At 35.3% G+C, this 576,716-nt stretch overlaps 7 protein-coding genes and 1 long non-coding RNA gene across 34 annotated transcripts in view; 4 read left to right on the forward strand and 4 right to left on the reverse strand.

Annotated features, from left to right (window-relative positions):
• LOC120421728 (myosin-IIIb-like) overlaps window positions 1–73,462 on the forward strand; it is a 330,131-nt gene extending 256,669 nt beyond the window's left edge. For 8 of the 14 annotated variants that reach the window (XM_052709031.1, XM_052709025.1, XM_052709026.1 and 5 more), the window contains 12 exons: window positions 19,916–20,072; window positions 29,016–29,171; window positions 48,242–50,040; window positions 50,096–50,240; window positions 50,562–51,005; window positions 51,066–51,340; window positions 51,410–51,575; window positions 51,636–51,870; window positions 51,925–52,603; window positions 56,196–56,288; window positions 57,351–57,629; window positions 68,668–73,462. In XM_052709031.1, coding sequence (XP_052564991.1) covers window positions 19,920–20,072; window positions 29,016–29,171; window positions 48,242–50,040; window positions 50,096–50,240; window positions 50,562–51,005; window positions 51,066–51,340; window positions 51,410–51,575; window positions 51,636–51,870; window positions 51,925–52,603; window positions 56,196–56,288; window positions 57,351–57,629; window positions 68,668–69,817 — 5,574 coding nt within the window. In that variant the 5' untranslated portion in view covers window positions 19,916–19,919 and the 3' untranslated portion in view covers window positions 69,818–73,462. The other 6 variants (XM_052709035.1, XM_052709030.1, XM_052709034.1 and 3 more) reach the window with 6 other exon arrangements.
• A 42,689-nt stretch (window positions 73,463–116,151) lies between these two features.
• Window positions 116,152–126,774, reverse strand: LOC128092698 (uncharacterized). Its single transcript, XM_052707044.1, has one exon. It carries the CDS (start codon window positions 126,772–126,774, stop codon window positions 116,710–116,712), a length of 10,065 nt encoding a protein of 3,354 aa, XP_052563004.1. The 3' UTR covers window positions 116,152–116,709.
• A 7,620-nt stretch (window positions 126,775–134,394) lies between these two features.
• LOC120421727 (uncharacterized) lies at window positions 134,395–144,029 on the reverse strand. Its single transcript, XM_039584975.2, has one exon. The coding sequence runs from the start codon at window positions 143,983–143,985 to the stop codon at window positions 134,416–134,418; it is 9,570 nt and encodes a 3,189-aa protein (XP_039440909.1). The 5' UTR covers window positions 143,986–144,029; the 3' UTR covers window positions 134,395–134,415.
• Window positions 144,030–175,996: 31,967 nt separating this feature from the next.
• On the forward strand, window positions 175,997–485,430 carry LOC120421730 (alpha-catulin). 10 transcript variants are annotated; one of them, XM_039584986.2, is made up of 16 exons: window positions 175,997–176,241; window positions 182,192–182,611; window positions 339,299–339,494; window positions 388,326–388,516; window positions 391,583–391,688; window positions 401,693–401,796; window positions 416,809–416,955; window positions 417,041–417,412; window positions 417,467–417,898; window positions 417,961–418,248; window positions 418,326–418,492; window positions 422,676–423,036; window positions 427,706–427,810; window positions 457,424–457,459; window positions 470,594–470,701; window positions 470,892–471,025. In XM_039584986.2, exons 2-15 carry the CDS (start codon window positions 182,309–182,311, stop codon window positions 470,687–470,689), a joined length of 2,904 nt encoding a protein of 967 aa, XP_039440920.1. In that variant the 5' UTR covers window positions 175,997–176,241; window positions 182,192–182,308; the 3' UTR covers window positions 470,690–470,701; window positions 470,892–471,025. The 10 variants fall into 10 exon arrangements, 8 of the variants coding, with proteins under 8 accessions (XP_039440920.1, XP_039440922.1, XP_039440921.1 ...); XR_008212206.1 differs by lacking the exon at window positions 470,892–471,025 and adding an exon at window positions 457,498–457,838 and having other exon boundaries at window positions 175,998–176,241; window positions 457,424–457,437; window positions 470,594–470,684; XM_039584988.2 differs by lacking the exon at window positions 457,424–457,459 and having other exon boundaries at window positions 175,998–176,241.
• Window positions 320,253–321,541, reverse strand: LOC120421731 (fibrinogen-like protein A). 2 transcript variants are annotated; one of them, XM_039584993.2, is made up of 5 exons: window positions 321,366–321,541; window positions 321,259–321,300; window positions 321,107–321,202; window positions 320,412–321,044; window positions 320,253–320,355 (listed from the first exon to the last, which is right to left on the reverse strand). In XM_039584993.2, the coding sequence occupies exons 1-5, from the start codon at window positions 321,491–321,493 to the stop codon at window positions 320,262–320,264; spliced, it is 993 nt and encodes a 330-aa protein (XP_039440927.1). In that variant the 5' UTR covers window positions 321,494–321,541; the 3' UTR covers window positions 320,253–320,261. The 2 variants fall into 2 exon arrangements, with proteins under 2 accessions (XP_039440927.1, XP_052564574.1); XM_052708614.1 differs by lacking the exon at window positions 320,253–320,355 and having other exon boundaries at window positions 320,408–321,044.
• On the forward strand, window positions 350,435–350,939 carry LOC120421732 (cytochrome c oxidase subunit NDUFA4-like). Its single transcript, XM_039584994.2, has 3 exons — window positions 350,435–350,551; window positions 350,617–350,763; window positions 350,833–350,939. The coding sequence occupies exons 1-3, from the start codon at window positions 350,450–350,452 to the stop codon at window positions 350,929–350,931; spliced, it is 348 nt and encodes a 115-aa protein (XP_039440928.2). The 5' UTR covers window positions 350,435–350,449; the 3' UTR covers window positions 350,932–350,939.
• Window positions 485,431–492,304: 6,874 nt separating the features above from the next.
• LOC120421733 (uncharacterized) lies at window positions 492,305–493,552 on the reverse strand. The gene is made up of 3 exons (XR_005606014.2): window positions 492,910–493,552; window positions 492,559–492,843; window positions 492,305–492,490 (listed from the first exon to the last, which is right to left on the reverse strand). It is a non-coding gene; the product is annotated as an uncharacterized LOC120421733 (long non-coding RNA).
• A 13,122-nt stretch (window positions 493,553–506,674) lies between these two features.
• Window positions 506,675–576,716, forward strand: part of LOC120429078 (serum response factor homolog) — a 441,698-nt gene continuing 371,656 nt past the window's right edge. For 3 of the 4 annotated variants that reach the window (XM_052708784.1, XM_052708786.1, XM_052708787.1), the window contains exons 1-2: window positions 506,675–508,526; window positions 536,590–536,838. In XM_052708784.1, coding sequence (XP_052564744.1) covers window positions 508,020–508,526; window positions 536,590–536,838 — 756 coding nt within the window. In that variant the 5' untranslated portion in view covers window positions 506,675–508,019. The remainder of the gene's footprint in view (window positions 508,527–536,589; window positions 536,839–576,716) is intronic. The other variant, XM_052708785.1, reaches the window with a different exon arrangement.

The following is a 576,716-nucleotide window of genomic DNA, read 5'->3' on the forward strand; positions in this document are numbered from 1 at the left end:
CAAAATTTACAAATAATGTTTCAATTTGAAACTGGATGTAAATAAACATTATCAATTTAGTTATTTTTGTTAGGTAACAATTTGTAATCTTCACTTTATATATTTTTTCATGTCAAATGGCAATTATTCCAAGATTATATTTTTCGAAAAAGTTAAAAAAATGCGATGAATTATTTGCAAAACTGTTTTTTATATATTATTTGGGAGCATGAGGGGAAGTCGACCATTTTTGGACCTCTCGATTCCCGGAAAATTCGGTCGAGACTCCCAGGAAATTTCAAACTTTTAAATATCGAAGCAAAATTATATAAGCTAATCAGAAAATTATTTGGAAAATTCTAAATTGTTTAGAACATTGAATGTTCGATATTCAAGTTAGAGTAAACCGATTCTTCTCTAATCTTCTTATTCAGAAAGTGTAAATTTTAAATCCCAATGATTATAATTGAGAAAAGCCAAAAACTAATATTGACCACAAAATTTACCTGAAAGTATACTTAGCAGTTACACCCCAGAAATAAGATCTATTTCTTTGTTATTGATTTTTATTTATTATTTCTAGGAGGGAAAAGTTTTTTCAAAATAAGTTCAATTTCCATGTCCTCTCTCGACCATAGCAATCCTCAGAATCTTTTTTTTTTTAATTCCCTAAGTTAATTTCGCTGTATCAACGTAATTTCCTTTTTTGATGCCAATAAGTAATTTTGTGTTTCACGTTAACCTCAATATTAAATTATATTTTGAGGAAAAATAACTCTGGCTATCTTTGCAAAGTTAATGTCCACCAATTGGGAACATTCGGGTTTTCCTGATAACTGTAAATATTTCTTCAATGAATATTTACAGTTGATCTTAAAAAAAAAACAAGTTTAAATTGTTGTTTGAGTCATTATTTATCATATTAGAGCAATTCTCTACGAAATCGGTCTTTTTTCTTCAATTTTAATTTTTGTATTTTTTAATCCGACTGAAACTTTTTTGGTGCCTTCGGTATGCCCAAAGAAGCCATTTTGCATCATTAGTTTGTCCATATAATTTTCCATACAAATTTGGCAGCTGTCCATACAAAAATGATGAATGAAAATTCTAAAATCTGTATCTTTTGAAGGAATTTTTGATCGATTTGGTGTCTTCGGCAAAGTTGTAGGTATGGATACGAACTACACTGAAGAAAATGATACACGGTAAAAAAAATTGTGATTTTTTTTATTTAACTTTTTATCACTAAAACTTGATTTGCAAAAAAACATTATTTTTAAACATTTCAAAAGGGCCAAACATTCTATATTACGCCCTTTTATAATGTTAGTCTTTATTTGAAAATTTTGAAAATATTGTTTTCGAAAAGATCGGAAAATTTTACAAATGTTTCATATTTTAACATTGAAAATCGGACCATTAGTTGCTGAGATATCGACATTGAAAAATGGTGGGCTGTTTGGGTGAGACTTAGAAAACATCAATTTTCCTGTTTTTAAACCTTTGCATTGAAATATCTCAGCAACTAAAGGTCGTATCAACAAAGTCCGAAGAAGCAAAATATAGAGAATTTTCTCAGCTTTTCAAAAATATTTTTTTCAAAAGTGTGCAAACATGTGCACTAATTTAAAAAAATGAAAAACTTCGACTATTTTCAAAAAAGTCACCTAAATATGGATTTAACTTGAAAACGGTGCACTTTATCAAAATTTCACTAAAGTACTTTTTGATTGCAAATTTGATTTTACATCAAAAAATGAAGTTGAAAAATTTTTGCGACCAAAATTTCGATTTTTTGAAAAAATCAGTATTGATTAAAAAATTCATAACTCGGTCAATGATTTTTTGCACAACCTGGAATTTTCAAAAAAGTTGGCATTTTATGTCCTCAAAAACATATCAAAAAATAAAAAAAATTAAAAGTAGTGTTTTTTTTGCAAATGAAGTTTTAGTGATAAAAAGTTAAATAAAAAAATCACCAAATTTTTTTTACCGTGTATCATTTTTTTTCCAGTATAGTCCGTATCCATACCTACAACTTTGCCGAAGACACCAAATCGATCAAAAAATTCCTTCAAAAGATACAGATTTTTGAATTTTCATACATCATTTTTGTATGGACAGCTGCCAAATTTGTATGGAAAATTATATGGACAAACTAATGATGCAAAATGGCTTCTTTGGGCATACCGAAGGCACCAAAAAAGTTTCAGTCGGATTAAAAAATACAAAAAAAAATCGAATGACCGAAATCCTAGAGAACTGCTCATTAATTAAAACCTTGTTACTCGGATTTTATATATTTCAAAGGTAAATATAGTTCCTCTGAGTTATGATGATATTTAAATTAATTGTGATTTGATTGTAAATAAATTCACTGAAAAAAAAAAAATACTTTTCTGTTTAAATTATTGCCACTATTGGTATAGTACAAAAATCCCGGATCCCGGGAATTCCCGGAATATGGTTGAATTCAACTTTCGATTCCTTGGAAATTGAAAATCTCAAGAATCGTCACCCTCTAATGAAATTCTTTTGTTAGTCTTCATAAAAAATATAATTTTGATTTATTTATTCTAATCGCATCGAATTGTTTTTTTTTTTTGCTGTAAAATACACAGTTTTCCATGAAATGCGGTCGCAATAATATGAAATTCACTAAGCCAAAAAATAAAATTAGTGGAACGGCATTTTTCTTCACATTTGAAACATGTTTTTTTTCAACCAAAATAGTTATGATGTTTAGATAAGTCTGTTCTACAAATCATGTAAGTCTTTGGGTGGATTTAGCAAAGTTGTTATGATAATTTTTAAGCAGAAAGATGATCCCCACATGGGTGGCCGTCTTACCCGGCGAATTTCAAATATGTACGATTTTTTTTAATTGCTGAAAAGTGTTTAAAATCGTTTTATTTATTTATTTATTTATTTATTTATTTTTAATTTATTTCATTTCTGTAATGGACTACTAGTAGAAAAAGACAAAGTTTAAGCCAAATAAAAAAAAAATACGAAAAATAAACGCGGTCGAAATCGGCCGATTTCTTGAAGAATTAATGTGGAGTGAGTTTTAATTAAGTGCATCGTTTTCAAGTTATAAAAATTTCCATGTTTTATTTTTAAGGACATTAGTTAAAATTTGTAAAACCAAAAAAGGTAAGTTTTCTGCTCTATTAATTGAATAAAAAAATAATAATAATGTGAAATTAAGAATAACATTTGAAAGAGTCAAAGGTTTGACATTTTCAAATGTTGGGCTGAATCTTGAACTTCGAAATATCTTGTATTGAAAAGAGCTCCAACTTTTGAACCCCGGGGTTTAGAGAGTTGGTCCAGAAGACTTTTTCATGTATCGGCGAGACATAGTGTACACCCTTGGACCAGCTTCCATACAAATACAAAAATCCTTTTCTTTTTTCATACTTTTCAAAACATTAAAACTTTGTTCAGTCTATTCTGGAATTTAAATTTGAAAACATTTTCAAATGGGGTAATTTTGGACTTCAAATAAAAAGAAATCAAAAAAAATTGTTTTGCAATCATTAGTTTCCAAAATATCCAAGAATTGACGATTTTTTTTTCTACATACATCGTTTTAATTTTAAATTAAAAATAATGTTTCAGGAATCTTCGTCTTTTTAATATTTTTTTTATATTTGTAGTCAATTTTGTTTTTTTGTCTTTCAACATTTTCTATTTTTTTTTAATAAATGAAAAAATAATTTTGGATTTTAGGACTTTTTTAAGTTCTAACTTTTTTAATTTTATTCCCTATGACTCACTGCATTCTGAGCAAAATCCAATATCCGGTCTACTGATTTTCCGCCGTTCAAGATTCTGGTTTTTATCGGCTTTGGCTGAACAAATTTTGTCCGGATGTGTTCTAATCGGTCCAGTTTCGGGTCCTACAGCTTGGTATTGAAAATTGTAGAGAGCGGCCGTGGCTGACTGGTTACGGTGTTCGCTTTGAAAGCGAATGGTCCTGAGTTCGATTCCCATCTGCTCCCAACGAGAAAGTATAGGACATATAAATCTTGAAACTCTGAACATGAACGAAAAATCAAAGTCGCTCGAGTCGGGGTTCGATCCCCCGTCCTTTGGATTGGTAAGCAAAAAAAAAATGCTGACCATTAGGCCATCGCGACTTGGTGAGTTATGACTGGAATTAGGAATACTGTTACTAGTTCGCACTGAAACCCAAACCATCAGGACAGAATGGTACCAAAAGCCCATCGCGAGTGGTCGGTTCCTCGACTTTCACTCGCTCCACCCCTTGAACCAAAAACTCAACACTGCTACCAATCTAATCAACCGGATCAACACCTTCTCTACAAACCTGTCCGACCAGCAGAAGGTGAAAATAATGGACAACCAGCTGAAAATCAACAATTACCCCCGAGCTCTCCGCAACCGGCTTATCAACCACAGAAACACTCGCCGTATCAACCCCCCTGTTGATCCAGTCCAGAATGACCAGACTACACCCACACAACATCTGCAACATACCTACCGTAGCATAGCATACATCCCAACACTGACTGAACAAGTCAAAAAGCAGCTGAAAAAGGACTACCCACACATAAAACTGGCCACAAGGAACATCAAAACAACCAAAACAATGTTCACACAAATGAAGGACACCACCCACAAGGAGGACCACAAAAATGTTATCTACAGTATACCCTGCACCGACTGCAACCAACAATACATAGGAATGACAACAAACAAACTCCGAACCAGGATATCAGGCCACAAATCAACACTCAACACACTGGAACGACTACGACAAACAGGTATCCCCCAAGATGACCCCCAACTAACAACACTTAGCGAACGCACAGCATTGCTGAACCATTGCATCCAACAAAACCACACATTTTCTTTTGAAAACACAAAAATTCTAGACCGACACAACATAGAATCAGCCTTGCCCATCCTCGAAATGCTTCACATTTCAATTACACCAAACACAGTTAACAAACGTACAGACACCGAACAGTTAAATCCCATTTATGCTGGCATTATAAACAACCTAAAATGCTATAACAAACACAGACATGACAACAACGTCACTGTCAACTGTAACCCAACAGAAAATTAGACGAGTCCCTTTCCAATTCCCCAAAACACACAAACACACAATCAAAGTGAACAAGATAAAAGTGCACACGATAGAGCTCCGAACAATAACGACCAAAAACAGTTAGAAACGACATCTAGGCGAAAAAGAGAATCCCCAAAATCATTACCAAACCAATGCAGTAAGTCTACACAATACGAATCCACACACTCCCGATCAAAAATATCGACCAATGAACAAACATTCAATTTTTATAGTTTTCTCGACGCCACAAAACCGACATTTTACAAATTTTACAAAACTGAACCAAGACAACCGAACACCTACGTACGAGTAAGTACACATACAAATACACAAAAACACACAAAAATTAACGGAAAAACCAAAAACCAAATTTCTAGTTTCCCTGAAGATGATTTAATAAAAATCGAAACGTTGGATAAAGTACACAAATAAGTGTTTGAGCTGCTTCCAACGACTGCAAGCCGAAAATCCATCTCAAAAAAAGTTACTATCAACTATATACGCGCTGGGTCCTTGTCCATTTGACAAGGGTTCGGAAGTTCTAAATAACGTTTGAATCCGATTGGTCCAAACGTTCTTCAGGGCGGGGCTTGTCGATAAAGCTGAAGTACCTCGCGCTCGGCTAGCCAGCGTAGAAATGGGTCACCGAAGCTCGGCAGAGCTAACACCTTCCAAATGCCTATGCGAGTTATTTGCATGTATAGAATGTAGATCTAAAAATACATGGAAACAACTCAATTTGTAAGAAGCGACCGCGTGGTCCCGTTTGGTTGGTTGCACACACACACACACACACACACAAATAAAAAGAAATCAAAAATGAACCACACAAGTAGTCGATTTCAGATTCAATTCTACTTGCTTTAATTTTGATTGCAATGTAAATTTAATTATAATACCAAACATTTAAATTAAACCTAAAATGTACAAGATAAATCTTAAATAAGCAGCATCTAGTTCAGAATCTCCCGCCATTAAGAGAATTTAAAAAGTGTCTATTTCGATGGGAAAACAAGACCCTCAGACGCTGTGTCAACTGGCACACGACTTGATGCGCGGAACTAACGAACCGGAACGCAAACTTCACGTTTAGTTTCGTTCAACGACAAAATTGTGTCATTTGACTATTGCACAGGAGACCCACTGTTTCCTAGTGTCAATAAGGTACCTTTCACTGTTTATTTTACAGTTTTAGCTATCCCATCGCAGCGTTGATCTGCATGCGGGCTAGTCAGCCGAGCTGAATGGAGGTTCTTTGTTTGATTTGAATGGTTGAAAAGTGAAAACGAGGAAAAAACGGCACATTGGCTGGGAAAGAACTTTCTGCGAACGGTTATGGAACGTTCTGTAGAAACCAGATCTTTCGATATCTGGTTTCATGTTTGCTTCAGTTCTTTTGCTAGTAATATTGCGATCTGAAAGACAATACATTTGATTGTAATCGATAGTTGAGACTATCTTCAGCGCAAATCAGCTACCATGAAGTTGAGGAATCTTTCCACGGATCTGTAAAGTTATGTAAAATCGAAAGCAAACGACTTCTACGTGATACTCACCGCATTGAGTTTACTCACTCAACCGTTAACCGATTCTTCCAATTCACGATTAAGTAAATCAGCCAACATTTGCATCGAATTGTCTCTTTGTTCAATATGCAAACCATCACCCCTTCGCACACCTGTCTGATGTTCGGCGATGGTCCTGGTTGAATGCAAAAGTGTATCCTCATTGCTGTGCCTGTAATCAAACGAGCTCCCTCAACCGCGAAAAACACGCCAAGTACATCTTCTTCAAGTCGATTAGCCGATGTGTGAGAAGCGCGCCATCAATCGCTTGAAGAAAAGTACAACATAACCACATACGATATTACCCGCCATCACCATTTAGTAGTATAGTAGTAGCTCTGGTTGAAATCCATCACGTTCGATTTCCTGTGGCCCAAAACATGGCGCTTATGCTGCTGCTGCTGGCTTCCATGTCAAACACTGAACGACGGGCAGAAATTTGCATACCTTCATCGTCATCATTGGCCCACGCGCGAGAATTTTCCACTTTCACTTACGGGCTGGGACACGGGGGTATTACTTGAATGAGTTGGCTCTTTTGTTTTTCCTCTACAACTCTGTCATGGTGCTGTCGCGGATTCGCTTGAGCGAGTTTTATGCTGGTGCTGGTGGACATAATCGGAGGGAAAATTTGCATGGGGCAAGGTGGGTTGACTTTGTTGAGTTTTTTCTTGTTGAAAATTATCTGCCATATGTTGAAGTAAAATTCAAGAAATATTTTTTAAACTCTCTTTACTTTTAATATATATATAAGATTATTTCCTTCTTTATGGAAACAAAAGTTTGTACACCCCGTGTATAGTGACATTTTGTAATCAAACATGCAGAAAATTTACAGTTTTACAAAAACCTTGTACTACATCTTGTTCAGAAACTTTGTCACAAAAAACTTATTAAAACCTGATTGATGAACCAACATTTTGAAAAATGCAAAACAGGTGCAAAAAAAAATTGTATACTCCTTTCAAAATCGGTATAGAAAAAGATTAGATTTGAATATAAAGTTTATAACTTTGAAATTCATTTATAAAATTTATCTTAACTTAATTTTGCAAAGTTTTAATTCAACTGAATGTCATTGTATAACTATTGAATTGATAAACAAACATTTTGAAGTGGACAGTTAAAAAAAATGGGTTCCACAAGTTTGTGTTTTGTTTCTGTATTTTTGGCACTTCGGACATTTGTGCGATAACATCAATTTCATATATGTTTTAGTCAGATTTTGATGATATATTTACACCATTTAGTTTCATGTTTTCTAAAAATCTGTAAAAGCCTCTAAAGCTAGACATTTTTTTGAAAAAAAGAAGCTTTTTCAGAAAAAACTTAAAGCGTCATTGGTGTTATAACGGTCGACTTCTGATAGTTAAAAAAATTTAAGATATAACACCGAAATTTGAGCATCAACATCAACTCCATATAAACTTCAACGATAAAAATCGACCCCTGAACCTTAACCGATTTGGCTCAAAATTTGCACAGATACTTATTTTTGCCTAAGGAATCGAATCAGAGGGTATCCTTGATGTCGATTTTTTAAATTGTCACCCTATTTCTTATTAAAAAAAAAATACACAAGATGTTAGTGAAACACAGCCAAAGTTAACCTCAGAAAAAATACAAGGGTAATTCTCTACCAACTCACACGAAATCGGGAAAAGTTGCCCCGACCCCTCTTCGATTTGCGTGAAACTTTGTCCTAAGGGGTAACTTTTGCCCCTGATCACAAACTTTTTTTCGTAAAATCGCGATAACTCGTGATGTTTGTAAGCAAACCCCTTATGTCAACATATCAAAATTTTTGTAATTGTCTGTTCTACAACTTTGTGGAACATTGTTACACTCTAAAAAATAACCCTGCAAAGTTAGAAAAAACACGAAATTTTAAAATGAGAAATTTTGTTCTAAATGAAAAAATGACCCTTCTGGGTCAATGTAGATTCGAAAAGTACATTAAATTTCCCATAAAATGACATGTTCCAAAAATTTTTACAGTCAAGTAACGGAAAATGGGAGAATTTTCAAAACTTTTTAGTGTTTTTTTTTCGATGAAAAACACTTTTTTTTCGGAATTCTGAGTACGCCATCAAATTGGGCGTCTAATTTTACATAAAAGTCCCTTTGGCACCAAATTTCTATCTCATCACCGTTTCAGGCTGCAAATTATTGAAAAACACCTCTTTTTTTGCATGTTCAAAAATGGAAGGGGTCGTACCGCCCCTCCGTAACGAGATATCGAAAAACGGACCTCGGATTCGTGATCAGGGACAAAAGTTACCCCTTAGGACAAAGTTTCACGCAAATCGAAGAGGGGTCGGGGCAACTGCTGTGTGAGTTGGCGGAGAATTACCCACAAGCAAGACTTCAACCCTAAAATTCTTTAAAGTTCTTCTTTCCCGCGAAAAAAATGTATCGTTTCCCGGAAATTTTAAAGTTTTCTGGAAGTACCCGTAATTTAAGCGGAAATATATATTTTTTTTAGTTTTTAAACCATTTGATTTCTGAAATTCTATTTCAAAAAATTAATTCAGTTCAATTTACTGTTATATTTAAACTAACCATCTGTTCTGAAAATTTAATCTCAAAATTTATTTGAGATTATCTTAGTATGTGGTGCATTCAACAATATATTTACTTTTTTGTTTAGCAACAGAAAATCTCGATATAATGGAATGAAAAAAAAGTATTACATATTTTATTGAAATTAAAAAAAAAAAACGTTTAAAAACAGATACCAACTAAAATTTCCAAAAATAATACTTCAAAAACTTACTGAAAATATTTGAAACCTTTATTTTGTATGGCTTTTTTTGGTTGTAAATTTATGAAAAAAGTTTTTGAAGTAAAGAAACACGATAATTTCGATTTTGTTTGAAGTAAAGAAACAAGATGATTTCGATTTTTTGCACATCAACCAGAGCTTTTGCACCCAGATTTTCGTTATCTCCATTTTAGTATCTCTAAAATTACGAGAACTATCGATATATTTTTTAATTATCCATTTATTAATATTTCCAAACCTGTTGTTTAAAACAAATGATATGTCATAAAAAACATTATTGTTGTCAATCAAACCGTTCACAGAGTTGCCTCTGTGTTTAAAAGCAATTTTATGGTTGTGGAGCATAGATTCGTTTTAGTCACTGTCCTATCACTTTGATACAAAAATAGTGTTTCTGAACATAAAAAAAATCTGGAATCATTGTTTTTAAATCATTCGACGTTTCGAAATAAAAAAAAGTTCGAATAAAATATGAAAAAAAAATTTCAGATTATATGATGATTTCACAAGCAGTTTGATTAATCCTCACACTCAGCTTGCTGTTTGATACAATTTAGTTGCATCTATGAATCAGAACCAAGATCAGGACCGAGCTACGTAGCCTAATGGTTACGCTTCCGCCTTGTAAGCGGTAGATCAGGGTTCAAATCCCAGCTTGGACCAACCCAATCATCATCACAAGCTGTATCTTATCACGACACTTTAGGGAAGGCGACTTATGGGATGTTAACATTATCCTTAGCATGTGAACGTTGAGTTAACCCTCTACTGCCCAATTTTTTTTTAATTTTTTTTTATTTTTCTCGTGTTTAGGAGGGCATTTTGAGCAACTTTTGTTCTTCGAAAAACTTTACTTCTCTTGTTTTATATTTTTCTTATTTTATTTTTAGTATTTGAATTTGCTTTTATCTTATTTAGTTTATTTATGTTTTTGATAGTATTTGGCCTATTTTACCACCTCCTATCATTACATTTTACCATTCTATTTTTTTTTTGTTTTTACAGTCACTTTTTAAATTTTTTGCTTGTTTTTCACATTTATTGCTCTAGATTCATTTAAATTATCATTTAAATTGTAAAAAAATGCGTAGAGGCATAGTATGGAACACTACAAAAAATTCTGCATACTTCTTTTTACTTAAAGTATAGAAAATGTTAGTAAAAAACACAGCCAAAGTTGACCCCTAAAAAAAATACATTTTTAAAAAACATTGGCAATGCCACATAAAACAAGTAAAACTTTCATCCCTAAAATTTTAAGCGCTCTTCTATCCAATGCTTTTTAAAAGTCAAATATTGGTTGAAAAATGGATTTTTGGCGATTTTTTAGATCGAAGCCCGTCTAAAGGCGGAGTAGGGTTGTAGAGGGTTAAGACATAGTCACTGTTTCCGTTTTATAAATGCGAACCAATACTCTTCATGGGTCATGGGAAAAATTAATCTTTTATGATCAGAACAATTTCCAATACATTTAAAATTTCCTGCCCGCATAAAAAAGTACCATATCAAAACTTTTTCTCATATGGTAATTGAACTTTAAACTATATTGTTACTACCATTTCCTAAAATGTTTGACTACTATTTTAGAAATGGTATATATATGGTTGGCATGAATTTTTACTATCTCTCAAATGGTTTAACCATCTGGCATAACGGTGGTTAGCAATGGTAACCTTAAAAAACTCAGTACTATTTTCGTCTAAAAACTGTTTGTTGTATGATTAAGAAATGGTTTAAGTACTTTTTGACAAAAAGTAACCTTAAAACAAACAGTTCACAAATAGTTTAATATAGTAAAATTTTAATTTTGGGAATTTGTAAAAACGATTTCACAAATAGTTACCATTTCTCAAAGTGTCATTGTATGATCCAATATGGTAATCAAATGGTAATTTTTTATCCGGGTGGGAATCCCCGTTTCCCGGGTTAGTTGTGGATTGTTATGAAAAGCTGACTTTCAAAAAAATATTTGGCTTATTTGGGCAAAACAATGCCGCATAGCTTAAATGGATCTGGTACGTTTCGCCGAATGTCGTTTCGCCGACGGTCATTTCGCCGAATGTCGTTTCGCCGAATGGTACGTTTCGCCGAAAGTCATTTCGCCGAATGGACGTTTCGCCGAATTGAATAAAAATGAACTTTTTTGTATAATTTATGCTATTTGTTCGCTGCAGTGCCATCTTGTAATTCACTCATGCAAACTTGAGAAGGAGTGGCAAGATAATAATATAATAATTTAAAAAGTAAAGAATTTCTCATATTTCAAAGAATGCAAAAACTCACAGAAATAATACAAATAATTTGCTTAAAAAATTAAGAATGCAAAAACTATCAAATTTTTTTTTTGCAATTCCGTCGTGAAACGACTTACTTTTCCTGACATTCTTGAACGACGAAAAAGCCTACTTTTCTGTACCAAAAATAACAGAATCGAATAGCAACACTTTTCAAAATAAATGCTGAAAAGTTCTACTTTTCAGCACTGAAATGGGTGCTGAAAAGTTGAACTTTTCAGCACTTGTTTCGAAAAGTAACACTTTTCAACATTTTTTTGATTTAAACGATTTACTGACAAAATAAATGAAAATTCGACTTAAAATTTCACTCAATGGGTGTTTTTCGAAATTGCAAAAAATGTTGTATGGAACTCGTTGCAAAACTTGATTTTTTCAGCACTCGTCGTATTTATCCAACTCGGTGAACCTCGTTGGATAAATGTACGACTCGTGCTGAAAAAATCCTCTTTTTGCAACTTGTTGCATAAACTACTATTAAATGCTATGCTAAAAATCAAAAAAAAACTGCTCATGTTTGAAAGATTGTAAAACCTAACAAAAATTATAGAAATAATATGCTTAAAAAACTAAATATACATAAACTCACCGAAATAGTTGAAAAATATGCCAAAAATATAGAATGCAAAAACTAACAGCAATTTTGCAAAATGTTGTGCTGAAACCAAAAGAACTGCTCATGTTTGAAAGAATGCAAAAACTCCCAAAAATTATACAAATAAATTGCTTGAAAAACAAAGAATGCAAAAACAAACAGAAATAATCTAAATAATAAGCAGCCAATTAAAAGAACTGCTCATGTTTGAAAGAATGCAAAAACTCACAGGAATAATTAAAAAAAAAAATGCTTAAATACAAAGAATGCAAAAACTAACAAAAAAAAATTCCAAAATGTTATGCAAAAAATAAAAAGAACTGGTCATGTTTGAAAGAATGCAAAAACTCACAAAAATTATACAAATAATTTGCTTAAAAAACAAAGAATGCAAAAACAAACAGAAATAATTAAAAAAATATGCTCAGTTAACAAAGAATGCAAAAACTACCGCCATTTTTTCAAAATGTTATCATGAAAATCAAAAGAACTCCTCATGTTGGAAAGAATACAAAAACTTACAAAAATTCTACAAATAATATGCTTAAAAAACCATGAATGCAAAAACTAACAGAAATTTATCAAAATTATAAGCAGAAAATTAAAAGAACTGCTCATGGTTAACAGAACGCAAAAACTCACAGAAATAATTCAAATGATATATTAATACAAGAATGCAAAAACTCACAGAAATGATTTAAAATTGTTTGCTGTACTTAAAAAAAACTGCTTATATTTGAAAGAATGCAAAAACTCGCTCAATTTTTTTCAACTTGATTATTTTTAAGCGATTGTTTATGCATGTCATAATGCATAAACTTTTAAAAATAACATACTAAGAAACAAAAAAAAAATGTTTTTAAAGATTGCAAAATCACCTATTAGGGACATTATACTTTTTCAAAATATTTTAATACCGTCAGTGGGGGTGACATTGGGTCTGGGGGGTGAGATTGGGTCAAAGTGATTTTTTACGGAATTTACCATTTCTCAGGTTCTTTTCAATGAAAATGAATTCTGTTGAAAGGGTTGTGTAGGGGGCATCTTAAGATGACTTCGCTGAAAAAATCTCGTTCCTAGAACAAATCCTGTTATTTTGGCAGCTGTTTAAAGTTGGGGTACGTTTTTGGCCAAAAATGACCTCTCGAAAAATCATTTTTCTAATATTTTTGTTAGAATTGCTCGAAAACTACCCAAATGTTTGAAAATCTCCACTTCAAACATTGTAGCGTGTCAATACGATTCCCTCGAACAAGAAACACTGTTGGATGACTTGTTTTTACCATATCGTTGTATTTGAGCATCATTTTAGTTTTATTTGACCCAATGTCACCCACTCTAAGGGGTGAGATTGGGTCAATTTTCAAACAATTGGCATTTAAGGTAGTGTTCATCAAAATCCACCATATTTTGGGAAAATGATAGTAAACTATCTAAGAACAAATCTACGTTGAAAGATTTCTGATGTTATTTTAATTGTTTTTGTTATCAAGAAAATACGAGAGGTGTATCGTTTTTTGACCCATAGTCACCCCCACTGACGGTACAATTTGTGTCCATTTTATATATTTATTTTACGATTATTTGTCAATTCGGCGAAACGTCCCATTCGGCGAAACGTCCCATGCGGCGAAACGACATTCGGCGAAATGACCTTCGGCGAAATGACCGTCGGCGAAACGACATTCGGCGAAATGTCCCCCACCCAGCTTAAATATATGTTCAAGTCATGTGTTCCTTGGTTATATTTCAAGTTACGACGAAGCAACAAGTTCGCTACCGCCTCAACTGACGCAAAAGTCTCACAATTTCGGTGACTGATTACCACATTTTCCGGATGATGACGTATAAAACTCATACAACACACGTGGGAAATAACCAAACATCGTCTTCGTCACGTGTTACTTTTCTCCTTTTAGTAGTAAAACAACCAACAGATGTGTCCCCACGCTGAAAGTAACGGCCTTTTCACCTGTTTGCGCGCGCCTTCGCTCACCAGTCACGGTTGGCCAAAATTTTCACTTGCAGCCTCCAGAAAACCCCTGATTGTATACTCTTCGCTCAGCGGGTTGCATCACTTCAGGGGGTTTTCAAGCAAAACTATTTTTCTTTTCTCATGTAATTAAATCACACCCGGTCAGGTCGTTGACAGAGGTAGTCAAATTTAACGGCCAACACCTTCTTAATTGGCCCCGATGACAATTTGAATTTAGTATTAGCAAAGTAGCGGGGGTCCACTCACCTAGTCACCTTGATTACACAAGCCGTAAACATAGTTAGTGAGGGGGACGACCTCAAAAGTGATGTGACCAAGAAGAATCACGTAAATCTTAAGAAATTGCAACACCCCTCAAATTTTGACCAGATTTCACGTGACCAAACCAGGCCGCGTGCAAATAATCTGTTTCGACACAAATTTACAGCTTTTTTGGCGGAAAGTTCGCGTGTGTCGGTTACACACGTGGCCACTTGCAGGAAACACCAGTTGCGCTGTAAATGCGATTTCTAGGTGCGGTTCGATAAGCTCCATGGGAAAGTGAGCCAATCGGGCGGTGGCTTTCCGTTTGTAAACAAGCTGCCTGCCTGGTTAAGGATGGCACCCGAGGGTTGTGACTTCGTAATGGGGAAATAGTGCTCGGATTTAACGAGCTGGTTGCGTTTTAAAATTTGACCGATTTATTAGGTGATAATCTGTTTTAAACGATTGCATTAGCTCTAAGTAGTTTTTAATAAAAGCAATATTGAAGGCCAAGCCACGTAGCCTATTGGTAACGCTCCCGCCTAATAAGCGGCAGATCGGGGTTCAAATCCCGGCTCGGACCAACACAACTGGTGATCGTTTCTCTTCTGGATTCGATTGCTTAGTAAAGGGAAGGTAGTGTATCGTCACAAACTGGACCTTATCACGACACCTTAGGGAGGCGACCTATGGAATGTAAACATTAACCTTAACATGTTAACATTAAGTTGAGAATGAAAATTGCCACTGAATCCGCTTTGTAAATGCCGGCCCCGATACTCTTCACGGGTGTTCCCCTCAGGAACTGGGAAAGATTTACTAATATTGAAGGCTTCAGATATTCAAAATATGTTTTGCTGATAAAGTATATCATTGAGGTCGTTGCAAATATTTTGAAAGCTTATGCCCCTCGACTCTGATAAAAGTCAAGGACAAAAAATAAAAGAAATTAAAAGTTAAGGTTTCAACCTTCGAATGAAAAAAAGTGTTGTAAAATGCATTATACAACAGTTCAGTTGATATGCAATCATAAATTTTCTAAATATCCAAGCATTGACAAATTTAACATTGTCCTAAGTAATTTTTGATGAATAAATGCAATACAAGCGCTTTTTTAAATATCCTCTTGGAAAAATAATTATGTCGTTTTGAAAGCCATTTGTTCAATTCTATTACATTAACAATTTTATTTTCAGGTTTCGTTCTAATATCAAGTCAATCAATAAATTATAACATTCTCATTGAAAATAAACAACATCAAATTCGAAATAATCTTCTTTTAAATAAATCCGTTGAAAACTTTATTTCAAGTATAACGGCTCAAAAAAAGGAAAAAAATAAATATTCCAATACTACTATGTGAAAAAGGACACTACTTTTTTTTAAGTTTGAATTACATTTTTCTTATTCAATAAAATTCAGATCTTTTTGTCTTATATTAGAATTTTTTTATTTAATGTTAATTTATTTACTTTTTTATATAACTAGGAAAAATATATTGTGCATGTGTTTGGTAATGTCTGAAAAAAGAAAAGTATCAAGAACAAAAAAAAAATGAAAACTATGGAGTAATGTATAACAATTTTATTTGATATTTTTTTTATTTGCCTAATAAATAGGGACCGTAGTTTTTACAGCATATAGTTAGGAAATCGGAGTCAACATCAGTACTCCAATTCAATACAAAAAAGTATCGAAACATGTTGGAATAATATGACGTCAATAGCTGTTCCAATTTGTTACTATTTTTCACACAAAAAAAACACTTTCCCAAAATCCGTAGTTTTCATTTTTTGAAATTTTTTTATATGTTTCATGGAAAAACAACCGCAACTTTTTATGCAAATTATTTGCAATCCAAAAGTTCTTGACACATTTTTTGATGTTACAATAAAAACGCATAAAGACATTATCGATGTTGAACAATGAAATCTATATGTGAAATTTTATGATCTTTTCGAAAAAAATATCATGATATAATTGATCAACAAATCAAAAAGGACAAAAAATCAATATTACGCCCATTTAAAATGTTAGTCTTGATTCCAATATTTTCAAAATATTTTTTTTCAAAAAGACTTTAAAAACCTTGCGATTTTTTGGCAATTTAATTTAGTTTTTTGTAAGTTACGCATTTTTAAATTTATAAAAAAAAACAATAAAAATAAAGAAATATATTTAAAAGTTTGAGGCAAAAAAAGGTCCTAAAACAAATCATGATAGTCATTTTTAATCAAATTAAATTAAACTGTAAGTCTAGCGATTTTGATGACATGTTAGCGATTTTGTGAACTTGAAAAGCATTGGAAAGAAGAATTCTCAAAATTTTAGAAAATTTTAGGGTTGGAAGTGTTACTTGTTTCATGTGCCCAAACTTCTTAATAATGTATTTTTTCTGGGGTCAATTTTTATTTTATTATCATTTCCTATATTTTAAGTAAAAATAATTATGCAGTATTTTTGTAGAGTCTCAGACTATGCCTCAACGCGTTTTTTACAATTTAAATGATAATGGTGCCAAAATGTTAAAAACAAGCAAAAAATGTAAAAAGTGACTGTTAAAACGTGAAAATTAGAAAGGAAAAATGAAATGATAGGAGGTGTTAAAAAAGACCATAAACAAAGATTAACTGAACAAAATAATTGCAAATTAAAATACAAAAAATAAAACAAGAAAAACGTAAAACAAGAGAAGTGATTTTTTTCGCAGAACAAAAGGTTACCTCCTGAACAAGGGAAAAATAAAAAAATTCGAAAAAATGGGAGGTAGTTGGTTAATGCTTTTTCTTTAACTTTTGATCTTTTGGGAAGCGTTTAAAACAGGGGTGACCAAAGTATGGCCCGCGGACCAAATGTGGCCCGCGAGGTTTTTTTTGTGGCCCGCGGACCCATTTTGAAAGATCATGGAAAACGGCCCTTTGGACCACCTGTAAAGTGATTTAACAATTCTTAAAATTAAGGTTTAGTGAACATAAAACTAATGATTTATCTATACTTTGATCCTGAATATACGAAACAGATATTTTATTGTAAATAATTAATAAAACAATTTCACACCTAAATTTCATCAAAAACTTCATCAAACATTTTTGGAAATGTGTTATGAAACGTTCAAATTTTACCAAAAAGACAGCAAAAATAAAAATAGAGATTCCATATTAATTGAAATATCATGACGCATCATTTTTATGGGCTGGACCCAAACTTTTTTGCAATTATAAACCACCCACCTCGGGAATCGAACTCATGAAAATTGGGTTACGCACTGAGTACGTAACATTTGATTCAGGCTAAAATGTTTTGAACTATTATTGAAATTGGAGAATTAATCGTTGAACAATCTCTTTGCAACGACAAGTAATTCTAGTTGCAATTTATTTAAAAGTACTCTATTATTCCAAGTATTAATCACCCCCTTTGAAATCTTTTTACAAAAAAAAAAAAAAATACGCGTGCATTCAGTTAAAGACCATTTTCATTTTTATTAAATTATTTGAACAATGGAATAATAGTACAGATTTGAAAAATACTTTTTCAAAATTGTAATAAATTTTTCTTAATTGGTAGATTAGTTGGTAGTAAACATTATTGTATGCATAATTTGTTTATTTAATTCTCTATTTAATGCAAAAACTGTAAATAAAAAAAGAAAAAAAAACCTGATCTGTTGGTCAATGCATGAAAATTGCAATATTTTTGATATTTTGTTTTTTTTTTTATTTGAGACAGTAAAATAAAACTGTTGGAATTATTTCATTTTTTGATCTCTTATATTAAAATGTCGAAAATGTAAAAAAAAACTTTAGCTGTTTAATGTATTTTACAGTTTTAAACTTTAAAATATGTTATTTATTTTAAATTAAACTATTTTTCACATATGGCCCGCAAGCTTATGTGAACTGCAAATTTGGCCCGCCACTCAAAAACTTTGAGCACCCCTGGTTTAAAATGTTATTTTGCATTTCCGTGGTGAAACTTATTATTTTGCTTGTAATTCTCGATTGACGAGACGGCAAGCTTTTCTTCACCAAAAATAACAGAATAAAAAAGTATCACCTTCGACACTCAAATGAGTGCTATAAAGTTGAAATTTTCAAAACTTGTATAGTGAAGTAATACTATTCCAATTTTTTTTTTCATTTTTGGCATGGCAAACACATGGCGTTTCAATTTAATTCTTATTCAAATGAAATTCAGAAAATATATGAAACTCGAAACAGAACTCAAAAAATATATATTTCAAAGATATGTGTAACAAATATTTGGCTCTGTTTGTCGTGCATCGTTAACGTTATTTGTGGATATTGCTTTATTTTGTATTTAAAGTTTCTTGACAAATCTTGTCAGCAGGAACTGTTTTGAGTCGGAATCGGTATGACCAACATTTTTTGACCTTTATTCAGCGGAAACGAATCACACAACTCTGCGTACAATATCCGAAGAAACCCCATTGTTTTAATTATTTTTAGCTTGTGTTATTACTGTTTTTTTTTTAATTTCATTTTTAAGGGTATCAAACTACTTTTAGGACATGCTATATTTTCAAGATTTGAAGAATAATTCAAAATGAAAACTTCTTTGAACTATTTCATTTATGAAATTTCAAATAGACTATAAATATGCCTGAATACAAGACATTCAAATGTTTTGCTAATTCCCACTTCATATCCCACCACCAAAGTCCCAATTCTCAATCGATTAGTCCGCTCAAGCTCGACAACAGAAACAAAACGTGTGTCCTTCAGCCGTTTTTACATGTGTCAAATCGCATCCTCGGAACAGTACATGAACTACCATCAATCGGGAAGGCCCCCAGGAAAGCGACGTGCGAAAATCGATAGTTTGGTTAATTCCTAAACTCGGTCGAAACGTGCTCCACGTTGCCTCTGACTGATCCTATTAGCTGGTATGTCCAGCTCGTCCAGCCCACTAGAATCGAACCATCAACGGGCAGAATCAGTCTCGTTCCGGCGGTGTTTCCCTAGGGTAGTTGCGAAGAGCTTCCTTTGAAGAGTTGACGGGGCTGACACAATTAGATCCCCCTTTGAGTTGAGTGCAACAGTTGACTTTTGCGGGTTACCCGGAGTGGAACCGGCGGTCAATGGTCCCCCAAGTGGCGGGTTGCTCCGTAATTAAAGTGGCCAGTTAGTGGGTAGTTAAGTTGAAGTGCGTATCGTTGATGTTTCCTTTGGGAACTGTGTTGATTGCACTGAGATAAATCTTGTCGTCGTTATCGCAATGATATCTTCACGAATTCAAAATATTCCATCAGATTTTCTCTCCGTGTCCCCAACCAAATCATCAGTCTAAAGTGTGTCTAATGTGGTCAATCTCTCTTCTCCAAACATCCACAGGAATATGGCCTACAATGGACTGTCCCAGCACGTGGACTTTGTCCGGCTGCCCAACCCGGGCGAGCGGTTCGAGCTGCTGGACCTGATTGGCGAGGGCACCTACGGCGAGGTGTACAGCGCCAAGGACAAGCACAACGGCCGCAAGTTTGCCGTCAAGGTGAGTGTTTTCAACTGGGGTTAAGATTAGATGCTGACAAGGTGGATGACACTAGAGAGACGGATTTGATTAAAACGGGGTTTGGATAGTGGAGAAATCGAACAGCGTTTTTCAATTTAAGTTGGAAAGTGAATAGAGATTGGCATTTCGAGTGGGACCTGTAACATATCATACAGGTTGTATGTAAACGATACCGTTTCAATTTCACTGAAATAAATCTTCGATGAATAATGTTCCAATTGAATGTTGATCCAGATAAATCGGAAAAGCAGAGTCATTAACCTGTTAAATTTTATGAAACCTTGAAATGACCCAAAGGTCAATATTTATTTGAAAAATAATGTTCTTAAAAGTCTTAGGTGTTTATACCAAGTACACAAACAATACAATGTATCCAAAAACGCTCAACGTTCCCACGATTCACTGCAATCGAAATGGACATGGTTCCCTCCTTTCCTTGGTTGTATCGCTACTTGTAGGGCTTCAGGGCACACGTGATAGGAATTTGTGTCCAACTTCAACCTCGACCAGCGTGGACACGTTGATGAACACACAGAAAACAGGCAGGGGAAATTGGCAGCTTGCAAATCGGAAATCGTGAAACATCGTTTCCAAAGGGTGGAACGTTGTAATGTTTAAGGTATTTTTCTACCAGCTGTTTTATGCTACCATACAAGCGGATTATTTTAATTTGCGATGAAGCAGAAAGCGTTGCGAAACAAAATTAGAATCCCCCAACCAAACGCCACTTTGAAGTACCCTTTGTATGAAGATCAGACCCAACTCTGGCAGGGTTGAAAAAAAACCACCCACAATCCGACATGATGTAGGAATGAAGCGTTTGGCATGAGTTGAAAAAAAAATGAAACAGTTTAAACTGTGCTCCTCCCACAACACACTCAACAAAACAAACGACTTCTGGAATTGTTTCAGCTTGTTATCTTTTTATGGAATAACAACTGTCTGTGTCTGCCATTTTTATATAATTACAATTAAATAATTTGCCCCTAACAATTGGTTTACGATGGGGGAGGCGAGCTATTTTTCCGGCATTTTATCTATCTCTGCAATGGACAAACAACGCAGCAGAACAGACCAAGATTTGCACGCACTCGAGGTTGCGTACGCAAATGAAGAGAGATATTTAAATGAATCAACCCTTCTTTGATGGCTGAAGTGTGTCTGTTGGAAGACGCAGCCGATGGTGTTTCCCACACGTATTAAATTGCGGCTATTGAAATATGTTTGCAGCTCTAATTCTTGGTCTGGTATTTGCTGGTCATTGAATTTGAATTTGAGTCACAATTGATTGAGTAATTTTCGTTACAAAAGCCGTTTCGAATTGATGTTGATAAATTAAATACAAACAGTAATATTTTTTGAAGAGAACCAACTTTGAAGACCATTTTGCGATATTTCAAGATTTAATTTTCCCTGAGTTTTTCTTAGCTAACTATAATTACAAAACTGTCAATATGATTTGTGTAATAGTATCATGATTTTTATTTTAAAGATGAGCCTGACTTGAAAATCTAAAAACATTTTCGGATACTTTTGAAAATTTTACACTTGGATAAGATAAAATAAGTTTTTTAATAGTATTTTTTAGTGTGTTGCCTTCCTCACTGAGGTAAGGCTATAATCCTGCTCTAAAAATGAACTTTGTATAAAAACGTCGTAGACCCACCTTCATGTATACATATCGACTCAGAATCGAAAACTGAACAAATGTCTGTGTGTATGTGTGTGTGTATGTGTGTGTGTATGTGTGTGTGTATGTATGTATGTGACCAACAAACTAGCTCATGTTTCTCGGCACTGGCTGAACCGATTTGACCCGAACCTGTTGCATTCGACTTGGTTTAGGGTCCCATAGATCGAGTTTTATAAAGATTGAAGTTTCGATAAGTAGTTCAAAAGTTATGTATAAAATGGGTTTTCAAATATATCCGGATCTCACTTAAATGTATGTAAACTATGTCCAGGTCCATCATCCGACCTATCGTTGGTTAGGTTATCAAAAGACCTTTCCAACGAGTCCAAAACATTGAAGATCTGGCAACCCTGTCTCGAGATATGGCCACTTAAGTGATATTTATGTACTTTTTGAAAACCGGATCACACTTAAATGTATGTAAACTATGTCTGGATCCACCATCCAACCCATCGTTGGTTAGGTTATCGAAAGACCTTTCCAACGAGTCTAAAACATTGAAGATCTGGCAACCCTGTCTTGAGATATGGCCCCTTAAGTGATATTGATGTACTTTTTGGAAGCCGGATCTCACTTAAATGTATGTAAACTATGTCCGGATCCACCATCCGACCCATCGTTGGTTAGGTTATCAAAAGACCTTTCTAACGAGTCTAAAACATTGAAGATCTGGCAACCCTGTCTTGAGATATGGCCCCTTAAGTGATATTGATGTACTTTTTGGAAGCCGGATCTCACTTAAATGGATGCAAACTATGTCTGGTGCTACAATCCGACCCATCGTTGGTTAGGTTATCGAAAGACCTTTCCAACGAGTCCAAAACATTGAAGATCTGGCAACCTTGTCTCGAGATATGGCCACTTAAGTGATATTTATGTACTTTTTTATTCCGGATTTGAAAAATAGATGAAATTTGTGTACAGTAGGGTGCCCAGAATATGAGACTTTTTCTCAAAACCTCGCTCCACAAGCTGAATATTGTTCCTTGAGCTATTTTAGGACTCTGGGCCAAATATGAGCAAAATCGGTCAACATTTACCCATTGATACTCGAAGGTGAAGTTTGTATGGGAAAAATTTAAAAAATGTATGGAAAATCCAACTTTCTTACGGTTTGGTCTCCAAGGCACGCTGCTTCCATCCAAATGTTCCCAAAAGTGAGATTCTCATTGAAAATTTAATGCTCTACAACTTTGTAGAACATACCAAAGCTGTAAAACTTGATCCTGAAAAGTTATTAGCGATTTAAAAAAGTCATTTTTGTATGAAAAACAATTTTTTCACCAACTTTAGGCTCGAGTATCAATGGGTTAATCTCAACCAATTTCGCTCAAAATTTACACAGATGTTTAAAATAACCCAAAAAACAGTTTTCCGCTTGTGGAGCAGGGGGTCATTTTTTCTGGGCACCCTAGTGTACAGCCGTTGTTGGTAATTAGTAGGCTTAGTGATTTTTCACGCTCGAAAATAGCTAATTTCACGGGGACCTCAATTTCAAAACACTAAATTTCACGCAAATTTCGCGGAACGTGAAAAATGCTAAAATAACTCTGAAAATCTTTTGTTTTAATCACAGAAATTACTATTTATACTTCATTCAATAAACTAAATAAATCTTCACTAAATTTGAACCTGACACAAAAAAAAATTAGTAATTTTCAAAAATATTTCCACCTGGTCAATAGATGAGCTTTATTTATATTTTAAAACAAAATGTCATTTAATGAACTACTTTTTTAATATTCGACTAATAAAGCAAAAACGTTTTCGCTGATTTGCTTCTGTTTTATCAGTTTACAGTTTATTGAATTTCATATCACAGCAAGATTCAACAATCTTGTCCAGCCAAAATGAGTAAAATAGTTTGAATTTTCTGCGACATTCAGCCCATTCAAAATAATTTTTAAGGATTTCATCTCTCTCTTCAAAAACTAAATTTAACATCAATAGGCAAAAAAATATAATTTGTAAATGAGAACAGAAAACAAATAACAGGTGGCATATTGAACTTTCACGGGAATTATCCACCAAAATAATCAAATATCGTTAAAATTAAACAGGGCTTCGAAAAAAAATCTGAAATGCTTTCAAAAATAAAAAATACTCTTCCTATAATTTTGGATAAAACAAAGCTTATTTCTTCTAATTTTTTTATGAAATTTTACATTTTAAATAAAATTGTAGTAAAATTTTACTAAAGCGAAAAAATATTACTATATTTTGTTTGTTTCTAAAAAACTGAAAAATCTAAACAATTCTTCAAATGGTTCATATTAAGCTTTTCAATTGAAAACTTATAAAATTTACAGAAATAGTCTTTATGGATGAAATATTGAAAATGATTTGAATTTTTTTATAAATTCATCGAAATTCACTAACCCTGTATTAGTAATTGAACAAGGGTATTCGCTCGCTCAATTCTACAGTAGTTCTTAAAATTATGTTTATTCCTATTTAAGTATAATAAAATATTTTGAGATAAATCGTTACAGTTTCACACAAACATAAAATTTCACGGGATTTCGCGGAAAAAGACTAATTTCGCGGATTTCACGCTGTCCGCGAAATCGTGAAATTTCACTAACCCTAGTAATTAGTGAGGAAGGCTTCAACCACATAGGTGGATTAAGTTAGTTTTTAAAACACAATTTGTTTAAAAAAAACTGATTTTCATGCATTTTCAGTAGAAAAAAATTCATATAAGATATGAAAACTTTTGATTCATGCTTAGAATTTATCGTGCTCCATTCACGTTCACGTTCAGATCAACGTAGGCTCCGTTCGCGTTCACGTTTATGTTAACTTTTAACGATTCCGTTAAGTTAAACGTCGTTAATTTAAACGTTTAACAGCACTGCCCCTTACTAATTTGAAATTATTACACAAATAAATTCAAAACCTGTCAATGTTACCCTGGATAATGGTACTAGTCTGCTGTATCCTGTTACTCAAGCTTTTTCTTAGAAAATATTTTTTTGATAATATGGGAAGTTTCAAAGTAGAACTTCTAAAAAAATCATAAAATACCGTAAGTACTCAAATTTACAATATGGGTATCAAACGAAGCGAAATTTTGTATGCTTCTTCGCAGCTCTAGTATATTTGGAATTAAATACTCTTGTTTTCACAAAATACCGTTTTTTTTCAAAAATACTCAAATGTTCACTAAATACAGACTCGATTGTCCGAAGTTCGAGAGGTTTGTTTGGAACTTCGGATAATCGAATCAGGAAAAAAAATTGTTTCGAATTATTTTATTTTCGTACTTTTAACAAAAAATTCGAGTTCTGCGACCTCATTCAAATCAGTATTTTTAGGTTTTTCCATTGCGACGGTATCTTTCTGCGGCGATTAATTGAAGCGCAGGATTTTATTTTTTTCGAAATTATTAATAGTTAATTGCCTATTAAATTACAACATGGTTTTTTTTTTCAATATTTGATCACCGCCATGATGGATTTTAAAATAATAAATAACTTTAGCGCAGTTTAGAGTTCATACTTAAGCTCGACAATTAAAAACAAGACAACTAAAAAAAAATTCTCGTTATTCGATTATCTGAAGTGATTTTTTTCCGAGACCTTTGGATAATCGAGTCTGGACTGTACCGTATTTTTTCGAAAATAATAAAATTTTCATAATTGGCAACATGGGTATAAAACGAAGCGAAATTTGGAATGAATTTCACTGTTTTAGAGTTTTTTGGATGAAATACAAAAAAAAATCACAAAATAACGTTTTTTTATTTAAAGTACCCAACATTTCTTAATTTGTAATATGGGTATCAAACGGGTCTCGTGGCGCAGGGGTAGCGGCTTCGGCTGCCGATCCCGATGATGCTATGAGACGCGGGTTCGATTCCCGCCTTATCCACTGAGCTTCTATCGGATGGTGAAGTAAAACGTCGGTCCCGGTTTCTCCTGTCTCGTCAGAGGCGCTGGAGCAGAAATCCCACGTTAGAGGAAGGCCATGCCCCGGGGGGCGTAGTGCCAATAGTTTCGTTTTTCGTTTCGGGTATCAAACGATTTGAAATTTTTCATGAATTTTCACTGTTTTAGAATTTTTGAATAAAATACTACAATTTTCACAAAATACCGTTTTTTAAAGTACTCTATCATGGGTATCAAACGATGCGAAATTTGGCATGATTTTTCATTTTTAATTGAGTTTTTTTGTAAAATACTAAAAATTTCACAAAATTCCTTATTTTCTCGAAATTAACCAAATTTTCATAACTTGTATAATAAGTATACAAAATACAGCATTTTGTGAAAATTTGAGTATTCCATTCAAAATACTCTAGAACAGTGAAAGAGCATGCAACATTCAAATTGTTAATACCCATGTTGCAAATTATGAAAATTTGAGTACTTTTAAAAAAAGGGTATTTTGGGAAAATTTTAGAATTTCATTCAAAAAACTATGAAACAGGGAAAATGCGTGCAAAATTTCAAAGCGTTTGATACCCATATTGCAAATTATGAACATTTGAGTACTTTCAAAAAAATACAGTATTTTGAGAAAATTTTAGTTTTTTATTAAAAAAACCCTAAGACAGTGAAAATGCATGCAAAATTTCAAATCTTTTGATACTCATTCTGAAAATGATGAAAATTTGAGTACTTTAAAAAATACGGTATCGGTTTTGAAAATTTGAGTATTTAATTCAAAAAACTATAAAACAGGGAAAATGCATGCAAAATTTCAAAGCGTTTGATACTCATATTGCAATTTATGAACATTTGAGTACTTTCAAAAAAATATAGTATTTTGAGAAAATTTGAGTATTTTTTATTTATAAACGTTACTTAATCCACCTTTAGGTGGTTGGTGCCTTCCTCTCATTTATAGAGTGATTCCAACCCCCCTAAAGTGTCCACATGGTTTATGGATCTCCCCTAACGTGATCGCAGCACCTAAGAGGTCCTAATAAAAATAAGTGATGAGTAAAAAAAACAGACTACCTACAGACTTTTTGTCAAGATTATACGGACACCGCCTTTTTTTTAAATGCTTGTAATTTTAGATAGGTACGTCAGATTTCAAAAATTCTTAATCCACAAGAAAGGTCATTTCATAACCTTTCTGAAAATATATAATATCGCAGGTTTTCATGCAAAAACCACTTTTTTTTTGCAAATTGTGAAGTTTATATGCAGCAGTTTTTTAAGCATAACTTTTGATTTGCTTCAGTAAATCTTATAAATTTCAATAGCGACTTATGGGACCCCAAGACGAATCGAATAAGGCTAATACGGTCAAAATCGGCTCAGCCAGTGACGAGATATTCCAGTGACATTGATTCGGTACACATGTCTACATACAGCCAAACACACAGACATTTGCTCAGCTGGTGATTCTGAGTCGATATGTATAAATGAAGGTAGGTCTAGGAGGTCTAACTAAAAAGTTCATTTTTCGAGTGATGTTATAGCCTTTCCTCAGTAAGGTGAGGAAGGCAAAAACCCTAAACCAAAATTTCAAATCTTTTGATACTCATTCTGAAAATTATGAAAATTTGAGTACTTTAAAAAATACGGTATTTTTTATGAAAATTTGAGTATTTCATTCAATTCAATTCAATTCATTTTATTTACCGAAATAACAATTTTACAACTTGTGTGAATGGCTGGTTCAAAGAGATTTGGTGTTCCTTGCAACTATTTCCTTTTCAATAACCGCTTGGTATCAGAAGGTTCTTCAAATGCAATTAAACAAAAACTAGGGAAAATTTGGCCAAAAAACCTAGTGAGATCGAAACAAGTATTTCATTCAAAATATTTTAAAACAGTCAAAATGCATGCAAAATTTCGCTTCGTTTGATACCAATATTGCAATGAGTATTGTCAAAGAATTCGGTATTTTGTGAAAATTTTAGTATTTCATTCAAAAAAATCTAAAACATTGATAATGTCAACAAAATTTTGCTCGTTTGATACCCATATTGCAAATAATGAAAAACTTGAGTATTTTTGAAAAAATACATTGAAAATTTTACATGATATTGTTGAAATAATGCCGATGTAAATATTTTTCAAAGTTTTGTCCCTCGGCTCTGGCCGTGGTCGAGGGAGGGGGGGGGGGGCAACAAATTAAAAAATATAAATATTGTAATAACAAGCAATAATTTCAACATTTGCATGAAAAAAGTGGTTTCAATTGCATTTTACACTAGTTCAGTTGTGTTGCAATCATTAGTTTTCAAAAAATGTAAGATTTGACGAAAACAAAAATTTATCGAAAACAAACTTTTTGCGATACTAAACATCATTTTTATTTTAAAGATCAGGAGGTATTTTTAAATCAACCGAAACATGCTAGAAATGATTCTAAATGCAGGGGAATGCATTTTGAATTGATTTCAGTTTACTGCACTTAAATTTATATTAAAATTTTCAAGTTTTTTTTAAATACTCGTTTTGCCCCATGATTTTTCGGGCTAACTTTAAACGGGGAAGGGGGGAGGGGTAAGACAAAAACTCTAAATACAATTTTTACCAGCCTAAGCCAATTTAAGAAAGATTTAAAAAACGAGTTATCGTCCGTTATCGGCGATAATATATTTCGAATATTTTGTCATCATGAATAACTTTTTGAAAGGGCTAGAAACACTTATTTTTCACATTTTTGAAAAATGTCACAAAGGTTCTTTTTGACTGCAGATTTCATTTTACATGAAAAATTATTGCAATATTTTGTTAAATCTTTTTTTATGATTTATTTTTAAAAACCACTAATTTTTCCCTAAAATCAAATTATGCCCTTAGTGGGAGTTTCTAAAAATCCTTAAAACTCATAAAAAATATATTTTTGGATCACAATTTTTAGTGACAAAGAATGATTTTAATAATCAGCAAAAAAAAAAATACCAGTATCATTTTTTTTTTGTGTAGTCCTCATCTATACCTAAAACATTGCCGAAACCATCAAATCGAATAAAAAAAGATCTTAAAAACACACATTTTAGATTTTTACAGACAATTTTTGTAGGGACAGCTGTCAAATTTGTTTGGAAAATGATATAACCAACTAATGATGCTAATTGGCTTCATTAGGCATACGAAAAGCACCCACATTGATCAGTTTGACAATTTTGGAATAAGAAGACGAAAACTTCTTCAGTTGCTGTGCAGTGTGCACCCTTAAAATTCTGAGTACTGTTATTCTTTTTTAAAAACACAAATAATAAATATCGTTTTCTTTTGCGTTTCTCAAAATTCCCATTCCAGATCCTCGAGAGCATCGCCGACAACATCGAGGAAATCGAGGAGGAGTACCTCGTCCTGCGCGATCTCTCCAAGCACCCCAACATACCAGACTTTGCCGGCCTCTTCCTGAAACGGGGCCTCACCGTCGAAGATGACCAGCTGTGGTTCGTGCTGGAGGTAAGTGACCGACCCCCTACAATCCATAGGTTCCAATTTTGTAACACACTGCGTAACGCCACCACCGAGTCCGAGTCCGCGTCTGTAGATCTGATCTGATTTGTGATGCTCTCGGAAGTGCAGATTTGTGAAAGGTCCCGCCCCAAGTGGTCTTCTCCGCGGTTGTCCAACCAATCAGGTTACGTTACGATTACACCGCGTGGGGTCCGTCGCGAAAGTCGCCTCTTTAGGCCTTTTCAACTGAATATGCATCAATTGACCGTGAACTTGGCGCGCGAGCTACTTCGGGTTGTACGACGAGACTAATTAAGCTGGATGGAGAAAAGCTTGCCTTTATCAAAATCGCGCACCAAATTTCGCTCCACGCGCTAATTGCGCGCGCTTAGGTGGCGGCCTTTAATTAAGAGAGGTAGCTCAACTTTGGACGTCGCCGGATGAAGTTGGTTGCATTACGGTCGAGCCTTACGACTCTATCATCAGCTGCTTCCGTCATCGATGTTGATTGGCTATCAAAGCGTATGCAATACGGCGTTAAACGCAGTGGAGTTTTTTAATTTGCTCCATCTGGTATCGATTTTTAAAAGCTTAATTTGATACTGAGTAAACTTAAACCAATATGAACTTTGATCAGAAATCAAAGATTTACTTCGACCTCAACCAGTTAAAAAACGCCTCAAAGTATGCAACACAATGCTGGTCTTCAAACTCCTAAATGTACGCCACCAAAAATTTCTCTCAACTGAATATTTATAAATTCAAACCAAACGCGGATTTAGGGTAAAAGATATCAAATTACAAGGTGTAATTCGGACGTAAAAATTAAGACGTACCTTTTACCTGGCATACACTTGATCTGGATCTCCAAGCTTTTGCGTTTATTAGTTGTGAAAACTTTTCTCCGTGAAAAAATGCGCAAAGATATTAAACGCGCGATAAACGCGTTGGATGAATGCGAAAATAATTAGTGCATCTTTTAACTTCGGGGGAGAGAGGTGAGTGCGGGTGTCAATCATGCTAATGAATATTGCATCGAGGTAGCAAATCTCTCACCTTCTGTGGGATTCCCTCAACTTTTAACTCTGTGTGCGTCACTTGGTGGGCGCCGATATCACTTGTTCACTTCCAAGTTTCGGAAATTTAAACGAAAATTCATGAGCTTAACGAAGTGTCCCTTTGGACCGCCAGCTGAGTATCGGTCACTAGGGATGCTCAGAGGTTGTGAGGTAGTTTGATTGATTTCTGGAAATTTGAAAAAAATTCCAATCAGTTTTGATCATTTTCTAAATAAACTTATTTAAATGATGCTGCATTTGAATATTAATTATAAATATAAATATTTTAATCAATTTTTCATAAATCATCAAGATATTTTTGCAAACTTTTATACACTAAAAAAGAAAAATATTTTAGAAATATTATACTTCTGAGCAATTCTCTACGAAATCGGTCTTTTTTCTTCAATTTTAATTTTTGCATTTTTTAATCCGGCTGAAACTTTTGTGGTGCTTTCGGTATGCCCAAAGAAGCCATTTTGCATCATTAGTTTGTCCATATAATTTTCCATACAAATTTGGCAGCTGTCCATACAAAAATGATTTATGAAAATTCAAAAATCTGTATCTTGTGAAGGAATTTTTTGATCGATTTGGTGTCTTCGGCAAAGTTGTAGGTTTGGATACGGACTACACTGGAAAAAAATGATACACGGTAAATTTTTTTTTGGTGATTTTCTATTTCACTTTTTGTTACTAAAACTTGATTTGCAAAAACACACTATTTTTTTTTTATATGATTTAGGGAACATTAAATGCCAACTTTTCAGAAATGGTAGGGTGGTCTGAAAAATTGCCATTTTCGTTGATTTTCGCAAAAAACACTTTTTTAGAAAAATGACCTATACATGTCTGGGTACCAAAAGTTGCGTCTTTCAATTACAAAAAAAAAATGATATCCAGACATGTTTAGGTCATCGCTGAAAATTTGAAGTTATCGAAATTTTAGTGAAATAGTTGATTTTTTTGCCGATTTCGTCATTTTCCAGTTTATGCGCGCGGCGCGTCGAAAAACACGGATTTTATTTTCAAAAAATCATATCTCGGAATCCTGTAAATGAACTCCTCCCATTTTTTAGTATGTTACGTAAAAATGTTCGGGGAATCCGATAAAAATATTTTTAAGACATTAGCTCTTTGGTCAAGACACCGTCAAAACGGCATTTTAATGTTTCATACGCCCTTTTCATATGTTAGGCTAGATTTTTGAAACTTCTTACTATTTTTCTTTGAAAGGCCAACTTATCACCTTTCATTTGCGTATAAGACAATTAAAATCGGTTGAAATTTGCGAGGAGTTACGATTTTTTGAAAAAAAGTGGTTTTTGCGAAAATTTACGAAAATTGCCATTTTCAGACCACCCTAACACGGCGTAGGTCACCCTAATGGCCAAACAAAAAAATACGGGTCTAATTATTTCGGCCAGGGAACCCCAAGACAAATTTTGAGCCCGATCCGAGCACTTTTGTTTTTTTCCATGCTGTTTTCGTGGGGAATTGCTGAATAAGTAATTTTTTGTGATACATTAAAAGACGAGAGAAAGTTAAAAAAATTACTATGCCTTTATTATTAAGATACAAATTATGGAAATTATTTAAGGGTGCACAGCAACCAAGGAAATTGTTGTCTTCTTATTCCAAAATTGTCAAACTTACGGATCCAATCCTGCAAGAATCTGATTGTAAAAATAGTCAAACTTTGTTGTGAATAACTACAACTAAAAATGAAAAATAATTTATCGAATGCACACTTCAAGATGTTTTACCGAATTCTGTAGCGAAAAAATCGGTAAAGTTTAGATCAATTAACCTGGGTGATGAATAGAGAGAATGCGTAACATGATTTTCGAATAATCCCACTTTGTTTACATCTGCAAAGTAGGAGGCTGTTCAATAGGGTGCCCAGAAAAAATGACCCCCTGCTCCACAAGCGGAAAACGGTTTTTTGGGTTATTTTAAGCATCTGTGTAAATTTTGAGCGAAATTGGATGAGATTAACCCATTGATACTCGAGCCTAAAGTTGGTGAAAAAAATGTTTTTCATACAAAAATTACTCATTTAAATCGCTAATTATTTTTCAGGATCGAGTTTTACAGCTTTGGTATGTTCTACAAAGTTGTAGAGCATTAAATTTTCAATAAGAATCTCACTTTTGGGAATATTTGGATGGAAGTAGCGTACCGTGCAGACCAAACCGTAAGAAACTTGGATTTTCCATACATTTTTTCGATTTTTCCCATACAAACTTCACCTCCGAGTATCAATGGGTAAATGATGACCGATTTTGCTCATATTTGGCCCAGAGTCCTAAAATAGGTCAAGGAACAATATTCAGCTTGTGGAGCGAGGTTTTAAAAAAAGGTCCCATATTCTGGGCACCCTACTGTTCAAGCATAAGCATGACTTTTTTCATATTGGTAAATGAGCTGTTTTATAATCAATAGTATGGGGTTTAATTTGTCTAGTTTTTGTAAATTTTTGCTGGAAAATTGTCGCATTTCGTTCGGTTAGAAAAGATTTTTCTTTTTTACGGGTGACGAAAAACTGCGGCGAGAGTGTCATTCTGCGATGTCGCAGATAAATTCCTTGTCCAGCGAAAAAACATCGCTAATTCTAGCGAAACTGATCCAACAAACAGAGAAGATTTTCACTAAACCAGGTTTACTAACTGAATTAAACAATAAACTTCCATTCATAATTATAAAAAAAATGACGATTTCGCCTTCTACTTTCTTAAGATTTCTTCACTTCAACTCCAGGTCTTCAAAAGCCACACATTTTTCTTTCCTGCAAAAAAAAATATATTTTTTTAATGATCGATAACAATACTCTCCCTTTTGGCGAACAGTAAATTAGTTCCACTTTGACAGTTCAAAACCACTATTCAGCACCCAGAGTTAACCATCTGTCAAAATGAACAAAATTCACCTAATAACGGTAGTAAGATGAACAATAATGAAGTTCTTTACCGTAGTAAGTAAGACTTTACCAAATTTGGTAGTATTCAGTTCACCGAACTGTTCAGCAGTTGAACAATCAGTAAAATTTACTGAATTCCGTAAAAATATAAGTGTGTACCTTTTGAAAAATCTTAAAATTTCATAAATTTCTTGGACCTAAGAAAAAAAATAGAATGGAATGGGATGGAAGAAATGCAACAGAAGTTCAATTCCCTTTAGCAACTTGTCACAATTACAGGGTGTCAAGATAGCACGATTCGATCAGAACTGCATTTCATATGAAGAGTGACAACATTGCACTGAGTTGCAGGATTGAAGTCGAGTTTTGGAAATCTGTAAAGGTCAAAAAAATATGTGGCATTGAAAGCAGCGCTAAATAACGTTCTTAACTAAATTCAGCCAAAAAATCACATGTGACAAAATATCATGATCACGATGAATTGTTATTACAAAATGTTTAAAACTACGCGATAAGATAGTATCTCTTCCCTGACAGATCAATATCTCTCTTGAGCACCCCTTACCCAACTCACCTTGCATCATCCCTACACGCTGGCTGCTGGTCTCCGCAGTCACTCTCTCACTCACCTTAAGGTGCGCAGCTGCTTGACACCGTCAATCTCTTTTCTCCTGAGAGCAAACACTATCAGCGCGTTGATGAAAATGCACCCACGCAACAAGGGAAAAACACGTCAAGACGTTGTGTTTTTTCGGTGAGAGAGACGAGAGCCTCTGCCTCCACCTCTTCCAAATTTCGCGGAGGTCGTCACGATCAGCGTTGGGAGTTGATCGCCGCGGCGGCATCGAGATAATTTGAGACCTCCACCGGCGGCTACTTCAGTTGATTCCACTACGCCGGAGGACACGGAAGTTACTCGGCTCAACTTACGCGAGTATCACCTTTTTTAAGCTTAAAACATCTTCAACAGAAGAAAACGTCGTCACCGTCGACCTAGCTATTGCTCCGCGTGGCAATAGTCAAATCTAGTGTCGTACTTGTGTCGGCCGAAATTCGCGAATTCTGATCAGGCAGCCGCGTTCTGACAATGCAATACCGCGTGTCGTGTATCGTGATTGTCGCTCTCGAAACCCCGGCCTGTCGCTTCGTGTGGCGAACGACGTCCCGGTTCGAGGTCGGACTGGAGGGAGCCGCAACCGCAACCTGCCAGCAGAACCGGAAAGAAGATGAAGATCCAGAAGTTGGGGTGGCCGCGTTGCCAGAACCACAACGAGCCATTGCAGATAAAAAGCAAATCAACGAGGACAAAGACCTGGTAGGTCTTGGAGTGATTAATCCCCCTAACAGTTCAAAGAACCACAAGCAACGACATCACCAGCAGTGGTACCACTCCAGTGGAACGTCCGAGTCCGCGGTATTCTGTACCTATGCGGAGTTTCCGCGAAAGGGTGGAGTTCACGTGCGTAGTGCGCAAGTCACGTGGATTTACCGGACGAAGAAGGTGGAAACGGGGGCGACCCTGACTAGTATTTACATTTTTACATACGTGCACATTAAGGTGAGCACGGAAAAGTGCCTGCTGGCGGATGAAAGGACTAAAGTGGACAGTGAATTGGCAGGAAGAGGCCTTGAAGGGCTGCTAGAACTGAAGCAGGTATTTTGGACGATGTTTGGGAGAATGTTGAGTGCAAGATTGTTGATATTATAATTGCTAAAGAGGGATGCTGCTATGTAAATTCGCTTCTGGTGCTACTGTTTTCGCGTTGTGAGTTGACATAAAATAAAGGAATTACCGGGATTTAAAAATAAATAAAATTAAAACATTATTATCTAAGATTACAATTCTCAATAATAATCTCAACTCAGGTATTTTATAATGGGATCATACTTGTATCAACTGTATTTTTTCACAGTTCATATTTACATTCTATAAAAGAATTATTAATATTATATTGAAGATTTTGTACAACTTTTCCGCGTAAAGAAATAAAACTTCATCGGAGTTATTTTATTTATAACTAATTTCATAACGAACACGTAAAAAAGGGATCCTTAGTACTATGTCAAACAAATACAGGTCGCAGGTTTTTTAAACCCCAAAACAATGATCTTTATGAAAACAATCCTTACTGATTGCCCGGATAAAAAATTACCATTTGATTACCATATTGGATCATACAATGACACTTTGAGAAATGGTAACTATTTGTGAAATCGTTTTTTCAATTTCCCAAAATTAAAATTTAACTATATTAAACTATTTGTGAACTGTTTGATTTAAGGTTACTTTTTGTCAAATAGTACTTAAACCATTTATTTACCATACAACAAACAGTTTTTTGACGAAAATAGTACTGAGTTTTTTAAGGTTACCATTGCTAACCACCCTTATGCCAGATGGTTAAACCATTTGTGAGATAGTAAAAATTCATGCCAACCATATAAATACCATTTTTAAAATAGTAGTCAAACATTTTTGGAAATGGTAGTAACAATATAGTTTAAAGTTCAATTACCATATGAAAAAAAGTTTTTATATGGTACTTTTTTATGCGGGTGATTGTTGATCAATATTGTCCAATTTGTTCCTGAAGTCAATTTTTTAACTTATTTAATCACAAATGGGATAAAATAGACCCCGGTTGATGAGACTGTCGCTAATCGACTTTTTAGAATGTGTTCAAATTCCATGGTACGTTTTTGAAACGTACCATGGCATTTGAACACTTTGTTCGTGGTTCCCATTTTCATGAACGCTTGTTCACGATTTAGGGAAATCTTTTTTCTCCGTGTAGTGTGTCCCAAAAATGGCGGAATTCTTCGGGCTCACCCAAATTTCGATAGGTTTTTGCCTCAGGAACAATGTTTTCATACAACAACAAAATCCCAAAAATCGTTTAGAACTCGCGATTTACGATTTTCGAAAAAATTGTCTGTTTTCATAAAAAATATCATGTTTTGTTCTAAAACCATGAAAAATGCGTTAAAATTGCCCCCTATTTCACTTTACTTAGGAGTTCTACCAATAATGTTCTTTATTCATATTGGTCCAGGAAGTCGTCATTTTTTATTGGCAGCATGTTAAAGTTGGAGAAATGATTTTTTTTTACGAATTTCTCTCAAAAATCCATTTAAAAATTTTGGCACCAAAACCAATACCATCAGCTTGTAGGTAACATTTTTCTGAACAATTTTGCTTTTTTAAGAATTAGTTTTTTGTCACTTTAGTGCCAAGATACAGCCATTAATGTAAAATAAAAAAGGAGAATTTTCAAAACTCTCTATGAGAACTCAATTTTCACACTAACACCACTGTTTCAGCTACTGCCAGCATTTTATATGTTTCCAAACTTTTTGCATTGTTTTATAACAGCAATTTGCAACCAGAATCTAAAGTTTACATTGGTTTGGTTGTATGTCGTAAGCGTCATGCTGACGAAATGTATTTTAAATTAACCGCCTGTAGTACAACAAAATCTTTTTTTTTTCGAGATATTGATGAAAATAGTTTTTTTTAGATTAAAAAACATATGTAATAATGTAATTAATATTTTTTGAAAAAACGCTATTTTTATCAAAATCATGAAAAAAAAAAGATTGTGTTGTACTAAAGGTGGTTTATTTTATATACTTACATAATCAGTACTTATATGTTGAACACGGTTTGTCAAAAAAATCGAGATGACTCATAACAGATTTATACGTAGAAACCTTCCTGAGTCAGATTATATATGATTCAACATATTCTTTCGGTTAACATTGAGTTGAGTTGAGGTCTGATTTATATTTTTATTTGGAAGTTAATAGCAATTAAAGGAAGAAGACAAAAAAAAACATTTTGAAATTTGACATATAACAAAGTTTATTTACAATTAACTAAAATTACTTCACTTGAACAAGTAACACTGTTGGGTGACTTGTTTTGATAATTTATTTGTATTTGAGCATCATTTAAGTTTCATTTGACCCAATGTCACCTCCTCAAAGGGTTGAGATTGAGTAAATTTTCAAAAGATTGGCATTTAAGGAAGATTTCATCAAATTCCATCATATTTTGGGAAAATGTTGGTAAACAATGTATGAAAAATCCCACGTCTTTGTTATTAAGAAAATTCAACAGATGTACACTCAAACCTCGATGGTTTGACACCAACTGTTGTCAAACGAACGGGATCACTTCTAAGTTTGACACCCCGTTTAAACACGGAGTTCACACACTCTACCAAACGTTTGCTTTGATGGTGTGCGTGAGCGCCATGTAAAAAGTGACAGTTCCTCACTTTTTAGTTTGACTTTGTCAAATCAACGGTGTACAAACTAAAACGTGTCAAACGAAAAAGTGACCAACCACCGGGGGTTGAGTGTATCGTTTTTTGATTTTTTGGAAATCTAACCTCACCCCCTCCCCCCCCCCCCCCCTCCGAGGACAATTTTCCATATAAAACGAACATGCACAATCGCAACCCAATACGCCCTCATTTTTGGCAAATAATGGTCCTATTTTCAATGTTAAAAAATGAAAATAATGTTGAAGTGATTTTTTTTGTTCTTTTCCATTACAAAATATTTTGAAATTTTGAAACTTCAAGATGTCAATACTAAGTGTTTAAGCTCTTTCAAACAAATACTTTTTAATTAAAAAAAAAAACAGAAAATTTCACACAAATTTCATAACATCAATAAGAGACAAGTAATATGCAAATAAAATTTTGAACTTATACGATTGCTACAGTATGCAAACAAAATTGTTTCTTATTAGAGTTTTGTTTAAAAATGTGAAAATTCGTTCTCATACATTTTTTTATAATTTTAGACTCTCAATTTCATGAACGGCCTAAACGGCCAGTCATTGAGCAATTTTCAAAAGCGCTCGGGCTGGATGAATTATAAAAACAAAATAACATTTGACCATGTCATATGAAAACAAAGTCTTCCAGGAAATTTTACGAATCATACTCAAGACATCATTATCGGTAATCCATGATATAAAATTAAGGATTTTTTACGCCACTCCAACAAAAACGGGAAAAGGACTCGAAGCGATCTTCAAAATTTTGTAGGGTACCAAAAGTAGTGTTTTTAAATTTCAATAAAACGAGACATTGACGAGGGTACATTGTTTATGCTAAGTTATCCTTTTTTTAAGAACATTATTTTGTCATAACTTATTTTAATTATAACATAAATAAAGTCTTAAGTGGACAATAGGTTCTGTCTTCTTAAGACAAACAAATAAAAAAAAAATCAAATGCGTGCGAACCATTTTCTAAAACCATTTTGAAAAAGTTATGATGCACAGTACAAAATAATGTAAATTTGGTAGCTATAATTTTGGAAGGTTGAATATTACCTCTTTTATGATGTAATTTTACCTTCATTAAGACTGAAAAAAGTGACATTACACCAGAAAAGTGGTAAAATTACACATTTCCAGAGGAAAAATTACACCTTTTTTCTGACATAAAAGATGTACCCCTTCCCAGATGTACACAGCAAAAAAAGTAGTAATCCAGCTGCGTGTAAAAGGCCTGGGTGTAAAATAAATATTGCATTATTTTATGCAATGTTATGTGATTTAACACCCTGAAATATGTAGCCCATCAGTATGGGAAACCTACTTGACCGAAATGTCAGGTTCATATGTGCGTTTATCCTTACAACTTTTCATCGGTCTGATGGCCGAGTGGGCTAAGGCGCCAGTCCTTACTTTTGGTGCTGGGTTTGAATCCGTTGCAACTTTTTTTTTTTGTATTTGCAAAAATTGTACATGCAGTGTGTAATATTAAGTGTTTATTTTGACGAAGGTGATGTGCATGCTTTTGCATGCGATTTTACCATCGGATTTTTTGCTGTGTAATATTACCATAATTTTTTTTCTCTGTGTGGGAACCCTTTCTCAGGCCTGATGGCAAGAAATTTTCTTATCGATAGCTGAAAAAAAATGAGGCCTCAAAAATGCCATAAACTCGATATGTCGTTTACGCCACTTAGTCGTACAAGGATAGCCCTCCATAAAAAAGCCAATCCATAAACCACGTGGACACTTCAAACTATTTCAAACGTGATTTTATTTGATTAAAAAAAACATTTAAACGTCAAATCAGTTGTAAAATTTGCTGTTTACATTAAACCCCATTGATTTGTTCGTCAAATTTTAAGCACGTGGTTTCGTGCCTTTGAAAACTGTCGTTCCAATTAACAAATTCGGATTCGTTCACTCGAATGCAGGAGTTCCATTGGATTTTTTTTGTTCCATTCGATTTTAAGATACTCAAATCAGATAAAATAATATATTATAATTTCTTTTCATGATTTCAACATGTTGAAGAAAAAAGGGTTAACTAATTGTAACTACCGTTTTACGGCGGAAAGACGTAGAAACCATTTTCTCGATTTTGCATTTATGGCAGGTCGAAGTAGCACAATCACCTATTCTTTTTTTAAAACTGATTTGAATATAATTTTCAAAACTTAAGTAAATTTGAAATCTTCAATGTAATTACAATTCTAGTTTTGTTGAATGATGTATCTTTCAAACAAATTGGAATGTTTTGATTTACAACCATGTATCAATAAGCTTCGTGACATTTCTAATCGAAAGTTTAACCATTGTGACAACGTGACGTTCGGTGAAAACAACGCCAATTTCTAAACTTACTAAACATTGTATTCATCAGCTTTTCATTGAAAAGAAAAAAAAATATGTTTAAAATTACCATTAACCTACTCCAAAGATTTCCTTTTCGTTTTTCCTCCCATTTGACGGCGATAATGAGATGCTTCCGAGTGTGTGTGTGTGCTTTGTACTAATTGAATTTATAATCAGCAAAACATTTTGGCAGTTACACTTCAGGAAACTTGTCCAACGAGAAAAAAAAGGCTACCAACGTCACGCCAAAAAACTCGATTTTGTTTGGATAGCTCTTCAACTGAAGAGGGGTTCAGCGCTCAATGGTCCAGTGCACTTTAATTTTCCTTCCAACTTGGTTGGTCAGTTGTTGAACTTCGTCACTTTTTCCTTCAGCTGATGAACTTTCTACATAACATAAATAAGGAAAAAAAACTCAGTTTACCAAAAAAACAAAAAAATCGGAAAGTCAACTAGGAGATAACTCGTCGCCGTTGATGAAGATCGCTTCAAGTTATTTATTTTATTTAATGAAATCTCGTTGAACCATCGTCGTCAGCTGTTGAAGTGTGCCCTACCCCTTAGCTTTTTTTGGGCAAGGCCGTTGGCCGAAAGAAAAGCAAACAGAAAAAAATCACTTTCTTCGACAAATTATTTATCTCGACAATTTGCGCGCCCTTTTATCACCCGTTTGTGATCGGAAAAAAGTTTCACCTTTTTCGGCCTTTTCCGATTGATCAATTTCACTTTCCTTTGGATTAAAAGAGGTAAATCAATAAAAATGTTACGCAACCAGCAGCCATTGTTGTTACTAAACGCAAATTTACCCGGTCCACCCACGCACTGCACAGCCTTGGCGGCAAAAAATCAAACAACGAGCAGTAAGATGTGCGAAATTGCGCGCAAAAACAGTGTAGATTTGCGTGATTAAATAAGAAGGTGATAATGGAGCTGTGCCAAAGTGGTCATTATCAAATATTTAAACGGAGCGTTTGCTGATTGACGGAGGCTGAAATAGAAGAAAAAAAGCAAATGATGTTGGATGAATGCGAAATGCCGGCGCCTAGTGGCAGGTGGTAGATCGGAAGAACTTATTATAATTCACTTGAGAGCGGAGCTGGAGCGAAGAATAAATGTGTTTTAAATTTTAATTACACCTTGGAAAAGGGAGTAATGAGAGACGGTATAATTGGAAGGCGTAAAGTTCTTGATTGCCAAGTGTCTGGGGCAAATCGACTGTGATTGTAATTCTATTTTTTGCTCACTTTATCGTTTTTACGTATCGGTAGGAGTTATTTTCAACAAATGTATCTGGTGCTGTAAATCTTGGCCACCATTCTATTTTTTAAAATATGGTTTCTAATTTAATTTTCCATTTTTTTTTTCAAATGTTAGTATAGGAAACTTCTGGCAAATAGGAACTTTTGGAAATTATTCTAAAATTAATAATTTTCAGAAATTCAAATGTTTTTTTCAGCAAATAATTAAATAAAGAATTTAACAACATTTTGCTCTATTTATATTTTACGTTATTGTTTCCCTCCCTTCACCTCTTTTTTAAAAGACGAGCAGATTATTTTTCAAATAAAAACTAGATTATTCCATTGGAATTATATTTACTCCTAAATGTTTATTTGCAATTTTAAAGTAAAATATTGACGTTTAGTTGATTTAAAAGTTTGAAATATTAATTTTAATTTTTTACATAGAATTTCAAAAGTTATACTAACTTTCTTACTAAGTACGAAAAACATTACTAAAACCGAATTCTTTTGAACATCGATTAAAGAAGACTGTTTTGAGTTTGTCCCTCAAATTAGGATTGTTTATCAACAAACAACATTTTTTTTCATTGAAATATCGAAAGGTGTGTTTCTTGCTTTTAAAAAAGTATTTCTAATGATTTTACAGATTTTTTTTTTCTTCAATTACTTTACAAAATTTTAGTATCTCAGCATTTTTTCCCATTAAAAAAAAACTTATACTGAGCTATTCACAAGATATCTTTTGAACATTTTGAAAAGCTTTATTTTTTATTTAACAAAGGTTTAGAGTATTTTGTACGAATATTTAAAACAGTTTAAGCGCTTTTTTAGTATGAAGTGCTTTAGCCATGTTTTAATGCAACCAGATTATCAAAAGAACCTTGATAAACAGTAATAAAACTTAACAAAACTAAAATTAAATGTTTTGTACTGTTAAAAACGTAACGTGGCAACAAGAATGTATCATTCCCAATTTTTTAAACTTACAAAAATGAAAAAAAAAACAAAAATTGCTTCGAAAAATGTTTGCATCAAGATTATATAAAACATTGTTTCTCAATCAGTGAGGAATTCCCCCCTGGGGGGGAATTTGGCCATTCTTGGGGGGAATGAGGATGCAATAGAAATGTAATGCGATGTAATGAACGAGCTTTTAAAAATAATCCATGTCTGACACTTTCATTCAAACTATCGAATTGGATTTTTTTTTTTCAAACTTAAAAATAAGAGTCCTTTCAGTTTTTATACCCTTTCAAACTTAAACTATTTTTAAAAGGAATGTTTTTTTAACACATTTTTATTAGTTTTTGCTCTATTTTTAAGAGATTCAAGTATTTTTATTATCGCCAGTTTTATATAAATTTAAACAGGAAATCGATGGATTTTTTTTTCATGGAAACATAAATGTAAATTTGCATTAATTCAATCAGGAACAGTTAGTTTATATTAAATATTTTTTATCATAATCATACGTATGATCAGTTAATTCCACTTTGCTCAAATCATTATTTTTAACTTTTTAAACGTTTCTTTCACAGCTAAATTAATTTAACTGTATTTGAAAAAAATATCTCTGGAAGAAAGTTCAAACAATTTTGGACTACCAATTGGAGTTTATTTCGCAAACTGCATATTTATATGTTTTGCATGATTTTGCCTTCCTCACTGAGGTAAGGCTATAATCCTGCTCTAAAAATGAACTTTTTATTAAAAGCTCAAAGACCCACCTTCATGTATACATATCGACTCAGAATCGAAAACTGAACAAATGTCTGTGTGTGTGTATGTGTGTGTGTATGTATGTATGTCACCAAAATTCTCACTGAGTTTTCTCAGCACTGGCTGAACCGATTTTGACCAAACCAGTTGCATTCGACTTGGTTTAGGGTCTCATACATCGCTATTGAATTGTTTGAAGTTTCGATAACTAGTTCAAAAGTTATGTATAAAAGTGTGTTTTCACATATATCCGGATCTCATTAAAATGCATGTAAACGATGTCCGGATCCATCATCCGACCCATCGTTGGTTAGGTAATCGAGAGACCTTTCCAACGAGTCCACAACATTGAAGATCTGGCAACCCTGTCTCGAGTTATGACCACTTAAGTTATATCTGTGTACTTATTTTTCTGGATCTTAAAAAATAGCTGAAATATATGTCCAAACCACTCATATTACGTATTGTTGGTAAAAAGTGAGGAAGGCATCAACCACAAAGGTGGATTAAGTTAGTTTTTGTTTTTTTATTGCAACTTCAGTCTTATGATAACCATTAAATGGTAAATTATGAAATTTGTTTTAAATTTATTCCAAATTTAAGGGGGGAATGTAACGAAAAAGGTTGAGAAACACTGATTTAAAAGTTTCACTGGCCTTAATGTTGTCTTTGAAATTATGAAGTTATTTGTCTTTTTTTTTTTAAATTATGATTTGTCAAACCTGAAGAAATCCCATTTCAAAAAAAGTGTGGGACACGTGTGAAAGTTTGCAACTTTTAGTGACATTTGTTCATAAAATTCGTAGGCTGAATAAATTAGAGCGATATTTTTATTTTTTTGTATTTTGTGTTTTTGAACATGTTATAGGAATTGATTAAGTGTTTTGCCTTCCTCACCTTACTGAGGAAAGGCTATAAAATCACTCGGAAAATGAACTTCTTAATTCGACCTTGTAGACCCACCTTCACGTATACCTATCGACTCAGAATCAAATTCTGAGCAAATGTCTGTGTGTGTGTGTGTGTGTGTGTGTGTGTGTGTGTGTGTAGGGATGTGGGTCTGTGCACCAAAAAATATGCACTCGATTATCTCAGCACTGGCTTAACCGATTTGGACCGTTTTGGTCTTATTCGATTTGTCTTGGGGTCCCATAAGTCCCTATTGAAAATTATGAAGTTTAGTAAAGTACTTCAAAAGTTATGCTAAAAAAACGATTTTGGCGTATGTCCGGAAGATTGTAAAAAGGGTGGTTTTTGCAAGAAACCCTATCATGTTATACATTTTCAGAAAGGTATTAAAAAGACCTTTCCAATGAGCCCAAAACATTGAAGATCTGACAACCCTATCAAAAGTTATTGGCACTTAAGTGTTATTTATACACTTTTTGGAGGCCGGATCTCAGATATTTTAGTAAAAACGATGTCCGGGTCCATCATGTGACCTGTCGTTAGTTAGATAATCAAAAGACCTTTCAAATGAGTCTAAAACATCAAGGATCTGACAACCCTATCAAAAGTTATTAGCACTTAACTGTTATTTATACACTTTTTGGAGGCCGGATCTCAGATATTTCAGTAAAAATGATGTCCGGGTCCATCATGCGACCTGTCGTTAGTTAGATAATCAAAAGACCTTTCAAATGAGCCTAAAACATCAAGGATCTGACAACCCTATCAAAAGTTATTAGCACTTAACTGTTATTTATACACTTTTTGGTGGCCGGATCTCAGATATTTTAGTAAAAATGATGTCCGGGTCCATCATGCGACCTGTCGTTAGTTAGATAATCAAAAGACCTTTCAAATGAGCCTAAAACATCAAGGATCTGACAACCCTATCAAAAGTTATTAGCACTTAACTGTTATTTATACACTTTTTGGTGGCCGGATCTCAGATATTTCAGTAAAAATGATGTCCGGGTCCATCATGCGACCCAACGTTAGTTAGATAATCAAAAGACCTTTCAAATGAGCCTAAAACATCAAGGATCTGACAACACTATCAAAAATTATTAGCAATTAACTGTTATTTATACACTTTTTGGTGGCCGGATCTCAGATATTTCAGTAAAAATGATGTCCGGGTCCATCATGCGACCCAACGTTAGTTAGATAATCAAAAGACCTTTCAAATGAGCCTAAAACATCAAGGATCTGACAACCCTATCAAAAGTTATTAGCAATTAACTGTTATTTATACACTTTTTGGTGGCCGGATCTCAGATATTTCAGTAAAAATGATGTCCGGGTCCATCATGCGACCCAACGTTAGTTAGATAATCAAAAGACCTTTCAAATGAGCCTAAAACATCAAGGATCTGACAACACTATCAAAAATTATTAGCAATTAACTGTTATTTATACACTTTTTGGTGGCCGGATCTCAGATATTTCAGTAAAAATGATGTCCGGGTCCATCATGCGACCCAACGTTAGTTAGATAATCAAAAGACCTTTCAAATGAAATGCGAACTATCGTTGGATAGGTTTTTTTTTATCAGACCTTGCCGATGAGCCAGAAAAATTGAAGGTCTGCGAACCCTATCAAAAGAAATTAGTAATAAAGTTGATTTGTTAAACATGTTAAGGGAATGTTGATATTTTTACTGAATGTATTGACTTTATGAATGTGAGGAAGGCACCAACCACCTAAAGGTGGATTAAGTAACGTTTTTCCTAAAACAGTACTTTTAATTTTCATGTTTCGATTTTCAAATATGACTTTTTTGAACAATAATATTTTTTAAAGGCTAATCAAAATCTTACTTTTTTTGTGTTTTAATATAAATTAACGAAATTACTGTTAATTTTTAATTTTGCCCATAATTAATCATTGTTTTAAATACATAAAAAGAAATGTTTCAACATTTTTCTGAGGTAAAAAAAATAAGATTAATTAAGATAACTTAGATAAATTTTTGGATATCACTTACGATGCAATTAACCCTCTACTGTCCAATTATTTTTTTTTGTGTTTAAGAGTTTATTTTTTATCAACTTTTTGTTTACAAAAAAACTATAATTCTGCTGGCTTATATTTTTATAAGCCATTAAGTTTGTATTAAGTGCAGTTGATTTAAGTTGTTTCTACTTACGTCATAAAGTATAAATAATGAAAATAATTGATGTTGCATGTCAATTGATGTAACAATTAATAAACAAAAGTTTTGGAAACAAAAAATCTGGATTACTTTTTCAAAATAACCATTGCGCCATGGGTATCCTTCTTTGTTGATAGGACCTTTTTAAAGGTAGCGGGAAATCATAGTAGCCCCTTGAAATCAGGTGGGCTTGATGATCTAATTGAGATCAATGTCTGACTGTCTTTCATCAGAGGGGTGTAATATTATGCTCAAAAGAAAATTTGTAGAACATTTTAAAGTTCAGTTTGAACTAATTTGCTTTTTTTCTAGCTAAATTTGAACTGTCACTGGAACAGAAGGGATTTTTTTAAGCTGTCACTTTTTGTTAAACTTTTTGTTCTGTTTGTTAAAGTTATTGCATTTTTTCATCAATTTATGAAATCATTTGAAATTATACTTAAGTAAATTTGATATTTTATATTATTTTCTATCAAAATTGTTGAACTATTCTACATTCTTATGTCTACAACCGTTTCCTGCATCACACCCTAATTTATTTGATCCTAGATTGTATGCAACGCATTTTTTAGTGCAACAATTTTTACACAAAAGACGGGATGGACCATGCCCAATGATCTAAAAATTACTCCATTGAAAGCAGCACCAGGGCTAACAATACCTAATGCTCGGGACTACGATGGGCCTTTACCTTCAATTTCAACATTTAACATTCTGATATATTCTTGGAAGAAATTCCCTAAACTGTTTCCCTAAAATAGATCTCCCCTCTTATCACACCTCTCAACTCGATTTAATTGCTTAATCTTCCGCCTACCGTTCGCGGAAATAGCCCCTCAAACAATTCAACAAATTAATCATTCGAATTTATTCAATTTAGCACGTCGTGCCAGCGAGTGACAAACTGCCGCCGCCTGAGCCTACTTTCCCCGAAATTCGAATCCTACAGTTAGGCACGTTCTAAATTACCGCCACCCGCTTTCGATTAGATTTTTCGCGCAATTTAATTTAAATTGCCGTATTTAAATCACACCTCTAGCACCGCCAGCGTAAATTGTATTATCGCTTTCAACAGCAACAACAATAAAGCTAGAGTGCGGGGCTTCGAAACCGTTTCGCAACTTTATGGGAGGAAATGACCATTTAACTCACTGTTTCTGCTTTAAAGCTGGGTCTGCCCACGTGTACGGAAAAGTGGCGTGTGGGAACACGTGTGTGGAGCGTCCGCTAATTAGTTTTATGAAGTTCGCGCCCGAAATTATGTGCTAGTGTGGGTGATTGTGTGTGGGAATTTGCACCGGACTATTGCATCATTTCACACGCACCTGTTGCACCCAAATTTGAGGAGTATCATGCTTTCTGGCGATGTTTGACAGCAGTTTTGACATCTAATGACGAAGGTTGGGATTTGTCATCAATAGAAAATTTTCTTTTTCCGTCTCTTCCGTTCTTTGCTAAATTTAATCTAAATCAAAACAAAGCACTAATAACTGTCAAAACAAATGAATTTTACTTGCAAAACAATTCTTTTTGTTGTTCCATTGAAGCTGGAGTTCCACTGTGCAAACTTGCGAAATACAGATAACAAATACCTTGATTTTGACAGTTTTTGTGGTAGTGGAAACTGTCAAGATTGTGTTTTGACAAGTATGATGATATCACTGTTTCTCGTAGTGGAATACCAGCTTAAGTTTACTAAAAATAAACACTACACAATTTAGAAGCGAAAAGTAATTTATTTCCACTGCTTTTACTTCTGGTTCTGATTGTAATTTCTGATGTCAACTATGTAGATGTATTGTTGACACATCTAAAACATAAATTCGTCGTCATTGTGCTATCTTGACGCACGTCGGTTTTGGGGCTAAATGAGTTAAGAAGGCCGTTTTGTGCATCTTTTGATCTTTTGACCTCAAAGATCTCCAAGGTTCGTTTTCAATTCTGAGATATTCAACTAAAACCGTAAAAACCGCGAGCAATGTTGTCATTCTTCATTGACACACCCTGCAAGTGCGACAACTGGCCAAAGGGAACTTAGGCAGAAGACATTTTGTCACAAGTTAATGCCCGACTACCAAGCCGACTACTGTTTACATTTCTAAATATGACTCGGGACTCCGGCAACCAAATTCTGCCAAACAAAACGAGTTTGTTATTGTTTACATTGCGTTTTTCTCGAAACGTCAAAATAGCGAGTGCGCAAGAAAGTTCGATCACGTCGAATTGCTTGCATTGAGTGATGAGCTTGGTGGTCACATATTTCGCCAGCAATCTTTCGTTTGGGTGTACAGACTCTAGGGCGCGGACCGCGACTTTGGCTGGGCTGGTGTTCCAGTGATCTAATTTGCTTTTATTGAAATGTTTCTTTTCTGTGTCTCGTTTCAGCTATGCACCGGTGGCTCGGTTACGGATCTGGTTCAAGGTCTGCGCAATCGGGGCTCCCGGTTGAGCAACAACCAGATCGCGTACATCTTGCGCGAGACGGTGCACGCGCTGGTGTTCCTGCACGAGAACCACTGCATGCACCGGGACATTAAGGGACACAACATTTTGCTGACGGAGAATGGACACGTGAAGCTGGTGGACTTTGGGGTGAGTTCGCATCTGGCGGCGACGATGGCGCGGAGGAATACCAGCGTTGGGACGCCGTACTGGATGGCGCCGGAGGTCATTGCTTGCGAGCAGCAGCTGGATCAGTCGTATGATTCGAGGTGTGACGTGTGGTCGATTGGGATTACGGCGATCGAGTTGGCGGAGGGTGATCCTCCGCTGTGCGAGTTGCATCCGATGAGGGCGTTGTTTCAGATTCCTAGGAATCCGCCGCCGAAGTTGGGGCATCCGGAACACTACTCGTCGATGTTGTCGGACTTTATCTCCGAGTGCTTGGTGAAGGACTTGGAGCAGCGACCTTTTTCGAAGGAGTTGGTAACGCATCCGTTTATGAAAGGAGTTGGACCGTACGTTGAACAGGTTAGGCAGGAGTTGAAAGCGGAGATTCAGCGGCAGCGATCGGAGGGACGGGCACCGAAGCAAGCGGAAGCCACTACCAAGTACGGCAAGCTTAAATCTGATCGTAAGACGAAACCTCAGAAGATGTACATGGACGACCTTGCTGCGCTGGACGTCCTAACCGAGGACACCATCGTAGAGCAGCTTCAAAAGCGCTACGAAACCAACCAGATCTACACGTACATCGGTGACATCCTGGTGGCGGTCAATCCGTTCGCCAAGCTTGGCTTGTACACCAACTACCACCAGCGAAAGTACGCCGGGAAGACCCGTTCGGACAACCCGCCGCACATCTTCGCCGTAGCGGACGCCGCTCACCAAGCGCTTGTCCACCAAAAGCAGAACCAAGCGATCGTCATCTCCGGCGAAAGCGGCTCGGGAAAGACCGAGAGCGCCAACCTCCTGCTCAAGCAGCTTGTCTTCCTCGGAAAAGCAGTTACCCGCAACCTCGAGGAGCGCATCCTCCAGGTCAACCCAATCATGGAAGCGTTCGGCAACGCCCGAACCGGCATCAACTCCAACAGTTCCCGCTTCGGAAAGTACCTGGAGCTGACGATGGCCCGCAGCGGCAAGGTCAACGGAGCCCGAATCTTCGTGTACCTGCTCGAGCAGAGCCGCGTCGTCAAGCAGGCCGAAGGCGAAGGCAACTTCCACATCTTCTACTACATGTACGACGGTCTACAAGCTGAGAAGCGTCTCGAAGAGTACTACCTTCACCCCTCGTACCGCAAAACGCATCGTTACCTCCAGGAAACGGCCACCCTCCCCAAAACCAACGTCGAACGCTGGAAGCAGCTGCTTGCCAGCTTCAAAGTGCTCGGATTCCGAGACGACGAAGTCGACATGGTCAACCGAGTGCTCGCAGCCATCCTGAACCTGGGCGACCTCGAGTTCGGCGAGATGGACTCCAACGACAACACCGACAGCAAGGCGCGCGTCATCGATGTGGCGCCGATGCATCGGGTGTCCAAACTGCTCGGCGTGGAGTCGTCCGATCTGCTGGAGGCGCTCACCTCGAACTCGGTCGTAACGCGGGGAGAAACCATCACGCGGCACAACAACGTGGCGGAGGCTTGCACCGCGCGGGACGCCATGGCAAAGGGGCTGTACGGACGGTTGTTCGACTGGATGGTGAACCAGATCAACCTACTGCTGGTGCACAATCGGCCGAACAAGTAAGACCTTAACTAAGTTAAGTAGAAAAGAGTTACAATGATATTTTCATTTCAGCTCGGAACAGCTGGCCGTTGGCCTGCTGGATATCTTCGGGTTCGAGAACTTCTCCAAGAACTCGTTTGAGCAGCTGTGCATCAACATTGCGAACGAGCAGATTCAGTACTACTTCAATCAGCACATCTTTACGTGGGAGCAGCAGGTTAGTAACTTTGAGACATCCTCTGATTTTTTGCAAGCAGTAACATAACCAGACTTTAAGGCACCTTCAGCAAACGTCAAATTAGTAAAAAATGCTGCCGGATCTTCTTCAGGATCTCTTCCGCAAATGATCCGGCAGCAATTTTGTATAGTTTAATGTTTCCGGGTTAGTCGACAAATGTAAACAAACTGACTGACAGTTTACACACTAAAACTCGTTCAACAATTTGGCACTAAAATCGCCCCTTACACGTCTAATCTTGATTGCTACAGACTGTGTATACATTTTGCACAAAAATCAATATTCTTCCCAATTCCCCAGGAATACATGGCCGAGGGCATCCCCGTCGACATGGTCGAATTCGCCGACAACCGTCCTGTGCTGGACATGCTCCTGAGCCGACCCCTCGGCCTGCTCGCCCTCCTCGACGAGGAGTCACGCTTCCCGCGCTCCAACGACCGCTCGCTCATCGAAAAGTTCCACAACAACGTCAAGTCCAAGTTCTACCAGCGGCCCAAGTCGGACGCCGTATGCTTCGCGATCCACCACTTTGCGGGCCGCGTGGTGTACCAGGCGGACGGCTTCCTCGAGAAGAACCGCAACTTCCTGCCGGCGGAGATCATCCAGCTGATCCGGCAGAGCCAGTACGACATGATTCGCTTCCTGTTTCAGTGTCCCATCACCAAGACCGGTAACCTGTACTCGGCCATCCAGGACACCGGATCGCGACAGAACGTGTCCAACTTTATCAAGGTTGATACCAAGGTACGTTGGACGATCACTTGCACTAGATGAATTCTCACATGAGTTTCATGACCCCCGTAGGAAAAGTTCAACTCCCGCGGACTGGCATCGCAGTCGAGGGCCCAGCAAACGGTGGCCACCTACTTCCGCTACTCGCTGATGGACCTGCTGCAGAAGATGGTAACCGGGGCGCCCCAGTTCATCCGCTGCATCAAGCCGAACGAGACGAAGGCGGCGAAGAACTTCGAGCCGGCCAAGGTGCTGAAGCAGCTGCGCTACACCGGCGTACTGGAGACGATCCGCATCCGGCAGCACGGGTTCAGCCATCGGCTCGCGTTTGCTGAGTTCTTGAAGAGGTAGGTGGTGTTGGACGGAGTCCATTGTGTTGTTCTCAAACGAAGCTTTGTGCTTCCACTTCTTTCCAGATACTACTTCCTCGGTTACGGATTCGAGGAACGTGTCGTCGCTAGCCGAGAATCGTGTCGTTTACTTTTAGTACGCCTAAAAATGGATGGATGGGCGCTCGGGAAGTCCAAGGTGTTCCTCAAGTACTACCACATCGAGTACCTGTCCAAGCTGTACGAGGAGCACGTAAGTTCGATCCTAAATCCACCAAAATAGTTCAAGATACCAAGATAAAATTTCCGACAGGTCCGCAAGATCGTTCTGGTGCAGGCCTGCGTGCGCCGCTGGTTGGCGAAGGCGTTCTGCAAGCGCGAAAAGCAACGGCTCGCCGTCGTCAGTGCCGTGACGCTGCAGAAGCACGTCCGCGGCTGGTTGACGCGTCGCCGCATGAACAAGCTGATTCGCGAGAAGCAGGAGCGGGAACGGGTGGAGCGCGAGCGGGCCGAGAAGGAACGGATCGCGCGGGAGAAGAAGAACAATGGTGAGTTGATTAGACTAAATTTCGTAACTCAACTCAACTTCCACAATATTTCAGAGCAAAACAAAGCGAAACAGGCGTTTGCCAAGGCGAAGCTGATCCACCAGATGTCGAACCACGAGCTGATCAAACCAGCGGAGCGAAGCCAGAACGCCGTTGACGTGAACAACAAGGAGAACGAAAAGGCCGCCATCGTCATCCAGAGCTACTACCGGGGCTACACGATCCGCAAGATGAAACTGACACCCGAGTTGGAAGCGAAAACCAAGTACATCTTGGGCATCGCCAAGAACCGCGTCGAAGCGCAACGGATGATGCAAAAGGAAGGCTTCTCCAAGGAGGACGCCGCCCGAATCATTCAGCGCTACTACCGCACCCACAAGAGCAAAAACGACGGCTCGCGAAGGAAGGGCCCAGCCCCCCAGCCGGTGAAGCCCCTCTCCGCGAAAGACCAGCAGATCGATCTGATTGCGTTCTCGCAGAACGTGCACATGCTGAACCAGGAGGTGCACAAGAATCTGCGCGCCAACAAGACCGGCGTACCGCTGGATGCCATAGAGAAGCTACCGAGCGACTACAAGCGGCCGCCGGGCTTCGTGCTGGTGCCGGGACTGCTGGGAACGGTCCCGGGTGGTGGCAACGGGGGCAGTACCGCAGGTAGTGGGGACTACTCAAAGTACAGTTCGTTCCGCAGCGCGGAGTGTGACCACGAGATGACCAAAGAGCTGATTCAGAGGTGAGTTGCTTTGAAAAATTAGTTTTGAGAAGTCTTTCAGGGTGGCCACTCAGTTTGGGTTATCTAAAAAAAAGGTTTAAAAATATGAATGAAAACACATTACAAATTTATGGTAAAATTGCTCTGAGCTGCCTAATATAGAAAATTCAGATTGGTGTTCGTCGCCGTCGATTCAAAGTATAAATACTCCAAATTGTTCACAAAATACCGTATTTTATTTCGAAAATACTCAATTTTCAAAATTTGCAATATAGTTATCAAACGAAGCGAAATTTTGTATGCATTTTCACTTAAATCGAGTTGTTTTAAACTGAAATTTTCTAAAAATATTGTTTTTCTCAGGAAACACTCAAATTTTCAAAATTTGCTGTATGGGTGTCAAATGAAGCGAAAAATGTTTTGCAATCCCAAATTATTAGACTTTTTCCATAAAAAAAATTTGGATTTTCACAATATGAGTCAAACGAAGGATTTTTTTAAATGAACCATGCAAAATTTCACTTTGTTTGAAATATTGCAAATTTTATTTTTTAAATTATCGAAAAATAAGATGTTTTGTAAAAAAATTTAGTATTTTCCAAAAAACTCCAATAAAGTGAAAAAACTTACAAAGTGTCGGTTCGTTTGGAACCGTAAACTAGGGTGATTTCGATAGCCCGGGGTGACTTTGATAGGTTTTTCAAATGCCCATAAAATTAATATCGAAACATTTTTGAGAATTTTGAGTAAGTAAGCATTAAGGGATAGCCTATTATCGAACATATATGCAAAAATGTGACTGTTACATTGGATGTATCAACATTAGTGGCCAAATCAAATTTCTATCAATGTCACCCCGGGCTATCAAAGTCACCCCAGTTTACGGTACCCATATTGCTCTTTTTGATAATTTTTTGTATTTTCGAAAAAAAATATGGTATTTTGTGAACAATTATGAGTAATTATACATTAAAACTTTTAACATTTTCTAAAAAAAATCTTTTTGCAGCATTTCTAGAGTTTTTTTATAGGTCCTATAAACATATAAAAGACAATAGTTTAAAGAACCTTGAAAAAACTTAAGATTTTAACACAATCTGGTTGAATGATTCGATTTTAGAAAAACTTTAAAATTGAGTTATTGTCAGTAATTAAAATAACGATAACGATAGATTATCGTTATCGTCCCGACGTTAACGATAACCATTATCGTTAGACGCTAATATTGTCGACGATAATTTTGTCGATTAAAAACCTCGATGTTTTGATGAAAAAAATCAAATAAGGCTGGTACAAATATTTATAAAAGTTTTTGTCACCCCCCCCCCCCTTCAAAATTGGCCCGAAAAATCAGGGGGCAAAAAAATATTTTTACAATAAACTTCAAAATTTCAATGAAAATTTAAGTGCAACCAGCTGAAATCAAATTAAAATACATTCTCCTGCGTTTAAAATCATTTTAAGCATGTTTGGGTTTATTAAAAAATCTTAAGATTTTTTGAAAATTTTCGATGCAAAATCTTTTTTTTCGATACAATTTTTGTTTTTGTCCGATCTTAGATTTTTTGAAAACTAATGATTGCAAAAAAACTGAACTAGTGTAAAATGCATTTTAAAACACTTTTTTCATTTAAATGTGAAGACTATGGCTTGTTATTCAATTTTTTATATTTTTTTTTATTTTTTTACCCCCCCTTGACCTCGGCCAGGGCCGAGGGACAAAAACTTTTTTAAATATTTGCATCGGCCCAATTTGGATTTGCTTATTTTAAGTAGCATTCAATTGAAAATTTCAAACGTATCAATAATTTTGTATTCGATATAATAAAACCGAAACATTCTGAATTGCCTTTTAATGACGAATCTCAAAACGCGGAATCTGGGAACTAAAAGGACAGATTTAGTTTTTTTTGCTCGATATTAAGTATTTCAAAGGGAAAATCCTAACAATTATTTTTTATTTTTCTTGTAGATAAACACAACAATGAAAAAACAATAACTTTGAATTAAGAAATATACAAAATAGAAATTTAAGTAAATAATATTCATGTTTTTTTCAATTTTTAAATGTTGATTTTTTTGATTACCTTATATTAAGATTTAAGAAGCGGCAAAACAGACGACATTAACTTTTTTTCCAATATAAGAAGTATTTAAGTATCTAAGTATTTTTGTATTTAATTATTTAAGTATTTAAGTATTTAAGTATTTAAGTATTTAAGTATTTAAGTATTTAAGTATTTAAGTATTTAAGTATTTAAGTATTTAAGTATTTAAGTATTTAAGTATTTAAGTATTTAAGTATTTAAGTATTGAAGTATTTAAGTATTTAAGTATTTAAGTATTTAAGTATTTAAGTATTTAAGTATTTAAGTATTTAAGTATTTAAGTATTTAAGTATTTAAGTATTTTAGTATTTTAGTATTTAAGTATTTAAGTATTTAAGTATTTAAGTATTTAAGTATTTAAGTATTTAAGTATTTAAGTATTTAAGTATTTAAGTATTTAAGTATTTAAGTATTTAAGTATTTAAGTATTTAAGTATTTAAGTATTTAAGTATTTAAGTATTTAAGTATTTAAGTATTTAAGTATTTAAGTATTTAAGTATTTAAGTATTTAAGTATTTAAGTATTTAAGTATTTAAGTATTTAAGTATTTAAGTATTTAAGTATTTAAGTATTTAAGTATTTAAGTATTTAAGTATTTAAGTATTTAAGTATTTAAGTATTTAAGTATTTAAGTATTTAAGTATTTAAGTATTTAAGTATTTAAGTATTTAAGTATTTAAGTATTTAAGTATTTAAGTATTTAAGTATTTAAGTATTTAAGTATTTAAGTATTTAAGCATTTAAGTATTTAAGTATTTAAATATTTAAGTATTTAAGTATTTAAGTATTTAAGTATTTAAGTATTTAAGTATTTAAGTATTTAAGTATTTAAGTATTTAAGTATTTAAGTATTTAAGTATTTAAGTATTTAAGTATTTAAGTATTTAAGTATTTAAGTATTTAAGTATTTAAGTATTTAAGTATTTAAGTATTTAAGTATTTAAGTATTTAAGTATTTAAGTATTTAAGTATTTAAGTATTCAGGTATTTAATAATTTAGAAATTCATGATCCAGTTAGGAATTTGAGGATTTTTAATGCGGTAATTGAAGAATTTAGGAATTCAACAATTTATGAATTTTTAAATTTTTTAATTGCTTATTTTTAATTTTGATTCAAGATTTTTAAAATTGTATGATTTAGAATTGGATATTTTTGATAATTTTTGTTAATTTTAAAATTTTCTAATTCCCGAATTTTCAAGTACTTCAACATTGAAATTGCGTTTTAATTTTATTATTCGAGCATTTTGAATTTTTGAATATTTAAATCTTTTTATATTTTTCGCGTGCGGGAAAAAAGTCTCAAATACATTTTCTTATTATGAACACATTATTTTGAAGAATTTGAGAATTATCATGCAAAAAAACCCAGATACAATTTAAAAAAATGTATTTATTTTTACTGAAAAAAATCAGAATGTATAAACTTAAATTAAGTGGCCACCCTGCTAAACTTAAACACCACATTACCAAATTTTAATCACAAACCCATTTCGCCAAAAGTCCAACCACGGCCCAGTCGTGCTCGGAGTTCGACGAGATCTCCCCGTGGGACATGCCCTTCTACGAGCTGGAACGGAATCTGCGCTCGCAAAGGTTCTTACATCTACTTCTGGTTCTGCTGCTAGCGTCCATGCTGTTTGCCTGGTTTTTCCTCTGGATTTATAGCTGGGGCTGAGCCCCGGCCTGGTTGTGTGTGTGTGCGATCCATTTTTATGTTGTTGCGCGTTCAGTTGTCTGTGGTCGGCCAGAAGTTTCGTGCTTTTCGTAGTTGGTATAAAGCTAGTTAGAGGACTCGGAAGATTTATTTCGAACGCTTGAGAACTCGGAATAGGAGGATGAACAAAAAACGTGAACTTTTGATTTCTTTTCGGGTAGTTGGCAGTGACCTTTGGCGACGGTACTTTGTCGGCGTCGTTGCCGGTAGTCGAGGCGACGAGGCGATCTGTAACGAGGGGAAGATTTATGTGCGCATTTTTTTTGCATATGCTTTAGCATTTTGGAAAGTTCTTCCCGGAAGTGGTTCAATGTCTGGATGTCCTGGTGAACGATACACTTTGGAATTGGGCTATAAATTGTCGATTTTGAATTTATTAACTTGCTTTCATATCAAACAGCCTAAAAGAGCTAACAGCTTATTCAATAAAATCATAAAAAAATCGATTTTGTAAAATTATTTAAACTTAAGTTTGAAGCATACTTATTTGGTCTATTTTTCCTAAATTATTTGAAATAAATTCCTCGCTCCAATCATCGAATCATCACTTAATAATTCATTCAATTTTCGCCATATCCAGCACATGTGCCTCATTCATAAATTAATAGCTGCAGCTCACAATGTGTTGACCCGAACAAATTATGCATACTTTGCAATATTCTAGTCTCTGCTCCTCTCTTAAACGACCATGACCTACCCGAACCAACCTGCTTTATCGCTCGAATGTCCGTCCACACAAACTCCTTCTATTGCCAGCCAGCCAGCAGCTGCCAGTTGTCCACTTTCCCAGAGCTATTTTCAAGGGAACAAAAACAGAAAACTTATTTGCTAGATTGCTTTCCCCCCTCTCCACCCCCTTCCCAAGTGACCCCCACCTCCCACAATTATGATTCATTTTCAATAACTCAATTTGACTCGTGTGCTTGACTCGCCCTCTCCAGACAACGGAATCAGCAGCAGCAGCATCAGCATCAATACCAGAACCACCAGCACCAGCCCAGGGTGGTGGACATTAATCGTAACGAGATCCTCGGCGAACGCAAGGTGGAACTGAGCGAACGCAAACAGCAACTGTCCCACAACTGGCACCAGGCGTTCCAGGCGAGCGAGGTGGCCCAGCGGGGTGCGGCCGACCATCAGCAGCATCTCCAGCAGCAGCAGCAGCAGCAGCAGCATCAGTACCAGAACCAGCAGGACAATAAATTCAAGGGGATGGTCAGGTGAGATGGGGTGATGGCGTTTTTGGGGAGGACACTCTTTTTTTCTACGTGAAACAGGTGATAGTGAAGGTGATATGGTGAGTGGGTTACACTGAATGCATTGAAGTTTGAAGAACCTTTTTTAAACTCCAATTTCGATATTCTATTTTTGTTATGATTAAAAAAAAATGGCAGGCATTTGAAATTTGAAAAACATATAACTAGGCTTAGTGATTTTTCACGCTCGAAATTTGCAAATTTCACGGTGCATCAATTTCAAAACATCAAATTTCACGCAAATTTCGTGGAACGTGAAAAATGTTGAATTAACTCTGAAAATCGTTTGTTTCAATAACAGAAACTACTTTTTATGCTTAATAACCTAAAACAAATCTTCACTAAATTTTAACGAGACACAAAAAAAATCTCCTTGCTTTCAAAAAAGTTTCCACCTGGTTTATGGATGGGCTCTATATATATTTTTAAACAAAATGTAGGGCATGCGTATTCTCATTTACTAAACTGCTTTTTTAATATTCGACTTATAAAGCTAAAAAGTTTTCGCTGATTTGCTTCTGTTTTATTATTTTACATTTTATTGAATTTCATATCAAAGCAAGATTTAACAATCTTTTCTAGCCAAAATGAGTAAAATAATTCGATTTTTCGGCGACATTCAGCCTATTAAATATTTTTCAAGATTCTCATCTCCCTTTCCAAAAATTAATTTAAAATCAATCGGCAAAAATAATATAATTTTCACCGAAATCAAAATTTATATTCAAAATGAGACCAAAAAAAACAGTATTTTTTTAACTTTCACGGAAATCATCCACCCAAATAATCAAATCAAACAGGACTTAGAAAAAATAATCTGAAATGTTTTTAAAAGATGATTTAAAAGATAAAATATACTCTTTATTTTATTTTGCATAAAACAAAGTCAATCAAATCAAATTATTCGCTCTACAGTTTTGCCTTGGCGTTCTCGATTGCGAGATTCCTACTCGAAACTAGGTGTCCGAAGGCTTGATTGTTGAGGCAATTGCAAACCTCTTTTTACACCTTAGCTTCTATCCACCCCGGGATTCGAACTGACGACCTTTGGATTGTTAGTCCATCTGCCTACCAGCGACTCCACCGAGACAGGACCCAGGGAGACGACTCCTACACCTGGACTGAGCTAACGACCTAACCTTTTTTTTAGGTTAGTCCGGGGCCAACATTTACTTCCCGTCCGACGGAAGGCGTGATCAGACAAATCTCGTCTCGAAAAATGCCACCGGGACCGTCTGGGATCGAACCCAGGCCGACTGGGTGAGAGGCAACCACGCTTACCCCTACACCACGGTCCCACCCTAAAACAAAGCTGATTCTTTTAATTTCTTTTGAAACTATACCTTTAAAAAAAATTAGCAGTTAAATGCGAAAGGAAATAATACTAAATTAAGTTAGTTTAAAAAAAAAAACAGAAAAATCTGAACAATTCTTCAAATGGATCATATCAAGCTTTTCCATTGAAAACAAATAAAATTTACTTAAATAGTCTTTATGGATTAAATATTTATTATGTTGATATTTAAACAAAATTATTTGAGAAAATTCATACATTTTACAAATTTAACACCGTCCACGAAATTGTCAAAAGTCACTAACCCTATATTAGTAGTTAAACCAGGGTATTTATTCGCTTAATTTTACAGTAACCTACATTAATTCCTATTTTAGTTTGATAAATTATTTTGAGAAAAATCATTATAGTTTTACACCATCATAAAGTTTCACGGGATTTCGCGGAAAAAGCCAAATTTTGCGGATTTCACGCGGTCCACGAAAACGTGAAATTTCACTAACCCTACATATTACCAAAGCTCTTAACAAAACAATAATTTTTAAAATTGTACAATTTGGCTCATTTCATTATTTTTCTTAAACTGAAACATTAAAATAGACAGAATAAATAATGTTTTTGCAACGATACAACCTTACAATACAAAAAGCATACGATCGTTTTCATCGTTTTCTGATTGTTAAATGCAAAAAATATATATAGGGTCCAAAAACGTAACTCTTTCAGTTGGAGCCGATAAAAAATATCGAAAGATATTTCAATAAATTTTGCCATTTGTTAGCATTTGAAGTTTAACATTTTTCCAAAGAATTTTCTTTGCTAAAATGTAACACCTTGGATGACACCAAAATGCTTCTAATTTCTTCTAATTAAATTAGTTTTATAAAACAATCTTGAAAAAGCAGTAGGAACTAGTTTTCATACCGTCATCTGGGGTGATATTGGGTCTGGGGAGATTGGGTCATAAAAATTGCAGTAATATTCAAATAATTTTGGAGTATTATTGAAGCTCATCAATGACAACGATTTTTTCCTTATTTGATATTTTCAAATATGAAGTGATTTCTGATAATCGAGTGTGGAATTTGCAATATGAGTATTAAAAGATGCAAAATTACGTATTTTTTTATTGTAGAATAAAAAAAAATACACAAAATATCGAGTTTATAACCTACATTTACAATATGCATATCAAATGTGCCATTTTGTATTTTTTACATGAAAAATATTGCATAGTAGAATTCTTTAAGAAATTTTAAGTCATTTGAAAATCATATTGTCAATTCCTGACTTGATTATTCGAAGTTCTCGGAAAAATTTCACTTCGGATAATCGAATTTTTGTATTTTGAAATCACGAAAATATATTTTTGGTTGCTTTGTTTTGGGTCGTTGAGGAGCAATCTTCTACGAAAAAGCCCTATTGAGCAATTCTTCACCAAAATCGGAAATGGATTTTATTTATATTTTTTTTTATTTAGTTTAAACTTTGTGGGCGCCTTCCCTATGACCAAAGAAGCCGTTTTGTGTCATTGGTTCACCATACTTCATACAGAAATACTACATAATTATTGGAAAAACTTTAACTTTTAAAGGAATTTTCTGATCGATTTGGTGTCTTTAGAAAAGATTTAGGTAAAGATGAGGACTATGCAGAAAAAAAACTGTTTAGGGCAATTTTCTACTGATTTTTTAATAATAATTTTTTTTTCACAAATATTATTTTTTTTCCAAAATCCAAAACTTTTTAATTTTCAAAATGTTTTGTATGTTTTAGGAACAAAAAACTCTTAAGCCATAGAGAAGTATGGAGAAATTTTTTGCCGCCAAGATATGATTCCTTGAAAAAAAAATTTTTTTTTAACAGAAAAAAGTTTTTAATGTAAAATTAAATTTGCAATCGATCAGTTCCTTACAGATTTTTTGATAAAGTGGTCCTTTTTAAGATACAGCCGTATGAATTTTAATGTTAATTGAAAAATTGCCGTTTTTGATTTTTGCAATTTTAATGTTAACTGAAAAATAACCGTTTTTCGATTTTTTCAAATAGTGATTCCTGAAAATATTTTTTGAAAGGTTCAGAAAATTTTCAATAATTTTGTCTTAGAGACATTAAAAATTGAACCTCTGGGTGGCCGAAATATAGCGAATAAAAGAAAAAAAAACCAAGAAAATTTAAGTTTTAAAGACACATTTAAAGATTCTCACATTTTCTAATACCATCTTACCAACTAATGGTCCAATTTTCAAAGTTGAAAAAGAAACATTTGTGAAATTGTATGATCTTTCGAGAAAAATATTTTGAAAATTCAGGATTTAAAACTAAAATTTCAGAAGGGCCAAGCATTCAATATTGTTGTTGTTAATTCATTTATTTCTGGCAGCTTTAACCTTCTTAGTCATTCGCTGCCCTATTCAATATTACGCTCATTTGAAAATAAATTTAAAAAAATCATCAATTTGTTCATATTATTTTGCATACATATTTTGCAGATGTCCATACGAAAACGGTATGGGATTTAAAAAAAAATATTTATCTTTTATAGAAGTTTTTTAAAACGATTTGGTGTCTTCGGTAAAGTTGTAAGATGGAAGAGGACAACCCCGAAAAAAATTATTCAAAAACTTTTTTTGTCGTTTTTTTAAAATCACCTTTTGTTACTAATATTTATTTCCAAAAACCCTTTTTTTTATTTTTTTCTATTATTATAATATGTTTTAGGGGACATAAAATGTCCTTTTTCAAAAATTACAAACAAATGTTTGACCAAGATATACATTTTTTAAATTGGTGATTTTTTCATAAAATCAAAAAAAAAAGTGACAAGCAGAATTCAACACGTATCAACAAGTATCAACAAGTAATTGTATTGAGGTGCACCTTCTTCAAGTTGTAGCAATTTTTAGGTAAAAATCGCCATTTAACATTTTTTTTAAATATTGTCCGTTTTTGTGCTTACTTAAAAAAAACTTGAAAAGTTAAGAAAATTCTCCACATTTTGCTTTTGTGAACATTGTCGATAAGACCTTCGATTTCTGCAAAGATAAAAAAAAACAGAAAAAAATGAGATTTCGTTTTTTTTTATCATGGTCCGATTCTCATCTTTTAAAAAAACGAAACAGTCATATAATTTTCCGAACTTTTCAAAACATGATTTTAATGTCAACCCATTTCATTTCAAAAGGGATAAATTACAAGTTTCAGCCAGAGTAGAAAAATGCAAAAAATCGAATAGCCCAATTCTGAAAGAATTGCTCTGAGTTCAAATGTGATATTTAAAATTATCTAAAGTCATTTAAAAATCGAAATCCAAGACGGTGGCGACAGACGTTTGGATCACTTTTCAAAAAAAACCTTGAAAAATACGGTTTTATTCAGTATGTTTTTTGTATTCTAGAGTACTTTTTCAAAAGGGTTCGATGCGTCATGGGTTTCCTATACAGATAGGACATTTTGAAAAAAGTAAGCGAATATTGTTTTAGGAGATGCTTTTTTCGTGAGACATCTAGCATCTTTTGTAAACTAGCCCGAAAATGATTTTGTAGTGTTGGAAATAAAAATTTTGGGAATCATGAGAATGAAAGAATTGCAATAATGTCCCTCACAGAAGCATAGCAAATTGGTTGCAATGGTACACTTACAGACAAATTGTCGATTCTGTTTGGTTTCTGAATTATTATTATGAGTTATTTGATCCAAATCCCTAAAAAGTTGTAAAAAAAATGTCACAGTGCACTAGGCTCTTATTGAATGGTTTTAGGAGATTCATTTTTGAAATTCCGTCGTGAAACTACTTACTTTTCCTGTCATTCTTGAACGACGAAATAGCTACTCAATGGGTGTTTTTCGGAGTTGCAAAAAATGTTGTATGGAACTCGTTGCAAAACTTGATTTTAAAACTCTTGCAAACATTTATTCATCTTAAAATTTCTTTCACCACTGCTAATTCTCAATTTTGAACCATGAACTATCTGATGTTTCTTTTTGAATTGTGGTTTGTCAAACATTTAATTATTATTTTTCCTCCAAGTTCAATGCGTTCAGTGTTCAAACTCACCAAAAAAATCACCAAATCGTACGAGGAGTCCATGCATGGCATGCACTTCAACCCCCCCTCCACTAGCCACCACCACCACGACAATGCATCACGAAGTCACCACCTCCTTCGTGGGGAGTGAGAAAATAAAACACTTTCCTCTAAATTGTTAGTAAAGCCAAGTGTGACCAGTTGTGCAGGCGAAGCAGTGAGGGTGGAGAAAGTTCAACAATTGAATTGAATTGAATTGAATCTGCTTTGCTCTCTCTCTCTGGTCGAAAACCAAAGCTAGTCAATTTCGTGATTTATCATCGAGGAGGAGGACGGCACACTCTTCGAGGGTTGGCTTAACGATTTTTGCTTTATTTTTCCTCTCTCTTTATTTTTCCACGCTGCATTTTGGGACTCTTGCTGGCTGACTAACTCTGGTTTGATTGGATTTTTTCTCTCTTTATTATTCTTTGCTTTGATTTCTATTGTTTGAACAAATAAACTGCTCGGATGACAGTGCCGAAATGGCGTTCCGGATCAATCGATTTAACAATCTGAGTAACAGCAATAATAACAACTATTAAGGGCACTTGACACTGCAGTCTTTTCCGAACCCGCACCCTTTTCCCCTTACTAATCCTAACCTCACTAATCTTAATCCTCTCTAACTGTGTGACACTGTGTGTGTTTGTGTGAGAGCAGACCTCACCTTAACAATCCTAGGGCTGTGCAAAATTTGGACCACTATCAAGAGCACCAGAACCAGAGCTACCAGCAATACAATTACCATCCCGAAGAGCAATGGCCAATGATACGGAAAAATGCGTCTTTTCTCTTCTCCAAGGGAAAGTGGTAAGGAAAACTGGATGTCTAGTTGTTGTCCTCTCCCCTTTTTGTGGTTTTGCCTCTGTCCGTTTTCATCCATGTCCAAGTACCTAGTAGAATGTAGTTGTGTGTGTGTTTTGTGTGTGGATTAGAGCCATTTAAGAGTAATTTATGGGTGTTGTCGCTTTAAACGGGAGGATGTCCGGGGTGGAAATTTGATCGTAAAGTTTACGACGGTAGGCTAGGCCTTTTGTGTAGGGTGAAATGCAGTAAAATGCAGTAATTTAAGATTTAAGCATAGAGATAAATTTGACTGATGACAATATGAGTTGATAGAGTAAAAAAGCACTGCAGCGATATTAAATTTGAGCAGTTCTTCGCCAAACCTGGAAATGGATTTTACTTATATTTTTTTGATTTGGCTCAAACACTGTGAGGGCCTTCCCTTTCACCAAAGAAGCCATTTTGTGTCATTGGTTCACCCATACAAATTTCCATACAATTTTGGCAGCTATTCAAACAAAAATTGTACGTAAATATTCGAAAATCTGTAACTTGTCAAGGAATTTATTGATTGGCAAAGTTGTAGGAAAAATTGGTGATTTCAATTAAGTAATTTTCACAAAAAAAAAAACAATTTCCTAAAATTCGTATTTTTTTAAATCTTTTTATATATTTTATTAATACCGACGAGTTTTTTAAATAACGGTTTTAAAAAAAATAAATATTGTGCTTAAATTTTTGACCTAATTTTTTAATGTAAAATCGAATTTGTGTTATTCTCCGCCAACTCACACAGCAGTTGCCCCGACCCCTCTTCGATTTGCGTGAAACTTTGTCCTAAGGGGTAACTTTTGTTCCTGATCACGAATCCGAGGTTTGTTTTTTGATATCTCGTGACGGAGGAGCGGTACGACCCTTCTTTTTTTAAACAAGCGAAAGAGTTGTTTTTCAATAATTTCAAAACTTTTTTTCGTAGAATCGCGATAACTCATGAGGATTACAAAAAAAACTCCTTATGTTTGTATATAAATTTTTGTAATAGTCTGCTCTACAACTTTGTAGAACATTGTTACACTCTAAAAAATGACCCTGCAAAGTTAAACACGAAAATTTTAAATGAAAAAAAAAGTTCTAAATGAAAAAATGACCCTTCTGGGTCAATGTAGATTCGAAAAGTACATTAAATACATGTTCCAAAATTTTTTACAGTTTTGTGTTTTTTCGATGAAAAATACGGTTTTTCGGAATTCTAAGTACGCCATCAAATTCCAATTTTACATAAAGGTCTCTTTGACACCAAATTTCTATCTCATCACCGTTTCAGGCTGCAAATTATTGAAAAACACTTCTTTTTTCGCATGTTCAAAAATTTAAGGGGTAGTACCGCCCCTCCGTCACGAGATATCAAAAAACGGACCTTGGATTCGTGATCAAGGACAAAAGTTACCTCTTAAGACAAAGTTTCACGCAAATCGAAGAGGGGTCGGGGCAACTTTTCCTGATTTCGTGTGAGTTGGTAGAGAATTACCCATTTGCAATCGAAAAGTACTTTACATTTTTTAAATTAATTGCACCGTTTTCAAAATAAAGCCAAATATGAAATTTTGTCCGAAAAATACCGATTTTTTTTATTTTTTTTATAGATAGTGTCCATGATTGTTCATTTCTGAAAATATTTGTTTTCTTTCGAAATTTAAAAAAAAAATCCTACAATTACGTCTAATAAACATTGGACTACTGGTTGCTGAGATACAGCGGATAAAAGAAAAAGAAACAGGAGAATTTAAGTTTTTTAAGTCTTACTCAAACAACGCTCCATTTTCAAAGGTCGATATCTTAGTAACTAATGGTCCAATTTTCAATGTTAAAACATAAAACAATCGTAAAATTTTCCGATCTTGACGAAAACAAAATTATTAATATTTTTGAATCAGGACTAACATTTTAAAAGGTCCAAACATTCAATACTATGCTTTATTTTGCTAGAAAAAATAAATACTTAAAAAAATAGTCGAATGTTTGTTTATTTTTTTTCCAAAATCGGGGTTGGGTCAATTTTGAGAAAAAAATCAGCAAATGACAGTAATTTCAATCGACAAAACTTAATGGCCGAATAATATTTGGCAGAATTGTAAGCGGCAGAAAATGTAAATAGAAAGAAAGTGTCAATAAGCAAAAAATTGAAAGTTGATAAATCAAAAGGCAAAAATTAGAAGTAGAAGAACTTAGCGGCAGTTTGCTAATTAGGAAAAAAATAATAGCAGAAAATGAATAAGCAGAAAATCAAATGGCAGAAAGTTGATCAGCAATTTTTTTTTGATGGCAGAATAAGCTTCGAATCTTGTTCTATTCATCCAGGCTTACGGATGCTTTAGCATGTTTTTTCGCTGTTTCAGTCAGCTGTTGTAGTAAGTCCAGTTATTTTTCAAATTACTTAATCTGATTCTACTCACTTAGACTTTTGGCTTATTTTGATGTTTTTTCGGTATTCATGGTAGGAATTTAGTTAAGTTAGTTTTTCAACTATTTCAACAGTTTTTTTCCAATGCAAAAATAAATTGATATAATAATTAGGTTTTTCTATCATTTGATTTTTCTACCTTTTAATTATTGTTTCTATTATTATTTTGCTGATTTCCCTTTTCTGCCATTTGCATGCAAGCTAACAAACAATTTTATAAATTTGTCTAATTTTTTTAATAAAAATTTTGTTTTTAAAAATTAATTCAAATGCATAGCACTGAATTTGAACCAAAACTTCATCACTTGAAATCAACGATATGTTACAACGAATGGTTCAAACATTTCCTTCTCATATAATGCTATTTTAATCAAAGTTTTTAAAAGAAATTGTATTGATTTTGAATTCATGTAATTTTATGAGACCAATTCTGTACGTCTTCGCAAATCGACATTTCATTGTATTATTTGATTTGGATGAAATTGTGTTCATCGATTCCTTACGTCCAAAAAGAGAAAAAATTAAAAATATGTTTTATATCGGCACACCACTCGAAATCGATTTTCTCTGATTATGCTCAAATTTGGTGGAGCTGTCTATCTTAAAAATACAATAATCATGAATTTCAACATAATTTGACCACCCTGTTCTTTTCTGGCACCGCTCCATTTGTTTCCGATTTAAACATTTTTTTTTAAAAAAAACCTCTGTTTTTAAATGGTCCATATTAATTCAATCAATTTTATTTACAAAAAATAGATGACTGCTATGCAAAATCATTTGGGTTTGGGAGAATTTTCTCATGTATTTAAAATTATTTATTTCAGAGATTAACGAGGATCTACACTGCCCATGTTCACATAAATGTCCCATATGCAAAAACAGCAAGCTGAGAAAAACGCAAGGGAAGTTTGTCCCACACATAAGGCTACGTGTTAAGTTTTCACGAAAAAACAGGATTTCCTCTTGATTTCTAGAACAAAGTACTGGATGTTATAGGCTCTTTTGAAAGAGCACACGATTTTGAACAAAACTGCATCAATAACTCAAAAGTGATAAAAATGCATATGGGACATTTATGCGATCATGGGCAGTACACTAATTTCAAATATTGAAAATATGTTTTTCTTAAAATTTGAGCTAAAATTGGCTATAACTTGGAAACAGTGCATTTTATCAAAATTTTAGTATGATTTTTTTTAATTAAATTAAATTTAAAATACTAATAAGATTAAACAAAATGTTTTTGTTGGCCTAAATAAAAACGTCTGTCGAGTTTGTCAGAACCGAAAGTGAAACAAAAAATCGTGAAATTCTATAATTTAATTTTGTTTGTACACGAGAAGAAGGTTTGCTGATAGAGCACAAACGTGATCCACAGATCGCACTCTCTTACTCTAGCGCAGACAAACTGCAGTCCTTCTGTCCCTTCTGGACAGCCAATAATTGCTCGCAGGAGCGAAAATGCATTTCTCTCCACGATCGTCCTCGATCGCGGACCCTCAACAGCAGCATCAGAATTAGTATTATTCAGATCCCAATAAACTACCAACCGGGTAACAACGCGTCTTTTCGAACGGAATAAAGTTGTTTTAGTGTTCACGCAGCTTTGTTCGTTTTATTCGCGTTTTTAAAGTGTCCGAAGAAACAGGTGGAAGAGCGAACAAATTTCTTTCTGAAAAGTCTGATTTATAAGCTACATTTTGCCGATTTTTTTAATAGTGCGAAATTTTCGAAGTTGATTGTAACAGCCGTATCGAATTTCTCAAAATTAAAATTGAAAAGAGAACAAATTCATCATAGGGTTAAGAAAATAACTAGAAATTAAATTAAAATTAGATAAACAGCAGATATTGCACAACTAAATTCTGATAGACATTGATTACGTAAACATTGCACAAAATATTGAACAAATCTTCCAAATATGTTTTCTTCGAGAAAGTTTTTCCAAATTAATGAAAGTGCTACATCTGAGAAAGGTAAGGACAGGACGAGAGCCCTTTAAGGGCCAAAAACAGAAATAGTTAAATTTTCTCCATAGACGTTGGTGATTTTTTTAAGAAAAATTTTTAGGGGTCATGGGAGGGGTTCCTGAGGTCTGAGCTCAAATTTAGAATAGAGCCTCGTGAGATCTGGTCTGAGATTTCAAAAAAGTGTCCACGTGGTTTATGGATGGTCCCCAAAGTATTTCTATGTTTCTTTACAGGTTTATGCTATATAATTTGCTGGTCATCATTGCTATAGTGTTAATATCAATTTTAAATTTTGTTGAATGTCCTTATTCGATTCTTTTCATTTTGTAGCATCCATCCTCATCATCAGATCCAACTTCAAAATCTTGTTTTTTTAAACTAAACTAATCTTCTCTCACTCCCTCCCCCCCTCCTTCCAGACCCACCAACCACGCCGAACCGGCCCCCATCCGGCACATCCCGGCGTTCAGCTACCTGAACCCGAACGGTCACCAGATCCTGCGCTACTCACCCAACTCGGCCGATCCACAATCATCATCCACCGGTGGCGCTCCATCCCCGTACCGCAGTAGCGACGGCAGCGGCCACCGTTACCACGACATGCCTTCGCACCATCTGCTGCAGGAACAGCAGCAAACGCCACCACTTCCGGCTGGAAAGAGTAAGAAGAGCTCCAAGAGTGAGAACAAGGCAAAGGAGAAGGAGAACAAGGAGCGCAAGAAGAAGGAAAAGAAAGCGGCCAAGAAGGAGAAGGAACGGTCGGCGAGTTCGAGCAACTCGACGGCGGTGAGCAGCGGGGATAAGGTGAGGAAGGAGTCCAAGAAGGGAAGTCGGGCACCGGCGCCGATTCCGCCGCCGCAGCAGGTTCCGCAGAAGCGGTTGATTGAGCATCATGAATATCAGAACATTTCGGAGGAGACTAAGATTGATAGCAAGAGTCCGGTGATGAGGATGTTTGGGGATACGAACTTCTTGCTGAATCATAGGAGGAAGACCTCCGGTCAGCAGAGTCAGACTCAGCAGCAGCAGAAGGAGAGTGGTCTCAGCTGTGGCCAGGGCGTTTGCGAGCTGCTGAATGGCGTGTATCGTTTCTCCCCGCACGTGACCTCCTTCGCGGAGCTCGAGTCCAACAAGAGCAACGTCAGCACGCCCACGTTGATCGTTGGCGGAAAGGGATCGTCGGCGGCGACCTCCACGAACCACTCGCACCCCTCAACGCTCGACCCGAAAGAGTACCAGAACTTTAACGTGTCCAAGTATCTCAACATTGACGTCAAGACGCCGAATCTGCGCAAGAACCACGTTCACGGGCATCACCATGGTCATCACCACATCAGCTCGAACGCGAGCAGTTTGAGTTCGGGGAGTAGCGGAAGCAACTCGCTGAACTCGTTTGACTCGGTTGAGCAGGCGATCATCTTTCAGAAGAACAAGAATCCGGACTCGTACCTGGGGCCGTTTAACTTCCGGCAGTTGTTGAGGCCAACGCAGGGGCCGACGGAGTCGTTGCGGAAGCGGAAGGGCATTAATCCGCCGTCGCCGCCGCCGCTGCAGCGGGGGAAGAGTTGAATGGGGCGGAGTTTGAATTTGTGAATTTGGTCAAAATTGTTCGGATAGACCTACTCGTTTTGCGTTCACCCGGAGGGGTTTTGAGCGACGTGGGGGATGAGGTAATCAATCTTCTTTCTGGAGATATTTCTACTAGAAGTCTCTACTAGAAGCACATTTGATCTCGTAGTTTGTAGGTGCACGGTTTATCGAATCTGCTGTCTGCTACTTTTCCGTTTGAAGTGGAGGAGGTGAGCAATTCTGTGAGAAAAATTGAATCGAGGAAACTTTGTTTTTACCGTTCTTTGGTGGATTTCAAAAAGTATACAATAGTATTCTTTTTGGGGGAAATTTAATTCTATGGTTTATTTCCTAAACAGTAAAATTCATCAGTAAATTTTAGAAACTTTGTGTAGCTTGAAATAAGGCATATATTCTTAGAAATTTTAATCGAAATGAGTTTTAAAATCTGTCAAAATTGGCATCAAATTACCGAAAGTGTATTGATGATTTAAAATTTATATTGCTGCCGAAGTATTATAAAATTTCCTTAATATCAGTAATTAGTAATGTGAAAAATAAATATAACAACCAAATTGAAAAAAAGGATAAAAATCAAAATTCAAATATCAAGCCCAACCTTCATTTTTTTTAAGCAAATAGTATTGAATTTATTATATACCAATGAATTTATGAAAATATTTGTTTCCAAAATTCTAAATTTGCTAAATTTTTAAAAGCATCTTATTTGATTAAAAATGTGTACATAAATAGTTGTTTCCAATTTATGTTAACAATCAATTCGACAAGTTTTTCAAATGAAAATTTCGATTTTTCCGAAGAAATCTGAGAGCAATAAAAGCCCAAACTATCTTTTTTTTTCTCTGAGAAACGTAAACAATGCAATAAAAACTTATTTTTATCCTTAAGACTTTGTGATGCTTTTTATTTTTAGTTGATTTGACTTTTTAAACATTTTTGCCTTCCTCCTTTCGAACCAATCAACAAAAACTTCCATTATTCGATTCTATTATAATATTTGTCTGCCTTTGTGGATCAATCGGACCGCGCACTGGACTCACAATCCAGAGGTCGCCGGTTCGAATCCCGAGGCGGACGCAAACAAATTCTAAGTGTAAAATATAGGTATTCGGTGCCCTCTCCCCGTGCCCATACCTTCACACTTAGGAGACCCGGGAGGCGGAGTCTTGTCGCAAAAAGAACGATACACGCCTGTGGATCCGTTGACGAAACCGCAAGGTTTAAGAGGGCCACATTATAAGGTGTTACGTCGATTCCGTTTTCATAATATTTGCATGTTTTTTTTATAATTGTCTTTTAAGGACAAAACCCAAAATTCACTTCACTCTCAAGTGTTCCAACTGATTTCTAGATGAGAACAAAAGATGATACGTTTTCATTGAATGATGAATAATTTATTTGTTCTTTGATCTTATGGTTGAAATGGAATACATTATTATTATTTGTAATTTAAACTTTAGACATGATGTTTTTTAAATAAATTTTTCTTGATAATGAGTTTAGATAGATAAATGAGAACTGGATAAAATGTGTTAAAACATATTTTTGAGCTCTTCAAAACAATTTTATACCGTTATTATTATTGCTTTTATAAAAGATTTTTTTTGTTTGTAGTATTGGCCGAATTTTATTTTTAATTTTGCAAAATAACGTCGAAATGGTGCATATTTTGACACCATTTTGACAAAATATCAATAAAATAACATTATGCAAACGTGAAAAGAGTTCGTAAAATTTTTGAAAAGAAGCTTTATTTAATTGCTTTTATTTTCTTTTTTTTTTCTTTTTATTTTTAATTGACAAAACATAGATTTCCTAAATTCCTTTTTTAAGTCGTTTAATTCACATGATTTACTGCAATTATTTTTTATCATTTATTCAATCTATTTTTGCGATTTTTTAAATATCATCTGTTGTCAGAAGGAATTAAACTGAAATGAATTTATATACATATTTTTATAACCTCAAACCAATTTGACCCAGTTTTGTTTCTTTTAAAGCAATAGACCACAATTTAAAAAAAAATCGAAAAAAAAAATAAAAAAGTTTGAAAATATTGCAAAAATACATGTGTATTACAAAATAATTATTGAAAATTCAGAAATCTATATTTTGTAACAAAAAAATATATTTACTGATAATAGAAGCAAATTGAATGTATGCAATTAAGCTTCTTGTCAAAATTAACATCATATTTTGAACTTCGTTTAAATTGAAATTCGATAAATAAAAAAAATAGAATTGAATGATCAAATATCCCTTCAGTTTTCTATTTTCTTGATAAATTTAGAAACAGAAGAGGGCAAACAAAGAGAGAAAAAATAAAATCTAAATGGTCTTAGACAATAATAAAATTTATTGTCCCACAACACAAAGTTTTTTTAAAGGTCATTCTTTAAAAAACATGTTTGAAATTTTTGATATTTTTTTTCAAAATTAAATATTTAAGTTTTACATAGCCAGAAAATGTCGAAAAAAATTCTATTCAAATTTTTGACAGCTGATTTTCTGATTCAAATTTGCTCATGGAATCGCTCAGTTTTGCTAAATTGATATGAAAAGAAAACCTACCAACTCGATTAATCTCTACAACTTAAACAAGGAAACAAATTGATCGGATCAAAGTCCCAAAACACGTAGGGCTGCTCGTCCTTTTCCTTTTTTCCCTAAGGCAAATCCTCATTTATTTTTGCGGTTCGAAAATTAGGCAAGCAAATAAACAGGGCAAAGATGAACGTGAAACGATTCAGGTCTATCCGCATTTCCGAAAATGTACGCTATCTTCGTAGTTTTTTTTCAGTTGAAGTGGAATTGATATTAATTTTACGTTTGAGTTTATATGTTTTGTTTGTCCAACTTTCGGGGGTTTCGGTACACGCAAGCACACAAACAATTACACCTACACACAATCATTAGTTAGCCGCCGTAGGGATAAGCTATTACTCGCACTCAGTAAAGAGTTACCTAAACTTAACTTTTCCCTCATCTTTTCCCGCTCGCATAAAAAGAAACTGGCCGCGAAGCAGAACTGGGTTGTCTTATCTCGCCGTTTTCCACCAATTGCGCGTGTTTGGAAAGGGGCATTTAATGAGTCAGCACAGAAGTGAGCAATCGAGAAAAATGGAATTGAAATCCACCGAAAAGCAGCAAATAGTACAAAATCTTGAAATTTGAGAATGCTTATCGTGGTCAGTTTTAAGGTGAAACGAGTGGAATATAGTCTTTTGTTTTCTGGTTTCTTGAAATTGTTTGACGCAGTTTTTATAATTTATTGCCTATCTTAATTTAACTATGTTTTTCGTGTTCTACTTGTAATCTGTTGTTTTGTTCGTTCTTTGTTATATCTACCGTTTAGTTTGTAAGCTAGAACTTATTCTAAAGGAAACAATCAGCCAAAGTTTGCGCTGGAAAGTAAAACTTGTTATGTTAACCAAACTCTGTCGTTATATAAAATATGGATGGTTGTTAGTTGTTAAGCACACACCTACATAACACACTCATACATTCACACTGATTTTGGGGGTAGTCTGTAACGATGGTATAAATCTAAATAAAACATAAAAATCAATGTAAAACTCATGGACTCACCAAACTACACCAAAAACTAGAATGGAACTAAATAAAGAGCTAATAAAAATCAAAACAAATACCCTTTTTCTGATTTTCCCCAACGAGAAAACCCAGTTTCCACAGAAAGCCATCGAGCAGCAGCTTACTGACCTCGAAAGAATCCAAATTTATTACCCAAAATGGACGCGTTCGAGGGGGGTGCAATTTATGGTGTCACTCTCTGTTGCATAATTAATGGGATCCAAGTTGCAGTCGCCAAAAATTTACTGTAAATTTTACAGAATTTACTCCCACATGGTCAAGGTTGCTGGCGCGGAAATCGCTGATGAGATAATCAGCATTGTTTGTGTGGAATTTTTTATGCGATTGGATAGTTGGCTGAGGTTTTGGAAATGGTTGATGACCATGCGTCTCCTTCGAAAGCATGCGGGTTCGGGTGAGGGTCGTGGTTATGAAAAGTTTGGATGGTTTCGTGCAGTTGGCAACGCGTATCGCGTGTTGCCTACTTTTAGGCGGATTCAATTCAGTTTATTTTTGATACATCACGGTGTGCTTGTTTTTGAATTATGTTTAGTTTAGTTGTTTAGTTAACTCCAACTGCATAACAAAAATGAAGTTTTGTTGATTTAGGAAAGAAATGCGAACTTTTGGACCACAAAAGTTTGCAATTTTTAAACATAACAAAATGTTGATGTTGTTTATCTGGATGATGAAATGGGGGTCGAATAGCGGCACTGTTATCCGATGTCAAAGCGGAACCATTTTCTATTCGACAAAAGATGCAAGTATTGTTATCGGTCATTATAAAAATGGAAATAATACTCTATTATTGTCCGTTTTTTTTCTTCTTAGGATGAAAAAGTCGGTGTTGAGAGAACTCCTGCGAGCGGCTCTATTGAACATCTATTTTGCTATCTGAAAAAGGGTGAAAAGGCTATTTTATAGAATGGTGTGATTTGTTATGTTTATTTTTATCATATTTAATTTATTAGTTTATTATTTAAAAAATACGAAAAAGCTTAAAACGAGAAGTCTTTCCAGAAAACCACAGGTTGTTGTTCAATATGTCAAGATTTTTACTCAAAGCTAAACGTTTGAATAATTGGATTGAGATAGCACCCAAACTAAAATTTTAAATAGAACAAATGCTGATATTTTATTATTTGAGAAATTGAATCAAAAAGTCTATAAATGCCAAAATTTAATCGGCAAGAGGAAACCTTTGAAAAAGGGGCATAATTATTTTGACAGTTATGACCATTTTGCAAATTTTGAGACAGCAAGTAACTATTTAACAAAACCTGTAATGTTAAAATGTAGCCGTGGAGGCCAGCTATTGATGTGAAAAAGTTACCTATTGTCCAGGAATTTTTCAAATTGTTTCAGCTTTCAACATGCTTATCCGCTCTTTTCTCGTGTTACTCCAGATTTAGTAGTTTTTTTTTGGGAAAAATTTCTAAGACAAACATTTGGAGATACTTAAATTTGTATTTGGTAATACCGTAATGAATCTTTACGATCAGTTGTGCAATGAAAAGTTTTTTTTGTTTTGTTTGAAAAATAATGCAACTTTCGTGGAGTAATTTAAAAGAAAAATAGGAAACTGAAAATATGGGTTTGAAACTTTTTAGTGGTATTCAAATATTGGCAAAAATGCTATTAAGAGTGCATTGGATATTAAAAAAAAAGTTGCAATAAACCCTTCAACGAAATATGTCGATTCAGCTCTCAAAATTTTGGGGCCCCACTTTGACCTGCCGTTTTTTTATTTTAAATTACTTGAAAAAGTACACTGTGGGACAATTTTAACAAATTTAGCATTTATTTATTGAAATATTTGAAATTACATTTTCATCTCCCAATAACAAATTTTGTTCTACAATTTGTTGAAAATTCAATGAATTATATTTATAAAAGTAAAAAAGACAGAAGTTTCAAAATCATTCCGGTTCTTTTAGAAAACCGGAGTTTCAAAAAGAACCACGGCATTTTTTTGTGATTCGTTCGTATCTTTTTTTAGTGAACCGGCTCTTTGAGAATAATCTGGCACCAAACTATGTCAAAAACTTATACCACTGATTGTGAAACAGCTCATTTACCCCTAGAAAAAAAAGTCATGCTTGAGCTGGCACATCATCCTACTTTGTAAATGTAAACAAAGTGGGATCATTCGAAAATCACGTTACGCATTATCTCTTTTCATCAACCGGTTGATAAATAAAAAATCTTACAAGCCAGATTTTCCAGATATTTTAGCCAGATTTTTTTTTCTGTTAAGACCTATTAACCCTGCTAGCAAGAAAAAAAAAAAATGTTGGCTCTTTTAAAATGTTTGTGTGATTTTGAAATCTTGTAAATATTTTTCAAGTAAAGTGAGAAAATTGCACAATTTTTGTTATTGAAAATCGAATCAATAGTTTTCAAAGTACTATCGATTAAAAAACAGCAATTCAAAAAAATATATTTCCTAATTCTAACTCTTTTCGAGATCTTTGATTGTTTGCTATCGACCTTTTAATTGTCAATATCGTAGCCTTTCCGTTTCACATTAAAAACGTTACTTAATCCACCTTTAGGTGGTTGGTGCCTTCCTCACATTCACAAAGTGAATACACTACACAGCGTATAAATAACACTTATTTTTATCAAAATATCTGAGATCACTAAAATACTTATAAATTTTGATAGGGTGTCAGATCTTCAATCTTTTGGGCTCGTTGGAAAGGTCTTTTGATTACCTAACCAACGATGGGTCGCATAATAGATCCGGATAACTTTTTCATCAAAATATTTGAGATTCGGCCTCAAAAAAGTGTATAGATAACACTTAAGTGCTCATAACTTTTGATGGGGTTGTCAGATCTTCAATCTTTTAGACGCGTTGGAAAGGTCTTTCAAATACCTTTCTAACAATATATAGCATGACAAAAACCACCCTTTTTACAACCTTCCGAAGTTTAGCTAAAACAATTTTTTAGCATAACTTTTGAAGTTCTTTTCGAGTGATTTTATAGCCTTTCCTCATTGAGGTGAGGAAGACAAAACGTTACTTAATCCACCCTTTTTACAATCTTCCGGACTTTTGTTCAAATTAGTTTTTTTTAGCGTAACTTTTGAAGTACTTAACTAAACTGCATAATTTTTAAGATCCGTCTTAGGCCCCATAAGTCGCTATTAAAAATTATGCAGTTTAGTTAAGTACTTCAACAGTTACGCTAAAAAAACTAATTTGAACAAAAGTCCGGAAGATTGTAAAAAGGATGACGCCAAAACGGAAAAAATGAGTTCAGCCAATGTCGAGATAATCGAGTGACAATTTTTTTATCAACATCCCACCACACACACAGACATTTGCTCAGAACATGATTCTGAGTCGATAGGTATACATGAAGGTGAGTCTAGGAGGTCTAATTGAGAAGTTCGTTTTTCGAGTGATTTTCTAGCCTTTCCTCGGTAACGTGAGGAAGGCAAAAATATAACTTGGTCGTATTCCAGGATCTTTCCGAGTTTTTTTTTATTGTTAGATAGTCCTGATTTTAAACTTACAACTTTGTCGAAGACATCAAATCGATCAGAAAATTTAATCTCAAGATACGGATTTTCAAATGATTCTACATACTTTTTGTATAGACAGCCTTTAAAATTGTATGCTTGTAGAAAACTAGTAATGTTGTAAAATGGCCTTTTTGACAGATGGAATCGATTGATAATGTTTCATTAAATAAAAAAAATACAAATTGAAAATAGCGAAAAAATGTGGAAGAATATTCAATTTCATCAATATGAATTATAGTTTAAATCATAGGTTAGCGGAACCCCTTTACTCTGTCAGGTTACAAGAAATCTGAAATTTTCAATTGATTATTTACTATACTACACAGAAAAAAAAATCATGGTAATATTACATCTGGGAAGGGGTACATCTTTTATGTCAGAAAAAAGGTGTAATTTTACCTCTGAAAATGTGTAATTTTACCACTTTTCTGGTGTAATGTCACTTTTTGAGTCTAAATTGAGGTAAAATTACATCATAAAAGAGGTAATATTCAACCTTCCAAAATTACAGCTTCCAAATTTACATTATTTTATGCTGTGTAATTAACTTATCTTTTTTTAAATCATAACTGCGCTCCATTTTAACTGATTTTAGCTGTCTTGGGCTCAAAAAAAAATGGATAAGTTTGACTTTCAAGAAAAAATAGTTTGGAGTTTCAAAAATCTAGCAAGATTCATATGGAACTGCTCCATATATGAATTATTTTTTTTTACTGAATTTGCTTGGCTTTGAATTTCAATTTGTATAATACAGTCGACCCTCTGGTTGTCCAACTGTTGTCAAACGAACGGGGTCACATTTTAGTTTGACACCCCTTTTACACGGAGTTTACACACACTACCAAACGTTTGTTTTGATAGTGTGCGTTAGCGCCGTGTAAAAAGTGACCAACCACCGGGGGTTGAGTGTAATATCCAAGGGACCATCGAGGAAGAGAAGCATATGTTTTAAGAACGATGAAAAAAGAATACCCGATTCCAGATACCTAACTATTCTTCATGTAAACTTATGTCAAAAACAAAAACAATGACTTTTATATCCCGCCTTTTGACATGGAGGATTTGTAAAACCCGCCAAACAAATAGCAGCAAACTGATGGTTTCTGGGGAAAATTCAGAAAAGTCCTTGTCAGAAATTTTCAGTTTTGTTTTGAAAAGGAAGTGATTATTTCGGACCTCAGGATTGATTGAGACGGAAACAAGTGGCTGAATTCTAGAATTTTTAATCCTTTAGATCTGGCCAGATTAAGAAGCGCAGCTTGTGGTTCCGAATGGTGTGCGAGTTTAACAAAATTCATGGCCTTGGTCGCTTCCGGTGGACCACAGAGTGAAAACGAATCGGAAAAAATCCAAGAAAAATTCATTAGGTTTTCTGAAGCAAAACTGAAGCAGAAGATGAAACATATTTTAAATTTGTTAGTTTTTTAAGTGAAATAAACTTTTTTTGAGGGGGTGGGCTGGTTTTATAGAGTGTTATTAGAAATGCTTATCATATTTGATACCGTTAGTGGGCATGGGGTTTGAGACAGGGCCAAAGTGATTCTTTTTTACGGATTTTGCAATTTTCGAGGTTCTTTACAATGAAATTTATTTGTTTAAAGTTTAAAGGGTTGTTTTGGACAGAGCTGTGGAGTCGGAGTCGGTGGAGTCGGGTCTTTTTGGGGACCTGGAGTCGGAGTCGGAATCGTCTTAACTCAGAAAGCCGGAGTCGGAGTCGGAGTCGCTTGAAATATGACCCGACTCTGCAGCTCTGGTTTTGGGGACATCTTAAAGATACTTTTCTGGAAAAAAACAATTTCAGAGAATAAATTATGTCATTTAGGTAGCTGTTTGGATTTGAGATACGTTTGTGGCAAAAAAATTACCTCTCAAAAAATCAACAGTTAAAAATATTATTTTGAAAATGCTATTGAAATTGCAAAATGTTTAAAAATCTACACATTCTACAATACCGATTCTATTCTTCATGTAAACTAATGTCAAAAACATAAACAATGACTTTTATATCCCGCCATTTGACATGGAGGATTTTTAAAACCCGCCAAACAAATCGCAGCAAACCACACACTTAGATTTTTTTACCGTACTCGGTTAAATTTTTACCGAAATCTCAACAGCCGAGCGCTCGGTAGTTGATTTTGATTTTGACAGCTCCGGTTAATCTGTACCGAGGAGCTCGGTAAAATTTTAACGGGCGCTCAGTTTAATTTCGGAACAATTACCGAGCTTACAGTAATGCCTTTTCCCCTTTTTGTTCATATTGATTTTGAAGGTTAGAATAACAAAAAAAAACATTTATTTACAATAAAATTAACGTATATTCCACAAATTTAAAAGCACGCATGTTTCCGAGATCCAAAATAATAGTTTTGAAGTTAGTCCGGGACCAAGTTCTTAATAAACATTACTTTTTAACAAAATCATATCGTCTGAAGAATATCTCTGCATTTTATCTTGCCTGAAAGAAAATTTATATTTAATCAAAACATCCATTTGTTTTTAAATGAAAATAACCTTACCTCTATAATAATAGCCAAAGTTTTTCATAAATGTGTTGTTTTTATAACTATTTAAACAAATTTTCATCACACCGATCATTTTTAACCGTTTTCTAAGCGTCAGCAAAACACATTAAATGACAGCTAAGTTTCAACAGTAGAGCTCAGTAATATTTACTGAGTTCCCAGTAAAATTCACCAAAATTTACCGAGCAATCAGTACTTCAATTACCGAGCTGTTAAAAATAACCGAACACATGAGTTTACTGAGTTAATCAGCAGAATGAAATACCGTAGTTTGGTAATTTATGCTGAACTTCAGTAATTATTTTACTGTAGCATGGTAATTTTGACAAAAACTACTGATAGCTCAGTAAAATATGACTTTTACTGAGCAATCTCAGTAAAAAAATTACCGAGTAACGAATTCCTGATTTAGTGTGCAGGTTTCGGGAAAAATGCCTGCGTCAAAAATTTTCAATTGGAATCCAAAATGGCAGTGTTTTTGACTACCGCGGGTTGTAAATTTAAGCCGGGCCACTTCCGTATTTTTTTTGTGTGGTAACAATGGTCAAGGTAGTGCTTTTATTTTATTTAAAAATCTTTTTTTAAGTACTGGTTTCCTTGCAGACAGAAATTATTCTCAGAAGCTGTTTCTTTCTGTGCGTCGAATTGTGGTTCCACTGGAGAGACGGTTTCTGTTGCAGTTGTCGATTTTTCTCAATGTGGGCTATAATGAAATAATGTCCAAGGCGTCCAGAGTAGCTGGAACACAAAAATGATTATTCTCTAGTTGTTGCTCAAAGATGTTTTTGTAAATGCCAGAAGTCGAAAGCACCGCCCAACGAATGCAGACTAAAACTGGGAGATTACGACGTGCTCAACTTGATTGTGATGATTCATTTCTAACTGCAACGACACGCTGCTTACGTTTTGTTTACTCATGAACATTTTTGGATTTATGAAAAATAAATATATATTTCTTTATTTGCTTTTAATTAGACTCAATTTAACGAGAAACAAGTGGTCATACATATCTCTTACAGTGTTTCAGATCCCTTATCCGGTGACCCACCCCGTTAAAAACGCATTTAAAAATCAGGGGAAAAGTACTTATGAAACATGTAAATTTTACAAATAAGTTAGCTGTAGCAAAAGTACACAGAAAAAAATCAATTCTCGAAACCGTGAATAAAGTTCACGATTGTGAGAACCACGAAGGAATATATTCACGTTTATAGTGCAAATGCACCATACTCATGAATAAATTCCTTCGTGGATCTCACATTTGTGAACTTTATTCACGATTACTGGAATTGATTTTTTTTCTGTGTAGGAAAAATCACTTTGATCCAATCGACAATCTCCCAGACTTTTAAATCCAGCCTCAACCCCTCTGAAACATTTATTTCACTTAAAAACTAGTTAATAATAATAAATTAAAATAATGTTTTATCTTCTGCTTCAGTTTCACTTTGGAGAACTTGACGAATTCTTTCGTAGCGTTTTCACTCCATGATCTACCGGAAGTTATCAAGGCGCTGACTTTCTTTAAACTCGCACACCATTCGGAACTACAAACTGCTTTTTATTAATCAGGTCAGATCATCGCTAATGATGAACTCTACAGGATTTATAATTCAAGAATTTCACCACCTGTTTCCGGCATAATTAAACCTGAACTACGAAAAATCACTTCCGTTTCAAAAGAAAACAGAAAATGTTTGACAATAACTTTTCTGATTTTTCCCCAGCAACCCCCAGTTTGCTGCGATTTGTTTGGCGGGTTTTAAAAATCATCCATGTCAAACGGCGGGATATAAAAGTCATTGTTTATGTTTTTGACATAAGTTTACATAAAGAATAGAACAAATTACGATACAAGACTTGAACTCGTATCGAAAAAAAACGAATGAATGACATTTCCATACCAAGCCGAATCAGCTCGAGGTTGGTGCCAATATTTTCATTGGGGAGATGCAAATGATTTGGGCCAACCGCTAAATAGTTTTGAATCCAACAGGGTTGGTACATTCCATGTGATCAAGGCTCTTAACACCTAGCACCACAAATACACATTTTTAACGGGACTGATCATCAGAATGATGAAATCTAGGAGATCGGAATCGCTGTAATGTTTCCCGTCTACTAAAGTCTAATTTAAAGCAGATCTCAGAATAATCACAACACAAACGAAAACTTTTGACAAGAACTTTTCTGAATTTTCCTCAGCAACCCCCAGTTTGCTGCGATTTGTTTGGCGGGTTTTACAAATCCTCCATGTCAAACGGCGGGATATAAAAGTCATTGTTTTTGTTTTTGACATTAGTTTACATGAAGAATGAGAGAGAATCATGGCAAAGTCAAGCAAACAAAAACAAACGAATGTCAAACACATTTTCAACCTTCGTTTTGTAAAGAAAAAAAGCCTATACGAGCTATGAGATAGAGTGAATATTGACAACCGCAAAGTATTTTTTTTACTTAAAGAATATCGCGGAAAAAATAACATCAAAGTATGCAGATTGAAAGGGCTGGAGAAATAATCGATAGACCGAGAAATATTGATATCGAGTCGACTGTAATTTGGAAACAATATTTTAAAGTAGTAATTTAAAAATAAGGATAGCTAATCATAATCTGAAAAGTAAGGAAAGTTTAGATAATGTTTTTGGAAACATCAAAAAAGTTTCTGTGATTAAAAAAGGATTTGAAATTACTCGGATTTTTTCCGAAATTACTTGGTTACTCCAAAATTGGTTTGGCCTCAAACTAACAAAAAATACCCAAAATTTGCGATGATCAATAATGATAAGAAAATAAATTTAAATTGATAATCCCACTATGCGTTAAACGCTTGATCACTCTCATTCTCTCCCTATCTCTGCCAAAGTCACTTGACCACCACGATTTTCGGGGTTTCTGCTAGAGCACCGTCAGTCAGTGACGCCACACACTCGCCGCACAACTCATGATCTGGGAAAATCGATCTTCTTCCCCGAAAAAACGAACTTTTGCCTCTGCCGCGCTCTCTAAAAATAACAACTTTATTCTGTATTTCTCTTTCTTCTGCAAGAAACAAACATGAGCTAACCTTCTCTGGTCGATTTGTAGAAAGCAAGCAAGCAAAAGAGAAGGCAGTCAGTGGAGCATAAACGTCACAATATTTGAAAACCGGCCCCACGAATGCTGCACCTGTTCGCACCTTTATAGAGGAGTTTTGTGTGTTTTGAGTGGATGCGTGTGGTTGCGAAAATGAGCGTGTCTGAAATAGTGCTTTCATGAGCTAGGAAAATCCCTCGAGAGAATGGAAAAGCACGCATCAATTAATTCTTGGATGGTTGATTTCAGCTGTCTCTTTTTGAAAACCATTTTCTTATAAATTTGAAGCTGAATTTAAACAAAAATTAAAAATAATTAAAAAATAATAATTTATTTTTCTTGATAATTTTTGGAGTAAACATTGTAATAATTATTTTAGATACCTACTTGCTATTATTTGTGTTAAAGTTGAGATTTCATTTGATAGTATTGACTTTAAAAAATCAAAATTTGAATTCATGGGGAAAATACGACATAAGTTATTTTTCTTAACGTGTATTAACAAAAAAGGAATGATAGTATTTACAAACAAGTTTAATTTTATAATTCAAGAGTGCTGATGATTTTCCATGATTTAGTTATGTAATGCAATTTGATACACATTGCTTTCATCACTTCTAATTAATAACCAGAATCTGTGTCCTTTTTAGCAAGTTTATCTTGTCTTCTGAAGATTTTCCCTGTTTATTCTGTGGCAGTAATCCATCTCTTTCAGCTCATGCATAAGCAATAAGCAGTCCGCTATCGTGAAGCACAGTTGGATAGTTGTGTTGAAAAGTGGACAAACTTTATTTCTGGATTTTTTATGTTTTTGAAACTATTTTTTATTAATTTTACCTTAACTAAAAATAAACAAAAACAAACTAAAAATTTAATCATAAATTTAAGTTCACCAACTATCCACTTGGTAGTGGCGCTAGGTTGAAGCACCTTCTCGAAAAGGACCGTAGAAAAACATGTCGCGACGGCGCGTTAATCTCTGCCTCTGTCTCGGCGTCGTCGGTGGTGGCGGCGTCGTGGTGGAGTTCCAACCTGCCGAAGCACCTTCCTCCTTCTGCTTTCATTTCCCAAAATTTTGACAGACTACGGCACGGCTGCCCGCACACATCCCACCATGTTGATATTTTGGCGTTTGACTCTTGCTTGCTTGGTTGTAGTATTTATTTTTTGGTCATTGTGGTTGTGATGTGACGGCCGGCGGGGACAAACCGTGAGATTATCGGGAATATTTTTGCGTTTTTTTCTGGTAGCAAGAGATCACGACTCGGTGCTCTCGACTAACCAATAACGCTCTGATCGTCAAAACTGTGCTCATTTTTTCAGGGAATTTTTCTCTTGATTTTTACAGAGATTACTTTTTTTCACGAGACGTATTTTGAGAGTTGATAATGACGATGACAATAAGATGGGATGGTTTCATTGATTTCTGATGAGGTTATTCTTTTATTTGAATAACTTTTTATCAGTTTTTTAGCACCAAACGATATTAGTGTTCTGTAGAAACTAACAATTTGTTGTTTTTTTTTTTCAGAATTATTTGAACCGCTTAACATCTTAAGAGCGAGTCCACGAACAGGGCATATCCCTTTGTATGGGACATCGTTTGGACCTCACCAATCTGCCTGCAATTTTCAGGGGTTTTTTGTTCGCATAAAACTAGCATCTGGCCAAAATATGAGCACTCTAGGTCAACGGGAAGTGGAGCAAATCGGAACTCAAAGTTTGAAGGTTCATAAACGTAAAACATCGTAAAATGCTCATTGAACTTGAAACTTCTGTTGGGAAAATTATGATTGCAGCTGCATATTTGCCTTTCCAATGCACTGGGGAAAATAAAATTTATTTCAAAAGGGATTTGAATAAACTTACTCGGAATAGATCTCGATTTTTGATTATCGATGATTTTAATGCCAAACACCAATCTTGGAATAATCCAAAAGTAAATTCCAATGGTAAAATTCTATTCAGAGATTGCACTTCTGGTCTTTATTCGGTTTTATACCCGAATGGGCCAACTTGCTTTTCTTCTGTTAGAAATCCATCAACAATTGATTTGGTTTTGACAAATCAAAGTCAGTATTGTGGTCCTTTAGTGACTCATGCTGATTTTGATTCTGATCACCTTCCAGTAACATTTTCACTTTCTCATGAAGCAGTTACCAGACCCAATAGTTCTGTGTTTAATTATCACAAAGCTAATTGGAACAGGTATCAGCATCATATTGAGAATAATTTAAATCATGATTTTGTTTTAGAAACCAAAGCTGATATTGATTCAGCCTTGGATTCTTTAACTAATGCAATTTTGGATGCTAGGAATATTGCTATTCCTAAACTGCCCATGTTCGCATAAATGTCCCATATGCAAAAACAGCAAGCTGAGAAAAACGCATTTGAAGTTTGTCCCATACATAAGGCTACGTGTTAAGTTTTCACGAAAAAACTGGATTTCCTCCTGATTTCTAGAACAAAGTACTGGATGTTATAGGCTCTTTTGAAAGAGCACACAATTTTGAACCAAACTGCATCAATAACTCAAAAACGATGAAAATGCATATGGGACATTTATGCGATCAGGGGCAGTAAAGTCCAAGTCAAATTTGATTCTCCCATTATTGATGACGATCTTCAGCTTTTGATTCGTCTGAAAAATGTTCGCCGAAGACAGTATCAACGTTCTCGTGATCCTGCACTGAAGCGAATTCAAAAAGATTTGCAAAAGGTTATTGACCACAGATTCACTCTCCTGCGAAATGAAAAGTTCGCAAGAGATGTCGAACAAATTAAACCTTATTCCAAACCTTTTTGGAAACTTTCAAAGGTTCATAAGAAACCTCAAAAACCAATCCCTTCTTTAAAAGATGGTGATAATATTCTATTAACTAATGGGGAAAAAGCTCAAAAACTTGCTCAGCAGTTTGAGAGTGCTCATAATTTCAACTTGAATGTTTTGAGTCCTATTGAAAATCAAATTTCAATAGAATTTCAGAATATTGTTGAACAAGAATTTTCATCAGATGAAGTTTTTAATACGGATCTGAATGAAATAAAATCTATTATCAAAAAATTTAAAAATATGAAAGCCGCTGGTGAAGATGGCATTTTTTACATTTTAATTGAAAAATTACCAGAAGCAACTTTAAGTAGCTTGGTCAAAATTTGCAACCAATGTTTTGATTTGGCATATTTTCCCAGTAGTTGGAAAAATGCCAAAGTAGTTCCGATTTTGAAACCGGATAAAAATCCTGCTGAAGCCTCAAGTTATCGGCCCATTAGTTTGCTTTCATCTATTAGTAAATTATTCGAAAGAATAATTCTTAATAGAATGATGACGCACATTAATGAAAATTCAATTTTCGCTGATGAGCAGTTTGGATTTCGCCTTGGGCATTCAACTACTCATCAGTTGTTGAGAGTTTCGAATTTGATTCGAAGCAACAAATCTGAGGGCTATTCTACTGGCGCTGCTCTTCTAGACATAGAAAAAGCATTTGACAGTGTTTGGCATAAGGGTTTGATTGCGAAATTAAAAAGGTTTAATTTTCCGATTTATATCGTGAAAATTATCCAAAATTATTTGACGGATCGTTCTCTGCAGGTATGTTATCAGAACAGCAAATCTGATCAACTACCTGTACGTGCCGGCGTCCCTCAAGGAAGCATTTTGGGTTCAATTTTATACAATATTTTTACTTCTGACTTGCCTGATTTGCCCCCAGGATGTCAGAAATCACTTTTTGCTGATGATACAAGCATCTCCGCCAAAGGTAGAAGCCTTCGTTTCATCACAAGAAGATTACAAAAAAGCTTGGATATTTTCAATTCTTATTTGAAAGAATGTAAAACTACTCCAAATGCTGCAAAAACTCAACTTATTATTTTCCCTACAAACCAAGGGCTGATTTTCTTAAACCAAAAAGTCATCACGTTATAAAGATGAATGAGGTAAATTTAAAGTGGGAGGATCAAGTGAAATATCTTGGACTTGCTTTTGACAAAAACCTTACTTACAAGGATCACATTGAAAGTATCCAGGTTAAATGTAACAAATATATTAAATGTTTGTATCCACTTATAAACAGGAATTCTAGACTTTGTCTCAAGAATAAACTGTTAATTTATAAACAAATTTTCAGACCTGCCATGCTTTATGCTGTGCCGATCTGGACAAGCTGTTGCTTAACCAGGAAGAAAAAACTTCAGAGGATTCAGAACAAAATTCTGAAAATGTTCTGAAACCTCCCTCCCTGGTTCAGCACCAGTGAACTTCATCAATTAGCCGAAGTTGACACTTTGGATGTTATGTCCAATACGATAATTGATGCATTTCGACAAAAATCATTGCAGTCTTCAGCTGCATTGATCCGCTCTTTATATAGTTTATAAGTTAGTTTTAAAGTTTCTCTTTTCCCTTTTGTACATGTCACGGCGTCTTTTTCAGGGGGGTAGTATTTTTTGAGAAATAGCAAGAAAACTGTCATATACATATGAAAGTGTGGAACGGCTATCACGCCGCTGCAAAATAAGCTGGATCAACACCGATGTACCTGTAAGTTCCCCATACACCGTATACAGTTAATTCAGTATACGACGTACGGGAAACCTATTGGCGTAATATGGGCGTAATATTGAATGATTGGCCCTTTTGAAATGTGAGTCTTGATTTGAAAATTTTGAAAATATTGTTTTCGAAAAGATCGGAAAATTTCACAAATGTTTCATATTGTAACATTGAAAATCGGACCATTAGTTGCTGAGATATCGACATTGAAAAATGGTGGGTTGTTTGGGTCAGACTTAGAAAATATCAATTTTCTTGTTTTTAAACCTTTGCATTGCAATATCTCAGCAACTGAAGGTCGTATCAACAAAGTCCAAAGAAGCAAAATATAGAGAATTTTCTCAACTTTTCAAAAATATTTTTTCCAAAAGTAGGCAAACATGTGCACTAATTTAAAAACATGAAAAACTGCGACTATTTTCAAAAAAGTTACCTAAATATGGATTTAACTTGAAAACGGTGCACTTTATCAAAATTTTGCAAGAGTACTTTTTGATTGAAAATTTGATTTTACATCGAAAAATGAAGTTGAAAAATTTTTGCGACCAATATATCGATTTTTTTTTTAAATCTGTATTGATTAAAAAAATCATAACTCGCTCAAAGATTTTTTGCACAACTTGGAAATTTATGAAAAGTTGGCATTTTATGTCCTCTAAAACATGTCAAAAAAAAAAAAATGTGTTTTTTTGCAAATCAAGTTTTAGTGATAAAAAGTTAAATAAAAAAATCACCAAATTTTTTTTACCGTGTTTAATTTTTTTCCAGTGTAGTCCGTATCCATACCTACAACTTTGCCGAAGACACCAAATCGATCAAAAAATTCCTTCAAAAGATACAGATTTTTGAATTTTCATACATTATTTTTGTATGGACAGCTGCCAAATTTGTATGGAAAATTATATGGACAAACTAATGATGCAAAATGGCTTCTTTGGGCATACCGAAGGCACCAAAAAAGTTTCAGTCGGATTGAAAAATACAAAAATTAAAATTGAAGAAAAAAGACCGATTTCGTAGAGAATTGCTCAAATATACTTTTTTTCATAGAAAACTCGAATTTTCACAAAATACCGTATTTTTTAGAAAATACTCAAATTTTCATAATTTGCAATAAGGGTATCTAACGAAGCGAAATGAATACTTTTTCAAATCAAATCAAATTATTCGCTCTACAGCATTGCCTTGGCGTTCTCGATTGCGAGATTCCTACTCGAAACTAGGTGTCCGAAGGCTTGATTGTTGAGACAATTGCAAACCTCTTTTTACACCTAAGCTTCCATCCACCCCGGGATTTGAACTGGCGACCTTTGCATTGTGAGTCCAACTGCCTACCAGCGACTCCACCGAGGCAGGACCCAGGGAGACGACCTCCTAGACCTGGACTGAGCTATCGACCTAACCTCTAGGTTAGACCGAGGCCAACATTTACTCCCCTGTCCGACGGAAGGCGTGATCAGACAAATCTCATCTCAAAATTTGCCACCGGGACCTTCTGGGATCGAACCCAGGCCGACTGGGTGAGAGGCAACCACGCTTACCCCTACACCACGGTTCCCGGAATACTATTTATAGAGTCCTATTTTACAATATTTTCATGATCAAAGTTTTTAGAGTGTAACAAAAGTGACTTTATGGCGGGCATTAAGAGGTTTATTCCGGGGCCGATTATTCGAAAAATGCCAAACTTTGAAGACCTGTACCGAGCTTCAAGTTGCTCAAAACTTCAATGTTACATACACATAAACTTGCGCATGGATCTGGCCTACACGCCAGTTATGTTAAAATTAAACGCATAAGTGACCAAACTGCCTCAAAACTGTCATATTTGGAAATATATTCATTTTGCAAAAACAATCTTGATTTTATCAATGTCATAAAAAAATTGTAAGGTAAAATATCATCTTGCACAATTATTGTAATGTTGTTCAAAACCCTTGCACAAATTGGCTGTGTTGAAACGTACATTTGAAAGAATTCTAATTTTATCATTGAAAAAAAAAAACTGTATTCTTAAAACATTTAAAAAATGTCACGCCTAATCGGCTTCGTAACGATAATTTGTAATATTATTGATGTGTAATTGTACGTTTTTTTTTTACAAGTTTCGTCTAGCTATATCTCATCATCACATGAGTTCCACAATACTACAAATCCCACCTCTCCACACCTCATCGATCCCCTAAATCCTCGCTCAAAAAACTTCATCCCATCAATGACGCCGTCTTGGTCATTTCACGTATTTTCCCTCGCCATCATGACCATCATCATCATTTTCCACACTTGATTGCTCAAGCCGCAGAGCGTCTTACTCTCGGACGGTCGCGCGTTTTCTCCGGCTCAACTCTTAACTCTCCGCGCTGAGTCCGTCCGTCGTCACACGGCGCGCGCTCAACGCTTTTCTGCCCGTGGCCACCGACTTTAGTGGAAAATTATTTTTTCCCACCGAAGGTCGGTTTTTCTGGTGGCGCGCGCGTTATTTTTTTTCTTGGTTTGATTTTTTTCCTCTCTTGGTTCGATTTGTGACGCGGGTGAGGGTTAAACACCCTGGATTGGCCAGGATCGGTGAAGGTCGTGGCGTCGGTATCTGACGCTGGAAAATCTGGTGCTTTTTCGCGGAGGATGGGAAAAGTTTTGGCCAAGTGGCCCGGCGGTCCGCGGGTGGCCGGGATGGCCTTTTAAGGAGTTTGGCACCGGGTTGGGTCGCGTGTGAAAGTGAAATTCGCTGTTCCCTGGAGGGTGTTTGGGGCGTTTGCAGATAAGCCACGTTGGTTCCAGATTGTGCTGAAGGAGTGAATTTCAAGGGGAGAAGCAAGGAGCTACTGAAGAGTTTGTGCCAATTTGGTGTGTTCTGCAGAGTCCTTGATGGTGCTGGTGGTGGTGAAGTGCAGTTGCTTAATTTTAGCTGCTAATTAGATTAGATTAGCGAAGCTCTCGTGGAAGCTGATGGTGGAAAATTGAGCAAAGTTTGCAACCGATGGGAGTTTGAAATTGTGTTGAAAGTGAGTTACTGAAGTGAAAAGTCTGTTGAAAGGTGCGGGAAAATCTATAACGAAAGATCTGCAGTCCCGAAGCGTCAAACTGCTTGAAAAGTTGGCAGCATGGCAGAGGGAGGTTTTCAAGGTCCTGGAGGAGGATATGGAGGTGGCGGATTTGGAGGAGGTGGTGGAAAGCCGAAAGCGACGACCGTGGAGTTCAATCTGGACATCAAGATCAAATCCATCGAGAAGATGCTGGTGCCGCTGATGAAACAGGTTGGTTTGAGTGTGTGTGTAAGATTTATTGTTTGATTTGAGGGAAATTTTCGTTGAATGGAGAATACCTTTGTGTGAACACTTGTTTGTTAGTATTTTTGTCAAGTGTAAAAATGTTAAAAGATAATGAATGCCGAAATAAATTTTCTAAATAGTTATAATAAGTCAAGCTGCACCTTAACAAACGTGCCCCAAATTTTCAATTTAGGCGCCACCGATCGTCCCTCGGATTGAGAAACTGTCACACAATCGAAATGATCCACAAGTCGCTTGCAGACCGCCAACCGTTTGGTTCTGCCAAAAGTAACCAGCCACTGCTGCCAAATTAATTTCCCTATACCAAGCCATTCAATTGACGTCATCAAGCCAGACTGACCATCCAACACGCCAACACGCCGCCGGCGGTGTGGTGCGTTCGTCATACTTTTGACGGTCTAGCTGTGGCGACCTCATCTCCTGTCCTGCGTGGCGTGGCGGCGATGATGGCCAAACGCTGAGATTCAACGCCAGCGGCATCGGCAGTTTGTCACTACAGTGCGAACGTAACGCTGGTTGTTTTGCATCGTGACATGCGTTTTGATGGAGTTGGATTAAACTTAACATAATTGTTTAAAGGTTAACTAAAAATATTATTTGAAATCTTTTTGATTTGAATTAAACTTTGCCCATCGATTCCTTAGGTCCAAATAAGCTAATTTGCATCATTGTTTCCTCCATACAAGTCTCTACATAAATTCAGGGGATGTCCATAGAAAAATGCTTGGCAAATATTCGAAAATCTGTATCTTCAAAAGGGATTTTGTGATCTATTTGGTGTGCTGGGAAAAGTCATAGGTTATGTTTCATTCCTTTGTGGACCGCCAATCAGTGAGGTACTCCTCGATATTAGCTCCTGAAAAGTGCTAAAAAGTGCAAAAAATGCCTAACGGCAAGAAAAAGAGGCGGTCCTCACCAGCAGGATCGGCAGATTTGAAGAAGCTAAAGAATCCCGAAGCGCTACCTGCAAAGCCAGGCAGTTTGAGCAAGGACGCTCAAAATTCGTCTGGAAACCAGTTCGCTACCCTCCCTGTGGACGTGAGCGAGAAAGAAGAAGTTGAACGACGGGAAAAGTTGCCACCCATTTTTGTGAAAACATCGTCATCGGATTCGGTGCGAAAGTGGCTGACCGGGTTTATAAAATCTGGTGCTTTACGAGATTCCATCCGCTTGTGAAGGAAGGCGGCGCTGAAGGAAGAGCTCAAAACTCTTAAGTTGAACGTGATCGAAACTCTTCAAGATGACGAGACACAACAAGGACATCAAGTATCGTGAGCAACTGTACCTGGTTCATCTCGAGAAAGGATCGACAACGCCGTCTGAGCTGAAAGCAGTTCGGGCAATTTTCAACATCATCGTGACTTGGGAACGTTATCGTCCAGTGCACCGTGACGTGACACAGTGTTCCAACTGCTTGGAAATCTGGCAAATTCAGTTTCAGTTTCTTAAAAAAAAAATTCATGGATATGTACACGAACCCATCGATATTCATCGACTTTTTAAAAAAATCCTTTAAAATCGAAAAAAAAATCATCAAAAAATTTCTCTAGACCCCCCACGAAATGTTTCGACCAACCAAAACCAAAAGTTAATCCACCTCATTTGCAACAACTCGTCTGATAACACCAAAGTTCCGGAACGTCACCATTTTTCGATGAATCCGTTTTCCACTTAATTTTGAGTTCTGAATCACTGTGCATTGTTGATCCGACCTTTGGATGCCAAGATATGACCTTGCATAGAATGTAATTACCAAAAATGAATTTTCCTATATGCTATCCATTATGCCCTCAATTTTCAATCGATGATATCTTGGAAGCTATTGATCAGAATTTTAATGTTTAAAAGTAATACTTATGTGAAATTTCCTCCAGCTATTTTTTAATACACGACTAACATTTAAAAGGGATTAAATCGAATAATTTGGCCCTTACGATTGGTTTTAACATTGAAAATGGGAACAATAGTTTCCATCATATAATCGATTGAAAATTGAGGGTCAAATGGGTATTAGAAAAGTACTTTCCGAAAATCATTTTTTTTATTTAGGCCGGTGCAAATATTTTTTGAAGTTTATGTCCTTTTTTCCTGGCAAAGTCAAGCGGGAGGGGAAGGGGCAAATAAATAAAAAAAGTTAAATTACCAGTCAAAGTTTCAACATTTGTATGAAAATGTTGTTTAAAAATGTCCTGTTGTTTTGCGATCACAAGTTTCCAATACAGTCCAGACTTGATTGTACGAATCCTCGATTATCCGAAGTTCGGAAGGTTATCCGGTTGTTTGTATGGGACTTTAAATTCGAGTTCTGCGATCCCATGTTAGTCAAATTTGGATAGTTGATTGTCTATTAACAATAAAATGCATTTTTCAATATTTTGTCATTGCCGTATTGATCGCCATCTTGGATTTAAAACAAATTAAATCACTTTAGCGTAGTTTAGGGTCATACATAAGCTCAACAATCTAAAAATGGACAACAAAAAATGTTTTTTTCGTGATTCGTTGTTTTTGTTTCAAACGATCCCAAACTCGCTTAATATGATAATAAATGCAGAAAAATGCATTACAGATTGTGTTCAGGCGATTAGACTTCTATTTCCATTGACATTTTTCAAAGTTTTTGAGAAAATATGTTATTGCCCCCTTATTTTTGGACCAATTTTGACTTTGAAAAATAATAGCAACGGCCTTATAGCATTGCGAAAAACAGAATGTCCATCATTTCCAATAGCTAAAGATTTGAAACTTATTGTCCTCTGAAACATATAAAAATGGTGCAGGGTGTTATGTTACACATGACCAATATGACAAATAACAAAACAATGTTCTCGAAATATATATTTTTTTAATTAAATATAGTTGCAAACGTTTTTTTGTGCAATTTATTTGCATTTATTTGTCCGATTTGCAAAGTCCAGAAATAATTTTAGCAGCTAAGTAATTCTCGCTGAAAGTGGACCACTATTTACACAAATTCAGCGACCAAAATAACTGTAAGAAACAATACTCTGGTCTCCAAAACATATGCCGCATGTAAATAATAGGCCGTGCTTGTTAATTCCGAGAAATTTGTAAGATTGGCACTTTTTTTCTCACTAAAACTCAAATATCTTGGGGTTGGAGTATCGAAATTACGTTTTCTCTTAGAGAAAAATGTTCGAGGTGAAATTTCCTACATGCTACATTCATTAGTTTTACTGTAAAAACTGTGAGCATTTTACAAAAAAATTGTAAAAAAAACAATTTTTCGACATTAAATTGCCTGGAAGAACCCAAAAACATAAATATTGGCCATTTATCGATAGTGCATTTTGATCCTTGGACAAAATACTAACATTTAAAAAGTGACCACCTATATTTTTTGCCAAACCTTAAAATGGGGCAAGCAAATTGCAACATTTTGGGCACCCGAAATACGAACAGAGCGCTGCGCTCGCAGAATCAAAATTGGATTAAAAAATATAGGACGAACATTAAAAAAAAAAACTCTGCTCATTTCCTTTCCAAAACACCCCTAAACATCAAGGGTTCGTTAAAGTTTTGCAAAGTTATTAGCAATTTTGTAGGCGCGCCTAAGTCAAAAAATTACCAATCAAAAAAAATATTTTAGCTTTGTGGCGCCGAGGTGAGGACAAATTTAACCAATCAAACATGGTTTCTTTCATAACTTGATGGGGGCTATTGGAAAAGTACATTGCATTTGATTTTTGAGCACCTTGTGTAAATAGTGGTCCACTTTCAGCGAGAATTACTCAGCTGTTCAATGAATATGCATGGACGCTATTTAATATCGGGGTTTCTATTGAAAAACTTTTTTTTTTGTTATTTTTGGAGCATATTTAGACTAAAAAAATAATAAGGTGGCTTACCTGTTTAGCAGTCGTATACAAACATTACATCTTTGATACCCTAAAATCTATAAAAACATTTAAAATTTGAAAAAAGGATTCTTTTTGTAGGAAATAAAATATTTTTTTGGGTGTAACTTTTTTCTAAATTGTACTCATTATCACTTTAAAACCTAGGTGAAGACACCACAAAGCAACTGTTACTCTGTGAAGACACCATAACGATAAAAAATTCATTCCCAAAAAAAGATGTTTGATATTTTTTCATACCATGTTTGTATGAAACATGAATGTGTACCGTCATCAGGGGGTGACATTGGGTCTGGAGGGTGAGATTGGGACATACAAAAAAGCTGATATTTGTATGACCCAATCTCACCCCCCAGACCCAATGTCACCCCTGATGACGGTATGAAGATTAATGTGAAATGTCTACTTTTGTCATAAGAAAATTAAATTGACCGATTCCTTAGAGAATTGCTTTCGACTTTTTTTTCTGCTTTCGGAATGATTTTTATCATGTTTAAACTCGTTTAACATATTTTGAAAACAAATATTAAATTTATATGTTGTAGTACTGCATTAAGAAAGCTCAAGCTTTTAAAGTACTAACTATTCCTTTCATTGGAGTGACAAAATGGCCTACTTATCATCACAAAAGAAGCAATTCTAAAAAGTTCATTATAGCACTGAGTGCAGAAAAGATCAACTTTCGGTACTTTTATCGAAAATCAATACTTTTCGACACTGTTGTGGTTTTGAGTTTACCAAACTTTTGGATGCCAAAACATTAGCGGGGAAACTTTTTCACCGAAAAAAAAAATACTTGAAAGTATTTTTCTGAATTGCCTACCTGCTGAATGCAACGAATTTTGCACTCTCTAAAAGAAGATTTTCCACCACAAATCGTACATTTATCTAGGTTCACAGAGTTGGATAAATACGACGAGGGCTGAGAAAATCGAGTTTTGCATCGAGTTGCGAAAAACAGCATCCTTGAAATGGAATTTTAAGACAATATCTATGTTTTAAGTTAATTCACCATTTAAATCAAAACAATATTGAAAAGTATTTCTTTTCGATTCTGTTATTTTAGGTTACTTTTATACCAAAGTTGTGCCATTATTATGACGTTAATTTTTGGATGCGCCTTGCAATTTTTATAATGTTTGGTTAAGGGGTTACATTTATGTAGAAAATCACAAAATTTTATATTACCGAATATTTGTTAAATCCACTGAAAAAATTATTTTTAATCACTCTTGAAAGTTTCATGAAGATAAGAGACGATTTAAGTTCAAAATTTTGCCATGCGCAAAGCGGGCTGTTAAAATTTGTTGGTGTTTTTCTCTAACCCCCGAGTTGATTTACGGGTGCCACGATATCTCGAGATGGGATCGACCAAATTGGCTGAAATTTGAGGTGAAGACTCTCAAGATGTATCCCGTGTGCATGACAAAGCCCAAATTAAAAAAAATAAAAAAAATCTAAAACTAACAGTTTTATATAAAAATATTTTTATTTTTTTTAAATAAACTTTTTGAAAATCAGGCATTGTCATGCACACGGAATCGGTTTAACGAGTCTTCACCAAAATTTTGAACCGATTTGGTCAAGACAGTGTTGAGATATCGTGGCACCCGTTTTTTTTTAAATTGCTATCTTGAAATTGCTATATCTCGGCAGTGTTGCAACTATCTTCAAATTTGTTTTGTTAGTAGGTGAAAATGTATATCTTAATGCCCTGAAATCAAAATTAAAAAAAAGTTGAAGCGTATGCTCATACTAACCTCTGATTTTTTATGCCGAAATACATGTATGTAACCCCTTAACAGAAGGTTCTTTTTAACACAAATAAACAATCCATAAAATTATTAAATTTTGGTTATAAAAATCTATGGAGATCAAAACTATTTTCATTATTTATTTGGAAATCATTTCATTTTTATTTCATCATTGACGCAGAGCAATAAATCTTTTCCTAAAAGCATATTCAGCTGGCCTGCCATTAAATCTGGACTCTGAAAAACAAAACAACAATCATCGCAGAACACATGTTGCTCTTACGCAAGTCTTCCGGACCTACCTCCATGATCCACTGGATTTTACTACAGAACAAACACAGTTTTTCTTTCAACATCCAGTCCAGCCACATTGCGCCGTGTGATCTGTTTATTGTCAAACGGAAGCAAGATTCGAAATTCGTTCGAGCAAGCTAGCCCACGACGTCCACTATAAATAAACGTCCAATAATTGTCTAAGTAGATTTCTAATCTCAAGAGTCGAATCTCTGTATTGCAAAGTCTAGGGTAGGTGGACCAATTCTTGACACAAATTTTAAAATTTCTTAGAATTTCTCAAAGCAGATCTTTAGACATTTACCCAACCCCAACTTGCTCTCAAGATGATGAACCATCGATATTATAATATCTGTGTCGTGCTTTTCCGAATCTTTGCTGCCGCGGGGAGGCTATTAAAATTTCATTATCCGATGGCCTTCCCCCGAGAGACTTGAGGGAAGAAAAGCAGAAGAGTGCGATCGTAAAGTGAGCCAAAGCGAACAACAGTTTGAATGTTCGAAAAAACATTGCCAATAATAAAAATAATGAGATGAAAACGAAGGACAAAATTAAAAAGAAAAAAAAGAAAACAAGAAAAAGAAAGAGTGAGAAAGAAGCAAGGAAAGCCGTCTGGCGAAAATTTCGGGAAATCGCAAAAAAACAAAAAGTCAGAAGAAGATGACGGAGTGGAACAGGTTCCCCCCACCGGAGAGGAAAAATGCTCTCACGCACGCCGACAAGGTGACGAGTTGAAGTTATTATTATCGCGATTGTTGTTTATTTATAACATTTTTTTAAAACAGAAATGTTTCGCTATAGTGGAAGCAGATGCACGGAAAATCAACACTGGGCTGGTGAAAAGCCTGAGCCGCTGCCAAGCTGTGCGAGTAAGCGAGAGGGAAAAAGTCTGATGAGAAAATTGAGTTTAAAAAAATCGGAAAAATACTACACTCCTGTGTTGTTAATTTATTTTGGTCGATCCGTTCTGGCTTTGCTTCGTTTCGGATGTGTAATCACAAGTGTGTGTATGATTCTGAATATGTGTGTGTGTGTTTAAGCAAATAGGTAGTCGACGTTCGCAGCCGAGGTTGGCAGGTTTATGAACCGCGATAGTCTCTTATAATGAGGCCTTTATAACAGGCGGTTGACATTGAGATTCTGCGATAAACAATGGCGGCGGCGGTGGCCGATTTATGATTGGGAAATGTGATGCGAATTTACAGGGTCAAAGTCGAAAAAATGTGGGAATTTTTGCGCTGTGATTTCATACGATTGAGTTTTTGTTGAATTTCACACAAAATTCAAGATCTTGATCTCCTTGCACACAAAGTCCTACCACTTTGGAATTGTTATTAAGTTGTATAAGCAAGAATCATTCGCAAATTGTAAATTGAGCTCTGTAAACAAAGTAACAAATTCAATTATTACAACTGACGAATAAACCGACTAATATATCGACGATAACGGACGATACATTATTTTTGGGTATCAAATTTTTTGTAATTGAAAGACGCATCTTTTGGTACCATAACATCTATAGGTCATCGTTGAAATTTTAAAGTTATCGCAGTTTTAGTGAAAAAAGTTGATTTTTTGCCGATTTCGTCATTTTCCCGTTTTTGCGCGTGGCGCGTCGAAAAACTCAGTTTTTATTTTCAAAAAATCATATCTCCGAAACGTACGGTTCGACAACGCCAATTTTTAGATATAATGTGTGAAATTTTCCGAGGAATCCGATAAAAAATTTTTCAGACATAGGCTCTTTGGTCTAGACACGGTCAAAACGCCATTTTAAGTTTTCATGCGACTTTTTCAAATGGTAAGCTAGATTTTAGAAACTTCTTACTATTTTTCCCAAATAGCCAAACTCATCACCTTTCTTTCGCGTCTAAGACAGCTAAAATCGGATCGGCGCAGAGATATGATTTTTCGAAAAAAGAGGTTTTTGCGAAAAATGACGAAAATTGCCATTTTTTGAACCACCCTATCACGATGTACAGTATGTAAAAAAAGTATTTACACCCCTTGGGCACTATGCACATTTTGTGATGAAACATGTAAAAAATTTAAAGTTTGACAGGAACCTAGTACTACGTTTTGTTCAGAAACTCATGCCAAACATTTTGCTAAAAAAAGCTCATGAAAAGATGATTTCTATAAAAAGTTATATAACAAATACTATTACGAAAATAAAAAAGGTGCAAAAAAAGTTTGTACACCTTTCGAAAAATTAACATAAATAATGTTATTTGTTGACAAATCACCATAAATCCAGTCTCCCAACTCCAAATAGGCATCCTTGACTGATTAAAAAAATAATTTGGATTGAATATAAAGTTTACTAACTACTTAGTATAAAAGTTTATATAACTCTGGAAATTCTATATAAAACTTATCTAAACTTAATTTTGCAAACTTTTAATTCAACTAAATGTCAATATATTACCATAGAATTGCTAAATAAACATTTTGGAGTGGGTATAACACCGTTTTGGGGGTATTTGTATCGATAGAATAGATTTTTCGTTGGAATTTCGTACCAACCCGGAATTACGTCGTCGGAAAATCCGCCGGCATCTGAACCGGTCCTCAATTCACAAGTCAACCTATGTGGCATCAGAAAGGGCATAAAATTTGCGATCTTTTGATACCCATACATCCAGGTTTTCTATAAAACCCACGTTTTTAAATACCTAAGCAAAAACGTTGTTATGGTTTCGTTTGAGCAACCTGCCAAAAATGTATGGAATTTCGTAATTTTTGTTCTCGTGGATCAAACTTACTTTTTGCCCAGGTATTTAAAAACGTAGGTTTTATAGAAAACCTAGATGTATGGGTATCAAAAGATCGCAAATTTTATGCCCTTTCCGATTCCACATAGGTTGACTTGTGAATCGTGGACCGGTTCGGATGCCGGCGGATTTTCCTACGACGTAATTCCGGGTTGGTACGAAATTCCAACGAAAAATCTATTCTATCGATACAAATACCCCCAAAACGGTGTTATACCCACTCCAAAATGTTTATTTAGCAATTCTATGGTAATATATTGACATTTAGTTGAATTAAAAGTTTGCAAAATTAAGTTTAGATAAGTTTTATATAGAATTTCCAGAGTTATATAAACTTTTATACTAAGTAGTTAGTAAACTTTATATTCAATCCAAATTATTTTTTTAATCAGTCAAGGATGCCTATTTGGAGTTGGGAGACTGGATTTATGGTGATTTGTCAACAAATAACATTATTTATGTTAATTTTTCGAAAGGTGTACAAACTTTTTTTGCACCTTTTTTATTTTCGTAATAGTATTTGTTATATAACTTTTTATAGAAATCATCTTTTCATGAGCTTTTTGTAGCAAAATGTTTGGCATGAGTTTCTGAACAAAACGTAGTACTAGGTTCCTGTCAAACTTTAAATTTTTTACATGTTTCATCACAAAATGTGCATAGTGCCCAAGGGGTGTAAATACTTTTTTTACATACTGTAGGTCACCCTAATGGCCAAACGAAAAAATACGGGTCTAATTATTTTGGCCAAGGAATCCTCAGACAAATTGTGAGCCCGATCGGAGAACTTTTTTTCGGTTTAGGCTCTTTTCAAATTTGCTGTATATATTAGGGTGCTTCACGCTTCAACCTTCAAATGTACGCATTGTCCTTAGTATGCTATGATGGCTAGCAGAAAATTACGACGCCCCATGTCAGACGGTGAACACGTGGATGAGCATTCACTCAAGTTTTGGCTCAGAAACATACTTTAAAGTAATAAAATTATAATTTTTGATGTTCCTGTAACAAATGAACTACCGTCATCAGGGGTGACATTGGGTCTGGGGGGTGAGATTGGGTCATACAAATTTCAGCATTTTTGTATGACCCAATCTCACCCTCCAGACCCAATGTCACCCCTGATGACGGTATTCCAAATAACGTAACATGATGTTTTGTGATAATAATGCAATCGATGCTTCCCCACGTGTTCACCGTCTGACATGGGGCGTCGTAATTTTCAGCTAGCCGTCATAGCATACTAAGGACAATGCGTACATTTGAAGGGTGAACCGTTGATTCTGGAGACACCGGACGTCGATCCAATGCGCACCTTGGGGACAGAATGGACAACCCTAATTCCTTCTGGAATTTGTTCATTGGACCATCCCCTACCCAAGTAACCGCGAGGCACTAAATAGCGGCATTAAATCAGCATTATATTGGCATTTAATACCAGCAAATAATGCTTCAAAACATTAAATCAGCACTTTTCCCTTGAGAAATATTTCAAGTGGCGCACAGTGATGCCGATTTAATGCCTCACCGAAAGCTCGAACAAAAAAAACTGCTTTATCGACGTCAAGGCTGGAGGAAAAAAAAGGACAGCTAGCTGCTCCACACACTTGGTGGTGGGCCTCCTTTGTTTTTTTTTCTCTCCTGTTGCGTGTCATGTGTGAGTGTGACACTTTGATGATATTCTTGCATTTTTCTCGTCGATCTCCAGGATGCGCGCCAGCCAACTGATGTATTCTGAAATGAGTGTTAGTTTTGAATGTTTTAATCGATGTGGTTGATGCATCGAACATTAAGGAAGACTTTCTTTCTGCTGTTTCGAGTTTCTGGTTCATGAGAAAAACCCGTTGTCATTGCGTTGGACGAAAATTATTGACGAATCACTCAGCAAATTGCGGCCATCCAGTCAAGTACAGTACAATCAATTACGGAAGGCTTGGGGTTAATAGGGACAAGTACTGGCTAACGGCTAACGTAAACTAGTTTTCCGAGGAGTGCTTGGTCCACGGTTGGCAAAATTTCACAATGTGTATCAGACTTCCGGAAAGCAGCTTATTGCTTGTAAGAAAAGTCATTCAATTTACCAGAGAACTTTTGATAATGTCCTTTGTCCTTTGGACATATGTTTTGAAAAATTTGGCTTAATTACAGGCTGCAGTTTTCCACAAAAAAAAAAACAAAAAAAACACTTCAATCGGCGGGAATTGAACCCAGTTCACGCAAAATTAAAACTTATGCACACTGGGGGAACTGCGCCTTAGCCCGCTCGCTTATTAGAACGGTATGACGGGAGGAGGATCAAAGTCAATAAGAGCGTGTCTGGCTGAAATGTTTCCCGTATCGATGGGTTACTTTGTTGATAAACATCAAATGCTTTGAAGCACATTTTCAAGGTCGTAAATGGTGATTTAATGCCAGTTGTAATGCTGCAAAGTTTTGGTACTATGAGGCATTCGCAAAGCTTATTTACTACTTCAAAACATTCGAGTGCTGATTTAGTACTAAATTAATACTTCAATTTAGTGCTTGTGGTTACTTGGGTACACACCTGTCTTTATTCCGAGTGAATCCATGTTGTCCCCAGACCTGTAGGAACGATTGAACGAAAAGCTTAAAAATCCCATAGTAATTTACATGTAAACTTTGAATTGCTGGGGACAGGCCAATTCTCAACCAAATGGGCTGATATTTGGCATGAGAGTCCCTATGGGTATACTCTACTAGGGGAACCTCGGTTTGCCTGATTCTGAGAACTTTTTTGTTTGGATGAAACACCCTAGTATATTTACTTAAAATTGACTGAATCCAACAAAATTATGTTGAATTTTCTAAGCTTTCTCTTAGAAAATATGTTTTTGATAATATGGTAAGTTTCAATGCATAAATGCTAAAAAATAATTGCAAGGTAAATTTTATAATTTGCGAAATTGTGTATGCTTCTTCACTGTTCTAGTATTTTTTGGAATTAAATACTCCAGTTTACCGTATTTTTTCGAAAATACTGAAATTTTCATAATTTTTAACATGGGTATTAAACGAACCAAAATTTGGTATGCTTTTTCAACTTTAATGAAGTTCTTTTTGCTAAATACTAAAATTTTCATATTATACCTTACTTTTTTCAAATAAACAAATTTTCAGTTCGTTCGAAATTCATATTTCAAATAAATTGTTCTAGAGTTTTTTTTTCTAAAATACAAAAATTTACACAAAATACCCGTATTTTTTTTAAAGTACTCATATTTTCATAATTTGCTATATGGGTTTCGAACGGATTGAAATTTGGCATGCAATTTAATTGTTATTGAGTTTTTTGTTATGAAATACAAAAATTTTTTTGTATTTTTTCGAAAAAACTCAAATTTTCATAATTTGCATTATAGTTATCAAACAAGGCGAAATTTTGTATGGTTTTTTACTTTTATTAGAGTTTTTTGACTAAATACTCAAATTTTCGCATAATACCTTTTTTTTAAAGAATCAAATTTTCATAATTTGCAATATGTGTATCAAACGATTTAGCATTTTGCATGCATTTTCACTGTTTGAATGAAAAAGTTAAATTTTCACAAAATACCGTATTTTTTTAGGCATTCAAATTTTTATAACTTGCAATATGGGTATCTAAAGATTTGAAATGTTGCATGCATTTGAGTTTTTTGAATGAAATACTAAAATTTTCAAGAATACCGTTTTTTAAGTTCTCAATTTTTTATTTATTGCAATATGGGTTTCGAACGAATGGAAATTTTGCATGCAGTTAAATTGTTTCAGAGTTTTTTTATGAACTACTCAAATTTTCACAAAACATCGTATTTAAAAAAAAAAACAAATTTTGCGTGCACTTCCTTTGAGTATTCAAAAAATATAACTCTTAAAATAGTGAAAAAGAATACCAAATATCGCTGAGTTTGATACTCACGCTGCAAATTATGAGAATTTGTATTTTCGAAAAAATACTGTATTTTGTGTCATTTTTAGAATATTCAGAAAATACTGTATTTTGTGAAAGCTAGAGCATTTTTAGAACAATACTAAAACAGTGAAAAAGCATACAAAATTTCGCTTTTTTCGATACCCATATGGCAAATTATGAGAACTTGAGTATTTTCGAAAAAATGCTGTGTTTAGTGTAAACTAGAGCATTTAATTCCAAAAATACAAGAGCAGTGATAAAACATACCAAATTTCCCTTCATTCGATACCCATATTGCAAATTATGAAAATTTAAGTATTTTCGAAAAAATACGATTTTCTGTGATTTTTTTTTTAATTTGTGCCTTTAAACTGAACACATTATTTAAAATATATTCTTTGAGAGTCCATTGAAAATTTAACTTGATACTGATGGATAAAGTCATTTCAAGAAAGTTTTTTTTTTAATTGAGTTGTCGTCCATTATTGGCGATAAGCAAATCGCCGATAGAATTATTCAGTATCGTTTTTGTTAATATCGTCGACTCACACGAAATAGGAAAAAGTTCCCCGACCCACTTCGATTAGCGCGGAACTTTGTCCTAAGGGGTAATTTTTGTCCCGATCACGAATCCGAGCTCCATTTTTTGATATCTCATTACGGAGGGGCGGTACGACCCCTTCCATTTGTGAACATTCGAGAAAAACCGTCTTTTTAAATAATTTGCAGCCTGAAATGGTGATGATTTTGAAATTTAGTGTCCAAGGGTAATGTAAAATTGGACGCCCTATTTGATGGCCGAAATTCCGAAAAAGCGTACGTTTCATCGAAAAACTACAAAAATAGTGTCAAAAATTCTGCCATTTTTAATAACTCAACTGTATCAACATTTAAGACTTGTTATTTTTAGGGAAATTTAGCGTACTTTTCGAATCTGCGATAACTCAGAAGGGTAATTTTTTTATTCAGAACATTTAAAAATTTCGTGATTTTTCTAACTTTGCAAAGTTATTTTTTAGGAGTTTAAGTTGTAGAGCAGACAATTACAAAAAAAATACACAATACATAACAGGTTTGCTTGTAACCATCACGAGTTATCGCGACTTCGTCTTGAATTCAGCAGAAACCTTTCTATGAATCTAATAATCAAATAAATTGTGTTTTTGTGGGATTCTTAAATAATTAAAATAATGACCACGATTCGTTGCAAAACAAGAAGATTCCATGCAGTTTTATTTATCGAAATGCTACAAAACTTCAAAATAATGATACAAAAATGCGGAAACCCATTTTTCCTCAAAATAATCACAACATAACCATCACCACCCTGCTGGAAACTGTGCGTTCCACCGCACTTTTCATCACATTAAGCGCTGCGGGCAGTCCACAAAAAAAAACATTCAGAAAAAATACACACAACCGACTAACGCTGACCGAACGACTGACTAAAAACCGCCCAATTTTGAGCGGATTTTCCCGCACACATTGTAAATCCACGTTGCGTCGTGCCGCTCTGGACATGTGTTTACTCACTAAACAAAAACAGAGTCGAAAAAAAAGACTCCCGCTAAAGTGGCAAAGCTGCAATACGTTCAACTGGCAGCAAAAGTCGTCGTGATTGTGCCATCTTGTCGCACGTGCGTTTTGAGTTAAAATTAGTTTGTCATGCCTGAGATATTCAATATAACCGAATCCGTGCATTATTGTCACTCTTCAAATGAACGAAGTTGTGATCAGATCGTGCTTACTTGACACACCCTGAAAATTGCTACAAGTGCGACAACTGGCTAAAGGGATTTTAATCAGAAGACGTTTTGACACACGTACATGCCCGATTACCGTAAACTCCGGCAACCAAATTCAACCAAACTTCGGGATAATGCACAGAATGGTCAGCCAAACAAAACGTGTTTGTTATTGTTTACATTGCGTGCTTTCAAAAAGTCAAAAAGCGACATGCGACAAGATAGCACGATCACGTCGAAGGGCTGAAAAGCGTCCGTCACAATTTTGGACCACCTTGCCCGAGGGAGATGGTGGGAGTTTAACTGGATAGTTGTGAAGCAATTGGATGTAACTTTCTTGTAAACCAAATGTAGAAAATTGGAAACGCCTCAATTTCCCATACAATCTTTGGAGAAAATCCATTCTATCCTCCTATTTTTTTTTCAATACTTAAAATTTAGTACTTTTCCGAAAAGTGAATGCATCAGAGCACTTTTTTTCACCCCGTTTCACGTGGCGAGGAAGTGGCAGTCCCGGCGTTTTGTTTACGTCGATTCCAGCCGAGTTGGAAACATGCGATGAAGCGCAGACAGCTGCTGGCGGTTTGGTGCTGTATTGTTTACGGCGGATTTTGACCGCAGCTTTGATGTATTTTTTTTCATCGAAATAACTCAACTTGGAATATTGGACAAAGTATTTGAGCAGAAGAATCAAAACAAAATTCTTGCTTGTTTTGCAAATAGAACAATTGGCTGTTTGTTTCCTTGATTCTTTATGGCATAACAAAATTAAAAGGACGATGAATTTTCCCCACTTTTTTCAATTTGCAAACTGTCCATTCCTTTGCTGGAAATAATCTCGTTAGTGTTCCCTTTATTCGTTATGCAAAGAGTTGTTTACTTCTGCAATTTGCCAGCCAGTACCAGTACTGCGACGTCAGGGACAATTACATCCTCCTCCCCATCAGACAGGTCTGCAATCGTTGCACTTTGCCCTAAGCTGTCCACTGCACCTAGTCAGGAATGTGTGGGTTGGCAGAGATACATCACTCAATGAACCACCCACAGCCACCCGTTCTAGAACCGGAGAAGTGCAGTGCAATTTCAATTTCGTTTTGCATCTCCGGGAAAAGGCGCGGCGAGGAAAAACTTTCACCCTAGATTTTCGAGCGCTGCTGCAGCAAATTCCCACAAAGCGAGTTTGGTCACGTTCGAGACCGAAACGACCCGCCCAAAAGTGGTTGAAACGAATTTCAAAACTATCAGATGGCGGAAGATGACGATGGTGCGAGGACGAGTGTGCCAAAATCCTCAAAGGATTTATGCTAAATTGTCGGTTTTGCGGTGAACCACGCACGTGGCGAGTGCAGTCTCTCTCTCTCTTGAGTGAACGGTGATGAGAATTGGATGGAGTTTTCTTTTGTTGGCAATTTCATGGCTCGACACTTTAATTAAGGGGACTATTGCTACTTTAATTGAGGAATAGAATTTATGGGTAATTATTCTCCGCCAACTCACACAGCGGTTGCTCCGACCCCTCTTCAATTTGTGTGAAACTTTGTCCTAATGGGTAATTTTTGTCCCTGATTACGAATCCGAGCACCATTTTTCGATATCTCGTGACGGTGGGCTTCTTTCGTTATTGAACATGCGGAAAAATACGTGTTTTTCAATAATTTGCAGCCTGGAATGGTGATGTTTGGTGCCGATTTTATTACGTACTCAAAATTCCGAAAAAAACGTATTTTTCATTAAAAAATAATTACAAAAAAATGCAATTTTTTTATTCTACTGTAAAAAAAACTTGAGACTTGTCATTTTATGGGAAATTTAATATTCTTTTCAAATCTGCAATAACCCAAAAAAAAATCATTCAGAATTTTTGATATGTACACAGAAGGGGTTTGCCTGAAACCAGTGTGCTGAAACAGAGAATTCGTAACGTTATTTTCGAATGATCCTCACTAATACAGCTTCGCTGTAGCTATAAACATAAACCAAGTAGGAAGCTATGTTCAAGCTCAAGCGTGACATTGTTTTTACCGCTTAAGTGATATATGGGTAATTCTCCGCCAACTCACAAAGCAGTTGCCCCGACCCCTCTTCGATTTGCGTGAAACTTTGTCCTAAGGGGTAACTTTTGTCCCTGACCACGAATCCGAGGTCCGTTTTTTGATATCTCGTGACGGAGGGGCGGTACGACCCCTTCCATTTTGAACATGCGAAAAAAGAGGTGTTTTTCAATAATTTGCAGCCTGAAACGGTGATGATATAGAAATTTGGTGTCAAAGGGACTTTTATGTAAAATTAGACGCCCGATTGGATGGCGTACTCAGAATTCCGAAAAAACGTATTTTTCATCGAAAAAAACACTAAAAAAGTTTTAAAAATTCTCCCATTTTCCGTTACTCGACTGTAAAATTTTTTGGAACATGTCATTTTATGGGAAATTTAATGTACTTTTCGAATCTGTATTGACCCAGAAGGGTCATTTTTTCATTTAGAACTAAATTTTTCATTTTAAAATTTCTTGTTTTTTCTAACTTTGCAGGGTTATTTTTTAGAGTGTAACAATGTTCTACAAAGTTGTAGAGCAGACAATTACAAAAATTTTGATATATAGACATAAGGGGTTTGCTTATAAACATCTCGAGTTATCGCAATTTTACGAAAAAAAGTTTTGATAAAAATTTATTTCAATGAAAATTTAAATTCAAGAAAAAATCAAACCATTAGAATTTTTAAAAACTTGCAGTAATTCATATCCAGTCCCCCCTGCTCCATTCAAGAATGTAATATTTTCGTAGTCAAAATTTTTCCATTTTTTTTTTCAGTTCTCGGCCAGATTTTTTTCAATTTTGACCTGGCAACTCTGGTTATCAATGAAAAACGATCTCTGCTCAAAACTCAGCACATCTGTCCCAACCGCCACCAATCGAATCGTGTTTGTGGGATAATGCCTTTCTTTTCCGTACAGAAAGCAAGTGCCAAATATCAACCGAAACAATTGAAAAATTGAAATTTTCGCCATGAGTCAGCAGCAGCTGCCCCCAGAATGTCATTGTCGTTCGATATTGTTTCCCAGAGCGACGGTTTATGTTTTTTTTTCGCTTTCTTGAACAGAGGAAAATCTTAAAGACTGGTTCTGACACCACTAATTGGGTACCGGTCTGAGTCTCTAGCCCCCGTCTCCTCCAAAGAAGGCTAGGTGGAATGAAAAGTCGAGAGAAAGTTGAATCGAAAATTAATTTATAGTGACGTTGGCTTAAATGTCACACTTTGAGGTGTTGGTCTTCATAATGTTGTTGAGGAGTTTTATTTCTTTCAATTTGTTTGAGACTCGTTTATAAAACATAACATTATTCTTCCAAACAAACAATAATTCAATAATAAAAAAAAACTTAAAAGTTGTCAAGTTGAGTTTTTATTTCTTTCAAATTCTCTTAGCTACACAAAACAGCTGTACTAGTGGAAGTTTTTCAGTTTGTTGCTTTTCATGCTGTAGTGTGTTGTGTTTTTATTTTTCCTCTATTTTTATGCAAACATTTGCGGTGGGTTGGAAGCGGATCGTGCTATTTTTAGGATCATTATTTTTTCCACCACATCCCTTGTTCTCTGTGGGTTGCCATTTTTGTTATGCCTAGCTCCCCGTGACAAACGGTGCTCGACAGATTTGTGTGTTTATACACGACTATTTGCATAAGGCAGGTGTAAATATAGATATGTAAGGAGTGGTATGGATAAACAAATCGAATAATGCACGGGACAGACAAAACCGCACCGTAATTAATTTAGAGTTATTGCATAATTAAAATACCATTGGCTCACTTTTGAAATGGTCTATAGTTGAAGTTATTAAAAGCAAGATTTCCTGCCTTTTCTTGTTTTTTCATCGAGCAATTTGTGATTTTTTGCAATTGGATAATTCTCTACCAACTCATATAAAATCGGGAAAAGTTGTCCCGACCTCTTTTCGATTTGAGTTTGTCCTAAGGGGTAACTTTTGTCCCTGATCACGAATCCGAGGTCCGTTTTTTGATATCTCGTGACGGAGGGGCGGTACGACCCCTTCCATTTTTGAACATGCGAAAAAAGAGGTGTTTTTCAATAATTTGCAGCCTGAAACGGTGATGAGATAGACATTTGGTGTCAAAGGGACTTTTATGTAAAATTAGACACCCGATTTGATGGCGTACTCAGAATTCCGAAAAAACGTATTTTTCATCGAAAAAAACACTAAAAAAGTTTTAAAAATTCTCCGATTTTCCGTTACTCGACTGAAATTTAATGTACTTTTCGAATCTACATTGACCCAGAAGGGTCATTTTTTCATTTGGAACAAAATTTTTCATTTTAAAATTTCGTGTTTTTTCTAACTTTGCAGGGTTATTTTTTAGAGTGTAACAATGTTCAACAAAGTTGTAGAGCAGACAATTACAAAAATTTTGATATATAGACATAAGGGGTTTGCTTATAAACATCACGAGTTATCGCGATTTTACGAAAAAAAGTTTTGAAAAAGTTGGTCGTCATCGATCATGGCCGTTCATGGTCACCCGCGACAGACACGGACGACGAAACAAAGAGAAACGCAAAAAGTGACTTTTTCAAAACTTTTTTTTCGAAAAATCGCGATAACTCGTGATATTTATAAGCAAACCACTTATGTCTACATATCAAAATTTTAGTAATTACCTGCTCTACAACTTTGTAGAACATTGTTACACTCTAAAAAATAACCCTGCAAAGTTAGAAAAAACACGAAATTTTAAAATGAAAAATTTTGTTCTAAATGAAAAAATTACCCTTCTGGGTCAATGTAGATTCGAAAAGTACATTAAATTTCCCATAAAATGACATATTCCAAAAAAAATTACAGTCAAGTAATTGAAAATGGGAGAATTTTTAAAACTTTTTTAGTGTTTTTTTCGATGAAAAATACGTTTTTTCGGAATTCTGAGTACGCCATCAAATCAGGCGTCTAATTTTACATAAAAGTCCCTTTGACACCAAATTTCTATCTCATCACCGTTTCAGGCTGCAAATTATTGAAAAACACCTCTTTTTTCGCATGTTCAAAAATGGAAGGGGTCGTACCGCCCCTCCGTCACGAGATATCAAAAAACGGACCTCGGATTCGTGATCAGGGACAAAAGTTACCCCTTAGGACAAAGTTTCACGCAAATCGAAGAGGGGTCGGGGCAACTTTTCCCGATTTCGTGTGAGTTGGTAGAGAATTACCCTTATGTAAAATTGGACGCCCGATTTGATGGCGTACCTAAAATACAAGTTTTTTTTATCGAAAAAAATACTAAAAAAGTTTCAAAAACTCTGTCAGTTTCCGTTACTTAATTGTAAAAAAAGTTTAACATTTCATTTTAAGGGAAATTTAATGTACTTTCAGTTTCTACATTAACCCAGAAGGGTCATTTTTTCATTTAGAACAAAAATTTTCATTTTAAAATTTCGTGTTTTTTTCTAACTTTGTAGGGTTATTTTTTAGAGTGTAACAATTTTCTACAAAGTTGTAGAGCAGACAATTACAAAAAATTTGATATGTAAACATAAGGGATTTGCTTATAACTCATACGAGTTATCGTGATTTTGCGAGAAAAGTTTTGAAAAAGTCCTTTTTTGCGTTTCTCTTTGTTTCGTCGTCCGTGTCTGTCGCTGGTGACGATGAGCGGCCGTGATCGACACAACCAAATTTTTCAAAACTTTTTTTTCGTAAAATCGTGATAAGTCGTGATGTTTATAAGCAAACCCCTTATGTGATGAAACGTAGGCCGTTTTCGTTAAAATGGCCTATGACAGAATTTGAATTTTGTATCTCTCTATTATTTTCAAATTACCGCTTTATTTTTTTCAGATTCAGTATTTGTATTTTTTAATATTTTCTAGATAAAATTAGTTACGTTTTGCTTTTGTTCTTCATTCTAACTCACTCTCAACAAACCAAAATCAAAACCGAAACCAAAACTAAAACACCAACTCTCTCAGCTCCAACACTTTGCGCGTCACACGGACCACGTGCTTCACGACCTATACTTGCATAAACCGCTTTTCTCCGCGGAAAACACGTTTTTGTGACAGACACAATTTCCTCCTTTCCCCAAATAATTTCCCTCCTGGCTCCTCCATCAACCATCAACTTCTTCTCCCAGGGTCAGGTTTCGCTCCACGAAAGCGAGCGAGAGAAAGAGAGAGAGATAACGCATGCGTGTGTTCCTCTCCCAGAAGATCTCCACATCCAAGCAACCCGCCGAACTGTTGCACCTACAATCTACACCATGACCAACACCAACAACAACAGCCAGCCTGCTGCTGCTGCTCACGGAAATCAATACCGAAATCTAGCTCTCTTTCTCTCTCTCGCTCGCTCAGTCACGTGTGATAGTGTTGGTTGGTATGAACTGTCAAAAAGCTTGACTTTCCCGCCGTCGCGTGCTGGGAAAACTTTCTTTGCCGCTTTTCTTTCGCTATAGCGTTTTCCACCGGGAAACGTGTTTACCCCCTCTGTGATTTGAATGTGTTTGTGTGTGATGGAGTTGAGGTTGGAGTTGGTTCGCACGCATACCGTTCAAAAGTTTGGCAGTTGTATGGTGTTGTCTGTTTTTGATTTTCTTTGTTTGGGTTGTTCACCATAGTAGAAGCAGATAATTTTGGAATTTTATTTTATTTTTGCTGTAAAATATTTTGAAATTTTAAATATCTATATACATTGTCTAAAAAGTAGTCACAAGTCTAAACTAGCTTCACTTACCCTAGACAGGAATAATAGTTCCGGGTTTTTGTTGGCAGAATATGGTTAAGGTTAACCTTCCACGGTCCGGGTAGTTTGGCAAATGCTTATGTTGATGCTGAACTTAATGGATCGTTGCGAGCAGCAGCAACGAGTGGTTGCATGACGGTCGGGTTCCTCGTTATCTCGGTAGGAAAGTTATTTTTTCCCTAGTTGAATATGGATTAGGATCCGGAACCAGGATGAAGCTTTGTGCTCGGAAAAGGTTGTTAGTGATTATGGGGTTGTAAAAAGTTTTGAGCTTTATTTAATGATCCAGTCCAGACTTGATTATCCAAAGACCTCGGAAAAATTTCATTTCGGAAAAATGGAATCCTCAGATAAACGAAAAGAAAATTGTTATCTTATTTTTAATTGTTCGATTAAAGTATGACCCCTAAACTATTCTTTAGTGATTTTAATTTTTAAATCAAAGATGGCGGCCGAAATAGCAATAATGGAATATTGAAAAAAAAAAAATGCATTTAGTTATTTTTAATGCAATCAATCATTCCAATTATTTGACTAAAATATGTTTTACAGAATTCGAATTTGATGATCATGACTCGATTATCTGAAGTCCCATACAAACCTTCGGATAATCGAACCTCGGATAATCGAAACTTAGGATAATCAAGGCTTTTTATAATCGAGTGCATTTAGTTATATTTAATGCAATCAATCATTCCAATTATTTGACTAAAGTAAGTTTAACAGAATTCGAATTTGATGATCATGACTCAATAATCTGAAGTCCCATACAAATCATCGGAGAATCGAAACTTAGGATAATCGAGGCTTTTTATAATCGAGTCTGGACTGTAGTGCTGATTAATCTAGATTTATTGGAAATTTGTTGGAAGGTTATTCAAAGAGTTTTTGAAATTATAAAAGCATTTCATTTTACTTACCAATTTTCAATCCTTTTAGCTGCAAATTGGCCTTATTTTTATCAAATCAAAATCAGAAATGATACAAATATTTTCAAAATCAACAATAGGTATCAATCATAAAAACGTTACTGTTCCTCGATTTTTTTTATGTAAGTAGTATTTAAACAGCATTTTGATGATTTTACAAAACTGTTTACAAAATCAAATATTGGATGAATCAATCAAGGAATCATTTACAGTTCAGACTCAATTATCCGAAGGCCTTGGCAAAATTCACTTCGGTCAATCGTAACTTCGGAAAATCGAACTACAAAAAAGAAGTTTTTGTCTTATTTTTGATTGTCGAATTTAGAATTTTCAAATCCAAGATGGTGGCCAAAATGGCAGAGATGAAATGTTTGAAAATGCATTACTAAATATAATTGGCAATCAGCCATTTAAATTTAACTGGGATCGCAGAGCTCGAATTTGATGTTAAAAATAAGAAAGGAAAAAAAAATTGTTTATGATTCGATTATCCGAAGTTCCATACAAACCTTCAGATAATCGAATTTTGGATAATAATAATTTCTGATAATCGAAGCTTCAGATAATCAAGTCTGGACTGTATTTATATCGATTTGGCGGTCGATGATACAGTAGAAGTTGAATTGCAATATAAAATTCACTTTTTATTAAAAATACTTATTTTTATTTGTTGAAGTCTTGATGAAGCTGAAAATGTTTTTTTTCGAAAAAATCTGAAAATTTCGTGTTAATTCGCTTAAAACTTATCAGAAAGAAAAGCAAACTTTTAAAAATGAAGTTTTTCATAGATTAATTTTATTTTTAAAGTGAGAACTAAGAATTTTTAATTATTAACTTAGAAAATATGCGTCTTTTTTTTAATTTTAAACAATTATCTAACATAAAGCTTTCCGTTCCTTCGAAAAACATATTTTATTTTTTTTTTAATTCAACCGTAAAATTTGATATATGGCAATCATATGTTTTATGGTCTTTTCAAATGTTAAAAAGTATGGTCATGACTTCTACGGGTAAAAACCCGATTTAATCCCACCTGGGGTGAGATAGAGCCTTTCTTACTAAAGAATATAACGATGGTAGAACTTCTTTCAATTCATAACATTGACTTTGTTTAGAAGAAGAAGAAAGTCTTATGATGAAAGCAAAGTATTATAAATGATATGATTTCCAAAAGAAACAAAAAACGCCATTTTCACCAAAAGAATATTTTTAATCGTACATATTCTTAATCAAACAAGCGTTTATGACAAACGCGAGCATAGCAAGCTTCACATGCGCCAGTGACAACGCACACCGCGGTAGGCGCAAAGAAAAACCGAGGTATAAGTGAACCGCGTGTGCCGCACGGTGCAGGGAAGATAGCCATTCAGCTTCTACGAATGTGACAGAGTCAGAGATAGCTATTTTTACAACCGCACCACTACACACTCAATCACGAGTACCTTAGGTAGAAAGCCATTGGCGTCGCCAGCATTGAAAACTTTGAAAACGATATAAACGATGAAAAGCTTAGAAAGCTCCTATTGGAATCCAATGAACCCTGTTAAATAAACTTACGAAATCACGAAAAAATTAAGTCTACTTTTAGGCGATTTTTGGAGCCCACGGAAAACAAATAGATTGTAGCCGGATGAATGTCCTATGTCACAAAAGTTTTTAAATAAAAATTGGACAGTTATGCAAAAAAAAAACAGGTCAAAAGAAACCGAAAAGCTACGATATCTTACATGTTGTAGGAAACATCGGTAGACAAGCTACTACAAACGAGTACAAGTCGAGCCAGCAAATATATGCGCCAGCATTCTCGCGCCAGTATTCGAAGCTCAACTTGACAACTTGTCGACTTGGCGACGAAGCGTCGAAAATCGATGCAGTGTGATTTTTTGACGATTTTTCCGATTAAAATTCATGCTGAATCGACATATTTACGAAGACGGAAATGACGTCCTGGCTTAAAGTAAAACCTATACCTTTCTTTAGTGAGAAAGGCAAAAAAGTAATGTCTTGACAAAAATAAATTAATTGCTAGTCTAGTGCGATGATTTCCCGGGACAAAATTCCCGGGATTTTTGTAAAACCGGAAATTCCGGGTTTTTTAAATATTTTGTTCCGGTTTTCCCGGAATTTGAAAAATAAACATTTTCATCGGTTAATTCTGATTCGGATGTTAGAAATGGAACATTTGAATACTTTGTATCCTATCTCATACTTAAAGCATTTGTATTGTGTAATTTTTTGTGCACAGATCTGTGAAATGCCCAGATCATCACATTGTTTTTTTTTTAATTTGAGTTATTTCAATAGGTTAGGATCAGATTAACGCATATTATTGCTATTTTAGTTCGTAATAAATATTCATACCATATAAATTTTTCCATTTATTTATTCTCGGTCTTACCCTGGTCGCAGTACCTAAAAGAACCTAACCTAAGTTAGTAAAAAATCCTTAGGTACCGGCATTTGATGAATTAGAACATCTGAATGAATTAGAAAAACTGTTGACGCTATATTATTACACAATGTTTTGATATTTTCGATTTAATTTGGTGAAAACAGTAGCAGAACAACAAAGTTAGTACACCAATTTTAAAATTTAATGATTAAATCTTCTGTCTGTATTCAGAATGTTCAAAACACCAAATTAAATTGGGATCTAGAACGGGATATAACGTTAAACATTGACTAGCTGTAGTTTTCTTTATTTCTGTTTCTGTTTTTTAAAGAAATTATAATGAAATTGTCAGAGATACCTATATGTCTAGTCTTTTTAATATACAATTAAATTAAATTTATTTTTAAGAAAAAATATTCATTGTGAATCGTATTGGGCAAACAATTGTAGTTGATTTAAAATCCGAAGTAGAACAAAGCACAAACTTATTTATTATTTAATATCTTGTCACTGTTCAGATTGTATTCTAGATTATGACAAGCTAAAAGTAATGAAACTATTATACAATTGTAAGCATATAATTTGAAATGCTTGAAATTTTTAATTTGGAACAAATAGTATGGAAACATTAGCATACACTCAAAAAAATGAGTTCGCATAAACGTGAATAGAGTTCATGCCACCGGGAACCAGGAAGAAAACTGTTCAACTTTTATAGTACATTGCACCATGAAAGTGAACAGTTTTCTTCCTGGTTCCCGTTGGCATGAACTCTATTCACGTTTACGCGAACTCATTTTTTTGAGTGTATTCTTGTTAGAAATTATCGTTTGTAAAATTACTATGCATATTATAATCAGTAGTATAAATAGCATTGAATTTGGATGTTAAAAATACAGAACATATTTTTATGATCAGTTTTTTTTTCATTATTTCCTTTCTCCTGAAGATACAAATCCGCGACAATTTCTCTGTTCGAAGCTCATCCACCCAACTTACCTCCCTGCCCCATGGGAGCCATTGTTCGCGACTATCCGCACCACTAGACATAGACAGGGGCAGCGTTTTGATTACGGTTTCGTGTCATGAATTATGGTAAATGGAGCTTTTCTCCCACGGAGACAGATGACAAGCACGCGATATGGTAGGGGAGTAAGGGAAGGGGGTGCGTTAATTCAACCCATATCATGAATACTATTATTTTTAGTGGCAGTGCGCAAATTTACAGGTCTGTTTGGAATAGAATGGTGACAGGTTGGCCTGATAAAATCTTCACATTAAAAAAAAAAAAACATGTTGTTCTCAGTTATATTTTTCATTTGGCTTATTATTTAAATATATCACAATAGTTTAGTCTTAAAAATCTAGGTGAACAATATTTTGCGAACCACTGTACTCCACAACACAAAACAAATGTGAAGTAACCACAATGTTGACAGAAAGTTGTCCCAAAAGCAATAGCGTCAAGAGACTCTACCTCGCATCGCAATAATGGGTGGTTATCACGAAGTTTTGATTTATGCCATTCAGGCCCGAAATTGATTTTAGGAAAAACTGAAGCTCCTCGAATGGTGACGCAATGTTTTTGTATTGTTATTGGAATAATGTTTATGAAATTAAATATTCTTGAAGTTGATATGTGCAGAAAAAGTGGATGTGAGAATCAATTTGAAACATTTAGTGGATTTGCAAGATATTATATGTTTATTTTTGAATGAACTATACAAATATTTTATAAACCAATTATGCAGATTAAATTATTTACAGCATATTCTAATTAAGTTATGTTAAATGGTTTTTCATCCGACATGAAAGCTTTTTAAGATTATTTAGATATTTAAAGATTTATTTATCGAAAATCCAATTTAAAATTGTACTAGCGAACGCGTTGAACTTTCAAAAGAAGTCATTGATTTTTCAATAAAATCAAAGGACAATTGTGATAGTCTTGGGTTCTGGTTATTGGAAACATTCTTCAAAACACTACTCATCTGTACCGCAAGGGTTAAACTTATATCTTCGAGAACATCTTCTCTCAGAGCATCCAAACGTTCTTCCAGCAAATCTGATTGGTATTTTGAACTCTTCCTTGATCGCTCATAATCAGTTATGTCTTCTTCGAGATCTTCGAGCAGTGGAATCGCCCATGTGGTTTTTGTTCCTTCTTGATCTTGAATCATTCTTTTAATGCTATCTAACTTATTTCGAGGATTTTTGTGGATATCGTCGGGCTGCGAAGTTCCCTTCACATCACCGGAAAACACCGATTTCACAAAGCTGACCCCATTCTTAAAGCTTCTGAAAGCAGCTGGGGCAACGCGCGCCAACAGCAACCATCCGTCAACCATATCGAACACCCGCAACTGCGGTCGAGGAGTGTAGACAAATGTCGATTCCTGGCCGTCACACGAAACCGATGGATAACCCTGCCACGTAATGGGGAAGCAGCTCTTGAACGAATCCTGACCGAAGGTTTTGGCGAGGAATGTCTCCGATTTGGAGTAAACGTTTACGGTTGACTCCCTTTGGGGACATACGAAGTGATTCTTGTGATCCTTTGGAGGGTAGCACAGCTTTTGAGAGAATTGCTGTGTAGAATCTGACTTGGAGTTGAAGCTTGGTAGAATAGGTTCAACTGAACGATTTAGTATTGATTCCATCAAGATGTCTCTTTCAGTGAAGAAGTTCATTACGGTTTGTAGAATGCTACCAAAGAACGATGTTCTCGAAGCCGAATTTGAAGCACTAGGCTCGTAGTTCAGTGCATACCTCCTGGATCTAGAAAATTGCTCTTTTACCCCAATCTTCTGCGTCTCGTTCGGATATTGCTCGAACAGCGATCTGTAGTTGTGATACTTTGCAAAGGTATAAGTCCCCATGGCGACCATTCCAGCAGCGATCCGCCCGTTCGATATGAAAAAATACTTCGTCGTTCCCTGCCAAACCTGCGGAATACTGCGCAAACCCTTTCGCGTCGTGATGTCAATGATCTGCGATCCGACCTTCTGCCCGTTCTTGTAGTACGTGATGAAGAACTTCCAGGGTGTTTCCTTCACGGTGAAGGACTTCGCCGGAATGTTGATCCGATACCAGGCCCCTTTCAACTTGCCGGGTGAGGTTATGAAGTGAGTTTTGAAGGCTCCATGCTTGACGGTTCCTCCCGTCGCCATGATCACCGTGGCGGAACCCTCGATTATCCCGAACCACGTCCGGGGATTCTTCCAATCCCACTGGTCCATGCGGAAGTTGAAGTTGTTGGCGAACGCACCTCCTACGTAGCCGAGTAGCAAGAATCCGCTGATCATGGCGGAGCCGTACAGGATCTTGGCTGCGTTTGAGACTAAAGAGTAGAACGTTCGCGATATTCCGACGAATCCTGAGGGTAGACTGACGGCAACGGCGGTTCCAGTTAGTAGTCCGTTCCATACGTTCGGTGAAGTCCAGTCCCACTTGTGGGGATCCCACTCGTTGGTAGCGGCTGCAGCTCCCAGGAATGCCCCACCTGCAGCCAGCGTTCCAGTTACCACCCCAGCAGCCGTCAACGACCCCCCAAACAGCGAGGTAAGGTATGCAAAGCTCGCTAACCCGCCGTACGCGGCGAATCCTCCTGCCAGTGCTCCCGCGAACAGCCCAATCCAGGTCCGCTTGTTGGCCCAGTCCCATTCCGCCGGATTCCAGCTGTTGTTCGCCGAAGCAGCCCCGAAGTACGCTCCCAGCAGCGCCCCGATCCCAATGACGATCAACGTAATAGCTACCTGTCCGTCCGGGTCGATCTGCGAGACCGGTGAGTTCCCGGCGTACTTGTACGGACTCGGGTACTGCTCCATCGGATCCAGCTGGTAGAAACGCCCCATGTCCGGGTCGTACAACCGCGCGTGGTAGTTGTACAGTCCGGTTTCTTCGTCGTACTCTTGCCCGGTGTAGCGGTACGCGATGTGGGCTTCCGCGCTTGATCCGAACTTGCGCATCAACTGACCGTACGGCATGTAATCGTAAGCGGCTACCACACGCTTCTGGTGGATCACCAACCGGGTTGATCCTTCGTGATCCAACAGAACGCTGTAGTACTTGTCATTCCGGAAGAATCCGACAAGGCCGAGCGGGCCGTGGATGTAGGCAGTTACGGTGACAATGGGTTTCGAAGTTTCTTTGGGATTCGGGTAGGTCAGCTTGTACTCAACCAGCGTATTCCCGTTGCTATCTCGAACGTAGTACAACTCAGACAAAACGTCACCAGTGGTGTTCCTAACACGCTTCACGACTCGTTCGCCGAGGTGATCGTAGCCGAACTCGATGATCAGTTTCTTCGAGGTCATTTCGATCTTGGAAACCCTTTGCGTCAGTGGGTCGTACTCCAGCTTGTCGATGCCCTTGTGTGCAGCTTTGATGATGTTTCCTTCGCTGTCGTGGGCAATGTCGTATGATTTGGAACCTTTCTTGATGGTTGCTATCTGATTGTTAGTAGTCTTGTAGATCAACTCGAATCGCTTGAATCCTGTGTAGTAGGTGCCATGGTTCCCATTACTGTCTATCGAGAAGGACTCAACATCTGCTGGAGAGTTTCCCAGCGTTGCAGCAAGGTTCTTCGAGAGACGTGTGACTATGTTCTTCTTTATATTGGGATATTTATTCAGGATGCTTAATAGTTTTGGGTTAACCATTGATTCTTTGAATGATTGCAAGGTTTTCGAGCAATCCTCCTTCGGTTTGTTTTTGTTTATTGTTGACATAATTTTACTACATATTTCTGTTACATCTTTGGTGTTCAATTCAGCGAGTTTGGCAGCGAAATACCTATAAGCAACGTTTTCTATACTATTAGGATCCAACTTACTGTTACTTGCAGTGAACAATGCTTTGACGCCTTGCACCCTGTTGTAGATCTTTGCTTCATTCAACTCATTCCACACCTGGGTCAGGTTGATCGTTCTTCCAGCACCAGATAACTCTCTCCTCATCTGATCTTCAAAGTTCTTCGCCTTCCAAGGTAGCTCCAAAGTATCTCCCTCATCCCCAACAAAGTACTTTGCTGCAACCAACTCACTGTGGCTCCCATAGTCGTACGCATGTCCATAGTGTTCCGGATATCCACGTTCCAAGATCCCCGTTGCAATGCCCTCCCACGTCGATCCCGTTGAACACTTGATCGGCATGTCCACCTCCAGATCCGGGTAGTACGACTTCAAGGGCCGACCCTGTCCGTCGAAATAACCTCGCTCCAACAGCGCGTCAAAGCAGAGTTCTGCCAATTTGGCGTTCAACCTGTCAGATATGAACGCCCTTGCCGTCAACGGGATCAAGTTTTGATCACATTCATTGTGCCACGTGGCATGGAACTCCGTACGCAGGATGCTACCATCTCCAACGGGTTCCGCACCGTAGCCTTTCTCCGTGTAGTACAGCGTTTCCGTTAGGTAAGGATTCTTGATCATTTTTAAATATCCGGGAGCTTCATACTCGTAAGATTGATTGAATTTATTCATCCCGTACTGATGGGATATCTCAGTGACCTTACCTTGGGCGTCATGACCAAGTTTAACGATCGGAGTTTCCGATTTGTCGTCGATCAAGCCGATCGAGGTGACCTCCCCTCTCAAGTTGTGTTCATACCTCAGCACCAGCTGCTTGCCCTTCACGAAGAACGGATATCGAATCCCGGCGATCTGGTCGTTCTTCCAGAGGTAGTCCAGCGATAGCGTTTCGTTGGCTTTCTGACTCAAAAAGCTTTTGCGAAGTACGTTGCCATCCTCGTCGTAGAACAGCACTTGCTTGAACTGAAGATCTCCGTTCTGCTTGATCACCCGCTGGGTACGACCCCTCATCGCTGGATCCGAATCGGTTTCACCGTAGTCAAAGTATAGGACGTGACTTCGATCTGGTAGATCTGCGTTAACGTCCTTCCGAAGTTTATCTGCCAATCCTGCAGTGGCATTCAATCTGCCCGTTTCGTAGACCTGTCCGTACAAGTTGTACCGGAAGTAAACAATCTTATCAACCTGTTTCGCTTCGTTGTAATGCAGTTGATATCGCAGCTGACTGTAGTCATCGTAGATGAACTCAACCAAACCACCATCCGGAGTAGATCGCATCATCAACAGTTTTCCTTCCTTGTTGTATTCCGAGTTGGTAGCCCACGCAGTATCTCGCTTGGCCTTCTCCGGACTCATTTTTCCAGTACTAGAAGTCTCGTAGAACTTCGGTGGTAACTTCTGGATCTCATTTCCAAATTCGTCGTACAGGTAGGTCGTCAGTGCGTTTTTGTAGTCCCGTACTGAGATGTACTGGGCGACTTTTTTGTTCCTACGGTTGTACACCGTAACCTGGGTCATTCCGTTGGGTTTGCGTTCTTCCTCGCAGCGGAATCCTTCAGCGCTAGGGTAGTTGGATTTGATGAAGGGAACGCTGGAGGTGATGTCGAAGGTGTGAAGAAAGCTTCCTTTTTTGAAGGAGTACAGCTCACCTGGTTGGGCTACCTTGTGACGGATCTCAAGAGGGTTTGGGTGATAGACGATCTGGGAGTACGGATATCCTGCGTAGAGTTGGTTGTGATCGTGGACTAACCCAGTCATTTTACCATCGTTTGTTTTCAAAAATGACGTAGGTTTCGAAAGATCATCGTTTGTTACGAAGTCTTTCTGATAGGTCAAAAATCCAGATTTTTTAGAAGCCAATTCTGTTATGGGTATTCTGGTCCAAATAGTCTCCGCTACCTTACGACCAATCTCGTCGTAGATTAATTGACGGATCAATATGTTGCTACCATCTTCCAGCATGATCTCCTGGATTGGCTTCGAATCATAGTTCAAGTAGGATACGAAGACTTGAGGTGACTCCATAACGACGAGGTCACGAATCTCTACCTTGGAATGCGATGTAATTGACAATTCTGAAGATTTTGAACGAGCACTTTGTTCTTCTAGTATTATGATACCCTCAATCCACACAGTTGTTAAGGATGTAGTGCCAAGAATGATCAACTCAGCTTGCTTCGGAGGGGTTTTATACTTTTTATCGTTCAGCTTTATCTCAGCTTTCGAGATATTGACAGTCCTTCCAGCAATTTTTACATTAAAGCTCCCAGAGCTTAGAAGGTCGTACATCATCCTCACGCAGAGTGCATCACCAGCAAGTTCCCCAGTGTACTTAAGCTCACCATTGAGTCTAATCTTCCCAGGCTCAACCTTCTGTTCTTTCGCCGTTCTCCAACGACCTCCAGCCGTGTACGGAGAAAAGCTCTCCATAAAACCCACCTTTGGTCGCATCTGCAGCCGAGAGTTGCTACCTTTCTCGACGGCATAAGTCGTAAAGTATTTGATGCCGCCAAGTTCGTCAATCTCCGCAATGCGGCGACCGTAGTCATCGTGCACGAATCTCGAGACGCACCCGTTGCTGTGGATCGTCGCTGCCCGCTGGGATGTTCTGGAGTCGTAGACGCGTGCCTCAAAGTTAAAGTTCAACGGTGTGAGTCGGACGTGGTCCACGTGGAGTTCTTCGGCTTTCGTCGATGCGATCTTGGCTGTGAGGTCGATCTTTGCATTGGAAGTTGATGGGCGTTCGATGGATGATGTGTTCGCTTCGACGTAGATCCAGTCGTTGATATGCTGCTTGATGACTCCTTGTACTGTGGATTTTGGTTGAGTTTTCAATTCTAGTGTGACCATATCTGTAGATTCTCCATTTTTTAGAGGTTTTGTAGTTCGAATCCATGTACTCAAGACAAAGTGACCCTCAAATCTAAGCTGACTGAAGTTTTTAGCGATGCTTTGTCCTTTAGATAGCTTCAGGTAGTTCCTACCAGTTGCTGAGAATCCATCACGTATAACACCTTTGTTATCATACGTCCAACCCTCTCCACTCTCGTAGTCCTCAAAGCTGAAGAAGCTGATCATCGCTCGATCAACTCCAACATAAGGTTTAGTGTTCAAAATCGGTAGCGTACCACTCTTGTCCAGAATCATCTGCTTACCGTCCACTTCCGGTTCATCTCGTTGCTTTTGCTGCTCATCCCGGACTTCGTTCATACGCTTCATGTATTCTGGATCAAACAACTTGCCTTCACTGTCCATGACTTGTACGACCTGTTCATTGGTGATGAAGTCCACAGATTCCTGGTAAAATCCAAACGCTCTTTTGTTGCTTCCAGGAATAACTAAAGTAGTCCTAAACATGACTTGGTCATCACTCAGCACCGGATTCTGGTACTCGTAGCTTATACTCTGCTCTCCGTTGGCTGATTTGAGCGATTCTTTGGACACGACTTCAACCTGGATTGCGTTACTTTTGGTGATCGATCTGAACGGTCTCACGTGCGTACTGTTGTCGGCGAGTTTTGTTGCTACAAACGTCGAATGGCTGGACGATCTGTGAACCATTTCCTTGGGGAATGAAACCTTCTCTTGGACGCCTTTCCCGTTGGGTTTCAGAACGTGCACCCAGGTCGTTTCCTTGTTCTGCGATATGAAGTAGCGTGGATATTTGATGGATACGTTACGAGCCGATGAAGATTCCAAATTTGAGCAGTCTTCCTTTTCAAATTTCGTGCAAAACTTCAAGTTATTGGTTACGCTTTCCTTCTTTAGTACGGAAGAATCCCCAACTGGTAGCTGAAACTGTTCCAGCTTTAGTGACTTTTCATCTAAAGGTGATGTTTTGAAAGCACTTCCATCGTGATAAATCAACTGGTTTCCACAGATGACGCCATCGCTGTTGATCTGCAGTGTGTATCGTTCGAAATCCAGTGGAATCTTCATCATGCGTTCCATGATTGCAATCTTTTTCTTTTGTTTATCTGATGGTTCTACTTTTTTGCCAGATTTGATTTGAGTCGATTGTTGAAATTTCAGTTTAAACTTTTCTTTTTCCTTTAAATACTTGAATGTATACTGCTCCAAATCATTCACATTTACCTTTGCAGATCTATACTCATCCAGTGCATCGAATTTCAACTCTTTCTTATTCAAATCTTCCCCAGGTATGTCCACGATCTGACTATGAACAACGGTATATTCCTTACTGAGTAAGTATAAAAACAATTTAAGTGTTATTTGACCACTTGCAGTCAACTCAATGGTTCGAACAACCAGCAAATTGTTGTACATGACCATCGAAGAATCGTTAATCAATCGAGCAAGCTGTTTTCGATATGATTCAATATCTTTTTTGATGGAGTCCTTTGAAGAGTTGTCGACAGCTTGAACGTCTATGTGTTTGAAGAAACTTTCCCAACTCTTCATGTTTGGAGTCCCTGGAGTCTTACTAATCTTTGTTGGTCCTATAATTGTTGTATTCTCATTTATTCGAACAAGGTTCAAACCGTCAGAATAGTAAACTGCACCATTTTTGAAAAATGTCACCGCTACTACTTGACCAGTGGTTTTCTCTGAATGATTCCACGTTTTACCTTTGCCGTTCAATGATATGAAATTAATTTTCGCTGTATCAAAATACATGACCAAATTTTCTTGAAATTCACAGCGAAAAGTTACACTCTTCAAATGCTCATATTCAAATTGCTTTTCGCTGTATTGTGTCCAAATTTGTCCGTCATCTTTGTCAAAAACATAAATTTTGCTTAATATTTGTTCATCCTCATGTTCATCTTTTGTCTTACTTTCATCTACTTTTAAATCAACAACAATTGCCAGGTAATTCTGCTGTAAAATTGGTTTATACGATGCAATTCGTTTACCCTCATTGATCTCAAGCTTTTGCTCCTTAACAAAGTTGTTGAACCCTGCGTTATCCTTTAGTTCGATTTTCAATGATTTATCCCCATTTTGTAGGGCAATTTTCACTGAATATCCTGGACCGGTGAAAAAATCCACAAGCTTTCCAATATTCTGCTGATATTTTTCTGAAGAAATAGTTTCGTTTTTGTACTCAAAAATCAACTTGTTATCAGAAGGTAGCCGAATTTGATTAAGTTTGACGTCTGAATTTTGATCAGTGTAGTCAAACTTCACTACAGTATATTGCTCACCATCGGCTTGTTGGCTTATTTCGTGCAAGTAGTACGATTCTTTGATTTTTGTGGTATTTACAAATAGTTTTTGTGTGTAACTTGGTGTTTCTATTTCTATGTTGGTTAGTAATTTATTGTTATCGAAGTTATGCCCTTTAACCTTCTTTGCACTATCTGATTTGTACGGATTATTGCGGTTATCAATATTTTTAGAATATTTTAGTGTTATTACCGTGCCTAAATTATCTTTAATAGTGCTAAGATGTGTAACATAAGAACTACCCCCTTGTTCTTCATAGCTGAATTCTAATTTAACATTTTTATCGACGTTTCTGCTTATTTCAATCAAGTTCCACTGAACAGCATGTTCAATCGTGTTTTTCTCATATTTTGCGGCTGCTCCGTACCAATTCTCAAAAGCTGGAACCGTTACTTTACCCTTTGCCCCATAAACATAAGTTACCTCACCATTTGAAGCCACCCACTTTTCCTCCTTTCTACGATACTCTACGCTCAACTCTTTCTTACCCTCAACCTCAAACTTAAGAACATCCCCGCTTACCTCCCGCTTAACCAACCTGATCCTCACCAGATCTTTAACCAGAAAGTACTCGTGCATCTCCCCGAACACGCTCCCCTTATCATCCAGCACGATGCAGTCCCTGCCGAGAGTCCAGTGCCGGCCCAGCACTCCCGTCTGCTCTCCCCCTAGCCCCTCCCGGTAGTACGCCATCAGCTTGATCGGCACCCCGAACCGGTCCTGCAGGTCCACCAGCGGAAACGCCAACTCCACCCGCCCCGTCAGCTTGTTCACGGTGTTCCGGAAGTGGGACTCGTCCAGAGTGTCCACCAGCCAGCGCGTTGGTTTGGCGAAGTTGTTGGTTGGTTTGAACTTGGGGTCCTGCTTTGGGACAGTTGGTTGAGGGCGTTGTTGGGGCTCTCCAACGGTTGGTTCCGGAATCGCCTCGGACTCGGCTAAGGTCAATGTGAACGAGTACAACTTCGTGTTGTAGTAGCCTGTCACTTCGATTTGGTTTGGGCCTTTGTCGACGGCGTTACCGATCGCAACGTGTTTGACCTTGTTGGGATCGTCTTGTATGGTGTAGACCTTGCACTCGTTGGAGATCTTCACAACTTGAATGCCATAGGGACCGGTTGAAAGCAATACTTCTTCATTTCCTACTTTCAATAGTTGAATTGTGTCGTAGAAGTTCTTGTTCCATCCATCACCCTTTGAAAAGTGAGAACAGTAATAGCTTGGTGAAATCTTGTCACCAGCAAGTGACAATACGTGCAGTCCATCATCTGAAATCAGCAAAACTTGCTTTTTCTCAGTGTAGAAAAGTTTCTGACAGATCGCGTTCATTTTAATAGATTTTCCACTGCCATTCTTCATCAAATTGTACAGAGTAAGCTTTTTCTCAGAGCAGTGAGCCAAATACTCGGTATCGCCACTTGACTTTTTCACAGGGATAATCTTGCCTCCCATAACAGTAATTTCTGGATAGTCCTTCTCCTCCAATTTCCCATTCAACAGTTCAAAGTTCTGAACCAGGTGGTTATCGTCCAAAGTCAAAGCAAAAACCTTCCCGTTAGCACTCATCAGATGCACTGCTGAATCAGGCTGAACCAGTTCTTCAGTTTTCGTGGAATCTCCCCCTTGAACTGAAGATCCACTAGCATCCTTATCGCCGAACAGCTTTATTCCTTTTTCGTTGGTATTGATCACGATCCGCTTGCCGCTAGATCCCGAAATAACCATCCACGGAAGAACAGCTTGGTTCAGCGAAGAATCGAACACAGTCACATTCCAGTCCTTGCTCAAACTCGACAATTTAGCTAAATCGCGACCGTACTTTACGTAAGCCGGTGACAAACTCTTCCGATCATCGTACTTGACGCAAACTTCCCTCCCAACTGGATCCCCCAAGGAGTTGGGGGACTTCTTGAGCTCCGAAGCGCGTAACATTGTATTCTCTTCAATCAACGCACTGAAATGAATACTGAATTGAGGCTGTCCTACGACTTTATACAACTCACTGTGGTTTTTTCTGTGAAACAGTTGATTAAAGCTTGGAGTGTCAATATGGTCAGTTCTGCGATTTTGTTTGATCTTCGTTGCACTGTTGGAGCAATCACGTGGCTTAGGTTTATTTAATGCAGTTGTGATTTTAAAACAGAGAAGAGAAGAGTTACTTACTTTACTTACTTTTACTTTTACTGCTCAGACAACCCCCGGGTCATGAGCTGTCTCCAGATGCGCTGCCACTGAACTCGGTCTTGGGCTGCTACTCTCCAATTCCAACTCGGAACTCCCACACTTCGAAGATCTTCCTCCACTTGGTCTAACCACCTTGCACGTTGCGCCCCCCTCCGCCGCGTTCCAGACGGCTCCGAATTGAACACCAACTTCACCGGATTGATAGTCTGGTTCGGTTGGCGCGCATCCAGCGCGTCCGGCATTCTCGCGACGTGTCCGGCCCACCTGATCCGGCCAGCCTTGGCGACTTTCCGAATGTTTGGCTTGCCGTAGAGTTGCGCCAGCTCGTGGTTCATCCTTCTCCGCCACACAGTGTTCTCACGCACGCCGCCAAAGATCGTCCTAAGCACTCGCCGTTCGAAAACTTCAAGTGCTTGCAGGTCCTCCTCGAGCATCGTCCACGTCTCGTGCCCGTAGAGAACGACCGGTCTTATCAGCGTTTCGTACATGGTGCACTTTGTACGCCGGGAAAGGTGACCAGACCGTAAGGTCTTGTGGAGTCCATAGTAGGCACGACTACCGGTGATGATGCGCCTCCGAATTTCTCTGCTGCAGTTGTTGTCAGACGTTACCAACGAACCGAGGTACACAAACTCCTCCACGACCTCGAACTCGTCCCCGTCGATCGTCACGCTCGGTCCTATGCGAGCCCTAAGGGACTCGGTTCCTCCTGCCAGCAAATATTTCGTCTTCGCCACATTCACCTTCAATCCAACCTTTTCTGCTTCCCGCTTCAATTCGGTGTACCGCCTGGCCACCTCCTCGAACGTCCTGCCGACAATGTCCATGTCGTCGGCATAGCAGATGAATTGGCTGGATCGGTTGATAATCGTGCCCCGCATGTTGAAGCCCGCCCGCCTCATTACACCTTCAAGCCCAATGTTGAAACAGAGGCCGGAGATACCGTCGCCTTGTCGCAGTCCCTTGCGCGATTCGATCGGGTCGGACATCGCCCCCGAAATCTTCACGCTGCACCGTGCCCCGTCCATCGTTGATTTCACCAGTCTGATTAGCTTCCCGGGAAAGCCGTTCTCGTACATGATCTTCCATAGCTCTTCGCGATCGACCGAGTCGTACGCGGCTTTGAAATCGATGAACAGGTGGTGCGTCGGGATCTGGTACTCGCGACATTTTTGGAGGATTTGGCGTAGCAAAAAGATTTGGTCCGTCGTCGATTTCCCCTCCACAAAACCGGCTTGGTACACGGAGAAAAAAGAGTTCCCAAAATCGTGAACAAGCGTTCATGAAAATGGGAACCACGAACAAAGTGTTCAAATCTCATGGTACGATTTCGAAAAACGTACCATGGAATTTGAACACTTTGTTCGTGGTTCCCATTTTCATGAACGCTTGTTCACGATTTTGGGAACTCTTTTTTCTCCGTGTACGGCCCAACGAAATCCTTTGCTCGCTCCGACAGACGACAGAAGATGATCTGAGACAGCACTTTGTAGGCCGCGTTGAGAATAGTGATGGCTCGATAGTTCTCACATTCCAACTTGTCCCCCTTCTTGTAGATCGGGCATATTACTCCCTCTTTCCACTCCTCCGGTAGCTGTTCTGTGTCCCAGACCTTGACTATCAGCCGGTGTAGACAGGCCGCCAGCTTGTCCGGGCCCATCTTGATGAGTTCAGCACCGATACCATCCTTACCCGCTGCTTTGTTGTTCTTCAGCTTCTTGATGGCATCCTTAACCTCCCTCATCGTGGGTGCTGGCTCGTCCTCGCCGTCCACCATACCGCTGACGTCGTTTCCCTCGTCGTCCTGGTACTCCGCCTCTGGGCCGTTCAGGTGCTCGTCGAAGTGCTGCTTCCACCTTTCGATCACCTCACGCTCGTCCGTCAAGATTCCTCCGTCTTTATCCCGGCACATTTCGGCTCGCGGCATGAAGCCAGTCCGGGATTGACTGAGTTTCTTGTAGAACTTACGCGTTTCGTTGGAGCGATACAGCTGCTCCATATCCTGGAACTCCAACTCTTCCAGGCGGCGCTTCTTATCCCGGAAGAGATGGGTTTGCTGTCTTCGCAACTGTTTATACGACTCCTTGTTCCCACGGGTGTTGCGCAGCAGCCACTTGTCCCGCGCTGCTTTCTTCTCGTCCCAAATCGCCTGACATTCCTCGTCGAACCAGCCGTTCCGTCGAACTCGGTCCACGTACCCGATGGCGCTCGATGCCGCTGCGTTGATGGCTGCTTCCATATGGCTCCAGCAGGCCTCCAGAGGGGCTTCGGCAAGCTCACCCTCGTCAGGCAACGCAGCTTCGAGTTCCCGCGCGTACTGGGTAGCGACCTCATGGTCCTTGAGCCGCTCCAGGTTATACCGCTGCGGGCGACGGTACCGGATCTTGTTGACCTCAGACAGGCGTTGGCGCAGCTTTGCCACCACCAGGTAGTGGTCCGAGTCGATGTCCGCGCCACGGTAGGTTCTGACGTCGATTATGTCCGAGAAGTGCCGACCATCGATGAGAACATGGTCGATTTGAGTCTCCGTGTCGTTTGGTGATCTCCAGGTGTACTTGTATAGGGAGGTGTGCTGGAAGAAGGTACTACGTATGGCCATGTTTCGGGAGGTAGCGAAATCGATGAGTCGTAGGCCGTTCTCGTTCGTCTGCTGGTGAGCGCTGAATCTCCCAATAACCGGTCTAAACTCCTCCTCCTGGCCAACTTGAGCGTTCAAGTCGCCGATGACAATCTTGACGTCGTGTTTTGGACACTTCCTGTACTCGCGGTCAAGAAGCTCGTAGAAAGCGTCCTTGTCATCGGCGTCGCTTCCCATGTGCGGGCTGTGCACGTTGATGATGCTCAGGTTGAAGAATCGGCCCTTGATTCTCAACCGGCACATTCTGTCGTTGACTGGCCACCAACCAATCACGCGCTTCGCCATATCGCCCAGCACGATAAAAGCTGTCCCCAGCTCGTGTGTATCGCCGCCGCTCCAATACATAGTATATCCACCGAATTCTCGGTGGTCCTTCCCCGTCCAGCACACCTCCTGCAGCGCCACAACTTCGAGACCGCGGACCCGCAATTCGTTGTGAAGAATGCGGTCGCTCCCATCGAAGTTGAGAGACCTGCAGTTCCACGTCCCGAGTTTCCAATCCCTGGATCCCCGAAAATCGGGTCGGCGATTGGATCGGCTCGCATCTGGAGCTCTCTGCACTTGGGTTTTACGGCGGGTGCGTGTAGCCATCACCAACCCCCTGTCTCGCCGGAGGACCGTCGTACCAGGACTGTTTAGAGTCCCACCCTGGCACTGGGACTTTTAATCAGCCGCCCCTAACCTGGGGAACAGACGCTGTTTCGAGCCGCCCCTAACCTGGGGAACAGACGCTCGAGGGGGGGGGGGTCCAAACTCTATCTGCTGTAAGCCGCCCCTAACATGGAGAACAGACGCTTACCTCGACGATGGAGCAGGACACCAGTTACCTTGAGCCACCCCTAACCTGGGGAACAGACGCTCGAAGGGGGGGGGGGTTGGATCCAACACCCGCTGTTGTCAGCCGCCCCTGACCTGGGATACAGACGCTTACAACGCACAAGTACTCGAACGCCACCCGATTTGAGCCGCCCCTTACCTGGGGAACAGACGCTCTTGCGAGAGGAGGGGGGGGGGGGGGCTTTGTGTGTGGTGGGGGCAGTAAAACACTTCACTTTGCTCTAATTAATTTTCTTTAAAAATTCTTAAAACTTTTCACTGCTTTTAAAAACTTTTTTCCCACACTCCGCGCTTTCCGTGTCGCAAAGTTGTATTTGCTTCTTCCACACTACACTATCAGCCGTACACAAAGGACAGCGTGGTCGAGGGACGACGACGACGACGACTGTTCAAAGGGGCCCGGCTAGGTGTATTGTTTTTTTTTTTCCTGCTGCTGCTGCTGCTTTGACCCGTGGCCGAACGAAATTTCGCGCACTAAATTCACCGAAATTAACGACCGGCGGGTTCGAATTTCACCGGTAGCGGATTCACTGCGCGTTCCTGCGACGAATCCGGTCACTTTACGCCGCGAATCACCACTTTACCGCGAGTTTTGGGCGAATACCGGCGGAAGAGAAGAGTTAGAGAAATTGAAAAACAATCTATTCCAATAAAACATTTTTTTTATTTTTTTTCGGAATATTTATCTTTGCATGGCCTGAAAGTAGTTTTCAATTCTCTACCAACTCAGACGAAATCTTCGATTTGCGTGAAACTTTGTCCTAAGGGGCATCTTTTGTTCCTGATCACAAATCTGAGGTCCCTTTTTATTATATCTCGTGACGGAGGGGCGGTACGACCCCTTCAATTTTTGAACATGCGAAAAAAGAGGTGTTTTTCAATAATTTGCAGCCTGATACGGTGATGAGATAAAAATTTGGTGTCAAAGATACTTTTATGTAAAATTGGACACTCAATTTGATGGTGTGCTCGAAATTCAAAAAAAAAATATTCTTCAAAAAAAAGACTTCAAAAGTTTTAAAAACTTCGTTACTCAATTATAATTTTTTTTAAACATGTCATTGAAAGTAAATTTAATGTACTTTTCGGGGTACATTAACCCAGAAATGTATTTTTTTTATTTAGAACAAAAATTTTCATTTTAAAATTTCGTGTTTTTTTCTAACTTTGCAGGGATATTTTTTTAGAGTCTAACAATGTTCTACAAAGTTGTAGACCAGACAATTACAAAAAAATGATTATGAACATAATGGGATTTCTTACAAACATCACGAGTTATCGCGATTTTACGATTTTTTTTTCTAAGTTGGTCGTCGTTGTTCATGGGTTCATGGCGAAGAAAGAATATTGAATTTCTGAAATTGTTGAAATTAATCATATTTAGCATACAATATTAAAGGAAACTAAAGCCTAATTTGAAGTGAGGCTATATCGCATCTGTTGTGTGTGTGTGTGTGTGTGTGTGGTCCAATCCAATACCCGCTAACCGGTAGCGAAATTATGGGAAAGTATAATTTGTATCAGACTGTGTACATGCCGAATGCTGATACAGCTTATCTCAGTCCCGGGTATTAGGTGGTGATAGCCCTCGCGCTGCTTCCAACGACCCATTTCAGAATGACAGAGCTCCTTGCGGTCCAATTCCGAGGTCGCTGGGCATTGTTCGGCCCCGCCTGAACATAGAAGCAAGCATCTGAAGGAAACTCGATCTATATTTAGACTTCCAATCCCGTCAGGCAAATCAGGGATCAGCGCGTATTTAATATGAGAAGATAACATGTTTCACCACTACGGATCATTTCACTACTAGAGTGTAAACCTACTGATGGCCGACTGCTTAGCGTCCCAGACCACCAATCCAAAGGCGTGAGTTCGAATCCCACCTGATTAATTTTCGTTTTTGTTCATATTCAAAGTTCAAATTCATGATTCCAAATTTCAAAGGTACCGACCGGGATTTGATCCCTGAACCTTCTGCTTGTGAGGCAGAAGCCGTAACCATTAAGCCACGGAGCCGGTTAGGCTATATCGCATCTGTTGTTAAACATAATTAGCTCATCCTCTAATATTTAAGCCACCTGGTGTTGTTTTCTCATGGCACACTACGTGCTAAATCAATGAATTACTTTTAGTAAATAACTCATGTTTAGAGCATTTTGCATTTAAGCCAATCGATGCACGTTTGCTGCGTTTCCATGGATACAAATAAACAAATAACAATTATAAGACAAGGGATTGTACGCATTTCCGTGATCTGAACCACAACGTAACGTTTACGCTCCCATCTTATAACTCCTGTTTATAAATCCGATGTTCAGGTAAATTTAGAAAATTAGACTATGTATTTAGAATTTATTCTATAGGGAACCATCCATTAATCACGTGGACATTTTTGTTAATTTTAGCCCCCTCCCCTCCGCGTGGTGAATTGTCCTGAAAAAAACTTTTTTGTCTGGAGCGTGTACAATCGCCATCCCCGTACAATCGAACCTTATATTTCGATGCATCTGTGCTCTCTTGTACTAAGCTTGCTGGTTTTCCTATCTAGTGAGCATAAGAAAGCACAGAGGCATCGATTTGTTACTTGTTTATGTGTATCCATTGAAAAGCAGCAAACGTGCATCGATTGGCTTAAATGCAAAATGCTCTAAACATGAGTTATTTACTAAGAGCAATTGATTTAGCACGTAGTGTGCCATGAGAAAACAACATCAAGTGGCTTAAGTATTAGAGGATGAGCTAATTATGTTTAAAAACTGATGCGATATAGCCTTACTTCAAATTAGGCTTTAGTTTCCTTTAATATTGTATGCTAAATATGATTAATTTCAACAATTTCAGAAATTCAATATTCTTTCTTTACAAAAACTGGAATATCTCAGCTCAGAGTTGATGAAACTTCAAAGTTGCTTAGACAAAAATCTTCGGCAGAAAATTTTCTACAAGATGCATGTATCCTTACAGATGAGGAAATTTTTGTGTTCAATACCGAGGGAAAAGATTGAAAAAAAGTCATGCAAAAACTCATATTTTTCGACATAAAAGCTACCTGGAAACTAAAAACAAGGTTTTTAAATCGATATCATTAACTTGTTTATTGGACCAGAGACCATCATTTTATGGTATAGTCTATTGAAATTATAAGATTTTCCATTTTTTCTAAGCAGATTTTGTGAAATTGTCGAAAAAATTTCCGAAAGTTTTCATGTATGAGAGAGTTGTTTCTAACATTGTTATCTATCATTTGAGGACTGAGCACATTGATTTCCTCGACTTCGTGTTTTTTTGGGACACGCTAATATATATTTTTTTGTAATTGTCTGTTCTACAACTTTGTAGAACATTATTACACTCTGAAAAATGACCTAGTAAAGCTACAAAAAACATGGAATTTAAAATGAAAACAAATATTCTGAATCTCGGGTGAGTTTTCAAATAGTCGTAAGAGCAACCGTGACCTTCGACACTAAAATTCATTTTCCTCCAAATTGTAACAAAATTTCATTTATTTTTAGTTTTGGGCACTTGAAAGACGTATAGGTAGATGAACAATCTTAAGCAAATTGCATCGTACTTCCGAAATTAACGACAATATATTGGAACTTTTGAATTTCAAATTAGTCAATAATAATGGCTAAGAAAATGATTAACTTGAATTAGTGTATTTGGGCCATTAATAAATCACGTGATTAAATTTTTAAATTTCCGTCCATACATAACAATATCTTATATGACAAAATAAACATAAATTTTATTTAATTTGAAAACGCAAAGAAGGATTGTGATGTGATGGTTTCCAGGCTGTGATATTTTTGGTGAAGTGATTAAAATTTGCTTTAAATTAAAATTTTCCTTTTTTTATTACATTCACATGGAATTGAACGGCCTTAAGATATAAAATTAATAAATGTGATCTAGTTTAATTCATTTTCATTTGCTATTAAAGTTTGCATACAACCGAAATAATTTATCATTTTGATTGGTTCATTACTTGTGAAATGTGACATAATTTTAAGTGATTTTACATTTATTTTGCTCATATTTACTAACTCACTAGTGCAGGTATGTAATAAAGCTGTTTCCAGAATATCTTCTTTGAATGCAATTAATCGCTCTTGAATGATTTCAAACTCATAATTGTCGTACTTGTACCATGTTTTATCCAGAAATTCTGCAATATCCTCCTTCAAAAATGTCCACATTTGCATAATTTGTTCACTCTGAGAGGATTGCTCCAAAATACCATCAATTTCATCAATTTCGCTCTTCAAAACTTCTTCAATTTGGTTGAAAACACTTCGAGAAATTTTATTTTTCTTTGGTTTTTGCATGAAAATTTTCAAGAGATTCATAAAACCTCGTTTTAAATCCCTACAAATAGCTGGAGCAACCCGCGCCAACATAATCCAACCATCGAGATAGTGAAACACCGTAGCCTGATCGTAAGCAGTGTAGATAAAGGTCGATCGAACCCCCTCACATGCTACCGCTGGAAGGTCGTCCCAATGGATTGGCATGCAACGGGAAAAGGTGTCCTGCCCGAAGCCGATCTCTTCGAATGGTTTCATTTTGGGATAAACGCTGATTTGAAAGTTTTGTTGAGGACAAATGAAGTGGAACTTGGAGTTTGTTGGACGGATACAATATTTTTGGAATTGCTTTGATTTGGTTTCTTTAGATTTTCGTTTGTACAATTTCGTTGAGGTTTTAGCATTTGGTGCTTGATGGGATTCAAAAGCCGAATTGAGATTTAAGTATGACCAAATTGTAGACAAGAAGTCTTCCAGTCGATCTGAACTGCTGGGGATGGACTCAAAGATATCTCGTTTGTTTCTCTTTTTGCCTTCAATGGCTCTTACTGGTGATGTTTGCAACTGGTGCAGCTTCTTCATCAAGCCTGCCTGTCTACCAACCATCAGGGATACATGAAATACCGCCAACCTGTTAGTTTGGGATGTTAGAGCTTTGAAACTTACTACTTTAACACTTCGCATTACGAGATCTTTCTTATGTGTAATAAATTTCGTAAGGGATTTCAGAGGTTTTGCTAATTTCATCGGAGTACTTGCCGTCAAAAGGGCAATCGTAGTACCGTCAAACAAGGCAAAGAGTGTTTTTGGTCCAGTGTCCCATTTGGTTGGATTAAACTCCCAATCGTTGGCCATTGCTCCTCCAATGTAGCCAAATCCCGCAATAAGAAGCGCCAGTCCCGTTTTGTAAACGGTTTTTCCCAGCATGGCCATCATTTTGACTGCTCCCAGATAGGCTCCGGGTAAGCTGAGCGCGAATGTTGCCCCGCGGAAGAACCCGCTGTACAGTGCAGGCGATGTCCAGTCCCATTTGGCCGGATTCCACTCGTTGGCAGCTCCGGCACCTCCGAACAGGGCTCCAGCCACGGCAAGTGTTCCCGTAGCCAACACACCAGCAACCGTCGATCCACCAAAGAACGAGGTGAAAAAGCTCAACGAAGCTGCAGCACCCATGGCAGCTGCCGCTCCACCAACTGCTCCACCGAACATGCTGAGGTATAGCATCGGATCTTTGAAGTTCCATTTTGTTACGTCGAACGTTTTACTGTGTGCTGCTCCCGCCAGGAACGCTCCCAAGCAAATCATGAACAGGAGGAAAGCGAATTCTCCGTCCGGGTCGACCAGCGAAATTGGGGAGTTCCCAGCGTATTTGTACGGACTAGGATATTGTTCTTGAGGATCAACCTGGTAGAACCGTCCCAAGTCCGGGTCATACAACCGCGCGTGGTAGTTGTACAACCCGGTCTCTTCATCCAGCTCTTGTCCCGTGTACAGATACGTTACATGACCATCAGGGTCGGAGTTGAACCTCCGTATCAGCTGACCATACGGAAGGTAATCGTACGCTGCGATCACCTGACCGCCCTTGACTACCAACCTCGTGGATCCCTCGTGATCCTGCAGAACGCTGTAGTATTCGTTGTTGCGGTAGAATCCGATCAATCCCAGCGGACCTCGGATGTAGGAGGTGACCGTCACGATTGGTTTGTCGGTTTGCTTTGGATCCGGGTATTCGTGCTTGAGTTCAACCAGAACGTTTTCCTTGGGATCGCGAACGTAGTGGAGTTTTAGCAGAAGATCGCCGCTTTTGTTGCGGACAATCTTCGAGGTGCGTTCGCCCTTGTAGTCGTAAGAGAGTTCTACCGTTACTTTCGATGTGACAATCTTTGAAGCTCGTTGCACTAGATGGTCGTACTCGATCTTCGATATGCCTTTATGATCAGCTCGTATTACATTCCCGTCACTGTTATGCTCTAGTACGTAATTTGTTGGTTTTCCATGGCTTGAAATCTTGATGGACTCAATTTGATTCTTGAACTGTTTGTACTTCATTTCGTAACGTTCAAATCCAGTGTAGAACAGTTTGTGATTACCGTTCTTATCGATGGAGAAGGAGTGCACATCTGCAGGAGACTTTCCAAGTTCAGTTGCGAAAAAGGGCGCTAATAACTTGATGATCTTTGCATGATTAGCAATGTTCTTGAACTTTGTGCGCTCCTTTGGACTGTAGGAAGTCACGTCTCGTTTGCATTTTTTGATTCCGTCTGAATCGATGATCCATTTGGCGCAAAGAGTGTCAGCATTTTCTTTCGAATCTGGATTCTTTAAAACATGATACCTATTCAAAATCACGCTCAGCGTACTGAATTTGATATCGGTTTCGTAGTATTGACCCATCTGCAGAGCATTTGTACCTTTGGAGATCAGATAATGCTTTTTAAGATTTTCCCAGGTTGAAGTTGCATTGCCTTCCAAGCGTGCCTTCCGGAACACTTCTTGGAATCTTTTAAATGTCAACGGTCTCGTAAGGCTATCCCTCTCATCCTGGATGTAACTCTTCGCTTCAATCAGTTCACCGTGACTCCCATACTTGTAGGCATGTCCGTACAGCTGAGGGAATCCCTTCGTCAAGAACATCTCGGCTACGTGATTTCCTTCAACCCTCGTGGAGCATTTGACCGGAAGATCTATGTGCAATTCTGGGTAGAACGTCCTGACGGGTCGTCCAAGCGTATCGATAAGCTTTTTCTTCTTCAACGCTCGGTAACACAGCGCAGCCATCTCGTAACTCATCTTCTCACTTACAAAATCTGAAGGTTTGAGCGCAATCTGACTTCTAGCGGCCTTATCATGCCAGAGAGCGCGAAATTCCGTTCGAAGAATCGTTCCATCGCCCACGGGTTCAGCTCCGTATCCTCCGTCCTGATGAGATATAACCTCTTCAAGAAATGGACTCATGATCTTCAGCAAATGTCCAGCGGTATCGTATGAATAGGTGACGGTGAAGTTCTCCTTTTCGTGAACTATGGTAGCGACCTTCCCTTGAGGATCGTGAGTGAAGGAAGCGATTTTAGTTCCAAAATGATCTATAATGGAGGTTATCTCTCCTCTGGAATTGTGATTGCAGTGTAGGGTTATGTCCGTAGGATAATGAATGACGGAGATTTTCTCATTTTCATGATAGAATTGTATCGATCGATTCTTAACCATTTCTCCGTTGGAAATGATATCCCTGCTGATCAGATTCTCCTCTTCGTCAAACAAAAACACTTCTTCCTGGACCTGCTTCTCATTCTGTTTGAATACATAGATTATTCGATTTCGCAACGCAGGATCTTCTTCGCCATAATTAAACAGTATGAAGGTATCACCTCGCTGGAATGGTTTGTTGGGATCGTTGCGAAGTTCACCATGCATCTTTGGATCCAGCAAGCCAAATTCTTGCGTTCTACCTTCTATGTTGTACAGATAATACTTGATTTTGACGAGTTTTCCTTCATCATTGTAATGAAATTGAAACCTTAGCTGATCATACTCATTGTAGACGAATTCCATCCTTCCAAAGTCCGGAGTCTGACGCAATTTTAGTAATTTAGTATTGTCATAATACTTCATTTTAATTTCCCACGGTGAAGACTCCAACTGTTTCCCAGCAACATATTTGTCATGATCTTCATGGTGATTCGGAGGAATCATTCGCAGCAAATTCCCTAGCTCATCGTACTCGTACGTCGTCAGGATGTTGTTGTAGTCCTCGGTGCGAGCGTACTCGGCTACCACTTGGTTCCGGTTATCTTCTACGCTGACGTGGATCGCTCCGTTCAGCTTTCGTTCCTCAGAGTGCCGGAAGCCCCGAGACGTTGGGTAGTGCAGCAGAATGTATGGAACTGTGGAGTTGACGCTGAAAGTGGTGGTATTTGCACTGCCCGGTTGACTGACCCCACTTTGAACGTCCACTGGAACGTTGTGGTAGAGGAAGCCTTGGTACGGATAGCTCGGCGCTTTTGGATTGAACTTTTCCACCAGACCGTGCAGAGAGCCACTTTGATCATGACTTTCAACAAACTTGTTTTGATATCCCAGGGGATGTTTCACATCCGTATGCTGAAGTTTCGTCCACAGAGTTTGTTTCGTTTTCCTGTCGATCTCATCGTAAAGCGTTTCTCGTATGAAAATACTGCCGCTGCTACCAAGCTGGATTTCCTGAGTAGGATTAGACTCGCGATTGTGGTAGGTTATGAGAAACTCGGACCCGTCGATAATGACAATGTCCGAGAGGACAATACTTCCAGCAAGTGATAGCTTTGAACCAATTATTTTCAAACCCGCTTTTACTCCACTTTGGAGCAGCGATCCATCAATCCAGATCGTGTAAAAGTGTGGACTTATCAACATTGTCAATTGTCCACTTGTTGGAATTGAACTGCGATGGAGCGTAGTAACAATAGTTGATCCAATACGTATAGAAAGAGCGTTGGCCAGGGATCCGTACTGAAAATGCAGCCAAACTGAATCGCTGGTTATTGGGATTTTGTAGTGAATCTGTCCATTAATTTTTAGATATCGCTGAGAAATTTGTAATATTTCAATCTCTGCAAAGTCCCAATAGTTGCGTATTACATACGGACTAAATGGGGTAACAATTCCGTTAATCGGCTTGATAACTAACGATGAGGTATAGAACTCCTTCCGGTAGGGACTATCAGATCGCACTTGGTAACTTTCAAATATCTTAACAAGTCCACTCTGGTACAGTTCAACCATCTTCCTGCCGTAGCCATCGTTGATGAATCGCGTGACTTGTCCGTTGTTCCGGATCACTTCGGTTGGCAGTGCCGTTTGGGAATCGTACACGATAGCTTCAAAGTTGAGATCCAGCGGGGCGTACAAGACATGGTCAACGTGAATCTCAAATGGGTGAGCATTGACTTCGAGAGATATTCGAGAATTCATGGAATCTGTCATGTTGATCATAGCTTGAAGAATGTACCACTCATTCAGACGTGAGGAAATCGTAACGCCAGACGATTTGACGGTTGAACCTGATGCGGATAGACCCAAAATGTTGGAAATCTTATCAGGAAGTGTTTGAAAATCCGATTTTGAGGTTGGTCTAATGCATGCTCTTGCTACAAATACGCCGGCGTAGTTTTTTGGCACGAACGTTACTGAAATGCGTTCACCCTTCTTCAACCTCAGATAATTCTTTCCAGTAGCAGAGAATTTGTCCTTTTCAATAGAATCTTGCTTGAAATCCCATCTTCTCTTAGCTTCGTACTCCTCGAATCCCATGAATCCCACTACCTCGTCCTCAACCTGAAACGGTGCCGCTCGAACTACCGGAAACCGTCTACTTTTATCCCAAATCACAGTCCGCGGATCATCCTTCATGTCCTGGAACTGCTCTTCCCTTTGCTTGCGAGACTTGGCCTCCAATCGACTGAGGTAATCCTTATCGAACAGCTGCTTCTTCGAATCAAACACCTGCACATCGTTCCTACCACGTACCATATCCGTGCGTTGCTCAAAGTATCCAAACCTGAGATCGCTAGAACCACCCGGTATCACGTGCGTCGTCCGGTAGTACACACTGGTGTCCATTATGGCTGGATCTAGGTATAGGTAGCGAGTTCTGGACGGGCTTCCCAGCCCGGAGATGGTAGTCATCGTCACTACCGAGTTGTTCCAATCGAACCGGACTATTCTGGCGGGTGCTCCGTACACGTTACCTTCTTGATCGGTTGTCAGTAGAAGCTGAGGGATGCTGGCCGGGTGGAGGGATCGATTCCAGAGTTTGTATGGAGTGATGCGATCGGGATTAAGTGGGATAACGGTTAGACCACCATCAAACGTTTCCAAGCAATAGTTTGGATATTTGATGGTGATGTTTTGCGGTTGATTTTTCTCAAATCGATGCAAGGTTACGTTGGATTTGGTTGCTATCAGCTTGATTTCAACGTTGTTCAACGCTTTGGATAGTGAATATTCCTGTCCTATCTGAAAATTGAACTGCTTCATTTGAAGTTCCGTCTTATCAACTGGTATCGCAACGAAGGTATCACCATCGAATCTTATAGCATGATTCATGATGAGTATGAATCCGTCATTCACGTTGAAGAAGTACTTGTCAAAATCGAGTGGCATTAGCATTTCTTCGGCCAGGCCAGCATAGTCGTCGATTTTTCTTCCCTCTGGCATTGGGTCAACCTGATCTACGTATAGAACCAGTCGCTCATTTTCGTAATTCCTGTACTTGAACGTTACCTGCGTGGTTTTATGTTCAAAGATGGCATCTAAAGTTATATGAAAGCGTTTTAAATCGTCTCCACGTAAGGTGATTGTATTAAACGAAGCGAGTTCATAACTTTTCGAAAGAAGATACAAATTAACGCTGACTTTGAACAGTCCTAGATGGGTCAACTCAACGGATCTCACAGCAATCATATTATAATGAACAACAATTGCCTTTTCCTTAAAGTTTGCTTTCGTCTTGGTAGAATATTCTTCACCCTTTTTGTCACTCAACTTTATTCTGTTGAATATTTCATCAATCTTGCTAAAATTGTGCAATTTTGATCCAATTTCCTTCACCATCTTTTTCATGCCATGATTCCACCTGCAAATTGTAAGCTGATGGTCGGTGGTCAAATATGCCACACCTCGATCAATGAAGGCTATTGAATAAAAATTTGAAATTTGCTGAGAATCAGTCTTCCAACTTTTAGTTCTCTCATTCCAGTGAAAAAAGATCAAATTATTATGATTTCTTACGAGAATGTAGTTGTGATCTGCGCGAACATCGGTTTGGCTTTTGTTTGCTGTATACCTTTTCAGCATATCCATAGCAAATTCTTCTAAACCAAAAACGTAAAGCGAGAGGAGATTTTCAAAATAACAAAGCACCAAAAAGAATTTTTCCTCAACAATCGCATGGAAGGAGTCTAGCCTCTCGTAAAAGTCAACCGAGAAGTTTTTTTCCTCTACCATGTTGTTTTTACCTGCCAGGTCCCGAGTTCTTATTGATATTTTGTTGTCTTTCAATTTGGCCTCCAAAAGGTATGAGCCTCTTCCAATGAAAATTTCACTTTTTCCAAAGTTTACTTCTTCGTTGGGGACTGCCACATTCTGATTGTCGTAGTTTACTTTCTCACTTGATGGTAAGGTAACTTCTGCAAGTTGACGTCTTTTACCTCCGTTGGAGTAGTAATCGAAGGCTAGCATAATTCTATTGAATTGATTGATGGACTTCAAGTAGTTCTGGTCATATTTTAAAATCAAGCTTTGATTATACCACAGAGTTTTGATTTCAATATTAGTCAATAGTTTATTTGAATCATAAACGAGTTCAATCGAGTGACTTTTCAAGTCAGAAATCTTGATCAAATTAGATACCATTGTCTTAGCCCCATCTTTATCAACATTGTAATGATACGAAATCACATCAGTGGAATCCCAAATGTTCTCCACTTTAAGCAAATGCCAGGCAAATGGGAATACTTTGATATTGCTCTGTCTCACTTGTTTTGCGGTTGATCCAAACCAATTTTCCCACCCAGTCATCCGAGAAATCGCCTCTCTATTACCATCTTTCCCGAAAATATATCGAAGCTTCTTATCTTCAACGAACCACTGCTCATCATTATACCTCAACTCAATCTTCAAGTCCTTCATATCAGCAATCGAAAACTTTACCACCTTCCCATTACTTCCCTCGAAATCCCTCAAAAGCCTCGCCCTCCGATTCCCCCTTACCAAATAGTACTCATGAAGTTCCTCAAACACCGTGCCCTTCCGATCCACCACGATGTAGTTCTCCTCCAGCTTCCAGTTCACTCCCAGCGCTCCACCAGCAACTTCCTCCGAATCCTCGTAGAACGCGCTCACCTGAATCTGGATGCCCATCCTGCTCTGGATGTCCACCAGCGGAAACGCAAAGCTCAACCTGCCGGTATTCCGGTTGGTGGCTTCCTTGAAGATCGTCTCATCGAACGTTTCGCCCCACCAGCGAACGGTGGGAATCTTGAGGGTTGGATCGATTTTGCGGAGGAGGTCGTCCGAGACTGTAAGCGGGGTTGGTTCAGCTGATTTGAGTTCGTGTTTCGGGATCTTTTGAATTGTATCAGTCTCAGAGAGGGTTAGAATTTGTATGGTGTCTTCTGAAAAACTAACAACTCTCAAAGAGTTGGGGTTTTTTAAAACTTTTAAAACGTTCACGTTCTTGAAATCGCTTCTTCCTGCATGCTTCAAGTCACAAGAATTGTTAGATATCTGACAGCTGCCGATTCCTTTAGGTCCAGAGAATATAAATATAACTTCTTCACCTTCAACAAATTGTATTGTATCAAAATACTTTTGATTCCATCCACGAAGTGCAGAAAACTCATTGCAATACAGCTTTTGCTTCTTGGTATCCAAATCAATCACGGAGAGCCCAACATCGTTGAAGTAATACAGTGTAGAGTCCTTCTTAAAGGCTTTATCGAACGATCCAAGCGTTGATCCAATTGGAATTGTAGCTTTAATTTGCAATGTCGTCGACGTCGGTTTGATCATATCATACAAAATGATCTCCTTCTCCAGCCGTTTACCAAGGGATCGTAGCTCACCACCAAGCTCGTAAACACCAAATAACACACCACTTGAAAAGCCACTCTCAATAACAAGTAGATTTATCACTCTCCCCTCAGAATTGAACATTTCCACGTACACTTCCCCCTTGTTGTCACGGCCAAAGAACAGCACGTTCCGATCATCGTAAACTCCGTGCAAAATGATTGGTTTAACTCCATCACCGTCTGCCATGTTGATCGAATCCATGATGCCATCCACGATCACTTCCTGCAGATTCTTGGAATCGTCATAAATTGCTAGTCCAAACTTGGTGAACAGCGCGATGAAGGTCGTTCCTTGCAGTCTTGCCACTAGCCAATTTTTCGAATTTAGCATGAGTTGATTTTTGAAAAAGTTTTCCTTTGCGTAAGCTTTGGTCCAGACATTGTTTTGGAGGACATATTTGATCAGCCGGAGTTCATCACGCACGAAAACTTCAACACTTTTTTGTTCAATCACTTCTACCACTTGTATGGAATCGTCATCGAAAACGGGGGTTTTCAACTTGATCTCGGAATCACTTTTGAGAGTTAGTTGTACTTTCTTTCCATTAGTTTGTGCCATTTTGTTCTCTTGAACAGTGAGTAGACTGAGGAAAGCTTCGATTTATATATGAACTGATGCCATCACATTCTCTGGTCGTAGTCTGGAATCAAGAAATACTGCAGGCAAAGCTTGTCCAGGTGATTCTTTGTCTTGCAAAATGAACGTTTCGTGACGTGTGTTGAGTAACTAGTTGAACTTACATTATACGAACCAGTTTATTTAACAATGTTTCCATTGACAAGTTTCATAATTGTAAAACTTGTTATGATAAAATCAAGGGGTTTCCAGCATCGTGTCAGACTGGTCACTAATCCGGAATTACTTGGAATTTGAGCAAGTAATTCTGTAATTCCGGATTTACTGAGTAATTCCAGAGTAATCCTGGTAATTCCATGAATCTTGTTTGTGAAAACATACTCCAGAAAATAATAAAATAGCATAGCATAGCATTGGTGTCTACCCGTAGCTGCAACTTCGTTATTGAACAGGACCCCCAAACATTGCTCCGTGGACCACAGATGAAAAGTAGGAACCAATCATCACCCCTTCGCAATTTTCAAAGGTCCCTATCATGGTGATCAATACCGACGCCGGCCACGACCAGAGGTAAGACACGGGGAAGTGCATGGGAATGTTAGCCGATACTTGAGTGATGGGACCGCTAAATCAGCTGCGTCTCCGACAAAGTATCACATGAGTTTTGAGGGGTTAGTGAGATGGGTATGAGGTCAGGATTCACTGTGGTAGGTGATGCGACCATAAGCAATTTGTTTATCGGTTGAAATTTTAAAAATCTTAGGCAGCCGGCTGCGGAAAGATAGCTATCTAGGGATTTAAATATAGTATTAATTCGACCGCGATTCTCCAGACATTCTCCGTCGGCTTGCCTTCCGATCAACGGTGATGTAGGAAGGGCTTCATTAATTGAAATAATTTTATATCATAAGCCTTAAAAAATATTCGAAGGCGTGCCTTCCAATCATCGATGATATAGAAAGGGCTTAATCCAGCAATACGACTTGCTAGTCTCAAAAAATAGGTACGTTTTTATAGAAAACTATAAAAAGAGAACAACACAAAAAAACTCATCGGTCAACGAACGCGAGTGAAAAAAAAACAATGAAAAAAGAAGAAGGTAAAAAAAACAGAACTGCGCGTCCCGAAAAGCACCACACTAATGATGCTATTATTTAATTATAATGACCAATCACCCCATGCACTCGAACAGCTACACAAAAGAGACGGAAAATAACACGAAAAAACAAGACTGCGCGTCCACACAGGCACCGCACTACTCATACTTCAGAAAATAATAAAATATTGAAAAATAACTGTTAAAAAGATAATTTCGATAAACCTTTTATGATTCTATTTATTGCCTATTAATTTTCATGTAAGAATCCAAAGTTATAGCTAGTACGGAATCATTCGTATTTTGAGTAAGTAATTCAGTAATTCCAGAATTACTCCGCAATTCTGCAGTAATTCCTGTAATTCTGGAATTACCTAGTAATTCCGTAGTAATTCGAGTAATTCCATAGTTACTCAGTAATTCGTGTATTTCCCATCAATTCAAGTAAATCGGCAGAATGCATTTTGCTTTTCCTTGATGCTTTTTATGGTTGTAAGAAGTACAGAGCGGATTCGGAATGTCCGCAAATTTGGATGCTCTCTTATTCAAATGTATTCGGATGAAAAACAACTCAAGCGTCAAAATCAGTTGTCAAACTGATATTGATATTTACCCCATTATTCGACGATTTCAAAGTAGGGCGTCCAAGTTTCCCGGAAAACGGAAAAAATATATTATTTATTCCCGGGAAATTTTTGAAAACGTCATAAAATCTATGTTTTCATAAACTTTGAAAAATATTTGCAACGGCCTTACGAATGAATTAAAAAAATATGCTTTTTCAATTTATTAGTGATTTTTAGAAAATTCTAAAATTTTAACAAATGACCTTATCTTTTTTCGAAAACACTTCAATTTTTAAAACATGCAATATGAGTATTTAACGATGCGATTTTTTTTAATGCTTTTACATTTTTTCAGAGTTTTTTTTAAATACCTAAATTTTCACAAAATACCGTATTTTTTCAAAAGTACTCAAATATTCAAAATATGCAATATGGGTATCAAACGATGCGAAATTTCGAATACTATTTTCATTTTGTTAGAATGTTTTCGGAAAAAATAGGTCATTTGTGAAAATTTAACTATTTTCCAAAAAGCATACAAAGTTTCGCTTCGTTTGAAACCCATATTGCATATTTTGAAAATTTGAGTATTTTCGAAAAATACGGTAATTTGTGAAAATTTTAGTATTTTCAAAAAAAACTCTAATAAAGTGAAAAAGCATACAAAATTTCGCATCGTTTGATACCCATATTGCATATTTTAAAATTTGAGTATTTTCGAAAAATACGGAAATTTGTGTTAATTCAAGTAAATTAAAAAAAAAAACTCTAACAAATTGAAAACCTTATGAAATTTTACATCGTTTGATACCTAAATTGCAAAATTTTAGTATTTTCATAAAAATACTGTAATATTTGAAAATTTTAGTATTAAAAAAACTCTAATAAATTGAAAAAGCACATCAAAATTTCTATTCGTTCACTAACCATATTGCAAATAATGAAAATTTGAGTACTTTTGAAAAAATACGGTATGTTGTGAGAAATTTTGTATTTTACAAAACTTATTTAACGTGAAGACTTCCATCATTGTCATGAATTTTCGTTCAAAGATATAAATTTTGCGTCACTTTCAATATTTTGACAAAATTCCTTCAACAAGTTGTTAAGAATAGTGCCCTACACATGCTGATTCCTTTTGGTAACGATTATCCCATTCCTTGTGAAGTTATGGAAATCGTCATTAATCAATGATTGCCAACTAGGACGTCAATGACTGTGCCACAAAATTATATAAATTTTGAAGCACACTTGATTTAGATCAAAAATTCTTTCAGTGGCTTCAAGAAGGCAACAACCGGCACACGCTGATTCCTTTTGGTGCTGAAATTCGTTAAATTGAATTTAATACAGAATATATTATCGTGATGATCAATTTTCTTCTAAAATGATCAACGGCTTCACCTTAATTAATTGAAAAAAAAAACATACAAAATTTCTTTTCGTTTGATACCCATATTGCAAATTATGACAATTTGAGTACTTTCGAAAAAATACAATATTTTGTTTACAATTTTGAGTACATATTTATACTTTGAAACTTACTACATTTTCAAAAAATATATTCTTAGTGAAGCATTGAAAATTTCACATGATATGGTTGAATTTATTGATTTTAGATAGATTTTAAAAATGAGTTATCGTCCAATATCGGCGATAAGATTATCCACGATAAAATAATCAAAATAACAATAACGTTATCGTCAGACGATAATATTATCAACGATGATTTTATCGATTAACAACCTTAATTTTTTTCATAGAAGAGAAAGTATGTTAGATTCTTCTGCATTTTTAATCGTATTTATTAATGCTGACTTCTTAAGATGTTAGAATTCAAACGATTACGACATTTTTTCGTTGCTAAATGTTGTTCTCCAGGAAAACTCGGCTTAATTTTATAGAACTCCATTTCAACGAAGGCTGGCTTATCTATTTCTTTTAAACGGGTTTCAATATTTGTTTCTTTGAAATCTTCTTTAGATGCTTCCAATCGTTCTAGAATCATTTCATATTCATGAAAATTGAAATTGGACCGACATTTTGTTAGAAATTCTTCGACATCATCTTTCAGAAACCTCAAAATTTGCAGCGTGGAATAATTTTGAAACGAATCTTGTACCTTCAGAATCGTTTCAATTAGTTTCAATTCGCTCCTCAAATTTTCTTGAATTCGGATGAGCAAATTTTGAGAAATTTTATTTTGCTCCACATCTTTTCGAAATACACTTCTCAAATAACTAAAACCTCGTTTCAAGTCTGAAAAAATAGCTGGAGCTAGCCGCGCCAACATAATCCAACCATCGAGAAAGTTGAACACCGTCACCTGGTCGTGAGGGGTGTAGATGAAGGTCGATCGCTCACCTTCACAGCTTGCCGACGGGAGACCGTGCCAGTGGATTGGCTGACAGTGGGAGAAGGTGTCCTGCCCGAAGTTGATCCCTTCGAAGGAATTTACCTTGTAATAAACGCTGATTTGAGAGTTTGGTTGAGAACAGATGAAGTGATTATTGAAGTTTGCTGGACGGTAGCAATAACTTGAAATGATTTTAGTTTGGGATTCTTTGGGATTTGTTACAGATAACTTCAGTGAAGTCTCTTTTGAGGGTGAGACTGTTGAGTTTGACCAATCAAGATTAAAAAATGAACTAATTTTAGATATGAATCCTTGATGTTGATTTGCACTATTGAAAACAGCTTCCCGTTTTATTCGGGATTTGCCTAAGAGCTTTGAGTTCAATGGCTTCATTTCCAACTTATGAAGCTTCTTTATCAGGTTTATATTTTTGGTAAACAGAAAAACCACATGTAAAACTGCCAATCTATTCGTCTGTGTGTTGAATTGCTTCAAACTTGCTACTTTGATACCTCGTAGCACGAGGTCCTTCTTGTGTAGAATCAACCTCGTCAGCGATTTCACAGGTTTTGCCAGCTTCATGGGAGTACTGATGGTTATCAACGACATTGTAGTTGCATCGAGCAGTGCAAAGAATGTCTTCGGTCCTTTGCTCCACTTGTTCGGGTTGAACTCCCAATCGTTGGCCATCGATCCGCCGAGGTACCCAAACCCAATCAGCAACACCGGAAGAGTCGTTTTGTAAACAGTTTTGCCCAAAAATGCCATCGTTCTCAAAATTCCCAAATAAGCTCCAGGCAAGTTGATAGCAACGGTAGCCCCTCCAAAGAGTCCGCTCCAAATCTTTGGTGAGGTCCAGTCCCACTTGGCCGGATTCCACTCGTTGGAAGCCCCAGCAGCCCCAAACAGGGCACCTGCCACGGAAAGCGTTCCCGTGGCCAGATGTCCAGCGACGGAAGATCCGCTGAAGAACGAGGTGAAGAAGCTCACGGAAGCAGCAGCGCCCATGCCAGCCGCCAAACCTCCAATAATTCCACCGAACATGCTGAGGTATAGCATCGGATCTTTGAAGTCCCACTTGGTGACGTCAAAGGTATTGCTATGGGCTGCTCCCGCTAGGAAGAGTCCCAAGCAGATCAGAAATAGGGTAAAGGCGAACTCACCGTCCGGATCAACCAGTGAGATTGGAGAGTTCCCAGCGTACTTGTACGGACTTGGATACTGCTCCTGAGGATCAACCTGGTAGAACCGTCCCAAGTCCGGGTCATACAACCGCGCGTGGTAGTTGTACAAACCGGTTTCTTCATCAAACTCTTGTCCCGTGTACAGATACGTTACATGACCGTCAGGATCGGAGTTGAACCTCCGTATCAGCTGACCGTACGGAAGGTAATCGTACGCTGCGATCACCTGACCGCCCTTGACCACCAACCTCGTGGATCCCTCGTGATCCTGCAGAACGCTGTAGTATTCGTTGTTGCGGTAAAATCCGATCAATCCCAGCGGACCTCGGATGTAGGAGGTGACCGTCACGATTGGTTTGTCGGTTTGCTTTGGATCCGGGTATTCGTGCTTGAGCTCAACCAGAACGTTTCCCTTGGGATCGCGAACGTAGTGGAGTTCTAGCAGGAGATCGCCGCTCTTGTTGCGGACAATCTTCGCGGTGCGTTCACCCTTGTAGTCGTATGACAGTTCTACCGTTACTTTCGATGTGACGATCTTTGAAGCTCGTTGCACTAGATGATCGTACTCGATCCTCGATATGCCTTTATGATCAGCTCGTATGACATTTCCGTCACTGTTATGCTCTAGTAAGAAATTCGTTGGTTTTCCATGGCTTGAAATCTTGATGGACTCAATTTGATTCTTGAACGGTTTGTACTTCATTTCGTAACGTTCCAATCCAGTGTAGAACAGTTTGTGATTACCGTTCTTATCAATGGAGAAGGAGTGCACATCTGCAGGAGACTTTCCGAGTTCAGTTGCGAAAAATGGAGTTCCAATGTTCCTGAACTTTGAGTTTAGCTTTGGTCTATACGATGTCGCATCTCGTTTGCACTTATTGATCAAAGTTTGAACCAATATCCATTTGGAACAAAGACTACCAAAGTCTCTTTCGAAATTTAATTCTTCACGAAGAAAGAGTCTGTTCAATACCTGATCCAATCCTTTAAGGTTGAACACTGGTTCAAAAAATTCCACCATTTGCAACGCATGTGTGCTTCCAGAAATCAGATTATCACTCACCAGAGCATCCCAAATCGAGGTTGCATTACCGTCTAACCTAATTTTTTTGAACTCTTCTTGGAATCTTTTAAAATTCAACGGTCTCGTAAGACTATCCCTCTCATCCTGTACAAAACTCTTCGCTTCCGTCAACTCACCATGACTTCCATACTTGTAGGCGTGTCCGTACACCAGAGGAAATCCCTTAGACATGACAGTCCTAGCTACATGCCTCCCTCCAGCTCTGGTAGAGCATCGAATCGGAAGATCATAGTACAACTCTGGGTAGAATGTCATAACTGGTCTTCCAAGCCCATCAATAATGTGTTTCTTTTTTAACGCATTGAAGCATCGATCTGCCAGTTCGTAGTTCATCTTTTCACCAATAAAATCCGATACTTTCAAAGCGATGCGACTTTGATCGCACTTGTCGTGCCAAAGCGCACGGAACTCGGTTCGAAGGATCGTTCCGTCTCCTACGGGATTCGCTCCGTAACCTCCGTCCCAGTGGGATATTGCCTCTTCGAGGAAAGAACTCTTGATTTTGACGAGATGTCCAGCGATGTTGTACAAATAGGTAACGGTGAAGTTTTCCAGTTCGTGAAGTATGGTGGCAACCTTCCCTTGAGGATCGTGAGTGAAGGAAGCGATTTTTGTTCCGAAGTTGTCCGTTATGGAGGTCATTTCACCTCTGGAGTTGTGGCTGTAGAAAACGGTTAAGTTTGCAGAATATCTTATCGTAGAGATCTTCTCATTTTCATAGAAGAATTGTATGGAACGATTTGCTACAATGTCTTCGTTGAAAATTACATCTCTGCTGATCAAGTTCTCCTCTTCATCAAACAAAAACACTTCCTCCTGGACCTGCTTCTCATTCTGCTTGAACACATAAAGCATTCGATTTCGCAACGCAGGATCTTCTTCGCCGTAGTTGAACTGCATGAAGGTGTTACCTCGCTTGAATGATTCTTTACTACGAAGTCGATTTTCCAACGATGGATCCAAAAATCCAAACTCTCTAGTTCGACCTTCTAAATTGTACAAAGAATACTTAATTCTATCGAGTTTTCCAGCATCATCGTAGTGTAATTGAAACTGCAGCTGCTCGTTCTCATCGTAGAGAAACTCCATCCTTCCAGTGTCCGGAGTTCGGCGAGTTCTCAACAGTTTGGAGTTGTTGTAATACTCCGACTTGATCTGCCACGGTGAAGAGTTGCTTTCATTTAAGATATCGTAAGCATCATGATTTTCGTGGTGATTTGGTGGAAGAACTCGCAGCAGATTCCCACCTGAATCGTAGTCGTACGTTGTCAGCAGGTTGTTGTAGTCCTCGGTGCGGACGTATTCCGCCACGAGGAGATTCTGCTTGTTTTCGACTTGGACGTTCAACGCTCCGTTCTGTTTTCGTTCCTCGGTGTGGCGGAATCCTTTCGATATCGGGTAGTGGTGCTGAATGTAAGCAACTGTGGAGTTAATTTTGAAGGATGTGAAGGACATGTTTCCTGGTTGATTTACTCTTCTTTGGATGTCTAGTGGAATATCGTGAAAGAAGAATTCGTGATAGTCAGAAGAATTTCTGTCGTTGTTTTGAATGAACTTCTGGAACTCGAAAGGTTCATTAGTTATAGAACGCTCTATCCACAGCGTTTGTATGGACTTTCTTCCAATTTCATCGTACACAGTTTGTCTAACAAAAGGGCTGCGTGATCCTCCAAGCTGAACCTCTTGAATTGGATTCGTATCGTGGTTGTGATAGGTTAACAGGAATTCAGCTCCGTCTGCAACGATTATGTTCGAAAGAACAACATTTGCAAAGATGGACAGTTTTGCATCGATCATGTTGATTCCAGGTCCCGATCCCTGTTTGATCAGTGATCCATCAAGCCAAACCGCGAATAACTTTGAGTTTATGAATACTGTAAGGAGTCCACTGGACGGAATCGTATTTTGATCTAGAGTGATTAGGTTAGTTGATCCCACTAGAACTTGAAGAGGCTTTATAAGAAATCCGTATTGAAACTTCACCCATATGGAGTCACTACTGATAGGAGTCTTGTAGGTAATTCTTCCTCTAAGCTTCAGAGACTGTCGAGCAATACCTGCAACATCTTTCTTAGTAAACTCCCAATAGTTTTGCATGGTATAGGGTGAAATCGGAACAAGAATCCCACTCTTTGGTTTCACCACCAACGAAGACGTGTAGTACTCCTTCGGACTATCAGAGTGCTTCTGGTAGCTTTCAAAGATTTTAACTTGTCCACTCTCAGACAGCTCGGCAACGTTCTTCCCATAGATATCGTTGATGAACCGTGTGACGCGTCCGTTGTTCCGGATCACTTCGGTTGGCAGAGATGTGTAAGAATCGTACACGATCGCTTCAAAGTTAAGATCCAGCGGAGCAAATAAAGCGTGATCGACATGAATCTCGAATGAATCAGCTCGGATTTGAAGCGTTGCTTGAGGATTCGTTGAGTTCGTCAAGTTGACCAAAGCCTGAAGAATGTACCATTCGTTCAACCGTGATACAATCGTCACGTCAGTTGGCTTGACTGATGATTCTGACGTGGTTATACTCAAAATGTTGAAAATCTTAGCACGGAATCCTTTGAAATCAGGCTTTGAAGTTGGTCTTACACAAGTTCTAATTGCAAATATTCCAGAGTAGTTCTTTGGGGTGAACTTAACCGTAATGGTTTCACCCTTCTTCAACTTTAGATAATTCCTTCCCGTAGCAGAGAACTGGTCCTTCACTATCAAATCAGATCCAAACAACCATCTACCCTTATCTTCATAATCCTCAAATCCCATAAATCCAACAACCTCATCCTCAACCTTAAACGGTGCCGCTCGAACTACCGGAAACCGTCCACTTTTATCCCAAATCACAGTCCGCGGATCGTCCTTCATCTCCTGAGACTGCTCTTCCCTTTCCTTGCGTGACTTTGCCTCCAATCTACTTAGGTAATCCCTATCGAACAGCTGCTTCTTCGAATCAAACACCTGCACATCGTTCGTACCATTCACAAAGTCCGTACGTTGCTCAAAGTATCCAAACTGGAAGGTCTTCGAACCCCCAGGGATTACACGAGTCTTCAAGAAATACACGCTGGTGTCTAGTATGACGGGATCCAGGTATTCGTAGCGAGTTTTGTGCGGTTGTCCTAGTCCGGAGAGCGTTGTCATCGAAACTACCGAATGCACGGAGTTTGACCTAATCGCCCTGGGAGTCCTTCCGTAGACGTTACCTCGCTTGTCCTTTGTAAGCAATAGCTGAGGAATGCTGGCTGGATGTACTGTTCGATGCGTCAGATTGAAAGGAGTTGTGCGATGTTGATTCAGTGGGATTACGAACAGGTTGTCCTCAAATTGTTCTGCGATGTAGGTTGGATATCTTAAGGTAATGTTTTGTGCAAGGTGCGTTCTGAATTGATACAAAGTCAGATTGGATTTCTTTGATATCAACTTGATCTCCGTCTCGTTTAAAGATTTGGACAGTAGGTATTCTTCACCAATGCTCACATTGATCTTTTTGAGCTGAAGTTCATCTTTGTCCAACGGAACAGCTTTGAACGCCCCTTTTTCAAACTTGATTGCATGGTTCATGATGAACATAAAGTCCGAATTGACGTTCAGGAAGTACTGTTCAAAATCAATGGGAATCTGCATTTCATCAGCAAGATCGGCATAGTCACTGAGCTTCTTTTCCTCTGGAAGAGGATCAATTTTGTCCACGTATAGCTGATATTTCAGGGATGCTTTCAACATTTTGTACTTGAAAGTAATCTTGGTAGGAATATCACCAATCTCGCCATCCAAAGTTATTTGAAAGTTTCTCAAATCGTCTCCATTCAAAGTGATCATTTGATAAGAAGCGAGGTCGTAACTTTTCGACAAGAGGAACAAATGAAAGTGAACTTTGAACAGTCCCTTCTTCGTTAGCTCAATGGATCTCACTGCTATTAAGTTGTGCAAAACGGCTGTCGAATGATTCTTAAAGAGTTGCTTCGTTTGCTGGATATATTTTTCATTTTTCTTTGGATCTAGTTCGATTCGATTAAATATCTCATCAATTTTTGCAAAGTTGGTTAATTTCTTACCAATATTTCGTGTCACTTTGGTCATGGCATGATTCCACCGACAAATTTTAAGCTGATAATCTTCTGTCAAGTAAGCCAATCCGCGATTGATGAAAACCGTTGAAATGTGATTATTAGTTAGATGAGAGGCTGTTTGCCAAGATTTTGAATTGTCATTCCAATGATGGATGTATAATTTCGATTGATCATGAATTAGAATGTAGTTGAAACCAGTTTGAATCTTGGACTCGTTTTTTATCATCGAATAAGTCTTGTTGAAGTATATACTTGATTCATTCATTCCGAATACATTCAAAGAGAGACTTTTCTCAAAGTAAGTTATGATCACGAAGAATGCTTCTTCAACAATTGCTGTGAAGGATTCAAATTTGTCAGCTAAATTTACAATAAATGTCCTCTTTTGAATAAAGTTATTTTTACCAGCCATGTCTTTAGTTTGAACTGTGATTTTACTTTTATCCAACTTTGTTTCCAAGAGGTACGCGCCACTTCCAATGAAAATGTCACTTTTTCCAAATTTAACATCTTCTGTTGGAAAGACAACATTTTGATATTCAAAATTTACCTTTTCACTTGAAGGTAAGGTAACCTCCGATAGCTGACGTCTTCTATCATCTTCGAGCCTATAGTTAAAGCTTAACATTGTTTTGTTGAATTGTTTGATTGATTTCAAATAGTTATTATCGTAATCTAGTGCCAAAGTCTGATTATACCATGGAGTTCTGATAGTCACTCCAGTTAAAAGATCTGAAATGGATTTCGAATGTTTTGTAAATGAATCGTAATTAAATTCTACAAAATGATTAACTTCATCAGTAATCTTCTCCAAGTTGGTCACTAAAGAATCGGCTGAGTTGTTTTCAACTTTATAAAAGTAAGATAGTTTATCAGATTCATCATGAACATTCACGATTGTTAATAGATGCCAAGCATACGGAACTCGTTGTGAGTTGGGATTTTCAGCACTTCCTGTAGTCAAACCAAGCCAATTTTCCCACCCAGTCATCCGAGAAATCGCCTCTCTACTACCATCCTTCCCGAAAATATATCGAAGCTTCTTATCTTCAACAACCCACTGCTCATCACCATTCCTCAACTCAATCTTCAAGTCCTTCATATCAGCAATCGAAAACTTGACCACCTTCCCATTACTTCCCTCGAAGTCCCTCAAAAGCCTCACCCTCCTATTCCCCCTAATCAAGTAATACTCGTGAAGTTCCTCAAACACCGTGCCTTTCCGATCCACCACGATAAAGTTCTTCTCCAGCTTCCAGCTCGCTCCCAGCGCTCCCCCAGAGTCCTCCTCCGAATCCTCGTAGAACGCGTTCAACTGAATCGGGATGCCCATCCGACTCTGGATGTCCACCAGCGGAAACGCGAAGCTCAACCTGCCGGTATTCCGGTTGACGGCTTCCTTGAAGATCGTCTCGTCGAACGTTTCGCCCCACCAGCGAACGGTGGGAATCTTGAGGGTGGGGTCGATTTTGCGGAGGAGGTCGTCCGAGATTGTGAGAGGGGTTGGTTCAGCTGATTTGAGTTCGTGTTTTGGGATCTTTTGAATTGTATCTGTCTCGGAGAGGGTTAGAATTTGTATGGTGTTTTCTGAAAAACCAACAACTCTCAGAAGGTTTGGATTTTTAACAACTTTTAAAATTTTCACGTTCTTGAAATCACTTCCTTCTGCATGCTTCAAACCACAAGAATTGTTGGATATCCGACAGCTACGGATTCCTCCCGGTCCAGAGAATACAAATATAATTTCTTCACCTTCAACAAACTGGATTGTTTCAAGATACTTTTGGTTCCATCCACGAAGTGCAGAAAACTCATTGCAGTACAGCATTTGCTTCTTGGTTATCAAATCAATCACGTACAGTCCAGCATCGTTGAAGTTATACAGCGTAGAGTCCTTCTTGAAGGCTTTTTCGAACGTAACCTTAGCTAATCCAACACTGATTCTGTAGGTTTCTTTCAAAACCACCACGTTTGACGAAGTCACTTCATACAACACAATTTCTTTTCCTCGACGATTTGCAATAGTTCGCAGTTCACCACCAAGTTCAAAAACGCCAAAGATTGTACCACTCTCAACCTCGGGCTTCAAGATTTTCAAGTTCATCTCGTTTTCCACGGAATCAAACATTTGAACGTACACATCGCCACTGTTGTCGCGACCAACGAATAGCACGTGGCGATCGTCGTAAGCTCCGTGGAAAATTATCGGTTTAATCTTAGTATTTTCTGAAAAGTTGGTCGCATCCATGAGCTCTTCCAAAATCACTTCCTTGCGCAAGTTTGAGTCATCATAAATTGCGAGTCCATCCTTGCGGAACAATGCAATGAATGTCTTTTCCTTAAGATTGAACACACACCAGTGGTTTGAATCAAGCATCAGTTGATTTGCGAAGAAATTGTCCTCAAACTTAACTTGTGTCCACGAATTATCACGAAATACATATTTTATCAACTTTTGTCCATCGCGCACGAAAACTTCTAAAGCTGTGTTTTTCCCTTCTTGAATCACTTGGATGGAATTATCTTCATTTCGAAGTTTTTCCAACTTTTTCTTCGATTCACTTTTTAAAGAAAGATTTACAACTTTTCCGTTACTTTGTGCCATTTTGTTGCGTTGCAAAGTAAAGGAAATCTTGCACTTCACAATCTTATATTGTATCATTAGATTTGCTAATGCGTCAATGTGATTGACACTTACAAATAACTATTGCTAGTAATAAATTGCAGTACAAATATTATGCATATGGTTATAATTAACATCAATCTGTTTTGATTAATTACATCATTTAGCTTAGATGAATCGCTATTGTAATTATCATTGAGGTTTAAGGTTAAATAGATTCTATCATGCTTTACTCAAATTCATTTATCCATCATTTAAAATTTATTTTTAAAAACGTTACTTAATCCACCTTTAGGTGGTTGGTGCCTTCCTCGCATTCATACACCACACAGCCTCAAAAAAGTGTATAAATAACAATTATTTTATGAAAATATCTGAGATCCAACCTTAAAAAAAGTGAATTAAAAACACTAAAGTACTTATAACTTTTGATAGGGTTGTCAGATCTTCAATCTTTTGGGCTTGTTGGAAAGGTGTTTCGATTATCTATCCAACGATGGGTCGCATGATAGATCCGGACAATTTTCATCAAAATATTTGAGATCCGGCCTCAAAAAAGTGTACAATTAACACTTAAGTGCTCATAACTTTCGATAGGGTTGTCAGATCTTCAATCTTTTGAACGCGTCTTTCAAATACCTTTCTAACAATATATAGCATGATGGGTTTTCTTACAAAAAACCACCCTTTTTTACAATATTTCAAACTCTAGCCTAATCGTTTTTTTAGCATAACTTTTGAAGTACTTTTATAAACTTCATAATATTAACTAGGGTCTTGTGGGACCCCAAGACGGATCGAATGAGACCAAATCGGTTCAGCCAGTCCGGTGATAATCGTGTGCATATTTTTCGGTACACGGACTCAAATCCAGACACACGCACAGACATTTGTTCAGAATCTGATTCTGAGTCGATAGGTATACGTGAAGGTGGGACTAAGAGGTCGAATAAAGAAGTTCATTTTTCGAGTGATTTTATAGCCTTTCCTCATTGAGGTTAGGAAGGCAAACTGGGGCAACTGCGCCAAATCGCACCGTAAGCGACTCCAGGTGAAGCAGAACAAGCTGCTCAAGATGGTGCACAACCTGGACCCGTGGTACCCGACCGACGATCTACACGAGCTGGCCGGCGTCGACACCATCGACGCAAGCATCGAAAAGGCAACGAGAACCTTCAGGACTTCCTGTGGGATGTCAACGAATCCGCTCATCGAAGCACTCCTCCGTCAACAACTGTGATATTAGTCTTAAGCCAAACATAGATCTAGGGTTTTTTCTCAAAATTTATTTTCCCTAAAAGAGCACGCAGCGAGCAAAATCTAAACTTAGAAACATGTACCCTCCCTGCAAAGGCTTTTGAATTGATCTCAGTTGAAAGGTTTTCCAAATCTCTGAATTGCAAATGTAACATCCTGGAGCAGAACTGTTAAATTCTAATAAAAACAATTGAATTGAATTGAACATTCACAAAAAGAATTATTTCAATACTCTTTAAGTGTCAAGATTATTTAAATAAAATAAGTTCGAATTGGAAAACGGACTGCATTATTGGTTACTTTGGACAATTTTACACTAAGAACGGAAAACGGAATCGACGTAACACCTTATAATGTGGCCTTCTGAAACCTTGCGGTTTTTTTAACGGATCCACAGGCGTGTATCGTTCTTTTTGCGACAAGACTCCGCCTCCCGGGTCTCCTAAGTGTGAAGGTATGGCACGGGGAGAGGGCACCGAATACCTATATTAACACTTAGAATTTTTAAGTCTGCCTCGGGATTCGAACCGGCGACCTCTGGATTGTGAATCCAGTGCGCGGTCCGATTGATTCACACAGGCAGAACAGTTAACACTAGATTTTATGTTCAAAGTATACAGTGTTATTGAAATACAACTCAAAACTATCTTCATATTTATTGCAAATTTTCAGTTGAACAAATTTATTTGAAAAATTTGTTTTTTAAATCATGATACAAATTTGTTTTGGTAGATGGGCAAATTTAAATATTCATGAAAAAAATATTTTATAATTAATTTTGAAAGAATTTGCAAATTTTCATTAACCTCAAACTAATGCATATTTTATTTAAACATTTATTTATTTATTTCTCATATAAAACATTGAAAGCAATCTCATGTGGAGTCAATTTGATTTAATCAGTTTGATTTGCACACTTTTAAGCTGAAATTTTTAAGAAGCACAGTGACTATGAATGTCACCCCGAATTTAAAAAATAACAATTTTCCATGAAACTATATTTTTAAACATTATTGATTTTTTTTGAAGCGGTCATGGACATTGAGTGACCCTGACAATGTTACCACGGTTAACGGTTATTTAAAATTTTATCATAATATACTATTTAAAAAGCTTCTAAAGTCTATGATTTTTTTTGTTTAATGGATTCGTTTTATGAAATTACTTTAAATGAGAAATTGTTGATTATCGCCGAAAAAATGATCGTATTTCGATATTGATAACGATTTAAGCATTGTCATGTTATCGTTGTTTAACCACGATAAGGTTATCGATAAAACCCTGAAAATAAAAACAATATAAAAATTATGTAATAATAACCTCATTTTTTAGCAGAAAGAATTGTGACACTTTTGATTAAAAATATAATATAAAATGAACAAACTTATATTATGTAAGCACATCCTGATATACAGTACGTAAAAAAAGTATTTACACCCCTTGGGCACTATGCACATTTTGTAATGAAACATGTAAACAATTCAAAGTTTGACAGAAACCTATTACTACGTTTTGTTCAGAAACTCATGCCGAACATTGCTATAAAAAGCTCATGAAAAGATGATTTGCATAAAAAGTTATATAATAAATACTATTACAGAAATCAAAAAAGATGCAAAAAAAAGTTTGTACACCTTTCGAAAAAATAACATAAATAATGTTATTTATTGACAAATCACCATAAATCTAGTCTACCAACTCCAAATAGGCATCCTTGACTGATTAAAAAAATAATTTGGATTGAATATAAAGTTTACTAACTACTTAGTATAAAAGTTTATATAACTTTGGAAATTCTATATAAATCTTCTCTAAACTTAATTTTGAAAACTTTTAATTCAACTAAATGTCAATATATTACCATCAAAAATCAAATTATTCGCTCTACAGCATTGCCTTGGCGTTCTCGATTGCGAGATTCCTACTCGAAACTAGGTGTTCGAAGGCTTGATTGTTGAGGCAATTGCAAACCTCTTTTGACACCTTAGCTTCCATCCACCCCGGGATTCGAACTGACGACCTTTGGATTGTTAGTCCAACTGCCTACCAGCGACTCCACCGAGGCAGGACCCAGGGAGACGACTCCTACACCTGCACTGAGCTAACGAATTAACCTTTTTTTTTTAGGTTAGTCCGGGACCAACATTTACTTCCCTTCCGACGGAAGGCGTGATCAGACAAATCTCGTCTCGAAAAATGCCACCGGGACCGTCTGGGATCGAACCCAGGCCGACTGGGTGAGAGGCATTCACGCTTACCCCTACACCACGGTCCCATAGAATTGCTAAAAAAACATTTTGGAGTGGGTATAACACCGTTTGGGGGTCTTTGGATCGCTGGAATAGATTTTTCGTTGGAATTTCGTACCAACCCGGAATTATATCGTCGGAAAATCCGCCGGCATCCAAACCGGTTCACAATTCACAAGTCAACCTATGTGGCATCGGAAAGGCCATAAATTTCCGTTCTTTTGGTACCCATACATCAAGGTTTTCTATAAAAACCACGTTTTTAAATACCTGGGCAAAAACGTTGTTAGGGTTTCGTTTGAGCAATCTGCCAAAAATGTATGGACTTTGGTAATTTTTGTTATTATAAAATAGTTAAACATTCCAAGGATTTTTTTAATGTTTCAAAGCTTAAGAAATTAACATTGTGGTATAATCTTGATAAATTTTTTAGTGAAATCTGTTTTTATACAGTTTTAATATAAAATGTATTATATATAAAAGTTACACTAATAATTTAAAATTACTCTAGATGATCACCAAAACATAATGAGATGAGATATTGTTTCAAAAATGATAATCCAAGATTTCCGGGAAGAGTCCTGGAATCTTATGTTATCGTGCTACATAAATCACATGTTTAAACAGATATTTATAGAGCAGTTTATGAATTCTTTATTTTTATAAAATTTACAGTAGGTTCATTGGATGAATTCGTGATATCTAATTTGAAATAATGTTTTTATCGGAATTTATTGCACTATTATCTGATTTTAAACTTATTAAACGTCTTTTCCACGAATCATTCCAATCAAAGATCTAATGGCACTCTTTGCTTGAAAAACAATTGCTGGGGCAAACATGGCCAGCAAAATCCATCCATTAACATTTTCAAAAGATGTGATCGATTTTTTTGCGCTGAAAGTAAAATTTTGATCCACCACAGCAAAGCTTTCTAAACGGTGATTTTCTGCCATTCTTCCTAGAAACTCCATTTGAGGAAGAAAATCTTGTAAAATTATGGAAATATTTTCATCCATTGTTGGTTGAGGATCTTCTAAGAAGTCTAGTGAATTTTCTTCAAAACCATTTGATTTTTCAGATTTTTCAAAGAGTCTTCCAAAATAGTGAATGATCGGTGTAAATATGTTTCCCAATTTGTTTGCTCCATTAACTACAACTGATTCCGGCAAACTTCTTCGGCGTCTTCCTTTAGGCTTGGACTCTTTCCACTCCACGTATTGCAGCTTGTTTTCGAAGATTCCAAGCATTTTTAGATTATCACCTTCCATGAAAACACTAATCATTTGCATGTGCTTCACAGGTGTCTGCCAAATCATGTTGGCAATCAGTTTCACGTTGCACTTTTTGTCTTCATAGTCAAAGTATCGAATGCCAAGCGAACCCGTGAAGAAAAATCTTGTTGGTGAAGCTTGTGTTAATGATTTCATATTGTCCTGTTTCCAGCCTTTCAATTTTGAAAACTCGTCACAAGTTGTTCCTCTCGCTGATTTTAGATCAAATATGTTAAGACCGACATCGTTGAAAAAGTACAAATTTTCATCAGTTATAAACGCTCGCTCCATCGTTGGTTCATGTTGTGGGTCCAAACGAAACGTTTCAATTTTCTCAATTTTAAACTTATCAGCATCAATCTTATACAGCTCAATTTTGTCTCCAGCTCGAAGAACAAAATGCTTCAAATATCCACCAACTCTCGTCGCTTTGATTACAGTTCCACCTTCGATGCTTCCAGTGCCATTTTTTGCATCAACTTTTGAAGGATCGTCAAACTTTACCGTTTGCATCGCCATCGTCTTCAACCGACTTCGTGCAACGGCTATAAACTGTTGCTCGTCAAACTTTCCATAAAGAATCACCGGAAGAACATTGGTTATGGTATCCACTGCTAAACTCTGCTTTGAAATGGATTCATCTGCAGTCTTTCTGGAAGCACTCGAGAGTTCGTCTTGGTAAACTTCCAAACCTGCTTCTTTATGCAAGAAAATTAAAGTTTTTCCTTTCGAATGTTGCACATTCCACGTTGGTACGATGAGTTGCAAATTGTTCTCGAAGAAATTTGCGACGTCGTACTTCTTTTCCAAATTTCCATTTTCGTAAGAAATTTTCACCAGATTTGAACCACTTTCAACGAAAACGTCTGTGCCGTCATTTTTAAACACCGTTTGAGCTGACTTTAAATTGGCTATGGCAAGTTCGGACAGCTTGGTCATACGATACGCCATGATTACTTTAAGCTCAGATAACCCCCAACTTACAACAGCCAACTTTTACAGGCTGCACTGTGTGTGCCGTTTTATACCTGATCCGATCTCCAGCGATCATGTGACATTGTGAAACTGCATTGTTTGATCAGACGGTTTTTCCTTTCTAGATTGCGTATTGTATGCAGAGTGTGCTTGGTTCATCCATAAAATACGAAATGATTGCCATTAAGTTTATATAATTTTATCAATAATATTAAAATGTTATTAAAACGTTATTGCCAGACAATTAGGATTTTCAGTCCGATATATACATATGAAAAGGAATGTATTTTTTTGGAAGCATCAATAGCGTCGTAATCAAATATATTAATGCAACATGTTCAAACTTAAAAAGTGATCAAGAGAATAGCTTTGTTTCTCTTATGGTTTATTAGTAGTCAATAAAATATGCTGTAATTTCCGCTAGGTGCATCATTTTTAATATATCTGGATTTTTTTTTACTTGGAGAAGATTCTAAAGATCAATCATTTTCTTGTAGTTTCAGTTTATTTAAAAATGCTTTCTATTTTTTCTATTTTTAGGTAAAAAATAACATCAACAAGATATTGCGTTTTTTTCTGGAAACAAAATAAGAGTGTTGTAAGTACAAATTCCTCATAAGTTTTCTTTTCAGATTACCTTACCAAACTTCTTTTTAATAACTTTTTTTTCAAAATCGATCTACATGAAATTTTTGTTAGGAGATAAAACAACACAAAGGTGACAAGAAAAAATTAAAATTTTTGAAAATTGTAAGAGATCATTTAGGTAAAAAAAGTAACAGTGCCGATTTTGAGCCTAATCGGGTGAGGGTTAAAGGTCGCTTTTAATCGTTGAAGTTTACATGGGAAAATGCGAAAAAATGTATGCGGAAAAGGAAAAATTTCAAAATTTCACCGAAAGGTGGCGTTAAATGTGTCGGATCATTGTCAAGTGTTTATTTTATTACAAACAACTTTGTCAAACACCGCAAAACGATCTGAGTTAACCCTGACGATTTGAAGATGACGTTTTTGTATGAAAAGATTTTTTTTCACCAACTTCAACGATAAAAAGTGACCCTTAAACCCTAACCGATCCCGCTCGAAATTTTCACAGCTACTTATTTTGGCCTAAGGATTTGAGTCAGTGAGTATTCCTGATGTCGATTTTTTTATTGTCACCCTAATCAACACAAATACACATTTTTTCTAGCTGTTTTAAAAATTGAACTTCAAAATTCAATGGAAGAACTTTATAAAACAATTTTTTTTGTAAATTATTTTTTTGGAAATTTTGATGAAAAATCTCATGTATAGCTTTTTAAAATATTAAAAAATAGATTTAAAAACAAAAGACATTTTTTCTGACAAGGAACAAATTTAGTTTTTCGAGTGATTTTGAATTCCTAGTTGAGATTGTGTGGACACTCAGATTTAGCTTAGATAGTTGAGTTTTTCATATTCAAATGGAAATTAATGAAATATTTATTTTCGTATGAACCAATTTTGCACGATTACCGAATTTTGTATTGTACTTGTATTGTCCAAATTTCGGTTTTTTTTAAATTTTATGCCGAATGAAATATTTTTTCGAATGGATGAAAACCTTGTTGACAGTGTTTCTCTACACGAATGAAAAATTGAGTGGTTTCCAAAAACTTTAACAAAATTCCAAAGTAAATGTTATCAAAATGGTCAACATTGTTTCAATTTGACGAAAAATGTGATCGATTACGAAAGTAAAACATGCTTTCAAATTCGTTAACATTCATTTGACTGATTCGCTCACGAAATTTCTATGTGTGTAAAATGTTTCAGCTATTTCGTACAGCTTTTTCCACTCAGGCCGTTTTCCAAGTTTATGTCGCCCTCCCTTCAAAATTGGTCCGAAAAATCAGGGGGCAAAAAAAAATTCGAAAATCTTCAAAATTTTAATGAAAATAGAAGTCAAATCAACTTAAAACAATCTAAAACGCATTTTTCTGCATTTATAATCATATTTAGCATGTTTGGGCTGGATTAAAAGTATTTTGATTTTTTATGAAATTCCAATGTACAGCACCGCAAAAACTTTTTTTTTTGCAAAAGAAAAATTTTTCATCTTTTTTAGGTATTTTGGAAACTAATGACCCACCCCCCTCGACTTTGGTCAGAGTCTAGGGACATAAACTTAAAAAAATATTTGCAACGGCCTTACTTTAGTTTAAACTAATTTTAGGCTATGAAGCATAGCAATTTAATCATATTCAAGTAGAGAAATTTTCTGAGATTTCGGTCATTCGTTTTGTTTTGGTATTTTTTAATCCTACTGGAACTTTTTTGGTGCCTTTGGTATGCCCAAAGAAGGTATTTTGCATCATTAGTTTGTCCATATAATTTTCCATACAAATATTGCAGCTGTCCATTCAAAAATGATACATGAAAATTCAAAAATCTGTATCTTCTGAAGGATTTTTTTCGGCAAAGTTTTAGGTATGAATAAGGACTGCATTGAAAAGAAATTATACACAATAAAAGTTTTATTGCTTATTTTTATTTTACTTTTTGACACTAAAAGTTGATTTAAAAAAAAAAACACTATTTTCAATTTTGTTATTTTCTGATATGTTTTAGGGGACATCAAATGCCAACTTCTCAGAAATTTGCAGAACAGGCAAAAAAAATTTTGACCGAGTTATGAATTTTTAAATCAATAGTGATTTTTTTTTAAAAACTAACTTAATCCACCTATGTGGTTGGAGCCTTCCTCACTCATTACCAACAATTGCTGTCCACAAATTTCATCTATTTTTAGATCCGGAATAAAAAAGTACACCAATATCACTTAAGTGGCCATATCTCGAGTCAGGGTTGCCAGATCTTCAATGTTTTAGGCTCGTTGGAAAGGTCTTTCGATAACCTAACCAACGATGGGTCGGATGGTGGATCCGGACATAGTTTACATACATTTAAGTGAGTTCCGGATATAAGTGAAAACACATTTTTATACATAACTTTTGAACTACTAATCGAAACTTCAATCTGTATAAAACTCGATCTATGGGACCCTAAACCAAGTCGAATGCAACAGATTCGGGTCAAATCGTTTCAGCCAGTGCCGAGAAACATGAGCTAGTTTGTTGGTCACATACATACATACACACACATACACACACACATACACACACATATACACACAGACATTTGTTCAGTTTTCGATTCTGAGTCGATATGTATAATGAAGGTGGGTCTACGACGTTTTTTTACAAAGTTCATTTTTAGAGCAGGATTATAGCCTTACCTCAGTGAGGAAGGCAAAATCGAAACATTGGTCGCAAAAACTTTTCAATTTCATTTTTCGATTTATAATTGAATTTGCAATCAAAAAGTACTTTAGTAAAATTTTGATAAAGTGCACCGTTTTCAAATATTTGCATTTTTTAGGTAACTTTAAAAAAATAGTCGCGGTAATTCATTTTTTTTTTAATTAGTACCCATGTTTGTCCACTGTTGAAAAAATATTTTTGAAAGGCTGAGAAAATTCTCTATATTTTGCTTTTTTGAACTTTTTTGATACGACCCTTAGTTGCTGAGATATTACCATGCAAAGTTTTAAAAATAGGAAAATGAGATTTTCTCAGTATTGCCCAATAAGCCCTAATTTTTTGATCACCAATATCTCGGAAAATGTTGATTCGATTTTCAACTTTAAAAAAAGAAACATTCGTGAAATTTTCTGATCTTTTCGAAAAATAATATTTTGGCATTCTTTTTTTCAATTCAATTCAATTAGTGTTTATTAGTAAATAATCAATTTACAATTTAGTGTTTCTTATAACCTAATAGAGTTTTGGAGTTCCTTTCAACTATGGTTTACACTATAATTCATTTAGATGTAATTGGATATTCTAACAATGGATTTGGCAAGAGAAGGAAAAATAAAAAAAAAAACCTTCGAGATTTGCTAAGGAAAAGGATAGAAATAGGAAAAGCTTAAAACTAAATCACAGTTTGTATTGTCTGTTGACGTCGAAAAACTTCGCTGCACAAGGCAGCTTATCCGTTGTAGATGTACTTCATCATCAGCTCACTGAGAGCTTGGAATTGTTCTGCCTTGTTTCGGCAGGCACGAAAGCGCGTGAGCATCTCTCCAGCAAGGGCGAAAAACTCAGGAAGCGTGAAGAGATCATCACCAGTAACATCAGCTTGTCCCGGGGGAGTACCGACGCCAGAAGCGGCTACTCTAGCGTACGAACCTCCCCAACCGGGAGGGAACGCTGGTTTGGTCGATGGAACCGCTCCGCCGCCAGCTGCTGCAGCGTTCGAGCTCAAAGTCTTCGGAGGTTGGCGGAACGCTGGCGCTTTCTTCTTCTTGTCCTGCTCCTCGAGGTACTTTTTCCGCGCGGCACAGCCACGGAAATTCGCCGTGTGGTTTCCACCACAGTTCGCGCACTTGACGCGCGCTTTGTGCTGCTGGGCGTTTTCCCCCAGCTGGTCTTTCCGCGGAAGATTGCACCATTCGGTGAAGTGGGTCTCACCGCACTTTACGCACCGGGGCGGAAGATTGCAGTTTCTTGAACCGTGTCCGAACTTTTGACAGCGGTGGCATTGGGCTGCGTCGGCGGGATTCTTCATGTAGAATCGCCACGTCACAAAGAATCCGTCCAGTGCTTTGATCCGCCGAAGGTCCTGGATTTTGACGGACCCACGATCGAAGTACAGGAGGTACAATGTGTACGTACCTGTCACCGTTATCGTCTTTGAGAGCACCTTAATCTCTCGAGGCTTAACCTTGATGCCCGATAGGTGTTCTTCCAGGTCGGAGATCGGGCGGTCCGGATATCCCTGAAGGACGATCTTCACTGGGACCTTCTCTGCAGGGTCAAATGTAAAAAACTTGAAGTTTCGCAACTTCAACTTCTTCACCACCTTGTCGAAATTCAGTTTGTTATGTGTAATAACTTGCACTGACGTTTTACCTATTTTCAGACAATATTGGAGGCCCTCAAGCAACTCGTCAACATCGTCTGCCAGCGTATCCAAAATAAAAATTGGAGGTGGACGTCGTTCCTTCGGAGAGTTACATTTTTTCTTCTTTTCTTGCTTGCGCGCAAGTTCATCATCGTCATCGTCGTCGCTAGCACTGCTGCTGTCACTGGCGGTGTTGTTTTCTTCTCCACTCAGCATCTCAAATTCGTTGCTGGTGGGAACGTTGGAAGTGGTTGTTGTCGTGGTGCTTGTGGACGGCTGCTGCTGCTGCTGCTGGCCGGAAGTGCTTCCGGATGCCCGGGTCGATTGTCTCGTCCGTACTGGGGACTCACGTGGACGGTATGACACGTGTAAAAACGATGGATCGGTGACGTCACTGGGCACGCTCCCGTGCGCGATGGCGGTCGATGCGGCGTTGGTGTGTTTACCTTTCTGCACTCTGCCGGTAGATGAGCTTCGCGGGTTTTTCGAGGCCGCACTCGAACTGCCACGGCCACGGCCGGCCCTTGGCATGCTGGAGCAGCAAACTCGCGGGTAATCACGGTAAATAACGGCGAAAAAATCGAAAAGTTTGAAGAGCTCCGAACACTTGACTGTTGCTGGCTGGTGTTGCCAGTCCCGATGATTTGGCATTCTCAACTCAATATTTCAGTCAAAATTTGCTCTTAAAACAGTATTTCAGGATTTTATTTTAACATTATATGATAGATCCAATTCTATAAAAAATATTCAAGTGATTTGTTGACATGCACCGTTAAATCTGTTAGAAAAACAAAATAAACTACACTAAAAAAATGAGTTCGCGTAAACGTGAACAGAGTTCATGCCACCGGGAACCAGGAAGAAAACTGTTCAACTTTTATAGTGCATTGCACCATGAAAGTGAACAGTTTTCTTCCTGGTTCCCAGTGGCATGAACTCTGTTCACGTTTACGCGAACTCATTTTTTTTTTTTTTTTGAGTGTACGGATTACTTGGTTATTCTCCAACAAAATTAAGCATATCTTGCTTAAAATTTTAAATAAAATGACAGAATATACTTTCAAAAATCAAGTGCGACAAGATCATAAACAGCACTGTTTCTTAAATAATGGTTGAGGTTAGTTCCAGTAGTAGAACTCTTGAAAAATATTTACATATGAACATTTTACTGTGATAAAAGTAAATTTAGGTGAATCACAAAGAAAAGAAAATAATCTACTGAAATTTGAAATGTGGTCTCACGATCTAATTAGGTTACCTTAAATTTTCATCAAGAAGCGATTAAATATATCCCGTATTTCAACAAAATGCATTGGTAATAAGACAGAAACTCTAACTTAAATCGGGATTATCGTACAAGAAGAATCATTAAGTTTCCAGAAAAAGACCAAATAAAAATAAAAATATATTTGTAATTTTAATTGCCAAATTCAAATTTTGTATTAAATTTGATTTGTCAATTTATAAGTAAATTCATTTAATGTGCCAAAAAATTCTATTTTATCTGTTGATACAGATATCAACACCATCACTCTCACGTCATGACCCCTCCGTGCATGTCTACCCGTAATTGAAGCCATCACCAAAAGTGACACTGTAAAACCGTCCTAAATCCCTCCTCCGACTCACCTTTAGCCCAAACCGTCGACTACGGGAAAACCCATCGTATCATCAATCACTCCGAATTCTAGCACGAATCCAGATTAAACCGAATCAACTAGCAGCGGCAGCGCTCGCTCGCTCACACATTTAGCCTATCTCACCTTCAAATCTATGCAATTGCCGCCCCCCCTCCCCCTCGGGCCACGTGGTGTTGTGAGCATTTTTTTTTGTATGCTGGCTGGTCGTCGTCGATTATCCTTGACACGCATCCTGTTTTTAGCTCTTTTTCCTCTTCCACCTGTTCTTGGTTCTCCCTGCTGCTGCTGCTGCTGTGGCTGGCCAATCGTTCAGGTGTTGTTCTTATTCCTGGCGCTTCTAAAAATAGCTCACCAATACTGTGCGGAAGTGTTCCCACTCACACACACACTAGCTTGGAAGAGAAGGAACTCAGCAGCATAAAGTTGGGGGTGGTGGGAAAGGGGGAGGGGAGACAGGAAAAGCATGTTGCGATTTTCCCTCCAGTTTCATGCTTGCACCAATACATGCTAAATGGAGGGTTTGAAGGTGGTCGTGATGGAGGTTATCCCACTGGAATATGGAAATTTGTGACCATCGAGACCATGTGACTTGGGTCTTGGGACTAATAGTGAGAGAAAGAGCAAGAGCAGCAGCATAGAAATGTATGCTTTTTGTCAGAGTCAAGAGCATGGTCGGAATGGTTAACTTTTTTTTTGTCAAGATTTATTGTTTGAGAGGTGGGCTGGTTAATTTAAAAATTCCATTTAAATTGCTTAACATCATAAAGCTTATTATTTAAATGATTTTAGATATAAAATTAGGAAAACAATTAAGGCTGTCTTCAATTCTAGTTTTGGAAATTAGTCAAAAACCAAAGCAAAATAAAACAAAAGAAAAATTCGCAAACTTTTGGCATCACGAATTTGGGTTATTTGTGACCAATGTTTTGTAATTGGACAAATAAAAATAATAATTGAGGTTTCAGTTTCTTCTGTAAAATTGTGTTGTGAAGGGCATTGGAGTTTAAATAATTTTAACATCTCTCTATGATTTTCTATAATTTAAATTCAAGGAAACTTTCAGATATGTTTCATTAGGGTGTAATATCAAAATCGATTTTCCAGCACAGCATTATTTTAGTTACTTTTGGGGTCCTAAACAACTCCCCAAAGTTTAGGAACGATTGGTTTAGTCCTCACTTTGCGCAAAGCGATTCAATTTTCCATACAAATTTGTATGGGAAAAATCATTTTTCTTAATTTTGATATTTAAAAAATCCATGTTTCACGCTATATCAAAACCGGATTCATATTCGGATGCTCCGGAATGTGCTCTACAACTTTCCCGAAGAGAGTATGGTGCTAACTTGCTTCTATAAAAAGATATAGCGTGTTCCAAACTCGTCTAAAACGTGTTTTTTGATCGAAAATCACGTTTTAGACGAGTTTTGAGGACGCTGTATCTTTTTATAGGAGCAAGTTAGCACCATACTCTCTTCGGGAAAGTTGTAGAGCACATTCCGGAGCATCCGAATATGAATCCGGTTTTGATATAGCGTGAAACATGGATTTTTTAAATATCAAAATTCAAAAAAATGATTTTTCCCATACAAATTTGTATGGAAAATTGAATCGCTTTGCGCAAAGTGAGGACTAAACCAATCGTTCCCAAACTTTGGGGAGTTGTTAAGGACCCTATAAGGAACCAAAAAGTTGCTGTGCTAGCCAAATTTGGACAACTTTATTTTTTCCATACAACCATATTACACCCTAATGTTTCATTATGCTGCAAAATGCGTGGTTTTTCATAATCATTGTCTATATATTTTGTAACACTGATTTTTTTTAATTTTCTTCAAGCTCAAACAAATTTTAATTTTGCCTAAAAATCGAAATATTTTTGTTGCCTCTTTAAGAATCACATGTGAATAATGGCATCTCAAGTATTAAAGAAAAAGTTTTCAGCTTTTTATTTGCACTACCGCCAGTGGGAGTGACGTTGGTTAGAAGTGATTTTTTTTCCAATTTCTCAGGTTCCTTTCAATGAAACGTTGTACTGTTTAAAATGTTGTATGAGGGGATATCTAAAAATAATTTTGCTGAAAAAATCTCGTTCCTAGAACAATCCTATAAAAATCTGCATCTTAATATTTCTTTTATGAAATTGCTCCAAAAGTACTTAATTAAATAATGCTCAACTCCCAACAAAGCGCGTGTCAATGTCGAACAAGTATCACTTGGATGACTTGTTCTGGCTCTATCTTTGTATTTGAGTATTAGTTTAGTTTCGTTTGACCAAATAACCCAATGCAATGAAAGAGTTAATCAAATTGCACCATATTTTGGGAAAGTGTTGGTAGACTATCTAAAAACAATCCTACGTTAATTTGTTTTTTCGATACCATTTTTTTTTTTAAATAGAAATTACGAGTGGTATATTGATTTTTGACTCATAGCTACTCCCACTGGTATTCAACGTAAAGTTAATTGACTTGAAAAAAATCACTAGTTTATTTTGATTTTGGAAACAAATCAGCGAAATTCAGCAATTCATCAATATTGTCAAATATCGACGAAATACTAAATAATTTGTATAAACAAATTTGGCTTCAAAAGATTCCTTGAAATTGTATGGAATATGTTTTTATACGTATTTTTAAATGTTTTAAGATTTTTTAAGTGTTTGGAAATGATTTTTATGTTTTAACACCTGCTGATCCAAGGAAATTCATAAAGTTGAAATTTTAACTTAAAACATTTGTATCTGGAATAATTCTACAAAAGTTGTATTTACCATTTACAGCCAATAAGCGAATTTAACTTTATTTCCTAACATTTTCTATTTTTGTCCAGTATTTTTTTTTATTTCCATTGATATGGTTAACTTTAAACTTAAATATTTCAACAAGCGACCGAAATATTTTTTCTTGCGTAAATTTAATAGCTGGTTGCATGAAAATCAAACCTTATAACTTTTTTTTGCATAATTATGGAGAGTTAAAAAAATTAAAAGCATTTATTCTGGAACTTTCGGTACGTGTATCTATTTTTCATTTTCTTTGGTGTCGATCATTCTAGAGATTCTTGCAAATCAAATGTAGTAAGAATAATCAAAATCGGATGTGTTGGTGTTGAGTTTTTTTGAGTCCTAGTGGAATTGTTTTTTTTTAATATTTTTTCCCCAATGAGGCCGTTGCAAATATTTTCTCAAGTTTATGTCCCTCGACTCTGATCAAAGTCGAGGGAGGGGAGATCACTAGTTTCACTCGTGGGGGAGGGGGGGGGGGAGGGCCAACAAAATAAATAAGTATGAAAATTTAAATTACGAGCTATGATTTCAACATTGTAATGCTAAAAGTGTCCAGTTTTTTGCAATCATATACTTCAAAAAAAAAATGCGAAAACATTTTTTTGCTGTGCTGTATATCGGAATTTCATAACAATTTTAATTTTTTAAAACAAGCTCAATCATGCTAAATTCAATTATCAATGCAGAAAAAAGGATTTTACATTGTTTTCAGTTCATTAGACTTCTGTTTTCATAGACATTTTGAAGTGCTTCGAACAAAATTTTTTTTGCGCCTTGATTTTTCTGATTAAAAAAACTACTTTTTATTTATTTATTTCAAAAAACTACTATGAATACATTATAAAATATGACTTACTGATACAGAACATTGAATTTGTTATTTGAACACATTTTAAAGTGAATAAATACAATATAATACATTAAAGCACAAATCAATTTTTGTCAAATAAAACATTCAATTTAGATCCTGGCTCAATTTTTCTAAAATAAGTGACCAATCATGAAAATGGCATTCTGCAAAAACATTTTTTTTTACTACAAGATCTTCGCATTCTACCAATATGCCACAACAAACGCTAAGAGGGTCAATGTTACGTTGAATTTGCAGAATTTTACAAAATAGTACTATAAAAAGCACTCCGTTGAGTAAAAAAAAAATCCCAAAACTTTTCAGTAAAACTTCAAGAACCCTTGACGGATGCATGCTAACCCCATTTTATATTATTTATTTATTTTTTAAACATCAGAAATGGTAAAAAATCAATATTACGCACTTTTGAAATGTTAGTCTTGATTTAAAATAAAAATAAAATATTAATATTGTATTCGAAAAGATTGGAAAATTTCACAATGTTTCATATTTCAACATTGAAAATCGGACCGTTAGTTGCTGAAATATACACAGAGAAAAATGAGTTCCCAAAATCGTAAACAAGCGTTCATGAAATTCGGAACCACGAACAAAGTGTTCAAATTCCATGGTACGATTTTGAAAAACGTACCATGAAATTTGAACACTTTGTTGGTGATTCCGAATTTCATGAACGCTTGTTAACGATTTTGAGAACTCATTTTTCTCCGTGTAGATATTAAAAAATTGTGGGTTGTTTGGGTGAGACTTAAAAAACATCAATTTTCCTGTTTTTAAAACTTTGCATGGCAATATCTCAGCAACTAAGGGCCGTATCAACAAAGTTAAAGAGAATTTGCTCAGCTTTTCAAAAATATTTTTTTCAAAAGTGGGCAAACATAAGAAGTTATTTAAAAAATGAATTACTGCGACTATTTTCAAAAAAGTTACCTAAACATGGCTATAACTTGAAAACGGTGCACTTTATTCAAATTTCACTAGAGTACTTTTGATTGAAAATTCGATTTAACAACAAAAAATGAAGTTGATTTTTTTGCGACCAATATTTTGATTTTTTGAAAAAACTAATATTGATTCAAAAATTCATAACTCGGTCAAAGATTTTTTGCCCTTTCTGGAAATTTCTGAACAGTTGGCATTTGATGTCAGAAAATAGAAAAAAATAAAATAGTGTTTTTTTTTTTTGCAAATCAGTTTTTAGTGACAAAAAGTGAAATTAAAAATCACCCAAAATAATTTTACCGTGTATTTTTTTTTCAGTGTAGTCCTTATCCATACCTACAACTCCGCGATGATACCAATTCGATCAAAAAATTTCTTCTAAAGATACAGATTTTTGAATTTTTATACATCATTTTTGTATGGGCAGCTGCCAAATTTGTATGGAAAATTATATGGACATACTAATGTTGCAAAATGACTTCTTTGGGCATATCGAAGGCACCAAAAAAGTTTCAGCCGGATTAAAAAATACAAAAAAAAACGAATGATCAAAATCTCAAAGAATTGCTCAAATGGTTTTGGACTTAACTTTCAAAAGTTTTAGCCAAATATTAAGTGCCAGGTTGCATTCAAAAGGGATGATTAACACCTAAGCTCCCAACTCGAGAAAAAAGGGGAATTTGTAAGGAAATTCCCCCTTTTTTCTCGAGCTTGGGAGTTTAGGTGTTAATCACTACAAATGCTGAAAAAATCTCGGGGTATTTTTTCCTTTAAACTGGAAATATCATAATTTGAAAATGTATATTTTTTAATGGAAAAAGTGTATGGTACCACCCTTACAAAATTCAAAATTTTTCCAACTTTATGTTTCTCCATGTCATTTTGCCCGTTGAATCTGAATCGAAACATGTTTTTAGAAGAGAAAAAAAATCCCAAAAATATTACTGGAAAATCAGATTTGTAAAACACCCTAATCTTGAACCGCCATCAATTTCAACCAAGCCAAAAATCGTCTTTTCCCATTTGAAATATCTTCTCTTGAATACACCAAAGCTCCCGAACTTCACATTTTTTCAGAATATAAAATTTCCACTTAATTTTGCGATCTGGACCACTATGTCCGATTGCAATTGTTGGGATCATTGGCATTCATACACCCAAAACTGGGCAGCAACGTTCGAGAGAACAATGGACTCGAGTCGAGAGAATAGTGGTACCATTCACGGACACAGAGAACACAGCTCGAGATGGGCGATAGAACTATTCTCTCGAGGTTCATTTGCAAAAAAAAGTTCATCCGTCAAACAAAAAACCAAAAGTGTCGATTACGGGAATCGAACCAGAGACCTTTGACAGACCAACCCAATGACTTAGCTGCCTAGGCCACCACAGCTGGGTTACTAAGGAGAGGTCAGAAGTCGATGTAAGACACTTGTTGGAGATTTATTGATTCAACTAACGAATGAACTCATTTGTTATGGTGGTGTGAGTTGGTACCACTATTCAATCGATTTTAACACCGAGCCCTCAATAAATTTTGAGAGAACGATTCTCTCGACTCTTAATTTTGGGTGTAGAGTTAGGCAGTTCAATTATTTGTTCTCAAACATATACAAATTTAGTTTATCAAAAAAAAAAAATTGGAATACAAATCTGGTCAAACAAATTGAAAATAATCCTTTTATAAAAATCTTACCTTTTACCCTCCGTCACCTGTCATATTCCACATGTTGCGCTCCACAACAAAACCAACACACCGACAACCTCGAACCACCCCCAAGTTCCACCCTCAACCACAACTCTCGGAACTCACCTTCCATGGCTTTGACATTCAATACCAACAAACAGCCAGCCAAAGCCTTGCCTGCCACCCACACTCACACATCTCCAAAACGTGGGTGGTATTGGTCCTTCCAGCTCCAGTGTTCAACACCAAGCTGGAGCTCCTTCGCAAGCTCCTTAACTTCTCAACCGAGCTCAGTTGCATTTCGTCTTCCGTTCGCGTCGCTCGCCCTGAACTCCAGCAGGCCAAACACAAACGCCAGAACTCCAGTCTGGTCCGGGATCGGTCGCGGCGGGGGGGCAGTATACTTCCGGGAGTGGGGCAGCTGCGAAACCCTTAAGGGTGGGCCAACACGGCAGAGGGTGGCCTCGGGAACGCCGAGTTCCGGATTTGAGCTTAAGGAGGAGTGATTCCGGGACGGTTTCGAAGTAGTTACGGTACGGATTTGATCGGAAAGTGGCTCGGATTTGGGGACTCGCGGGAGGTCCGGGGAATCGGGCGGTCGGTACGACCTTCGGGAAGGTGTGTCCGGTGATTCCAAGTTGGAACCAGTGAGTAGAAGGTTGAGATCAGGGAATTCCTGAATTCCGTGAACCGTAAAGTCCTGTCAAGTCTGGTGCTGGTGTCTACACCAGCTGGTGTGTCAAGACCAGAAGTTTCGTGTACGGGAAAGAGAAGGGAAGAGATTTCCCACCACCAAAAAGGAGTAACAGAGAGAGTGAGCAGAGAGAGTGAACCTCGCGGAAGCTCCGGAAACAAGTGTGAGCTTAATTACCCGGGATTTTCCGCGAGTTGTTGCGGCTACGGCGGGCAAGGGCAAGGAAAATCTTCTTGCGCGCGTGTTGGTGTTGGTGTCTTCTTCCAAGAAGAAAGAAGAGGAAAGGATAAATTTTCGGGTTTGGTGAATGGAAAAGCACCCACGTGTGCGTGTGTGTTGGTGTGCGTGGGAAAATCCGTGTAAACAAGAGGTGAATTTTCCCTGAATGTGAGCAAATCTGAAAGCGAAATTTTGATTTAATGCACCTGTCTTTTGTGAGGAAAATCGCGGAAAAAACCTCGCGAAATTTCGTCCTTTTTCATCGTCGGAAAATCCCTTTCAAATCATTGTGCTCGTGGGTGGGAAAATCCTCTTTTCCTTTGGAAAAGAGGGTCCCAAATTCGGTGTGTTGTGTCTACCTCAGAAGGAAAATCGCTGCTACTAGCCCGTAGTCAGTGGTATTGGTACCAACGGTGGGAAAACGGGACCAGGCTGGCAGGAGCCACAACAGCTGAATTGCTCTCTCGCTTGTGTGATTCCTTCGTACCAAGTTGTTGTTGTTATTGTGGGGGAAGGTGTGGGAAAATGTGTGTGGGTGTGTTGGGAAAATCGCGAAGCAGTCCATTACTGTGGATTATGGATTGTTGGATTTCGATTAGTGAATGTTAGAGTGCTGGATTTCGGCGCTGAATCGGAATTGGAGCTTTATTTTTGGGGAGTGATGCGATGGACGAAGGAAAAAGTGGGGGAGAAGAAGTTGAAGGTTCATGATGGTGGTCGTCGAAAACGTCGCTTTTATCAAGGCTTTTATTTATTTGTAGTTTAAGGTGCAAGTTAATACTGACTCTTGGATTTTTATAATTTTTTGCGGTTCGTGCTGAGAACATTCAATTTTAACTAGAATAGCAAAATTATTGCATCTGAACCAAATCATAAATTTTGGCTGTGACGGTCAAATCAAAATCTTTCAACAAACTTGTTAAAGTTTATCACCCCTCCTTTTAAAATCGCCCTGAAAAATCAGGCGGCAAAACCAATATTTTTTAAAACACTTAAAAATTTCAACGGAATTTAAATTTTAAATTTTTTGCCCAGATCCGAGGGCCATAAACTTTAAAAAATGTTTGTATCGGCCTTACAAAAACAATAAAATGAACAGAAATGGCCAATTTGACACGAACAAATCCGTTAGCACATCTTTTATCAGATATGAGCAAAGAACACTGTAACTGTTGAAGTCAGCCAAGAATTTTTAATTACAAAATTTCAAAGGAACCATTTTTAAGGTATTATAAAAAAAAACTTTTTTAAAGAAAAGGTGTAGCTTATTGACATTTTATGTTTAAAAATATGAATCCTTAGAAAAGCCTGGCCAGTTGTAAAAAATGTGAAATACATTAAAATCGTTTCAATTAAATATCGGTTAATGGTACATATTAGAAAAAAAAACGATAAATTTCAAGTTTTTATCCCTCGACTTTAGTTGAAGTTGTGGGGGAGGCAATAAATATATATAAAAAGCTTAACAACAGCAACATTTAAAGTTTGAAAACTGATTTTCAACCATTTTAGGTGAAAAGTATCACCAAATGCTTTATGCATCATTACAGCTATGCTCAAAAAATTTGCAATATAGCAATGAGTTTATGAAAATATTATTTTTCTTAAATTTTTTTGTCATTGGTCTAAAAATTCAAAATTTGCAAAAAAATAGAAATGTTTTTGATTAATAAAAAAATAATTTTTAAAGGGTTTTTCAATGTGAATTTTAGTCAATATTTTGTTTGCGCTTTGTTTTTTTTAACTTGAAATAAAATTTACAATGGCCTTAACATTACATAAACAACATGAAATCAAAACGAAATATTGATTGAAATATTCAGGAAATCATCTTCGATAGCATGACAGAATTGATTGTTTCAATATTCAAAAACAATTTTTACTACTCATCTTATAACGTTTAACATTCAAAAAAAGACAGTGGCAGAAGTGAATTCAATGAAATCAAAATAATACGATTTCGAAAATAATTGTAGTGTCTGTATTTAGGATCATTTGTTTTAAAGGGATTGCAGAGTGAATAATGATTTTTGAAAATTTTTAACCTCTTTTTTTATGTTTTACCATACAAATTTTCAATAAAAATATTTACTTTATTTTGTACCCATATTTTTGATTATCAAGTGAATAATTCTGCTAGAGTTTGGCCATAACAGATAAACAGTTACGAGTTTTGAAAGCATTAGTACAATCTCAAAAAATCTGGGGAAAAAACTTAAAATTAAAATAAAAAAAAACCTTTTTTTGTTTTTAGGCCACAATTTGGAAAAATACATGACGGTTTCCTCAAATTTTGCTTTAGAATGATAAGATTGAATGTTTGATAACTACTAAGACTGTTACTGCTGTTACTGCTAAGACAAAACTGCAATCTAGTTCAAGGCATTTTGAGATATTTTTAACCATTGTTCTGTTTTAAATATCGATAAAATAAAGAATTAACAAGGAATTTAAACTTCAGAAAATTACAAATGCATATGAAAGTTAAACAGTACATGAAATAAAATTCTAATATAAAATTAAGGGCTAATGATTTTTCACAGCATTTTTTTTTAAATCTCTCGGCGTGCCAATAACAACATATTGGAATTCCACGGTACACTAAAATCAGCTTAAAGTAAATGCAAAAAATATTTTAAAAACTTATGTACTGGAAAATTATTGGAAAATTTTGCGGTAAATCAAGATACAAAATATTTACCGCAAAAAAAAAAATTTTTTTTGAAATTTCAAGCAAAATTCAATTTTAGGCAGTTTTTTATGTCGATGCCCGATTGTACTAACTCGATAGGAACAAGATTGGCACAAGAAAGCACAGGGAATTTGTTATTGATAATTTCAAATAGTCAACAAATATTGCAAAATCGTTAAAATTGAATAAACAAATTATAACAAAATTATTAATTGGTTCATCGCTGCTTCATTAAACTTTTAAGAGATTTAAAAATTAAAAAAGCTTAAAGTGCTTTGTGATCGCTAACAATGATGTTTTGCCTAATGTTCTTACACAGTTAATTTTAATTTTGTATAACTGTGATTTTTTTTCCATGACTTATGAAGGATATCTTGCTGCACATGCTTGTTGGGAAAAATGAAGCAATATTTTCTTGAAATGTCAAAAAGCGATGCTCGTTTAAGGTATGTAGATCAGATAAGGTAAGGCGGATTTTCTACCTGTCAAAATTAGAGGTGGGCAAAAAAAGAGCGAGCCACTCAAAGAGCCGGTTCACTAAAAAGGCAAACGAACCATGGCTCACAAAAAAAGAACCGCGGTTCTTTTTTAAACTCCGGTCTTTTGAAAGAACCGTTCCAAGATAGAATGATTTTTAAATTTGTTATAAATATAATTTATCGAATTTCGAACAAATTGTATCACAAAATTTGTTTTTAGAATTGAAAATGCAATTCTCAATAAAAAAAAATAATTGCCTATAAAAATTAATCCCAAAATAGCTTTGCTGCCAAACACCACAAAGTTTTCAAACTTATTTTCAGTTTCCTACTTTTCTTTGAAATTACAAAAGTAAATGATTTTCTAAACAAAATGAAAAAGCTTTTCTTTATATAACTGATCATTCATTAAAGAACTATCCGAATACAAATTTAAGCATAGCATAGCTTGTAAAATATTACCAACAATCTACTAAATAGCTGAGAGATTATGGAAAAAAAAATATTCTCTTCCCTGATTTAACTTCAGTGTTTATAGACTTCATCGATTAAATCAGAATTTAGAAAAGAGTTCGCAAAATCACACAATTCTTAAAAATAACCTTTTTATCAAAAATTTTAAAAAGAACGAAAGAGCCGTTCAAAAGAGCGACTCATTTTAGTGCGCGAACGAAAATGAGCGGCTCCTAAAAAAGAGCGGTTTTGCCCACCTCTTGTCAAAATAGTTAGCACGACACCTGAATTTTATATAGAGATTTTAAGAAAAGTTAAAATTTTAGCATTTTCCGGGCAAATTTCAACAGAATTTTCTGTAGGGTGTTAAGCAAGCCAAACTGAACTAAAATACGTGATTAGTTGAATTTATTTTTCCTAAAAAGTATTTTTGTTTTAAAAGCGTATTTTGTTTTAGTTTGGCATCCTAAACAACCCTGCAGAAAAAAATCCGGTTAAATTTAACCAGAAAATGGTCCAAATTTCACTTTTCTGAAAATCTTCATATAAAATCCAGGTTCCGTGCTAACTAACTATTTTGACAGCTGGAAAACCTGCCTTACCTTTCTAATCTTTATGCCTTGACGTGCGACAAATTAGCACGACAGCGTTGATAAGTTGAATGCGAAAAAAATATTTTTAGGGTGTCATAGAAAAGCTAAACCTCTTAAAAAATGTTTTGAAATATCTTCTATCAAAAGCTTTTTTTCGCTTTAGTCAAAAATTGGTTGAAAATGTTCTTTTGTTTAGATGGCTTTACTCGTAAAATTAAACATACGACCTTATCACGTAAAATAGAAATCTTCACCCAGGAGCATCAAACCGGGAGCCCTAATAACTATGATGTAAAACAGCCATTTCTAGCCGTTTGGTGGCACTGATGACAACCGCCAACGACGGCGGAAGCCAGCTCCAGCTCGCTTTCTGGAGGTCAGCAATAAAGTTACTTCTGGGACATATCTCTCGCTCTCTCGAAAGAGCGTATAATTTGCTAGCGACAAAGGAACAGAAAGCGTGTCGTAAAATAAATATAACTTTGTGTATGTGTGACAGTATTTTTTTTTGGGACGGCAGGCATCTTGTCTGGTTTTGGAAAGCTGCTTGTCCTAGACAATTTTTGCCAGGAATATTTACGAGGGGTAGTTTTTGTCAGGGTCACAATGCTGTAATGCTGTAGTAAAGCTTGTAAGCAGTGGGACAGCTCCCACAAAACTTGAAGCTGGTAGCAGTTTTTTTGGGGAAAGTTTAGAAATATAGCCCATGTTTGTTTTGCTTGCAAAATATAAAGAATTGCTGGAAATCGATAAACTTGCAAAAAGTTGAGATTTGATTGCTTCGTTGATCTTGAAAAGATAGCCGTTTTCGATTGAGGAATTCAAACAACTATTCTTCAGTGTTTGGACTATAATGACTTTACATAACAATTATCGCTGTTCAAAAAGTTTGATTTTTATTTTTTTACAAAATAGTTGCAAATCAAATAGGTTAGAAATGTGTGCGGTACCAAATTTGAAATAAACAGCCTTAACAATTTATTTTTGAGATAAATATAATACTTTAAATCATCAATCATTTTATAAACTGGCAATTATAAATTTCATATTAGTCTAAGATATTTTTCTTTCAAATAAATTAAAAATTTCGAACATTTCAGTGTTTTAATAACAGATATTCGATCAATGTAGATTCTACAAATATTTGTGATCGATTTTGTTCAAATATTTGTGTGATCCTTCAAGCAAATCGCCCAGAAAGTCAATGCTCATAAACTACAAGTAGCGCTTTATGGGACGCAACCTTTATTATTCCTGTGCTCTCCACCACCAGGACCGGGAACCATCAGGGACATCCGTCGAGGGGGACCTTTTTTCTCCAACTTCTTCTTCTTCTTCTTCTTATTCAGCTCGTTACCATCGTCATCACTTCCAATCGATTTCGCCAGGTTGCTCCAATTCCGTAATTTTGCCTTGCCTTCTTTCGGTCAATATTTTACGAGGCTTTTTGCTGCTTCTTGTTTCCAGGCCAAATTAGCAGTGGAGGGGAAGGTTGGTGGGCCAATCGTGAGTGAGAAGGAGGGGAAAGGAAAAAAAAAGTAGTGAAATTTCTCAGAGGAAATACAAAAAAAGGCAGCAGCATAAATGAGCAGCACGACGTGCTTCAAGTGTGACAGCATGAACGACGCTGACGAAATCATAACGCGCGGGGTCAGCGTCGGCGAGAGTCCCACCAAGAGTGACATCCGGAACGGGGGGCACCACCCGGAGGACGGGGTCAGCATCCGGCGGCGCAGCACCAGCAACAGCTCGGTCAACAGGAGAACCGCCGGCCACGGCAGCCGGGAACCGTCTGCCAACTCCAACTCCGCACCGGCCAACCACCACAACTCCCACAACTCGGCCGAGCGGTCCCACGCGAAAGTTTGCGTCGGCACGAGGTGTAATGTATGTAATCGGGGAGAATTTTGTCCTTCTTTTTGCATTTTGTCCTTTGTGTCGTGTGTGAAAAAAAGATCAAAAAACACGAATCTGCTGACTCTAGAGCTTTAGTGCTGCACACAAACACACACACCTCGACAGAGGAAAATGGCTATGTCACCTAGGACACAATAGAAAAAGAGAGTAAAAAAACACACAATAGAAAGCTTTTGAACAACACACCCGTACACACTCTTCTCTTATGCTTGTTCTCAACTATAAAATACACACACCCCTACGAGAAGCACAAATTTTAGCAAAAAATGGATCGCAAAAATGTAAAAATCTAGCATTACTTCAACCTGCAGGAGATTTTCAAGAAGAACCATAAAAAAACAGTCACAATAAAACTACCCTCATTGTTACTTTGGAGCACAGGACGCTGATCAAAGCTGTTTTTCCTTGTCTGCATCCCTCGGTACAGGAAGCTTGAAGCACTTTCGCTTTTCTTTGTGTCACTTCTCAATTCGTTGCCGTTGTGCTATCTTTGCTATCATTTCTCTGCTCTTTGCAATAAAAATATACAGCAATGCCCATAATTGAAAATTTGGCTATTATGCTAAATCAAGTACCTATTCCGAGAAAAACGAGTTTTGGTGTTTGTCACAAAATCTCCGTCAAGGTAATTTCCCATAAGAGTGGCATATAAGCCGTCAGGTTTTTCGCATCGGCAGCCAAGTCTAAACACTATTTCAGTGAAATTCAAGTTCCAGAAGTTGCGTTGGCACATCCTCTAGAGCTACCACCTGGTGCTAATATCTCGTTTTTGCCAAAAGTGGATGTTAGCCGTTTTTTCAGTGCAGTGCCGTTTTGTCAAATGAAAGGTGATAAGTTTGGATTTCAAGAAAATATAGTTTGAGGACCGAAATTAAACATTTTTTCAGACGAAGGCTCTTTGATCCAGACACCGTCAAAACGGCATATTAAGTTTTCATAAGACTTTTTCAAAAAATTGGCTAGATTTTTCCTTTCCTTACCACACTTATCACTTTTTATTTGCTACCAGACAGCTAAAATCGGTTCAAATGGAGTGAAGTTATGATTGTTTTATAAAAAGTGGATTTTGTGAAAATTGACGAAAATTGCCATATTTTTGGACCACCCTAACACGGTGTAGGTCACCCCCAAAAAAAATACGGGTCTTATTATTTCGGCTAAAGAACCCTCACTCAATTTTTGAGCAAAATCAATGCACTTTTTTTTCTATATTTTTCAAATGGTGCTGCTGTATTCAGTTGATTTTCATGTAGCCATTTTAAACCCATTTTTTGAAAATTTAAAACTATGCATAAGAGCAGTTCTCTAGGATTTCGGTCATTCGATTTTTTTTTGTAATTTTTAATCCGACTGAAACTTTTTTGGTGCCTTCGGTATGCCCAAAGAAGCAATTTTGCATCATTAGTTTGTCCATATAATTTTCCATACAAATTTCGCAGCTGTCCATATAAAAATGATGTATGAAAATTGAAAAATCTGTATCTTTTGAAGGAATTTTTTGATCGATTTGGTGTCTTCGGCAAAGTTGTAGGTATGGATATGGACTACACTGGAAAAAAATGATACACGGTAAAAAAAAGGTGATTTTTTATTTAACTTTTTATCACTAAAACTTGATTTGCAAAAAAGACACTATTTTTATTTTTTTTCATTTTTGATATGTTTTAGAGGACATAAAATGCCAACTTTTCAGAAATTTCTAGGTTGTGCAAAAAATAATTTTTTAATCAATACTTATTTTTTCAAAAAATCGAAATATTGGTCGTAAAATTTTTTCAACTTCATTTTTCGATGTAAAATCAAATTTGCAATCAAAAAGTACTTCAGTAAAATTTTGATAAAGTGCACCGTTTTCAAGTTAAATCCATATTTAGGTGACTTTTTTGAAAATAGTCGCAGTTTTTCATTTTTTTAAGTTAGTGCACATGTTTGCACACTTTTGAAAAAAATATTTTTGAAAAGCTGAGAAAATTCTCTATATTTTGCTTCTTCAGTTGCTGAGATATTGCAATGCAAAGGTTTAAAAACAGGAAAATTGATGTTTTCTAAGTCTCTCCCAAACAGTCCACCATTTTTTATTGTCGATATCTCAGCAACTAATGGTCCGATTTTCAATGATAATATATGAAACATTTGTGAAATTTTCCGATCTTTTCGAAAACATTATTTTCAAAATTTTCAAATCAAGACTAAAATTTCAAAAGGGCCAAACATTCAATATTATATTAGTGGTTGTAAAAGAAGAAACAAGTTTTGGCAAGTTCCTGAAATATTTCAGCAAAAACTTGTTTCTTCTTTTACAAACACCAGATCATTTTGAACATTTTTGAGCCCTCCTAGACAATTGAAGATCTTTTCAAAATGAACATTTTTATTCTTGAAAAATGAATGTTGGTCAATTCTATCAAAAGTTATGGGCAAAAAACGATTAAAAAATGCTCATTTTCAAATTGAGATTAAATAAGTTAAACAAAAAAGACCCCCGAGATATTTTCAGCAAATGTACTCTAAAATGTGTACTTTCAGCTGCTTCTAAGAGCGAGGTCAAACTCTACCACCTTTTCGAGTTATTCACATTTCAAAATGGCGTCTTTTTCGTCTTATTTTGGCTATAAATTTCGTTTTAAAGATCCGATTTTTGCTCTCTTGGAAGATAAATATGTGTTTTGATAAACTCTACAAATGTCTAGAAGACACCAACTCGCTACGACACAAGCCTGAGTTGGTAGATTCTGTAAACTTATTTTTTCTTAAACACTTCAACCTAAATTACAAAAATGGCTCTAGAAACTTCCCGTTTGAAGATAGAGCTTTGTGCTCTTCAGCAAAGTTGCTCAGAATGGTGTTCTCTACAATTTTTCTGAAGACAGCAAAGCGCTATCTCGTCATCCCGCCAAAATAAAAATTCTGAACCACCCTAAAATTTGCACCACCCTAATGTCCACCATACCAAAAGATGCCCCTATTGACCCTGATCATTTGTCCCGAAGACACCAAAGCTCTAAATGTTAACGTGTGGCCGCTATCAATTTTGTCACGCTAGATTTCGGTTTCGGACCACTGTGGATTGGAGTGAGAGGGAGAGCAATGAGAGAGTATTCAGTAGCGAATGGTGTGGAAGTGACAAACGGTAGGAAACAGTCAGAGCAGTTTTCCGCCACGTTCGATTTGTGATCGCGATTGAATGAGTCTGTTTGGAACAATCAGGACCTTGGTTCTAAGTTCAATCTTTGTGAAGATAGAGTGGTTTTAAAAATAAAAATGTTGAAACAATAGTGGTTTTGGCAATTTTTTATTTTATTTTGGCCATTGCTTTAACACAGCAAAAAAAAAGTACCGAGAAATGGCAGCGATTTTTGGAGGAAGAATACGTGTTTTGGGAATTCTGAGTTCAAATTGTGGCATCAAATTGTGCGTCACATTTTACACAATAGTCACTTCGGAACCAACTGTTTTTTTAAGGTACAAGCTACAAATCTTCCAAAAATGTGTCTAAGTCAATATCCAGTAAAAAATGAAAGGGATCGTTCCACACCACCGTCACGAGATATCATAGGGTGATAGGGTTTGAAATTTCCCCTTAGTTTCCCCCAAAGTTTCATGGAAATCGAAGTGGTGTTAAGACAACATAGCACAACGGCAACGGAATTGTGCAGCGCGTGTACAGCTTGTAAGGATTCACACACCCACACACACACACCCTGTCTCTCTTACATGCGACTTTTTCTTCCTTTATCTGCATGAATTCTATCGCATGCTGATGCCGCTGCTGATTAATCAAAGTGTCTCTGACAGAAATATCTGCGGTGGGTAATCAGAATGGGGTTGGCTTGACAGATTGAACATTTATCAATCAAAGCTGAGGGGAGGAAGGGGGAGGGGAAGAGTGGTTGACATTGTTATTGGCACGCGCCTGTATGGTCTAGTTGGCGAGTAATAGATTAATTAGTTGCTAATAGTTGGGGGGGGGGGGGAGCTTGGCTGATTGCGATTGGGTATTAGAGAAATTGCTTGTTTGATTGGTTTGTGGGTAGTGATGATTAAGGCGGAGAAGTATTTTTTTGTAAAAGTGATTCTAAGTATACTGGATTTTTTTTCGTCTAAGTGCAAGAACAACTTTGATTTATTCAATTTTTCAATTCTTCAATTCTTCAATTCTTCAATTCTTCAATTCTTCAATTCTTCAATTCTTCAATTCTTCAATTCTTCAATTCATCAATTCTTCAATTCTTCAATTCTTCAATTCTTCAATTCTTCAATTCTTCAATTCTTCAATTCTTCAATTCTTCAATTCTTCAATTCTTCAATTCTTCAATTCTTCAATTCTTCAATTCTTCAATTCTTCAATTCTTCAATTCTTCAATTCTTCAATTCTTCAATTCTTCAATTCTTCAATTCTTCAATTCTTCAATTCTTCAATTCTTCAATTCTTCAATTCTTCAATTCTTCAATTCTTCAATTCTTCAATTCTTCAATTCTTCAATTCTTCAATTCTTCAATTCTTCAATTCTTCAATTCTTCAATTCTTCAATTCTTCAATTCTTCAATTCTTCAATTCTTCAATTCTTCAATTCTTCAATTCTTCAATTCTTCAATTCTTCAATTCTTCAATTCTTCAATTCTTCAATTCTTCAATTCTTCAATTCTTCAATTCTTCAATTCTTCAATTCTTCAATTCTTCAATTCTTCAATTCTTCAATTCTTCAATTCTTCAATTCTTCAATTCTTCAATTCTTCAATTCTTCAATTCTTCAATTCTTCAATTCTTCAATTCTTCAATTCTTCAATTCTTCAATTCTTCAATTCTTCAATTCTTCAATTCTTCAATTCTTCAATTCTTCAATTCTTTAATTCTTCAATTCTTCAATTCTTCATTTCTTCAATTCTTTAATTCTTCAATTCTTCAATTCTTCAATTCTTCAATTCTTCAATTCTTCAATTCTTCAATTCTTCAATTCTTCAATTTTTGTCTTCAGAACGAAAACATTCTACAACGTATAAAAACTCCATTATTTACCCAACAAAAATTTCCATTCAATTGCTCCAAGCTTCCAATTCCAGATAATTTTCATCCGCTTTAGGCATTTCAAAATCACTGTTTGATTACTGTGAATGTGAACAAAATCACACACACACACATCCCCGGGAGAGAGATTTTCCCGCTCCGGAAGGCATATTTTTGCGAAAGCTTTTCACGCGCACATAAACAAATCGTTACACTTCAAAGCCATTTCCCGGCGAAAAATCCTGTTGGCAAATTTTGGGTGCTCCGAATACCGTCGTCACACATTTTGGACGCACCACTGTTTTCTGACGAATCAGCGCGAATATGTTTTTAGACTGTTATTTCACAAAAGACAGATTTTTAGCTTCGGTTATTTTTCCTTCAGGGGGGAAAACGCACACACACACCCACCCACAAACAAGTAGTGCTGGTTGCTATCGTCATCATTTTTTTACTCGAAATTTTGTTCTTTTTTTGAAGTGCTCGGATGTTATTGTTGTCTGTCGTGTGTGTGTGTGTGTGTTCGCAAGTTGGTGGGTGTGTCACGTTTCATGTTGCGTTCCTCAGTAAACGCACACACACACACACACAAAATGTTACACAAGCACACATTCAGTAAGTTTTTCTTGCGTTCTCTTTTCATCCATCAGTTGAACCTTAATCGTGTTTGCTTTTAACGACGTCGACGGTGAACTTTTTTTGTTTGTTGTTGTTGGTATTTTGGGCTTCCTCCCTGCAGCAGAAGCAGCAGCTTTGGTTATGTTTATTCCCGGAAGCATAAACACACCTACACACACACACATAAACGTTCACGAATAACGACGCCGACGACAAAAAAAAGTTTGAGGAAGGAAAAAGTAAACATTTCGCATCCAAGGGCAAACACGTAATGAGATTGTTATTGGCAAATTGACAAATTGATTTTTGAAGTCTTGAATATTTTGTCATGAAGGAGATTTGATTATTTGTTTTTACTGTTTGATTATTACTTTAAATTGCATAATTTGTAACATTGATTTTTTAAAGATGAATAATTAGAACATTAAACTTTTGATTTCTTAAATTACAAAAAAAAACCTTTAATTTCAAAGTTTGACAGTGATCAACAACGAAGAAGTCACGAATGCTTGACAAAATTGAGTGCGCACCTGGGAAAAATCCAAAATGACACATTTTACTTTGGAAAGCGATTGCTCCTGGGAGACAAATTCATCAACTGGAAAGTGATAAATGATGATTAGCGTTGAATACGCGGTGTTCATCACAGATCCAAAATTAGGATGGTTATTTTGTAAAAAATCATATCCCCACAACTCCACGCCCCATCAGCATCCACTTTACGACTTCCAAAGCGGCTCACAATGTGGCAATATCCAGATCCTAGCTCTAGCTCAAACGCACATTTTTCATATTAGCAGCGTCGTGTAGCCTCCAGGAAAACAAGGGCAATCCACCACGTGTGTGTCGTCCTTCGTGCTGCTCCCGTCCGCCCAAATGTGGGAAGTGGGTTTTTCTTCATCGAGTCTAAATTACCGCAGGGACACGTTCATACACGTGAGGGGTCTGGATGTGAGTTGGGGGAGGTGAGATACGACTGATCGGGGAACCGCTAACCAAATCGTCGTAAGAGCTTTTTTTTCTCGGAAAGAAGTGTGCTTTCACCAAGATACGCACGTTCAAGGGTAGGAGAGCGGAGTGTGAATTCGATTTTATGTTTTCAAAATGTTTCGCTTGTTTTGCGTTTTTCATTTGGGGACTTTACAAAATAAACTTTAAAAATATACTAGAATTTAAAACTAAGTAGGGGAAATTATCATATGTTTGGCAGGTTGAGAACTCGCTTCTAACTCCATCCAATTTGCTGATTTTCACTATTTGAACAACTAATGATAATGATTTTTCTCCTGATTAGTTTTTTTCTTGTTTAATTTTTAGTACTTTTATTTGCATTTTTCTTGTTAAGTTTATGATTTTTTCTGATAGTATTTGGCTTATCCTACAATCTCCTATCATTATCTAGTTTCTTCAAGTTATAACGTCCTCTTTTTAATTATTAGCTTGTTTTTAACTTTTTTTCAAATGTGAAATCATTATCAGTTAAAAATGGTACAAGACGAGTCTGGGCAGTAAAAAAGTGACTGCATACTTGTTTTTACACATAATACAGAAAATGATAGTGAAAACCACAGCAAAGTTGACCCCAGAAAAATACACAAATGTATTTTTTTAAACATTGGCAAAATCACCTAAACAAGTCAAACTATCAAACGTAAAATTTTCTTAAATCTTAAGAGTTCTTCTTTCCAATGCTTTTCAAAAATCAAAAATAGGTTGACAAATTTTGATTTTGTCGAATTTTTAGATCAAAGCCCGCCTATAGACATTTTCCCACAGAGGAAGACAAAGATAATAAGTTGTTTTGTAAAATTATATCTAAGAACTCACTTATAGATTCAATCAATAGTTATTGCCTGAAGTACCGTCAGTGGGGATGAATATGGGTCAAAAAACGATACACCTCTCGTATTTTCTTAAAAAAAACAAAAACGATGTAAATAATATTGAAAATCTTTCAACGTAGAATTATTCTTATATGGTTAGCTAAAAATTTCCCAACATATGGTGGAATTTGATGAACTCTACCTTAAATTAGGGACCTACATAGGGAAATGAAATGTTCTGGAATAAATTCTAAACACCAATGTCATTCAAATTTAAGGTAGAAAAACTTGTAGCATTTTTTTGTAGCTGGCACGTTTCATGTACCGAACTAGCACAAACTTAACAAAAACTATCATTTTAATAAAAACAACAGTTTTACAATGTTTATAAATGTTATTTATCTCATTTTCTGCCCAAAATTATTTTAAATTGATTCTGACCTTGTTCTTGCATGGTCTTGTTGCTCGATTGGAACCCCGATTTGACAGTTCGATTGGAACCCTGAGAGTAACATTTCGCCTCTCCATATAGGCTCTCTACCTTAAATGCCAATCTATTGAAATTTGACCCAATCGCACCCCTTAGAGAAGGTGACATTGGGTCAAATGAAACTAAAATGATGCTCAAATACAAAAATATGCTAAAAATAAGTCACCCAACAGTGTCTTTTGTTAGAGGGAAGCGTATTGACATGCTTCAATGTTTTAAGTGGAGATTGTCAATCATTTGGGTACTTTTCGATGAATTCCAACAAAATTATTAAAAGTTGTTGTTCTGAGAGGTCCTTTCTGCCGTACCTAAACTTTAGACAGCTGCCAAAATGACAGGATTTGTTCTAGGAGCGAGATTTTTTCAGATAAGTCATCTTGAGACGTTCACTGCACAACCCTTTCAACAGAATTTAGTTTCATTGAGAAGAACCTGAGAAATGCTAAAATCCGTAAAACATCACTTTGACCCAATCTCACCCCAGACCCATTGTTACCCCCACTGACGGTAACGAGCAAAACATAAAATAAGACCACATTAATGGACTAAAAATAAAATTTCTCGGAACATAACAAATTTTATTTATTTTTTAATTGCCTTTTCAGAAATTCAGTTTTATTCTTTGAAAAGAGTTAAAACACACATTTTTATGGACAATTTCAAATCTTAGGTCTGGTTTAAAAATTAGTTTTATTTAATGGAGCATACAGTTTTACGAAATATTTTTCAACATAAAAAATTCAACCGATTATTTCCCAAGATATCGTCAGTTGGAGAAAGGCTTATACTGAGAAAAACTATTTTTTCTCATAATTGAAAGCTGGAGAGACTGTATACCAGCGATCAGCAGTCAATTATTTCAATATTAAAAAAAGAAAATTAGCCATTAGTTATTTTTTGCCAGGGTTGGTTGGTTTCATGTTTTTGCATTGATTTTTTTTTTCAGAAATGTCAACTTGAAAATGCTTTTAACATGTGAATTGAGCAAATTATCGAAAAATGTGTTACTTTTTTAAATTTTTAGGGGATTCAACTTTTTGTCATTAAAAAAAGAAATACTACAAACGGGATTATTTCATCTCATTCGTAATTTTTGTTTAAAAAGTTTCATCTATCTACTACTCCGAAAAAAAACACTTTTCTCACAATGTAGATTTTATAATTTTAAAATTTTCTTAATTTCATGTAAAATTAAATTTAGAATCAATAAGGAATTTTGTGATTTTTGATAAACTGCACCGATTGCGAGTTGCAGTCGACTACATAAAATTACTTATAAAAATCTCAGAAGGTATTAAATTGAATTATTTGGCACATCTGAAATGGAATCCACTATAACATTAAAAAGAACGAAAGGGGGATAAGTCTTGAATAGTCCAAATTTCTTTTTTCGTGATTAAAAACTAATTTAAAAATACTTACCTTATTTTTCCCGTCTACTTATTTTTTTGAATAGTCAAATTTGTATGGAGACCAAATTGCTTATTTTGACCTAAGAGATCGATGGACTGTGTTCCACCGAAGTTCATTGAATAGTCGATAGAAAATTGCTTATGTGCTCTACAGATCATATTTAATAGACAATCACACCGTCTTTTCAGACTGAATTTACTAACTAAACGAGACAAACATAGAACACCCAGAGGAGACGGGCGGGAATCGAACCCGGGCCTCTTAGCAGAGATGAGAGATCGTTAGCCGAAGCCGCTAACCACCGTGCCATGGGGTCCATATTGAATTCATTTCTAAAGTATAAATCAAATTTTAAGTAAAAACCCCTTTAACAATAAAACATTTGGAATATTTTCCTGGCTCTTCGAAAAAATAATTATCGGTCCGGTCTGGTCCAAAAAAGCAGAGGGTAAAAACATATTTTTTCAGAAACTTCCAAATTTTTATGGGAATCGAAATTTTTTTCACTGAAAACAAATTGAAATGCATTTTCCTGCGTTTAAAACCATATCATGTCAAATGCTAAAAGTTCACCAATACTTAGATATTTAAAAAAAATAATTCGTCGCCGTCGTGCTAACTTGTCGTACGTGCATTTTGGGCCAAATTGAGTTTAGAGCGCCATTTTGTGCAGCTCACAATGCCTCATCTTTTGACCTTCCCAGATCCCCAAAATTCGATTTCAATCCTGAGATATTCAATGAAAACCAAAAGAGCTCCGAAAATTTCTGTCACTTTTCATATGAAAGAAGTTTCCATCTTGTCGTGCTATCTTGTCACTCCCTGAAAATTGATGTAAGTGCGACAAAAGGCCAAAGGGATTTCAGGTCAGGATGCGTTTGACGTACGTTCAAGCTAGACTACCGTAAACATTTGTAATTATAACTCGAGACTCCAGCAACCAACTTCAACCAAACTTCGGGACAATGCACAGAATGGTCAGCCAAACAAAACGTGTTTGTTATTGTTTACATTGCGTGCTATCGTTTTTGTTTATTCAAGGTCAAACATTAAAACGCGTTTTTCTTGGAGCGTCAAAATGGCGGGTGCGACTAGATAACACGACGACGTCGAATTGCAATACAACTGGAGAGGTGTAAAATGCATTTTAAAACTATTCATAAAATGTGAATGAGAATGTGATTTTTTTTTGCTCAACTTTCGTTTTCTTAAAATCGCGATAACTCGTGCAAAACTTATAAACAAACCTCTTATGTTTATAAGTCATTTTTTTGTTATTGTTTGCTTTACTACTTTGTAGAACATTGTTACACTCTAAAAATAACCCTATTAATTTAGAAAATAAACACGGAACGTGACAAAGAAAATTTTTGTTTTAAATGAAAAAATGAAAATTTTGTAAATAACATTAAATTTCGCTTTTAATCACATATTCCAACATTGTTTACAGTCGAGTAACGGATAATTTCAGAGGTTCTAAAACTTTTTTAGTGTTTTTTTCCAATGAAAAATGCGTTTTTTTTCTGAATGCTGAGTACACCGTCAAATCGGGCGTCTAATTTTACATAAAAGTCCCTTTGACACCAAATTTCTATCTCATCACCGTTTCAGGCTGCAAATGATTGAAAAACACCTCTTTTTTCGCATGTTCAAAAATGGAAGGGGTAACCACCCCTCCGTCACGAGATATCAAAAAACGGATCTCGGATTTGCAAATCGAAGAGGGCAACTTTTTACGATTTCGTGTGAGTAGGTAGAGAATTAGCGAGACACCAAATCAATCCGAAAATTCCTTCTCAAGATACAGTTTTTCGAATATTTGCAAAATATTTTTGGAGTGTCGAATATTTGCTATGGTTGGCCCTTAAATTTGTATGGAGACTTGTCTGGTGCAAAACGGCTCATTTTGACTTAATTTGTGTGGACATTGTTGAATATTTTTTTCAATATCACATTTTTATTCAGAGAAAACCTAAAAAAGACTAACACTCGAAACGGTCCTTCATTCGAAATAAAAAAAAATGCTTTCGATTGCACATTTGATTTATGTTTTTTAAATTTAATTCTAAAATTAATTTGAAAAATCAGTTTTTCAAAAAGACCATTGGAGTTGAATTGAGATTCAATTATAAAAGTCGAAAACATTCCACCCCAACTTCCCCTACCGTTAAGCGAAGACGAGCAGCCTCGTCCCCACATACTACACGGTATTTGTTTTAAGCAAGATTCATGGCAGGATAATTTCGGAGAGATTTGCTGCGATTCACCAGTTCAGGGAGGCCCTTTGGCAGCGTAAGCCAAATGGAACGTCAAGGATTATTATTATATCATGGCCAAGGATCGTCGACGTTATTGGCTGTGGTACTGATAAATTTCAGTTGTAAGGATTATTCTCCACTGGGATGAGGTTGAGCGCAAATCGTTTTGAAGCTTGGGAGTTGGCTGTAAATTGGATGGATTGTGTTTAATTTTGGGACAAGAACTTGAAAATCAACTTTTCCAATCAAATTTAATGAAAACTTTCCTTCGTGTCCTCTCTAGTGTGAGTGCCATTATCCAAAATGAAAAAAAAAATCCCACGTTTCCGTCGCTAAGAGACATACTCTCAATGCCCATTTCAAGGTTTCACATTTCCTCAGTCGTTGCATCCGACGAAGCAAAAAAAAATCAGAACAATACAAACCGTGTGCACCAGGCTGTGCAAAAAAAGAAGCACCAAAATTTAACGATTATTATAATACATTTCCTCCCTAGCTCGAAAAGGGAAGCCCGGGAAATTTCCCAGGGTTTTCTTCCCGAGGAAAATTCCACGAGCACTTTTCCCCCGAAATCCCCCGTTGGAGATTCGTTCCCGTTCGGCTGTCACCGCGCGATACCTGCCTTGACTTGGCTGTCAGAAATCGAAATAAAGATCCTCGAGGCAACAGCACGGGGCGCGTCGGTCGGTGTCGTGTCCCCTGTCTTGTCTTCTCTGGAAAGGATTTATCAAATATTCATGAAGTTCGCCGTCGTCATCGTCGTTGGCTCCTTTGTGGCAATATTCTTCTCCTGCTCTTTGGTGGGTGGCTGTTGAATGATTTATCCTGTTGGTTTAAAGTATGACGATATGGGCGGATACACCGCGCTGAGTTGGATGGGTCAGGTTGAGATCCGCTTTGAAATTTGATTTGTGAGTTTGATTGCTGCTGAGGGGGGGCGGTGGAACTTTACAAAAGCATCAGAATAACTAGATGGTTTAACCCTTAAAAAATTATTAGCTATAAGTCCACTAAAAGAATCCACTTGCTGCATTCCAGAAGTTTTCCTCAAAGCTTGAATTTCACCAAAGGATGGCAAAAAATCGAGCCTCAAAAATCCGTCCTGCAAATTGAATTACCAAAACTCGTTCCATCGACAAAAACCATTCCAATCCCCTCCCCGAGGAATGTTTGACCATTTGCGATATAAAATTTAGAGTTTCCCCCCGGCCGTCTTCGTTGTCCAAACCCATCTCAACCTTCCACCTCACCGAGCATTAATCTTTGACTCGATCACAAAAGCACTCGCCACGCCGCTTCTCTGTGTTCATTAATTGTATTAAAATTCATCCCACGCCGTCCTGTTGATATAAAATCCGACAATGGTCTTCTCTGCATCCACTCGAAACCGAAAACGAAAAAAAAAGTTGAGAAAAAATTTGTACCCGAAAAAGAAGCAAAAAAAAAGTTTTTCCTTCCACCATTTTTCTTCGTTTTTCCATCTGACGAAAAGAAGCAGCAGTGGTCAGTGAACCATTTTTCATCCTTCACTGGGAAAACTCCGTTTTCCTACTTTTTTTGTGAAGGTATTGTTAGATGGTGTCCTTTTTTAACCTCTCTCGCTCTCTGAGGAATCTCAACAAGGCCACGAATAAACGGACAAGAACGATGTCGTCGTCCATCAGGGAAATGTGGCATCAAAAGTTTTCTGGTCGGCGAGTAAGATGGGATGAAGATTTTTTTGTTTGGTGGCCTTCATTAGGATAAGGTTATGTTGAGCAAACTTTTTGTCTGCTAAGCGTGGAGAAAATAAGGACAACGAACTGTAATTCTTAAGCAGCATTCCACCTTAAAATGGTTTTTTTTTTTTTTTTTATTTATTCAAATTTCTTTTCCATGTACATTCATTCAGTTAAAATATTATTGAGTGTCCAATCACAAACGATGACTTTTCACCTCAATTTTAAATACTAGCAACTTTCATTTATTCATGAAATATTGTAGCTTTCGCTATTCAGTGATTTCAAATGTAGGAGGTCCTACATGTACAAAAGGGAAAAGGGATACCTTAAAACTAACTTATAAACTATATAAAGAGCGGATCAATGCAGCTGAAGACTGCAATGATTTTTGTCGAAATGCATCAATTATCTTATTGGACATAACATCCAAAGTGTCAACTTCGGCTAATTGATGAAGTTCACTGGTGCTGAACCAGGGAGGAAGTTTCAGAATCATTTTCAGAATTTTGTTCTGAATCCTCTGAAGTTTTTTCTTCCTGGTTAAGCAACAGCTTGTCCAGATCGGCACAGCATAAAGCATGGCAGGTCTGAAAATTTGTTTATAAATTAACAGTTTATTCTTGAGACAAAGTCTAGAATTCCTGTTTATAAGTGGATACAAACATTTAATATATTTGTTACATTTAACCTGGATACTTTCAATGTGATCCTTGTAAGTAAGGTTTTTGTCAAAACCAAGTCCAAGATATTTCACTTGATCCTCCCACTTTAAATTTACCTCATTCATCTTTATAATGTGATGACTTTTTGGTTTAAGAAAATCAGCCCTTGGTTTGTGAGGGAAAATAATAAGTTGAGTTTTTGCAGCATTTGGAGTAATTTTCCATTCTTTCAAATAAGAATTGAAAATATCCAAGCTTTTTTGTAATCTTCTTGTGATGACACGAAGGCTTCTGCCTTTGGCGGAGATGCTTGTGTCATCAGCAAAAAGTGATTTCTGACATCCTGGGGGCAAATCAGGCAAGTCAGAAGTAAAAATATTGTATAAAATTGGACCCAAAATGCTTCCTTGAGGGACGCCAGCACGTACAGGTAGTTGATCAGATTTGCTATTCTGATAACATACCTGCAGAGTACGATCCGTCAAATAATTTTGAATAATTTTAACGATATAAATCGGAAAATTAAACCTTTTCAATTTCGCAATCAAACCTTTATGCCAAACACTGTCAAATGCTTTTTCTATGTCTAGAAGAGCAGCGCCAGTAGAATAGCCCTCAGATTTGTTGCTTCGAATTAAATTTGAAACTCTCAACAACTGATGAGTAGTTGAATGCCCAAGGCGAAATCCGAACTGCTCATCAGCGAAAATTGAATTTTCATTAATGTGCGTCATCATTCTATTAAGAATTATTCTTTCGAATAATTTACTAATAGATGAATGCAAACTAATGGGCCGATAGCTTGAGGCTTCAGCAGGATTTTTATCCGGTTTCAAAATCGGAATTACTTTGGCATTTTTCCAACTACTGGGGAAATATGCCAAATCAAAACATTTGTTGAAAATTTTGACCAAGCTACTTAAAGTTGCTTCTGGTAATTTTTTAATTTAAATGTAAAAAATGCCATCCTCACCAGGGGCTTTCATATTTTTAAATTTTTTGATAATAGATTTCATTTCATTCAGATCCGTATTAAAAACTTCATCTGATGAAAATTCTTGTTCAACAATATTCTGAAATTCTATTGAAATTTGATTTTCAATAGGACTCAAAACATTCAAGTTGAAATTATGGGCACTCTCAAACTGCTGAGCAAGTTTTTGAGCTTTCTCTCCATTAGTTAATAGAATATTATCACCATCTTTTAAAGAAGGGATTGGTTTTTGAGGTTTCTTAAGAACCTTCACCTTAAAATGGTGTGAATCAATTTAACATTGCTATGATTGAAATATTCATAAAACAAATGATTAATTTTATAAAGGTACAAAAATAGTTGGGCAATTCATTTCTATGACAAAAGCACAAAATCGATTGAAATATGCTTTGCTGTTATTATTGATATCAAATGATGTATTTTTTTGCAAAAAGCTTGACTAAACTTTTTGAGGATTAGATTTCCTTTTTTTAAGAGCATTCTATTTTATAACAGAATGTTAACTTTAAAATTTTAAATACATATTAAATAGTGACAAGTTTAATCGATTTATGTTGAATTTTTCATAATTATTTATTGTTTTTTTTTAATTGATTTGAACATCATTCAGAAACAATTAAATTTTGAAACATTAACAAGGAAAAAGCATACCATTATATAAATAATGGAAGAAATAAAAATGTTAAAAAAGAACTGAAATTAACTACAAGCGGAAGAGGGTATATTATATAAGGAATAACAGATACCAAAATTATGTGATGTATTCAAGGTTTTTAATCGATAAAATTATCGTCGATAATATTATCGTCTGGCGATAACGGTAATGGTTGTCGCTATCTCTGGGACGATAACGATAATCTAATTTTTTAAATCCTTCAAAAATCGGTTGATTCAACCATATCACGTAAAATTTTGATTGCTTTCACTAAAAATATATTTGTTGATAATGTAGTAAGTTTCAAAGTATAATTATGTAATCAAAATTGTTCACAAAATAGCGTAGTATTCGTAAATACTCAAATTTTCATAATTTGCAACATGAGTTCAAACAAATTGGAATTTTGCATGCTTTTCAATTAAATGAAATTTTTTATGGAAAACACAAAAAAAGTACAAAATACCCTTTTTTCGAAAATATTCCATTTTTTTAAATATGCAATATCGGTATGCTTTATATCATACACAATTTTGCGTCGTTCGATACCTATACTAAAAATTTAAGAAAACTTGAGTATTTGCGAAAAAACGGCATTTTTCGAAAATTTTAGTATTTTACAAAAAAAAAACTCGAATCAAGTGAAAAAGCAAACAAAATCTCGCTTCGTTTGATATCCATATTGCAAATTCAAAAAAATATTTTCGAAAAAAACGATATTTTGTGAATAATTTTTAAAAAACATTTTATTTTAAAATAAACAAGATTTTCAAAAAATATATTTTTAGTGAAAGCGTTGAATATTGAACGTGATATGGTTGTTTTAATCGATTTTAGAATAAATAATACGTAGCGATATGAAAATTTCCTAAATCTTTCCTTCTAAGACTTAAGGGGTTACATACTTGTAAATCGGCAAAAATGGCAGCTGTTGGTTTGAGCACATACTTTAGCTCAATTTTTTGTATTTTAGTCTTCAAATGTTAGGATTGATTCAAGACTTCGAAATTATTTTCATATTTCTTTCATTAATTTTTTTTAATTGGGTTTTTTAAATATTTTAATTGTAATTGTTATTTAAATTTTATTGAAACGATATACTGTTAGTTAACACTGTGTATCAGGGCAAATAATAATTGTAGTCATTATCGATTGCAAATTAGAACATAAAAATTACTCAAACTTGGATATTAAAAAAAAAGAAAATTATTACTAGGCCAAAACAGAGTTAAATTCCGGGTGGCAACCAGATTTTAGTTTTTGACTTTACTTTTTTTTTCAAATTATCTCCTGAAATCAAATGAAATTCGCCCGGATGGATGTTATTTTTTTGTTTTGTTTTTTATATACATATATACAGCAATTCCCCACGAAAACAGCATGGAAAAAAACAAAAGTGCTCGGATCGGGCTCAAAATTTTTCTGGGGGTTCCCTGGCCGAAATAATTAGACCCGTATTTTTTTGTTTGGCCATTAGGGTGACCTACGCCGTGTTAGGGTGGTCTGAAAAATGGCCATTTTCGTCGATTTTCGCAAAAACCACTTTTTTCGAAAAATCATAACTCCTCGCCATTTTAACCGATTTCAATTGTCTTATACGCAAACGAAAGGTGATAAGTTGGCCTTTCAAAGAAAAATAATAAGAAGTTTCAAAAATCTAGCCTAACATATGAAAAGGGCGTATGCAACTTTAAAATGTCGTTTTGACAGTGTCTGGACCAAAGAGCCTATGTCTGGAAATAATTTTATCGGATTCTCCGGACATTTTTACATAATATACTAAAAAATGGGAGGAGTTCATTAACAGGATTCCGAGATATGATTTTTTGAAAATAAAATCCGTGTTTTTTGACGCGCCGCGCGCAAAAACCGGAGAATGACGAAATTGGCAAAAAATCAACTTTTTTCACTAAAACTGCGATAACTTTAAAATTTCAGCGATGACCCATACATTCTCCGGTTTTTGCGCGCGGCGCGTCTGAAAACACGGATTTTATTTTCAAAAAATCATATCTCGGAATCCTGTTAATGAACTCCTCCCATTTTTTAGTATGTTATGTAAAAATGTCCGGGGAATCTGATAAAATTATTTCCAGACATAGGCTCTTTGGTCCAGACACCGTCAAAACGGCATTTTAAAGTTGCATACGCCCTTTTCATATGTTAGGCTAGATTTTTGAAACTTCTTATTATTTTTCCTTGAAAGGCCAACTTATCACCTTTCATTTGCGTATAAGACAATTGAAATCGGTTGAAATGGCGAGGAGTTATGATTTTTCGAAAAAAGTGGTTTTTGCGAAAATCGACGAAAATGGCCATTTTTCAGACCACCCTAACACGGCGTAGGTCACCCTAATGGCCAAACAAAAAAATACGGGTCTAATTATTTCGGCCAGGGAACCCCCAGAAAAATTTTGAGCCCGATCCGAGCACTTTTGTTTTTTTCCATGCTGTTTTCGTGGGGAATTGCTGTATATATATATATATATATATATAATTTGTGAGCATCAAAATACTTTTTTTTATGTGATCATTTGGAACAACTATTCAATCCAAAACCATAATTGCCATAAAGCTTGGGTATATTTTTATTTTCATGTCCTGAACTATTTCTAATCTCAAAATAAGTAAAACATTGTTTCGTTTCAAAGATTTTTTTTATTCCTGAATGGTAGTAAATGGCTATCAGAACGTTTAAAAAAACTTTTTTAATTTTTAATAATAAAATTTTCAAATTTTAAACCTGTGTAGGGAAGGGAAGAAAAAATCATCTTACAATGAGAATGAATTCAAAATTTCCCATGTTTGTCGCCCCAAAAACAGATGGTCATAAATGTTACTCACCTACACACGAAACACTTCCTTTGGGATATCAAATTTCAAATTTCTCCTTCAAGCATCATAAATTTAAAAACTTCCCAACTTGTTTGCGCTTTCACTAGCCACCCACGCCATCAGTCGACACTTACCAACACACAATCCTACCCTCCCACACACACTCGTTTCATGTTTCTTGTTTCGTTTTATAACAGACTCCTTCCGAAAAGTACTTTGCTCACACAAAACAGCCAAATTCGTTCAACGAAAGCGTCAGGCAACAACAACAAAAAAAAGGACGAAACTTGGCAAACAACAAAAGTTTACTCTTCTTCTCATCTTCTTCTTCTTTTTTCTCCTATTCTTCTCAACCAGACCCAGTGAGACTTGTATTAGAAAGCTTTTTTGCTTACCTTTTTTTCCCTCTCTCTTTTTTTGCTCGAGTACAAAACTTTTTTCCAGCCCGACGAGCCTGCCACATTGTGTGCTGTGTGGCTGCTGCCTAACGAGAAAAAGAGAGAGGATTTTTCCTTCCCCATTCATTTAAAAGTCCCGAACCCAACCCAACCCGACTCGACCATTGTGACGACTGCTTCTGATTGAGAGCGTTTCTCATGCTATTTGCTCACTTTTGTCCGTTCACTCATCACGTCTTGCAAATTTGCTTTCAATTGAGTGGTTAGTGTGGTTTAAGAAAAAGAATAATTTATTAGAGAGAAATTTAATTCCGTAACAATTTAGGTGTTCGTCTTCATTTCTGTTTGCCAAACTGATTTTAATTTGTGCTTTAAAATCATTTTCAAAAATATAATTATTTTAATGAATATTTAAAATACTAGCTACTTTTGGAGTTTACTGACTGCTGAAATGCCAATTATTCATCTTTAATTTAAGAAGGAGCTATTTTTATAAATTATTTTTAAGAAACATTGACAAAGTTATACTAGACGAATCAAACTATCATCTCAAAAATAACATTGAAAAGTACTCTGCAATTTCAATATTGTGCACCGTTTTCGAGTTAAATCCACTAAAATCGGTTTTTGTTGATAACGTGTAACTCATTATCAAGCTTGACCACGATTGAATGTATTCTTTTTGGAAAGATCATCATACAAGTTTCTATACAATTTAGGCAGCTGTCTATACAACACAGCAGTTAAAATATTCCAAGATCTGTATATTGAGAAAGGATTTTCTTATCAACTTGGTGTCTTTAACAAAGTTGCAGGTATTGTTTATGACCTCTAAAAAACTTGTTGCACCTTTACATTTATTTTAAAATTTGGCCAGATATTGAAATCTCGTTTTAAGACAAAAAATTGTATCTTTTGAGCTATGCCAGAATTTGTTGAAAATTCAATTAGCAGTGTTGCCAATTTAATTTATTGTTTTTGAAGATTGAAGAATAAAATGAGAAAATTTTTTTTACTATGTATTTTAATGTAAAATCAAATAAGTGATAAAATAATTGTTCAGTTTCTGTTCTATCGAAAAATAAAAGTTCAGCAAATTGTCTGACAATTTTCTTCAAAGATATTGGATTCTAAAAAAATATTCTAAGCTATACTTACAACTTTGCCAAATCAATCAGAAAAATCGTTCTCGAGATACATATTTTTGAATATTTTAACAAAATTGTATGAAAACTTGTAAGGATGATCTTATGATGCCAAAATTGCTTCACCCTGAGTGAATTTACATTAGAAAATCTTAAAAGATATAACAAGTTATGTCCACCAAATGAATGATTAAACTAGTTCTAAGAAAAGTAATGGATAAAACTATTTTTAATACTTTTTTTCGAAAATAAAATGTAAGCTCATTGATGAAATAGTTGTTCATACAACAAGTTGCACAGTAAAGGATTTTTTCAGCACGAGTCGTACATTTATCCAACGAGGTTCACCGAGTTGGATAAAAACGACGAGAGATGAAAAAATCAAGTTTTGCAACTATTTTCATACAACTTTTTTTTTGCAATTACGAAATACACTATTTTAACAGAATTATAAGTCAAATTTTCAATTACTTAGTAAATCAATCGTTTGAATAAAAATGTTGAAAAGGACCACTTTTCCAAAAACGTGCTGAAAAGTTCAACATTTCAGCATCCGTTTCAATGCTGAAAAGTAGAACTTTTTAGCAATTGTTTTGAATTCTGATTCTAATGATTTTTGGAATTGAAAAAAAGCTGTTTTGTCGTTTGAGAATGACAGGAAAAGTAAGTGACGGAATTGCAAAAATATATTTTTTTGCAATTCCGTCGTGAAACTACTTACTTTTCCTGTCATTCTTGAACGACGAAATAGCCTACTTTTCTGTACCAAAAATAACAGAATCGAATAGCAACACTTTTCAAAATAAATGCTGAAAAGTTCTACTTTTCAGCACTCAAATGGGTGCTGAAAAGTTGAACTTTTCAGCACTTGTTTCGAAAAGTAACACTTTTCAACATTTTTTTGATTTGTACGATTTATTGACAAAATACATGAAAATTTGACATAAAATTTCACTCAGTGTGTGTTTTTTGGAATTGCAAAAAATGTTGTATGGAACTCGTTGCAAAACTTGATTTTTTCAGCACTCTTCGTATTTATCCAACTCGGTGAACCTCGTTGGATAAATGTACGACTCGTGCTGAAAAAATCCTCTTTTTGCAACTTGTTGCATAAACTACTATTTTAATTCCGCTGTGAAACTGTCATCTTTTCCTGTCCTTCTGGTGAAACGAAACGGCCTACCTTTCCTGAACAAAAATAACTGAATGAAAAATTAAAACATTTCATTACCAGTGCTGAATAGATTTACTATTCAGCAATGAAATGGGTGCTGAAAAGTTGAACTTTTCAACACTACTATCGAAAAGTAACATTTTTCAATATTTTATGTTTTAAATGGTGAATTTACTAAACACATGAATATTTGACATAAAATTCCATTCAAGAAGCGTTTTTGAAATTGCATAAATGTTGTCAGCAACTTATTTGCAAAACATGACTTTTCAGCGCTTGTCTTTTTGTAACTTGAGCAATTCTCTACCAAAACCGGAAATGGATTTTATTTGTATTTTTTGATTTGGCTCAAACTTTGTGGGGGGCCTTCCCAATGACCAAAGAAGCTATTTTGTGTCATTGGTTCACCCATACAAGCCTCCATACAATTTTGGCAGCTGTCCATACAAAAATGGTATGTAAATATTCAAACAGCTGTAACTTTTGAGTGAATTTTCTGATCAATTTGGTGTCTTCGGCAAAGTTGTAGGTATTGTTGAGGACTTTTGAGAAAAAAAAAGGTACACGGAAAAAAAAATTGCAGATTTATTTATCAACTTTTTTTTCACTAAAACTCAATTTCCCAAAATACGTATTTTTTGATTTTCTAGATTTTTTTATATGTTTTAGGGGACAAAAATCCGCAACTTTTGAACCATAGAGAAACATGGTCAAAAAATCTGCCGCCGAGTTTTGAATTTTTGAAAAAATAGTGATTTTTGGAAAAAATCGAAATTTCATGCTAAAACAAATCTGACGTAATTTCGAAAAGTTCTTTACAGGTTTTTTTTTTGATAAAAGGCTCTGTTTTCAAGATATAGCCACCGAAAGTTTGATTTTAGCGATATATTTGCAGTTTTTCGATTTTCAAAAAGAGTGACCAAGAGTGACCATTTCCAAAAGTATTTTTTTTGGAAAAGTTCAGAAAATTTGCTATAAAATTGTCCAAGATGCATTGAAGATTGAACCTCTGGTTGCTGCTTTTCGGATCTTTCTGAAAAAATGTTTTAAAAAAGTTAATCAAGACTAACATATTAAATGGGCGTAATATTCAATGTTGGGCCATTTTAAAATGTTAGTCTTGATTTAAAAAAATTTAAATCACTTTTTTCGAAAAGATCGGAAAAATTCATGAATGTTTCATGTTTGAACATTGAAAATCGTACCATTAGTTGCTGAGATATCGACATTAAAAAACGGTTGGCTGTTTGGGTGAGACTTAGAAAAAATCAATTTTCGTGTTTCTTTTTGTTTAAGCCGCTGTGAATTTAAAAAAAATAAAATTTTTGTAAATTTTTAAAAATTAAATTAAATTTTAGAAATGGTCACTCTAGGTTACCATTTTCAAAAATCGAAAAACTGCAAATATATCGCTAAAATCAAACTTTCGGTGGCTATATCTTGAAAACGGAGCCTTTTATCAAAAAATCTGAAAAAAAATTTCGATTGGAAATTCAATTTTACATAAAAAATCACGTCAGATTTGTTTTTGTATAAAACTTAAATTTTTTCCCAAAAATTTCGATTTTTTCAAAAATTCATAACTCGGTGGCAGTTTTTGTGACCATGTTTCTCTATGGCTCAAAAGTTGCTGGTTTTTGTCCCCTAAAACATATCAAAAAATCTTGAAAATCAAATAATATGTATTTTGGGAAATTGAGTTTTTGTAAAAGAAAAGTTGATAAAAAATCTGCAATTTTTTTTCCCGTGTACCTATTTTTTCTCAATAGTCCTCAACAATACCTACAACTTTGTCGAAGACATCAAATTCATCAGAAAATTCATTCAAAAGTTACAGATATTCGAATATTTACGTACCATTTTTGTATGGACAGCTGCCAAAATTGTATGGAGACTTGTATGGGTGAACCTACGACACAAAATAGCTTCTTTGGTCATAGGGAAGGCCCCCACAAAGTTTGAGTCAAATAAAAAAATACAAAAAATAAAAATGGTCGAAATCGTCCGATTTCGTAGAGAGTAGCTCACTTGTTGCATAAACTACTATTTTACAATTCCTTTGTGAAACTATCAACATTCCCTGTCTTTCCGGAAAGACGAAATGGTCTTCTTTTCCATGCCAAAAACAGTGCTAAAAAGTTGAAAAATAGTGTATCGTTAAAATTTAGTATGAAACACTATTGCATTCCCTTCAAAGATCACCATTTGCCAGTCATTCCACAAGCGATAAAAATAAGCACATTTTCAGCATCATTGTCGGTTTTCAACTGTCGTTTCACGTTTTGCAACCGATGATTTCAATCGTCACTCTGGTATGCTCCTTTTTTCGTGCAACCCATTCCCAGATGGCAGCAATTTCAGTGATATGCTCTATACTGTTTCCCCCCGGTATGTACTTGACAGTCAATAAAAAGTCAACTTTGGAAAGCGTTTTCTTTTCTTGCGCTGAAATGTCGCACTTTTCTAGCTGCTTGAAACTGCAACCGACTGTCACAGGGGCGCAGCAAGGCAGCACTTTGCCACAAAACTTTATCGTCAATTCCGTCGTCTTCGACGTTCTTGGCGTCAAAAGCTGAGCCAGAACTGGTTCCGTATTTCTCCTTATTTCTTCTGGGGGACTTTTGGCAGTTTTTTTGTTGTTTTTTCAAGAACGTTCCCCGGTGGTCGATCGTGGCACATTTTTTTTCTATTTTCTTTTTTCAGTCGAGGAGAATTTTCAAAGTTTCTGTTTCTGATGCGACACTCAATACACAACTATTGGTATGAGAGTCATCTTGTTGATTTCACTTTATGGTAGTTCGGAGCTTGATTTGAACGTTCAAGTTTGAAGTTTGTTGGAGAGTTAAACATTTGTTCTGAACAATCGCAAACAACCGATATTTTGTGCATAAAATGAGACTAGCAAATCTACAAAACATCATGTCTTTCGATCGAAACAAGTTCAACACAACAGTAACCCCATTCTAGAAGCACATCAACCGTGACAATTATTTCCAATCTCGTTTCTGTTGTGTCCCCTGGAATTGCTTACCTATTGGGGAAACCTTTTTGTTTCGTACCCAATCAATGGTCCCTACTCCCAATTTATCTCAAGGCATTAATCAACTCTGGGATTTCGGTCCAGAGGGCCAGGGAAATTCGATCCCCAAAATGCCAACCCTCGTCCTCGGGTGAAATGAACTCCAGAGCGTTATTTTCAGAAATAGCAACGGTTGAATTAGTTCCTCAATGCAAACATAATGTGGGATATTTTCCTCATTATACAAAAAAAAAACGATTAAAATTAAAATTTATTTACGGCAACGGAAAAAGATCACTCAGCAAATGAGTTTTTATCCGGAAAACTTAGAAATTTCCTCATCCGTGTCCTCTTCCCACAATAAGGCCAATGTTTTCTTCCTGTGTCAACGAGAAAAATACCTCCACTTTCTCAGCTGAAGCTCCAGCGAAGGGCGAGGAAAATGGGCAAAATCTAATCAAAAAGAAATAAGGCATAATTGAGGACAATCTTAGCTCTCCCAGAAAAAAAAAAGCCAGAACAAAGTCGTTACCCAGTTGTCGTCGTTCCATTCCATTTCAACAACCAGCAGAAAGTGGAAATTTCACTTTCCCTCAATTTTTTACTGCCCAAAATGGCTGAACTTTTTCCCAGATTCCCCCGGCAAGGGGACACGCTTGGGCAGGATTTGGCGAGGCGGAATTTTCCTACCACCCAGCTAGTGGGAGGGCGAAAGCTCTGTTTATCTTTTGATTATGCCTCGGTCCGAATCGATCGGAGATTTTCGAGGGCTGCGGTCACACAAAACCGTCTTGTATAGTGTCACAAAACCGCAAGCCTTTTGGGTGGCTGATTGGCAAGCTTGTTGTTGTTCTGGTGATTTCCAATTGTGAAGCTTGCTGAATCGGAATTTTATGGCTCATTTGAGAAATACATTGGCAAACGATGCCAAAAGCTGTTTAAGCACGCTATTGATTTCTGAAGCAGGTTTGGGATTCAACAAGCTTGTTTGTTGCTGTTTAATGCTTTTCGGACAACAGACTGAAAAGGTCAAAATAAATGGGAAAATTAATTCCTTAATTTTTTTGTTGTTGTTTTTTTTTTGTTGTAGATATTGCTAACACTCAAGAGGAAAAAGCTGTACATGAAATAAAATAATTCCGATTTATGGTTATATTTTGGGTTTCCATGTAAAATTATCATTTAAACACTAAAATTCTGAAGCCTGATTTAGATTCAGCGGGCAAAATTACATGGAAAACATATATTTGGACAATTTTAGAATTTCGTTAGGGTGGTCTGATGTGGTTTTCAGTTGAAAAATATACTTTTTCAAATGAAGATTTTTCGCGTTTAAAGAAAAAATGCTTCTGAGATTTTTCAGCGTTTGTATTGCTGGATCTTCTCTTTCAAATGCAACCTGGTGCTTAAAATATAGCTTGCGCATTTGCGAGATATTTAAGTTTTAAATTTGCATCTCTTTTTACTTTAAAATGGCTGTTGCTTTCGACCCTTAAGTCAAAATTGACATGTCAAAAAATAAAAATGTTCCGAATATTTCTTTTCTCTTAAACTTAACCCTGAAGTTCTACGTTCAAAAACTGATGTTTGAAGGTTTGCTCAGATGCTTTCTATAGGAGAATGGAGAGACTTGATCCCCTTTTTTTGTATCGCACATAACTCTGTAAATTTCTCACAAAACTATGAACTTTTTGCATGAATTGAAAGCTTAAACATTCAACTATGTTTGGCTGATAAGGGTATTTCATCAGATAAACTCTTCGAATCATGCCAAGCGTTTTAAAAAAATATTTTAAACCGGCATTTTCAAAATGTTGAGGGTAATTTGATCCCCCTGTCAACATTTTGAAGAAATCTTAAGCAAAATGTTTCTTATTCATCCAAACTTTTAATTTTCTATAAGTTACAGCAAATTCACATTAAACCTGTACGTTTGTGTTCAAAATATAACAAGTTTAGCATGCAAAATATTTAAAAACTTAAAATTTTCTTTTTTAGTCCAAAATTGAGCATGTTTACAAAAGCTGGTAATTTTTATTTACAAAACTTTTGAAAAATGGTTCAAACTGCAGTAAGATATGTTCAACTATACTAAAGGAAACTTTGTACGAAAACCCAGCCCAATTTTTTAATCTTGAGGCTGATTCCAGTGACTGTAAAAATGCAGGGATTAAGTCTCCCTAAACGCTCTTTTTTTAACAATTGATTGTAAAAATAGTATGACGGTAAATCTAACGTCAAATGAGTAAGGATTTCGAGTTGATATGTTTATCAAACAATTCATGTATAAAAAATATTTTTTTTTTTAATAATTTTTGAGTGTTTTCAATACTTATCAAAACAAAGAAAAAAGATCTCTTGGAAATTTTTTGCAGCACTTTTTAGAAAAATGTGTGTAACTCAATCTAAACATTTTTTAATTTTTTTCTTTGTTTTCTACAATGAGTTTTAGTCAATTTCGCACAACTTTTTAGAACAAAGCTAATTGTTTTACCCACATGCTGACGAGATACAGGCTTGGGATCAAGTGTCCCCGGGGATCAAGTCTCCCCACTCTCCCCTAAATTTGGCCATATTACGGCGCAGATTACGAGATAAAATTTTGGTGTCTTCGACAAAGTTGCTTAATTTGGCAAGCCCAACAACTTTCTAGATGAATAAAAAATCCCAAAAATATTCCTTTAAAGTTAGATTTTCAAAATCACCCTAATCGTGAACCACCATAATTTTCAACCAAAAGTTGCCCCTTTCCATTTGCAGCAAATGTCCCCAATACTAAACTTTAAAACAAAATAATGTTTAGAAACAAAACTCTATTTTTCAAGAAATAAATTTTCAGAATAAAAGTTGTTGTTTTTAATTTTAGAAGTTTTTTTTAAGTAACCTAAGTTTGTATCTAAGTGGATTTTTTCCATCAAATCCAAATCTGCTCTAAAAAGTCACAATTTTCAATGAAGTTGAACTCTTGAAGAATAAATGCAAATCTCTGCAAAACTTTGTACAACATTATTTTATGCTTAAAAATAACCCTACAAAATAACACAAAAAAACACAATTAAAATGAAAATTTGCTGTTCTTAATGCAAAAAATGACATCGCTGGGTTATTGCTGATTCGAGAACATTGATTTTTTCATAAAATAACTAGTTTCATGTTTTTTATCTGTTGAGTAATGAGAAATGGCATCGATTTTAATTTTTTTCAATTCTTTATTAATGAAAAATACTTTTTTTTAATTCGTGCACCATCCAATTGAACGCCCGATTTTACGCAAAAATCCCTTGGACACTAAATTTCTACCTCTTCATAGTTTCGAGCTACAAAGCCCTGAAAAACGTGTCTTTGTAAAAATCTGGAAAAATGAAAGGGGTCGTAGCGATCCTCAGTCACGAGATATCGAAAAATGGACCTCAGATTCGTGATCAAGGACCAAAACCATCCTTAATAGCAAAGTTTCATGGAAATCGATGAACAGTTAGAAAGAAAAATTTATAATGTATGGATGTTTGAAAGCCGATGCCTTATTTCAGAGTTTTCTTAATATGAGGTTTTGTGTTTGCTCAAAGCTTTTAAAAAAAATTCAATGTCTGTCATTCTACACACAAGATTGTATTAAAAAATTGGAATGCTTAATGAAATCCAAATTTCAATCTCTCAATGTGAAAAATTTCGGAAGGAAGAATTTTGAATTTTTAATATCCTTCTCTTATTAAAATTGAAAGTTCAAAACCCAAGCCCTGCACCTCTACCAGTAAATCAAACTTAATGAAAGAGCAATATCCTCTCTTGCGGAAAACACAATTTTTTGCATACCTGGAAGGAGCCATTAGTGCCGGTCATTGTATCTTCTCTCCGCTGTGCGACCACTAATTCTCAACTGCAGCCTAATGCATTATTACGATGCCAACATAAAGCTCGACCACGCAAGCCATTTGTCGTAAGTTAGCATTAAAAGTTTTTTTTCTCCTGCTTCTTCCTCGCCAATTTCGTCATGCAAAACTTCGACGCCGTTACCGTAACCGTTACACTTTTGCCACAAAGTTTGGCCGTTATTTTCGCTTGTCCTCCGGCCCGGTGTGTTGTTGGCCCCGGCGCTGGACGCGATGATTACGCGGAATAATGGAACCGACAGGCACGAAATAATAAATAGCTTAATATATTTCCCTTCCGTTCCAGCGATTCGTACCTAACGACTCCGGCGGAGTTGGGCTGGGGGTGCTTATATTATATATTTTTTTAAATTTCACACTGTGTGTTTGATGATCTTAAAATTATGTTTTGAAAGAAAATATTTTTGTAAAAATTTGAGTCTTCAAAGAAAAATTTCGAAATCATTTTGAGCATCCCAACTTCCCAGTGGTCGACACCGACTGTGTCGTTACGGTGACTCTGATTGCCGCCCTTCCGGGTGGTCTCTCGCCCGGCAGGCAGGCAGGCCAATAACGGGGGTAATAATAACAGGACCACAGCGGAATCCACGCGGATCCGGATTTGGACCAGTGGCGATGGCCGTCATCGGGCGAGGTTTGCGCTGGCCAGACTTGGGGTTGGTGATGTGGCTTTCAGCAAAGGAAACGTCGGAAAATTGGCAACTGGGTTGAACATTGTGTTTGCTTACATGTGTAGAAACATGAGAAATTGTCATCTTGAAGTGATTCTCCTAGCAGTCATGAAAAATAGAAGAAACCAGTTGAAATTCAAACTTGGATTAAGACTGTGACGCTTAAATTGGTCATGCTTGACTTGACTTGATCTGCTGACTTGGATTTCTTTCTTGGCTTCATACATGGACTATAATTTTGTCTCTTAACTTGGATTTCTGTTTTGGACTTCTAATTGAATTGTTTACGGACGTGGAATTCTGATTAGCTTTTTAGAATCGAACTCCTGAATTAAACACCTTAGTTTATCTGGATCAACTGACTTGCACGTTTAATATGGTTTTTGGACTTGAACTCTTGGATTGATTTTCTGACTTCGTTTTCTGGCCAACTTACTACATCTTTTAACAATGTTTTTGGTATTTGAAGTCGTTTTTCAAACTTTTTAACCATGCCTTCTTGACATGTTCTTTGGAATACTTTCTGAACTTTATCACTACGTCCTTTGTTTTTTTAGTTCTAACGTACACAGCCTGCCCGTTTTGTCTTATTTCTGATTTAGGGGGTCTGAACTGAACTTATGACTTTGTCTTCAAAATTGAAATTCTGACATAGTTTTTTGGCTTTAGCTTCTAACAGAGACTTTTGAACTGGTCTTCTGACTTGAATTTCCTACTTGTTTGTTGGACTTCTTTCTGAATTGTATGACAAGGACCTTTGACTTTTACTTCTGACTTGGACCATTGATTGGGGGTTTTGACTTAAACACTTTGTCTTCTAAATCGGCCGATTTTCACATTTTTTATAATTATTTGGCTTTAACTTTGAGGGGTTTTCACTATGAACAAAGAAGCCATTTTGTGACATTGGTTCACTCATACAAATCTTTTGGCAGCTGTTAATACAAAAATAGTATGTAAATATTCGAAAATCTGTAACTTTTCACGGAATTTTTTGATTGTCTTCGGCAAAGTTGTAGGTATTGATGAGGACTATTCAGGGGAATAGGTTAACGGAAAAAAAATATGGTGATTTTTTTATTAACATTTTATTTTCCAAAAATCCAATTTCCCAAAACGCATAAATTTTTAATTTTTGGTTTTTTTTTATTTTCTAGGGGACAAAATCCCGCACCTATGGACCAAAATTTTACCGACGAGTTAAGATTTTTTTTTTAAATGTTTTTCTTGTAAAAAAAAATAATTTCGTATTTAAAACTTTTTGACTTCATTTTTTATGTAAAATCGTATTTGCAATCTAAAAGTACTTTACCATTTTTTGGTTAAGTGAATCGTTTTCAAAATAAACTTATTCCCGGTTAAATTTTGTCCCGAAAACTCCGGGTTTTTAACTTTCAAAACTAGTGTTCATGATTGTCCATTCTTTGAAAATATTAAGTCTCACCTAAACAATTCTCCATTTTCTAATATCGATATCTCAGCAACTAAAGGTCAGATAATGTTAAAAAATGATACATTCGTTAAATTTTCCGATCCCTTAGAAATTTTGTATTTATTTATTTTTTGAATCAAGATTAACACTTCAAAAGGGTCAAACATTTAATATTACGCCCTTTTAAAATGTTATTCTTGAATTATTAAAATAAAAGTTTTCGAAAAGATCGAAAAATTTTACGAATGTTTTATAATTTAATATTGAAAATTGGACCATTCGTTGCTGAGACATCGACAATAGAAATTGGAGGGTTATTTGGGAAAGACTTAAAAAACTTGGGTCTCTTGGCGCAGGGGTAGCGGCTTCGGCTGCCGATCCCGATGATGCTATGAGACGCGGGTTCGATTCCCGCCTTATCCACTGAGCTTCTATCGGATGGTGAAGTAAAACGTCGGTCCCGGTTTCTCCTGTCTCGTCAGAGGCGCTGGAGCAGAAATCCCACGTTAGAGGAAGACCATGCCCCGGGGGGCGTAGTGCCAATAGTTTCGTTTTTTAAAAAACTTCATTTTCCTGTTTATTATTCTTTGAGCCTTTTCTTAACTATAAAATTTTTTCAAAACTTTTCGAAAACAAATATTTTCAGGAATGGACAATCATGGCCACAATTTAAAAAATAAAAAAAAAACTGAAATTATTGGATAAAATTTAACGTTTAATGGTTTTATTTTGAAAACGGTGCACTTATTTAAAAAATTGAAAAGGGGGCATCCATAAACCACGTGGACAGATTAGGGAGGATTGTCTACGCTCCATACAAAAAAAGATTTTAATTGTATGTAAATTGTCCACGATGGGGGGGAGGGTTGAGATTGCCGATTGCAAATCCGATTTTACACCCAAAATTCAGAATCGAGATAATCGTTCTCTCAAAATTTATTCAGGGCTCGGTGCCAAAATCGATAGAATAATGGTACTAACTCACACCATCATAACAAATGAGTTCATTCGTTAGTTGAATCAATAAATCTCCAACAAGTGTCATACATCGACTTCTGACTTCTTCTTGGTCACCAAGCTGTGGTGGCCGAGGCAGCTAAGTCATTGGATTGGTTTGTCAAAGGTCTCTGGTTCGATTCCCGTTGTCGACACTTTTGGTTTTTTGTTTGACGGATGAACTTTTTTTGCAAATGAACCTCGAGAGAATAGTTCTATCGCCCATCTCGAGCTGTGTTCTCTGCGTCCGTGAATGGTACCACTATTATCTCGACTCGAGACCATCATTCTCTCGGACTAGCGCTGCCAGTTTTGGGTGTACATAAAAAAATGAGGTCGAAAAATTCTGACTCGTACCCCAGATATCTAGCTTGGACTTTTGAATTTGACCTCGGACTTGTCTTCAGACTTGTTCTTCAAACATCATACTTGGCATTATGATTAGTTCCTATAATTTGAAGGTTGACTTGTGCTTCTGTTTTCTGACTAGGTGTTCTGACTTTGTCTTCTTAATTAGATTTCTTATTTGGAATTTAGACTTGAACTTCTCACTTTTGACTCATCCTTCAGACTTTTTACTTGGCCAAGTCAATTGAATTAGTTAGTTGTCAAAGTTTGTAGTCTAAAAAGTACAACTTTCATTCTCAAGACCATGAATTTAAATTCTGACTTGGGATTCATACTTGAATTTATTTGACTACTGACTAAGACTTCTGACTAGGTCTTTTAATTCGCGTTTTTTTTTTTTGACGTATGATTAGTACATCTAACATGAAGGTTTTTATTGTCATTCTATCTTAGTCAACCATCTTTGTTTTCCGACTTGGTAATCAGACTTTGACTTTTGACTTTATCTTCAAACTTGGACTTTTCACTTCTTATTCTAAACATTTCTTCTGAACTGGTAGTCCTAATTGGATTTTTGATTTAAGCTATGGGATCGAACTTCGGACTTGGTTTTTTGACTTGATCTACTGACTTGAAGTCTGACTACAATTTCTGACAAACTTTCCAGTCTCGAGCTCCTGAACTAGTCGTTTGACTAGGATTTATTGCTTGAACAAACGTTTTTTTTTTTGAGTGTCAAACTGTCAAACTAAACATTGCATGAGTCATGCGTTAAGTTATCAAACTACTTTTTCTAAACAACTATCTTTTGGTCCGTAAAATCCTACGACATTCTCATCTTCATCATTCTGCTCCAATTTCCTCTCGAGTGGAAGCGAAGCGATAGCAGATGATTCCAGTGTTCACATAAAATGCACACAATTTCTGCGAGGCATCGCGAGTCTACTCCGGCCAGCAACTCAACTTCTGGGGAACTCAAGTAGTGTCTTTGCAAAAAGCAACCGCCTCACGGATGCACTGCATGTCTGCACCCCTACTTTTGAGTAGGTGAATCTTTCCGGTATGCGCACTTTTTGAAGAGATTCGCACCGCCTTCAGGACGAAAGCTGGCGGTTTGCACTGAAACAAATATGATTAAAAAATTGAAAAGTTTACAAAAAATAGATCAATTTGAAAATTTTATTTCAAAACATAAAGAAATTTCAGAAAACGAGAAATTGTACTTTTTTTAACTGTGCTGATCCTGAATAAATAGCTCATGCTCGCGTGGGCAAACACTCTGATGATGCTGGTTCCAAAGGGTCCTTGTGGGCTAAGAAGCGGAAGCTGCAACATGATAGTACCACTTCCACTGTGTGCAGCGTAACCGGGAGCCCGGGTGCTCTGAGAAGTACAGTCTACTAGTTGGCATCATCGTAGCAAAATATGGTCGGGATTTGGAAGGAAAATTGGAACGATTGAATAATTGAGCTGTTATAAATTTAAACAACTAAATTGATGTATTTTTTAAACTAGCTTTAGGAAGACTTTGATGCTGTAATTAGAGCGAATTTAGTTGCACTTTTAGCACATTCTTTATAAATAAATCTTGCTTCTTTTACTAAGCTTTCTCCCAATCTTTCCGCTTCAATATCTCTGCAATTCACTTTCACTTCTTCCCTTTTCCATTTTTTTCCCCTAGAATCCACAACACTTTTTAACAAATTGGCAATCCCTCAAACAAAAACAAAAAAAAAACTCATTAGTTCAACCCCCAAAATCATGTATTTGTTTCTGTTTCATTCCAGGTACGTATCAAAACCAAAAAACCCATTTTCATTCCTCTACCGGTTGCCGGTAAGTTCCACACCAACCGAAATCTCAAAGCCCACCCACCATTGATTTACTGAGTGTCACCAAAGTTCACAAGGGAGCGTGTCACGTTCCAGTGCGGGGTTTTTTCTCTACCAATTATAATTAAGGGTTTTGCGTTGGAAAAGCAGTTGTCGATATAATTGGAAAGCTAGCTGACGAAGGGGGCGTGAAAGTGCCGGGCAAAGTCACGTTCCTGGTGCAGTGTATTGAAGGAAATGCGGGTTGGGAGGTTGGGTATCGGATAATTATAATTATGGCTTCTTGGAGTTTAGGTTTTCTGATGAAATTGTTTATAATGAAAACTGAACAAATAAAACTTTATAATCCAAAAATTTTGAGTTAATGTTTCCATTCGTTAAAAGTGCAATTGCTCCATACACCTGAATGAATTCCTTCGTGGTTCTCAAATTCATGAACACAATTCACAATTTTGAGAGTTGACTCTTTCCGTGCATAGCTGTATTGTTAAACTTACAATTTTTGTGGATTTTGTGGAACATTCACACATTTTTTTCGGATTAAAAGTTTCATTGGTTCAGTTTTGAAGGAAACGGATTTTTGTTAGTTCCTGAGTTGGAACTATATATTTTTTTTAAATCTTAATACTTACTTCTTTTACTGTGTATGTGTAGGTGCATTTCTGTGCAATTTCGTCTAAAATTGAAGTTTATCAGTCATACAAATGTATTAAAAATTGTTTTTATGTATTTGAAGATTAACGAAATATGTTTCGTTTGGTATTTTAACAGTATATTAATTAATTGATTTTTTTAAGTCTGTACACTGTCTGTCTGTCTATCTTTAGAAATTAATTATAAAGTTCGAAAAATGTGGAATTTAGCATAGCATTGGTGTCTACCCGTAGCTGCTACTTCGTTATTGACCAGGACCCCCAAACATTGCTCCGTGGACCACAGATGAAAAGTAGGAACCAATCATCACCCCTTCGCAATTTTCAAAGGTCCCTATCGTGCTGATCAATACCGACGCCGGCCACGACCAGTGGTAAGACACGGGGAAGTGGATGGGAATGTTAGCCGATACTTGAGTGATGGGACCGCCAAATCGACTGCGTCTCCGACAAAGTATCACATGAGTTTTGAGGGGTTAGTAAGATGGGTATGAGGTCAGGATTCACTGTGGTAGGTGATGCGACCATGAGCAATTTGTTTATCGGTTGAAATTTTAAAAATCTTAGGCAGCCGGCTGCGGAAAGATACCTATCTAGGGATTTAAATATAGTATTAATTCGACCGCGATTCTCCAGAAATTCTCCGTCGGCGTGCCTTCCGATCAACGGTGATGTAGGAAGGGCTTCATTCATTAAAATTATTTTATATCATAAGCCTTAAAACATATCCGTCGACGTGCCTTCCGATCCTCGATGATATGGAAAGGACTTAATCCAGCAATACGACTTGCTTGTCTCAAAAAACAAAAATCGGATCGTTTCTATCGAAAACTATATATAGAGAACAAAAATAAAATTCATCGGCCAACGAACGCGCGAACAAAAAATAAATGAAAAAAAGAAGAAGAAGAAATCCAATCACCCCATGTACACAAATAGCGACACAAAAGTGACGGAAAATAACACGAAAAAACAGGACTGAGCGTCCACACAGGCACTACTCAGTTTTTGGACTCTCCCAGGCGGATTTGTGTCGAAAAAATCGCATTTTTTCGAAACTTTTTTCAGAAATATTCATTTAATTTAGGGTAGCCTATTTTTCCAGCAAAACCAACACATGCAGCTTGTAGGAAATTTCATGGCGAACATTTTTTCCTCTGAGAAAATGCAATTTCGATACTCCAGAGCCGAGATATTTGAGTTTTAGTGAGGAAAAAAGTGCCAATTTTCCAGTTCGAAAAATGTGGAATTTGAACTAAAATTTGCCAAACTTTTTATCAATCATTCAGATTTTTAAAATGTATTTAGCTTAAATTGATTTTTCAAAGTAAAGAATGCATTCCCAACGGATTTTTTTACAAAATTCATAAATTACAAGTTCCTACTTGTAAGCAGCTGTAATGAACCACAATTTATTCGCTGAAAACCCAGTCAGCCCTCTCTACCAATTATTTTTTAAACACATTTAAACTGCCAAACATTCAATATTACGCCCTTTTAAAATGTTAGTCTTGGTTTAAAAATATTTTTTTCGAAAAGATCGGAAAATTTCACGACTGTTTCATGTTTTAACATTGTAAATCGGACCATTAGTTCCTGAGATATCGACATTGGAAAATAGTGTGTTGTTTGGGTGGGACTTCGATCAATTTTTCGATTTTATGAAAAAATCAGTATTGATTCAATTTTTTTATAACTCGCTCAAAGATTTTTTACACAACCGGGAAATTTCTGAAAAGTTGGCAATTGATGTCCTTTAAAACATATAAAAAAATAAAAATAGTGTTTTTTTTTGCAAATCAAGTTTAAGTGACAAAAAATTAAATAAAAAATCCTCCAAATTTTTTTTACCGTGCATCATTTTTTTCAGTGTAGTTCAAATCAATACCTACAACTTTGCCGAAGACACAAAATCGATCAATAAATTCCTTCAAAAGATACAGATTTTTGAATTTTCATACATCATTTTTGTATGGCCAGCTGCCAAATTTGTATGGAAAATTATATGGACAAACTAATGATGCAAAATGGCTTCTTTGGGCATACCGAAGACACCAAAAAAGTTTCAGTCGGATTAAAAAATACAAAAATTAAAATTTAAGAAAAAAGACCGATTTCGTAGAGCATTGCTCAAATAACTAAAACTATATAAGCATATGATTTTTTTATTGGTGCATGCATTTATTTATATTAATAATAATTATGAAATTTATATTTATCAAAGAAGAGAAAAGTTCATTCTTTTGGATATCAATTGATTAATTATATTTTTTTTAATTTTTCTCTTATTACCAGAAAATATCGACAAATTAAGTTGTTATATTCAAAATACCGTAAACCAAGGTGCCTTTTGTAGGATTTCTATTTTTTGATATTTTCCAACTGGTATAGTTTTTTCCGAGGTTAAACTAGTACAAAATTGTTTAAAGTATGTATCTACCCTTTATAAAAATTTGCCGAAAAAATAAAGGGGTAAAAAAATAATGTTCAAAAAAGTTCTAAATTTGAATGGAAATTAAAGAGCAATTAGCTTAAACCAATTTAAAATAAATTCCCCTAAGTTTAGAATCATTTTAAGCATGTATGATTTTTTTTTAATCTTCTCGATTTGAAAATCTAAAATTTTTCAATGTTTAGCACCGCAAAAAAAAAATTTTTGTATTTTCGTTTTTGTCATGGGTAATTCTCTACCAACTCACACGAAATCGGGAAAAGTTGCTCCGACCCCTCTTCGATTTGCGTGAAACTTTGTCCTAAGGGGTAACTTTTGTCCCTGATTACGAATCCGAAGTCCGTTTTTTGATACCTCGTGACGGAGGGGCGGTACGACCCCTTCAATTTTTGAACATGCGAAAAAAGAGGTGTTTTTCAATAATTTGCAGCCTGAAACGGTGTTGAGATAGATATTTGGTATCAAAGGGACTTTTTTGTAAAAACTGTTTTTCGTAAAATCGCGATAACTCGTGATGTTTACAAGCAAACTCCTTATGTCTACATATTAAATTTTTTTTTATTGTCTGCTCTACAACTTTGTAGAGCATTGTTACACTCTAAAAAATAACCCTGCAAAGTTAGAAAAAACACGAAATTTCAAAATGAAAAATTTTGTTCTAAATGAAAAAATGACGCTTCCGGGTTAATGTAGATTCGAAAAGTACTAAATTTTCCATAAAATGACATGTTCCAAATTTTTTTACAGTCGAGTAACGGAAAATGGAAGAATTTTTAAAACTTTTTTAGTGTTTTTTGATGAAAATTACATTTTTCGGAATTCTGAGTACGCCATCAAATCAGACGTCTTATTTTACATAAAAGTCCCTTTGACACCAAATTTCTATCTCATCACCGTTTCAGGCTGCAAATTATTGAAAAACACCTCTTTTTTCGCATGTTTAAAAATGGAAGGGGTCGTACCACCCCTCCGTCACGAGATATCAAAAAACGGACCTCGGATTCGTGATCAGGGACAAAAGTTACCCCATAAGACAAAGTTTCACGCAAATCGAAGAGGGGTCGGGGCAACTGCTGTGTGAGTTGGCGGAGAATTACCCTCATATCTTACATTTTTTGAAAACTAATCAATGCAAAACAACAGAACTAATGTTAAATGTATTTTAAAACACTTTTTGCATTCATATGTTCAGACTTTGGCTTCTTATTTCAATATTTATATTTTTTATTTCATGCCCTCTTTACTTTTCAGCACTTGTTTCGAAAAGTAATACTTTTCAACATTTTTTTGATTTAAAAGATTTATTGACAAAATACATGATAAATTTTACATAAAATTTCACTCAGTGTGTGTTTTTTGGAGTTGCAAAAAATGTTGTATGGAACTCGTTGCAAAACTTGATTTTTTCAGCACTCTTCGTATTTATCCAACTCGGTGAACCTCGTTGGATAAATGTACGACTCGTGCTGAAAAAATTTTCTTTTTGCAACTTGTTGCATAAACTACTTTTAGTTTATTAAGTTTTAAAAAGCTTTTTAACAAAATACATAGAAGCTTTACGTAAAATTGTTTAAAAAGTTAGATTTTTTCCTGAGTTTTGTTTATTAAACTTTCGATGCATATTGCATTTTGAACTGAATTCCAAGCATTTATCAATAGTTTTCTCATTTTAAATGTAATTTGTTCTACTGAAAATGTCTGTTAATTGGGTTATTTTATTTAATTATGTTAACAATGCACATGAATTTTATTATTCACAAACTTCATTCACTTTCTTCTACTTAAAAATTTTCTAAAGGTTTTTTTATGTTCAGTGAGAAAATCATGACACTTTGAGAATATTAAAATAGTGCTGTTAAAGAACATTTTCTTAATAATAGTTAACTAACTTTTTAAACTTTTTCAAGAATTTATGAAAATTTCTTCCAGAAATACTTTAAACTCTTCTCTACCATAGCCATTATGATTCCAAACCGATACCATTCCGTAAGTATTTAATTTGTACTCTTAATTTTGCTGAAAATTCTCAAACTTTTCAATTATTGTTCTCAAAGTTATAGCAAAACCTGGCCAGAAGAAATTAATATTTTTGAAAAGTCACATTAAACATGTTACCTTACCAATTTCATTTTTTTTTTTTCATAGTTAAGAATTTGTTTATTTCATTTCAACAAAAAAAAAGTTAGGATAGAATTACTACTTAACAAATATAACTTCTTTGTTGAAGAATTCTCGAAATTATCGAATTTATAATTTTCCTAGAAATCAAACCAATCAAAATTCTCCTAACTCCTTTTTGATCCTCCAATTTTCCACTTCGAACCATCAAACCAGCTCACTATTAAACTAAATCAATTCGCGGTAGTCCCCGTTCCGGTGAAACTCAAAGCTTTCGATGGCCGCCCCAGGGCAGGGCAGGGCAGGGGTTTCACCACGCCCGCTCGATTTAACATTTCTATTTTAGCAATTACCTGTGCGCCGACAACCGTCAACCACCTGTCCAAACAGTGACCCCTCCCCCTCTCCGTCGTGTTTGGCCCCCATTGTGGGTTCTAGGAGGTCGTTACCACCAACCCCGAGGGGGGTCATTCCAAACAGGAGTGAGGAGAGGGAGTTGGAAAGCGTGGTCGTCACGGAACAATCTGGTCTTAATTGTTGCTTGCGAGTGCTTTTCGATTCGGTTGTACACTGTCAATTGAAATTGATGAAATTTAGATTAATTAAGTGAATTTTTTTTAAAATTGGGCAGACAATTTATTTGAAAATCCTATTTTATGCGAAAACTTCCTAAAATTGACTTAAATTTACCAATTTTAAGAGTGTAGTTGGATTTTTTTCTATAAGGGTGGGTGAACGATTGATGTATTTAATTTCTTTTCGGCCATTTCTACGGTGGTTGGTCGTCGCGTGTGTACACACCGAGAAATGTGCGCGAACATTGAAATATAAACATTCTCGAAGTGACCGGCCTCTGCGGGTTAACTGCCCCCAGCAGCAGCGGCAGTGTGGCCGTGGAACCATTCATTAATTCGGAGCAAGTTTATTGACATTTTGAGACTTAAAGTGAGAAAGACCAGAATGGGTTGGAGTAAACTGTGATTTTTTGTCTACTTCATGTAACGTAAAATTTTTTTTTCGGAAAGTTCTGCAAATTTTGCATAAAATTAAATTATGGCAACAAACATAATATTTTTAAAGTTTTTCATTTTTGTTCTAAATAAAAAAAATAAAATTCATTTCAATTTACATTAATTCCAGAAGCAAGGATTTTAAGTAAACACGAGATATTTTAATTAAATGTCATAAATTCCCCCTGATCCAAACCAAACAAAAACAAACCCTCTTTCCCCATCCACCCCCTTATTTATTGACGAAATCAGAAATTGAAACCGATATGATCTCGTTTTGAGTGCGGGCACTCTCTCCACTGTCAATCGAGAAAATTAATTAAACTTCACCAGAGCTTCACTGAAGTACCCTCCTGCACCTCTTCCATAAAAGTGGAACACTGGAAATTTGTTCAATATCAGCCTCGACCCCCGCGTTGACCAGCCCTCCCCCCCCTCTCCCCCGACCAAACTCTTTGCTATTTTTGCCCTTAAACAGCACGACATAAGCCAAAAGCATGAGCGAGCAGAGCTTGTTTATTTTCGGCCGATATTTTATTGATTTTCATTTGGCATTTGGCAAGCCAAGAGAAGGGGAGGGGGACTTGGTCCAGGCATGTTTTGGCGCTGATATCGGGACTTCAAAACTAAAATAAACTGGAATGTGCCATTCGACTGATAGAATCGGCAGAGAAGAACACAATAAAAAATATTTGATTGGGAAAAAATGTCTTATTGAAAATGATAACCTTGTCACTTCTAATTTTTCGATTTCGAAATAGTTTCAGACTTATTGATGATTAAGAACAGCAATGCTTTAAAAATCTTTTCCAAGATGCAGCAGTGTAAGCCTTCAATTTTCAACTGACTTCTTTTCTAAATTTTAATTTAAATTTTATTTATTTTATTTTATTTAATCATTTGAAAATAATCAAGGATAATTTCAAACCCTTGCTAAGTGTTAAGCCTATTTGTAATTTCATGAAGCATCTCCTAAAAAACTAAAATTTGTGGTTTGTTTGTGTGGTGCTTTGTCATAATGGTAATGCTTGTGACATACCTTTGGTTTAACCTGATTTTTTTATGTTATTCGTTATCAGTCGTTATCAATAACTAAAATTTGCCAGAAAATTTTAAATCGATCAGATTTTTTTTGTATCGAATTTTTCTAGATATATGATTTGCAAAATCATATTGTATAACATTTCCCTTAAAACGTAAAGAAACTTGTGTGGAAAAATAATAACACTAAATTGGCTATTTTTACCATTAGAAACATGTTTTTAACGATAAAATTATCGAGGCTCGATAACAATAATTGAATCGTTATCGTCATCACGACAATTCCATCAGCGATAATCTTATCGGCGATATTGGACGATAACCCCCTTTAAAAATCTTTTTAAAATCGACTTAATTCATTCATACCATGTGATATTTTCAATGCTGCATGGTATTTTTTCGAAAGTATTCAGATTTTGATAAACTGTAACATAGGTATTAATCAAGCAAAATTTTGTACGCATTTTAACAATTTTATAGTTTAATTCTGTTTTTATAATAATACTCACAAAATACGTAATTTTTGAAAATACTCAGATTTTCAATATTAACAATATGAGTATCAAATGAAGAGAATTTTTTATGCGTTTGCCATATTTTTTCGAAAATATTAAAATTTTAAAGATTTGCAAAATGGGATCAAACGATGCGAGGTTTTGTATGCTTTTAACGTTTCTAATAACGTGAACATTATTTTTAAAAACTGAAATTTTTACAAATGGGTATAAAACGAAGCGAAATTTGTAAGGCATTTTGAAATTATTGGAGTCATTTTTGCAAAATACCAAATTTTCACAAAATACCATGTTTTTTCGAATGTACTAAAATTTTAATAATTTGAAATATAGCAAAATTTTTGATGCTTTTTCATTTTTTTGTAGTGTTTTCTTGGAAAAGGTTAAAAAATTTCACAAAATACCGAATTTTTAAAAATATTAAATTTTCAAATTTTGTGAAAGTTTTAGTTTTCATCAAAAAAAAATTCTAACGAAGTGAAAGTGAAACGCTAACAAAATTTTGCTTCGATATAAATACTGCAAGTTTGAGTATTTTAGAAAAATACGTTTTTTTTGTGATATTTTTTGATTTTTTACAAAAAAAATACATGGTAAAAACGCATACCAAATTTTGTTTTGTTTGGTACCCATATTGTAAATTTTTAAAATGCTTTCGAAAAATACGACATTTGAAAAAGCATACAAAATTTTGCTTCGCTTCGGTTTCAAAACCCACTGTGCAATTTTTTTGATTTGAGTATTTTAAAAAAATAGGTATTTTGTGAAAATTTCAGTATTTAAAATCAAAAGTAAAAAAAAACATACAATTTTTTTTACAGGTTTTTAAAATTTGAGTATTTTCTATAAAATAAAGTATTTTATGAAAATTTTAGTATTTTTCAAAAAAGACTCTCATAATTTGAAAATACCTTAAAAATTTTGCTCCGCTTGATACCCACATTGCAGTTTTTGAAAATTTGAGCATTTTCGAAAATTTCGGAATTGGGTAAACAATTTTGAGTATTAATTCATTGAAACTTACTAAATATTCAAAAATATATTATTTAAATATATTTGTAGTAAGAGCATTGAGAATATTGCACGAAAGGGTTGAATTAAGTCTATTTTAGAAAGATTCTAAAAATGAATTATCATCCATTATTAACGATAAGATTGTTGTCGATGGAATTATCGAAATAGCGATAACGATAGATTATCGTTATCTTCCCGATGATAACGAAAACCATTATCGACGAAAATTTTATCGGTTAAAAACCTTGTCAATTATAATAAAAAAAAAACAATTAAACAATTTGTTCAAACAAATAGAATTTCTTATCTGAAATTATGGCTACACTGTCTTTTGTTTTAGGCTCTCAAGTGGACCTTATGAAACATTTAAAGGTACGCAGTTCGCTGGAATATCGCAAACAGACTCTTCGTTGTTTTTTTTTATTTCTATGAAACATTGTCCAACGATTCCTTGTGTCCAAATAAGCATAGAGCAATTCCAGCTCAAATCAGGAATATTTCTGGTACTTGTGTACCCGACCCTCTCCGATTTCAATGAAACTTTGTAGACATTTTTGTGTATATGGAGCCAATAGTACTCGAAAATAACATTTGAGAAGGGCGTAAGGCATTTAAATATTTTTGTATTTTGTAGTTTAAAAGTTACTGTATCTCGAAGCCGTTGCGTCGTATCAAACAGTGGTCCAAAACAAACTTGTAGGAAATTGGACGGGCTTTCTGAAAAAAATACACTGAAATAAAAATACACGCCACATCTATGAGATTTTTTGATTTTTAAGTTTCAAAGTTAAATTTAAAGGTGATGTCACGATTTTTTTTCATTCAAAATTTTTGAGGAAATAGCCCAAGATGTTACCAAAAAACTGATGAAAAATGCAGGATGGTGTGTCTCTCCTAAAAAAATACAAAAATCATTTACTGAAACAGTTTTTTGAAAAGTGCTCTAAACGTCAAAATTTTCAAAAGCTGAATACGGGAATCGATTCTCCAGACAATTTTACATAAAAGTCTCCATATTGACTATTGTCCTATATCCAATCCTTGGGAAGATACAGCGGTTTTAAAAATAAAAATGTTGAAAAATGTTTTTTTTGTGGTTTTTTGGCAAATTCTACTTCAGACTTGGTTTTTCAGTCTCGTAAATATTTTTACCGGAAAGCTCGTCCAATTTCCCATAAGTTTGCATAAGTTTGTCTTCGACCACTTTTTGATACGACGCAACAGCTTCGAGATACAGTAATTTTTAAATTACAAAATACAAAAATATTTAAATACCTTACTCCCTTGTCAAATGTTATTTTCGAGTACTATTGGCTCCATATACACAAAAATGGCTTATATAGGCCTAGGATAACATGTCTACAAAGTTTCATTAAAATCGGAGAGGGTCGGGTACAAAAGTACCAGAAAAATTCCTGATTTCAGCTGGAATTGCTCCATACAATTTTGAGGTCTGTCCATATAAAAGTGTACCTCGAGAGGGAATTTTCTAATCGATTTGGTGTCTCCAGCAATGTTGTAGGTTATGATTGAGACTATTCAGAAAAAAAGATACTGCTGGACACTTCCATTAAAAATTGAAAAAAGACAATTTTGTTGAATAATTTATCGTAAAAATGGCAAATAACTTAAGAACGGTACATTTTATTAAAATTTTACAAAAATATTTTTCAATTTAGCTTTTAATATAACTTCTATAAATCGTCGCCATCGTGCTAACTTGTCGTACGTGCATTTTGGGCCAAATTGAGTTAAGAACGCCATTTTGTGCAGCTCACAATGCCTCACCTTTTGACCTTCACAGATCCCCAAAATTCGATTTCAATCCTGAGATATTCAACAAAAACCGAAAAAACTCCGTGCATTTTTGTCACTTTACATATGAAAGTAGTTTCAATCTTGTCGTGCTATCTTGTCACTCCATGAAAATTGATGTAAGTGCGACAAAAGGCCAAAGGGATTTCAGGCCAGGAAAGTCAGGATGCGTTTGTCGCACGTACAAGCTAGACTACCGTAAACATTTGTAATTATAACTCGGGACTCCAGCAACCAACTTCAACCAAACTTCGGGACATTGCACAGAATGGTCAGCCAAACAAAACGTGTTTGTTATTGTTTACATTGCGTGCTCTCGTTTTTGTATATTCAAGGTCAAACATTAAAACGCGTTTTTTTCGGAACGTCAAAATGGCGGGTGCGACAAGATAGCACGACGACGTCGAAATGTTTGTCTGTCTGCATTTTCGATACCTTTCATATTTTTTTTTTTTCGGAAAATCATAAGGCCGTTGCAAATGTTTTCAAAGTTTATGTCGCCACCTCTCTTCAAAATACGAAAAACCGGGGACAAAAAAAATTCGAAAAACTTCAAAATTCTGCCCGGATTGGTATTGTTCTTTAAAGTTTATTTTACATCAAAAATGTTCTTCCTTTGCTTTGATCGATATGTATTTTTAGCGATTATGTAGTTTGCAAAAAATCTAGCAACACCCAAACACCCAAACTCCATACAGATGGATTTATAAACATATTTTTCAGAGAGAAAATGTAACTTTAAAATGTCAAGTTCTTGACACAACATTAAAGAATTTTTAAAATAATTTAAAAAGGAATATTTTTCGAGATGGCAAGTTTGAAATATTAAAATTGAATCGTTGAAAAAACTGATTTGTTTTCAATTCTTAAAAAAACTTAAAGAAATCAATGAAAATTGCACCTAATCGCAATTTTATGCAAATATTTCTTACTGTGCTTTCCAATCCAAATTTCATCAACTTTCGCAGTTTGCGGAATTCGAGTGCGTCAAAAGCGCATTGACGTAGAAGCTCTGGTGGCATAACAGAAAACACAAAATTTCCTATCGGCTGTTTACACAGGAAATTAATTACGGTAGACATTTTCTGGGCTTTTCCGGGTTTGTCGCAGGGACACCCAGCTGGCGGGAGTTGCTCCTATGCGAGAGGGGTTCTATGTTTAGCTGGCGCTGAACTGGTTTGAGGTTTCGAAGGGAAAAAATAGAAGGGACGAAAAAGCACCATCGTTATGGGCGAGCTTGATAATGGAAAGAAAAACAACAAAAAATTAAAAAGGGATAAGGACTGTTTGTGTTTCGAGATGATGGTGCTAAGGTTAGTTAATTAGAAATTTATGCCTTTTAATCCTGCTGTAATCAGTGCCATGATCATCGAAGTGATTAGCATTGTGATCAACTTTTTCTTGCTTGTTCGAACTAATTTCGATTGTTTAGTGGAAGTAGTTTTGGAATACAAAATTTATACTTTTGGAAATTAGGTTCCCCAATTTACAAAGCATATTTGCCTTCAAATTGCACTGCAAGCATCACACAGTACAAATAACGGCCAATTTGTGTCCCTTATTGTCGGCCCAAATTGGTCCATCAATCCACCTGACAGTGTCCCACGGTTCCAGCCCAATTCATGTCCCGAGCAACTTACACCCCAATGGACAAGTCCGTCAAAGAAACCTAACCTATCAGCAAATCATCCGTTATTTTTTCCGCCGTCAACATTTGCCTGTCACATTTGTTTCCTTTTCCCTCACCTTAAGGGGGGGCTGGGAACTACCTGTAATTCTCCCCAACCCCGCCTCACCCTGTAGAGAAAAGGGACATCAACGACACTGAGTGATGTCCAAATAATATATCAATTTCAGGTTCATGTCGCTTCAGGCTTTTCCCCTTCTCTGATGATTTCCTGTGGATATTTCCGTTCCTTTTTCCCCTCGGGAACACATGTGAGGTGAAAAATTGCGAACGCGCTGGGCAGCAGCTGAGTTTTTCTTTGGGGCTGCTATGTGGGCGAAAAGGTCCCGGTGGCAATTTTTCCTCCTTATTTTTGGTGTCGACAGACGAGTGTAGCCAACCTGTGTTGATTGTGTCTTTGATAATACTTTTTGAAATTTAATATGAATATAAAACTATTTTTTTTTCTTAATTAGAAAGACTATAATCCGTAAAAAATTTCATTTCATCTAATTACAAACATTTGCTTAAAAGTTTGAGTCCTTAATCTCCAACATTAAGTCGACAAAAGAAATCCAAACCAAAAACTCTATAACAAATGCCCTTCCCCCAAGATTGATCCCACCAATTTGCAGGGGATTTGCCTGCTGTGTTGGTGCTGCTAAATCTCGACCACCGGAAAGCAACAGAGTCCAACCGAGGATAAGGAAAAATCAGCTCACCTGCCACGGAAAACAAATCTAGCACCATCTAGCACCGGTCACCGTTTTGGACACATCTCTGCCCCGCCAGTGCTGCCCGTCAACATGTGGCGTGTCCCTAAATCGCGTGTCAAGATAATTAATGGATCCATTCGCCGTCCGGAATCGTTGTGTTTTATCGTTCTTTTTTACGAGAATTAACTGCCACCCACAATGGGAGGTAGGTGGATGAGGAGGGAAAAAACGAAGCTAAATTGGGAAAACTTATGCCATTTTCATTCAAACTGAGCGTGTGTGTTTGTGTGCCACGCGAAAGACTTGGCCAAAACAGACTAAGGTAGACCAGAGACGACAAGTTGATTTGTCCGGTTTGAGCGGAGGTCTGGTTTGCTTGGTTCGTTTTTGTGTAATGTGGAGGATTCCATGCAAACTTGTGAACATTTACGAAACGCTAATAAGTACATAATTTGATGAACAAAATCTTCGTAATATAAAATTCAAGCAAATACATAAGAATAAAAAAAATAATTCCGTTAAAAAAAACTTAAAAAGTTTTTAAAAAATTATGTGGTAAATATGAGCCATTTTTAATTAATTTAAGTGACAAAAAAAATTATTTGAGAATAAAAATAAAAAATAAATAAAAAACATTTAAGATGCATACAAGATGATAGTATTGCTTTTGAAAGCCAATATTTTCCAATTGTTTTTTAGAAAAAAAAAAACAATTCAGATTTTTTTTCATAGAACTGGCGTGTTGCTTTTAAAAAATGACAAATTTTCGAACCAATTTTAATACTAAACATTATTGGTGAGACTCCTGACTATGATTTGAAATTAAAAACGGAGCAACCAAAGACATTTTTTCATTGGTTTGAAAAAAAAAGATATTTTGTTGTAAAATTAAAACATTGTTCCATAAGAGCAATTCTCCACGAAATCGGTCTTTTTTTTTGGAATTTTTATTTTTTGTATTTTTTAATCCGACTGAAACTTTTTTGGTGCTTTTGGTATGCACAAAGAAGCCATTTTGCATCATTAGATTCTCCATATAATTTTCCATACAAATTTGGCAGCTGTCCATACAAAAATGATGTATGAAAATTGAAAAATCTGTATCTTTTGGAGGAATTTTTTGATCGTTTTGGTGTCTTCGGCAAAGTTGTAGGTATGGATATGGACTACACTGGAAAAAATGATACAAGGTAAAAATTTTTTTGGTGATTTTTTATTTGACTTTTTATTACTAAAACTTGATTTGCAAAAAACACTATTTTAATTTTTTTTTATGTGTTTTAGAGGACATCAAATGCCAACTTTTCAGAAATTTCCAAGTTGAGCAAAAAATCTTTGACTGAATTATGATTTTTTTAATCAATACTGATTTTTTCAAAAAATCGAAATATTGGTCGTAAAAAATTTTCAACTTCATTTTTCGATGTAAAAACAAATTTGCAATCAAAAAGTACTTCGGTGAAATTTTGATAAAGTGCACCGTTTTCAAGTTAAATCCATTTTTAGGTGACTTTTTTGAAAATAGTCGCAGTTTTTCATTTTTTTAAATTAGTGCACATGTTTGCCCACATTAGAAAAAAATATTTTTGAAAAGCTGAGAAAATTCTCTATATTTTGCTCCTTTGAACTTTGTTGATACGACCCTTAGTTGCTGAGATATTGCCATGCAAGTGTTTAAAAACAGGAAAATTGATGTTTTCTAAGTCTCACCCAAACAACCCACCATTTTCTATTGTCGATATCTCAGCAACTATAGGTCCGATTTACAATGTTAAAACATGAAACATTCGTGAAATTTTCCGATCTTTTTGAAAAAAATATTTTCAAAATTTTTAAATCAAGACTAACATTTTAAAAGGGCCAAAAGTTCAATATTACGCCATTTTGAAATGTTTGTCTTGGTTTAAAAATTGTCAAAATATTTTTTTCGAAGAGATCGAAATTTCACGAATGTTTCATATTTTAACATTGTTAACCGGACCATTAGTTGCTGAGATATCGACATTAGAAAATAGTGGGTTGTTAGGGTGAGACTTAGAAAACATAAATTTTCCTGTTTTAAACACTTGCATGGCAATATCTCAGCAACTAAGGGTCGTATCAACAAAGTTCAAAAAAGCAAAATATAAAGAATTTGCTCAGCTTTTCAAAAATATTTTTTAAAAAGTGCGGATTTGTTTATATGGCTTAGTCTAATACCTCCTTTAGATTTGAAAATTGAGTGCTGTTAGGGTGACACTGGAAAACTGCATCTTTATGGTTTTTTTCATATTTGAGTGACTGTATCTCAGGAATGTGAAGACCAATTTCTGGGGGAACGAATCAAGAGAAAATTCTCTCAGCTCTTTGAATAAAACATTCTAGAATCAAACAACTGCGAACAGATGATTAAATTTGGCGGCAATATCCATACTGGATGTCTAATAACAACGGATTGTTTTTTTCTGAAATATGGACATTGGAAGACTTTTTCTTAAATTATTTTTCTTTTGATATATTGCAACAGATCATAAAAAAGACAGAAACTTATGAACAAATCACAATTTATTTGGTGTTTTGCTATTTTTTCATAATGTTTTTAAAAATTTATGTTGTAAAAATGTTTTATTCAATTTAATTTCAAAGTTTATTTAACTTTCCCCCTATGACTATAATAAAAGCTAAAAATCCCTGAATGAAATTTGTGATTGATAAAATATTTCAAACACCTTATTAAGAGTTTATAAAGAATGCAGAAAACTTAATCGGAAAAGATCTTAGGTGTTGATATGAGCTCCAGCTGACGTCAAAATATTTTTGAACTTTGTTTGAGGGCAATTGGCAATTGGCAAAACCGTTTAAAATAATTTTTGGCATTTGGTCGAACACGTTTTAACTTATTTTATAGAAATGCCTTCAAACGTAGTGACTTTAATAACCGGGGTGACATTGATCGATTTCAGATTTTTCTGGAAAATGAAAAATTCGGAATATCTGAAAAAGTATAAATTGATAAATACGACTTTTTAAATACTCTCAAAGTGTCTTTTTTTTCTCAATAAAAATGAGTTAGAAGCGCAGAATGGACTGCATTAACAGATTCTTTGGACAATTTTGCACTAAATACAGCCATAATAAGTTTCTCTGTTATAAGCTTGAAGTGCTATCAAAACATAATTCAAATAATAATAGTTATTAGTCATTTCCGGCAGAACAATTTGTATAACAATTTGCATTGCTGAAAAATTGAAATTGGTGACATTTTTTATATTTTTATGAAAAATTAAATATTATTGAATTTTGATTAAACTTGGAACATTTCATTTACTAAAACTTAAGTTTATATACTTTTTATATACAGTTATGGTATTAAGTTAAACAAACATACCATAGTGATTGTTGAGACATGTTGTATTTGTATGTTGTATGAATGTATTCCACGTAACCTTATCAATGGATTATTTAGCGTAATCAATTCAATGTGCACACTTGTATGCTGATATCGGTAAGAAATATATTGACTTTCGCAGACTACCACGGTTCTAAAAATACAAATTTCAGCAAAACTATTTTTTAAAGTACTTTTTTAACATTTTTTTAATAAAAAGTACATGGACATTGTGTGGCCTATCCTTGTACATGTTTTGTAAATGTAAATCATGAGAATAGCCTTACCGTTCGAATAAAATTTTAAAAATAAATTTAAATCCTTTCAATGTCATCATGGTTTACAGTTTTGAAAAACATTTTTTTTTGCAATTCCGTCGTGAAACTACTTACTTTTACTGTCATTCTTGAACGACAAAATAGCCTACTTTTCTGTACCAAAAAATAACAGAATCGAATAGCACACTTTTCAAAAGAAGTGCTGAAAAGTAACACTTTTCAAAAAAAAATTGAATTAAACGATTTATTGACAAAATACATGAAAATTTGACATAAAATTTCACTCAGTGTGTGTTTTTTGGAATTGGAAAAAAAATGTTGTATGGAACTCGTTGCAAAACTTGATTTTTTCAGCACTCTTCCTATTTATCCAAATCGGTGAACCTCGTTGGATAAATGTACGACTCGTGCTGAAAAAATCCTCTTTTTGCAACTTGTTGCATAAACTACTATTTTATCCTTATTTATCTTTATTTCTTTTTTTTCGAAATTTAGTGAAAATGGAATATGTTTTGAGAGTTTAATCCCAAATTTCGTTTTGATCATATCAGTCTTGGGATATCGTAACACTTCATGTTTTCAGAGAAAAAGGCAATTCATGTTTCGCATCTGGCATATCAAGACTTGAATCGATTCTTGTTCTCATACGTGCATTGGTAGTTATTACGTGTTAACTTATGTATTTTTTGACAATCGAACCCAAATGCTTCTTTTATAAAAAAAATGAGATTTTCAAGTAAAATCGACATTTCATTCTTCTGAAAAAAAAAGACTTTAAGTTTATAAAGAAAAAAAGTGCATATGAATGGAATTATTGCAAAAATGTCCCGTTGTTTCCTCATTTGGCTAAAGAGACAAATATTGGACAAATATGCATCTGTGAGAAGTTGAACAATGCCTATATAGGTTTTCAGAAGCAATTTAAAAACAAAAAAAAAGTTAAAAATGTCAATTTTAGGAAATAATAATAAATGACCGATTCTTAGCGATGCTACACCAAAATGTCACATTTTTCAATTTTCAATATGATTTTTAATATGAAAAAAATCATTTTAATTATGATGCAATACTTGCAATGTACTTTAAATGCGTTTTCTTACCTTAAAAGCCAAGAACATTGACCAAAAGTGGTCTGCAAGCCATTGTACGGGAGAGGAGTTTTTTCATAAATCTGCTCTTTCGTTGTTCCGTCACGAAAATAAATGGCTGGCAAAAACTCAAATTTCATCCAATTCTTTCAGTTCTAGGAGCAATAGATTCGTTTTTTAATTTGTGATAATGTGTAGAAAAGCAAAAGTTTTTAAAAATCAAAATGGCAAAACTGTACCGATTTTTGTAGTGTGCCTTTTAAAAGTCCAGTTTTACGATGTTGTCCCGTCACGCTACATTTTTATTTCAGGGGAAGCACAGGTACTATATGGTTCATTCTGCATGATACTTCTTTGTAGGAAAATCAATTATCTTTCCAAATATGTGATAACATTGGGGGGTTTCTTCTTTTATTTTGCCACTACAGCCAAAACGCTGAAAAAAATTTGGATTTTTTTTTAAAAGGAGCCGAAGAATCGGTCAATAGTGCTTTTTACTTTTTTGTTACTACTTAGTTTGAATTAATGCTAAAAGAAACTGTAATATTAAACTGATCTTTCCAGTTTTTTTACTTGTCAAAAAAATTTCGAATGAAATGAAAAATTGAGAAGAAAATGCAATTGCATTATAAATTTGAAACTACACAGTTAAAAAAAATCTTGGTAATATTGCATCTGGGAAGGGGTACAACTTTTATGTCAGAAAAAATGAGTAATTTTACCTCTTAAAATGTAAAATTTTACCACTTTTCTGTGGTTATGTTACTTTTTCAGTCTAAATTGAGGTAAATATCATCATAAAAGTGGTAATATTCAACCTTCCAAAATTACAGCTTCCAAATTTACACAATTTTTTACTGTGTATGCAAGTTGTCTAAGAACTGGTGGGAAAGTTTGAAAGGTGTATTCCGTGGGCATTACAAACTCATTAAAATATATTTCTTTGTCATGGTGCTTACGTCACATAGTCAAATCAATGAAAATTTTAAAATTTGCTTGTAGATCAAATAATGTTGAAAGTGACAAAATTGAGTTATCATAGGGAATATTGAAAATTCTCAAATTTTTTTAATAAAAAATAGCTGTATTTTGTCACTGCAGTAATAAAAACTAATCGTTAAAAAAACAAAATTGTACCGAAATTTGTTTCCAACAAGATGATGGTATTGGTTTGATGGCAAATTTGTTTTAGATGGATTTTTGAGAGAAAATCAGGCGGCTCTTTGCGAGGCAAGGCCTGCTTCGATCGTGTTTGGCCTGCGTCGTTGTTTCGCGCGGAAGAAAAAGAAGAAAAAAGTGTATTTGAAAGAAGCTGGCCAGTCTCGCCGTTGCTCTTTGCGAGGCAAAGCCTGCTTCGATCGTGTTTGGCCTGCGTTGTTGTTTCGCGCGGAAGAAAAAGAAGAAAAAAGTGTATTTGAAAGAAGCTGGCCAGTCTCGCCGTTGCTCTTTGCGAGGCAAGGCCTGCTTCGATCGTGTTTGGCCGGCGTCGTTGTTTCGCACGGGAGAAAAAGGAAGAAAAAGTGATTTTGATAGAAGCTGGCCAGTCTCGCCGTTGCTCTTTGCGAGGCAAGGCCTGCTTCGATCGTGTTTGGCCTGCGTCGTTGTTTCGCGCGGAAGAAAAAGAAGAAAAAAGTGTATTTGAAAGAAGCTGGCCAGTCTCGCCGTTGCTCTTTGCGAGGCAAAGCCTGCTTCGATCGTGTTTGGCCTGCGTTGTTGTTTCGCGCGGAAGAAAAAGAAGAAAAAAGTGTATTTGAAAGAAGCTGGCCAGTCTCGCCGTTGCTCTTTGCGAGGCAAGGCCTGCTTCGATCGTGTTTGGCCTGCGTTGTTGTTTCGCGCGGAAGAAAAAGAAGAAAAAGTGATTTTGATAGAAGCTGGCCAGTCTCGCCGTTGCTCTTTGCGAGGCAAGGCCTGCTTCGATCGTGTTTGGCCTGCGTCGTTGTTTCGCGCGGAAGAAAAAGAAGAAAAAGTGTATTTGAAAGAAGCTGGCCAGTCTCGTCGTTGCTCTTTGCGAGGCAAGGCCTGCTTCGATCGTGTTTGGCCTGCGTCGTTGTTTCCACGGGATATTTATATTTATATTTTTCACAGCTTCCTTACATTAACTGCTAACATGTATCTATTCACTATATGATTTATTTATATTTTTCTAATCCTCTATCATACTATTTTCCCATAAAATATACATTTAAATTGCATGAACTAACGATGCTTTAAAAAACAGCAATGGATCGATCTGGAGCATTTGTTTTAAAATTATTGCTATTTTTACAGCTTCCTGGAATTAATTTCAATTTAGCTGCTGATATGTAAATTTATTTGAATGTTCAAATTATTTTTTTTCGTATTGCTTTCCTTTATATCCTCATTTCCTCATACCATATATGATCAAATTACATAAACTAACGACACTTACTAAAACAGCAAGGGAACCATCAGGAGCATTTGTATTTTAAATGATTATTTATTTACATGTTCATATTATTCCTCATCCTATACCTTTCCTGTAACATACCATCTCCTCATACCATATATCATCAAATTGCTTAAATTAACGAATCTTTCTAAAACAGCATGGGAACCATCTGGAGCATTTAGATTTTAATTTACTGCTATTTTTTACAGCTTCCTGGAATCATCTTGATTATATTTAAATTTATTTTATTTACCATATTTATAATATTTATTATTATTATTATTATTATTATTACAAAACTATATGCTTATTAGATAATACACTACAGACTAACATTTACACTTACAAACATCCAAATCATGTAATACATTACGCATTCAACCATTTTCATCGGCCCGATGAAATTCCTCTAACCCCCATTCCAAACCTCCCAAAAATATTCCGTTCACTTTTAAAAGTCGCATGGGTTCCCTGCACTTTTGCCACTAGTGAACAACAAAAACATTCCCTCCCAAATCCCCACGGGACTGTATGGGCGTAGCCTTGGAGCACAGTGTGGAAATTTCCGTTCTTAGATATTTTTGGTTGTACCGGGCAGCAATCAAATTGTCTAAGAATATTGAATTGACCATTGTGGCACCCCCTACAGCGTGGTGCAGACCCGTAATGCTATGCTATGCTATGCTATGCTATTTATGAGAGAAAATCAGGCAAAAATTTCCATTTTTCCAACCTTGACATGCTGTTAAATGTCGACTTTCTGAATCAATATAAATGAAGAAAATTATTGGTAGGACTCCTTATTATGATTTAAAGTGAAATACGGGACAATTTGAACGCATTTTTCATGTTTTTAGAACAAATTATTACATTTTTCATGAAAACAGACCATTTTGCTGTAAATTGCAAATCACGTTTCCGCCACGTCGCCTTTTTTTGGGACACACTACTAAATATGATTTAACGCGATAAATGTGAAGATTTTGTTTTAAATGAGTACAGTCCACATTAATTTACACATAAACATTAAAATTTTGATTGAACAGATTTGCAGATCTTGCAATATTTATAAATTGATTTCCTTTAAATTATTATGATGATTATTGACTACCGTTTGCATTGAACAAAATTTGCAATCTTCTCTGGACTTTCCTGTCTATTGTTTTCTTCCGTTGTTTTGACGAAAAAGCCGCACACGTGGCCTACAAGTCCACCCTACAGCACGCACCTGCCAGCTCAATTTGCCATTTATTTTAGTAGCCGCCATTCATACACATGTCCCGAAAGCTTTTGTCCAGGAAGTGAGAGAAACGCAAAAAAAAGCTTCCCTTCATGGGGTTTGATTTGGTCGAAATAGAGCCAACCAGAGTGGTGTGAATGGACGGTCCCAAAAATAAACGACCCTGTTGAGGATCCGAGGGAGGACGAATGTTGGCAAGTGTTTGGCTAGAAACGTGCCATGAATAAGTGACGGAGCGGGGTCTTTCAAATTTAATATTCGCTTCAGAAGTGGCCATTATGGTTCCCGTGTGTTTGCGATGCGTTTCCTGTTCCGGATAAGCGGGGGATCCCGGAGTGCCAGCTGTGATTCTTGAAACGATTGTAGGAATGGGTATGCCGCCGGGGAATGATTGATAGAAACAATCTGTTCGAGGGTCGTTCGTGGATCGATTGCAATCGAAGCCTTGTTGAGAGAAAATTTAATAGCTTCAACTTCCGTTGAAATTTAAAGGACGTCACAAACTATTTCTGAACCTTCCTGGAAGCCCACAGCGATAACTGAACAATAGTTCAAAGTAGAACACGTCCTGCTTCTGCAGCTGATGGCCTCTACGTGTTTGTGATGTCCACCGCCGTATTGCAATCGGGAAAGACTTTTGAAAAGTAGTGCTGATGCTGCTGTGTTCATAGTAAAGAAAAGTGTAGATGATGTCCGGTCTCTGCTCGAGTTGGCCGGGGTGTCACTTCCGGTGGCCTTCTTTTATCCGGTGTTTTTGTCGGTGGGCCGGAGTGGGCCCGAGAAAAAGGCCATATTGCTTCTCGTGATGATGATTGGAAGGCGGCAAATGTGAAAAGACGGCCAGTGAAGATCAAGCGAAACTTTTATCAATTTAAGAAAATTGAGTCTAGAATTGTTTCTTTTTTTTGAAAAAAAAAAAAAATAAATAAAAATAAAGTTTTCGAATTATTTCCGAAACAAGAAACAAGAAACAAGAAACAAGAAACAAGAAACAAGAAACAAGAAACAAGAAACAAGAAACAAGAAACAAGAAACAAGAAACAAGAAACAAGAAACAAGAAACAAGAAACAAGAAACAAGAAACAAGAAACAAGAAACAAGAAACAAGAAACAAGAAACAAGAAACAAGAAACAAGAAACAAGAAACAAGAAACAAGAAACAAGAAACAAGAAACAAGAAACAAGAAACAAGAAACAAGAAACAAGAAACAAGAAACAAGAAACAAGAAACAAGAAACAAGAAACAAGAAACAAGAAACAAGAAACAAGAAACAAGAAACAAGAAACAAGAAACAAGAAACAAGAAACAAGAAACAAGAAACAAGAAACAAGAAACAAGAAACAAGAAACAAGAAACAAGAAACAAGAAACAAGAAACAAGAAACAAGAAACAAGAAACAAGAAACAAGAAACAAGAAACAAGAAACAAGAAACAAGAAACAAGAAACAAGAAACAAGAAACAAGAAACAAGAAACAAGAAACAAGAAACAAGAAACAAGAAACAAGAAACAAGAAACAAGAAACAAGAAACAAGAAACAAGAAACAAGAAACAAGAAACAAGAAACAAGAAACAAGAAACAAGAAACAAGAAACAAGAAACAAGAAACAAGAAACAAGAAACAAGAAACAAGAAACAAGAAACAAGTTTCGGATGAAGTCCACTGCTGCCCAATGAGGTGATACTCTCAGTCCCATCGCTCTACCAACAGAGCAACAGCAAGCAGACGGAAACACTTGTGTGAAGGTGAAATCAATAAGGAGAGCGGGATGCTGCGATGTGGTTTTCCTACTCTTGCAGAAGCCATCCGTCCTCTCCACTTGAAGAGTTAGTACTATGATTTATGCCATCACCATACCAAGTCCTCGACCCACCGAGACAGAACATAAAGCGACTCACATCCGATTCCGGGGGACAATACCGTGCCACGGCCTTTTCTTCCTCGACCTTTGGTCTGAACCTCAACACAAAAGGCGCGTGAACGTTAACAACGGGGGGGTCGAGCTTTTCCCGAGACGAGAGCTTTTCCCACGACTTGACTGCGTTTCGCTGAAGACTTCAGGATCGTAAAACGCGCTGCTCGTAAAATTATGGCGGGGTGAAGTGGACACCCTCCCCGGGATGGACACATGGAGCAGCAGTAGTAACGTTAGAGGATGATGACTGATGTGGACAGTTCTGTATGCTCATATATCTTTTCGTGTTGCGGAGGTCCTCTCGGTTGTGGGATTGATTTGCTTTAGCTTTTGCTTTCGTGGGTGTAATCTCTGGTGTTGCATGTGGTGTAGTAGTAGATAGATGCTACCCTGTTGGTTGTGGTTTTATGGTGATCGCTTTGTGTGTGCGAATGAAATATATATGAGCGGGAGATATTGCATTGTGTCATGAACATTGTGGATACTAGCTGGAGTTGTGGATCTTAGACTGATTTCATTGCTATGAAAAAAATTTTTTGTCTGCAATTGACCAGTAAAGCAATAAAAATCAATACAAGAGGTCAACCCTTTGATCCTGAAAATCCTCACAAGTTCAACTTTACACACCTTCAACGTACAATAAATCGTTCACTCGTCAAATTTAACAAATTCAATTGAGCATATGCCACTCCCGTCCTCAATGAACTGCTCGATCTTCTTAGAGGAGAAAGCCCTGCCTGCAGTTGAATAACCCAGGAAAAAAAGAGAGTGAGAAAGAGCCCTGCAAAAGTGGCAAAAATCCAAGCTGCTTTTCAAAAGGTCCGTACGTCCTACACTTTCAGAGCAAGTAAGTTCCCTTTGGGCGGCTGCTTCCTTTGCCATCCATTCCAATCAATTTCCATTTCGGAACGTGCCACTCGCCGAGTGGCACTTGGAAAAGAGGCAAGCTGTTCAACTTTTTAAAGTATTTTTTAAAGAAAAAATAAAATTTAATTTAATATGGATTCGAATCATCAAAAATTAATAGTAGCAGAAAAAAATAAACAAAAAATCCAAAATACTACAAGGTGAGTTACTCTAACCTTTTATCAAGTGTCTTACCGAATCCCCCACACCCTCAATTCAACCCCTTCTAGTCACAACCCGATATTCGATTTCGAACCCACTTGACATGCAAGCTAAAAAAATCCACACAATCGTTCTCGAGTCAGCTCTTATCGAAAAAAAAACACGTGAGAGCAAATTTTTGCTGTCGTTGCATACTTTTAGGCGTGTTTCCCTTGCCAATTGCATGCTCAGAAATCGACACCGCTTTCTAGCTCGATTGCGGGCGGGGGGCTAGAATTGCTTTCAAGTGCAGCGATTTAGTGCACTTGAAGTGATTTTAAAGGGGAACACCCAAATTTAAGACGCCTCTTTTATTGACTTTTTCAAACTGTTCTAATTCAACCTCATTTAATTCAACACTGCAAAACTTTTTCGCAACAATCTTCATTCTCAGCTCGTAACACAGTTGCATCGCAATCTGATTGCATCGACGTGGTAATCCCATACTCCATAGTGCGAGAAATGTGCAGCTGTGTGCGGAGTAGTCTTACCATTTAACGCCACGAAGCGTGAGGAAAAACTTTTGATTGCTATTTTTTTCCTGCTACTCCTCGAGCAGTCAAGTATCAAATTAACTGGCAATGCGATAGAACGAAAAGTTTCTGGTGCACCCTCTTTTTGTGTTACCAAGAAAGCAATCTTGTTTGCTGCAACTGCATCTGAAAGAATCGACTGGGGTGTGGATCGACTTAATTATTTGTGGTTTCTTCAAAAAGTAGAAATTCACAGGAACTAAAAATTCATTGAAATCGAGTTCAGCGTAGTCCTTCCATTTCAAAATAATTACAAGTCGAATAACTTTTTTAAGCAGTGATTAGTAAACTAAACATAGTAAGATGTTAAAAAAAACTAAAATAAGTTTCAGTTCAATCATTTTTTAAACGTTTCCTGTTTTTCATCGAATGATTATCGCTGGCTACTGCAAATATTTTTCAAAGCTTTTCTAAACCCACCATTGAGCAAGTAATTTTTTTTAAACAAATTTTTTAATCATTACTAACATTTTAAAAGGGCGTAAAATTGAATGTTTTGCCCTTCTGAAATGTTAGTCTTTACTCAATATTTAAAAAAAAAAATGTTTTCGCAAAGATCGGAAAATTTCACGAATGTTTCATGTTTTAACATAAAAAATAGGACCATAAGTTGCTGAGATATCGACATTAGAAAATGGTGGGTTGTTTGGGTGAGACTAAGAAAACTTCAATTTTCTTGTTTCTTTTTCTTTAAGCCGCTGTATCTCAGCAACCAGAGGTCCAATTTCAATGTATCTTAGACAACTTTATAGCAAATTTTCTAAACTTTTCGAAAAAAATTCAGAAAAATCGCAAATGCTTCGCTAAAATCAAACTAATGGTGGCTATATCTTGAAAATGGAGCCCTTTATCAAAAAACCTGTAGAGTACTTATCGATTGCAAATTCTATTTTACATTGAAAAAATCAGGTAAATTTTTTAGTGTATTTTTTCAAATTCACTACTATTCCAAAATTTATAACTCAGCAGAAGATTTTTTGACCATTCTTCTCATGGCTCAAAAGTTGCGGGTTTTTTCCCGTATAACATATCATAAAATCTCGAAAATCTTTTTTTTTTAGAAATTGAGTTTTTATACTTGTTTGGGTATTGGTCATAGGGAAGGCCCCCAAAATGAGGCAAATAAAAAAAAATACAAATAAAATCCATTTCCGGTTTTGGTAGAGAATTGCTCATGTTTAAATAATGTTGCTCTAAGTGACCTAAATTTTGAGCAACTTTTGAACCATGAAAAACTATATTTTTTATTTCATATTTTAATTTTATCATTTGAAGTATTTTAAACTACAATTAATATCATTTATTTTTTATATGTTTTTGATAAGACTAAACCCATTCTACAACCAACAATAATTGTATTTTTCCTATTTGCTGTAGTCATATTTTTCCAATATTTAAAAATATTGAAAGTATTCCATACAAAAAAAAAATAACCCGTATCGTCAGCTGTGTGCTATCTTGTGACAACGACCATTTAGTACTTTTCGAGAAAATCGATTTTTCAAGTTTGTTGGTAAATAATTTCAAAATTATGAATGATAGAGCCAAACTTTTTGAAGCAATCGGTTCGTATACTATCGCTTAACAAACGCTCCAAATTTCAACTAATTTGGTTACACCAGTTAAAAGATACAGTAAATAATGTTAACAAAAATCTGAAAAGCACGTGCCACAAGTGTGTTTCGAAAATAAAATTGTACTACGTGTCACAAGTGTGCACAGAATTCCCATACAAACTAAAATAGACTAAAATCAATAGTTTAACCGACTTAATCAGTATATTTTCAAAAACAAAAGATTGCATTGCCTTCAGAAAATGTGTATCAACATGAATTTGTGAAAAACAAGAAAAATTTTCCACATTTTCCAACACCATGTATGACGGTCACAAGTGTGCACGATTATTTTGATGATAAATTGGTCTATGTCACAAGTGTGTATTGCGATATACGGGAAACGGAAGCGAGTTTCCAAAATTGGGTTAAAGCATCTTGTAGTGTTTGTTAAGTATAGCAAAACGTCATCATTAACTCATTTTCGACCAAAATGGTCTATGTCACAAGATAGCACACAGCTGACGATATCTTTAAAGTTGCAAAAAAGTTCGTCACAACATAATTTGGTTTGTAATAAAAATAACTGCAAACTTATTTTGACATGAAATATTGATAATATAACTCACAGTCTGCACCCCTGAAAAAAAAATTTTGTTCGATCATTGACGTCACATAAAACAAGTCAAATTACTTAACTCGCCATTTAAAAAAACTAGAATTTTCCTTTTTAATGGTTTTGAAAATCAAAAATTAGTTTTGAAAATAGATATTTGGCAGATTTTATGATTGCAGTCCGCTTTGGTTTTTTTGGATTGTAAATGAAATGTATAAAGTTTTTTTAATCCGAGTCTCAACAAATTTGATGCAAATTATGCCCGGGTCCATCATGTGAAACATCGTAGGATAGTAAAGTAAAAAACTTTTTGGAACAGTAACTATCAAAAATTTGGCATCCCATTTTGCATTAGTAGTTTTTCCGGGCTGTCATAGATTTTGTGATCAATTTTGAGTTTTAGGTTAAGTTGTATGTTTTGATTAGAACATTTAAGAAAAAAAAATGTTCTGGGATTTTTTTACATTAGATTACCAAAAAAGAATTTAAAATATTTGTATATTTTTCAATTTTTGATAACATTTGATATGATACGAAAAACTAGAAAAAATTAGCTTGTTTTTAAACTGGTGCAAAAACTCTGGCACTGGAGTTTGGATCTTTTTTAATAACAATTATTTTTTTTTGAAAATTTGAACACATCACAGCAAAAAACCCGATGGTAAAATCGCATGCAAAAGCATGCACATCACCTTCGTCAAAATAAACACCTAATATTACACACTGCATGTACATTTTTTGCAAACACAAATAAAAAAAGGTGCAACCGACGGGATTCAAACCCAACACCAACAGTAAGGACTGGCGCCTTAGCCCACTCGGCCATCAGACCGATTAAAAGCTGTAAGGATAAACGAATATATGAGCTTGACATTTCGGTCAAGTAGGGTGTAAAATCACAAAAAATTGCAAAAAATAGTGCAATATTTATTTTACACCCAGGCCTTTTACACGCAGCTGGATTACTTTTTTTTAGCTGTGCATACAAAAATTTTATATGCTTTTCAAGACGCAAAGTAAAATTTGCAAACGGTAATTGATTGTTTTTGATAAACTTTACTATTTTGCCATAAAAAAATATTAAGGAAAAGCATCCCCAGCTACAATAAAAAAAGTTTTTCTTCAACAAATAAAAATTAATGAAAAATTAAAATAACTTGCCATGGTTTCAACCTTCAATGAAAAATGTTTTGTAAAACGTCAGTGCAGTTGTTTTACAATCATTAAATTTAAAAAAATCTTAGATTTGTCGAAAAAAATATTTCGTTTTTTCAAAAAAAAAAAAAAAAAAATGCTGGCTTATGCATCGAAATTTCACAAAACGTTGAAATGTTTTCAAACTGTTTCGGGTAGTCATTCGACTCCTATTTTTTCTTGAAAATCTTATAACTTTTGGTAGAATTAACCAAATTGGATGCATCCGGTTGCAACAGATCCAGATTTGTCTATGTTTTGAACTGCTTGATGGGGGACAAATATGGTCCACTTTTACCGGAGATATTCCGGATTGCGTTGGGGTTCCTCGGCCCTGCTATATGAGTATTTGGTGAATATAACAATTTGTTTTCGGCAGAAAAATGTCGAAAATGATACAAAACTTCACGGATTCATTATCAACCGGAAGCTTCCAATATGGTCAATTCTATCAAAAGTTATATGATTTTTAAGAAAAAAGAAATAGGAGTCGAATGAGCGTTTGAGTGTTGAAGCGATCATTTAAGCTGGGAAAAGTACTTCAAATTGTTTTCAGTTGATTGCACGTTTAATTTCATTGTAATTTTCTGAAATATTTTTTTTGCTACCTGTGATCTATTTATAAGAAAAAAAAGTTATAAATAACAATTAACTAAATGATAAATTAAAATTGTAACAAATAAATAACATAAACAAATTCAATCTTCAAGTCCAAATTATTTGACTTTGTGAAGACATTTCAAATTTTAACTGAAAAAGTGTTATCATTATCGTTATCTTGCTCCACCTGTGGAATAAACTAGAACCCTTTTGTCATAAAATCTCCTCAAAATACTCCAAACTAGATAACCCTTCCAGGCTCAAACCCCTCTTTTTATCCGATTACATTTTGCGCTGTAGTTAAACGCGCTCCATTAAGCTCGTAAAAACTAATGAAACAACCCCAAAAGCAGCAAAGGTAGTTTTGGTGGTTGGACTCAAATCTTTACTGGCAATCGCACCTCCCCAATGAGGACATTAAAAAGCACACAAATACCATTTGCTGCGAGTTATATGGAGCGTTTGCCATTTCATGGTTTTGGGGAAATCTGCTTGGAATCAGGGTTGTTTGCTAGGACTGCTTTGAATGACAATTTGATTTTGTCTGCGTAGATGTGATCTAAATGTCATTATTTTTTTGTGGAAAAGCGAAGCGTAACACAAATCATAAGTTCCTTCAAAAGTTATGATCTCCTTTGTCCAACTTCAAATTCTATCAACCGCTTGTGCAGCAAGCTAACCCAAGTTTAACACAAAAGCCATTGTCTTGGCGGTTCGGTATTTACTGCTCGAATAAATCTTTCACGTCCGCGTTCACAAAGCTGTTTCCTTCCGAGGGAATAAACCTCAAGCCAAGTCAGGCGGGCGCACAAAAAGAAAGTCCTGGATGTGCCCCAAGTTGGTTGCTTCCGGTACTAAGAAACACTTTTGCTCAAGTCACGTATTGCTCAACTTTTTCTGTACTGCTCAAAAGCATCATATTTTCCTTCGTGGCAATGGTTTCCGGAGAACCCTTAATTCTCAATTTTTTTTTGTTTGAAGTTCCTCAATTTCTTGATTCAAATTTACAGACTTCAAGTGAAATTAGTTTGAGCTAAAGGTTATTTCAAAAATCTTGAATCCTTCCTTTGTTCTGCTCATTTCCCCCGCAAAACCCTGCTTTCTTTCAAATTATTTCATTATTATTGCTGCAACGTTCCGCAGCCAAGCTTTAATTTAGCTCTTACTCGACACTAAACGAGCAGCAGCCTTCATCACCGGAGGCTGTGTTGTTTCGACAGAATCAGAAGCAGCAGCGGCAGCATTGTTATCATATTTCCCAAAATCTTGCAAGCTCCAACCATATGGCCAACAGGCAGTAGCACAGGCATCCATCATCACGTGGCCTGGTCACCCCGCCCCCTTCGAAGTGGAGGGTGGAGGAGATGACGTGGCACAGTGATGCTTGGCAAATGAGACACCTCAAAAAGGTGATTTAACAGACTTGCGGCTTTTAAACCATTGACATCAACTGACTTTACTGTGGCAAGTTTTTCCAAGGTCAACCGAAGTCCATCGAACACGGAAAAAAGTCGATTCCCGTATTCGAGAATTGTGTTCATGAATTTGAGAACCACGAAGAAATTTATTCACGTGTATGGTGTATTTGCACTATAAACGTGATAATTTTCTTCGTAATTCTAAAATTCATGAACACAATTCACGATTTTGAGAATTGTTTTTTTTTTCGTGTTCGTTAGACGTTCTCTTTTCGATTTTGGCAAGCATTGCGATTTTTATTGAATAACTTCAACCAAGACATCAATTGATTTCAGGTAGCTTCAACTGATTTCAATTGCTTAATTATCTTGAATTACTTCAAGTAACTTAAACTTACTTCGAGTAACTTCGCTTGACTTCAACTGATTTCAAGTAACCTCTTTTGACTTAAACTGGCTTCAAGTACCTTCAACTGACTTCAAGAAACTTAAACTGACTTCACATTTCGATGAATATTGTTGGACTTCAACTGACATCAAAGAAGCTTGAACTGACTTCAAGCGTGCTAACTAGCTTCAAGTAACTTCGACTAACTTCAACTGACTTCAAGTGTCTCTACTGCCTTCAGCTGTCTTTAGTTAATTTAAACTGATTTCAAGTGTCTTTACTGACTTCAAATAACTTCGACTGACTTCAATTGCCTTCAAGTAACTACATGAATTCAAGCGTCTCTACTGGCTTCATGTAATTCCAATTGACTTCAAGCATTTCGAAGGATTATGATGGCGTTCAACTGCATTCAAGCGTCTCATCTGACTCCAAGCAACTTTAATTAACTTCAATCACTTCGATGGCAATTGCCAAATAACTTCCACTGACTTTTGTGACTCATCGGACTTCTAGCAACTACTTTTGACATCAATTGACTTCAATTAACTTCGCCTGGCTTCCAATTTTGGTTTTATTGGTGAATAATCAAGATAAAATCAGTACTTTTGCAATTCACAACAGAGTTTTACAGTTCTTTTCAACTTTGTGTTGCATCATAATCCATTTTGGAACAATTATTTGTAGAACTAAGGCACTAACAAGAGCAAGATAAATAAAAAAAAACTTTTTAAAATTGTAACAGAAAAGGGGAAACAAAGAGAAAAAGCTTAAAACTAAATCACAGTATTTTATCCTTTGTAGGTGTGCTTGATCATTAGCTCCCCAAGGGCCAGAAATTGTTCCGCCTTGTTACGGCAGGTCCGAACCCGCGTCATCATCTCCCCCGCGAGAGCAAAGATCTCTGGCAGGGTAAAGAGATCATCCCGGTAACTTCTTGCTGGGCCGGATTGCCACTACCGGCAGCGACCACGCTGGTGAACGATCGCCCCCATCCAGGAGGGAACGCTGAGCTGTCTGCTGGAACCGTAGGATGACCAGCTACCGGCACGGTTACGCTCGTACTTCGATGAGGAGGGTGGGACGCTGCTGCTTTCTTCTTCCTCTTTTCCTGCTCCTCGAGGTAGTTTTTCCGTGCGCTGCATCCACGGTAGTTGCTGGTGTGGTTGCCTCCACAGTTGGCACACTTGATGCGCGCCTTGGTTTGCTCTGCCTTGTCTCCAAGTCCGCCTTGCACAAGCCTCATATAGGTGTGATTGGTCGAAGTACAACAGATACAGGGTGTGTGTACCTGTGACTGTTTTCTTCCGCGAGAGGACTTTTTTGTCACGCGGGGTTATTCCAGCACCCGAGAGGTTCTTCTTGAGTTTGAAGATCGAGCGGTCTTGGTACCCCTGCAAGACGACCTTAACGGAACTGGATGTTTTTTCTCTTCAATTTCTCCAGAACCAGGTCGAAGTTCTTGTCGTCAAATTTGTGTCAAACTTTCACTGACGACTTACCGATTTTAAGACAATATCCGAAGCCTTCAAGCAACTCGTCAACATCGTCCGCCAACGTGTCCAAAACAAAAATTGGAGGTGGTCTACGTTCCGTCGGAGAATTGTTCTTTTTTGACGTCGGTTTTGTTGTTTTTTGCTTTCTTCGTCGCTCAGCATCTGGAGCTCGTTCCTGAAGGGGATATTGACGGATGTTGATGTGCCACTGGTTGTGTCACCGACACCACCACACCACTGGCAGCCGACACGGCGTTGGTTTGTAAACCTTTTTGCACACGGCCGGTAGACGAACTTTGCGGGTTTTTCGAGGCCGCACTCGAACTGCCACGGCCACGGCCGACCTTTGGTATGCTGGAGAAGCAAACTCGCGGGTAATCACAATCAATTACCGCGAAAAAATCCGAAAAAAACGATAGAGCACTGAGCACTTCACTTCTCCTTGCTCTCGTGCGTACACGGAGGTGATTTCCAGTATTTTAACTAAAATTCATGTTGGCTGACTTCTAGCATTTCGATGGATATTGATAGATTTCAACTGACGTCAAGTAACATCAACTGACTTCGAGAACTTCGATGGATTTTTATGGACTTCGATTGACTTCAAGTAACCTCAACTTGGACTTGGATTTTGATGAATTTTGACTTACTTCAACTGACTTCAAGTGACCGCCGAGCTGCCGTGGCCGTGAGGTTATGGGTTTCGCCTTGTAAGCGGAAGGTGATGGGTTCGATTCCTGTCTGGCTCGGCAAAGTCAGATCCCTTCAAAGAGTAAATCTCCACTGGGAATACTGACCGGTAGGGGATGGGTTTCGACTAACGGCGTGCTGGATTTCCAATCCAGAGGTCGTGAGTTTGATTCTCGTACCGGTATGATGAAGTTTTAACCGACTTTGTCTGAATTCATCTGGCTTAATCATTTCTGTCGTAACTCTGGCCTTAATTATATTTTTTTTAACTCCTCGGAAGCGAACCTTCGTTTTGCTTTACGATCCCACCACCCACCACATAGGGGAAATATACCCATTTTAATCACACTAAGCCGTTCGACCAATTCTCATCACTTTTGCCGTTTCTGCTATTAAATCAACATTTTCAGATTTTTCAACAATGGAGAGTTGCTTGCTCACTTTTATTTGAGCTATTTATTACTTTGGAACAGTCAAAAACACTTTATATAAGCTGTAATTCATGATCAAAGTGCTGATAGGCCGATAATAGAAATAGGCTGAGAAAGGGTATAGTTCCCCTAAAACACTTCCGCTCGCTTCAGAACTAAACGCCAGACTAAAGTACCGTTTCCAAATTCCGATACCCGAAGGCCAATCCCGACACAATTGGGTCCTAAAATGAAGCTTAGATTGCTGATATTATTGTTTACAGCGATAAAGCTTATTTTTCTGAGTACAATAACCCTTTGTACGACCACAAAGAGTTTAAAATGGATTTTAGGTTTTTTAAATCAATTTTGAAAAATTAACCTCGCGGTCCTTCTTGACAGAAAAGTTCCTTCTTGACAGCTCGTTCCAAGGGGACCATAGTTGATTCATCGAAAAAATGTTGTCTTGTCAAAAAAAAAAAATTGCATTAAAATGAAAAAAAGTGATCAGAAATGGTTTTTAAACGTGTTTTTTACCGTTGTACATAAAAATTGACATAGGGCTTTAGTACCCAATTCTTCCATAAGCACACAAACACCTACAAAACTCTCTCAATTTTTCTCAACAACGCCACGCGTGATCAACCCGAAGCTCATCGACCTCACTCTCACGCCACATCAGCAGCTCTCGCTTTTTCGCTCTCTTCTTTTCCTCTACCAACGTGCGCGTTGCGCAGACTTCAATCTATCCTGCCGACGCGCTCACACATATACAATCGCACACGTGGCGCTGGCTCTCGCTTCGCGTGCATTTTGTCTCGTCTTTCATAGAATCTAGAAACATTCGAATTTCGGCACTAACATTTCGAATGGCCACAGTCAATTACACTAAACATTTTGCGCTCATTTACAAATTCTTGAAATTCTATCAGCATTGCCCGCCCTATCTGCGACAATTTCGACTCATAAAACGTACCAATTTTCAGCGGATCACCGTACCCACTTTCAAACACGTGGTATTCCACGCAGCGTTGGGTGTGGCAGGATGCCATCTCCAAAGGCTCCGAAACCCGTTCCGCCAGGCTTGATGTGGTTGAACGAGACGCTCGATTTCGTGGAGAAAGAAAACGCCGAGAAAGCTTCTGTTTTGGGATTGCGTTCCGCTTCAAAGGAAGCAACAAGTTGGGATTTTTTCGAGGCAGTTTTTTTTTCGTGAATCACTGAGCTGTGATGAATGCGAAGGAAAACTGGTTCCGAATGCGGAGTGGTGGACTCCTTTTGATTTGATATATAATAACGGGGATGGAAAATTTCTGCTTTGATAGGGGGAGGGATCGAAAGATTCTTGTTTCTTCTATTTTTTTTGTGGGAGGAGAATTAATCTGATTTCGATTACCGCAGGATTAACGGACGGGACAGATTGATGGAAGTTATGTGGAAGAGCGTGGAGGATTCTGGGGATATAAACAGGTCACGAACTGAGTTTGGATCGATTAACGACCAAATTGGAACTGATGGATTTTCCGGAAAATTCGATTACGGTATTTTCATCTTTTTGATTTCAGCTTTATTTATTACAGTTGAAATTTCTCAATTTAAGGCAAGGCTGAGACTTCCCATAGTGCACAGATCCACAAAAGGACACCTCAGCTGATGTTGGCCAATGCCACAATAACTCTTCCACATTTCAACCCCAAAGAGAGCAGGCTCCACCACGTAGCCAAGCCCCTTTTCCGGGCGCACAGAACCAAGCTTTTGATTGATGTTTCCATTACGAGTCTGCACAGGATGTTGTTGTTGTGTGTCCTACAGCTGCAAAACACCATGGGCTCGGCACATCAGCTGTGGTAGCGGCAGTCTTCCGTCATGACATCACGTCACATTCTCCGTTGCGAACCATTCCAGAACGGAGAGTGTTAATTTTTTCTCCAAACAAAAATTTTCCGGACGTCATGTCCATGAACTTGGGTTTGGTGCGTGATGTATTTGAAAAAAAGTTGGATTTTCACGTACGTCAAGCTTTTTCAACTTGTTTGACATGAATAAAACATGAAGCTGTTCGACCAGCTTCGGCAAATATTTGAGAAATTGAAATTCAGGTGCAAAAGCTCGAGCTGCATGTCGGCCGATCTGATGGAATTGCTAATGAAGATGCAACGGTGATGACGACGTTGTCGACAAATCCTGCACCAAGTGTGTTCTTGAACGGTGCGTTGAAAGCAGGTTCCAGGAACGAGAATTTCATCAAGCTCCAATAGAGAAACGTGTCCAGCCTCTCCTTATAGCCTTACACCAACTTTTACTCTCCCTAACCACAAAACTAAATCCCTTCTATCCCTCAGCAATGCTATATCCCCCTGCCGACACCGAATCTACACTTCTCATCTATCTAATTTCCAATCAAATTCATCCATCCCCCCCACATCAACCCATTTCAAAAAAAACCCTCCAATCCTCCCCCTATCCTCCAATCCTCCAATCCTCCAATCCTCCAATCCTCCAATCTCCAATCCTCCAATCCTTCCAATCCTCCAATCTCCATCCTCCAATCTCCAATCCTCCAATCCTCCAATCCTCCAATCCTCCAATACTCCAATCCTCCAATCCTCCAATCCTCCAATCCTCCATCCTCCAATCTCCTCAATCCTCCAATCCTCCAATCCTCCAAATCCTCACAATCTCCAATCCTCCAATCCTCCAATCCTCCAATCCTCCAATCCTCCAATCCTCCCATCCTTCAATTCTTCAATTCTTCAATTCTTCAATTCTTCAATTCTTCAATCCTTCAATTCTTCAATTCTTCAATCCTCCAATTCTTCAATCTTCCAATCCTTCAATTCTTCAATCTATTTCCTCCATCCTTCACAATTCCTCCAATCCTCCAATCCTCCAATCCTCAATATCCTATCATCGCTCCAATCCTCTAATACCTCCAATAATCCTCCATTCTCCAATCCTCCAATCCTCCCATCCTCCAATCCTCAATCCTCCAACCCCCCCATCTCCCACTCGCTCAATCTCTCCTCATCTCGCCTCCAATCCTCCAATCCTCCAATCCTCCAATCTCCAATCATCCAATCCTCCATTCCTCCCAATCCTCCATCATCTATCCTCCAATCCTCCAATCCTCGAATCGTCCAATCCTCCAATGTATACAGATACATTACTCTATACGACGTATACTCACCAATGCATCCAGCCTCCTATACTTCTTTCATGACATTCCTCCATCCTCCAATGTGTGTGTCCAATACTCATAGCCTCCAGAGGACATACCGCCTTCGCCTGTGTATGACGTCAATGAAGAATTGAAGATTGGCACAGAATGGAAGATAATTGAAGATTTGAAGAATTGCAGAATTGAAGGAATTGAAAGACCTTGCAAGAAATTGATTGAATTGTGAAGATGTGAAGGAATTGAAGAATTGACGAAATTGAAGAAATGAAAGAATTGAAGAATTGAAGAATTGAAGAATTGAAGAATTGAAGAATTGAAGAATTGAAGAATTGAAGAATTGAAGAATTGAAGAATTGAAGAATTGAAGAATTGAAGAATTGAAGAATTGAAGAATTGAAGAATTGAAGAATTGATGAATTGAAGAATTGAAGAATTGAAGAATTGAAGAATTGAAGAATTGAAGAATTGAAGAATTGAAGAATTGAAGAATTGAAGAATTGGAGAATTGAAGAATTGAAGAATTGAAGAATTGAAGAATTGAAGAATTGAAGAATTGAAGAATTGAAGAATTGAAGAATTGAAGAATTGAAGAATTGAAGAATTGAAGAATTGAAGAATTGAAGAATTGAAGAATTGAAGAATTGAAGAATTGAAGAATTGAAGAATTGAAGAATTGAAGAATTGAAGAATTGAAGAATTGAAGAATTGAAGAATTGAAGATTTGAAGAATTGAAGAATTGAAGAATTGAAGAATTGAAGAATTGAAGAATTGAAGAATTGAAGAATTGAAGAATTGAAGAATTGAAGAATTGAAGAATTGAAGAATTGAATAATTGAAGAATTGAAGAATTGAAGAATTGAAGAATTGAAGAATTGAAGAATTGAAGAATTGAATAATTAAAAAATCAAATAGAACATTCTAACCATTTTACTTAAACTTTTAAAATTCCAAATTATATTGCATTTTCCAAGAAAAGCTCATTCCAAGTCAACATTTTCCTTCATTTCCCCGCACAAATTATGATGGCGCACGACCAGACCAGTTGAAGTGCTCTTTCGAATGAAAATTTATTGCTCATTTCATCCGGGCAGACCCCCTTCTTCTTCTGACTCCGAGTCTAGCCTCATGAAATCATCAAACGAGGAGCTAAAACGAGATGAAAAATAATAAAAACGGAAACATTTTTCCACTTTAACAGGCACCATCCGATGCAACAGCATTGAATTTGCCCAGCGAGGCAAAAATTGTGCTAATTTTTCGAGCGCCGAATCCCTCGAGCGAAATTTTTGCCAAGGATCGGACTGGGTTCAGTCCGTTGGTAATGCGGGTTGGAAGCCAACTTGTGCCGAAATTTATCGCTGGTCCGACGTGTGAATTTGGTCCGACATTTTATGACGTTACTTTTGGGGGGCCTAACCAACGAGAAGATTCTTGGAACGTTTTTTGGGACGATGCGAATTCTTTGGAATTATCTTCAGGGATCTTTGTAGTTGATTAATTTTGTTTGTCTCAATCTCAGTTAAAATAACAAAAAACAAAAACAAAAACAAAAACAAAAACAAAAACAAAAACAAAAACAAAAACAAAAACATAAACAAAAACAAAAACAAAAACAAAAACAAAAACAAAAACAAAAACAAAAACAAAAACAAAAACAAAAACAAAAACCCAAAACCCAAAACCCAAAACCCAAAACCCAAAACCCAAAACCCAAAACCCAAAACCCAAAACCCAAAACCCAAAACCCAAAACCCAAAACCCAAAACCCAAAACCCAAAACCCAAAACCCAAAACCCAAAACCCAAAACCCAAAACCCAAAACCCAAAACCCAAAACCCAAAACCCAAAACCCAAAACCCAAAACCCAAAACCCAAAACCCAAAACCCAAAACCCAAAACCCAAAACCCAAAACCCAAAACCCAAAACCCAAAACCCAAAACCCAAAACCCAAAACCCAAAACCCAAAACCCAAAACCCAAAACCCAAAACCCAAAACCCAAAACCCAAAACCCAAAACCCAAAACCCAAAACCCAAAACCCAAAACCCAAAACCCAAAACCCAAAACCCAAAACCCAAAACCCAAAACCCAAAACCCAAAAATGTCAAATAATGCCGAATCACCCTAACAAACTCAAATAAATTTCCACCTGCTTGCACACATTCACACACTTGGGACCACATTTGGGGCACAAAAGCAAATACGCCTAATATGTGACTCTGGAATGCAGGACCCGCAGAACTCCCTTGGGGGATGAAAAAACACAGTCGCAGGCTTGACATGCCCCACACGTGTGAGGAAGCGACATAAAACCCTGTGTCGTCTTGCACGTGGGACTTGGAGGCTGTTTTGCAGGGTTTTTTTCTGTCAAGGACTGGTGTCAGTTGAAAGTCACAACTCTTGAAATTAACGGATGATAGGGGGAGAGTTAAAAATGGAGCACATGAGAGATATAATACAATTACGGCGCTTGTTTTAAGGAGATGTCATACTGTAACAGAGTTAAGATTTTGCACAGTTTTGTTTGTTGTAGTTATGTTGCAAGAGACTAAAGGAACCATCGATAAATGAAGAAATATTGAGAAATAGCGATGATCAATAACGTTAAAATCAATTACATTATGAACTGTTCCAAGAACACAACATTATTATCACTTTCAATATCCTTGACATTCGCACGAGACACCAAGGACGGACCAGAATTTCAGCCTCCAGACAAAACTATCGATCAAACTGGAATGATTTAATTTACCTCAACCGGCCTCCCAATACCCAGAAATGAACCCCAATCAAGCCTATTTTTAGCCAGAATCCCCCGAAATATCGAACCCAGACACGGTTGATGAACGACCCCCCGGGGGGTGCTGCCAGAAATCCTTTCCTCAAAAGAAGCAATTAGTTTTCCCCCCTTCTTGTCAGAGAACAGGAAACCAAGTTTTGCGTCCATTCATCGTGGGAAGTTTCTTTTTTTTGCCTCACCCCATATAGTCGTCTGCTTGTGAAAGGATATCATTTGCAGCATCCGTTGATCAGAGGACCACACTTCCGTCCTCGCAGGTTTTATGAAACACTTCAACGCCATTCCAAGTCTTTCATAAAACCCGCAACTGCTAATGAGTTGGCCACATCAGACCGGACAGAGCAGACACACTGGATAATGATTTGTTCCGAACTCTTTGAGCCCTCTCTCTCCCCTGTCTCCGTCGTAGAAGCAGCAACTATAACTGCTGATGGGGCTAGAATTAATAACAGCAAATGTGTCTCACAACACCCCACTCCACCCCGTATGATGTTGTTGGGGAAGACAGTCAGAAGGGGGTCCGCTGCCGGCAGTGCCGGGACCATAAACAATGAAGAAAAATCATCGCTTTTATTAATTATCCAGACCCGTTCCTTATCTCGGCTATCGCCGTCGACGAGAAGTTGGTGTCTGTGTGTACTGAACAGTGGAGGATTACTTTTGGTAGAAAAATTGAAAAAAGTTGTTATGAAAATTTAATTTTTCTTTTAAAAATATATTCCTTGAATGTATTAATGGCCCAATACATTATTTAGGAGAGATTTTCCATGTTCACAAAACCAACAAAAATAATTTTCCACCGTGACTGCATTAAGCATGAAGCTTAGGTAGCAGGGATGGAATAATCGCCAAAATATCAATTTCGCTTGCGAACTTCTACACCCGCAAAAGAGAGAGGAGGAAAATCACGCAAAAGAAAATTAATCTGCTGATGATTTTTTTGGTGAATTTCCTTGTCAGCACCACTCAATAATATTTATTTCACTTTGTTTACACCATCTACAAAATGTGACAGGTCATTTTTCGACGTGTGACGTTAAACTTGCAAGTGTAGTAGTGCAAAAGATGTTCCGCCGAATAATCAAGATGATGATTTTTTTTAGCTTCTTTATACCGATCTCTCGTGCGCGAGAGAAGAGAGCCATGCTCCCTTCGGATTTTTTCTCTTGATGAACATTCAAAGATTTTCTTTTGATGATGATTCAATCAATCAAATTTCAAGTATTAACCTTGCATTTTGTTGTATTTTTTTGTCTGACTCAAACTATTTGGGGGGGCAAAGAAGTCGTTTTGTGTCATTGGTTTGCCCATACAGGGCTCCATAAAATTTTGGCAACTGTCCATACAAAAATGGTACGCTAAAATTCGAATATCTGTATCTTTAGGAGGAATTTTCTGATCGGTTTGGTATCTTCCACAAAGTTCGAGGTATTGATAAGGACTATTCTGAAAAATTGGTACAAGGTAAAAATTGCAAATTGCATGAGTTTTATTTATTGTTTAATACGTTTTAAGGAACAAAAACCTCATTCTTTTAAGCGATCGTAAAGTATTGACAAATATTTTGCGGTGAGTTATGTTTGTTTTGAAAAAATGATAACCGAAAAGTACTTTAGAGAATATCTGCTAATAACCACTCAAAATTTAGTTTCAATTTAACAATTTAAGTTTTTGTTTTTAATCAAATATTGTTCATAATTGTCCATTCCTATTTTTTTTCGGATGGTAAATTGCCTAAAAGACATTGAAGATTGGATCTCTGGTTGCTGAAGTACAGCGAATAAAAGAAAAAGCGACTAGAAAATTGATATTTTTAAAGTGTCATCAAAACACAGCTTTTAATTTTCTTGTACAAACACCTCAGAATCTAACGGTCATATTTTCAATGTTAAAAAATGAATTATTTGTGAAATTTTCTGATCATTTCTAAAAAAAAATAAAAATTTATTTTTCAATTTATGATCGCCGGATATTTTTACTTCCTTTCTTCTTATTCGCTGAAAAATATCAATCTAAACAAAGAAAGCATTATTAAAATTTTGGAATCAACTGTAACATTTCTAAAAGAAAAAAAATAATAAAATAAAAAACCAAATTTTATACCCCACTTTCAAAATATTTAACAAAAAGTAACGCTTAATTCATTATAAATCATTACTAGGCTAAGTGATTTGTCACGCTCAAAAATATCAAATTTCACCGGGATTTTAACTTTAAACTCCAAATTTCACGGATCGTGAAAAATGTTAAAATAACTCTGAAAATATAATTTTAATAAAACAGAAACTAGTTTCTATGCTTTATTATATTTTTTTATACACTAAAAAAATATCGCTAAATTTGAACGTGACCAAACAACTTTTCCTTATTTCCCAAAAAGTTTCCACTTAGTTTAGGGATGGGCTATTTAATATTTTGAAACGAATGTAGGGCACGCGTTTTTTTTTTTTTTTTCATTAATTCAATTGATTTTTTGAAATATTCGATTATTATACCGGGATAGCTTTCGTTGATTTGCTTCTATTTTATTTTTTACAATTTATTGAATTTCATATCAAAGCTAGATTCAACAATCTTGTCCAGCCAAAATGATTAAAATAACTTGAATTTTATACTACATTTTCAAAAGTTAAATTAAAAAATTAATAGGCAAAAATAATTTAATCTGTGACGTAATCTTCTAAATTTTATTTAACATAAACAATCAGAAAACAAAACCATGGTATTTTTTCAACTCCCACGGGAACCATCCACACAATTAATCAAAAATCGTGAGAATTCAACAGGCGATTAACAAGATGATTTCAAACATCAAAATTGCAATTCATTTAATCTTGTACAAACCAAGCTTGTATCTTTTAATTTCTTGTAAAATAAAACCATTCAAATAAAATAGTTTTTAAATGTTATTTATTACAGCGAATAAAAATATTACAATGTTTAGTTAGTTTTCTTAGATTCCTGTTATTGATACTGTAAATAGCAATATTTAAAAGCTATTTTCGCAATATTTTGCTCTACTTTAATGGAATTTGATTTTTCTTTTGTATTTTTTTTTTTTCAATTATAAAAAGTCTGTGCAATCTTTTAAAAATTCAATTATAATATAAAAGTTTTTTGTATGACAATAAATGCTAGCAAAGATTGATGATATCATCCTTGTGATAACTTGATTGTTCCGAGAATTTGATTTATGGTAATGTCTGTTTTGCTCACAATTCTTCAAATGATTTAAAGCTTGTTTTTTAATTCAAAACTATTAAAATTTACTCAAAAAGTCTTTATGGATAAAATATTTGTTATGTTGTTATTTCAAGGAATTGATTTGAGAAAATTGATAATTTTCACGAAATTTCGCAGATATCTTCAACTTGATGTCCGCGAATTCGTTAAAATTCACTAACCCTAATCATAATCATTACTTATGCTTCTACCAAAAAAAAAAAATCAAACAATCTCTGAATTTACAAAAACATTTTTAATTTTCCGATATGTGGTCCTAAAATCTTAAACTTGACTATAGTCTAAAAAGGATTTATTTAGTTAAACATTGTTTAAACCGTTTTCGCTCAATTCTACATGTTTTTCAATATTTTTTTTATTTTCTGCCATCATTATTTTTTGCCCCCTGATTTTTGAATAATAATAACTTGAAGGGAAGGAGCTTTTCAAAATAAACTTGTTTAAAAATATTCTGACAATTCTATGAAAGCAATTACTAAATCCATACTTGTCTTGTAGTTTTTAAGAAGAAGTGCTGTAAAGCTTTCATAGAACGCCATATTAATAAAAACTCGAATTTTTTAAATTCTAATATGAATATCAATTTGCGCAAATGAAATACCAATTTTTTTGCAAAATACTTTATTTTAAAAAATACTAAAATTTTCATAATCAACCGAGATGAAATTTGTATGGATTCCCAGTGTCATTAATAAACATATGATTTTAATTGGAAATAATGAAACTTGTATGATTAGCAATAAGAAGGATAAAAAATTTTTGAATAAATATTAACAGATTTGAGTTTTTTTGTGCAAAATCTAATCGCTATTTAAATTATGAAATTCCAAGTCTGTAAATAAATTATACTTTTTGAAAATTTATGTATTTTGCGAACAATATTTTTTTCAAATGTTAGTATCTAATACTTAAAACAATGATTTAAAAGAAATTCATACAAAATTTGACGTCGTAAGATACCTACTTTACAAATAATAACAATAAGAGTATTTAGAGAAAAATACGGTATTTTGGTAAAAAATTACTATAACAATATAAAACTCAAAATTTTGCGGGAATACAAACAAAATTTTACGTTGTTTGATACCCATATTGTAAGTTATTAATATATTATGTTGTGTAAATTTCTGGGCACTTTTTCTTTTAAACTTGTTACAATTTCTTCAAAATGAATTTATAGTAAAAACAACCCAAATTTGATTAAGATTTTTTTAAATAAATTTTTAAGGAGCTAGTTTAAATTTGGCCGATTAAACTTAACGCCGATAAATTCATCGTATTACGAAAACGATAACGTTCAATTTATAGTTATTGTCTGGACCATATAATAATTTTATTTTTTTTATCCTCAGATAAAAAAGTATTTCCAACAGAATTAATTTTTTTATGATTAATTTCTTTCAGAACTGGGTTTTAGAGTACAAATATGGATGAAAAAGTCAACAACTCAAGAAAAATAAAGAGCATTTATATAAAAAAAACAGTCTATTCTGCTCACGTCAGAAAATGTTTGGATTTAACATGAGCTGCTTGTTCACCAATCTACATTGGCCCATTTTCTTGAACTGTTTCGGCAATTTCAATTAGCTTTTTTCAAAGCAATTAAATATTTTTTTAAAGTAAATCAAAGTATGACATAAATCAAAGTAAGGACCTTTCAAATGCATTTCCAAACTTTAATTGGATGAAAAATGCTGCTTTTTTCAAAATTATTAATTACTTTTATCATGAATTCTATCAACACTGGGCATCATCACGTGTCACAGCTTCCCCTCCTGCTTCCATGTCGACACAAAGGGTACCAAAAGCAGAAACTTCTCGTGAGAGTTTTTTCCCTCCCCCCGCAATCCGTCGTCGCCAAAGCACGGCAGCTGCTTTATGCTTTATGGTCCGCAACAAATTAGCGCTCTCGCGCGACCAACCCCCGGGGTGGGGGACCGAGATGACGATCAAGATTGGACAACTTTTGCCCTGCCCAGCCAGAACCTCCCACAACCATCGTCTCTGTCATCCAGACGCAGGACAGGACATTAACGTCTAATCCAGCAGTTTGTCCAATGGGGTTGAGATTTTTTGTGTCGAGATTGTTAAGTCGTGGATAAATTGAAAGCTTTATGAGCTCATTTTGTGAACCTTTTTTCGGATTTTTGTTCTGGTTTGTGTCGAAGTCATTTTGTATTGTTAATTTTGTGTGATAAATATCTCCATATTCCACCAGATAATCCAGTAATCAATTACCGTTCCACCAAAAACGTTACAGCGAAAAAGATTACGGTCTTTTCAGGATCAAGTCACGCTGAATGTGACAGCTCTGCGACGTTGATAAGAAAGCAAAGGATGAACGGGGGAAAAAATCTTCCAAATACCAGAGCCAAAAGTTAAAATATTTGGTCGAGGTCGTCGGTTTTTGTGGTTGTCTATCTCTGGCTGGCACGGTGGATGAATGTTAATTAAATTTTAGGAAAAGGTCCACCAATGTGAATCCTTCCGTCCAGATTAGATGGTGTGTTGTGCTTTTAGGTGGAAAAAGGGACGCTGGAAAAGCGTAAAGAAGGATTAGTCGATTGCTACGAAAAGGGATGATTTGGTAAATTGCTGGTGGTTTTTGTCTTGAAATTTAGGTTTAATAACAAAGTTTTATATTGTTTCCAAGATTTGAGTCAAAAACTGCTCAAGAGATTTGAACTTTCAAAATTCTTCAACCGTGTAAAACTTCGAAATCCAACCCACATACCCATCAATAAGATTTTATCGCCAATTTTTCCTCCATTACCCAAACCCACTTTTCCCCCCCTTGAAAAGTTTCCTCGAATCAAGCCACCGTCAATTCATTAAAAATACATTTTTACAAGTCTGCCCTCAGACCACCATCGCGTTTCCGTGCCATGAATGGGAAGGAAAAACTTCTAACCAAAGAATGATTTTCACTTCTCCTCGACCCCCACCCACCACCACTCAAAGGAAAAGCTTTGTGATGAATTTTGGATGAATTTCCCGGGGTTCCACTCTGCTCCGCTCTCGCCACAATGTAGTTCTTTGTTTGGCTGGTGACACTTGGCCCCGCAGAGCCAGGGCCCGGGTCGCATCTTCAGAGCAGTTCGTTGAGTGGGCTATACTTCTCGAGTTACCTGCCTTATCTTTGTATGGTTACTACGTGGGTAGGTTGGGACGAGGTGGAATCAAATATTTTAATGGGAGTTATTGGGTATTCTTTATTTAATATTACTTTAAAATATTTTAGCGGGAAGAATAAAACAAATTGATTCATATAAAAAGTAAATATAACTAAAATAGAGATCTTTCTGGATTAAAAACTTTTTTATCACTGAGTAATTTTCTGGAATTTCACAAGTTTGCTAAATATTTTTTAATGATAGATTTTCATTTGAATTAAACTATATTCATGGAATCTTAATGTTAAAAGTAGCCTTGCATCATTAGTTTATCCTAGAGCGTCCAATTTCCCGGGGTTACAAAATTCCCGGGAAACGGGAAATTTTCATCAAATTTCCCGGGAAATCCCGGGAATTCCCGGGAAATTTGAAATTTAACGAAAATTATTCTAATCCTGTTTCTGATTAATCTTTTGCAAAGAAATTGTATAGAACAGCAACTTTAATGGTCAAAATGAGTGTGAGGATCAATTAATGGCTTGACTGCTTGTTAAAAATCATGCAACTTTGAGAAAATATATAAACTTTCTAATTATTAAATCTTTCAAATCGTCCCAAATGATAGAAAATATTATTAGTATTTTTGTTGAGAAGGATTTATTTAAATCAAAGTGTTTGGATAGTGAAAATCTATGCTCCACAACCATAAAATTGCTTTTAAATTTGTCTCTTGTTAAAAAAAAACCAACAAATTCAAGTTGTGAATAGATAAATAATCTTTGAATTTACCTTAATTAATCTGATTCCTATCGCTTTTTAACTTGAAACACTATTTCATGAAATCACAACTCAAAGTTTTCAAATATTTGGAGCGAGTTTTTGAAATATAGTTCCATTCTTTAGTAAATTTCATATGATACGAAGTTGTTTTTAAAGGTTTTTCATGGTTTTATGATATGATTTTAGTTATATGGTATTCAGTCTAATAAATTAATTAGATTAAAATAATTTTGAGTATTTAAAAGTGATTGAAATTCAACGATATTTTTTCATATATAACCCTCTTACGCCCTTGGTAGCTCACGTGCTTCATAAATTTATAACTTCAATCTGCAATTTCTTGAATACTTAGAAACGAATTCTTCTCACACAAACTTTTTTTTAAATTTTATTATATCAGTTCAATTTCCATTCAACATGTTCAAGGTAAAAAAAAGTCAAGCAAATCTCAATTGTGATCTTGGTTAGAAGATGTAAATATCTTATTTTCAAAAGATATTACAAAAAAAAAACATTAAAAAAGGTTGTCAAAAATAAAATAGTTTATATTCATTCCATAACAGCGTAAGTTTTGTGGTCCAACATAAAAGCAAACAATATTCCTAGTGATGAATGCTTCAGAAATAAATATTATCTGAATTAAACCTTGACATGAAATTTACAGACAAGCTGATTAGTTCAATTTGAACAGTAGATGGAAATAAATAAAATCAAATCAGGTCTCCAATTATTATTTTTTGTTTAATTTCAAAACATTGGTGCCAAAAAGGTAGGAAAATGTAAACTACTGCTTGTATTTCGGGAATTCCCGGGAAATTTACAAATTTCCCGGGAAACGGGAAATATTTTTTTCCGGGAAATCCCGGGAATTCCCGGGAAATTTTTTCCCGGGACGGGAAATTGGACGCTCTAGTTTATCCTTACAACAGTTTTGCAAGCTGGTCATACAAAATGGGCAAGCATGTATTTCGAGGAGGGATTTTCTGATAGGCTTTCTGTCTTACAGCAATACTACCTTTTAAAGTTTAAATGTGGCGAAAATTGAGTTTTCTCAGGGTCAACTACACACTTTAAAATTTTTGTAACAATTTCTGCTTTTTTTTCAACACTTTTAAACTGTTTTCACAATTTCTAAACTTGAGAATAAAAAGTAATTTTTGAAAGGGCACTGAACAATTATTTACTACATTATCAACTGTCGGTCTTGTTTTTTTTTAATTTCTAGATTATAAATTTCAAAAATGATTCATTTTCAGTGAATTTTCTCAGTTTTTTTTTCATTTAGTTAGGGGTGCTTTCCCATTTAAAATTATATTAAATTGAAAAAGTGAACATTTTTCAAATAACACCTGGGAATGCCTTTAAATTGGAAGCGGTTTAAATATAAAATCCTTTTCGATTGCAAATTTGGCTTTTCCACTAAACAGGTTTTTTTCTAAAGCTCACTTCACCATCACACATCACATTTAACGCATATTCGATCACAAATCGGATTCATATTTTAAGAATCCACCTTTCAGTGATAAAAAATCAATTATAAAATGGGCATTTTTTCCGTTTGCCTTTTCTGAAAATTCTTAAATGAACCTACAACTTTTCCACAGACACCAGATCAATCAGAAAATTCTTTCTTAAGTTACAATTTTTTGAACATTTACTTGAGTCCGCAAAATTTAATGGAGCCTTGCATGAAAATTTTAGGAATGGCCTCTTCTGACGAAGAAAATGCATAAGCATAAGCATAAGCATAAGCATAGGTGCCCACCCGCAGTTGCTACTCCGTTATTGACCAGGACCTCCAGAAGTTACATCCACGAGCCGTGGAAGATGAGTGGGTGCTATCTTTCCTCGCTTCGCAACTTCTCAAAGGCCCCTATCATGCTGATCAATACCGGCGCCGGCCACGACCAGTGGTAGAGTCACGGGGAAGTGGAAGGGAATGTTAGTCCGATACTTGAGTGATAGAGACCGCCCAATCGACTGCTTCTCCGACAAAGTATCACATGAGTTTTGAGGGGGTTAGTAGATGGGCATGAAGTCAGGATTCACGAGTGGCAGTGATGTGACCATGAGCATTTTGTTTATCGGTTGAAATTTTAAATCTTAGATAATTGATTATTTAAAAAGTTTTTTTTTAATCGAACGCGTGCCAGCCGAGCAGTAGTGCTATGGGCTGGACTTATCAGTATATTTTTACTATTTTTACAATTTAGATAACGCGAGCATATTTCAAATCTCCTCGCAGCACACAATACACGACAAAAATGCGAAACAAAAGGCACACACAAAAAAAAATCACTTTTCACTCCGAATATTTTTACGACCACGCGCTCCCTTTGTCAATTATGCACTCCCTCTTCTGACGAAGAAAATGCATGGACAAAGTATCATTCCAATTAAAAACATTAAAGTAAATGACTCGAAAAATATTCGAAATTCTTCAGAATATTCAAAATAAATTACAATTGTTTCCAAACAAACTCTTAAGTTTTGAAAGAGTTGCTCGATTGACCAATTGACTGACGAAAACATAATCCCATGTTTACCCCACTGTTATACCGAAATTTAATTTTAATTATTCCAATCAAAAATATCAAACCATCCACATTAACGACCCCCGGGTCTTTTGTGGTCTCTATTGCAAGTTTCTGCTCGAACCTAGGAGTCCGAAGGCTTAAATGGGGAGAGCACCCAAACCTCTTTTTACTCCAAGGAACCTTCCACCCCAGTGTTTGAACTGACGACCTTTGGATTGCGAGTCCAACCGCCGCCAGCGATTCCACCGGAGTAGGTTTGGTTTGGTGTGTTGTTTGTACTTATGGCATGGAGACGACTCCTACACCTGGAATGACTTAACGGTCTAACAACCAAGGCCGGGACCGGAATTTTACTTCCTCATCCGATGGAAGGTATTAATTTAATTATTCCATTAAAATAAAAACAATGCTTTGATTGTTTGGAAACCAAACTGATAATTTGATTCAAATTAAGATACACTTTATTTGAAAAACAAATAAAAATAAAAATTTAAAATCAAAGTAAACCTGCTTCATTAAGGTGTTATATACATATAGAAAATCACGAAATTTCATACTACAGACAATTTATTAAATCAACTTAAAAGATGATTTTCAATCACTCCTGAAAGCTTCATGAAGATATTTTATGATTAAAGTAAGTTACAGAAGATTTAAGCTGAGAATTTTGCAATGCGTAAAGCGAACTGTCAAACTTTGCGAGCGTTTTTCTCTGAAAACCGAGTTGATTTACGGGTGCCACGATATCTCGAGATGGGATGAACCAAATTGGCTGAAATTTGGGGTGAAGAATCGCAAGCCATAACACAAAAACATAAAAATATTTTTATCTTTTTTTTCAAATAAACTTTTTGAAAATCGGCCTTCGTCATGTATACGGAACCGATTTAATGAGTCTTCACCAAAATTTTGAGCCGATTTGGTCAAGGAAGTGTTGAAAATGCTAACTTCATATAGCTCTATCTCGGCAATGATACCAAATTTATTTTGATAATAGTTGAAAATATGTATTTTAATGTCCTTAAAACAGATTTAAAAAAAGTTTAAGTTTGTGCTCAAACCAACAACTGACATTTTTGCCGATTTACATGTATGTAACCCCTTAAGTATCAGTGAGTAAGTAAAAATTGGATTTGATTTGAGAAATTATAGTAAGGATTAAATGTTTACCATTACAGAAGAGTTTTTTTTTAAATTTTTATATTCTTCATCATAAGTTTGTTCAAATGTGTCTGAAGATTTAAATGCCAAAAATTTACGATTTATTAAGAACTTTAAATACTTTAAAAATTTACAAAGCATTTTTTGATACTTTTGTGTCACAATTTTTAGAAAAAGGCTTGATGTTTTAAATTTTTTATTATTAATCTATTGAAAAATCAAATACAAGTATTTAAGAATTAAAAACAATTGAAGGAATGATTTTTTACAATTGAATGCATGATTTTATCCAATAAAATTCAATTTACGCTGTAGAAAATATTCTTGAAGTTTGCGTTCTTTGTTAAAATTATGTCAGCATTATTCTTTTTAAAGTAAGTGTCCAAACAATTCGTTTAAAATTGCCTTTTTCGAGTTAAATTTTTTATAGTCATTTGAGCATCCAGAACGGGACATTTCAACCATGTTTCCGGGAAATCTCAGAAATTCAGGAAATTTTTTAAATTTGTTGAAAATTTTACTGATCTTTGTTCTGCTTAATATTTTGCAACAAAATTATATAGGAAAGTGACTTTAAGGGATAAAATAATTGTGAAAATCAATTAATAGCTTGCCTGCATGTAAAAAATCATACAAGTACTAGAAAATGAGCAATTCTCTACCAAAACCGGAAATGGATTTTATTTGTATTTTCTTAATTGGCTCAAACTTTGTGGGGGCCTTCCCTATGACCAAATATGCTATTTTGTGTCATTGGTTCACCCATACAAGTCTCCATACAATTTTGGCAGCTATCCATACAAAAAAGGTATGTAAATATTCAAACAGCTGTAACTTTTGAGTGAATTTTCTGATCAATGGAAAAAAAAATTTGCAGATTTTTTTATCAACTTTTTTTTCACTAAAACTCAATTTCCCAAAATACGTATTTTTTGATTTTCGAGATTTTTTTATATGTTTTAGGGGACTTTTAGCGAAATATCAAACTTTCGGTTGCTATATCTTGAAAACGGAGCCCTTTATCAAAAAATCTGTAAAGTACTTTTCGATTGCAAATTCAATTTTGCTTTAAAAAGTAAAGTCAAACTTGTTTTTGCATGAAACTTCAATTTTTTCCAAAAATCACTATTTTTTCAAAAAATCATAACTCTGCGGCAGATTTTTTGACCATGTTTCTCTATGGCTCAAAAGTTGCGGAATTTTGTCCCCTAAAACATATCAACAAATCTTAAAAATCAAAAAATACGTATTTTGGGAAATTGAGTTTTAGTAAAAAAAAGTTGATGAAAAAATCCTCAAATTTTTTTTCCGTGTACCTATTTTTTCTCAAAAGTCCTCAACAATACCTACAACTTTGCCCAAGACACCAAATTGATCAGAAAATTCACTTAAAAGTTACAGCTGTTTGAATATTTACATACCATTTTTGTATGGACAGCTGCCAAAATTGTATGGAGACTTGTATGGGTGAACCAATGACGCAAAATAGCTTATTTGGTCATAGGGAAGGCCCCCACAAAGTTTGAGTCAAATCAAAAAATACAAAAAATAAAAATGGTCGAAATCGGCCGATTTCGTAGAGAGTTGCTCAAATATGGATTTTTTTTCTGATTTTATAAGCTCGATTCGTACAGTTAAAAAAATGATCATAGGTATTTTTTGTTGAGCAGAAATTTATTTATTAAAAAGTTTGAAGAGTGAGTAAGAACAAGTCATACTGGTTTAAGCTCTTGAACAAATAGTAAAGCTCTATTTTTATCATGAAAATCTTATCATCAATAACTGTCAATAATGAATCTATATTTGGGGTCTTGAAATAGTAAATTCAAATGAAAAAATAATCACGATATGTAAACTGATAACATTCAGCAATTTTGTACTTTTGTTTGAATTTCATAAGTTTATTAATTTCCCGGGAAACTTGAAATATTTTTTCGAGTGTTCCGGGGAATTCCAGGACGAGAAATGGGAACATAAAAAAACAAAAATATTTTTTTATTGATTTAGCATTATCAATGACTATCACCAAAAGGTATTTTAACATCTATTAGATATATGTTATACTTTACATGAACTAATATCTTGACCATGAGCTCAACTTAAGCTCACCCCACCCTACACAAATAAGTAGGTAGTTATCTTCCCACGAACGTCTCGCATCTTCTTCAGCCAAAGAACAAAACCCCCAGGGGACGGGACACCAGAAATTGATTTCGCTCCCGTTTCAAGAGGTGGAAGCTTAATTAACAATAAACTGATTTCCGGATACACGACGAGAGGCGCTTTTCCGGCAGCCGGTGTGGCCAAGTGATTGGCTTTTCCTCCCTTCCCTCCCTCTTTTTTGTGTGTATGATAAATTAGTCTTTGCTGTAAAGCTATCCGCGGCGGTACCACGAGAGTAATCGATATCGGGTGAGGTTTTTTTTTTTGCTTCCTCTTAGATCCGCTGATGAGAGTGTTGTTGCTGCGGGGGCAATTTCGGTGTCAGTTTCATTGACTTGGTAATTGGATGGAGTGATAATGGGACGAGTGCCAGGGCAGGGCACCTCGGAAAATGGCTTTGTTTCAGGCTGCTTGGCGGAATTGCAGACTTTATTATGAACAGGGGGTGATGAGGGACAACCGGTGGGTCGAAGGTTGGCCCATGTTTAGTATCGAGGTATTGGGGCAATTAGAGTGGTAATAAAAAAGAATATGGCGGATAAAGATAATGACAGATTCGTGACCATTGTTTACCGATTCTTGGTGGGCTTTTGGGGCAATCTATAAATATTGATTTTGTATAAACACGCACCGTAGTGATTAGGGGCAATTGCTTAACCAAACAAAACAAAACATGAATAACACAAAAAATGAGTCGCAGCATAAATCTTGATAAATTTAGCTTTTATTTATTATTATTTTTGTAGCGTTTATTTGACGTTCCCATAAACTTTCAAAAGCTTACTAGTTTCAATTATTCCTCACGTTCTGGTCAAACCTTTCTCACCACACACGCACCAAATCCTCTAACCCATCCTAATCCGGACGCATCTCGGGCGTAAATCTCCTCTGGCCATCTCGAATCACAGCTCCGAAAATCTGTCCAAAAGCCCGCCGAAAATTTATAGTTCCGTTCCGGCTTGGATTCGTCCGATCGTAACTTGGGCCCAAAATACTGCGCTGCGAAAATCCATCGCTCCTCTCGTATGTCACAAAAGTTCGTACAACAACAAATGCCGCACCGGAAGACCCCCGCCACAGAGAGTTCGGAGTTTGTTTGTCATGTCATACAAAATCCTTGCACGTTATGAGCTGAGCTGAAGTCGTGGGACGCACAGGCTGAAAATCCCTCTGTTTGGAGTAACCAGACAACCAGAAAAGGTCGAAACTTGGGTAGACCTTTAACGGAGCTTGCTTTGGGAGGTTCATCATCGTAACTGGGTGCAGTTAATGACAACAGTAAAAAAAAGTCTTAAAATTTGCATTTGATTAAAATAATTCAAATGATTTTTTATAAATTCATTTGAAAGAAAATGTTCAACATTTTTTAATTTTTCACTGTGAATCGAAGGGTAAACATAGGCATCAGTTTCATGCTCAGTCAGAGTCTGTGTTAGGCAAGCGTACAATGAAATGATGCAGCCTCCATGAGCACCACAACCATGAACCAACAATATCATCCGACTTTGACATGCGACAGGGATGAGGAGGGGGGGAGCTTTACTGTTTCTGATGAAAATTGTGTGCATTAAACTAGATGATGAAAAAATCCCCAAAATATGACCGGAGATATGTGAGATTTAAAATTCCTTCTCGTTAACCGTAAAATGGCTTTATTCCAAAAATACAAATTTGTTTTTTATTGAATTTTGTGATACTTTTACCATCAAAAATTCAAAAAAATTGGGCTTCGATGTCAAAAAATTAATATAAGGGATACTTTTTGATCCATCCGAAAAAATATTGACGTGTATTTGAAAGCCAGTTTTGGTTCCAAACAACTTGATTTTTAGAATTAATTAGTAATCTGACAAAAAAAAAACATATATGAAAACACTACATTCTTTTATTTTGTGATGAAACATAAAATAAAAAGGCGGATTTTAAAATTGCTAACAAAATGTTATTGAAATCCTCATAACATTGCCGAAGACATTAAATCGATCAGATTTTTTTTATTAAAGATACAGTTTTTTTATTTGCGTAGCATTTATGTATGGCCCTCAAAAAATCTCTGAGTCATGGGTTTTTTTTTATTTATTTTTTTGTTATATTTGTTTGAAGTGGTTAAAAATATATATAGTCAAAATTAATGAAGGTTCGTTTAACCGGTCCCGTGTTCTTAACGAAGGTCGATTTTCAAAAATTTAATTTTTTAAAATGATTAAAATGTTTTATTTATTTTTGTGCTTTTAAAGAAAAATTACAAAAATATCGGTCTTCACTTCAAATTCCAGCCTAATTGATCCATCTCGTCTTGAGACATCGTTGCACCCGTCAATCAACTCGATGTTTCGATAAAAAATATCTCTCACAAAGATCGACTGTTCGCTTTTCGCATAGCTAAATTTTGAGCTTAAGGGTGCAGGCGAAGAAAATGGATCATCACTCTTAAATGCTCTGTATTAGGGGGAGAGGGGGTAATATGCACCCCTGGGGCAAAATGCACCCCCTGCTTTTCTCGGTATTTAGAAAAACAAATCCGGGAAAAAATTATAAAAATTGGAAGCTTACCATTGCTAAACCATGCTGGAAAAATTTGAGTATCGTTGTATAAAATCAGCTTAAGTTATTTTTCAAATCTTTAAAATGTTGTTTTTTCATCTATTTTTTATTGAACTTTCATTAATATTTTTGGACAATCTAAAAAGCATTTATTGATATTGTAAGTGTTAAACTATATAGTTTTTGCCATAATCTTCATTACTCCGCAGATAGATGTGTCCAATAACATCAAAAAATGCATTTTTGATTAAATTTTCTGCAAAAGCGTGGTCGGGGCAAAATTGAGGTTTTTCAGCGCGCCTGTTTTTCAAATGTAGGTGGCGTCAAAATGAGGTTACTTGCCAAAACTCGTATTCCTTTCTGCTGAATTGAAGAACAAAATCGCTTATTTCTCATGATTTCCTGCATCAATCTTTATGAAACTGGTTGCAAAAGACGAGATAATTTTTTTGCTTTAAAATAATGAACATCATATTTTGAGCGCGCAAAACTTTGTGACCTTTTTTTTTAAAAAAACATGTTTTGAAAAAAGAAAAAATGAGTTTCCCCGAATATATCAATAAAATAAACAGTTAGATAGTTGATAACAGATGTGTTAACGCATATTCAACAATTTTTATTGATTTTTGGCAGACTTTCTTGCCAAATAGTCCAAATTACTATCTTTTTCTAAATTAACAGTTTTCTCATAGAAAAATCAAACAAATATTGGAAAGTTGTACACCAAATTATTGCAAATAATTTTTCTCATCCGAATCCGGCATAATTTTCATAAAAATGTGTTTATGAAGGAAAAAACGCATTTTTTCAAAAAATCTTAGGTTTACGCTATTTGTTCAAAGGTGGCGACATGTGTCTTTAAGCTTTGCTGCAAATTCTCTATACTCCGCTGTGAAGCTTTTTTGTAAAAACAGCGGTGTCATCTAGTGGTGACTAGTGAAAATTGATTTAACCCGGTGCATTTTGCCCTGTTGTTGTAGTGCATTTTGTCCCAATAGAGGATTTGCAGCAAAGCGAAAAGACACATGTCGCCACCTATGAAAAAATAGCGTAAACCTATGATTTTTTGAAAAAATGTGTTTTTTCCTCTATAATTAACATTTTCATTAAACTTATGCCGGATTCGGATGAGAAAAAATATTTCCAACAATAGAGAATTTGCAGCAAAGCTAAAAGACACATGTCACTACCTATGAACAAATAGCGCAAACCTATGATTTTTCGAATGTGTTTGTACCTTCAAAATCAATATTTTTATAATACTCATGCCGGATTCGGATGAGAAAAATTATATCCAACAATTTGGTGTACAACATTCCACTTTTTATTTGATTTTTCTATGAGAAAATTGTAAATTTAGTAAAAGATAGTTATTTGAACTATTTGGCAACAAAGTCTGTCAAAAATACATAAAAAATTGTTAAATATGCGTTAACACATCTGTTATCAACTATGTAACTGTTTTTTCTTTGGTATATATGGGGAAACTATTTTTTTCGTGTTCTGAAATATGTTTTTTTAAAGATAAAGTTCACAAATTTTTGCGCGCCCAAAAATTGATGTTCATTATTTTAAAGCAAAAAATTTTTCTCGTCTTTTGCTACCAGTTTCATTAAGATTGATGCAGGGAATCATGAGAAATAAGCGATTTTGTTCTTCAATCCAGCAGAAAGGAATACGATTTTTGGCAAGTAACCTCATTTTGGCGCCACCTACATTTGAAACAAAGTCGCGTTGCAAAACCTCAATGTTGCGGTCCATATTGCCCCGCATGGTTGTTTGAAATGAATCAAAAATGTTTTTAGAAATTTGATATTTTCGAACAATATTGAGGTTTTTTAAGACTTTTTTTCACATGAACGACGAAGAACAATAGAACAAAAACGAACAAAATTCTTCCACAGTAATGCTGTAATGGTTGAGAAATCACAGTTTTCCCTTAGGGTGGGCTGTGCATATTACCCCCTCTCCCTCTTAATTAAATTTAACGAATTTCTGCACTAAAATGAATCAGCGCCAAATTTATATCTTCGAACGAAAAATCATGGCAATTTCATATCATTTCAAATTCAAATTCGGTTTTATTGGTGAATAATCAAGATACAATAAGTTCTTTTGAGGTACAAAACAGAGTTTTGGAGTTCCTTTCAGCTGTGTGTTACATCATAATCCATTTTGGAACAGTTATTGCTTGTAAATAAAGGTGTTACCAAGAGTAAGAAAAATTAAAAAAAAAACTTACTAAACTTGCTAGGAAAAGGGGATAGAAATAGAGAAAGCTTAAAACTAGATCACAGTTTTTTATCCTTTATAGATGTGCTTAATCATTAATTTCCCGAGGGCTAGAAATTGCTCCGCCTTGTTACGGCAGCTCCGAAACCGCGTCATCATCTCCCCCGCGAGAGCAAACAACTCCGGCAGGGTAAAGAGATCTTCCCCGGTGACTTCTTGCTGGGCCGCATTGCCGCTACCGGCCGCGACCACGCTGGCAAACGATCGCCCCCAGCCAGGAGGGATCGCTGAGTTGTCCGCTAGAACCGTACGCTGGCCAGCTGCAGGAACGGCTGCACTCGTACTTCGTTGAGGAGGGTGGGACGCTGCTGCTTTCTTCTTCCTCTTTTCCTGCTCCTCGAGGTAGGACTTGCGCGCGACGCATCCGCGGTAATTACCGGTATGGTTACCGCCGCAGTTCGCGCACTTTACGCGCGGCTTGGTTTGTTCTGCGTTTTCCCCCAAGTCCGCCTTTCGTGGCAGTGCGCACACCTCCGAGAGGTGTGACTCACCGCACTTCACGCAGCGGGGCTGGAGGTTGCAGTTCCGCGAGCCGTGGCCGAATTTCTGGCAACGGTGACATTGCGCTGCGTCCGTCGGATTTTTGGAGTAAAACCGCCAGTTTACCCAAAAACCGTCCAACGCCTTAGTCCGCCGCAGGTCTTGAATCTTGACGGTGCCGCGGTCGAAGTACAACAGGTACAGTGTGTGTGTACCTGTGACTGTTGTCTTCCGCGAGAGGACTTTTATGTCTCGCGGCGTTATTCCGGCACCCGAGAGGTGCTCCTTGAGGACGGAGGTCGGGCGGTCTTGGTACCCCTGCAAGACAATCTTTACAGCGGTCTTCTGCGCGGGGTCAAATGTGTAGAATTTGAAGTTTTTACGCTTAAATTTCTCCACAACCAGGTCGAAGTTCTTTTGGTCAAATGTGAACACTTGCACTGACGCTTTACCTATTTTGAGGCAGTACACGAGGCCTTCCAGCTGCTCGTCAACATCGTCCGCCAACGTGTCCAAAACAAAAATTGGTGGTGGTCGTCGTTCCTTTGGAGTAATTACTTTTTTTGGCGTCGGCACTTTTTTCCGTGCACGACCATCGTCGTCGTCGTCGTCGGTAGTGCTACCGTCGGTGTTGTTGTAGCTGCTTTCCTCGTCACTCAGCCTCGCGAACTTGTTACTGGTGGGAATGTTGGCGGATGTTGAAGCGCCATCGGTCGACGGATTGCCGGAAGTAGCTGAACGGAGCCTAATAGGGCTGCAATCCTGGACGCGGTAATTAGCGTGTAGTAACTTGGGGTCGAATCCTTTGGCGCTCACACTCCCCGGCGCGATGGCGGTCGACGCGGCGTGGTTTTGTTTACCTTTTTGCACACGGCCGGTAGACGAACTTCGCGGGTTTTTCGAGGCCGCACTCGAACTGCCACGGCCACGGCCGGCCCTTGGCATGCTGTTGGAGCAAACTCGCGGCTAATCACGGTAAATTACGGCGAAAATTTTCGAAAAAACGATGGAGCACTGAGCACTTGACTGCTGCTTGCACTCGTGCGTACACGGAGGGGATTTCATATCATTTCAAAAATATTTAAAATCAACTTTTAAATTTTTGGGTTTCAATGAAATCATTCTCTTTGAAACATCATTTAAATTTAATTTAATTTTTTTGTCAAAATTGATATAAAATTTCTGTAGTTTAAGAGGATTTTTTTTTTCTGCAATTCATGATCAAAGTGCTGATAGGCCGATAATAGAAATAGTCTGAGAAATGGTATATTTTCCCTATTAGTTGAAAAAAAAAAATTAATCCTACAAAGCTATAACACAACATGAAAAAAGAGTGTAACAAAACTGTTTGATTTAATCAATTAAAGAAGAAAAACTTTTTATTTTGATTGACCAAAAACAATAAAATTTAAAAATTCTTAACAAAAATTTGTTAATTTCAATAGTTGACTTTCAATAATCTTTATTAGCAGCAGGATTGGCCGAATGGTTACGCTGTCCGCTTTGTAAGCGTTCGATTCCGGTGGAATCGCTGGCGGTGGTTGGACTCGCAATCCAGATGTCGTCAGTTCGAACCCTGGAGTGGAAGGTTCTTTGGAATGCTCTCCCCATTCAAGCCTTTGGACTCCTAGGTTCGAGCATAAACTTGCAATAGAAAAATTTTAGACTTTTATTTGTTTTACGGACGCATACAAATCTAAAATTATTCATGAAATAAATAAATATGAAAGGTTTCCAAAACATTAAATGGAATATGCTACACTAACAATATAACTAAAACTAAATCGGCTTGGTCAACGTCTAATATCCTGTTCTAGCTAGGCTCTGATAGCAGTTGTAGTTGACAAAGCTCAAGTTACTTCCCAACAATCGAAGAGGACCTCCTCTGAAAACAGCTTCTGCAACAAGGCAGTCTGCCAGAAACATGCTCTCTCTTTGGCTGCGAACCATGTGGAAGAAAAAGGTGGTGGGGTGGTCCACCTTTTGCCCAGCCGGGTATGCCCCGTGTGCAAATATTTGCTTCCTACCAACCTCAAAAAGTTGCAGTAGCTTGCAGTTTCGGTTCGCTTTTATTTTCCCCAGGAAAACCACATACATTTTTCACGAGTTGCACAATTTTGCTTGGTTCAACTTGATTCTGTAGCGGAAATTCAACAGCATGAATTGTGTAGAGTGAAGGGAGGATAAGGATATATGTTTCGCATGTGTTGGTACAACCGAAATGAATTTCGAGTTGACGAAGGTCAGCAAAATATTTTGAATTTGTCAGGGAAATGCCAGCTGTTGACTTGTCATATAGAGAAAACATTGCTAAAGCCATTCGTGGAGATACGAATCTACCAACTGATTAAAGTTTCATGACTTTTTGTCAGTTAATTTCATGTAAATAAATCCATCAAAAGAACCACTCGTCATTCCCTCCAAAATCTTCTTCGTGCGACGATTAACTGACACGAAACCTGAGTTTCGAAAATTGCTCCCATTAACCACATCGTTTGGCCCACCCCAGGAGGGGAGTTGGGTTGGGGAAGCACAATCAACCAGCAGCTGCTGTGCTAAAAGTGCTTAACAAGTGCGTTTGTCAGTTTAGTGGCTGCCACTTTATTTGCCTGCCAGGCAACTTCTCCCCTTTGCCCCATTGATTTTTTTCCTCCTCTCTAACGGTTGGAAAACCAAGCTAAGGAAGTAAAAGCGCGTTCGTGCGTGTGGTAAATCGACGGGAGGTTAAACCAGAATTGACTTCCCAGGGTGATGATAAACATTTTCGGCTTCTTCGTTTGCCATCGAAAGAATGTAGGGGAAGGGTTAAACTTGCAAGGAGGTGCTCGTTTGACGAATCGATCGTTTGACACGTGAGCTTTTGCGACGTGTGATTTTGTTTGTTTGCGTTTTATGTCAATTTTAACAATTGTGTAAAACTGAACAGTTTGTTTATTAGGTTATTTAAGAAACTCCGTTAAAAGGATGAGATTTTGGAATTATATTTTAAACAGCAATCTATATTTTACCTTGAAAAAGGTATTTAAAGGCTGTTTCTATTTTTTTTTTTAAGCTGTGTTGTACATGGTTTCTGATTTATTGTATATGGTTTGCATATCTAAAGAAGCAAATTGCATAAGTATTTTTAAAATAAAAGTTTCCATAGAATTTTGATGGGCCAGTTCATACAAAATGAAAATGGGAATGTTTTAAAATTAGTACATATCTTGATGAGGTATTTAGTCTCTTGGCAAAGTTAAAGGTAAGGTTTTCCGTGAAACTTTGCTCTAAAGGGTAATTTTGGTCCCTGATCACGAACCCTAGGCCCATTTTCGATACCTCGTGACAGTGGGCAATACGACCCCTTCATTTTTCTGAATTTTTACTAAGACATGTTTTTCGTTTTTTTTTTTTGAGTCAAATGAAAAATGAAAACCAATTTTTCTTCAAACAATAGTTAAAAAATAGTTTTCAAATCACTGCTTTTTCCCGTTACTCAAATGTTAAAAATTATGGGAAATTTGATGTATTTTTAAAATCTACAATTAACCAGAGAGGTTATGATTTCACCTGGAACAAAATTAATCATTTTTAAAATTTTGTGTTTATTGTAACTAAGCTGGGTTACTTTTTAGAGTATAACAATGTTCTACAAAGTTGTAGAGCAGATAAAATCAAAATAATAACATTTAAACATAAGGTATTTGCATGTATTTCTCACGAGTTTTCACAATTTAATGATTTTTTTTTTTGTTATTATCTCCAAAACTAAATTGTGTTCTTTTGAAAGTTTTTTTTTGGCACGTAAGAATGATCCTTTGGACGTTTGTTGTGGCTTGCGAACTGATTGTTTGTGGAGATCTTTCTAAAATAAAAAAAAAAACAAGCTAGGTACTCTCGCTCATCACAAAAATACAGATACAATTTTAGCTAATGGCAAATCCGAAAAAAAAATTTAACGAAAGTCCATTGGGAATTCAATTATCAGTGATAAATAATGGTGCAAATTATAATTTTATATATTTCCAAATTTGTAAATTTTATAAAAAATCAAATCAAAATTTTAAAATATAAAAAAATAACCTCTCCCAAGACAACATTACATAAAAATTAAGACTGCGTGACTCTATAAGGGTTCATTCAAATACTACGTAACACATTTACTGATGAGAGCAGATTGACGGTTTTTGCCAATTTTGCTACTTTTTACGTATTTGCAAGAAAATTAAATTGCCTTCATAGTAAAATATCACAAACCTTGATAATTATTAAAAACGGCGTGTTTTCTAGAACAAACTTTTCAGGAAATAATAGTCATCGCTAATTTCAAATGTGACTTATAGAAAATTTTCTCTACTTTCCAATGCTTTTATGAACGAAATGATTTATCGAGAAATTTCAGAGATAGATTTTTTGTTCTGAATTCCTTAATTATTTTTTGGAAACTTTTAGATAAAAGTTTAGATAATGTTTAAACTGAGTTTTTGAATATATGTGATTAATTCAGAAATGAAAAACATAAAACCGTAATAAAATATATTTTTAAAATGAATTAAAAGATAATAACATAATTTTTGTGTACAAGTATCATGTGTCTGCTCTGATTGAGTTGATACAACCATTAATTAAAGAAAAAATATATATTTTTTTTCTGTTGAAAATGCATTTAAAAGTAGGAGTAAAATTCGTGTGTTTTCACTCTGAATGTCATCACCAACTTTTTTTTGGTTGAAACAAAAATTAAAAAGTGTTAAGAAAAAAAAACCAAACAAAAACTTCCATTCCAAACAAGTTGAACGAAAGTCAAAGTATTTGTAAAATGTTTCAAAAAGATAAGATTTAAAAGACTTCTAAACATTGTTGATTCCTTGATCATTTCATACAAGAAAACTAAAAAAAAAACAATTCATACTAATGAAAAGTGTTTTTGCAACAGTAATTTGTTGTTCAATTTCAAGTATAAAACATGTTTTGTATGTAACTGGTAAATATTTGGTTAAGGAAATATGATATTTTTCTAAAAAATCTAAAACCCTTATCAATTTCAAATTTGCAAAAACTCGAGTTTTTTCAGTTAAATCCCTGCTGAATCAGAGCAAACGAGTGATATTTGTACACGAAAGTTATGTAACAATCTATTAGTTCTATTTAATATATCGAGCCAAACATTTCATTAGGGCACAAAAGCAAAAACCGCGATTCGAGAAAATCGCTTGCAAAAAATGGACAACTTGTTTCAATTCCTATTTAAAAAATAAGCATGACTGATGGTATTTTTACTGATGATTCGATAAAACACACCATTATCCTCAACTCTGCTTTACTGCTTCTTAATTTATGTTGATTTTCGCAATAAAACTCATAATTTTAAAAAATCTCGTTATTAGGCCCTTTTAGCTTTCCAACTGCTGTTCATAATGGGCCCTTTCTAAATGCAATTTCGAAGAGAACTAAAAGGGCACTAAAGCGCTGTCACCGGATTGTTGTTTTGAATGATGTTTATGGGCCCTTTTGTTTAGTTAGAAATAATGAGGAATTCAGTGGAAATTTTGATAATTGGTGAAGTTTTATGATCGAATGGAGCAGATAAGGTATGTGAAACATTAAAATTCTTCAAAAGTGTACTGAACAGCAGCCGCGGGCCGTATTCAATATTGTATTTCGACGAAGTTTTTTTTCTGCAGAAACCCTTGGTGAAACGTTAACCAAACTTTGTTTTGAAGAGAATTAGTGTTAAGAATGTATGAAAAGTTCACTTTATAACATAGAAAGTTCCTTAACCACGAAAAACTAACGAAAAAGAAAAGGGCACAATTGAACTTTTTTTCTGGTTTGGAGTGAACTCTGTTATGTGCCCTTTTGTTTTTTTGATTTATTCAATAGGAAATTGTTTGCTATCAATCTGATTCTTGGAGGGCATGTAGAGAGTGTACTATGGAGTGGAATAGTGGAATAATCCCGAATGTTTACTTTTTGGTTTTGTGCCCTAATGAAATGTTTGGCTCGATATATTTTAATACGGTTTTATGATTCTCATTTCTGAATAAATCCCACATATTCAACAACTCGGTTATACTAAATTTAAAAAATGTTTCTGCAAAGTTGTTTCTTGTTTCAAAATTAAAATTTTAAAACATTAGCAACAAAAGATTTTTCCTCACTTATATTTAAAACACACAGTGCAGGACATAGTTGAAGTTTAAAAGCATTGTTATTACTTTTAAAATAATTATTGATACTTAAAAAATCATTATCAAAAAACAGTAATTAAAATGGGAATGTTTTGTAAACCAAAGCCTATGAGTCTTAACTAATTAAGAACGTATAAACAATCTTGTTTGATTTTTCTTTTTTTTATTTCTTATTTTTCTTTTAGATAATTAATCATCTTTTCAAAATATTATCAAAAACGCTTATGTTTCAGCCAGAAGCAATTTTTTAGCAAAAGTAGAGCAAATCAATACGTCCTTTTTAACATATTTTGAAACAAAAAGGCAAATCATCATCACACATCCCTTCATTTGAATTTTCCACTCTAACGAGCGGACCCCAATTATTCAAAACAAAGCAAACTTCATCCAAAACCCCTTTATCTTCCGCCCAGTCATGTGCTCCATCAATCTTCTTCATTCACATCCGTTCGAAAACTTGTTTCTTCAAAATGAGCCAATTTCGTTTCACCGGCATCACAATGACCAGACTGATGTGACGACGTTCAAAAAACGAGCGTTTCGTCGGCATCATCATCATCATCTACCATTTTGAGTAGCTAGCATAGGTAAAAAGTTAAACCCGGTATGTTAAGGTGAAGTTTTTGCTAGGACCGGTGAAAAGGCAACCAACTCTTCCAGACCACTTGAAACTGGTTAGTTGGGTATGGAAATTCACTAGTCATCACCAGGTTTTTTTTTTTTTTCGAAAGAAAAAGTGACACTGCAAAGTATTCATTTTTTTTTTCATTTTCAAGCAATTTCATGTCTGTTACTTTAGCATGCTTTATTTATTTTTCAAATTAAAGTGAATTTTCGAACAGTGCCCCTCAATTACGTCCTCTTATGCAGACGCATGTGTTTCCCCCCCACAGCAGAACGTTCCCGTTTTCCGGTTGCAGAAATTATCCACTTCAAAAATCAGGCAGACACTTGACTTGGTTTTAGCACCCAGCAAGGTGTGCACTCGTGGGTGGTGGGCGAAGAAACCGCATGAAAAGTTCAAACCTCTCTTGGCAGGGCAGGGAGTTTGCTTCAAACATTGCATGATGAAGTGCAGTTTTAATGTGCAAACATACGTACGTACGCTGGAAAACATACAGGCGAATACTTGCGAACTTTTTTCTAGCTTGTACTTGTGTGTTGTGCTCTTTTGGAGAAGTAGTGTTGGTGGCGGTGGCGATGGTGCTCGTAAAAGAACAAGTGCTGTAAATTAGTGAACTTTTCTACGAGGAGTTACTTTTCAAAGTCGAGGTTGCGAAATTATTTCTGAGCACTGTTATCATACCATTTCAGATTGCTGTCAAAAATGAGAGACAATTTTAAACACAAATTTATTGAAATTCTCACAACAATTCCTGTTCCTGTTCCTTCCTGTTCAACACAACCAACAGAGACACTGGTCGTTTTCGTGTAATTTTCCAATCCTACAAAGACTCCCCAAGAAACCCGATCGCAACAAGGCTCGCAGTAATCTTGTGGGCAAATTCGTATGCAACAGCATGTCCAGACACGAGTCCACAAGTTCTTGGTCCACGTCGCACGTAGATGCCATTAAGGTCCGCAGACCATGGCAGTCTAGCAGTGGTAATTCCCTTGGTAGGGGGTGGTGGGTTTTGTTCGACGCAAACGGACCTCCCAGTAGTAGAGCAAATATTTGCAGCCGTATCTTAATTCAATCTGAATGCCACATGGTTCCGACAACTTGAGGGGGAGGAGGTTTCAGTCTGAAGTAAAGTGATAGTGGGAGATCTCAGATTTAATTTAGGGGTTTGAAGCGTTTGTTGCACACGAAAAACAATAAAACTGAAAATGAATTGAAATTTTACATGTTCGCTTTAAATATGTTGAATTTTATTTTGACATTTATTTGAAATAGTCTTTTGCAAAAAAATGGGACCTTTGTTTTAAACTAAAAACTAACTAACATTTCGACTTGTCGTACGTCGCTTTTTAACGTTCCGAAAAAACGCATTTTAATGTTTGACCTTGAATAAATAAAAAAAAGAGCACGCGATGTAAAAAATGAAAAAACACGTTTTGTTTGGTTGACCATTCTGTGCATTGTCCTGAAGTTTGGAAGAATTTGGTTGCTGGAGCCCCGAGTTATAATTGAAAATTTTTACGGTAGTCTAACTTGTCCCTGTGTCAAACGCGTTCTGACCTGAAATCCCTTTGACCAATTGTCGCACTTACATCAACTTTCAGTCTGTGTCAAATGGGGCACGACAAAATTGAAACTTCTTCCATATGAAAAGTGACAACAATGTACGGAGTTTTTTCGATTTTTATTGAAAATCTCAGGATTGAAATCGAATGTTGGGGATCTGTGAAAGTCATAATGTCAGGCATTGAGAGCTGCACAAAAAGGTGTTTTTAACTCGATTTGGCCCAAATTGCACGTGCGACAAGTTAGCACGACAGCGAATATTTGTTCGTTTCTGAAAACAGTTATCTGTTCAAAAGATTTGGTGGTGAAAATTTTGGTAATTTTTTTATTTAACTTCTTGTCACTATAACTTGATTTGCAAAAATACACTATTTTTATTTATTTTTAATTTTCTGATATGAATTAGAGGACATGCCATCTTTTCAGAAATTTCCAAGTTGTGCAAAAAATCTTTGACCAAGTTATGATTTTTTTAATCAATACTGATTATTTCATTAGCAGTGCGTGGCCGAATTGTTACGCTGTCCGCTTTGTAAGCGGATGATTCTGGGTTCGATTCCCATCTGCTCCAACTTTCCATCGGATGAGGAAGTAAAATGTCGGTCCCGGCCTTGGTTGTTAGGCCGTTAAGTCATTCCAGGTGTAGGAGTCATCTCCATGCCATAAGTACAAACAACACACCAAACCAAGCCTACTCCGGTGGAATCGCTGGCGGCGGTTGGACTCGCAATCCAAAGGTCGTCAGTTCAAACACTGGGGTGGAAGGTTTCTTGGAGTAGAAAGAGGTTTTGGTGCTCTCCCCATTCAAGCCTTCGGACTCCTAGGTTCGAGCAGAAACTTGCAATAGAGACCACAAAAGACCCGGGGGTCGTTAATGTGTGGTTAGATTTTTTTTTGATTATTTCAAAAATTAAAAATATTGGTCACAACAAATTTTCAATTTCATATTTCGATGTAGAATCAATTTTACAATCAAAACGTACTTTAGTAAAATTTTGATAAAGTGCACCGTTTTCAAGTTATAGCCATTTTTATGTAACTTTTTAGAAAATAGTCGCAGTTTTTCATTTTTAAACATAAGTGCATGTTTGTCCACTATAGAAAAAAGTAAATTCTCTATATTTTACTTTTATGAACTTTGTTGATACGACCCTTATTGCCATTCAAAGGTTCAAAAACATGAAAATTGATGTTTTCTAAGTCTCACTCAATCAACCCGCCATTTTCTAATGTCTTTATCTCAGCAACTAATGGTTTGATTTACAATGTTAAAATATGAAACATTCGTGAAATTTTCCGATCTTTTCGAAAAAAAGATTTTAATTTTTTTTAATAAAGACTAACAATTCAAAAGGGTCAAAAATTCAATTTTACGCAATGCTAGTCATGATTTTAAATTTTTGAAAATATTGTTTTTGAAGTGATCGGAAAATTTCACGAATGTTTCAAATTTTAACATTGAATATCGGATCATTAGTTGCTGAAATATCGAAATTAGAAAATAGTGGGTTTTTTGGGTGAGACTTAGAAAACATCAATTTTCCTATTTTTAAACCTTTGCATGGCAATATGTCAGCAACTAAGGGTCGTATCAACATAGTTAGAGAATTTTCTCAGCTTTTCAAAAATATTTTAATCAAAAATGGGCAAACATGTACACTAATATAAAAAAAAACTAAAACTTTGATGTTTTTCAAAAAAGTCACCTAAAAATGGATTTAACTTGTGTGTAGTGTGTTTGAATTGAATACAGAGTACCAAAAAGAAGAAATAAGAAAATTATGTTTTTGGAAAAAAATAACATTTCATCCGATGAAATGATGATTTCCAAAGTCACAATAAGTTGCTGAAAACAGCCTAGAAGAGAATTCTAATAAAGCTTTATCCATAAAGTACGTCACGTTAAAATCAGCCAAAATTAACCCCCGCTTTTCCTATACTTATAACATGCAATGTCATACTTGCTCAGACCCCTACCCTCGCCCCCTAAAGTGTGACATACTTTATGGATGACGTCATCCTCGAACGAGGAAAAGGCCTACTTTTCTTTACCAAAAACAACAGAATCGAATACTAACACTTTTCAAAACAAATGCTGAAAAGTTCTACTTTTCAGCACTGGAAAGCAGAACTTTTAAACATTTGTTTAGGAAAAATATACTTTTTGCAATTCCGTCATGAAACTACTTACATTTTCTGTCATTCTTGAACGACGAAATAGCCTACTTTTCTGTACCAAAAATAACAGAATCGAATAGCAACACTTTTCAAAATAAAAGCTGAAAAGTTCTACTTTTCAGCACTCAAATGGGTGCTGAAAAGTTGAACTTTTCAGCACTTGTTTCGAAAGTGACACTTTTCAAATTTTTTTATTTAAACAATTTATTGACAAAATGCATGAAAATTTGACATAAAATTTCACTCAGTGTGTGTTTTCTGGAATTGCAAAAAATGTTGTATGGAACTCGTTGCAAAACTTGATTTTTTCAGCACTCGTCGTATTTAACCAACTCGATGAACCTCGTTGGATACAACTGTACGACTCGTGCTGAAAAAAGCATTTTTTGCAACATGTTTCATGAACTCCTTTTTTAATCTTTTTCAAATATAAGGCTTGATTTTAATATTTTGAAAATATATATTTTTTTCGGATGGATCAGAATTTTTTACAAAAGATTCGATTTTAACATTGAAAATCTGACGAATGCCCGAGCATGGGTAAATAACAAGGGAAATGCGTAATTCTCCGGTATCAATACCAAATTTTGGTATTCCTGGACCCCTTAAAATTTGTCTTAAGGATTATGCAAGAGCAAAATGTGCTATCATACCAATTAAAGGTATTGTTTTGATATTGCAAAATGGCAGCATTTGTCAATGGTCGAACACCACATATTGGTATTCTTTTGGTATTACAGTATTTTATCAAATTCCTCTGCAACTATGGGAAAATTTTGACCAATTTTGACAAAATAATTAATTTTGCACTAAAATGATGTCTCAAAGCGAATGCTTTCATTGAAAACCGGAAATTTCAAACTTGATTTTAAACATTTTTGATATACCCCCTATAGAAATGACTTGAAATTGTGGAAAATTTTCAAAGTCAGGATGGCACATTTTGGTATTATTTTGGTATTGAAAGGTTTCATCAATTTTCTCTGAAACTATGGGATTTTTATTTACCAATTTGGACAAGATAATAAATTTTGCGCTAAAATGACTCGAAAAAAACCAAATACTTTGAAAAACGAGTCAATCGAAAGATTATTGAATTTTGGTGAATTTCACTCCAGTTTTATTTTGATTACACATATTTTTCTATCTTGTTATTTTTCAGAATCCTCAAGAACTTCATGCACAGGCCGTTCATCAATGACAAATGCATTCGGTGTGGTGAAGAATATCACTAAGAACAACATGGAATCATCAGGTGAGTACATTTGGCTGTTGCATATGGATCATTTCCGTTTTTTCACTAACTGCAACTGCTGCACTAAAAATGGTATGAAAATACCAAATTTTGGTATTACTTGTGCAAATGTCAGCGACCATAATGTGCTCTTAGTTGCCCAGTAATAGATGGTAAAATACCATGAAATCATACCAAAATCATGTATGTGGAAGACCACAGGAATACCAAAATATGATTTTCCAAAGGCGCGGGAATACCTAAAATTAAAACCATGGCAATACCAAGTTTTGGTATTCAAGCAATGTTCAAAAGTCAAGAAGACCTCAACTTGGTATTGAAATGGTTCTATTTTGAGGTATTATTTTACCCTTGGAATAACATGGTTTGGTATTGTTGTGCCCTTCCACATACAAGACTTTGGTATGATTTCATGGTATTTTACCATCTATTACTGGGCAACCAAGGGAACATTTTGGTCGCTGTTATTTGCTCAAGTAATACCAAAATTTGGTATTCCCGTGTTATTTACCCTTGCTCGGGTGGTTGTCGAGCTATCATCATGATTCGAAGTCCGGACACTGAGTAGCATATCATCTTTGTTATGAATGTAGAAATAACAAAATGTACTATAAACAATCAATTCCATGAATATGCAGTAGGGTGTCAAGAAAAAAAATGGAAAATAGTAAGAGATACCTCTGGCTCGATTTTTTTGTTAAAATTTTGTTACTGTGCCAATTTTGAGCCAAAAAATGTGTTGGTTAAAGCAAAATGTTCAAAATTCCGACTAAAGGTGGCAATAAATGTGTCGGCTCATTGCCAAGTGTAAGATTCTTATGTAAATTTTATGACAAACAACTTTGTCGAAGATTGCAAAACGATCCGAGTTGCCCCTGACGAGTTTTTAACGATTTAAAGAAAACGTTTTTGTATGGAAAGATTTTTTTCATTAACTTTAACGATCTATAGCGACGAACCCAATAGATTTCCCTCATAGCTTTCGCATTTACTCTTTTTTTGCCTCATAAATCGTATCAGTGGGTATCAATAAGGTAAATTTTTGGATGACACTTGGGAAAACCTATTGTTATTTTTTTCTAATCATTGCAAATTCCTTCATAAGGTACAGAATATTTTTTCGAATATTTACGTACCATTTTTATATGCCAAAAAAAAAAGCAAAGCAATACACTTTAACGACCCCGGGGTCTTTTGTGGGCTCTGTTGCAAGTTTCTGCTCATTTCTAGGCGTCCGAAGGTTATGTTTGGTGAGTTACCCAAAACCTCTTTTACGCAAATGGACCGACGTTTTACTTCCCCATCCGATAGAAGGCCAGAAGGCCATAACAACTTAGGGATCGGCAGCCGAAGCCGCTAACCACCGCGCCACGAGGCCCATTTTTATATGGACTGCTGTCAAAATTGTATGGAGACTTGTATGGGTGGACCATTGACACAAATGGCTTCATTGGTCATAGGTTGGTGGCGCAAAAGGGTGCTTAAATTAACGAACCAAGTACGGTTTTTCCACTAAACCTGATTAGGGCTATTGATAAATTAAATTTTGACCGCATTTTTACCAGAATACCCCATTATTCATCATCACCTCATCAAGCTTCATAGTGTTTGCTGAGTATCCAGTCTACTGCCCAAACCAAGTCAACGACAGCACAGCCACTCCACAGACGTATCCTAAACCGGAAAGGAATGTACCTTGCCTGGGTACTCCTTCTGCCAGGTGAGGAAACAGTTTATGCCGCACCACCCCTTCCCAATGGTGTGTACTGCGAACGTGATGGCAGTTGGTACCTCACAAAAGTGACCGTGAGGAATAAGCTGCTAATGAACCAAGGATAACACATCAGCTTCTCTCTGGCTGGAGTCTGTCCAGGAAGTTTGATCTTTGCGATGAATGAGTTTTGTGGAATTTTATATGACGGATCGTAGATTAAGATTGCTTGTTCTTGCTAAAAAGTAGATCTTTGTTCAACATACTATCTTTGCATAAATTACCACTTTTTAAGCTCGATGAACAAATGTGTACTTTCGAAGCTGGTTCACACAACGAACTTATCCCAAACTCTTTCCCATCGTATAGACTCCAAAGCGTATCTCCTTTGTACCGCTTCTAAAACATTACAAAGTCTTTAAGATAATCACTCTTCCAACAGGCACTTTTCCCAGCGTTCCCAAGCAAAGCTTCATCCATCATTGGAATTTTCCTCGCCCCCAAAAAAGAAGGAGGACCAAGCCAGACACAGTCAGCTCCTGAATCGAGCCGAGAAATTTTTAATTTACCCTTCTCCTCCCACTCTGTTCCCCACATTGTAACCACACTTTCCATCCCCATTTCCTCAAACAAGCTGAAAAGGAGAAACTTTTTCACCACCAGCCCCTCGAGGGAGTGTCGGTTGGTAGCTTTCTGTTAAAATGGAAATATAATTTTCACATCACAGAGCTTTTGCTCAGAGTGTGTGTGTGTGAGGGGGGATGAGGGTGTGGATAAGTGTTTAATCCTGGGGATCCATTTGACTCTGCCATTGGCTGGATGGCTGGCTGGGTGGAAAATCCTGGATGGAAGGACACATGGAAATAGAGGGGAGGAGGAGGAGAAGCGGGGTTGGTGAAACATTCTTCACTCGAGCGTAAGAATTTTGCAGCTCAAATCATCGTCGCGCGCGCTTTCCGTCGTCATCGTCTTGGGTTGTTGCAACGGAGTGGGATGAGGATTTAAGAGAGTGGGTGGTTTTAGGGGATCGGAGTTATTATTTTAAAATTGACACTAACTGTTTTGGAATCGGGATGATGGCAGCTATCCATTGTAATTATAATTACATGATAATTTACACAAAAATACGTATTTTTCCTGTACAGTCCAGACTCGATTATCCGAAGGCCTCGGAAAAAAAATCACTTCGGATAATCGAAACTTCGGATCCGAAAAAAAAAATTCTTTGCCTGATTTTTTATTGTCGAACTTAAGTATGACCCCAAAACTACGTCAAGGGGTTACATACATTTAAATCGGCAAAAATGTCAGAGGTGGGTTTGAGCACACACTTAAACATTTTTTAAAATCTGTTTTCAGGGCATTAAAATATTATTTTTCATCTATAAACAAAACAAATTCGAAGACATTTGCCGAGATATAGCTATTTGAAGTTAGCAGTTTCAAAAAACGGGTGCCACGATATCTCAACATTGCTTCGACCAAATCGGCTCAAAATTTTGGTGAAGACTCGTTAAACCGGTCTCGTGTGCATGACGAAGGTCGACGTATTTTCGAAAACATACTAAAAAAACAGTTTTTTGCAATATTGGTATCAAATGATAGGGATTTTTTCATAGATTTCGAATGTTGTAACAATTTTTCTTGATTATATTCAACATTTCACGAAACTACGTATTTAAAAAAAAATACTCAAAATTTAAGTTTTTTCAATATGGATATGGAATGATCGGAACTTTTTCATATATTTGGAATATAATAACAAAAATTTTGTTGAAAAAACTCAAAATTTTCACAAAACTAGTTTTTGTTTTGAAAAAAATACTAAAAATTTCGGTTTTTCACAATATGGGTATCAAATGATCGGAATTTTTTCATACATTTCGAATGTGATAACATTCGTTTTTGAAAATACTCAAAATTTTCAGAAAACTACGTCTTTACAAAAAAAACACTCAAAATTTCAGTTGGGTAACAAATGATCAAAATTTTTTCAAACATTTTTAGCGTAATAAAATTTTTAAACTTAAAAAATGAGTTTTGATTTGAATATACACAGTTAAGTGATTTTTTTAAAGTATTTTCCATAAAAAATATTTCAGTTTTTATTAAAGTATCTCGATCATTTGATACCAATATTGTGCAGGGATTTTTTCATACATTTCGAATTTTGTAACTATCTGTTTTGATTATACTCAACATATTCACAAAACTACGTATTTAAAAAAAAATACTCAAAATTTAGGTTTTTTGCAATATGGGTATGAAATGATCGGAACTTTTTATAAATGTGGAATGTAATAACAATTTTTTTTTGAAAAAAACTTAAATTTCCACAAAACTACAAATATTTGAAAAAAATACTCAAAATTTCAGTTTTTCAAAATATGGGTATCAAATGATCGGAATGTTTTCATACATTTCGAATGTAATAACATTCGTTTTTGAAAATACTCAAAATTTTCAGAAAAATACGTCTTTACAAAAAAAAACACTCAAAATTTCGGTTGGGTAACAAACGATCGGAAATTTTCCAAACATTTTTAGTGCAATAAATTTTTAAAATTAAAAAATTTATTCGAAAAATTTATTCGAAAACACTTAGTTTTGTAATTTTTTTTAGTATTTTCCATAAAAATTGTTATATTATTCGAAAACACTTAGTTTTGTAAATTTTTTAGTATTTTCCATAAAAATTGTTATAGTTTAGAAATTTATTAAAATATCTCGATCATTTGATACCCATGTTGTGGAAAACTGAAATTTTGGGCATTTTTCGAAAATACGTAGTTTTGCAAAAAAAATTGTATTTTCAAAACATTTTGCGTCACAACTTTCGAAATGTTTTAAAAAATCCCTATCGTTTGGTATCCATTTTGTAAAAACTGAAATTTTGAGTGTTTTTTTAATATGTAGTTGCGTGAAAATTTTAAGTATTTTGAAAGAAATTTATGAACAAATCTCAATCATTTGATACGCATATTGAAAAAAAATTAAACTTTGAGTATTTTTTCGAAAAAAAAGTTGTTTTGTGAAATTTCCAGTATTTAAAAAAAATGTTATTAAATACATTCAAAATATAAAAAAATCCGGAAATTTGATACCCATATTGTGAAAAAGGTTTTAAGAGTTTGAAAAAAATATGCAGTTTTGTGAAAAATTTGAGTATTTTCAAATACAATTAAATTTGTAAATATTGAAAGAGTTGTTCGATTGAAGTCAGTTGAAAATACATTCTTCTTATTTTCTTTGCCATGCTCTAAGCAACTGTTTGTGGGATATAAAATGAACAAAAATTGTACAGAATATTGTTGGCCACCAAAAAAATAAATAGAAAAGAATATTTCATTAAAAACTCTTAAATATTCAGATTTTTATCAACAAAAAATCCTCTAATGATTATAAGTGGAAACGGTACATTTTATCAAGGATATGTCAAAATGATTAAGAAAGATTGTTGAATACATTTTCCTTATTTTTGGAAAAACTTTTAAATTTTTACGTTGTTTACCGATGGTCCCTAACAAGGTTGCCAGATAAATCGTGGAATGAAAAATTTATCAAGTGTCATCAAGAATAAATATTTGTGCTTGATTTTGACAGGTTCGTCTGATTTTACATTTTTTTGCCAATTTTAAGCATATTTTTAAATATGCTTGCTTTTCATACTTTTCATATATGTATTATGAAAAGGAAAATCAATTAAACCAACCTGACCTGGCAACCCTGCCAAAACGAAGAGATTCAAGCAGGTGAAACTGGATTGATACAGTCTTCAGTTAGCGGTCACTAGTTTTGATAAAACAAAATTCATACTATTTCAAAGAATCTGGTTAAGGTAATTATCTTAGATCTTAGAAAAAAAATGTTCATGTTTCAAAAGTATTGCATTTAAAAAAAAAACTTTAAAAAACTAAGCTGCAAAAAAACCCTTAAAGTGTTAACATATTTAAATACAGTTAATATACACCTCCTACCCAGCTCTCTTATTTCCCAACCAAAAAAGGACAAATTTTCCCACCCACACTATCCACCGGAAGTAAAACCTTCCCATAACACGTAACGATCGTCTTTCCTTCTTTTGCAAGTGCATTAAATCAAAATTCGCTCGCTCGACGTATCGCTCAAAAACTATGCGGCGCGCGATATTAAAAGCCATTACTCTCTTCCAGCAATTTTCACAAATCCCCCCGGGAGCGAAAGGATTTCCACAGCGTCGTTAAAATTGGCGCCTCCTGAAAATTGAGTTTTCCTCTTGAATTTCTCCTTGTCAACGTGCCGCGGGGAAATTTATCACCGAAAATAGATTCCATCGTGGTAGGATTTCAGGGATTTTGGTGGCAGGATGTAAATACGAGTGGGAATTTTTCCCACCCGGAAGTAAAGGAAAAACTGTGCCAGTGTGTGTGGGTGTGATTTTCTGCTGACAGGAAGTGGTCACGACGACGGTGACGGTTATTTGGATGGAACGTTTCGGCGCCAAAACGGGACGAAGAAGGTGAAAATTTGCACCGGACACAAAGTGTTGTTCAGTGGGCGGAAAACAACCGGAAAGCAACCAACAGCAGCAGCAGCAGTGTGAATGTCCGGAGAGGAAACGTGAAAATTGTCACCACGTGAGGAAAATGGCCACGACTTATGGCGATCCGGGACAGGTAATTGCTTGACATTTTTTTTATTGAGTTATAATTCAAATTGTGAATTTCCTACATATATTTCCTTAATTTAAATTTTCTTTAGAAATCTCGGTTAAAAGTTTCTTAAACTTAAAAATTCAATGACCAATCTAGATTTCACCCAATTCATTACGCTCACGGCTCAACATCTGCCAATTTCAGTCATCGACCTTGTTAACATTTTCACTTCCCAACTTGAGAGTGGAAAACTTTCCACAACAAGCAACACGATGGTCTCGGCTCACCCAAAACGTATAGAGACAACTTGGATACGGGCACCAGCTGCTGCCGTGGTTTCCCGAATAATGAACCTTCCTTCTTCAAAAAGTTGTAGCCAACTTGGAGCGCTCTCGAGCTTTCGAAAAAGCTACACAAGAGAAAAAATGGCAGCTAGGATAAATAAAAGATTATAACCAACTACTTCAACTGAACCCAACAGAAAATTGGTTCCTCTATGAAGACCTCCTTTTTAGCTGTATTTTTTTTTTCTTTGCTGGAAGACAATCCTTTCGTGAGGATGTCACCCAGCAGTTTTACTCTATGGAACTGACTTGCGTACAATAGCAGCAAGGACTGCATAAACACTGACATCTTATTGTGGCTGGATTATGCTCTGGGATCGCGCTCCCCGTCTATATTGGCTCCCATGAAGCACCAAAAAAAGAAACCCCAATCAATTGGATTGAGAAGAAGAAAATTGATGTTACTTTCATAAACTTTGAGCTTAGCTAATGATAACTTAAAAAAACATTAAAAAATTGTTTGCTTTAATAAGTCTACATAAATAATTAGATTTCAAAAAAAACTGCGGTATTCTATATCCACAATTTTAGTAAAATTCAAAAGATTTCTGAATTAACCATAACATGCCAACCATAATTCTAAACGCAGGGGAATGCATGGTGGGTAGTGTGTCCCAAAAAAAAGAGATGTGGCGAAAACCTTCGGGATCTCCCGGATTTCGATAGGTTTTTGCCTCAGGAACATTTTTTTATTCAACAAAAAATTCCCAAAAATCTATTTGACTATGTGACGTAAGCGCCATGATGAAGAAATATATTTATATTAACGACCTTTAGTACAACAAACCACATTTTTCAAGGTTTTGATTAAAATTGTTTTTTTCATGAAAAAATATTAATTGCATTCATAAATATGTTTTTTTTAAATACAAAATCAATTTTCATCAAAATCTTGCAAAATGTAAATTTGTTGTACTAAAAGTGGTTGATTTAAAATACATTTCTTTGTCATGCCACTTACGTCACATAATCAAATCAATGAAAACTTAAGATTTTGCTTGTCAATTGATGTTTTAAAACAATGCAAAGGGTTTGGAAACATATAAAATGCTGGTAGTAGCTGAATCAGTGAAGTGACAAAATTGAGTTCTCATAGTGAATTTTTAAAATTCGCCTTTTCATCTCACTAAAATGGCTGTGTCTTGGCTATGATGTGACAAAAACTTAATATTAAAAAGCAAAATTGTTCAAAAGATTGTCACATACAATTTTTTTAGATTGATTTTTGAGAGGGATTCGTAAAAATATCAGGCATTTTTTTTCTTTTTTCCAACATTAACATGCTGCCAATAAAACATGACGTCTTTCTGGATCAATATGAATACAGAACATTATTGGTAAGACTCATAAATGTGATTTAAAGTGAAATACGGGACAATTTGCTGTTTGAAAAAAATGTTTCTTAGGCAAAAACCTATCGAAATCCGGGTAAGCCCAAAGGTTTCCGATGGGTGATGGGTTACAATAACTTGAAATAAAATTTGTACCGGCCTTAAGGTTAATACAATTTTATTTAAAGATTTTCCCTTTGGCTCTGGTAAGGCCAGGCACAAAAACAGTAAACATTTTCAAAATATCATAATTTCATGATATTATTGTTTTTTTTATTTACAAGAGTATACAACACATAGTCAAATTATACATTTTTTTTAAAGAGGCCTATAAGTTCTAAATTTGATGAAAAAAATAATCGAAATATATAAATATATATATCTTTGATTATTGAGCAAATTTATAATCGGGGTACACAAAAACTTGAAATTAAATTTTTAATGTGCTTCCTTTTTAAATAAATCTTAGAATACATTTCTAGCTGAACAATGTAATTGGGCCAAAGTCGAAGTGTAAACCACGAGTCTATCCTACTCGTTTCTAACAAAAACGTCAACTGACGTGAGCAGGATAGACTCTTAGTTTACATTTCAACATTGGCCCATTAACATTGTTATGCTTGATTTTTCCCCCTGAAACCTCGACCAGAGCCGAAGGACAGTAATAAATTAATCTAGTTTTTAAGGGCCTTTCGTTAGACTTGTTATTGTGGTATGTGGCTTTAATTAATATTCTATTAATTTATTTAAAGTTAAAACACATCTTCATGTGTGATTTCAATAAAAAATTTACTAAAAATTATTTCAAAAAATTAAATAGGAAAAACATATAATGAAAAGTTATTTTGTTTTTTTTATAAAAGCGCACTCTATGGTCAATATTTCTTTTTTCTAGGCTGAATTAGACTTTAAATTTTTAAGACTGTTTGCAAATCCAGCTTAAACATGATGAATTTGATAAGTGTGAATAACCATCAATATTTTTTTTTTCTAATTTTCGACACGGTTATAATATTTTTTTTCTAAAAGATCAACCTTTTTCTTTACTTTTGTCTTTTCAAAGTATTTTTTTGCAATTCCGCAGTGAAACTGTCAACTTTTCCTGTCTTTCTGGAGAAATGAAACGGCCTACTTTTTCCTACCAAAATTAACAGAATGGAAAATTAATTCCTTTCAATACCAGTGCTGAAAAGTTGAACTTTTCAACAGTTGTGTTAAAAAGTAACATTTTTCAATATGTTTTTGTTTCAAACGGTGAATTTACTTAACACATGGACGGAAATCCGCTTTTTGCAACTTGTTGCATAAACTACTAATACAAGGTTGCTTTAGAGTGTATAATGTTCTAAAAAAAAACTTTGCCAGTCATTGAAAAAAATCAAAATAAAATTTCTATGAAAACTGACATCAGAGGATTAAAAACGATTTGAAAATTTTACTATTGCGTTTCTCTTTGTTTTGTTGTTCGTTATCTATCGTGGGTGACCTTTAAAGACCACAATCGACAACTTTTTCAATATTATTTATATCACAAGAACTCTTTTGATCTTGTTTTTTCTCTTTAAAATAACCTTGATAAGTTAAAAAAAAACCCGATTTAATCCCACCTGGGTTGAGAAAGAGCCTTTCTTACTAAAGAATATAACAATGGTAGAACTTCTTTCAATTAATAACATCGACTTTGTTTATTTATAACGACAGCACAAAAAAAAGTCTTATGATGAAAGCAAAATATTATGATGATATTATGAGTATTATGAATGATATGATATCCAAAAGAAATAAAAAACGCAATTTTCACCAAAAGAATATTTTTAATCGTACAATATGTTTGTACGTTTCTAATCAAACAAGCGATTATGACAAACGCGATCATAGCAAGCTTCCCAACAACGCACACCGCGGTTTTGGTTTTCTAGTTTCGGTACGAGCCCTTTTGTGTGACTGTGTTGGTGTTTTGGTTCATCGTACCAGCGCACCAAGACAAGCAAATCCGAGGTACAAGTGAACCGCGTGTGCCGCACGGTGCAGGGAAGCTAGCCATTCAGCTTCTACGAAAGTGACAAAGTCAGAGATAGCTATTTTTAACAACCGCACCACTACACACTCAATCGCGAGAACCTTAGGAAGAAAGCCATTGGAGTCGCCAGCATTGAACACTTTGAAAACGAAATAAACGATGAAAAGCTTAGAAAGCTCCTATTGGAATCCAATGAACCCTGTTAAATAAACATAAGAAAATGAAGCCTACATTTAGGCGATTTTAGGAGCGCACGGGAAACAAAATGATTGTAGCCGGCTGAATGTCCTATGTCACAAAGGTTTTTGCTTAAACATTGGACAGTTATGCAAAAACGGACAGGGCAAAAGAAACCGAAAAGCTACGATATCTTACATATTGAAGGAAACATCGGTAGACAACCTACTACAAAATGAGTATAAGTCGAGCCAAAAAATATATGCGCCAGCATTCTCGCGCCAGTATTCGAAGCTCAACTTGACAACTTGTCGACTTGGCGACGAAGCGTCAAAAATCGATGCAGTGTGATTTTTTATCGATTTTTCCGATCAAAATTCATGCTGAATCGACATATTTACGAAGATGGAAATGACGTCCTGCCTTAAAGTAAAACCTATACCTTTCTTTAGTAAGAAAGGCAAAAAGTAAATCGTTCTAAAAATTGATCGGGATTGCCGATCGATGTCGAATTTGTTTCAGATGCTCACTCATGGTCTGTACTATGAATGTAGCCAGAAATTTTGAATAAAATCAGAAATGAAAAATGTTGGCGAAGGTCACCAGGTGGGCTTATACCTTTTTTTAGGGATTTTTTTTTTATGGTAGGTCAATCAAACGGCTCTAACTCCAGAACCATATTATGAATCTGGATGAAAATTTGGGAGGTTGTAGGGTTCGAAAAATGCAATTTTTGAGATAAATAAAAGATATGAAAATGAAAAAAATTGACCATATTTTCATTTGAAAACTGTGTATTTTGTTGAAAAGTCTGGCCGCATCCGAAAACAGATGGATATTTCAAAATTTGCGCGGCAACTCGCCCAGGTTCAGCACACTAGCTTTCATCTGCATTCAGAAGAATCGAAATCGGATATATGGGAGCTGAGAACGGCGCGACACAAAATTTTGCAAAATTTTACCACATACGAACATCACTCGACCTCCACGGAATTTATTTTCTCAAAATTCGAGGGTTGGAGATAGACGAGTTCTGTCAAAGTGAATCGATAGAGCGTCAAAAATCGATGCAGTGTGATTTTTTGTCGATTTTTCCGATCAAAATTCATGCTGAATCGACATATTTACGAAGATGGAAATGACGTCCTGCCTTAAAGTAAAAACATGGTAAGTAAAAACATAGTAAGAAAGGCAAAAACATGGAATTTGAAAATGTTTTTTGTGTAAAATGATAAAATACCCTTTTGCATTTTAGCAGATTCAAAAATACATTTAATTTCCCTTCTAACGTTGTGTCCCAAGATTTTTTAATTTGAATAACGAATAATGAGGTGATTTTATAAGTACTTTTCTATTTTTTAAGTGGTTCACTTAGGATTTCAGTAAGCCTGATTTGATGGATACAAATACGTGCAATTCTAAATAAAAAGTTCCTTTGATTTCCGGAATGTCAAAAATATCACAATTTATGGCTGCAGTTTTTTTTTAACGTGCCTTAGTAAAAATCTGGAAAAATGAAAGGTCCGTCACGAGATATCAAAAAATGGACTTCGGATTCGTTATCAAGAACCAAAATTACCCCTTAAAGCAAAGTATACGGATATCAAAATTGAGTTGAGTTGAGGCAACTGGATGGAAAATAATCCAGCTTTTAAATTGAAAATTGCTTTTATTAGCGATGTTTTAATGCTTTATATTTCAGCAACACTGTTAACAAATATGTTTTGCAATTCCCTTGCTAAACTAACTACTTACTTTTCCTGGCATTCCCGAATGACAAACGGCATACTTTTATTCGTCAAAAATACTAGTGCTGAAATGTACTTTTTGCAATTCCGTCGTGAAACTACTTACTTTTCCTGTCATTCTTGAACGACGAAATAGCCTACTTTTCTGTACCAAAAATAACAGAATCGAATAGCAATTCTTTTCAAAATAAATGCTGAAAAGTTCTACTTTTCAGCACTGAAATGAGTGCTGAAAAGTTGAACTTTTCAGCACTTGTTTCGAAAAGGAACACTTTTCAACATTTTTTTGATTTAAACGATTTATTGACAAAATACATGAAAATATGACATAAATTTCACTCAATGGGTGTTTTTCGGAATTGCAAAAAATGTTGTATGGAACTCGTTGCAAAACTTGATTTTTTCAGCACTCTTCGTATTTATCCAACTCGGTGAACCTCGTTGGATAAATGTACGACTCGTGCTGAAAAAAATCCTCTTTTTGCAACTTGTTGCATAAACTACTATTTCATCATCCATTAGAGTGCAGAAAAGTTAAACATTTAAGCACTGGTTTCGAAAAGTAGTTCCTTTCGAAAGTGTTTTGGAGTTTGACAATTATCTTGACGGCAAATAACATTAAAGCAGGGAAACAAAAAATTTTTTTTCAGAATTTCAAAAAAATCTACTCATCTCATTGCCAAACCTTCAAAAAATATTATTTTTGCAATTCCGTCGTGGAACTAATTACTTTCTCTATGCATTCTCAAACAGCCTACTTTTCTTTACCAAAAACAAGAGAAAGGAAAATAAATATCTTTCAATACGAGTGCTGAAAAGTCCTACATTTCAGCACTGAAATGAGTGCTGAAAAGTTCTACACTAGTATCGAAAAGTGAAATTTTTTAATATTATTTTTTTATTAAAACTGTGAATTTACTTAACACATGGATGTTTAACATAAAATTTCATCGAAAAAGCGTTTTTCGGAATTGCAAAAAAGTTGTAAGCAATGTTCGACTCGTGCTGAAAAAACCTTCTTTTAGCAAATTGTTGCATAAACTACTATTTTGCAACTTGTTGCATAAAGTGCTACTTTTAAAGTGAAGCGAATACAAACCTGATTCTTTGCAATGAAACTGGAAAGGATAACTGAAACTCCTTCCCAGAGCCCACGACAGCAGGAAAATCGAATCACGTACCGTGCATTAAATTTAGACTTACCGAGCAGCAGCCGTAAAACACTTGTATTTTTTTTTTTTGTTTTGCTTGCTTACGTTGCCTAAGAAAGGCAACAGCTTACAATGAGGAGAAAAAAACATAATTTCTACGAATAAAGTATGCCAAACGCTGCCTTTTTTTATTTTGTTCAATCGACGCAAAGTGAGAACGTGTCAACATCTGAAGTGAAAAAGAGGGGCCATAAATTTTGATTAATTTGATTCACAGATGTGACGGAATGTTTGCTCTGAATTGTTGGAAAATGTTGAATTTAAAGCTTGAAAGGCTTGGTTTTAAAAAGAATTATTAAGCTTAATTACAAAAGTAGAACAAAAACAACCACAAAACCGTCACGTTGAACTTCATGTGGCACCTCGTGCCAGACGCTGAACGCAAAAATCCACGCGAACCTGCACGTGTGTGACGATAATTCAATTATTCACCATCGATCTCTCCCCTGGCAGCATTACAAACACCGACTTCATTACGGTTCCACCCGCGAGAGGGGTGGGTGCGGGGGGTGGCTCTAATGATGACACACTACCATCGCAAACACCTGCTGCCACCTGCCCCGGCTTTGGTGTGTGTGTGTAATCATAGCACGTTCCACCCATCATTGTTTCCACCCACCACCCACTGCTTTTTGTGTGTGGAAGGAATCACAAAAAACAATCACACACAAACACACACGTGCTATACATATTGCACCGTTTCCCATCGCTCATGTGCCATTATGATGAACTTTTAGGTGAGAGTAGCAGTTTAAAAAATTTACGACCCACAGGAAAAAGTTATTGCTGGGGTTGCCACAAGTTTTAACGGTTTGTCCGGTGTGTGGTGAAGGGCGAGGGGGGAGTTTTAGAACCAAAAGTTGACTTTTTCTACATGTTTTCAAATTAAAATTGAAAATAATCTCAAATGAATAGTTCAATATTGGTAATCAAAGATAAAAAAAAGCCTATCTCTTTAAAATTACTCAATAAAGTATATGTTTTAATTTTCTCAAATTCAAAACTTCTGATCAAAATCATGTTTTTTATATTTTTTTGACAAATTGCAAAATAAAGTTTTGTTCACTTCACCTTTAAAATGCCAAACGTTTCCCCGTAACCCTAAACATTCATTCTTTTAGAACAGTACAGTCAAGCAGCTTACTTACACCATGCAACACAAAGGAGCTTTATTTCACGATCCCTTAAAATGCGATGTGTCACATTTCCCACCACGAAAACCCCATTTCCACCCATCCACCCACCAACCAATACATCGATGACGGCACGACCACCGGCGGCGTCGCGGGAGGGGCATCATAAATAATGTATGGGTCGTACCTTAAAATTGAAATTTCACCCGCGCCAACATTTATGCCACCCATCCCCTTCCTCCATCGTAAGCAATATCACACAACCGATACGACCCTTCGAGGAACGATTTTTCGACATTTCGCGTGCCTTCAGGTGGTGTCGTGGTGGGAGAGTTGAAAAAAAAATGGAAAAATTCAAACACCCCCCCCGCAAATATTATCATAAGCGGTGGCTGCGATGGTAAATGTGTAAAATGGCGAAAATGATTGGAAACATAATTACGATTACCGCATCACTTTCCCGCCCCAGAAGCACCCTTTGAGGGGTTGGTGGTTCTAAGCGGAAAATGCTCGTTGGAAGCTATTGCTTCGATTTATTTTTTCTTTTTGATGGCTTTCGGGAAGATGGGAAAAAGGTGTGACTAGGGTATTACATGTATGTTGCTGCTGATAAACTTAGGCGGGTTGTTTAAAACAGTCAATATTTTCAGATGGAAACAAATCTTTTATCACTTTAATACACGGAAAGGAGTTCCATCTAAAATTTAACAATTCAAATTAGCTGGCTTCAAATTGGTGAAACAGTGATTTTTTCGGTTGAATCAGCTAAAATTTCAGCTAAATTTACCAATCTGGGATTGGTGAAATAGCTAACCCTGATTGCTGATTTGCTTTCCAAAACTGACAGCCCAAACCAAAATGACAGGAGAGATTTTACCAAAAATAATGGTGTTTCAGCACAATTTTGCGTACAATTACCGAAAAAACTAGCTGGAACCGGCAGCATGGATTTTTGACAGATCATCAGTTCGAGAACAAAACAAAGCAACGTCCTGTGTCGTGTTCGATCCTGTTTGAGCCGCTCAGTTCGCGAAGTTTTTTGATGATTATGTGTGTTGTTTGAGTGCAAGTGCAAGTGCAAAAGGTGATAGAATGTGTTGTGTGAGTGAATAAATTAAAAGCCAGGAAGATTTTCTGCGGATCGGCACCTGAAGGAATGTTTCAGTTGATAAGGTGAGAAGTTTTTTGTGTTGAGGGAAAGTGGTTAGAAGTTGAGCCTCTCGTTACTGTTTGGAGGATGCGTAGGTAAAAACATGTACTTAACATAAAGTGGGGGCATCCCTAAACCACGTGAACACTTTGGCAGGGGAAAGGGGAGACTGGCGATTGTCCACACTCTACTTTTTTGTATGGACATCTGTCCACCTGGAGGGGCGGCTGGTACAGAATGTCTAGACATAGATTGGCCGATGTTTGACAAATCCGAACAAATAGAGCACCTAACGCCTTTTAAGCACACCAAAAAATAGTGTTAAATATTGTTAGAAATGAAGTTCAATTAAGTTAAATTAAGTGAAATTAAGTTTAATCAATTTAAGTTTTATTAAATTAGTTAATTTTAGTTAAATTTGCCCAAATTTAGTTAAATTAAGTTGTGTTAAGTTAAATTTAGTAAAATAAATAAAATTAAGCAAAATTAAGTAAAATTTAGAAAAATTAAGTAAAATTAAGTAAAATAAAGTAAAATAAAGTAGTATTAAGAAAAATTAAGTAAAATTAAGTAAAATTAAGTAAAATTAAGTAAAATTAAGTAAAATTAAGTAAAATTAAGTAAAATTAAGTAAAATTAAGTAAAATTAAGTAAAATTAAGAAAAATTAAGTAAAATTAAGTAAAATTAAGTAAAATTAAGTAAAATTAGGTAAAATTAAGTAAAATAAAGTAAAATTAAGTAAAATAAGGTAAAATTAAGTGGAATTAAGCAAAATTAAGTAAAATTAAGTAAAATTAAGTAAAATTAAGTAAAATTAAGTAAAATTAAGTAAAATTAAGTAAAATTCAGTAAAATTAAGTAAAATTAAGTAAAATTCAGTAAAATTCAGTAAAATTAAGTAAAATTAATTAAAATTAAGTAAAATTAAGTAAAATTAAGTAAAATTAAGTAGAATTAGGTAAAATTAAGTAAAATAAAGTAAAATTAAGTAAAATTAAATAAAATTAAGTAAAATTAAGTAAAATTAAGTAAAATTAAGTAGAATTAGGTAAAATTAAGTAAAATAAAGTAAAATTAAGTAAAATTAAGTAAAATTAAGTAAAATTAAGTAAAATTCAGTAAAATTCAGTAAAATTAAGTAAAATTAATTAAAATTAAGTAAAATTAAGTAAAATTAAGTAAAATTAAGTAGAATTAGGTAAAATTAAGTAAAATAAAGTAAAATTAAGTAAAATTAAATAAAATTAAGTAAAATTAAGTAAAATTAAGTAAAATTAAGTAAAATTAAGTAAAATTAAGTAAAATTAAGTAAAATTAAGTAAAATTCAGTAAAATTAAGTAAAATTAAGTAAAATTCAGTAAAATTAAGTAAAATTAAGTAAAATTAAGTAGAATTAGGTAAAATTAAGTAAAATAAAGTAAAATTAAGTAAAATTAAATAAAATTAAGTAAAATTAAGTAAAATTAAGTAAAATTAAGTAAAATTAAGTAAAATTAAGTAAAATTAAGTAAAATTAAGTAAAATTCAGTAAAATTAAGTAAAATTAAGTAAAATTCAGTAAAATTCAGTAAAATTAAGTAAAATTAATTAAAATTAAGTAAAATTAAGTAAAATTAAGTAAAATAAAGTAAAATTAAGCAAAATTAAGTAAAATTAAGTAAAATTAAGTAAAATTAAGTAAAATTAAGAAAAATTTAGTAAAATTTAGTAAAATTAAGTAAAATTAAGTAAAATTAAGTAAAATTAAGTAAAATTAAGTAAAATTAAGTAAAATTAAGTAAAATTAAGAAAAATTAAATAAAATTAAGTAAAATTAAGTAAAATTAAGTAAAATTAAGTAGAATTAGGTAAAATTAAGTAAAATAAAGTAAAATTAAGTAAAATTAAGTAAAATAAGGTAAAATTAAGTGGAATTAAGCAAAATTAAGTAAAATTAAGTAAAATTAAGTAAAATTAAATAAAATTAAGTAAAATTAAGTAAAATTAAGTAAAATTCAGTAAAATTCAGTAAAATTAAGTAAAATTAATTAAAATTAAGTAAAATTAAGTAAAATTAAGTAAAATTAAGTAAAATTAAGTAAAATTAAGTAAAATTAAGTAAAATTAAGTAAAATTAAGTAAAATTAAGGAAAATTGAGTAAAATAAAGTAAAATTAAGTAAAATTAAGTAAAATTAAGTAAATTTAAGTAAAATTAAGTAAAATTAAGTAAAATTAAGGAAAATTGAGTAAAATAAAGTAAAATTAAGTAAAATAAAGTAAAATTAAGTAAAATTAAATAAAATTAAGTAAAATTAAGTAAAATTAAGTAAAATTAAGTAGAATTAGGTAAAATTAAGTAAAATAAAGTAAAATTAAGTAAAATTAAGTAAAATTAAGTAAAATTAAGTAAAATTCAGTAAAATTCAGTAAAATTAAGTAAAATTAATTAAAATTAAGTAAAATTAAGTAAAATTAAGTAAAATTAAGTAGAATTAGGTAAAATTAAGTAAAATAAAGTAAAATTAAGTAAAATTAAATAAAATTAAGTAAAATTAAGTAAAATTAAGTAAAATTAAGTAAAATTAAGTAAAATTAAGTAAAATTAAGTAAAATTAAGTAAAATTCAGTAAAATTAAGTAAAATTAAGTAAAATTCAGTAAAATTCAGTAAAATTAAGTAAAATTAATTAAAATTAAGTAAAATTAAGTAAAATTAAGTAAAATAAAGTAAAATTAAGCAAAATTAAGTAAAATTAAGTAAAATTAAGTAAAATTAAGTAAAATTAAGAAAAATTTAGTAAAATTTAGTAAAATTAAGTAAAATTAAGTAAAATTAAGTAAAATTAAGTAAAATTAAGTAAAATTAAGTAAAATTAAGTAAAATTAAGAAAAATTAAATAAAATTAAGTAAAATTAAGTAAAATTAAGTAAAATTAAGTAGAATTAGGTAAAATTAAGTGAAATAAAGTAAAATTAAGTAAAATTAAGTAAAATAAGGTAAAATTAAGTGGAATTAAGCAAAATTAAGTAAAATTAAGTAAAATTAAGTAAAATTAAATAAAATTAAGTAAAATTAAGTAAAATTAAGTAAAATTCAGTAAAATTCAGTAAAATTAAGTAAAATTAATTAAAATTAAGTAAAATTAAGTAAAATTAAGTAAAATTAAGTAAAATTAAGTAAAATTAAGTAAAATTAAGTAAAATTAAGTAAAATTAAGTAAAATTAAGGAAAATTGAGTAAAATAAAGTAAAATTAAGTAAAATTAAGTAAAATTAAGTAAATTTAAGTAAAATTAAGTAAAATTAATTTAAATTAAGTTAAATAATGTAAAAATAAGTTAAACTAAGTTAAATGAAGTTAAATTAAGTCAAAATAAGTTAAATTACGTTAAATTTAGTTTAAATTAAAGTAATTTGATGTTATATTTAAACTTTGTTAAATGCAAAACGTAGTTTAAATATAACTTCAATTTACTATAATTAAACCAAAATATCTTTTTGTATTTTTGTATTTTTGTATTTTTGTATTTTTGTATTTTTGTATTTTTGTATTTTTGTATTTTTGTATTTTTGTATTTTTGTATTTTTGTATTTTTGTATTTTTGTATTTTTGTATTTTTGTATTTTTGTATTTTTGTATTTTTGTATTTTTGTATTTTTGTATTTTTGTATTTTTGTATTTTTGTATTTTTGTATTTTTGTATTTTTGTATTTTTGTATTTTTGTATTTTTGTATTTTTGTATTTTTGTATTTTTGTATTTTTGTATTTTTGTATTTTTGTATTTTTGTATTTTTGTATTTTTGTATTTTTGTATTTTTGTATTTTTGTATTTTTGTATTTTTGTATTTTTGTATTTTTGTATTTTTGTATTTTTGTATTTTTGTATTTTTGTATTTTTGTATTTTTGTATTTTTGTATTTTTGTATTTTTGTATTTTTGTATTTTTGTATTTTTGTATTTTTGTATTTTTGTATTTTTGTATTTTTGTATTTTTGTATTTTTGTATTTTTGTATTTTTGTATTTTTGTATTTTTGTATTTTTGTATTTTTGTATTTTTGTATTTTTGTATTTTTGTATTTTTGTATTTTTGTATTTTTGTATTTTTGTATTTTTGTATTTTTGTATTTTTGTATTTTTGTATTTTTGTATTTTTGTATTTTTGTATTTTTGTATTTTTGTATTTTTGTATTTTTGTATTTTTGTATTTTTGTATTTTTGTATTTTTGTATTTTTGTATTTTTGTATTTTTGTATTTTTGTATTTTTGTATTTTTGTATTTTTGTATTTTTGTATTTTTGTATTTTTGTATTTTTGTATTTTTGTATTTTTGTATTTTTGTATTTTTGTATTTTTGTATTTTTGTATTTTTGTATTTTTGTATTTTTGTATTTTTGTATTTTTGTATTTTTGTATTTTTGTATTTTTGTATTTTTGTATTTTTGTATTTTTGTATTTTTATATTTTTGTATTTTTGTATTTTTGTATTTTTGTATTTTTGTATTTTTGTATTTTTGTATTTTTGTATTTTTGTATTTTTGTGTTTTTGTATTTTTGTATTTTTGTATTTTTGTATTTTTGTATTTTTGTATTTTTGTATTTTTGTATTTTTGTATTTTTGTGTTTTTGTATTTTTGTATTTTTGTATTTTTGTATTTTTGTATTTTTGTATTTTTGTATTTTTGTATTTTTGTATTTTTGTATTTTTGTATTTTTGTATTTTTGTATTTTTGTATTTTTGTATTTTTGTATTTTTGTATTTTTGTATTTTTGTATTTTTGTATTTTTGTATTTTTGTATTTTTGTATTTTTGTATTTTTGTATTTTTGTATTTTTGTATTTTTGTATTTTTGTATTTTTGTATTTTTGTATTTTTGTATTTTTGTATTTTTGTATTTTTGTATTTTTGTATTTTTGTATTTTTGTATTTTTGTATTTTTGTATTTTTGTATTTTTGTATTTTTGTATTTTTGTATTTTTGTATTTTTGTATTTTTGTATTTTTGTATTTTTGTATTTTTGTATTTTTGTATTTTTGTATTTTTGTATTTTTGTATTTTTGTATTTTTGTATTTTTGTATTTTTGTATTTTTGTATTTTTGTATTTTTGTATTTTTGTATTTTTGTATTTTTGTATTTTTGTATTTTTGTATTTTTGTATTTTTGTATTTTTGTATTTTTGTATTTTTGTATTTTTGTATTTTTGTATTTTTGTATTTTTGTATTTTTGTATTTTTGTATTTTTGTATTTGAGCAGTTCTCTACGAAATCGGTCTTTTTTCTTCAATTTTCGTTTTTGTATTTTTTAATCCGACTCAAACTTTTTTGGTGCCTTTGATATGCCTAAAGAAGCCATTTTGCATCATTAGTTTGTCCATAAAATTTTCCATACAAATTTGGCAGCTGTCCATACAAAAATGATGTATGAAAATTCAAAAATCTGCATCTTTTGAAGGAATTTTTTGATCGATTTGGTGTCTTCGGCAAAGTTGTAGGTATGGATACAGACTACACTGAAAAAAAATGATACACTGTAAAAAAAATTTGGTGATTTTTTTATTTAACTTTTTATCACTAAAACTTGATTTGCAAAAAAACACTATTTTTAATTTTTTTTTATTTTTTTATTTGTTTTAGAGGACATAAAATGCCAACTTTTCAGAAATTTCCAGGTTGTGCAAAAAATCTTTGACCGAGTTATGAATTTTTTAATCAATACTGATTTTTTCAAAAAATCGAAATATTGGTCGCAAAAAAATTTCAACATCATTTTTCGATATAAAATCAAATTTGCAATCAAAAAGTACTTTAGTGAAATTTTGATAAAGTGCACCGTTTTCAAGTTAAATCCATTTTTAGGTAACTTTTTTGAAAATTGTCGCAGTTTTTCATTTTTTTAAAATAGTGCACATGTTTGCACACTTTTGGAAAAAATATTTTTGAAAGGCTGAGAAAATTCTCTATATTTTGCTTTTTCGGACTTTGTTGATACGACCTTTAGTTGCTGAGATATTGCAATGCAAATGTTTAAAAACAGGAAAATTGATGTTTTCTAAGTCTCACCCAAACAACCCACCATTTTTTATTGTCGATATCTCAGCAAGTAATGGTCCGATTTTCAATGTTAATATATGAAACATTTGTGAAATTTTCCGATCTTTTCGAAAACAATATTCAAATCAAGACCAACATTTCAAAAGGGCCAAACATTCAATATTACGCCCTTTTAAAAGGTTAGTCTTGGTTTAAAAATTTTGAAAAAAATGTTTTCGAAAAGATCGGAAAATTTCACAAATGTTTCATATATTAACATTGAAAATTGGACCATTACTTGCTGAGATATCGACAATAAAAAATGGTGGGTTGTTTGGGTGAGACTTAGAAAACATCAATTTTCCTGTTTTTAAACATTTGCATTGCAATATCTCAGCAACTAAAGGTCGTATCAACAAAGTCCGAAATAGCAAAATATAGAGAATTTTCTCAGCTCTTCAAAAATATTTTTTCCAAAAGTGTGCAAACATGTGCACTATTTAAAAAAAACGAAAAACTGCGACAATTTTCAAAAAAGTTACCTAAAAATGGATTTAACTTGAAAACGGTGCACTTTATCAAAATTTCACTAGAGTACTTTTTGATTGCAAATTTGATTTTACATCGAAAAATGAAGTTGAAATTTTTTTGCGACCAATATTTCGATTTTTTGAAAAAATCAGTATTGATTAAAAAATTCATAACTCGGTCAAAGATTTTTTGCACAACCTGGAAATTTCTGAAAAGTTGGCATTTTATGTCCTCTAAAACATATAAAAAAATAAAAAAAATTAAAAATAGTGTTTTTTTGCAAATCAAGTTTTAGTGATAAAAAGTTAAATAAAAAAATCACCAAATTTTTTTTACAGTGTATCATTTTTTTTTCAGTGTAGTCTGTATCCATACCTACAACTTTGCCGAAGACACCAAATCGATCAAAAAAATCCTTCAAAAGATACAGATTTTTGAATATTCATACATCATTTTTGTATGGACAGCTGCCAAATTTGTATGGAAAATTTTATGGACAAACTAATGATGCAAAATGGCTTCTTTAGGCATACCAAAGGCACCAAAAAAGTTTCAGTCGGATTAAAAAATACAAAAAAAATCGAATGACCGAAATCCTAGAGAACTGCTCATTTTTGTATTTTTGTATTTTTGTATTTTTGTATTTTTGTATTTTTGTATTTTTGTATTTTTGTATTTTTGTATTTTTGTATTTTTGTATTTTTGTATTTTTGTATTTTTGTATTTTTGTATTTTTGTATTTTTTTTTTTTGTATTTTTGTATTTTTGTATTTTTGTATTTTTTTATTTTTGTATTTTTGTATTTTTGTATTTTTGTATTTTTGTATTTTTGTATTTTTGTATTTTTGTATTTTTGTATTTTTGTATTTTTGTATTTTTGTATTTTTGTATTTTTGTATTTTTGTATTTTTGTATTTTTGTATTTTTGTATTTTTGTATTTTTGTATTTTTGTATTTTTGTATTTTTGTATTTTTGTATTTTTGTATTTTTGTATTTTTGTATTTTTGTGTTTTTGTATTACTGTTTTTATTTTTTTAAATTTGTCAATAGAATAACAAAGCTGCACTATAAGGATGATCAACTATAACATAGTTTAAAAAGCCTGGAAACTATTAAAACATCCAAAAAACTTGCTGGACTACCAAAAAACGTACCAAGAATAGCGGAAAATCATGCTACACCAGCATAAAGTCTTTTTGAAAATATAAAACAACTTTACAGTCAGCAAGGGATTTTTAAAATGATTTCGAAATTACCAGTTAAAACAGTCGAAAAATTAGCTGGACTTACTGAAAAACGAAGCAAGAACAAAAAAGAAACGAGCTAAATCAGCCAAAAGGCTGGGTGAATAATGCGTGCTTTGCAGGCAGCAACGGAGGCTTTTGAAAGAAAACTTGTAGAAATAGTGGAAAAATTAGCTATTCCAACCAAAACACCTACCAAGAATAGTGGCAAAGTTAGCTAAACTAGCTAAAAAGATGTGTGAAAATACCTGGCTTCGCAGCCATCAATGGAAAATTTTGAGAATGATTCCAAAAAAACTAGTTGAAACAGCCTAAAAACTTGCTGGGCTAACTATAAAACTTCCTAGAATACCATAAAATCTAGCTAAAATAGCTAACAGACCTTCTCAAAAGATACAGCTTTTGAGACTGACAGCATTTTTCCAGCTTGCAAATTAGTAAAATTTACTAAAAATTTAGCTGGATTTATCATTTTTAGGACCTAGATCCAGCTGTCAAATCCAGGATTTATTTTTAGGATTTCCAGCTAAAAAAATTGGTGGTTGAAAAAACAACCAATTTTTTTAGGATTTTTAACCGAAATTTAGTAAGATTCACGATAAACCTTCTTTCCGTGTATATATTTCATGAAAAAATAATTATAAATATTTTCTCTTTTTTCTTTCAGGTAAGAAACCAACATGGAGAACTTTTGTTATTAAGTTCATCAAAGTCCATTCATCTTAAAAGAGTAGAAATCTTAAGTATATTATTCAATTGTAATGGAAACCAAATGAGATAAGTCAAGTCATAAAAACCTTAAAACCTTGATATATTTTGAAGATGTTTTTTTTTATATATCGCGAATGTGCGAACTTGTTTCAACATTTTACATCGACCAAATTTTGTTGCACCGAGATTTGTTTTACAGACATGGAAGTTTTTAAAAAAAAGTTTCAACGTCAACTAAAGCCGAGGGACAAAAATATTAAATTGAATTTTTACCAACCTTACCTTAAAAAACAAATAGATAAAATGTGTGTTTTTTTTTCAAGTTTAACATAAAAATCAAAGCCTCTACCTCCTATTGTAACATACCAATATGTGCGGAAATTTCTTTTAACGAAAAAGGCAAAAAAAAATTTTTCAAGCAATATCAAAATGTTAATGGAAATTTAAGTGCAATCTGCTGAAATCAATTTAAAATGCATTCCCCTGCGTTTTTTAGCATGTTTTGATTGATTTTAGAATCATTTGAATTTTTGAAAATTTTCGATGATTAGTATCAAAAAAGTATTTTTTTTTTCGCAAATATTTTTGTTTTGTCTTACCTTATTTTTTTTTTTGGAAACTGATGATGGCAAAAAAAACTAAACTATTGTAAAATGCATTTTAACACACTTTTTGTATTAAAATGTCGAAACTTTGGCTTGTTATTTCAATTTTTATATTTTTATTTCTTTTTTTTGCCCACCCCTCCTTGACCCCGGCCTGAGCCGAAGGACAAAAACTTTGAAAAATATTTGCATCGGCCTTACTTGTTTCATATAAAAAATCACTTTTAAAAATATCTGTTTGGTAATTTTTGTTTTGAAAAAAAAAAAACCCAAATATGTTTGTGATTATGTAAATATAAAATTACAACTTTGTTAAACAAAATTTCGAACAAGATTTTTTTCATAAAAAATATCAACACATTTTCGCACAAAGGCTATGCTATGCAAAAAATGCGATGGTAAAATCGCATACAAAACCATGCACATCACCTTCGTCAAACTAGACACATAATATAACACACTGCAAAAATGAATTCTAAAAGAGTAAACTCATAAATGAGCTTATAATTCGGCCAAGAAGGTTTTCTATACTGATGGGCTACATATTTTTGGGTGTAATTTTATATTAAAAAATCATAAAACAATGCAAAATTAATTTTACGCACAGACGTTTTTCATGCAGCTAGATTACTACTTTTTTGCTGTGAAAGAACTTGTTTTGCAAAAATGACTACAATATTTATGAATATTTTGAAATTTTATTTCAACACATAAAACTTGTTGTTTGAAACTGATTTCATTTGTTTCTTGTGAAAGTTTTCCGATGCTTCTGAAAATGTTGTCCGTTGTCAGATTCAAACAAAAAATTTTCATTGAGAAAATCAAAAAAAAAATTGATATGATTAAAACAAAGCTATTTATCAATGTTTTTGTAATTAGAGTTTAATAACTTTTAAAACTCATAATTTACAGCTTGTTTAAAATTACTTCTTGAGGTTTGTTACAATTTATCTACAAAATAAAATCTCCGTCATTGAAATTTAAAGTCAACTCAGTATACGGATCTACTTTTTCTGGTACATTAAAACCACGGTTTGTTATTCTTTATTCATTATCATTCAGCTATGCTTCTAAAAAAATGCAAAATATCAATGAATTTAAAAAGTCGTATTTTACAAATATTGCATGTCTCTTTCCAAATATTTTAAGCCTTTATTTGATAACAAATGTGTTTTACAATATTTGCTCAAAAATTTACACTCGATTGTACAGTTTTTTTCAACGAAAATTTAGCTTTTTTTCGTTGTCCACGGATTTGTTGACGAACTCGAAAAAAAAGCAATTGCAATGTTAAATAACTGTAGAAAATTTATCATTTAACATAATGATTCGCTTTAAATTTCATTTGCAAGCATTATTCTTGTGATCTTCCGATTGATGCACCGACTGACTACCTTTTTTTTTGCAAAAAATATATGATATAATTTGTAAAAGCATAACTAAGCTAGTTAACCAGTTCAATTAAGATGATCCACAGTTGTGGGAGGTGCAATAAAAACCCCTAATTATGAAACAAACCATCTGGTGGTAGTATTTTGCTGCTCTCCATAAAATAGTCATGAAATGTAGTATTTTGTCAAAAGAAAGCCTTTTAGTAGTCGAAAAAAGTTGCATTTTGCGCCCATTGAAAAATTGCCATAATTGATAATTTAGAGTTTAAAACAATTTCAACAGCTTAAACGTAACTTTTAATATGTAATATTTAATCCATACATATTCGCTGTATGTAATAGTTAGGCAGAGAAACAATTATTTGAAAGTTTCTTATCAATTGTATTTAATTTAAATAAAGTTTTTAAAAATTTTTTTGATGACCTGATAAGTAAGCTTGGTAATAGGTATTTTCTGTGAGAACACAAACATTTGTTTATGCTTCTTTCTGAATAGCCAAACAATCTTTGTTGGTAAAAATATACTTTATTTTTCAATTCCAGTTTTTAAGATAAGCATAAAACCAGTTAAAAAAACCACAGGTATATCAAAACCATATTTTGGTATTCCTGTGGTCTTCCACATACATGATTTTGATATGATTTCATGGTATTTTACCATCTATTACTGGGCAACTAAGGGCACATTTTGGTCGCTGGTATTCGCACAAGTAATGAAAAAAGTGTATTTTCATACCATTTTTAGTGCAGCAGTTGCAGTTACTGAAAAAACGGAAATGATCCATATACAACAGCCAAATCTACTCACCTGATGATTCCATGTTGTTTTTAGCAGGGCTGCGGAGTCGGGTCATATTTCAAGCGACTCCGACTCCGACTCCGACTCCGGCTTTCTGAGATTAGACGACTCCAACTCCGACTCCGGCTCCGGCTTTCAGTCCCAACCGACTCCGACTCCGACTCCAGCTCCGGCCTACCAACTCTAGCCGAGTCCGACTCCGACTCCGACTCCAGCTTTCTACAAATTGTTGGATCCGACTCCGACTCCGACTCCACATATTTTTAAATGTTTCAAAACAGGGCTGCGGAGTCGGGTCATATTTCAAGCGACTCCGACTCCGACTCCGACTCCGGCTTTCTGAGATTAGACGACTCCAACTCCGACTCCGGCTCCGGCTTTCAGTCCCAACCGACTCCGACTCCGACTCCAACTCCGGCCTACCAACTCTAGCCGACTCCGACTCCGACTCCGACTCCAGCTTTCTACAAATTGTTGGATCCGACTCCGACTCCAACTCCACATATTTTTAAATGTTTCAAAAGTTTGTTAACTATTATTTTGAAAACATAGATAAATAGGATTATTTAAATACTCTCTAAGTGCTATGTTTTTCTCAAGGAAGAATCAACGGAAAAAAAGTTTCTAGGTTACAAGTTTTATACGTTGTTGAAACAGAATTCAAAAACTATCTCCAGTTTTGAAGGCATTTTCAGAAGAACAGTTTTGTAATTAAATTGGGTTTTATTTACTTAACCTTACATTTAAATTATAAAAAGGTTATATATTTTAATTTTAAATTGCAATTTTTTTGAATGAATCATTAAAAGAAACCTGCCCTAATGATCGATTTAACATATAAATTCAATTTGCACACTTTTAAGCTGACATTTATAAGAAGCACATTGACTATCAAAGTCACCTTGTTTTTTAAATAACAATTTTAAACGAAACTGTTTTTTTGCAATTCCGCTGTGAAACTGTCAACTTTTCCTGTCCTTCTGGAGAAACGAAACGGCCTACTTTTCCCTACCAAAAATAACAAAATGGAAAATTTATACCTTTCAATACCAGTACTGAATAGTTCCTTTTGAAATGGGTGCTGAAAAGTTGAACTGTTCTGCACTAGTATCGAAAAGTAACATTTTTCAATATTTTTTTGTTTTGAACGGTGAGTTTACTTAACACATGAATAATTGACATAAAATTCCATTCAAAAAGCGTTTTTCGGAATTGCAAAAAATGTTGTAAGCAACTCGTTGCAAAACTTGTTTTTTGAAGCACTCATCGTATTTGTCCAACTCGGTAAACCTCGTTGGATAAATGTACGACTCGTGCTTAAAACAACTTCTTTTTGCAACTTGTTGCATAAACTACTATTTAAAGATTATGATCGCAAATCAAGGTATCTAAAAAATGTCTTCGTGGAAAAGATAATTAAGGGGTCCTTTTCAAATATCCGTGACCTAGAAAATATTTTACCTGGGAATTATTGATTTATTTTAATTTTAAAATTTTCAATATACATAGAAGGAGGCGCGAAATACTTCTTGAATCTTCACCTAAAACGAAGCATTATGAATGATCGTGCGCCTCCTTCAAAATATATGAAATATCAAAATATTGGATAAAAACCAAAATCCACAGGTCAAATATTTTTTAGGTCATTTTAAAAGGACCTTTAAGCAATCTTTCCGAAAAACATTCCGAAATATTGGCGTGGGACATACAATATGAGAAAATTACTACCGGTTGAATAATATTTTAATTTTGTGTACTTTTTGGTACTGAAATCTTGAGATTTGTTCAACGATTTTTTGCAACGATATCAAAATAGTTTGTCAAGAATCAACATTCTCAGATTTTAGTAGAGAAAAAGAAAATATTAAGTTAATCGATATATTTAACATATTCAATGATTATTTCAAAATAAGTTGCAACAGTATTGATAATTTTTGTCAGTTTCAATTATTTTAAATGCAACACTTTGATTTTTTTGTACTTAGTTTAAAACAAAATGCACATGTTGATTTCTTATAAATAGATTGTTATAACGATTGAATATTTGTTGGAAGAGTTATACTGTCAGTGACTTTTTCTGATTTCTAAAAGCAGCAATTATTATTTTAAATCTTTTTTTGTACCTCGTATTTTTTCCCTGAAAAATGATTTACTTAAAACCTCCAATACATTCGTTATAAGGGTAAAAGATGACTGTGTGTGTATTTTTTTCAGAGAGAACTTGATTAAATTTGGTCAAATTTGAATTGGAAGGGATGCAGTCAAGAATCAATTAAATATTTCTGACTACAAAAAGTTATAATTCTTAATACTTGGGTAAGAGGAAATAAACAGGTTATCATTTAGTAAAATAACACAATAAGAGTTTTCCAATCACAATCAAAAACTTCAAAAACATAATGGCATCTGATAAATCTTAAAAAAAATGGTAATTCAGTGCATACGACTTAAAAAAAACAGTTAAAAATATAAGAAGTTTTGTAAATTAAGCTGTTTTCTAGCAAATACTGAACAACAAGAATTTTTATTTTGCATTTAAGTGACTCCGACTCCGAATCCGACTCCGGGTTATCAGAAATTTTCGGCTCCGACTCCAGCTCATAAAATTTAGCCGACTCCGGCTCCGACTCCGACTCCAGCTGTTCGAGTTTTGACGACTCCGACTCCGACTCCGACTCCAGGTCCCCAAAAAGGACCCGACTCCACCGACTCCGGCTCCGACTCCGACTCCGACTCCACAGCCCTGGTTTTTAGTGATATTCTTCACCACATTGAATACATTTGTCATTGATGAACGGCTTGTGCTTGAAGTTCTTGAAGCTTCTGAAAATTAACAAGATTGAAAAATAACACTTAAAATCAAATTAGATTGAAATTCACCAAAATTCAATAATCTGTCGATTGACTCGTTTTTCAAAGTAAATGGTTATCCCGACTTAGAAAAATTTCAACGATTTTAAAAAAAAATCTTAGTTGTTATATAAAACAAATTAAAATCAGCTTTAACATTTTTGGGTTTCGAGTCATTTTAGCGCAAAAATAATTATTTTGTCAAAATTGGTCAAAATTATCCCATAGTTTCAGAGGAATTTGAAAAACACTTTAATACCAAATAGTGTTATCCGACCATTGATAAATTCTACAAGTTTGCAATATCAAAACAATACCTTAAATTGGTATGATACCAAATTTTGCTCTTGCATAATCCTTATGACAAATTTTAAAGGGTCCAAGAATACCAAAATTTGGTTGATACCAGAGAAAGGTATTATTACACATTTCCCTTGTTATTTACCCATGCTCGGGTAGAGCTGCAATATCTTTCATCGAAATGGTGTCGTTGCCATTCCCGTTTAATTTCAGTTACACTGGAACCCCTCGTTTATTTTGAGGGTCGTTAAATTTATTTTTGGCGACATCTTTACGACTGTCGTCTTTCTTTTCCTATCCACAATCGGGACCTTCTCTAGGGGGGGGGTGTGACATCCTTAGCAGCCACTCAGTACTAGAAGGTCGCCCTCCCATCAAGTTTATAATTGAATCGAATCTGTTCGAACAACAAAAAGAAAAACTACCGAGGGCTGGTCCAGCTAAAAATAGCCCCCAAAAATAGCTCCCCACCACCAGGGGGGTGCAAAAGCTCGGGGACATATATTTCAATGATTTTCCAACAAAACCATATCCACCTTGAGCTCAAAAGAATATCCAGGAGATCTGTTTCGAGAGAGAGAAAGAGGACACCTTCGTATTTCTAAGCTTCTGCTGGGTGCCAACTCTACACAATCGATAAGCAATCCGATTAGGATAATGGAAGCCATACGGTGTGGGAAAAGCTGCGCGGGAAAATCGAGAGCGCGAACGTGCTCGGAATGGGGGATTTTAAAATTTTGCAAAAGGGGTTGATTTTTTAGAGCGGGGGAAGGCGAAAGAATTTGCTGAGGGGTGGTGCGCCAGACTGATTTAGAGAGGTAAAGCTGGGAGCGAAATTTTTGATGATAATTAAACTGTTTAAATGGGAGGAATGCTCGTTATCGTAAATGTTAATTGCAGGGGACAAAAAAAAAACGTTAATTTTGAGCGGTTTGTAATTCGGGCCCAAAATTAAATTCAGAGTTCAACAAATCAACAGTCTCGGAAAATACATTTTAAAATGAATGACTCTCGATATTTTATAGTTTTTGTTTTGTATTTTATCTTTTGGAGATACATGCATTTAAAATCAACAAGAATATTCCAAATTTAGCTTGAGAGCAATTCCAGCATAAAACTGAGATTTTTCAGGTACTTTTCAGTCAAACTTGTAGGAAATTGGACGGAAGAAAAACGACGCAACTTTTATAACATTTTTAGATTATAAGTTTAAAAGTCAAACATTGAAGGTGATGTTATGATTCTTTTTCGTTAATTTTTTTTTGTGAAATTAGCCTAAAAAGCCTCACGAAAAGAGCATGAAAAATTGTTCAACTTTATTTTCTGATGTAAAATCAAATTTGCATTTAAAAAGTATTTAAGAGGCAGTATTTGTAGATTCTGCTCGGTTTGTTCTAGAGGTCGTATCGAGGTGCTCCGATTTGGATGAAACTTTCAGCGTTTGTTTGTCTATGCATGAGATGAACTCATGTCAAATATGAGCCCTCTACGACAAAAGGAAGTGGGGTAAAACGGGCATTAAAGTTTGAGGTCCAAAACACATGAAAAATCTTAAAATTGCTCGCATTTCCGTAAAACTTCATCAATTCCAACTCTCTTAGATGCATTCGAATGGTCTTTCGAAGCCCTTCAAAATGTGCTATAGACATCCAGGGTTGGTTTTACTTTTTCTCATAGCTTTTGCAAATTACTGTTAAAAATGGATTTTTTTAAAACCTTAATATCTTTTTGCAACAGCCTCCAACACCCATACTCCCATAGGTCAAAAGATAGGTAATTTCATGGACTATAAGCCTACGGTATTAACGTTTTGGCCAATCGCAGTTTTTCTCATAGTTTTACGATTTTTCTATAACAAACATTTTACAACGTAGGTTTTTGCCCTGTAGGCCAAGAATACGGCACTTTTTGGTCCAATTTTGTCATATTCGGAATCCTTGGTCAATTTCACGTAAGTTAGAAGTATTGGAGTTGTAATTTTGATTTAAAAAATAATTAAATAAAACATTTTTGAAAAAAGAAATAGATCTTATTTACCCTATGATCAATACGTCAAATTCTGTATCAAGTAGGCGAAAACTTGTTTTACCCCTAATCCGACAAAATGCTAAATAATATTTTAATTAATTTTAAATGGCATTTTTTTAAATCAAATTCTAAATTACAACACCTCAATCTAATGTAAAATTTTCTGAGGATTCCGAATAAGTCAAAATTGAGACCAAAAAGTGCCGCTATGGAGGCCTACAGGGCAAAAACTAACGTTGTAAAATTTTTGTTCTAGAAAAATCGTAAAACTATGAGAAAAACTGCGATTGGCCAAAAAGTTAATACCGTAGGCTTGTAGTCCATGAAATTCCCTAACTTTTGACCTATGGGAGTATGGGTGTTGGAGGCTGTTGGCAAAAGTTATTAAGGTTTTAAAAAAATCTATTTTTAACAGTAATTTGCAAAAGCTATGAGAAAAAGTCAAACCAATCCTGGATGTCTATAGCACATTTTGAAGGGCTTCAAAAGACCATTCGAATGCATCTAAGAAAGATGGAATTGATGAAGTTTTACGGAAATGCGAGCAATTTTAAGATTTTTCATGTTTTTTGGACCTCAAACTTCAATGCCCGTTTTACCTCACTTCCCTTTGTCGTAGAGGGCTCATATTTGGCATGAGTTCATCTCATGTATAGACAAACAAATGCTGAAAGTTTCATCCAAATCGGAGCACCTCGATACGACCTGTTTCACATCGGTGAAAAACTCGCTCTTAAGTGAAATTTTGATGAAGTGCACCGTTTTCAAGCTATAGCCATTTTTTGGTAATTTTTTTGAAAATAGTCGCAGTTATTCATTTTTAAAGATAAGTACCCATGTTTGCGCACTTTTGGAATAAATATTTTTGAAAAGCTGATAAAATTCTCTATATCTTGTTTTTTTTTTAACTTTGTTAATACGACTTTTAGTTGCTGAGATATTGCTATGTAAAGATTTAAAAACAGGAAAATTGATGTTTTCTAAGTCTCACCCAAACAACTCACCATTTTATAATGTCGATATCCCAGCAACTAATGGTCCGATTCTCAAAACTTTCGTGAAATTTTCCAATCTTTTCGAAAACAATATTTTCAAAAATTTAAAATCAAGACTAACATTTCAAAAGGGCGTAATATAGAATGATTGGCCTTTTTGAAATGTTAGTCTTGATTTGAATATTTTGAAAATATTGTTTTCGAAAAGATCGGAAAATTTCACGAAAGTTTCATATTTTAACATTGAAAATCGGATCATTATTTGCTGAGATATCGATATTAGAATATGGTGGGTTGTTTGGGTGAGACATAAAAAAACATCAATTTTTCTGTTTTTAAACATTTGCATGGCAATATCTCAGCAACTAAGGATCGTACCAACAAAGTTCAAAAAAATCAAAATATTTAGCTTTTCAAAAATATTTCAAAAGTGTGCAAACAAGGGCACTAATTTCAAAAAAATGAATAACTGCGACTATTTTCAAAAAAGTTACCTAAAAATGGCTATAACTTGAAAACGGTGCACTTTATCAAAATTTCACTCAAGTACTTTTTGATTGCAAATTCGATTTTACATCGAAAAATGAAGTTGAAAATTTGAAATGAAACCCATTTTATTCACAAAATTCACTATGCCTTAACATGAGTATTTAAGAAAATTATATAATTTATCAGGCAGGGAATGACCAGCTGCCTTAAATGAACAAATTAACAACAACAACATGTTATTTTGAAGTTTATAAAATATATTTTTTCCAAAAAACCCAACGTCATGACACGCTACCGTAAATCGGGGTGACATTGACAGTCATTGTGTTACTTTAAAAGTTATGCCTAAAATTGAATCAATTTCATCTAATTGACTATAATAAGGTTTGTTTGAATATTTCTTTGGAAAATTTTACAATTAAATTTTTTTAGCTAAGTTTATAAACCATGTTTTTTTTAATTTGAGGTAAAGTATCTAACGCCAAATATTATCTAAATATGAATAAATCTAAATATGAAAGAAAAAATAGTTTTGAAATGCACTTTACACTAGTTTAATTATATTGCAATCATTAGTTTTGATAAAACTAAAGCTTTGAAGAAAAAAAAATTTTAGCGTAAAAAATTTTTTGCTGTTATGCACGACGAAATTTTTCAAAAATTGAAAAAAATAAATAAATAAATAAAACACAAGCATGCTAAAAATGATCTAATCGCAGCGGAATTCATTTTAAATACCCAGAAGGTTTCAGCTCGTCACCGTCGTGCTAACTTGTCGTACGTGCATTTTGGGCCAAATTAAGTTAAGAACGCCATTTTGTGCAGCTCACAATGCCTCATCTTTTGACCTTCACAGATCCCCAAAATTCGATTTCAATCCTGAGATATTCAATAAAAACCGAAAAAACCTCGTGCATTGTTGTCATTCTTCATATAAAAGAAGTTTCAATCTTGTCGTGCTATCTTGTCACTCCCTGAAAATTGATGTAAGTGCGACAAAGGGCAAAGGGATTTCAGGTCAGGATGCGTTTGACGCACGTACAAGTTAGACTACCGTAAACATTTTTAATTATAACTCGTGACTCCAGCAACCAACTTCAACCAAACTTTGGGACAATGCACAGACTGGTCAGCCAAACAAAACGTGTTTGTTATTGTTTACATTGCGTGCTTTCGTTTTTGTTTATTCAAGGTCAAACGCGTTTTTCTCGGAACGTCAAAATGGCAGGTGCGACATGATAGCACGACGACGTCGAGCTGAACCTTTAAACCATAACATCAATATCCGGATTTCACTTTAGTCAGTTAGCTCCACGAGTCTTGAAGCTCCTTTGAAATGTTTGTAAACGTTACTTTTGTATTTTTTGTTATTTAATAAAGCTTTATTACCTACAAAAATGTGTTAAAAAAAAATTTGTTTAAAATGGAACAATCATTTATTCGCAACGGATCATCATTCTGGTATAAGAAAGTATAAACTCTTCATTTGTAAAGGGATGCCATGTCCCTCCACCTGGATAATTCAGGTTGCTGTAAAATAATCTCTTACTTAAATGATATTTTTTGAGATCTATAACCTTTCTTACCAGAGAAAGCACTGCTTAAACCACCATCCTCCAAATCTCTGCGCACATTTAATATCACCAGGATCGTTATTATCATCAAACGTTGAGAACTTCATGCCGTTATGGTGGCTGAACATGTCTCCAGTCCGCCCGGCCTCCCACCACAAGTACCCTTCAACCGCAAGTCTGTACTTGTCGTCTTCTCCCGCCACTCCAAACTGAGAATATCGTGCATACTTATAGCGCCCTGTTCCATCCTTCATTTCGACAGCCAGCTCACACGATCCGCTGCCCGTGATCTGATGGACGGCCTCGAGGCTGAGCCAGAAACTGTCGTCCATGCCGACCGTTCCGAATCCATCCCGGTATTCGGCCCAGCTTCTGTTAAAATCGAGGGTACGATCAACTCGTTGCTGAATCACCAGCCAGCCACCGTTGAAGGAATCCATCTCGCAAAATACTTGCACGTTTGGGTTCTGCATCCGGAACACACCGGATGTTGAGGGTTGCTTGCAGGAAGTTATGATCGGTCCATGCTGGTTAGAATTGTTGCAAACCGTCGGTACATCAGAGATAATCCCCTTGTTCTTTGATTTTTGACTCATCGTCAAGGTTTCGTTGAGCTTCTCCAGCTTGGCAATTCGTTCTGAAAGCCTGGTGGAAGACGGATCAATTTAATAACAGTACTTGTGTAAACATTCCACATTCAAACTTACCTGGAAATATCTACATTCACATCATGAAATTGATTGTTATAAAGCTTCTGATTTTTAAAGAACGTTGCTTCCAATTTTTTCAATGAATTTGATAATCTGTGATTGATGAGGACATATTTTATAACCATAATTTATTTTATAAAAATACTTACGCAGTAAAATTGCTTGCAATGCTCTCTGCTAAATTGGCAAATCTGTAATAGGAATGCAAAGTTTACTTAGCAAGTTGTTAATTTTCTCTACCTTACTTAAAAGTTACCTTTCTTCAAAATTTTCCAGCCGATCGCAACCAACATTTTTCACATTTTCCACCTGTTGTTGGGTTGAGCTTTCGGCCAAAACTATCAGCAAACATTTCACAAGTAATATCAAAGGTATGGTTCTCATGATGACTTCAGGGCGCCTCAACCATCACAACTTATTGGTTTTAAATCAGAAAACTTGTGCCATGTGAAGACCAAACTGTGAGACGTTTTATACTTGTTTTGCACTGATAAGGTAATTGTGCACAATCAGAATCAATCTAGAGTAGGTAGCGGAAGTTTCTGTTTCATGAGCAAGAACAACTTAGTGGGCACTTGAAATGAGAAATCGTTATCTATTTCAACCACAGGTCACACTTTAAAAAACACCGATTTATACTTTAATCTGATTGCATTTCTAGAAAATCTTCTCTTTCACAATAACAGACAAAAACCGTCAGGTTCAAACGCCCCCCAGACAAACCCCAACCACCCACTTGGTGGTCCAGCTTTGCCAGTAACATTCCAATGAATAGCACCGACCCCCCGACCTGTGTGAGAGAGAGTCACAGCCGGTGTGACCCCATTGAACTCGGGTTAGAAATCTCGTAAAACATTTCAATCAACATACGTCTAAGCCGGGAAATATTAAATTCCTGAGAGGTTAAAATTCCAACAATTTGACCCCACCCCTCAAAAGGTTAAGGAGTGCCCTTTAAGCCCGTACGTTGTGAGCGTCTGTCACTTGCTTTGTGTTTGCGACGTCACAGTAATGGCACGAACATAAAGCACAGATGACACGAATGCAAATTTTCCAATTGCATACGTATGGGATGCACTTGGTGGAGATTTGCAATTGCACCCCCAAAAGCACGTGAGTTACTGGAAAACTTGCTTTGTGGAAATAGGGTGATCTTTACATTCAGTTCTTTATCTTTACTCTTATTTGTTCTTTGAGAAGTAGATTTTTCTGTTAATAAATTTGATTTTTTAAATTTTAGTACAGAGAATAAATTAACAATCAGAAAAATGGCGAAAAACATGTTTGGTATAAAAAACAAATTTTTCAAAGTTTTTGTCTCAAAAAAAAAGGCGGAAAAAAACTTTTTGCGATGCTGAACATTGAAAATTTACTATAATTCTAAATATTTTAAATTGAGGTCAATCATGCTAAAGTTAACATTGAAGATTTGGAAGATTTTGGAATGAACATTTGTATTGAGCCTGATTTTTTGGATTGTTCTTGAAGGGAGGAGAGTTAAAATGATTAAATATCTTCTACATTTTTTTTTTGCGCAAAAGCTGTTCTTCTCGGAAGCTTATAACTTTTCAGCAAAGAATCCTAAAAGTATGGTGTACGGACGATTTTTCAAGCGATTAGAGGAAGGGGTTCCCGTGGTCAAAATGAGCTCAAATTTGGCATTTAGCCTAGTGATGGGTCAATTTTTGATTTCAGGGGGTAGCCCAGAGAAAGCTTGGATTTGGACCACCCTAATGAGGATCCAATAGAAATCCAATGCCTTTAAACGCGTTTCCTAAAAAAATCTATATCTGAAACATTCTTTAAAAAGTAGCGAATTGGGAAGGATTTATCAATACTGAAAATGTAATTTTTTTATAAATCAACAGTTTTTTGAAAAAAAAAACTGAAAATTCAAGTAGTATTTATATCGCATTTTAAAAAGTAGATTTTTTCAATGTTTTTGTGATTTACGTCATTCTTACTTTTGTAAAATATTTATTTAATTTTTCCTCCATATTTCATTGATTCAAATACGAGAACCTTGGATTTTGCATGGAGCAGTGGATGTGATCAAATTGTTTAGTTTTAAAGAATTTGAATATTTTTTAAACTTGAATTGTAAAACTTATATCTGGGTTTTTAAATGTGATCGGTTAACATTCAAGATTAATCCCAGTACAATTTTGTTCAATTTAGCATACAATATTTATAAATAAAAAATGAGTTTTCATTTTATAAAACCATGAGCATTAATTCAAATAGGAACAGTTCATTTCATTTCATTGTTCAAATTATTCCACAAACTGAAAATTTATGTCTTAATTTTTTTTATAATAACTTCAATCTTATGGTAAACATTGAGTCTAAGATTATAACATTTGATTTTTTTTCTTGATTCAAGGGAGGAACGATAAATGTTGAGAACCAATACTTTTAAAGGTAGTAAAAATCCGACGTTTAACAACTTAACATTTTAACATTATTTACAGCAAACCGTATAAAAACTGTTTTCTAAAATTAAAGGAATCAATAAATAAATAGGTCATTTGCAGATACTAAGTTTTAGTGCGTCCATCCCGGGAATTCCCGGGACAAAAATCCCGGGATTTTTCCAAAACCGGGAATTCCCGAATCCCGAGAATTTTCATAAATTGTCCAGGGAATTCCCGAAATTGAAAAAAATCTAATTTTGGTCTGAAAATTCTAATTTTGTTGTAGAAATAGATGAACAGTAAAATACATAGTAATCGATATGAACTTTAAAGCATTAAAATTTGTATTCGGCAAATGTTGTTGTTGTTGTTGATTTTATTAGGGGAACTTTAACCCTATGGGTCATTCGCTCCCGAATCCGGCATATATCAGCTTTAATTTGAATGATAAGGGAAAATTGATTATAATTTAGTCATATATCCGCAAAATGCCTGGCGCAATAAATATTTTCTATTTAATTTTACGTATTTTTGAAGACTATTTATCATATTTATATTTATGATATTAAAATTGAAAATTATCATCTTAAATTATTTTTCATCAAACTCCAGATTTTGGGGCAAGTAACGAAATAAGACAGCTATTTAAGAAAAAAAATTGCATCGTGTTTTGAAAAACTTTGGTTAAAACAGGAACAGAAAAAAAATTTAGTACACCGATTTCCAAATGTATTGCTCTGAAATCTCCTGTACCTTTTCAGCCTGTATTCCTGATTTTCCCTAGTTGACGGTAGTAACTTAAAGAGAATTATTAAAATATGTTTTATATAAAATAAAACATTCAAAAGTTATCTAAAATTTTGCATTGACTGTTTTTTTTAAATATGAAGGACAATAGCTTACAGGACCTTTTTTTTCAAAAAAAAAAAAAACTCTTGTTTTGTTGTCACTTCTCGTTTTTGTAGATATTTTCAAAGAAATTTGGCTAGCTTTTCTAGTTGTGGCATATATTAAAATATATAGAAGAAATTTATTTATAAAACACTTATTTAATTTGAATGACATTGAAAATTTAAATTTGAACTTTTTTTAAATAAAAAAAAAACAATTTTAATTTCTTTTAAGTTATTTAAAAATTGTCATCCTTGTTTAGATTGTCACCAATTATTATTATTGAGCTTGAAAACATATCAAATATGGGTAATTCTCTACCAACTCACACGAAATCGGGAAAAGTTGCCCCGACCCCTCTTCGATTTGCGTGAAACTTTGTCCTAAGGGGTAACTTTTGTCCCTGATCACGAATCCGAGGTCCGTTTTTTGATATCTCGTGACGGAGGGGCGGTACGACCCCTTCCATTTTTGAACATGCGAAAAAAGAGGTGTTTTTCAATAATTTTGTGTCCAAGGGACTTTTATGTAAAATTAGACGCCCGATTTGATGGCGTACTTAGAATTCCGAAAAAACGTATTTTTCATCGAAAATAAAAACATTTAACAAGTTTTAAAAACTCTGCCATTTTCAGTTACTTGACTGTAAAAACTTTTGGAACATGTCATTTTATGGGAAATTTAATGTACTCTTCGAATCTACATTGACCCAGAAGGGTAATTTTGTCATTCAGAGCAAATTTTTTCATTAGGGTTATTTTAGAGTGTAACAATGTTCTACAAAGTTGTAGAGCAGACAATTATAAACGATTTGATATTTAAACATAAGGGGTTTGCTTATATACCTAAATCTCGAGTTGTCGCGATTTTACAAAAAAAAAATTTTTGTAAAAGTTGGTCGTTGTCGATCATGGCCGTTCATGGTCAATCGCGACAGACACGGACGACGAAACAAAGAGAAACGCAAAAGGTAACTGACCCTATTTTTTTGGATTGTTCTTTAAGGAGGGTGAGACAAAAACAATGATAAATATTTGCAACAGCCTAAGTTAAAATGATTGAATCAAATTATCAAACTGTCATAAAAAAATCAATACATTCCATTGCATTTAGGATTTTGGAAATCTTATGATAAAATTTTTGATATCATCTTTTCGCTTATAGCTATTTCGAAGGTTATTTTGTAACTTTTTTCTTCAGTAGATTTACTCGATTCTTCAAGCACCCAATCAAAACAAAAAAATCAAACCATCCACATTAACGACCCCCGGGTCTTTTGTGGTCTCTATTGCAAGTTTCTGATCGAACCTAGGAGTCCGAAGGCTTGAATGGGGAGAGCACACAAACCTCTTTCTACTCCAAGGAACCTTCCACCCCAGTGTTTGAACTGACGACCTTCGGATTGCGAGTCTAACCGTCGCCAGCGATTCCACCGGAGTAGGCTTGGTTTGGTGTGTTGTTTGTACTTATGGCATGGAGACGACTCCTACACCTGGAATGACATAACGGCCTAACCACCAAGGCCGGGACCGACATTTTACTTCCTCATCCGATGGAAGGTTGGAGCAGATGGGAATCGAACCCAGAATCATCCGCTTACAAAGCGGACAGCGTAACCATTCGGACACGCACTGCCACTTCAAGCACCCGCAAACTTTGAATTAATCAGCTGTTGAAAGATAGTCCACATCTCAGCTTAGGATAGTAACATCACACAAGTAGGGGAACAGCATCTAATTCCAGCGTGCCTCTAATGTTGCCATATCAGCACTTTGACATTCAATTACAGCCCATTAAAAGCGTTGTCAACTGAAATCGAGTGATAAAAAGCTCAATAAGAAGTGAGCAAGCAATTTAAGTTTTTTAAAAAGTGAAAAATCAGCTAATTTGACGGAGTTAGGAGCGAGTGCTTAACCTGCCAAACATACGAGAATTTCCCCTAATCCTTATACAACGAAATAAATAAAATGAAATAAAATGAATCGTTTCGCTAAAAAAATCTTTCATCTGCACTTCGACTAGTTAAGCTCTTTCTACATACTTTTTCTACATTGATTTAATTTTTCACCATATTTCATTGTTTCAAACACGAGACCCTTGAATTCTTCATGGAGCAGCGGTTGTGAATTGTTTAATTTTAAAGAATTTAATAATTTTTTAAACTTGAACCGTAAAACCCCTTCTCTCTGGTAAAACTTCTATCCATATTTTTAAATGTGATCGGTTAACATTCAGGATTACTTCCAGTACAATTTTGTTAAATTTAGCATAAAATATTTATGAATAAAAAATGGATTTTTATGTATTATAGCCATGAGCATCAATTCAAACAGGAACAGTTCATTTCATTGTTCAGTTTATTTCACAAACTGAAAATTTATGTTTTAATATATATTTTTTTCCTTTTGATGAGCAAACTTCAATCTTATGATAAACATTGAGTCTAGGATTATGATATGGGGAATGAAGGTCTTGAAAATAAGTCAAGGAACGATAAATTTGGAAAACCACTACTTTTGAAGGTAGAAAAACTCCGAGTTTAAACAACTTAACATGTTTTCTAAATTTGAAGAGATTTATTGTGAAAAAAAAAATTCTTTTCAAAATTGAATTTGATGGTAAATAAAAATCATTTATTTTATCAACAGTAAACCGTATAAAAACTGTTTTCTAAAATTAAAGGAATCAGGAAGGAAAGGAAATTTTGTTAGGGTGGCCCCATACATTTTTCCCTTAAAAGTTAGACATTTATAAATGAAGATATCGCGAGTTTCAAGAAAAAAACCCCTGAGATTTTTTCAACGTTTGTAGTGTAGAATTTGGCGCTTAGAATTTGACTTGCGCTTTTAAGAGCTATTTTAGTTTTAAATTAACATCATTTTTACCATAAAATTACTGTAACTATTGACCCTAAAGTCCAAATTGACTTGTCAAAAATTAATAATGTTTGTTTGTTAGAGTTCTAAACGTGCCTCGAACATCACTTTTCTCGATAACCTAACCCTGAATTACGACGTCGTTACGAAATGAGAGCATTCGAAAGACGCAATATTTCACAGATTGTTGATGTTATTTTTCTCGTAAAATGAGTGAAAACCGATCGAAAATCAACTTTGTTTACAAAAGCTAATCTGAGATTTTTTTTAACTTTAAGTTATATATTTTATATCTTTTTTTTAAGTAAAATATTTAAGCCACAGAACAATGATAAAATGTTTGATTGGTTGATGCAAAAGAAAAACTCAGACTTTTTTTTCTTTTTGACAATAGCATATGACGAAATTCTTTGGATTTATTGAATGAACTTCTTATTAAAAATATCTTTTTTGATATCAGAGAAAGCTCACCAAATCAAAAAGCCCATTTTTAAAAGATTCTATTTTCTCTGCATTTCAAAATATCTTAATCCACTGAAAAGTTTTCAACGCTCAACGACATTCTATTAAAATAATATCACTCTAGTGCAAATTTCCACAATGCAATGTAAAACCTCGTCAACACCACGTGCTTTCTACTACCCCGGCTGAGCTTTCATCGAATACTTCTTAGTGCTCGTGCCACACGGCATCCCAATCTGTCGAGCGAGCAATTCCAGACACCCCGTAGTGTGAGAGGAAAACTCCGGAAGTAGTACGCTTCGGTATGATTCCGGGTTTGCTGGAAACGGTAGATGATTTTCCTCCCGTTGCAGAGATGCTGCCCCTTCTGCTTGGTGCTGGCTGTTATGTAATCACATGTAACAGTCAGTGATTTTTCACTTAATGATCCGGGGGAAAACGTCGCGATGAGAAATGTTTCGGAATTAAAGTGACAGGTGCGAGGAGCTGGAAAGTGGATTATTGTGATAGGCAAGAAAATTATAATTATCTGCATAAAATTATCATTTTTTTTTCAACACAAGTACTTTGCAAATGTTTTCACCGGAAGAGAATTGGAAAACTTTTCCAATGAATAATTCGCTCAAAATTATCCTTTTCTCACTTCGACAGTGTGCGGTTGAAGGCGATACTTTGCGGTATTATGCTAAAGATGGAAATTTCATCTCCTCAACGCGCAACCAGCCAAATTAGGAAGTTTGCTTCCGCAACATGGCATGAATAATGACAGAACAAACAATTTGCCACATCAAAAAAAAAAAAAAAGATACAAAAAAAGATCGATCGAAGTAGGTCGCGCAACAGGAAGGTCGTGAAAATGTTTTCTCGCGTCATTTTTGGTGAAAAAATATTTTTCAGTAAAAATTGAAAAAGTTTAAATTATTAAAAGTCGTCGGTTAAGTTCTGTTCCGTGGTTCGCCGCGTACCGTTAATTCTACGAAGAAGAAGAGGAGTGTCCCCCACCAAATGGATTAGTGTTTCCAAAAGAAAAGATTTTTTGCGAAGAAAAATTCAACGGGTTCAAAGGGTGCAGTTGAAAAGAAAATGCCTGGTGTTTTACGGAGTGCCATTTGGATCAAAGAGACTTGGAAGTGTTCGAAGAGAGTTGTGACCTCGGGAAGTTTGAAAGGAGATGGCTATCGGTTAAGAGTCCGATGGCGATGGCGTTGGAGTCCCTGACGCAGTCGGAAGCTGTTAGACGGATTGACTGCAACGGAATAAGTTTGCGGATGTACAGCAGAATTGCAGAATCCCGGTGAGGAAGTTCCATTTTTGTTTTTATTTAACATATTTTATATTTCTTCATATTTGTCAAGGCATCGACATCTTTTTTATTTTGTCAAAGTTAAGAATTTCATGGCATTCTTGACTTTTTTAAAATCCACACTGTTTTGATTGATTTTTGTTCAATAAAAATTTTCTGCACTGTGCAAAAATTTCACATGATATATTTTTTCAAATTTAATATAAAATTATTAATTTGTTATTCTTTGTTTAAATTGTGGTAAAAATTGGAAAATAATTCTGTTTTTCTGATTTTATAATTTGAATAAAATAAAATCAAAAGGAAGAAAAACTTTTGTACGATATGGTTTCAGCTGCTTAGAATTTGTATCATGAAATATTATGACCGTGTCTATTTATATTTTGTTACGACACCTGAGAATCAAAACAACTTTTATCCAGAGTTAAAATGTTCAGAATAAAAAAACTTATTCAAATCAATGGGAAATTGAACAATTTACTATCGCCGTTTTGATTAATTTGTTATTTCAAATTTTAAAAAGGAAGTATGGGTGATACAGGGGTTGTTACAAACATTTCAAATGACTGAAGTAGTGAGTTGAATATTTTTCTATATTGATGTTTTTAAGAGGTTATGGAGCTCAATTTCCTCTCCATCGGTTCTTCCATTTTTCCTTGCATTTGAAGTAAAAAAAAATCAAATTATTTGAAGTATTGAAAGGTATTAGAAGTATTGAAAGTATTTAAAGTTTTTGAAATATTAAACAAAAAATTAGTATTTAATTTATCTGAAATATTTCAAGTACTTAAAATATGTATTGTCTCTTAAGTCTTAGTATTTAAAGTTTCCAAAGTAAATAGTGTATTTATAGTTTTTAAGTATTTAAAGTAATTTAAGTATTTCCATAGAGAATTGAATGTATTCAAAGAAATTCAAGGATTCTGAGTATTCAAAGTAAAAATATGTATTCAAATTAAATACCAATTAAAAGTATTCAAAGTATTTATTGTATTTAAAGTTTTTATACCATTTCAAGTATTTAAAGAAATTAAAGTATTTGAAGCATTTAAAGTATTTAGAGTATTTAAAGTTTTAAAAGTATTTAAAGTTTTTAATGTATTTCCAGTATTTAGTTCTTTAGGTATTTAAAGTATTTAAAGTATTTAAAGTATTTAAAGTATTTAAAGTATTTAAAGTATTTAAAGTATTTAAAGTATTTAAAGTATTTAAAGTATTTAAAGTATTTAAAGTATTTAAAGTATTTAAAGTATTTAAAGTATTTAAAGTATTTAAAGTACTTAAAGTATTTAAAGTATTTAAAGTATTTAAAGCATTTAAAACATTTAAAGCATTTAAAGTATTTAAAGCATTTAAAGTATTTAAAGTATTTGAAGTATTTGTAGTATTTGAAGTTTTAAAAGTTTTTTTAGTATTTAAAGTTTTTCAATTATTTGAAGCTCTAAAGTATTTAAAGTTTTTAAAGTATTCAAAGTTTTCAAAGTATTTATAGTTTTTAAAATATTTAAAGTTTTTAATGTATTTCAAGTATTTCAAATATTCAAGTGAAGTTTTCAAAGTATTTAAAGTATTTTAAATATTTCAAGTATTCAATGTATTTGAAGTATTTAAAGTTTTTAAAGTTTTTTTATGTATTGAAAGTATTTAATTTTTTTAAGTATTTCAAGTATTTAAAGCATTAAAAGTATTTGAAGTATTGAACTTATTAATAGTATTTATGGTTGTTAAAGTATTTTAAGTATTTAAAGTGTTTAACTTGTGGAAGGACACAGAGCTCTATTTGCTCTCCATCTGCATTGACTATTTCTTACCCTGATATTCTGTTCTTCTTTTGCTCTCCCTACCATCTGTCTCTTTTATGTCCTTGTGAGGGGATCATCGATCCATCCGCATTGACATACTATTTTTTCATTTTTCTTCTTACTTTCTTTACATTTTTCATTGCTTTTTTCACACTTACTACCAGTCTTTGTGAGGGGATACTGAGCTCGATTTGCTCTCCATCCGCATTGACCTTTTCTCAACTATGATTTTCCTTTTTTCAGTAGTTAGAATCAAAGCCGGGGATCGGGGAGGGAGCATCAGGGCAGTGGACGGTATGCTGTAATGGCGGAGACTGGATGTGGATAGTGGAAGACCAGAACTACGTCACAAGGGGGAAATAGTTTAGTAATTGTACAATTCTCAAGGATTGTCTAATTACTACATCTATTGACCTCTGTCAGTTTCCAGCTGTCTGCCGCGCCCTTTTAGGCCCCCAACAGGGTGCGAGCCCTGTTTTTCAGCTTTGTCAGACTTTTTTCGGAGTTATTGGAGGTTACTGTCGGAAGGAGATTCTCTTCCCCTGAGGACACCGTGAGTGATTTTGCTCGTTCGCGTCCAACCACCCCCTTTTGGCCCTTCATACGGCAGTAATTTGAAGATGCTCCCTTTAAGTCTGAGCCACTGTAATTCTAGGCAACCGCTACATAGGTCATCCTTGTGGCCCTGTTGGTTATCACATCAAATCAAATCAAATCAACAAACAATTTGCCACATCAAAAGTACATTTTGTTCCCAAGGGAGAAAAAAAAAATCCATCCCCTAAAGAACAATCCCCGTCCATTGCTGAATCGCTGATGATATCGGAATTATTCCGCTCGTTTTCCATTTTCAATTTTAATATTTCTTAAATTCCACCGTTTTTCCTCATCACCCCCTGAAGTGGTCGTTTTTCTCCAGTCGAGCAAGGACTCATTTGCGAATTTTCCCACCCTTGAGGGAGTGAGTGAAATTTTCCCACGGACCACGTCAGCCATCGTGCCATTTTTAGAGCTTTCGTGCCTGCAGCGTGTTTTTGTGGGACTGCGTTTCAAGTTCCGTTTCATTTCTTTTTTTTCTGGTGACGTCGAGGACACCTTGCCTTGGTGCGCTTATTATCCTTGGCTAGCAATTTCACGCCGGTGACGGCGGCGGAACCTTTTGGGACGGTTTTTCCTGTCTTTATAGCGGTTGAGCTCTTTTTTTTCGTTGCGTTGATTCGCACAGTCTAGCGATTACAAATCGTTTCGTTTTAATTTGAGTTGAGAAGACCTCATTTAACTTTGATGAAGTCGACGAAGTTCAGTTCAAACAATTAAATAAAAAATAAGCATTAAAAATGTTCAACAATGAATCTATCCTCATTTTCAATCATTCTTTTCCCCCCCTGAACTCTCACATTTTTCCACGTCACAGGACCAACCCACCCACGGTGGTGTGCTGCTCCAGCAGCACTTCAGGAAAATTAAAAGTCGAATTAACACAAAGCACCTCCGCTTACTTTTCTATCTCGCCGTCTCCTTAATTCATTATGGGAAAAAGTTGGCACAATATCAACCAACCCCATCTACCTTATGCGAGGAAGGGATCTTTTTTTTCATTTAACCAAGAAAGAAAAGAAAAAAAAATACTAAATTTTCTGGAGCGAAACATTGCACACAAAGTTGGTCGTCGAGTTGCGTCCCGCTGCGTTGGCTAGGCCCCCTCAGGGGGAATCGTGGGTGGCTTTTCCCGACCACCGAGATCCGGTGATGATGACGATAACAGTCTCAGTGGGTGCACCGTTTCCCACCAGGTGGAAAAAGTGTGTCGAAAGGAAGGGAGAGGACGAACATCATAATGATAACGTGTTCCATTGCGACGATTGTTTTAGGTGCTATTTTTGAATCCTTTGGAAAAGCTCGCAGTGAGAAGCTCTTGCTCCTGTTGAGGGGTGGGGTGGGTGAGTAATTTGAGAATCACCACTCTTTGGCTTGAGTGAGGGGTGCGGGGCAGTCGTTTGACTTTCGAAGAAGCGAGCTTAGGTGGGTAAAAAGATTAAACTAATTAGTTTTCGTAACGGGATAATCTTGGCGACGAGTTAACGAACTGTGGTGACGTTGGAAAACACAGAGAGAGAGGGGAAAAATCGATAGTTTTTCCCAGGGTTGGAAACCCGGGTTTATCTACAGAGGCTTCCTTCCATGAGGACAATAGAAAAGGGATTAGAACGGACAAAGCCCCCGCGACAAATCAGCTTTTGCAGAAGGTGATGGAAAGGATCAAGTGCGGTAGAAGAGGCGTTACATGCGAATTCAAATTATTTGAGTTCAAAATTTTTAAGTACAGGTTCAAGATGACACTTTAAACTAAAGTATTATTATTTATTCTCAGGCCCTGCCCAACGCCCGGCCCGTAAAGCCATTTCATCCGGCCCGTGGAGGCTTTTCAAAATAGTTCTATAACCGGCCCTTAAGGCTGTTCATGAAATATTCAAAAAAAATAATTGAGTGTCAAAATTTTAGATAAATTTTTATGTTTGCTTCAGAAAAACAATGTTGCAGGACCTTCATTTAACATAGAACAACTTTTTCCAAGACACCATATTTTTAGGATTTTTTGCTGAAAAGTTAAGAGCTTCTGAAAATAATATAAAACTGAAAAATGGCGCAAGAAAACAAAATTATCCATTTCGTAAAAATGTAAAATATATTTTTTAAAAAAATTGGAGAGTTTTTGTTTCGGTTTTTTGCACGCACGGATTGTTTCGCGGTCAAGTTCACGGTGTTTTCCGGGTTAGTGGCCATATCACGATGGCGAAATCGTGCGTCTTTGTGTCGCCGAGTGCTCCGGGATCGGCCATGCTGTAGCCGACGTGAGAATGGCGGAGATCTGGACGGAAATCTTGATGACGTCGGAAGATGGCGAATCCTTCCGATGGACTTCTGATGCACTTTTCGACGCGGGATTTTGGATGCGCACTCGGGAAGTTCTTTCATCTTTGCACGACGGTTTGCGTTACAGCAATCTTCTTTTGCAGGTGAGAAGTGGACGGGACTTCTCCGTTTAGGTACGGTACTGCGGCGGCAGGAATGGCGCTCGGGCCATTTGCATTTTGAACGGGTTTTACACGGCGCCATCGCGAACTTACTTAACCGACGGAACTTTTCTTCGACTTTGCGGTTCCCGACACACAATCCGGTTCGATCGGACCAAAATGTTAACGCACATCGTAGCGGATGTGGTCCTGTGTGTCGGGGGTGAAACTTAGTGATCCGGTAAGTTACAGAAAAGTCGCGATAACTAGGGGATGAACTTTATTGCACAAAAAGGTACCGATTGGCGGTTACAAATATGGTTTTATTGCTCTACTTAACTTGCCCCTGAGGAGGGGTGACTGTCCCGGTCGACCATCTGGTCAGAAGTGTCTTGTGGTTCTTGATTCTAGTCGATCCTAGATAGTCAAGTTAAATGCGACCGGGATGTCTACAAACTTTACAAAGACAAACCTATTCGTGTCCTGAAACGACTACAAACATTGAACATAAAGGTACACGAAGGGCTACTGAGATTGTGTGTGTGGGGTTACATAATCTACAGTGTTGTCTGGAAGTGTTTTTCTACTAATCGTCAAATTTGGTTAACTGGGCGTTAACAATGTCATTTTATGGGAAATTTAATGTACTTTTCGAATCTACATTGACCCAGAAGGGTCATTTTTTCATTTAGAACAAAATTTTTCATTTTAAAATTTCGTGTTTTTTCTAACTTTGCAGGGTTATTTTTTAGAGTGTAACAATGTTCTACAAAGTTGTAGAGCAGACAATTACAAAAATTTTGATATGTAAACATAAGGGGTTTTCTTACAAACATCACGAGTTATCGCGATTTTACGAAAAAAAAGTTTTGAAAAAGTTGGTCGTCATCGATCATGGCCTTCATGGTCACCCGCGACAGACACGGACGACGAAACAAAGAGAAACGCAAAAAGTAACTTTTTCAAAACTTTTTTTTCGTAAAATCGCGATAACTCGTGATGTTTATAAGCAAACCCCTTATGTCTATATATCAAATTTTTTGTAATTGTCTGGTCTACAACTTTGTAGAACATTGTTACACTCTAAAAAATAACCCTGCAAAGTTAGAAAAAACACGAAATTTTAAAATGAAAAATTTTGTTCTAAATGAAAAAATGACCCTTCTGGGTCAATGTAGATTCGAAAAGTATATTGAATTTCCCATAAAATGACATGTTCCAAAAATTTTTACAGTCGAGTAACGGAAAATGGGAGAGTTTTTAAAACTTTTTTAGTGTTTTTTTCGATGAAAAATACGTTTTTTCGGAATTCTGAGTACGTCATCAAATCGAGCGTCTAATTTTACATAAAAGTCCCTCTGACACCAAATTTCTATCTCATCACCGTTTCAGGCTGCAAATTATTGAAAAACACCTCTTTTTTCGCATGTTCAAAAATGAAAGGGGTCGTACCGCCCCTCCGTCACGAGATATCAAAAAACGGACCTCGGATTCGTGATCAGGGACAAAAGTTACCCCTTAGGATAAAATTTCACGCAAATCGAAGAGGGGTCGGGGCAACTTTTCCCGATGTCGTGTGAGTTGGTAGAGAATTACCCATATTTATTCTATTGACTATATTTATTATATTTATCATATTTATTATATTTATTATATTTATTCTATTTACTATATTTATTACATTTATTATTTATTATTATTACAAAACTATATGCTAATTAGATAATACACTACAGACTCACATTTACACTTACAAACATCCAAATCATTTAATACAACACGAATTCAACCATTTTCATCGGCCCGATGAAATTCCACTAACCCCCATTCCGAACCTCCCAAAAATATTCCGTTCACTTTTAAAAGTCGCATGGGTTCCCTGCACTTTTGCCACTAGTGAACAACAAAAACATCCCCTCCCAAATCCCCACGGGACTGTATGGGCGTAGCCTTGGAGCACAGTGTGGAAATTTACGTTCTTAGATATTTTTGGATGTACCGAGCAGCAATCAAATTGTCTAAGAATATTGAATTGACCATTGTGGCACCCCCTACAGCGTGGTGCAGACCCGTTATGCTATGCTATGCTATGCTAATATATTTTAAAAAAAATTGGATTGTTGTCTAAAAATTAACAAAAAGACACTTTATTTAAAAATCTTACAGTCTTTACTGTATTTACTTAGCATTTAAGTTTTAAATTTTGAGGAACTCGATTAAAATTGATTTTTAATAAATTAATAAGTAAGAAATACTGTCACTTTTCTAAACAACTTTATAGTGATAAAATTTTGTTATAAATAAGCTTGAAAACAAATTATTCAAACTGAAAATAAAAATCACTGCAAATATTTTTATAATATAAAAAAATGAGTCAAGAAATTAGGGAGCAAAAATATATTTTATAATAAACTTCAATATTTTTAAGAAATTCATTGAAAACTATTGAATGTATATTTTTCCACACTTTTTAGTACATATAAATTGTTTATAAATTACTTTGTTTATTTTTCGTGCAGTTGTCATAGTTTATGAAATCCCTCCAATGCATTGCTTAAAATATCAAAAATGAACAAAAATGCAAACAAAAATTTAAGAAAACATTCAAATGTATTAGTTTTCATAGTTAATAAATTTTCGCTCAATTCAGGCTCAGGATTTGAAATTATATTTCATTTTCTGGTTTTGAAATTATTTATTTTTCGAATGACATGAAAATTTTAAAATATTATTATTTTATTAAACCCCTTTGATTAAAAAAAACCGATAGTTATCAAGCTATCGCCAGTTGAAACATTAATTAATTTTTCTCACGTTGATGATTTTGTTGCATTGTTATGTTTCAGCAACGGAGGAAAAATGGAAAATTCAGAGAACATTATGAGCTACCTGATTTTTATTTAAATTGGACTTACACCATTTAATAATCATAAGTAAAGTTTTTTCAAGCTTTAATCAACGCTTAGATAACTTAACAACAGTGAATTATTTCGAGAATTTTTTAATTTTATTTTTTGCTTTGTGAAGTACATTTTTGAAAAAATCTCCTCCAAACCCGGAATTGGATTTTACTTGTATTTTTTGATTTAGGTCAAACTTCCCTATGACCTTCCCTGTGACCAAAGAAGTAATTTTGTGTCATTGGTTCACCAATATAAATCTCCATACAATTTTGAGAGCTGTTTATTCAAAAACGGTACGTAAATATTCGAAAATCTGTGACGTTTCAAGGAATGTTTAGATATATTTGGTGTCTTCGGCAAAGTTGTAGGTATTGATGAAGACTATTCAGAAAAAAATAGTTTCATAAATACAAAAAATTGTGATTTTTTACTTAATATTTTTTTCAGAAAAAATCAATTCCCAAAATCCGTTTTTTTTATTGTTGAAATTTGAAATGAAAGGGCCAAAAATTCCAAAATACGCCCTTTCAAAATGTTAGTCTTGATTAAAAAACTAAAATATTGTCAAAAAAATTCGAAAATTCCACGAATGTTTCATATTTAAACATTGAAAATCGGCCCATTAATTGCTGAGATAGCGACATTAGAAAATGGAGGGTTTTTTGAGCAAGACTGAAAAGCAGAAATTGTAGGAAATTTTCATAACTTTTCGTAAATGAACACTATTTAAAAAACCGGAATTTCTCGGCTAAGATTTAACTTTGAATGGCTATATTTTGAAAACGGTGCACTTAAACACACAAATGTAAAGTACTTTTCTATTACAAATTCGATTTTACATTAAAAAATGAGGTCAACAAATGTTAAGTACAAGATTTAAATTTTTACAAAAATCCCTATTTAAAAAAAAACATAACTCATCGGCAAAATTTTGGTCCATACTTCTGAATAGTTTAAAAGATGCGGATTTTTGTCTCCTTTAACATACAAAAAAAATACGGATTTTGGGAAACTTTGTGAAAAAAAAAAATAATTAAAAATCACATTTTTTCCGTTTACCTACTCAAGGCACCTTATCGATTAGAAAATCTCAGATGCTCAGATATCGTAGAAAATACAGATTTTCGAATATTTACGATCCATTTTTGTATGAACAGAGAAGCCTGTTAAAAAAGTTTCAGCCAATAAAAAATATAAATTATTAAATTTCATGATATTGTCCGATTTTCTTGAGAATGGCTTGAAGCTTTTTAACTAAATTTAGAAATAAAAATTCACATTTTCGTGATTTTTTTTTCTATCGATTAAATTTGTTTAAACATTGTCTTATTTGCACTGCGAAGTCACGAAAATGCGCATTTTTTATCGCTAAATTTTGTTTTCAAAACACTTTTTCTTATTCTGTTAATAACAGACTGTCACTGTCTCATGCTTAAGAGTCAAACTACATGAAATTTCAACATCGAACCCCTTGATGAGATAATTTCCCCCGATTATAACCAGTTATCACAGATAACCTTCTCATTTTGGAAGGCAAACTTTAGCAAATTGCATGGCTGTTTATTATGATAATCTCTCCAAAGCTTATCTTTCGTTCATACACACGCCCTGGCGTAGATCAAATTCGAACCCTTTGCCCGAGGAAAACTCGTTAATCCAAACACTGGTTTTGTGTGTCAGTTTGTGAGTGTGTAATAGAGAAAGCAATTTGCGTTCAAAACTTCGTTCGATCCCTTTGAACACAATCACCTTCATCTCATAACAATTTAATTTTCCTCAACATTGTTGCCACCACTACTCTTCACAAAAGAAAAAAAATGAGAATATTCCAGAAATTGTGTGCATGTAGCTTTTCCCCGCACCTTCCCAAAGCCCCAAATTGTCGAAAGTGAAATCTCGTTAGGAGGTTCGCCTTTAACGACCCCCCTTTGATATTTAAATGTATAAAGGCAACAACTCGATAACAAACCCCTCGCTCGATTCCGCAAAGCCCGATTCGATCAGAACTTGACTCGAGACTTGACTTGGGCGAAGGTCGCTGGGAGCATGTTTGTTGAGTTTTACACCGACTTTTCTCAGAACTCTTCTGTTTGCATCGGAGCAAAATTGAGCTGAACTTTGATCTTTGGTGTCGTGTTCTATTGTTGTCTTCAATTTTGTTGTTATCTTGGCGGTGAAAACTAAAGCTTGGATTGATTAGAATTTGAACAATTTTTATATTTTAAAGCTTCATAATTCAAGTCTGATACAAACTATACTTTCTCATAATTTCACTGCCGGCCTAATAATAATTTGCCAAATGAAGACTGCCAGATTTTCAGTGCAATCAAGCTACCGTCCCAGCTCAAACACCGGAACGACGAACCAATCGAATTTTCCGTCGAAATTGGAAACTAATTTATCAACTTTGCAGATCTCGTTAAAAATTTGATCCCATCAGCATCATCATCATCATCTCCGTTCTCGTTTGATGCCTCCGAGTCTCATCATGACTTTGTTTTCTCCCCCCTCCCTCAAAATGCAGATTTCCAACCTGGTCCAGCACCGGTCCGAGGCGCACCAGCACACGTCGGAGCGGACGCTGCGGGCCATCGGGCGGGTCGGGCAGGCGGTGAACCTGGCCGTGGAGCGGTTCGTGACGGTGGGCGAGACAATCGCAGATGACAATCCAGAAATCAAGCAGGACATGTACGATGCCTGCAAGGAGGCACGAGCAGCTGGTGAGTTGATCAAGAGGAACTGTTTTTTTTTTCACAGGCGGGATTTTCAAGGTTGAAAGAGATTTTTGTAATTCAGGATTACTTCTAATCCGCTTAAATTGAACATTGATTATTCCTACAATTTCATGTGAAACTTCAACATTCATGCAATAGCTTCTAGTCAATCATTTGGTGTATACCTTTTGAAAATATCACAAACTTCTAATATAACCACAGGATATGTGCACAACATGGTCACGTAACAGACTAATAGTAATCACTGCTTTCCGCCGTAGAGCGTCACGAAATCCACTTTCCATTGGGGACAATGTAAAACTTACCCATTATGCACCATCAGTGAAATACATTGTCACGCGTTGATGCAGTTCTGGACACTGTGAAAAAGTCACAGTCAGGGTCTGACTTCTGACTTCTGACTTCTGACTTCTGACTTCTGACTTCTGACTTCTGACTTCTGACTTCTGACTTCTGACTTCTGACTTCTGACTTCTGACTTCTGACTTCTGACTTCTGACTTCTGACTTCTGACTTCTGACTTCTGACTTCTGTCTTCTGATTTCTGACTTCTGCCTTCTGACTTCTGACTTCTGACTTCTGACTGCTGACTGCTGACTGCTGACTGCTGACTGCTGACTGCTGACTGCTGACTGCTGACTGCTGACTGCTGACTGCTGACTGCTGACTGCTGACTGCTGACTGCTGACTGCTGACTGCTGACTGCTGACTTCTGACTTCTGACTTCTGACTTCTGACTTCTGACTGCTGACTTCTGACTTCTGACTTCTGACTTCTGACTTCTGACTTCTGACTTCTGACTTCTGACTTCTGACTTCTGACTTCTGACTTCTGACTTCTGACTTCTGACTTCTGACTTCTGACTTCTGACTTCTGACTTCTGACTTCTGACTTCTGACTTCTGACTTCTGACTTCTGACTTCTGACTTCTGACTTCTGACTTCTGACTTCTGACTTCTGACTTCTGACTTCTGACTTCTGACTTCTGACTTCTGACTTCTGACTTCTGACTTCTGACTTCTGACTTCTGACTTCTGACTTCTGACTTCTGACTTCTGACTTCTGACTTCTGACTTCTGACTTCTGACTTCTGACTTCTGTCTTCTGATTTCTGACTTCTGCCTTCTGACTTCTGACTTCTGCCTTCTGACTTCTGACTTCTGACTTCTGACTGCTGACTGCTGACTGCTGACTGCTGACTGCTGACTGCTGACTGCTGACTGCTGACTGCTGACTGCTGACTGCTGACTGCTGACTGCTGACTGCTGACTGCTGACTGCTGACTGCTGACTGCTGACTGCTGACTGCTGACTGCTGACTGCTGACTGCTGACTGCTGACTTCTGACTTCTGACTTCTGACTTCTGACTTCTGACTTCTGACTTCTGACTTCTGACTTCTGACTTCTGACTTCTGACTTCTGACTTCTGACTTCTGACTTCTGACTTCTGACTTCTGACTTCTGACTTCTGACTTCTGACTTCTGACTTCTGACTTCTGACTTCTGACTTCTGACTTCTGACTTCTGACTTCTGACTTCTGACTTCTGACTTCTGACTTCTGACTTCTGACTTCTGACTTCTGACTTCTGACTTCTGACTTCTGACTTCTGACTTCTGACTTCTGACTTCTGACTTCTGACTTCTGACTTCTGACTTCTGACTTCTGACTTCTGACTTCTGACTTCTGACTTCTGACTTCTGACTTCTGACTTCTGACTTCTGACTTCTGACTTCTGACTTCTGACTTCTGACTTCTGACTTCTGACTTCTGACTTCTGACTTCTGACTTCTGACTTCTGTCTTCTGATTTCTGACTTCTGACTTCTGACTTCTGACTTCTGACTTCTGACTGCTGACTGCTGGCTGCTGACTGCTGACTGCTGACTGCTGACTGCTGACTGCTGACTGCTGACTGCTGACTGCTGACTGCTGACTGCTGACTGCTGACTGCTGACTGCTGACTGCTGACTGCTGACTGCTGACTGCTGACTGCTGACTGCTGACTGCTGACTGCTGACTGCTGACTGCTGACTGCTGACTTCTGACTTCTGACTTCTGACTTCTGACTTCTGACTTCTGACTTCTGACTTCTGACTTCTGACTTCTGACTTCTGACTTCTGACTTCTGACTTCTGACTTCTGACTTCTGACTTCTGACTTCTGACTTCTGACTTCTGACTTCTGACTTCTGACTTCTGACTTCTGACTGCTGACTTCTGACTTCTGACTTCTGACTTCTGACTTCTGACTTCTGACTTCTGACTTCTGACTTCTGACTTCTGACTTCTGACTTCTGACTTCTGACTTCTGACTTCTGACTTCTGACTTCTGACTTCTGACTTCTGACTTCTGACTTCTGACTTCTGACTTCTGACTTCTGACTTCTGACTTCTGACTTCTGACTTCTGACTTCTGACTTCTGACTTCTGACTTCTGACTTCTGACTTCTGACTTCTGACTTCTGACTTCTGACTTCTGACTTCTGACTTCTGACTTCTGACTTCTGACTTCTGACTTCTGACTTCTGACTTCTGACTTCTGACTTCTGACTTCTGACTTCTGACTTCTGACTTCTGACTTCTGACTTCTGACTTCTGACTTCTGACTTCTGACTTCTGACTTCTGACTTCTGACTTCTGACTTCTGACTTCTGACTTCTGACTTCTGACTTCTGACTTCTGACTTCTGACTTCTGACTTCTGACTTCTGACTTCTGACTTCTGACTTCTGACTTCTGACTTCTGACTTCTGACTTCTGACTTCTGACTTCTGACTTCTGACTTCTGACTTCTGACTTCTGACTTCTGACTTCTGACTTCTGACTTCTGACTTCTGTCTTCTGATTTCTGACTTCTGCCTTCTGACTTCTGACTTCTGACTGCTGACTGCTGACTGCTGACTGCTGACTGCTGACTGCTGACTGCTGACTGCTGACTGCTGACTGCTGACTGCTGACTGCTGACTGCTGACTGCTGACTGCTGACTGCTGACTGCTGACTGCTGACTGCTGACTGCTGACTGCTGACTGCTGACTGCTGACTGCTGACTGCTGACTGCTGACTGCTGACTGCTGACTGCTGACTGCTGACTGCTGACTGCTGACTGCTGACTGCTGACTGCTGACTGCTGACTTCTGACTTCTGACTTCTGACTTCTGACTTCTGACTTCTGACCTCTGACTTCTGACTTCTGACTTCTGACTTCTGACTTCTGACTTCTGACTTCTGACTTCTGACTTCTGACTTCTGACTTCTGACTTCTGACTTCTGACTTCTGACTTCTGACTTCTGACTTCTGACTTCTGACTTCTGACTTCTGACTTCTGACTTCTGACTTCTGACTTCTGACTTCTGACTTCTGACTTCTGACTTCTGACTTCTGACTTCTGACTTCTGACTTCTGACTTCTGACTTCTGACTTCTGACTTCTGACTTCTGACTTCTGACTTCTGACTTCTGACTTCTGACTTCTGACTTCTGACTTCTGACTTCTGACTTCTGACTTCTGACTTCTGACTTCTGACTTCTGACTTCTGACTTCTGACTTCTGACTTCTGTCTTCTGATTTCTGACTTCTGCCTTCTGACTTCTGACTTCTGACTGCTGACTGCTGACTGCTGACTGCTGACTGCTGACTGCTGACTGCTGACTGCTGACTGCTGACTGCTGACTGCTGACTGCTGACTGCTGACTGCTGACTGCTGACTGCTGACTGCTGACTGCTGACTGCTGACTGCTGACTGCTGACTGCTGACTGCTGACTGCTGACTGCTGACTGCTGACTGCTGACTGCTGACTGCTGACTTCTGACTTCTGACTTCTGACTTCTGACTTCTGACTTCTGACTTCTGACTTCTGACTTCTGACTTCTGACTTCTGACTTCTGACTTCTGACTTCTGACTTCTGACTTCTGACTTCTGACTTCTGACTTCTGACTTCTGACTTCTGACTTCTGACTTCTGACTTCTGACTTCTGACTTCTGACTTCTGACTTCTGACTTCTGACTTCTGACTTCTGACTTCTGACTTCTGACTTCTGACTTCTGACTTCTGACTTCTGACTTCTGACTTCTGACTTCTGACTTCTGACTTCTGACTTCTGACTTCTGACTTCTGACTTCTGACTTCTGACTTCTGACTTCTGACTTCTGACTTCTGACTTCTGACTTCTGACTTCTGACTTCTGACTTCTGACTTCTGACTTCTGACTTCTGACTTCTGACTTCTGACTTCTGACTTCTGATTTCTGACTTCTGCCTTCTGACTGCTGACTTCTGACTTCTGACTGCTGACTGCTGACTGCTGACTGCTGACTGCTGACTGCTGACTGCTGACTGCTGACTGCTGACTGCTGACTGCTGACTGCTGACTGCTGACTGCTGACTGCTGACTGCTGACTGCTGACTGCTGACTGCTGACTGCTGACTGCTGACTGCTGACTGCTGACTGCTGACTGCTGACTGCTGACTGCTGACTGCTGACTGCTGACTGCTGACTGCTGACTGCTGACTGCTGACTGCTGACTGCTGACTGCTGACTGCTGACTTCTGACTTCTGACTTCTGACTTCTGACTTCTGACTTCTGACTTCTGACTTCTGACTTCTGACTTCTGACTTCTGACTTCTGACTTCTGACTTCTGACTTCTGACTTCTGACTTCTGACTTCTGACTTCTGACTTCTGACTTCTGACTTCTGACTTCTGACTTCTGACTTCTGACTTCTGACTTCTGACTTCTGACTTCTGACTTCTGACTTCTGACTTCTGACTTCTGACTTCTGACTTCTGACTTCTGACTTCTGACTTCTGACTTCTGACTTCTGACTTCTGACTTCTGACTTCTGACTTCTGACTTCTGACTTCTGACTTCTGACTTCTGACTTCTGACTTCTGACTTCTGACTTCTGACTTCTGACTTCTGACTTCTGACTTCTGACTTCTGACTTCTGACTTCTGTCTTCTGATTTCTGACTTCTGACTTCTGACTTCTGACTGCTGACTGCTGACTGCTGGCTGCTGACTGCTGACTGCTGACTGCTGACTGCTGACTGCTGACTGCTGACTGCTGACTGCTGACTGCTGACTGCTGACTGCTGACTGCTGACTGCTGACTGCTGACTGCTGACTGCTGACTGCTGACTGCTGACTGCTGACTGCTGACTGCTGACTGCTGACTGCTGACTGCTGACTGCTGACTGCTGACTGCTGACTGCTGACTGCTGACTGCTGACTGCTGACTGCTGACTTCTGACTTCTGACTTCTGACTTCTGACTTCTGACTTCTGACTGCTGACTTCTGACTTCTGACTTCTGACTTCTGACTTCTGACTTCTGACTTCTGACTGCTGACTTCTGACTTCTGACTTCTGACTTCTGACTTCTGACTTCTGACTTCTGACTTCTGACTTCTGACTTCTGACTTCTGACTTCTGACTTCTGACTTCTGACTTCTGACTTCTGACTTCTGACTGCTGACTGCTGACTGCTGACTGCTGACTGCTGACTGCTGACTGCTGACTGCTGACTGCTGACTGCTGACTGCTGACTGCTGACTGCTGACTGCTGACTGCTGACTGCTGACTGCTGACTGCTGACTGCTGACTGCTGACTGCTGACTGCTGACTGCTGACTGCTGACTGCTGACTGCTGACTGCTGACTGCTGACTGCTGACTGCTGACTGCTGACTGCTGACTGCTGACTGCTGACTGCTGACTTCTGACTTCTGACTTCTGACTTCTGACTTCTGACTGCTGACTTCTGACTTCTGACTTCTGACTTCTGACTTCTGACTTCTGACTTCTGACTTCTGACTTCTGACTTCTGACTTCTGACTTCTGACTTCTGACTTCTGACTTCTGACTTCTGACTTCTGACTTCTGACTTCTGACTTCTGACTTCTGACTTCTGACTTCTGACTTCTGACTTCTGACTTCTGACTTCTGACTTCTGACTTCTGACTTCTGACTTCTGACTTCTGACTTCTGACTTCTGACTTCTGACTTCTGACTTCTGACTTCTGACTTCTGACTTCTGACTTCTGACTTCTGACTTCTGACTTCTGACTTCTGACTTCTGACTTCTGACTTCTGACTTCTGACTTCTGACTTCTGACTTCTGACTTCTGACTTCTGACTTCTGACTTCTGACTTCTGACTTCTGACTTCTGACTTCTGACTTCTGACTTCTGACTTCTGACTTCTGACTTCTGACTTCTGACTTCTGACTTCTGACTTCTGACTTCTGACTTCTGTCTTCTGATTTCTGACTTCTGACTTCTGACTTCTGACTGCTGACTGCTGACTGCTGGCTGCTGACTGCTGACTGCTGACTGCTGACTGCTGACTGCTGACTGCTGACTGCTGACTGCTGACTGCTGACTGCTGACTGCTGACTGCTGACTGCTGACTGCTGACTGCTGACTGCTGACTGCTGACTGCTGACTGCTGACTGCTGACTGCTGACTGCTGACTGCTGACTGCTGACTGCTGACTGCTGACTGCTGACTGCTGACTGCTGACTGCTGACTGCTGACTGCTGACTTCTGACTTCTGACTTCTGACTTCTGACTTCTGACTTCTGACTGCTGACTTCTGACTTCTGACTTCTGACTTCTGACTTCTGACTTCTGACTTCTGACTGCTGACTTCTGACTTCTGACTTCTGACTTCTGACTTCTGACTTCTGACTTCTGACTTCTGACTTCTGACTTCTGACTTCTGACTTCTGACTTCTGACTTCTGACTTCTGACTTCTGACTTCTGACTGCTGACTGCTGACTGCTGGCTGCTGACTGCTGACTGCTGACTGCTGACTGCTGACTGCTGACTGCTGACTGCTGACTGCTGACTGCTGACTGCTGACTGCTGACTGCTGACTGCTGACTGCTGACTGCTGACTGCTGACTGCTGACTGCTGACTGCTGACTGCTGACTGCTGACTGCTGACTGCTGACTGCTGACTGCTGACTGCTGACTGCTGACTGCTGACTGCTGACTGCTGACTGCTGACTGCTGACTGCTGACTGCTGACTGCTGACTGCTGACTTCTGACTTCTGACTTCTGACTTCTGACTTCTGACTTCTGACTTCTGACTTCTGACTTCTGACTTCTGACTTCTGACTTCTGACTTCTGACTTCTGACTTCTGACTTCTGACTTCTGACTTCTGACTTCTGACTTCTGACTTCTGACTTCTGACTTCTGACTTCTGACTTCTGACTTCTGACTTCTGACTTCTGACTTCTGACTTCTGACTTCTGACTTCTGACTTCTGACTTCTGACTTCTGACTTCTGACTTCTGACTTCTGACTTCTGACTTCTGACTTCTGACTTCTGACTTCTGACTTCTGACTTCTGTCTTCTGATTTCTGACTTCTGACTTCTGACTTCTGACTGCTGACTGCTGACTGCTGGCTGCTGACTGCTGACTGCTGACTGCTGACTGCTGACTGCTGACTGCTGACTGCTGACTGCTGACTGCTGACTGCTGACTGCTGACTGCTGACTGCTGACTGCTGACTGCTGACTGCTGACTGCTGACTGCTGACTGCTGACTGCTGACTGCTGACTGCTGACTGCTGACTGCTGACTGCTGACTGCTGACTGCTGACTGCTGACTGCTGACTGCTGACTGCTGACTGCTGACTGCTGACTTCTGACTTCTGACTTCTGACTTCTGACTTCTGACTTCTGACTGCTGACTTCTGACTTCTGACTTCTGACTTCTGACTTCTGACTTCTGACTTCTGACTGCTGACTTCTGACTTCTGACTTCTGACTTCTGACTTCTGACTTCTGACTTCTGACTTCTGACTTCTGACTTCTGACTTCTGACTTCTGTCTTCTGATTTCTGACTTCTGACTTCTGACTTCTGACTGCTGACTGCTGACTGCTGGCTGCTGACTGCTGACTGCTGACTGCTGACTGCTGACTGCTGACTGCTGACTGCTGACTGCTGACTGCTGACTGCTGACTGCTGACTGCTGACTGCTGACTGCTGACTGCTGACTGCTGACTGCTGACTGCTGACTGCTGACTGCTGACTGCTGACTGCTGACTGCTGACTGCTGACTGCTGACTGCTGACTGCTGACTGCTGACTGCTGACTGCTGACTGCTGACTTCTGACTTCTGACTTCTGACTTCTGACTTCTGACTTCTGACTGCTGACTTCTGACTTCTGACTTCTGACTTCTGACTTCTGACTTCTGACTTCTGACTTCTGACTTCTGACTTCTGACTTCTGACTTCTGACTTCTGACTTCTGACTTCTGACTTCTGACTTCTGACTTCTGACTTCTGACTTCTGACTTCTGACTTCTGACTTCTGACTTCTGACTTCTGACTTCTGACTTCTGACTTCTGACTTCTGACTTCTGACTTCTGACTTCTGACTTCTGACTTCTGACTTCTGACTTCTGACTTCTGACTTCTGACTTCTGACTTCTGACTTCTGACTTCTGACTTCTGACTTCTGACTTCTGACTTCTGACTTCTGACTTCTGACTTCTGACTTCTGACTTCTGACTTCTGACTTCTGACTTCTGACTTCTGACTTCTGTCTTCTGATTTCTGACTTCTGCCTTCTGACTTCTGACTTCTGACTGCTGACTGCTGACTGCTGACTGCTGACTGCTGACTGCTGACTGCTGACTGCTGACTGCTGACTGCTGACTGCTGACTGCTGACTGCTGACTGCTGACTGCTGACTGCTGACTGCTGACTGCTGACTGCTGACTGCTGACTGCTGACTGCTGACTGCTGACTGCTGACTGCTGACTTCTGACTTCTGACTTCTGACTTCTGACTTCTGACTTCTGACTTCTGACTTCTGACTTCTGACTTCTGACTTCTGACTTCTGACTTCTGACTTCTGACTTCTGACTTCTGACTTCTGACTTCTGACTTCTGACTTCTGACTTCTGACTTCTGACTTCTGACTTCTGACTTCTGACTTCTGACTTCTGACTTCTGACTTCTGACTTCTGACTTCTGACTTCTGACTTCTGACTTCTGACTTCTGACTTCTGACTTCTGACTTCTGACTTCTGACTTCTGACTTCTGACTTCTGACTTCTGACTTCTGACTTCTGACTTCTGACTTCTGACTTCTGACTTCTGACTTCTGACTTCTGACTTCTGACTTCTGACTTCTGACTTCTGACTTCTGACTTCTGACTTCTGACTCTGACTTCTGACTTCTGACTTCTGACTTCTGTCTTCTGATTTCTGACTTCTGCCTTCTGACTTCTGACTTCTGACTTCTGACTGCTGACTGCTGACTGCTGACTGCTGACTGCTGACTGCTGACTGCTGACTGCTGACTGCTGACTGCTGACTGCTGACTGCTGACTGCTGACTGCTGACTGCTGACTGCTGACTGCTGACTGCTGACTGCTGACTGCTGACTGCTGACTGCTGACTGCTGACTGCTGACTGCTGACTGCTGACTGCTGACTGCTGACTGCTGACTGCTGACTGCTGACTGCTGACTGCTGACTGCTGACTGCTGACTGCTGACTTCTGACTTCTGACTTCTGACTTCTGACTTCTGACTTCTGACTTCTGACTTCTGACTTCTGACTTCTGACTTCTGACTTCTGACTTCTGACTTCTGACTTCTGACTTCTGACTTCTGACTTCTGACTTCTGACTTCTGACTTCTGACTTCTGACTTCTGACTTCTGACTTCTGACTTCTGACTTCTGACTTCTGACTTCTGACTTCTGACTTCTGACTTCTGACTTCTGACTTCTGACTTCTGACTTCTGACTTCTGACTTCTGACTTCTGACTTCTGACTTCTGACTTCTGACTTCTGACTTCTGACTTCTGACTTCTGACTTCTGACTTCTGACTTCTGACTTCTGACTTCTGACTTCTGACTTCTGACTTCTGACTTCTGACTTCTGACTTCTGACTTCTGACTTCTGACTTCTGACTTCTGACTTCTGACTTCTGACTTCTGACTTCTGACTTCTGACTGCTGACTTCTGACTTCTGACTTCTGACTTCTGACTTCTGACCTGAACCTGAACCTGAACCTGAACCTGAACCTGAACCTGAACCTGAACCTGAACCTGAACCTGAACCTGAACCTGAACCTGAACCTGAACCTGAACCTGAACCTGAACCTGAACCTGAACCTGAACCTGAACCTGAACCTGAACCTGAACCTGAACCTGAACCTGAACCTGAACCTGAACCTGAACCTGAACCTGAACCTGAACCTGAACCTGAACCTGAACCTGAACCTGAACCTGAACCTGAACCTGAACCTGAACCTGAACCCTGAACTCAACTCAACTTTTCCACTGTGCATTTTCCAAATCCTTTCCCAGACAACGAAAACACACACTACAGGTGGCGTGCCTGTCCCCAAACGGTAACCATTCGTGCCTCGCCGGCACCAGCTTTACACGGACTCTCATTAATCATGATTACGATTGCCGGAGTACAGCAACGTGTGGTGCCATTAGGCAAAACCAACCGTTGACGCGTCCCATAAACGGACACGACCGTGGACAGACATGGTGAGACCGCACACATACGACGATTGTCTCTGGGGCGTCCTCCCACCACCACCCACCTAAAGGACAAAAGCGATTTGGACAAGGGATTTAATTTGGCCATGGTTTGCCTCCGGTCTGGAAGGGGTTTTGGGAACGGGATTTTTCGGAGCCCGACGACTGGCGCTGACAGCTCAGGGGTAATTAATATGCACATGAGCGGTTAGCTCATTTCGGGATATCGTGTGGAGAATCGTTGGAAGATAAGGTTGATTGAGTTATTGTACTTTCAAATATTGGATTCAATTTATATCCCATAATTGTTTGGACATTAAATCCTTTTAACAATTTCGAAATAAATATTTATCTCAGTACCAATAAGACAACACAGAGACAATCAAAGCAACCGAATTAGCTGGTTCTGGCAAAATATGTCATTCTCCTCAACTTTCTCAATCAGAACACAACCAACTCTCAAACCCTCTCGAAAAATGCGTGGCTGGGGTCTTCGCGGAATGATTCAAAATCCACTGGTAAGAAGCATAATCTTCAATCCTTAAAAAATCCCCAGTTGCAACATCACAAATCCCCATTCCAGCTGTGGCCAATCTACGCCCTGTGCGCCGCGGACATGGCCTGGCTGTCGTTCCACATCGTGCGCACCTCCCTGTACAATCCGGATGTCGTTTGGAACCACAACAGCAACCCGGAACCGTGGAACGATCACCGGGAGAAGCGCTATCGGGTAGGATTTTCGAAGAGGTTTGACCTTTTCTAGGTTGTTTTGTGACTTTTGCTTTTATTTTTGCTTCAGCTCTGGGCGGGAACCTACGACTACTCGAAGCGTCCCTGTTTGGCTCCAATTTTCAAGGACGGTGATGTCATTCCGGTTGCGCAACCGGATGATGATTAGGACATGTGAAGAATTTGATTTTCTTTTTGGCGTAAATCAAAGAAATCAAGAACTAGTTTCATTACTGTACTGAACTTTAAATAAAATACATTCGAAACTGTTCAATGCAATTACAATTTTCTTCTTTATTGTGAAATGGAAACTAAACTTGAGAACACCGATGAGATCATTTTTAGCTAGAATAATTTTCCTCCGGTATATTTTAGACTGAATCGATTTAATTCTCCATATACTAACACGTGCACTTTATTATTATAATTTTTTTTTTCAAAAATATTAACACGGCCGAATGGATTTTATCCAACGTTTGTAAGGAGAATGAGTGCGGTTCGCTGCTTGTGCATATTGCATGCAATTTGTGGATGTATGCAAGAGCGATGATCCGCCCACACTCAGAACCAAAAAAATTGAAATCTATTTTAAAAAATTGAACAATAGAATAGGATCCAAAACAAAATTATACATTACACTCATTATTCTGGAGTACCTGAACTCGATACATAAATTGAACTTGAAGCACCATGCGTCTCCAGGAATTTTATTTTTGCGAAATTGTTTGGATGGAGAAGCATGGTACTTTTGATTCGATGCTGCATAACAATGCTGTCAAAATTTGAGTATCGTAGTATAAAAACAGCTTGATTTACTAATTGTGTTTTCATCTTATTATCAGTGGACTTTAAATATGATCATTGGGCAAAGTGAAAAGTCTTTACTGATATTATAAGGGATATGAGCCCGAAAACAATAAAACACATATTTTTCATTAAATTTTCAGCAATGAGCGTACTGCCGCTCGAAGCAAGTCCGTCCCATATGTATATTTGTCGATTTTGAGATAAACCCGACAAAAGTCTTGTTTTAACATCTACTTCAAGCCTATTTAATAAAAAAGTCATGTTTGTTCTAGAAATTCCAAAATAAAAATGACTTGTGTGCTGTCCCATATGCAAAATAAAGGCAAGTCAGTTCTTGGTTAGAAATGGCTCACAAATCGATCAAATAAATGTGTATTTTTTTAAATAAGCCGCAGACTATGTCTCATAGAGCCTGTTTAACTTAAAACAATACTTAAGTTGTTGATATTTAATTATTTTTTATATATTTTGAAGCGTTGTACTCGATACGTATTCTCAGGGGTGTGTTTGATGGGCTTGAGCTAGGTAGATGCGCATTTGGCTGAGGGCGCCTACAGTGCATATATGATTTTTAGGGCGCTGACAGTCACTAACTGATATGTGAGGCGCTTATAGTGGAAACGTATTTTTAAACTTAAAAATAAAACAAAATCCTAAAGTACCTAAACATACACATGGTTCTTGATGGTTAATAAACAAAGCGTAGATTAAATTAAAAATTAAAAAAAAAATATGGTAAATTTACCTATTTTAACAAAGTAGTAGAGCAATTCTCTACGAAATCGGTCTTTTTTCTTCAATTTCAATTTTTGTATTTTTTAATCCGACTAAAACTTTTTTGGTATGCCCAAAGAAGCCATTTTGCATAATTAGTTTGTCCATATAATTTTCCATACAAATTTGGCAGCTGTCCATACAAAAATGATGTATGAAAATTCAAAAATCTGTATCTTTTGAAGGAATTTTTTGATCGATTTGGTGTCTTCGGCAAAGTTGTAGGTATGGATACGGACTACACTTGAAAAAAATGATACACGGTAAAAAAAATTTGGTGATTTTTTTATTTAACTTTTTATCACTAAAACTTGATTTGCAAAAAAACACTATTTTTAATTTTTTTTATTTTTTGATATGTTTTAGAGGACATAAAATGCCAACTTTTCAGAAATTTTCAGGTTGTGCAAAAAATCATTGACCGAGTTATGATTTTTTTAATCAATACTGATTTTTTAAAAAAAAATCGAAATTTTGGTCGCAAAAATTTTTCAACTTTATTTTTTGATGTAATATTGAATTTGCAATCAAAAAGTACTTTAGTGAAATTTTGATAAAGTGCGCCGTTTTCAAGTTATAGCCATTTTTATGTAACTTTTTTCGAAATAGTCGCAGTTTTAATTTTTTTTTAAATTAGTGCACATGTTTGCCCACTTTTGAAAAAAATATTTTTGAAAAGCTGAGAAAATTCTTTATATTTTGCTTCTTCGGACTTTGTTGATACGACCTTTAGTTGCTGAGATATTGCAATGCAAAGGTTAAAAAACAGGAAAATTGATGTTTTCTAAGTCTCACCCAAACAGCCCAACATTTTTCAATGTCGATATCTCAGCAACTAATGGTCCGATTTTCAATGTCAAAATATGAAACATTTGTGAAATTTTCCGATCTTTTCGAAAACAATATTTTCAAAATTTTCAAATCAAGACTAACATTTCAAAAGGGCCAAACATTCATTATTATGCCCTTTTAAAATGTTAGTCTTGATTTGAAAATTTTGAAAATATTGTTTTCGAAAAGATCGGAAAATTTCACAAATGTTTCATATTTTGACATTGAAAATCGGACCATTAGTTGCTGAGATATCGACATTGAAAAATGTTGGGCTGTTTGGGTGAGACTTAGAAAACATCAATTTTCCTGTTTTTTAACCTTTGCATTGCAATATCTCAGCAACTAAAGGTCGTATCAACAAAGTTCGAAGAAGCAAAATATAGAGAATTTTCTCAGCTTTTCAAAAATATTTTTTTTCAAAAGTGGGCAAACATGTGCACTTATTTAAAAAAATGAAAAACTGCGACTATTTTGAAAAAAGTTACATAAAAATGCCTATAACTTGAAAACGGTGCATTTTATCAAAATTTCACTTAAGAACTTTTTGATTGCAAATTCAATTTTACATCGAAAAATAAAGTTGTAAAATTTTTGCGACCAAAATTTCGATTTTTTGAAAAAATCAGTATTGATTAAAAAATTCATAACTCGGTCAATAATTTTTTGCACAACCTGGAAATTTCTGAAAAGTTGGCATTTTATGTCCTTTAAAACATATCAAAAAATAAAAAAAATTAAAAATAGTGTTTTTTTGCAAATCAAGTCTTAGTGATAAAAAGTTAAAAAAAAAATCACCAAATTGTTTTTATCGTGTATCATTTTTTTCCAGTGTAGTCCTTATCCATACCTACAACTTTGCCGAAGACACCAAATCGATCAAAAAATTCCTTCAAAAGATACAGATTTTTGAATTTTTATGCATCATTTTTGTATGGACAGCTGCCAAATTTGTATGGAAAATTATATGGACAAACTAATGATGCAAAATGGCTTCTTTGGGCATACCGAAGGCACCAAAAAAGTTTCAGTCGGATTAAAAAATACAAAAAAATCGAATGACCGAAATCCTAGAGAACTGCTCAGTACATATATAACTTAAGTTTAATTTTTGGGATTAAAGATTACTATTTTTGCATAAATTTTAGTTTTGGTACGATTTCTGCTGATATTTTTTTTCTGTGATTTTGAATCAATATTATTAGAAATTAAAAAAAGTCTTGTCGCAAAAAGAACGATACACGCCTGTGAATCCGTTGCCGAAACCGCAAGGTTTAAGAGGGCTAGATTATAAGGTGTTACGTCGATTCCGCATTATCAGAAATAAAAGTTATTTTATGTTTTTGATTTTTTTTTTTCATTCAAAAATGTACGCACCTTCCCGCGAATTTATTTTAGGAAAACATAATAAAAAGAATTTCAAAAATTCTTTAACGGTTAGTAAGGTAATTCGCTTGGCTAAACACTTGCTTGAAAGTGTCAAAGATTTCAAGAACCTATAGGTTTGAAAACATTATTTAGTAAACTTCAAATATAAGATCAAAACAGACAAACAGTGACTTTTGCCCTTAACATACACAAACTACACATTATTTTTGAAAATTCATAAAATTGACTCTAAACCTAGTCGTAAACCCTTTCTTTGTCCCGTCCTACTCGATAATGAAAATGCCCATCCCCCAACGTGGACAAATAAAAATGTTTTGTCTGCAGCGTGGAAAAACGCAACCCATTGCAATGAAACAATAGAATCTTTTAGTTATTTAAAATTTTTAAGGTCGCACCTATCATAAAAGATAACTCTATCTACACATAATTAAATTTTATCCATTTTGGAATTGATAATAAAAACTGACTCTCGCGTATTCAATCCAGAAGTCAGAATTATATATTAACAGGGTATCCAGATCCACGGTAAGTTTCGGAGAACAAATCTAAGATAAAAGTGAATATTTTTTATCGATTTCAATGTATATTTCTATGGAAAAATCACATGAAATTGATAGAAACACGTACATTCATATTTATCAAATTTGTCATGAACATGCCTTGAATGACTTGAACGGGACCATCCATAAACCACGTGGTCACTTTAGGAGGGTATGGTGACTGTCCACGATCCATACAAACAAGTTTTTTTTTTGTATGGACAATTGTCCACAAGGGGAGGGGGGAGGGTGGTGGAGGTAACAGATTCCCAAAAAAGTGTCCACGTGGTTTATGGATGGTCCCAACTTGAAAATAACATATAAAAAAATCCTTATTCAGTTATCCGAAAAACACAATTACTTAATAAGGAAAGGAGGCAGAATTCTTAAAATAAAGGAATTTCGTACTTTTTTTTTTATTTCAGTGTATGGCTTTTGAACTTTATCTTTGCAATCAAATCGGAGAAAACAGATTGACTAGCTCTCAATAGAATAATCTGATGCGATTTAGTATTACCTAAAGCGTCCAATTTCCCAGGGTTACAAAATTCCCGGGAAACGGTAAATTTTAAATTTATCCAAAATTGTTCTTATATTGGTTCTGGTTAATATTCTTTAACAAAATTGTATAAAATAGCAACTTAAATGATCAAATTAAGTGCGAGGGTCAATTAATGCCTAAACTGCTTGCAAAAACATTTTCAAGAAAATATATTGATATTCTAAATCTATAGACTGTTTCTAAATTTACTAGTATTTTTTTTGCAGTGATATTTTTCCAATCACAGTCTTTTGACGGCGAGTAAAATGAATCCATGCTTCAAAACCATAACATTGCTATACATTATGGCTCTGTGAACAGTTTGAGAGAATATGATAAAGAATAATATTGAGACGACGTTGAAATGAAAATAAAAAATAATGAAGAAAATATGGATTTGTTGGCAAATTTTTTTTCTTGAACAAATCTTACTTCTTTGAGCTCATGAATAAATAGATAAGCATTGAATTCACCTTAAATATCAACTTTTTCACTTGAAATATCATTTTCATAAAATCACCTTCTACATAATACGAAGTAGTTTTTTTTAATGATTCAGCTTAATAAATGATTTCGTCTAAAAGAATTTTCATAGCAATAAAAGTAGTTCAGTTCATATTAAATCTCTTACGCCCTTGTTAGCTCAAGTTTTTTTTCTTGATATTAAACTGTTAACACTTTTCAACAAATTTGCCAATTTTTTTTATTTGGAATGACCCTCTCTGAGACATCAATTGATATTTTTTTCAATTTTCATCCAATTTGGCCATGGTAAACAAAACCGTAAAAAAACATAATTTGATCTTGGCAGAACAGGATACCTAAGTTTCAAATGATATAACAACAATTTTTGTTTAAAAAACTAACCAGAATTATAATAGTTAATTTTCATTTCATAATATCGTAATTTTTGTTGCTCAACGAATAAACAAGATCCCAGTTGTGAAAGCTTCAGAAACTAATATTTTTTGAAATATTTATACTTTGATATGAAATTTTCAGGCGAACTGAATGGTTATAAGAACAATAAATCGAAATGAATAAAATAAAATTAAGTTTTTCATTACTATTTTTTTGAAAATTTAAAAAAATGTGCCAAAAAGTTAAGAAAATTATGAAATTATATTATGTGCAATTATCGTTACTTTTAACGGCATTGCTTTATTGAGACAAAAAATTGATATCAACATTTTATTTAATTTCTTTAAAAAAAATAAATATGAGCATTCAAAATGTCTCAGTTAACGCTTCCTATTGTGTAACTAAGCGAAATTTGCATATCTCAGCTAGTAACGAACAAATACTGATATTTTATTATGAGAACTTGTTCCGAAAATTGTTCTTAGAGATCTAATTGATAAAGTCTAGGTTATACAAAGTGGAATCAAATTAGATAATTTAGAAGAATATGTGCAATTTGCATGGATTATGTATATGTATTAGGATGTAACAAAAATTACATTTTGGCGGACATTCAGAGGTTTGTTCCGGTGGTCATACTGAGCTCAAATTCCAAATATGAGCTTGATTGGATGTAACAGGAGCTGGTGCTTTGCATTTGAATTTTAAATGGGATTTAACCCGTAAAAAGATTTTTTTTTTTTTAAATGTGATTTTTAAGGCACTTTGGCCACTGAAGCGCTTATTTTCAACATCATTGGCGTGTAGGCCCGATTCTTGCACATCTTTTGGTATATATAACATTGATTTTTGGGGCACCCCGGAGCTCGGTACAGACCTTAAAAGTTTGGCATTTTTTCGAAAAATCGATCCCAGCATAATCAAATGGTGTCTCGGACGCCGCGAGATGCGACGTATATCTTTTTTACGATTCAGTAGCCAAAGTGCTTAAAAAATATAATAAGCATATTGTTTCAATCAATTTTCAGTGACTTTCCAAAGAAAAATCTGATAAGATCGTTATAAAATTCTGAGATTCTTAGAAGAAGTTGCACTTGGGGCTAAATATTATATTTCAATTTACCCCTCAAAATTTCGGGAAATAGACTTTCTTACAAGGTGCAAAATATCAGACCTACCTTATTTATCTAGGAGAACTCTAAATAATCACACCGTGTACATTGTACACTGTATGACTTAATTAAAATCAAACTATGTTTCATTTCCCATATCAGTTCTCGATCTATAAAGTAAACGAAATCACTTAGTAAAGTCCTCTACTAGAATAAAGTTGCCACATAGAGCGATTTATTTTGAGTCCCTATCACTTCGAAAAAAACCTTAACCAGAAGCGAAGATCTCTTTCATCAAAAAATAAAACAGCAATAAAAAAATTAATATTAATGGTACTGATTTCAAAAGTATTCTTTTTTTCAAAGCTTCGGGGTAAATGTTCCGAAAAACTCTACCCGCCAAAAATCATCCTCTGTTAGAGGATACAAAGAGTAAGTCAGCCTACACAAGTCATCTGTTGGAAACATGTTGACAAAGCGATGCATACTCAAATCTACCCATAAGCACACCCCTGTTCAATTTTTTTCAGCCATAAGGGCGCCTCCAGTCAAATTTTCATATTCAGAATATCAATACAATTTTTTAAGTCGTAGGGGCGCCTCCAGCCAAATTTTCATATTGAGAATATCAATACAATTTTTTAAGTCGTAGGGGTGCCTCCAGTCAAATTTTCATATTCAGAATATCAATACAATTTTTTAAGTCGTAGGGGCGCCTCCAGTCAAATTTTCATATTGAGAATTTCAATACAATTTTTTAAGTCGTAGGGGCGCCTCCAGTCAAATTTTCATATTGAGAATTTTAATACAATTTTTTAAGTCGTAGGGGCGCCTCCAGTCAAATTTTCATATTCAGAATATCAATACAATTTTTTAAGTCGTAGGGGCGCCTCCAGTCAAATTTTCATATTGAGAATTTCAATACATTTTTTTAAGTCGTAGGGGTGCCTCCAGTCAAATTTCATATTGAGAATATCAATACAATTTTTTAAGTCGTAGGGGCGCCTCCAGTCAAATTTTCATATTGAGAATTTTAATACAATTTTTTAAGTCGTAGGGGCGCCTCCAGTCAAATTTTCATATTGAGAATTTTAATACAATTTTTTTAATCCTAGGGGCGCCTTCAGACAAACTTAATTTAAAAAATATCGCTCCTCGACTTGGCGACTTTGTGACTGACTGCGACAGCACTACCTTGGAACACTGAAATGTTTGGTTGACTTTCCAGAAAGAGTGCATATGACTTGAAAAAAAGAAAAGGGCGCTTCAAAATTGAGCCAAGAAATTGGTGAAACTTGGTGCAAGCCCTTTTATGGTCAAAAATATCGTTTAACTTGAATATTTTTCCTTAAAAAATAAATTAATTTAAGCAAACAGCTAAGTAGATGTCATCTACTCAAATCTACCCATAAGCACACCCCTGCGTATTCTGCCTTTTTTCCTCATGCAAGGGACAACCACGGTCAAATAAGAAACTACATACCATTGTAACTATTATTTTTAAAAAGACAGTTCTGTTCCTTATTGAATGAAAACTCATGGTCCTGGGTCTGGATGAGGTTCCATTTCCAACGCAGATTGCGGTCAATTCAATGGTCCATATGCTGAGACGTGTATTCAAATATCTCCTCTCTCTGCAGCAAAAGAAATTGACTGTCTCATCGCCGGTTAAAGTTTCATACTCAGGAATAATACTAAAACTTAGATTAACCTGAAACAAACATACTTTTATAAATTTAATAAAAAATGCTTCAAAAACTACCAAAACAAACCAACATTTGACAGGTAAATTTCTGTTGTAAATGTTTAAGCCTACCTTGATAACCTGACAGACTTGCCTTTATTGATGGACAAATAAAGTCAGGTCAGTCCCAGCACGAAAATTTACCAAATTAACCTATAAATTTTAACTTTTTCAAGTCAAAATTGGAGTAGTGGTAATATTTAAACTAATATTGAAAAAATTGTTGAAAAAAATATTTAAAAATTGTTGATTAAAAATGTAAAAAATGGTGAAACATTTTTCGAGCTTCTCATGGCGTTATCGCAGCACTCACTTTTTACATATGGGACGGACTAGATTCGAGCGGCAGCGTAGTCGGGTCAAGATGCACCGCTGTGATACCTACTCATTTGCAGCGGTGTCATATACAGTCATCCCTCATATTCGGAACAGTTTACAGATCGACCAATGTTCAAAAAATCATAGAAAATCGATAATTGAACCCAATGATTCGCTTTTACCTTCATTTGAAAGCTTTTCTTGCGATCTTTCAAATGCTGTATCGAACAACTGCAAATTTTAACTTTTATATCAAGTTTTTGAAGAAAAACTTTGACCCTTGAAATCCACAAATTCGGAACACTTTTTTCTTACGGATGTAAACAAACTTTGATTCTCTCCAGGAGTACAAATTTTCTACAAAATAATGACTTCACACACTGGAACCAATGAAACTCAAGCTTAATAATGTTTTATAAATGGTCTGATAACTTTTTTTGTGAAAATATCTGTTAAATTCAGGTGTTCCACAATTGTGGGAGGCACAATAACATCCCACAATCATGGAACAGACAATTTGGAGGCAGTGTTTTGCAGCTCTGAACAAAACAGTCTCGAAATGCATTTTTTTATTCAAAAAGAACTCCTTTTGCTAGTGAAATAGCAAGAGAATGTCCAAATAAAGGTCCTAAAAATAGAAGGGTCGCCAGAAAAGATTCATTTGGCATGCTATTGACAAATTATCACAAAAGTGTTCCGAATTTGTGGGTGTTCCGAATATGTGGGATGACTGTAGTGGTGATTAGTGAAAACTGCCTTAACCCGGTGCATTTTGCTCCGTTGTTGTGGTGCATAGTTCTCCGAATGGTTGTTTATGCATGAATCAATAATGTTTTTAGCAATCTGTTATGTTGAGGGTTTTCAAGACTTTTTTCACATGGATGATGGATAATGGATGTTTTAGAACATCTAACAAAAATCTTTTATAGAAATGCCGGTCTGGTTGAGAAATCACAGTTTTTTCTTAGAGCTGCTTATTACACCCCTGCCGAGATCCTATAGTTTTCTTTTTTTTTTTTTCAATATCAGAGTAATTCTCGCTGAAAGTGGACCACTATTTACACAAGGTGCTCAAAATCAAAAGCAATGTACTTTTCCAATAGCCCCCACCAAGTTATGAACGAAACCATGTTTGGTTGGTTAAATTTGTCCTCACCGCGGCGCCACGAAGCTAAAACATTTTTCGCATTTCGGGCACCCAAAATGGTGCAATTTGCTTGCCCCATTTTAAGGTTTTGTCATAAAATATAGGTGCTCACTTTTTAAATGATAGTTTATTGTCCAAGGATCAAAATGCACTTTCGATAATTGACCAATATTTTTGTTTTTGGGTTCTTCCAGGCAATTTAATGTCGAAAATTTGTTTTTTTTCCTTTTTTTTTGAAAAATGCTCACTTAAAATTTAGTGGACGTTTTTTTCAGTAGAACTAATGAATTTAGCATGTAGGAAATTTCACCACGAACATTTTTCTCTAAAAGAAAACGTAATTTGGATACTCCAGTGCCAAGATATTTTAGTTTTAGTGATAGAAAAAAGCACGGCCTATTATTTACATGCGGCATAAGTTTTGGAGGCCAGAGTATGTTTTCTTATAGTTATTTTGGTTGCTTAATTTGGATCTGGAATCAAATTTCAGATTAACTGTTAAATTTGGAGCCACTCCCAAAAGTTATTTGCGGTAATATGCTGTAATTTTAATTGCTAGTGAATTCGGTCATATTTCATCTTTCCCTCACCTTTAACTGATAATTTTCTCATGGATTTTTTTTTATGGATTGTTTTTTTCGACTTCTGGCGCGGTGGTCAGCGGCTTCGGCTGTCGCTATGGGTGGCTATGGGGAATACACGCAAATAATATTTGAGCGTGGCTAAAATATCACTGTTCACTGTTTATCTAAAATTTGATTCTAGATCCGAATTCAGCGACCAAAATAACTATAAGAAACTATACTCTGGCCTCCATAACATATGCCGCATTTAAATAATATGCCGTGCTTGTTAATTCTGAGAAATTTGTAAAATTGGCACTTTTTTTTCTTACTAAAACTAAAATATCTTGGCACTGGAGTATCGAAATTACGTTTTCTTTCGGAGAAAAATGTTCGTGGTGAAATTTCCTACATGCTATATTCTGAAAAAAAAGTCCACCCAAATGTAAATGAGCATATTACAAAAAAAAAAAAAAAAAAAAAAACAATTTTTCGACATTAAATTGTCTGGAAGAACCCAAAAATATAAATATTGGTCAATTATCGAAAGTGCATTTTGATCCTTGGACAATAAACTATCATTTAAAAAGTGAGCATCTATATTTTATGACAAAACCTTAAAATGGGGCAAGCAAATTGCACCATTTTGGGTGCCCGAAAAGCGAACGGAGCGCTGCGCTCGCAGAATCAAAATTAGATTAAAAAAGATAGGAGCAACATACACCTTAGATTTATTGGTCCTTTATGTGAAATCGTCTCAGCTTTCGAATGGATTTGTCAGTTTTTCGATAAAGCGGGGCGCCGGCCTTCAAAAATGACTTTTAAAAATACATTGGTGTTTTGTGGCTAAAAAATGTATGGAACGGTATTTTTCTGACAAGTGCATTTGAAAGCTCTGCTCATTTCCTTTCCAAAACACTCCTAAACATCAAGGGTTTGTTGAATTTTTGCAAAGTTATGAGCAATTTTGTGGACGCGTCTAAGTCACAAAAATACCAATTTAAAAAAATGTTTTAGCTTCGTGGCGCCGCGGTGAGGACAAATTTAACCAACCAAATATGGTTTCGTTCATAACTTGGTGAGGGCTATTGGAAAAGTACATTGCTTTTGATTTTTGAGCACCTTGTGTAAATAGTGGTCCACTTTCAGCGAGAATTACTCATCACCTTTCTTTCGAACGTGGGGATCAAAAATAGGTAAAGCCATACCAGATATATGTTGTTTTAAATGTTTTTTTTTTTGCCAAAATCGCAAAAAAAACTCAATTTCTGGAGCACCCTATTGCGTATAGGACCACCTTAATCTCCAAACAAATAAGCGGATCTAATTATGATAACCAAAGACCTCCAATACATAATTTGAGCCAAATCGGAGCACTTTTGATCTGGTTTGACGTGGAATCATTGTGAATCTCGTTCTGAAGGAGAAGTTTATGCAACAAGATGCAAAAAGGAGATAAATACGACGAGTGCTGAAAAAATCAACTTTTTTTGCAATTCCGAAAAACGCTTTTTGAATGCAATTTAATGTCAATTATCCATGTGTTAAGTAAATTTACCGTTCAAAACAAAAAAAAATATTGAAAAATGTTACTTTTCGATACTAGTGTTGAAAAGTTCAACTTTTCAGCACTGGTATTGAAAGATATTAATTTTCCATTCTGTTAATTTTGGTAGGGAAAAGTAGGACGTTTCGTTTCTCCAGAAGATCAGGAAAAGTTGACAATTTCACAGCGGAATTGCAAAAATATTATTTTCGAGTAGACGAGAAAAATCATCAAAATTTCATTTTTGAGTTCGAGTTAAGAAGTGTAACTTAAACAATACAAGTTTTTTTCATTGTTTGCTATTAGTTTTTTTCATGATATCAGTAGAAATATCTTTATGTTTACGGAAATGAAATGTTTTTGGTTTTTGATGAGATATTTATTTTCAATACTCTTTATTTAAATGTTTCAGCAAAGCATGCAAATCTCTGTAGGGGAAAGTGGGGCAAGTGTAACAAGCTAAGGAAATGATCGTTGTAACTCATTAAAAACGTTAAAAATCTGTCGGATTTTATAATAATCATCTTATTTCCAGGTCTTGACTAAGACTTTGATAGAACAAGTTTTCAAAAATTCCTGTTTTTTAATGCAAAAAAATGATTTTAATTTTTTTTATTTTCCGTGTGTTCTACTCAACTAGTGGGGCAAGACGAACAACCCGTTGGGGCAAGAGGAACAAAGCATGAAAAAACATGTTAATTTGCTGACAATTGAACTGTTATCACTTAGATACATCAGATTAGGATGTATTTGAAATGTTTCTTTCATTTTTAGATTAAAGAATATTATTTTACTTAAAATTTGATCGTTTTTACGAAAAAGATTATTACTTAGATGAAAAAAAGGAAATTTTCATAATATCACTATATTTTGTATGGACATTTTTTTAAACAATTGTTTATCAGTTATTAAGTACGTTTTTGTATTTATTTTCCAATAAAATATTTTGTTGCAGCAATTCGTATTTTTTCCATACTAAAAATCCATATGGTACACTTGCCCCACCTGAACATATTTTTTTAAAAGCTCTCAACAAATATAACCAAAAGTTAAATCATACTTTATAATAGGTGCAAGTCATTGATAGGGACACTACTGATCTAGGAAAAATTGCATTTTGATAAAATGAGCCTTAAAACGAACCCAAAGTCTTATTTTGTACTTTCCAAATATTATAAGAAAATAAAGGTTTGTAAAAAAACTTCATTAAATCTTATGCTCCGTGGCGTTTACGTCGTTTTGGCGGTTATGTGGTAGTAGAATCAGCTTATTGCATTGCCAGCAACATTTCCTCATACTGGAAATAATCAAAATTGAAAAAATTACGGCCGTACGAGCGATTGTTCCTCTTGCCCCATATGGTCGTCTTGCCCCACCTTCCCCTATATAAACTCAAAGTCTGTATAATTTTTATTTAGTAGTGACCAAAATTTAATAAATGATGAAATTGTAAATTTTCATTTTAATTCTTGTCACCATCCCTAAAAATTTGCAAACCTGCTGAAAATTTCACGGCAAATTAACTTTCGCAGAAAAAAATTCGTGTGGGTCTCGTGGCGCAGGGGTAGCGGCTTCGGCTGCCGATCCCGATGATGCTATGAGACGCGGGTTCGATTCCCGCCTTATCCACTGAGCTTCTATCGGATGGTGAAGTAAAACGTCGGTCCCGGTTTCTCCTGTCTCGTCAGAGGCGCTGGAGCAGAAATCCCACGTTAGAGGAAGGCCATGCCCCGGGGGGCGTAGTGCCAATAGTTTCGTTTTTTTTTTAGAAAAAAATTCTTTAAAAAAAACTTATGAAATGATTGTTACCTACATATTGAACACATTGAAATTATCTTTTCTATTTTTTTTTTTTATTTTTTTTTTTTTGTAGGATCCCTTGAACAACAACGTCTCTTGAAAACTAAAAACAAAAAATTGATGATGAGTATATTTTTTTTCTTAAACGACCCTTCGAAAAAAAAATCCCTCAATATTTGACCAGCAACCAAACGTTTCTTGACAAAAAGTATAAATATTAACAGATTTTTTTCTGTTTATTTTGGCAGAGCCTGGAATAACTCATAAAAGCTCAATTTTTGTTTTTTTCGTGTAGCTTTTCTAAAGCACAATTTTTGAGTGATTTTATATTATATTTTGTGAAGAGAGCAAACATATCATTATAAATTCGTAGTCGCTTTTCGATGTTTCGAAATATTTTTTTTTATAGTTTACACTGAATAAACTAAAACCAAAATACGAAATGTTAACAATAAAAAAACTTACTGTTTAGCAGACCATTCTGTGCGTTGTCCAAAAATTTGATTGAAATTGATTGCCGAAGTCTTGGGTTATAAAAGTGACAAAATGGCTTCTGATAAAAGTTCCCTCTCGCAACATGTTGCAATTGCAGGCTTAATCAGGATAGGGCGATCTGATCGGAACTACATTCCTATGGGAGTAGAAAAATGGCACGGAGTTTTTACAGTTTTGTTGAATGATTAAGGATTTAAATTTAATTTGGAGCTCTATGAAGAACAAAAGGTGAGACATTGAAGCTGCACAAATTGATGACCTTGATTCAATATTGAACAAAATGCACAAGCGCATGATTGTGCCTATTTTAACACAACAAACAATAATGTAATTCGAACATCACTCAATTTAAAATTCACAAACTCCAAACTTCACGAAAAATTTACCACGCGCTCGATTTGCGCACTACCTTGACCGCAATTAATCAAACATTTTCCAAGGGTGATGACATTACCATGTCGCCACCAAGATTTCCCCTCAGCGCAACTTTCCCATCCAGATACCGTGTTTTGTCACCATAAAATAAAAATATAGAAACAATTCTGTGACTTTATGCAGGGGATTGAGGGAGGGACGAGAGGCAAAAACTTTCCCAGTGTTCACTTAAAAATGCAAATTCCTTTCCCCACCAATTGCAAAACATGGACAGTCACGAAAGCACTATTACCTGGTGGCGAGTGTCAATTCACCTTAACGAGCTAGGGGTGGGACACTTTGCATGTTTTTTTCGGGAAGAGTTTTCTGGAAATAAAAGTTTTTCCTTGGCACTGTTCCGAAGGCGAACCTGGGGGGGTGGTACTGATTATAAATCTAAAATTTAATTAAAACAAACTTAGTTTCAATTTCAGTTTGGCTCCGGTGTACATTCTACACGCTCTAGTGTGTGTGGGTGGTCTCGTGTGTGTGCCTTATTGTTGGTGTGTAATGCTGTTAAGGGGCTCAGCTGCACTCGCTGATGGGCTGACTGTGGAACGGGGGCTTAAGGGCTCCCCCTGGTTACAGAAGGAAGGAAGCCTTATTGTTTTGCCCAGGAAATGCCATTGAGAAACTATTTTTCTCCGTCTCAGTACAGTCGGTGGGTACTGTTCTGCATTTTCCAACTATTTTCAACAAAGTCAGTGAAAGGGGGTGGGAGGAAAGCCGAGGATGGAAAGCACTTTATGCTCCACGAATAGTTTTCCGGGGTGTTGGACGAGAAAAGCCAACAACTGGCACGAACAGTAAGTAGTGTACTCTGGGCTGGCATCGTGCTGCACGTTTCGTGGAAAGTGTTGTTTTGGGCGATGGATTAAAAAGTGTGTTTTTGGGTGTAATAGGGTTGAACAAGAGATTTAGAAAGAATTCCACATCAGTGTAATTACAAATAAATATCTATAATTTAGTGACAATAGATATTTCGAGAAAAATATTTCCGGAAAAGTCTGAAAACCCTATTCCACAAACAGCTGCTCTCCTTAACTTTTTTGCTCAACAATGCACAATGATTGCGCCTCTTGCCGACATTTTTACAGAAAAGCTGACCAGCCACTTGTAGTTTTGGGTTCTGACCAACGACAAGCCCAACCAAAAGCTGTCCCTAAATTTGGCTTCGTCCTGCAGTGGCTGGGCCCATGGAAATGCCATGTTTTCGCCTTCAATTAGCTTGGCGTGCATAAATTAAGTGCAACAAATGCCCATTATAAGGAATCGTCCGAAAAAGCTCCACATTTTTCCTCCGGGCTTGTTTTTAGCCCTGGATAACAAGCACAAAAATGAATCGGAAATTTGCATGTTGAACATCCGTTCCGTGGCAGGTGGTGGCAACCAGCTGTGGAAGGGACGAAAAACTGGTCAACGATCCTGATGGACATGGGTAAAAACATAATTTTGTGGACAAATCAGGCACAAACTAAGTGATTTGTGGTGTTGAGAAACATGGTTTTTGCTATTTGTTGGACATGTCTTTAATTTATTTGAGATTTTAAGCATTTTTTTTTAACAAATTTGAACAACTTTTTCATTCTTTTTAAAAGACTAGCATTACTTACTGCTGTCTTCAGCACCACACCATCACAAAGGGAAATCTCTGCAGGCAATTTCGCTCCACCCACGCGTAATATCATTCCTTAATTTATTATCCCTTACTCGTTCTCACCACCAATGAAATTTCCCTCACTTTCACCAAAAAAGCCAACATCCAAAAGGTGCCAAAATCATAAACCCTTTTGGGGGTGGCTGTTTACATTTTATTTTATCGCCAAACCACAAAACTTTGGCCCAACCCAACTTTACTACTAACAGGCAAGGTACTAAGTCGAGAAAGATTTTCCCAGCCCAACAGCAGCAGCTCGGTATTGTTGTAGACTGGATTTACGATCGGTACATCGTATTTTGAAACGAATCTTTGGAAGCTGTGCCAGTGATTGGTCGTAAATTTGATGCAGTTGCTTAGAAGAGAAATGACTTTCTGACAAAATATAACAATGATTTTTCCAAAAACAAAATAATTTTCCACGCACAACACTCAAATGCAAGCCACCAATTGGAAAATTTAAGATAATTAGTGCGCAGCGGCAAGGAAATAGCTTCAGGCTTATTTCCACCCCATCTCACTGAACGGTTGTGGCACCGAGGAAAAATGTTCAGCAACTGAAAATCGTAAATATATTTTTTTAATTCCCCCCAAACAATTCCCGCCCCAATTGAAAGGGAAACTTTTCAACGAAACCAGCGGAGGAAAATTTGAGCGCTGCATCAGCCCCCGGAACAATGCACTTTGAAATGCCAAACGATTGCACAAACACACGCGCGCACAAAGTTTGTTTAATGAAAATTTGTTTTATTTTTCAATCTATTCTTGCGGATGAATTTATCTCGGTGCACTGTTTTTCTGCCGGTTCAGAGAAGGGGGAGGAGGGGGAGCCCACCGAACAATACAACTATTTCAATTGCATTGCAGCCCCGCTCACTCATTCTCACTTTCGTCACGGGTTGAAAGGTGCAAAGACAAGAGGAGAATATCTACTTGTAATTGGGGCCTTGGTTTATTTTCATGTAAATTGAACTGTATCAATTAATGTGATTAAGCTTGTAATTTGTTGGTAATTTTCCTTGTGTTTGAACTGGTTATTGAAATTTTTATTTCCAAACCCCCAACCACCACTTTATTCAAAGACTCCCATGGATGAAAATTCAATTAAAAAAATTTCAACATTTTATAAACAATTACAATTTTTTCACTGGAACATTTTTGCACATTGACATAACAAACATTCCTTCTAAATTATATAATTCTTAACTAATTTTACACGGAATTTTACATAGAATGTTACAATAAATTTAAAATTTAATTCTACATAAAATTTTACAATTCATTTAAAATTTTATTTTACATTTTATTTCACAATTAATATAAGATTTAATTTTACATTTAGTTTTACATTTAATTTTACATTTAATTTTAAATTTAATTTTATATTTAATTTTACATTTAATTTTACATTTAATTTTACATTTAATTTTACATTTAATTTTACATTTAATTTCACATTTGATTCACATTTAATTTTACATTTATTTTGACAGTTAATTTTACCTTAATTTTACATTTAATTTTACATTCAATTCAATATTTAATTTTACAGTTAATTTTACATTTTATTTAACATTTAATTGTACACTTAAATATACTTTTAATTTTACATTAAATTTAACATTTTATTTTACATTTTATTTTACATTTAATTCCTTGTGTAAATATGGGTATTCGGCGCCGTCGCTCCGTGCCATACTTTCATACACTTTGGAGCCCAGGGCGGCAAAGTCCTTGTAGATAAAAAGGAAGACACTAGTGGTTGGTACTAGCAATGATGGCCGACAGCTATAAAGTCAACTTCATTTCGTTTTTACATTTAATTTTACATTTAATTTTTAAATTATGCAACATTTAATTTTACATTCAATTTTACATTTAATATTATATTTAATATAACATTTAATTTTAAATTTGATTTAACTTTTAATTTTACATTTGATTTTACATTCTATTTTAAATGTTACTTTACACTGAATACATGTTACATTTCTTGTTGCATTAATTTTTACATTAAATTTTACTTTTTATTTGACAATTCTCTATCATTGGTAATTTTCATTTTATCGTCAAACCCAGGGTTACCAGGTCAAAATTTTAAAAATCTGGAAAAGTTACGAGTAACAATCTTGAAAAATCTGACAAAAAAAATTTCACTATTCTGAATGGTGAAGGGGGAGGAAGATATGAATTAATTTAAGAAATTTTAGAATTCAGATGGTTTAAATGATTTTATAACGTCAAAAAATTTAAATTTCTTAATTTTTTTTAAAAACACAGTATATTTTTATTGGATTTTCAATTAAAAACGTTAATTTAAATCAAAAGTTCTTGAAATGGGCATAAACTGACAAATCTGACAAAATCTGTTATTGGATGACATTTAAAAAATCTGGCATCCCCAAATTTATCTGGCAACCTGGCAACCCTGCTTAAACCTATGGCACCCGTGATGACAGTACATTAAAATTAAATCTTTATTTTTTTTTCTTTTCCTTTCTTGTAATATTACCTTCCTTACTGAGGTATTTCTAGGAATTCAATTTGTAATTTCTCTTGTTATTTAATATTAAGTTTTAATTGTAAATTTACCAATTTTAAACTTTTATTAGTTTCGCTTGTAATTTGGCCTGTTATTTTAATTGTAATTTGTGTGTAATAATACTTACTTACCAAATCCATTGTTAGAATATTCCATTACATCAACATGAACTATAGTTCAAATCATATTTGAAAGGAACTAAAAAGCTGTGTTAGGTTATCAGAAAAACGTAATTGTGAATTAATGATTAACTCATAAAAAAAATGGAATTAAATTTAAAAAAAATACTTGCAATGTCACTTGTAATTGATATGTGTAATTTTAAAAAATCGTTCAGTTTTATGACATTTTTTTTCAATAGGAAAAAACACTGTGGGAGCTTTCTTTTTTACCATATAAGCCATTTAGTATCATTCTATTGTCCATTAGGGTGCCCAGAATAAGGGACTTTTTTTCAAAACCTCGCTCCGCAAGCTGAATATTGTTCCTCGAGCTATTTTAGGACTCTGGGCCAAATATGAGCAAAATCGGTCAACATTAACCCATTGATACTCAAAGGTGATGTTTGTATAGGAAAAATGGGAAAAATTTATGAAAAATCTAATTTTCTTATTGTTTGGTCTTCACGGTGCGCTACTTCCGTCCAAATATTCATAAAAGTATTTTCTAATTGGAAATTTTATTCTCTACAACTTTGTAAAACATATCAAAGCAGTAAAACTCAATCCTGAAAAGTTATTAGCGTTTTAAAAAAAACTAATGGTAAACATTTTTTTCACCAACTTCAGGCTCGGGTATCAATGGGTAAATCTCAACCAATTTCGCTCAAGTTTGGCAAAATACAAAAACTTTAAATAAATCGTACCAGCCTTATCAATTATTCAATAATGCAAGTTATTGTATAGATTTTCTTTGGCACCGTTTCTTGTTACTGTCAATTTCTTCATTTTGATTTTTTCATTACATTTTTCATTTCTCCAATTTTGTTCTACCCTTAAATTCATTTCAAATATTTTCGATCCTTTTATTATCTTTCTTGGATTTATAAATGCCTAAATTAGATAGGTTTGCCGTTTATCATTATTTGAGTAATATCACTTATGTATTTATTACTCTGGGTTAAGTAATATATTACTTAATGGATTAGAAGAGATCCTTGTAGAAACCCCAAAAACAAGCAATAAATTGATTAATTTCCACCTTTATGATTCTTTTAATCTGTGCAGTTCCACATCGGGGTTTTCACAGCAATTTTCCTCCCTTTTCAAAGCAAGGCACATTTTCCCATATATAGATATAACACATATATCGCAGAATGAGCCCTTGTGCGTTTCAGCCTCCGGGGCGACGGCCGTCGGGCTTTAGCAAACCAAAACTAAATAGAACTATTGAGTGCAGACATTGACCCAATTCGTTTTTTGCTTTTCTGCTCTCTCTAGGGACAAAAATGGATCCCGTCCCTCCTCCAACTTTCCCCTCCCTTCCATTCAGTCTGGAGCTGGGAAAGTTTTCACGCGCATTTGCACTTTTCCTGGTTGTACATACCTATTTTTTCACTAGACACACTCGATTTGAATGCAGAGAGCCTCCTTGTTTGGGGGGCAGGATTTTCGAACCGGCGAGGGGTTGAATGGGAAGCTCAACTCAATGAAGATGAATTTGTTCGGAGGGCGAGACGTAGAATAGTGCAGAAGCAGTCACACGGAAAGATAAGGAAGTTTGGTAAGATGAATTATGTTTTATCTTTTTGAGAGTTTGAAATTAATCAACAAAAATTAATGTTTGTCAATTCATTTGTTAGATAAACAGTTAAAAAAAAACAACCAATTTAAACTATTCCGTGCAAACCTAGCAAGTGAGCAACTGTTCCCTGCCATTTCATTGGTAGAATAAAGGTGAATTCATTTTCGTGTACAGCACCAAACCTACTGGAAGGTGCAAATGAAAAGCCTTTTCCCACTCTCAAGCAAAAGAAGCAAAAAAGATGCTCTCAAATCTAACCAGGTAAAACCCAGTGTGGATTTCGGAATTTGGCTCATATGAGGGCCCTCGAAGGCAAAATCTACCAACATTTGAAAGGTGGAAATTGGTGTGCGAACGAGTTGAGAGGCCAAAGCCAGATGGATGCTGTTAATGGGGCAGCTGCCAATGTACTGACTGCTTCGTATAGAAAAAGCTCTCTGGTTGGAAATGTACTGCGGTTGTGTTCATTTTTTTTTCAATAGGATTATGGTGGAAGCTTTTGAGGATTTGGTGGTGGAAACGAGTTTTCGGTGAAGGATTTTGCACAGGTAACAGCAAATGGATTCGGTGGAAATCTGTAAGCTGGAATTTATCACTTTGACGGCAAATGAGTAACATTGAAGGAGATTTTGATGTTTATTAAATCATGGAAGATAAGGATGTTACTGTGGAATATTATATGCTAAGTTAATTCTATTCTAAACAATGATGCATACTGCATCGAGATTAGAATGTTTATTTCTAAAACAAATATGGCAGCCAAATGGCCTACCGGGACTGATACCTTTCCGAGCCTTAACGCATTACACAAGTTTAGATTTTTGAGACGGCAGATAATGTATTGAGGTAAAATCTAAGGAAAACTGATCATACCATTAATTTATTGAAATTTTGGATAACTTTAGACTAGCAAACTAATTGTAATAACCAACTGAGCATTTTTAATCTTTAATGTCTAAAATTTTTGACATTTAGTTAAGCTGAAGGACACAAATTTAAATGAGATTGGTAATTGCATACCTATTGCATTCTGTTTTACTTTGTTGTACCTTTAATTGATATTTTTACTATCGTTTTTATTTGTATCAGTTCTTCTAGTTTATGTAGCTAAAAATTTTCCAGTGTTTTTTTTTTGTATGATATTTTTTTGATATTTATTCTTGTTTCGACATAAAATATATTTTTTGTTAATAATAAGGCTGGTACAAATATTTTTAAAATTTTTATTACCCTCTCCCCCCTTCCAAAATTGGTTCAAAGAATTGGGGAATTGTTTTTTTCTTACAAAAAACCTAAAAATTTGAACGAAAATTGAAGTGCCATTTCAATGATTGCAAAAGAACTAAACTAGTGTAAAATTCATTTAAAAAAAAACACTTTTTTCAGTCAAATGTTGAGACTATGTCTATGGTTTGTTATTTAATTTTTTTATATTTTTTACACCCCGAGGGACAATAATTTTGAAAAAAAAAATACATCGACCTAACGGTTAAATTTAAAAAAATGTTTTAATTCCTTTTTTATAAAATTTTTGCAACATTTTCTGTAATTTTCATATGTGTTATTGAATTTTTGTATGTTTTACATTTCAATTTTTCAGGACAGTTTTCAATTTGGTTCGTACTTGGTTTTTACATTTTTCGATTCTATATTTTATCCAAAGGGCATTAACTTCAAATTGAGAACACATTCTTACAGCTTTAATGATTATTAAAAATATTTTAAATTAATGCAGAAAGTTTTAAAATATTGATGAATTTTTAAAATATCTTTCTATTGCTTTTCAAAAATTTCCACATATTACTTTTTTTCTTCTAGAAGTAATTTCAATTTCAGTAAAAGTTTATGTGCGTTGTCTTTACTTGCATATATTTATCACAAAAGTATACAAGTATATTTTTGTGGCAGATTTCTTCCTGATTTATATAAACAAAACATTATATTTTATTACAGTAGATGTTACAATTTAAGAAGCATAATTCATAAATTCAGAAAGTAGTGTTCAAAATTAATTTGTAATTCAATATTATCTGATAACTTTTATTGAATTATAGATTTTAACAAACTTACATTTATTATGTTCAATTTTCGCAGATGCTTCGAAAAATATTGGATCGTAAGTTGAAACAATGTCAAAAACTTAAATGGAAAAAAAATTGGCGCGTATCCAATTGCTTTACCAAAAATTAGATTGATTATTTTTGAACAAATTTAAAATACAAAAAAATGATTGATGCTCTTTAGAGAATGCGAATGTCTAAAAAAATTATAACCTTTAATGAAAGTAGAAGGAGAAGATTCAGTTTAAAAAAATTAGCAATTCAGTACTAACTTTCAGCAAAAAAAAAGGTTTTTTATGTTATTTAATCGAATACTGCTTTTATTGCTGCAGGAAAGATGATTTTCAATTGCATTTTTTGAGTTGATGTAAACCTTCAAAAATAAATTATTATGATTTACTTATCTTAATTGCCACTAATGACCAATTTTTTAGCAAAGTTTTCGCATTTTTTGCGACGATTATTAATTTTGTTTTTTTTTTTTATTTGGAAATTTGTCCAACGATGCCTTATGTCCACAAATTTACTTATACCAAAAGTTTTTGAAATAAATACCTTGTATATTCGAAAATCTACATCTCTAGAACGGATATTCTGATCGACACCGGTCTAGAGCAAAGTTTATGTTATAATCAGGACATTTTAGAAAAATCAGTAAACGGAAAAAACTGATTTTTGAAAGTTTAAACTTATTATTCTAAATTGATATTTTTTTACAAAACACTTGTGAAAATTCCCAAAAATCAATTTTGGTTGTATAATAATAACAATTAACCTTTTTAAGTGCACAGGCGTGAATCGATGCGAAAATTTTTGTGTAGAATTTTTTTCATCAATGGTAATTGGGTCCTAAAATTAAGCTTATATTTGTGATATTATTGTTCCTAGCGATTAAGCTTATTTTTCTGAGTACAATGACCCTTTGAACGACCGCAAAGGATTTAAAATGGATTTTTAATTTAATTTTAAGAAATTAACTTCATGGTCCTTCTTGACAGAAAAGGTCCTACTTGACAGCTCGTTCCAAGGGGACCATAGTTGATCCATCGAAAAAAATGTTGTCTTGTCAATAATTTTTTTTGCATTAAAATGAAAAAAAGTGATCAGAAATGGTTTTTAAATGTGTTTTTTATCGTTGTACATAAATATTGACATAGGGCTTTAGTACCCAATTAAATTGTTTAGATTTTTATCAGCAATTTGAAAATATTTTTGCATGGTGGATGGAAACTTTTTTTAGAATAAATAAAAAACCTTACTTAATCCACTTTGAGGTAATTGGTGCCTTCCTCACATTCATAAAGAGAATACACTACACACCGTATAAACAACACTTATTTTTATCAAAATATCTGAGATCAGGCCTCACAAAAAGTGTATTGAAAACACTAAAGTACTTATAACTTTTGATAGGGTTGTCAGATCTTCAATCTTTTGTGCTCGTTGGAAAGGTCTTTTGATTACCTTTCCAACGATGGGTCGCATAATAGATCCGGACAAATTTTTCATCAAAATATTTGAGATCCGGCCTCAAAAAAGTGCATAAATAACACTTAAGTGCTCATAACTTTTGATGGGGTTGTCAAATCTTCAATCTTTTGGACGCGTTGGAAAGGTCTTTCAAATACCTTTCTAACAATATATAGCAAAAACCACCCTTTTTACAATCTTCCGAAGCTTAGCTAAAACCGTTTTTTTTGCATAACTTTTGAAGTACTTTTCGAAACTTCATAATATTAACTAGGGTCTTGTGGGACCCCAAGACGGATCGAATGAGACCAAAACAGTCTAAATCGGTTCAGCCAGTCCGTAGATAATCGAGTGCATAATTTTGGGTGCACGGACTCACATCCAGACACACGCACAGACATTTGTTCAGAATTTGATTCTGAGTCGATAGGTATACGTGAAGGTGGGTCTAGTAGGGCGAATAAAGTAGTTCATTTTTCGAGTGATTTTATAGCCTTTCCTCATTGAGGTGAGGAAGGCAAAAAAATGCAAAAGCTTTGATTGGTTTTAATTTGGAAAAGGTGCATTTTATCAACATAGCATAAAAATACTTTTCGATTGATAACTCAACTTTACGACCACACCAATTTGTTCATTTGAACATTTGAACATTTGAACATTTGAACATTTGAACATTTCAAAAAAGTAAATAATTGATTCAATTAAAAACATAGCTTTTTTGACATTGCAATAAGGTGACAGATCCATCCAGTTTTATCTATCTTTTGCGATTTACTTAAGTAAGTATCGCAAAAAGACTCCAAACTCGCAAAATAACCATCCCAATCAAATTAAACTCACTTCTCCTTCTTGCGATAAAACAGCACCACCCATTAATGAAAAGGGTACACACAACCTAATCATCCCCTGCAGTGTGCCGCCAGTTAACCGCACCTTAAATGAGCAACATCCAATTTGTGCTTCACAGCACTAATTTTCCCTCACCCTCCTTTCTAGAAGCAAATCCATCACAGACAAGAAGCTACACGCCCCTGCCAATCGTGGTTGTAACGCCTTCAAACGATGATGGTGTCTTACATGCAAATAACTCGCCTTCTTCAAAGGAGGTTGGTACTGCCGGTAAGCAGTTTGCTAGAGTGCTTTTTGAACAAGTTGTATAGGGAGCTTTTTATACAAATTTGAGGAAACTTATATTTTATGCTACAACTAAAAGAAACTAAAAAGTTATTTTTTCCCATCATAAAACATGTAAAACTACTTGAAAACACATTCCAGCGCAGCAAACACTGAAACAAATCCCCACCAACTTTCCATGCCAAGTCGTCACTCTTCAAGACAAACTTTCCAGCCAGCTGTGCTGAGCAGTCGACCCCCCCTTGGGGATAGTAGCTCTTTATATCCTTCAGATCCCCCCTTCCAGTTTACTACTGCTGCGTGGCGGAAAGTTAGATTAGATAAAATTGTAGCAACAAGCGGCGACTAGTGCTGCATCATACTGTGAGTTGGGAGTTTTCTACCACACTGTGATGGGGGAAAAGTTCACCCCCTGTTGCTGCCGAGAGGAGGAACATCCTCCTCTTTTAAGTGTGTGGGAACCGGAATTAGTTGGCACGTTAAGCGTGGGAACTTGCTGGAGTTTGGACAGCTTGGGAGGGTGTCGTGTCAGTATTATTTTTGAGTTTTTTTTTCAGCTTGTGCAATTCATTTGTTCAGATGTTCAGGTATTCAAATGTTCAAATGTTCAAATGTTCAAATGTTCAAATGTTCAAATGTTCAAACTGTTCAAATGTTCAAACTGTTCAAATGTTCAATAATGTTCAAATGTTCAAATGTTCAAATGTTCAAATGTTCAAATGTTCAAATGTTCAAATGTTCAAATGTTCAAATGTTCAAATGTTCAAATGTTCAAATGTTCAAATGTTTGAATGTTTGAATGTTCAAATGTTCAAATGTTCAAATGTTCAAATGTTCAAATGTTCAAATGTTCAAATGTTCAAATGTTCAAATGTTCAAATGTTCAAATGTTCAAATGTTCAAATGTTCAAATGTTCAAATGTTCAAATGTTCAAATGTTCAAATGTTAAAATGTTCAAATGTTCAAATGTTCAAATGTTTGAATGTTTGAATGTTCAAATGTTCAAATGTTCAAATGTTCAAATGTTCAAATGTTCAAATGTTCAAATGTTCAAATGTTCAAATGTTCAAATGTTCAAATGTTCAAATGTTCAAATGTTCAAATGTTCAAATGTTCAAATGTTCAAATGTTCAAATGTTCAAATGTTCAAATGTTCAAATGTTCAAATGTTCAAATGTTCAAATGTTCAAATGTTCAAATGTTCAAATGTTCAAATGTTCAAATGTTCAAATGTTCAAATGTTCAAATGTTCAAATGTTCAAATGTTCAAATGTTCAAATGTTCAAATGTTCAAATGTTCAAATGTTCAAATGTTCAAATGTTCAGTTGTTCAGTTTGCTCAGTTGTTCAAATGTTCAGTTGTTCAATTTGCTCAGTTGTTCAGTTTGCTCAGTTGTTCAGTTGTTCAGTTCACAATTTTGAAGATTTAAGCATCTACAACTCGATTCCAACTCCTCATCCAACGCAAACGACAAAAGCCAAAGTGATAAACTTGCGGATGAGCTCACTTGGTTGAGCTCTAAAGCGTTTGCAGCTTTCAAAGCATTACCGAGACCTTGACTTGCTGGTGTGGCATGTTTGTACAATTTTTGCTCATAGAAGGAAGCTCATCATCTCACGTGGACACCTTCCAAGAGTGATAATTTATGAGTGCATGTGGGTGGGCTTGATGTTTGCTCCGACATCAAAGAAGTTTGCCACCGGAGTGCTTCAAGTGCTTTTGATCTCCAGATTTCTGCATAAAAACTGGCTTTTTGTTGGGTTTATGTCATTATTGCTCGGTGGAATCTCAAGGTCGGAAAATGTTTCTGAATCAATATCTCCCCAACTGAATAAATCCACTTGAGACAAAAATAAACAAGACGGAAAAAAACTTTTCCCGAGCACGCTAGCCAAACTCTCCAAACTGCCATAAATTCCACCATCATTAAGACCGTCAAAAGTGCTCGAGTAGTCTGCAAAAGGGGGAAGAAAAAAGTCTTCAGTTGGAAATCAGTTTCAAGAGAACTGTTATTTACGCGATTCTTGCCTTAATCCCGGCGTGAATCAAATAAAGCCTTGAGCTGTCGGGGCTAAAAAAATCCAGCCTCAGGTCTGTCAATGTTCCATCAATCATGCAGAGATTTATTGGACTGCGTGGAAAACATTGCAAAGTTGTCACGCCAAAGGGATGGGGAGGAGATTTAAACTTGCGAGTTTTGCGAACAGAGGTTGATAATGGGAAAACTTTTTGGTGGAGGAATTTTAGATGAATTTGAGAAAAACAACCCATTTCGCAGATGTTTAAGCATGACTGTTGTGACATGACTGTGACATAACTGCGACATGACTGCGTCATGACTGCGACATGACTGTGACATGACTGCAACATGACTGCGTCATGATTGCGACATGAATGTGACATGACTGCGGCATGACTGTGACATGACTGTGTCATGACTGTGACATGACTGTGACATGACTGTCACATGACTGTCACATGAATGCGACATGACTGCGACATGACTGCGACATGACTGCGACATGACTGCGACATGACTGTATGAAAATAATTTTAACTTAAATTTGTAAAATAAAGTATCCTTCCCAAATCACTATCTTTAATCCCTCAAAAGCTTCCAGCAACATGCTAATTCCAACAGATTGACTTCAATGATGAACTGCTTCCGGCGGAAGCTGTCATAAAGTTTAACACACATCCGCACGCACACACGAACACACCACTCCACTGTCACTGATGTAAATTACTGAGCAAAACATCAATAAGCCGAACTTTATGGCACCATAAATCACCCCGGAAACGAGAGCGCGGGGTTCTTTCTTTTTTGCCAGACGCCGCGGCATTATCCTGCTTCGAAGCAAGATTTAGTGCCTTAACCTAAGCGTTTATGGAGACCACCACCAGCACTACTGCGAGAGTCGTCACCGCTGACAACCAATACCGTATAAATCAGCTACTTCTATCCCACTCCAATCATAAAAATTGCAAATAAAATTATGCTTGCGACTTTCACCGTCGTCTGCCAGACGACAATTTTTGCTGGATGATTCTGGAAAACTTCTTGGGAGGGGGACGGGAATGATACTTTTTCTTCGGCAAAGTGTTTCTTTTTCCATCATCGCCCAAAGCTGATGCTTTCCAGTTTGAATTTGTGATAAGGCACGGAGGGAAGTTTGTGGGAGAGTTTTGAAGGAATTCACCTTTCAGGTGACAGGACTGCGACGTGACTGCTGCCTGACTGCAACATGACTGCAACATGACTGTGACATGACTGTGTCATGACTGCGACTTGACTGCGACATGACTACGTCATGACTGCAACATCACTGTTACATGACTGCAACATGACCGCGACATGACTGCAACACAGCTGCAACATGACTGTGACATCACTGTGACATGACTGCAACATAACCGTGATGTGAAATGACTGTTTGATGAAACACGTTTCGAAATACTCAATGTCCCTTTTTTGAAAAATAACCTAAAAATTATGTTCCAATTCTCGTCGTCATCGATGAAGACGACAGGCAGGAGCGTCATCTTCTTCCAGGGAACACGTTGATGTAATAAAAGGCGAATTACGAATTCGATTTCGAGCCGAAATCGATAGATTGGATACTCAGTCGAGCTGGTCGGAACCTGGCAAAAATTATTCACCATCATGCAGGGCCGTGCACAGGATTTTTGAAAGGGGAGGGTTTTCTCGAATGGGGCGCATGGGGTGCTTGTTTTGATTGCGAAAGGGCGCTAACAGTCAATCTTTAAACGCGTTAATTCGGAGTTTGAGCGAATTTGAGATTTTTGCGCAAATGAGAGTTTTGGCGTAAATCGGAAGAGGGATGGGCCGTTCACTTGTGGAGCGTAAAACGGGGTTTTAGTGAAGAAGTGTAGCAGTAATTGCTCAAAACAAGTTTTCATAAGTTTTCTTTTTTTAATATTAAGAGTAGTTCTCTACGATAGCGCAATTTTTTCACGATTTTTAACTTTTCATTTTTTTGATTTGGATGAAACTTTGCCACTTACCATGCATTCTCTATGTCAAAAGAAACAATTTTGCATCATTCGTTTTTCTATACAAATGTCCATACAATTCTGGGGGCTGGTCATATTAAATTTATATGCAAATGAATGATTTTCTATATCTTGACAAGGGATTTTCTGATCGATTTGGTGTCTTGGGTAAAGCAAAAAATCCGATTTTTTATGTTTTAGGGGACTAAAAAAGACATCTTCGGAGCTTTAGTGATGATGCAAAATCTGGTTTAGGAGATATGATTTTTTTGAAGAAAAAAAAAAACGAAAAAGTGGACAAAAATTATTGAAGCAATTTTGTTAACAAAATGTACCGTTTTCAGGTTAAAGCTAATTTAAGGACTGCATTTTCAATTTATTTTGGTTTCTTTTTATTTTAAAATAATACTTCTGGAATTTAAAGTACTTCTTAAAAATATTATTGTACAATTTTCTCTCTGAAACTTTCAAATCGAGCAATTTGTTTCTGAGATACACAATCTCAATAAAAACAAATCGATGAACTTGATTTTTTTTAAGTGTTAACTCTTTGCTGCCCAAATTATTTCGATTTTTTTTTATTTTTCCCTTGTCATTTTGAGTAACTTTTGTTCTATGAAAAACTTTACTTTTCTTGTTTTATGTTGTTTTTGTTTCATTTTTATATTTGCATTTATCTTGTTTAGTTGATATTTGTTTTTGGTAGTATTTGGCCTATTCTAGCACCTAATTTGTCATGTTTTTTACAGCCAATTTTTCATTATTTTTTTGTATGTTTTTATTTTTTTTTCTCTAGAACAAATTATTATCATTTAAATTGTTAAAAAATGCTTAGATGTATAGTCTGAGACAATAGAAAAAAAAAAGTACAGAAAATATTAGTGAAAAACAGAAAAACAACCATTTTTTAAAACATTGGTAAAGTCACATAAAACAAGTCACACGTTCAACCCTAAAAATTTTCCAAATTTTAAGAGTTCTTCTTTCCAATGCTTTTTAAGGGTCAAAAATTGGTTAAAAAATTGATTTTTGGCGAATTATTAGATCGATCCCCGTCTAGAGGTGGGGTTGGGTTGTAGCTGGATAAACTGAAAGTGTTCAACTGATCATAACTCGGAAACTACTGGTCCGATTTTCAATCGACTTTTCTTTGCATTCCCTATGTCAAAAGAAGCAATTTTGCATCATTTGTTTTTCCATACAAGTCTCCATACAATTTTGAGGGCTGGAATGGGTATGTAAACGTGTGAAATTTTGTACCTTTGGACGGAATTTTCTGAAAATCTGAAAAATTAGATAAGAAACTTCATTTTTGGGTCAAACATTTGTAACAGACTTTTGAGTATAAAAAATGAAAAAAGATAATTTTGAATATATTTCTATCGATTCCTTGACTTTTCCGAAGAAACGTCCTAGAAAATCGATAAAAAGTAACAAAGTTGCTACAGGAAACAAAGATATATTTCGATTTACCCCAGAAAATGTTCCGAAAATGCACCTCTCTCATAAACAAAATTTAAAAAATGATAAAATAATTAACATATTAAAAAAAATACTATACACGCCTGAAAAGCACCATAGAAATGATGAAAATATTTTGAAAATCAGATTTCACAGAAAGTTTCACAACACGTAAAAAAATAATCAAAAAAGTTAGCTTAAGCAACATAAAAATGATAAAAAATTGCGCCTTGTGATGAAATAAAAATGTTAAATAAAACAATTTGACTACCTTTTTGAAAATAAAATTTCACTAGAGGTGCCCTCATGACAAAATAAAAAAAATGAAAAAAGTAGAGCAACATAAAAAAAGATCAAAGATATTTTGAAAATAGGATTTTACCAGCGGCGTTTTGTTAAAATAAAAACAAAATAAAATTATTTGACTATCCTCGCTCATCAAGCTATAAAGACTGTTCAAAATTAGTCAAACAAAGTTTGCCAACCGGCGCAAAAAATTGTTGTAGCTAGAACGCTAAACAGATTTTTTTTTATGTTACCGTACGCCAAACTTTGTTTGGCTCTTAATAAACAGTCTTTATGTTGCTAGAGGGGCGTCGATAGTCAAACTTTTTTTGTTGAATGTTTTAATTTTGTCATAATAGCGTTTCCAGTAAAATCTTATTTTTAAAATATTTTTATCATTTTTAAGCTGCTTTGGGCACCGATTATTCAACTTTTTAATTCAATATTTTTACCAATTTTTCCCCCACTCATGAGGGCGCCTCCAGTAAAACTTACATATTGATAATTTACATAAAAATGTTTACGTCATAGGGGCGCCCCCATTCCATTTTCCATATCGAGAATTTGCATGATTTTTAAGTCGTAGGGGCGCCTCAAGTCAAATTTTTCAAATCGAGAATTTGCATGATTTTTTTTAGTCATAAGGGCACCTTCAGTCAAATTTTCATAACAAAATTTGTATGATTTTTTTAAAGTCGTAGTGGCGCCTCCAATTAAATTTTCATATTGAGAATTTTCATAAAAATGTTTAAGTCATAGGGGCGCCTCCAGTCAATTTTCATAATAAGAAATTGTATGATTTAGTCGTAGGGACGTATCCATTAAATTTTTCACAGCGAAAATTTGCATGATTTTTTAGGTCGTAGGGGCGTCTCCTGTCAAATTTTTAATATTGAAAATTTGTTTTAAAAAATTTAAGTCGTAGGGGCGTCACCAGTTAAATTTTCATAATAAGAATTTGTATGATTTTTTTAAGTAATAAGGACGCCTCAATCCAAGTTGCCATAACAAGAATATGCCTTTAAAGTCGTAGGGGCGTCTTCAGTCATATTTTTACCTTGAGAATATGTATTTAAAAAAATAATTCATAGCGGCGCTTCCAGTCAATTATTCATATCCAAAATTTGCATGATTTTTTAAGTCGTAGGGGCGCCTCCAGTCAAATTTTTAATGTTGAGAATATGTTTAAAAAAATTAGATCGTAGTGGCGCCTCCAGTTAAATTTTCATATTGAGAATTTTCATAAAAATGTTTTATTCATAATCATAGGTCAAATTTTCATAATAAGAATTTGTATGATTTTTTTTAAGTCATAAGAGCGCCTCCATTCATTTTTTCATGTCGAAAATTGGCCTGATTTTTTTAAGTCGTTAGGGCGTCTCCAGTCAAAAATTAATGTTGAGAATTTGTATTGGAATAAATAAATCGTAGGGGCGCCTCCAGTTAAATTTTCATAATTTTCATAAAAAAATTTTAGTCGTAGGGGCGCCTCCATTAAAATTTTCATAAGAAAATTTGTATGATTTTTTAAGTCATAAGAGCGCCTCCACTCAAATTTTCATTCTAAAATTTGTATGTTTTTTTAAGTCGTAGGGGCGCCTCCAGTCAAATTTTTACAGTATGTCAAAAAAGTATTTACACCCCTTGGGCACTATGTACATTTTGTGATGAAACATGTAAAAAAATTAAAGTTTGACAGGAACCTAGTACTACGTTTTGTTCAAAAACTCATGACGAACATTTTGCTACAAAAAGCTCATGAAAAGATGATTTCTATAAAAAGTTATATAACAAATACTATTACAAAAATAAAAAAGGTGCAAAAAAAGTTTGTACACCTTTCGAAAAATTAACATAAATAATGTTATTTGTTGACAAATCACCATAAATCCAGTCTCCCAACTCCAAATAGGCATCCTTGACTGATTAAAAAAATAATTTGGATTGAATATAAAGTTTACTAACTACTTAGTATAAAAGTTTATATAACTCTGGAAATTCTATATAAAACTTATCTAAACTTAATTTTGCAAACTTTTAATTCAACTAAATGTCAATATATTACCATGGAATTGCTAAATAAACATTTTGGAGTGGGTATAACACCGTTTTGGGGGATAAGTATCGATAGAATAGATTTTTCGTTGTAATTTCGTACCAACCCGGAATTACGTCGTAGGAAAATCCGCCGGCATCTGAACCGGTCCACGATTCACAAGTCAACCTATGTGGAATCGGAAAGGGCATAAAATTTCCGATCTTTTGATACCCAAACATCTAGGTTTTCTTTAAAACCTACGTTTTTAAATACCTGGGCAAAAAGTAAGTTAGATCCACGAGAACAAAAATTACGAAATTCCATACATTTTTGGCAGGTTGCTCAAACGAAACCATAACAACGTTTTTGCTCAGTGACGTGATGGAAGCAAGGGCGTCTATGCAAAGTGTCCCTACACCCGCTACAAATTTCCGGAGCTTGGGGCGGGAAGAGGGAAATAATTTTATTCAACGCGCCGGTGTTTGTAGCATTTAAATTCGTGCAAAAAAACTTATGCACGTGGGTGTACAGATTACGGAGTAAAAGATGATCGAATTGTTCACCTAGCGCTCACATGTGTTTCGGGACCAAGTTGCCTGCGGGTATGGGGATCATACATACATACATACATACATACATACATACAATAGTATTTGTTATATAACTTTTTATAGAAATCATCTTTTCATGAGCTTTTTGTAGCAAAATGTTTGGCATGAGTTTCTGAACAAAACGTAGTACTAGGTTCCTGTCAAACTTTAATTTTTTTACATCTTTCATCACAAAATGTGCATAGTGCCCAAAATACTGTAAATACTTTTTTTACATACTGTATATTGCATATTCATATTGAAAAAAATAAGTCTTAGGGGCGCCTCCAGTCAAATTTTCATAACAAATTTTTTATGATTTGTTTAAAGTCTTAGGGGCGCGTCCAGTTAAATTTGAATAATTTCATAAAAATCTGGTAGTCATAGGGGTGCCTCCATTCAATTTTTCATATCGAGAATTTGCATGATTTTTTTAAGTCGTAGGGGCGCCTCCAGTCAAATTTTTATATTGCATATTCGTATTGAAAAAAATAAGTCTTAGGGGCGCGTCCAGTTAAAATTTTCATAAAAATCTGGTAGTCATAGGGGCGCCTCTAGTCAAATTTTTCATATCGAGAATTTGCAGAATTTTTTTAAGTCATAAGGGCGCCTCCAGTCAAATTTTCATAACAAAATTTGTATGATTTTTTTAAACTCGTAGGGGCGCCTCCATTCAACTTTTCATATCGAGAATTTGCATGATTTTTGTAAGTCGTAGGGGCGCCTCCAGTCAAATTTTTATATTGCATATTCGTATTGATAAAAATTAAGTCTTAGGGGCGCGTCCAGATAAATTTTCATAATTATCATAAAAATGTTTTAGTCATTAGGGCGCCTCCAGTCCAATTTTTCATATCGAGAATTTGCATGATTATTTAAAGGCATAAGGGCGCCTCCAGTCAAATTTTCATAACAAAATTTGTATGATTTTTTTAAATTCGTAGGGCGCCTCCATTCAATTTTTCATATCGAGAATTTGCATGATTTTTTTAAGTCTTAGGGGCGCCTCCAGTCAAATTTTTATATTGCATATTCGTATTGAAAAAAATTAAGTCTTAGGGGCGCGTCCAGTTAAATTTTCATAATTTTCATAAAAATCTGGTAGTCATAGGGGCGCCTCCAGTCAACTTTTTCATATCGAGAATTTGCATGATTTTTTTAAGACGTAGGGGCGCCTCCAGTCAAATTTTCATAACAAAATTTGTATGATTTTTTTAAATTCGTAGGGGCGCCTCCATTCAATTTTTCATATCGAGAATTTGCATGATTTTTTTAAGTCGTAGGGGCGCCTCCAGTCAAATTTTTATATTGCATATTCGTATTGATAAAAATTAAGTCTTAGGGGCGCCTCCAGTTAAATTTTCATAATTTTCATAAAAATGTTTTAGTCATTAGGGCGCCTCCATTCAATTTTTCATATCGAGAATTTGCATGATTTTTTTAAGTCGTAGGGGCGCCTCCAGTCAAATTTTTATATTGCATATTCGTATTGAAAAAAATAAGTCTTAGGGGCGCGTCCAGTTAAATTTTCATAACTTTCATAAAAATCTGGTAGTCATAGGGGCGACTCTAGTCAAATTTTTCATATCGAGAATTTGCAGAATTTTTTTAAATCATAAGGGCGCCTCCAGTCAAATTTTCATCATTTTCATTTTAAGTCGTAGGGGCGCCTCCATTCAATTTTTCATATCGAGAATTTGCATGTTTTTTTTTAAGTCGTAGGGGCGACTCCAGTCAAATTTTTATATTGCATATTCGTATTGAAAAAAAATAAGTCTTAGGGGCGCGTCCAGATAAATTTTCATAATTATCATAAAAATGTTTCATTCATTAGGGCGCCTCCAGTCAAATTTTTCATATCGAGAATTTGCATGATTTTTTTAAGTCATAAGGGCGCCTCCAGTCAAATTTTCATAACAAAATTTGTATGATTTTTTTAAAGTCGTAGGGGCGCCTCCATTCAATTTTTCATATCGAGAATTTGCATGATTTTTTTAAGTCGTAGGGGCGCCTCCAGTCAAATTTTTATATTGCATATTCGTATTGAAAAAAAATAAGTCTTAGGGGCGCGTCCAGATAAATTTTCATAATTATCATAAAAATGTTTCAGTCATTAGGGCGCCTCCAGTCCAATTTTTCATATCGAGAATTTGCATGATTTTTTAAAGGCATAAGGGCGCCTCCAGTCAAATTTTCATAACAAAATTTGTATGATTTTTTTAAATTCGTATGGGCGCCTCCATTCAAATTTTTATATTGTATATTCGTATTGAAAAAAAAAAATAAGTCGTAGGGGCGCGTCCAGTTAAATTTTCATAATTTTCATATAAATCTGGTAGTCATAGGGGCGCCTCCAGTCAAATTTTCATAACAAAATTTGTATGATTTTTTTAAGTCGTAGGGGTGCCTCCAGTCAAATTTTTATATTGCATATTCGTATTGAAAAAAAATAAGTCTTAGGGGCGCGTCCAGTTAAATTTTCATAATTTTCATAAAAATCTGGTAGTCATAGGGGCGCCTCCAGTCAAATTTTTCATATCGAGAATTTGCATGATTTTTTTAAGTTATTAGGGCGCATCCAGTCAATTTTTCATAACAAAATTTGAATGATTTTTTTAAAGTCGTAGGGGCGCCTCCATTCAATTTTTCATATCGAGAATTTGCATGATTTTTTTAAGTCGTAGGGGCGCCTCCAGTCAAATTTTTATATTGCATATTCGTATTGAAAAAATAAGTTTTAGGGGCGCGTCCAGTTAAATTTTCATAATTTTCATAAAAATCTGGTAGTCATAGGGGCGCCTCCAGTCAATTTTGTCATATCGAGAATTTGCATGATTTTTTTAAGTCTTAGGGGCGCCTCCAGTCAAATTTTCATAACGAAATTTGTATTTTTTTTTAAAGTCGTAGGGGCGCCTCCATTCAATTTTTCATATCGAGAATTTGCATGATTTTTTTAAGTCGTAGGGGCGCCTCCAGTCAAATTTTCATAACGAAATTTGTATTTTTTTTTAAAGTCGTAGGGGCGCCTCCATTCAATTTTTCATATCGAGAATTTCCATGATTTTTTTAAGTCGTAGGGGCGCCTCCAGTCAAATTTTTATATTGCATATTCGTATTGAAAAAAAATAAGTCTTAGAGGCGCGTCCAGATAAATTTTCATAATTATCATAAAAATGTTTCAGTCATTAGGGCGCCTCCAGTCCAATTTTTCATATCGAGAATTTGCATGATTTTTTTAAGTTATTAGGGAGCCTCCAGTCAAATTTTCATAACAAAATTTGAATGATTTTTTTAAAGTCGTAGGGGCGCCTCCAGTCAAATTTTTATATTGCACATTCGTATTGAAAAAAATTAAGTTTTAGGGGCGCCTCCAGTTAAATTTTCATAATTTTCATAAAAATGTTTTAGTCATTAGGGCGCCTCCAATCAAATTTTTCATATCGATTTGAAAAAAGAAAAAAAATCTCTTTGGCATTTTAGCAACATAGCTAAAAAAATCGGCCCTTCGGGCCGAGGGGCGCATGGGGTGTAACCCCCCCTTGTACACGGCCCTGCCATCATGCCTGTTGGGCTGAAATTGGACCACTTTTTGGGATGATCAGATGGAAAGTGAATTAAATTGATTGGAATTGTGTCGCACGATGATCTTAAAGTAAAATGACCCTTTTCTCCGTCTTTTTTTGCAGGCTCATCGATAGAGCGTTTATGTGATATTGCGGCAACGGATCCGGTGGTCGGGTACGCGCCCCGGCCCAATCCGATTGACGACAGGGGACCGATGATACGGGCCGCCCGGACCCTGCTGAGCTCGGTGACGCGGGTGCTCCTGCTGGCCGATATCGTGGTCGTTAAACAGTTATTATTAGCCAAAGACAGGGTGAGTTGAAAAATTCTTTAAAAAAAATATTTTTTAGCAATTCTTAACCAAATCGGCCGAGTTCATGAATTTTGATTTTTTGAATTTTTTTGGCTTTAAACTTTCTGGGAGCCTTCCTCCTGACTAAAGAAGCAAATTTGTGTCATTGGTTCACCCACACAAGTCTCCATACAATTTCGGCTACTGTCCATACAAAAATGGTACCTAAATATTAAAAAATCTGTATCTTTTGATGGAATTTTCTCATCGGTTTGGTGTCTTCAATAAAGTTGCAATTATTGATGAGGAATATTTAGAAAAAAAAGTCAATCGGAAAAAATGCCAATTTTAAAACAAATCAATTTTCCAAAACCATTTTTTTTTTTTTTTGAAATATGATATGTTTTAGAGGACAAAAACGCATCTTTTGAGCCATAGAAAAGAATTGACAATAAATTTACTGTCGAGTTATATGGACAAAACTGTGTTTTTTTTACATAAAGAAATATAAATTTTACTTTAAAAAATTCAACATTCAATGTAAAACCAAATTTCCAATTGGAAAGTACTCCACAGATTTGTTTGATAATGTGCACTGTTTTCAAGATATAGCCACTTAAAGATTTATTTTAAATGACAAATACCAACTTTCCGAAATTTCAAAAAATATTTTTATGTTCAAAAAGTTGAGAAATTTTCTAATAAAAATGCCTAAGAGACTAAGAAGATTGAACCCCTGGTTGCGAACACTGCGAATCCAAGAAAATAAAACAATGAAATTGAAGTTTTTTAAGTTTCATCCAAACAGCCATTTTATATAAAGCTGATATTTTTGATTGAAAAATCGGGCCATTGGTTTCTGAGATATTGGCACCAGAAATAAAAGCTGTTTGCATGAGATAAAAAAAAAAACAATTTCTTGTTTATTTTTCTTTATTTCTATGTAATTCCGCAATCAGAGGTCCAACCATCAATATCTAATCGGCAGTTTCATTGGAAATTTTCTCAACTTTTCGAAAAAAAATAACATTTTCAGAAATCGACAATCATGAACACTATTTAAAAAAAGTATTTGGGATTTTTCAGTTAAAATTAAACTGTGAGTGGCTATATCAAGAAATCGACGCACTTTATCAGAAATCCGATAAAATACTTAAAGATATTGATTTAACATAAATTTGATATTTTTCCGAAAAACTCATAACTCGCCGGCAAAATTGTTGTCCATTCTTTTCATTGGCTCACAAGTTGCAGTTTTTTTGTCCACTCAAACACATAAAAAAATCAACAATTAAAAATCTACTGCCTATTTTTTTTCTAAATATTTTTATTTTTCCCGTGTTTAGGAGGTCATTTTGAGCAACTTTTGTTCTACGAAAAACTTTACTTCTCTTGTTTTAAGTTTTTCTCGTTCAACTTTTAGTATTTTAATTTGCATTTATCTTATTTAGTTTATGTTTGTTTTTGGTAGTATTTGGCCTATTCAACCACCTCCTATCATTACATTTTACCTATCTAATTTTTTCATGTTTTACAGTCACTTTTTCAATTTTGTGCTTGTTTTTCACATTTAGAGGCATAGTCCGGGACACTACAAAAATTACTGCATACTTTTTTTTACTTAAAATATAGGAAATGTTTGTAAAAAACACAGCCAAAGATAACCCCTAAAAAATTACATTTTTAAAAACATTAGCAAAGTCACATAAAACAAGTAAAATTTCCAACCCTAAAAATCGAAAATGGAATTTTGGTGATTTTTTTAAAATCGAAGCCCGTCTAAAGGCGGGGTTGGATTATACAGGGTTGAAAAATACTGATTTTGAAAGATTGATTTTTTTTTTGGAAATAAGTTAATTCAAAATAACGATTTTTTTCGAGAACACATTTTTTCTGAATAGTCCTCATCAATCCTACAACTTTGCCGATGACACCAAAGCGATCAGAATTTTTTTTTTTTCAAAAGAAACAGATTTTCGAATTCTTACGTATTTTTTTAGTATGGACAGCTGCCAAAATTGTATGGAGCCTTGTATGGGTGAACCAATGTCACAAAATTGCTTCTTTGGTCATAGAGAAGGCCCCCAAAAAGTTTTAGCCATTTAAAAAAAATAATTAAAATCATTTTCCTATTTTTGTCGAGAATTGCTCAAGTATGAGTGAGTAAGCGAATGATTCAATTATCGAATGAGTGAGTAAGTGAATCATTGAGCAATCGAATGAGTAAATCAGCGAGTGAGTAATCAAATGAGTGAGCAAGCGAATGAGTGAGTAAGCGATTTAGTGATTTAGTTAGTAAGCGAATCAGTGAGAAAAATTAATGAGTGAGTAGGCGAATGAGTGAGTAAGTGAATGAGTGAGTAAGCGAATGAGTGAGTAAGCGAATGGACAATAATCAGTTAAAAATAAATGTTTGAAGGTCGAAATTTTGGTTGGTTGGATATTACCTCGTTTTTTGACTAATTATACCTAAAATAATGTGTGAAAATGGGATTTTCATCAGAAAATGGTGAAATTTTATTAAATTTTGAAATAACATTACTATATTTTTTGACACAAAATCTGTCATCATTCCTAGATGTTATGCGTTATAATTAAATACTGTGTTTTTTTAACTGTGTAACTAAGCGATTAAATAAATGAGCGAGAGATTGAAATGTAAGTAGTTGAGTGAGTTTAATTAGTAAGTAAGTAATGAGAGAGTGAGTGAGCAATGAGTGGGTGAAGTCACTGAGTGAGTCACTGAGCTAGTGGGCGAGTGAGTGTGTGAGTGAGTGAATGAATGAGTTAGTAAGCGATTGGCTGAGTGAGTGAGCGAGTGTGTGTTTGTGAGTGAGGGTGATTAGTTTCCGAGTGAGTAAATGCCTGGATGAATGTGAGAGAGTGAGTGAGTGAGTGTTAGCTCGTAAGTTAGTTTGTGAGTGATTGCATTAGCTAATGAGTAACTTAAAAAGTCTATAAATGAGTGAGAGAATGAGAAAGTGAGTAAATATTTGAATGGTTGAGAGTCAAAGTTGTTGAACGTTTTATGTTTCTGTTTTTCTATTAATAATGTTTGATTTTTTGTTTGATCTCGTCCCTCAACAGGTAGCTAGAACTTTAGGTAGATTAGAATCAGTGGCCAATTTTACAGAATTCGTGAAAGCCTTCTCAGTATTCGGCGCTGAGATGGTGGAGTTAGCGCATGTGACAGGTGAGTTTCAGTTGTATCATCTTTTTCAATATTAACACAAATGTGCCAACTATTTTAATGGTGGTGTGCCAAAACGACGACTTTCACAGCTTTTCAGGGTAGTAATAATCGATTTCGAATGTGTTTTCGATCGTTCACGCATCAGTTGTGAAAATTTCGAAAAATTTCGCCACCATCCGAGAGCGAGCTCAATTTTCAGCACTTATTTTTCCACTCGAATGAGCATAATTTACGCATCCCGCAAGTTTATGGTTGGGAAAACCCGATGGCAAGCGGAAATTATTTACTTTTCCAACTATTAACTACATCTCGCCAGTTTTTGCTGGGTACGAGCTTTTCCCAATATTGGTCCCGAGCAAATGAATGTTTACCTCGTTGATCACGATTTCGCCGAGAGAGAGTGGAGAGGGGGAGGGATGGATTTTCCGACCCCTTTAACGTGCGAGGGAGGGTTTTCCCGCATCAGTGAGCAAACCATCACGTGAGTGTGATAATTTTTCCACATCACCGCCACGTTTCAACTAGTTCATGTTACACTGCAAAAAAAGTTTGACAAATTTATTCGAATATGAGCTCCACCAATACAACACAGAAAAACTGTTCTTTTTTTCAGTGCACCCACTCCGACTGACTCACGATAGTGTGAAAATCGCGTCACTGATATTCACTGATGCGAAAAAACACTCTCCATTCCTCAAAAGTGAATTATCTGGAAAAACGAAGCTTGTTGATTTGGAAGGATGTCGATCAGCTTGGAAAAGTTTGTTTTCAGCACGAAAGTCAATGGAAAGCCACGTTCCGGGAGCTTCCAGCTGGTTGAGCTGACTAATAGCTGCTTCAACTAAAGTTTACCGAGAGTAAACATTCGTGGGAAGGCGAGATTGCCTTCTACACTGCCATATCACGGGTCAATATTGAAACAGAAATGTGATGACAGAACCATCTGTTTAGTTGGAAGAAGGCACTCTAGTTATAACGGGGTTGGAGGAACTACTTACCGAGATTATGCTTCATTGTGAGAGGAGAGAAAGCTTGATTAGTTTGAGTTTGGTGTGATTAGTGTTGACTCAAGATGAAGTTGACTCATGCATTGAAATGTGATCACAATGTGAGTGACTTGAAAAGGGATACTCTATTTTGAGTGTCAACAAGCTTCAAACTGGAAAAATTCAAGAAACAAGAAACAAGAAACAAGAAACAAGAAACAAGAAACAAGAAACAAGAAACAAGAAACAAGAAACAAGAAACAAGAAACAAGAAACAAGAAACAAGAAACAAGAAACAAGAAACAAGAAACAAGAAACAAGAAACAAGAAACAAGAAACAAGAAACAAGAAACAAGAAACAAGAAACAAGAAACAAGAAACAAGAAACAAGAAACAAGAAACAAGAAACAAGAAACAAGAAACAAGAAACAAGAAACAAGAAACAAGAAACAAGAAACAAGAAACAAGAAACAAGAAACAAGAAACAAGAAACAAGAAACAAGAAACAAGAAACAAGAAACAAGAAACAAGAAACAAGAAACAAGAAACAAGAAACAAGAAACAAGAAACAAGAAACAAGAAACAAGAAACAAGAAACAAGAAACAAGAAACAAGAAACAAGAAACAAGAAACAAGAAACAAGAAACAAGAAACAAGAAACAAGAAACAAGAAACAAGAAACAAGAAACAAGAAACAAGAAACAAGAAACAAGAAACAAGAAACAAGAAACAAGAAACAAGAAACAAGAAACAAGAAACAAGAAACAAGAAACAAGAAACAAGAAACAAGAAACAAGAAACAAGAAACAAGAAACAAGAAACAAGAAACAAGAAACAAGAAACAAGAAACAAGAAACAAGAAACAAGAAACAAGAAACAAGAAACAAGAAACAAGAAACAAGAAACAAGAAACAAGAAACAAGAAACAAGAAACAAGAAACAAGAAAAAAGAAACAAGAAACAAGAAACAAGAAACAAGAAACAAGAAACAAGAAACAAGAAACAAGAAACAAGAAACAAGAAACAAGAAAAAAATCAAATTCTTTTAATTAAAATACATTCTGAGATATTTCTATCGCTTGATCATTTAATGTTTTCTCGTACAAATATTTGTCATATCAAAATAGGTCAATGAAGTAACTTTACAACACAAAACCAACTCACTCTCTTATAAATTCATAACCTCTCAGACATATTTTAACGGCCCCAGATAATGTCATAATACAAGCTCTCCCCATTTAATAATTCAAAAGCGGAAAGGACCGCCAACGATACGCCACCGTTAAACGACTTTATAACCACGCGGGGTCATAAATGTTTGTGGCACGAGATTTCCCAATTTTTCGGGCATTCCCAAGGACGCTGGTGAAAATTAAAAGCCATTTGGACGGAGTTTGTTGCCTCCATGCTAGGCGCTTCAGCGAGGAAGAATAACTTTAAAAAAAAAGTTATTTGGGACCGTGAGGGCACGCGTAAACTGTCGTAAAAGTTTGGTGGAAATTTGCGTCTCCCGATATGACGTGATAAGTTGAGGCCCCAAAATTCTGCGTGGTTTCAGCGTCGTGTCTGCGATGAAATGTTTTATGACAAGGGAGAAGACGAGATTGGTTCATGAATTTGGAAAAGTTAAATTTTGTTGATAACCTTTTAAAGGAATCGTTGCTTGTCGACAAGCAGAAAATTGATTGAATTAAAATATTTCCCCTCTACTCATTCAATTTTTTCCTTTATTAAAATGTACAACTTCGAAACGAATCCCCAAAAACCTGACAACTGTAAAATTGATCCAATTGCCGCTGCCGAGACGAAAATCGAATTTCGTGTCCCGGAAATCGGGAAATTGAGCATTCAGCGATATTTATACAACACATAAATTATTTCCAATTTCATGGCTCTTTTCACCAAACAATTGACGCTGGTGGCATGGCCGGGAAAAAAGAGAGAGAGCGAAAAGGTTAACCAGTCGGTCAGTTTCGCGGGGGAGGGGAAAAGCGTGTTCAACCAACCACAGGAAAGATTTTGCCCAACACAGAACGGATCCGATTGAAATGCAAATGAAGGCGCAATTTGTGCGCCAAGGAAAGAAGAGAGTGAAAGCATTGTAGATTCAAGGGTGCTGAAAAAGAGATGGAAATTTTAAATTATGAAAATGAACAGACAGAATTTCAAAAACTATTTTTTCCCTATATTATTCAAGACATTCATTTAATTGCTTGGCGGAATATTTGCTTCCTACTTCAAAAACCAATGATTTTTTACGTTTTATTTAAAAAAAATCTATTTTTTTCGAATTATCTGCTTTTAGGAGGTCATTTTACTTCTCTTGTTCAACTTTACTTTTTTTTCTGTTTCCACATTTACCTCTAAAATTTTTTTTTACTTTTAGGCCTCTAGGCGGGCTTCGATCCAAAAATTCGCAAAAAAATAATTTTTCAACCATTTTTTTATATTTAAAAAGCATTGGGAAAAAGAACTCTCAAAATTTAACAATTATTCAAATTTTTGTTGAGGAGCAATTCTCTACAAAACCGGCCGATTTCGACCATTTTTATTTTTTGTATTTTTTGATTTGGCTCAAACTTTGTGGGGGCCTTCCCTATGACCAAAGAAGCCATTTTGCATCATTAGTTTGTCCATATAAATTTCCATACAAATTTGGCAGCTGTTCATACAAAAATGGTACGTATATATTCGAAAATCTGTAACTTTTGAAGGAATTTTTTGATCAATTTGGTGTCTTCGGCAAAGTTGTAGGTATTGTTAAGGACTATTTAGAAAAAAATAGGTACACGGAAAAAAAATTTCCCGATTTTTTTATTAACTTTTTTTCACAAAAACTCAAATTCCCAAAATACGTATTTTTTGATTTTCGAGATTTTTTGATATGTTTTAGGGGACAAAAATCCGCAACTTTTGAGCTATAGAGAAACATGGTCAAAAAATCTGCCGCCGAGTTATGATTTTTTGAAAAACTGGTGATTTTTGGAAAAAATCGAAATTTCATACATAAAATTTTTTTAACCTCATTTTTTTATGCAAAATTGAATTTGCAATCGAAAATTACTTTACAGATTTTTCGATAAAGGGCCCCGTTTTCAAGATATAGCCACCGAAAGTTTGGATTTCAGCGAAATATTTGCAGTTTTTCAATTTTTAAAAATAGTGACCATGAGTGACCATTTCTAAAAATATTTTTTTTGAAAAGTTCAGAAAATTTGCTATAAAATTGTCTAAGAGACATTGAAGATTGGACCTCTGTTTGCTGAGATACAGCGGCTTAAAGAAAAAGAAACACGAAAATTGAAGTTTCCAAAGTCTCACCCAAACAGCCCACCATTTTCTAATGACGATATCTCAGCAATTAATGGTCCGATTTTCAATGTTAATACATGAAACATTCGTGAAATTTTCCGATCTTTTCGAAAAAAATATTTTGAAAAAAATTTAATCAATACTAGCATTTTTAATGGGCATAATATTCAATGTTTGGCCCTTTTAAAATATTAGTCTTGATTTAATTTTTTTCAAAATATTTTTTTCGAAAAGATCGGAAAATTTCACGAATGTTTCATGTATTAACATTGAAAATCGGACCATTAATTGCTGAGATATCGTCATTAGAAAATGGTGGGCTGTTTGGGTGAGACTTTGGAAACTTCAATTTTCGTATTTCTTTTTCTTTAAGCCGCTGTATCTCAACAACCAGAGGTCCAATCTTCAATGTCTCTTAGACAATTTTATAGCAAATTTTCTGAACTTTTCAAAAAAAATATTTTTAGAAATGGTCATTCATGGTCCCTATTTTTAAAAATCGAAAAACTGCAAATATTTCGCTGAAATCAAACTTTCGGTGGCTATATCTTGAAAACGGGGCCCTTTATCGAAAAATCTGTAAAGTAATTTTCGATTGCAAATTCAATTTTGCATAAAAAATGAGGTCAAAAAAATTTTATGTATGAAATTTCGATTTTTTCCAAAAATCACCAGTTTTTCAAAAAATCATAACTCGGCGGCAGATTTTTTGACCATGTTTCTCTATAGCTCAAAAGTTGCGGATTTTTGTCCCCTAAAACATATCAAAAAATCTCGAAAATCAAAAAATACGTATTTTGGGAATTTGAGTTTTTGTGAAAAAAAAGTTAATAAAAAAATCGGGAAATTTTTTTTTCCGTGTACCTATTTTTTTCTAAATAGTCCTTAACAATACCTACAACTTGCCGAAGACACCAAATTGATCAAAAAATTCCTTCAAAAGTTACAGATTTTCGAATATATACGTCCCTTTTTTGTATGAACAGCTGCCAAATTTGTATGGAAACTTATATGGACAAACTAATGATGCAAAATGGCTTCTTTGGTCATAGGGAAGGCCCCCACAAAGTTTGAGCCAAATCAAAAAATACAAAAAATAAAAATTGTCGAAATCGGCCGGTTTTGTAGAGAATTGCTCCGAGGCATTATTTTCAAAAAAAAATAGGTAAATAGTATCACAACTTATTTTTATACTGCAACAGTTGTGCATATTTCTTGATATTCAAAATTTTAATGAATTTACGTCATCTTCTTATTTGTGCTCTCAAAACTCATGATTTCTAGAAAAGAAAGCTAAAAGTTCTCTTTTCGAATTAAAATGCAAAAAAATACATTTTTCAATGCAAATTTAATAGTATTGTTTCGATTATACTGGTTTTATGAATGATAGTTTAAATTTTCAGCAGTGATCATTTATTAGTACCCCTGATTCTAAAAAAAAAAATATCAAAAACACAATTTTCACAAAATCTTTGATGACTTGGAAATAAATATTTTTTTAAAAGAATTGTCTATACATTATTTTATATTTTACAAGCCTTACCCGACAAACTTCGTTCTGCCTTTTTTTCGTTTGTTGACGTTTTTTTATTTTTTGCTTATTCAGCCTCCTGTGATCAAAATATGATTTTACGTAACTTTCTCCATACAATTTGCCGGAATCGGTTCCAGAGTGGCCAAAGTGTCAATTAGTTAGCGTGAGAACCTTCCTTGGACTTATGCGAACCCAACACAACAAAAAGCACCTCGATCCGTATGGAACTGATTCGCTTTCGAACAAAACCGTCGATTTTTTTTATATTTACAGATTTACGAAACAAATTAAAATCGTAAAAACCTTTTTAATGGTTATTTATGCTAAATGAACTACAGTATTACCCCGGTTTCGCAAGCCTCGGGTTTGCACTGCCCCGGCTTTGATTCGTACGGAGAGTTAAGCACGGCCTAGTGCTTAACTAAAGCACAGAACTTATGGTATTTTGGCTAAATGGGAGACCTTGGCTATAATCCTATGAAAAATCTTCCTAAATTCAAAAAATATAGTGTTTTAGAATCGGGATGATGTCAGCTATCCATTGCAGTTATAATTACATGAACATTTTCACTTAATTACGTATTTTTACTGATTTTTTAAAATGCAATTTTTTTCTTGAATTTTTTTTCAACAATTCAAATGAACAAATGAACGGGATTTTTTCATACATTTCGAAAGTTATAACATTTTTTTTTTGAAAATACTCTGCATTTTCACAAAACTACGTGTTTTCGAAAAAGTACTTCAAATTTCAGTTTGTTACAATATGGGTTTCATAAATTTCGAAAGCTATAAAGCAATTTTTTGTAAAACCTCAAAATTTTCACAAAACTACGTATTTTTGAAAATATACTCAAAATTTCATTTTTTAATACATTTTGATAATAATAACACAAATTTTTGAAAATTCGCAAAATTTTCATTAAACTACGTATTTTCGAAAAAAAAATACTCAAAATTTCAGTTTCTTACAATCAGGGTATCAAATGATAGGGATTTTTGCATATATTCTGAATGTTATGAAACAAATTCTTGAAAAAACTTAAAATTTTCAAATAACTACGTATTTTCGAAAAAAAATACTCCAAATTTCACTTTTCAATTCAATTAAATTTCGAAATGTATGAAAAAATCCCATCATTTGATACCCATACTGTAAAAAACTGAGATTTTGAGTACTTTTTCGAAAATACGTAGTTTTGTGAAAATTTTGAGTATTTTCAAAAGTTTGTGTTATTATTTTGAAAATGTATGAAAAAATCTCGATTATTTGATACCCATACTGCAAAAACAATGATGTTGAGAAAATGATCTTGAGAAAACTTGTGAAAATTTTCATGCAATTATAATTGCAACGGATAGCTAATGTCTCCCATATAGCCAAAAATACATAAGGTGCTAAACCGAAGCATGACTGTACTTGGATTTTAAAACGATTCCAAATATTTATTCTGTAGTTAAAAAACCTAAAATCACACAATAGCTTAAAATAAATTAAAGCCTTCTTATAGTTAATTTTCTAATAACACTTTTTGAAATTAGACAAAATTTAAATTTCAAACTAGACTTTTAAAATTTCAAAGCAAAAGGTATCACAGAATGCAAACATTATCACACATCTGCTTCTACCAGAAATTTGCAGAATATCAGTAAATTGATGAAATAAAAAAAATTCCAAGAATTTTTTGTTTTTTCATATTTGTAGTGCCAAAATTCCAAATTTGCCATTCTGAAACCCCGACGGATTGACACTCATTGTTGTCAAACGAACGGGATCTCTTTTAAGATTTACACCCTCTTTAACACTGGAACGCCCAACGCATGTCCAACTTACACGGACGCCCAAGCCTCCCAAAAAAGGTGGAACGGTATCTTCAACTTGCTGGTTCTCGGGAATTACTCAACCAATCGGGACGATTCTTGTTTCCAGTAATTTGTAAGAATGTCTAGATGATCCTAAAATTTTGCAGAAATTGATTTGAACAAATCTGTAATTTCTGCGACAGAAAACATCGTTCCACCTTTTTTAGAATGACTGACTCCGCGGAATTTTCGGCGATTTTTTATTACACGCGAAAAAAAAAGTTGGAACGATGTTTTTGATCGCAAAACTTACAGATTTGATCAAATTAAATTCTGCAAAGTTCTAGAATCATCTAGACATCCTAACAAATCACTGGAAAGAAGAATTATCTTGATTGGTTGAGTTGTGCCCGAGAACCATTGAGTTGAAGTTACCGTTCCAACTTTTCTCACACCTACAGTGAGTCAAATATTTCTCCGTACCTCTTCTTGAATATCTAGTCGTTAAATTCGAAAAAAAACTTCTTCTTAAAAAAACAAAATTGTTTTTTAGAAAAGTTCATATATTAGGTTAATAAATTGTCCGTACCACTAGTTAAACCACGAAATCTGATCGATTTGAGTGAATTATTTTTGTCAATGTTGTTGCAGTGTCAAATACAAGTACCTCAAGCTAGTTGGTGACAATTTTAATCTTCTGACAAGTTTGTCGAGTATGTTTACATGAAAAATGATTAATTTTTTTTTCTTTTTCAAGAAAAACTTAACGTAGTTTATGAATAATTATTTTATATTTTATGTTGTAAGAGCCTCTATTGAACAAGTTTCAACAATATTTGTTCATGAATACATTGTTTATATCTTTTTTAATTACATTTTTCGATAAAAAATACTCTTTTGGAACAAAACCGTTAAATGATAGAATTAAAGAATGAATAATCTTCACCAACACCAGCATTTTGGTCTGTTGAAAGACCGAAAATATCCAAAAAGAAGCAAATCTATCTTGTAACAGACTGAACAATATATCAATGTCCCAATAATTTCTATTCCAAAATTGCATCTCCTTATATGAATCTTTTTCATAAGTTACATTAATGGATTTGGTTTAAAGTTGGTCCAATGTTAAAATGAATGACAAAAAAGGAATCATTTAAAGAAGATGCTATGGAATAGGTTTATTAAGTATTTCTAAGAGGAATTATTTTTGGCCAATTATCACCTCTATAAACGGTAAACAATTTGTGCCTATGATGTTTTTTAATATTATTTGATTTATTTTGCAAATCTCAAAAACCATAATTTTAATTTTCTATCAGCTATCTGTTGAAACTGTTAACCCGGAAAGGATCACATCAACTTTGACCAACGCTGTTAACCACACCAACCTCAATCTCTTCAAACCGGCAAAAGTAAAAAGTATCCTTTCCGTCGTCACACCAAACCCCGTATAAAGCGACCACTCGTCCATTTTCCCTCATTTCCTTGGTCTGGTAATAAAATTATGATTATTATACGTCCGTCTCACTCTCGCACACTGCTCCGCAACGCATCATAAAATTCCACTTAGTTGCATCTCGTCGTCCTGGACCTATCCAAGAAGTTGCGGGCAGCATTGCACACAATCTCCATTAACCCTCGTACGCCCCGTGAGGGAGAGTCCTTGGTCAACCGTAGTTTGTCTGGGGCCAGTAGACATGGCAATTTAATGGTGGTGAAAGTGCACACTAAAACTGGGGGGAATCCTGGTGGGATCTGTGTATTACCCTCTCTAAATAGCTCTATAATCATCTCTGCAATGAGGGGATTTATGATTGTTGACGGAATAATACTTTTATCATCAAGAGACACTAGATTTTTTGATTTTAGGGAAATTGGTTTGCTTAAGTCAAATCAGTTTGTGGTCTCCGACAATTATAAAAGAACGTTACAAAAAAGAGAATTTGATCCTCTCTAACCGTCCTTTGACGATAGCCCTGACAATTATTATGAGGAGAACGACCCTCAGCTAGCTGGGGTGAAGCTTTTTATGGATGCACCCCTCTTTCTCTCTCGCATGCCAGTAGTACTTGACTTCACCCTTGAGGGGGTAGTAAATTTTTCCCCCGGGAGAAAAAGAATGGCACATTAGCCCAGCTGACGAGATTATAATTGCACGCCATAAATTCACTCAGATGTGAAAGATTTAATGGGATTAATTAAATTGATCGGTCGCCGTTGACGTCGTCGTTGGTCACATCACCTCCATCTCTCTCTAGGGTGAACAGTTGGGGTTACCCATTTCCCCGAAGGGTCGTTAACATTTTTGTCGCAGTGCTAATTCATGGGTCTCTCTTTCGCTCTTGTGCTAACCTTCTCTTCATTTACAGGAAATCGACAAAATGATCTGAAAGATGAACGACGAAGGGCGCAGATGTCGTCCGCCCGCCAAGTTCTGGAACGTTCCACGATGATGCTGCTGACGTCGTCCAAGGTAAGAGGTCCTGTGGGGGAGCGAAATTGATTTGTGAGCAGTGGTTCTCTACTTGAAATTGGTTGACATTGATGAAGGACGAATTCTTCAAATTTTTATCTTATGATTAGGCTAAAACTTCGTGACAAAATCAGCCATTATGCGTTGGTTCCAAGGTTGTAAACAATAAAATTATCGAGGCTCGATAACGATAACGATAATTCTATCGGCGATAATCTTATCGCCGATAATGGACGATAACTCATTTTTTCTTTGCTTTTACCAATAATATATTTTTTTAAACTAATAAGTTTCAAAGTAAAATATCTGAAGTTTTTTTTCAAAAAAAAAAGGTCCAATAAACCAAATTTTCAGTTTTTGCTTTTTGGGTGTAATACCCCTGGCTCAAGGCGGTTTCAAAAACACAAAAAAAGAAAAAACTGGAAATTTGTTTTATTGGACCTTTAAAAAAACTCCAGATATGTGCTCAAAATTGCTCACAAAATATGTACTCAAATTTTCATAATTTGTTATATGCTTTTTATGCTTTTTAACATTAAAAGAGTTTTTTTTGGAAACTACCAATTTTTTTTACAAATTACCAAATTTTTTTCAAAGTACTAAAATTTGTATAACTTGCAATATGGGTATCAAACTAAGCGAATTTTTATATGCTTTTTCACATGATAATAAGCTATTTTTGTGAAATATCAAAAAATTTCACAAAATATTATTTTTTCTAAAATACTAAAATTATCAAAATTTGCAATATGGGTAGTAAACGAAGCAAGTTTTTTTGCTTTTTCACTTTATTAGAGTTTTTTTTGTAAAATGCTCAAATTTTCACAAAATACCGTATTTTTTAAATTTGCAATATAAGTATCAAACGACACAAAATTTTATAGGAAGCTTACACAATTTTAATGTTTGCATAAAGCATGCAAAATTTCGCTTCGTTTGATTCCCATATTGCAAATTACAAAAAAAAAATATTTTCGCAAAAAATCGGCATTTTGTGAAAATTTTAGTATTTTACAAAAATACTTTAATAGAGTAAAAAAAACATACAAAACTTCGCTTCACCCAAATTGCAAATTATGAAAATATGAGTATTTTCGAAAAAAATACAATATTTTGTGAATAATTTTGAATACATTTTTATGCTTGGAAACCTACTACAGTTTAAAAAAATTTAGTCTCAGTGAAAACATTGAAAATTTAACTTGATATGGTTGAATTATTAGATTTTGAAAAGATTTTAAAAATGATTAATCGTCCGATATCGGCCGATTTTGCGTATTTTTGTGTTTCTGTTTTTTTTTATTATTATTGTTATTATTATTATTATTATTATTAATATTATTATTATTATTATTATTATTATTATTATTATTATTATTATTATTATTATTATTATTATTATTATTATTATTATTATTATTATTATTATTATTATTTTTATTATTATTATTATTATTATTATTATTATTATTATTATTATTATTATTATTATTATTATTATTATTATTATTATTATTATTATTATTATTATTATTATTATTATTATTATTATTATTATTATTATTATTATTATTATTATTATTATTTTGACGAAGAACTTCGTCTTAGGGCTCTATACAGGGTAGCAATCCAAAATTTCGCGGAGCGAAATGTAACGAAAAGAAAATAAACGCGACTGCAAGATTTGCAACAATAATATCTCAACTCCTGTTCAACACACGCAAAAGTGGTACCCACCAAACGAAAGGGGAGATTTCAAGCTTTCTTAATATACCTAATTAATGACCATGAAATTTAGTTGAAGCACTTAAAAACTGAGTTTAAATTAATAAAACTGCTTCCACACAGCAAGCAAGCACGCACACAACACACACACGCGCAGACTCTCTCTTTGACTCCGCCCCCAAAGCCTTGCCTGCGTTTGGCCTTGACACAATTTGGCGATTTTTTCCTTTTGTGCTGCTGCTTCGCCAAACGCCAAAACGATTTGATATAAAAGGAAGTGCCGATTCAAAATCAAGTTAAATCAATTTTGGACGCCGACCTGGAAGGAGCTCCTGTTGTTGCTGATGCGGTACCGAGGAGGAAACCAGCCACGAGGAAATCCACGATCGGACGACGTTGCCGTGGAGATTTTGCGGGACGGGACCAAGGAAGGACGCGCGGGGTGAGGGATTTCACAGCTCGGCGAGCTGCCTTCACCCCGCTCCCTCAAACTGTTGACGGATTTCAAAGCTCGAGGAAGCTGCTCTCGCCCGGCGCCCGGTTGAGGAAGCGGCCAGATTCCGTGCATCGTGTTGCCATGGAGATTTTGCGGGACCGAACCAAGGAAGGACGCGAGGGGTGACGGATCCACAGCTACGCAGAAAGCTGCTCTCACCCCTTCGCTCTCTCTTTGACAAATTTGACATTTTGGTAGTAGTGCCACCACCTGGATTGGCCGGAGGCCCCGGGGGTGTTCCGATAGGGGGACATTTGCGGAACCATAAGAGTTGGGGCAATATGGGTATCAAACTTTAGGGATTTTGATACTGGACATGAAATTTGACATTTTGTCAGCAGTGGCCGCCACCTGGAGTGGCCGGAGGCCCCGGGGGTGTTCCGATAGGGGGACATTTGCGGAACTGAAAGAGTTGGGGGAATATGGGTATCAAACTTTAGGGATTTTGATACTGGTCATGAAATTTGACATTATGTCAGCAGTGGCCACCACCTGGAGTGGCCGGAGGCCCCGGGGGTGTTCCGATAGGGGGACATTTGCGGAACCATAAGAGTTGGGGCAATATGGGTATCAAACTTTAGGGATTTTGATACTGGACATGAAATTTGACATTATGTCAGCAGTGGCCACCACCTGGAGTGGCCGCAGGCCTCGGGGATGTTCCGATAGGGGGACATTTGCGGAACCATAAAAGTTGGGGCAATATGGGTATCAAACTTTAGGGATTTTGATACTGGACATGAAATTTGACATTTTGGCAGTAATGGCCACCACCTGGAGCGGTCGGAGGCCCCGGGGATGTTCCGATAAGGGGACATTTGCGGAACTGAAAGAGTTGGGGGAATATGGGTATCAAACTTTAGGGATTTTGATACTGGTCATGAAATTTGACATTATGTCAGCAGTGGCCACCACCTGGAGTGGCCGGAGGCCCCGGGGGTGTTCCGATAGGGGGACATTTGCGGAACCATAAAAGTTGGGGCAATATGGGTATCAAACTTTAGGGATTTTGATACTGGACATGAAATTTGACATTTTGTCAGCAGTGGCCACCACCTGGAGTGGCCGGAGGCCCCGGGGGTGTTCCGATAGGGGGACATTTGCGGAACCATAAAAGTTGGGGCAATATGGGTATCAAACTTTAGGGATTTTGATACTGGACATGAAATTTGACATTTTGTCAGCAGTGGCCACCACCTGGAGTGGCCGGAGGCCCCGGGGGTGTTCCGATAGGGGGACATTTGCGGAACCATAAAAGTTGGGGCAATATGGGTATCAAACTTTAGGGATTTTGATACTGGTCATGAAATTTGACATTATGTCAGCAGTGGCCACCACCTGGAGTGGCCGGAGGCCCCGGGGGTGTTCCGATAGAGGGACATTTGCGGAACCATAAAAGTTGGGGCAATATGGGTATCAAACTTTAGGGATTTTGATACTGGACATGAAATTTGACATTTTGTCAGCAGTGGCCACCACCTGGAGTGGCCGCAGGCCTCGGGGATGTTCCGATAGGGGGACATTTGCGGAACCATAAGAGTTGGGGCAATATGGGTATCAAACTTTAGGGATTTTGATACTGGACATGAAATTTGACATTTTGTCAGCAGTGGCCGCCACCTGGAGTGGCCGGAGGCCCCGGGGGTGTTCCGATAGGGGGACATTTGCGGAACTGAAAGAGTTGGGGGAATATGGGTATCAAACTTTAGGGATTTTGATACTGGTCATGAAATTTGACATTATGTCAGCAGTGGCCACCACCTGGAGTGGCCGGAGGCCCCGGGGGTGTTCCGATAGGGGGACATTTGCGGAACCATAAGAGTTGGGGCAATATGGGTATCAAACTTTAGGGATTTTGATACTGGACATGAAATTTGACATTATGTCAGCAGTGGCCACCACCTGGAGTGGCCGCAGGCCTCGGGGATGTTCCGATAGGGGGACATTTGCGGAACCATAAAAGTTGGGGCAATATGGGTATCAAACTTTAGGGATTTTGATACTGGACATGAAATTTGACATTTTGGCAGTAATGGCCACCACCTGGAGTGGCCAGAGGCCCCGGGGATGTTCCGATAAGGGGACATTTGCGGAACTGAAAGAGTTGGGGCAATATGGGTATCAAACTTTAGGGTTTTTGATACTGGTCATGAAATTTGACATTTTGTCAGCAGTGGCCACCACCTGGAGTGGCCGGAGGCCCCGGGGGTGTTCCGATAGGGGGACATTTGCGGAACCATAAAAGTTGGGGCAATATGGGTATCAAACTTTAGGGATTTTGATACTGGACATGAAATTTGACATTTTGGCAGTAATGGCCACCACCTGGAGCGGCCGGAGGCCCCGGGGATGTTCCGATAAGGGGACATTTGCGGAACTGAAAGAGTTGGGGGAATATGGGTATCAAACTTTAGGGATTTTGATACTGGTCATGAAATTTGACATTATGTCAGCAGTGGCCACCACCTGGAGTGGCCGGAGGCCCCGGGGGTGTTCCGATAGGGGGACATTTGCGGAACCATAAAAGTTGGGGCAATATGGGTATCAAACTTTAGGGATTTTGATACTGGACATGAAATTTGACATTTTGTCAGCAGTGGCCACCACCTGGAGTGGCCGGAGGCCCCGGGGGTGTTCCGATAGGGGGACATTTGCGTAACCATAAAAGTTGGGGCAATATGGGTATCAAACTTTAGGGATTTTGATACTGGACATGAAATTTGACATTTTGTCAGCAGTGGCCACCACCTGGAGTGGCCGGAGGCCCCGGGGGTGTTCCGATAGGGGGACATTTGCGGAACCATAAAAGTTGGGGCAATATGGGTATCAAACTTTAGGGATTTTGATACTGGACATGAAATTTGACATTTTGTCAGCAGTGGCCACCACCTGGAGTGGCCGGAGGCCCCGGGGGTGTTCCGATAGGGGGACATTTGCGGAACCATAAAAGTTGGGGCAATATGGGTATCAAACTTTAGGGATTTTGATACTGGTCATGAAATTTGACATTATGTCAGCAGTGGCCACCACCTGGAGTGGCCGGAGGCCCCGGGGGTGTTCCGATAGAGGGACATTTGCGGAACCATAAAAGTTGGGGCAATATGGGTATCAAACTTTAGGGATTTTGATACTGGACATGAAATTTGACATTTTGTCAGCAGTGGCCACCACCTGGAGTGGCCGGAGGCCCCGGGGGTGTTCCGATAGGGGGACATTTGCGGAACCATAAGAGTTGGGGCAATATGGGTATCAAACTTTAGGGATTTTGATACTGGACATGAAATTTGACATTTTGGCAGTAATGGCCACCACCTGGAGTGGCCGGAGGCCCCGGGGATGTTCCAATAAGGGGACATTTGCGGAACTGAAAGAGTTGGGGTAATATGGGTATCAAACTTTAGGGTTTTTGGTACTGGTCATGAAATTTGACATTTTGTCAGCAGTGGCCACCACCTGGAGTGGCCGGAGGCCCCGGGGGTGTTCCGATAGGGGGACATTTGCGGAACCATAAAAGTTGGGGCAATATGGGAATCAAACTTTAGGGATTTTGATACTGGTCATGAAATTTGACATTTTGTCAGCAGTGGCCACCACCTGGAGTGGCCGGAGGCCCCGGGGGTGTTCCGATAGGGGGACATTTGCGGAACCATAAGAGTTGGGGCAATATGGGTATCAAACTTTAGGGATTTTGATACTGGACATGAAATTTGACATTTTGGCAGTAATGGCCACCACCTGGAGTGGCCGGAGGCCCCGGGGATGTTCCGATAAGGGGACATTTGCGGAACTGAAAGAGTTGGGGCAATATGGGTATCAAACTTTAGGGTTTTTGATACTGGTCATGAAATTTGACATTTTGTCAGCAGTGGCCACCACCTGGAGTGGCCGGAGGCCCCGGGGGTGTTCCGATGGGGGGACATTTGCCGGACCGTAAGAGTTGGACGAATATGGGTATCAAACTTTATGGTTTTTGATACTGGATATGAAATTTGACATTTTGTCAGCAGTGGCCACCACCTGGAGTGGCCGGAGGCCCCGGGGGTGTTCCGATGGGGGGACATTTGCCGGACCGTAAGGGTTGGACGAATATGGGTATCAAACTTTATGGTTTTTGATACTGGATATGAAATTTGACATTTTGTCAGCAGTGGCCACCACCTGGAGTGGCCGGAGGCCCCGGGGGTGTTCCGATAGGGGGACATTTGCGGAACCATAAAAGTTGGGGCAATATGGGTATCAAACTTTAGGGATTTTGATACTGGACATGAAATTTGACATTTTGGCAGTAATGGCCACCACCTGGAGTGGCCGGAGGCCCCGGGGATGTTCCGATAGGGGGACATTTGCGGAACTGAAAGAGTTGGGGTAATATGGGTATCAAACTTTAGGGTTTTTGGTACTGGTCATGAAATTTGACATTTTGTCAGCAGTGGCCACCACCTGGAGTGGCCGGAGGCCCCGGGGGTGTTCCGATAGGGGGACATTTGCGGAACCATAAAAGTTGGGGCAATATGGGAATCAAACTTTAGGGATTTTGATACTGGTCATGAAATTTGACATTTTGTCAGCAGTGGCCACCACCTGGAGTGGCCGGAGGCCCCGGGGGTGTTCCGATAGGGGGACATTTGCGGAACCATAAAAGTTGGGGCAATATGGGTATCAAACTTTAGGGATTTTGATACTGGACATGAAATTTGACATTTTGGCAGTAATGGCCACCACCTGGAGTGGCCGGAGGCCCCGGGGATGTTCCGATAAGGGGACATTTGCGGAACTGAAAGAGTTGGGGCAATATGGGTTTCAAACTTTAGGGTTTTTGATACTGGTCATGAAATTTGACATTTTGTCAGCAGTGGCCGGAGGCCCCGAGGATGTTCCGATAAGGGGACATTTGCGGAACCATAAGAGTTGGGGCAATATGCGTATCAAGCTCTAGGGTTTGTGTGTTGTGTCTTTAACACATGGTTCAGAATGACTCTTTGTAATAAATTTTATTGTTTGCAAAATATTTCTTGAAAATTGTTCAATGCCGAAAGTTTAACTGAAAATTGAAGAAATGATTTCATATCAACTGGCCCGAAAATTTTGCCATCACGATTAGCTAAAGATGCGTTTGAAAGTTTTAATTGTTATCAAACGTCAAAATACCATGAGACCATCTTTGAGCAAAAATAAATAGATCTTACGAAATAACTATTTCGTGATTGATTTTGTGGCCAAGAAACGCAAATATTAAAAACTCTAAAAATTTCATTTACTTTTGTGTTTGAAGTTCTTCGTCATGATGGTTATGCCTGTAGGATTACCACTGCACCTTTTTATTATTATTATTATTATTATTATTATTATGTGTGTGTGTGTGTGTGGTCCAATCCAATACCCGCTAACCGGTAGCGAAATTATGGGAAAGTATAATTTGTATCAGACTGTGTATATGCCGAATGCTGATACAGCTTATCTCAGTCCCGGGTATTAGGTGGTGATAGCCCTCGCGCTGCTTCCAACGACCCATTTCAGAATGACAGAGCTCCTTGCGGTCCAATTCCGAGGTCGCTGGGCATTGTTCGGCCCCGCCTAAACATAGAAGCAAGCATCTGAAGGAAACTCGATCTATATTTAGACTTCCAATCCCCTCAGGCAAATCAGGGATCAGCGCGTATTTAATAATATGAGAAGAAGAGATAACATGTTTCAACACTACGGATCAATTCACTGCTAGAGTGTAAACCTTCTGATGGCCGACAGCTTAGCGTCCCAGACCACCACCAATCCAAAGGTGTGAGTTCGAATCCCACCTGATTCATTTTAGTTTTTATTCATATTCAAATTCCTGATTCCAAATTTCAAAGGTACCGACCGGGATATGCTCCCTGAACCTTCTGCTTGGGAGACAGAAGCCGTAACCATTAAGCCACGGAGCCGGTTGAAAGGGACGTGGTTCTCTGTATGGCTTTTTGCGAGATGAGAGCAGAGGACAACAATCATCTCAACGTTTAGACTTTACCTGGGCTAACGACCGGCAGTTCCAGTTCACGATGATTTCCCTTCATATGTTAAAAACCACTAATGATTTTGGCACATATTCCGTTTGTCAGCGTTTCCTGTCATTACTGGCGGGAAAAATCTACGTGGAATCAGCTGTGCAGACCTCATGTGTGACAGGAATGCAGGTTGAGCGACACCCACGGGCTATTATTATTATTATTATTATTTTTTTTTTTTATTATTATTATTATTATTATTATTATTATTATTATTATTATTATTATTATTATTATTATTATTATTATTATTATTATTATTATTATTATTATTATTATTATTATTATTATTATTATTATTATTATTATTATTATTATTATTATTATTATTATTATTATTATTATTATTATTATTATTATTATTATTATTATTATTATTATTATTATTATTATTATTATTATTATTATTATTATTATTATTATTATTATTATTATTATTATTATTATTATTATTATTATTATTATTATTATTATTATTATTATTATTATTATTATTATTATTATTATTATTATTATTATTATTATTATTATTATTATTAATATTATTATTATTATTTTTATTTTTATTTTTATTATTATTATTATTATTTTTATTTTTATTTTTATTTTTATTTTTATTATTATTATTATTATTATTATTATTATTATTATTATTATTATTATTATTATTATTATTATTATTATTATTATTATTATTATTATTCTTATTATTATTATTATTATTATTATTATTATTATTATTATTATTATTATTATTATTATTATTATTATTATTATTATTATTATTATTATTATTATTATTATTATTATTATTATTATTATTATTATTATTATTATTATTATTATTATTATTATTATTATTATTATTATTATTATTATTATTATTATTATTATTATTATTATTATTATTATTATTATTATTATTATTATTATTATTATTATTATTATTATTATTATTATTATTATTATTATTATTATTATTATTATTATTATTATTATTATTATTATTATTATTATTATTATTATTATTATTATTATTATTATTATTATTATTATTATTATTATTATTATTATTATTATTATTATTATTATTATTATTATTATTATTATTATTATTATTATTATTATTATTATTATTATTATTATTATTATTATTATTATTATTATTATTATTATTATTATTATTATTATTATTATTATTATTATTATTATTATTATTATTATTATTATTATTATTATTATTATTATTATTATTATTATTATTATTATTATTATTATTATTATTATTATTATTATTATTATTATTATTATTATTATTATTATTATTATTATTATTATTATTATTATTATTATTATTATTATTATTATTATTATTATTATTATTATTATTATTATTATTATTATTATTATTACTATTATTTGGCTCAAACTTTGTGGACGCCCTATGTCCGATTTCATAAAAAATAATTGTTGGATATCCTTAAAAAAATAATTTTAAAATTTTGGAATGAGGACTCAAATTTAAAAAGGGCCTGTCTTGACCTCAACATTTTCAAAAAAAAAATATCTATGGGATCAGAAAATTTCTGATTTGTTTTATTTGTTAATATTGAAATTTAGATCATTTGTTGCTGAGATTCAAGCATTTAAAAAATGACTTACATAACATCATTTTTTTTTCTCTATCAATTGTATCTCTGCAACCAGAGATCCAAAATTCAATGTTTCTTAGACAAATGTATAGGTAATTTTCTGAACTTCAAAATAATATTATTCATAAGGGACCATCCATAAACCACGTGGACACTTTAGGGGGGGGGGGGATGGGTATGTCCACGCTCCATACAAAAAAGATTTATTTTGTATGGACAATTGTCCACGAAGGGGGGGGGATAGGTGCGAGATTTTCAGAAAATTGTTCACGTGGTTTATGGATGGTCCCTTATTGATACTTATAAAGCTATTTTCAAAATTGAATAACTAAAACTAAGAATTGTAATCTGAAAATCATATAATAAAATAATTTGTTTTAATCAATATGAAAATTTTCATTTCAGTCATGCTTTCAATACTAGAATAAAAACAGTGTTTTCAAATGCTTTTTCATTAGTTCAGTCTTTTTGCAATCATTAGTTTTTAAAATATCTAAGAATTGGAAAAAAATCGCAATTTTTACATCCAAATTTTACCAAAACTCTACTTTTTTTTCAAACGACCCTTTCGTGATTATCAAAGCAGGGAAATGCATTTCTAATTGTTTTCTGTTGAGTTATTAATCTTCTCATTGAAAAGTGCCGGCGACAAAATTGGGCGAAAAGTTCACCGCCCGGAGATCGCGAGTTGGCGCGAGCGAATGAACACCGCGAAAAAAGATTCGGGGGTACATTGGGGTTAAATGATCATTTCGTCATTCGGTTTAATGAAAAAATAATTATTTTTTCGTAAATATCGCTACTTTGATGCGATGTAATTCATTTTTACAGTAAATTAGGCATTGTTACATCAAATTTGACCTTTCAAACGCACTAGAATGGCCAAATTTTAAAACATCAATGTTTGCCAATTTGACCCAATTCCCCTTGTAGAACAAAAGAAAAGTTCATCCGCGGTCTGTCAGCAGCGCGCTGTTTTGTTTGCTGGATCAACATTTGGAAATGTCGAACGTTGAAGGAAATCGCTCAAAAAATGGAAATTAATCGATTTCAAATGTTATGGCCGCAAATGAAAGGTAAGGGTGGCTAATTTTTGATTCCGATCTGTAAAACTAGTTCTGGCGAGGGTTCTGGGCACTGCGGCAATCGATTTTACCGGCGGGTTGCTTCCGGTTGCATTTGATTTGAGGAGAAGGTTTTTCAATCCACCAGGGGCTTATTCGGGGGCAACAGTTTCGGTAATCCGGAACTTCCGGTAAGTTTCATATTTGCAGTGTTTAGCATGAAAAACAAACTTAGACCAATCTTTCAAGTGTGCGCTCTTTTTGAGGAGGGGGCGCATCCGAAGAAGAGCGCAACTCGGGGGAGCGTTATTTCGGGGTTTTAGCGCAAATCGAAGGAGCGTTATTGCGGGGTTTTGGCGTAAAATGGGATTTTCTTTTTTAATTTTATTTACAATTAAACGAAATATTTATATAAGGGGTCATCCACAAAACACTGATAATGAGCCATCCTCAAATCTGGGTGTCCAAGAACTCCCGGATGTCATGGCCTAGATAGCTACCTGATCAACGGAGGTCTATATGGGTGAATTAACCATCGGTATAGCTTCAGATAGCTTTTGTGAACCACGATGGATACCCTTCGCCATGTTGGATTATTATGGGTCCTCCAGGAACTCCCGGGAGTTATGACCTGATGATTTACCTGACTTCCGAGAGTTCCTGGGAAACCCATAACAATCAAGCATGGTGCAAAGTGTCTATCATGGTCCACTGAAGCTTCTTGAAGCGATACCGATGGTTGATATACCCATATAGTTTCGCGTTGATCAGGTAGATCATCAGGTCATCACTTTCTAGAATTCTTGGATGATCGATAACAACGTACCCCAGAGTATCTATCGTTGTTCACTGAAGCTACCTGAAGCCACACCGATGATCAATTCACCCATATAGACAATAGGGTCCTAATACCCCGAGTCAATTGTTATGTTCAACGGTAAAAAAAAGATTAAAACCCATTTTTGATCATTTTTTTTTTTCATTTAAATGCAAAAAATAGGACAGGACAACATTTTTTTGATGAATCAACTAAGGTCCACTTAGAACGAGCTGTGATTTTTTTTAAATTGATTTAAAATCGATTTTAAATCCTTCTCGGTCGTACAAAGTGTCATTGTACTCAGAAAAATAAGCTTTATCGTTGTGAACAATAATATCACAAATGTAAGCTTCACCTTTGGGCCCAATTGAAACATCACTAGCGTGAACAGGGTGGGGCAACATGGGGCAACTGCTCCACCATCCTCAGAAATTTGTTCTACATTTGGTCAGGGGGTGTCCACAAATGACGTATTTTTCAAAACTTCCATATTATTGCCCCACCTTCCTCAAAGAGCTGGGCACGCTAGTGTGAAACATATCAAACGAAATATTTGAAACCAAACCTGCACAACAACAAACAAACAGAGAAATGAGGCGCTAATTTGGATTCAACAAAGTATTTAATTCCTTTCGTTATTGCAAATCGACTTTTGATTGCATTTTCAGATTTGTATGAAACCTTGTCCACTGATGTTTTTTTATGACCAAAATAGTTATTGTGCACTATTGCCTCTTATTCTTCATACAAAATGGTGTCTGTCTATACACAAGTGCTGTGAATGTTTTCGCACATCTGTATCTTGAGATAAGATTTTCTGAATACCAACCATTGGCAAAGTTTTAAGTTATGACCAGGATTGAATTAAAAACTTTTTTTAGTCTAAAAAAGATTATAGTTACAATGGTTAATACACCCACACCCAGAACTGGGCATCGGCATACGAGAGGATAAAGAGCACGATTCGGTAGTAAAATGCTACTGTATGCGGACTTTCTAGGCTTTCTAGGCCATGACATCCGGGAGTTCTTGGACACCCAGATTTGAGGATGGCCCATTATCAGTGTTTTGTGGATGACCCCTTATATAAATATTTCGTTTAATTGTAAATAAAATTAAAAAAGAAAATCTCATTTTCCGCCAAAACCCTGCAATAACGCTCCTTCGGTTTGCGCTCAAACCCCGAAATAACGCTCCCTCGAGTTGCGCTCTTCTTCGGTTTGCGCCCCCTCCTCAAAAAGAGCGCACACTTGAAAGATTGGTCTAAGTTTGTTTTTCATGCTAAACACTGCAAATATGAAACTTACCGGAAGTTCCGGATTACCGAAACTGTTGCCCCCGAATAAGCCCCTGGTGGATTGAAAAACCTTCTCCTCAAATCAAATGCAACCGGAAGCAACCCGCCGGTAAAATCGATTGCCGCAGTGCCCAGAACCCTCGCCAGAACTAGTTTTACAGATCGGAATCAAAAATTAGCCACCCTTACCTTTCATTTGCGGCCATAACATTTGAAATCGATTAATTTCCATTTTTTGAGCGATTTCCTTCAACGTTCGACATTTCCAAATGTTGATCCAGCAAACAAAACAGCGCGCTGCTGACAGACCGCGGATGAACTTTTCTTTTGTTCTACAAGGGGAATTGGGTCAAATTGGCAAACATTGATGTTTTAAAATTTGGCCATTCTAGTGCGTTTGAAAGGTCAAATTTGATGTAACAATGCCTAATTTACTGTAAAAATGAATTACATCGCATCAAAGTAGCGATATTTACGAAAAAATAATTATTTTTTCATTAAACCGAATGACGAAATGATCACTTAACCCCAATGCACCCCCGAATCTTTTTTCGTGGTGTTCATTCGCTCGCGCCAACTCGCGATCTCCGGGCGGTGAACTTTTCGCCCAATTTTGTCGCCGGCATCTTTCAATGAGAAGATTAATAGCTAGAAAATTTCATAACATTTTTTAAGATTTCTTTGTAATTTTTTTTTGCTCAAATACGAATATCGGACGAAATGAACTGAATTGAGTAGACAGAAAATGTAATATTTATTGTAATGACAACAGTTTATTTTTTGATTAATCTCTGTTATGACGAATTAAAAACTATTTAAAAACAATTTCACTGCCCATGTTCACATAAATGTCCCATATGCAAAAACAGCAAGCTGAGAAAAACGCATTTAAAGTTTGTCCCACACATAAGGTTACGTGTTAAGTTTTCATGGAAAAACTGGATTTCCTCCTGATTTCTAGAACAGAGTACTGGATGTTATAGGCTTTTCTGAAAGATCTCGCGATTCTGAACAAAACTGCATCAATAACTCAAAAACGATGAAAATGCATATGGGACATTTATGCGATCAGGGGCAGTTCAGCTACTTTGAATTAAACTCAAAATTCGAAAAATAACCTTTTTTGAAGTTTATTTCGCCTTTTCTACAAAATTGGCCCATAAATTGGGGGGCCAATTTTTTTTTAAATAGCTCAAATGTGAATAGAAGTTCAATCAACAGAAAAAATTGCGTTTAAAAGCACATTAGCATTATTGGGCTCGATTGAAAATAATTTAACTTTTTGTGAAATTCCAATGTACAGAACCGCAAAAAAAATGGCGAAAAAACAGTTTTTGTCATTACTTAGATATTTTGAAAACTAATGATTGTAAGAAAACTGGACTGTTAAAAAATGCATTTTAAAGACATTTTCAGTCTAATTGTCGAAACAATTGTAAGTAATTTCAATTATTATTTCATTTTTTTTCCACCGACTTTGGTCAGAGTCGAGGGAAATGATCTTCAAAAACTGTTTTGTTCGTCCATGTAAAACAAGTTTTTTGTATAGTTTTTTATTTTATTTTATTTACAATGTTATTTGAGGCGAGAAACCCATAAATTTCTTATTGTTTCAAAATTTTATTAAAAAATGTTTATTATTTCAATTACTACAAATATTTTTCAACAGTTACACTTCCTCCAAATTTATTTAATTTTTCATTTACAAATTTGATGTATCTGGCAGCAAAAAAAGAGAACCACTGCTCCTAACCAAACCTAACCTCAAACGCACATGGTGCCTTCGTCTCAAATTGATCGATGGGCATGTTTCGAAAATTATAGCCTGCGATTATCGCCACACAGAACGATCGGGCCCGCTGTTAATTAGTGCGTTCTAACCTTCCCTTGCCACCCATTTCAAATTCAATTTCGCAGACGTGCATGCGGCACCCGGAGTGTGCCCACTCCAAAGAGAACCGGGACACCGTCTTCTGCCAGATGCGGCGCGCGATGGACCTCATCCACTACGTCGTCAAGGACGGCATCCTCGAGACGGCCTCCGAGCGGAACGCCCTGCGACAGGTGAGTTTCAGGGTTTTTGGTTCTGCTTTTAATTTCTTGAATATCAAAGGTCATGGAAATAATCTCTGCATCATTTGCATGGTAGGTCCCCGAGTGGGACTCGGAGCGGGCGACGGCCTTCACCTGCCTGCGGCACTTTTCGCGCCTCATCGAGATGTCCCGGCCGGAGTACGTGGAGGCACGGCGCAGTAAACAGCAAGGTGGGGGCGGCGGAGGTAACGGTGGCCCCGGTGTGGGGCCCTCGAGCGGGGTAGGACCACCCGGCGGCGTGGGGAAGGACACGTGCATCTCACCGACCGGGCTCCGCGACAAGGAAACGGACATCGAGTACGACCGAGCGCGGCGCGAGCTGACGAGGCGGAACAGCGAACGCGACCGGGACCGAAATTCCATTGGCCATTCCAGAGAGTATAGTACTAGGGAACGGGAGTTCCCCAAATATGACAATAAAGCTGATGTGAGTGGGTGATGACTTTGGGGTGACAGCAGTAGTAACTCATTTCTCTTACAGTTAGGGATCTCAATATTCTCGTCGGACACCCGGGAGCAGCTGTTGGCGGCGCTGGACAAGGTGTGCGAGAAGACTCAGGACTTTACGGACTCGGCGTACACGAGCCACGACCACCGGGAGAACATCCTGCTGCTGTGCGACCGGGCCAAGCTGGAGCTGAACCAGCTGATGCGGATCGCGGTCAGCATGGAGCAGTATCCGAACGCGTCGTACGACGTGGAGGGTGCGATCGAGGCAGTACTGACGGCGGCCCACGACCTCACGACGCAGCTCACGATGTCGGCCCAGGAGCAGTCAGCGGAGCTGACCCACATCATCAAGTCCGGCATCGACATTGCCAACTCGCTCAGGAACATTGCCTTAAACCAGGAGATCGATCGATTGCAGGAGTGTGCCGACCGGTTTCACGAGCACATCGATCACGTGCTGGAGGTAAGATCATCCCCCTGACTAACCCTGCAGATCTTCAAACGTCCCCTCTTGTCGTTGCCCAGGTTTGCAAGCTGCTGCGGCAGATCGCGCTGACGGAGACGCTCCAGGTGCAGGCCAAGTTCACCGAGATCAACGTCCGGATCTACGGGCCGCAGGTCATCACGGCGGCCCGCGCCCTCACGTCCCACCCGCAGAGCAAGATCGCCAAGGAGAACCTGGAGGTGTTTGTCGACATGTGGCAGTGGCTGTCGACGGACGTCACCACCATCACCAAGGAGGTCATCGACCTGGCCCAGGCGACGACGAAGGCCGACAAAACCACCGAGTATCTAAGTCTTCCGAGACCGGGGGTAAAATTCATGACCATTTCAACCTTTATTTCTCTAATCCTAACTCGATCAAAATCTGTTTCCTCTTTCTTATAAAGAAACATGGAACCACATCGAAACCCCTGAAGCCAACGCGCCTCGACTCGGAGGAGCAGGAAAAGATTGCCAAAACCGGACTCGAGATGAAGATGGTGACGAACGAGATGGACGCCGAGACGGACAAGTGGAACGGGGCGTCCGAGGAGAACAACGACATCGTCAAAAGGTGGGTGTTGTTCTGGGGCAGTCTTTCGAATGAGGGGAGAATAGTGAATATCTCGCAAACCTATTTTTTTAAAATTGAAATTAAATATGTCTTTATTGAACTTTCTTATAATAATTACATTCATTTACATTTATTTATGTGGTATGGCTAAATGCTCTTCATCTTTAATGTATTTTTCGTTTTATTATTAACTGTTCACATTCATTTATTTACTTTAAATTGTTTTACATTTTTGCATTGAATCGAATACATTTGGGTAAAAAAGAAAAAAAAATCACTTTAACAACTAATCCTAACTTAAAACTAAAAAAAAAGTAAATTCATTGAAATATTTAAAATCATTAGAATCTCACAGTCCTATATTACAAGCTCCTGAGTCAAATTTGTATAATCTGAACAGATTTGGTTTTGTAAATCGACATGAAAATGAAAATCAAAACCAGAATTCTGTTCATGTTTTCATAAGATCTTTTCAAATGTTAGGCTACATTTTTGCTACATATTTCTTAGAGTATTCAATGTATTTTAAATAGGAAGGTTGTTAACGATAAAATTATCAAGGCTCGATAACGATAACGAAAATTCTATCGTTATCGTCGTTAATCTATCGTTGTTTCGATAATTTTATCAACGATAATCTTATCGACGATCATCTTATCGACGATAATCTTATCGGACGATAACTCTTTTAAAACCTTTCTAATATCAACTTTATTCAGCCAAATCATGTTAAATTTTAAATTTTTTCACTGATAATATTTTTTTTGCAAATGTAGAAAGTATCAACGTATAAATACTCAAAATTGTTCATAAAATACCGTATTTTTTGAAAGCAGTAAAATTTTCGTAATTTGAAATTTATGCTTTTTCACCTCAGAATTTTTTTTTAATTCTAATATTTTCACAAAATACCGTATTTTTTGAGAAAAATCAAATTGTCATGGTTTGCAATGTGGGTTTGTTGTTTGTTTCAGTTTTTTTGTGTTTTTTTTTTGTTTAAACACTAACATTTTCACAAAATACTGATTATTTCGAAAATACTCAAATTTTAAAAAATCGTAAAGGAAGCGAAATTTTGAATGACTTTTCACTTTGTTATTTGTTTTGTAAATCACTAAAATGTTCACAAAATTCGTTAATTTTTGAAATTATGTAAATTTCTTTAATATTCAATAGTTATGGGTATTTTCACTATTTCAGAGTTTTTTTTTTAATATTGAAATTTTCACGAAGTACTATATTTTTTCGAAAATACTCTAATTTTATAAAATTGCAATATGGGTATCAAGCAAAGTGAATTTTTGTACATTATTTTTTTTTTGAAAAATACTAAAATTTTCACAAAATACCGTATTTTTTCGAATATACTCAAATTTTCATGGTTTGCAATATGGGTATCGAACAAAGCGAAATATTGTATGGGTTTTCACTTTATTAGAGTTTTACAAAATACAATTTTTTTTCGAAAACACTCAAATTGTATAAATTTGCAATAAGAGTATCAAACGAAGTGAAATTTTGTATGCTTTTCACCTCATTAGAGTTTTTTTTAAATACTAAAATTTTCAAAAAATGCCTTATTTATTCGAAAATACTCAAATTTTCATGGTTTGCAATATGGGTATCAAACGAAGCAAAATTTGATACGCATTTTGAAACACTCAAAAAAAATTGGAAAGGAAGCGAAATTTTGAATGCGTTATTCAATTCAATTCAAAAAGTGTTTATTACTAAATAAACAATTTACAATTTCGTGTTTTTCATAACCAAATAAATCACTTTGTTATTTGTTTTGTAAATCACAATAAGTTATTTTTTTAAAATACTTAAATATCTATAAATTTCAATAGTTATGGGTACCAAACGAAGCATAATTTAAAATTATCCGAAGCCTCGATTTAGAGTTCGATTATTTGAAGTTTTTTATGGGAATTCGAATAATTGAATCAAGACCAAATATTTTTTTTGTTTTTTTTTAATTTTCTTATTTTGAACATTAAATTCTAGTTCTGTGACCCGAAAAAACGAAAAACGAAACTATTGGCACTACGCCCCCCGGGGCATGGCCTTCCTCTAACGTGGGATTTCTGCTCCAGCGCCTCTGACGAGACAGGAGAAACCGGGACCGACGTTTTACTTCACCATCCGATAGAAGCTCAGTGGATAAGGCGGGAATCGAACCCGCGTCTCATAGCATCATCGGGATCGGCAGCCGAAGCCGCTACCCCTGCGCCACGAGACCCACAGTTCTGTGACCCCATTTAAGGCAAATTTGAGTTGTTGATTGCATTTTAGCATACCAAATACATTTTTTCGGTGTTTCAACCCCGCCATTTTAGTCGCCATCGTGGATTTAAAAATTTTAAAACATTTTAGAGCAAGTTTGTGGTCACATTCAAGCTTCACAATAAAACTTAGACAACGAAAAAATCGTGATTAAATTATCCAAAGATTCGATTACCCGAAGTGAAATTTTTCCGAGGCCTTCGGATAATCGAGTCTGAACCGAGGTCTGAACTGTATTTTGGAAAATGTTTGTATTTTCAAAAAAAAACAATAATAAGGTTAAGGACTTTCAAAATACGGTATTTTGTGAAAATATTAGTTTCCAACCAAAAAAATTAGAAGTTCATTTTTCGAGTGATTTTACAGCTTTTCCTCAGTAAAGTGAGGAAGGCAAGTTTTTTTTGTTTTTATCAAAGACGTGAAAAAGCATACAAAAATAAGCTTTGTTTGATACACATATTGCAAATTAGACAAATTAGTGTATTTACATACAAAATTTCGCTTAGTTTGATACCCATATTGCAAATTATGAAAATTTGAGTACTTTCGAAAAAATACGATATTTTTTTAACAATATTGATTATTTATACTTTGAAAGTTACTACATTTTCAAAACATAAAATTTATGTAATAGTGTAAAATTTATTGAGCAACCCGAATTTTCAATTCATTTCTGCTATGAGCAATTCCATGTCAAATAGGGAATCGGTTGTACCAGACCCTTTCCGATTTCAATGAAACTTTGTAGACATGTTATCCTAGGCATATTTAAGCCATTTTTGTGTATATGGAGCTAGTTACACTCGATAATGACATTTGAGAAGGGCGTAAGTGTTTTAAATATTTTTGTATTTCGTAATTTAAATATTGCTGTATCTCGAAGCCGTAGCATCGTATCAAAAAGTGGTCAAAGACAAACTTGTAGGAAATTTGACGGGCTTTCCGAAAAAAATACACTGAAAGAAAAAAACACTCCACATTTATGAGATTTTTTGATTTTTAAGTTTAAAAGTCAAATTTGAAGGTGAGCCCACGATTTTTTTTTCGTTCAAATTTTTTGTGAAAATAGCCTAAGATTTTACAAAAAGATTCACGAAAAATGCAGGATGGAGCAACTCACCTAAAAAAATACAAAAATCATTTACTGAAACTGTTTTTTTGAAAAGTGCTCTAAACATCAAAATTTTCAAAAACCGAATACGGGAATCGATTCTCCAGACAATTTACATAAAAAAAAACTCCATATTGACCATTGTCCTAAGTCCAATCCTTGTGAAGTTACAGCGGTTTTAAAAATAAAAATGTTGAAAAAATAGGTTTTTTGATGGTTTTTGGCAATTTCTATAAGACCGACTTGAGTTTTCAGTCTCGAAAATATGTTTACCGGAAAGCTCGTCCAATTTCCCATAAGTTTGTCTTTGACCACATTTCAATTGGATGCATGGGCTTACAGGTTACTATACTACACTGAAAAAATATTATGTTTTCAGTTATGAGCAATGTAATTAGCTCGTGAAGGATATCACTCGTAAAGATTAAAATATTTTAATAATAGTAGAACAAATCAGTTTCAACATTTTGTTACTAGAAAGCTTTTCTAACCTTCGTCATCAGAGCAGCAGACTTTTACTGACGCACGATGCACTCTTTCTGCGCCATAAAGTAGCTTTATAACGGCACTAAAGTTGAACGGATTTTCATCGGCGTCGGCATCGCCGTTCAGATGGCAATCTGGCCACCGTCTTTATGCTACTCAATTTGTATATTTTACGAGCACCGATCGGTGTACGCTGGAAAGTGTCCTTCAAAGTAGTCTAAAATTTTACGAACCCGTCTCCATCAACTCAATCTTTGGTGAAATTAACTTAAAAAAAAAACTCCCCACACTTTCCACCAGGGCGAAAAACATGTCCGCGATGGCGTTCTCGATGTACCAGTTCACCAAGGGCGAGGGCACCCTCCGCACCACCCAGGACCTGTTCACCCAGGCGGAGTACTTTGCCGAGGAGGCGAACCGCCTGTACAAAGTGGTCCGGCAGTTCTCGTACCAGGTGCCGGCCGGTGCCCCCAAGAAGGAACTTCTCGAGCATCTGGACAAAGTGCCAACGTACGTGCAGACGCTGCAGTTCACCGTGAAGGATCCGACCGTCGGGAAGGCGGCCACTTTCGTCAAGGTGGACCACGTCATCAACGAAACCAAGAACCTGATGAATGTGATATCGAAGGTGGTGTCCACGTGCTTCGAGTGTGCGAGCAAGGTAAGCGCGTCGAATTTGTGTGGGACACTGGGGACACAGTTAAAAGTTGAAGAGTTCCGAAAAAACAAACCTTACAATATTGGCTTGAATCGAACTGCTCAAGTTTTGACTGTGCCACTTCTATCGATGACAATAGGGGGACGGGAAAGATCTTTCCCTGAAAAGGGATCAAATCTCAACTCTTCATTTGCATAATTCAATTTTCGTTCATATCGTTTGATGAAGGTGCGTTGCAGGGACTCGCTACGGTTACGAAGGTGGATTGGTTTGGTTGACACGTGTGGGGCAGTGATTTTATATTATTTTTTTCTATATTCATGGGAAAATTTTCTTGTCAATAGATTGCCCAGAATTGATGTATTCTGTTTCAGAGTTTCAGGATAATTCGTGTTTGCATTGGAACAAAAATCTTTAAAAAAAAACACAATAAATCTGAAATTGAATTTGATTAAAGATCATTTAAATTAATTTGAACAATAGAATAATTCAAAATTTCGGGAATATATTCTGTCTTGGTTTGCCTTATTTTGTGTTAGTTTGTCATTGTCTTGAAAGATGTCTTAGCCAAATTTGACTACTTTTGATTCGTTTTTAAACCAAATATATAGATACTTTTGTTTTTTAATGCAGTCCATTTCAAATTGATATTTTACCATGTCATTAGCAAAAATTGAAAAAAAATACTGGAAAATAATCAGAAGACCAGAATGCACAGATACCATCATCTGGGATGAGGGCACATGGGCACATTAATTTTGTTAAAAAATATATAACTTAGTTAACTGAATATAAACATAGGTTTGTTTTTTTCCTAGAAACTATATAGGCAACCTTATCGATGATACATTTGACGCAAATGTAAAATGTGAACACCTTAAATCTGATTTTAACAAGAAAAGCTATGACTATCAAAGTCACTCCGGAATTCAAAATAAGAATTTTCAACGCAATAATTTTTTAAGCGCTATTGAAAAACAAATTATTTTCTAAAATAGTGCATGGACCTTGTGTGACCTACCCCAGTACATGTTACACACAAAAATAATAATCTTGATAAAAACCTGAACTGTTAGAAAATATTCCGTAAGGTTCATTTTGTGAAACATTTTGCTAAAAATGTAAGAGGGCAAAAAGGAACAAAACAATAATTTAGGAACATAATATGAGCAAAAGATTACACCTTGAACAAAATAAAATCCTAAATCAGTGATTTATCAACATCCTAATCACAAAAAATGCAGGTTGAACAGAGTAGGTACACAAAAAAAAAAGAAAATACTGATTACCAATTGATATCAAATAAATTTTAAATAAATAATTTAATTACCAGAATTGTGATACACATTAGACTACGATTTATTAAAATTTGCTTTAGTAAGTAAAGGAAATTCTGATTTGAAAAACAATGAAAAGGATATGATTGAAATGTATTGACGCCAATTTCTTACTTTTTTATTTTTAACAGCCTCCATTTTTGAAATTATTTAATTTGGAAGCATTCACCTTTTTCAAATTTTAAATGGTTACAAATCTGATGCTTAAATTATTATCAATGTTATTTTAAATCAATTCATGTAAAATTCACAAGAATAGATAATAGAACTCTTATTTATGTTTGTGTTTTTTTAAATTTTGGAATTTTTGATATGTTTTAGGGGACGTGTAAACATCTTCATAATGATGATTTTTTTTAATATCGAAAATCTAGACAAAAAAATAATAAAAATAATTTTTAAGCAAAATCAACTTTGCAATCGAAAAGTACTCAACTTTTTTTTAATAAAATGTATTGTTTCCAAGGTATAGGTATAAATTTCCAAGGTATAGGTATAAATTTTTGATTTCTTTTCGTTATTGGCATTTTAATAATACTTTTAGACAGAAAAGAACCTTGAAAACAATATTTTCAAAAACTGAGGTTTTTTTTACAAATTTCTCACTAATACTTTGAAAATTGTGCAATAAGTTTCTGAGGTAGCGCACAAAAAAATCAAATCGATGAAAAGGAGTTTTTTTTAAATGATGCCTGATTTTCAATGTTAAAAAATGATACTTTTGTAAAGTTTGGTGATCTATTCAACAAAACTTGTTAAAAAAATTAAATCAATTTTTACTTTTAACAAGGTCAATTTATGAATTTCCCGATTTCAAATTATAAAACTATTTTGTTATTGAAAAGATCAGAAAATTAACACAGATATCACTTACAAATGTCATATTTTTATCGTCGGTTTGAATTCTTTGTGCGGCTGTATTCCAGAAATTAATAGTCAAATTTTCAAAGTCTAAGGGAGACATGTGTAGGAAATCTTTTCAGCATTTTGAGAACATTTTTCCCGGGGTGCTTTTCTTTCTAGAAAAATTGTTGAAATGAAAAAAAAGCTAAAAGAAATCGAAAATTTACAACTTAAATTAGCTTAAACTTAGAAACGATAAATTTTATAAAATAAAATGTTAAGGCGTCATCCATAAAGTATGTCACGCTCTAGGGGGGGAGGGGGGGTCTGAGCAAGTGTGACATTGCGTGTTATAAGTATAGGAAAAGCGTGACAAAGGGGGGGAGGGGGGGTAAATTTTGGCTGATTTTAGCGTGACGTACTTTATGGATGAAGCCTAAGTACTGTTCGATTGTAAAGTTGATTTTGCTTCGAAATTGATTTTTATTACTTTTGTTGTTCAGATTCTCGATATTTTCAAAAAAACGATGGAATGTCAATAATTCATATCTTCTTAACCAAAGTTTTTACCATCACTATCGCTCAGAAGATGTTTTGTCATTCTCTTAAAAAAAATCACAAAATAACGAAAAATTTCATAATATGTCTTTTGGGATTTTTTTCCGTGTACCTTTATTTTCTGAAGAATCCTACACAGAAAAAAGTTGTTATCCAGCTGCTTGCAAAAGCCATGGGTGTAAAATTATTCCAGAAAAAAATCCCTTTCCCTTCTCAAGGTGAAGAATTTTATACATTTATATACCTATTTTGTATGACAATCAGACCCAAAATTGTATGGAGACCTGTACGGAAAAACCAATGATTCCAAATGACTTCTTTCGACATAGCGAAAAGGTAAAATTTCATCCAAATCAAACAAAGAAAATTTGAAAATCGCGAAAGAATTGTAGAATGCAGTGATAAATAGTGGAATAAAAAATTGTTACAAATACTTTTGGCTATTTTTTAGCCTTAATCATAACATACAACTTTGCCAAAGATACCTAATCTTGAATAAACAAACAAACAAATCTTGAATAAAAAACAAACACGTTTTGTTTGGCTGACCATTCTGTGCATTGTCCTGAAGTTTGGTTGAATTTGGTTTTCGGAGTCTTGAAATATAATTAAAAATGTTACAAGTAGTTGGGATTGTGCGTGTGTCAAATGCGTTCTTACCTGAAATCCCTTTGGTCAGTTGTCGCACTTCAATTTTCAATTTTTAGGGAGTGTCAAGATAGCGCGACAAGATTGAAGCATCTTTCAAAACGCACGGAGTTTTTTTTTGTTTTTTATTGAATATCTCAGGATTGAAATCGAATTTTGGGGATCTGTGATGGTCAAAAGGTGAGTCATTGTGAGCTGCACAAAATGGCGTTCTTAACTCAATTTGACCTACAATCGACATGCGACAAAAAAGCACAACAGCGACCAAATAGTTGTATTTCTTGTATGTTTTGACAATGCGAAAACAATTCAATTATTTATTATTTATTGAAAACAAATATATTTGATTTCAGATACTGCCAAAACGATCAACCATTCAATCCACCAAGTAACCGTATCTTCTCCTGCACCGATAACGTTAATTTAATTTCGTGCTGTGATTTTCATTTTCATTTCAATTATGTTCATCGTGGTACTTCTCTTTCTCTATATATTTATTGTATACCTCTACAACTCTCAGTACCTCGTGCCACAGTGTTTCGCGAATATTTCACCCCCCATATCAGGTTCGCACTCTCGGTTTTGTGTCGCATACGTGGATAAGGTCACTTCCACGTGTTGTGTGCATTTTCCACCCACGAATCCCGGTGCTGCCCACACGGTGGGTTGTAATTTACGCATCAACCCCCTTGACTCCTTTTCCACCCAGTTGTCATCGTTTTTGATCGCCAGGAGTGTAATTAATTTTGCTACGTCAGCAGCATCCGAGCTTTATACAAGTGTGACTGTGTGTTTGTGTGATTGAGAGAGAGAGTCAGAGGTTGGTCATGAAATCATTAATTAAACTTTTTAATTATTCATGGAACGAGTGATTCGGTTCGGTTATTGTTGAACAATCGTCCTCGTTTGCGTCATCGATTTCCCTGGGACATGAAATACTGCTGCTGGGACGGGAATGGAAATGTCAATTTGAATTTCATGGCACCAGGCGAAAGGATCGTGCACGTTGTTCTGTTGTGATGTCTTGTTTGGAATTTTAAAACGAAACTTTGTTGAATATTTATCAGGTTTGTTCGGGCAATTCTCTATGAAAGCTGGATAAATGTTTTTCAAAAATCAACGTTTCGTAGAGAATTGCCCAAGGATAATCCTTTTGTCGAACGGAAAACTAACAATAGTCATTTGGAATTCATCGAGTGCTACAACTTCTCCCTTTCAACAATACACTTAAAAATACTGAAAAATGGTTCTTCCTCCACCACTTTCCGCAACTCCACCAACCGCAGATCTTCGAACTCACGGGGATGCCCTTCGACAACCGGCTGATCAGCGTCCCCACCGTGGTGAGCCCCCTCGAGCCCACGCTGAGCAGAAAGTCGTCCAAAGATAAGGTAACCACGGCGGGCAGCCCCGGCAGCTCCGGCAGTTCGCCATCTGGGGCAGCACCACGCGATAGACGAAGACTGCTACTTGCCAAGTATCGCTAGGCCTCGATCGATTCACCCAACACTCTATCTACTACTAGCAGCTGCCTTCTTTTCTCAAAGCCGTGTCTGTGTGTTGCTGCAGTAGTAGAATACCGAACAAAACAAAAAATCAGGAGATAAAATTTAACGACATACGAACTCGAAACCATTTTCATGATCATCTCTGAAAGGTTCATCGCCGTGTAGACGAAACAGTTCCAGAAACCAGATTCTAAATAAAATTGTGCCAAAATCAGCAACAAACCAAACGCGCCTTCAGCCATTTCCTGCCAATATCTACTTTAGTTTTATTACTCAGTATAATAGAAAATACATTGTAGAGCGATAGAAGCTGCGACAAACATCCACCCACCCACGTGTCATTTTACATTTAGTGTGTAGCGAAAGGTTTTATTCTTTTATTCTTGAAACGAAACGAAATGAAATGAAAAAAAAAAAACATTTGCTGAATACCTACGTTTGTTGACTGTGTCGCTGTTTTTTTTTCGTGTAACTCGAAATCACCTTTTGGAGGTGGGTTCTTGGGGATTCTGCAAGCGGTTGAATAAGAGTTTGATTTGAAAAATAAGTTGAAATAACTTTGAATTTATCGTCAAATCAAAGAGTTCCATAAATAATGTTCTGTATGTATATAAATTTAGAAAGTCGGGTTTATGATTGACACGATGTCAAAGTTTCAAAAATGTATTTTTCCCAGGAATGTAGTATGTGTTTCTCCCAACCAGTAAAAAAAAAATTGCCGCGTCTATAAAGTTTTTTGAAAAATTAGTGCTTGTATCTCCAGTGTCAAGATACATTAATTTTAGACAAATAAAAATGGCGAATCTTCTTCATTTCTTTTGAAAACTCATTTCTACCATTTTTATCACTCTATCAGGGACTGTGATAATGTTTCCAAACTATTGCATAGTTTTTGTAAATTAACTGACATGAAAAATGTATGTTTTTAATTATTTTTTGCAATTTGACGTATGCGCCATTATAGAAATTATAAAATGAAACATATCGTAAACAAAATATAAGTTTTTCAAAAATTTAATAATAAATGAACTAAAATTATATATTAATATAAAATATAAGTATCTGGAGAAGAGTACTAGAGCAGTGTTTCCAGGGGTGTGCTTATGGGTAGATTTGAGTAGATGACATCTGCTTAGCTGTTTGCTTAAATTTATTTATTTTTTAAGGAAAAATATTCAAGTTAAACGATATTTTTGACCATAAAAGGGCTTGCACCAAGTTTCACCAATTTCTTGGCTCAATTTTGAAGCGCCCTTTTCTTTTTTTCAAGTCATATGCACTCTTTCTGGAAAGTCAACCAAACATTTCAGTGTTCCAAGGTAGTGCTGTCGCAGTCAGTCACAAAGTCGCCAAGTCGAGGAGCGATATTTTTTAAATTAAGTTTGTCTGAAGGCGCCCCTAGGATTAAAAAAATTGTATTAAAATTCTCAATATGAAAATTTGACTGGAGGCGCCCCTACGACTTAAAAAATTGTATTAAAATTCTCAATATGAAAATTTGACTGGAGGCGCCCCTACGACTTAAAAAAATGTATTGAAATTCTCAATATGAAAATTTGACTGGAGGCGCCCCTACGACTTAAAAAAATGTATTGAAATTCTCAATATGAAAATTTGACTGGAGGCGCCCCTACGACTTAAAAAATTGTATTGAAATTCTCAATATGAAAATTTGACTGGAGACGCCCCTACGACTTAAAAAATTGTATTGATATTCTGAATATGAAAATTTGACTGGAGGCGCCCCTACGACTTAAAAAATTGTATTGATATTCTCAATATGAAAATTTGGCTGGAGGCGCCCCTACGACTTAAAAAATTGTATTGAAATTCTCAATATGAAAATTTGACTGGAGGCGCCCCTACGACTTAAAAAAATGTATTGAAATTCTCAATATGAAAATTTGACTGGAGGCGCCCCTACGAATTAAAAAATTGTATTGATATTCTGAATATGAAAATTTGACTGGAGGCGCCCCTACGACTTAAAAAATTGTATTGATATTCTCAATATGAAAATTTGGCTGGAGGCGCCCCTACGACTTAAAAAATTGTATTGATATTCTGAATATGAAAATTTGACTGGAGGCGCCCCTACGACTTAAAAAATTGTATTAAAATTCTCAATATGAAAATTTGACTGGAGGCGCCCCTACGAATTAAAAAATTGTATTGATATTCTGAATATGAAAATTTGACTGGAGGCGCCCCTACGACTTAAAAAATTGTATTGATATTCTCAATATGAAAATTTGGCTGGAGGCGCCCCTACGACTTAAAAAATTGTATTGATATTCTGAATATGAAAATTTGACTGGAGGCGCCCCTACGACTTAAAAAATTGTATTGATATTCTCAATATGAAAATTTGGCTGGAGGCGCCCCTACGACTTAAAAAATTGTATTGATATTCTCAATATGAAAATTTGACTGGAGACGCCCCTACGACTTAAAAAATTGTATTGATATTCTGAATATGAAAATTTGACTGGAGGCGCCCCTACGACTTAAAAAATTGTATTAAAATTCTCAATATGAAAATTTGACTGGAGGCGCCCCTACGACTTAAAAAATTGTATTAAAATTCTCAATATGAAAATTTGGCTGGAGGCGCCCCTACGACTTAAAAAATTGTATTGAAATTCTCAATATGAAAATTTGACTGGAGGCGCCGCTACGACTTAAAAAAATGTATTGAAATTCTCAATATGAAAATTTGACTGGAGGCGCCCCTACGAATTAAAAAATTGTATTGATATTCTGAATATGAAAATTTGACTGGAGGCGCCCCTACGACTTAAAAAATTGTATTGATATTCTCAATATGAAAATTTGGCTGGAGGCGCCCCTACGACTTAAAAAAATGTATTGAAATTCTCAATATGAAAATTTGACTGGAGACGCCCCTACGACTTAAAAAATTGTATTGATATTCTGAATATGAAAATTTGACTGGAGGCGCCCCTACGACTTAAAAAATTGTATTGATATTCTCAATATGAAAATTTGGCTGGAGGCGCCCCTACGACTTAAAAAATTGTATTGAAATTCTCAATATGAAAATTTGACTGGAGGCGCCCCTACGACTTAAAAAATTGTATTAAAATTCTCAATATGAAAATTTGACTGGAGGCGCCCCTACGACTTAAAAAATTGTATTAAAATTCTCAATATGAAAATTTGACTGGAGGCGCCCCTACGACTTAAAAAAATGTATTGAAATTCTCAATATGAAAATTTGACTGGAGGCGCCCCTACGACTTAAAAAATTGTATTGAAATTCTCAATATGAAAATTTGACTGGAGACGCCCCTACGACTTAAAAAATTGTATTGATATTCTGAATATGAAAATTTGACTGGAGGCGCCCCTACGACTTAAAAAATTGTATTGATATTCTCAATATGAAAATTTGGCTGGAGGCGCCCCTACGACTTAAAAAATTGTATTGATATTCTGAATATGAAAATTTGACTGGAGGCGCCCCTACGACTTAAAAAAATGTATTGAAATTCTCAATATGAAAATTTGACTGGAGGCGCCCCTACGAATTAAAAAATTGTATTGATATTCTGAATATGAAAATTTGACTGGAGGCGCCCCTACGACTTAAAAAATTGTATTGATATTCTCAATATGAAAATTTGGCTGGAGGCGCCCCTACGACTTAAAAAATTGTATTGATATTCTGAATATGAAAATTTGACTGGAGGCGCCCCTACGACTTAAAAAATTGTATTAAAATTCTCAATATGAAAATTTGACTGGAGGCGCCCCTACGACTTAAAAAATTGTATTGATATTCTGAATATGAAAATTTGACTGGAGGCACCCCAACGACTTAAAAAATTGTATTGATATTCTCAATATGAAAATTTGGCTGGAGGCGCCCCTACGACTTAAAAATTGTATTGAAATTCTCAATATGAAAATTTGGCTGGAGGCGCCCCTACGACTTAAAAAATTGTATTGATATTCTGAATATGAAAATTTGACTGGAGGCGCCCCTACGACTTAAAAAATTGTATTAAAATTCTCAATATGAAAATTTGACTGGAGGCGCCCCTACGACTTAAAAAATTGTATTGATATTCTGAATATGAAAATTTGACTGGAGGCACCCCAACGACTTAAAAAATTGTATTGATATTCTCAATATGAAAATTTGGCTGGAGGCGCCCCTACGACTTAAAAATTGTATTGAAATTCTCAATATGAAAATTTGACTGGAGGCGCCCCTACGAATTAAAAAATTGTATTGATATTCTGAATATGAAAATTTGACTGGAGGCGCCCCTACGACTTAAAAAATTGTATTGATATTCTCAATATGAAAATTTGGCTGGAGGCGCCCCTACGACTTAAAAAATTGTATTGATATTCTGAATATGAAAATTTGACTGGAGGCGCCCCTACGACTTAAAAAATTGTATTAAAATTCTCAATATGAAAATTTGACTGGAGGCGCCCCTACGACTTAAAAAATTGTATTGATATTCTGAATATGAAAATTTGACTGGAGGCACCCCAACGACTTAAAAAATTGTATTGATATTCTCAATATGAAAATTTGGCTGGAGGCGCCCCTACGACTTAAAAATTGTATTGAAATTCTCAATATGAAAATTTGGCTGGAGGCGCCCCTACGACTTAAAAAATTGTATTGATATTCTGAATATGAAAATTTGACTGGAGGCGCCCCTACGACTTAAAAAATTGTATTAAAATTCTCAATATGAAAATTTGACTGGAGGCGCCCCTACGACTTAAAAAATTGTATTGATATTCTGAATATGAAAATTTGACTGGAGGCACCCCAACGACTTAAAAAATTGTATTGATATTCTCAATATGAAAATTTGGCTGGAGGCGCCCCTACGACTTAAAAATTGTATTGAAATTCTCAATATGAAAATTTGACTGGAGGCGCCCCTACGAATTAAAAAATTGTATTGATATTCTGAATATGAAAATTTGACTGGAGGCGCCCCTACGACTTAAAAAATTGTATTGATATTCTCAATATGAAAATTTGGCTGGAGGCGCCCCTACGACTTAAAAAATTGTATTGATATTCTCAATATGAAAATTTGGCTGGAGGCGCCCCTACGACTTAAAAAATTGTATTGATATTCTGAATATGAAAATTTGACTGGAGGCGCCCCTACGACTTATAAAATTGTATTAAAATTCTCAATATGAAAATTTGACTGGAGGCGCCCCTACGACTTAAAAAATTGTATTGATATTCTGAATATGAAAATTTGACTGGAGGCACCCCAACGACTTAAAAAATTGTATTGATATTCTCAATATGAAAATTTGGCTGGAGGCGCCCCTACGACTTAAAAATTGTATTGAAATTCTCAATATGAAAATTTGACTGGAGGCGCCCCTACGAATTAAAAAATTGTATTGATATTCTGAATATGAAAATTTGACTGGAGGCGCCCCTACGACTTAAAAAATTGTATTGATATTCTCAATATGAAAATTTGGCTGGAGGCGCCCCTACGACTTAAAAAATTGTATTGATATTCTCAATATGAAAATTTGGCTGGAGGCGCCCCTACGACATAAAAAATTGTATTGAAATTCTCAATATGAAAATTTGACTGGAGGCGCCCCTACGACTTAAAAAATTGTATTAAAATTCTCAATATGAAAATTTGACTGGAGGCGCCCCTACGACTTAAAAAATTGTATTAAAATTCTCAATATGAAAATTTGGCTGGAGGCGCCCCTACGACTTAAAAAATTGTATTGAAATTCTCAATATGAAAATTTGACTGGAGGCGCCCCTACGACTTAAAAAAATGTATTGAAATTCTCAATATGAAAATTTGACTGGAGGCGCCCCTACGAATTAAAAAATTGTATTGATATTCTGAATATGAAAATTTGACTGGAGGCGCCCCTACGACTTAAAAAATTGTATTGATATTCTCAATATGAAAATTTGGCTGGAGGCGCCCCTACGACTTAAAAAAATGTATTGAAATTCTCAATATGAAAATTTGACTGGAGACGCCCCTACGACTTAAAAAATTGTATTGATATTCTGAATATGAAAATTTGACTGGAGGCGCCCCTACGACTTAAAAAATTGTATTGATATTCTCAATATGAAAATTTGGCTGGAGGCGCCCCTACGACTTAAAAAATTGTATTGAAATTCTCAATATGAAAATTTGACTGGAGGCGCCCCTACGACTTAAAAAATTGTATTAAAATTCTCAATATGAAAATTTGACTGGAGGCGCCCCTACGACTTAAAAAATTGTATTAAAATTCTCAATATGAAAATTTGACTGGAGGCGCCCCTACGACTTAAAAAAATGTATTGAAATTCTCAATATGAAAATTTGACTGGAGGCGCCCCTACGACTTAAAAAATTGTATTGAAATTCTCAATATGAAAATTTGACTGGAGACGCCCCTACGACTTAAAAAATTGTATTGATATTCTGAATATGAAAATTTGACTGGAGGCGCCCCTACGACTTAAAAAATTGTATTGATATTCTCAATATGAAAATTTGGCTGGAGGCGCCCCTACGACTTAAAAAATTGTATTGAAATTCTCAATATGAAAATTTGACTGGAGGCGCCCCTACGACTTAAAAAAATGTATTGAAATTCTCAATATGAAAATTTGACTGGAGGCGCCCCTACGAATTAAAAAATTGTATTGATATTCTGAATATGAAAATTTGACTGGAGGCGCCCCTACGACTTAAAAAATTGTATTGATATTCTCAATATGAAAATTTGGCTGGAGGCGCCCCTACGACTTAAAAAATTGTATTGATATTCTGAATATGAAAATTTGACTGGAGGCGCCCCTACGACTTAAAAAATTGTATTAAAATTCTCAATATGAAAATTTGACTGGAGGCGCCCCTACGACTTAAAAAATTGTATTGATATTCTGAATATGAAAATTTGACTGGAGGCACCCCAACGACTTAAAAAATTGTATTGATATTCTCAATATGAAAATTTGGCTGGAGGCGCCCCTACGACTTAAAAATTGTATTGAAATTCTCAATATGAAAATTTGGCTGGAGGCGCCCCTACGACTTAAAAAATTGTATTGATATTCTGAATATGAAAATTTGACTGGAGGCGCCCCTACGACTTAAAAAATTGTATTAAAATTCTCAATATGAAAATTTGACTGGAGGCGCCCCTACGACTTAAAAAATTGTATTGATATTCTGAATATGAAAATTTGACTGGAGGCACCCCAACGACTTAAAAAATTGTATTGATATTCTCAATATGAAAATTTGGCTGGAGGCGCCCCTACGACTTAAAAATTGTATTGAAATTCTCAATATGAAAATTTGACTGGAGGCGCCCCTACGAATTAAAAAATTGTATTGATATTCTGAATATGAAAATTTGACTGGAGGCGCCCCTACGACTTAAAAAATTGTATTGATATTCTCAATATGAAAATTTGGCTGGAGGCGCCCCTACGACTTAAAAAATTGTATTGATATTCTGAATATGAAAATTTGACTGGACCCGAGCATGGGTAAATAACAAAGGAAATGCGTAATAATACCTTTCTCTGGTATCAATACCAAATTTTGGTATTCCTGGACCCTTTAAAATTTGTCTTGAGGATTATGCAAGAGCAAAATGTGGTATCATACCAATTTAAGGTATTGTTTTGATATTGCAAAATTGCAGAATTTGTCAATGGTCGAACACCACATTTTGGTATTCTTTTGGTATTACAGTATTTTATCAAATTCCTCTGAAACTATGGGAAAATTTTGACCAATTTTGACAAAATAATTCATTTTGCGCTAAAATTATGTCTCAAACCGAATGCTTTCATTGAAAACCGGAAATTTCAAACTTGATTTTAAACATTTTTGATATACCCCCTACAGAAATGACTTGAAATTGTGGAAAATTTTCTAAGTCAGGATGGCACATTTTGGTATTATTTTGGTATTAAAGTGTTTTATCAAATTCCTCTGAAATTATGGGAAAATTTTGACCAATTTTGACAAAATAATTCATTTTGCGCTAAAATTATGTCTCAAACCGAATGCTTTCATTGAAAACCGGAAATTTCAAACTTGATTTTAAACATTTTTGATATACCCCCTACAGAAATGACTTGAAATTGTGGAAAATTTTCTAAGTCAGGATGGCACATTTTGGTATTATTTTGGTATTAAAGTGTTTTATCAAATTCCTCTGAAATTATGGGAAAATTTTGACCAATTTTGACAAAATAATTAATTTTGCGCTAAAATGATGTATCAAAGCAAATGCTTTAATTGAAAACCGGAAATTTCAAACTTGATTTTAAACATTTTTGATATACCCCCTACAGAAATGACTTGAAATTGTGGAAAATTTTCTAAGTCAGGATGCCACATATTGGTATTATTTTGGTATTGAAAGGTTTCATTAATTTTCTCTGAAACTATGGATTTTTTTTTTAATTTTTGACTTGATAATTAATTTTGCGCTAAAAGGACTTGAAACCCAAAAATGTTAAATCTGATTTAATTTTTTTTTGTGATATACCCACTAATATTTTTTTCAAACGCGTTGAAATTTCTCTAAGTCGGGATAACCAAATACTTTGAAAAACGAGTCAATCAACATATTATTGAATTTTGGTGAATTTCAATCCAGTTTCATTTTAATAATACTTATTTTTCAATCTTGTTATTTTTCAGAAGCTTCAAGAACTTCAAGCACAGGTCGTTCATCAATGACAAATGCATTCGGTGTGGTGAAGAATATCACTAAGAACAACATGGAATCATCAGGTGAGTAGATTTGGCTGTTGCATATGGATCATTTCCGTTTTTTTCACTAACTGCAACTGCTGCACTAAAAATGGTATGAAAATACAAAATTTTGGTATTACTTGTGCGAATACCAGCGACCAAAATGTGCTCTTGGTTGCCCAGTAATAGATGGTAAAATACCATGAAATCATACCAAAATCATGTTTGTGGGAGACCACAGGAATACCAAAATATGACTTTCCAAGGGCGCGGGAATACCTAAAATTAAAACTATGGCAATACCAAGTTTTGGTATTCAAGCAATGTTCAAAAATCCAGAAGACCTCAAGTTGGTATTGAAATGATTTTATTTTGTGCTATTATTTTACCTTTGGAATAACATGGTTTGGTATTATTGTGCCCTTCCACATACAAGATTTTGGTATGATTTCATGGTATTTTACCATCTATTACTGGGCAACCAAGAGCACATTTTGGTCGCTGTTATTTGCCCAAGTAATACCAAAATTTGGTATTCCCGTGTTATTTACCCCTGCTCGGGGAGGCGCCCCTACGACTTAAAAAATTGTATTAAAATTCTCAATATGAAAATTTGACTGGAGGCGCCCCTACGACTTAAAAAATTGTATTGATATTCTGAATATGAAAATTTGACTGGAGGCACCCCAACGACTTAAAAAATTGTATTGATATTCTCAATATGAAAATTTGGCTGGAGGCGCCCCTACGACTTAAAAATTGTATTGAAATTCTCAATATGAAAATTTGGCTGGAGGCGCCCCTACGACTTAAAAAATTGTATTGATATTCTGAATATGAAAATTTGACTGGAGGCGCCCCTACGACTTAAAAAATTGTATTAAAATTCTCAATATGAAAATTTGACTGGAGGCGCCCCTACGACTTAAAAAATTGTATTGATATTCTGAATATGAAAATTTGACTGGAGGCACCCCAACGACTTAAAAAATTGTATTGATATTCTCAATATGAAAATTTGGCTGGAGGCGCCCCTACGACTTAAAAATTGTATTGAAATTCTCAATATGAAAATTTGACTGGAGGCGCCCCTACGAATTAAAAAATTGTATTGATATTCTGAATATGAAAATTTGACTGGAGGCGCCCCTACGACTTAAAAAATTGTATTGATATTCTCAATATGAAAATTTGGCTGGAGGCGCCCCTACGACTTAAAAAATTGTATTGATATTCTGAATATGAAAATTTGACTGGAGGCGCCCTTATGGCTGAAAAAAATTGAACAGGGGTGTGCTTATGGGTAGATTTGAGTATGCATCGCTTTGTCAACATGTTTCCAACAGATGACTTGTGTAGGCTGACTTACTCTTTGTATCCTCTAACAGAGGATGATTTTTGGCGGGTAGAGTTTTTCGGAACATTTACCCCGAAGCTTTGAAAAAAAGAATACTTTTGAAATCAGTACCATTAATATTAATTTTTTTATTGCTGTTTTATTTTTTGATGAAAGAGATCTTCGCTTCTGGTTAAGGTTTTTTTCGAAGTGATAGGGACTCAAAATAAATCGCTCTATGTGGCAACTTTATTCTAGTAGAGGACTTTACTAAGTGATTTCGTTTACTTTATAGATCGAGAACTGATATGGGAAATGAAACATAGTTTGATTTTAATTAAGTCATACAGTGTACAATGTACACGGTGTGATTATTTAGAGTTCTCCTAGATAAATAAGGTAGGTCTGATATTTTGCACCTTGTAAGAAAGTCTATTTCCCGAAATTTTGAGGGGTAAATTGAAATATAATATTTAGCCCCAAGTGCAACTTCTTCTAAGAATCTCAGAATTTTATAACGATCTTATCAGATTTTTCTTTGGAAAGTCACTGAAAATTGATTGAAACAATATGCTTATTATATTTTTTAAGCACTTTGGCTACTGAATCGTAAAAAAGATATACGTCGCATCTCGCGGCGTCCGAGACACCATTTGATTATGCTGGGATCGATTTTTCGAAAAAATGCCAAACTTTTAAGGTCTGTACCGAGCTCCGGGGTGCCCCAAAAATCAATGTTATATATACCAAAAGATGTGCAAGAATCGGGCCTACACGCCAATGATGTTGAAAATAAGCGCTTCAGTGGCCAAAGTGCCTTAAAAATCACATTTTTGAAAAAAAAAATCTTTTTACGGGTTAAATCCCATTTAAAATTCAAATGCAAAGCACCAGCTCCTGTTACATCCAATCAAGCTCATATTTGGAATTTGAGCTCAGTATGACCACCGGAACAAACCTCTGAATGTCCGCCAAAATGTAATTTTTGTTACATCCTAATACATATACATAATCCATGCAAATTGCACATATTCTTCTAAATTATCTAATTTGATTCCACTTTGTATAACCTAGACTTTATCAATTAGATCTCTAAGAACAATTTTCGGAATAAGTTCTCATAATAAAATATCAGTATTTGTTCGTTACTAGCTGAGATATGCAAATTTCGCTTAGTTACACAATAGGAAGCGTTAACTGAGACATTTTGAATGCTCATATTTATTTTTTTTAAAGAAATTAAATAAAATGTTGATATCAATTTTTTGTCTCAATAAAGCAATGCCGTTAAAAGTAACGATAATTGCACATAATATAATTTCATAATTTTCTTAACTTTTTGGCACATTTTTTTAAATTTTCAAAAAAATAGTAATGAAAAACTTAATTTTATTTTATTCATTTCGATTTATTGTTCTTATAACCATTCAGTTCGCCTGAAAATTTCATATCAAAGTATAAATATTTCAAAAAATATTAGTTTCTGAAGCTTTCACAACTGGGATCTTGTTTATTCGTTGAGCAACAAAAATTACGATATTATGAAATGAAAATTAACTATTATAATTCTGGTTAGTTTTTTAAACAAAAATTGTTGTTATATCATTTGAAACTTAGGTATCCTGTTCTGCCAAGATCAAATTATGTTTTTTTACGGTTTTGTTTACCATGGCCAAATTGGATGAAAATTGAAAAAAATATCAATTGATGTCTCAGAGAGGGTCATTCCAAATAAAAAAAATTGGCAAATTTGTTAAAAAGTGTTAACAGTTTAATATCAAGAAAAAAAACTTGAGCTAACAAGGGCGTAAGAGATTTAATATGAACTGAACTACTTTTATTGCTATGAAAATTCTTTTAGACGAAATCATTTATTAAGCTGAATCATTAAAAAAAACTACTTCGTATTATGTAGAAGGTGATTTTATGAAAATGATATTTCAAGTGAAAAAGTTGATATTTAAGGTGAATTCAATGCTTATCTATTTATTCATGAGCTCAAAGAAGTAAGATTTGTTCAAGAAAAAAAATTTGCCAACAAATCCATATTTTCTTCATTATTTTTTATTTTCATTTCAACGTCGTCTCAATATTATTCTTTATCATATTCTCTCAAACTGTTCACAGAGCCATAATGTATAGCAATGTTATGGTTTTGAAGCATGGATTCATTTTACTCGCCGTCAAAAGACTGTGATTGGAAAAATATCACTGCAAAAAAAATACTAGTAAATTTAGAAACAGTCTATAGATTTAGAATATCAATATATTTTCTTGAAAATGTTTTTGCAAGCAGTTTAGGCATTAATTGACCCTCGCACTTAATTTGATCATTTAAGTTGCTATTTTATACAATTTTGTTAAAGAATATTAACCAGAACCAATATAAGAACAATTTTGGATAAATTTAAAATTTACCGTTTCCCGGGAATTTTGTAACCCTGGGAAATTGGACGCTTTAGGTAATACTAAATCGCATCAGATTATTCTATTGAGAGCTAGTCAATCTGTTTTCTCCGATTTGATTGCAAAGATAAAGTTCAAAAGCCATACACTGAAATAAAAAAAAAAAGTACGAAATTCCTTTATTTTAAGAATTCTGCCTCCTTTCCTTATTAAGTAATTGTGTTTTTCGGATAACTGAATAAGGATTTTTTTATATGTTATTTTCAAGTTGGGACCATCCATAAACCACGTGGACACTTTTTTGGGAATCTGTTACCTCCACCACCCTCCCCCCTCCCCTTGTGGACAATTGTCCATACAAAAAAAAAACTTGTTTGTATGGATCGTGGACAGTCACCATACCCTCCTAAAGTGACCACGTGGTTTATGGATGGTCCCGTTCAAGTCATTCAAGGCATGTTCATGACAAATTTGATAAATATGAATGTACGTGTTTCTATCAATTTCATGTGATTTTTCCATAGAAATATACATTGAAATCGATAAAAAATATTCACTTTTATCTTAGATTTGTTCTCCGAAACTTACCGTGGATCTGGATACCCTGTTAATATATAATTCTGACTTCTGGATTGAATACGCGAGAGTCAGTTTTTATTATCAATTCCAAAATGGATAAAATTTAATTATGTGTAGATAGAGTTATCTTTTATGATAGGTGCGACCTTAAAAATTTTAAATAACTAAAAGATTCTATTGTTTCATTGCAATGGGTTGCGTTTTTCCACGCTGCAGACAAAACATTTTTATTTGTCCACGTTGGGGGATGGGCATTTTCATTATCGAGTAGGACGGGACAAAGAAAGGGTTTACGACTAGGTTTAGAGTCAATTTTATGAATTTTCAAAAATAATGTGAAGTTTGTGTATGTTAAGGGCAAAAGTCACTGTTTGTCTGTTTTGATCTTATATTTGAAGTTTACTAAATAATGTTTTCAAACCTATAGGTTCTTGAAATCTTTGACACTTTCAAGCAAGTGTTTAGCCAAGCGAATTACCTTACTAACCGTTAAAGAATTTTTGAAATTCTTTTTATTATGTTTTCCTAAAATAAATTCGCGGGAAGGTGCGTACATTTTTGAATGAAAAAAAAAATCAAAAACATAAAATAACTTTTATTTCTGATAATGCGGAATCGACGTAACACCTTATAATCTAGCCCTCTTAAACCTTGCGGTTTCGGCAACGGATTCACAGGCGTGTATCGTTCTTTTTGCGACAAGACTTTTTTTAATTTCTAATAATATTGATTCAAAATCACAGAAAAAAAATATCAGCAGAAATCGTACCAAAACTAAAATTTATGCAAAAATAGTAATCTTTAATCCCAAAAATTAAACTTAAGTTATATATGTACTGAGCAGTTCTCTAGGATTTCGGTCATTCGATTTTTTTGTATTTTTTAATCCGACTGAAACTTTTTTGGTGCCTTCGGTATGCCCAAAGAAGCCATTTTGCATCATTAGTTTGTCCATATAATTTTCCATACAAATTTGGCAGCTGTCCATACAAAAATGATGCATAAAAATTCAAAAATCTGTATCTTTTGAAGGAATTTTTTGATCGATTTGGTGTCTTCGGCAAAGTTGTAGGTATGGATAAGGACTACACTGGAAAAAAATGATACACGATAAAAACAATTTGGTGATTTTTTTTTTTAACTTTTTATCACTAAGACTTGATTTGCAAAAAAACACTATTTTTAATTTTTTTTATTTTTTGATATGTTTTAAAGGACATAAAATGCCAACTTTTCAGAAATTTCCAGGTTGTGCAAAAAATTATTGACCGAGTTATGAATTTTTTAATCAATACTGATTTTTTCAAAAAATCGAAATTTTGGTCGCAAAAATTTTACAACTTTATTTTTCGATGTAAAATTGAATTTGCAATCAAAAAGTTCTTAAGTGAAATTTTGATAAAATGCACCGTTTTCAAGTTATAGGCATTTTTATGTAACTTTTTTCAAAATAGTCGCAGTTTTTCATTTTTTTAAATAAGTGCACATGTTTGCCCACTTTTGAAAAAAAATATTTTTGAAAAGCTGAGAAAATTCTCTATATTTTGCTTCTTCGAACTTTGTTGATACGACCTTTAGTTGCTGAGATATTGCAATGCAAAGGTTAAAAAACAGGAAAATTGATGTTTTCTAAGTCTCACCCAAACAGCCCAACATTTTTCAATGTCGATATCTCAGCAACTAATGGTCCGATTTTCAATGTCAAAATATGAAACATTTGTGAAATTTTCCGATCTTTTCGAAAACAATATTTTCAAAATTTTCAAATCAAGACTAACATTTTAAAAGGGCATAATAATGAATGTTTGGCCCTTTTGAAATGTTAGTCTTGATTTGAAAATTTTGAAAATATTGTTTTCGAATAGATCGGAAAATTTCACAAATGTTTCATATGTTGACATTGAAAATCGGACCATTAGTTGCTGAGATATCGACATTGAAAAATGTTGGGCTGTTTGGGTGAGACTTAGAAAACATCAATTTTCCTGTTTTTTAACCTTTGCATTGCAATATCTCAGCAACTAAAGGTCGTATCAACAAAGTCCGAAGAAGCAAAATATAGAGAATTTTCTCAGCTTTTCAAAAATATTTTTTTCAAAAGTGGGCAAACATGTGCACTAATTTAAAAAAAAATTAAAACTGCGACTATTTCGAAAAAAGTTACATAAAAATGGCTATAACTTGAAAACGGCGCACTTTATCAAAATTTCACTAAAGTACTTTTTGATTGCAAATTCAATATTACATAAAAAAATAAAGTTGAAAAATTTTTGCGACCAAAATTTCGATTTTTTTTTAAAAATCAGTATTGATTAAAAAAATCATAACTCGGTCAATGATTTTTTGCACAACCTGAAAATTTCTGAAAAGTTGGCATTTTATGTCCTCTGAAACATATCAAAAAATAAAAAAAAATAAAAATAGTGTTTTTTTGCAAATCAAGTTTTAGTGATAAAAAGTTAAATAAAAAAATCACCAAATTTTTTTTACCGTGTATCATTTTTTTCAAGTGTAGTCCGTATCCATACCTACAACTTTGCCGAAGACACCAAATCGATCAAAAAATTCCTTCAAAAGATACAGATTTTTGAATTTTCATACATCATTTTTGTATGGACAGCTGCCAAATTTGTATGGAAAATTATATGGACAAACTAATTATGCAAAATGGCTTCTTTGGGCATACCAAAAAAGTTTTAGTCGGATTAAAAAATACAAAAATTGAAATTGAAGAAAAAAGACCGATTTCGTAGAGAATTGCTCTACTACTTTGTTAAAATAGGTAAATTTACCATATTTTTTTTTTAATTTTTAATTTAATCTACGCTTTGTTTATTAACCATCAAGAACCATGTGTATGTTTAGGTACTTTAGGATTTTGTTTTATTTTTAAGTTTAAAAATACGTTTCCACTATAAGCGCCTCACATATCAGTTAGTGACTGTCAGCGCCCTAAAAATCATATATGCACTGTAGGCGCCCTCAGCCAAATGCGCATCTACCTAGCTCAAGCCCATCAAACACACCCCTGAGTGTTTCTCAACCGGTGAGGAATTCCCCCCTGGGGGGGAATTTTGACATTCTTGGGGGGGGGGGGAATGAGGATGCAAAAGAAATTCAATGTCTTTAACGTGTTTTCAAAAATTAAATCAATTTCTGATACTTTCTTAGTAATCCTTAATGTTTTCACATGAATCAGAAAATTTTGATCAGTTCTTAAAAATATTTGAAATCGATTGATTTTTAAAATTCTGGATTATTTTTGCTGTTTGTCCATCATGATCATTTTCATTAGTTTGTGTTTTTGCAGTCGTTTCAATCTCAGCTGCTCTTTAAAATACATTGGAAATATTATTTGTCACTGTTTGATTTGATTTTCATTTAGCATTTTGGTGGAGTTTATGCTGAATTATAAAACAAAATTCTTGTAATAATAAAACTGAAAGTTTAAATTTTTGTTGATAAACAGTTCTTAAATTGAAAATAAATATTAAAAAAATATTATCTTCACAAAAATTTATGTAAGATTTAATTCTGTCAGGCTTAAAAATACATTTTTATATGTGTTTTGTGTTGTGCTCATTACTTTTTTTTGCTTTTTTTTATTCCTAAAGGTATAAGAATTAATTTCTTTTTTTTTGCGTTTAGCTTTTTGATTAAATCCCTTTGTTTATTTCATAATACAAAACTTTTTCAATTATGTTTGATTAAATCAAACAAATTGTTTTAATAATGTTTTTATGTTTTTGTTGTTGTGCTCTTTCTATCATTAACAAAGACTTTTTTATTCCTAAAGACAAAAGAGTTCATATCTTTTTTTTTGCGTTCAGCTTGTTTTCAATTTCCTATGTCTGAATTTTTTTTAAACAAAACTTTTTCTATTATTTTTGATTAAATCAAATAAATTAAGAAGAACAAAAGTAATTCAGTTTATTTCGCAATCACAGATTCAATTTTTTGTATGATTCGTTTACTCATGATTTTAAAACATCAATCTTTTATTATTAATTGTTAAATATAAATTTATGTTATTTATTCAATTTTACCAAAAAAAATAGTTAAAAATAAGGGAGGGGGGAATGAAGGTCTTTCAAATATGCCAAGGGGGGAATGCAACGAAAAAGGTTGAGAACCACTGTACTAGAGCGACAAATTATTTTTAAGCTGGTTTTAAGAAGATATTTGCAAAAAAATATATTTTACAAATATGAACATGGTGTTCAAACAAAATGTTAACTTCCTTGATGAACATATGAAACATTATGTATGAGATTAATTATTTTGATTTGACGTAAAATGCGGAGTGATTTAAAATTATTTTAGAATATTTAAGAATAATTTATTTTCTTCGAAAACAGGCAATTTTTCAGTTATTTGCATATCGCGAGTTGTGAACGATTTTTGGGATTTTTGAAACATTTTTTCGTGACTCAAAAATCATTCAAAATCCAAATAATAACAAATTAACAACACATATTTTTTTTGTGATCTTTATTTGTCATTGTTAATCCAGCTGCGATTGACGATTGCACTAATAAAAAAATCTAATAAATATTGAAAACAGCCTGTAAGCCAAAACGTTTCGTTTTTGTCGCTGGAGAATGGAAGAATTTTTTCAGCTTTTAAGTATATTTTGAAAAGAAGCTGTTTAAGTTCATGTAAAAGAGTTCTAGAAACAGTATTTCCAAAATGTGGAACATTCATGTTATTAAAAAAGCCGTTGTTTCCTGGGTTTTTAGAAAAATATTTCTATTTGTTTTTAATTCACAAAAGTTTTAAATTTGAACAGTAAAATCAAGCAAGCAATTCACAAATTATTTTCTATTTGAACTCGAAAATATTTTATTTCCCAATTTTAATGGAGATACATTGTAAAAAAATTCAAGTTCTTTGGAAAATATTTTTCAAAAATTATGAAGGAACATTAGCAGTTTGTGTTTAATGTTGATATTTTAGGATAATTTATTTATATTAAGTGTAGATGTATACTATTTTTTTGTGATTTTTTGATCATTTTTTTTTAAATATGTGACATTGTGGAAATGTTTTGAAACAGAGTTTGGCAAAATTGTAAAAGATAACCGTACTGTTGACAATTTTTTTACCAAAGTATGGCCCGCAGGCCAAATGTAGCGCGAGGTAATTTTGTGTGGGCCGCGGACCCATTTTGAACGACCATGTAAAATAGCCCATTGAACCATCTATAAAACGATTTTAAAATTATTTTTTTAGTTTTAGGTAATATGATTTATCCATACGTTGAATATACGAAACTGATATTTTGTTGAAAAATCCAACTTATTGAAACATTAAATTTCATCTAACACTTCATCAAACATTTTTGGAAATGAGATCCGTAGTAACATTTCTATTGAAAAGATTCAGGCTGACCAAATTTTTTTGAAATATTGTTGAAATTGGAGGAATAATTATTATAATAATTCTATGCAACGATTTATAAATACAGTACCATTGTATTCAACAGTAAAATACACAATTTTTTCTTTAAAAAAATAATAAATAAACCATCCACTTTAACGACCCCCAGGTCTTATGTGGTCTCTAATGCAAGTTTCTTCTCAATGACTTCTTTTTAAAAAAAATTTAGAAAAAAATATGTGAAAATACAGGTTTGAACCCACTTTTATTTTTCTTTTAAAGTCACAAGAGTATCAATTATAAATCAAGATAAACCAGACCATAGAATATGTTTTTTAGCAAAGTTTTTCTATATACTGAACTGTTTAATGAGGAATAAAAATTGAAATGTTTTATTTTTTTTTTTTTTTTGATTTTTATTATTTAAAGGAATTAGCTTGTTGATTAAAACTGTTGGAATTTTTGTTTGTCCTCTAATATTTTAATTACGAAAGTTTCAAAAAATACCTACAATTTCACAAAAATTTAAAATGATTTATTTAATCAACATTTTTTTCAGTTTAAAAAAGCCTTTTTTTCAAATACACTTTTTTTTTATTTAGCCCGCAAGCTTATGTGAGCTTCAAATTTGGCCCGCCACTTAAAAAAAATACCACCCCTTAACTTGATTTATTTTTAATAATTGCCTTTAAAGTTGAAGGTATAAGAACTCTACAATTTTCATAAAATACTTTATTTTATAAAACTTTTATTTGCTTTATTTTCAATAAAAGAAGCAATATTTTGTACATATTTCAACTATGTAAGAGCATTAGGTGTGATATATATTTATCAATTTTGATAAACTACAAAAAGTGGTGGCAAAAATATAATAAAATTGAAAATTATAAGCCAGAATTTCAACATTTCAATGGAAAACCATTGGAAAATGCATAATACACTCGTATAGTTGATATTCAATCATTAATTTTCAAAAAATGTAATATTTGACGAAAAACAAAATTGAGAAAAAACTACTTTTTGCGGTTCTGTACATCGAAAATTCACTAAAATTCAAAATATTTTTGAATTAACCCAAACATGCTCAAAATGATTCTAAATGCAGGAAAATGCATTTTTTTTAATTTCTTTGCAAATTTGAACTTTTTAGAAAAAATGTTTGCCTCCTGATTTTTTGGCCCTATCTAGAAGCAAGGTGTATAGTTGATTTCTCATCACGTTCTGTGAGATTTGGGCTCGCTAAACACTGTGTAATACACAATGTTACATTTTAGTTCATTCCCGGCCAGTATTAAACTGAACAAATTTAGGGTATAAATGGTTTTAATTAATTCTAAGTGGATTGGCGTTTCCATGGATTCATTCTAAGAAAGGGAAATTCAATGTAGGCGCTTGGTGATTTAATAGCATTTATACCCGAAATTTTTTATGTTTTATACTGGCTAGGGACCATCCAACAAACCACGTTTTTTGGCATAAAAAAAAATCTTCGAACCACCCTGCTGCGTACATCAATCTTCTCACCATAAAAAGAAACTAGACTCGTTTCGAGAATCTTGTCTTCCTGTCTACCTCGTTTTGCCTGCGCATCAAATTTACACAATTTGAAATGGGTTTCCCACCACCCCTTTTTTTCTACCTCTCCCTGTCTAACACCCGTTTGAAAGGCAGAAAAAGTTTGATTTCACACGCTTATCACCCACAAGTTAACAATGTGTGCTGGCGCGTTCTGACACCAACTCTGCAGAAAAGTGAAAAATAATACTGAAAGCAATTTTCTTCGGTAAACTTTCAACTCAACTTCCGGTGGGAAAAGTTACGAGGGGAGAAACCCCGGAAAAGAAGGAGTCTTCCATTTCACACCCTGCAATCAAAGGAAGAAACTGTTGTGTTGAATGCATGCGATTGTGAGTGTGAATCAAAAAGTAATGTTACTCAAAAGAAGTGTGAGCTTTTTCGGATAGACAAAGTTTGTGCACCACCTTTTGTACTAAACTTTTCCTCCAACTTCATTTTCCCCCTCTTGACACGTGTTACGGATGCAAATGCAAGTTGTAACAATGTCGAAACTTGTTAACAAAACTCTTCACAAGTTGATTCAACAGTTTGCGCCCATTTCCGCCTAACCCAGAAATAATGACTGATAATTTTTATTTGATTTTCTTTCCATAAAACCAACGAAACCATCAACATTTTCCCTTTTCCTCAAAATCTGGCACCTTCCCACCTTCTAACTAAAAAAAAACCGGGGTGTGTGTGTTGTTTTTGCTTGTTTGGCATCGAATCCTGCTGCCTGAAATCAACCCATGAAAAACGAAACCACCCACATCCTCTAGAACGCCCTGTCGATGCCTCAACAAGTGGCATACAAATTAAAATAGTCACGCAATAAATCAATACCACTTATCGGCAAAAGGAAGGAAAAAAGAGGTGTGACGTTACGACGACGACGACGACGACGGTGAGGAAAGAGGTGAAAAGCGATTTTCCGGGAAAATTCCAGCTAAAACGTGGTGCAACGTACGCACAGCAACAAAAAACAGAGAAACTACCAGAACAAACACTGCCAAGAGAGAGCAAACAGGGTGGAAAACTATTTCCATGGAAGTCCATGTCTGGACGAAAGGACCGAGCCGGGCGAAACAGTGTTGTTGTGTAAGCAATTTTCCTTTCCTTGTTGCAACCTGAAACCTGACTGCTGCTACCTACCTAACTGCTGGCTTCTGGAATGGCATGTGGATTTCTGCAACAGTCGGTGCACACAATCTTACTGTGAAGCCTTTGGAAAGCGCGTGTGAAAAATGTTTGGCTTGCAGGCAGTGTTTGCGATGTGCATGTGTTTGAGAAGAAAAAAAACAGGAAGAATGATGAAAGGAACAGTGTTGCCAACGAATAGAATAAATTTATGAATTTTCTGTAAAAAACCTGAACCACAAACCAACGCATTTTCTAGCACATTTTTGTGTGCCTTCCGTATGTCTAAAGAAGCAATTCTGCCTCATCATTTTGTCCAAATAATTTATCTAACAAATTTACAGGGTGGCCACTAAAATCCCATTTTTGAATTCCCGACTATTAAATAGTCGTTTTTCAGAATTTCTCACTCAAAAAATGAAACAAATGTTTATGAACCACCATATAATATTTTTGCACAAATAGAAAAGCTATTAACAAAATTTGAAAAAAAAAGCAACTTAACAACAAATTTATTAAAAATGTAGTAAAGGCAAGGAAGCAATCATAATTTTGGCAGTTAAAAATTAAAAAAAAACATTGATTTGATTTTTTTTTATTTATTAATTTGTAAGTATTTTAATGTTTATTACAGTTTAATAAGAACATTACCTCTAATATTATGCGAAATTTTGGCAGAGTCGAATTCGCCTAGTTTTAAAAACGACTTGAATCTATTTTAACAATTGTTTTATATTTTCAAAAAGCAAAAGCTAGTTAGGTTTTTTCCGTTGAATGAAAATCAACCATTTTCTACATTCTACACTCAATCTCATACAAAGTTTAAGAGCAGGGGTGCCCATATGTTAGACCAATTTTACAATGACAAGTATTTCAATGACATTTTGTCATTTGTATAGTTAAAAACAGAAAATTACATTTTCCCAACAGTTTTGTTTAAAAAGCTCCCAATCATATAATTCAAATTAACAAAACTAAAAATACTAGATTAGAATAAATAGAACCCTTAAATTTGTTGTTGAGTGCTCAAAACGAATTGAGTTTAATCGAATTGAAAACTGAAAAAAATATTATAAAATTATTCTAAAGATACCAAATAAATTTCATGAGGGTAGTCTCGGTATTCCACACTTTTCTCAACTTTTTGACAAAAAAAAAACTTTTTCCCGATTTGTATCGGATTTTGGTAAATTCTAGATTATTTCCCGATTTCCCGACTTGGGTGGCCACCCTGATTTAATTTAATAAGAAATTTATATGAGCAAAAATGGTATGTAAAAATTCAAAAATCTGTATTTTTTCATCGATTTTCTCCATCAATAGGGTGTTACCGGCAAAGTATTAGGTTTGGATGAGGACCACACCAAAAAAATGTTACCCGGAAAAAAATCTTATTTTTTAAATATTGTTTTCTACTAAAATATGATTTTCATAAAAAACGCTATTTGTTATATTTAATGTTTTAGGGGACATAAAATGCCATCTTACCACAAAAATACAGAAAGGGCAAAAAATCTTTAATCAAGTTTAAATTTTGTGAAAAATAGTGATAGTATAAAGTGTACAGTTTTCAAGTTAAAGACGTAAAAGTTTTTTTAAAGTCGCGGTTTTTCATTGTACTTAAAAGTGACCATCATTGCCAATTTTTACAATAAAACATATTTTGGAAAAGCTGAAAATGTCCTACATTTTAGTCTTTTTTAGATTGTTGATACGGCCTTTGGTTTATGAGATAAGTCAATACAAAGTTAAAATATGATTAAACGCTCGAGAACTAATGATTCAATTTTCATTGTTTACAAAATATTCATTTTTAGCATTCAAATTAATTTCGGAGTTCTCAGCACTAAAGGTTCATAAAAGAAAATGTAGTGAATTTTCTCAGTTTTTCGAAAAAAAATTTAAATGGGCACTTTCTTTTTAAATTCAAAAAGTTACCCGAAAATGGCTTCAGTTTGAAAGCTTTTCATTAAAATTTCACTCAAAGACTCTTTTGTTGTAAATTTGATGATACAATAAGAAATTACGTCAAAAATGTTTGAACCCTTTTTATATTTTTTGAAAAATCAATATTATTTTGGAAAATTCCATGGAATTTTCTGAAAACTATCATTTTATGACTTAAACATATAAAAAACAAAAAAAGGTATAACAAAAATCAGCATTTTTCCGCTCACCAATTTTTTTGATGCAGTTCTCATATATACCTACACTGCCCTTGATCGCATAAATGTCCCATATGCATTTTCATCGATTTCGAGTTATTGATGCAGTTTGGTTCAAAATTGTATGCTCTTTCGAAAGAGCCTATAACATCCAGTACTTTGTTCTAGAAATCAGGAGGAAATCCAGTTTTTTCGCGAAAACTTAACACGTAGCCTTATGTATGGGACAAACTTCAAATGCGTTTTTCTCAGCTTGCTGTTTTTGCATATGGGACATTTATGCGAACATGGGCAGTACAGTTTTGCTAAATACACCATATTGATCCAAAAATTCCTTCAAATGCACATTTTAAATTTTTGCAAACCATTTTTGTTTATTTGTCAAATAGTACAAGATGCATATTTTAGCGTAACGTACTTTTTGGATAACGCTAACGAAACAGTTTTTTTAGGTTATGATTCTGACCATTTTGATCCAGTTTACACCTCCGTGTACGCACGAGTGCAAGCAGCAGTCAAGTGCTCAGTGCTCCACCGTTTTTCGAAATTTTTCGCCGTAATTTACCGTGATTAGCCGCGAGTTTGCTCCAACAGCATGCCAAGGGCCGGCCGTGGCCGTGGCAGTTCGAGTGCGGCCTCGAAAAACCCGCGAAGTTCGTCTACCGGCCGTGTGCAAAAAGGTAAACAAACCAACGCCGCGTCGTCCGCCATCGCGCCGGGGAGTGTGTGCGCCAAAGGATTTGACCCCAAGTTATTACACCCTAATTACCGTGTCCAGGGCCGCAGCCCTATAAGGCTCCGTTCAGCTACTTCCGGCAATTTGTCGACCGATGGCGCATCAACATCCGCCAACATTCCCACCAGTAACAAGTTCGCGAGACTGAGTGACGAGGAAAGCAACAACAACAACACCGACGGTAGCACTACCGACGACGACGACGACGATGGTCGTACACGGAAGAAAGTGATTTCGCCAAAAAAAGTAATTACTCCAAAGGAACGACGACCACCACCAATTTTCGTTTTGGACACGTTGGCGGACGATGTTGACGAGCAGCTGGAAGGCCTCGTGTACTGCCTCAAAATAGGTAAATCGTCAGTGCAAGTGTTCACATTTGACCAAAAGAATTTCGACCTGGTTGTGGAGAAATTGAAGCGTGAAAGCTTCAAGTTCTACACATTCGACCCCGTGCAGAAGACAGCTGTTAAGGTCGTCTTGCAGGGGTATCAAGACCGCCCGATCTCCGTCCTCAAGGAGCACCTCTCGGGTGTCGGAATAACGCCGCGAGACATAAAAGTCCTCTCGCGGAAGACAACAGTCACAGGTACACACACACTGTACCTGTTGTACTTCGACCGCGGTACCGTCAAAATTCAAGACCTGCGGCGGACTAAGGCGTTGGACGGTTTTTGGGTAAACTGGCGGTTTTACTCCAAAAATCCGACGGACGCAGCGCAATGCCACCGTTGCCAGAAATTCGGCCACGGCTCGCGGAACTGCAACCTCCAGCCCCGCTGCGTGAAGTGCGGTGAGTCACACCTCTCGGAGGTGTGCGCACTGCCACGAAAGGCGGACTTGGGGGAAAACGCAGAACAAACCAAGCCGCGCGTAAAGTGCGCGAACTGTGGCGGTAACCATACCGGTAATTACCGCGGATGCGTCGCGCGGAAGTCCTACCTCGAGGAGCAGGAAAAGAGGAAGAAGAAAGCAGCAGCGTCCCATCCTCCTCAGCGAAGTACGAGCGCAGCCGTTTCTGCAGCTGGCCAGCGTACGGTTCCAGCGGACAACCCAGCGTTCCCTCCTGGATGGGGGCGGTCGTTTGCAAGCGTGGTCGCTGCCGGTAGCGGCGATGCGACCCAGCAAGGAGTCACCGGGGAAGATCTCTTTACCCTGCCGGAGTTCTTTGCTCTCGCGGGGGAGATGATGACGCGGTTTCGGAGCTGCCGTAACAAGGCGGAGCAATTTCTAGCCCTCGGGGAATTAATGATTAAGCACATCTATAAAGGATAGAACAATGTGATCTAGTTTTTAAGCTTTCTCTATTTCTATCCCCTTTTCCTAGCAACTTCAGTAAGTTTTTTTTTTTCTTAATTTTTCTTACTCTTGGCAACACCTTTATTTACAAGCAATAACTGTTCCAAAATGGATTATGATGTAACACACAGCTGAAAGGAACTCCAAAACTCTGTTTTGTACCTCAAAAGAACTTATTGTATCTGATTATGCACCAATAAAACCGAATTTGAATTTGAATTTGATCCAGTTTAGGCCAAATATTCAAAACATGCAATCAAAAACCATACAATCAAAAATGATCACAAAATGTTTTAAACTTGAACAGAATTATGTTGCTTTTATCTTTTTCGAAATATCATAAAATCCACGCATTTTTACACTTCAAAAGTAACTTCAACTGATTTGTAATCGTAAAATTTATGCTTTCAAAATTTTGAATTTATTTGATAAGGCGATGTATTCTTGATAGTTCATCATCATCTTCAAATATAATGCACATTTTTATTGTTGAAAATAATTTAGTTTTATTATATTTTAAATTAAATCTCATGTCTTTTTGATGAAATATAGAATGCAGCAGAAATTGTCTCTTTGTTTTGTACAAATTATAAAAAAATGATAAAGATTCTTATTTGTTTTAATTAAGCCAGTGGTCTTCAGCCAAGCCACTCCATGACATTTTACAGTTCTTCGTAAAATATCTTATTTTAGAATCATATAAAATATTTTCAAACTATACGTGAGGAATTTATTATGCGTATAACATTTCTGAGTTATGAACTTTGGAAGATTGAAAATATTCAAATTGATGAATGAAACGATAATTGTTGCGAACATTAAAAACGAAAACTGATGCAATTAACTTTCTTATCTAAAATTACTACAGTTGTTATCGTCCTGCGTTCATAACAAATTTCACTCAAATTAAGTTCAATTTTCAAACTGTAATATTTCCGGAACCACAAATCGTAGAAGGTTGATTTGAACTTATGTTTTGACTTTGCCATCTTGCTCTTGAGCAGTTCTCTACGGAATCGGTCTTTTTTCTTTAATTTTAATTTTTGTATTTTTTAATCCGGCTGAAACTTTTTTGGTGCCTTCGGTATGCCCAAAGAAGCCATTTTGCATCATTAGTTTGTCCATATAATTTTTCATAGAAATTTGGCAGCTGTCCATACAAAAATGATATGTGAAAATTCAATAATCTGTATCTTTTGAAGGAATTCTTTGATCGATTTGGTGTCTTCGGCAAAGTTGTAGGTATGGATATGGACTACAATGAAAAAAAATTATACACGGTAAAAAAAATTTTGGTGATTTTTAATTTAACTTTTTGTCACTAAAACTTGATTTGCAAAAAAACACTATTTTTCATTTTTTTTATTTTTTGATATGTTTTAGAGGACATAAAATGCCAACTTTTCCGAAATTTCCAGAATGGGCAAAAAATCTTTGACCGAGTTATGATTTTTTGAATCAATACAGATTTTTCCAAAAAAACGAAATACTGGTCGCAAAAATTTTTCAACTACATTTTTCGATGTAAAACCGCATTTGCAATCAAAAAGTACTCCAGTGAATTTTTGATAAAGTGCACCGTTTTCAAGTTATAACCATTTTTAGGTAACTTTTTTGAAAATAGTCGCAGTTTTTCATTTTTCAAAAATAGTGCCCATGTTTGCCCACTATTGAAAAAAATATTTTTGAAAAGCTGAGAAAATTCTCTATATTTTGCTTTTTCAGAATTTGTTGATACGACCCTTAGTTGCTGAGATATTGCCATGCAAAGGTTAAAAAACAGGAAAATTGATGTTTTCTAAGTCTCACCCAAACAACCCACCATTTTCTAATGTCGATATCTCAGCAACTATAGGTTCGATTTACAATGTTAAAATATGAAACATTCGTGAAATTTTCCGATCTTTTCGAAAAAAATATTTTCAAAAATTTTAAATCAAGACTAACATTTCAAATGGGCGTAATATTGAATGTTTGGCCCGTTTGAAATGTTAGTCTTGATTTTAAATTTTTGAAAATATTTTTTTCGAAAAGATCGAAAAGACATTGTAAATCGGACCTATAGTTGCTGAGATATCGACATTAGAAAATGGTGGGTTGTTTGGGTGAGACTTAGAAAACATCAATTTTCCTGTTTTTTAACCTTTGCATGGCAATATCTCAGCAACTAAGGGTCGTATCAACAAAGTCCGAAAAAGCAAAATATAGAAAATTTTCTCAGCTTTTCAAAAATATTTTTTTCAATAGTGGGCAAACATGGGCACTATTTTTGAAAAATGAAAAACTGCGACTATTTTCAAAAAAGTTACCTAAAAATGGTTATAACTTGAAAACGGTGCACTTTATCAAAAATTCACTGAAGTACTTTTTGATTGCAAATTCGATTTTACATCGAAAAATGAAGTTGAAAAATTTTTGCGACCAATATTACAATTTTTTGGTAAAATCTGTATTGATTCAAAAAATCATAACTCGGTCAAAGATTTTTTGCCCATTCTGGAAATTTCGGAAAAGTTGGCATTTTATGTCCTCTAAAACATATAAAAAAATAAAAAAAATGAAAAATAGTGTTTTTTTGCAAATCAAGTTTTAGTGACAAAAAGTTAAATTAAAAATCACCAAAAAATTTTTTACCGTGTATAATTTTTTTTTCAGTGTAGTCCATATCCATACCTACAACTTTGCCGAAGATACCAAATCGATCAAAAAATTCCTTCAAAAGATACAGATTTTTGAATTTTCACATATCGTTTTTGTATGGACAGCTGCCAAATTTGTATGGAAAATTATATGGACAAACTAATGATGCAAAATGGCTTCTTTGGGCATACCGAAGGCACCAAAAAAGTTTCAGCCGGATTAAAACATACAAAAAAAATCGAATGACCGAAATCTCAGAGAATTGCTCTCTTGAGAAAATTCTTGATAGGTTTTCTTATTTTGTGACCACGAGCTTGCTGCAAAATTTGTTACAAAAGGTTTTTTTTTGTAGCAAATCCTTTATGAAAGATCTTGATGATTTTTTTTGAGTGTAGTTCATGAGATATTGAATTTGAAGCAATAGAGTTTAATAATAACCTGGTACCTGAACAATTTTCTATCGAGTACGAGCAGAAAGCGAAAGGAGTGGTCCTATTTGTATGGAAATCTAGATCCCTGCTTATTTAGATGGTATCAACAGCTCCTCCAAGTTTTAGCTTGATCTGAAATGTTTATTTCGAGTGCTGATACGTGTAATACAGCGATTCTCAACCTTCTTCTAGGCCTGTACCCCCTGCCATGTAAATCAAGTAGACCCGGTACCCCCGTTGAGAATCGCTGGTGTAATAAAAACACAACACAATAATAGAAACAAAAGATACAAACATGCCTGGTGAAAAACAATTCTGCACCAAATTCCAATAATACTTGATGTATTAACCAGAAAAAAAATGTAATATCAAAAACTGGCAACACTGCATTCCTTTCAACTTTTTAGCAAAAGTACTGCTCTTTCAGTTCCAGGTTCGCCACCTCCGTGCACATCGCAAGCATTATAATCGCATAAATAACCCGGAAAGCAACCATTAAAAACGACTAGTGAGAAACACTAGCAATGCTGCTGCTGCTACGACTACTGGAAATAGTTCGAATGCGATAGTGGTTCTGTGTGGGACCACATAAGTGGACCGCTTTACGGAAGCAGAAGCTTACCGTCAGACTTCTAACCACTTGAAACTTTCCTTCTGCGAAACTCTAACAATTGCAACTTTGTCTTAAGTCCGTATGAGAGTGTCTTGTTTGTTCTAACCAAAGTTCTAACTCCACTTGTATCAAATGATGGGTTTAGTTTGTAAGACAATTTCAGCTGTTGGAACCTCAACAAAAAAAAACTCATCTCGATTGTAAGTTTATCGCCATTTTGTCACGATCGATTGGAAGAAACGCTAGAATTCCTTCGGAAACAGTATTTTCTGCTAGATTTTGTTCTCAAAAGTCTGTTCGTTCTAGCTAGGCTCCTCCCAACCGATTGATCCAATGTACTAACTTTGTCAACTTTGTCCCCGCCCCACCGTATCTCACTCACACTCTGTACCACAACCAACACCACCACAACCGAAATCACACGCACACCACCACCACCAACAATCTCGATAGCCGATCAAGAAACAGTTGACCAGTGAGTATAAACGGGTAAGACGAACCGCTCTAATCACGTTCTCATCTAAAAGGGCCCTGAGTCGTTCGAGCGAGCGAGACAACCAAACCTAGTAAAGAGAGCGAGCGAGCGAGAGAGCGAATGGAGAGCGCGAGCGAAAGAGAGAGTAAGAATGAGAGAGCGAAATCAATCATCCCAGCTCAAGTATGACGTCACAACTCCACATTCATCCGTTTTGCGAGTTTTCAAGAGAGACAGAGGCCAGTGCTTAGGCCAGATGAGAGTGAGATTTTTTGTGAGAGCAGCTGCTACGCCGACACACGTATGCGACAATTGCACCAATACTTTTCCAAAACCAAAAAAACAATGGGTGCGCTCACTGCTAATTCAATCGACCGGCCCGAATCTCTATAGGTACGCAAGTACAAAACTCACAACACACAAACAAATCATTGGTTGGAATTGTTTTTTCAACGTTGGCTAGAAATCGATGTTGTGTTTTCAGTCCATTGATTGGATTATAAAAGCTCTGCTCCGGATTCTGTTCGACTAATCCTGAAATTGAGAAAAAGCATCCCATTGTCGAGGTATTTTCAATCCATTTTCTCATGCGGAATCATTCATTAGATCTCGTGTAGAATCCTCACTGACCAGGTGAACATCGTGTCGTACAAGTCTGATAGAACCCTTTTAAGGCTAATAAAGAAATGCTCTGAATTTTTATGGTGTTTTATATTTTTTTTGTTATTTTATAATTGGATAAAACATTGTGTCGCACCTCCGTGTACGCACGAGTGCAAGCAGCAGTCAAGTGCTCAGTGCTCCATCGTTTTTTCGAAAATTTTCGCCGTAATTTACCGTGATTAGCCGCGAGTTTGCTCCAACAGCATGCCAAGGGCCGGCCGTGGCCGTGGCAGTTCGAGTGCGGCCTCGAAAAACCCGCGAAGTTCGTCTACCGGCCGTGTTCAAAAAGGTAAACAAACCAACGCCGCGTCGACCGCCATCGCGCCGGGGAGTGTGAGCGCCAAAGGATTCGACCCCAAGTTACTACACGCTAATTACCGCGTCCAGGATCGCAGCCCTATTAGGCTCCGTTCAGCTACTTCCGGCAATCCGTCGACCGATGGCGCTTCAACATCCGCCAACATTCCCACCAGTAACAAGTTCGCGAGGCTGAGTGACGAGGAAAGCAGCTACAACAACACCGACGGTAGCACTACCGACGACGACGACGACGATGGTCGTGCACGGAAAAAAGTGCCGACGCCAAAAAAAGTAATTACTCCAAAGGAACGACGACCACCACCAATTTTTGTTTTGGACACGTTGGCGGACGATGTTGACGAGCAGCTGGAAGGCCTCGTGTACTGCCTCAAAATAGGTAAAGCGTCAGTGCAAGTGTTCACATTTGACCAAAAGAACTTCGACCTGGTTGTGGAGAAATTTAAGCGTAAAAACTTCAAATTCTACACATTTGACCCCGCGCAGAAGACCGCTGTAAAGATTGTCTTGCAGGGGTACCAAGACCGCCCGACCTCCGTCCTCAAGGAGCACCTCTCGGGTGCCGGAATAACGCCGCGAGACATAAAAGTCCTCTCGCGGAAGACAACAGTCACAGGTACACACACACTGTACCTGTTGTACTTCGACCGCGGCACCGTCAAGATTCAAGACCTGCGGCGGACTAAGGCGTTGGACGGTTTTTGGGTAAACTGGCGGTTTTACTCCAAAAATCCGACGGACGCAGCGCAATGTCACCGTTGCCAGAAATTCGGCCACGGCTCGCGGAACTGCAACCTCCAGCCCCGCTGCGTGAAGTGCGGTGAGTCACACCTCTCGGAGGTGTGCGCACTGCCACGAAAGGCGGACTTGGGGGAAAACGCAGAACAAACCAAGCCGCGCGTAAAGTGCGCGAACTGCGGCGGTAACCATACCGGTAATTACCGCGGATGCGTCGCGCGGAAGTCCTACCTCGAGGAGCAGGAAAAGAGGAAGAAGAAAGCAGCAGCGTCCCACCCTCCTCAACGAAGTACGAGTGCAGCCGTTCCTGCAGCTGGCCAGCGTACGGTTCCAGCGGACAACCCAGCGATCCCTCCTGGCTGGGGGCGATCGTTTGCCAGCGTGGTCGCGGCCGGTAGCGGCAATGCGGCCCAGCAAGAAGTCACCGGGGAAGATCTCTTTACCCTGCCGGAGTTCTTTGCTCTCGCGGGGGAGATGATGACGCGGTTTCGGAGCTGCCGTAACAAGGCGGAGCAATTTCTAGCCCTCGGGGAATTAATGATTAAGCACATCTATAAAGGATAAAAAACTGTGATCTAGTTTTAAGCTTTCTCTATTTCTATCCGCTTTTCCTAGCAAGTTTAGTAAGTTTTTTTTTAAATTTTTCTTACTCTTGTTAACACCTTTATTTACAAGCAATAACTGTTCCAAAATGGATTATGATGTAACACACAGCTGAAAGGAACTCCAAAACTCTGTTTTGTACCTCAAAAGAACTTATTGTATCTTGATTATTCACCAATAAAACCGAATTTGAATTTGAAATTTATTATTATTATAAAACATTGTGTACTTCTTGTTGTTTTTGAAAAATATTTTTGTCTGAATAGTCTTCATCATAACCCACAACTTTTTCGAAGACTACAAATCAATCCTAATATTTCTGATCATAAAAGAAAATTTCATATTTTGACATACATTTTTCCATGACAAGCCTGAATATTTTATTTTTCATCTCATGACTAAAAATTAAACTTTCTAAACCCTTTTTTATATTAAAGCAATTCTCAGAAAATTCGGTATTTGTTTTTTTAATCCGGCTAAAACTTTTATGGTGCCTTAGGTATGCCCAAAGAAGCCATTTTGCATCATTAGTTTGTCCATATAATTTTCCATATAATTTTGTCAGCTGTCCATACAAAAATGATATATGAAAATTCAAAAATCTGTATCTTTTGAAGGAATTTTTTGATCGATTTGGTGTTTTCGGCAAAGTTGTAGGTATGGATAAGGACTACACAGAAAAAAATGATACACGGTGAAAGAAATTGGTGATTTTCAATTTAATATTTTGGCACTAAAACTTGATTCGCAAAAATCATCCATTTTCCTGTTTTTAAACCTTTGCATGTCAATATCTCAGCAACTAAGGGTTCTTTCAACAAAGTTCAAAAAAGCAAAATATACAGAATTTTCTCAGCTTTTCAAAAATATGTTTTTCAAAGGTGGGCAAACATGTGCACTAATTTAAAAAAAAAATAAGAAGCTGCGACTATTTTCAAAAGAGTTTACCTAAAAATGGCTTTAACTTAAAAACGGTGCACTTTATCAAAAAATTTATAGAAACTTTTTGATTGCAAATTTCATTTTTATCGAAAAATGAAGTTGAAAATTTTTTGCGACCAATGTTTCGATTTTTCGAAAAAATCTGTATTGATCCAAAAAATCATATTTCGGTTAGAGGTTTTTTGCCCGTTCTGGAAATTTCTGAAAAGTTGGCATCTGCATCATCATCATGATTAGAGGTGGGCAAAAAGAGATCGAGCCGCTCAAAGCGCCGGTTCACTGAAAAGAGCGAACGAACCGTGGCTCACAAAAAAAGAACCACGGTTCTCTTTTAAACTCAGGTCTATTGAAAGAACCGTTTCAAGATGGCATGATTTTTGTTATAAATATAATTTATTGAATTTCCGAACAAATGTAGTGTTAAAATTGTTTTTGGGAATTGAAAATGCAATTTCAAATATTTCAATGCTACAAGCAATTAATTAAAAATTAATCACAGAAGTAAATGATTTTCTAAAAAAAAAAAAGAGAAAACTTTTCATTGTACAACTGATTGTACATTAAAGTATAACCGGAATACAAATTTGAGCAATTCAATTTGCATAATTTGTAAAATATTACCAAAAATCTACTGAATAGTTTAGAGATTTTGGAAAAAATAAATCCTTTTGTCCAATTTAACTTCAGCGTTTACATATAGACTTAAGCAATTAAATCAGAATGTAGAAAAGAGTTCACAGAATATTTTCTGCAAAAAAACATATCAGCATTAGTTCAATTCTTGTAGAAATAAACGCAGTTTTAAAATTAATGTAAATTTTTCCAGCATCCTAGATTTAAGTTTGGATGCCATTCAATTACTTGAATGTTTAGGTTCGAGTAGAAATCTTGACATAGAGACCATTAAGACCTTTGGTTTTCAAGGGCATCTTCTCGTTTTTAGTTTTCATTTTTTATCAAATAATTTATAAAAGTCCAATGTGAATAAACTTATAAATTCACACGATCTTAAAAAAAAATTCATCCAAAATTTGAAAAAGAGCGAAAGAGCCGTTCAAAAGAGCGGCTCTTTTTGATGAGCGAACGAAAATGAGCGGCTCCTAAAAAAGAGCGGTTTTGCCCACCTCTAATCATGATGAAACATATCTGAAAATTAAAAAAATAAAATAGTGTTTTTTTGCATGTCAAGATTTAGTGACAAAAAGTGAAATAAAAAATCACCAAAAAAATTTACCGTGTATAATTTTTTGTCAGTGTAGTCCCTTATAATAATCCTTACTCATACCTACAACTTTGCCGAAGACACAAAATTGATAAAAAAAATCCTTCAAAAGATACAGATTTTCGAATTTTCATACATTATTTTTGTATAGAAGCTGCCAAATCTGTATGTAAAATTATATGGACAAACTAATGATGCAAAATGGCTTCTTTGGACAAATCGAAGGCACCAAAAAGTTTCAGTTGGATAAAAAAATACATAATTTAAAATTAAAAAAAAATCCGATTTCGAAGAGAATTGCTCATAAGCAAAAAATTAGATTGAAACCAATTTTCCCAGTATTTTGACTGATTTTCTGAATTGATGCTTTTTTGTTAAGATATATTTCATATATTTAACTTTTAAAACAATAAAATGTGCTATAGAATAAGATAATAACAACTCTGGAGTTTTTTTTTTAAAAAAAAAGGTCCAATAAACCAAATTTCCAGTTTTTGCTTTTTGGGTGCTTTTGCAACCGCCTTGAGTCAGGGGTATTAAAAACACCCAAAAAACAAAAACTGAAAATTTGGTTTATTGGACCTTTTCAAAAAAAAAACTCCAGAACTCAAGTTGTGGCACATGGAAAATTAGTTTATCATTGACAGTGTTATTTATGTGATATTCCAATTTTTAAAAATAATCACCTGTCACAAGTTAAGCTGTTATAATTTTTATTTTGTTTTTTTTTTTTGAAAATTTCGACCAAATTTCCATAACCCAATTTGGACTATGGGAAAATTTGCCCAATTTCGTCAAAAACATTATTTTGGCCTTTAAATGTAGTCTTTGTACCAACACTTTTATAAAAAGTACAAAATAGAAAACTGATTTTTTTAAATTATTGACCTCCCAACGAAATCAACAACTTGTTGGAAAATTTTCTGATTGTCCATAACCTAAATTGTGATTACTTATTATTTTGCCTAATATTGCTAGAACTTTTGGAAAATTTTGACAAATTTTGAATTTTGACTAGGACATTGTTTTGGCCATGAAAAGGGGACCTAAAATCAAATTTTTTATTGAAAGTGAATTTTTTTTGAGTTGATTTAATTTTTTTTTTCAAGTTCCTTATTTTGGTTATTTGTTTAAGTTGATCAAGATTTGTAAGCCAATGTTTACTGAATTTATTTAGCATTTGAAAATATGTTATATTCAATTGTTACCAAGCAAATATTAACGTTTTATGATCAGCTAATAATTAGAAAATCATATCAAAATCAGTTAATTACCATTGTAAAACACTTATATCTCACTTGTGTGTGTGGTCCAATACCCGCTGGCCGGCAGCGAAATTATGGGAAAGTATAATTTGTATCAGGCTTTGTTTATGCTGATACAGCTTATCTCAGTCCCGGGTATTAGGTGGTGATAGCCCTCGCGCTGCTTCCAATGACCCATTTCAGAATGACAGAGCTCCTTGCGGTCCAATTCCGAGGTCATTGGGCATTGTCTGGCCCCGCCTAAACATAGAAGCAAGAATCAGAAGGACTCTCGATCTATCTCTAAACTTCCAATCCCATAATGCAAAACAGGGATTAGCGCGTATTTAATAATGATCAGAAAATATGCAACAGTTGAAAGATTCAGTTTGGATAGATCTCACCAATTTTCTGAAACATCCTTTAGTCCTTTTTGCAGCTTCGGTCTTCCAGCTGCGGGTCCTCAATCACGAGCAGTTTGAGCTTCCTCATGCTGCTTCGGAACACATCCTGTCGTCCTAGTCATATTGTGGTAAACAAGACCACGAACAAACACTGGTTCGACCTCGGGTTCGACCGCAAAACATACAAATTTCACCTTAAAACAAAATTATCGCGGCACGCACAAACCGTAGGAAAAGTCTGTGACAAAACATTGCCAAATCTGATTTACAGATTCCTCTACCGTTTATTTGGCAACCAGGCTTGAAAGCTCTCCTGCAACAACCGCCCGAGCGCGCGAGCTTTTTGACAGCTCCCGTGGGAACAAAAGAAAATGAACGTCGCGCGAAAAACAAAAACAAAACCACTGCTAGGCCGATACACAAAATTGTCTTTTTTCGACGAAATTCAAGGGAAATCCTTAGAACTCGATATTCTTCCACTACAACGCGTTGTTATTAATTATTATCGTCACTTTTATACATATTTTATGGACCGAAACAGGCAAAAAATACAAAAAGACGCGAAGTAAAAATAATGTCCAAACTCTCACGAGCAGTGCTACCAGCGCTCTCTCTGTAAAACACTTATATCTCACTTATACCAAATTGAGTTATCGGGATTTTTTTTTTCTCTGTTATTGGATTTTCTTGTAATAATTCTTAAAAAACAGAATGGGTTATTTTTTAATCAAATCTCTATTATTATTTTGAGTTATTATAACAGCTAATATGACAGTTTGGAACTCGAAATATGGTGAGTTAAAAATGAGAAATAATTGGTTGATACTGAGAAAATCAGATGAAAAATCCTGTAAAAAATTAAAATAAGAGGCTTTTGTCTTAGGCATCATCCATTAACCGAGCGGAGACTTTTTCGGAAATATAAACCCCTCTCCCTCGTGGATAATTGTCCATACTAAAACGAAACATTTTCGAAATTTTACTATATTTTAAAACATAAAACTCATTTTTCATCATCAAATCTTTGAAGTGTTAAAATACATCAAGCATCTACTAGTGGCATTGAAAGGGTTCTCCACTTATCCTACTCTCATTTTCGATTTTCCACCTCTTGGCCATTTTCCCCAGCATCGTCCATTCCAACATCGATGTTGTCCGAGTCTTCCTAGCCACGGTCATGGTCCTCGTACCTCTTCACCGCTATTTTGGCTCGGGATTCCACTCATCATCGGAGATTTTGCCGCCACCCACCACCACATCTACAACCTACTACCCTAAACAATATACTATAATTTGTCGTTTAACCACTCACCGCCGCCACCACCATCGCCACAAACCAGACATTTTATGAGGACCAAAATGGATTTTCCATTTAGAAATCGAGGCCCCACTGCCAAACACATACAATATAGTCTCATCAGGGCGTAGAAACAAATGTTCGTCCATTTATTGCCAAAACTAAGCGCTTAATAGGTTGTTCCTCGTACCCTTCCCGTTTGCCCCGCAAAATTGGTGGCCGTCAATTTAGTGGAAATTAACCCGCGCTGCATTCCAATCTCCAGGACTACCCAATTACTTTCCGCCGCCAGTCGTGGGACTTTGAGGGCATCCGCCACATTTTGAAGTTTCCCTTTGACTGTACACCTTAAGGTTCGCGCGCTTAGCTTGTTTGCCGGGAAATGGATTGTTTTACTTTTTATTAGTCGTTAAATTTTTCCAACGGAACAAATCGTTAACTCGCACAAACACATTTTTGCGTCGCTATCAAATCAAACTGCTCGACGGCTGTGTTTTTTTCTAGCGGGTTTTTCTTTTTTCAATTTTTCCAGATATCGTACCGTTGGAGCACAATCTGCTGCCCCTAATGGTGGAGCTCCCTAATTGCATCACCCCCTTGGCGGGAATTTCCGCAAATGTCGGCCACTTTTTTGTTGTTGTCCAGCGAGACCTTCGCGAGGCCCACTTTTTTCTCCTCGCCACTCCCCCACCTTTGACGTCGCTAAATGGTGTAGAAATCTTGCAAATGGCACGCGGTATTTCGATGGGAGAATTTTCTATGGTGAACTTTGAAAATTTAGATATGAAATTTATTTCAACATTTAGGCTTTCAAAACATTTCTAGCATTACATTCTCAAAAAAAAAATCTTGATGTTTTGCAATGATTTTTTTCAAAGAAATGAACGCGATTTTTTTTTAAATTTATATTTATTCAGATTTTTTTTTCCATGTACATTCATGAAGTTAAAATATTATTGAGTGTCCAATCACAATCGATGATTTTTCCCATAAATTTTAAATACTAGCAACTTTCATTTATTCATGAAATATTGTAGCTTTCGCTATTCAGTGATTTCAAATGTAGGAGGTCCTACATGTACAAAAGGGAAAAGGGATACCTTTAAACTAACTTATAAACTATATAAAGAGCGGATCAATTCAGCTGAAGACTGCAATGGTTTTTATCGAAATGCATAAATTATCTTATTGGACATTCATGAACGCGAATGTTTCATTACGCTATTGAACCAACTTCATCTGAACAATGACTTAAGATTTTTAGAAAAGATTTTCAATTTGCGAAAATCAACAAAAATCTGTTAATAAATTTGACATTCACAGTAATACAACAACTTTTACAACATAACAATTTATTTGTCGTTGTAAAAAATCTATATTTTTTATCAGTATAAATTTAACATTTGAATACGTTTCAAATGCTAGTTAAAGGATTTATTTTGTTTCAAAATTTTGTGTTTTTAGGAGATATTACTAAAATCAATATAGATTTTTTAAATAAAATTTAATGATTGTTGGAAAGTTGTAATCGAATGCGGTAAAGTTTATCAATATTGTAATACCGAATTATAGTAAATGTATGTATACATTTATTTGATTAATGTTCACAAGGAAAGGTGGCCAGACGGGATAAGACGTCAACCACCCTGATTTACTAAGTTAACTAATGGAAATTGCTAAAATGTTCAATAATGAAATTGAACTATAATGAAATATACTCTCAACTTCAAGCTAGACTTATTTTTTATGAATTGAAGCTTAAGCGTTTTTGTTACACAGCCAAAAAGTTGAATCTTGGAATGTTGAAAATTTGGTAGGTTGAATATAACCTAAAAAATGTTTAAAAAAAGTGAATCTGATTAATATTTACCAGAAACTGATGACAATTCATCATTTATTGATGTAATATTACACATTTTTTGACACAAAATCTGTCACCATTTCCTGATGAATATTACCATCATTTTTTTTTCTGTGTAGGTAATAATGTGTTTTCTTTTTCTCAAATATTTTTGAATGTTAATTATTAAAAATGTGATATATTAAAAATATTAAAAATGTGATGGACTAGGCAAGATGGCCTTATGCGAAATATGGGAAGATTGCCACATGTAATTTGTATATTGCGGTTCATAAAAGCTTTTTAAAGGTTTTAAAACGTATTTATCAAAACTGAAAAGCCTTTGCATCGATCAAAAACAAAGATATTTCTGCAATAATACAGCAAAAGTCATTGAAAAGTTTGAAATTCGTTCAAAATATTCAAAAAATATCTAATTTAATATTGTTACAATAATTTTGATGGGCTGAATGAAAATATTGAAACTAATCATTACGCATTTTTTTAAATGGTTAGTCGTGAAAGTTTTCAATTTAAAATAAATGTATTTTAGCAATTATATGAAATTTTCCTGGTGTTACTATTACATATTAAGGACAGAAAGTAACATTTGATGCAACCAAAATTGGTAAGATATTCAAAGAAGTTGGTTGAACCAATCTCATAGATATTTGCATGAATTGTCAAAATTATTCAGTCAATTTATAGCACGAAATGTTTTATCCCGCATATTTCATATTTATTTTTAAAATTGATGAAATCTAATAAATACATTTTAAAGCAAATAATTATGTGTCATTTTGATAAAAGACTTGTGGTAGTGTGTGGTTTCAGAATAAAATAATCTGTTTTGATATTTTATAGGTTGGCCTTGATATAATTTTTTTTGTTAGTTGAGCCTTGATACCATTGCAACCAATTAGAGGAATACTGTTTGCAGTGGTAGTGGTTCTCATCTACTTGTTAATGAATTCAAAATTAAAAATATTCATTTTATGTAATCTATTGATAGGAGACATCATTACATTTAAATTCATGCTACACCCAAACGGTGGTCGCATGATTGTGATGCATGGCGGCATGAAAGTATATCAGAATCTGCATGAAAACTATCCTAATGCATTTTTTGCGATATAGGGGTGTGACATTTTTGCCCGTTACCGACAATTATCGACATTACCGACGGCTTTTTGGTTGTATTGCACAAAAAAAAACCTTAACAGAACGAAGATTGTACCACCAACTTCTTAGTTGTTGATACGACATGCAACCACCGCGCCATAGACGCTTGATGAATTGAGAGAGAAAGAGCACCAACATATACTTCTCTTTGGAGTGTTGCTCGGGGAGGCGCCAGCATTATATGTGTTGGTGAGAAATGCAGATCGCTGAAATGTTTACACGCGGGCAAAAATTAGCTATGAGCTTGCTGCAAAAAATATTATAAAATGTAACATTTTCTGCTACAAATCCACTGTTGCAAATTTTGATATACATTTTCCATTGGGTGTATATAACAAGCCATGTAATGCATTGATTTTCGGTAGAAATTATCTGAAAAAATATTTGAAAACATGATGGATGAAAATTCTAAACATTTTTTTAAACTTCACAACTACATTATTCTAACGAAAGTTAAAAGATCTTGTAGAAATAATCGAATCGATTTTTTTTAAGGAGGAACACACTTTTGTCCGATTTTCTAACAACAAAAATGAATCCATTTTTGCTTGATGCTTGATAAATTCCATGTGGTCCAAAATGTACAACACAAATAATTTAAATTACAGTCATCCCACATATTCGTAACACCCACAAATTCGGAGAAATTGTTAATAGCATGCCAAATGCATTTTTTCTGGCGACCCTACTATTTTTAGCACCTTCATTTGGACATTCTCTTGCTTTTTCACTAGTAAAAGTAGTACTTTTTGAACAAAAACCTTCATTTCATGCCTAATATATTCTGAGCAGCAAAACATGGGATGTTATTGTGCCTCCCACAATTCGACGGTAACATTTCAAAAGGCATCATGTACATTTTGACACTTTCTGGGTTATTGCATATTCTGAAACTACTCCTAATAAGCTACCTCTCCACCAAAAATGAGCAAAAGTTACTTCAGTAAAGTCTGTTTAATCATGATTTTAAATAAAGTAACATAAACAAAATCTCTGCCATCAGCAGTCCCTGTTTATATAGCCCTGTCAACCTGTCAAACAAAAGACTACATGAACCTCGTGACGATAAAAAAGCATCATGAACAAAGCGCCATGTACATTCGGCGAACAAAAACGAATCATAACAAAGCGCCCCCCTCAATGACAGCAGAGTGATATCGACGTTGGTGATTTCAAAAGGAGTTATGTTTGTTTTACTCAAATAAATTTACGGAAATGATGTTTTATTGAATTTGGATGATCAAGTATCAATAAAAGCAACGTTTTTCATCGTTTGTTATTATTAGAACATCTTATTTTGCTTTTATATTAAAACGGGAATTGAAAATGGATGCTTAACATTCAAATGCGTTTCTCAAAACGCATGGTTTGTACATGATGCTTTTTGAAATGTTGGCGTCGAATTGTGGAACACCTGAATTTAACTGATATTTTCACAAAAATTTATCAGACCAGTCATAAAACATAACATAAGCTTGAGTTTCATTGATTTCAGTGTGTGAAGTCATTATTTTGTAAAAATTATATGCTCCTGGAAGGAATCAAAGTTTGTTTACATTCGTAAGAAAAAAGTGTTAAGAATTTTTGGATTTAATGGGTCAAAATTTGATTTAAAAATTTAAATTTGCAGCTGTTCGATACAGCATTCTAAAGATCGCAAGAAAAGCTTTGAAATGAAGATAAAAGCGAATTATTTAGTTGAATTATCGATTTGCTATGATTTTTTGAACATTGGCCGATCTGTAAACTGTTCCGAATATGAGGGATGGTATCATATAATGCAAAAACGACGCTCTAGATAACATTTTTCTTTTGAAACGCATTTTTTTAAACTATCAAAAACATGAGACTATTGCGTAATATCACATGTTCATTGCAACTTTATGGAAATTCTATATTTTAAAACAGTAATGGCAAATGATATGAGTTACGGTCCGAACTCTACAGTATGAAAAAAAAACTTCTTCTTTTTAAATATACAAAAAATCCAGGTTGGTTGGATTGAGAAATTACATGCTCTACTGCCAATATTATTTCATTACAGTCTTTCAAAATAGCCTTATTTTGTAATTGTGTAATTCTAAATATATTGAGAGTCTTTTTTTTATGTTCAGAAAAAAAACTATGACCAAAACCAGCACAAGGCAAACTGTGCCGTAAACTTTTCGCTGCCTTAGTTCTAATGATAATCTCTACAGGTTTAGATTTGTCACGATTTCACGGAAAGACATGTCAAAGTAAATCCAACAATTAATGAGTAAAATTTTGTCCTGACCCATTTTTTGCTTGGATCAACTGAAATATGAGCTAAATAAACTAAAAAAAATCATAAAGAATAGAATTTTTTTTCTAAAACCAAAAAAAAAAACAAAATAAAATCCTAAAAATTTGCCAAGAATCTCCCCATCAAAACACCGTGCCACCCCCTTCTTCCTACTACGCTCACCTTCTACGTTCAGGTCGATTTTCGCTAATGACACCCTCTCTTCCTCCACCTCACTTCTCTACCAAAGTTGCGAAACCGAAGTAATTTTCCGATTGCGTTCCTTTTTAGTTAAGTTTTTTTGTTTACTCTGAGCACAAAGTTAAAACGTTTTTTTTTTTGTGTTGTTCCGTCCTGTGCAGTATATTTTTGATGATTGCTAAAATTTGTATTTGTATTTTTGTTTCGTTTTTCTTTCTTGTTTTGTTTTAGGAAGTTAATGGGTTCTTTTTTGTGGTGGTGTTTTGTGTCCCCGAATCGTTTTTTTACTATATGTGCGTTACTTTTTTGTGTGTCTTGCTTACCTAACACTTTTTTGAGGTTAGTTTGTTTTCGTTGTTCGTTTCTTTTTTTTTACACTTTTTTGTTTGGTTTTTACGGTAACTTTACTAATAAACTTACCCAAAAGACCGATTGGTGCTACTGTTTGATGTCTAATTTACGCATTTTTCTTGTTCTTCTCTTTCTTGGGGTGGTTTTTCTTGTGGATCTTTTTCTTTTTCTTCCACAGTATAAGCTAGACTTTAGCGGGCTGGCAGGACGAGCGGCCAGCGGCGGAGCACGGGACGAGGACGGAAGTTCGGGCCTGCAGGAGGGCAAGGGCACCACGAGTAGCACCGAGGCGAGCATGTGACAGTACGGGATGGCCCGCCGGGGCGTTAAAGGTGACGCCCGGCGGACCAGAGTGTCCTTCCTCCTATTTTAGAATAAGCATTAAACATTGCATATGACCGTATTTATCGAATTTATATTCCAAGTTGTGTATGTTTGATGATTCTCGTGTAGCGCCAGAAATTAAACAAGAAAACTAAGAAAAAATACAAAAGAACCAGAACCAAAACAACAACAACTATTTGTAAAAGAAGAAGACCCCGAAGACAAAACCAGAACAAACCAAGTTCGAGTCTCTTTCAGAAACGATACCAACAACCTTCTCTCCCACCCATGGAGCAGAATGACAACAACAACAACAACAAAACCAGTACAATTCTAGAGCGACCATCAAACCAACCGCATACACAAAAGCCACATACAAGACACACACACATGAAGCAGTACCAAGTTCCACATTACGGAGAAAACGTGTTTGTTAAACTATGTGTAATATGAAATCATAAATATTGAAATATGAATGTTTAGTGATCCCGGAGAAAACAACAAAAAAAAAACAACCCTTGTATCCCCCCAGAACCCCCAGCCCTTAAAAAAAGAACAAACTTAAAATTTTGAGGAGAACCCCTGCGCTAGAAAAACAAAAAAAACGGCATCTAAAATTTCCGTCTCTCCTTCGATAGGCACTCTAGACAAACAAACAAGCGTAAACAAAAGAAAATTCTGCTTCACTCACACTAACACGCGCTTTCTCTCTCTCTCTTTCTCTCTCTTTGAAAATCTCCTAGCATGCTTTCTCTTTGACACTACACGCAGACACACAAGCAAACAAAGGCCTACTTAAAACTCTAGCTAAAATTACAACAGCAGTAACAGTCGTAGAAATAGGCACTCTTTTCTCGAACACACCCACGCGTACACACAAACACTTTCACACACTGACACACACACGCAAAACGAACAAACAAACAATAACACTATTTGCAATCGCTCTAAAACTTACTACTTTTTCAGCCTGCTCTTCTTCACGCACGCACGCACACAAGCATGCAACATCAACGCAAAGCTCTCTCACTTTGATCTGAGAGAACTGTGGTACCGCTACACAGAGACAAAGCTGTTTGTGTTGACGGTATAAAAAATGTTTTTTTTTTAATATCAATTGAACGATGATGAATATCAAAAAATATCACTTGAAAAAGGGAAAGTAAAATCACATAAAAATATTGGAAAAAAATTAAACATTTAATCTTAAAAAGACTTAAGAAAAAATACTTAAAGACATGAATATTCTAAGAGCGAAAATCGGAGTTGACATCATTTCAAAATAAGACCAATCAAAAAAAAAAAATACAAAAAATAAAACACATGCTCAATTTCAAGGAAAGAATCAACTTTGCGATCTACAAAAATACGTGCTCTTTGAAATTTTATGTAAAAAAATTGTAATGTTGTATAATGCATTTCATGGAAAAAAAACATGAAAAAGTTCAAAAAAGGAAAGCATTTAAATATTATTTTCTGAGAAGAATATATTATCATTTCATTTTAATTTTGATTTTGGTTTTTAAAAAAACTGGAAACTTGAACTAAATATTTTTTAATTTATATAAAAAAACATTGAAAATTTTTTAATAAATTTAAGAAACACATAAAAACACTATTAAATTTGATTTTTTTTAAGTTTTTTTCAGTATATTTAAAATAATTTTGTAATCTTTGAAAATTTACACGCAAAATCGGAAAAATAAAAACTTTCACAAACTTGATGAGATTCAAATCAAATTATGTTTGCATTAATAAAAAAAAATCAAAATTTACATTGATTTTCGCTAAGGAAGGGAATGGCAAGGCTGTTGCAAATATTTTTCAAAGTTTTTGTCAGCAAAATCAGAGAGAAAAATTAAAAAAAAAACTTCAAAATGTCTATGTAATTTTATGTGCAATCAGCTGAAACAATTTATTATGCGTTCCCCTGCGTTTATTATAATTTTTGTTGAATGTTTGATTCAATTTAAAAAATGAATTTTAGTGAATTTTCAATGTACAGTGCTGCATAAAGTTTTTTTTCCGCAAAAAAAAACTACTTTTTTATCAGAACTATTTTTTTTTGTAAGCCAATGATTGCAAACCGACTGTACTGCTTTATTGTACTTTTTCCATTCCTTTTTACATTGAAATGTTGAAATTCTGGCTTGATGTTTCAATATTCATATTTTTTTAATAATCCCCCACTCCCTTGACTAAATTTTTGAAAAATATTTACATCGGCCTAAAGCAAAAATACACATTTCTTTAATTGTTTAAAAAAAAACAAAATAAATATTTCATAAATATTTTGAATCAAAATTAAAAATCAAATTGTGTTGCAACTTTGGTGAAATTCAATTTTATTTTAGCAAATGGAAACGTTTTTCAGATTATATAAAATAAAATAAAATTAACACAAAAAAACAAAAATGGTCATTATTTATTCAAAATATTTAAAATAATATAAGAACCAAAAATTGCATAAAAATTTAAACAAAAAAATTGGAAAAAAAGAAAATTAAAAGGCAAAGATTCATTAAAATCAAAATTTGAACCTGAGAAAAAATATGAAAATTTCAATTTGAATGAAACAGCAAGCTTACACAAAAACAAAATGAAATATTAATTGAATGTTTAAAAGAAAGCTTAGTGGAATTTTGGATAAATAATTACAGAAAAAAATAATAATGATGGTGAAATTCGAATAAAATACCAAACACATTAATTTAAAATTCTACATAAAACTATTAACAAAAAAACAAATGAAAAGATAAGAAGATATCTTATGAATAATTTTGCAAATTTGATGAAAAACGTTATCAGATTTAAAAACTTTTTTTTGTTTTAAATGTCTCACGACTTTAAAAACCTAAAACTTGACAAAAATTCATGATTTTTTTTAGTAATATAATAACCAATTTAATGAGAAATAAAAATCAATTGTTTAAATATTATTTTAAAGAAATTCAAAATTTTAATTGAAAAATTCACTGTCAATCAAGGTTTTTAATTTCAAAATTAAAACTAAAAAATTTAAAAAATACATTTCAAATTATAATAAATAAATTATAAATATAAATTATTATAAATAAATCGGAAAACCATATAACGATTAGACTTTATTATTAACCTAACAATATGGGAAATATATTTACAAAAAAAAAAACCAAATGAAAGGGACATTTTTTAAACAGAAAGAAAATAGGTTTTTTTTCCATAAACTTATTAAATTCAATGTTTGTTGTTATTTAAAAAAATGAAACGGTAAAACAATGTTAAAATAAATTAAATTATCCTGATAATTCATTAAGACTATGAATTTAATTAATACTAGAATGATATTGATCAGAAATTAAACATTGTTATTATACAGAAAACGGAATTTCTATCTTAACAATAACCAGCATTTGAACAAGAAACAATTCAGTTCAGAAAAAATACGAAACACTTCTAGTAAATTTTAATCATATTCAGACAACAATGTTGAAATTGTAATAAGAAATGATTTGCTTTAGTATTTAATTTTATTTAAAAGAACTTCCTAATTTCTGATAGAAAATTACTCCTCATAAATGTTTTAATACTTTTATTCTTGCCACACTTCTTTTTCAATTAAATTTGACAATATTTTTTAGGGATGGGGATTTTTAATTTTTTGAGGATTTTGTACTTAATTTCTTAAACAAAATCAATTAATCGCTATTCTTTCAGTCAACACCAACCGCCTTGTCTGTAGCCGGTACCACATGAAGAGACATCTACTTGTCGTCAACACTTCCATTTTTTCGCCGGGAGATCCACCCCCACCACGTGCCACGCCAGCTCAGCGCCATTCCACCTTCTGACCCCCTTTCCGCTGTGGATGATCCTTTTCCTCTTTAGCTAGCTTAAAATTGTTAAAAAAGAATCCTCAAATGCTTGGAACGAGGCAAAATCAGTCTTTTCTGTTTTTGTCACATTCCAAGTCAATACTCTTAAAAAAAACTCTTGCACTAATGCACTATGCACAGAAAAAATGCCCGCCCTTAAAATAAATACTTCGCCAACTTTCTCGTTGCATCTCCTCAAAAATTCCCCCTCCAATTTCCAAATCCCGATCCAACATCCCTAACCCCAAAAAAAACTCTCTTCCAACATCCACAGCGGACGCTTTGATGAGGGGTTCGAGGGCGTTGGTCAACTTCCCCTTAACATTAAGGGGAAATTTCCCACCGAAAGCCTCCTCGAACGCATCAAAGTTGAACAAAGACAAATAAAAACTCTCTTTTAAGCTAACAATCGTGGTGGCTCCCAATTTTCGAAACAAAAACAAAAGTAACTCTAACCAACTTTACGAAAAAACTCCAACTCTTATGGGCAGAGAAAATGAAGCGACTTGTGCAGGATTTGAACCCGGGACGTCGAGCGTGCGTAAAGCACGCACGCCTCAAGCAATCGAAGAAGGACTCTTTAAACCGAATAAAAAAAAATCTGTAAAAAGTAATCTTAAAAAATCCTTTAATTTCTGGTTAGTTTTTGAAGGAATCCTCTCACAAGCTCTCCCGTTTCTGTGTCTAAATTGATGTGTACCTGTACCCCCGTAGGATTTGTTCTAGTTTAGTTTTAGTCTCTCGAATGTCAAAAAAACCAAAAATCCAATCAACTGAAAAGGAAATATATCAACTAACTTTAACAAAAAAAAAATACTCGAATTAGTTGCCCCGTCTTAAGTTTAAGTAGTTGTTTCGGTTCTAGTTTAAGTCTATTATGGAGAAGGGAGAAAAGAAGAAACATACGTTAGATTCCATTTAAAGTAAACATGATAATATATACTGAGAAGATGAAAAATCAGCAAAAAAAGGTTAGTAACTTAACCTAAGTTGAAGTAGCGTGTAAGAATGAGTAGTTGGAGGACGAATCAATCAATCGGCATCGAATTTTTTGTGTCGGTTAGCGTTAAGAAGGAGCATGGTGAAGATGTGAGGAAAAAATAAAGTTTCGGTTTTTAAGGTTATAGTTGTACAATTTTTCTAGCGATATTCGAGCAAAGTTACGAGGAAAAAAAATTAGAATTAATCGTTGATTTACTTTTGTATTCCGCGGGAATGTGAGCAACTACTCAGTTGAACGTTATTTCGAGCAAGTTGGAGAAAAATATGAGATTAAAGAAGAAATAAAATGACAACTGTTGAGCAAAACTAAAACGATGATGATAAATGAGAAACTTTATTTTCCTTTCAATTGAAATTAGCTTTAAAAAACTGGAAGCCTCTAGTTGACTTCGTGTGTGTTTTCGGATCTCTGTCGTAAATCCTGATAAAAGGGTAGATTTGCTGGGTAGAAAAAAGGACAGTTGAACCTTTAGTTTCAAAACAAAGTCATTATTCTAATTTTAATTTAACTAACTGAGTATACTTTTGGATTCGACCTTCACCGATTTGGACCACACTTAGAGGGAACTTTCATCTAGCCAACTGAAATGCCAAGTTTGGTGATGATTGGATTATCCTTGCCTTTGACGATTTTCTAGCAAACTTTTTTTTTCTTTTGCTTGTTACTTTACATCACTTTTTCAAACATTTTTTTTTGGTTGCATTTTATGATTATTGTCTAAGGAATTCGATAAAAATAAAAAAAAACCCTCAAATGCCACCTTATATTTTTTTTTCATTTTTACTATTTTTCTATTATATCACCACGTGTTTCCTGGACAATTTTACATACAAATCGTTGAAATCTTCATAAGAACCAAACCGAGAAACAGGCCTCCAAACACAAGATCCTCTGTAATTGCTCTTAGCTTTAAGTAAAATGTAATTAAAAAAGCTGACTCGGTCCTAACCAGGTCCCAATACCGAAAAGGACCTGATAAAAATAATTTTATTAAAAAAAAAACAGTGCTCCAAAGATTAACAAAATTGGTTTCCTGTTCAAAACTAAGCACGTGGTCTACGCTGGCATTCCTAGCCTACTTCCAGGGGTTAGCAATTCAATGCACTGTGCTAACCCAGGAAGGTGCTGTGTCCTATTCCTCGTTTAGACCAGACCAAAATCCATGATAAAGCTGTCAGACCAAATCTGTCAGACCAAGACTGTCAGATCAAAGAGCAAAAAGTAAACAATCTTGGTCTTCGACGTAGGTGCACACAAATCAAGAAAATAAAATTTGAAAAAGAATTTTATTTTTCCAATTCAATGACTGGTTTTGTACTGTAAAATTTAATGTACGCCAGAAAATGATTAAACAGTGCGGCGTCCTGTACATCGACAATGAAATAAAGCAGTTAAAAGCCTTATTCTTCCACATTAATTTTTGATCGCGTTTTCGGTTTCCACCTGAACAATCTTGAAATTATTTATACGGATTTGTGATTCCTCTCTTTCCATCATTCCCTTGTGCTAACCCCAACAAAAATAAAAAACAATAAATTCTGACCTACTGCGACCGGTTCCAGGTGCCCCGAGGAAAGATTTATGTTTAATGGATTTTTTTTTAAAATTATTTTAAAATTTTGAATAACTTTTTTTGGTGAAACTTGTATTTTAAGATAAATAAGAAATGATAATTGAATAAGCTGCAACAGGCCAGTTATATTTAATGCCCCAATCAGGTGTTAATCATGAGTATAAATGTTCATTTTGTAAAATATATTTTCAAAATTTGCAATATGTGATCAAACCACGCAAAAATACTTTATTACATTTCACGATACCAGAGTTTTTAGTGGAAAATACGCATATGTTTTCACTACATAACTTTTAAGGGTAAAACTAACCAATTAACAATATTTTTCTAATTCACGCAAACTTTTGCAAAGAGTTTTTTAATGTAAATAACTAAAATTTTCTCAAAAAAACCTTTTTAAATACTTTTTTCTAATTTATCATTTGTGTATCAAACGACACTAGTTCTTGTATAGAACTATGGTAAATGTTTAACAAAATACTGTATTTTCTGAACATATTCAAATTTTTTATAATTTGCGATACGTGAATCAAACGACTTAGAATATTCTATAACATTTTGTGGTATTAGACTTTATAGCAAAAAATAAACAAATTTACTCATAAATGCCTTGTGTTTTGTTTTTTTTTAACTTTTTATAATTTGCAACATTTTCACTGCATAAGTTTTAAATATAAAATATATTTTTTTAAGCTAAATCCCGTATTTTTATTTCAAAACATTCAAATATTTCCAGTGTGCAATATATTTACCAAATAACGCAAAGTTTAGCAAGTATTTTCATAACATAAGAGTTTTTTAAGTGAAATACTAAAATTATCACAAACCCCTTACAAGATTTTTTTTTTCTAATTCAACATATGAGTATCAAAAGAGTTCTTGTATAAAAGTTCAGTAAATAATAGTTTTTAGTGTAAAATACCAAATTTTTAACAAAATACTGTAAGTTTTGTAATTATTCAAATATTAATAAAATGTACATCATTTTGCCATATTAGAAATCAGAGAAATTTTTTTTTTCACAGAATCCCTTGTTTGAAAACACATTTTTTTATTTGCAACATGAAATCAAACGATTTAAGAATTGTATGTAGGTATTTGAACCCCCGTTTTGGCAGGATTTGGCCATGGCCATAGTATGTAAAAATTGTTCAGATTTCTACTACATAAGATTTTGAAATTTGAAATACTAAAATTTTACCATATTCTCATATTATTAAAAAAAAATTTCTATATTGCAATAAGTTTATCGAAAACACAAATTTGGAATGATTTTCACTGTATTAGAGTTTTTAGTGTAAAATAATCCGATTTTCAACAAATTCCCGTATTTTTTGAAAATGCGTTTTGGTAATTTGCATTATCACTGCATCAAACTTTTAGTTTCAAATACAAAATTATCACCGTATTTTTGAGATAAATCAGTTGTTTTTATACTGAAATCATTGAATAAATGCATATGCTCGTCAATATAGCCTATTCTTTTTGCATAAATACTATGGAAAAAGTTAGATTTTGTTTTTGTTTTAAAACAATCAGCAGTATTATTGTTAATTATTTTTTAAAACAAAATAAATTGAATTTTTTATTTAAATTTATAATGGAAAAAAATGCCTGAAAAGTCTCAAATACTAAACAAAACTTAGGTATGCAATGAAGGCAACGAACAATGATGTTTTAAAATTTGTTTCATGTTTTCCCAATGTTTTGCATGCAATTGCTTAGCTGTTTGTTTATTTTAATCCAGCGGTAAATGGAAATTAAAAAGTTGCATTAAAAATATAAACAAGCAGATATGCTAGATCTAGATTTCCCAGGATGGTTTTCTCAGCATAATATAATATATTGGTTTATGATCAGTTAAACTTTATTATCGAATTCAATTATTTTTAATTCACACTTTACTGAAATTAGTAAATTTATTTTGAAAAGTCATCATTTAAAACAAAAGAACCTTTCAACAAAAACTATAAACCATCTTTAGTAAACCAAGTTTTTTTTTTAATTTGTGTTTTATAAATAACCATTCATAATTTTTTTTATTTCAATGAATAAATCAACTAATTAATTAAAGTTCAAGTATTAAAAAATATATATATCTCGTAAAGTCATGACTACACCAACTAAGCCATGGCTGGAAAATGTAATTTTAAATTTATAATGTTTTGAATCAGGACAGAATTTTAATTTCAACTGAGAAATATCTCAACTACAAATAATAAATTGACAAAAGACTTGAGCATAAATCGAAAAAAAAGAGTTATTCGTTAAAAACTGAAAAAATCACTATTTTCTACTCAGCAATCTGCCCAAGTTCCCATTTTCAAACGTCTCTCCCCGAATTCAATAATCTCAATGTTTAGACGTATTTCTTTCGCAAATCTCTTCTCGAAACCGGAAATGGTGTTCCTTCGGCAAACACACACACATTCATTCCACAGTGTTATGGGAAGAAGTACACACAAGGTAACGTTAATAAAGTAACCACGAGAACAAACAAAATCAAGTGTTGTGAACTTATAATAAAAAGAAAATTGTGAAAAAAATGTACTTTTTTACATAAACAGTAAAGAAACATACTTAACAGAGATTGAGAAGAAGAAGTGAATCAGAAAAGCAGACCAGACAAGGATAGCGTTAGATGAAAAGAAACAGAGCTCTAGCATCAGAACCAGATTTTTCCTATAGAATTTATCTCGTGAGAATTATGATATAAAAAATAAATCAACTTACATTTAAAGCTACATCCAAGCTAATAAGAGTAACTATAATGAGAGAACAAACAACAAAAAATCCAAAGTAAACCAAAACAGCAAAAACAAAAATGTGAAAGAACAATGTGAGACCGTAGTTTATAGAGGTGGAGCCTAAAACTGAGCAGCAAACAAAGAAGTCGCGAGAGAGTGTTTCTGTCGTCGTCGTCGTTTGGTGTGTGCGTTAGGTAGAATAGAGAAGGACCGGAAGATAAACACTCACTAACTCACGCAAACAAATCATACAAACAAAAAACCGCAACCCAATACAATAATACAATCGCTGCACACACTTATTTACCTTCCCCCTTGAAAATCGAGAGCTATAAAAATGAAAAAGTTTAAATAAGAAGGTGAAAAAAGTATTTATGAATATATTTTCCAAAGAAGTATGAGTTAAAACATTTCTCGCACTACCAATAAAAAAAAAGCTAAATTTATCATGATAGGGTCGGCGAACGGAATAAATTTAAAACGAAACATGATACCCACCAAAATGCAAGAATAAATGAAGAAAATTTTGTTAGTTGGACGAGAAAAGTTTAAAATAAATTAATGGTACAGGTAGATAAAAAGAGCAAATCGTTGAGACTATTAGATGTGGATGTGCTATTTAGCGTTTATTATACCGAAGAAGAAGAAAAAAGAAAGTAAAAAGTTGAAGTAAAGAAAACCCAAATATAATAAGCAGACGCAAATAAAGCCAGCAAAAGTAGCTGAATAGAGTGAAACAAAGGCGATGTTCAACATGGTATATGACTTTCATAAAGTTTGAATGTAACGAAGATATATTTTTTATCACTAAAGTAAAGATCAAGGTAGTAGTGAAGTGGGGAGAAGGTAAGGAATGAGGAGCCAGCATCAGGCGCGATTTATCAGAGTTGTTCAAATGTGTTTGCTTTAGGTTGGAAACGAAGAACACATTATTGGCTAATGGCTTTAAACATTAGGATACTTTTGGTGAAGTTGATCGAGATAGTACATGAAGCAAGGAGCGTGAAAATTGATTTGACGTTTAGTGAACGTCGATTTTATTCAATTTCAATTTAAGACTGTTTGCTGAACTTGTCGTTGAAGCTTGTTTCACGTGAAATAGATTTTGTTTGTTTTTTTTTAAGGTTGTTATCTTTTTTAAATGATTTTTGGTAGTTTTATTGGTATTTTATGCAATATTTTTTACAAGGTTTTTTTTAGAATCATTTGTGAACAAATAATCATTGGAATTTTCGAATTTTTAATACATATTGGAAGCAAAAGACATTTTATTGGGGTCAATAATCAAAGTATAATTAATGCAATAAAAATGAAAAAAGGGTTATTACAATAATAAGCAAAAACTAGATGCTGAAATAAAAAAAAAACGTGCAATCCAAAAATTAAAAAAAGACTTTTGACAAAAAAAAATGATTTTTTATTTAATAAGCAAGATGTTGGAAGGATTTTAAATGATTGATGCAACTGATTGCTTAACTTTTTTTTAGAAATAGAGGTTATGCATCTAACAAGCTTTCAAAGAATTAATAATAAATGAATAAGAATAATAACAAGAAACAACTTTTAGAGAGCAAACCCTTAATTGACTTTTCACAGTTTTACTATAACAATTTTGAAACAAAAGGTATCGTAACCTTACTCTTATTTTCTTTAATCGGTAATCTTTATTTAAATATAAAAAAACGATGATATTTACTCGAATTGCGTTTATTTTAATATTTTTTAATTAAATTTTTGGGGTACATTCTATATAAAAATCCAATTTGAAGGGCTACTAAATTTAAAAATTAATCGTTTCAGGCTTTTTTTTTCATGGAGTTTGGTTTTGTATAGACCAAAATAATTGATTAAAAACTAGAATGTTTTATTAATTAAATCTTTGGATTTTTTTAATTTTATATTTGTCAGACATTTGAGTGATTTTCATCTTCAAATTGAAAGTTAATTTTACCAAAATATCTCATCTTATATTTTATTGAAATTCTGTGAGCAAAACCCAGTTAAAAAAAGTTAAAATTTTAAATTTTGCTAAGAGTCACAAAAATAAATGTTTAATTTATCTTTCGAGATGATACAAATTACTCCATAAAAAAGTATCTAAATTACACCATTTTATGAAATCAATTATGTTCATTCAAAATAAAATTAGCTTTTTGTTTTTTACAAGGAGATATCACATTTTTATGTGTTTTCATTAAAAAAAAACCTCTGTTTCACAAAAATTGTTCTGTTGAATCAACTTTCACACTCGTTGTCTCTTGACCCTGAATCAATTTCTCAAAACAGAAAATAACTTATCAAAACAACCCACTACGCAACATAAATGCTGAAAACATTACGATTAAGTTCAAAAATCCTCTCTTTGCAATCCCCAAATTCTACATTACATCTAAATATCAGAATGCAATAATGAAAAGATCAAATTCTTGGAAAAACGACTATCACTCACTTGTAGTTTAAAACAGTTGCATCATATTAAATATCTAGAGATGATTCTATTTTCCCAACGACTAAAGCTAGTTGAGTTTGTTTAAAATCTAAAATTATAGTAAAAACTATATTTACAGCATCTACATCAAACAAGAAAAGTAACGACAGAAAGTGACAGCTAGAGAAACGGATCCAAATATTTACTCTAGTCTGAAAAAAAGTCCTCGTCTTCCTTCCAGCAGCAAAAATGTATTCAATAATCCAGATCAATCATTGGAAAATTGAAATTTGACCATAAAATTGGGTTATCAAATTGAATAAACTGTTGGAGGGTAGAACAACAATTTCTGGTTTTAATTTAAATGCAACTCAAGAGTTTATTTTCCATTCCTACAACAAAACTGAAGATAAAAAAAACAGCAAAATCGTAGCGACCGAAACACACAGAGAAATGCTAGTGACAGCTCCTAGCATAGCGAAAACAATACAATAAATAGTTCGTAGAGAGTTTTTTCCTCTTCCTGTTCCTTCTTTCTGAAGCAAAAATAAATGTGTGACAACACACAAAAACCAAATGACAGCTAATTGCAGTTTACAGGAAAACAAAACAAAACAAAAAAACTAGAACCAAATCCAAACAGTGAAAACATAGAAACTTTAAACAAAGCAAAAAAAAGAAGACAAGAAAATTATTCACACTCACATACTATTTTAGAGTAGTCTTGTTGGCCGAGGAGACCCGTGTGTAACGACTAAGTATTAGGCATATTTTTGTAACATCGATTCGCCAATTTTTATAAATTTAATATACGTTTGAAGTAAAACAAAATTTATCGAAAAGAAACAAAAAATGCTGAAGCAAAATGCGCGCCCCCTCTTAATAAAGATTGTTGTGCTGTAGAAGTGAACAAAGAAAAATGCTGTTAAATCAACTGATTAAGAGCGAGTCCACGAGCAAAGCATACCCATCTCGCATCGACCTCACCAATCTGCCTGAAATTTTCAGGGGTTGTTTGTACATATAAAACTAGCATCTGGCCAAAATATGAACAATCAAGGTCAACGGGAAGTGGGGCAAATTGGGACACAAAGTTCGAAGGTTCAAAAACGTCAAAAATCTTAAAAAGGCTATAACTTAAGCAAAATTCAATATAATTTCAAAATTCAAAATGCATCTGAAAGGGCTCAAAAAATGCAACAAAATGCAGGGTAGAGCGTCCCAATTGGTTAAATCTAAAGGGAGTTATTGGCATTTTAGTGAAAAAATAGCATAATTTTCAAACTCAAATAAAAAAGTGTTCCATCCAGATATCAACTCGGTTCGACCTGCAGCTTGTAGGGGACATCTGGGACTACCATCTGAGACTGAGAACGCTTTGGGTAAGGCAGTTTAACATATTAAACAGACACTTTTACTTTTAGTAATTTTTTTGGTTGTAAATTTTTGCTCGGGGGACCCCTTAGATCCCATTTTCTAATGATAATTTTATCATATTCGTGTTCCTGAGACAATTTCACAATAGAAACATGCATAAAAATGTTTATTTTGAACCATTTAAACCCTTTAAAAAATGAAAGTAAAAAAAAAATATGAAGTTGCTTTTTTCTGGTGTCATCTAGTATCCTTGGAAACGAGCTTGATTTTCAATAAATGTGAACCGAAGATTTTTTTTAACTTTTATTTTTTAAAGGGTTAAAATGGTTCAAAATAAACATTTTTATGCATGTTTCTATTGTGAAATTGTCTCAGGAACACGAATATGATAAAATTATCATTAGAAAATGGGATCTAAGGGGTCCCCCGAGCAAAAATTTACAACCAAAAAAATTACTAAAAGTAAAAGTGTCTATTTAATATGTAAAACTGCCTTACCCAAAGCGTTCTCAGTCTCAGATGGTAGTCCCAGATGTCCCCTACAAGCTGCAGGTCGAACCGAGTTGATATCTGGATGGAACACTTTTTTATTTGAGTTTGAAAATTATGCTATTTTTTACTAAAATGCCAATAACTCCCTTTAGATTTGACCAATCGGGATGCTCTACCCTGCATTTTGTTGCATTTTTTGAGCCCTTTTGGATGCATTTTGAATTTTTAAATTTAATTGAATTTTGCCTAAGTTATAGCCTTTTTAAGATTTTTGACGTTTTTAAACCTTTAAACTTTGTGTCCCGATTTGCCCCACTTCCCGTTGACCTAGAGTGCTCATATTTTGGCCAGATGCTAGTTTTATATGAACAAACAACCCCTGAAAATTTCAGGCAGATTGGTGAGGTCCAAACGACGTCCCATACAAAGGGGTATGCCCTGTTCGTGGACTCGCTCTTAAATCATTTGGACATAATCGCGAAAAGGCAAAACCTGTACTCAAAAAATGATATGATAAAAAATGATAAGATTTTTCTTTCCGTTTTTTTCTAAACCCTAAATCACTTCTGTACATTGGAAAAGGAAATTTTGTCGATGTGCGTATTTTTGTTGGAAACCCAGAGTGAAAAAAAAAAAGTTATTACAAGTAGTAGAACTCGTTTGTTACATTTATACGGGGAAGCTCAAAGTTCCCAAAGCAAGCAAAAAATCACGTGCTAAACGACGTAAAAAGAAGAGCAAAAAAACAATGTAAAAAGTAATAAAAGACGGTGTAAGAAATTATTTAAACGAAATAATGAGAAAAAATGCAGAGCAAAAAAAAAACTAGATAGACATATCATAATAACTTGAAAGGTAAAAACTTTAACAAAAATACTAAAGAAAAATGCTGCATGACTTATAACTTCTAAAATATTTATTATAGAACGAAAACCAAACAGCAACTTAGATAACGATTATGTAAACTTCTGAAGATAATGAGCAAGGAAAAACCAAAACAAATCAATACGATGTAAAAAAATGCAACTATTACTCTTCATACTCTCAAATAAATTCTTAAAGAATTCTACAAAATTAGTTTGACTTATCAATTTATTGCAATTCGTCACCGTCGTGCTAACTTGTCGTACGTGCATTTTGGGCCAAATTGAGTTAAGAACGCAATTTTGTGCAGCTCACAATGCCTCACCTTTTGACCTTCACAGATCCCCAAAATTCGATTTCAATCCTGAGATATTCAATATAAACCAAAAAAGCTCCGCGGATTTTTGTCACTTTTCATATGAAAGAAGTTTCAATCTTGTCGTGCTATCTTGTCATTTCCTGAAAATGTAGGTAAGTGCGACAATTGGCCAAAGAAATTTCAGGTCAGGATGCGTTTGACGCACGTACAAGTTAGACTACCGTGAACATTTGTAATTAAACTCGGGACTCCAGCAACCAAATACAACCAAACTTCGGGACAATGCACAGAATGGTCAACCAAACAAAACGTGTTTTTCATTGTTCACATTGCGTGCTCTCGTTTTTGTTTATTCAAGGTCAAACATTAAAACGCGTTTTTCTCGAAACGTCGAAATGGCGGGTGCGACATGATAGCACGACAGCGTCGATTTGCAACTGAAAGAAAGCTTCCCATAAAACGCGCGTATCGTACGAATTCTTGTATTGAATATTGCATGCAAGTTAGCCAAGACGCAATCAAAAGTTGTCAACAATAATTAATGCTTACGAGGAGAGTGACTAATGAACCGAATGAATACATGAATGAATTTCAGCAGAAAATATGAGTGTGGAGACTAGTTGATTCATTTGTAGAATATGAATTACTTAGGTAAATAATGTAATAAAATTGTAATTTGAAAATTAACCTGCTTTTAACAGTATGGAATGTATTTTGTTTTATTATTGACATAAAACATCGATATTTTACAGATAACCTAAAAATACGTAAGAAATTCATCAATTCAATCAATTGTTCTAATATTCACAGATGCAATTTAAGAAAATGTGTTTTTTAATTACACTAAATTAATATGAGGCCGCTGCAATTTTTTGTTTTTCAAAGTTTATGTCGCCCGCCCCCTTTTAAAATCGACCCGATAATCAGAAGGTTATTTTTTTTCCTAAAACTTTAAATAGGAACAAAAGTCCAGTCAAATCCAAACAATTCGAAATGAATTCTCCTGCCTTGATAGTCATATTTTAAGTGTTTGGGCTCGATAAGAAAGTTTAATAAATTTTTGGCAGCTGTTCATACAAAAATAGTACGTAAATATTAGAAAATCTGTAACTTTTCAAGGAATTTTTTGATTGATTTGGTGTCTTCGGCAAAGTTGTAGGTATTGATGAGGACTATTCAGAGAAAGGTACGTACGGAAAAAATGTGATTTTAAATAAACTTTTTTTCCACAAAAATAAATTTCCCATAGTCGGTATGTTTTAAATTTTGGATTTTTTTTCTATGTTTTAGGGGGAAAATCCCGAAACTTTTAAACCATTCAAAAGTATGGACCAAAATGTTGCCAACGAGTTATGTTTTTTTTAAATAGTGATTTTCGTAAAAAAAAATTAAATCTTGTACTTGAAATGTTTCACCCTATTTTGTTTATGTCAAAAGTCGAATTTTCTATCGAAAAGTATTTTACAAATTATTTGAGTAAGGGCACCGTTTTCAAAATGGAACCATTCAAAGTTAAATTTTGTCTAAAAAATTAATAAAAAAAATCTTGAAAAGTTACAGAGGGAATATTTGCAACAGCCTTCACATTTTTTTTCTTTTTTTTAACAATTATGGAATGAAAATATTTTAGAAAAAATAGATCCATTATTTACGAATTCAAGTGAGTTCAACGGTTCAACTTTTTCAGTTTGACCGTTATTTTCGAACTGTTTCAAGCAGACTTTTTATATTGGAAGTTGGGAACTCATTTTGCAAAATTAAATTTACATTGTCACCATAATGGTGCTATAACAACTGCACATCATCTCCTTAAAACCATTCAAATGATTCACACGCCGGTAATGTCGCGCAGCATTGTCAACGCCAGACAATTTTTCGAAGGCCCAGTTTTAAATTTAGACAAAAATTTGCCGAATTTTATCTGCCTTTTCCGATCTGGCAAAACGGGCATGAGTCATGCAAAATTATATTGCTCATAAGTGGAGGACACTCTCTTTCTTGCTGTCTCTGTTTGTAGATTTTTGTTACCGAACAGTACATAAGGGTAATCGAGTGTACAGTTGATCGAAATATATTGTTTAGTAAAAATGTGTTTTTTTTTTATTTGTAAATTTTTTCATGATTCTTTATTAAAATCATAAAATTTCAAAAATATGTATGATACAAATAAAGCACCCTTCCACAGTCTAGTTGTTCCCGCAATCACCCAAATTACAACTTGTCGACTAGAAATCGCTGCCAAATTTTTGCTTTCCTCTGCTCGAATCACCTCCTAGAGCACTTGTTGCCATGTTTTGGCGAAAATGAATGAATGTTGTCACCCCAATTTATGCCAAGCGCCGGCAAAAAAAAACAGAATAAATATTAAAACTTGGCTGTATTTTTAATAAGCCAAATTTAGACGCGCGAATCGTCCACCAGAGTGCCATATAAAAATAGTCTAAAATTAGTCAAAGTGCATCGGCCACAAGACCGTGGTTGGGATGACAACGAAAAAAAAGGCAATCTTGTCTGATTTCCTAAAATACGATCATTGGACATGGCATGGCGTTGCTTTTATAAGTGATAAATCACTTTTCACACCGTTTGCTCTGAAACATTTCGCTCGTTTGTGGCGACGGGATCGCAAATTGCAGAAATTAGGTCGATAGAGAAGATGAATGTGGTGTATTTCTTACTAATTGATTTGTCACATTCAGCCAAAATCAAACTCAAATGTCAATAAAAATCAAGTTTGGCCGGTGGAAATATTTTTAAAATATTATGTTCAAAATCTACCCAAAAAATCGAGAACCAAGGAAAATTATCATTTTCATGTAACTTCTAAATATTATTACAAATACAGTATGTAAAAAAAGTATTTACACCCCTTGTGCACTATGCACATTTTGTGATGAAACATGTAACAATTTAAAGTTTGACAGAAACCTAGTACTACGTTTTGTTCAGAAACTCATGCCGAACATTTTGCTACAAAAAGCGCATGAAAAGACGATTTTTATAAAAAGTTATATAATAAATACTACTACAAAAATAAAAAAAGGTGCAAAACAAGTTTGTACACCTTTCGAAAAATTAACATAAATAAAGTTATTTGTTGAGAAATCACCATGAATCCAGTCTCCCAACTCCAAATAGGCATCCTTGACTGATTAAAAAAATAATTTGGATTGAATATAAAGTTTACTAACTACTTAGTATAAAAATTTATATAACTCTGGAAATTGTATATAAAACTTATCTAAACTTAATTTTGCAAACTTTCTATTTAACTAAATGTCAATATATTACCATAGCATTGCTAAATAAACATTTTGGAGTGGGTATAACACCGTTTTGGGGGTATTAGTATCGATAGAATAGTTTTTCCGTTGGAATTTCGTACCAACCCGGAATTACGTCGTCGGAAAATCCGCCGGCATCTGAACCGGTCCACAATTCACAAGTCAACCTATGTGGCATCAGAAAGGGCATAAAATTTCCGATCTTTTGATACCCATACATCCAGCTTTTCTATAAAACCCACGTTTTTAAATACCTGGGCAAATAGTAAGTTTGATCCACGAGAACAAAAATTACGAAATTCCATACATTTTTAGCAGGTTGCTCAAACGAAACCACAACAACGTTTTTACCTAGGTAGTTAAAAACGTGGGTTTTATAGAAAACCTAGATGTATGGGTATCAAAAGATCGGAAATTTTATGCCCTTTCCGATGCCACATAGGTTGACTTGTGAATCGTGGACCAGTTCGGATGCCGGCGGATTTTCCGACGACGTATTTCCGGGTTGGTACGAAATTCCAACGAAAAATCTACTCTATCGATACAAAAACCCCCAAAATGGTGTTAAACCCACTTCAAAATATTTATTTAGGAATTCTATGGTAATATATTGACATTTAGTTAAATTGAATGTTTGCAAAGTTAAGTTTAGTTAAGTTTTATATAGAATTTCTAGAGTTTTATAAACTTTAATACTAAGTAGTTAGTAAACTTTATATTGAATTCAAATTATTTTTGTTTAATTAGTCAAGGATGCCTATTTGGAGCGAGGGCCTCGTGGCGCGGTGGTTAGCGGCTTCGGCTACCGATCCCTAAGTTGCTATGGGGCGCGGGTTCGATTCCCGCCTTATCCTCCTGGCCTTCTATCGGATGGGGAAGTAAAACGTCGGTCCATTTGCGTAAAAGAGGTTTTGGGTGACTCACCACACATAACCTTCGGACGCCTAGAAATGAGCAGAAACTTGCAACAGAGCCCACAAAAGACCCGGGGGTCGTTAAAGTGGATTGCTTTGCTTTTTTGCCTATTTGGAGTTGGGAGACTGGATTCATGGTGATTTGTCAACAAATAACTTTAGTTATGTTAATTTTTCGAAAGGTGTCCAAACTTTTTTTGCACCTTTTTTATTTTTGTAATAGTATTTGTTATATAACTTTTTATAGAAATCATCTATTCATGAGCTTTTTGTAGCAAAATGTTCGGCATGAGCTTCTGAACAAAACGTAGTACTAGGTTTCTGTCTAACTTTAAATTGTTTACATATTTCATCACAAAATGTGCATTGTGCCCAAGGGGTGTAAATACTTTTTTTACATACTGTATAAGTGTTATCAACTGAAAACAAAATGCTGTTGTAAATGCTGATCTAGTAAAACCATTTAAAACATATTCGGGTACGTTTTACTAAAAAATAGTAGTTAATGCAACAAGTTGCAAAAAGAGGATTTTTTCAGCACGAGTCGTACATTTATCCAACGAGGTTCACCGAGTTGGATAAATACGACGAATGCTGAAAAAATCAAGTTTTGCAACGAGTTCCATACAACATTTTTTGCAATTTCAAAAAACACCCTTTGAGTGAAATTATAAGTCAAATGTTCATGTATTTTGTCAATAAATCGTTAAAAATCAAAAAAATGCAGAAAAGTGTTACTTTTCGAAAAAAGTGCTGAAAAGTTCAACTTTTCACTACCCATTTCAGTGCTGAAAAGTAGAACTTTTCAGCATTTATTTTGAAATGTGTTGCTATTCGATTCTGTTATTTTTGGTACAGAAAAGTAGGCTGTTTCGTCGTTCAAGAATGACAGGAAAAGTTAGTAGTTTCACGACGGAATTGCAAAAAAAAATAGTTTTTAACTCATAAAGTTTTTATTTGCGTCAATTTTCGTCAATATTTACTAAGATGATTTGAAAACTGATGATTGCAAATCATCAGTACTGGTATAAAATGCATTTCAAAACACTTTTTCCACTAAAATGTTGAAATAATGGCACGTAACTTATTTTTTAAATATTTTCACATTTTTTTGAAATTTTATTGTATAAAAAATGTTTATTCAATCCATACAGTAAAAAATGTTTGATTTCAGTTCTTCATAAAGAGCATAAAAAGCCATTTCATTTTTAATAAAAAATACAAAGTAAAGTCCATTTATGAAAACGTAGAGAACTATTCTATTGTAAAAGATGTTATTGAGTAGTTCTCTACTATTTAAAAATTTCTGATGATTCTTAAATTTTCATTTATTGAAGAAAAAAAAAGACATCTTCTGAGCCATAGTGCGTGATAGTGCAGAATCTGGTTAAGGAGATATAATTTTTTTTTCGTTTTTGTGCACATTAAAAATACTTTTTGCAAAAAAAAAACCGTAAAAAATATATTAGAATTTTGTATGGAAAAATCGTCAAAATGTATGTAAAAGCAACTGATTCAGTTTTTTTTCCTGTGGAGGCCACAATATTCGCAATATCTTTATCAATTTCAGATGTAGGACCTTCATTAAATTTAGAACAAATTTTCCGAAGATACCATATTTTTATTTTTTTTTTTTTTGCTGGAAAGTTATACAGCAATTCCCCACGAAAACAGCATGATTCGAAAAAAAAGTTATCCGATCGGGCTCAAAATTAAAAAAAACCCAGTTTTTATTTTCAAAAAATCGTATCTCAGGGTACTGAAAACGTAACATTACCATTTTTTGATAAATTATTTAAAATTTTCCGAGGAATCCGATAAAAATATTTGTAGACATAGGCTCTTTGGTCCCGAGACCTTCAAAACAGCATTTAAAGTTATCATACAACCTTTTCAAAAGTTAAGCTAAATTTTTGGAACTTCTTACTATTTTTCCAAAATAGCCAAACTAATCACCTTTCTTTTGCGCCTAAGACAGCTAAAATCGGATGAAGTGGCGCGGAGATATGATTTTTTGAAAGAGTGGTTTTTGCGAAAATCGACGAAAATTTCCATTTTTCGGACCACCCTAACACGGCGTAGGTCACCCTAATGGCCAAACAAAAAATACGGGTCTAATTATTTCGGTCAAGGATTCCCCAGAAAAATGTTGCTTCTGGATATGACCATTTTGGCGCAGACTGAAATATGTAGCAACAAAGCTTAAACAAAATCAAAGATCCATAAGCAGACTTGGCCGAATGGCTAAGCTGTCAACATCGTAAGCGGCAGATCATGAGTTCGATTCCCATTTGCTACAACCTTCCATCGTCTGGAAATATTTGAGAAAAAACGATTTGCGATGCCAACATTTTTTCAAGTCACCGAAAAATAAATTTAATTTCATTGATATATTTTTTATATCACACTTAGTGCAAAGTGTTTTTATCTCTTAAAATTTGATAAATTATTTCCAATGATTTTTTTTATGATTTATTCTTCATGTGACAGCTTGAAATGCACAGTAAATCACAGCCAACAGCCAGTCAGTGCCACGATGTCTAACCGGTCAACGGGTCCATCCACATGGACTCGTCCCTCACCGGCGATGGAAAAAGGCTGGGAAAAGTATCGCGCGATGAAAAACTGCACCTCGAAATGCGCATTGAATTAGTAATGTGACGAACCTGTGACGAAGATGCCCCGGCGGAGAAATGCAACTTTTCCCCCCCCGCTGGGCATTCAACTCAACTTTCCAGAGACCAATGGGTTCGAACTCTGGAAGACAACTCGGCGACACATTTCGTGATGATGCCTTCTAGGGAGGCATCTCCGCAGCCGGAGTAGATTCCCATTTTGGATGGCCGCGCGAAAGATGTGCCCTGCGTGTTAAACAATTCCGACGGACTCAAAACGGAGATGGCTGAATATCATGTGTGATCGATTGGTTTCTTTAATTTTGTTACAGCATACTGAAAAGTAAAATTTGAAGCATTAAAATACTGTACTTTAAAAAATACCTTGAAATTCTGAGAAACCGTGGTCGTTAAAAGTTTTTTGATAGAGTTGATATTCGAATTGAAGTAAGAGTCATCGGAGTCGCTTCATAACTTCGCATCAGTCTTTAAACAATATGGATACTAGATCCACCAATAAAATCAAACTCATATTTCCCATAACGATCGCTGACTTCAATTGTCTACAATGTCACCATGTGCAAACCCGCTTTTCACATTGTCAACCGGTATTGTCCACGAGACTCGCGCATCCATCAAGCGCATCCCAGTCCCGTCGTGACCCGTACGTCGAGGTATCGACTCCCATCAAGTCTAGGCAGAGCGAGATCTGGCCGACATCTCCGGCAGCCCCGTCCAGACTAGTATTGCCCCCCCACTAATTCCAAATTCAGCGATCGTATCGCGCAAGGGAAAAGCTTCTTCGTTCCAATTTAAGGCAAACTCTCCCACGGTGCTTCCTGCACGTCTGGGACGACGACGGTGTTTTGCTTGGTTTTTCCTATTGAAACTTCAACAAACGTTGCGAATCGTATCACGAAGAAAGTTTCGACGGCTCCTCCGAGAAAATGCCGCAAATAGTTCGCAACTTGAACACTGCCACTTGGGAAAAGCGAAGAAAAGCTGTGAAGGAGTCAGTGGTTGTCAAAAGCTAAGTATAGACTGAAGATTAGTTTAAATTAAATCATCCAATAGAGAACCTTAATCAGACAAAAATAAAAAAAAAATGGTAAAAAAAGCTGATTGAAGACCACTGAGGAACTCCTCTAGCTCCAATGGATGGGTAGGTGGCCACTGACTGTAAGACAAGCTTTCCCCCATGGAGGAGGTCGGCCCCCGAGAAGATCTCCGCTGGATGAGGGTGCGTGCTTGCAATGGATCGAGGAAGAGATGACTTATACCGTTACCGCACTGCCAGCTGGATGCTGGTTCTTGGAGGTCTGATGAGGATCTTGGTGGGATGAATTTTGCTTGCCTGCGTAGAAGCTGATAAAACTGCGAAGCTAGTGGTGTGGGGGAAACTTTTCTCACACATCCAGTAAAATAAGCGCATTAAATTAAAAACGAACAGAAAATACGCACCGAAGTCAGATCTAATGTGATTTACTGCAGGCGGTTTGATTCTGTCTGATGATGCAGGTTGATCATATGCGATGAATCCGTTCCTTTTTTTCAATAAAGAGATTATGAAGATTGATGATTGCTTAGTCAAAATTTTTGTTTTGTCTGAAACTTCACTTAAAAAAAAAAACAATTTTGGGACACTCTTGCGGCTCTTGAAAATTAAAAAAGAATACATTCAAACTTATGAAATATAATAAAAAGAACCAAAAGAATAATTGTTTCAAATAGTTTGTTTTATTTAAAGTCAACAAAACTTTTGAGCTTGAATTCAAAGTCACATGCTTTTCGTACTTCAATTTGGCGGTCTGATAATAAATTTAGGGTATGGAATAAAATAAGTTCATTTGAATTTTTGTGAATTTCAAGAAATTTTATGTAATCAAAAACTTAAAACATTGTTATAACGCCTTAGTCTAAAATATGTATCAAGAAACAAGTCTTGTAAATCATTCAACATTGGCACATTTTATAACTTGTTTTTAAGAAAACGATTATAGCATATAGCAAACTTAAAATTTGAAGTACGTTTTTCAGATGAACAAAAATATTTGTTATATCCCTTTTGAAATGATTATAGTTTTTTTATATTTTTTAATTATTTTTTTTGCAAATTTACCATTTTTATTAAAAGTTGCAGCAAAAGTTTCAACAATTTTAAAATAATGTAATTTTGGAAAAAATAGAGAAATTTATTTTTCTCAATTTCTATTTTATAACATGCTCGATTTCAGAAATTGTTTGTTTAATTTCAAAAGTCAAAAATAAAAATCGTTCAGAATTTTCACACTTATTAAAAAAAAAGTAATAATACAAACACAGACACCAGACCAAAAAAAAATTACCAAAAATTTGCCCATTAATTAACATGTAACTTGAAAACGGTCAATTACATCGAAAACAATGTAGAACACTTATCGTATTCCAATTGAGCAGGGGTGCCCAACCTTTTGGCCCTGCGGGCCAGATCTGATTTTTCTAAAGCAGAGGTGGGCCAGAACTAATGTTGGTGAAAGTAAAAAACAAGTAAACATTTTTTTTCATAAAATTTATTTTAATAGGTTAATTCAAGTAAACAAGATTAGATAAAAGATTACTTTTAATTATGTGTTTATTTGATTTACTTTTATTTTGTTTTAGACAAAATTGTATTGTTATTGTTTTAGTCGATTGAAATTGAATTACCTGACATCATTAACTAAAAAAAAAATAAAAAAAATCGTCGTTGCAAGTTTTTATTCAAGTTTGAAAAATCAACGAGACAAGATAAAATTTATTGAAACGAAATTTGGATTCTAATCTTCTCTACGAAAAACCAATCTTTGCGTTGTTGTGCACCTTTATTCAAATATTTTACAAAACATTTCAAAATTATTTTAAAGAAATTTAAAAAAAGTGTAAACTAATATATATCTGATTCGTCATTCTTCAAATTTCTTAGAATTCTTGAAGATTATGAAAAAAATGCTATCTGATTTCTTGACTTCTTTAGATTGTTTTTTATTTTTTTTTTTAATATTTGCAGCGATCTTTATTTTCATTATGATTAATTTTCCTTTTTTAAGCTTTTTCCCAGCAAAACTTTATCATTGAAAAGTTGCTCTGAAAACAATAATGATTAATCAAAATCCTCAAAAAAGAAACAATTGAATTAAAAATAAAAACAGCCAAAACTTTGAGAAATTAGAATTCAGTGTCTTTTGCATTCTTTTTGCATATTTTTCAAGTTTAGTTATTAATTCTGTTAACATCAATATTGAGATGATAAGAATTAAATTCAAACATAAAGAATGTTTAGATGTGAAATAAAATCATTTCAAAAAATACAAAGGCATAATCCTAACAAACGTTGAATTAGCAAAATTGTATGTCAAAAGCAAAAAAACAATTAAATTTTTTGTTATAATATCTGAAAATTGATCTTAAGATATTTTTTTTATTTAGACACTCAATTTATTTATTGAACATGTTATGAAGGGCCGGTCATAGAACTATTTTGAAAAGCCGTCGCGGGCCGGATAAAATGGATTCACGGGCCGGATCCGGCCCGCGGGCCGGACGTTGGGCAGGCCTGCAATTGAGGTTTGCCTTTGGAAATATTTTTGAAAATTAATTTACACAAATACTTTTAATAAAATTTGCATTTGAAAAAAAAATTTTTTTAACGAAAACTTTAATTTCTTTTTACATGTTTGTTTTGAAATGATTTAAGTAACCAAAAAGGCAGCTTTTGAGCCACAGAACGGATAAAAAATGTGTAAAGTAACGATTTGAAAAAAAAATAATAATAAAAAAATCCATATTTACCGAAATTGGTTTAAAGAATCTATCATGTTCAACCTCAGAGTTGGAGACATAAACTTCGAAAAAACGGCCGTACAAAATTTCATAACCAATTTCAAAATTTCAAAATTGCTAAAAACTCGAATTTTTGGCCCTTTAAAAAAACTCACTTGAAATTTCAGTTGTGCTTACACTTTATAAACTTGTGAAAATAACATTTTGTTTTCAAAACTTTTGTCCATACAATTTAAGGTGGCTGATCTTAAATGAAGGGTCCTTTCTTAATATTCGTACTAAAATTTATGCATTTTTTTCTTTAAAATCTATTTCCTTAATTACATACAATTACTTTTTGAACATTTGAGAACAAAAACTAGAAATATGTATAATAACCTTTGTCATATTGTGTCAGTTTTTAAAGTGTAAGCACAACTGAAATTTCAAGTGAGTTTTTTTTTAAAAGGGCCAAGAATTCGAGTTTTAGGCAATATTGAAATGTTGAAATTGATTTTACAATTTTGTAAGACCGTTTTTTTCGAAGTTTATGTCTTCAACTCTGAAGTTGAATATGATAGATTTTTAAAACCAATTTTGATAACTTTGGAATATTTTTCTAAAAAGTAAGTTTTTTTTTCAATTCGTATCTTTACACATTTTTTATCCGTTCATCTGTGTGGCTCAAAAGCTGCTTTTTTGATTCCCTTAAACATTTTAAAACAAAAATGTAAATAGCAATTAAAGTTTTTGTGAATTGAACTTTTTGTGAAAAAAAATTAATATTTTTTTCAAATGCAAATTTTATGAAAAATATTTGTCCCTTCCGCATTCAAACTTTCCACAATGAATCAAGGGGCGAAAAAATGCACGGATCAAAATATTACATACATGAAAAAAAAACTTAAAATAAATGATAATTATAACCTATAAATTAAAGATCATTTAGTTTTGAATTTTCATTAAAAACAATTTAATATTGGGACAAATTGGATAAATAATGTTCTAATGAACTCACTGCAATTTTTTTTAATTAAAAAAATAATAAAACTCACACAACTTTTGACACTGGAAATAAAATTTGCAATTGCCTGATCTCGATTATGTCATATTATTTTTGCATAGACAATTCTTTTTTGGAAAAGCAAATGCAATTTTTTGAATTTGATTAAATCTGCCGATTTTGTAAAGAATTACTTCGGCAATTGCAAATTTTTATTCAAGGTTTTGTTACCTGAAAAAGTATTGGGCACAAAAATATTTATTGACTAAAATTTACATTTTCATTGTAGATACTTTTAAAATTGGTTGAAATACCCGAACATGGGTAAATAACAAGGGAAATGCGTAATAATACCTTTCTCTGGTATCAATACCAAATTTTGGTATTCCTGGACCCTTTAAAATTTGTCTTAAAGATTATGCAAGTTCAAAATGTGGTATCATACCAATTTAAGGTATTGTTTTGATATTGAAAAATTGCAGAATTTGTGAATGGTCGAACTCCACAATTTGGTATTCTTTTGGTATTAAAGTGTTTTATCAAATTCCTCTGAAATTTAGGGAAAATTTTGATCATTTTTGACAAAATAATTATTTTGCGCCAAAATTTTGTCTCAAAGCGAATGCCTTCATTGAAAACCGGAAATTTCAAACTTGATTTTAATTTTTTTTATATATCCCCTAAAGAAATGACTTAAAATTGTGGAAATTTTTTTAAGTGGATGCCACATTTTTGTATTATTTTGGTATAGAAGTGTTTCATCAAATTCCTCTGAATCTATGGGATTTATTTTATAAATATTGACGTGAAAAATAATTCTGCGCTAAAATGACTTGAAACTCAAAACTGTTTAAGCTGATTTTCAATTTTTTTATATACCCAACAAGATTTTTTTAAAAACGTTGAAATTTCTCTAAGTCGGGATAACCAAATACTTTGAAAAACGAGTTAATCGACAGATTATTAAATTTTGGTTAATTTCAATCCAGTTCCCAGGCAGACGGTAATAACAAAATTCATGCCATTTCAATACCGTCTTATATGAGACGTCGTGGTTTTCACCTAGCCGTCATAGCATACTAAGGAAATGCGATGCTTTTGAAGGAGGAATCGTTGGTTTTGGGGACACCGGACGTCGATCCATTGCGCACCTTGGGGACAGAATGGACAACCCTGATTCCTTCTGGAATTTGTTCATTGGACCATCCCCTATACACCTGTCTTTATTCCGAGTGAATCCAAGTTGTCCCCAGACCTGTAGGAAAGTTTGAACGAAAAGCACAAAAATCCCATAGTAATTGCCATGTAAACTTTAAGCCGCTGGGGACAGGCCGATTCTCAACCAAATGGGCTGATATTTGGCATGAGAGTCCCTATGGGTATCCTCTACAAGGGGAACCTCGTTTTGCCGTAATGTGAGAACTTTTTTGTTTGGCTGAAACACCCTAATATCAACCATAAAATTAATCATCATATTTTGAATATATTGTGGAAATGAATGTTACTTGTACAGAGTTATAGGATATTTAGTTCCTTTAACAATATTTTTACGAGTACAACTATGTAAACTCTATCTATCTAAAATTGTTTATTTGCTGATCAACAAACTCGTATTGTACAACAAAAAGTAATAAAGATTAGTATATTACCTAGAATAAAAAAAAATAATCAAATAATAAAAAAAGACACACACACCCAAAGGGTATTTACTTTGTTTTCTGATTCTTAAACATTGTTATGATTTAAGAAAATAAGCTGACAATTTGTTTTTATTATAGTTCAGTAAAAAGACAATTTGAAGAAAGTTTAACCTCGGATGCCAAATGAAGAAACTGCAAACCATGGACCAATGGACATTACCCAACCTGTGGTGTTTTTTTTTTTGTTTGCTGGTTGACACGGAAAAAACATTAGAAAATTGATGTTAATTTTTATATTAATTTTTTATTTGTTTAATAAATTTATAAATAAAAATATGTAAAGAAGTTTATTGTGCAATACCTATAATATAATTTTATCAAACCCATTTTTCCGTGTTTATTCCGATGAACTCCACCAACTCTCTACCGTGCCCGATCGATACGTACCGCGATGTAACTGATCTGATTGGAATAACAATTGCGAACTTCTCTCTCCGATCCCTCACAGCAGAGGAGACTTGTTCCTTCAAGTGACGAAACCTGCCGCCGTTAACGGTTTGCGCAAAATAAATCAAAAAGTGTGTTCCTCCTTATCAAAATCGCAAAACGTGTCGCACACAGGACCCCGCACGGACGGGGAAGAACGCATCATCAACGGTGTGATGCTGCGATATGATGCGTTGAGTTGCAAGCAGGGAGCAGTACTTGCTGATGATGTGTGGGAACGGAGTCACGTTTGGAGTTTTAATGAGTCCCGGCAATTGAATGTAATTACGAGAGATGGGTAGTATCATGACTGGCCGGTAAGATCTGGATCAGTTTTTGAAAAGGTTGTACTGAGTTTGAAGATTTTTTTAACTTTTTGAAGATGCATGTAATTCTGATTATTTAAATATTTTTATTTATAACTTAAAGAAATATTGTGTCAAAAGTATCTCCAGAATTCTCTTTTGAATGTGGGGCGAGAAGAAAACCTTCCCACACGTACAGAGAACTTTTGCGTTGGCATTCCGGTCAAGCTGTTGCATTTGTTCAGGTGAAATGTTTCCTCGATAGATCGTTTCATGTCATGTCATGTCATGTCAAGGTAATGATTGTTTCACGTAGATAGATCATATTGCTATTGATATAAACGACAGTTTTGTTATCATATGTATTGAATGATGTTTTTAGTTCTTGAACATTCTGTAAATTCAAATCAGTGTCCTCAGGTCCAACCAAATCTACGCGTTATTTTAAATTCAGTTATTCTATCACGTTAAACCTCTAAATTATCTGCAGCTCTATCCGTTATCTGACCGCAATCCCCTCCGGAAAGGAAGTTCTGTTCCAAATCCAACATCCGCCCAATCCACTAACCTCGCACTTCAACTTCCCACCAGCCACAACCTAGTGTCACCTTCAACGACGACTTGAAGTACGCAACAGTTGAGTGATATTTCCATATAACTGTTTGTTCCCCGCACCAACCCACAGGGGCACGTGCATCGGCTGTGGCCCAAAACTTCCTTCCGTACTTGGAGTCCGGTAATTGTCCATTGATTCCCAATTTGAGCGAGCCGGACCGGCCGTTCCTATGCTTCATGCGATTATGCTCCAAGGTGGTGTCACAGACAAAAAGATGTTGACCGTCGATTGACATCAAGACTAGACAAACTACCGATCTACGCCAAAAGAGTCTCAACACGCTAAACTTGAAAGAATCAACATTGTGTTTGACAAGTAAGTTTTCAAAAACCGCCAACAGATGGCGGTAGTGACCAACATAACCTTCAATTCATAAACGAATACTGATTCAACGTCTTATTGTCTGTGGTGAAACTGCGCAAAAAAAAGAACATTTCTTGACTTTTTTTTGATAAGGTCCTATAAACAAAAGTAAACATTGAGTGTATCCCGCTTACTCCGATGGACTTCGACATAAGGTGTGAAAGGGATACACTCAATGTTTACATTTGTTTATAGGACCTTATCAAAAAAAAGTCAAGATTTGAAATTGATAGATTCCGTTGGGCGATTAAAACCAATTTCTTTGTTTTGCGCCTCAACGCCGGTTCTGACGGCCAAACCCGGAAGAGAGTTGCTGGCACCACTGAGTGAGGAAGGGAAGCAAGTGTTAATGGCAAAGAATAATGTGGGTAATAATAATAAGTGTGCTGACAATTGTCGTCAATGTTGTTTTATTTGTTGTCAACTCGGGCTAGCGATCGAATCGATCACCACCAGCCAGTGCGACCAGACTTTCAATAAGCCCTCCCTCAGCAAAGCCGCATTGACGACAGTTAGCAGGCGGCCTGGCCAGGCCGGAAAAGGAAGTGCTGAATAAAACAAAAGTGCTTTTGCACAAAAATAGCGTTAGAAGAGCGCAATTTGTCGGAACGGGTTTGGTGGTGCGGGAAGTGTTGACTGGGTTGGAGGAGTGGAAGGCGGCCAATGATTCAGCTGTGACGGGAATAGGTAATGCACGAAATTTGGGTTCAAATAGGGGCAGAATTGGTTTAAATTTAAAACAATTTTAATTTTTTTTAATGAGTCAAGAAGCCTTTCGTACAACTTTCAATACATCCCCTTTTGACGTTCACAGATCTCTAAAACTTGCTTAAAACTCGATTTCAACCCTTATTTATTCCAAAAAACTCCATTCTTGTCATACGTCATATCAAATAGATTTCCAATCAGATCATGATGTTTCGACACACCATACAATTCAATCAAAAGTATGTTTTTCGTTTAATATGAATTTGTAAACAAGCAGGCTTCGAAGCATGCTGGCTCCTCATCACTGTAGTAAAACTCAGTCACATTCTTTTATTAATCATTTGTAGAGTTTGTAGAACCATACAAGATTGTCCAGTTTAGCTCACGAATAGTTGATTACTGAGTTTAATTTCACAAGGTCCAAACAATCAAACGGGATTTATTCCCATAGCTTACACAACTTCAAAAATATTCATACAATGGTACCTAACCTAGTCTCATGGCTCTTGATAATCTCTCAACTCTCATCATGTTGCGGATTTCCCAGAACAGAAATCTCGGTATTTTTCCAGAACCAGGAATTCTCGGATCTTGGAATATTTTTGTTTTATCCCGGTTTACCCGGAATTGAAAAAAAAAATATTTCATAGGTTTTGAAGGGACTGAACAATTTATTGACAGCTGGAGCAATTTTGATATCGAGAAGATCGACAGCCAGAGAGTCGACTGTATTTTTAAAAGCTTGTAAATTTTATTTACAAATATCAATGCTTATTAAGGCTAATACAAATGTTATTTAAAGTTTTTGTCACACCCCCCCCCCCTCCACCCCCTTCAAAATTGGCCCAAAAAATCGTACGGCAAAAAAAATCAAAAAACTTCAAAATTTCAATGTAAATTTAAGTACAATTATCTGAAATCAATTTAAAATGCATTCCCTTGCGTTTAAAATCATTTTTAGCATGTTTGGGTTGGTTTACAAATCTTTTGAATTTTTGAAAGTTTTCGATGTTTAAGTTTTATTTTTGCTAAAATTTTTGTTTTCGTTAAATCTTTCATTTTTTGAAAATTAATGATTGCAAAACAACTGATTTAGTGTAAAATGCATTCTAAAACACATTTTCCACGCATATGCTGAAACTATGGCTTGTCATTGGGTCATTCTACGCCAACTCACAAAGCAGTTGCCCCGACTCCTCTCCGATTTTCGTGAAACTTTGTTCTAAGAGGTAATTTTGGTCCCTGATCACGAATCCAAGGTCCATTTTTCGATATCTCGTGACGGTGAGGCGGTACGACCCCTTTCATTTTTCTGTTTTTTCACTAAGACACGTTTTTCAGTGATTTGTAGCTCGCAACCGTGAAGAGATAGAAATTTGGGTGTCAAAGGGACTTTTGTGTAAAATTAGACGTCCGATTTGATGGCGTACTCAAAATTCTGAAAAACGTATTTTTCATCAAAAAAAGTAAAAAAAATAGTTTAAAAATCGCTGTCATTTCCCGTTACTCAACTTTCAAAAATCGTGAGACATGTCATTTTATGGGAAATTTAATGTACTTTTCGAATCTGAAATAACCCAGAAGGGTCATTTTTTCATTTGAAATATTTTTTTTCATTTTAAAATTGCGTGTTTTTTCTAACTTCGCAGGGTTACATTTTAGAGTGTAACAATATTCTTCAAAATTGTAGAGCAGACAAAATCATTTTTTTTATACATGTACATAAGGGGTTTGCATGTATTCTTCACGAGTTATCAGAACTTTACAAAAAAGTTTTTTGAAAAAGTTATGATATTGACCATTTTTGACCAGTTTTTCGAATTTTTAACCCAAAACTTTTTATGAAAAATAGGTTTTTTCGGAATTTTGAGTACGCTATCAAATCAGACGTTTAATTTCACACAAAAGTCCCTTTGACACCAAATTTTTATCTCTTCACGGTTGCGAGCTACAAATCACTGAAAAACGTGTCTTAGTGAAAGACCAGAAAAAAGAAAGGGGTCGTACCGCTCCACCGTCACGAGATATCGAAAAATGGACCTCGGATTCGTGATCAGATACCAAAATTACCCTTAAGAGCAAAGTTTCACGAAAATCGAAGAGGGGTCGGGCAACTTTTTCCGATTTCGTGTGAGTTGGTGGAGAATTACCCTATTTCAATATTTATATTTTTTCGACAAATATAAAATAAGTTTAATCTAAATTTCAAAAATTCAATCTTCGTGGTTACTATTCCATTATAATTTTACTTATAAATTTTCAAATGTTATTTTTGCTAGTTATACAACTTGGCAATTCTTTTGTCTAAAAAAACCTTAATTTCAATTTTCTAAATTTTTAGAGGAAGACATCACAAAATGCTTCATAGTCTGCAGTGAAAAATTAGACACTTTTCATTTTTCCCAAAACATTTTATGGATTAATATAGGGCACCGAATTACCAAAAAGATTAAAGATGCCAGAAATAAATAAAAAAAAAAACAACGTTAACAACATGCCCGGGCAGACGGTAATAACAAAATTCATGCCATTTCAATAACAAATATTGTTAAAATAACAGAAAGTGTTATGGAATATTCTTGAAAAATCCATTTTTGCATAAGAGTTTAATAACAGTTTATGTTATCATAACACATTTTGTTATTGGTCTGATATTGGTTGAAAGCCAAAACAACTTTGGAATAACATTTTTTGTTATGGAAGAATACCGCCAACTGTTATTGGGATGATCGGATTAGTTGTTAAAATAACAAAAAATAATAACAAAGATTTGTTCGAAGAATAACTAAAAATGTTATAAGTCTGTTATTACAATAACAATCCAATAACAAAAAAAATCATAACGACGAATAACAAATCTTGTTATAAATAACACAAAATGTTATTGGCCTAGTATTTTTAAATATCAAAAAAATTTATTCCCAAGTTATTTCCGTCTGCTCGGGTGGTCGTTAAGTTCATAATTTGTTAAATTTTTATTTTTGCAAAAATAAACATTCCGACTTCAATTTTTTTGTTTATTAAAAATTAAAGTTTTTAGCAATAATTATTTTTTTTGTCATATGAATTTATTTAATGAAAATTTGAAGGGCAGAAGACACAAACCTAAAATAAAACTGATTGCTTAAAACTTTAATTATGGTAGTAACAAATGATTACGAGCGAGTTTTTCACCAATGTGTAACAGGTCGTATCGAGGTGCTCCGATTTGGATGAAACTTTCAGCGATTGTTTGTCTATACATGAGATGAACTTATGCCAAATATGAGCCCTCTACGACAAAGGGAAGTGGGGTAAAACGGGCATTGAAGCTTGAGGTCCAAAAAACATAAAAAATCTTAAAATTGCTCGCATTTCAGTAAAACTTCATCAATTCCAACTCTCTTAGATGCACTTCAAAATGAGCCATAGACATCCAGGATTGGTTTAACTGTTTTCTCATAGCTTTTGCAAATTACTGTTAAAAATTGATTTTTTTAAAACCTTAATATCTTTTTGCAACAGCCTCCAACACCCGTACTCCTATAGGTTAAAAGTTAGGGAATTTCATGGACTATAAGCCTACGGTAATAACTTTTTGACCAATCGCAGTTTTTCTCATAGTTTTTCGATTTTTCTACAACAAACATTTTACAACGTTAGTTTTTGCCCTGTAGGCTTCCATAGCGGCACTTTTTGGTCTCAATTTTGACATATTCGAAATCCTTGGAAAATTTCACGTATGCATTATTCAGTCCTTAATTACCGCCATTTAATAATTCTAAATCATTTTAGAGTTGTGTTGGGGTCATATCCAAGCTTGACAATAAAAAAAAGACTGTAAAAAATCGTGATCAGATCGTCCGAAGATTTGATTTTTCGTTTTTTTTTTTCTCATACCTTTGAGTATTCGAGTCTGGACTGTACTCTCAACTGAAAATCAATGAAAAAATAAGTTTTTTAAAGTGAAAATACAAGGAATGCTGAAGGTCTGAAAGGAACTGACTATCATAACTAAGACAATTCGTGATAGCAATGAACTAGAATGTTTGCCTTATCATTCAAGAACTTGAACTGTGATGGAATTTGTCCACGACTCACAAACCCTTCTCATCCATCCAATCAAGTCAATATACAGAATCACCGCAACCAAGTTCACTTTCAGCAGCCGATTGCATCAAACTCAATCCATCTCTGTACGACCACCCTGGGGCAGACAAATTGAGCTTATCACCATAATCATCATCACCGCGCCACAGCAGCCCTTTCCGGCAGCCGATCTCCAGCGTCACTTTCAGCTTCACTTCAAAGTCCCTTTCCAGGGTAGGCAGTCGAGCGCGCACGCGTCCTCCTCTTAAAACGGCAAGGTTAAGGTCCATCAGATCTCCATTCACGACTACCGCGTGTCCCGATCCGGACCAGCACTCGCACTCGCACATCCAAAATTTATGGCCAGCCGGACCGATTTCGGACCCCGTCCATTGATCCGTAAACGGGCCCTAAATCCTTTATTGTTGCGGCGCGTGCTGCTGGTCGTCGTTCTCTCTCTGAATGATCTTGATCTCCGGATTTGGCAGGTCTGGTGCTGCTGTTCCCTAAAACACGTGATCACGGTTGATCTGACGAGAGTTGGGGGAAATGTGGGGTAAATTGAGGGATTCTGGAGTGGAATCGTCTTGCGCGGACGGAATCAGTACTATTGTAGCTTCAAGACAGCTCTCCAACGGTCCATTTCACCCCGGCAGTCTAGCCACCTGACATCCCCGGTCCAAACGCACCGTGGCAGTCCGAGTTGGAGCCGGCTATTTTTAGCGATCCTCCTTAGCTGGACTATCGCGTGCCCCCGAGAGACCGGCGACACTATAATCAGTCTTAACGCCCCCCTCTCGGTTCTGTCAGCTCTGTTCCGGGCCCGCACGCTGAACGACAAATACGAATTTCTGCTAAAAATAGGCGTAACCATATAATTCTCCTTCTCTTTCGGATCGCGCGATCGCGACCTGCTGGAACAATCCGGTGTCTCCGATCGCTGTGTTGGTGTTGTTCCGACGGGGTCCAAGCACAACTGGAGTCGTCTCGCTTCGTCCCACGGGTCCCGCCACGGTCCGTTTCACACGGCTAGCCCGCGAGTGTGAGTGTGTCCAGCGGGTCCAAGCACCAACACGTGCGCGATCGCGCGGCCGAAGATTGCCGAAGTGCGCGCGAGCGATCGTGCCCGATCGCGACCCGAAGGCGCTGGATCGGCGGAGGTTTGTATTATTTTATTTTCGTAATTTTATTATATCGACAGTGGTCAGCTGGAACCATATGTAGAATGTTCGTCTGAGCGGAGCGAAGCGAAGTGTTCGCGACTCATCGGATCGAAGCCAAAACGTGAACGCCGAACGCCGTGTGTTTGCAAGTCGTGTCAGTCTCTGCTGTGTTGTATCGGCGCGAGCTTGTCGTGTGATTCGTGTGGAAGTCGGTGACGACGAAAAGAGTTCACAGGTTTTTTTTTGGAGAGTTGCCGGGTGACAGCCGAAATTTGAAGGACGTCGTTTGTCCACAGGGAGCGGAAAGTTGACCGAACCGGTGACGGAATCCGGTGCTGGTACGAGGAAAAAACCAGATTTGCGAAAGTGCCAACTTCCAGCAACGCTGGAGAACGTGTGAGCTGCAACAAGTGTCAAGCGTGTGCAGAACATCTGCGCTGAACAACAGCAAGTGTGCAGAGCTGAGACTGCAACGGCCAGCCGGAATCAACGAACTAGCGGATCTACATCTGGAACTCGTCAACGACCTGTGTACGCGGTCGTAACAAGTGGAAGTCAAGCCGACATTGTAACAGCGGAGCCGTGCGTGATTCTTCACACCCGGATAAAATAAGATCACGCGGATTCCACCCATAGCAGGAGGGGAAACATCAAGACAACGGAGAGTGCCGCCAACAGAGCCGATCTACGGCGACCAAATCAAAAGATAAAAATAATCTCGAAAAGGGGATCAAAACATTAGAAAGACAACACACGCCACATGCGAGCCGCGAGTCAGTCCCAAAAAAAGAAGGAGCTGTTTGCCGAGAAGTGCTGATTTGCTGCGAAGACCGGGATCGTCGAGGGAACGAGAGATCGTCGTGGGACAACGTGGGACGCTGAGTGACCTGATTAATGCTGCCGTGAGTGACGCTGCCCCTGCAGAAGCCGCCGCTACCGTGAAGTGTTCGTGTACCGTCCAGCGTTCATCCACCTGTCAAAACACACACCGTAAGAGAGTGAGTTACCGTCCTCCCGCAGATCCCAAAATACACATTGGCCCGCAGTTCACTCGGGGTCGCGGAATTTTACGGGTGCGAATTTTCCTCGTGCGGGAGGATTTTCCGGTGTTTTTGACGGTTCGCGAGTGACGTGAGTGCGTGCGTGTGTGACACGGCCCTTTCCCGGAAGACAAACAGTGAAGACAACAACAAACCCGGTGTTCGGAACGCCGGCAGTGTGACAAGTCGCGAAGAATTGCTAGAAGAGGTTTAATTTTAAAGTGTTCCGGATCGTATCAGCTGTGCTGACCGGATTACCCGCGCCGTACCGGTGGACAACCCGCGAGCCGTGAATCTTCCTCTGGTGCCGGTCCCCAGAAAAGCCGCAAAAATTTGGGAGATAATGGATCCGAATGCAGCGCGTGACTCGCGCTACAATCTGAACTACAGCATGAGCATGATGAGCGAAACGCCGGAGATCTACGGAAATCCGAACGTTTCGCTCGCCCGCCCCCCGAGTGGCGGCCTGGTCGGCCAGGTCATGTCCCGCGGCGGTCAGCTAATGTCCGCGAACGGACCACAGTGCGGTAGTGGTGCCGGTGGTGGCGGAGGCGGCGGCGGTGGTGGACTGTCCGGCGGCCGTGGCATTAAGCGGGCCAACTCGGACTGCTACGACGACGGCCGGCAGCTGGTCGGGTCACAGTCCGGCGGTATGACCGGGCTCGAGGGCTGCCAGGTCGGCGGCTCGGACGTCGTCGACGAGAGCTACACCTCGCTGCAGCCGAAGAAGTCACCACCGAGCAACGGGAAGAAAACCAAGGGCCGTGTCAAGATCAAGATGGAGTACATTGATAACAAACTGCGACGGTACACGACCTTCTCGAAGCGCAAAACCGGAATCATGAAGAAGGTAAGAGCGCCCAACCCGGAACAGTTTCCGGGCTAACCTCAAAGTGCGTGTCTGTTTTGGTTCAGCTGTCAAAATCAGCTTGTGAGTGCCGTGGGATGTTTACATCCAGCAGTGATTCAAACAATCCAAAGAACAACGTAAATACTCGGCATTTTAGTCGATTGTCAGTGATCCTAGTTGAAAACCTTCAAAACATCACCAAAAACCCCCTTAAATTAACAACCTCCCTATTTCATGAATATTCGTGAAGCAGTGTTGCCACTTTTGCCCCCTACCAATCTTGGTTCAGTGACTCACAAAGGCTTTTATCTTATCAAAATGGTTATCTTAAACGTTCTGTGACGCGTGATACGGATTGAAGAGCCATTGTTTTCCTGTTTGAGGTGTAAAAATGTACGGCTCAAGTCTTGCAACAAGTGGCTCCTCGATTTGCTATCTTGAACGAGAAATTGCGATTCTTCTTCTCGATTGAATGATGTAGCACACTTCCAAACTGTTGACAGTTGCAATCAAGTTGTGATATTGAAATGTTCTTTAAAAATTTCCTCTTAATTTGAGAAGTCATTTCTTACAAAGCTAGAGCAAAACATTCATCAAAACCAAACTCCTCGATTGACACTAACAAAACTGTCAATCCGCACCAAAACCACCGCTTCTGGCAACCCTCCCTTCAATGTTTTTGTTCATCCACCTCTCAGCCTCAGTTTCGCTCTCTCGATTCACGCGGCGGCAATGTCACGCACACCACCGCGCGCATCTGCTCTCATTTTAATCGTGAGGCACTCACGGAGAGTGAGAGTCGTGCGCTCACTTCATGCTGATCTTTTTATTTATGCTCGAATCTGGCCTGTGTTTTTCTTGGCCTCTTCTTTTGCATGCTTCTTCGCTGCGCTGTTGCTTCTTGCTCATCGGGTGATTTTTTGAGAGTGCAATGTTTTGAATTCTTTTTGGGTTAATTTTTTTCTTTGACGGGGAACGGCAAAATTGTCTGCTGCTGCCGGGTTTTTCGTTTTTTTGGTGATTTTGTCATCTGCTGCGGGCGGGCGATGGTGTTGGTTGGGTTCGCTCTCTTTTATCAGTAATTTGTCGCGGGACAGATGTGTGAGTTTGAGGACTGGGAAGAAGATGTAAACTGATAACGTTATCGTTGCGAAATTTATCGGCGCGAAAGACACATGGTGAGCTTTCAAGGTTTTTTTTTTTTTGAGGAAGTTAAAGATTGCAAAAAAGTGATGGTATTGTGAAATAAATAGAATTAATGATTGTAATTTTAGACTACTTTTTCAAAATAACCATTGCGCCATGGGTTTTCAATATACACAGGACGTTTTGAAAAAGTAAGCGCATGCACTTCTTTTTATTGAAGGCTGTTGCAAATATTTTCCGAAGTTTATGTTTATGTGTTAGGAGCGCCCGGCGCGGGATTCGAACCAGCAACCTCTGGATTGTGAGTCCAACGCGTGGCCCGATTGATGCAAACGGGCGGCGGGCGTATAGCCATTGTGACCTCAAACTAAATTTGCATTTTCTCAATAGCAAAGTAAAATTTGTACGTGGAGGCGATGCATTTTTTTTCTTTAAATTAATTTTTTGTAAACAGGCTAAAACCAACAAAAAACGGCTATGTTTACAAATGAGCGCTTCTCTGAAATTTCGGTCATTCGATTTATTTGTACTTTTTAATCCGGCTGAAACTTTTTTGGTGCCTTCGCTATGCCCAAAGAAGTCATTTTGCATCATTAGTTTGCCCGTATAATTTTCCATACAAATTTGGCAGCGGTCCATACAAAAATGATACATGAAAATTCAAAAATCTATATCTTTTGAAGGAATTTTTTGATCGATTTAGTGTCTTCGGCAAAGTTGTAGAATACGGACTACACTGAAAAAAATGATACACGGTTAAATTTTTTTTGTGTTTTTTAATTTTATTTTTTGTCACTAAAACTTGATTTGCAAAAAAAAAATCACTATTTTTATTTTCTGATATGTTTTAGGGGACATCAAATGCCAACTTTTCAGAAATTTCCAGAATGTACAAAAAATCTTCAATTGAATTTTTGAATCAATAATGATTTTTTTTTCAAAAATCGAAAGATTGATTGCAAAAAAGTTTAAACTTTTTTCGAAGTAAAATCAAATTTGCTATCAAAAAGTACTCCAGTGAAATTTTGATAATGTGCACCGTTTTCAAGAGTAAGCCATTTTTAGGTAACTTTTTTGAAAAAAAAAAACAGTTATTCATTTTTAAAAATAAGTGCTCATGTTTGCCTACTTTTGAAAAAAAAATTTTTTTTTGAAAAGCTGAGAAAATTCTCGATATTTTGCTTTTTTGAACTATGTTGATAGGACCTTTTAAACTAAATTAGTTGCTGAGATATTGCCATGCAAAGATTTAAAAACAGGAAAATTGATGTTTTCTAAGTCCCACCCAAACAACCCACCATTTACTAATATCGGTATCTCAGCAATTAACGGTCCGATTTTCAATGTTAAAATATGAAACATTCGTGAAATTTTCCGATCGTTTCGAAAACAATATTTTCAATTTCATTAAATCAAGACTAACATTTCAAAAGGGTCAAACATTCAATATTAGGCCGCTTTTTCAAAGATGTTAAAAAATGTTATTAATTGTTGTTTGATTTTCAATCAATAATTTGTGAAGGGAACTGGGAATGATCTACTTTAGTAAATAAAACGGAAGAATCGAAACCTACTGAATTCAGCTGTAATTTTTGTTTAAATCAAACAACAAAGTATTTAATTGAAGTGTAGGGAACATAACCTTTAGAATTTCAGGGCCTCCGCCGCGGAATTCAAAACGGTGACCTCTGGATTGTAAGATCCACACGGTCGTATTGCAGAGAGTTGTACCAATAAACTTTTGTCCCATAGCCGCAACAAATGAATTCTAAACAAACCAATTTCCTAATAGTTTATTTTTCCCAGCCATTTCCGCTAATGACCTCTTCACTTTCCACGGCTGCGCGACACATGGCACGGCCCCATTCGTTGAACTCTAGGAACCGCTCCTGTAGCAGCACTTCACACAATAGTTGCTCAATTAAAAGCTAATTAAAAGCCATTCCCCAGCCTCCACCATCAAGAAGAAGCCAGCCAGCCCCTGCTAAAGTGCTTCGACCAAGCTCAAGGGGCTGGACATCGGCGGTGCCCGCTGGGCTCCTAAACTGCTGAAGAAGCAACATTTATTATCAAAGTTCCAAACCCCCTCGGCCTTCCCCCATTTTCTTGATCAACATCCAATCAATTAATTGAAAATAGTGTTAATTATGTGTGATAGATGCCGTGGCGCGCGAGCGCGCACATGACACACACATTCGCGCAAAACGTGACGCCGACGGGGATCGATCCCGCGATCTGTCGGTCGTTAAACTTTTGCCGTCGCTGTCGCTGCTCGGCGTTTTATCGATCTTTCACAAAACTCACTCTCATTTAACGCCTAGAGAAGGTTAATCTTCTGTTTTTTCGTCTTCTTCCACTTCTTAAGGGGAGCGAGCGAGGGGTCATTGAGGGGCAAAAAGGCATAAAAAATCGATTGATGATTATTTCTTTCACGACTGTGGCCACGCGGTTATCCGTCACGTCATACGGTTGTCTCTTTGGGGGTTTGAATGTGTGAGTGTGTGTTTGTGTGCGCGCGCCCATGGGCTTATCGTACAACAGATTTAGAAGAGTAGTTCAGGTGGACGGTGTGACGGTCCGGCGGTCGGTCTTGGGGTCTTGGTTGATAGCAATCGAAAGAGCCAGGTCAGGTTTGGCCTCAGAAAGATGGGCTGACGTCGCGTGAGTCACTTGAGATTTGATTTTTTTGTGTGATGATTTTTAACTTTGCTCCTTTCAATTGCTGCAAGACACACGTGAATTGCATTGTTGGAAGATTGGAATTTATGGGATCATGGTTTTCAAATGTTTTTGAATTTTAATTTAATTGAATCATGTCTAATAGTTTATTGATTTTGATACAATCGTTTTAAACATTTTGAATTAATTTATTTCGCTTCTTTAATGTCTGTGTTTACCTTTTTTCAATATTTAGTCAATTCGATAAAATTTTAAATGAATTGAATTTCAATTGATTGTCATTTTTATCCACTTTTTATATCAATCTGAAAGCTTAGAAAACAAAAAACAATCACCCTTTTTTGAGCAAAACAATTTGTAGGAAAAAAAAATCCTAATTTCAAGATGACCATCAGCTTTCAAGTACAGTCCAGACTCGATTATCTGAAAATTTTCTTATTTTTGATTGTCGAGCTTATCTATGACCCCTAAACTACGCTAAAGTGGTTTAGAATTTTTAAATCCATGATGGCGGCCAAAATGGTGGCAATGAAATATTGAAAAAATACATTTTGAGACCATCCATAAACCACGTGGATACTTTTTTTGAAATCTCAAACAACTTGAACTACGACCAAATTTTTTTTTGTATTTTTTTTTATTTTCTTGCTATTAACATCAAATTCGAGTTCTGCAACCTCATTTTAGTCAAACATGAATATTTGATTGCCTTCTATTTTTTTTGATAACCCGCCGTTTTGGCCGCCATCTTGAATTTAAATCTTTGATCTTTGAATTCTAAACTATTTTAGAGTAGTTAATGGGTCATGGGTTAAGCTCGACCATAAAAAAATAAGACAAAAATTTTTTTTTTTTGTGATTCAATTATCCAAAGATTTGTTTATTCGAAGTGAAATTTTTCCATGGCCGTCAGATAATCGAGTCTGGACTGTAGTAAAAAACTATTTTGATAGTGTTTTCACTATAGATAATCGAATTTCGAAAAATCTATAATTTTACGTTGCCGATGTTAAATCAATAATTCACTTGAAATTGACCTATTTGTGGTCTGAACTCGTTGATTTGATCTCAAGACAAAAAAAAAAAAAAAAAAATCAAAAAAATGCTTTGCCTTATTTGATTGTCCAAAGTTTCATGCAAACCCTCGGATAAACGAGGCTTTGGATAATCGAAAAGTCGGATAATCGAATATCTAACTGTAACTTTGTATGAACTATTGCGACTTAAATAACAGTTTTATAAATATTATCGAATAAACTCTTTAAAATGTTGTACACTGTTATTATTCCTTGACATTTTGTGATACTTTTGTTGGTTCTATCCCTTTCCCAAGAACTATTTAGGACCTTAAAAAATATATTTGTATCCCATTTTGCGTGATGCCATTTAGCATTTAATTTCCTTTCCTTCAACACCTAAACTCCCAAGCTCGAGAAAAAGGGGAAATTTCCATACAAATTCCCCCTTTTTCTCGAGCTTGGGAGTCTAGGTGTTGAAGAAAGCAAAATTCTTCTTTTGGCAGCAGTAATCACAAGTCAAAACAGTTTTCTGGGAACGGGTTATTCTGGGTTATGGGATAGAATTACTTTTGATAAATATTTTAATAGTTTATCTTTAAAATTGAACAAAGATTGTTTTTTCATTACAAAGTGACAGTTAAAGTAACACTCAATTTGGTTCCAAAGCAACAGTTATGTTTCATAAAATTATATATTATTTCAATTCAAATTCAATTTAAATATTTGGAACTTATTTTGGAGAAAATTTGTGTATTTTTGCCAAGATTAATAATGGTTTTGCTTCCAGCCAATTTCTGATTTTTATACTGACCCAAATTTTTACAAAACTCTTGATAGGAATTAGATTTTAGTAAAAACGGTTTTTTTAAGTTAATTCCAATCATCAAATCCATGCATTTCCTTTTAGTATTAAGATTGTATTTCTTTCAATATAGCTCGACTTTTATCGGTTTTTATTTTTATAGTTCGTAATATTTTTATCGCTGAAAATCCAAAATGCAGAGTTAGTTTATTAGGAATTTGGACAGTTGCAATTTTAAACTGCGTAAAAATTCAGAATAGCATCAACAGTCCTTCATTTATCTTCAGCAGAAGTTTGAATCACTTTTTAATATTATCTTCATTTTTCGGAATGGCTCTTAAAAAAAGGTACCATGAAACCCCTACTTAATTTCATGATAAATAGTGGTTCCGCTTCAACAAGGTTCACTTATTTTTAAATAATATACTGAATTCTTTTAACTTGTGTGATTCAAAATGTGTAGTAAATCTAAAATTTAAAAGTTTGGCATTAAAAAAATTGTAATCGTTTTACATTTTATTCTTAATCTTTGAATAAAGTAAATAAATTCGCTACTACAAACAAATCACACATCAGTACGTTCATATCTGATTGCATCAACGTCAGTAAAGCTAATTAAATTACGTACCTTAAAGTTTCAGTAAAACAGCCAACTTCTGCCCCCGACAGCTCTTTCGACATATTTTGTTTCACTCTTTTATGATTTCGGGGGCCCCCGTAATTAAACAAGTGCGAAGATATAATTGGATGATTTCTCCCGCTTCAAAAACCACATCCCGCGTTCAGTTCAGGATCAATCCTGCGCGCAACTCCCAAAAATGCCATAAAAATTCCGAACAAACAAGTGTAATAAACAATTTTTGTGCTGCACTCCACACACGAAAACTGATACGAGCCGGGGCCGCGAAAAAATTAATGAACACATTTTATTGGAGTTTTATTTATTTATTAATCATCGGGAGACCCCTCGACGCATCCTGGTCGAATTCTCTCTCGCGGCGAGAGATCCTCGCAAAGAACTTTTTCATTCGAGGGGCGCTTCGCAAAAAGAGAAAGACAAAAAGAGAAAGGGCGAATAATTGGTCGTTTTTACAATTACGACTCGGCCCAAAAAGTGACGGAACGGGCGCGTGCGGAGCAAATCGAGAGGTCCTAATGTTGGCCACAAAACATAAACGTTAAAATTTTACGACCCCTCGAATGTGCAGAAAAAAAAAAGTCTGAGAGAGTCGAGTGTGGAATGCCTCGTGCGTACGTCGTTAATTATCGGCTTGCGAAAAAGAGATTTGGCGAAATGAGAGAGAGGGGACAAAAAATCGCACCTTCACTGGGAGGGTGCCTAAAGGACCCTATGAAAGTACACTCGAAAAAAAATCTTGCAGAAGAAATGCGACCCCTTGCGAAAGTAATTATTTTATTATCAAAAAACAAGAGCAAGTAGCCGAGCTGAGCCACGCAATGTTTGCGCTCGTGTTTTTGGGCTCGTTTTACGAGCTCGGGGCTCTCTCTGGTTCGGCTCTCGTAAAGGTGCAAAAAGTGGTGTTTTGGCGAAATTTGGCTGCTCCGAGAATTCGATCGGCGGCACGACGACGGCACTGACTGATAGCAATTGTTCATTAATGTTTTAATTACTTGCGCTGGAGGAAGGACAAGTGCGAGGGTGCAAGTTGTGGAACTTGTTAAAGTTTACTGCTACCTCATTTGGGGATGGATAATTGGGGCCGTTATTTAAATAAATGGAGCTTAAGTTTTTTAAAGGGGCTTTTTCTGGGGTTTTTGGGGAAATCTGAGCATAAATTTGGATTCATTTGTGACTGGCTTTTTATGAATGAAAATATTTGTTTATCATTTTTGAGAATTTATTTTTATACTCTAATTTGTGTTTCAAATTTTTCTTCCTTTCAATTCTAATAGTTACGTTATTACATTAAGCATTGTTTAGCTAATAAAGGTGAGATATTTTTGCTTATTTCAAAATTTGACCATTAGTTGTGGTATAACTTTTAATTTTAGAATTATGTTTGAAAATCCATCGTGCTATCATGCCGAACGTGGGTCTCGGGCCAAATTGTGCTGAATACGCATTTTTGTTGTATCTATAAATGCCTCACCTTTTGACCTTCACAGTCCCTCGAAATTCGATTTAAATCTTGAGATGATAAGATTATAAAATTTGACAAGGTATTTGTACTATTTATAGTATAAAATAATGTAAAATTTTAAGATGTAGAATTTTGAAGTTGAATATAACCTCTTTAATGGTGTAATATTACCTCAATTTTGACTGAAAAAATGTAATTTTACTGGAAAAGAGGTAAATTTGCAAATTTTTATAGGCAAAATTACACACGCATAGACATTTGTTAAGACTTATTTCTGGGTCGTTACATATACGTAAAGGTGGGTATACGAGGTCGAATAAGAAATTTATTTTCCTAATAATTTTACAACCATTCCTCAGTTAGGAAGGTAAAAAAATGCTGTAAAATTTATTTTATAACAGTTGTCTTGCAATCGTAACTTTAAAAATCTCGCAAAAATGTAGTGAAAAATATATCTGAAAAAATTTCAACGTGACATGCCAAAAATAGGTTTTAATACAATAATCTGTAATTCAAATTCTTTACGGTTTATTGCACTTCTATTTACATTTCAATTTTAATCTTAAAAAATATTTTTGTCATTTTCTGAAAATATTCCTACCAAAGATTTGGCTTTGAATCAATATCAGTCTAATACATTAATCAGATATCATTCTAATACATAAAAAAAATACTGCATGCACCAAAATTTTGTTGACTTCATTTTTTATGTAAAACAGAATTTGCAAATGAAAAGTACTTAATTTTTTTATTAGATGCACCGTTTTCTAAATAAAGCCATTCTAAGTTAAATTTTGTTCAATAAATTCCGGGTTTTTGACTTTTTAAAATATGGACACTTTGTTCCTGAAAATATTTTTTTTTCGGAAAGGTCAGAAAATTTCCTACAATTTCGTCAATGTTAACATATTAATCATTTCTAAACTTAAATTTTCCTGTTTCTTGTTTTTTAAACCGTTGTATCTCAGCAACCAGTGGTCCAATCTTCAATGTTTCTTAGACGAAATTTTAGGAAAATTTCTGAACTTTTCGAAAAAAGTATTTTTAGGAATGGACACTATTTAAAAAAAATCAATAAACCTGAATCTATCGGACAAGATTTAACTTTGAATTACTAAATTTTGAAAGAGAGGCACCTAATCAAAACATTGTTTTTTTATAATTTTTTAAACATAAAAAAAACAAAAATTCAAAAATAGGGATTTTTGGAAATTCATTTTTTTAAATAGTTAATTAAAAAAGCACCAATTTTTTTTCTGGGTACCTTTTTTAAATAGTCCTCATCAATACCTACAACTTTGCCGAAGTCACCAAATCAATATAAAAAAACCTTGAAAAAAAGATAAAAATGGTCGAAATCCGCCGATTTTGTAGAGAATTGCTCAAGTGCGTTATGTATTGCAACAGTAAAGGAAGTATTAGACGACTATGACAAACAAACAAACAAACTCATGTTTGACAGTTTGCCAAACTCGCAAGCATCAAAATATATGTAGGCTAACGTTTCTGCAAAACAAATTCTGACAAACAAACAAAGCAGGCAAACTGTATTTTTGTTTGTTTATTTGTTAAAGTCTAATACCAGCTTAAGGCTTCTGTATAAATGGCAAAAAGTTCTAAATTAATCATTATACAGTGTATTATAAACTATTGACAATAAATTGAAAAAAAAAACAACGAAAATGTAAATTTTGAGTAATTTTTCTCCTTGTTGTTTTTTGTGCTGTTTGATACATGTTGATAAAACTCATAAAAATAAAATTTGGAGTAAATTGATGAAAATTGCAACTTTGTACCATTTATGCAATTAAATTCATCTCCATCCCGTTAAACCTCCTTGATTCCTGGATAATGACCCGGCATTTCGGCACACGCCCGAGTCCCAAACCCTTCCCAAACGTCTTTCATTGACAAGATACACGCGCGGCGCAAGCTTTTCCGCGGAACCCGGACAGTAATACCCTTCACGTGTCGTCTCGCTGTCCTCCCCAGAGAGAAAAAACACACAATGAATCGTTCCGTTAAGCCCCGCCGCCCTCCCCTGAGGGCAGCGTAAAAATTCGCCAAAATAAACCCCAAAATTTGGACCTCATTTGTATAGCCGCAACTTGCGCGACATTTCTCGAGTTCAAAGCCCCATTAAGCGCGGACCCACAATAATGAAGCGAAAGGTTGAAGCGTTTTGGCGCAGAGGTCCCCAAATCGTGCCACGCTGGAGTCACAAACACCGAGTCGGCTTAGCCTGACCCCGGACTTGCCGCGGTCACCAAGTGGCGCACATGTTAGAGCTTTGTCCCGTTTGGCTATTGTGCGGCCGTCCGAGCGGTGCGGAATTTCGGGAATTCGTTAGAATCTGGCCGAAACATGCTGACGGCTGGGGTCTCGGAGTGCGTTGCGGTGCAGCGTTGTCGGGAAAAATGCAGCTGAAGGTTCAGGGGGAAAGCTGCGCCGGCGAGCTGTGACATTTTGCGAGTTTGTGGTGGGACGGCCAAGGGAAAAGCTTTCTGTCTGTGAGGTTGCCGACGGTGTTTGAAGTGCACGTTTTGGCTTTGGTCTTAACTGTCACAATTTGGTTATGTTCAGTTTGAAACTTGGTTATGTAGTCGATATTGTCTCAGATATCTCTTGTCTAACTTCCACTGTTTTGTCCAAAGGCACACGTGCCTTGCACGCCGACACAAATTAAACTACCTCTTCATTACGTGTTCATTGCGCAAGGGTGTCATCTTCAGCGACGACCCCAAAAAGACGACGACGCACATGAAGTCATCTCGGCTACCTCTTCATTAGCAGGTGACCTCGTCCAAAGCATCGCCTCCACACCATTATCGGCCGTCCCACCACCACCAATAATCGATGATTAATCAAAGGCCCGCGTCGTAAATTCCTTCAATTAATCTCTAATTAACAACAAAAACACTGGGCACGAAGACCAGAAGGTGTGGGCCAACCTGTCTCTTCGAGGCAAATTTTGAAAAGTGGTTTTCTGCGAGCCTGTCAGAAGATCTGGAGGTCGCTCATCACCGCTTGACGGCAGGTGAACTCTTCGCGCGGTCTGTAATTTCTCCGCGCGCCCGCATCTTCAGCAGCAACTCTGGCCTGATTTGGAGCTATTTTTCATAGTGTTCATTAGAGTGGCGAGGCTTCGCAGAAATCGCACGCTCTTTGACCGCGGATTGCGAAATGGAGGCGCGTGCTGCGGGTTCATCACTCCGACTAAACGGGGCTTGATTAGAGACACTTGGTTGTCTCTGAATGAGTTTGAAGCGGGAAAATAGGTCACGACGCGCCACCTTAATGCATCAAAAAGTGCGAAAACGAACCTGGGGAATCGCCCGAACCACGCACGGCTATAACGAGAATTAGCGCGCAACTGTGCGAAAACTGCAACGACTAAATATAGAACTTTTAGTGCACTGTAGTTGGGCGAACGCTGAATGTGCAGTACACAAATCTAGACCATATGCCAAAAATCGACGCAAAGTGTGCAATCCATTTCCTCATCGTCGAGCAGTCGTGAAGTCTGTTTGCGCCAAGTGACGTGAACTGCACGCAGCTTCATAGGTAAACAGACTTTTCTTGAGAGAGTCGTGGGACAAGTGAAACCACTTGGGCATTTTGGGACATCTAGTCAGCGTTTGGGATACCTACGTTCAAAAACAGAGATTTGAGACAAAGGAAACCGTTTGGACATTTAGGACAAGACATTGCAGTAGAGAGCTGTGAGACAAATGTAACCACTTGGGCATCTAAGATAGTCAAGTCAGAGTCAGATATACAAACGCTGCAAGAGTAGCTTTGAGACAAATGAGACCACTTGGACATTAAAGAATTTTGAGTCAGAGTTGTGGGACAAATCAAACCACTTGGACAACTATACTTTTAATTCAGATTTAAGCTAAACAAATTAAACTTTAGAAAGTCGTGGGACAACTGAAACCACTTGGACATTTGAGACATCTAAGTCAGCGTTTGTGATTCCTACATTTCAATACAGAGCTTTGAGACAAAGGGTACCGTTTGGACTTTAAAGACAGCTTCGTAAGAGTCAGGGATACAGATATTGCAGTAGAGAGCTGTGAGACAAATATAACCACATGGGCACCTAAGATAGTTAAGTCGAAGTAAGAAATACAAACGCTGCATAGCGAAGCTTTGAGACAAATTAGACCACTTGGACATTAAAGAATGGTAAGTCTGAAGTATGAGACAAACCAAACCATTTGGACATCTAAGTCTGCCAAGTTGGAATCAGAGTCAAGAGACGTTACATTAGAGAGCTGTGCGACAACTGAAACCACACGGGCAACTATGTAAGTTACGTCAGAACAAGAGATGCAGACATTGTTTAAAAGAGTGGTGAGACAAATAATACCACTTGGACACTTAAGATAATTATGTATGCGGCTGAAATAAACAGATGTTGTATTAGAGATCTGTGAGACAACCAAAACCACTTTGGTATCTAAGATTGCTAAATCAGAGATAAACAGACATCGCACTATAGAGCTGTGAGACAAATCAAATCACTTGAACAACTAATACTTGTAACTCTGATTTATAGATAAACAAACTAAACTTTAGAAAGCCGTAGGAAAAACGAAATCACTTGGACATTTAGAACGGCTTTGTTAGAGTCCGAGATACAGATATTGCAATAGAGAGCTGTGAGACAAATATAACCAGTTGGGCATCTAAGATAGTCAAGTCAAAGTATAACAGAACTTTGAGACAAATTAGACCAATTGGACATCAACGAATGATAAGTCAGAGTAACGAGACAAACCAAACCATATGGACATCTAAGCTTGCCAAGTCGGAATCAGAGTAAACATACGATACATTAGAGAGATGTGAGACAACTTAAACCACTAGGGCAACTAAGACAGTGAAGTCAAAGCAAGAAATAACAGACGCCTTAAAATAAGCAAAAAGACAACAGAAACCTTTTGGACATTAAAACAGCTGTGTAAGAGCTGTGGGACAAATCAAACTATTTGGACAATTAAAAAGTAGAGTCAGAATCTGAGATTGACACACGTTGCATTAGAGAGCTGTGAGACAAATGAACCCGCTTGGACAACAGTTACATCAGAGCAAGAGATGCATACATAGCTTAAGTGAGACAAATAATACCACTTGGACACTTCAGACTATTATGTGAGCGTCAGGAATGAACAGAGGTTCTATTAGAGAGCTGTGAGACAACTGGAACCACTTGGACATCAAAGGCAAACGTTGCATTAGAAAGATGTGAGACAACCGATACCACTTGAGCATCTAAGACAACCAAATCAGAGATAAACGGACGTTGCACTACATAGCTGTGAGACAAATGAAGCCACTTGGACATCTAAGACTGCTTAGTCCCACACAGAAACAACAAAATCTAACGTTAGAAGCCAGTTGAGACAGCGGGAACCACTCGGAAACCTTCAATAACTTTCCAACCCAATTCAGCGATATCATCCCGATTCTAATTGGCTAAAAGTCGTTTAGTACCTTTCAAGACAACAAGGTGATAAAGAGAGGGTCGAAAGAGAGACACCAATCGTCTTCTCTCCATGTCCATCGGCGACGATTAGCGCAGGTTCGTGTTCGGAGCCCGGGCTGGCTCGAACGAGAATTGATCACCGATCGGGTCAGCAGATCGATCCAGTCTGATATTCGGAGTCGTTCGGCGGCGGCTTCACCCAAAGACCAGAGACAATGACCAATTCTCGTGTATAATCGTTGCACGGGAAGATGATCAAATCGAAGAGTTCGAGGGAAGAAGTGGTGTTTGAGGGGTAAAACCAATAACAACAATAATCAGTGATAAAGGTGTGGTCGTCAAAGAGGGTTGAGGAGGAGAGGTGCAAAGCGTCGTCAAGAAAAATGGATATTTAGTTTTAGCTTCGCGCTCGCCAGCGATAAAATCGCGCCCGAATGGGGTTTTAATTAAAAGATAAATGTTTGTACAGATTTAACGCCTCTTGGAATGCTTGCTGGTTTCTTTGCTGAGCTTGTTGTGACTGGCGTTTTGTGTTTGCGTTGATCCACGCGATTTTCGGCGAGGCGTTTTGTTTGCAATGTGTGCGAGTTTTGATTTTGTTTGCGTTTGTTGGGGAAGGTGACAAAATTGACACGTTTATTTTTGGATCATTTCGTTAAAACTATCGAGCACCTGTTAATAAGTCAATAAGGTAACAGCTGGTGTGGCGTCCAATTCTAAGCAAAAATTACTTGAGGATTCTTTGGAGATTTTCCCTTATCCTGTAAAAAAAGTCGACATCTACAGTTCTCGTCCTCCCAATTCCCTTCTTTGTCCCTAGTGTGCAAGGGAGATGAGAGCGGCCGGTAATGGACGATTGTCATACAGGATGACCTGTAAAGGCTGAACTCCTGGAAATAGATAAGGAGTACTTCTAGGGTTTTGTCAGTCAACCATGGATTTGTCTTAGTATAGACGTATCGGTAACGTAGTTCGTCATAGATCACTCTTTGTGAAAAAATAAGTATGTTGATACATCAAAGGACGCTTTCGTTCAACCTGCCCAAGATCAGCCACATCTTGACCGTCACAACAACCATCATTTGTACATCTTTTGTACCACCATTATGCCGCGCGCTCAAATCATACCCGTAAAATCTGGATCAACCCATTGAATGCAGAACTGCCATCTGATACCCCTCTTCACGGTCCTCTCCAAGTCTCGCTTCAGCACGATCTGCGCGAAGGCTACCTCAGAGGCCCGTCGCGCAAAGAACACGTCGACAACGGCGGGTGACAATTATCACGATCTCTATCTGAACATAAATCTCGAACAAACAAGCCTCGGAGATATCCGAGGGATTCGCGGCCGGGATTTTCACCTCTCATTCGCACCTCCAGCAGGTCGTCGGCGGTAATTGATCAATTGTTTGCGACTTCTTCGCCGATCTTCTCGCAGGTTTGGGCCCCCTTCAAATTGGAGTGGAAAATAATATATACGTGATTGCAGCGCGCGGTTGCGATATGTGTTCAATATGTTCAGGACACGATTGGAATACAATCGCGAAGAAGGGAAGACTACTGCCTGCGAGGAAGAATTCCTTGGTGAACACCTGCAGAATTCCCGGGAATGCTGGCAGCGAAGCTGCCAGCTGAAGACCCACACTAATGGAAAGCCACTGTTCATTACCATTATTCAATCTTCATGAACTTAGCTTGAAATGAGTCCGCGCGGCTCAACTAGTTCCTCCGGACAATCATTTGTGAAATCTCCCTCCGGGAGATGTCGTATTCGTCGTAAGTTCTCCAAAAGACGCACGTATAATTTTCCGCCCACCTTTCCGTTGGCCCCGGAGAAGTGGAGGTTTAGTAGCTGCTGCTGCTGCCGATTGACGTTACAATAGACAACGGTTGGCGGAAAACGCAAAATAATAAAAATAAATTTAATTATTCAATCGAATCGGTTTGAGCGAGGGGGAGTAGTTGCTCGGCTGCAGGAAATCTTGAATACTAAGTCTTGTACGCGCGCGCGTTCGGGCTGATGTCGGTGCGTAGGTTTGATTTCATTAGAGAACTCGAAAATGTCTAATGAATGAAGCTTTTAATTTGGTTCGACGAGCTTGGGAAACCGGCTAGTTGCGAAGTGGATTTGAATGGTTTATTTGCTTGTTCGGCTAAGCTTTCTTTATTCTCGCAGAATTTGTGTTTAGGCGTCCAAAAGTTGACAAGCTAACAACGATGGATGTGAAATTGGCTGGTGAAATGAACAATCCAGCAATTACAAGGTACTGTTGTTATATATCGTTCTTATTAAAATGAAAGATTTGGCAAAACAATCCCTTTTGTCTAATTTATAGTTTATTTGTTAACTTTAGTTGCTTTTTAAAATACCTACAAAAGCTTTTTTTTAATGGTTCAACTAGCTGTCTCATTTGTTCAACCATATCCACTGTCTCAGCTGTCTCAATGGCTGATTTACTTTTAAATATTTAAACGATTTCAATTTGTCCAAGGATTCACAGTTGTCTCACCAACTGAACAAAAACAACTTGTCTCATTACTTTTTTAACAGTCTGTCCCAGCTACCCCAGGTGCCACAAAAGTGATCTTACATATGTTTCAAATTGTGTTCCTACTTGTATTAGAAGATTCAAGTGCCTCATTTTGTCACGTTTGTCTCAAGTGATTCAGCTGTCTCACCTGTCTCGATCATCTCGTTAGTCTCATGTGTCTCAGTCGCGACAATTTCTGCTGTTCCTCGATTTTTCCTCCAAGCGACTAAAGTTGTCTCAGCTGTAGGTAATCGACAATTGAGACAACTTGTGTAGCTTGGACAACTTCGATTAATTGTTTTTTTTTTCTAAATAAATTTGGCTCATACTGTCTTGAACAGTGGTTCTCAACCTTTTGCAGTCCATTCTTCCCGTAACTAAATGTCATAAACTTCATTTCCAACAATTAAAAAATACTTTAGGATTTTTTAAACCATTTTTCATTAATAATCAATTTTTTAATGTTCATTTGTTGATTTTTTTTCTTACTGTTCTTTTTAACAGTCACAGGCATATATTTTCATTTATAAATCAAAAAAATATTGTTTTCAATTTATAATTGTTTGCCTAAAAAAACAAAAATTAAAAAAATATTTGAAAGATGCAAAAACTCTCCGAAATAATGTTGTAAAAAACACGATTGCAAAATCTTGCAAACAATACATATTTTTTCGAAAGCTGCTAAGGTTAAAAAGATTTTTTTTTAAATTCAATATTCAAATCATTGTTAGGTTCAATAATATGAGAAACAACGAATATCGACAAAAAATACGAAAAATAAAGAACAGAACTCGCGGAAAATCTCTCCTTTTTTCAAATATTGTCAAATGCTGCTCATTTTGAATATGCTTGAAAACTGTAATGATGTCTCTGCAAAATAAAAAAAATAAGTACAGATCATCTGTGAATACTAGAACTAAAACAATTTAGGAGTAAAAACTTTGGAACTGCTCATGAGCATGTATGTATATCTGAGCATGAATGTAAATATTAATGTAAAAATTAATAAAAATTTACTCCAGAAAACCCATTCTCAATAAACTGCTCATGTTTTGAAGAATGCAAAAAAAAATTAAAAATAATACAATTATTATCTTACAAAAAGACTGGCAATGTTTAAAAAAACGAGAAAAATTAGCCAAATTATTATCTTAAAAAGTTCATGAAATATTCTATAAAAATCATAACTTTCAAATTATAAGATGATGCACGAATTTTCAAATTCTCAATCGATCTGTACTTTCAGGAACTAACATATAATTCTATATTCATATTTTTGTATTTCTTTTGAGTTATTTCATTTGTGTTTGAATTATTGAACACATGTTTTGCTTAAGAATGTGTAAAAAAACATTCATTAAGGCCGTTGCAAATATTTTTCAAAGTTTATGTCGCCCCCCCACCTTCAAATTTGGCCTGATTAATCAGGGGGCAAAAAAAATATTTTTTCAAAAAACTTTAAAATTTTAATGAAAATTAAAGTTTAATCAACTGAAAATCAGTTAAAATGCATTTTCCCGCGTTTATAATCATATTTATCATGTTTGAACTCCTTTGATTTTTTTTTTAAATTTTCAAGAAATGCCAATGTACAGTCCCACAAAAAGTTTTTTTTTGCGAAAAAAAAATCCGTCAATACCTCGATATTTTCAAAACTAATTATTGGAAAGCAACTGTACGCCTGTAAAGTGCATTTTAATACACTTTTTTCATCCAAATGTTGAAACCTAGGCTTGTAATTTCAATTTTTATATTTTTTTTATTTCCCCCCCCCCCTCCCCCTTGACTTTGGTCAGAGCCGAGGGGCATAAACTTCAAAAAATATTTGCAACGGCATAACTTTTTTTTAACAAACTCATAACAAAACGCTTCTAAGTTTGTTTGATATATTTGTAATTTTATTCGCTATCAATTTTTAAAACATTGTCAAATCAATCAATTGAACTATACTTTCGGGAACAGACAATTTAAGATTATTTGATTTATATTTCAATGAACAGGTATTTAAAGGTTTATTTTTTTTTACTATTTTGTAAAACTGTACAAACATTTTACAAGTTTTGATTTTCTTGAAAACATTTTTTTTTACTCGTTTGAAAAAATAAACTAACTGTTCCATTTTCTTGAACAAAAGTTCATAAATCCGTTTAAAAAAACTTTCTTCACTTTTCATTCTTTAGTGAAGAAATTGCCTACTTAACATCACCAAAAATAACGGTAAGGGAAATTTAACATCTCTGCACTTGAATCGAAAAATAATGCTTTTTGACACTGTTTATCCTTTTGAGTTAACGAAACACATATATGCCAACTCTTAGCAGGTTAACACACGTTTCACAGAAAAATTATGTTCAAAATGTTTATCGGAATTGCAAAAAAAGTTGTATGCAACTCGTTGCAAAACTTGATTTTTCCAGCTCTCATAGCATTTATTCAACTCGACAGAGCCTCGTTGCATGAATGTTTGACTCTTGTTGAAGCATTAAACAATTTATAAGATTTTTAAAGTTGATAACATTTTTGCCAAAACTTTTTTTTTTAATTCATTTGAATTATTTTTTGTAGAACAAATATCATAATTATACAGCGTTTGAAGTTTTTGTAGATTTAAAAAAATACCTTTGATTATTTTAACAGTCTTAAGCAACATAAAGTTTCAATACAATCGATCTTGAACCTCTATCCCTTAAGGTGATTATTATGCAGTGTTAACTACAAAAGAGAGCGCGCGCGCAAACCTTCTTTCTGAATACAAATTTTTGTATGTTTCTTGCCGGGTCAGATCGCTGCAGCTGTGGCCGATCTCCACTCGATTGTTTTTCCTTCCCAGCGAGCAACCTCAGCGCGATAGTTTATTCTCTGTCCAGTACAATTATCGGGATAATTTCGCGTCCCCCTGTTTATGCGAGGACATGCAGAGGAGACCCCGGCCCCCGAATGTTTTATTAATGTGAAGGGGTCTGCCGACTTCTTCAACTTGTTGTTGTCGCCGTTGTTTGTTTGAATTTCGAAAAAAAAGGGACGCGACGATGCTTTTCCGCGAAAAACGCGGGGGAAAATTATGGATTGCCGGTGGTTTCGCCGTCGTGCGGGATGACTAAGTAGGTGGTAGGGTGGTTCCGATTAAGTTGACTTCTTTCGTTAAAAAAAATTAAAGTGTGTCCGACGATGTGCCGTCCAAGCAACGATGTCATACAATTGGCTAAACACAAACAAAAAAAATTGTGTGTCCAAAAACTTAAAAATGTCTCTAGAACCACCCCACCACCGCCAGAATCACGCGGGCGCAGATCGTTATCGTCTTTACACATCAATTTAACGACGCGGACCATCGCGTTTTTCGGACCGTGATAAGATAAGATTGGCCCGGCCAGCTGAGGACTTTGTCAGTGCCGATTTGCAACAACAACAAAAAAGAGCCTCCCTGATAACGATCACCGCTTGATTGAAGTGGAAAGACCGCGTGCGCTCGGGGTTGACAATTTTATCGCCGTGTTTTCCATATCAGACACGGAGGGAAATTTGTTGATAAAAGTGACGAAATTCTTCGTAAAATTGCGTAATTTTTTTCCCCAGTGCATTTCACGACTTTTTCGCAATGTTGCCGTAAAGATAATTTGCACATTATTTTATCTTATCGCCCCGAATCTGCGCGGCGTGGCCACACCGAAAAGATTTACATTCAACCGGGGAATTCAGTTGTTGGCAGCGATAATTTTACGACCCTGAAGGAAAGCAGCCCGGCAACTATTACACTGCGTTGATGGAATCAACCAGAGCTGACAAGTTCGGGGATCGCCCCAAGGCATCCGGCCCCGTTACTTCTTCCATTAGTCCACAATCTCCACGCGCGAGATATCAGGAATCTCCTAACCTCGCCAGCGCAATGCAAATCGCCCAAATGCCTCGAATATCTAACTCGCCAAGTTTCCTGGATTCCGGGCACAACAATCCACTTTCCGGTACACACATTCTAACAAAGTCGATGCATTCCGAGTCTTGCGCTCGTGTCCAAACCTTACAGGCAAACAAACAAATCCAGAAGCTCTGAACAACCGAGTCGGGGTAGACCGCATAATTGCGCATTGGACACGGCCAAAACATTCAATTTAGGTCCGCGACGATGGAGTTTCGGTGCGGTTTCTGCGCGCGGATATTGTCCAACTGTGTGCGCAGTTGGACGAGGTGTGACCTAGATGGGTTGCGCGAAATGCTAAAGGTTGAAGCACGGGTGCGTTTGATTTGTAGGGTGGGAGAATTTTGGGATTTTTGCGTGTTTCATGGAAACGAAAAGAATTTGAGTTCATAACTTGAAGACTTGGAGACTTGACGACTTGAGGACTTGAAGACTTGAAGACTTGAAGACTTGAAGACTTGAAGACTTGAAGACTTGAAGACTTGAAGACTTGAAGACTTGAAGACTTGAAGACTTGAAGACTTGAAGACTTGAAGACTTGAAGACTTGAAGACTTGAAGACTTGAAGACTTGAAGACTTGAAGACTTGAAGACTTGAAGACTTGAAGACTTGAAGACTTGAAGACTTGAAGACTTGAAGACATGAAGACATGAAGACTTGACGACTTGAAGACTTCTAGACTTGGAGACTTAAAAACTTGAAGACTGAAGACTTGACGACTTGAAGACACGAAGACCTAAGAACTTGGCGCCTTGTAGACTTGTCGACTTGAAGACTTGTTGTTTTTGTTGATTTTATTAGGTGAACTTTAACCCTATGGGTCATTCGCTCCCGTTCGACTGAAGACTTGAAGATTTGAAGAATTAAAGGCATGAAGACATGAAGGCTTGAAGACGTGAAAACTTCCAAAATTGAAAAATTGAAGACATTAAGACATTAAAACATTAAGACATTAAGACATTAAGACATTAAGACATTAAGACATTAAGACATTAAGACATTAAGACATTAAGACATTAAGACATAAAGACATTAAGACATTAAGACATTAAGACATTAAGACATTAAGACATTAAGACATTAAGACATTAAGACATTAAGACATTAAGACATAAAGACATTAAGACATTAAGACATTAAGACATTAAGACATTAAGACATTAAGCCATTAAGACATTAAGACATTAAGACATTAAGACATTAAGACATTAAGACATTAAGACATTAAGACATTAAGACATTAAGACATTAAGACATTAAGACATTAAGACATTAAGACATTAAGACATTAAGACATTAAGACATTAAGACATTAAGACATTAAGACATTAAGACATTAAGACATTAAGACATTAAGACATTAAGACATTAAGACATTAAGACATTAAGACATTAAGACATTAAGACATTAAGACATTAAGACATTAAGACATTAAGACATTAAGACATTAAGACATTAAGACATTAAGACATTAAGACATTAAGACATTAAGACATTAAGACATTAAGACATTAAGACATTAAGACATTAAGACATTAAGACATTAAGACATTAAAACATTAAGACATTAAGACAACTGATAATAGTACTTCAGAATAGGCGAAAAAAATCCACAGGGTGCAGGTGGGATTTGAACCCACAACTGATCAACGGTACTGATCAGTTGTGGGTTCAAATCCCACCTGCACCCTGTGGATTTTTTTCGCCTATTCTGAAGTACTATTATCAGTTGTCATATTACTTACTTTCGTTACTTTAACACAAATAAATTCGTGACATATAAGTCAAAAACGGTAAAATTGACATTAAGACATTAAGACATTAATACATTAAGAATTGAAGACATGAAGACATGAAGACTTAAAGTCTTTCAGACATGAAGACGTGTAGACATTAAGACTTAAAATCTTTCAGACATGAAGACTTGAAGAATTGAAGAATTGAAGAATTGAAGAATTGAAGAATTGAAGTATTGAAGAATTGAAGAATTGAAGAATTGAAGAATTGAAGAATTGAAGAATTGAAGAATTGAAGAATTGAAGAATTGAAGAATTGAAGACTTGAAGACTTGAAGACTTGAAGACTTGAAGACTTGAAGACTTGAAGACTTGAAGACTTGAAGACTTGAAGACTTGAAGACTTGAAGACTTGAAGACTTGAAGACTTGAAGACTTGAAGACTTGAAGACTTGAAGATTTGAAGACTTGAAGACTTGAAGACTTGAAGACTTGAAGACTTGAAGACTTGAAGACTTGAAGACTTGAAGACTTGAAGACTTGAAGACTTGAAGACTTGAAGACTTGAAGACTTGAAGACTTGAAGACTTGAAGACTTGAAGACTTGAAGACTTGAAGACTTGAAGACTTGAAGACTTGAAGACTTGACATTAAGACATTAAGACATTAAGACATTAAGACATTAAGACATAAAGACATTAAGACATTAAGACATTAAGACATTAAGACATTAAGACATTAAGACATTAAGACATTAAGACATTAAGACATTAAGACATTAAGACATTAAGACATTAAGACATTAAGACATTAAGACATTAAGACATTAAGACATTAAGACATTAAGACATTAAGACATTAAGACATTAAGACATTAAGACATTAAGACATTAAGACATTAAGACATTAAGACATTAAGACATTAAGACATTAAGACATTAAGACATTAAGACATTAAGACATTAAGACATTAAGACATTAAGACATTAAGACGTTAAGACGTTAAGACATTAAGACATTAAGACATTAAGACATTAAGACATTAAGACATTAAGACATTAAGACATTAAGACATTAAGACATTAAGACATTAAGACATTAAGACATTAAGACATTAAGACATTAAGACATTAAGACATTAAGACATTAAGACATTAAGACATTAAGACATTAAGACATTAAGACATTAAGACATTAAGACATTAAGACATTAAGACATTAAGACATTAAGACATTAAGACATTAAGACATTAAGACATTAAGACATTAAGACATTAAGACATTAAGACATTAAGACATTAAGACATTAAGACATTAAGACATTAAGACATTAAGACATTAAGACATTAAGACATTAAGACATTAAGACATTAAGACATTAAGACATTAAGACATTAAGACATTAAGACATTAAGACATTAAGACATTAAGACATTAAGACATTAAGACATTAAGACATTAAGACATTAAGACATTAAGACATTAAGACATTAAGACATTAAGACATTAAGACATTAAGACATTAAGACATTAAAACATTAAGACATTAAGACAACTGATACGGTACTGATCAGTTGTGGGTTCAAATCCCACCTGCACCCTGTGGATTTTTTTCGCCTATTCTGAAGTACTATTATCAGTTGTCATATTACTTACTTTCGTTACTTTAACACAAATAAATTCGTGACATATAAGTCAAAAACGGTAAAATTGACATTAAGACATTAAGACATTAATACATTAAGAATTGAAGACATGAAGACATGAAGACTTAAAGCCTTTCAGACATGAAGACGTGTAGACATTAAGACTTAAAATCTTTCAGACATGAAGACTTGAAGAATTGAAGAATTGAAGAATTGAAGAATTGAAGAATTGAAGTATTGAAGAATTGAAGAATTGAAGAATTGAAGAATTGAAGAATTGAAGAATTGAAGAATTGAAGAATTGAAGAATTGAAGAATTGAAGAATTGAAGAATTGAAGAATTGAAGAATTGAAGAATTGAAGAATTGAAGAATTGAAGAATTGAAGAATTGAAGAATTGAAGAATTGAAGAATTGAAGAATTGAAGAATTGAAGAATTGAAGATTTGAAGAATTGAAGAATTGAAGAATTGAAGAATTGAAGAATTGAAGAATTGAAGAATTGAAGAATTGAAGAATTGAAGAATTGAAGAATTGAAGAATTGAAGAATTGAAGAATTGAAGAATTGAAGAATTGAAGAATTGAAGAATTGAAGAATTGAAGAATTGAAGAATTGAAGAATTGAAGAATTGAAGAATTGAAGAATTGAAGAATTGAAGAATTGAAGAATTGAAGAATTGAAGAATTGAAGAATTGAAGAATTGAAGAATTGAAGAATTGAAGAATTGAAGAATTGGAGAATTGAAGAATTGAAAAGTTGAAGTTCATGTCTGAAGAATTAAAGACTTTCAAGACTTGGAGATTCAAACACCAAAAATGTCCAATATCCAGGCTTTAAGTTGAAGTATTTCCGTAAACTTTTGCCCAAGTTTGTTCTCAACTTCCTCAAAGTGCTTTTCTCCCAACCTGAACCATTTCGCGCGCGCGCACGCTCATCCTTATTATTTATTTATTTTGCACCTCAGTCGGCTCGTTTAAATTCTCGATTTTTTGCCAGCTACCTCAAACCTCCCCCCTCTTTCGCGTGAATCACCCGGGACTCCCCGAATTCAGCTTCTGTAGTGCTTGCGGCCTGACGAAGGCCCGGCTGTGTGGTGGGTTATGCTAATTTTCTGCAACATTGCGCGCGTATTTCAAAAGCCACAAAGCCATTGAATTCCTGCCATCCGGAAAGTGCATTCAATGTTAAGGGAGAGGAGACCCGTTCGGTAGCCCAGAAGGGGCAGCAGATATCATTCCTTTGAGATGGGCCGGCTGTTCAAACATGCCGAGCATTGCGGACCGCAAGTCGGGGGGCTTCAAGAAGAAGAAGAAGAAGTGTGATCTCGGTGACCGAAGGTTGGAAGGTGTGAAAATGGACCCCAAGATCTGGACGCTTTTTGCTGTAGCGCTTGGAGCGGGCTCTTTTTGCTTTCGTTTGAAGAATCGAAAGGAGGTTTCACCTTAAAGGTGAAGTGTAGGGATCGATGTTCTGAAGGGAGGGGGGTTAAGTGCAGCTGAAAAACATATGTTCGGACATAAATTCACACTTTTGGGCTCGCGGAAATTCTGGGCGGATCAAGGTCGGAAAGAAGGAATTGCGGGGGAGGTTGGGTTGGGGGCAGCGGTTGCTTACTGTTTGATCTTTGCACTGAATTACAAGTATAAGTGAGAGTCTCTTGTAAGAGATGTTTAACCTTATTTTACAGTGTCTTCTTATAATATTGAGAGATTTTTTTTTTTGAGGCCGCTAGAAATATAATATTCAAAAAGTTTATGTCTGCAAAATTTAAAATTCTCTCAAACAATTCAACATATTTTTTTAAAGCAAATTTAAGCTTTAAATTATTTGATAACAAGAGATAGTTATCTGTTAAAGTTTTGCAAAAAGACATTTTTAAGAGATATCCGTCTCCTTTCCCATTTAAATCTTTTTTTTTTTAAATAGGGGACAACAAAATAAACAATAACTAAATATTGAGTTTTTTGCTTTTTTCACTTAGAATAGACTATAAAATTTCTCGAAATATACCTAAGCTTCCGAGATATATCTTCCAAATACATATCGATTCAAAATAAAATTTTGAGCAAGCGTCTGTACATGACTTTTTTGTTCTGTAGAATTTACATTCACAATGCTTGGTCATTTGATTTAATGATATTTTTCATTGATTATTTTCTCTTTTTTATACTTTTATGAATTACTTGGTATTTTGCAAAGCATGGATACATTTTACATCGATGTTTTGTTAAAAGGGCATGACACTCTCTGATTTTTTTATGGGTTGAATAAACCATATAATTTCCACAAATGCAATGGAAATTATATCTTTAATTCTTCTAATCATCATTTTATATATTTTAAATTTTGCTGAAATGCCTGCTATCAAATTTGTATTTTTTTTTCTTCTTATTTGCTAAAACATGAAATATTTGGATTCAGAATTGAAAATTATCAGTTTCTGAATATACTTTTGAGCATTTTTTCTGAAATGCTTACTATCAATCTTGGTTTTTTATTTGCTAAAACATAAAATATTTTAATTTAAAATTTATAAATAATGTTTTAGCAAATAAGAAAAAGTCAATACCAAATTTAATAGTGAAATATTAAGAAAAATTGCTCATAAATAAATTCAGAAACTGTTAAAAATTATGTTAAACAAATTAAAGAATTTCAAGAGAAAGAAGAAAGTGCAAAAAAATTAAAAAGGACAAAAAATTAAATTATGGGCCATGGTTTCAATATTTTAATTGAAAAAAGTGTTTAAAAATGCTTTATAAACCAAGCAGTTTCAAAAAACATTTGAGTATTCACAAAAATGTTAATTTTTTGCGAAAAAAAAGTTTTTTTTTACCCCGTCCCAAACATGCTAAATATGATAATCAATGCAGGACAATGCATTAAAGATTGTTTTCAGTTAATTTGACTTCTACCTTCATTAAAATTTTGAAGTTTTTTTTTTATATTTTGTCTGCCCCCTGATTTTTCATACCAATTTTGAAGGAGGGCGACATAAACTTTGATAAATATTTGCAACGGCTTAAGGTATCGAAAATGAAGAAAATCGTCATTCGTCACAACATGCACCTGATTTATAAAATGAGTAAATCTCTCTGTTTATAAAAAAGAACAAAAATATTTAAAAAATCTAAAATCAAAATGTTCAAAAATATTTTGATTTTATTTTAGTTTTTTGTTTTACATCTGAAAAACTGTGAAATTTGCTAGTTTAATATAAAGAAGAAACAATAGATAATGTTTGAATAGTTACAATTCTGCGAAAAATGCAGTTTTTTGATGGATTAATAAGCACTTTTGTTTGAATATTTTTTTTTGCATTTTTTCATTTCGATGAAACTTTGTTTTTTTACTAAAGAAGCCATCTTGCATTATTGGTTTTCCCATACAGATTTTTATACATTTTGCATTTATGGTACAAGCTGTTGAAAATTCATTTGACACACCAAGAATTCAGAGTCGAGAGAATCGTTCCCTCAATATTTATGGAGGGCTCAATGCCAAAATCGAATGAATAATGCTACCAACCCACACCATCAAAACAATGTGTTCATTTGTTAATTGTAACAATAAATTTCCAACATGTGTCATACATCGACTTCTGACCACTCCTCGGTCACCAAGCTGTGGTGGCCGAGGTAGTTAAGTCGTTGGATAAATCTGACAATGGTCTCTGGTTCGATTCCCGTAGTCGACAATTTTTGTTTTTTGTTCTGACGGATGAACTTTTTTTTGTGCAAATGAACCTCGAGGGAATATCTGTGTTCTCTGTGTCTGTGGATGGTACCACGCCTGAGGTCATTATTCTCTCGGCCAAGCGCTGCCCAGTTTTGGGTGCAGTGTTGCCAATTTTTCGAAAAAAAAAGACTTGAAAAAACGTGGAAAAAAGCGGAAAAACAAATTTTGACTTTACTTTTAGATTTTATTTATATTTGTAATCAAGAAGTAATTTAAAACATCGAATCGTGCATCAGTTTCGAATTATATCCACTAAAATTGTTGTTTTGTTGATAACGTGACTTTAATTGTCTGTATAAGTTATGACCAATCTTGACCATTTAAGAATTTATTTTTTTCGAAGTGGTAGTCTTAAAAATGAAAGTATCAAGAAATTTTCTTATCCCTCAAATAAAAAAAAAATAAAAATTTTCGTGCCAACCTTAACTCTTGATAAGGGCCAAAAACATTTATTTTCGACTGTTTCAGTACATTGTAGCAGCCATTTGAGTGCTAAAAAGTTCTACTTTTCAGCACTTTTTTTGGAAAGTGATACTTGTTTTGTAGTTTTGGCATTTGTCACTTATTTTGAGGGCAAATATCATTCAATCGGGGAATTTTTTTTAAAAAGCTCTTTCCAGAATCGCAGAAAAAAATGTATATGCAACTCTTGGCAAAACTCGATATTTTCAGCACGCGTAGTGCTTATCCAACTTGACAGAACCTCATTGGATGAATGTACGATTCGCGGAAATATCATCATTTTGCAACTTGTGTCATATACTACTATTTCATGTCGTCGCCATCGTGCTAACTTTTCAAACGTGCATTTTGGGCCAAATTGAGATAAGATCGCCATTTTGTGCAGCTCACAATACCTTTTGACCTTCACAGATTCCCAAATTTCGATATTCAATAAAAACCAAAAAAAAAAAAAACTCCGTGCATTTTTGTCACTTTTCGTATGAAAGAAGTTTCAATCTTGTGCTATCTTGACACATCCTGAATATTGATGTAAGTGCGACAATTTGCCAAAGGGATTTCAGGTCAGAACGCGTTTGACACTGGTACGAGCTCGACTTCCGTAAACAAAAAGGAACCTACGACATAACAGCACGACGGCGTTGATGTAATCTCTCGTTAATTTGTATTTTTTGATTTTTTTTGTTAGAAGAAAATGGTAGAAGAAAAATTAGTAAATATAAAAATGTTGCTATAAGTATTTCTATAACAATACCTAATCAATTTCCATCTCCTCTTCCCCTCCCGCAGGCATACGAACTCTCGACGCTCACCGGCACGCAGGTGATGCTCCTGGTGGCGTCCGAGACCGGTCACGTGTACACGTTCGCGACGCGCAAGCTCCAGCCGATGATCACGTCGGAGGCGGGCAAAGCGCTCATCCAAACCTGCCTGAACTCGCCCGACCCGCCCACCGGCAGCACCGGTGACCAGCGGATGTCGGCGACGGGCTTCGAGGAGACGGAACTGAGCTACAACATCGGCGACGAAGATTCGAAAGTAAGACAACTGGTGTACGGCCACGGCCACCACGGGCATGCTCATCTGGCCCATCCGCAGTCGGGGCATTACGGGCTCGACCAGCAGCTGATGCAGCAACCCTATCCCGTCAGTGGGCAGGGATCGCCCCTGTCACACGCCCAGTCGTACCCCCCGCACTCGGGCCATTCGCACATCCCCCACCACAGTCATCACTCCCACACGACGCACATGACGCACGCCCACGCGCAACGGTAGTCCCCCGGGGGATGTTCCGCGATCGTTGGGTCCGTCAAACGGGTGCGCGCGTGAGTCTACCTTTCTACAGGGGGAGGTGAGGTGTCCTTAAGAATTTCTTTAAGATGACCTCCTCCCCTTTCGGAAAGGGTTGACGTGAGGACCAAAGTGTAGACATTTAAGGATTAGTTCTGAAGAGTCTCGTTTCACTTCTGGATTGTTTTATTTTCAGCAAAACTTTCCCTCAAATTATGAAACCTTAAGCCTCTTCCCAATTTCAGCGAGAAGCACAGGCAACCGATGTAATTTATAAACAATAATTATAAAATATTCCATCGAGATCTCACACAACACACACACTCAGTCTTCTTCCTCTTAATCGCGGTCGCTTTCGCGACTTCTTGCAATAAGTTTCACGACTCATATTTTGTGTGCCCAAAAGACGCCCGAGACGCTACTCATCATCGTCGCGGGGGTTTTAATTTCACTTGTGCGTCGTTCCCCCCTTTAACGCGAATGATTCGTCACACTTTGCAAGAAAAAGCTTCAGCCTCAAATAATAACTTTTAAAGAAATGTTCAGCCTCAAAAGCAGCTTCTTCTTCGTCTTTTGCGTACAATTTCAATTGTCCTCCACCTCAAACTTACGACGCGCGCGAGAGATCCGCACGAGAGATCGCAAACGTTAAAATCGTTGTAAAAGTCGCCTCGAATGAAAGTAATTTGTGGATGACATAAATATTTACGTTGCCTGGAAGCCCGAAGTTTTTTTTCGGAAAGTTTATGACGGATTTTGTTGTTGTTGTTGCTTCTTTGGGGATTCGATTTCGAATCACAGATTGACAGATAGGAAATTATCTTGAAGAAGGAGAAGGTTCTCTTCTGAGTGACAGTCCTGCCACCTGGTGGTGGGATCTGCAACTTTAAAACGTCAAATATTACAGTCGAACAAAATTTGATCTCTGAGATAAGATTTTGTGATTTATGTTTTATTGTAACATTGATATTTGCTCTTTTGAGTGTATTTGAGTGTATTTGTATTTGAGAGAGCATTTGCGCATTTTTGAACATTATTCAGAATCTTAAAAGATATTTAAAAATCTGCTGAAACTGGTCATTTAAATTTGGTGTGAAATTGCAAACCAATTAATTTTGTATTTGCTGCGTCGAAGTTTGCATGCTTGTTTTGCAAAATCAAATATTTTATTAGAAAATCGAAGTCTTTTCGCCATAAAACCCGATCAAGTTCTCAAATAAAGTTTTTTTTTATAAGTTCATGGATTTGCTGATAAGCAACAAGTTTTCAAACATTTTAAAATTTCATATTATAATTCAGAGTTGGCCTTTGTAATTTTTAGTTCATAATTCTGGATTTCCGTTCATTTTACTCTTATTTTTGATTTTCATTTGTCTTGAATTAGTTTTTTTTAGGCGAAAACAAGTTGGTTTTAATTGATTGTTTTGTACCTTTAAATAATTTTTATGATAATTGCTTTTTTTTTCCTTTATAAAAATACATAATGTTAAAATTTCTTTCGGTTCCTTTTTATTTGCTGGATTTTTTTAGTGTTTACCCGAAGTACATCATATTTTGCACAATGCTTTGATTAATGTGCGAGAGCTTAAAATAGGTGAAATTGGTAAGAAGAAAGTCAGTTTACAAATTTGTTATTTCTTGCGTAAAACCTTGCATGCAGGTTTTGTGAGATAAACCGTATGTTTCACCTTTTCTTAATAAAAAGACAACAACTTTCCTAATGATAACAATAATCCATCGATATTTTAATGATTCTATAGACGATAATCTTATCGACGATACGGACGAGAGCTAAATTTTAAATATTTTAAAAATTGACTTAATTCAACCATTTCATTTTAAATTTTCAATGATTTCACTGAGAATATATTTTTTTGATAATATAGTATGGTTCAAAATATAATCACAAATTTCACAAAACGTGAATATTTTTAAAAAATACTCAAATTAAAATACTTCGCAATATGGAATGATGCGAAATTTTCTATGCTTTTTCACTTTAATTAATTTTTTTTTTGTATAATAACCAAATTTTCAATAAATATCGTATTTTTCGAAAATACTATTTTTAAATAATTTGCAAAATGGGTGTTAAACGAAGTGATAAGTGGTATGTACTTTCACTCAACAAGATTTTTTTTGTAAAATACTAAAATTTCACAAAACATTTCTATATGCATTGTCATTTTTTTTGTAAAATTGGAAATATTCAATATGGGTATCAAATGAAACGAAATTTTGTATGCATTTTCAATTTATTCGTGCGTTTTGTAAAATTATAAAATTTCGCAAATTCCAGTATTTTTTCGAAAACATTTTTTTCCAATTTGCAAGATGGCTATCAAACGAAGCAAAATATTGCATATTTTTATTTCTAATTATTGTTTTTTTTTTGTAGTATACTAGATTTTTAACAAAAAATACGGCACTTTTTGAAAAAAAAAATTACTCAATCCCGTACTTTTTTTATATTTCAGTATTTTACAAAAAAACTTTACTCAATAAGATTTGAGTAATTAAAAAAATATAACTTTTATATAATTTAAAGTGCATTCCAAAAATAAAAGTTTGAAGTTGAGATTTTTTAAAGCTAATTTATATTCTTTATTCAAATTTTTGCTCGTATCGAGTGCTCTTTTATGAATTTTATGACAGTCTTATTTTTATTAAGATATCTAAAAAAAATATTTTTATTGTTTATGCAAATTGTCAATTTCTTGCTTTCTATTTTCTGCATTTTTTTTTTAAATAAATATTCGAATACTTTGAAATCATCAGATTATTTTCGAAGATCCAAAAGATGAACTTTTTTTTAACAAAAATGGTTTAAGGAATTATTCAAGAACTATCGGTTTTGATAAAATTTAATATTATTTTGAGATTTATCATGTTTTGCTTTTCATTTTATAAGATCATTTTTTGTGATTTTTATTTTTCTTTTCTTTTTCAGAATGTTTACAAATTTTGAAAAAACATTAGTTTATTTTCAAATAAAAAACAATCAGATTCGTTTTATTTTTTTCATTTTGATGTCAGCAATTTTACATTCGAATATATTATTAACATTCAACCATTAGAGAATTCCAGTTTCTGTTCGATTTTTTTTAATAAACTTATTTTTTGAAGTTAGAATAACAATTGACAGTTTTATTTAAAAAAAAAAACATGAAAATTGTGTATTTCTTTTCAGTCTATACAGATAATTCTAAACGCATGAGATTTTTAGCAAATTCTGTTTTGGAATAATGTTTGATAATATTAATTTCAAACAATATTTCGATTATTTATCGAACTACATGTTATTGTTGTGTTTACATTTTGGCTAAACTTTTGTAAATGTATTTTTTTTAAATAATGTTTTTCTGTTATTTCCTTCATATTTACTGCCACTAATGCGTGAAAATCTGAATTATTTTTATGTTTAAAATTAAACTATTTATCGACACGAAATTCAAAATTTTTAACACTTTTCATCTGTAAATCTCTGGCCAAACAGGTATTGCACAAGGATTCCCTCCACTGACACTTTTCTGGCAGCATCGATTAATGGTTCGAGACGCCACGTTAATTTACCAACCATTTTTTATTCTTTTTTTACTTTTCTGGCACCCATCTTCACCGTTCGTCATCTTAATTACCCTTAATACGACGGATTTCACTTCGCAAAAGTTAACGCTGATTACTTTTCAACTTCTTTGTCTGCTGCAGCTGATGATGGTGGCGACAAAAGCACTCGATGTGACACCTGATTTGGCACATTGTCAAAGTTTTGAAGGCTGGCGCGTACTTGCTAATTGGCAGGTAATTGTATTAGAGGCAGTAATGGAGCTTATTTTTGCGTTGTTTTCTCAGAATTTCGAGTGAATTGTTAAGGCGTCAAGTTGGTCAGTCTGTAAAGGTCGAGCCGGTGAAAATTTGTAACTCCCCAAATCCAGATGAGCATGCCCCGACATCAAAACTTGTAGTGTTTTTTTCTTAGTAAATCTGTCTTTATTTTGCTGTGTGTGAAAAGTTTGGAATGTATCTTTAGTTTGGTTTTCCGCTGTTTGTTACTTTCATTTAGTAGTGTGAGCTCTTTAAACAAAATTTAATCATCAAAAATTTCCGAAATCATTCCATCAAACGAGAGCTCACCAACACACCCTTAACACATTGTGTTTTTCATATATGTGCGTGTACAATTCGTCCCCGTGTGCTATATTTAATTGTAACCCCCAGATTTCTCTGTAGTTGTGTAAGTAGCCTTAAGGTCGAATCGAACAATTGTTTTCTTTTATTGTTGACAGTGTCGAGCGAACATAAAAAAATACAAATACAATCAAAGAGAGCGAGCGATTTTAAACATCATTGTACGTTTGCTTCACTGCGGGCGAACCTTGTTTAAGTAGTTATTATTTTCAATTGTAGTCTTGTAATCGTGTGCGTGAATGCGACTGTGTGCCTTATTAGTGGTAGTGAGTGCTCTTTCTGAAGAGCGATTAGTTTTAAAACACTTTAGTTCTGTAAGGTTTTATTAGAATCATCTCGTAATTGTTGTTTTGAGTTTTCGTTTAATTTATTAACATTCCAGTTTATGTTCAGTATTTTTGATTTGTAAACACAAATTACTTTTGTAAATATAGTGTGTAAGCACGTTTAAGAAGAAAAACAAAGCAATTGAGAACTTAATCCAGTTTGAGTAGTAGAGAATTTTAATTGTTAGTCTTAGTCGAAGAAACACAAAAAAATGTAACAAAAAGCGATAAGGAATAAATTAACTTATTTTAACTTTAACTAATGAAAATATTTAGTTCGACAGACAAAGTCAGTATACTCTTTTGTTTTGCTATCAATAGTTTGCTCTGTAAGACGAAATCGAATCTATTTTTATTTGCGTAAGATGTAGTGAATTTTAATGATGAAGAAAACAAACGAACTTTATTAATAAATGTTGATGAAATACACAAAAAAAATGAGATTGGTTGATGTTGTGCTGCACTAACACAAATTGCTGACGCGTGTTCGAATCTGTTGCTGAACTAACCTTGTATGTTTGTTGTTGTTTTTGAGTTTTGTTTGTCAATTGTTTGTTGAATCTTGGTAAGTACATTTTCAATTTCTTTAGTTTTAAGTTATATCACAATTTTTAAAGTTTCGCATTTCCCCTAAAATTCTTGCTCAATTCTTGCTCGCTGTCACACAACTTCACATGCGGATTACGTCAGCTCATTTTCTACTGTAAATGGCAAACATGGCCTGCTCTTCCTCCGCACATGGCAGTAAACTAAACGCTTACACCTACGCCCTCCCCGGTAACGTCCCACCAGCACCTTTGTCAGGGTTCTTCCAAAATGAAGGCATCAACCAGCTGCTGCTACTGCCTTCTTTCCCAAACAAACGCGTCTCCCCACAGTTTGAGTCGTGAATCTTGTTTCCCCCAAAAAAACGCGGTAGTTCACGCTGCTGCGGAGATTTTTGTTTATTTTTAAAAGAGACCAGTTCCATTCATAGTAAGACCATGTGTGTTTAGAGGGGGAGGGAGTGTTCACGGAAGGAGTCACAATGTTTTGTTTAATTTCATTTTAATTCAAATTTAAATTTCAAAATTTTTTGTATGTCACCAAATTCAGATAACAGTGTAATTTGAAAGTTTGAATTATCTTACATGTTCTCAGGAAACTTTCTCACAAAACTCAAAATTTATGATAAATGCTGGCTATTTGCTACCAAAATCACTGCGGGTTTTATAATAAAGTTACCTATTGCCTGATATGTAGTTTGAAAAATAGTTTAGGCTGAAAAATGCTTGAGCGCCCTTTTCAAATGTTGCTCCAAAAATGTCCTCAAGAGCAGAGGGTTTTAACTTAATGAATTTGCCGGAATTCCACAAGTAAGCTTTGGTATACTTGCAATTCAAGCTCGTCGTCTTGAACATTTGTAAGAAAAAGAAATCCAAGAACATACAAGAAAAAATTTAAAAAATATCAATCCATTTAAACATAACAACAAAAAATATCTGAAAAACTACCCAAAACTGAGATAATTATGAGATAATTTGCTATCGAGTTAATTTAAAAAAAATGTACTTCCGTCTAAAACACACAAAAAAAAACAAAAAGTGTTGACTTCAGGAAACGAACCAGAGACTTCTTACAGACTTATCTTATTGGCCAACAGCCTCGGCGGCCACAACAAAACAGAGGCGACTAAAGAATGACCAGAAGTCCGTATATTACAATTGTCGAAGATTTATTGTTTCAATTAACAAGTTGATGGTTATTTTCTCTCGATTTAAGCATCAATCTTAAACATTGAGAGAACGATTCCCTCGGCTCTGTAAAAAGAAGTCATTCTAGAATGAAATAAAAAAATACTTTTTTGAGAAATATTAGTAAATTATTTGTAAAAATCCCTCGCGAAATCTTGAATTTTTTCCAAAGTTTTTATTCAAGCATGAGAAATGCAGCTGTTATTTTCTCCTGCTTCAATAAAAACTTTGAAAGATTCAAGATTTCGCGAGAGATTTTTACAATTAATTTAGCAGTTAACATTTTTCCCAGGTATCAATGTTTAAAATAAAATTCAGTGATTTCTTTCGGATTTTTGAATGAATGAATAGAAGACTTTCACCAAGTTTTATTTAAAGGAAAAAAAATCATCATATAAAACATGCTGTTTTCCATATATTATTAATATTTTAAATACATTTTGTTCCTCGAGTCCAACCGAAATTAATCGATAAGAATAATAGTAGCTCTAATAAATCCTATTCAGAAAATGTTTTTTTTTTAAACTTTGTAGACCCATCCACAATTGTATCTATCGACTCAGAAATCTTAAACTAAACAAATGCCTGGTTTTCCAAATACGGGCAAATCTCGTTGCTCCCCTTTGATATCAGAGTTATATTCCAAATTTGCACTCGAGCTAGCCTTGGTGTTTGTATGGGAAAATCCACAACAGAAACTAAATTTCATAATTAAAGCCTCATTTTTAAAACATCAAAACATAAAATATCACAAAATGCTTTTAACAATATTACAGTTATGCTACTGCCAATAAAATCGGAATATCAATGAATTTATGAAATTGTTTTCTTTTTCTCTATGGTTTCACCTCTTGTTCTGATTTGTGCTCCCATAATGTACAATTTTTAGTAAGATCAAAATAGCCCAATTGGATTGAAAATACGTTTATAGAGGTTTTACGGTTGTACGGTTTCTACGACCATTTTTTTTCAACTATCAGAGCAAACCCTCAAAAATTAGAACACTTTTCAAGCTTAACAACAAACATTTTCAGCTTGAAAAATTAATTTTGGACTAAAGTGTCAATAGTTAATATCAAATATGTTTTTATGACCAAATATCGATATTTTTTAAAAACTTTCAGAAACAGCGTCCAACGCTTCAGAGAAAAACATATAGTTCGACAATTTACTAATTTCGTTAGGGTGGTGCCATACACTTTTTCTTAGAAAATTAAACATTTTCTTATGAAGTTACCGCAAATTTAAAGAAAAATTACCCTTAGCTCTACAAGTGTTAGAAACATCATTTTTTTCTAAAACTTAGCTCTCAATTGCTACGTATAAAAACTGAATGTTTTGCGGGTATGATATGATTAGATGCTGTAAAGGAAAATTGGTCGTAGAAACCATAGATAGCGTGATACAATTTTGATGTCTTCGACAAAGCTGCTTGTCTTTGCATGCCCAACATCTTTTAGAAGAGAAAAAACCCAAATATATTCCTGGAATGTTATATTTTCTAAACATCCTGATCGTGAACCACCCTAATTTTCAACCCAAAAGTTGCCTCTTCTTATCAGCAGCAACTCTTCTGAAGACACCAAAGTTCCAAAACATCAATTTTTTTTTAGTTTTGCGAACCGGACCACTGTGCAATCAATTGTATTTTTTTCAATGAAAATTCAATTTTTGTGTGTGTGTGCAACCAACCAAACGGGGCCACGCGGCCGCTTCTTACAAATTGAGTTGTTTCCATGTATTTTAAATTTATATTCTATACATGCAAATAACTTGCATAGGCATTTGGAAAGTGTAAGCTCTGCCGAGCTTCGGTGACCCATTTCTACGCAGGCTAGCCGTGCGCGAGGTACCTCAGCTTGAATCGACAAGCCCCGCCCTGAAGAACGTTTGTATCAATCGGATTCAAACGTTATTTAGAACTTCCGGATCTTTGCCAAATGGAAAAAGACCCAGCACGTATTTAGTAAGCAGTTTTTTGAATTTATGTTTTTTTGGATGGATCTCACCAAATTTCAGCTGACTTCATCTAAAGATGTAGTTCCCCAACATAACCAGCTCCTCCTACCCTTCCTCTTTGTGAAAATTCAATTTTTAGGCAATTATTAGTTGAAAAATCATGCAACAAGATTTTTTGCAACGTAAGATTTTTCGAGTAATTCGAAAAAAATTGTAAGACATAGACTCATTTGTCAAGACACCGTTAAAACAGATTTTTTCGTTTTCATACAACATTTTCAAATGTTAGGCTAGATTAATTAAGCTCCACCCTAACAAGACGTAGGTTATCCTTATAACCAAACAAAGAAAAATACGGGCCTAGTTATTTCTTTTTCATGGGGAATTGCTGCATGGTATAGTCTAATGCATATTGTACCCCAAACAAGTTCTGAAAATGATTTACAGCAATTATCCACGAAAACAGCATGATTCAAAAACAAAAGTTGTCCAATCGGGCCCAAAATTGGTGTAAGGATTCCTTGGTTGAAATAATTAGGCCAATATTTTTTTGTTTGTCTATTAGGGTGACCTACCGATGTGTTTGTTAGGGTGGTCAAAAAATTGTAATTTTCGTAAATTTTCGCAAAACTTTATTCAAAAAAAAATCATAACTATGCGCCATGTTTACAAATTTTAGCTCTTTTTGCCGCAAATAAAATGTTATAAGAAAGACTTTTGAGAAAAAATATTGGAAATTTCAGAAATATAGATTGACATTTGAAAATTTCCCGAGAAATTCGATAAAAATATTTTCAAACATAAGCTCTTAGGTCTCGAGACAGCATTTGATGTTTTTTCAAATATCAGGCTAGATTTTCAAAACAAAAATAACTCTCCTTTTATTTGCGCTCAAGAAAGCTAAAATTCGTTGAAAATTGGGGTTTTCTGCTAAAATTTACGAAAATGGAAATTTTCTGAACCACCCTAACACATTGCATGCAGGTCACTCTAATCGCCAATCAAAAAAATACGGATCGAATTATTTCGACCAAGGAACCCATACATAAATTTTGGGCCCGATCGGACAACTTTTCTTTTCGAATTATGCTGTTTTCGTGAGGAATTTCGGTACAAATATTATTTTTATTTACAAACACAATTTTCGATTTTTTAATACAGTGCACCCAAAGGAAAAATATATCTCAAAATCTGCAACAGTGGATTTGCTGCAGAAAATGTCACGTTTTATAACATTTTTTGCAGCAAGCCCCTAGATCATTTTTGCCCGCGTGTAAACATTTCAGCGATCTGCAGTTCTCACCAACACATATAATGCTGGCCCATCCCCGAGAAACACTCCAAAGAGAAGAATATCTTAGTGCTCTTTCACTCACATTTCATCAAGCGTCCATGGCGCGGTGGTAGCGTGTCGGATCAATAACAAAGAAGTTGGTGGTTCCAATCCTCGTTCTGATAAGGGTTTTTTTTTTGTGAAATACAACCAAAAAGCCGTCGGTAATGTTGATAATTGTCGGTAACGGTCAAAAATGGCATACCCCTATATGGCAAAAAATTCATGAGGACAGATTTCATGCAGATTCTGATATACTTTCATGCCGCCATGCATCGCAATCATGCGACCGCCAGTTGGGTGTGTGTAAAGAATTTCACGAATGTCCCCTTTTTCAGCTTAAATCACAAAATGCTGCTGTAAACATACTCACACACACTCAAACACACACATGCCCAACTTTCGTTGGACCTATTTGGTCTAAATAACGCTTGTTATGCTTCTCGGCAGCACCCAGATCGGTGAGTTTAGAATACCCTCGTGAATACTAAATATAGACTCAAATCGTTCGCTCACACATAACAGCGTCGTCACAGAAATTTTCCCATTTTCCGGCATATGTGCGTCTCCCGACGTTCGTTTTTCATTGCCCAAATGTAGGTCACTCAGTGGAAAACTGCTTTTGGTGCGGTTGAACAAGTGTCTTCCGGGATGATGATTAAGGGTGATGACTGATTTTTACTGAATTTTGAAAAATGACAATTTCGAAATTTCAATTCTGTTGAATTTTGCTTCATGATTTTTTATTGCCTCAATTTTCTGCTTGGTCATCCCGTGAAAAAAAAAATGTAATTTTTTTTAATTTTAGACCTTGCCTTACACCCAAGCATGTGATTTTAGTGTGCTGCCTGCGACTTCATATATTCTCTCGTTTGCTCTAATTAGCTCTGTTTTGCTCTCGGCAGTCTCAAAATTTGCCTTTTGGCGCGTGTTTTATGGCTTTCCGCGTGTATTTCCCTTATAAAAATGCTCCCGCGACGTCTAACTTGATGAAATTGGAGGTAGATTGAGGGAGAAAGGGAGGGAAACTCTGAAAATATATTTTCCGCCTTATGGCGTGTTGTGTGCGATTTGTGGGAAATTTGTATTGTTTGTGTCAGCTCGGGGATGGTTTCCGAGAATGGATGAATTTGAGGAAATGTTTACACATTTTATGGCAAGGCAAGAAGCAGGAAAAAAATCATTGCGTCCGACGGTTTCAAGTTTATGACTCAGTTTCCTTGAGCTGTTTAACAAATCGGCTGTAAAGGGAGTTATCAAAACTAAAACTTTCAGAAAATAAATATTATTTGCAGCATTTAAATCAGTCAGATTTTGCAATCTTTCCAAAATGTCAAGCAAACATCTTTACTTGAGCATCGAAAAAGCAAATTTCAACAAAAAAAACCTTCACCGTCCACTTCACAAAACTTTATACTATACCTCGAATACTACAACCTCCCGAGCTAACCCAGAGTCTTCCATTCAAATCTATGCAAATTCACACGGGGGTGATGTAATAAAAAAAGCTCTCCTCCAGTTCGAAACACCCACGCCTCGTCGGGTTGGTCACTGGCCGCGGTGGCGTCTTCTTGGCGGATTTCTTGTGACTCTTCCACCTCTTATAGTGGGTGACCCCTGAATGTGTTGGAAAGTTCACTTTGAACATCTTAGTATCTTCACATTCGTTGACAACATTGTAGTGATTTTTACTGGAAATTTAAAATTAATTAAATTAAAAATGCAATTTAGGTGAAAATTTATCAATTTTAATTAGTTTTTAAACAGCAACTTATGGTCCGATTTACAATGTTAAAAATATGAAACATTCGTGAAATTTTCCGATCTTTTCAAAAACAATATTTTCAAAAAATTTAAATCAAGACTAACATTTCAAAAGGGCCAAATATTGAATATTATATTTGCATATTATATTTTTTTCGAAAAGACATTGCTAATATATCGACATTAGAAAACGGTGGGTTGTTTGGGTGAGACTTAGAAAACATCAATTTTCCTGTTTTTAAACACTTGCATGGCAATATCTCAGCAACAAAGGGTCGTATCAACAAATTCTATAAAGCAAAATATAGAGAGTTTTCTCAGCTTTTCAAAAATATTTTTTTTTCAAAACTGGGCAAACATGGGCACTAATTTAAAAAAATGAATTGCTGCGACTATTTTGAAAAATGCTACCTAAAAATGGCTATAACTTGAAAACGGTGCACTTTATCAAAATTTCACAAAGGTACTTTTTGATTGCAAATTCGATTTTACATCGAAAAATGAAGTTGAAAATAATATTTCGATTTTTTGCAAAATATTGTATTGATTCATAAAACCATAACTCGGTCAAGGATGTTTTGCCCATTCTGGAAACTTCTGAAAAGTTGGCATTTGATGTCCTCTAAAACATATCAGAAAATGAAAAAAAATGTCTTTTTGCAACTCAAGTTTTAGTGACGAAAAGTGAAATGAAAAATCACCAATTTTTTTTTTTTTTTACCTTGTATCATTTTTTTCAGTGTAGTCCTTATCCATACCTACAACTTTGCCAAAGACACCAAATCGATCAGAAAATTCCTTCAAAAGATACAGATTTTTGAATTTTCATATATCATTTTTGTATGGACAGCTGCCAAATTTGTATGGAAAACTATATGGGCAAACTAATTATGTAAAATGGCTTCTTTGGGCATACCGAAGGCACCAAAAAAGTTTCAGCCGGATTAAAAAATACAAAAATTAAAATTAAAGAAAAAAAAGACCGATTCCGTAGAGAACTGCTCTATTTCGGAATTGCAAAAAATGTTGTATTTTGCACTAATAAAAATGCTGAAATAATAGTTCATGCAACAAGTTGCAAAATATTAGTTTTTGCAATTCCGTCGTGAGACTACTTACTTTTCCTGTCATTCTTGAACGACGAAATAGCCTACTTTTCTGTACCAAAAATAACAGAATCGAATAGCAACACTTTTCAAAATAAATGCTGAAAAGTTCTACTTTTCAGCACTGAAATGGGTGCTGAAAAGTTGAACTTTTTAGCACTTGTTTCGAAAAGTAACACTTTTCAACATTTTTTTGATTCAAACGATTTATTGACAAAATACATAAATATTTGACATAAAATTTCACTCAATGGGTGTTTTTCGGAATTGCAAAAAATGTTGTATGGAACTCGTTGCAAAATTTGATTTTTTCAGCACTCTGCGTATTTATCTAACTCGGTGAACCTCGTTGGATAAATGTACGACTCGTGCTGAAAAAATCCTCTTTTTGCAACTTGTTGCATAAACTACTATTGTGCAACATGTTGCAAAAAAAAAGGATTTTTTCAGCACGAGTCGTACATTTATCCAACGAGGTTCACCGAGTTAGATAAATACGCAGAGTGCTGAAAAAATCAAATTTTGCAACGAGTTCCATACAACATTTTTCGCAATTCCGAAAAACACCCATTGAGTGAAATTTTAAGTCAAATTTTCATGTATTTTGTCAATAAATCGTTTAAATCAAAAAAATGTTGAAAAGTGTTACTTTTCGAAACAAGTGCTGAAAAGTTCAACTTTTCAGCACCCAATTCAGTGCTGACAATTAGAACTTTTCAGCATTTATTTTGAAAAGTGTTGCTATTCGATTCTGTTATATTTGGTACAGTAAAGTAGAATATTTCGTTGTTCAAGAATGACAGGAAAAGTAAGTAATTTCACGACGGAATTGCAAAAAGAAATTTTTCAGCACTTGTTTTTAAATTTAATATTTATTATGACAGAAAATAACATTCAAGCGGAGAAACAAACGTATCACTTTAAACAATTCAATTTAAGTGATGTTTCCAAGAATTGCAAAAAATGTAGTATTGAACTCGTTGCAAAACTTGATTTTTCAGCACTCGTGTATGACTCGTTCTGGAAAAATACTCGTTTAGCATAAACTACTATTAAATTGAGAAAAAAAAATCAAATGCATACTTTTGAACAGTTTATTTTCAGAGAAGAGAGTTATGATGAAGTTCAAAAATATACATGATTTACTTATTTTTTCGACTTTCCGTGGCGATTTCTGGCACGAGCCATGCCCCCAAATGGCACATAAAAGTCGCATCATTTTCGCGCAAAATTTTGCTGCATCTTCGCAGTAACAATTTCAAAAAATGACTGCAAGAAAAATAAAAGTGACGCACTTAACGGCCAACGCCACACACCACCAATCGTAATCGGTAAGGTTTGGCCCCAAAAGTGTTGCTCCCATGGGGTGACTGTTTCGTTCAACTACTTTATGGGACCTCTTATCGGAGGGGGTCTCGTGACCTGCGCGTCGAGGAGGTTCGAATCTTCACTCTTTTTTAACAGCCGTATTGAAATGTTTAAAACCTTATAACATCGTGAACTTTATGGCACTGATTAGTGTAGCAGTTCTTTTTGGCATAGAGAGGCTTTGGGTCCACTCCCCACACTCGAGCGCCAATTTTACGACCTTTTGTCTCAGGTTTTATTTGCGACTCCGCGGGGAAAGTCTCCTCGCTCTCAAGTTCTGCGCTGTGACAAAACTGAACGAAAAATATAAATAAAAAAAAATCATGAATGGACCTCACCAGTTATGATTCATCTTCAGGTTTTGAGCTTGAGATGATACTTGGTTTTCGGGCTGGGGGGAAGGGGGCGGTTGACTTAAGGTGACTTAAGGTAGGTGGAGGAGAGCAGCCGGTCAAAAGCGTCTCAGAAGCGGTTTTGTCGCGTGTGGGATGTTTGGGTTAATGGATTTTGACTTTTTTGTGTGCGTTTTTTGCTAGGTTGGTTTTAGAGAGGATTGTTGTCTGTTTATTTTTTATGGGTGCCACTATTTCTAAGCTGCTGCTTCTGCTAGACTGCTGGGTTGATGCTTTATAAGAGAAGAGTCGTAAAATTCGGATATTGTAAAGAGGCTGTGTGATCCACTTCTTGAGCTAGATTTGCCTCCTAATGAGATGGTTTCGACATGAAGAGGAAGCCAATTTTGATCAGGTAAATTTTGCTAAACTACAGAAGAACTTGTGGCAAAACTCGATGTATTGAGTAAACGAACCGTTATTGAACACTAGATAACTTAATGTGCAATATTGCAAAGATTATTCTTTTTATATTTTTTCAAACGTGCCTAATTTTATATTCTTCGTGGAATTTTTTGCTGATCTGTGCAGAAAAAAACCAAACCTCTGGAATCATCGTACAGTTCAGCCATGAATTTGATGATCTGGTAGCCCTGTTACAAGTTGTCAACGGTTGAGAAGTAGTATACTATTTGTTTATACTATTGATTTTGTAAATTATGGCAAAAATTAAAATATCAGCAAACAAAATTTCTTAAATTCTTAAATTAGATGATTTTTGAAAGATTTTTTTGATCAATCTGTTGTTAACTATGTTTAAGAGTTTGATCTGAAGACATGGTCTTTAGATTTACAGTCATGCCTCGGTTTTGCACGCCTCGGTTTTGCATTGCCCCGGTTTTGCACCGTTCAGCTGCCTCGGTTAAGCACGGCCCAGTGCATAACTGAAGCACAGAGCTTATGGGATTTTGGCTATATGGGAGACATTGGCTATAATTCTATGAATAATCATGCAAACATCAAAAAATTATAGTGTTTTGGAATCGGGATGATGTCAGCTATCCATTAAAATTATTATTTCATGAAAATTTTTACAAAAATACGTATTTTTCCTGTATTTTGAAAATGCATATTTTTTTCTCTAAAGAATCCAAAAATATATTGTTATTGCAATATGGGTATCAAATGATCAGGTTTTTTTCATACATTTTGGATGTAACAATAACATTTTTAGAAAATACTTAAAATTTTCACAAAGCTACGTATTTTCGAAAAAATACTCAAAATTTTAATTTTTACAATATGGGTATCAAACGATTGGGATTTTTTCATACATTTCGAATGTAATAACAACATTTTTAGAAAATACTCAAAAATTTCACAAAACTACGTATTTTCGAACAAAATACTCAAAATTTCAATTTTTACAATATGGGTATCAAACGATCGGGATTTTTTCATACATTTCGAATGTAATAACAACATTTTTAGAAAATACTCAAAATTTTCACAAAACTACGTATTTTCGAAAAAAAAATACTCAAAATTTCAATTTTCACAATATGGGTATCAAACGATCGGGATTTTTTCATACATTTCGAAAGTTATTAAAAAATGAAAATATTCAAAGTTTTCACAAAACTACGTATTTTTGAAAAAAATACTCAAAATTTCCGTTTTTCACAAGAGGTATCAAATGTTCGGGATTTTTTTATACATTTCAAAAGTTATAACACAAATTTGTGGAAATATCCAAACTTTCACAAAACTACGTTTTTTTTGAAAAAAATACCGAGTGATTAACTTTGCATCCTTTGATCAGAACCCCATTCGAGTTTCCCGCCTGCATGAACTGATCGGAGAATCCATTAACTTGATTCAGGCTTGGAAGAATGAATAAACCAAGTGAACTGAGTTCGTTGAATAAAGCTTGACAAAAAATTTCAGAATGGTTTTTATTTAATGAAAAAAAATATTACATGTGAAATATTTAAACAAATGTGTAAATTTAATGAATTTCGAAAAAAACGTCTTTGGTCACTATCAAAACAATTCCAAAATACTTGATCGTGTGATACCAATATTGCAATAACTGATTTTTCTTTTGAAAATACGTAGTTTTGGGAAAATTTGGAGTATTTTCAAAAAATATTGTTATTACATTCGAAATGTATGAAAAAATGCCGATCGTTTGATACCCATATTGTGAAAATTGAAATTTTGAGTATTTTTTTTTCGAAAATACGTAGTTTTGTGATAATTTTGAGTATTTTCTAAAAATGTTGTTAATACATTCGAAATGTATGAAAAAATGCCGATCGTTTGATACCCATATTGTGAAATTGAAATTTTGAGTATCTTTTTTTTCGAAAATATGTAGTTTTGTGAAAATTTTTAATATTTTCTAAAAATGTTGTTTTTACATTCGAAATGTATGAAAAAATCCCGATCGTTTGATACCCATATTGTGAAAATTGAAATTTGGAGTATTTTTTTCGAAAATACGTAGTTTTGTGAAAATATTGTTATTACATTCGAAATGTATGAACAAAACCGGATCGTTTGATACCCATATTGTAAAAATTTTAATTTTGAGTATTTTTTTTCAAAATACGTAGTTTTGTGAAAATTATGAGTATTTTCAAAAAATGTTGTTATTACATTCGAAATGTATGAAAACATCCCGATCGTTTAGTTCCCATATTGTGAAAATTGAAATTTTGAGTATTTTTTTTCAAAAATACGTAGTTTTGTGAAAATTTTGAGAATTTTCTAAAAATGTTGTTATCACATTCGAAATGTATGAAAAAATCCCGATCGTTTGATATCCACATTGTGAAAACGGAAATTTTGAATATTTTTTCGAAAATACGTAGTTTTGCGAAAATTTTGAGTATTTTCTAAAAATGTTGTTATTACATTCGAAATGTATGAAAAAATTCCGATCGTTTGATACCCATATTGTAAAAATTTAAATTTTGAGTATTTTTTCGAAAATACGTAGTTTTGTGAAATTTTTGAGTATTTTCTAAAAATGTTGTTATTACATTCGAAATGTATGACAAAATCCCAATCGTTTGATACCCATATTGTAAAAATTGAAATTTTGAGTATTTTTTCGAAAATACGTAGCTTTGTGAAAATTTTAAGTATTTTCTAAAAATGTTATTGTTACATCCAAAATGTATGAAAAAACCTGATCATTTGATACCCATATTGCAATAACAATATATTTTTGGATTCTTTAGAGAAAAAAAATATGCATTTTCAAAATACAGGAAAAATACGCATTTTTGTGAAAATTTTCATGAAATAAAAATTTTAATGGATAGCGGACATCATCCCGATTCCAAAACACTATAATTTTTTGATGTGTGCATGATTATTCATAGAATTATAGCCAATGTCTCCCATATAGCCAAAATCCCATAAGCTCTGTGCCTCGGTTATGCACGCCTCGGTTTTGCATCCCCCATATGCGGTGCTAAACCGAGGCACGACTGTAGTTACTTTAAGTTACATTTAGAATTACTTGATTTGGCATGAAAGCCATATTTTCAAATTTCTCGAATAGTTATCTATTTCCGGTCGCTCCATTCCATACAACTTAAATCATCATATCTCTTCATTTGCTAATTCAAGTAACGTCCACCATTTTGCTTACAATCCATCATTTGTCTTTAAATACCAATAAACCACCGGAATTCGAAATGAAACCCACCCCGAACACCAACCCCTCCCAAGGGGGTTTGTTTACCCAAACCACCGTCAAAAGCCGTCAATATCCAATAAGGCGTTCCGGTGAATTGTCAAAGCACCGGCACACACACCATACCCAATTGGGCCAATCAATGGTCGTAAAATTCCAGCTCCTCCCGGCGGAACGTGCGCAAAATCGACAAGTCTGTCCGCCGGATCTCAACTGGCCGGACAAATTGCTTGCCGCCGCCGGAGGGTGTGGGAAAAAGGGGGCGTTCCAATCATAACTTCGATGCGATATTTTTCCTACCTCCCCCCGAAAGAGGGGGTGGGTTGCAGGGTTCTAAACATTAAGGTTTGATAAATTATCGGGATCTCTGACTTAATTTTCGATTTCTCAAATGATTTTAAAATAAATTTTGCTTATTAAAATACTAAATTGTAGAAAATGCTCCAACCTTTGTTTTGAGGGTCTTGGGTAGAAGTTCGGCACCGAACGACGTCTAGGTTCATCCAATTGGACGTCTCGGTGACAGTCGTTGATGTCACACGCTGGGAGGGAAGTTCGCGAACGGAACCCTGGCGGTGGTGTGCCTTTGGACGACGGACAGCACAATAATTTATTCCTGACTGGCCGCGGCGAGGGATCCAAAAAAATAAAATAAAGATGGACGACGACTTGGTCGAGCGAGCGAGAGTGGAAAGACTAATTACATTTAATTTATTGGCTTATTTATGGCAGGCCAGAATTCCGCGACGACCCCGAAAGCCAAGCGAACTCCACACCCACGCCGGATAATTGTCCGGAACATGGTCCCCGAGTGGCACTCGGGTTGTGGTGGTGATCGGGAAGAGTTATGGCGGAAGTTGGATGACGGATGACCTGCGGGATCTAACAACGAAAGTGTACATTCGTGTTCGGCGATCAGTCAAAAAAGTGAGAAGAACAGGCTTTTGCTGTTCGAAATTTCACCTCAAAAAGATAAAATTGAAACTTACCTTGGCAAAAATAATAATTTTGGACTGATTTAATACCAAATCTTAATAGAGATTCTTTTTCTAAATTTCGCTGCCGAATATATAGTCTACAGAATATTGAGATTTTTTCCTCTTGAACTTCAAAATTTGTCACCGCTGAAGATGATCCTCCACAAAGTCAACCCAGCTCTTCAAGCGAAATATTCCCACAGTCCTTTTACGTCAGTGGCGACAATAGTGTTCAAGCCGACCCCGCGGCTCTTGACCGCGTAAAACTTGTTCCATTTTTTCCCTGGGTACGTCTTTCCCCTTAAGCTGGGCGCTGCTTCTGTGAACCATTTCCAACTTCTTTCATGCGTTGACCGCAACTCTGGCACCACCATCGCTCACCCACGCACCCCATCGGAACCAGTTTGTGCCAAAACCTCACAATCTACAACCCCGCACACAAGTGTGGGACGCCACGCCACATCTCGCAGATCTGTTTTTCGGATCCCACGAAAAATGGTGTCAGGAACCACAAATTCTAAGCTTTCGGAATGAATTGGAGAAATTAAGTGTCTGCGCAAAACCCACACTCCTTCTGGCGCAAAATTAAAAAAAAAAAGCTCAACTCTTGAGTTCGCTCGCTGGAATACTAATTATTTATTTATGTAAATACGTTTTAATCAGCCATCAATCGATAATTACCGATTCGATACGCGTTTGTGTTGGGGGACCCCTAGCTCGGCGGGAGGAAGTTTGCAGTTTGCAAGTGGTCAATAAATTATTTCTTTACGATCGTTTCCTTCCTAGTTTGGATTGGGCCGGTTGGACTGTGGCCAGTCAGTACGACGGTTGATTGAGTGATAAGCTTCTGGCTACTAACAATTGTGTGTGTGGGTTGGGTGGATAAGCAACCCGTCCACTCCCGAAAGGGATACTTAAAACCTGAGGCGACTAATGAAAGTTACAATAAGATTATAATGATTTTATTTTACTATGAGCTTCTAATCAAGTTTTTTTTGAATAATTAAAGTCCAGTAGAAACAAATGCATTAAATGTTTTAAAATTAATTAAACACAATTATGTTATTTGTTTGTGAGTGAGGGTTTTATTTGGCTGTTAAAACGATCTTACTATTTCCATCGTTTCCCGGCTTAAGAAGCCCTTGCGAAAATGATTCAACGTCAATCTTGCTAGTGTATTCAAAAAAACAACTAAACAATATATAAAGTTTGAAAATCACTGATATTATCACAGTGAGCAAGTGAGCAACTTAATTTTCACCAATTATCTCTCATTTGCTTCAGATCGAGAAACTGTAACTTTTTTCAAAAAAAAATAAAAGTTTTTGCGGGCTGGTCATAAAAAATGGTAATATAAATAATAATCATATTCATCGAAAATCTGTAACTCGAAAGGAAATTTTCTGATCGATTGGCAGTCTTTAGCAAAGTTGTAATTATGATAAGGACTTCTCATTTAATGTTGAATTCGCAAAATACTTATTTTGACCCGAAAGATTCATCGTTAAAAGGTCCTTAATCTAATCTAATCTAATCTAATCGAACACAAGCGCAGCCAGTCCGAAGAAAGCATCCTGGAAGAACTTGTGGTAAGATTACGCCTCAAGTCCTTTCTTGTCAATATTAATGATTACAGTACATCCGAGTTACCCCGAAAATGTATAGCAAAAATTAAAGCGGCCAGGCCTACTGCGTTGCATTAACCGCAGAGACAGATTCTGTGAACGGATCACATTTCATAGAATCATCAGGGGAGGAAGGATGCGTGGACATACCGTACCAAACGCTCCGAAACAGTTGTGGTGTGGTGTGTAAGTGTAAATTTGGCAGATAATAATATTTAGGGGCTGGGGGGGGGGGGAGGGGAGGGGGAGGAAATGTGGATAGGAGAAAAGGAAGGTGGGAATGGGATAATATGGATATATCATTTGATCAATAGAATATTATATAAAATAAGGGAATAAAATCATCTATCAAATAATGATAGATAAAATGGATAGATCTCACCAAGTCAAGATTCAACAGCTCCAGCAGGGTTTGGACTTATCATCAAATGCCACTTGAATCGTAATTCTTCTAAGACTTCTGGACTTGAACAGGACTACAGTAAAGAAGCGGGCAGCAACAATCAAGGTTTCAGTTCTTCCAGCAGCAATCCTGGTACAGCTCGACCGGCAGCAAAGGCATAAGACGCCGCAAGTTGGTACTTCTCACCACACGATGCATTTAGTCTGCTACTGCTGGCCGGATTGGTAGATTGGAACAGGAGCATGATGACCACTTCATAAAGTGCTCCAGCTGTTGCTGATCCTGCCTTCTTATTCGTGTAATCGTCACCCCCATGAAGAGCATCAAGCCAACGAGAAGTTGAATTCTGGGTTTTGATATTCCACTGACACTACCTCAACCGCTACCACCATTAAAATTGTACAGGAACTCCGGTTTAAAAATTGAAATCGAACGTTTTTCAAAAAATAAAATTCCAAAAATATGACAGCGGAAAAAATATACGTCTGTTCACGCTCCCAGATTACTTCGATCTCCCGACTTCGGATAATCAAATCTCTCATCGTTAAAAGGTCCTTAATAAACAAAACAAAACGTATTTTTTTAATTTAAGACTAAACAGTAGGGTGCCCAGAAAAAGTGACCACCTGCTCCACAAGCGGAAAACGGGTTTTTGGGTTATTTTAAGCATCTGTGCAAATTTTTTTTTTTGCGTAAAAGAGGTTTTGGGTGACTCACCACACATAACCTTCGGACGCCTAGAAATGAGCAGAAACTTGCAACAGAGCCCACAAAAGACCCGGGGGTCGTTAAAGTGGATTGCTTTGCTTTTTTTTTTTTTTTTGCAAATTTTGAGCGAAATTTATTGAGATTAACCCATTGAAACCCGAGCCTAAAGTTGGCGCTGGTAGCATGTTAGGATCGAGTTTTATAGCTTTGGTATGTTCTATAAAGTTGTAGAGCATTAAATTTCCAATAAGAATCTCACTTTTTGGGAATATTTGGATGGAAGTAGCATACCCTGCAGATCAAACTGTAAGAAAATTGGGTTTACCATTCATTTTTTTCCCATATAAGCTTCACCTTCGAGTATCAATGGGTAAATGTTGACCGATTTTGCTCATATTTGGCCCAGAGTCCTAAAATAGCTCAAGGAACAATATTCAGCTTGTGGAGCGAGGTTTTGAGAAAAAGTCCCATATTCTGGGCACCCTACTAAACTGTTGCGCTAGAGTTAAGGATGGATTTTTTTAAATGTGATCCTAACATATCACGAGTTGAACAATAAAAAATAAATAAATAATCACAACATTTATACTTTAAGAGACTGTTTCCTGTTTCACAGCAATCAGCTATCCAATCATCAAAGATAGTACAGAAAAAAAGTTGATTTTTTGCCGATTTCATCATTTTCCCGTTTTTGCGCGCGGTGCGTCAAAAAACCCGGATTTTATTTTCAAAAAATCATATCTCGGAAAAAAGAAAACATAACTTCACAACTTTTTTGATATGTTATGTGAAATTCTCAGAAGAATCTGATAAACATATTTACAGACATAAGCTCTTTGGTCCCGAGACCTTCAAAAAAGCATTTTAAGTTTTCATTTGACTTTTTCAAATGGTAGGCTAGATATTTGCAACTTCTCACTATTTTTCCTTAAAAGCATATCTAATACCCTTTCGTAAGCGCCCGAGACAGCTAAAATCGGTTGATAATTTTTATGAGTTATGATTTTTTTTTTAAATGTGGTTTTTGCAAAAATCGACGAAAATGGTCATTTTTTGGACCACCCTAACACGGTGTAGGTCACCCTAATGGCAAAAATACGGGTCTAGTTATTTCGGCCAAGGAACCTCCCGAAAAAAAATTGAGCCCGATCGGAGAACTTTTTTTTCGAATCATGTTGTTTTCGTAGGGAATTGCTGTATAAATAAAAAAATTGAAAACAATCTCATTCTAAAGGGGTGCTCTTTAACTAAAAAACTATTGTTCTTTTTTTTGCTACGTTTTTCTTCGAAATTCATGTGATGTAATTTTGAGAATTTGATTAAATGAGATAATCTTCAGAACAAAAATGTTCGTCTGAAGTATAGTTATGTGTTTCAAACTCTTTTGTATTTTTCCCATTATTTTGAAAACAATTATGTTTATGACATGATTTTGTTAAAAAAAATATTTTTTTTTTTTCAAATATCAAGTATCAGTTAAGACAACTTAAACTGTGACCGAAAGACAAATTAAAATAACACTACTTACTTAAACTGTCATTCTCGTCAAAAAAAAAAAACAGTACAGAAAAGTGCTTTTCAGCATCCATGTGAGTACAGAAAAGTTCAACTTTTAAGCAATTTTATCAAAAAGTAATATTTCTCGATACTGTTTAGGAGTTTGACACTTATTTTGACGGCAATGATTTCAGTCAAGCGGGGAAACAAGCGTTTCACTGAAAAAATCAAATTCATAGAAAGTTTCAAAAATTGCAAAATAAGATGTACACGAAAAAAAAATAGTTCGCGTAAATTGAGATCTAGGGAGAAATTGTTCAACTTTCATGATGAAAAATTCAAAAATCCACAATAAATGTTAAACACTTTCTTCCTGGTTCCCGATGGCATGAAATGTGATCTCGTTTACTTGAACTCATTTTCAATTCGTTGCAAATCTTGATTTATTCAGCACTCTCCGTTTTTATTCAACTCGGTAAACCTCACTGGATAAATGTTGGACTCTGCTGAAACATTCTTCTTTGTGCAACTTTGTTGAATAAACTTCTTTGTTGTGGTTTTTAGTTTTTGAAGTTTCTATAAAAAACTAAAAGCAATATCGAAAGATTTTCCTCCTGCTGTTATTTTGCATCAATCCAGAACCATAAATCATGTATATTGCATCGATCTAATCACCCAACCGTCACCGCTCACCTGTTGTCAAACTTTTCAAAAATCTATTTGACTATCACTGTTTAGCGATATTCCAAAGAAGGAAATTTCCTACGAGTAACTCGAAACCATATGATGTTGGCTAAACCGTTTCACCAACAATCAATCTTTCTTATCTGCGGGACTCCATCAACCCCCCTCAAAGGAGAACCCACCACACACAGCTGATAACATTCCATTACTCTTCGTTTTCCCCTCGTTTTTTTCAAACATTTCGTGTGTGTTTTATTTTACCAAAAGTTGGCCGCTGGGCCATCAATCGATACATTTGCCAATATCTTCGACAGGCAGCAGCAAAATCAACAAAAAAGAACCTGACTGCTCCCCCTGCCAGGAAATTGCACAACTTGTTACTGTCAAAATTTCTGACAGCTGCTCAATGGTAGCGTATAACCTTTCGCGCCTTTCTGCCAATAATCGGGGGGGCCCCTCCCGGCATGGGGTCTAATATATTTCAGCACTTTATAAGATGTTTGTTTTATCAGCTTGAAAAAAAAAAGCTTGAAGAAATGAAGAAGTGAGTAGGAGGTTGGAAGTCTCTGCGAGAAACAGCCGAAAGGCAAAAAAAAAACAGACCAGGAGAAAGAAAGCAACACCGAGAAAAAAAGGTAAACTGCTGAAGAAATCCTCGAATCCGACGCCTCATGATAAAACATTAATAAAAAGTGAGATTTTAAAGGCATCCCAAAACAAATAACGGCCAACAGTAACGGTGGTCATTCCGGAACTCCGGAGGACCTGCTGTTGAGGGGGGTGGTGGGGAACGGGAAAACATGCCGGCCAACACGGGGTGACCTCCTCGGAGTGTGAAAAAGAAAAGAGAGTTGTTATGAAAAGTAACGAAATCTTTTTTGAAAGGCGACGTGTGCGAATCCGACTTGCCTCGGGGGCAGCAAAAGGTGCAAAAGTGAGGCGATGAAGATCCTCATCCCGATGAGGATCGCAGGGTCAGCGATGGAACATGGGGACAACGACAGCGAAGCTACACACACCTTTGAAGATCAGGGAAGGAAAAAAATGAAGGAAACGGACGCGTGCCAAATTGCCTTGAGGGTTTGAGTGGGGAGTTGGAGACTTTCTGTGGTGGTTTATTTTAGGAAATGGTCTTTCTTTAACTTCTAATTTAAGAGTAAGATCGTATCGATTAAATGAGTCCTTTTCATAACATCACTACTCGTAAGGCACGCCGGCGAATGATTTTTAACAGTGGAACGTCAAGATCTACTTGTAGATCCTCAAAACGGCACATTTCACCTGTTTCAAAACGAAGTTTTGTTCAACTTCGACTGATCTCAACGAGCCTCCGGCGCCGCGCTCCAAATAAAACAAAAACTGTCACCCGCAGTCCGACAACGGCCGGCTCCAGAAATGGCCAGGCCAACTTCTTCAACATCAACAATTACCCGATGCCGCCCCAACTCCGTTTGAGAGTGCATGCAAATCCACGGCCTTTGACAATGAAACCACTCTGACCGATTTGGAAGGCTGGCTGCCGCACCCTTCCCGCGGAGAACCGGTGATCGACGAAAGGAGATGCACTTGTGCCCCCACAACCGTCCGATCGACCCCCTGAAAAAGGAGTTTGTTTACTTTGCCGTTTTCGGGGGGAGACTACTATAATGATCTCTGCACGATTCGACCAAGAAGCGATCTCCGCCGGTGGAGTTCATTCACCATCATCCGCCGGACAAACCTGGTCAGGTCCAGATTTGGAACATTGACCGGGTTCCCCAGACGTCTACGACTGGGGTCAAGATCTGTCACTTTGTTAGGTTAGAATAAAACGTAAACAAATCTGACAGATCGTTGTTTCGATTCGATCCCACCAAGAAACAGTCAACCTAACCTCAACTTTCTAAACCCCTCTAACCTTTGTTCCAAGACCCTGAAACTGTTACGCGTGCGTCGCGTTACATTTTTGGGCTGCGTTCGCATATAAGGCGTCCACTAATGTCACCTTTTGGCAGTGGCGGCGGGCCGCACTGTGTCAGTAAGTCGTCGTGCCGCAACCAATATGGCGAAGGCTCGTCGATTTTGGCGCGCGAGGTTCTTGACTTGGAACGGGATTTGCAATATTTTTTTTATTTGACGACTTTTTGATTTTATTACCGGCTTCGGAGAAGGCTAATTCGACGTAAAGCCAGCGATGAGGCGTCCCGGGTAAGCCCATAAATCACCCCTCGTTGTCGTCGCGACTTTGAAGTCCGGAACCAGCTGTCAGAGATTATCGATTCGTGAGCGAGCCCACCTTAAATCCACGCTTAAATGAAATGAGTCAGAATAATCCCCCCGCCCCCTCTGATCATCAACTCGCCATCATGTGTCAGGGTTGAGCAGAGAGTGATTCCGGCCGAATTTATTGACTTTCGAATAAAAATTTAGCGCTTTTTAACGCACGTTTCGATACTGCGAACGCGACGCAACGCAGAGCGATGCGATGTCCGCGCATAAATTATGTGACCTCGGACGGACAGGGTAACTTTTCGGAAAACTTTTATTTTCGATGCATCCGTCATCGTTAAGGTTTGGTTGCGTAATGCATTTTGTCTGGAAAGGTATGAAAAGAACTAAAAACTAAAAACTAAAAACTAAAAACTAAAAACTAAAAACTAAAAACTAAAAACTAAAAACTAAAAACTAAAAACTAAAAACTAAAAACTAAAAACTAAAAACTAAAAACTAAAAACTAAAAACTAAAAACTAAAAACTAAAAACTAAAAACTAAAAACTAAAAACTAAAAACTAAAAACTAAAAACTAAAAACTAAAAACTAAAAACTAAAAACTAAAAACTAAAAACTAAAAACTAAAAACTAAAAACTAAAAACTAAAAACTAAAAACTAAAACTAAAAACTAAAAACTAAAAACTAAAAACTAAAAACTAAAAACTAAAAACTAAAAACTAAAAACTAAAAACTAAAAACTAAAAACTAAAAACTAAAAACTAAAAACTAAAAACTAAAAACTAAAAACTAAAAACTAAAAACTAAAACTAAAAACTAAAAACTAAAAACTAAAAACTAAAAACTAAAAACTAAACTAAAACTAAAAACTAAAAACTAAAAACTAAAAACTAAAAACTAAAAACTAAAAACTAAAAACTAAAAACTAAAAACTAAAAACTAAAAACTAAAAACTAAAAACTAAAACTAAAAACTAAAAACTAAAAACTAAAAACTAAAAACTAAAAACTAAAAACTAAAAACTAAAAACTAAAAAACTAAAAACTAAAAACTAAAAACTAAAAACTAAAAACTAAAAACTAAAAACTAAAAACTAAAAACTAAAAACTAAAAACTAAAAACTAAAAACTAAAAACTAAAAAACTAAAAACTAAAAACTAAAAACTAAAAACTAAAAACTAAAAACTAAAAACTAAAAACTAAAAACTAAAAACTAAAAACTAAAACTAAAAACTAAAAACTAAAAACTAAAAACTAAAAACTAAAAACTAAAAACTAAAAACTAAAAACTAAAAACTAAAAACTAAAAACTAAAAACTAAAAACTAAAAACTAAAAACTAAAAACTAAAAACTAAAAACTAAAAACTAAAAAAACTAAAAACTAAAAACAAAAAACAAAAAACTAAAAACTAAAAAATAAAAAATAAAAACTAAAAACTAAAAACTAAAAACTAAAAACTAAAAACTAAAAACTAAAAACTAAAAACTAAAAACTAAAAACTAAAAACTAAAAACTAAAAACTAAAAACTAAAAACTAAAAACTAAAAACTAAAAACTAAAAACTAAAAACTAAAAACTAAAAACTAAAAACTAAAAACTAAAAACTAAAACTAAAACTAAAAACTAAAAACTAAAAACTAAAAACTAAAAACTAAAAACTAAAAACTAAAAACTAAAAACTAAAAACTAAAAACTAAAAACTAAAAACTAAAAACTAAAAACTAAAAACTAAAAACTAAAAACTAAAAACTAAAAACTAAAAACTAAAAACTAAAAACTAAAAACTAAAAACTAAAAACTAAAAACTAAAACTAAAAACTAAAAACTAAAAACTAAAAACTAAAAACTAAAAACTAAAAACTAAAAACTAAAAACTAAAAACTAAAAACTAAAAACTAAAAACTAAAAACTAAAAACTAAAAACTAAAAACTAAAAACTAAAAACTAAAAACTAAAACTAAAAACTAAAAACTAAAAACTAAAAACTAAAAACTAAAAACTAAAAACTAAAAACTAAAAACTAAAAACTAAAAACTAAAAACTAAAAACTAAAAACTAAAAAACTAAAAACTAAAAACTAAAAACTAAAAACTAAAAACTAAAAACTAAAAACTAAAAACTAAAAACTAAAAACTAAAAACTAAAAACTAAAAACTAAAAACTAAAAACTAAAAACTAAAAACTAAAAACTAAAAACTAAAAACTAAAAACTAAAAACTAAAAACTAAAAACTAAAAACTAAAAACTAAAAACTAAAAACTAAAAACTAAAAACTAAAAACTAAAAACTAAAAACTAAAAACTAAAAACTAAAAACTAAAAACTAAAACTAAAAACTAAAAACTAAAAACTAAAAACTAAAAACTAAAAACTAAAAACTAAAAACTAAAAACTAAAAACTAAAAACTAAAAACTAAAAACTAAAACTAAAAACTAAAAACTAAAAACTAAAAACTAAAAACTAAAAACTAAAAACTAAAAACTAAAAACTAAAAACTAAAAACTAAAAACTAAAAACTAAAAACTAAAAACTAAAAACTAAAAACTAAAAACTAAAAACTAAAAACTAAAAACTAAAAACTAAAAACTAAAAACTAAAAAACTAAAAACTAAAAACTAAAAACTAAAAACTAAAAACTAAAAACTAAAAACTAAAAACTAAAAACTAAAAACTAAAAACTAAAAACTAAAAACTAAAAACTAAAAACTAAAAACTAAAAACTAAAAACTAAAAACTAAAAACTAAAAACTAAAAACTAAAAACTAAAAACTAAAAACTAAAAACTAAAAACTAAAAACTAAAAACTAAAAACTAAAAACTAAAAACTAAAAACTAAAAACTAAAAACTAAAAACTAAAAACTAAAAACTAAAAACTAAAAACTAAAAACTAAAAACTAAAAACTAAAAACTAAAAACTAAAAACTAAAAACTAAAAACTAAAAAACTAAAAACTAAAAACTAAAAACTAAAAACTAAAAACTAAAAACTAAAAACTAAAAACTAAAAACTAAAAACTAAAAACTAAAAACTAAAAACTAAAAACTAAAAACTAAAAACTAAAAACTAAAAACTAAAAACTAAAAACTAAAAACTAAAAACTAAAAACTAAAAACTAAAAACTAAAAACTAAAAACTAAAAACTAAAAACTAAAAACTAAAAACTAAAAACTAAAAACTAAAAACTAAAAACTAAAAACTAAAAACTAAAAACTAAAAACTAAAAACTAAAAACTAAAAACTAAAAACTAAAAACTAAAAACTAAAAACTAAAAACTAAAAACTAAAAACTAAAAACTAAAAAACACAAAAACGACAAAAACGACAAAAACGACAAAAACGACAAAAACGACAAAAACGACAAAAACGACAAAAACGACAAAAACGACAAAAACGACAAAAACGACAAAAACGACAAAAACGACAAAAACGACAAAAAATACAAAAACGACAAAAACGACAAAAACGACAAAAACGACAAAAACGACAAAAACGACAAAAACGACAAAAACGACAAAAACGACAAAAATGACAAAAATGACAAAAATGACAAAAATGACAAAAATGACAAAAATGACAAAAATGACAAAAATGACAAAAACGACAAAATCGACAAAAACGACAAAAACGACAAAAACGACAAAAACGACCAAAACAACAAAAACGACAAAAACGACAAAAACGACAAAAACGACAAAAACGACAAAAACGACAAAAACGACAAAAATGACAAAAATGACAAAAACGACAAAAACGACAAAAACGACAAAAACGACAAAAACGACAAAAACGACAAAAACGACAAAAACGACAAAAACGACAAAAACGACAAAAATGACAAAAACGACAAAAACGACAAAAACGACAAAAACGACAAAAATGACAAAAACGACAAAAACGACAAAAACGACAAAAACGACAAAAGCGACAAAAACGATAAAAACGACAAAAACGACAAAAACGACAAAAGCGACAAAAACGATAAAAACGACAAAAACGACAAAAACGACAAAAACGGCAAAATACAAATTTTGACATCAATTCGCATGTTTTTTTGAAATACACAAGCGAAAAATTGATAAAATACATAAATTCAATCAACAAAGTTGCATTGTACCTGAGAATGTGCTCCAAGACACTAATTGACTTTCTAATTGATTACAACATTGTATAAGCTACATTCAACACGAGAAATGAGTTTAACTGAAAAGAGTTGTCAACTGTCATTGGCTCGAACCAGTGAAGGTCCCTTCATCCTTTCACGTCATCCTGGAACAATCCTGTCACCAGGAATAAATCTTCCCCTTTGCAACAGTCGTAATGGTGCTGCACCGACTCCAGATTGTCTCTATAAATTTAGAGCCCTCCCTCGACTCGACTCTTGAAGAAAAATCGACTCCGCTTAAAACTCCACGCCACGTTTGTTTGTTTACATACGGAATTCCTGCCCGAAACGTCACCCGGCTCACGCTGGAACTAAATCAACCGACTTCACTCGCGAGAGACTTGCTGAAGTCCAGGTTGTCGTGAGGCCGCGCACGTCTTGCTACGAATCTCGCGCGTTTCCCCCCTGCGGGCAGGTTCGATAATAATGCTAATAAATCTTCTTAAAAGTAAATTAATGTTGAATTATATGCTCTTTATTTTATTTATTTTCGATCTTAATGCGATTCCGTGATGTTTCTTCGTCCCTTTGGGAACCTCAATTGTCTTACTGCGGGTTTCCCGTTGGAACGCCGCAAGAAACGGGGGGGAGAACCTAACCTCACAAATTAGCGTGACAACCAGCTAGATGACAAGACCGCGGCCGTAATTTATCGATCGAATCGGTGTAAATTACATCATTATCCGGTGGCACTAGGAGGTCTTAGTTGTGAACGATTCGCTGGGTTTCGGCACGGATCAATCGCTGGCGGGCGCTACCGGCGAGTTATAACTCATCGACTTAACGCACCGCTACGAAGGGTGACGACGAGATCCGTTGGAGATTATTGGGCGTCCTCGGCAGCCTACGGGTAGTGGCGCCCGCCTACGCAATCTTAGGGGACTTGGAATAGCTAGTGAGAAATGAGAGGGCAATAACCGTTTTCATGTTTTGATGATGATCACAAGTGTTGATCCAAGATCTGCAAGCAACCTCCTTCCTGCACTGATTAAAAGATCGCAATACGCCCCAACTCCAAGCTCGAATCTTTCGGGCAGGTCTCACTGAATCAACAACTCGCAACTCTGTAGCGAGTGATCTGACACGTACGTCGGCGCAGGTTGCCAATCCGAACTTTAGTGGAGCGTGGGCGACCTCCGAACGGCAGCGCGATCCCCCCACAGTATGTAAACACAGCGAAGCCACTCGAAGCTAAGCGCCCCGGGGCCATGAGTCAGAGTCCGTTAAGCCCCGCCAACGGGGGGAGGTCACACTCTTGGAAAGTAAACAAAGAAGCCGTGAAATGTGTAACAACAATAAACATTACGTGCGCAGCAGCGGTTCAAGTGCGTGACGAAAAGTTTCGGCTGAGTTCATCGGGGCGGGAGAACTTCGCACGTCAACACAAAGAACCTCAAGAACGTAGCTTACGTAACGCGGCTAAGCAAAACAAGCAGAACAGGTCCTCCCACTGTTGGATCAGCTGCTCAAGATTTCCGCGGGTTGAACCCACGACTCCGGCAAAGTTCAAACCGCGGCCGAACCTTGGTAATGAATTACAAAAAAAGCAGTCCCCACACTCTCGTAGAACTTGTCCGCGGCAGCAGCGTTCCCTCGGTGGAGCGTAGAATGGGCCCGCGGGTAGATCTTCACAACTTGGCGCAGCTGGCCGCGGCAGTATTTATGAGTGCGTGTGGGGGCGAACCTGGGGCGGTTGAAGAAAAGGTAGGGTAGATTCACATAGCAGTGTGATGATCTGAAGATCTACTTGATCAATTTAAGCCTATTATGATGCCTATTATGAGTTAATAACATACGAGTGCAATACAAAGATCTTAACATTAAGCAATCCCTAGATGATCCAGGACATCCCAACATGTCAACAAAGCAGTGTGAGAGGTTGATCCGAGGTTAAAACCGTCGACCTTTTGTCTGTTACGGTGGTAGATACACAGGTCTTAACTCCAGGGACTCCACAGATGACCTGGTACGTCGAATTCTACCATCAAAGTAGGCTACTATACTAAGAAGCTATGCGATTACGATCCGGGATCATAATCTACCGACCTCCAGCTTTTTACGGCAGTAGAGACATAGATCTTAACTCCAGAATATCTTTTCTAAAACCAAAATAGCTGAGACTTCTTTTAAGACTTCTTTAATCTTTGCGATCAAAGATCATTTGGATGCTCTAATCCAGTACTTAATCCACTAACCTACAATAACCCGCAACATTCTGAATGAATCGAAAAACCACCAACCAGCTGAGCCCGCCTGGGGGCGCGCGCGAGTGAGTGTTAGCGCGGCCAGAAAGCGACATGATAGCGTAATTTATTTCACCTCAAATACACGAATCTAGCGCTCGTTTTGAAGTTCCTCGTAGCCCAAGCCACAGGGCATCTCGTCGAAGGTGCTACTTACGCGCGCGCGCCCCTACGAGTCCTCCCCCGCAAATCTGCGCGCAACGGTTTATTCGCCTAGGGAGAGTTTTGTTACAACGCGGAGTCAACCCGGAGTAGCAGCTATAGCTGGGCGCCTTCAAGGTCACGCGCGCGTGTAGATCGGGTTTGCCCACACGCGATCTCGCGCGAGATGAGGTAGAGAGATTTTCCGGCAATTTGTCGTGTGTGTGGGGGCACCTGAGCAGGTAAGATCTGCTGTAGATCTGGGCGCGAGTCCTTGAACTTGGCTATTGTGAGGTTCTGAACTCGCGTTGGCACCGTTATAGAGTTTAATTTTCTATCATAATAACAAATACCAAGAGTTTTAACTTTAAATCTATGAAATTACTGAAATCATTCAGAGTTGTTGATGCTGATGATCTTGGCCGAACCTATGACTCACCGTTGTACCGCTAATCCATCGCCCAAAGTACTCTCCCCAAGTGAACGCATTACCGCGTAATTGATGGTTTTGAGCGACCCGCTGAACCATCTTGTACGCCGATGTTACCCAACATACCCGAAATGCCATTCTACCGCACCGTCAACGAAATGGCACAGGGTCACTCCCTGTCCAACTCCGCGAAGCCCCAATCCCAGGCGCTAACATTATCATAAATCAGCAATATAGCGTTTAATGGACTTTCAATCACTCTCACTTTGGGTTGGATAATTGCTCATCAATTATCCGGTTGCCTGGCCGAGGTTCCTTTCGCCGGCAACGGCAACGGCAGCCGATGACGATCTCTTGGCCGGGAATATAGGCTTGTCACGAACCAACAGAAGAAACCCCACCCACCTTCACCACCTTCGCGAGGTCTTCTGAGAGGTTGGGGATCGTTGCAAACGAAATCGCGGACTCTTTTGACAGATCCAAGATCTTGTGAAGAGAGAGGAGGAGGGGGCAAAAAAGGTTGCGCGGACTAACAATTCTATTAGCACGCTGTTTTGCATTTCAATCATAATTATTAGCCAGGTTATTATTAAGATAAATATATAGTCACTTATCGCCCCCTCTTGGTCTTCTTCCTGGAGCCTAAGCGGAGCCCAACTAGGGTGGACTAGAGCAGTGAAGAAGTGCTGCAAGCTTGAACTGATTTGGTTGAATTCTTCATATCATATATCAAGAATACAAGTATGGAATATAACTATTTAAAATTATTGTTTTTGGTAATCAAAGATCAAAGATACGAAGAATACCAAAAAAAACAACAAAATATTGATCTCAAAGTCTTCAAAGATTCCACAGATTTCAATGTTTCTGAAGAAACTGTGTAATATTTTGAATCTGAGGAATCTTCAGTGTCTTAAAAATCAACAATATATTCGATATCTTTAGTATTCTGTATATCTAAGGTCTTTTTATTGTTTTGAAATAGTAGAATTCCATTTTTAGTCCATCCTTCTCTATAAAATCCCTGAAATCTATAAATTCTATCAAGGTTGTTAATCGATAAAATTATCGTCGATAATATTATCATCTGACGATAACGATAATGGTTATCGTTATCGTCGGAACGATAACAATAATCTATCGTTTTCGTCGGAACGATAACGATAATCTATCGTTATCGTTATCGTTATTTCGATAATTCTATCGGCGTTAATCTTATCGCCGATAATGGACGACAACTCACTATAAAAATCTTTCTAAAATCGATTAATTCAACCATATTAAGTTAAATTTTCAATGCTTTCACTAAGAATATATATTTTAAAAATGTAGTAAGTTTCAAAGTATAAATATTTGAGTACATATTGTTCATAAATGTTCACAGAATACCTTATTTTCTCGAAAATACTATATTTTTTTTAATTTGCAATATGGGTATTAAACGATTCAAAATTTTACATGTATTTTAACAATTTCAGGGTTTTTTAAATGAAATACTCAAATTTTCACAAAATACCGTATTTTCTCGAAAATACTCAATTTTTTATGATTCACAATATGGTTATCAAACGATTCCAAATTTTGCATGTTTTTTAACAGTTTTAGAGTTTTTTTGAATAAAAAGCAGGAAAAATTCGCTTCTTTTGGTACCCTTATTGCGAATTGTAAATTTTTTAGTATTTTCGTGAAATTATGGCATTTTGTGAAAATTTGAGTATTTCATTAACAAAACTCTAAAACAGTGAAAATGCTTGCAAAATTTCGAAGCGTTTGAAACCCATATTGCAAATTATAAAAAATTTGAGTACTTTCAAAAAAGTACGGTATTTTGTGATTTTTCAACATAATTTGGTTGGTTTTAGTCAATTTTAGATATATATTAAATAAAAGTTATCGCTCGTTGTCGGCGATAAAATTATCGCCGATAGAATTATCGGAATAACGATAACGATAACGGTATATTATCGTTATCGTTCCGACGATAACAATAACCGTTATCGTTAGACGATAATATTATCGACGATAATTTTATCTATTAACAACCTTGAATTGGATGTTAGATATATGGCCAAAAACTTATTCAAATACCATCATGTTACACATCGTTGGAGAGAGAATAGAAACATATTTCCTACGAGTCTAAAAGTTCGAAGATCTGGCAACCCTGTCTTTAGTAACCAATTAAGTGATATTTAAATAATTTTTTAAAGCCGGATCTCACTTAAATGTATGTAAACTATGTCCGGATCGATCATCCGACCCATCGTTGGATAGGTAATTGAGAGACCTTCCAAACGATCACAAAAGTTTGAAGTTCTGGCTACTCTTTGTTAGTTATGATGTACTTTCCAAAGAATTAATAGTTCAGATGAAAAAAATTCCGGATAAATTTTTAGTAAGCGGTGAGCAACGCATCAACCACATAGGTGGATTATGTTAGTTTTTTATTATATTTCTTTCAAATACTTGAAACCTTCTGAATCTCAGGCAAGCAAGCTAATTGGTATTCTTTGTATCTTTAGTTAATTCGGCATTCTTTGAATCTGTGGAATATGCAAAATTTTGAATTATATGAATTATATGAAAACTCTACGATATTCTAGGTATATTTTGAATTTTTGATGCAAGGTAACGACATCCACCTCAGGTAAAAAGATAGAGATTCAAGAAACCATCAAATCTCTCAAAATTTTAATTGCAAACTTCTAAATAAAAATCTTGCCTTAAGAGGCAGTATTTGTAGATTCTGCTCGGTTTGTTCTAGAGGTCGTATCGAGGTGCTCCGATTTGGATGAAACTTTCAGGGTTTGTTTGTCTATACATGAGATGAACTCATGCCAAATATGAGCCCTCTACGACTAAAGAAGGTGGGGTAAAACGGGCATTGAAGTTTGAGGTCCAAAAAACATGAAAAATCTTAAAATTACTCGCATTTCCGTAAAACTTCATCAATTCCAACTCTCTTAGATGCATTCGAATGGTCTTTTGATGCCCTTCAAAATGTGCTATAGACATCCAGGATTGGTTTGACTTTTTCTCATAGCTTTTGCAAATTACTGTTAAAAATTGATTTTTTTAAAACCTTAATAACTTTTTGCAACAGCCTCCAACACCCATACTCCCATAGGTCAAAAGTTAGGGAATTACATGGACTATAAGCCTACGGTATTAACTTTTTGGCCAATCGCAGTTTTTCTCATAGTTTTACGATTTTTCTATAACAAACATTTTACAACGTAAGTTTTTACCCTGTAGGCCTCCATGGCGGCACTTTTTGGTCTCAATTTTGACATATTCGGAATCCTCAGGAAATTTTACATTAGATTGAAATGTTGGAATTTTGAATTTAATTATAAAAATAATTAAATAAAACATTTCTGAAAGAAAGTTAGATTTTTCAAACCCTGTGTTCAATACGTCAAATGCTGTATCAAGTAGGCAGATACCTGTTTTACCCATAATCCGACAAAATGGTAAATAAGATTTTAATTAATTCTAAATGGCATTTTTTCCAATCAAATTCAAAATTCCAACACTTCAATCTAATGTAAAATTTTCTCAGGATTCCGAATATGTCAAAATTGAGACCAAAAAGTGCCGCCATGGAGGCCTACAGGGTAAAAACTTACGTTGTAAAATGTTTGTTATAGAAAAATCGTAAAACTATGAGAAAAACTGCGATTGGCCAAAAAGTTAATACCGTAGGCTTATAGTCCATGTAATTCCCTAACTTTTGACCTATGGGAGTATGGGTGTTGGAGGCTGTTGCAAAAAGTTATTAAGGTTTTAAAAAAATCAATTTTTAACAGTAATTTGCAAAAGCTATGAGAAAAAGTCAAACCAATCCTGGATGTCTATAGCACATTTTGAAGGGCATCAAAAGACCATTCGAATGCATCTAAGAGAGTTGGAATTGATGAAGTTTTACGGAAATGCGAGTAATTTTAAGATTTTTCATGTTTTTCGGACCTCAAACTTCAATGCCCGTTTTACCCCACTTCCCTTAGTCGTAGGGGGCTCATATTTGGCATGAGTTCATCTCATGTATAGACAAACAAACCCTGAAAGTTTCATCCAGATCGGAGCACCTCGATACGACCTATTTCACATCGGTGAAAAACTCCCTCTTAAATCATCGCATCCGGCATCCCTGCCAGACTCCCAAGTACACCAATCTCAACCCACAATCTCGGTGGCTTCTCGAGTACTTCTTACGACACGCGCGCGCACGAGTCGTAGGTACTACCCACGGTAATGACGGCGCTGATGAGATGCGCCGTGGAGAAATGGTTTGCTAGCTGCTTGCTCTTCCCAACTGCGAGTGTTGATGATCACCGAGACCTAGGACTAACCGGTGGCGCTAAGGCTTTCAAGAAGGCATGCATGTCTTCACCTCTGGAGATGTGGAGGTCTCCGGGAGCAGCACGCTAATCTTGGGCTCATAAAAATGAAAATAAAAGTTATGAAAAAACGCAAGAGCTATAACTGAAGGAAGTGTTCGGTCGGACGGACTCACGGCCGGCAGGCAGCAGGCAATAAAATATATTATGACTCTATCTATAATTGGCTAATGATGACATCTATGAGTGGCGGGCTTCTCCCCCTGTTGCTGCTCGGAAGAGGAAGCAGTTGTAACTGCGCAGACCAACGTCCGGGCAGTTATTTGCGAGCATTTGTGGAGATAAAGATGTGAAAAGTGCTCGTTCGGGAGATTAAATATCATCAGTTCAGCTGGTTGTTCTGAATGGGAGTGAACGGGGCCCGCTGAATGATCACTTGCCGCGGAGAATGGAATCCGTCCATCTTTCTCTCCTGCGCAAAAGGGAGTACACCTAGTGGATGCGATTAATAACACACCGTCCGGACTCGTAACGGACTGGCGAGTGGGAATGACTGTTGCACTTTGCGTTGTCGATTGCATATGATTGAGGTAAATCGGTTGCACATGCGCAAAGTGGTGCAAGTCATTCGAGGGAAGTGTGCATTTCTTGAAATGTGGGACAACGCACCATGTCAGCTGGACGTTTTTAAGTTCTTGAGGTTGAAATTGATCGGAATCGAGTAATATCATGAACAACTTCGTAGAAAACTTGAAATCTCTGTAACCTCTTAACAAGGTGTGGGTTGTTATGTGAAAGACATTACCAATATGACAAACAACGTTACCAAAAACTCAATCTTGGTTATTTTGAGATCTGGACATTTTTTCGGTGGACTTTTTAAAGACCTGGAGGTAGAATTGACAGAAAAAGGTGAAGTAGCTAAATCTTCTCTGGGACCCTAGTTTTACCAAACGAAAGTGACTTGCCGAACTCGTCTTTCAAAAATCGATTACTCAACGGCTCCTCACCCATTAGTCACGGCAAAGTCCTCGCCAGGCCGCCGTCCATCCGTCAACAATTTATCAATCCCAGATATTTATAGAATCTCTAATCGACGCCACTCTCCTCAATCATGCCGCGACGAACTTTGGGCCATCACCGGAGAGCCATCCACCGAGTCACAAAATACATTATCGAGAGCTTCCGCGCTCGCATCGACCACCTTGGAATGACTCCCGCTTCTCGGGACAGACCATCACTTCTTCAACTCACAAGAAGTCGCGCGGGCGCGCGCACCTTCTTAGTTAATATTCATGTATTCAAATCAATTAGGCAATCGTTTACGATAATTACATATCTGGGAACACGCCTGGGTGCGACCTTCTCTCAATCTCTCAGCCGGTCCACAGAACTTCAAAGTCTCCCCTCAAGACTCTTCGAATCTTCAGCCCTGAAGGAAGTCATCCAATCTCTAACAATCTTCGACCGTTCACCGCGGGTCCAAATTGAATTGGATCTGCCGTAGAATGTGGAGAATGCCCGGACTGTGAGTCCGAGAGCGCCACTTGGAATGGCCTCAGAGAGGAAGCAGCATACAAACTATCTCTAATCGATTTATCACTGCGACACAACGCGCGCGCACGAGGAAGAGGCTCATCTTGGTGGTCGCAACAACTTAAGCTTCAGCCGATGGGCTGCTTCAGCAGGTAGCAGCTATGCCCTCCAAGTTCCTCCACCACCGTGGAGAAATGTGAAAATGATCGATAATCATTATCACCTTAATTAATAACACCCAATCAACGGCAAACAAGATGAGCGCGAATGAACTGCTTCCGTGTGTTGAGGGATTTAAAGGGAGAGTTCGAGGGGACACCAGATGACCAAGTCGCCGGAGGTGAGTTCTTCTAACGCGTGGAATCCGACACACGTGTGAACTGGAACGTTGATGGGATTGTGTGTTGAATCGTTTTCGAATGGACGGGAAGTTGGGCAGATGGGTTTATTATAAACATATTTTCATCTTTGGTGGGGAAGAGAGAGATTGATTGGGAAGACAATCCGAGAAACTAATGACAATCAATCGATGAGAGCTTATCCGTTAATATTGCTTTATTGTTGCATTGTGTCACTGTATTTATTAATAATATATTTGTTTAACCTTAACCAAAATTCTAAACTAATCTTTTGAAAACAGTCCTGGGTACAATTTAAATTCATAACACACTACGTTAATGACACAACTAAGATGACGATACCCGACGCCAAACAAATAAATTATCTTTTTTTAACATGTAAATTGCCACCTCTTTTTTGTGAACAGTGAGTAAAATGAATTCATAATCCAAAACCAAAAAAAACTTGTAAAAAAATAAACTAAACTTTCAAAATTCTAAAGCAAAAGTA

This window comes from Culex pipiens, chromosome 2 (assembly GCF_016801865.2).
Source record: "Culex pipiens pallens isolate TS chromosome 2, TS_CPP_V2, whole genome shotgun sequence".
NCBI classification, from domain to species: Eukaryota; Metazoa; Arthropoda; class Insecta; order Diptera; family Culicidae; genus Culex; species Culex pipiens.

What these genes read in the sequence shown, in the direction of transcription:
- LOC128092698 (XM_052707044.1), bottom strand. Translation starts at nt 126,774, where the DNA reads ATGTTACGCGCTTCGGAGCTCAAGAAGTCCCCCAACTCCTTGGGGGAT.
- LOC120421727 (XM_039584975.2), bottom strand. Translation starts at nt 143,985, where the DNA reads ATGGCACAAACTAATGGAAAGAAAGTACAACTAACTCTCAAAAGTGAT.
- LOC120421730 (XM_039584986.2), top strand. Translation starts at nt 182,309, where the DNA reads ATGAGCAGCACGACGTGCTTCAAGTGTGACAGCATGAACGACGCTGAC. An exon ending in TGCTGCTGACGTCGTCCAAG is followed by an intron (nt 401,797 to 416,808) that starts GTAAGAGGTCCT and finishes TCAATTTCGCAG; the next exon opens with ACGTGCATGCGGCACCCGGA. An exon ending in ACATCGATCACGTGCTGGAG is followed by an intron (nt 417,899 to 417,960) that starts GTAAGATCATCC and finishes GTCGTTGCCCAG; the next exon opens with GTTTGCAAGCTGCTGCGGCA.
- LOC120421731 (XM_039584993.2), bottom strand. Translation starts at nt 321,493, where the DNA reads ATGAGAACCATACCTTTGATATTACTTGTGAAATGTTTGCTGATAGTT. An exon ending in ATTGCAAGCAATTTTACTGC is followed by an intron (nt 321,203 to 321,258) that starts GTAAGTATTTTT and finishes CATCAATCACAG; the next exon opens with ATTATCAAATTCATTGAAAA. An exon ending in TTTAAGCAGTGCTTTCTCTG is followed by an intron (nt 320,356 to 320,411) that starts GTAAGAAAGGTT and finishes ATTATTTTACAG; the next exon opens with CAACCTGAATTATCCAGGTG.
- LOC120421732 (XM_039584994.2), top strand. Translation starts at nt 350,450, where the DNA reads ATGTCATTCTCCTCAACTTTCTCAATCAGAACACAACCAACTCTCAAA. An exon ending in GAATGATTCAAAATCCACTG is followed by an intron (nt 350,552 to 350,616) that starts GTAAGAAGCATA and finishes TCCCCATTCCAG; the next exon opens with CTGTGGCCAATCTACGCCCT. An exon ending in ACCGGGAGAAGCGCTATCGG is followed by an intron (nt 350,764 to 350,832) that starts GTAGGATTTTCG and finishes TTTTTGCTTCAG; the next exon opens with CTCTGGGCGGGAACCTACGA.